The sequence below is a fragment of the Clavelina lepadiformis genome, chromosome 5 (assembly GCF_947623445.1).
Source record: "Clavelina lepadiformis chromosome 5, kaClaLepa1.1, whole genome shotgun sequence".
Lineage (NCBI taxonomy): Eukaryota > Metazoa > Chordata > Ascidiacea > Aplousobranchia > Clavelinidae > Clavelina > Clavelina lepadiformis.
Window position 1 is genome coordinate 17,875,666 of NC_135244.1, and position 487,587 is coordinate 18,363,252.

The 487,587-nt window shown below is 36.7% G+C and overlaps 62 protein-coding genes and 3 long non-coding RNA genes across 85 annotated transcripts; 35 read left to right on the forward strand and 30 right to left on the reverse strand.

Moving 5' to 3' along the window:
• The first annotated feature begins 7,344 nt into the window (after nucleotides 1-7,344).
• Nucleotides 7,345-11,797, forward strand: LOC143460012 (linear primary-alkylsulfatase-like). The gene is made up of 5 exons (XM_076957363.1): nucleotides 7,345-7,625; nucleotides 7,724-7,849; nucleotides 9,789-9,890; nucleotides 10,004-10,183; nucleotides 10,294-11,797. The coding sequence occupies exons 1-5, from the start codon at nucleotides 7,376-7,378 to the stop codon at nucleotides 11,490-11,492; spliced, it is 1,857 nt and encodes a 618-aa protein (XP_076813478.1). The 5' UTR covers nucleotides 7,345-7,375; the 3' UTR covers nucleotides 11,493-11,797.
• A 6,869-nt stretch (nucleotides 11,798-18,666) lies between these two features.
• On the forward strand, nucleotides 18,667-23,612 carry LOC143460029 (linear primary-alkylsulfatase-like). The gene is made up of 5 exons (XM_076957383.1): nucleotides 18,667-18,939; nucleotides 19,038-19,163; nucleotides 21,793-21,894; nucleotides 22,006-22,185; nucleotides 22,252-23,612. The coding sequence occupies exons 1-5, from the start codon at nucleotides 18,690-18,692 to the stop codon at nucleotides 23,442-23,444; spliced, it is 1,851 nt and encodes a 616-aa protein (XP_076813498.1). The 5' UTR covers nucleotides 18,667-18,689; the 3' UTR covers nucleotides 23,445-23,612.
• A 688-nt stretch (nucleotides 23,613-24,300) lies between these two features.
• LOC143460848 (uncharacterized) lies at nucleotides 24,301-27,706 on the reverse strand. The gene is made up of 11 exons (XM_076958504.1): nucleotides 27,197-27,706; nucleotides 26,965-27,054; nucleotides 26,697-26,893; nucleotides 26,381-26,458; nucleotides 26,078-26,189; nucleotides 25,840-25,964; nucleotides 25,678-25,760; nucleotides 25,283-25,392; nucleotides 25,070-25,132; nucleotides 24,668-25,003; nucleotides 24,301-24,595 (listed from the first exon to the last, which is right to left on the reverse strand). Exons 1-11 carry the CDS (start codon nucleotides 27,408-27,410, stop codon nucleotides 24,558-24,560), a joined length of 1,446 nt encoding a protein of 481 aa, XP_076814619.1. The 5' UTR covers nucleotides 27,411-27,706; the 3' UTR covers nucleotides 24,301-24,557.
• Nucleotides 27,707-31,324: 3,618 nt separating this feature from the next.
• On the reverse strand, nucleotides 31,325-40,941 carry LOC143459803 (uncharacterized). 3 transcript variants are annotated; one of them, XM_076957087.1, is made up of 13 exons: nucleotides 40,663-40,941; nucleotides 39,761-39,905; nucleotides 38,882-39,481; nucleotides 37,817-37,921; nucleotides 37,396-37,488; nucleotides 36,903-37,075; nucleotides 36,556-36,687; nucleotides 35,773-35,912; nucleotides 35,319-35,429; nucleotides 34,239-34,373; nucleotides 33,993-34,131; nucleotides 32,943-33,061; nucleotides 31,325-32,703 (listed from the first exon to the last, which is right to left on the reverse strand). In XM_076957087.1, the coding sequence occupies exons 2-13, from the start codon at nucleotides 39,883-39,885 to the stop codon at nucleotides 32,548-32,550; spliced, it is 2,028 nt and encodes a 675-aa protein (XP_076813202.1). In that variant the 5' UTR covers nucleotides 39,886-39,905; nucleotides 40,663-40,941; the 3' UTR covers nucleotides 31,325-32,547. The 3 variants fall into 3 exon arrangements, with proteins under 3 accessions (XP_076813202.1, XP_076813201.1, XP_076813200.1); XM_076957086.1 differs by lacking the exon at nucleotides 40,663-40,941 and having other exon boundaries at nucleotides 38,882-39,478; nucleotides 39,761-40,651; XM_076957085.1 differs by lacking the exon at nucleotides 40,663-40,941 and having other exon boundaries at nucleotides 39,761-40,649.
• A 5,319-nt stretch (nucleotides 40,942-46,260) lies between these two features.
• Nucleotides 46,261-66,016, reverse strand: LOC143459907 (cytoplasmic polyadenylation element-binding protein 4-like). 2 transcript variants are annotated; one of them, XM_076957222.1, is made up of 12 exons: nucleotides 64,956-66,016; nucleotides 64,554-64,728; nucleotides 64,154-64,355; nucleotides 61,097-61,205; nucleotides 58,864-58,887; nucleotides 51,789-51,953; nucleotides 51,352-51,441; nucleotides 51,092-51,210; nucleotides 50,089-50,203; nucleotides 49,822-50,003; nucleotides 49,509-49,619; nucleotides 46,261-49,301 (listed from the first exon to the last, which is right to left on the reverse strand). In XM_076957222.1, exons 1-12 carry the CDS (start codon nucleotides 65,938-65,940, stop codon nucleotides 49,185-49,187), a joined length of 2,394 nt encoding a protein of 797 aa, XP_076813337.1. In that variant the 5' UTR covers nucleotides 65,941-66,016; the 3' UTR covers nucleotides 46,261-49,184. The 2 variants fall into 2 exon arrangements, with proteins under 2 accessions (XP_076813337.1, XP_076813338.1); XM_076957223.1 differs by lacking the exon at nucleotides 58,864-58,887.
• A 1,467-nt stretch (nucleotides 66,017-67,483) lies between these two features.
• Nucleotides 67,484-68,833, reverse strand: LOC143459909 (uncharacterized). Its single transcript, XM_076957224.1, has 2 exons — nucleotides 68,777-68,833; nucleotides 67,484-68,652 (listed from the first exon to the last, which is right to left on the reverse strand). Exon 2 carries the CDS (start codon nucleotides 68,600-68,602, stop codon nucleotides 67,661-67,663), a length of 942 nt encoding a protein of 313 aa, XP_076813339.1. The 5' UTR covers nucleotides 68,603-68,652; nucleotides 68,777-68,833; the 3' UTR covers nucleotides 67,484-67,660.
• A 145-nt stretch (nucleotides 68,834-68,978) lies between these two features.
• Nucleotides 68,979-81,661, reverse strand: LOC143459910 (solute carrier organic anion transporter family member 5A1-like). Its single transcript, XM_076957225.1, has 17 exons — nucleotides 81,305-81,661; nucleotides 76,584-76,753; nucleotides 75,606-75,774; nucleotides 75,127-75,272; nucleotides 74,875-75,008; nucleotides 74,627-74,762; nucleotides 73,184-73,310; nucleotides 73,015-73,110; nucleotides 72,750-72,871; nucleotides 72,373-72,537; nucleotides 71,808-72,018; nucleotides 71,525-71,669; nucleotides 71,281-71,415; nucleotides 70,977-71,085; nucleotides 70,637-70,740; nucleotides 70,317-70,527; nucleotides 68,979-70,141 (listed from the first exon to the last, which is right to left on the reverse strand). The coding sequence occupies exons 2-17, from the start codon at nucleotides 76,684-76,686 to the stop codon at nucleotides 69,861-69,863; spliced, it is 2,394 nt and encodes a 797-aa protein (XP_076813340.1). The 5' UTR covers nucleotides 76,687-76,753; nucleotides 81,305-81,661; the 3' UTR covers nucleotides 68,979-69,860.
• Nucleotides 81,662-83,277: 1,616 nt separating this feature from the next.
• Nucleotides 83,278-98,268, reverse strand: LOC143459271 (calcium-dependent secretion activator 1-like). Of its 2 annotated transcripts, XM_076956346.1 has the most exons (28): nucleotides 98,019-98,267; nucleotides 97,509-97,703; nucleotides 95,580-95,693; nucleotides 95,330-95,470; nucleotides 94,544-94,735; nucleotides 94,135-94,302; nucleotides 93,703-93,867; nucleotides 93,327-93,448; nucleotides 92,372-92,483; nucleotides 92,047-92,130; nucleotides 91,764-91,886; nucleotides 91,450-91,622; nucleotides 91,075-91,241; nucleotides 90,626-90,762; nucleotides 90,421-90,514; nucleotides 90,164-90,257; nucleotides 89,799-89,964; nucleotides 89,501-89,624; nucleotides 88,088-88,188; nucleotides 87,209-87,365; nucleotides 86,684-86,825; nucleotides 86,358-86,510; nucleotides 86,127-86,231; nucleotides 85,845-85,971; nucleotides 85,418-85,501; nucleotides 85,115-85,222; nucleotides 84,585-84,770; nucleotides 83,278-84,290 (listed from the first exon to the last, which is right to left on the reverse strand). In XM_076956346.1, exons 1-28 carry the CDS (start codon nucleotides 98,163-98,165, stop codon nucleotides 84,024-84,026), a joined length of 3,948 nt encoding a protein of 1,315 aa, XP_076812461.1. In that variant the 5' UTR covers nucleotides 98,166-98,267; the 3' UTR covers nucleotides 83,278-84,023. The 2 variants fall into 2 exon arrangements, 1 of the variants encoding a protein (XP_076812461.1); XR_013117750.1 differs by lacking the exon at nucleotides 83,278-84,290 and having other exon boundaries at nucleotides 84,737-84,770; nucleotides 85,774-85,971; nucleotides 98,019-98,268.
• A 2,693-nt stretch (nucleotides 98,269-100,961) lies between these two features.
• LOC143459862 (WD repeat-containing protein 37-like) lies at nucleotides 100,962-111,523 on the forward strand. Its single transcript, XM_076957165.1, has 10 exons — nucleotides 100,962-101,681; nucleotides 102,037-102,147; nucleotides 102,388-102,602; nucleotides 103,466-103,591; nucleotides 104,246-104,346; nucleotides 106,434-106,624; nucleotides 107,508-107,715; nucleotides 108,096-108,246; nucleotides 109,060-109,209; nucleotides 109,595-111,523. Exons 2-10 carry the CDS (start codon nucleotides 102,048-102,050, stop codon nucleotides 109,784-109,786), a joined length of 1,434 nt encoding a protein of 477 aa, XP_076813280.1. The 5' UTR covers nucleotides 100,962-101,681; nucleotides 102,037-102,047; the 3' UTR covers nucleotides 109,787-111,523.
• A 362-nt stretch (nucleotides 111,524-111,885) lies between these two features.
• On the reverse strand, nucleotides 111,886-115,474 carry LOC143459158 (60S ribosomal export protein NMD3-like). Its single transcript, XM_076956172.1, has 12 exons — nucleotides 115,270-115,474; nucleotides 114,816-114,950; nucleotides 114,461-114,638; nucleotides 114,237-114,353; nucleotides 114,058-114,160; nucleotides 113,892-113,970; nucleotides 113,710-113,806; nucleotides 113,467-113,584; nucleotides 113,131-113,276; nucleotides 112,759-112,947; nucleotides 112,345-112,510; nucleotides 111,886-112,124 (listed from the first exon to the last, which is right to left on the reverse strand). Exons 1-12 carry the CDS (start codon nucleotides 115,317-115,319, stop codon nucleotides 112,012-112,014), a joined length of 1,491 nt encoding a protein of 496 aa, XP_076812287.1. The 5' UTR covers nucleotides 115,320-115,474; the 3' UTR covers nucleotides 111,886-112,011.
• LOC143459159 (glycosaminoglycan xylosylkinase-like) lies at nucleotides 115,385-118,585 on the reverse strand. Its single transcript, XM_076956173.1, has one exon. It carries the CDS (start codon nucleotides 117,576-117,578, stop codon nucleotides 116,193-116,195), a length of 1,386 nt encoding a protein of 461 aa, XP_076812288.1. The 5' UTR covers nucleotides 117,579-118,585; the 3' UTR covers nucleotides 115,385-116,192.
• A 514-nt stretch (nucleotides 118,586-119,099) lies between these two features.
• LOC143459161 (uncharacterized) lies at nucleotides 119,100-124,555 on the forward strand. Of its 4 annotated transcripts, none has more exons than XM_076956176.1 (6): nucleotides 119,100-119,224; nucleotides 119,833-119,948; nucleotides 122,383-122,997; nucleotides 123,176-123,487; nucleotides 123,666-123,728; nucleotides 123,852-124,555. In XM_076956176.1, the coding sequence occupies exons 3-6, from the start codon at nucleotides 122,619-122,621 to the stop codon at nucleotides 123,965-123,967; spliced, it is 870 nt and encodes a 289-aa protein (XP_076812291.1). In that variant the 5' UTR covers nucleotides 119,100-119,224; nucleotides 119,833-119,948; nucleotides 122,383-122,618; the 3' UTR covers nucleotides 123,968-124,555. The 4 variants fall into 4 exon arrangements, with proteins under 4 accessions (XP_076812291.1, XP_076812292.1, XP_076812290.1 ...); XM_076956177.1 differs by having other exon boundaries at nucleotides 119,101-119,217; XM_076956175.1 differs by having other exon boundaries at nucleotides 119,162-119,561.
• Nucleotides 124,556-126,341: 1,786 nt separating this feature from the next.
• Nucleotides 126,342-128,641, reverse strand: LOC143459760 (equilibrative nucleobase transporter 1-like). The gene has a single exon (XM_076957025.1). It carries the CDS (start codon nucleotides 128,393-128,395, stop codon nucleotides 126,911-126,913), a length of 1,485 nt encoding a protein of 494 aa, XP_076813140.1. The 5' UTR covers nucleotides 128,396-128,641; the 3' UTR covers nucleotides 126,342-126,910.
• A 2,560-nt stretch (nucleotides 128,642-131,201) lies between these two features.
• LOC143461317 (uncharacterized) lies at nucleotides 131,202-144,214 on the forward strand. Its single transcript, XM_076959202.1, has 11 exons — nucleotides 131,202-131,410; nucleotides 131,644-131,797; nucleotides 133,886-134,021; nucleotides 134,627-134,835; nucleotides 135,061-135,136; nucleotides 135,254-135,386; nucleotides 135,897-136,039; nucleotides 136,126-136,275; nucleotides 136,415-136,510; nucleotides 137,321-137,483; nucleotides 143,098-144,214. Exons 1-11 carry the CDS (start codon nucleotides 131,380-131,382, stop codon nucleotides 143,505-143,507), a joined length of 1,701 nt encoding a protein of 566 aa, XP_076815317.1. The 5' UTR covers nucleotides 131,202-131,379; the 3' UTR covers nucleotides 143,508-144,214.
• Nucleotides 137,774-142,518, reverse strand: LOC143461318 (somatostatin receptor type 2-like). Of its 3 annotated transcripts, XM_076959204.1 has the most exons (8): nucleotides 141,707-142,518; nucleotides 140,283-140,423; nucleotides 139,815-140,021; nucleotides 139,222-139,656; nucleotides 138,968-139,147; nucleotides 138,760-138,869; nucleotides 138,427-138,584; nucleotides 137,774-138,098 (listed from the first exon to the last, which is right to left on the reverse strand). In XM_076959204.1, the coding sequence occupies exons 2-8, from the start codon at nucleotides 140,407-140,409 to the stop codon at nucleotides 137,930-137,932; spliced, it is 1,386 nt and encodes a 461-aa protein (XP_076815319.1). In that variant the 5' UTR covers nucleotides 140,410-140,423; nucleotides 141,707-142,518; the 3' UTR covers nucleotides 137,774-137,929. The 3 variants fall into 3 exon arrangements, with proteins under 3 accessions (XP_076815319.1, XP_076815318.1, XP_076815320.1); XM_076959203.1 differs by lacking the exon at nucleotides 141,707-142,518 and having other exon boundaries at nucleotides 140,283-140,491; XM_076959205.1 differs by lacking the exon at nucleotides 141,707-142,518 and having other exon boundaries at nucleotides 137,958-138,206; nucleotides 140,283-140,492.
• A 611-nt stretch (nucleotides 144,215-144,825) lies between the features above and the next one.
• LOC143461319 (putative oxidoreductase SSP0419) lies at nucleotides 144,826-147,256 on the forward strand. Its single transcript, XM_076959206.1, has 7 exons — nucleotides 144,826-144,968; nucleotides 145,164-145,297; nucleotides 146,037-146,171; nucleotides 146,310-146,406; nucleotides 146,543-146,656; nucleotides 146,835-146,871; nucleotides 146,989-147,256. The coding sequence occupies exons 1-7, from the start codon at nucleotides 144,932-144,934 to the stop codon at nucleotides 147,209-147,211; spliced, it is 777 nt and encodes a 258-aa protein (XP_076815321.1). The 5' UTR covers nucleotides 144,826-144,931; the 3' UTR covers nucleotides 147,212-147,256.
• A 141-nt stretch (nucleotides 147,257-147,397) lies between these two features.
• Nucleotides 147,398-152,496, reverse strand: LOC143461315 (kelch-like protein 12). Its single transcript, XM_076959200.1, has 13 exons — nucleotides 151,746-152,496; nucleotides 151,541-151,661; nucleotides 151,037-151,190; nucleotides 150,738-150,955; nucleotides 150,461-150,610; nucleotides 150,203-150,314; nucleotides 149,937-150,028; nucleotides 149,406-149,580; nucleotides 148,834-149,019; nucleotides 148,496-148,579; nucleotides 148,008-148,127; nucleotides 147,778-147,922; nucleotides 147,398-147,586 (listed from the first exon to the last, which is right to left on the reverse strand). Exons 1-13 carry the CDS (start codon nucleotides 151,808-151,810, stop codon nucleotides 147,466-147,468), a joined length of 1,743 nt encoding a protein of 580 aa, XP_076815315.1. The 5' UTR covers nucleotides 151,811-152,496; the 3' UTR covers nucleotides 147,398-147,465.
• A 132-nt stretch (nucleotides 152,497-152,628) lies between these two features.
• LOC143461316 (kelch-like protein 12) lies at nucleotides 152,629-159,013 on the reverse strand. The gene is made up of 13 exons (XM_076959201.1): nucleotides 158,791-159,013; nucleotides 158,565-158,685; nucleotides 158,106-158,259; nucleotides 157,799-158,016; nucleotides 157,000-157,149; nucleotides 156,784-156,898; nucleotides 156,486-156,577; nucleotides 156,147-156,324; nucleotides 154,949-155,137; nucleotides 154,546-154,629; nucleotides 153,737-153,856; nucleotides 153,522-153,657; nucleotides 152,629-153,420 (listed from the first exon to the last, which is right to left on the reverse strand). The coding sequence occupies exons 1-13, from the start codon at nucleotides 158,853-158,855 to the stop codon at nucleotides 153,303-153,305; spliced, it is 1,740 nt and encodes a 579-aa protein (XP_076815316.1). The 5' UTR covers nucleotides 158,856-159,013; the 3' UTR covers nucleotides 152,629-153,302.
• A 2,114-nt stretch (nucleotides 159,014-161,127) lies between these two features.
• On the forward strand, nucleotides 161,128-166,776 carry LOC143460087 (kelch-like protein 12). Of its 2 annotated transcripts, none has more exons than XM_076957467.1 (13): nucleotides 161,128-161,291; nucleotides 161,390-161,510; nucleotides 161,751-161,904; nucleotides 163,294-163,511; nucleotides 164,029-164,178; nucleotides 164,273-164,387; nucleotides 164,477-164,562; nucleotides 164,735-164,918; nucleotides 165,126-165,296; nucleotides 165,379-165,456; nucleotides 165,773-165,892; nucleotides 166,160-166,310; nucleotides 166,582-166,776. In XM_076957467.1, exons 1-13 carry the CDS (start codon nucleotides 161,206-161,208, stop codon nucleotides 166,730-166,732), a joined length of 1,785 nt encoding a protein of 594 aa, XP_076813582.1. In that variant the 5' UTR covers nucleotides 161,128-161,205; the 3' UTR covers nucleotides 166,733-166,776. The 2 variants fall into 2 exon arrangements, with proteins under 2 accessions (XP_076813582.1, XP_076813583.1); XM_076957468.1 differs by having other exon boundaries at nucleotides 164,273-164,372.
• A 187-nt stretch (nucleotides 166,777-166,963) lies between these two features.
• LOC143460086 (kelch-like protein 12) lies at nucleotides 166,964-171,724 on the reverse strand. Of its 4 annotated transcripts, none has more exons than XM_076957464.1 (13): nucleotides 171,215-171,724; nucleotides 170,777-170,897; nucleotides 170,473-170,626; nucleotides 169,953-170,134; nucleotides 169,682-169,831; nucleotides 169,446-169,563; nucleotides 169,244-169,335; nucleotides 168,936-169,110; nucleotides 168,628-168,858; nucleotides 168,436-168,513; nucleotides 168,147-168,266; nucleotides 167,815-167,959; nucleotides 166,964-167,437 (listed from the first exon to the last, which is right to left on the reverse strand). In XM_076957464.1, exons 1-13 carry the CDS (start codon nucleotides 171,277-171,279, stop codon nucleotides 167,317-167,319), a joined length of 1,752 nt encoding a protein of 583 aa, XP_076813579.1. In that variant the 5' UTR covers nucleotides 171,280-171,724; the 3' UTR covers nucleotides 166,964-167,316. The 4 variants fall into 4 exon arrangements, with proteins under 4 accessions (XP_076813579.1, XP_076813578.1, XP_076813581.1 ...); XM_076957463.1 differs by having other exon boundaries at nucleotides 169,953-170,170; nucleotides 171,215-171,718; XM_076957466.1 differs by having other exon boundaries at nucleotides 169,953-170,170; nucleotides 170,473-170,639; nucleotides 171,215-171,716.
• Nucleotides 171,725-172,773: 1,049 nt separating this feature from the next.
• LOC143459785 (kelch-like protein 12) lies at nucleotides 172,774-177,158 on the reverse strand. 2 transcript variants are annotated; one of them, XM_076957060.1, is made up of 13 exons: nucleotides 176,971-177,158; nucleotides 176,734-176,854; nucleotides 176,001-176,154; nucleotides 175,695-175,912; nucleotides 175,438-175,587; nucleotides 175,112-175,226; nucleotides 174,867-174,958; nucleotides 174,464-174,641; nucleotides 173,879-174,064; nucleotides 173,571-173,648; nucleotides 173,355-173,474; nucleotides 173,122-173,266; nucleotides 172,774-173,016 (listed from the first exon to the last, which is right to left on the reverse strand). In XM_076957060.1, the coding sequence occupies exons 1-13, from the start codon at nucleotides 177,033-177,035 to the stop codon at nucleotides 172,896-172,898; spliced, it is 1,743 nt and encodes a 580-aa protein (XP_076813175.1). In that variant the 5' UTR covers nucleotides 177,036-177,158; the 3' UTR covers nucleotides 172,774-172,895. The 2 variants fall into 2 exon arrangements, with proteins under 2 accessions (XP_076813175.1, XP_076813176.1); XM_076957061.1 differs by having other exon boundaries at nucleotides 172,840-173,026.
• Nucleotides 177,159-180,134: 2,976 nt separating this feature from the next.
• LOC143460811 (kelch-like protein 28) lies at nucleotides 180,135-188,450 on the forward strand. Of its 2 annotated transcripts, none has more exons than XM_076958445.1 (14): nucleotides 180,135-180,312; nucleotides 180,812-180,922; nucleotides 181,938-182,058; nucleotides 182,515-182,671; nucleotides 183,442-183,659; nucleotides 183,867-184,016; nucleotides 184,192-184,303; nucleotides 184,652-184,746; nucleotides 184,855-185,032; nucleotides 185,101-185,292; nucleotides 185,366-185,413; nucleotides 185,869-185,988; nucleotides 187,131-187,275; nucleotides 187,448-188,450. In XM_076958445.1, exons 2-14 carry the CDS (start codon nucleotides 180,852-180,854, stop codon nucleotides 187,554-187,556), a joined length of 1,716 nt encoding a protein of 571 aa, XP_076814560.1. In that variant the 5' UTR covers nucleotides 180,135-180,312; nucleotides 180,812-180,851; the 3' UTR covers nucleotides 187,557-188,450. The 2 variants fall into 2 exon arrangements, with proteins under 2 accessions (XP_076814560.1, XP_076814561.1); XM_076958446.1 differs by having other exon boundaries at nucleotides 180,137-180,312; nucleotides 182,518-182,671.
• Nucleotides 188,451-192,256: 3,806 nt separating this feature from the next.
• Nucleotides 192,257-194,235, reverse strand: LOC143459790 (uncharacterized). Of its 2 annotated transcripts, XR_013117778.1 has the most exons (6): nucleotides 194,037-194,235; nucleotides 193,472-193,654; nucleotides 193,220-193,384; nucleotides 192,808-192,993; nucleotides 192,512-192,685; nucleotides 192,257-192,404 (listed from the first exon to the last, which is right to left on the reverse strand). XR_013117778.1 is itself a non-coding variant. In XM_076957069.1 (5 exons), the coding sequence occupies exons 3-5, from the start codon at nucleotides 192,841-192,843 to the stop codon at nucleotides 192,396-192,398; spliced, it is 219 nt and encodes a 72-aa protein (XP_076813184.1). In that variant the 5' UTR covers nucleotides 192,844-192,993; nucleotides 193,220-193,384; nucleotides 193,472-193,612; the 3' UTR covers nucleotides 192,257-192,395. The 2 variants fall into 2 exon arrangements, 1 of the variants encoding a protein (XP_076813184.1); XM_076957069.1 differs by lacking the exon at nucleotides 194,037-194,235 and having other exon boundaries at nucleotides 193,472-193,612.
• LOC143459791 (uncharacterized) lies at nucleotides 193,135-193,786 on the forward strand. Its single transcript, XR_013117779.1, has 2 exons — nucleotides 193,135-193,269; nucleotides 193,480-193,786. It is a non-coding gene; the product is annotated as an uncharacterized LOC143459791 (long non-coding RNA).
• Nucleotides 194,236-194,841: 606 nt separating the features above from the next.
• On the reverse strand, nucleotides 194,842-197,736 carry LOC143460702 (zinc finger MYM-type protein 1-like). Its single transcript, XM_076958306.1, has one exon. The coding sequence runs from the start codon at nucleotides 197,678-197,680 to the stop codon at nucleotides 195,314-195,316; it is 2,367 nt and encodes a 788-aa protein (XP_076814421.1). The 5' UTR covers nucleotides 197,681-197,736; the 3' UTR covers nucleotides 194,842-195,313.
• A 4,040-nt stretch (nucleotides 197,737-201,776) lies between these two features.
• On the forward strand, nucleotides 201,777-206,096 carry LOC143460151 (beta-1,3-galactosyltransferase 5-like). Its single transcript, XM_076957554.1, has 5 exons — nucleotides 201,777-202,359; nucleotides 202,462-202,670; nucleotides 204,082-204,313; nucleotides 204,583-205,021; nucleotides 205,396-206,096. Exons 1-5 carry the CDS (start codon nucleotides 202,271-202,273, stop codon nucleotides 205,570-205,572), a joined length of 1,146 nt encoding a protein of 381 aa, XP_076813669.1. The 5' UTR covers nucleotides 201,777-202,270; the 3' UTR covers nucleotides 205,573-206,096.
• Nucleotides 206,097-207,032: 936 nt separating this feature from the next.
• LOC143460152 (beta-1,3-galactosyltransferase 5-like) lies at nucleotides 207,033-210,610 on the forward strand. The gene is made up of 5 exons (XM_076957555.1): nucleotides 207,033-207,328; nucleotides 207,713-207,918; nucleotides 208,188-208,416; nucleotides 208,889-209,327; nucleotides 209,599-210,610. Exons 1-5 carry the CDS (start codon nucleotides 207,231-207,233, stop codon nucleotides 209,779-209,781), a joined length of 1,155 nt encoding a protein of 384 aa, XP_076813670.1. The 5' UTR covers nucleotides 207,033-207,230; the 3' UTR covers nucleotides 209,782-210,610.
• Nucleotides 210,611-216,246: 5,636 nt separating this feature from the next.
• LOC143460363 (beta-1,3-galactosyltransferase 1-like) lies at nucleotides 216,247-220,928 on the forward strand. 2 transcript variants are annotated; one of them, XM_076957840.1, is made up of 7 exons: nucleotides 216,247-216,401; nucleotides 218,079-218,154; nucleotides 218,235-218,375; nucleotides 218,831-219,027; nucleotides 219,250-219,478; nucleotides 219,864-220,302; nucleotides 220,610-220,928. In XM_076957840.1, the coding sequence occupies exons 3-7, from the start codon at nucleotides 218,254-218,256 to the stop codon at nucleotides 220,790-220,792; spliced, it is 1,170 nt and encodes a 389-aa protein (XP_076813955.1). In that variant the 5' UTR covers nucleotides 216,247-216,401; nucleotides 218,079-218,154; nucleotides 218,235-218,253; the 3' UTR covers nucleotides 220,793-220,928. The 2 variants fall into 2 exon arrangements, with proteins under 2 accessions (XP_076813955.1, XP_076813954.1); XM_076957839.1 differs by lacking the exon at nucleotides 216,247-216,401 and having other exon boundaries at nucleotides 216,438-218,154.
• Nucleotides 220,929-224,963: 4,035 nt separating this feature from the next.
• LOC143460097 (beta-1,3-galactosyltransferase brn-like) lies at nucleotides 224,964-230,561 on the forward strand. The gene is made up of 7 exons (XM_076957485.1): nucleotides 224,964-225,707; nucleotides 227,709-227,784; nucleotides 227,865-228,005; nucleotides 228,460-228,656; nucleotides 228,878-229,106; nucleotides 229,491-229,929; nucleotides 230,243-230,561. The coding sequence occupies exons 3-7, from the start codon at nucleotides 227,884-227,886 to the stop codon at nucleotides 230,423-230,425; spliced, it is 1,170 nt and encodes a 389-aa protein (XP_076813600.1). The 5' UTR covers nucleotides 224,964-225,707; nucleotides 227,709-227,784; nucleotides 227,865-227,883; the 3' UTR covers nucleotides 230,426-230,561.
• Nucleotides 230,562-233,665: 3,104 nt separating this feature from the next.
• LOC143459525 (mini-chromosome maintenance complex-binding protein-like) lies at nucleotides 233,666-241,488 on the forward strand. The gene is made up of 16 exons (XM_076956728.1): nucleotides 233,666-233,885; nucleotides 234,311-234,390; nucleotides 234,793-234,933; nucleotides 235,606-235,647; nucleotides 237,452-237,550; nucleotides 237,721-237,808; nucleotides 238,091-238,150; nucleotides 238,257-238,360; nucleotides 238,503-238,578; nucleotides 238,936-239,079; nucleotides 239,290-239,401; nucleotides 239,850-239,970; nucleotides 240,168-240,350; nucleotides 240,566-240,694; nucleotides 240,856-241,005; nucleotides 241,128-241,488. The coding sequence occupies exons 1-16, from the start codon at nucleotides 233,828-233,830 to the stop codon at nucleotides 241,311-241,313; spliced, it is 1,773 nt and encodes a 590-aa protein (XP_076812843.1). The 5' UTR covers nucleotides 233,666-233,827; the 3' UTR covers nucleotides 241,314-241,488.
• A 5,075-nt stretch (nucleotides 241,489-246,563) lies between these two features.
• Nucleotides 246,564-262,081, forward strand: LOC143459364 (protein O-GlcNAcase-like). Its single transcript, XM_076956485.1, has 18 exons — nucleotides 246,564-246,919; nucleotides 247,043-247,140; nucleotides 251,498-251,628; nucleotides 251,939-252,107; nucleotides 254,568-254,666; nucleotides 254,832-254,972; nucleotides 255,069-255,245; nucleotides 255,351-255,589; nucleotides 255,778-256,365; nucleotides 257,591-258,037; nucleotides 258,201-258,375; nucleotides 258,721-258,795; nucleotides 258,885-258,964; nucleotides 259,122-259,226; nucleotides 259,314-259,402; nucleotides 259,575-259,770; nucleotides 260,399-260,564; nucleotides 260,654-262,081. The coding sequence occupies exons 1-18, from the start codon at nucleotides 246,678-246,680 to the stop codon at nucleotides 260,797-260,799; spliced, it is 3,363 nt and encodes a 1,120-aa protein (XP_076812600.1). The 5' UTR covers nucleotides 246,564-246,677; the 3' UTR covers nucleotides 260,800-262,081.
• Nucleotides 262,082-263,309: 1,228 nt separating this feature from the next.
• On the forward strand, nucleotides 263,310-266,680 carry LOC143460897 (PWWP domain-containing protein 2A-like). Its single transcript, XM_076958573.1, has 3 exons — nucleotides 263,310-263,575; nucleotides 263,774-265,480; nucleotides 265,892-266,680. Exons 1-3 carry the CDS (start codon nucleotides 263,403-263,405, stop codon nucleotides 266,007-266,009), a joined length of 1,998 nt encoding a protein of 665 aa, XP_076814688.1. The 5' UTR covers nucleotides 263,310-263,402; the 3' UTR covers nucleotides 266,010-266,680.
• Nucleotides 266,681-268,358: 1,678 nt separating this feature from the next.
• LOC143459279 (cytosolic purine 5'-nucleotidase-like) lies at nucleotides 268,359-278,941 on the reverse strand. 2 transcript variants are annotated; one of them, XM_076956355.1, is made up of 16 exons: nucleotides 278,839-278,941; nucleotides 278,486-278,607; nucleotides 278,195-278,320; nucleotides 277,954-278,059; nucleotides 277,106-277,161; nucleotides 276,553-276,703; nucleotides 276,377-276,469; nucleotides 276,158-276,295; nucleotides 274,338-274,379; nucleotides 273,363-273,470; nucleotides 272,919-273,045; nucleotides 272,418-272,580; nucleotides 271,924-271,971; nucleotides 271,245-271,392; nucleotides 270,409-270,498; nucleotides 268,359-269,517 (listed from the first exon to the last, which is right to left on the reverse strand). In XM_076956355.1, exons 1-16 carry the CDS (start codon nucleotides 278,839-278,841, stop codon nucleotides 269,326-269,328), a joined length of 1,713 nt encoding a protein of 570 aa, XP_076812470.1. In that variant the 5' UTR covers nucleotides 278,842-278,941; the 3' UTR covers nucleotides 268,359-269,325. The 2 variants fall into 2 exon arrangements, with proteins under 2 accessions (XP_076812470.1, XP_076812471.1); XM_076956356.1 differs by lacking the exon at nucleotides 271,924-271,971 and having other exon boundaries at nucleotides 278,839-278,940.
• A 4,393-nt stretch (nucleotides 278,942-283,334) lies between these two features.
• LOC143459580 (uncharacterized) lies at nucleotides 283,335-287,347 on the reverse strand. The gene is made up of 2 exons (XM_076956795.1): nucleotides 285,020-287,347; nucleotides 283,335-284,830 (listed from the first exon to the last, which is right to left on the reverse strand). Exons 1-2 carry the CDS (start codon nucleotides 285,105-285,107, stop codon nucleotides 283,335-283,337), a joined length of 1,584 nt encoding a protein of 527 aa, XP_076812910.1. The 5' UTR covers nucleotides 285,108-287,347.
• Nucleotides 287,348-295,983: 8,636 nt separating this feature from the next.
• Nucleotides 295,984-296,816, forward strand: LOC143459846 (uncharacterized). Its single transcript, XR_013117792.1, has 2 exons — nucleotides 295,984-296,227; nucleotides 296,389-296,816. It is a non-coding gene; the product is annotated as an uncharacterized LOC143459846 (long non-coding RNA).
• Nucleotides 296,817-300,923: 4,107 nt separating this feature from the next.
• LOC143459317 (contactin-associated protein-like 4) lies at nucleotides 300,924-304,731 on the reverse strand. Of its 2 annotated transcripts, none has more exons than XM_076956410.1 (7): nucleotides 304,533-304,728; nucleotides 304,298-304,455; nucleotides 303,638-303,719; nucleotides 303,205-303,342; nucleotides 302,721-302,872; nucleotides 302,339-302,474; nucleotides 300,924-301,646 (listed from the first exon to the last, which is right to left on the reverse strand). In XM_076956410.1, exons 1-7 carry the CDS (start codon nucleotides 304,609-304,611, stop codon nucleotides 301,456-301,458), a joined length of 936 nt encoding a protein of 311 aa, XP_076812525.1. In that variant the 5' UTR covers nucleotides 304,612-304,728; the 3' UTR covers nucleotides 300,924-301,455. The 2 variants fall into 2 exon arrangements, with proteins under 2 accessions (XP_076812525.1, XP_076812526.1); XM_076956411.1 differs by lacking the exon at nucleotides 300,924-301,646 and adding an exon at nucleotides 301,922-302,198 and having other exon boundaries at nucleotides 304,533-304,731.
• Nucleotides 304,732-305,114: 383 nt separating this feature from the next.
• LOC143459318 (contactin-associated protein-like 3B) lies at nucleotides 305,115-309,399 on the reverse strand. Its single transcript, XM_076956412.1, has 6 exons — nucleotides 307,684-309,399; nucleotides 307,317-307,398; nucleotides 306,859-306,993; nucleotides 306,523-306,674; nucleotides 306,218-306,350; nucleotides 305,115-305,500 (listed from the first exon to the last, which is right to left on the reverse strand). Exons 1-6 carry the CDS (start codon nucleotides 307,915-307,917, stop codon nucleotides 305,313-305,315), a joined length of 924 nt encoding a protein of 307 aa, XP_076812527.1. The 5' UTR covers nucleotides 307,918-309,399; the 3' UTR covers nucleotides 305,115-305,312.
• A 3,294-nt stretch (nucleotides 309,400-312,693) lies between these two features.
• LOC143459319 (uncharacterized) lies at nucleotides 312,694-315,772 on the reverse strand. Its single transcript, XM_076956413.1, has 4 exons — nucleotides 314,935-315,772; nucleotides 313,797-313,941; nucleotides 313,395-313,501; nucleotides 312,694-313,180 (listed from the first exon to the last, which is right to left on the reverse strand). The coding sequence occupies exons 1-4, from the start codon at nucleotides 315,184-315,186 to the stop codon at nucleotides 312,944-312,946; spliced, it is 741 nt and encodes a 246-aa protein (XP_076812528.1). The 5' UTR covers nucleotides 315,187-315,772; the 3' UTR covers nucleotides 312,694-312,943.
• A 1,914-nt stretch (nucleotides 315,773-317,686) lies between these two features.
• LOC143461269 (uncharacterized) lies at nucleotides 317,687-318,398 on the forward strand. The gene is made up of 3 exons (XR_013118030.1): nucleotides 317,687-317,806; nucleotides 317,906-318,031; nucleotides 318,262-318,398. It is a non-coding gene; the product is annotated as an uncharacterized LOC143461269 (long non-coding RNA).
• A 5,513-nt stretch (nucleotides 318,399-323,911) lies between these two features.
• Nucleotides 323,912-325,691, forward strand: LOC143459526 (uncharacterized). The gene is made up of 4 exons (XM_076956729.1): nucleotides 323,912-324,565; nucleotides 324,637-324,781; nucleotides 324,860-324,966; nucleotides 325,121-325,691. The coding sequence occupies exons 1-4, from the start codon at nucleotides 324,314-324,316 to the stop codon at nucleotides 325,436-325,438; spliced, it is 822 nt and encodes a 273-aa protein (XP_076812844.1). The 5' UTR covers nucleotides 323,912-324,313; the 3' UTR covers nucleotides 325,439-325,691.
• Nucleotides 325,692-327,478: 1,787 nt separating this feature from the next.
• LOC143459527 (uncharacterized) lies at nucleotides 327,479-329,212 on the reverse strand. Its single transcript, XM_076956730.1, has 4 exons — nucleotides 328,893-329,212; nucleotides 328,608-328,752; nucleotides 328,168-328,274; nucleotides 327,479-328,072 (listed from the first exon to the last, which is right to left on the reverse strand). Exons 1-4 carry the CDS (start codon nucleotides 329,142-329,144, stop codon nucleotides 327,806-327,808), a joined length of 771 nt encoding a protein of 256 aa, XP_076812845.1. The 5' UTR covers nucleotides 329,145-329,212; the 3' UTR covers nucleotides 327,479-327,805.
• An 8,520-nt stretch (nucleotides 329,213-337,732) lies between these two features.
• Nucleotides 337,733-339,924, forward strand: LOC143460072 (uncharacterized). The gene is made up of 5 exons (XM_076957441.1): nucleotides 337,733-337,878; nucleotides 338,048-338,322; nucleotides 338,413-338,557; nucleotides 338,660-338,766; nucleotides 339,150-339,924. Exons 2-5 carry the CDS (start codon nucleotides 338,071-338,073, stop codon nucleotides 339,447-339,449), a joined length of 804 nt encoding a protein of 267 aa, XP_076813556.1. The 5' UTR covers nucleotides 337,733-337,878; nucleotides 338,048-338,070; the 3' UTR covers nucleotides 339,450-339,924.
• Nucleotides 339,925-340,069: 145 nt separating this feature from the next.
• Nucleotides 340,070-344,402, forward strand: LOC143460073 (uncharacterized). The gene is made up of 4 exons (XM_076957442.1): nucleotides 340,070-341,668; nucleotides 341,743-341,887; nucleotides 343,791-343,897; nucleotides 344,096-344,402. Exons 1-4 carry the CDS (start codon nucleotides 341,417-341,419, stop codon nucleotides 344,384-344,386), a joined length of 795 nt encoding a protein of 264 aa, XP_076813557.1. The 5' UTR covers nucleotides 340,070-341,416; the 3' UTR covers nucleotides 344,387-344,402.
• Nucleotides 344,403-346,646: 2,244 nt separating this feature from the next.
• Nucleotides 346,647-348,042, forward strand: LOC143459581 (uncharacterized). The gene is made up of 4 exons (XM_076956797.1): nucleotides 346,647-346,910; nucleotides 347,267-347,408; nucleotides 347,514-347,623; nucleotides 347,788-348,042. The coding sequence occupies exons 1-4, from the start codon at nucleotides 346,659-346,661 to the stop codon at nucleotides 348,040-348,042; spliced, it is 759 nt and encodes a 252-aa protein (XP_076812912.1). The 5' UTR covers nucleotides 346,647-346,658.
• Nucleotides 348,043-349,193: 1,151 nt separating this feature from the next.
• Nucleotides 349,194-351,905, forward strand: LOC143460048 (uncharacterized). The gene is made up of 4 exons (XM_076957404.1): nucleotides 349,194-349,487; nucleotides 350,455-350,596; nucleotides 350,714-350,823; nucleotides 351,011-351,905. The coding sequence occupies exons 1-4, from the start codon at nucleotides 349,404-349,406 to the stop codon at nucleotides 351,263-351,265; spliced, it is 591 nt and encodes a 196-aa protein (XP_076813519.1). The 5' UTR covers nucleotides 349,194-349,403; the 3' UTR covers nucleotides 351,266-351,905.
• Nucleotides 351,906-354,570: 2,665 nt separating this feature from the next.
• Nucleotides 354,571-356,838, forward strand: LOC143459474 (uncharacterized). The gene is made up of 4 exons (XM_076956657.1): nucleotides 354,571-354,882; nucleotides 355,828-355,969; nucleotides 356,087-356,196; nucleotides 356,384-356,838. Exons 1-4 carry the CDS (start codon nucleotides 354,631-354,633, stop codon nucleotides 356,615-356,617), a joined length of 738 nt encoding a protein of 245 aa, XP_076812772.1. The 5' UTR covers nucleotides 354,571-354,630; the 3' UTR covers nucleotides 356,618-356,838.
• Nucleotides 356,839-359,444: 2,606 nt separating this feature from the next.
• Nucleotides 359,445-361,390, forward strand: LOC143459582 (uncharacterized). Its single transcript, XM_076956798.1, has 4 exons — nucleotides 359,445-359,760; nucleotides 360,591-360,732; nucleotides 360,849-360,958; nucleotides 361,145-361,390. The coding sequence occupies exons 1-4, from the start codon at nucleotides 359,509-359,511 to the stop codon at nucleotides 361,388-361,390; spliced, it is 750 nt and encodes a 249-aa protein (XP_076812913.1). The 5' UTR covers nucleotides 359,445-359,508.
• Nucleotides 361,391-363,171: 1,781 nt separating this feature from the next.
• On the forward strand, nucleotides 363,172-367,916 carry LOC143460899 (uncharacterized). The gene is made up of 2 exons (XM_076958575.1): nucleotides 363,172-363,282; nucleotides 367,046-367,916. Exons 1-2 carry the CDS (start codon nucleotides 363,206-363,208, stop codon nucleotides 367,650-367,652), a joined length of 684 nt encoding a protein of 227 aa, XP_076814690.1. The 5' UTR covers nucleotides 363,172-363,205; the 3' UTR covers nucleotides 367,653-367,916.
• A 457-nt stretch (nucleotides 367,917-368,373) lies between these two features.
• LOC143459583 (uncharacterized) lies at nucleotides 368,374-372,717 on the forward strand. The gene is made up of 4 exons (XM_076956799.1): nucleotides 368,374-368,794; nucleotides 371,898-372,039; nucleotides 372,156-372,265; nucleotides 372,469-372,717. The coding sequence occupies exons 1-4, from the start codon at nucleotides 368,543-368,545 to the stop codon at nucleotides 372,715-372,717; spliced, it is 753 nt and encodes a 250-aa protein (XP_076812914.1). The 5' UTR covers nucleotides 368,374-368,542.
• Nucleotides 372,718-375,252: 2,535 nt separating this feature from the next.
• LOC143459981 (uncharacterized) lies at nucleotides 375,253-379,029 on the reverse strand. Its single transcript, XM_076957309.1, has 4 exons — nucleotides 378,696-379,029; nucleotides 378,463-378,607; nucleotides 376,839-376,945; nucleotides 375,253-376,421 (listed from the first exon to the last, which is right to left on the reverse strand). The coding sequence occupies exons 1-4, from the start codon at nucleotides 378,945-378,947 to the stop codon at nucleotides 376,176-376,178; spliced, it is 750 nt and encodes a 249-aa protein (XP_076813424.1). The 5' UTR covers nucleotides 378,948-379,029; the 3' UTR covers nucleotides 375,253-376,175.
• Nucleotides 379,030-381,808: 2,779 nt separating this feature from the next.
• Nucleotides 381,809-387,920, forward strand: LOC143461097 (atlastin-3-like). Its single transcript, XM_076958870.1, has 13 exons — nucleotides 381,809-381,902; nucleotides 382,085-382,293; nucleotides 382,491-382,757; nucleotides 382,902-383,054; nucleotides 383,236-383,292; nucleotides 383,368-383,593; nucleotides 383,743-383,927; nucleotides 384,002-384,076; nucleotides 384,168-384,326; nucleotides 384,434-384,493; nucleotides 384,663-384,830; nucleotides 386,680-386,745; nucleotides 386,830-387,920. Exons 1-13 carry the CDS (start codon nucleotides 381,884-381,886, stop codon nucleotides 387,346-387,348), a joined length of 2,163 nt encoding a protein of 720 aa, XP_076814985.1. The 5' UTR covers nucleotides 381,809-381,883; the 3' UTR covers nucleotides 387,349-387,920.
• A 3,711-nt stretch (nucleotides 387,921-391,631) lies between these two features.
• On the forward strand, nucleotides 391,632-393,540 carry LOC143459529 (uncharacterized). The gene is made up of 4 exons (XM_076956731.1): nucleotides 391,632-391,965; nucleotides 392,060-392,204; nucleotides 392,791-392,897; nucleotides 393,010-393,540. The coding sequence occupies exons 1-4, from the start codon at nucleotides 391,714-391,716 to the stop codon at nucleotides 393,250-393,252; spliced, it is 747 nt and encodes a 248-aa protein (XP_076812846.1). The 5' UTR covers nucleotides 391,632-391,713; the 3' UTR covers nucleotides 393,253-393,540.
• Nucleotides 393,541-401,258: 7,718 nt separating this feature from the next.
• Nucleotides 401,259-406,912, forward strand: LOC143460215 (solute carrier family 35 member E3-like). Its single transcript, XM_076957645.1, has 5 exons — nucleotides 401,259-403,350; nucleotides 403,638-403,748; nucleotides 404,413-404,566; nucleotides 404,755-404,958; nucleotides 405,227-406,912. Exons 1-5 carry the CDS (start codon nucleotides 402,952-402,954, stop codon nucleotides 405,316-405,318), a joined length of 960 nt encoding a protein of 319 aa, XP_076813760.1. The 5' UTR covers nucleotides 401,259-402,951; the 3' UTR covers nucleotides 405,319-406,912.
• Nucleotides 406,913-409,340: 2,428 nt separating this feature from the next.
• On the reverse strand, nucleotides 409,341-410,198 carry LOC143459178 (cytochrome c oxidase subunit 4 isoform 1, mitochondrial-like). Its single transcript, XM_076956201.1, has one exon. It carries the CDS (start codon nucleotides 409,994-409,996, stop codon nucleotides 409,463-409,465), a length of 534 nt encoding a protein of 177 aa, XP_076812316.1. The 5' UTR covers nucleotides 409,997-410,198; the 3' UTR covers nucleotides 409,341-409,462.
• Nucleotides 410,199-411,784: 1,586 nt separating this feature from the next.
• On the forward strand, nucleotides 411,785-415,236 carry LOC143459177 (serine--tRNA ligase, cytoplasmic-like). The gene is made up of 10 exons (XM_076956200.1): nucleotides 411,785-412,001; nucleotides 412,340-412,491; nucleotides 412,656-412,814; nucleotides 413,047-413,191; nucleotides 413,310-413,464; nucleotides 413,627-413,852; nucleotides 413,980-414,059; nucleotides 414,161-414,358; nucleotides 414,438-414,567; nucleotides 414,788-415,236. Exons 1-10 carry the CDS (start codon nucleotides 411,866-411,868, stop codon nucleotides 414,925-414,927), a joined length of 1,521 nt encoding a protein of 506 aa, XP_076812315.1. The 5' UTR covers nucleotides 411,785-411,865; the 3' UTR covers nucleotides 414,928-415,236.
• A 307-nt stretch (nucleotides 415,237-415,543) lies between these two features.
• Nucleotides 415,544-421,600, reverse strand: LOC143459176 (receptor-type tyrosine-protein phosphatase beta-like). The gene is made up of 14 exons (XM_076956199.1): nucleotides 421,396-421,600; nucleotides 421,043-421,185; nucleotides 420,824-420,953; nucleotides 420,483-420,752; nucleotides 420,136-420,264; nucleotides 419,860-420,000; nucleotides 419,519-419,695; nucleotides 419,292-419,381; nucleotides 419,053-419,167; nucleotides 418,531-418,688; nucleotides 418,269-418,391; nucleotides 418,003-418,149; nucleotides 417,636-417,905; nucleotides 415,544-417,497 (listed from the first exon to the last, which is right to left on the reverse strand). Exons 1-14 carry the CDS (start codon nucleotides 421,505-421,507, stop codon nucleotides 415,822-415,824), a joined length of 3,681 nt encoding a protein of 1,226 aa, XP_076812314.1. The 5' UTR covers nucleotides 421,508-421,600; the 3' UTR covers nucleotides 415,544-415,821.
• Nucleotides 421,601-422,523: 923 nt separating this feature from the next.
• On the reverse strand, nucleotides 422,524-423,967 carry LOC143460503 (uncharacterized). The gene is made up of 3 exons (XM_076958025.1): nucleotides 423,889-423,967; nucleotides 423,549-423,758; nucleotides 422,524-423,395 (listed from the first exon to the last, which is right to left on the reverse strand). Exons 1-3 carry the CDS (start codon nucleotides 423,889-423,891, stop codon nucleotides 422,577-422,579), a joined length of 1,032 nt encoding a protein of 343 aa, XP_076814140.1. The 5' UTR covers nucleotides 423,892-423,967; the 3' UTR covers nucleotides 422,524-422,576.
• A 2,862-nt stretch (nucleotides 423,968-426,829) lies between these two features.
• LOC143461152 (organic solute transporter subunit alpha-like) lies at nucleotides 426,830-430,854 on the reverse strand. The gene is made up of 8 exons (XM_076958961.1): nucleotides 430,705-430,854; nucleotides 430,018-430,184; nucleotides 429,537-429,766; nucleotides 429,294-429,405; nucleotides 429,073-429,175; nucleotides 428,210-428,362; nucleotides 428,056-428,122; nucleotides 426,830-427,913 (listed from the first exon to the last, which is right to left on the reverse strand). Exons 1-8 carry the CDS (start codon nucleotides 430,772-430,774, stop codon nucleotides 427,667-427,669), a joined length of 1,149 nt encoding a protein of 382 aa, XP_076815076.1. The 5' UTR covers nucleotides 430,775-430,854; the 3' UTR covers nucleotides 426,830-427,666.
• A 1,389-nt stretch (nucleotides 430,855-432,243) lies between these two features.
• On the forward strand, nucleotides 432,244-433,722 carry LOC143460395 (uncharacterized). Its single transcript, XM_076957885.1, has 3 exons — nucleotides 432,244-432,398; nucleotides 432,534-432,728; nucleotides 432,879-433,722. Exons 1-3 carry the CDS (start codon nucleotides 432,282-432,284, stop codon nucleotides 433,659-433,661), a joined length of 1,095 nt encoding a protein of 364 aa, XP_076814000.1. The 5' UTR covers nucleotides 432,244-432,281; the 3' UTR covers nucleotides 433,662-433,722.
• A 2,252-nt stretch (nucleotides 433,723-435,974) lies between these two features.
• On the forward strand, nucleotides 435,975-437,734 carry LOC143460291 (uncharacterized). Its single transcript, XM_076957743.1, has 2 exons — nucleotides 435,975-436,417; nucleotides 436,702-437,734. The coding sequence occupies exons 1-2, from the start codon at nucleotides 436,199-436,201 to the stop codon at nucleotides 437,596-437,598; spliced, it is 1,116 nt and encodes a 371-aa protein (XP_076813858.1). The 5' UTR covers nucleotides 435,975-436,198; the 3' UTR covers nucleotides 437,599-437,734.
• LOC143460290 (uncharacterized protein C3orf20 homolog) lies at nucleotides 437,663-445,923 on the reverse strand. 2 transcript variants are annotated; one of them, XM_076957741.1, is made up of 18 exons: nucleotides 445,741-445,923; nucleotides 444,736-445,592; nucleotides 443,037-443,108; nucleotides 442,730-442,898; nucleotides 442,405-442,506; nucleotides 442,149-442,310; nucleotides 441,881-442,010; nucleotides 441,530-441,811; nucleotides 441,264-441,395; nucleotides 440,905-441,105; nucleotides 440,643-440,789; nucleotides 440,402-440,519; nucleotides 440,086-440,307; nucleotides 439,660-439,861; nucleotides 439,294-439,435; nucleotides 439,084-439,220; nucleotides 438,586-438,831; nucleotides 437,663-438,309 (listed from the first exon to the last, which is right to left on the reverse strand). In XM_076957741.1, exons 1-18 carry the CDS (start codon nucleotides 445,854-445,856, stop codon nucleotides 438,066-438,068), a joined length of 3,681 nt encoding a protein of 1,226 aa, XP_076813856.1. In that variant the 5' UTR covers nucleotides 445,857-445,923; the 3' UTR covers nucleotides 437,663-438,065. The 2 variants fall into 2 exon arrangements, with proteins under 2 accessions (XP_076813856.1, XP_076813857.1); XM_076957742.1 differs by lacking the exons at nucleotides 444,736-445,592; nucleotides 445,741-445,923 and adding exons at nucleotides 443,303-443,551; nucleotides 443,983-444,283.
• A 1,561-nt stretch (nucleotides 445,924-447,484) lies between these two features.
• Nucleotides 447,485-453,284, reverse strand: LOC143459857 (vezatin-like). The gene is made up of 13 exons (XM_076957160.1): nucleotides 453,143-453,284; nucleotides 452,597-452,740; nucleotides 452,363-452,446; nucleotides 452,060-452,214; nucleotides 451,522-451,654; nucleotides 451,204-451,352; nucleotides 450,876-451,110; nucleotides 450,447-450,600; nucleotides 450,056-450,196; nucleotides 449,825-449,903; nucleotides 449,690-449,745; nucleotides 449,162-449,352; nucleotides 447,485-449,074 (listed from the first exon to the last, which is right to left on the reverse strand). The coding sequence occupies exons 1-13, from the start codon at nucleotides 453,203-453,205 to the stop codon at nucleotides 448,376-448,378; spliced, it is 2,283 nt and encodes a 760-aa protein (XP_076813275.1). The 5' UTR covers nucleotides 453,206-453,284; the 3' UTR covers nucleotides 447,485-448,375.
• A 13-nt stretch (nucleotides 453,285-453,297) lies between these two features.
• On the reverse strand, nucleotides 453,298-455,162 carry LOC143459858 (cytosolic Fe-S cluster assembly factor narfl-like). Its single transcript, XM_076957161.1, has one exon. It carries the CDS (start codon nucleotides 455,049-455,051, stop codon nucleotides 453,579-453,581), a length of 1,473 nt encoding a protein of 490 aa, XP_076813276.1. The 5' UTR covers nucleotides 455,052-455,162; the 3' UTR covers nucleotides 453,298-453,578.
• Nucleotides 455,163-455,967: 805 nt separating this feature from the next.
• On the forward strand, nucleotides 455,968-467,234 carry LOC143459868 (5-aminolevulinate synthase, non-specific, mitochondrial-like). The gene is made up of 13 exons (XM_076957174.1): nucleotides 455,968-456,126; nucleotides 457,680-457,952; nucleotides 458,195-458,247; nucleotides 459,361-459,558; nucleotides 459,750-459,860; nucleotides 459,946-460,031; nucleotides 460,533-460,678; nucleotides 461,821-462,005; nucleotides 464,362-464,541; nucleotides 464,743-464,907; nucleotides 465,138-465,406; nucleotides 465,813-465,964; nucleotides 466,357-467,234. Exons 2-13 carry the CDS (start codon nucleotides 457,795-457,797, stop codon nucleotides 466,526-466,528), a joined length of 1,875 nt encoding a protein of 624 aa, XP_076813289.1. The 5' UTR covers nucleotides 455,968-456,126; nucleotides 457,680-457,794; the 3' UTR covers nucleotides 466,529-467,234.
• Nucleotides 467,235-474,641: 7,407 nt separating this feature from the next.
• On the forward strand, nucleotides 474,642-487,143 carry LOC143459891 (uncharacterized). The gene is made up of 6 exons (XM_076957206.1): nucleotides 474,642-475,245; nucleotides 481,765-482,423; nucleotides 483,525-484,047; nucleotides 484,233-485,369; nucleotides 485,638-485,876; nucleotides 486,125-487,143. The coding sequence occupies exons 1-6, from the start codon at nucleotides 474,814-474,816 to the stop codon at nucleotides 486,705-486,707; spliced, it is 3,573 nt and encodes a 1,190-aa protein (XP_076813321.1). The 5' UTR covers nucleotides 474,642-474,813; the 3' UTR covers nucleotides 486,708-487,143.
• The last annotated feature ends 444 nt before the right edge of the window (nucleotides 487,144-487,587 follow it).

The window sequence follows — 487,587 nt, forward strand, 5'->3', positions numbered from 1 at the left end:
GATAAAAACGAGCTAAAACTTTCTCCAAGTTCAAACTTTGAGGGAGGGCAAACAAAACTTCATCTTGGATAAAACTTGGTCCAGATCACTTTCTTCATACACGTTTTGCAACTGCAGATCCCGCCGTGCTCGCCAAATGTTACCGGTCTTTTTCTAGTGCTGGTTTGTAGAGACCTGCACAGTTAACTACAAGATTGTATTTCAAAATCTTTAAAATTAGGCACGTCTATACAGCAGTACTGGTCTCGGTAGAATGTCATCATCACTCGCTGTAGCAACAGACAAGGCGCAACCAAATCGACAAGCGCTTCCGCCCATACGCAGCCAAGACTACGGAATGACAACCAAGTGTAAAACAACATAGCATGATACACGTCATTTCAGGTATGACCATTTCGCAACCATCGTAGACGACAACAAAGCCTACTCATGATGCCAAACAACGCATTGACATCACCCGTGACTGCTAGACTATGCTGTATTGGTCCAAGTGTTAGTTAGTTAGTTTGATTGCCTGTTCCATCAGACACAAACACAAACAAGCACAACTAACACGCCTATGACCATTTACACTTTCACCGAAAACCAACCTCAAGTTAGCCTAGGTGTCTATCCAACAAACTTCTTGTGTAATAAACACTGAATTGCACTGAAGAACATACAAGAAATCAAGAACCACAGCATACCACCCTTCTGGGAACGGAGCGGTTGAAAGGGCCACCATAACAATCCTTTCCGTCATGCAGAATTATGTCCAGCGCGATCCACTATCCTGGGATACATCCCTATCCTCAATTTGTACAACCTATAACGCCAGTCGACACGAAGAGCGAGGTGTTTCTCCACATTTCCTTCTGACAGGACGAGAATTGAAGTTAACAGAAGATTTGATAACTTGACAGCCTTCAAGTCATCCATCATCGTTAGCAATGTTCGATTTACAAGACCGTATACGGCTTGTCCACGAAGTCGTGAAAACAAGACTCGACCAACGTCGGCAATCCATCAAAGCACGTTACGACAAATCGGTATCGAGACAAGCGGAGTTTCAAGTAGGAGACAAGGTCATGCTGCGAAACACTGTCATATCAAAAGATGAAAAGCGCCTCCCTTATTCAGGCCCCTTCGAAGTTGTTGAGACTTTTCACCCATAAATTGTCTCATTCGCAATCATGAACGGACGTTAAGAGTATATTTTAACAGGCTAAAGCTAAGCAGAAGAGATCATCATACAGGGATGCCTTCCTGTAGTCAAGCTAGTCGCCCAGAAGATGTCCACCAGCAATTGGACATGCCCTTGACTGGAGCTTACTTTTTTAATAACCGATCAAATGCAAATGGTCACGAGAGTAATAATTTTAATAACGTTAGTAACTCCCGAAATAACGGACGACTTCGCCGGAGCCCACGTCGCCTTATTCGTTACCCAGACGTCGAAACGTATTAATTGTTATTTTGTGTGATGCTTAATTTTATGTTGTTGACTACTTTCCTATGATTTGCGTTATATATACCACAGTTTCAAGTATGATGGTATTTTATTTCGGATCCGTTTATATACCGCCCATTTTAGCTATCGATCTCACGTTTTTATACCTTTTTGAAGTGTTATTGACATGATGCGTGATTTTCAACCCACCTTTATTGTGTTGGTATAGTCATCATATATTTCAATCTTTTTCATAACAATTTATTTTTAATTTTGCTGTGGTTTGCAATGTAATGTTTGTGTTTACATTATCTGCATAGAAACGCTGTACCTTGATTTTCGTTGGTTTTTATTGGTGTGATAATCATAATTTCTGTCACAAGTGCACCATTTTGCTGTGTTTAAAGAATCGTTTTTTTAGACCTTATTTATGTCGCCCACTAAAGCATACGTAGTCAAAAAAGCTTCCTTCAAAGTTCACAAATTCATCTGCGGGTAACAAAAGTAATGGCGGTTACCTTGCAGTTTGTCGTTGTATGTCCCATATACTTAGCTTATAGCCAGTTATGCTAATTGGTGTTCAAGCAATGTCGAAGCGAAATTTATTGGAGGGGGAGGAGTGTTACGTTGTATTCTGTTTGGTCTGATATGCCTTTCTATTTTTTGCTTTCGGCCAGAAGCACTGATAATTGTGATTACGCCTTGCCCGTTGTCGAACGAGTGACATTCCACCGATGCCTGTACTGCTGTGTAGAGTGTAGACGTGTCTAGCTTTTACCGTTGTGAAATACAATCCTACAGTTAACTTTAGGTCCCTTCGAACATGCACTAGAAAAAGGCTGGTAACAAATACACTGAAGTCTTCTTCTTTTTTCCCGAGCTGTATTCATCTTGTTTCGCAGCTGGGAAATTTTGTCCTGAAGTTTTTCGACAGTTCTTTTTAATTGGGATACGTCCTGGTGATCTCCTGTCACTGCTGCTACTTCTGACGTCATTATACGTGGTTCACGATAAAACGTATTAATTGTTTATTTGTGTGATGCTTAATTTTATGTTGTTGACTACTTTACTATGATTTGCGTTTTATAAACCACTGTTATGTTCATTGATGCTTAAACAATGCCAGAGCGAAATTTATTGGAGGGGAAGAGTGTTACGTTGTTTTACGCTTGATTTGTCATTCCGCAGTCTAGTCTGCCTCTGGACGGAAGCGCTTTTCGATTTGGTTGCGCCTTGTCTGTTGCGACAACGAGTGATGATGACATTCTACCGAGACCTGTACTGCTGTGTAGACATTCCACAAAATTCTCGTATATGATATGGAAACCTGTAGGTCGGTATTGTTGAGAATATTGCTACAAAATAACCCATAATCTATTATACAACAATTTTCTGTATAGCGTTGTCCAATGTCCGTAATGGAAAACTCCCTCTTGCCACTATCCAGAAAGTCAAAAATTGTAATAACCAACTATCAGAAACAAACCAAACGAGTGTACACAAATTTCCTTTTGATAATAACCCCAAATACTCGATTTGATACTTGCGGTAGTTATTCCGTGTGAAACTTAACTGAATCCGGTTAATTTTGTATAATTTAACTTAACTTTTACGATTTTACTTTATGTCATGGTTTTTGCAACGCAGGTAGCAAGTGATTTTATGGGTAAACCGCTTGAACTTTAACCGAGTAAGTAACCAGGTAACCGGTAACTACTGTATAGCTTCACTTCGACATTGAAAATGGCACCGGATTTCAGTTACGACTTTAAATCAAAGCAACAGGGGTCAGTGAGCCGAGTTATGACGCACGAAATGTGTAATAAATATTCGACATGAATACGATATAAAATCGAAATAATGACAAGATCTTGGAAAATGCTGTTTTTGATTGCTGAACTTCATGCCATTACGGTCAATTAAAATTTATTACCATTTGATACTATGTTATTGCAAAGTCAAAAGTTTTAGGACGCTTTTGTTGGCAATAATTACGACCTAATATCAAAGGAAAAAGAATACGAAAAACCTATAACGACGTTGACGTAAAAGGGTGTACCGACACTTAATCACGCGACACTTAATCACGCGACGCTTAATCACCGACACATAATCACTAGGACATTTAATCACGCGACACATAATCACTAGGACATTTAATCACGCGACACATAATCACTAGGACATCTAATCACGCGACTTGGATACTTAATCACGCGACATTTAATCACGCGACACATAATCACTTGGATGCGACTGCCAAAGGCTTCCTTGGTCTTTCTTTTAGAACTCCCCGACAATTGTTTTGACTCCGTTGCGCCGGCTTTCTCTATAATGTTTCTTTAAATCTGTATTGTGTATTGTGTAAATCTGTAATCTGACAATACTGTACTGTATTGTCACCGAAGCTCTTGACCAAAGTACCATCAAAACGTTACACCGGAAAATACAATGCTACTTGAAACTGTGTCAAAGCGTCGGTTTTGGAACTCTGGAACAATGCCAATGAATGAATTATTACAATTTACTATCACGACCGGTTTACAATTTACTATCACGGCTTTGGCAAGACAGGCTATCAGTCAAATGAAGGTGAATATGGGTGAACTGTCAGCCAGTACAAGCAACGTCATCGGGTCTGTAAGCAGAGACTTGGAACCAGGTGTACTCATGGCGCTGCCAAAAAAGCAATCTTTGAAGCGGACCTTGCAGAGAAAACGTCGCGATATGCTGACTGCACACTGTACGGCCGCTCTACAGTCTCCGATGGATACTAATTTCACAATACCAGAAACATTCCAGCGCATGATTTTGCACGACTCTGGACCTGGAAACAATCGTCTGATTCTTCTTGGCAGCAGGGATCTGCTAGACGGTTTGGCCAGAGCGAAATTGTGGCTAGCTGATGGAACGTTCAAGGTTGTACCGTCTTTGTTCTTTCAACTGTACACAGTACATTTTGAACTTGTTCCCGGTCTTATTCCTGCAGCAGTTTACTGCCTCGTTCAAAATAAAACGCGAGCAATGTACGATCGCATCCTTGATGCAATTAAAACAATGATCCCCACTGCTGTACAAGGCACTGAAACTGCGCGTGCAAAACACAGTTGACCGTTATCTGTCAAGCGAGATTTTAGTCTATCTTCGTGCAGTTGCTTACATTTCCCATGCATAACATTGCTGTAAATTGTAAATGTAAAAAAATATTGTAAATGTGTGATTAAATGTCGCGTGATTAAATGTCCTAGTGATTATGTGTCGCGTGATTAAATGTCCTAGTGATTATGTGTCGCGTGATAAAATGTCGCGTGATTAAATGTCCTAGTGATTATGTGTCGGTGATTAAGCGTCGCGTGATTAATTGTCGCGTGATTAAGTGTCACCAAACCACGTAAAAGATAGATCAAACCCGCACAGTCGTAGAAGACAAAAATAAATTCTTTTTCGGAGTTTTAACAGAATTATTTTGCTGCTATTAAAATATGTAGAACGAGAATAATACCATTTGCACTTTTGCAGCAATGCAAGATGAACGTTAGAGCAACGACCATCGGATATTATGAAATGTACAAAGTTCACTGGAACTATACTGTAATGTTTTAAGTAAAATCGCAAAACAAGAGTCGTAGTTGCAGTTTAGTTTTAAAACAATTAAAAACACGTTTTCAATAACAAAATCAAAAAAAATGATATTTTTGTGTATGAATGTATGGATTTTACTAACTTTTAAAGTTAGTTATTGAGATGATGTTCTTACTATATGAGATCTCAAGACAATGTTAACTTAATACGTACAATTTTACACACATATGATAAAAACAGTAACAAAAGCATAAAGACCAAACCATTTTTTCCCACTGTATAATATTGCTCATCACCATATGCTCTATTACCGTATTTGCTTGAATCAAAGGTGTCCGAGTATAGCCATAAATTAGACCCAACTCACCGACAGTAAGTCTGTATCTGAAAACAAAGGATAGCTCGGCTAGTATTGAAAAGCCATATTTTTATCAAAAGTCCGATTATTTTTAGTCTGTATTTGATAAACTAGGAATACAACATAATAACTATGTCTATTATAAATGTATTACAACAGAATTCAGTTTTGTTCCTATTGCCATGCTCGGGTAAAAGTTAAACCAAAATTTACAAAACTATTAGTTTGTGATCAAAATAAATAAAATAACTAAAAACGCCATTCCGAAACAATACTTTTGTCAGAAAAGTAGGCCTATTGCATTTTTTTAAGTGTCAACGAAATTATTTCAAATTCTTCTGGGCATTTTTAGCAAATAAATTCCCCATAAACAATTACTCAGACATTTAGGCTTGAATAAAGACTTTGGGGCTAAAGTTAAAAGGTGGAAAGAAACACTTTATTGATATCAGACATAATCACACTTGCTATACTAGGTTACCACAGTAGAAACCTGGTTAATGACCACTTCAATTACTCGACAACTCCAGTACTAAGACCACTGAAATGCGAACCGAAACATCTTCTGTTCATCTATTCCGACTGCATCGTGTTGCATTCTGCTTCACAAAGATGACATCTCCGGTATACAGACCACAGACTACCACCGCTATATACCTGGCACTAAACGACTAACTGAACCCCACCTAACACGGCCATTACTCTATTATTTCGTATAAAGCCAGAAAAACTTAATGAATAGGAAATGTTCGATCGTCACTAATTATTATGTACAGCTACACTGTGAGCAGTTTGTACGTATTTCTCCTTGTAGCTATAGTTTGTGTGTGCCCGCGCACAGGTAAAGGCATGCCAAACGTAGGCTACAGTGTAAGATCAGAAATGTGCCCACTCCGTACTTTTTAAAAATTTCGATTGCGACCAAAAAACTAAATGACGCCACATAAGCCAAAGTAAAAGAATTTTCAATCAAAGACAGAATTCTGTTTACTATGCAAAGTGGAATATCAAGCGTTACATTAAAACATACATTTATCATAGGCTTGTTCAGCCAATGCACGAATAATTACTTTTAGAAACAATTAAGTGATTGATTGCGTATAGCATTTATTTGACGTGTTGCGTAACATCACGCAATATGCATTGAATGCATATTAGTTGTGAATAAACATCAAGATTGCGAAAACACCATCTTGTGTGCAATTATTTATGACGTCATGTTTGGGTGAGAAATCCACTAGCGCGTCCCGTGGTTGGTAGATTTACCGGGTTCTATTTTGTACTTAAATTAATAAAGTGAACACAAAATTTAAGCTTAAATCTTATTGTCTGAGAAAGGATTCTGAAAAACGTAGGTTTTTCTACAAAACAATACGTTCTTCATCCTACAAATTTCATCAAAATCTTAAATGTTGGGTTTTTACTTTTAAATTTATTTTGGTGACTTAAAATGAATTCACGCTGCCCAGGAAACTGTCGTACATAAATTGAACAGTATACTCTATTATGGACGATTAGGTTGTTAGACTTGTCCCGACATTGGCAAAAGTTTCTGACTAGTTCACAACGATACATGTCACAACCAGTTTTGCGATTGCTGAGAACTTCAAAGAAAGTTTACAAATTTATAGCGTATTATAAGCAAGAAATAAAAATGCAATGACCAATAAAAGTAAGAATATGTTGCGTTAAAAGTTAGTAGTCCTGTATTTGCTTCCGTTATTAAAAGAATGATATGCTGCTGGCAATGCTGGCATCTGGCTATCTGTGATTCGCTGTAAACCGGAAATTAAAGTTTTACCAACGCTTTCTGGGAAATATAGCTTTACAGTATATGCCTACGTTCTGGGCACAAAGCGCATAATAGTTAGAAGAATGTTTGTCGTTTTAATATCACCAAATCATCTTACTCAGCCGAGAAAAAAAGCCATGCGTTGGTATAAATAAGCTGCGCACTGAATATAACGCAGAATTAACTTCACTACGTTTTACAACGTTTGTATAAAATGGCGAACAAATTGGTGGAAATAAGGGTTTTAAATTTGCTTGTTGCTGTAATATGTATTGGTTTCATAATCTCAACTGCATCGGCGATTAGGAGGTCTAAGCGAGATGTCTTTCAGTGGCCCTCATCAGACGCCATTGAGTTAATTAAGCGTCACAATGAAATCTACAACGAAAAGCGAGTGGTCAAAGTACGCGATGGGGTTCATGTTGCCATTGGTTATGCTCTTGCAAACATGATACTGCTTGAAGGTGAGTTACGCAGTTATTTTGAGTAGATCTTTATTTGATACTTATCGGTATTCAAAAGGGTCAAATTGATCAATTAACCCCGTACAATAAATTAACAGGCACCGATGGGATCATCATAGTCGATACAACGGAGAACCCAGATGCAGCACTTGAGATCTACGACCAATTTCAAAATATCACGACTAAGCCATTGAAAGGAATTATCGTGACTCATTTTCATGCAGGTGTGTATACATACAAAAGTTTTCAATTTAAAATTTTGCGTGCGTGCGTTCGTGCGTTCAAAACTATTTCTCACAGCTTCTTGTAACTTGATAAAGTAACCCAAATCTACCTTCTAATCTAAATCTAACTGCAATAAGACCTTAAATCACTAAAATCAACTTTTCGCATTGCCTTTTTTCTAACTTAACCGCCTATCTTTAACAATAGACTGCGTTACCCACATACGGCAATTTACGTAAAAATCTAACAAATAAACAATACCAGGGATAAAAGAAATCAGTGTACGATAAAAACGTGAAGATACCAGAATCAACCAAAGTTCGAGAGAAAGAAAACACAAGTACTACAAACTACAAACTAGCCAAGCCTCGTCCGCCTTGGACGGTCATTCATTGCTTCATTGTCCATGTCAGGCACAGCACCCATTGTCTTATTTTCCCTGATAGGGACCAATGGTTGCGCCTGCGATTTTGCTCCTGGAACCCAAAGGTGCCCTGGCAATGAGTTTGCCGTCAGTTGTGTTCCACCATCAATTGGAGTTTCATGGACGCCGATCTATTTCCTCAATCCGAGAGGAACAACTTGTTTGTTGTACTGTCCTTGGAAGTCTTTTTCAAGCGGTCGTAGTGAACAGTTTGCTCCTATTCTTGGTTATCTTCGATTTCATAGTTTACTTGGCCAACATTTTGTAAAAATCTGTACAGCTCCTAATTTAACACAAGTGAATTTTACGACATCGGTCAACGGGAACGGCTGGATGTCTCAGCAGAACACAGTCTCTGGGTAAGATATCTTCTCCATGGTATTGTTTGTTGTGTTGGTTTTTTATCTTTGCACGTTGTTCGGTGAGAACCACGTCAGTAAGTTGATCAACCAACACAATACGGTCATCAAGGACGTTCCTTTCGGTTTCGGGTACAGGCACCGCCGCCCCCTTTAGATCAGTTGGAAATTTCAGTTATGTGACCGGTAAGGAGATAACGTGGATAAAGTCCGGTGCTTGTGCACTTGCGTTATAGACTGCGACTGCTGCTGAGAGCACTGGATCCCATTTGAACTTATATTTTTGTACATAATTACAAAGCATCGAGACAATAGTGCGGTTGTTTTTTTTTCCACACCGCCATTCCGGCTGGGATGGTATGGACTAGATCTTGTGTCTTGTTTGTTCCCATGATAACAAGAAGCTCTTTGAAGAAAGCGCTTTCAAAATTTCCACCATGCTCGGAATCAACGGTTTCGTGTATTCCATGCACCATAAACCACCGATGAAATAACAAACCAGCAGATCAGCGTTCGGCATTCATCTGAAAAAAAATTAACTGCGTTCGGAAGGATTTCGAGGGTTTCGATGCCCCAGTCGGCTAAGGTTTCGACCAAAACCTCATAAAATTTAGTTTTTCATCGCCTTGAATCTTCCACTTTCATCGTGGTTAATCGCAATTAAGAACAAATGCCGTTTAACATCTTCCGAAGCCTGGGAACTAACACAATAGGATTTAAAAACTTTTAAACCTCGACCAGATCATCACCTGGGTTGAAAAGAGGTGGTGACATCAATAAGTTAAAAACCCTTCCCAATCAGTGAAGCTGGCAATCTTTGTAGTGGCGGTGAATCCTGGCGCGTTCGCCAATTTGATACAGATTCCGTCTGCCAGGTACTCGTTTACCATGAAAACACGTATTTATTTTGCTTATAGGTTAATCCAGCACTCGCTCTTATTTGGTTATTGTTCTATGTCTATCTACGGCTGCATCACCTTCTGTTTTTATCACTGAATTGCTTAAATTAAAGTTAAGGGTTTCCATTTCTGACCTTTGTTTTTCACTAACGTATATGTTTCAAACCTTTTACTGCAAATCTTGTCTACATTTTCATAAAATCCATGATAATCAACTTTAAATAAAACTTCTATACATTCTAATTGTTTCATGTAGATCACAATTATGGCGCTACAGCTCTACTCAAGAAAGTTGGAAACTCAACACAAGTGAACGTGTACATGCATTCCAGCAGTGAAGCTCTTCTGAAAAGATCTTGTAAAGTTGTTCATCACTTACTAAAAAATAAGACTACTAAATAGAATGAAATTGTTTTATTGGAGTATTATAGAAATTAATTAAAGCAATTGAGTAACTCAGCGTTTTTGCAGTCATAACGGGGAAGAGAAATAATATTGGAGCAGGCAGACAATTTGGAAATTACTTGACCAGAGGAGTAGAACAATTAGACTCAGGTATAGGTCCTTATCTTCGCTTAACTCCGGACACAGTAGCAACAATTGCAGAACCAACACACACGTTTGATAAGGAAGCTACATATGATTTGGCAGGTAAGATATTTCTAAGAAAATGATGCTTAAGTGTTACTTATTTTTGTCTGTCTAATTATTTGCTTATATCTTATATTTGCTAATAATTGTCTTATATTTCTTATTATTAGGAATCAAGTTTACTTTGATCCATACTCCTGGTGAAACAGACGACCAAATAACGGTTTGGATTCCAGAATGGAAAGTTGTTCTTTCAGCCGATAACATATATGAAGCCTTTCCAAACCTATACGCCATTCGCGGTACGGCTCCGCGTCCTTTGGACCAGTGGTATGGTAGCCTTGATAAAGTACGCAGGTTACACGCAGAACATATGGTTCCTTCCCATACGAAGCCAGTATCTGGGGCGGAAAACATTTATGACATCATAACGACCTATCGTGACGCCATTCAGTTTATTGATGATCAAACTTTGAGGCAGTTGAATAAAGGTTTAACGGTGGATGAAGTGGTAGAAAGAATTAAATTGCCTCCAATCTTGGCCAGTCACCCTTACTTGCAAGAGTTCTATGGCGCCGTCTCTTGGTCGGTGCGTGCCGCTTACAGTACTCAAGTTGGATGGTTTGACGGGAATCCGGTTAATTTAAATCCACTTTCGAACAAAAAACGAGCAGAAAAGCAAGTTGAGTTTGCCAGTTTGAACCTCTGCAACTCTTTTTCAATCATCGAAAAGCTGGTAACCAAAGCACAAAATATACTGGAAGTAGCATCAAAAGAATCAGAAGAAAAAGGTCAGATTGTCATTGATGAACTTCAATGGGCTCTTGAATTGTCATCTACTGCACTGGATGCTGCATCGTTGTCCTCACCGTTTCGTAAACTCGCAAAAGAAGTCAAAATAGCTGCACTTAGAGCTCTTGGAAATGCATCTAAAAACTCCAATGCTCGAAATTACTATCTGACCAGTGCTCTGGAATTAGAGGACGGATTAGAGTTAAAGAAAAGTCCTGAGGCCGAGGTTGCTTTGCTCCGTTCTATTAGAGTCGACTACATTATGTTCACCTTCCCGAGCCGACTCATAGCAGAGAATTGCAACGACACAATGGTAATGACCGTTATTTTTGAGTTCCCGGATGTCGACCAAACCCACAGTTACACGCTCAGGCACTGCGTTTTCGATTATGTTACTGACAGGGAGTTCATCCCCAAAACATCGGATGCAAAGCTGACAATGACATCGTCTGTTTGGAAGGACATTCTAACCCAGCAGAGAAGTGTGGAAAATGCGTTCGCCACTGGAGATCTTATCCTTGAAGGAGGCCTGCTGCCGTTTCAGATATTCATGGATTTGACAAAATCAGAGGAATAAACACATTCGTTACAAAATTGTGTTTATGTAGCCGTAATCCTTATAGTTTTGAGATTCTTTCCCGTAATTTCTTTTGATGAATTTGTTGTTGCACCAATAATTTTATGTATATTGGCGTATTGTAGGTGGGTGGTTTATTGATTACATGCATTGCCACTTAGAGTCATTACATAATTGAACATAACATTGTAATAAAACTCTATAATTAATAACAAACTTAGTATGCTGATTGAAATCTTTTATATAGCCTAAAAAGTGACAATTCATTGTGTTGTGGCGGTCGTGATAATCAATTTAAGTAAGTTCTATAACACTGGTCAACAAAAATTTTGTTGCATTTCTACCAACACTTGTTCTTACCTAATTTGGGGGCGCTGAATCCGAATCTGACCTTATTTTTTTTCTGCAAGGTCTAGATTTTTTGCAAATTGAGATTTTTTATTTACTAAATTCAAATTTTCTGAAAATTACATGATTTGTCAAATGACGTTCTTGCTTATAGTCGAATAACCAACCTCAAAACAAAAATAGGTTCCCAGAAATTATTGTGTTACCACTAGCATTTGTATTTACAGACAATTAGGCTCCAAATATTTGAAAAAATGTAACAAAGAACATTTTTGCTGGTAAATACATGTAGGCTAATAAGCGATTTTTTTTTGCAAAATGACATTGAAAAGAATGATGGCAATCCAATAACTTCTGCGTTTGTACGCTTTTTACGTTTGCTGCTTAGATTTTATCATATGACAAAGCAGGGAAAGTGTAAAGAAGATGATGAAAGGACTCGTTGTCAGGATTTAGAGCTTTAACAAACTGTGTCATGAGACCTAGTTTAATGTGCAGGGGCGGAAAAACAATTTTGTCTCTGCTTACGATTGGGTTGTGTGTTACATTAGGCATGCCAACTTGAAATGTTTCACGTAAGGGCCGCTCCTTCTGTGTCCAATGTTTTTCACGTGCTCTGCTATCCCACATGCATAGATAACATAGAAATTTAGTGTATCCTCTTTGCTGACCTAGCAGAAAACTAACCATTTTGAGGTTAACACAAATGATCCAGTTGTGCTCATGTTATCTGAGCAAATCCATAACAATTCTGATGTCATCATGCCGTTCCTTTAAGACAGTGGAGTGACCAACTGGAACAGCTTCATAAACATTTCCATTGTGTAAAAGGACACACTTGAGGCTGCGCTCGGAACTGTCCAAAAACAATCGCCATTGTTCTGGATCATACGAGGAGATACCCAGTTGTTCGAGAAGACCAGGTATATCGTTGCAATATACCAGCATATTTTCCTCTGAAAAATAGGGAAGAAAGAGTTCTTCTCTTTTTCGAAAAAAGGAAACCTTTACAGATTAATCTAGAACCTGTTTTTCCTTGAGTCTGGAGGCTAAGAGCTGAGCTTCTTGCTTGGACAAATCTAAATCACGTACTAAGTCATTCAGTTTTGATTGATTAAACTGCTGAACAGCTACTCTGGTTTCACAAGAAGAGTGTTCAGATTCTGTATCTGTTCTTTTATACTCCATTTCCATAACCTCTTCCCTTTCCGATTCAATTTCCTCATCTTCAGAAAATGTAAAACCACTAAAGACTGGAGGAGGGAATCTATCAGTGTGCGGAACAGGTCGTATAGCTGATGGTATACTTGGATAAGAAAGCATTAGTCGGCTCTTCCTGCCAACACCTTTCACATTTACCATGCAAAAGTAGCAGTCAGTCGTGTGATCTTGGGGTTCACGCCACACCATTGGAATGCAAAAAGGCAGACTCTTCCGCTTTCCTTTTGTTCAGTCTCTGAGCATTTCTTCGCAGTTATGGCACACAATATGTGGAGACCATTTCTTATCTTGATCGCCAAGATGGATGCCAAAGTAAGCTCTGTAGGCAGGCTTCACGAACGATGTTATATTTCATCTTTGACGAAAAAAGCGTGTACACACCACAGATATAACAAAATGAATCGGGTTTATTTTTGCATTTACGAGTGTAAAATAGAGCTTATAACCTATCCTACAGCGTCTATCCGCAATACCTCTTTATAATCAAACTGCTTAGCTTCTTCAAACGCCCTTAAACAGCAGTAGGCTACAACTTAAAAGAGATGAAAGCTTCTATCTGAAACACTGGTACTGTACCATACAGACAGCGCACACTAAATATGAGCCAGAAACGAAAAAATTTGAATTTTCGATTGCATAAAAACTAGAGCATGCATCAAAACTGATTGCAGATTTGAAATCAGCATCCGAAGATTGTGTAGAATCAGTTAAAAAATCTCATGCAACAAAAAATAAAAAAAAATTTGTTGACCAGTGTAATTGGCATTTTAAATAAGCGAATTGTGTGTTCTTCAGTCAGATGCAATTTAATATTTAAACAGATGTAATTTTCTTGCTTAATCGTTATTCAAACAATCAATTCCAAACCGACATACTGACCCTATAGTTGAAGTGTCTCTAGTAGTTTTGTGTTTCACGGCGTGAAGTGATGGTACTTTGGTGAAAAGTAGATGACGTAGAGTAAGTATTCGATGCGATGTTATACGTAGCAATGCAAAATAACATGGCGTTCGTTGATTGGTTGATGTGTATGATGTAAAAGCTTAGGCTTGGTTCAAACCGCTCTCTTCATTCCTGTTTTATCTGTTTTGCCCTTCTGGCTTATTCAATTGAAGTGAATGCTCTATTCCAATGTGAAATGGTGATGAATTGGTTTCTGATGTGATTACAACTATATTTCGGACAATATAACAATTTAGACTTTATGAATGTTGTGCTGATTTAAAGAATCAATTGGAGAAAGCATACGCAACGGAGTTAAAGACAAAATAGTCTAGGATTTCTAAAGGAAAGACTAAAAGCCTTTGGCTTTAGGCCAACCTTAAAACAATCAACATCGCCATTCCCACAGTGTTTTGTCCAGTGGCGTTGTATAAAAATTATAACTCCTTGTATGTACGCTTTATACAATTATACTGCATAGGTTATATTTATATTAGAAAGATATTTTCTACTTCATCTCTGCGCACAAAATCTCTAAGTTTAGAATAGTTCTGCACCGAAAAACTCCAATTGTTTCGAAAATTGCGATCCGTACCCCCTTTCCGTAGCTCAATTAAATCCATGTTAGTTGAAATTCAAATAAAAATATCCAAACTAAATTTAAAATTTTCAAAAGTTGAAAAAAATTTGAATTAATTTATATAAAGATAAATTATATTTATAGAAACGGAAATAGGTTTCCTATAACAATTGAAAATTTAAAAAAATTGCACTGATTAGTATTTGATAGGATATAATTTATATAAACTAAAAGCTTGTACCAAATAATCGGTAATTGGCGTTAAACGATATTTTGCCGATAGAGCAGAACATAAATTTTGTTGGTATAGGCCTACTATTTCATGTAAAATACCCAGGATGTGGTATATCATCAGTAGAGCTTAAGCTTATTCCAAGTGCTGAGGCCAAACAGCCGCCATTCTCATGTGAAAGTGCCATCGAGTAGTTGGAAGACGCTGGACCTGCCAAAAACCGGCAACGCTTTTATTACAAATATTGTATACATAACAACATATACACCTTCATCATCAACATCATCAACTACATAGAGTTCTTCATTCTTGCTTGTGCTTGGAGCTTCTTTACCTACAAAAGAGATGTAACATCATCATCTCTGTTTAAAGCTACATGAAAAGGTAGGACCACATTTGCTTGTCTCATGTAGATGTACTTAAGCGATTTATCCCCACAATGCCAGAATCAACACGGTACAAATATGTAAAAAGAGAAACTGACTCAGTGAGAAATGCTGTACCTTGATTTTCGTTGATTTTTATTGGTGTGATAATCATAATTTTTGTCACTAGTGCACCATTTTGCTGTGTTTAATGAATCGTTTTTGTAAACTTTTCTTACGTGGCCCACTTTTGCATACGTTGGCGAAAACGTTTCCTTCAAAGTTCACAAATTCATCTGGGTAACAAAAGTAACCGCGCTTGATTCGTGATTATATTGTATATAGTTTATCGTTGTATTTACAGTACCAGATACTTAGCCAAAGCCTGTTATGTTGATTGATGTTTAAACTGCAGACGTCGGGGTCATTAAAATGCAGAGGTTGATGCGGCAGATGCAGAGTTTATCGGTCTTAACTTATGCTATTTTGACTTAATTTACCTGCTGCATTAATTATCTGACTCTATTGTTGCGTGCGGCTAGAATACTCTAACCTCTTCTCAGCCGAAAGGTTTTAACATTACAACAGAAATAGTTTACCAGAAAAGGTTTTTATTGTAGGTGCTGTACACTTTCTCAATATTACGCACAACCAACAACATAGTATTACCACTGCTAATAAGACGTCTATTGAATTGCAATCATCATGACTACCGTAGTACGGTCGTACAACTGTCTATAACTTTCCGTCTGGCGATGTCTCGCGCAGAAGTTCGAGCTAATAAAACGTGGTGCGATGTGGCGGAAATCTACGACAAAAAAGCATGAACATTTCAAAGCGTGTGAACGAGAAAACAGTGCGTTTGCAATGCAAATTACATTCAGTTAAAGCTGAAAACAGTTTCTTGGAGTTTCTTGGAAACGACCTGGCAAAGTACAAAAAAGAGTTTTCACACGAAGTTATTCAGAGCAGGTTTTCAAATATACCAACGATAATTGCAGTGTTCTGAAAAAGCAAGTTCATAAACTCCAATCAATAACTGGAAAACTCTTTCCCAAGAATGATGTGGTGGTATTAAAAGTTTAAAACTCCAATTGCTAACTGGAAAACTCATTTCCAAGAATGACGTAATGGTATTAAATTAACTGGAAAACTCTTTTCCAAGAATGACGTAACGGTATTAACAAGGCCCAGGCCGCTACAAAACAATGCCAGATTGAAATTTATTGGAGAGGGAAGAGTGTTACGTTGTTTTACGCTTGATTTGTCATTCCGCAGTCTAGTCTGCCTCTGGACGGAAGCGCTTTTCGATTTGGTTGCGCCTTGTCTGTTGCTGCAACGAGTGATGATGACATTCTACCGAGACCAAAACTGCTGTGTAGACATGCCTAGTTTTTATCATTTTGTAATACAATCTTATAGTTAACTGCAGGTCTCTTTGAACCAGAAATAGAGAAGGGTCGGTAACATATCGGACTGCGCATAACGTTGAATACTGCGTGTACATCTCGGCATTGCACTTGCTCATCAGAACAGCCAACAGTTAAAAATGATCAAACTTTATTGACAAAAATAAGCAAAGTAAACTTAATCGAAATGCAATGAATGCCAAATGGTTAAAAACCGGATTTCAGCTACGACTATAAATCAAAGCAACAGGTGTCAGTGAGCCGAGATCTGTCGCACGAAATGTGTAATAAATAATCGACAAGACAACGATATAAAATCGGAATATTGACAAGATCTGGAAAAGAGGTGTTTCTGATTGCTGAACTTCATGCCGTTACGGTCAATTAAAATTTATTACCATTTGATACTATGTTATTGCAAAGTCTAAAGTTTTAGGACGCTTTTGTTGGCAATAATTACGACCTAATATCAAAGTGAAAAGAATACGAAAAACCTATAACGACGTTGAAGTAAAAGATAGATCAAACCCGCACAGTCATAGAAGACAAAATAAATTCTTTTTCGGAGCTTTAACAGAATTATTTTGTTGCCATTAAAACATGTAGAACGAGCATAATACCATTTGCACTTTTGCAGCAATGCAAGATGACAGTGTTACTTTGAACGTACAATTTTACACACATATGATAAAAACAGTAACAAAAGCATTAAGACCAAATCATTTTTTCCACTGTATAATATTGCTCATCACCATATGCTCTATTACCGTATTTGCTTGAATCAAACGTGTCCGAGTATAGCCATAAATTAGACCCAACTCACCGACAGTAATTCTGTATCTGAAAACAAAGGATATATAGCTCGGCTAGTATTGAAAAACCATAATTTTATCAAAAATTTGAATAATTGGGTCGGTATTTGACTAACTAGGAATACAAAATAATAACAATGTCTATTATTATAAATATATTAGCTAGAACACAATTCAATTTTGTTCCTTTTTCCATGCTCGTGTAAATGTTGAACCAAAACTTACAAAACTATTAGTTTGTGATCAAAATAAATAAAAAAAAACTAAAAATGCCATTCCGAAACAAAACTTTTATCAGATATAGTAGGCCTTTGCATTTTTTAACTTTCAACGAAATTTTCCCAGTTCTTCGAGGCATTTTTCGCAAACAAAATCTCGTAAATCTCGTTACGTGTTGCGTAACATCAGGCAATATGCATTGAATAGGTATTAGTTGTGAATAAACATCAAGATTGCGAAAACACAATCTTGTGTGCAATTATTTATGACGTCATGCTTGGGCGAGAAATCCACTAGCGCGTCCCGTGGTTGGTAGATTTACCGGGTTCTATTTTGTACTTAAACTAATAAAGTGAACACAAAATTTAAGCTTAAATCTTATTGTCTGAAGATGGATTCTGAAAAACGTAGGTTTATTTTTACAAAAAATACGTTTTTCATCCTGCAAATTTCATCAAAATCTTAGATATTCGATTTTTACTTTTAAATTTATGTTGGTGACTGAAAATGAATTCACGCTGCCCAGGGAACTGTCGTACATAAATTGTACAGTATACTCTAATATGGACGATTAGATTGTTAGACTTGTCCATACATAGGCAAACGTTTCTGGTTTATTCGCAACGATACATGTCACAACTAGTTTTGCGATTGCTGAGAACTTCAAAGAAAGTATTCAAATTTATTATAGCGTGTGATAATCAAGAAATAAACTGCAATGACCAATAAAAGTAAGAATATGTTGCGTTAAAAGTTAGTAATCCTGTATTTGCTCCCGTTAGTAAAAGAATGATTTGCTGCTGGTAATGCTGGCATCTGGTTATCATTGAATCGCTATAACCCGGACTATAAAGTTTTACCGACGCTTTCTGGGTAATATAACTTTACAGTATATATGCCTACGTCCTGTGCACAAAGCGCATAATAGTTAGAAGAATGTTTGTCGTTTTTTTTAGCATCAAATCATCTTACTCAGCCTAGAAAAAAATGCCATGCGTTGGTATAAATAAGCTGCGCACTAAACATAACGCAGAATTAACTTCACTACGTTTTACAACGTTTGTATAAAATGGCGAACAATTTGGTGGAAATAAGAGTTTTGAATTTGCTTGTTGCTGTAATATGTATTGGTTTCATAATCTCAACTGCATCGGCGATTAGGAGGTCTAGTCGAGATGTCCCTGAGTGGCCCGCATCAGACGCCATTGGGTTTGCTAATCCAGACAATGAACTCACCAACGACAAGCGAGTGGTCAAAGTACGCGATGGGGTTCATGTTGCCATTGGTTATGCTCTTGCAAACATGATACTGCTTGAAGGTGAGTTACGCAGCTTGTTTGAGTAAATCTTTATTCGATACTTAGCGGTATTCAAAACGGTCAAACTGCTCACTTAACCTCATACAATAAATTAACAGGCACCGATGGGATCATCATAGTCGATACAACGGAGAACTCTGCTGCAGCACTTGAGATCTACGACCAATTTCGAAACATCACGACTAAACCATTAAAAGGAATTATTATGACTCATTCTCATGCAGGTCTGTATACATAAAAAGTTTTCAATTTAAATTTTTGCCAAATTATTCTAATTAAAGCACGTCTAATTTCTTTGCTCCAATTTTACATCCAGCAAGGGTATCAAGGGGCAAGTATTAAAATAAACCATTACCAGATTCGTTATACATGGAATTAACAGCGAAATGTGTCCAGAAAATGGAACACCAATATACACGAACTTATTATTTTCATGGAGTTACGGTATTTAGCTCATTTCAAATTTATTTTGGTTCCGCCATTATCAGGGCTGTATAAAGACCCTTAGGGGTCCTAAGCACAAAAAATTTGTTACCCCCATACAACTGTAATGGAAAAAGTTAACATTGATAAACCAAAAACACTAATTAATTAAATATTCAAAATTAGATGAACTTGTTTCATTGCATGTAGGCTAAGCAAAAATATTCATATCTAATGATTAATTAGTTTTTTCACCTTTTTCAAGCGAAGTGGAAATCTATAGCTAACTGTAAAAGTGAATTTCAAACCTTTGTTGCTCTTACTTTGAACTCTTTAAAATTTAATATAGTATAAAAATTCATATAAATATAGGTGTATATTTTATTGCAAAGTTTAATCCGTAACAATAAACATCCTTGTTTTACCATTAATGCAAAGCAAAAATATTCATATCTAGTGATTAATTAGTCTTTTCATCTTTTTCAAGCAAAGTGAAAATCTCTACAATAACCATCCTTGTTTTAATTCTAAAAACAACTAAAAACATGTAAAATTTTCGCTAAACACAATAATTTGCAGCTTTTTGTTAAAGGTCACAGGTCACAAGGTCTATTTCAAATGTCCCAAAAGTATTGTAAGTCGGTAACAGCGAGGCAAACAACTAAATTTTGATTATTTTATTTGGCTGCCAGCACTGTTTTACCAGAGAAAATTGCGTGTACGAAACTATTTCTCACAGCTTCTTGTTAGCCTATAACCTAAATGTTATAACATAATAACCCAAATCTACTTTCTAATCTAAATCTAACTCCAAAAAGACCTTAAATCGCTAAAATCATTTCAATCGCATTTGAATGGCATTTTTCCTAACTTAACCGCCTATCTTTTACAACAGGCTGCGTGACCAGCACACGGTTAAATAGGTGAATAAATACGGTGAAATCTCTCTTTTTAATGCTCTCCCGAGCTAATCTCTGCAAAGGAAAATCCCATTATACAACAATGTCTGCAGGCCTCCAATCGGGAAAGGACACGTAGCAGTTATGTGGTCAACCGTATCGAACGGTTAAACGGCAAACTACGTAAAAATCTAAAAAATAAACAATACGGTGCAAAAATGATATCAGTGTACGATAAAAACGTAAAAATAACAGAATCAACCAAAGTTCCCGAGAAAGAAAACACAGGTAATAAAAACTAATGCAAGTGCAAATATTTTACCACACACACCTCCCGTTAAAACTATTTTCTTCTTGTGTGACTGTCATAATGACTATAATATACTTTTAACAAAAAAAAGACACAACCCATTGGAATTATGCTATCTAAATTCAGCTAAGATAATAATTGACGTGATTGTATAAATTTATACTGAAATAAAACGAGCAGAGAAACGCAAATGAAAAAATTGTTTGTGATGAGACTGAGAGTGAAATCGGGTTTGCCGCCTCGTCCGCCTTGGACGGTCATTCATTGCTTCATTGCTCCTGTCAGGCACATCACCCATTGTCCTATTTTCCCTGATAGGGGAATATAGTGATGGAATAACCTGATGGTTGGGAATAACCTGATGGTTTCCCTGATAGGGCGTCTGATAGGGATTGTTTGGCCTGCAAGTTTGCTCCTGGAACCCAAAGGTGCCCTGGCAATCAGTTTGCCGTCAGTTGTGTTCCACCATCAGTTGGAGTTTCATAGCCGCCGATCTGTTTCCGCAATCCGAGATGATCGACTTCTTTGTTACTGTCCTTGGAATTTCTTTTCGAGCGAAGATTTCCTCGTTCATGAAGCCAGGCTTAATTTCACGTTTACGGTGAACGCAACACCCTTAACTGTGAGTAACTGTAAACTGTGTAGCGTTATCACACCAATAAAACAAACCGATGATCTTTGAATAGACACATTTAATTGCAAAACTCTGCACGACTCTTTATTGAAGATAAGTGGAAGTTCCGTCCATTTCGGTTTCTGGTAAAGGCACTTCCGCCCCCCGTAGATCAGTTGGAAACTTCAGTCATGTGACCGTTTAGGAGATAAGGTGAAGAAAATCCGGTGCTTGTGCACTTGCGTTATAGACTGCGACTGCTGCTGACAGTAGCCTACTTTATCACACTTGCGTTTGTGTTGTTGTACATAATTACAAAGCATGGAGGCAATAGAGCGGTTGTTTTTTCCACACTGCCAATCTGGCTGGGATGGTATGGATTAGATCTTGTGTTTTGTTTGCTCCTACGATAACAAGAAGCTCTTTGAAGAAAGCGCTTTTAAAATTTCCGCCATGGTTTGGAATCTACGGTTTCGTGTATTCCATGCACCTCAAACCACCACATTTGTGTTTCAAGCCTTTTATTACAAATCTTGTCTACATTTTCATAAAATCCATGCTAATCAACTTTAAATAAAACTTATATAAATTCTAATTGTTTCATGTAGATCACATTTATGGCGCTACAGCTCTACTCAACAAAACAGGAAACTCAGCACAAGTGAACGTGTACATGCATTCCAGCAGTGAAACTCTTCTGAAAAAATCTAGTAAAGTTGTTCATCACTTACTAAAAAATAGCCTACTAAATGGAATGAAAGTATTTCATTGAGTATTATAGAAATTTATTAAAGCAATTGAGCAACTCAGCATTTTTGCAGAGAGAATGCAGAAGAGAAGTTTTGCTGGATCAAGCAGACAATTAGGATATTACTTGGCCACTGCAGTAGACGATGTAGAGTCCGGCATAGATCTTGGTACAGACCATGGCCCGGAGACAGCAGGAACAATTGCAGAACCAACACACACGTTTGATAAGGAAGCTACATATGAGCTGGCAGGTAAGATATTTCTAAGAAAATGATGTTGAAGTTTTACTTATCTTTGTCTGTCTTATTATTTGCAAGGAATCAAGTTTACTCTGATCCATACTCCTGGTGAAACAGACGACCAAATAACGGTTTGGATTCCAGAATGGAAAGTTGTTCTTCCAGCCGATAACATCTATCAAAGCTTTCCAAACCTTTACGCCATTCGTGGTACCGCTCCGCGTTCTTTGGACCAGTGGTATGGTAGCCTTGATAAAGTACGCAGGTTACACGCCGAACATATGGTTCCTTGCCATACGAGGCCGGTATCTGGGGCGGAAAACATTTATGACATCATAACGACCTATCGTGACGCCATTCAGTTTATTGATGATCAAACTTTGAGGCAGTTGAATAAAGGTGTAACGTTCGATGAAGTGGCAGAAATAGTTAAATTGCCTCCAATCTTGGCCAGTCACCCTTACATGAAAGAGATCTATGGCGTTGTCTCTTGGTCGGTGCGTGCCGCTTACAATGCTCAAGTTGGATGGTTTGACGGGAATCCGGTTAATTTAAATCCACTTTCGAACAAGAAACGAGCAGAAAAGCAAGTTGAGTTTGCCAGGTTAAATCTCTGCAACCCTATTTCCATGATCGTAAATTTGGTAACCAAAGCACGAAATATACTGGAAATGGTATCAAAAGATTCAGAAGAAAAAGGTCAGATTTTCATGGATGAACTTCAATGGGCTCTTGAATTGTCATCCACTGCACTGGATGCTGCATCGTTGTCCTCACCGTTTCGTAAACTTGCAAAACAAGTCAAAATAGCTGCACTTAGAGCTCTTGGAAATGCATCTAAAAACGCCAATGCTCGAAATTACTATCTGACCAGTGCTCTGGAATTAGAAGGATTAGAGTTAAAGAAAAGTTCTAAGGCTCAGGCTGCTTTTCTCCGTACTATTAGAGTCGACTACATCATGTACACCTTCCCGAGTCGACTGATAGCAGAGATTTGCAACGACACAATGGTAATGACCGTTATTTTTGAGTTCCCGGATGTCGACCAAATCCACAGTTACACGCTCAGGCACTGCGTTTTGGATTATGTTACTGACAGGGAGTTCATCCCTGAAACATCAGATGCAAAGCTGACGATGACATCGTCTGTCTGGAAGGACATTCTAACCCAACAGAGAAGTGTGGAAAATGCGTTTGCCACTGGAGATCTTATCCTTGAAGGAGGTCTGCAGCCGTATCAGATATTCATGGATTTGACAAAAGAGGAATAAACACACTCGTTGCAAAGTTGTTTATGTAGCCATAATCTTTATAGCTTTGAGAATCTTTCCCATAATTTCTTTTGATGAATTTTTTGTTGTACCAGTAATTTTTTGTATATCGTATTGTAAGGGATGGTTTAATGACTACATACATTGCCAATTAGGTTCATTACATAATTGAACATAATATTGTAATAAAACTCTAATTAATAGCTAACTTAGTATGCTGCTTGAAATCTTACAGCCTATAAAAAGTGACATTTGATTGTGTTTTGGTCAGTGGGGTGGCGTAAGAATTATAACTCCTCGTATGTACGCTTTTTACTGCATAGTTAATTCCCACTTTATCTTTGCGCACAAAATCTGTAAGTTTAGATACGTCCTGCGGCGAAAAACTCCAATTGTTGCGAAAATTGCGATCCGCACCCCATTTCAGTAGCTCAATTAAATCCATGATAATTGAAATTCAAATAAAAAAATTAAAACTAAATTTTAAAAAAATTGAAAAATACATGAATTAACTTATATAAAGCAAAATGATATTTATAAAAACTGAAATAGGTTATAGATATATATATCAACCTATAACAATGCAAAATTTTAAACAATTGCACTGATTAGTATTTGATAGGATATAATTTATATAAACTAAGCTTGTACCAAATAATCAGTAATCGACGTTAAAGGATATTTTGCCGAAAAAGTAGATCATAAAATTTTGTTGGTAAACTATCTTGCGTAAAATACCCAGGATGTGGTATGTCATTAGTAGTGCTTAAGCTTATTCCAAGTGTTGAGGCCAAACAGCCGCCATTCTCATGTGAAAGCGACCATCGAGTCGTTGGAAGACGCTGGACCTGCCAAAAACCGGCAACGCTTTTATTACAAAACAATACGTCGTGAGAGCTCAAAATATTGTAACGATGTTATATATACAAAACTGCAGCAAGCATAGTTGGTCGTTTCCCACGATTTTTAAAACAAACACGATAGATGATTGGAATTGATTATGCCGCGCACTGGCGCCCAATAAAACGTTGTTCTTTTCGTAAACATTTGGTCGCGTTCTGTGCTGCATACAACTGCAAGGTAATAAAATGTTCTTCTTTCTATTGAGGACACTCAAGTTTCTGTATCCCCGGAGGAGGTCAAGGCGGTAGCTGTGAAAACAGGGAAGTGTAAGAATTAAGACACAGCAGCCGTAGAGATGTACAATCTGAAATAGAACTTACTACTGGACTGGCTGGGGGTGGGCTCAGCTTGGATGTCGTTAGTTTCATTTTGTTCGTGTGGGGTCATTATTTGTTCTTTCAAAGCGGAAACTGGATGTGATGATGACGTCACATTCCCAGTGGTGTGCGAATGGTTGTTTGCAGAGGAATTGACTACATTCTTGTCGAGACTTTCGTCGATAAAGCCATCGTCATCTTCGTCATCAAATTCTTTTCCTTCGTCGTCGTTAATTTCATCAGGTTTGTCAAGTTCTTCCTCGTTGTAACCATAGTTACCATCACTCGACACGTTGATGACTTCATCTTCGTCGTCATATTCAACGACGTCATCGTTTTCTGCAAAACGTTGACAGAGAGTTTAACATGAAAAAAAAGGGGGAAATAAGATTAAAAGATTTCTACCTTCATCATCATCATCAACTACATAGAGTTCTTCATTCCTGCTTGTGCTTGGAGCTTCTTTACCTACAAAAGAGATGTAACATCATCATCTCTGCTTAAAGCTACATGAAAAGGTAGGACCACATTTGCTTATCTCATGTAGATGTACTTGAGCGATTTATCCCCACGATGCCAGAATCAACACGGTACAAATATGTAAAAAGAGAAACTGACCCAGTGCGGCAGGTCTTCTCCATTCCTCTCCGTCGCTTCCATCATCACTGCTGATGTATTCTGCTCCGTCATCATCAACATAAACCGCACCTTCCTCTTCTTCTTCCTCACTGAGGACCGAATAAGAGGGATTTAACAAACATCAACACCATGCAATAAACACTGTTGAGCTTAGAAACTATAAGTCAATTTAATGGTAGACACTTCGATTTTTTAAGGTTAAACTTTTCTGGGAATCTCTGGGAATAATTTACCTTTAACCGATTTTAATTTCATTGAAAATGATACGACAAACGTTGACATACATAGAAGTATGTCGCCAATGGAAGCTTTAGTATGATAACAGACATGTGTAAAGAAGAAGTAACACATGAAGTATCAAAATTAATCTGCACCTTTCATCACTGCTTTCTTCTTCTGGTTTCTCTTTCATAAGGTAGCACTGTAAAGGATTTGGCCATAACTCTTCTTTTATGATCTGCAATGAAATTTAAACAATTAGCAACAAAAACATATCAACGCTATATATCACAAAATCTGCAATAATCGGAATTAACCTCAGCAATGTCGTCAGTGGATGCGTCATCCTGTGGACAAAACCAACTGAAAAAACTTGATGGTTTTAGTGTCAGGTTCATGCCGGGCTTCCAGTTGACGGGAGTACATTCACATGACGGCGATTCTAAAATAGCGTAAGAGCATGTTTTACAATAAGACAATAATTAGAAAATTGCATGATGTAGGACACCTGGGGTTAAAGCAAAAGAGCTTTAGTTACCAAGTTTTGGCACTTACCATGCCAGGGTAGATGGTATTCTTTCGTGATTGTTTTGTTTGTGAACCACATGTTTTCAGAGAATTTAAATCTGATCCGGTATCCAGATCTACTGTCTTCAAAGTCATCAATCTAGCAAAAGATAACAACGTAGAAAAATTTTGTTTTTGCTATGAAGTAGATGGTACGAGGACTGCATCATCAAGATATATACAATATTTCAAATTCATTTGTTTGGGCATTTTACACTAAGCTTGACCGTTCTACAATCTTAGATCTTAGGGATAATATCTCACAGACATAAATTAGTATGCTGATTTTACCTGGAGACTGCTCAAAGATTTAAGACAGTTTAGATCTTCTCTTGTTAGTACGCGCTTCAACTGCGGATGCCTTGAAAACTGTTTAAATTAATATTAAGGCAAAAACATCATGGTTTCAGCATGGTCTGTACAAAGTTAAATAAACATAATTCCAACAGCATAATTTTCAAATAAGTCCTACAGGTTCATTTACAACCGATTGATAGTATACTGTCCTTTGTGAAAATGCATTGCCACTGCTATACAGACATAGCAAAATCACTACTTCATATATTGCAGCCATACAAAAAGCATTCAAATCAAGCAAAAAGGATACTACAGAGGCCCAAAAGTTTGGAATCCTCTCTATAAAGGAGTTTCTGCGATTATACACAGGTTGCCTGAGCTTGTTATATTTCTGCTCTACTTTTAAAATCTCATCATTGGCCTTTTGATTCAGTGTATCTATGTCTGACTGGCAATCATCAATGTATGCGAGGTTTGTTTGAATGAACTCTTCCAAGTCGGTCGAAGCTGTTTAAAAAATCACAGAGTTAGGTGCAATAGCCAGAGAAACAAAATACAGGCAGTTAGCATGAGCTCACATTCTCCTGTTTCATCGAAAATATTTTCTTCTGCCGGTTGCTCGAAATCTCCTTCCTCACCATCTTCCTCTTCGTCTCCGAAGTCTAAATCTTTGTAAATACAGAAAGAGATAGTGCACTGAAGTTACATGATTTTAAATTAAATTTGGTAGGCATACTGAATATATATACCTAGAACATGTTATAAATAAATGTTACATCATATGTCGTAAAAAAATAAGAAGTTGAAAACCTTCTTCTGGGACATCCTCTTCATCATCTTGCTCCTGGTTGTCATCCCCGAGTTCAGCCACGTAATCATCATCTTCAGTGGCATCTTGTTCTGCCTTCTCATTGACTTTCATGTATTTCTTTGGAACTTCAGCCACTCCATCGTCATTTTCTGCAGGTCGTTTTATGTCAACCACATTTTCACTGTCACCCGTTGGGACTGGTGATTCGGACATTATTGCTCTTGAATAGATTAACGTTTGAAGATTTTACAACAGGAGCCAAACAATTAAAACAAACGTGAGCTACTTCAAAGTTTTAAGAAAGAATAAAACGATCTAAACAAGATTTAAATGATCACTTGTATAAATGTACATGTGTGAACATGTATGTGCAAAATTGTAGCTCACAAAGCAAACTAATGCATTTCCAACATTGGTTAAATTAAATTTTTTCATAGCATTGTATATGCAAGTAACTGATAATTTGCTATACACCGTTAGACTTTTAGCAAATAGATTTCCCGTCCTAGGTTAAACATAGAATACATTGCAAATACTTCAGACTGCTTCGTTTGTGCAGTATATATGTTGTAAATATAAAATGGTTAAAAAGTTATCTTATAGAAAAACAAACTAAAACCAGCATCAAAAGGCATTAAAACCAACCGAAGGCAAAAATAATATTTTTTTATACTACGTAACTAGTCACATGAACTTTATGTTTTTGGCAGACTGCTGCCCTGCTATCAAGAATTCATTTCAGTGCATTATGTTTTATGATATTTTATTTTTAATTTCGAGTCTATTTGTATGTCAAAAATAGTTATAAATCTGAACATAAAGCAATAGGCTGAATATCTAATTGCGAAAACAAATTTACTTATAATTAGTAAATTTGTAAAAAATAGAGTATGAGGCTGACAGATGTTCAAAAGTAGCTGAGAAAATTAACCAAAAACAAAACACTTAAAGAAGTGTGATGATGAGATTTAATTGTCCTGATTAGTAATTACAGTACGATATATAATTTTAATTTGCTTCGTACAGTTACTAAGCTGTGCTGCAATGATTGCTCTTTAAAAAACACTTTAGTGTCAAAATTGTCATTCAAAGATTTCGTTTTGTCGTATACAGTATTTAATAAACAACAATCTGATGACATTGACAATTATAATTCAATGTGATATTGATGTTACTTACCACCAGAACAACATTGATAAAACGAAAAGTTAGAAACAAAGTGATATGTTTCGCCAAGCACTGAAAATTATTTTACAGGTATACTAGAGCTCAAAATAAAAGCAAAATATTATGAAATAAACAAACAATATAAAAATTGGAAACATGTCTCAATGTCACACTATTTTATCGAACACTTAGCATTTATTCATTCTCTAGCTTCACAGCTACTTCTGATAATTTGTTCAATTCGGAAGTACTTGCTCAAGCCCCAATTTCCGAGCAAGACATGCTACCTTTCTAACACAGGTTACGTTGTAAGCGTAACAACAGAACAACTGTAACAACAAATCAATTGGAGCTCAAACTAACAGATTTTTGTTTATCTGAATAACCTTCATGTTAAAAATTGGGGTCTAGTATTAGTACACAACCAGATGACATCACAATTAAAGTAGCTAGGGTCTAATATACAAAACCATCTTGTGATTGTGCACTTGTAGTATTTTGTATTCCATAGTGGAAAGTGTGCCACCTGCATCTGAGGTTCTCACTCATTAAAGTATATATCCCTATATCGGCTATACCTATATATAGTTGGCCTAAGTCAATAGTAAGAAACGCATAGCCTCATAGCCTATAGGGAGAGTTACCATTACGGGCTTATTTCTAAGATTTGGGCTTATTTCTAAGATTTGCGCTTATTTTCAAGTACAATGTCTTAGAAAATACTAATGTTCTTATTTCTAAGAAACGTGCTTATTTTTACTTGTTTTTGTCTTATTTTTAGGGAAAAGGTTCCAATTTGGGCATTACGACCCTTTTAGTATATCATTTTGTACTAAAGAGATACCAAAATTAAGAACATGCAAATAGTGTCTCGTTCATTTTTTTAGTAACATTGATTGCGTTTTCCTGTTGTGCACTGTTCAAGGTAGTATTCTTGTTTCGTTTCCTAGTCGTCTTATTTTTGAGTCCAAACTCCAGACCGATGCCGCAACCTTGCCTATAAACCCTAAACCTTTAAAACCAGTAATTCTCTAGTGATAAACATTTCTGCCAACACAAAACAAATATTAAGATAAAAAGTCTAGCTGAGAACTGCATTTTACCACGACTTCCAAGTTTGGTCGAAATCTCCACTCAAGCACGTTTACCACAGACCAATCAGACGTACAATTTATAGCCAAACTAGCTACGTTTATTGTTTATTCTCTAGAAAACGATGTTCGGTCGCCATTAATGGGAATTCACAGCGACCCATGCTGAATATGAATCAGGAAAAGTTCCATCTTTTTATTAAACTGTTGGCTCTGCCGTCAAAGTGTATTTATTGCGCGCAAGTTTTCACTGCATAGTTTTTAATTTTTTGCTCGTATTGCTATTACAAATTACAATTGAATTTTGCTTCCTACAGTCAATAGCGAAAAATAATACAGTATAATGGTTAAATTTGTGATAATTTAATATACGGAATTAAATGTCATTTGGAAATTTAAGTTTTACTGATACGTCACTTAAAAACTTAAATTTCCAAATGACATTTAATTCCGTATATTAAATTTGTCATCATATTATCACATATTAAATATAAGCAAACTGTTATGTAGATGTGTCGATGTAGAATAAAAACGTTTTGTCCAAGACCAAATCGCTTCACAATTTTTACCTACACCTACCTACACTTTTTACGCACATTTTTTACCTACATTTTTTACCTACAAGTTTTTTTTTCACAGAATTGTATTGTAAGGATAATGACCGAAATTAACTGCAAAATCTGGCTATTTTGAAGTAACTTTTGCAATTTGTAAAGGACGTAATTAAAACTGAAATCAAGTTGGAGCCTTAGTTAAACCAAAGAGTTGACGTAACGAAACAATAGTTAGATGAAGTTATCACTTCCTTTTCATTATTCTTCAGCGCTTGTTCATCGAATTTGTGGGGTTCGCCATTTTGATTGGACATTGTCGTGAGCCGGTTTACATGGACTGGGGCAGATCAGGGTGCAGTTTTTTGAGCCCCCGAAGCTTAGGACGGCGTTTCGGACAGAAGACGGAAATCTGGTAAGGAGACCGATGCCTGCAAGTGAGTGGATAGGTTATGACACAGGATGTGATTGTACCATCGGAGAAGGAATTCTCCTATAGTTTGTCTTTGATGAGTGCGGTGTCATGGGCCATTTGATCTCGCCAAGTGTCACTGTCGAAATAAATTAGGCCACTTTAAATAAATGAATTAGCTTAATTTGCAAAAATCAATAGTTGTAGGTTGTACAAGTGTTTTTACTATGATAAGATAATAATCGACAAATAATAGCCTATATCCGTTCTGATTCTGAACTCAAAAGATCTTGAACTTTTTCGAAAAGAAGCTATAACTTAATCTATTTTTTTGGTTTGATTTCGCGGGTAAGCTTATGTTTAAGAGCGTTTTATAAACAAACCAACAAATTCAGCTTATAACTTATTGTTCAAAATGTCTTACAAAATACAGCAGCTGAAACCTTTCTATAGCTTATGCAAACATGTTTTTAATTTACATTCACCAGGAATCAAGAATGTTTTACCGACTTCCTGCTTGTTCTTGCAACGGGTTGCATGGCTTAATTGCGGCAATATACCAGTTTTTCTAAAAATTCTATCTTTAATAATAATTCTTTTGCAGCTTTTTTTACGTTATTCGTCGTTTGTTTGCGGCTTATTCAAGAAATATATTAAATCACAATTCCTTGAAATACCAGCATTGAACCTAAGTGAAAATAACAAAGGCGGCAACGTCCTTCTTCAACCAATCTCTCGAAGCAAATGTTGCCATACTTTGCAATTCGTTGCTTCTTGACCTCAGTTTTTTACAAATACAGTACTACAGTTACTTGGCTTTCGGCCTTCCTATCTCTGCCATTAAAGTAAACCTAACTGTCGATTCCTTTCTCTGCCTGTTTTTGTAAATTGAAAAATATTTTTGATTATTCCGAATTTTCTGTTTATTTCAGCACAAAATCTGAGGAAAGAAAATAAAAACGAACAATAATCAATGCAGGTCGAAACACAGAAAAACAGAAACTCTTGCCAGAAATTTCGCAAGCCAAGTTCAAATTCGTTGCGTCGAGCTGAAGTACGACACAATGTTGGTAGTTGCCGATTGAGAGAAATTATCTTTACGTAAATAACATACACATTTGAGATATGTCATAAAAGAAAATATGCTCGATTAGGCAATGTTGATTAGATTTTTGGTGTAATGAAACAATAATGAAAAGTGCAAGGCATCAGGCCTAACAAGCCACGTAAAGGTTTAAGTATCGCTTTCATTAGCATCTTATGTACAAAATACACGCTATTTTACTGCGGGGCGATTAACTAGATTAATGCACAAAAATTGCTAAGGAAAGAGCAAGAAGTGGAAGTATCACGAAAACACGAACAGCTAAACTCGCACGTTTGAACTGACATTTTTCCCGAAACATCCATTTCACCGCTCGCCCTAATATTTATCTTATATTACCAAACACAACGGCATAACAATAGGGCGGGCGTTCATAAAAACACATTGCACAATGCAAATACACACAACACCTGCCAATGCTGAAAAGTTTAGCGTGAAACTATTATGCTAACCGTATCTTACTCACTGCTTCAGTGGGGTGTTAAAGAAGATTTACCTCGACAGAGTTTGGTGAGTTCTTTGATGTTTGCACCAAACGCTTTTAAGCTGCACCAAACTTTACAGGCAGCTGGGCAAAAGAATTTTGAAAAGCAACAATAGAAGCACAACGTAACCAATGAATGAAGAAAAACTTACCCGAGACAGGTGAAAGTAAATACTCAGTTATAGTAAACTGAATTATATTCAATTCAAGTTTGGTAATCAAATATAATTATATTCAAAGATTTCGTTATCTTAAAAATTAAGAAATAAATTAATGATGATGACTTCACCGACATTTGATGATCAATTTGAGACATATCGTTAGCATGAAGAGCATTTAAACTGGGAATAAAAAAGTCATCCTGTGTAATTTACTATTTTTGGTGTAATAATAATTTTTCTTCATGTTGTGCAAAAGAAAATTCTAATTTTCTAGGGATTGGGATAGCATGAAACACCCCTGTAAACACAGTGGAAAAATGTCAAAAACACAAGCCACACAAATACCAAACTTTGACACGCGCTTTATACTGTGTAGTTACTATGCCGCAGCAAGCTTTTGTTGATAGTCCATGGCCATTTTGATGTCCTGGGATTTATTTTTATATTTGCGTTTAATCTCGCTAATGTAGTCGTTTTCTTCCTTATCAAGGATCTTGATAAACATTTGTAGTTCGGCAACTGAAAATGATTCCCACTGCAATAGAAACAGTAATGAATCACCAAATAACTGTTACTGAAAAATATATGAAACTCAACATTGGCAAGATGAGACATTAAGAATAAGCCAAGTTATGAAATCATAGGTGTCGTTATTGGCAAGCTTTGCTCTGTATACAACTCCAGTTGCCTTTTGATACTCCAAAACCTAATGCTTAATATTCTTGAGTGGAAACGTTACCCGTGCATGATAATTTCTAACAATCAGCTACTTACATGTATATCTCGTGATTCGTTCTCCTGCAAAATAAAACCCCGCTTGTCACTGTTACCGACTCCCCACAAAAGACGAAGGAAGAGCGGCCGCTCACGTGGAAGCATTTTACGGAGAATTACTGCAAGAAAGTTAACAATGGAATTGATTGATTAGTTGCTTTGTGATGGCGGTCAGTCATGTCATACATAGTTCACTTTAGCCAGTTAACCATACTGGAGTATACAGGAGTTATGTTTACAGCAGGGCTTCTCAAACTGTGGGTCGCGACCCTGTTTGGGGTTGCAAAATGTAATTTGGGGTTGTGAAACAAATTCAATCGTTTTTTGTTAAGTTGATATTCGCTTTGCTGTTTACATTACGCGGTTCTGTTATTACTGCAGGCTAGAGCTACTGTACTTTGGTAGATTGTGTGCATTTGTATGAATTTGCCATAGACAAAAACACCTCTTGAGGTTTGTAATTTATTTTATTGTTTATTGTTTTAATATCTTTAACGTGTAGGTAGCACATCACAGGTCAAAGGGCCGCATAGAAATTTCTTTTCTAAAATGAGGTCGCAGAACTAAAAGCTTAAGAAGCCCTGGTTTACAGGACGAGAGTTCTCTCATTCCAGTTTGCATTGTATGATTCGCACTATATGTCCCCATTGTCCCAGCAATTACAAACAAAACTGCACTGTACTTACCAATTACCTAGTTACAAATAAAATAAAGATAAAAATGGCCAATTGGATCATAGCTGTGTGTATGTAGCTGAAGTTGGGACATAGCTGTGTGTGTGTGTGTGTGTGTGTGTGTTTGTAGTGATACTAATACAATTTAAAATAATGTACAAATATTTTTGCTTTTTGTTCGTTATTATTTGGAAAAAATTGCCTAAAAAAAATTGCCGCGTAATTTCAGAATAGATTCGAAATTAAGTATTCTAGAATATTCTAGAATAGCCAGGTATTCTGTATTGTGCATCCCTAGGCTGTGTGCACACTATGGTTTACATCATATTTCTACCATCACATATTGATTGCAGTTGTAAGCAAACAACTGAATTACCGTGACCCTCTTCTCGGACTTGCTTTTCAAAAAGCGCAAATTTCATTGGATTGTCGCTGATCCTGTACTTCATCAAAAGGGCCTGAACCACTTGTTCTGCTGTTGTGTCAGATGTCAAATGCAGAGCTTTCACAGCGCCCTGAAATGCAAAGCTCAATGTTATGGAGCAAACAGTAGACGGTTAACTTCAAAACATTGCATTTTCAGGCACTAAAACGTTTATCAAGTTATGGTAAAAGCTGTCACCTTGTCAATGTAAAATGATGCTTTTCGTGCCACCGGAGCTTTCCTGGTCGTCTTGGAACTGTCCATTACACTGACTGGTCTGGTTAGGTTCATTGAGACACGAATGAAACCACGGAAGGTTTCACCATCTTCTTGCTGTGTAATGCAATAAATGGGACTAGACAAGATTGCTGCACTTGTCAATCAATCAAACTCATTTACGTTTAAATTCTATAAATATATATTTAACATACAAGGGCGCTGTTATTGTGAAATAAAATACTATAAATCGAATTAGTATTGGCCTATCTTATCAGTACATCCATAATTTAATGATACACAATTTTATGGACAATTTTTCACTTATTTTGCTCATTAGGTATATTATGAATGAAGTGTCTACATAAACTGAAACATTGACTGGCGCTACACACAGTAATTGAGAAACAAATTAATGCAAAAACTACAAAGTATGCAATCATGCCCCCAAGTATGACGTCATCAACATCAACCCTGCCATCGATCAAATTGACCTTCCTTTAAAGAAAAGCGTAATCTAGATACTGTGCAGTGTACATACATTCACAAAGCAAGCCACAGCAACTGACAAGACTTCAACAAAAATCTACTTTTAGCTTCAAGAAACAGCCTCAAATCGTAGTAAAATGCAGGCAGAAAACAATACCTTGTATATTTTGTTCATAACCCTAATTTATAAAACTTTTTGTGGGTTTAATGGTAATTATTTTAGAAACTTGTTTGTTGATTGTCTTTTTATTGATACAATTTTTTTTTTACTTCGTGTGGATTAAAATTGCGCATAGATGCAAGTAGAACGAAACCAAATACATTAGTCAAAACACCAGCACTATTGAAGAACGTTTTGAGAAACTCATTTAAAAAAATGTGATGAAAGCAAAAAAAATTACTAAAATGGGCAGCTATTTAACATTATAATAAGCAAATCTTAAGTTCTTTTGTTCATGTATCGTAAATTTAAATTTTATAATTAGCAAAAATGCATGGCTCTTGACCTGTAAGTATCAGATACAACAACAACAACAACATTATATCTCTACACAATATACACAGCCCACTTACCAATGTCATTTGCTGACTTCCTTTCACTGTTTTATTAAACTCATCAATTTTCTCCTGTACTTCCTCTATTGTTATAACACGCTGTATGGTGTTGTATTCCTTAAGCGTTCTCTGCACAGAGTTAAGACAAACAAAATATGAAAGGTTGCAGACTTGTTGGCACAGGTTAGCAGACAATATTTCAGTACAAGCATGAAATATTGCCAAGTAACAAATATTGCCAAGTTTATTCATACAATCTTTCTTTGTATGTGGTACACAGAACTGAGAAGTTGTTTGCAGTTTTATTAAATGATATAAGTTCAGTTTTGTCTGCCAATTGTAAACTAAAAATTCCATTTTTCACAGTTAAGTTTCGATATTCCGTTAATTTTATAATATTATCTTTACTTTTAATTTGTAATAAAGGTTGGAGTTAGACACAAGGAAGAGAGTCACCATATATTTTACAAACCTCATCTTTAGTTTCTTGAACGATTGTCTTGTAAAAAGTAAGAACGTCATCTGTCATGGTCATACTGCGAAGCTGTTCGTCTGCTTCACATGTTAGTGACACAGTGGAAGCACACTTTCCATGACAAACCATGCGACACTCTGAGAAAAACAAAAATTGATTTAGATTTAGTGATTTGATGAAATATTATTTCAACCAAAACAAATTTTTGTTGCACTTTGAGTATTATAGCGTTTGCCAAAGTTATTGCCTAAGCTACAGTTTATAAAACATTCCAAATATTATTGGTACAATATTTCAAATACATCATAGGTTTATTATTTCAACAGCACATGCCACACATACTATATTACAATGACGGATATCAGAAAATGTTTAATGTACATGTGACTTAAATGTGGGCCCATGTTAAGGTTACAAAACGAAATTTAATAACTATTTTTCCATAATCTGGTGACTTTTGCAATTGCACAATGCACTTATGCATTGTGCACAGCTGCTGTAAATTATTTAAGATACAACAAACTCATGCAAATATGATTAATACATCCTATGTTAAGCGTGACTGTTCTTGTTCGAATTGTTAGTAACTAGATAGTACTTTTTCCCACACGAAAGATTTGGAAACGCTTTAGCTTCCTTGACCAAGTGTAAAAAGGCAACAGACTATTGCAACTGTTGTAAAAAAAAGTTGTAGTCGCACTGAGCAATCGAAACTGAAATCTCTCCTTACTCACAAACTATGAATTTTTGCTGTGAATTTTAGAGTAAAATCCGACTTACTTTTACAAGAAACACATTTTCCAAACAAGGATAAAATAACACTTCCACATGCGTCGCACCAGTTCACCCATTCCTTCAATTCATGGGGTTGGAAATCGTGACCGAGTTTAGTTTTTTGAACTGCATTTTTCACTAAACATAATGCGATTTATAAATTACAAACTAACCAAGAAAAGCAAAACTGCAGAAGAACCTTTACAAGAAGTAAGAAAATATATCTTAAATCCGGGAGCAAATTACTTCCAGTTCAAAACAACAAAAACTCTGCAGAATTGAATAAAACCACTATGGCAATCTAAACACTTAATTAAGTATCGTTTCTTCAACACTATGACTTATTATTCAACCTTTCACTGCTTCTGACATTGAACGCTTCATTTTAGTTTCTGGAGATTTATCGTTCACAGCTGATAAATCAGGTAAAATAACATCGTCGCTTGATGATTGATATGACACAACATTTGACTTCGGTTTGGGCATCACGGGTGTAGAAACAGAACGCTGACGTGCTGCTTCCACACTGAGTGAATCAAACATAAACATGAGTCATTTTTACAGAAATTGAGTTGCAATAAAACAATAAAGTATCTACTATCTAGAACCACCAAGAATATTGAAGCACATACATTAAGTGTATATCGTTTCAACGTAAAAGGTACACAGAGGTTAAGATAGTGTTAGCAAGAAAAGTGAGAAGTACAGTTTTGAATAGCATATAACACAACTGTTTGAAACATAAGCTGACAAGTGACAACATTCATATTAGTTTGTGGTATAAGCTTGACTAATACCGTTTACAATGATCCTGAGGAATATTTCACAATGTTTTCATATTTCTACCTGTTAGAAGCAACACCAGGACGTTTGTCAGCATTAGATAATATGCCCTTTGACCTCTCTCTCATCGGAGCAACAACAGCAGTTGGTGGTGACCTGGTAACAGAACAATTCTCCGTAAATTTGAATTTTATAGTAAATATAACTACTATACACTCTGAACAATGAAAAGTTAAATAACACTGTTGAGTGCTATTTGTGGTACTTGAGAGTGCCCAATAGCGTACCCTACTCCATACAACCAAGAAAATAGTGGGATCTTGGGCCACCAAATGTTTACATACAAACTTGAAATCTCAAACCAGTAGCCAAGTAACAATAAGTAAACACAAGAGCAATAACTTCTGCAGCATTACACAAAACTTGATGCTGTAATCAGTACTTCAATGCTTCACCTATAATATGTAACACAAATGAAACCTACGCCTGGGTTGTATCTTTGCTGAATGGGCTTGCGCGAGACTTCAAAGGTGTAGGTGGTTTTGCAGCAGACACTGATTTTGGTTCAGACTTTTGCGCTGAAGAAATTCTAAAAACAAGAAAGACCAGTTTGGAATTGTTGTTGTGAAAAGGCAACATCTAATTCACTCGATCAAGTTACGATACCAACTGACTAACTAGTTAACCTGTGTCAAAGTTGTTATAAAACATAAACAATTTTAGGTGATAGTACTGCATAAAATGCAGCATTTAATCTCTTTTACAAAAGACAGCTAACTACTATTCTATAATAAAAATAATTTTTAATTAAATATCAGCATACATATTATGAACAAAATGTGCCTTTTAGTAAAAATTTTATTATTGTACCGGTTCTTGCTCAATAGATGTGAACTAAGCATTTGTAAGTAACTCATGTAATCACTCAACGTGAACAGCTCAGTATAATTTCTGATAAACCAAATGACATTAATGTATATACATAAGTGAATTGATCCATTTAGTATACTCTTGTAAACAGTGCAACATGACATTCATGTGCAGTATGTGTATGACTAATTGACTTTCCAAAGTATATAAATATTATGGATATAACCTTGATGTATGTTGTTCGCTATATTTATACAGTTCCTGTTTTGTCAACACATCTCTGAATAACTTATTCTAGCAAAGATGGATGCTAATCATTAACACACTTTCCCACATGTATGTACACATATAAAATCCGAACTTCTTTAAAATGATATGTTTGTAATGTTAGAATCCTATTATTAGGAGTATGGTTTATACACTGGGGAAAACCTTTTCCTACACTACAATTGTACGAACAAAACCGAAACCTCCAAACCCTCTTAGCAGCTACAACAAACTACATGGCAATTAGGAACCACTACAAATAAAAGCAAGAACATGTCGCACAATCGACATGATTTACCTTCATTGAACAAAAGTCGCACAATTGAAAGAGCGAAACCTTACCTACAAATAATTGCACACTGTGTGGCAGTGTATGAAAGATTAATGTGGTAAAGAGTGCATATTTCCTTACTTCGTTGATTCTGAGGAGGCATTGTTGTTTGTGGACTTGACTTGTGGAGTTATACTAGATTTCTCTTCCTTTGCTGATGATGCAATTGTAGGGTCACTTTTCTTGGCACCAGCGCCAGAAGACATGTTTGCAACAGGAGATGCGGACTTTTTCGGCTGTGGTGCAATGTGATGCTGCTTCTGAGCGTATGGTGACTGATATGCATTGTTTGTCGGCTTTGATGTAGGATTGTTAGAAGCTGAACTTAGTCTCGGAGCATAATTTCCACTTGAAGGAGATCCAACTCTAGAGACAGGATTGACTTTATTTGGGGCTGGAGTGGTTTTTAAAGCCGAGACTGGTTTTGTGACTTTTGAAACTCCAGCAGTAGGTTTAGGAGCTGAAGACACTCTCTTAGATCCCTCACTGCCGGTTTTCATTTCCTGACGTTTTGCGGCGACCTCAAATAACTTTACATGATCTTGATTGAGCTGAGGCACCATCACATCAGCTTCTTTCGCTGATTTTCCATTTGGTGCTCGAACTGGTTTAAAAACTGAATTAGAAGAATTTCCACTCGCATTGCTGTTAACGTTTGATATCCATGGCGAGACATTCCTGCTACATTGTTAAAATAACTGGAATAAGTGTGAATGTATAAACAAAATCCTTAAAATATAAAAAAGCTTTTAAAGTATATTACATCTGAGAAATCTATACACTTCTTTGCAAAATCAGCACGGCTTGCAGATTCCAATCCAAATTTCACAATAGCTCAAATCTCTAATTTAACTCTTTATTCAAATAGTAAGCGAAGGACAGGCTATTAACTTTACAGAAAATTTTAAACTGTTGGCAATTACCAGAAAAATAATACAGTAAAGTATAAAATGGACCTACTTTAGTTGTTGCTTTGAAGCAGGCCCATTAAACGGTTTTGGCGTAACGAAGTTTTTAGCTGCAGCACCAGACGAAGGTCGAGAAGATGACATCTTTTTAGGGCTGCTTTGATCAATTTGTCTCATCAATCTTCTTTTTTCTTGGACTGACAGATTTTGTATTAATTCGTTTTCAGGGAACTTTGACATTTTTATTCTACTTTATCTCTACTTTAGAACATCATAGAAGAGTGTTTAAAAAGTAATCTATAACACAAGTATAACATATATATATATATTACATAAGGCTGGGAGGGCTACCAATGTAATTACAGTGACACATGAACAATGCACAAAGTTTATGCAAACAGAAACATCGTTTGGTCACTAAACGTGAAGCATGCAAAGCATGCAAATGGGTGTCCAAGGAGTATAGCTGGGACAAACATCATACTTATAGATTAGGAGAAAATACACACAACACTTACCTAAAAGGTGGGGTTAAAGAAAGGCTTAATGCGACCAATAAACTGATTATTTAGGGTAAAATTAAGATTTCTACATATATATATACATATATATTTGGAAACCTTCAAGGTATAGCACATCAATTAAGTTGAAATGGATCCAGAACTTGTTTTTGGGTTTCACCAGCTAAATGTCAATAGACACTATATAGAAGAAGAACTACAGATATGCTTGAATGACAAACTAACAAAAAAATGAAATGAAAACAAAACAAGAAAACTAAAATGTGAATGTTTAATAACCAAATAGTCAATAGACTGTCCTTTAATACAAAGTGTTGAGATGGTTCAAAATATGAATTGGCATGTTCTGTTAAATTAAGAATCATAACTTTTTTTAACATTATAATCAAAATGATTTGTTAAAAACATATGATTTTTGAAAATGATAGCTTACTTGTTGATTTGGTATCAAAATAGGCCTATGTATTCTCAAGTGAAGAAATGACTTTGCAAGATTGAAACTCAGCAATACTTTCTCATAACGAGTTCCAGTTACCAAGCTTGTCATTGATTGAGCATTTTGCAGTCTAGATGTTCTGTTAATCTATTTTTAAATTAGCCTAGCTGATGAGAAAAAACTATGCAAGAACTTAAATTGAATTATTGCATTCACACGACAGCATGGTCTGTAAACGAAACCTTTAAACATAAATTCTAAATCTGAGTGAGAATCAAAATTAATCTAATGCACACAATGCTTATTCATCATTCAATCAATCCTGAAATGAAATCAGTTTTCCTTTCCAATTGCATACCCTTCACATATACAATAAATTTTTAATGCAAAAGTATATACTTGGTCGTGATTTAAGAAGACAAATTACAAATGCTGTCTCAATACAGCAGTAACCTACTGCTTGACGACAACTTCAGTTGAAAAACCTTTCCTACTCATTGTAGTATAACTGGATTAGTGATTACTGATTACCGTGATATATGATTCATCTATAGTGACTATTGGACCATCCAGTAATACCATTCAACTTGGTTCGCATGAACCCATCCATAAAATTACAAGCAAATGCATCCGATTGTTGGTACATTCAAAAATAACATTTAGTTTATAGCAAGCAATGGCAAAAAAACATCTATCAACGTATTTTTTGCCTTTTCACAGTACACCTGAAGAAGCAAGCTTATGCTTGCGAAAGCTCGTGTCGAAAAATAAAAAGTTAACCTTAAGAGTGCCAAACTATGATATATCTTGTTTCTTATTTTAGTTTAAAATTTGGTTAACACGGTTCAGAAAACATCATTAAAACCTGGGCGTACCTGAAAATACATACATCAGTTGTGCATAACATGTGTGTCCTATGCTTGCAACATGATATATGTTTTAAATTCTTTGCTTTCGGTTAAGCTACTTAAACAAAACTGGAACTATTGGCTTGTCCTGAATGGAATGGAATTCCCTAGCTTTTTTTTAACGCCAAACTGTAGGCTGTAGGGGGTAACAAGTGCAGACAGGATGCTGTTTTAAATATTTTTTAGCACTGAACCTATAAACAAATACAGCATTCCAGTAAACTACAATAGTATATATATATATATATATATATATATTAGAAAAGTGTAACTTTACCTTTCTGAATTATCCCAAGTGTATTGCAAAATGAAAAAAAAATGCTATGATATGAATGACGAGCTTGAATTTTTAATTTTCTCTTCATAATTGACACACAATAATCCCAAACATAACAACTTTGAGTCAATGTCAGATACCTCTGTCTCAACATATTTACACTAATTGTTTTTAAAGCTGATGCGATATAACTGCTTGACTTCATAGCCGATAAGCTTCTGAGGCTTTGTGGGAAGTATGGGAACATTGGATATGTAATTTCTTTTACCAGACCAAAAGTTCACATTAGCTGACAGTTTAAATGTATTACCTGACTACGGGGTACTACAGTTGTATGCAAGATAAATACAAATGTCCACAGGTGGCATCTGCTTAAGTAAGTTCATTTTTCACAGTTATGGACAACCTTGAAACTAATGCACTGGGGTTGCCAATGCCATAAAACGATGAGTTTGTTCAAAACAAGCTAATTTACTAAAGACATGCAATATGTAACATATATATTTATTTGTTTCCAAATACTATACAGCTTAACAATTTTCATGACATGAGCTTTCATTTCAAACGCATTAGTGTGTGCCCAGCCTGTCTTGAGTGTCTTCTAAAAAATCCCAAAACTTGCTATATTTTCTTGAGGAATTTGAAAGTTGTTGTGAAGCCAGTGAAGGCAAAATAAATCCCTTTTTCTCTTTAAGCTATGGAGGCTGCTGGCAATTGTTTGCTTTGATTGTCTGCATACTTTGATCATTCATGTGTGCTTTCTGCCTCAGACACATTTTCTTGCTTGCAATCTAATCTGAAATCAAATTGACTAATTTAGGTTAACACTTACAGTAAACAGCCTCCAGTAATCATCATCAAATCACTATCAGTAAAAGTGTACTAGTGTACTGTCAAACTGTAAAACCTGAGTTCCTATTCAATGCAATCATTGCAATTACTGAACCAAACCTAACCTATCATTTTTAAAGTAATTTTACAATGAAATGAAAGAAAACTCTTTCAAAGTGACTATTTCATTGTAAGTAGGTCACGCAGGCTATAGTTAAAGATGAAGATAGAGGGCTAGGCTAGCGCTAGGTTATAGGAGAATGGCAAAAAAAAAGTCGATTGAAACAATTTAAGGTTTCATTGAAGTTAGATTTAAATTAGAAGGAACATTTAGGTGGCTAGGCCTATGTTGTAACATTTAAGTTAGGTTAACAGGAAACTATGACAAATAGCTTTCAGCGTACAATTGTTTTTCCGATGAAATAACCTACAGGCTATAGCCTATAGGACCTGGTAACAGCCAAGTTTTTTAATATTAACCTACAGCTTAAAATATTGAGAAAAAACGTATGAAAAAGTTATCCTTGCTGGCCTCCTTTGTCTTAATATCAAATATTTTAACTTTAGTAGTTCAACTCATCAATTGCTTTGCGGAGGTACATACAACAACAACAACAACCGCACAGACTAACAAACTATTGCACAGTATTTATGACAAACGAGTATCTTTGTTACGTCACAATTCTACCCGGAGTACCATTTTAATCGATCCTTGTTACCCAAACAAAAATTGCAATATTGAACCTTAGGCCAAATGGCAAATTTTCCTTTTCGAAGGTTTAGGTTATGTATTTTTGATGGTGATTTTGGTTTCGTTATGAAAACTTCGTTAAGTCTTCGTATCAAAACCAGTGACAACCACTCGAGTACTAAAAATCTCCTGCCCAGTTAGTAGCCGATATAGGTCTATACCAGTGTTGTAATGACTCAAGTAATTTACTTGACTCGAATCATGTTTTCTGATGATTCGATTTGACTCAAGTCAAAGTCCAAAATGACTCGAGTCACGTTATGACGCCTGTGATGGCAAAAAAGACAACTTTCTGAAACAAAAACGGAAAAGAATTACAACTCTCTGTCAAAAGTGTCAACCAGAATAATTTGTAGAACAGCTATGACATCATGGTAACCAATTCAATGCAATGCATAATTTGACCTGAAAATAGTTTTACGTTTAAGGCATTGATTTCACTTGAGTCGAGTCACAACTTAAATTGACTCGACTTGATTAAAGTTACAACTCAAAATGATTTGACTTCACTCGAGTCAGAAAATATGACTTGGTTACAACCCTGGCCTACACTACGGTAGCCTTGTGTAAAAGTCACGTTTTCACCCATGGGTCGCGACTGGGTCCTGGCTACGACACTGAAAGTGGATATTTCTATATCTGTTCTATTCTAAACGATAACTGAGAGGCCTCCAAAATAAGTATAATATACTCAAAATTCGAAGTGTGTAATAATGGGGCTGGCGCTGAGACCACACGCGCGCCCGAAATTCTCTGAGGTGCGTGATATTGGGATATTTGTTCTGTGTTTGCGTCGTGAGCAAAATGACAGGGTTTCTTAGTTTTAAGCGTGGAAGCTTCGAATTTCGTTTATTACTATTAGGTCACCACTTGGGTCGCCACCGCTCCCACAGATAGATTTTAGGTCGTGGCAAAAAAAGATTAAGAACCACTGGGTTACAGTAACACAAACAGGAAGTAAACCGTTAACATAATACGTTATAATCGTTTATGGGACAAGTAAAGCATGTAATGATGTAAGTACTTTGCATCTTAGTACTGACATGCAACATTGTTGTGATAAATAACAGCAAGTTTAGTGCACCAGAGGGCTCTAATGTTATGATGCTATGATCCTTTAGCTCGGCAACAGAAATGGAATTCTGGTCTCTGGGTTTGAGTTTCTTTTCAACATCCCGATGAACAAAATCGTTACCAAACCATATGCTGTCTATTGCTATTGTACTTGTTCTCACTAACTAGTTGTCGTCTAACATGTTGTGTTTCATTAGCTTACTACTGGGCTATACTACTCCAGGTGATTTCCGTAATAAATTTAAGTACCTCAATGTCCAGTTAGAAGTAAAAATATTGTCTACGGGCCTAGAAAATTTTTTAACTTGTCGGCTCTATTTTATTTTTTACGTCAGCTTGTTTGCAATATTTATATGTTGGGTTTAGGAGCCGTGCTAAGATTTTTTGTTTTTTAATTCATGCACGGTTTAACGCTTGGCTTGTTTGCTGCTTTTCCTGTTTGTTAATTCTATTTGTTTGTTTGCGGAGTTACGTTCTCCCACAGTGGTGGTAAGCATTTTATTTCTCGATCCCTACAAGCAATGATAAAAAAAACGATACGATAGCCTACGAACCCACATCAAGTCTGCAACAATATTTGCCTAATTTGGCTACGTTTAATTTGGAAGTTTTCCTTACAGACTAAGTTATATTCGTTAAATTTCAATTACTTCGGCGTCCCTCGTTCATCCAAAGAAGCATTTCATTTGTTTAATTAGGCATTTTGTCATGGACCATTAAACTGCAAGCATAAACAGTGGCTTAGCCCATTTAACATTGCGTTAAGAGGGGGACCAAAAGTTTTTAAAAGCCTAAACTTCCCGCGTTTGATCACCATGCTCAAAATATATGGTTTTACACTTCAAAACCGCTTTGAAACACCTCGAAAGGATGTGTAGGTTAGACCTGCAATTTTGAAACACGTGTCGTAGACTAATTCCGTTTCATATTTTCCAAATTTAGCCTTTTCTATTTTCACGTTTGAAATATGCTTTGACCGATTCTTGTTTAATTTAATGCAATTCATCCGTTTGATCGCTCAGTCGTATAAATGTGGTGAGTGAAGACCTAGTCAATCATAGGCCTAAATCTTAATCGTTGGTTGTTAATAAGCTATGGTTGACTAGCATGCCCTCCCGGATATTTTGGATTTACAGCATTTAGAACGCATTACTGCAAATCCTGTTTTCTTTAGTTTTTCAGCTTGTCAGCGAACCAATTTATTGAAATTCATAATTTGTTTGCTTCAATCGACTAAGAAATTTTTAACTGTCTTACAATTAAGACATGGCGCTCTGTGTCAATCCGTGTAACACATATAAGACTTGCAATACGTAAATCCTTTAATAGCATGACTGTCGTGTAAAAAATATGACGGTTGGTTACTCTAACAAATCTGACTGGATTTGCGATCTTTGTAAGTAAAGCCCTGGTCAATGACGTATATTCATGGATGAATTCGGAAGCACTTCAATTATGACGTCGTAATAGCTATCTGCGTCGTCCCTTGCCCAAATGTCTGTTTCACCTTTCGCTGGTGCCTACCTCACTTATTTGACGAAGTGTAAAAGTGAATTTTGTTGAAAATGATATAACCAGCAAGTAGTAACCCAATACACTGAATACAGGCTGCAGGCGAGTTAAATGTAGAACCTCTTCAAACTCCTGCAAAGACATTCATTTTGGTCATTCTATAAACAAGGTGTTCTAAAAATTGCCTACTGAGGTTAGATCACTGAACCTTATCGAGAAACACTGCACAATCACACGTAATGTACCAAGTTTCTGTTGAGCATTTTGTCACACGAAAAAAGCGAAATTTTAATGTTTTTCATTCGACATATACAAGCATGCAAAAATATCACTGTTAGTCTTGATTACATATACGTTTCACCAAAAAAATGAAAAAAAGTACACAAAAGCACATAATTACAAAATCTTTCTAAATAATACCTAAAATAAAAAACTCACAGAAAAACTAATTACCCCGGAAAAATTAGTTAAACTTGCGGCTGATGTTTTTTTTTCGCCCTGGCAAACACAAAGCGTTCCGTTACAGTCATTAATATCAACACTTTTTTGGGCAGAAAAACTGTATCATTTTTAAGGCAATTTAAGTAACAAGACACTTCTTCGACTATCAAGAAGTGAAAAGGCAACGCTTGCCAGGGTTCAGAGATTTTTGTCAAAAATAATTTTCTGTAACAAAATAATGACAGTTGCTAGCTGCATAAGCGATGAGCATTATGAATAAATATAAGAGAGTGTAGTTATTGCACAAGAAACAAAGAAAAACATGCACATGTTCCGATAAAAAAGGGACTAATTTTTTCACAGAGGGTCAGGAAAGTTGAAGCAGCTAGAACACTCGGCCAGAGCTTGTCAATCATTTTCCCATTATGTCAATCATTATGAAATCTAGCTGACTTTGACATCGGAAACAAAATATCACACAAAAAGAAACTGACTGTTGTCATGGAAATGTCGAAAAAAATTTTCCGCGTACGGGTGCTAGTTGCTGAAAGTCGAACCGAATGATGGAAAATCAGCAAGAAATTTGTAGAACACAGAAACAGCTGTACAAGCAGCACAAGTATTAACAGATTAGTATAAGGTGGGCACGGGACAGGATGCAAAATTATACCAATATAAAAATGACATTCACGTATACTGGTTTTGTAACATAAAGACAGCAGACTTATAAAAAAAACGGTCAACAACAACGTATAATTCAAGATCGGTTTTAGGAGTCCAGTAGTTTTAGAACGGCAGAGCTGAGTGCGGTGAAAAAGTCTCGCGAGAACCTATAGCAGCTTAACTAAACTACAACTACGACATTACTAAGGAAATTGCACGATCATTTATGGCTACCATGGGGGCAGTAGAAAAATAAAACAAAGAGCAACTGGATACAAAATACCACTTTCCGAAAGGGTTTTTACCATAGAAGTAGTTAATCAAATATGTATGAAAATCGTTTGATACGTGTAAGGGATACAAAATCACACGCGTTTAGACAAGCTGTACTAATGTGCAAACGAATTATCAAATACAAATGCCCGTTTTTTAAAAATTGCATAAGGCCGGTTTTACGATTTACAAGTCATCAACACTTTTTCAACAAACTTGCTGCCGGGTCATTTTTCGCTGACTCAGCAAATTCGCGCACATAAAATTATAGGTAACTCTATCTGGTACTAACTACTATACCTTTTAAACATTTTTTTGTAAATTTTCAGTCTCTTGCATGTTACAACGACAGACAAAGAAAAAAGGATTATTTAAATAAAACAAAAAAGAGCTTTCAAATACGGGAGGTGGGTACGTAAAAATTAGTCAAGCAATTTTTCGTCTAAATATGAAAGAGCGATAAAAACAAAAACATCTAAGTATAGAGATTGAGTTACGTATATAGATGCGAATTAGGAAACACAATCATTACCACATACCTGGTACAAAAATGTATAAAAGAAAAAACTCTCCAATAGCAAACCGTATAAAAATAATCAATACAATAATAATAAATGATGAAAAAGTATTAAAAGTTCCCGAAAAATTTTCTCGATTATATAACTTCCCGAATTCAGGCGCTTTTTCAACGAAAGAAAAAAGCACAGTGAATGGCGCTGCAAAAGATTGCACAGCGAAAACGATTCGACCAAAAAGGTTTCCAGCCAAAAAATAAAAATCCTCCGTTAAATAAATACAAAAATGGAACTGATTCTACACAGTAGGGGACTAAATTAAGCGCTCGTTATTTACAAGATGCAGACGACAGAATCACAATCAAGGCATTGTGCCGTCACAAAGCCTGAAACGGACAAGACAAGCGTTCCTGTAATGAATCATTTCTTTTTGAAAGCCTGTTTTAGTTTAAAAATAAGATAGAAACATTTCTTTTAACAAATTGGAAGAAAGTCTGTAACCTTGTAACGAAAAGCAGCGGATTAAAAAAAAAGACAGAGGGATAGAAAAATTTTTTTGAAGAATTCTGAAGCGGATGTTAAGCTTTTGTTCTCGAATCAAATGAAAAGTGAAAAATTTCGAAAGAAAATGACAAACGAATGGGCGGTTGGGCAAGATTTCGATCGTAAATTGTATCAAAGATATTGCAATCGGGCTAATCTCAAAAAATCACAACCTTCTCTGACGTTATGGCAGAAGAAACCGAAATGTCCAGTAATACTGTGAAGGTATATACGGGGGACACCAAAGAAAGATTAAAGGCAAACGCAGAATGTTTTGTTGCACCTACTAGTGAGCCGGAAAATTATGGCAGCTTTTCTCCCACTAAATCTATACAATGCTGATATAATAGTGAAGGGAGTTCACGTGGTAAATAATATACAAAGCACAAATAATTATACATGATTATGGTTTGCTGGAGACTCATTTAAGAGAACACACACAAACACACGCTCATATCATACCATATAGATATACATACTTTTTACGGTAATATATGTATAAATATAACGTGCCATATGGGACAACCGAGGTACACGCAGCTCAACTGAAAAACGTGCGATACGAAAGCGGATGAGAGGACACGAAAAAATAAGCGGTAGATGACATGATTGGTAAGAAAAAAAGCATCATTCCAAACTAAACCGGAAAAAACTTGATTTGCAGAAGATATTTGGGGTCCAACTGTGGTGTGATGTTATGGTCAGGCTTTTTCTTTGGTTTTAGAGGGGGCTTACCAGCGATAGGCCATCGACCTCGGGGTTCTATCCGCACCCTCCTTCACAAGGGGTTTGTGGAATTCGCGCCCGGGTCGTGTATGGATGGTGGTCCAGCAGTGTTCGCAGTAGTACTTGGAAAATGAAGTTTCGAAAAGGTGTTAAATATAGTAACTACTTTGGCGCTGTTTAACAGTGTAAAATATTCACGGAACATACAACATCAACGCAAAACCTTGTTCTATAGTGCTCAAAACTTTAGGCTGTACTTTACATAAATAGCGGCAAAGGTTTTCAGACAAGCAAACGCTACAATTTTTGTTATATGACGTCACACTTACTTGCAGGCAGGTGACATTTGCGCAGAAGAAGGGAGCGAACTTTCCACCGCATCTTGAACCCTGGCATTCATCGCAATGCTGATCGTCCAATACGTATGGTTTCACTTCGACCTGAGCCAAAAAAACAAACAATGAGGTGTCTAGTGTTGTTTTGTGAGTGCCACTGTAGATCTAGAATCTCGATTCCAGAATACCGCTCGGCTCCTAGTTATATGATGTTTAAAGTACGCGTAATTTTATGCCCCGAACAACTTCATATAGTAAACGCATAGGTGAGGCAAACACCGTAAGACGACGACTGAAGACCACTGACCCTTTTATCGATGTCGCCGTGTTGAAGCTGTACAAATCGCGCGCTTATAGCAGCTATGTAGCTCTGTTGGTTCGAGAAAGCGACTCTTCCGGCACCTTTCGGGTATTTCAGTTCCGGATCGACGTCGATTCCAGCGTAACACACCCCGCCGTACAAACGATCCATTATCATGGCCAGTTCGACTGCGTGATAGAACGCATTTGTGACGAAATGTAGCGTCATAATCCTACGGATAAACTCATAGAAATGAACCGAGATGCCACACACCTGCCCGAAGCGGACGGGGGACTCCCCCAACGAAAATAGTCTTCCTTGGGTCGAGGGGCTGGGAACCATCCAAAACAAAGTCGCTATCTGCTAAGTTCCAGGGCCGGATTTGAACCTAAACATCAATATACATGTGAACAAAGTGAAGCATGAATAAATGCAACTTTTAAGGTCTTTATACCGGCTGCACCAGATTATATGTCAGCCTTAAGGGTTCGATTATTATTTATTGAAAGGAACGATTTTGCCATCTGTACACACAAAAGCGGTAGCAGTTTCGAAACGTTGCATTGTCAGCTGCTATGCTAAGATCAATAATTGATGATAGCTTCTGTCGTTAAGGTCTAGGCGCAGCCCATAGGGTGAAAAGTTTTTCCGGCAAGTATTGGAATTTCACAAAATCCTGACTGGGTCAATCTTCAGAAGGGAAAACCGTCATAGAATGTCGGACACTTGTAATATACCGCTTAATATTGTGTGTTGCACCGGCTTATTTCACTCAATTTTTACAATCACTTGAAAGGTTATTTCGAAAATAGATGTCGGAAGCTTTCACACGACTCTCATCACGCGGGTGCCAAAGTGTCTGAAAAGGAGGTTACAAACACAAGCTACACGGATGCAAAAGATTTTACAGTGACGCAAAGACGCCCACAAACGCGCCATTTCTGTTGAAACATGTGTTTATTGAGCGTGGTGCTAAGCAGAACAAATGAAAGATAAAAAAGCTTGATAAAGGCAAGATATGGTGCACAGCAAGTCTTCGGATGCTGTCGTTGACTTAAATCTTGGTCCACGCAGACAGCACGTATCGGCTTATTTTACGTTTGTTTATTGTTACCGAATTAAAAACCAAGCGCCCGGGCACAAATAAATAAATATAAAACGCTTGCTCTGTGCAGACCAGGCCTACGGGAGAATGTATGTAGTTGTAGAGGGTTATGTCGTCACCCGAATAAGCTTACGAGCTTGCTTCAAGGTCCATATTACATATCGCACTCACCGGCTTCTCGCGAATGGTTGGGCTTGATACGCGAAGATAGAGTTTGTCTCCGTCTTTGAGGCAGCAGCTGATAAGATTTTGCACGGACATCTCGTCTTGGAAGAGCAGGAACGCATATCCTGGAAATAAAAATTGACTTTTTTAAAGAGGTGAAACTAATTTAACTGTGAACTATTCCGCAGGCCCTGCAAAACATCCCCAACTGCTTTTAATAGCTAAACAGAAGCGCAATATATTAGTTGATTGGATAAATTACTGACCTTTTGGCGGAAAATAAGACTTGCTTTCAGCTTTATGAGGCCAATCCACAATGAGTGGGCCAAACTGCCGGAAACTGGCTTGAATTTCATCTGCAAAAATCATGTTAATCATTTGACTGCTTTGCATACAATTATAATGACACAGCTAACATCTCAAAATAGCTTTGGGGAAATAATTGTCGTGGGAATAACTTGAAATATCAATGCTGTTAAGCTCGGCACGCGTCTTCCTTTTGCGCTAAGGACGATTATTTGCAGAAATACACGCAATCTGTTGCAAGTTGTGACATTTAGCAATGCGTATCGTCTCGTATAGGCTAACACCAGCTTAAGAATAACCCTCACCCGAAAATGCTTTTTTATTATTGACGAGAAATGTACTAAAATTTCGACTGTGCAAACAGAGGTCTCAAAGCACTATGAGGCTACGTGCTTACCCTCGTCTATGTCTGGTGGCAATCCCCCAACGAACACTTTGCGGGAGAATCGATCTCTTGCCAGTTCGCCCATGACTGATTGAAAGCCGCCGCTTAAATTCGGAGCTATTTGGCTGTACGCTGACTCCTCAAACAACATGTCGTTGTTCATGTCCGTCCATTTACCTGAATAATACGATAAAAATCTGTTACAAAGTGTTATGGAGGCAAAACGTGGAAGTTATGTGTGTCTGTAAGTGCAACATTCTCAAAGCAATTTAAAATCAATCATAACTTAAAAATCAAAAATAAAAGTGATGAAAAACTGATTAAAAACATGACTATATATGACGATAAAGATTGCCGAATTCATACCATTTTTCGTGCCCTAAATAATGTCGCTTTTTAAGGTAAAAAATGCAGAGGACGTGGTGTTGCTGGAAGCCTTAACCCGTTGGCTTGTTTACGACTTTCAAGCAAAGGCAAAACAAAAATGCCACAACATGCACGTCTCATGACATCGTGACTGGTGTAAAAGGCCTTTTAATTAAAATCGTGACCAGAAGGCCTGCCGACAATAAAATGTACAGTTTAAGCAAGCCTAAGACACATAGTGGGGTTTATCACCGATCTGGTATCGTAAATGACCTTGTAGACTTGTACTTGTGATGGTAGTGGAAAATAAAGATTAAAAACCTGACACCTGGTACCGCAAAAATTGATTAACTGGTTTAAGGTTTTGCAATTGTCCAAGAATTTCAGACAAATCAGAAACCAGCGCCAGATATGGACAAATCACAAAAATGATGTTTAAGTTTGATAATAAAAACAAGCTTTGGCTGCGTAAGTAGGGTCGAATAGCCGCATAAATATTCGCAGATTACTGCATTTTCGTATAAGAACACATTTCAGTTATTTGCCCCAGGCCTAATACAGCATCCTGTTGTATAACCTGAACCTGCTGCGTAACATTCCCGGAACAATTGCACATTATCACAACAATAGAATACAAAATCCGAACAATAGAACGCATGCTGCACTCTATATTGACCCGAGTTTTTCGCACAAAGAAACAAAATAAAATCACGGTTGGGTTCAAATTTTCAAAGAGACCTTAGCATGTGACGTTGACTTGATTTTGTTTTTATTCGAGCTCATAACAGAAATAAGTCAGCTTTTTGAAACAAGCTTGCCCTAGAGCACAGAAAATCCCCCCATATGAATCTGAGTGGTTCGCATCCGCATAGCAAACCGCAAGTTTGACAAATAATTGTAAATTATGAGAAATTCATAGCAATGCAGAGTTACGCACGTACTAGATAATAACAGCAACGTTAAGCAGTACATCACCTACATATCATCTAATCCAAAAATAACAAAATCGGAAAAAGCAGAATTATAATAAGCATTGTTGGTAGGTGGATGGTATTAAAAATTAAAAGCATTGGTCAAGGCGACGACTTGCCTATCATAAACTACATATACTACCTTTGCTGCAAATTCAATTCTAGCAAAAAATTCCTCGAAATTTTCGTAAATGTCACGGTGTGATACCGCGGTAGCTAATGCGTAATCAGTGGGTTTCACACTTGGTTGTTCTCCAAATGCTCTGAAGCGCGTCTTAGAAGACGGGGCAATGCCAATACACAGAGACCTGGAAAACATTGGCCGACTATTTGTGTACATTGAACCGTAGTATAGGTATGTTTGGGGCGCAACTTTGAGGTGGGTTCACATTTATTGGGAAGACTTTGTCTTCCAATTGTACTGTAGAAAAGAGTGGTTTGTTGGGTAAATAAGGCTTAATTTATTGAAGCTCAGTTTTGAATGATTCGAGAAGATTTTATTTGCCCTATCACAAAAAATAAGCGGCGTTCGGAAAGTGTTAAAGCTACTTCGTTCAATAAAATTTCATCACAGACAATGTGCTTGTAACACCCCAAGCATATCAGCTAATAAAGGTTATTCGCATCCAACGTAGCACCATTTGCATGTAATTTGGTGTACATCACAGTCGCCTATCTATGATAAACAACAAACGGGAATGCATGAGGTTTACTGACTTGTAGGCTTAGCCTTAGACTTAGAGGAACAATATGTATTGGCATGCAATAGATTCCAAACAATAGAAACGCTAGAAAATTTTTCCATTTTCGGATGCAAATATAATAAGATAAGGTTGATAGACTAATAACAGGAAAACAATTCGTGATATTGCGCTCCGTGAAAAAAAAACAACACAATCCGTACGCCGAGATCTTCTTCAATAAGGCTTTAAACCAAAACAATGAAATACACGACTAAGCATACAGTGCTATGAAAGCACCTTAAGTAGCACCTCAGTATTTCAGCTATACTGCCATCTCAATGACCGCTTATTATTATTTTTATAGCGCTGAAAGTACATCACAGGGAATTGATTTGATACGTGTTTCACATTGTAGTAGATTGTTGTGTTTACTCGATTAAATTTCTACATATAATAATGACATCATGAGAATCATGCCACCAAATTAAACCAATTTCCAACTCACTCCGGCTTTTGTAGAGGTTTTTTTGTAACGGGAAATCCAGTAATGATTAGTAATTTAAATTTCACGACCTTGTTGTCTTATTTAGAACGTTTGAAAAGGCCAATACAGTAGCAATCACCAGTGATAACGTGTGCGCCTAACAGTAAAACGTGTCCTGTTCCCAGTAACGTTTTTGTCGTCACAGTGTTTATAGGATAAATTCACAATTACCCAGACATCAGCTAAATGCCAAGAAACCGGTTAAGAAATAATAATTTTATAACGCTCTTAACATGGATATATTTCTGCCATTTATTCTGAACTACAGTGACATCTGTACAACTTAAGAAATAATTTAGATTTTAGAAGATTACCGCTAGACATAATTTGGGGGACCGACTTCACCAAATACATCTTTTTTATAACTCATATTACCAGGGTTATCATTCCGTGCTTATTTCTAAAGTAAAATGTCTTAGAAAATACTAATGTGCTTATTTCTAAGAAATGTGCTTATTTTTGGGGCAGAGGATCCTACTTTGGGCATTTCGACCCCTTTAGTATACCATTTTGAGATACCAAAATTAAGAACATGCAAATAGTGTCTCGTTTTTCGTCTTTTTTTCTTGCAGGAACATTGATTGCCATCTCCTGTTGTGCGCTGTTTAAGGTAATATTTTTCTTTCGTTTCCTAGTCGTCCTTATTTTTGAGTCCGGCCCGATGGCAACCCTGCATATTACTCAGCTGTTAGGGTCAAAGAAAGTAGCAATACATGCTTTCGGTAGAATCCAATCCTAACCTCCAAGAACAAAGCTACCCACTTCAACGCAAATAGGCCAGGGGAGTTGAGAAGAGAAAACAAAACTCTTTTTACCGTGGGTTTAAATTAGGCACAATCATAATCCAGCAGAATTGCCAAGTAAAATAATATTTGAAGCCACATGAAAGCCAGCAGAGATCACGCGAAACCAGCCAACTGCGAATGAAGCGATGAAGGCGAATGCTAAAGGTCAATATTCGCAGGTCACTGATGTTTGTGTTTGCGACGCAAACATGACGCAACAGTGGAAAATTCTAGAAAATTATCGCCTGTTGACAAGCTATAGTGCTTATAGTGGCAAATATTACCGTAAAAGGAAAGATGAAAATGAAAGATAATGATCAAAACAAGCTTTCCAACGTTGACGTCCAAAATGCTTCAGTTAACGAAATGTATAGAAAGGATATCAATCACTAAAAGACGTAGATCTGATAAATTTCTAACCATTACATGTCATCAATTAAACCGTTTCCTCATAGCTATACCATTTTTAGACAAAAATCTTATGAAATTTCCTTCTACTAATATTTCCTGTAAACGTGGGCAATTCACCTTAAAGCGGAAATAAAACGGTTCTTTCCGTTCGGAAGTCACCATCTAGTCAGCATTATCAAAAATTTGAAGTTTTGCATTTTTCAACAACGCCAACACATTTACCTAGTGAAGTAGTTATACCACGCAGTAGACGCAACGACATCCGGTTTATCTGGCTGGCTTCCGTTGGTGCGCGTTATGACATTTTTGTAAGAATGACAAAAATCACGGTCGCTGTGTCTCACTGCGTCTTGATGCTCGTATTATGATAACTTCGCAGTAAGATTTTCATTTCAGCCTTACTCGGCTGCGCAGAACATGCGCACACATGCTGTTAAAATAACCAGAATGGACACAACGGAAATTACGTCATTTCAGCAAAAGTGCATTGGCAGCCAATTCGTGATCGATGGCGCAAGATTTTACACAAGAATAGAAGCAAAGAATTACACTGCAATATGAAAACGCAATGGCAGACGAACGATGATGGTAAAAACCGTACTCACATGTTTCCATCGGGGTTTAAAAATAAACCAAGCGCTTATGAATTTACGCTGTGCCTAAACGTCCACGCCATTGTGCTGTGTGAATTAGCAAGTCTTCTGTATGAATTTGTGTACGGCCTAAGGCAGGCTTAACGCAACTAATCAAGCTGGTTTTTGTCACAACACAAAACAAGCAAGGAAAGACATTTGCATTGTAGTAATACTGGTGGGACCACCTAAGCTCTTTTAAAACTAAACAGGTGCGATCTGGCGCTGGTCTCGAATTGGCACTAATTTAAACAGTTGGCTAATTTCAGTTTTTTCATTAGTGTTTGTGCAAATGCCCCATTGTGTTACAGTCGCACGCTGTGACGCTTTAACCACAACAGACAGCTATCGCACGTTCCTGTTTTCGAAGTGACATAGAAGGCTTGGCCGTGAGAATACAAAAACCCGGAACAAAATTTCAGAAAACGCTTGTAAAGTGCAACCTACTGGCGCATTTGCGGTTGGTGATATGATGTTTTACCCATAGGAAAATCAAGTCCAACCGCTTCAATTCTTTAAATTTTTCACAACGTTATCAAACAAACGCCTTTTGGCAAGAGAATGATCGTTTTACTATAGTTTGCAGTAACAGTGTGATATATTTTTGCACATTGCTGGCAAAACAATTGGTGACAAGCGTCAACCCGAGCTACGTGACCAGCTATTCCGTTGGTAGTGACGTGGTAAAACGCAAAGGGAAAACGTTTGATAACAGTCAGCAACGTCACTAATAACACAGCAGCCATAACACAGTCCTGGACGATCTTCGAATATTCAAGCTTATCTGCATGCTTGTTCGCTTATCCTGAAGGTCGGCCGATAACATGTCCCAAAGCGAAACTTGTATGGAAAAATAACACTCAATGGTTTGAAGGATATGTTGTTCTAGCATGACAACAGTGGGCAACAGAGCTTTAAATTTACGTCACGAATTCAACGCTTCTGTCGAACTTTAATACGAAGAAAGTGATTTTGCGAAATGTCAAACTTTGCGGCGGGCAACGCTGAAGTTTTCAATGGGCAATTAAAGACTTGGTCGATACACCGTGGCTGGTTAATGAACGGTGGAAAGTGCATTGCTGTAAGATTGCTGGCAGCAGGCGAACGCACGATGGAAAGTTTTAAACATTGCCATCCTGCAATTGATCGTTTTTTCTCAGCCATGCCCTGGAGGCGTTCATTCTCAGCAAGCACGTCAGCAAAACAGAAAATCCCAAATTAAAATAAATTTTAAAATTAGAGTACATCCGTGGGCAATTGATTAATTTCAACGCTTACATTTAAGATGTTTCAAGAGATTTCAGATAATTTTTAGACAAATTTTCCACACACAGCGATGTGGGGAAAATATGGAGCTGCCGGCAATTTCAGTAACATTTTTTCCAAGGGTCCGTCTATTTATTCAACAACAGAATAATTAACCTTATCCACCACCTCATTAACCAGAATATATTAATAGTTCTTAATAACAGAACAATCGAAAAATGTTTGTATTTGTCCTCCTTGTATTTATCTTTTGCGTGCTGGGATTACTCCGGCGAAGGAATGTTTCTGGGCTTCCAATTAAGGAGCAGTTTGGGTTACCATTCAAGTACATACGAGACCCTAATGGCTATGGCTACGCAAGCGGTCGATTTTTGTAAAAATTACCAAGATTTGATTCTAAGATCTTTTTTTATTCCCGATGGAGAACAAATCGATTTCGTCGTCTGTTGATACTCATGAAATCGGTCAGTTACGTCAGAAAGCAATAAAAACCGTGTCTTTGGTGCATCTTGATGTCACTGCAATTAAAGCAGCGGTAGTCTTAAAAAGATAAAGGTTTAGTTGTGCGGTCGATTTTAGCCAACGGCGTGGCCTTTACTTGCTACATTAACGTAGCCTTCATGCAATTAAGGCTTACGTAGTAAGTCGAAAGCTTCAGCCTAACAGCGTAAGCGGACAACAAACCCACTCTGCATGGGTTAAATTTAAATTTATGATATAAAGCAAAGAAAAACGTGACGTGTGTTTAAAACAATAAAGATGTTGGCCTCCCTGTTCATTATGCAGCGTTTTAAGAGCTACATTACAACTGGTCGTTTTGGCTTTTAAAATTAAGTAAAGTGCAAGTAAACAACTTAATTTATTTGTAATCGCTTTCACGAAGGCGACTAGTTCGAGCTCCGACAAGGAAGTTCAAAAATGCAATTTCTACATTGTGGAGTCATAATAGAAAATCATGTGACTAAAGAACTCTTGCCACTGAACGATAACGGCAGGCACGTGACGCGAAGTCATGCTGACATGACAAATTTGAGAAGTCGAGGTTTGGCTAAAAAAGTTTGTGCTTACGTAAGCGTTAACGTTCCCTTAACCCAGGACGCTCGGTCGATCGTTATTGGGGAAGTTCTTGGCAAAAATAAATAATTTTTTTTTTGATTGGCTTTGGGAGCCATGCAGACGAAGAATCGATGAGAATTCGATGCGAAATTGACTTTTTTATTCACTTTCAGAGCGAAGCGAAACTCGTGACATTCGTGACCTAAAATAGTCACGAGAAAATTATTGGCCAATATTAATTGGACCTTAAGAAAATTCCCTTTCATGGCAAACAAGCAAACAAGCAAACACGCACCGATTACGTAAATCAAAGAAAAAAAAGAATGAAAACTTGTACTGGCATAGAAATGAAAAAATTTCATGCAAATTTTACCTCTTCGACGACGAAAAAGTCCCGCTATAAAATATAAGATAGTTTGTGTTACGTTCGCTGTACTAAATAAATCTATTGGCAAATGGATGAAGTGTTCAAAAGTTTAAAATTTAACACATTAATGATGGGTTCTGAAAAAGGTCAACTAGGACACAACAATCTTTTTGTTTATACAACTCAGCGAAAAACGCCACGTTGTTTTCCAATTATCGTGATTGCCCTTTCGTCAAATAATTGCGCAGTTGTAATTAAGGGCAATAGATAAATCGGCCGAAGTAACGGCAGGAATTACGATCCCTAAGCAACCGTAACCTGGTCTTCGGTATGAAACCCACTGCCCGGCTGTTTGGTTTTCTTTTTTGTCCTCGAAATAGGAAACATAGGTGGTAGCTGGTACCTGTTGTATGTGTGGCCAGTACAAAAAGCTCATAATCCACCCCGACGTGTACAAACACATTCTAATTTGCGAAAGGGCGATTGAATTTAATGATGAACCAAGGATTTTCGGGAATCAATCACTTTAAATTTAGAACATGATGCGGCATTAAATTTCAACTGTAAAAGTGTCCTTGAGTACGATAGAGTAACGACGACACCTCCCTGAGAAAGGTACAGATGTCTGCAATATCTATTTCTGTAAAGTGACTGACACGTGCAATACTCAAACCCACACGAAAAACTTGCAGTAACCTACATTAAACCCTAAGTGTGAAGTTAATTTCAACTGCATTACGTCACAAAGGCGTCGCTCATAGATGCTTTTAACAGTGCCGATTGAATCTAGTATGTGTATTTAAGGTACTCGCAGGCTATGAAGTGGCTGGCCCTTTGTTTTCAAATCAGGATGTTTGAAAACGCTCTCGGCATTGCCAGTATGCCGCATGGAGTGCTTTCAAAATGCGTTTCGGTTTAACCATATGGGCAAGCGTTACTCGGTAACAGTTATCAAGCCGTCTCAAACGCAAATAGAAGATACAGCTGTTAAAAATATGAGCGGCGACAGGGGTATGCTTTAAATAAGTATGACATGTCAAACTGGGTGATCGAGTTTGTCAAAGTCTTCCGCGTTAGCCGGTAATCACAACCCGGATCGTACTAACAGACATTTCAACACCTCTTAAGGGTCGTTGTCATGCGGGGAGCAGTAGGCTGACGTACAACTGAATACACAAAACGAAGATTGTTGCTGTCCAACAACTGTTGTTTTGTTTATTATCTGGCATTGCGGGACAACTGTACATACGGCGCATTTGAAGTCGCCCTTTAAAAGTTAAAGTGAAGAACGAGCATTTTTGAAGTGGGTTTAAACATTTCGATCAGGGCAAGCGATTTGTGGGATATCGCCCCAACACAGTGAAACTAGCATGCAACACGTTGTACATTCATATATGTTCATAAGAGCGGGAAGGGTAAAATTGCACAACGGAATTCTTGCACCAGCAGTCACTTAAGCCAAATTACCTGACGATTCATTTTTATGCAAATGTCAGCGTTTCGAAGACTGAAAAGTTCCCCCAACTACAGCAGACAAGAGGCCTTGCCCAAACCTTTTCGTGCTTGCAAGAAAGATTACGCAAAACGCCTGTTACGCTGAGTTGTCAGAAATGCGAGGCATTTTTAGGCCTTCCTGCTGCTATCTGCGTCTACTTCTCATGGCGAGATAAACATAAGCGATTAACGGCTTAAAATAAAGCAATGCGTGTGCGTGTTAAGTTGTATTGTTGGTAATATTGTTGGATGTCGCCTGTAATCTAATTAATAATTATGGCGTACGACTGTACTGTCCGAAATGGATTTTCATGTTTTTTGATTGTCATAACATCGGGTATTTCTTACATGTGATCAAGTCTAAACACTGATAGTTTTAAAACTTAAGGTAAACAAGTCGACCTACAAAATTCAGCAAACCGTTTTAAATCAAGTGTAACAAAATTGGTTCAGCAAATATAATGGTACAATGGTATACAGGTCAATAACACTTTATCTCCTATAGGAGGTGATAAATGACTGACTATGATAAAAAGTACCAGCGCTGTGACACAGTATTAATAATTAACATGGCGGTTTTTGCATTTTTCAAGTTGGTGTTTTATTACAATGCATTGTATAACTGTAACAATGCACGGTATTATACTATATACTAAGCCTCACTGAAAACTTTCAATTACTGTAGGTGTAGGTAGATATCTACTACCGTGTTAGCAAACAAATGATATATATTGGAAATGCTTACCAGTTGAGTGACCCATGTTGTGTCCTGGATAGATTTGTGATTCACTTGAACGCATTATATCCTGCAACTGTGATTCCAAACTTGAAAATCCCATGCTCTCATGGTTCTCCTAAAATGAAATTCAGACATGTTGAAATTAGATCATAATCATATAATCAACGGTGTAAAAACGTAAAAACATTTGACATTTCTAAATGGTAAATTGCCTGCTTTTTAAAAAATTAAACATGATTGTCATACAATGTATTCCTTTTGTAGGCCAAAAATTAGTGTACAATAAAAATTACAGACATTGCAGCATAACTTACATTTTTAAGCTCATTATAGGAAGCTGCAGATTAATGAATGAACCGGCTAATTAATAAATTATACTTGTGTAAAGTTTACTTAAGTTGCTTACAGTATGGTTTGTGTGTCATCACTGTTTGCTTACAGACAAAAAGCATACCATATTTGCATTGATTAGCAAGGATAAAATGACTCGTTAAGTGATTTTGTGGTGCAAAGTTCATCAGTGACTTCTGATAAAAGCCACAAGTTATTAACACCAGACGCCATACGCCATACATTGATGTGCCAAAACCGTTAGACTATCTTATCTGTTGATAACCTCTAAACTAAAGCAACACACAGTATTTGCTCATAAACGGAAGGAAGAATATGAAAGGAAATGATTCAAGTCATCTATCACAAACAGCATGATGCATGAAATGGACAATTCAGCGATTTGTGGCATAATGTGGGCAGAAATTTTGAGGATCATTTCTGAGTTATTTGAAATCAGACGTGATACATGACCGAGAGGGATTTAGCCAAAAATGAGTCGCAAATCATTAAGAAAATCTATTTGTGCATTTACTGTGAAAAGGTTAGCTCCAAATGCCACCTTAACGTTAAGGATTCTGTGCTTTAAAAATCTGACATAAAGCAAATGGAAGAATCAATACAAGATGTCAGATACAAAATTTCTTTCCACAGTTCAATATGTGCAATTGGCCAAATCCAATTAACCAAATCAATACGAGCCTGTTCAGCAGACTTTTAAGGGCTAACAATACTAGGGCACAAGAGTATAACTATTAAATTAAAATACCAATAAATCAATAACTTTCAGGCATTGCAGAAACTAATGCAGGCAATATGGTGTTGAAAGTTTTTGCTTCGAAAATACTTAGAAAATACTATTTAGAATTGTGTGCTATAAAAGTTGTATCTTTTTCAAGCAAGTGGTAAAAAATGAGTTGTTTGGAGGTTGAAGTTTAACTTGATCTGTAGTTAACTTGGTTGTCTGAAACCTATAACGATCACAAGAACAGCTGTTAGTTCCCAAGTGAGCTATCATGCTGTGTGCTTCTGCTTAAAATATACATAATCATAATCGCCAACTGTTTTGCCAACATATTCCATGCAGAAAACTTAAACCAGGCCCTATTGCCAATAACTTATAGCATAGAAAAATGTAGGACTTTATAAGATAAAAAATTAATTTGAAATACAAAAAATAATTAAATGCTCAAATTATTGCTCCGATGGGTGAAAGTCAGTTTTGTAGCTTTAAATACAAAGTGAAGCAATTCTCATTGCTACAATAATGATTATGTACCGGTAGCATGTTTAGAACAAGACTGCCATGCACAACCGTATACAATATAACCATGTTCGACAGTTTGTTAAAAATGCTACCTATTCTAACCACAAGTCCTTTGAAAGAAGACATTCAAGTGTGGGCACACAAAGTAGCTGATTTTGAAAACTATATAAGGTTATCTTTTTGAAGATGACAAATAAAACTTATAAATGGCAAACGCAACATTGTATATGTATGCAGGTCTAGGTGAATTTGGTCACTACGCTTTACAACAAGATCATCTGTTCCAATTTTAAAACCATTCAAACGAGCTACCATTTGTGTTAATGTGAGTGCAGAACTGGCTGTGTTATGTACACAAGCTGCCACAAGCAACGTTGCTTTGCAAAGATGGTAGAACAAAGCTGAAAGACAAACATTTCACATACTGCATTTTATTATCTATTTTATCATCCGAATTTTAGAGGAATGAAGTCAAGTCATGGACTTGTTTGCAATCCCAAGCTGTACCATTCACAATAGCTTACTTCTTAGTGCTATTAAGAACTAACTGGCGCTGCCAGCCGAGTCACAGATAAAACATGTCATCATAAATTTAAAATGTTTGACAGAATCTGTGCCTAGTCCACACAGGCACAGGTTTTAAAATGTTACCATAAATCACAACAATGCAAACACACAAATCATATCAACAATTCAAAGAACAATCAACATCCACAGATACAGGAAACAACAAATTATATACGTTTAGAAAAGGCTGTATTTATAAAACTAGGTATCAAACGAATGCCGAAAGGTAAAGCAAATTCCGTTCAAAACTACAACAAATCGTAGTGATAGTTCAGAAAACCTAGCAATGACTCGTAGTTATGTTAAAACCTGCAGTATTTATAACTTGACATGCGTTATAGCAGTGTAACTAAATGGAAGGAAAATAACATACACTTAAATGCTTGCATCAGAAAAAGTAAAAAATGGTCAGTTAAAACAAAAAAAACTTTAGAATTAATGCAAGTGTGTTAAACTAAAAGTAACAGTCGATACCATACCAAATAGGCATTGTTTCGGTGCCAAAACAACTAGATTTTCAGAGGTTGAGCAATTAACGTAAGATTCAAATTTGACAACTAATTTGTAATATATTTCACAAAGACAAAACATTGCTTTCATGAACAACAATGTGATGGTTCAAAACTGTACTGCAAATGCATAAAGCAGGAAATGTTCGCATTACACAGGAAATTAATTTTCCGATCAGACTGAGAAAAGGTATTTGGTAGCATGCATTCCAAGAACCCTTTCACATACATATGGCCAACATGTGCCTGTTCTTGCTCATTAGAATAATTTAATTGTTTAAAATCTTATGATAACATGTAGCAAACACAGAGTGCAACATGTATGCTTGTCTAAGGTAGTGGCAAACTATAATTGTGTAATACTCAAAACTAACAGTATAAATGACTTACAGCTAAAGCCATCAGTCCATTCTGTCCAGTTGCATCTGACATTTTAAAGAAGGGGTTGTCATCAATAGCACCAAGGCCATTCATGTAATGGGAATATTTTGCAGGAGTTGAAATGCTGCGATTTAACCGTGGAGGGGTGACAATTTGCGAAGATAAAGATGACTTTCGAAGAGCCGACGAACCATTCAACAAACGACTGGATCTAAAAGCACAAATAAAGCTCATACTTTCATACAACTAGCAAAATGAAATAATGTAAATAAACTAGCAAAATCAAACAAACAACTTCATAAAATCTCATAAAATACCAAATCAACCGCATTTTTATGTCACAGATATTCATCAGAAGAAGTTATAAGTTTCAAGCACACAAGCCATCCTATTGAACGTGTTTACTTACGCTGTGCTGTGCTGAAGTGAATTAAACAAGGAAGCCGATCGACCACCAGAAGCTGGCCAACCACTTTGAAGAGATGCCTGTCCATTGCTCCAAGATGAATATGATGGAGATTTTGGGTTTCCAATCAGCCCATTCATCTTTGTTCCATTCATATTGTTCATACCGCCAAGATAATCTAAAAAGATAATAAGATAGTTTGTGCATATGTAAAATTTAGAGTTTGATGTGAAATTGTTTACACTGTGCATAGCATATACTGCCGAAGCCTTATCTTTGTCAACAGTGCAATAAGAACAATGCACTTAAACTAAATAGACACTAAACAAACAGCTACACCATTAAAGTGCACATATGCTTAAAATAACTACGAAACATATACTGAACAAACTGGTTTGCACAAACTTGGTTGATATGAAGTGGAACGATTGATGGGGTTCGGTTGAGTCAACATTGTCGATTGAGATCGCCGAAGTGCCAGCTGTTGGTGTAACGCTTGAATCTGCTGTTGTTGCAATTGCTTTTGGAGCATCGCATTGTTATAGAGACCTGGTGGGGGATTGGTTAAACTATTAAAACTAGTCGGCAGCTGGTTTGGCCATCCTGGCATCTGTTGTTGCTGTTGCTGAAGTGCATGCAGCATGATGTCATCAACGCTTGATGTGATAGGCTCTGGATTTGTCATGGAAGCTGTCGGAGTAGACCATATTGCTGCCAAGTTTTTTGATATGGTTACGTTATTCTCAGTCTCATCTGTCACTGGAATGCCAAGGCTTACATCAGCGACAAAATTACTGTTGGAAGTACTTAAACCAAGTGAATTCACATTCGGGCTTAGCAAGTCATCTGGTTGAGTAAAACTGAGCAAAGCGGATTCTGTTGTTTCTGCTGGAGACGATGAAGATGGGCCGAAACTTATGCTGTTGACAGGGCTCTTAGAAGTTGTTAGGAAGTCCAAACCCTCATCTAATTTGCTTTGTTCTAAGTTGTGAAGCAAATCTTGGGGGATGTTACTGTTTTCCGACTTGGAATCAGCTACAACACCACTATCTGCTGGACTTGGAGGGGACTGTGATAACCCAGGTTTGTCAGGGGTGGTGTGGTTTAAGCCAGTGGTTAAGTGATCTGGAGAAAATTGTGGAACTGGACTGCCATTTCCTGATAATGTGGTGTTGTTATTAACTTGATCTATACCATTTGCCTGAGCAAATTGTTGCTGTGTTTGCAGAAGCATTTGCTTTTGATGCAACTGAATTTTTGCCTGTCGCAAGGCAATTTGCCTTTGTTGGTCAGCGTTGCTAGGTGGAGTAAATAATGAAGCACCAATTGGTTGAAACTGAGCAGAATTAGCTGTAGTGGTCGTTCCGAATTCACTACTCAATGTAGCCATTTTAAGTAAAAATGAATTAATTTTAAATCTCCAAAGTTTTATAATTTTTTTTCCTAGCTGTCTAATTAAATGATGTACAACATAGTTTTCAACAATTAATATAAATCAAGAAATACATTTACCAAAGCATTTTTAGCTTCTGTGTGAATTGAACTTCGAGGATTTTAGGACTTTGCATTGGGTAATTCTCTTTTTTCTGTGCAATGGTGATAACATAACACTCATAACATCTTCACAGGCTACTGCATAACTACTTGGCTACAATAGTACACAAGCACATATCTTTGACAAAAATTTTAAGCTTACAAGTAGAGAGTCATTGAAGTCTGACAGTGATTGATACACCATTTGATTAACTATGACTGCTACATTTTATTATCCATTATATTGTATACGGATTTAAAAAGCTTATCTTTCAAAAAATTGTTTTATTAATCCTCTGCAAATTTGAATGCTCAAAAATATATGATACTAAGAATAGACAAGCTGTAGGCTATCCAACAAGCCAGCCCTATAAGGAAGACGACATATGAAACTGAGCACAAAACTAAACAGTATCAAGTTACCCAACATGTCACTGACGAAGCACTTCTTCCAATACAATACAGCATAGTACTCACCGCACCTTTTACGTCCCAGTCAGCCGATTGTGCTGCAAACGAAACGTAAATGAAATGCTGTTCTCTGAGGTATTTGATGATATGTTTTCAACTTCCGCATTCCTTTTTTTCTTTTCTCTCTCAATTTAGCGCCACATGCCTTCTCTCGTTTTTACTTGTCAAGTGTTGCGATTCTAACATTGCTGTGTTGGTGCCAAAGTTCATTTAGTATTTCCTGGAGCTTTTGTCGAACGTTATTTGCATTCGTGACATAAAGCATAAAAGCGGTGCCAGCGGTCAGTTGAATTGCACATTACAAAAATTTTATTATGTTATAAATAACTGCAGGAGAGAACTGTAAAATTTTTTGGCAACTGAAAACGTTTTTGCCAAACATTGATGGCTTGATGTGATTGATTTCAGTGTGTTTCCTGATTTCCTTTGCTTTGATAAAAAATTACGCGTTTTTTGTGGTGAATGCTAATTTCATTTGTAGCTTACTTTAAATATGTCGGATATAAAATGCACAAATTTAATCGGTTTACTGCCATCACATTAGTCGCTGATAAAAGACGAGGGAAATTTTAATTCGGCGGAGTTTAATTATTTCGGTATGATATTAACAAGTTAACAAAATGCTGGCGTGCTGTAATTGTTGAGCTTCTTGTCTGTGCAGTTTAATATTCCAGGCAATTGCCTGCGCCAGATTTAAGACTTTTAAACATAAATAATTGCCTCTTCAGTAATGTATTTGCCGCTATTACTGCAAATAGTATGCCAGCTACATACACTATGACGATTGCAATACTGAATACAAGATTGCAACAACTTTATGCGCCTTTTGTCGAATGCATCACACCTTTCACCAAAACGTAACAAAACCTAAACGTTATTGTACAAATAACAGAAAAGCTTAAGGTGGTAATGTGTGACAGTTTTTCTTAACTCAACTGATGCAACTCTAAAAATATTCAAACCGTAAAAACACAGGTATTAAGGAGAAGTTTATTAGTAGACAACACCATTACAGTAGGTAAAATTCTTGGTTCGCATACCGTCATGCTCAGAGATGTTTACATAAAAATTACAGATTTAATACTATTGACTTTGCAGCGTTGGTATCATGTGTAATCGTATTCTTGTGATGATAAGAGCAGCTTATTGAGATATAACAGTCTTGTTTCCCATTTTTGGATTTCTTCTATACGCGATGGGTATTTATCAAGTAAAATTAATAACATGGTTTCATTAACCTGCAAACAAACCAATTTGGCCTCAATCAGGAAGTTATATTCGCTTGCTTGCAAGTTGTTTTTTGCAGGTTTCTTCTCACTAACCAACTCCACTTTCTTTTTCAAATTAGGTTGCCGCTTTGTTTTGGTATCGTTAGAATGCTTTAGTTTTTTTAGCATTTTTTCTTCGATAAAAACTTTGAAGTTTGTCAATGATGATATCTCTGTGTCATGTTTTATAATTCTTTCATCCATAAATTTTTGGAGTGCTAAAAATTTGCAGTAAATGTCTTCTTGAAACTGGCTGTATATAGACCTTTTTCTGTAGAACAAACTGAGTCCATAAAAAGAGCCATGCTTTGCAAAGTTTTCCACAAGTAAAATGCATTTCATTTGCAGCTCATAAGGCAGTTGAAGTGAAATTGGAAGCTCAGCTTCATGTAAAATCTCCAAAAGATTATCTTGGGTGTTTAGAGTTGTCCAGTATTCTAACATTAGATTTAGCGAGGAATACTTTAGGTTTATGCACTGTAGCAGTGTTTTCAATGACCTTGAAATGTCTTTTTCCACTTTATTATCCTGCCTTCTCCCAAGTCCTACAGTTACATTTCCAAACTGCTTCAGCGAGAATGTCAGTGACCGTAAGGTTATTTTGCTGGGACTTGTTTGAACCATACCAGCTATTTTCTCATGAAGAGTTACTAAGCTTCCACACAACCAGCATTTGTTGTCATTGTCATAATCCCTTGGACTGAAGTAAACTATAGCTTTCAGTGGGTCATCACTTTCGCATTTTATCTGCGAGGAATCATGAATAAAAAGTATCTCCATAGTGGATCAAAGTCCTTCAGTCTGCAATGAATGTTTCCACTTGTGTATCACTATAAAAATAAATTAGAACAGTATCACTTTATAGACATTCAGGCATTTTATCCTTTAGAACGATTCATTACACTACTATCTGTAAGCTGATTAATAAAAAAAGTGACTGTTATTTAATCTTACCAAAGATATTATTCGCCACTGTAATTCCTACTTTTGGCTGTTATAATCTGTTTACCATGGGAGATTTGCTGCTGACCTATGCTCATTTTTCAACTGATGCAAATATTTGGTACAGTGCCTTGTAAGGCACGAACTATTTACCTTCATGTTTATTGTTCAGGTACTTTATTGAGCCACGTGCTGCTAATGCACACACACTGTATTTTGGAGATATTAAAGCTTTATTTAATTCAGAGAAAACGCTAGTGGGTTCAACTTATAATGCACAAAACAGACGTAGAAGCATTTGTGATTTTTCATTAAGCCACATAAATTTACAAAGACATACCAGATTAAATGGATAAGGATAAGTAGTTTAGGAAGTTGATTTGTTCTGCAATCTTTCAACTACAGATAAATATATGGAATAGTTGGCACATGAAAGAGCTTTTAATTTTATGACAATTGATACTTCAGCAATTAGGCAAAAGAAAAACATTCAGGAAAAAACACTTTTACTTGCTTTGATTCATAAAATTTGTTTGCGAAACATTACAAAACATACTACTGTAGATGTCTTCTCCACAAGAAAAAGATAGATTATTATACAATATTTAAAAACTTTGCAGGAAAGGTCATATCAACGTTGATATGTAGTCTGGAACAATGCACACGGAGGTATTTTGTTTTCCATAGAAATTTGATCACACTGTCATCAACACTTAAACAATATTATTGATAGAAATGAGGTCTTAAAATTGTATTAAAGAGGGCCCTTCTAAGAGTTAAGTAAGTTAGGGAAATGATATTTGTAAAACTTGTCTAAATTCACAATATCTAAAGGCTACTATTTTGTATAAACTGCTATTGTATAACAAAGTACATTACATGTAATCTTGCACTAAAATGTAAGCCAACATAAGCTCTTTGAGGGCATAGTATTTAGCACAGCTTTAGAAAGGCAAAGTTCAAAGGCACAGCCATTGCACAACCATATTGGAGTACAAAATGCATAGATGCTCATGCTGTACCACAGAAATGCATGAAGTAGACATATCCTCGTACAAAGTAGCTAATTCTGATTAGCAGTTCTTGTACAATAAAATCATACTGAGAGCTCAGCTTGAGATGGTAATGACTTCTGTGAGGTGTACGAGTCTACTGACCATACGTTTAACTTTAACATATCATGACTGTTTTCATTCAAATTTTTGGACTTTACAAGAGACTTCTGACTTCCGCTGCTGCTCATTGATGCTTCACTGGAGCTGGACTGCATCGTCTCGGTTGCTATCGATGGCACCACTGATGGAATTGATGTGTTTTGATTTCCATTACCGTTTTGTGACACACATTCCGATATGGTAATGTCTGGCAATGATGATGCTACAAAAATTATTTTATCTACATGAAGTTATGCTCAACACTGATTAATGAGTTAATATTAAAACAAATCAAAACGTAAAAGTATTATTGCTCCCTTGTGCTAATTCATGATTAGTACTGCATTTGACTAAATGTGAAAAAGACAGCAGACATATCAAAATTAAATTATATGTACCACTACTGGTTCCTTCTTGTCGGCCATTCAACTTTTTTGTTTTCTGTATATGATTCTTCTTTCTCATTCTTCTCCACCGAGTGGTGTGCGTGTGTTGTGAATGTTGACGCCGACATAACATCCAGGAGAGAAAGACAAAGAAACATGCGATAACTTTCAGTGAGAATGCAACTCCGAAAAAAATGTAACGAAATTTGTCAGCGTCGTACAGCTACAAAAAATACCCTTGATTTAGTTAACCTGGCTATAGCCATTGCTTCAAGTTTCAATGTCATATAGATCTATGCTGTTTAGCAAAATTATTTCAAAGTTTTACTTACCAAACATGATCCTGAGCCATTGTCACAGGCATCAGTTGCTCCAGACCACAGGAGACAAGCTCCATCAATGGCAGTGCCAAAATAGATTGGCGCAGGAATGTATGCTATATTGACAAAGCAACAGCTATATAAATTGAAAAAAAATGGTTTTTTGTCTCTAATGGATAATGCTAATATGACACAGCATTTTTGCTATGACATTTTGAAATAAAATTATTACAGTATTTTGACTGCAAAACAAACTTATCACATTCCACAGTTCTGGGTATGGCTGTGTCAATTATAACACTAAACTTTAAAACAATGGAAATTGTCTACCAGTTTAAAGCATGTCACATACCCAAAGCCCTGAAAAAAAGAAATTGGATCCCAGCAGCAAATGGTCTCTCATCATTTTTGACACATCTATAGGTGACCATTAGTGATGGAGTGTGGGCACATACAGTGGCCTAAGTAATTAGTAAACCAAGAGTATAACAAATTGCAACATAATATTATGCAACTATGGGAGAAAAGTAGTAAGCGCTTTGTTAACTAGGGGTACAGTGATCATAGAGGAGCTTGAAAAGCAACTAAGGACTAAAGAGGAAGTTAAAGAAATGCATTGCCTCAGGCTAAAATAGAACATTGGCATATCTCATTACCATGGTCACCAGAAACAAGCAAACTAGAAATGGAATCAGCGCTGATTGGCAGTCACGTTTACATTTACCCTCTATTGCTGTTGGATAGAAGGTGATATTGGTTGATGGAATGCACGAACAGTTGGAATATATTGTCTAAAACATCAATATTTTTGGTAACGTTTGCATGTTTGGCAAGTTCAACTTTACAGATTCTAGTACTAACAATGTTCAGTAACCAACTCTACTGCATTAGATATTTCACCTGATTTAAGATGTCGGAGTAGCTGCTGTCACAGCCAGCATAGCATGGGTTGTAGAAAGTCTTTCCCTCTGAGCAAATAGGGCTGTAGATAGTGTCATCGCAAGAACAATCAATGTTGCAGTCTGATAACGCCCCAGTCATAATACTGCAAAAAGCAGTAAATTTGGATTGATTTTTCATGACTTTACAAACAAAGAAGAAAGTTCTTCTCAGCTATAAATAACTTCTGTAGACGAGTAGACGACTATTCATGTAATGTAGTAGCCTGTTTTCATTCACTTACATTCCAGACACTGGGTCGTTTATGAAAGAATTTACACCGACAATGCCTGGCATATTGCAGGTTATAAAAAACACTGAAATAAACAACAGCAAGGACAATAGATTGCTCAAAAGCGCAGTTTGTGCGCATCCAGTCATGTTCAGTTTTAATCTTTTTATGATGTAACCACCGAGTAAGATTCCGGTTCCTGCACTAGGTACAAGAATAGCCCCTGAAAATATCGCGACAAGGTTGTTTTAGAAATAAAAAAGCCATTTTAGAAGTAATAGAAATACTTATAGAAATAATATTTACATGTATCGTTAACCAATTATCTTAATTAAAGTTTGGTTAAAAATATATAAATTGGTATAAAATCATTAAAAAGTATTTTAGGTAATTAACTGGTAGGCACATATCAATTACTGTATGTAATACTATCTAATATTATGTTAGATTCCTTAACAAAGCAAGCAGCGCATTAAGCAAAACTTAATAGTAAACTATTAATGTTATGCAGTGAACTGTGTAACATAGCTGTGACCCAAAACAGCTTTGCTACTGTAATACCAAAGTATACAATTACCCGTAATGATGCTGGATGTAACAGTATTGGCACTGAAATGACTTTGAAGATATTTGGGTACAAAAGTCATAAATGCAGTAACAATGGAAAACTCCAAGGTTGCCGAAAAAGTCACGCACATGTAGATGGAGTTACTAAGAAGGGATAGAAAAGCCTTTGGCAACTCTAGAAAAATCACAGCTTACAGTTAGGTAATAGGTCACAGGTTTCACTCTTGTGCTGTAATGCTCTGTTTAAGCATTAACAAGTTTGAAGTGCTGATTTTAAACGTGGTAATGTCATTTTCTCCTACAGAACTTCAGAGTGAAAAGAATTGTGTATGCACAAAACGAGTACAAAAATACACATGAAAAGACGACCATTTAAAAAGTTAGTACCTTTCAAATTCTTTCCAAAGCTGACTAAAGAAGTATCAAAGCTTTCAACAGTTACATCACTGTCTGTGGTCTCCGTGATGATACTTACAGGCGACATTGGCGTACCAGCAGACGGTGTTTCTCTAAAAAACGATCCAAAGATTATAATTGCACGTCTAGCTACACAGAGAGCCTGATGAATCAAACGTGTGCAAATGAAAACAGCATTTAATGTTTAATCCAAGATCCAAAACACATTAATTATTCATCAAGAACACTCCCTTACAGTTTTGTTTCCGGCATTTGTAACTTCATGGGAAACATGAGTAAAAAGATTGAGAAGAAAAGGATAAGTCCGGCACAAACCAAATACCCAAACCACCTTGCAAATATATTTTTATTACCGTTGATTTTGTTATTACAATGTCAATGATTTGTTTATTTCAGATTCTTACCATGCACCCAGAAAATGTGGGTCACCAGATGAAAGAGTGTTGCCCAGATCCACATAAAAGGTCAAGAAGAATCCACCCAGAAGGTAACCTGCTGCAGGGCCAACTGCTCCAATTGCATACAGAGATGCTGCAATAGGTAAAGGTATGCATATTCAGAAAATTTTAGCTATGAATTTACAATTCACAACATGATATCTACAGGGGCTAATTTTATGAGATGACCAATAAAAAGCAATAAGCATCCTTGCCAAAAATTTTCATGATACATGTATGTACATGTATAATGTAATCTTAAATTGAAAAATGCTTAAATTACATGAAACATAATGGTTATAGATGGCTGGTATATCTTTAAAAATCAATGCACATTGTTAGCTCTCATTTTGTGTGACAGATATTTCTCCGGTTTCCTATAGATTTTTTTCAATGTATCCTGGTGCAGATATAATTTACTGAAAAACACACTTCAGCAAATTTAACTATTGCAACACCAAAAGCCTGACCCAAATTGTGTTTCATTTTGCATTGTTGCCAAGCAACATCAAAACAATTGTGATTCAGTTGACCACTTTAACTTTAGGTACTGTGCCCCACTGAAACGAAGCAAGTTAACCGTTTTGACACAACAAATTGACTCGTTATTTACCTAACGATCCTTTTTATTCCATCTTGTATTGTTTAGAAACAATATGTTTTGGTACGTGACCTCACATAGCTTACATATACTGTAAACAGAATCATGGGATACAAAAATTTCTTTCAATGTAAATAAAAATGGTACCACAAAATCATTTGAAACATAGAATTCACTCTCGCAAAGTTTAGTTATAACTAATCATATCTACTCAATGCCTCCTGTTAATAGCACTCTATTGACTGATAATAATTAATTATACGTTTAAAATAAGATGCATAAATTTTACTTTTCTGATTGCTATTTCATGATTTGCTTAGTAGTACGTATTTCTACGTAAGCATGCAATTTAACTTTGATTCATTCATTGAGAAAGTAAGAAATGAAAAGTACGTAAACTGAAAGTAAATTGATTCAGTAAGCAATTAGAGAGTTAAAGAGCTGCTGTGGACTTTCATAGGGATATAACCCAATTATTTTTCAGTAGCAGAGGTTAATCCTCAGACAAGCCATTTTTGTGAATGAGTGGATTATGTATGCATGAGGGGATATATGTTTCCTAAACTGCTTATGCTGTCTGCCAGACACACTATTTTTAATCTAATACAGTCAGGGTTGCCATACCTAAGAGCGCTGCCAGTTTTGTGACCAGTGTACCTGTTATTTCAACAATTTTGAGCAAACTGAACTTTACTTTAACTCACTTTACACATCCCCAAATATTCAATGAGCATTGAATAAAGCCAGGTACTTAAGTCAGTTACCTATTAACCACTCAACAGTTTACATTATTTGAACAGCTCACTTACAAACATAAAGAGAAGCATCATCCTTTGGCACACTATCATAAATAAACGTTGATCCAAGTGTATATATTGGGGTTGAACCAATGCCCATTATCATGTTGGATAACACAAACAACAGTAAGTAGAGTGTATTGGCTTCCTGCAATAAATCATCCCAACTCATTTGACAGTGAGTGCTGGCAAAACGCCCAATATTTCACCACACGTATATAACTTCTGTTTATTTTCAATGTCAATTTACTGTCACATACCTGTGCTTCACACTGAAACTCTGTTGTATTGGTTCGATTGGCAGTGCATAGAAAATCGAAAGACAAGGCATCAACTGTCTGTGGCGGTTGATAAGGAGAGGAGAGAAATTGTGGGAACGCAAATAACACCGCCCCTAACAAAAAAATATGTAACAAAATCATCAACTGATTTTCTCTATAAGATAATCACAAGTAAGTTTGTCACAACCAACTGAATAGCAAATGCGTTAATTATTTCTAATCCAAACATACCTATGGCAACAAATATTGCACCAACACCAACCCATCTTGCCCTGTGACCTTGACCGCCAAAGTATGAGATAAAAATGACAACAATCAAACTACCAATATCAAAAGCAGACACCACAAGACCAGATTCTGCGCTCCTTAGTCCATACCTGTTATCGGTAAACAAAATGAATTTGGGCAACTATATATGGGATATTTTTCAGCATAGTGAAATACAATTCCATATTTTGCCATTGTAAAATGAACAATCTCAAATAACAAAGTTTGCGTTTAAAACGGTACTGCCAGTATCAATGTGAACTAATTACATTTCCCTGTTTGATCATATGGGACCTATTAATAATGACTAATAATGTACTCAGAATAATAGCCACAATATATTACAGTGAATATATGACAGTGACAAACTTTTTGTTTGAGAAAGGCAGTGTGAACAAGGCAAGCAACTTACAAATGTGTACTGTATTCAAAGATAGACATACCTTTTTTCAATCGTCGTTATTACGCTGCTAGTAATTCCTGATACTAACATACTTTGAACCAAGACAAATAACCCAATAACTGCCAGAAACCATTTTGCAGTCGCAAACCTTTGTAACCATAAAGGCCAGCAGAAGGGCAATCCACAAAGATAGAGCTTCTTTTTCGGCACTGAGAAGCATTTGAATATCAATTAATAAATGATAGATAGCAGATTAGCAGTAAATCAAGGTGATAATAGCATAAAAAGAAGTTCACTTTTGATACATGTATCATCTTATTTGAATGCAAACTGGGCAGCAAAGCTAGTTTCTGCTTTGTGCACTATTGATATTATAGTTTAAAAAAAACACATCAGATGGGAGTAGCTTAAAAAATTCTTTTCAGTCCAAGAAAATTATGCCAGCTGTCGGACAATTGTTTCAAGAAGGATGTACGACAATTTACAGAACAGTGCTGTCTAATATAAAATTAGCGCAAAAGGGTTTCTCGTTTTACAGGATATACATGTACCCATAATTATCAATCATAGGAAGCCATAATGGGACAGCTGCTTTAATTTGTGCATCAAACAGTGTTTTTTAATGTTCCACATAGCAGAATACGAGCACCTTTTCAGATAGAAATGCCATGTATACCTTGTTTTATTTGAAAGCAGCTCCTGATAATAACTACTGACAAACAAATCAATAAACTAATTAAATGTTTCTAACTCTAAAAGAGTTTGTTATCAAAAAATGTTTAAATGGGAAAAAAGAATTACTAAAAGTTAATTTAAGAATTGAGACATAAATTTAGCAAGCACATGGTTGCTATGGTTTTGGTGCAGAAATTATTCAAGAAAACATGAAGAATTTTGTAACATACACAGTTACTTTAAGAAGGCATTGCATATACACTTGATTAAAAAGTAAAACTATTCCACTAAAAGAAAAGTAGCAAATTTATTTATCAGCAACAAGGATTATTTGCAACTTTACCTTTCATGTGCGCAATGCTTGGCAATTGCAATGACATATCTTTTCGAAGTGCAGAGGTTTTGTTCTCATCATACTGACTGCTGCCGTGTATACCTGCGTCCATTTGATTACAATGACAAAAGCAGATCCCAAGTTAAGTAACCAGTTTATTGTAGTTTCAGTACAAGTCTCTGATAGAGCATGTAAATGTGCAAGATAATTAAATTCATGAATTATCTTTTATCTAATTAATGGAAGAAATTATTATATGCATTATGGCACCAAACTATTCTGCTATTATGCAATTGCCTCACCAATTGATAACGCCGTAAGGCGTTATGATAATATACCCTTTCTGTCTACGTATATTATGGTCTACCTGGATAGATATAAGTTTACACCAGTATTTACCGCAGCGCTAATGATTTAATGATTCATACTCTGCCTATTCAGAACAGCTTCAGTTTACGAGCCCATTAAGTATGTGCCCCAAGTAAACGAACAAACATATAATATTTACATAGCCCTATCAACTGTAATCTTACTTATGAGCCCATAAATAACTTTGTCACGCTTCTGCTGTACACAAAACCGCTTCTTTTAAATCAACATTTCAGTCAAGAACGGCAGTATTTATGGCGTATTGATCAGAAGTTGACCAACGAAAATTCGAAAACGAAACATCTGTTTAGTGACGACTTCACGCGTTCTGATACGGATATTGCGCACGAGTTGGAAAATCGAAAATCAGACCTTATGGTCTTTTGTCCACTACAAACGGCCGCTCTGTGCCATTGTTCGTTGCTTTTTGTCTCCCCTTCTTGTTACTCTCCATAAGTTCCCACCTTCATTCGCTCAACAGCTGATCGCTTACGTCACGATGCTCTACATTCAACGTTTTCCATTGCTGCAAAAGCGTCATTGTTGCAATCAAACCCGCAAAATGTTCACCGATTCATCCTTACATCTGGTTAGTTTGTTCACACACATTAGTATTACTGATATTCAAATGTTTATGAGTAATACAGATGCATAACCAGTTTATAACTGGATAGATTGCACATTACTATAACATAGGCCTGTAGACGTAGGAAATTACTGAAGTCCACAAAGCGAAAATAACATTTTCGCTGAATAGCGTACCTAAACCATGTTAAACAAAAATTAAGTTTATCAGGTAGGTCATCTATTCCCAGTAGCTACCAAACTATTTTATCATTAAAAGTTTTAAATGGAGATAGGCACGCTCTAAGTGTGTTTGAATGAAATTGGAGTCATTTTAAATTAGCTATTAATAGCCTATTTAAATTGGTGCAGGTTTTTGGCTAAAATAAGCTTTGTACACAATTTGGGGCATAAAAAATTGATCAGGTTGTAGACCAGGATCAAAGTAATTGAGAGAAAGATAGCGTGCGTCTGGCTGACCCAAAAACTTAACTATCAATTAAGACCGACGACATTTTTATAAAATTATAGGGATCAATACTCCTCGAAAGCTGCGCTGCTCGACCGATTTCGTGTGCCGTTTATTGTGATAAAACAGAGAGCGGATCCTTTTCGTTCTCTCGTTAATACGTATATATAGGGATGAAATCCGACCTTAATGCGCATTGACATCAATAAGCAAAGATTACCTTTTTTCGAAATACACTTTTTACTAACAAAATGCAGAATAACGATACCGTATGTTTGCCCTTTCAACCACAAACATTGCATAAAGTTGGAATTTTTCTTCAGGTTTTCGGGATTCGTAATTTTAGAAACAATGTTAAGCCGGATATTATATAAAGCGAATCGAATTACCTGGCATAAAATGCGTATTTTTTTGGAAAATCAGGTAGAAGCGTGACAACGCTAACAAGAGCTCAAAAACGAATGTAACTTATAATTAGCGACCGTGTATTAAATTTTGCGGGTTCGGATCCAACCACAAGTGAAATGCCTTACTACGCCAAAAACCACCGTACTTGTCCAACGAATTCAGCTCCGTTACTAGGCTAAACTGCCTATCAGACGTGATCAAGTTCAACATACGATAATAAGAAAGAATCTATGCTTCATCAAAGCAATTTCAAGGCGATGCCGCACTTTGTGTTCGACGGTAAAAAGTTTTTTTTTTCTCAAACAAGTCAGTACGTCGTGTTACGTTATCTACCTACGTCATTGCTATACGTTAAAACTAGTTGTGATCATAACCTACTGTGCATACATAATAACGAAAATCTTTTACTAGGCCGCACAAAATGTTTCACTGAACTGTGCATGGAATATAGCTAGTTTAAGTTGTAGGCTAGTTCCGACATGCATTTTGAAAGCAAAGATTTGACATGTGGTAGGCCTACTAGCCCAACTCGCTCAACGAATTTCAAGTAGGCTAAAAATTTGCGCATATTCTAAATCACAATAAAGAACAAACACAAATAAAGGGTTGTACTTTGAAATAAAAGATGGTTGGCACTTGGCAACCCTACCAACAACTGGCGACAACCATAAACTTAACTGCAAAATTGTTTAATTAAACTTGTGCCAATAGCTGACATCTTTCCGAACCGAACCCCGCAACTTAAACTAGAGATGCCTTACTTCCGGTCAAACATTTATCAAGACTTTTCGACATCGTTCTTTTATAAAGCCACACAGAAAATTGCTTCCGAAACAACCAAGACCGGTGCAATTAAACAAACAGAATAAAATGAATTATAAAAAAGCGTTCGTTTTTATAATGCTTACATTTTGCATTAAGATCCAAGCTTTTTGCTCCATGACAATGAAGAATCTTCACAATTCCGTAGTTTTAGACTGCCTGCCAAGGCCTTTGGCGCGCTCAGTAGACTCTAAACATCTCTAGGGGGATGAGCGAAGCGTGATCAAGTCGTTATATGTTGCGTGCTGACCATATGGTGAAAACCGAAAGCAACTCGTGTACATTTCCATACAGAGGTAAATCCGACCATTACACCTTACATATTAGTGCTTATTTTGCAACACGTTCGTGCTGTAAGATGTGCAATTGTGGCCTTAGGGTGCACCAATGTTTTTACTGCAGAGTTGCAAGCACGCAATTGCAACTTGAGATTAAGTAAAAGTTACAAGACAAAATACCATAGAGCTATTTACCGGTGAAACCAGACTAATAAGCTTTTCTTAAATTATCCAACCTAATCGCATGAGTTTACGTTACAGCCGTACAAATCCTGAATTGTGTGACGAAAGGGCAATTCATACTTAACAAGCTATACAGTATACTGTTCTGAAACTAACATTTCAAGCTAATTCTATTGAGGCTAAAGATGAATTTTGAAATGATCGACTCAAAAATTCTACCCAGTGTGAACCAAACTGCTAAAAAATTATCACAAGTCGTTATTTGAACAATTGCTCTTTTGCTAACACCACACCACTTGCTAGTAGGCCAATCATGAAAAACAAACTTACATGAAACAAAGTTGTCTGGGGAAAAATACAGTAGCAGGTAACAAATAACAAAGTTTTTATAAAAACACCAAATTATGGATTACTAGATTGATTAGCCGAATACAATTAGCCTGAAAACAACACCATGTTAAAGATCAGCGTTTGTCAAAGTAGACTCCATGGAGCATTTATGCTCTGCGAAAGACGTTCATAGGCTCTACAACTATTTCTAACTATCCAAAGAGTTGATCCATTTACATTTGTAATTTTTACTAGCAATATGCAGTAATCTTAGGCTGCATACCTTGGCGTAATTAGAAATCAAAACTAAATCTTAAAAATTGTTAAAAGCTTTCCTGTGTTTTTATGGGCTCCCCAAAAGACCATTGGGGCCCTCACGGGCTCCATAACGTTCTCAACTTTGAGAGAAACTGTTGGTGTAGATGACCTTTGTACGTTATCATAACTATGTTATCCAATGTATCCTACGTTACTTCTTTTAAATTTCTTTTCACCAACTCTTTAACGCATGTTGTTAACAGCTATTTTATAGCCAAATAATTTTTCGTCTACGCCGCTCCAACGACGAAAATTTAAAATGATTAAACAGTTCATCTCAGTCGGCTGAAACTTCTACCAAACCCAATCATGCAAGCTTCGAAATCACTTTATGTTCCATATAGCCCAGGCTACGTTTAATTTTGCCACGCTTGATTTCAGAAACGGTACCTTACTCTACTTGTTTACACAACAGCTACAGTATAAGTGCAATCCAAGCATACAGCAACTACTATCAGTATATCGGAAGTGGTCGGTTTGAAACGATCACTTCAAACTGAACGGCAAAGAATGGTTGTTGTTGAATTGATAGTTCGTGGGAAAATCCCACTGCAAAAAATCGTTTTCAGGAAATGTCATCATCATAAAAGCGTGTCAAGCATGATTTCGATATAGGATGAAGTCATTCGGTCGTGTTGTGTTCAACAGTAAGACATATTGTTCGCGTTTGAAGGAAATTTGTTTGATATTTTGATTCTGTTTTATGGTATGCTAGTTGGCGGGTTTTCCTTTCAGTCTTTTTCTCTATTCTTTAAAATTGACTCTAGTTGAATAAATTTTATTCTCGGCCTCTTTTTTGACGGACTAGACATACTTGAAACAGAAAACCATTTACTAATATTCTCTTTTACGCTTGTATCCTATAATTAGGTTATATCATAGCCAAAACGTTTACAGTAACCAAAATGGCCCAAAAAACAAAATTACCTACAAAATTAATAACATGCATTTTCAAGCGTAAGCTTGGTAAAAACAAGCAACTTTCTTACCGAACAGTATAACATGCTGAAGAAACCCACCAGTTCTTCATCCAGGTACAAGATAGCCTAATCAGCTTGCTCCCTATAATGGAAGTCCTTCCTCTCCTACCGCCTGCTGCATGCGGTTGGCGCCTACCCTACGCTAACTATACTGAATGTAAGCGGCAGTTAGCCAGCATGAATGAAGAATTCATGAAATATCATATGCAGTCTTTACCACTTCACCAAGTCTACATCAGAATTTACCTGCAATTAATAGAAGCTCGTTTTGCCGTTACAAGAAACTGCAGTCCTCAATTCTTTGCATGAGTCGTTAATAACCTCTAGAAAAACACTAGTCTTTGACAACTGATCTGTCTGTTGAGCAAGTTCACGTATGATCTGATCTAAAGGCTGAAACGCCGCGTTCACTTGATGTTTCAAACTCGTTGAAAGCTAAAAGGGAAGCGAAATCAGCCCCCGGCCACATCCGATTAAGCCCGTCTGGCATGAACTATGCCTGCGCTCTGTAGGCACATTGCCAGCAAACGTTAAAATATACGGTATTTGTTTTGAAATTGAAGTTGCATGAAGTTACTCAGTTTGAGTCAAAGACTGAAGTATCGAGCGTTGAAACACCACGAGGTTTTTAAGGTAATTAAGCTGATTGTTTACTTTGCACGATTTTTTTTGTGGAATTAAAAAAAATCTATGATTAGGCGGAGTCTTAAAAATATACCACTAAAAGTTTAAAAAATCTTGATTCTGTAATGCTTTGTTTTCTCAAAATATAAAGCTGAGAATATGCAAGACGTAACTGAAATTGGCACGAAGTTATTTCCTTCATGAGATTTTCCACAATTTCGACAGGGTTCAAAAATGCAATCACCTTAGCACCCATTGCTTTCTTCATTTTCTCCTTAACACTCTCTAAAGCTTTATTAACTTGCTTGTGGTAAAGGTGTTCCTTCCCCGAGGCATCCATCCCAGATGCGCAGATCCTGTTCAATTGTTTACTGCGAAACGTAGGAAAAATTTGAAAGTTCTGACGCTAACAACTTTTCACTTAGCAACGATAAAGCATTCCGAGATATAGATGACGCTACAAAAAAACAAACCTACGGTATTTATACAATTACTGAATAAGGTTTGTTACCCGCAGTGAATAACTGCATTAATAAATGTGACTAGTTGGGGGGTGACTTGAAATTCCAAGGACACTCGACAAGCTTCAAGGATGGCCGTGAATCGTTGAAGTATCCTAAGTAAGTAAGTAAGCGGCAGTTAGCCAGCATGAATGAAGAATTCATGAACTATCATATGCAGTCTTTACCACTTCACCAAGTCTACATCAGAATTTACCTGCAATTAATAGAAGCTCGTTTTGCCGTTACAAGAAACTGCAGTCCTCAATTCTTTGCATGAGTCGTTAATAACCTCTAGAAAAACACTAGTCTTTGACAACTGATCTGTCTGTTGAGCAAGTTCACGTATGATCTGATCTAAAGGCTGAAACGCCGCGTTCACTTGATGTTTCAAACTCGTTGAAAGCTAAAAGGGAAGCGAAATCAGCCCCCGGCCACAACCGATTAAGCCCGTCTGGCATGAACTATGCCTGCGCTCTGTAGGCACATTGCCAGCAAACGTCAAAATATATGGTATTTCTTTTGAAATAGAAGTTGCATGAAGTTACTCAGTTTGAGTCAAAGATTGAAGTTTCGAGCGTTGAAACACCACGAGGTTTTTAAGGTAATTAAGCTGATTGTTTACTTTTCACGATTTCTTTTTGTGGAATTAAAAAAGATGATTAAATTCATTACAACAATCGGGAAAACTGTTGATATCTCGAAATAAAATCTGCAAACCAAATGGTTCGCACAAAACATTCCATGACGTATACGTATCACGCCTGCGCAAGTCAACAAATATGAAAATTTGATGATGTTAAAAACAACTCAGTCGACATAGCGAGCGACTTAATAATCCTGATTAACATAAAACAATGCATGTGCAGCAGGATTTTATTTTTTACGCCGACTTCACATAAATTCTACATATCGTTTATATAATAGTGTTACTTGTTACGTTATATGGAAATACTAAAAACATGTGCAACAACCGAATGGTAAAAACAACAAAAAACAAAAGAACCACACGAATTACTGAAAACTATAAGATAAAAATTGCACAATTCGCAGACGACACGGACAATGCATCATTTTTGATTGCAGTAACACCATGAAATTAAGGAAACAAAAAATACTAAAGACACATTCACTGTATACGCAGGTTCTTGTGAAGATAGGGAATACAGCTCAATACGTAATATGACAGTGCTAATTATGATTAAGAGAAAAGCACAATTAGAAACACTATGTCAGCCCGAAGATCATTGCAAGCATTTTGCTGGAGAACGCAGCAGTTTTTACAATGTTTAGTTTACAACTGCTTTTACAATAGAATAAAAGCTAGTCTTAAGGGTGAATAACAATAAAGCAGGGGCATTGCTTCAATAGCAAATGTGTATACTGTTGTTGTGATGATTAGTTCAGCCACGAAATATATGGACACAATACAAAAACGATAAAACATGTATAAAATTTTCAAAAAGTAATTTCTTGCACCAATGAAGTGATACGCAAAGAAGTAACTTTCGTTTCAAATAAAAAACGTCGTCACAAATGATCTTTTAAATTCAGTAACTTGTATGTACGTGTGCCGCAACCAACTGTTCCATCACAATAAGCAGTCAATTTGGATTTGCCTTAGTCCGAAATTTGGATTTGCCTTTGTTGGAAATTTGGATTTGTTTTTGTTGGAGATTTGGACTTGACTTTGTCGAAGATTTAGATTTGTCTTTGTCGGAGATTTGGATTTGATTTTGTTGGAGATTTGAATTAACGTTTGTCGGAGTTTTGGGTTTGTCTTTGTCGTTAGCTGGAATTTCAAACAACTCCCTCATACTGAAGTCGTCGTCAAGAGGACCGTTGGTGGATGCTATTTTTAATTCTTCCAACTAACGTGAATAAACAGTAAAATGTTCGAATTCACGAAAATAATTTCCATTACATTAAGTTACGATAGACCAAATTAAGTAACGAATTAATATTAATTAATATTAAGTAACGACAACCAAATTCAATTATAATAAATTTTGTTTTACCCATTCAAAATTCCTGACTTTTACAAACATAATACACTCAAAAGTGTTTCAGTTAGAAATATTAAAAAGATAAAAAACAGTTGAAATGATTAGAATTATCTTTTACAAAGTTAAATTATTTCAAGCGTTCAAAACAAAACTGCTTACGCTGAGACGCTCGTGGACGTTTTCGTAGGCAGTGGTATCCAATTTCGATACTCCGTGAAGACTAAAGTCATAGAAAAGTTTCTTGAACAGTCTGATTAGAATCTTGAATTGATAAAGATGAAGCCGTGAGTCGTCCCTCTCAGCCAGCCAAGCAGCAATCTGCTTCACTGACAAATCGTACCAACTCTAAAAGAGTAAGTTGATAAATTGTTTGAAAATAATAACAAGAACCTTTTAGAACCAACGCAACCAGGTGAAGTTGCGGAATAATTTGCTAAGGTGCCCGTACTGCATAATACAGTGCGTGAGACATTTCAGACAAATCTTGCCGGTAGGTCTGCAAGCTAATTAAGAGCACCAACGTTGCGTAAAGAACGCAGGGTGCAATCATTATCTCCAACCGATTACTTACACTTATTTTTCTAACGGTATAATACCGTGTTCTACTTTCTTTTCCTTACTATATGGCAATTCGACGGGGCCTAATTAATTTATGCGGAGAAACGCATCGGTTTGGAAAGGTGACTCACAGCGAGAAATGAAGAAGCCAGTAACTCGTCAGAGATATTGCTCAGCAAGATTTCCAGGTTGCTATCAGTGAAAAGCCTGAAGCTATCAGCGAGTTCCATGCCCGGTTTCTGGAATAAACATGTGTGATGAGAAAATGCAACACCAAAAACAAAAAGTTCCGTTTTTAAGTGAGATGTGTATTTCGCAATTTAATCGAGTATTGTGTAATTAATATGTGTCTATTTTAAACAGTTTGATGAAAACTGTGCACGCTATAATAATATATAGAAGTGAATGAAACGTTAAATTTATTAAGGACTCACAGTCATCGTAAGGAGAGAAGCGGTAAGAGATCCTTCGTCATATCTTGATAATTTGTTGAGAACAATTTCCAGGACTCTAGTGAGCTGAATATAGAACAGGTTGATTGTGATTTATTTATAACTTTTAGATATATTATATTTTTTATTCTCAGTTTTTAAGTTATTTTTCTGTACTCTCAGACATTGAAAACGCCAAATTATAACTAAAGATGTCTAAAAACATAATAGGCCTACTTTTCAATAAAATCTATGATTAGGCGGAGTCTTAAAAATATGCCACTAAAAGTTCAAAAAATCTTGATTCTGTAATGCTTTATTTTCTCAAAATATAAAGCTGAGAATGTGCAAGATGTAACTGGAATTGGCACGAAGTTATTTCCTTCATGAGATTTTCCACAATTTCGACAGGACTTAAAAATGCAATCACCTTAACACCCATTGCTGTCTTCATTTTCTCCTTAACACTTTCTAAATCTTTATTAACTTGCTCGTGGTAAAGGTGTTCCTTCCCCGAGGCGTCTATCCCAGATGCGCAGATCCTGTTCAATTGTTTACTGCGGAATGGAGGAAAAAATTCGAAAGTTACCTTCTGAGTTCTGACGCTAACACCTTTTCACTTAACAACGATAAAGCATTCCTAGATATAGATGACGCTACATAGAAAGCCAAACCTACGGTATTTATACAATTACTGAGTAAGGTTTGTTACCTGCAGTGAATAACTGCATTAATAAATGTGACTAGTTGGGGGGTGACTTGAAATTCCAAGGACACTCGACAAGCTTCAAGGATGGCCGTGAATCGTTGAAGTATCCTAAAGGTAGTAGGACGAGGATGAACGAAAACGTTAAATTGAAACTATGCAGCGTTTCGGTTAATTACACAGCATATTTTAGTTTAATTTTGCTTGTATTGCAAGGTGTCCTGCATTCACTACCACCTTGAAGCGATGCTTTCAATCATGTCGGACGACAATAACTTCAAGCGATGTTCCAGGTGATTGGCAAAGACCGGATCTTGCCAATCAAGGTCCTTGATAAATTTCTGAAGTGCTTCTAATTTGCATATCACATCGTCTGCTACGTTGATTGGGCTAGAATCAGGTAATAAAGTAAAATTGGCTTGCAAGACTCAACATAGGAAACAAATTTAACTAATACGTCAGATTCTCGCGAGGTAAAATCCAGCGGTAAATTATGAAACGAGCCATTTAAAACAAGTTTATAATAAATTTTCAACTGAAACCTGGATTTTTATAAAACTTACTTATTGGAAGCGTATCCCTCTTTGCCGAGTGCTCTGTGAATGGTTTGAGCGATTGAGGACTCCATCAGGTCAATGTACCTTATCACAAGAGGAGCAAATGTTCGCTGAATGTGGTGGTGGAATTTACCGGACTTTAAAATGGCTTAAATGCAACAAATGAATAAAAGCGAATTTCAGTTAAAGTGCTTAAGTCACTAAATCGATGTGAGAAACTTCGCCGAACGAATAAAATCCCATATAGCCTTTGTTAAATTACGTTCAACGTATCATACGTTCAAAAAGTGAAATATAATTACATACGTAAATGTAATTGCGCCAGAATAATCAATACTAATAACATTTTGAACATGTAAAACTTAAATAAATGATTTAGAATAATAAAATATTTGTATTCGAACATAACATACTGTATCTACTATCTAGGCGACATAATGAACACTTGAAAACTTAACAAAATACTATTTAAAGGAAAGAAAATTATAGCCAGAAAATTCCTTGTTTGAATTTAATTCAAAAAGAACTTACCATCGTCTTTGAGATAGCGATTGAGCTGGTGATACAAAGTGAAACCATCCCACGTGTCTGGTGGTTGTTGGCTCAGGACGTTGTCCATGTCAACGGCGAATAATGACCAGAAGACTTCTGCATGTTCTTTCATCAGGTCACTGAACCATGCAAACGCCTGATGACATGTCGCAATGTTTTCGGTTAAAATTAAAATGAACGTATGTGTTATTAGACGAACTGCGACGTGGAAATTACTCCAAACAAAGAGGTTACTGTACCCTCGATTGGTACTAGATTACGATAAAATGGATTTCATGTTTAAGTTGTGGATAGGAACGTAAAGCGATACGCAGCTCAAGCCAGTTTTACATTTCATTTCCCTACTTGAAGGGAAATTGTGAAAAGATCCTTTTCGCTAAACTTCAAAGACACATTGCACAGTTTACACATCACAACAAACACATAACAGATATAAGCAAACAAACATGCAAAAATTTGCTGTAAATTGCAGCAGCTGACCAAAATAATTTCCAATGTGACTGACATTATACTGCGACATTTTACTCACGACAATTCATGCACATACCGATAAAGACGTGAATTTATTACTCACAATTTAGTCATTACTCACCTCTTTAGCCTAATAAGTGCATGACAAATACCAATGTATCAATATTAACTGCTATAACAGAAAACCTAAATACTTATAATCACCAAGAAGCATTTTGCTTTAAAAATGGATCAAATTATTGATTAAACTCGCAAGCAATTTCATTAGGACTAAGCATGTAACGCAATCACTCGAAAAGCATTCCATTGATCAGAACAAAGTAATTGCAATTGATTAGATCGATTGAAATGCATGTGCGTGTGCCCAGTCATGCCAAAGGGCGTTACCTCGTAGTGGTGCTCTTCATTTTGCTTCAAAACATCAATGCACAACTCGACAAGTTGGGTCAAAGCGTTCAGTTGTTTCGTCGGATCTTCCTTCAGGTTTTCTACCAAAAATAATGAAGTATTATACGTTTGGTGAACACCGTCACAAGTTTTTGCTGTTATACCTACATTTCGTCACAGGTTTTACGATGATTCTTTCACGATACTGAAAAAACATGCGCATTACTGAGATATAAAGCAATCTGTGCAACTGTATAGTCTGATTTGTCGGTTTGGTGACACTTAATCACGCGACACTTAATCACGCGACGCTTAATCACCGACACATAATCACTAGGACATTTAATCACGCGACACATAATCACTAGGACATTTAATCACACGACACATAATCACTAGGACATTTAATCACGCGACATTTAATCACACATTTACAATGTTTATTTACATTTACAATTTACAGCAATGTTATGCATGGGAAATGTAAGCAACTGCACGAATATAGACTAAAATCTCGCTTGACAGATAACGGTCAACTGTGTTTTGCACGCGCAGTTTCAGTGCCTTGTACCGCATTGGAATAGAAGGTTGAGTACCATCAATTCCTTGCAGAAACGTTGCACGTTGCATTTGTGCACGTTGCACGTTGTGACAATAGAATAATGTTAGATATTACATAGGTTATACGTAGCAATGCAAAATGACATGTTATTTCCTGATTGGCTAATGTGTTTGTATAAAAACTAAGGTTTGGTTAAAATCTCCCCTTCTTGTCTCTACACATAATATCAGTTTTACCTTCTGGACTGTTCATTACTGAATTGGAGTTATAGTTTTGTTTAAATGTGAAAAGATGATGAAAATGTTTCTATTGTGATACAACTTACTTCGGACAATATAACAATTAGACTTTATGAAGCTGGTGTTGATTTAAAGAAACATTATAGAGAAAGCCGGCGCAACGGAGTCAAAGACAATTGTCGGGGAGTTCTAAAAGAAAGACTAATAGCCTTTGGCTTTAGGCCAACCTTAAAAGCAATCCACATCGCCATTCCCACAGAGAGATGCACACGAGCTTGAATTACTGAATTTTCCTCACGCTTTTCCGACATCCAAGTGATTATGTGTCGCGTGATTAAGTATCCAAGTCGCGTGATTAAATGTCGCGTGATTAAGTATCCAAGTCGCGTGATTAAATGTCCTAGTGATTATGTGTCGCGTGATTAAATGTCCTAGTGATTATGTGTCGGTGATTAAGCGTCGCGTGATTAAGTGTCGCGTGATTAAGTGTCGCGTGATTAAGTGTCGCGTGATTAAGTGTCGGTACAGCGATTTGTCAGTCGCAGGAAATGAAAGAAGGTGCCATCAAGTACTTGAGCATATGGTACCAATAACATTCCCATCATTCTTTACCTTCTATTTTAGCATTCTGCGACACCCTAGTATAGTTGACCATGGCAGCGTCTTGCAAAGATTTCTTGATCGCAGCTCGGACCTGTTCCTCTGGTATGGGAGTCACGATGTCCTCCATCATTGCCTGGAAACATTCAAACCAACGTAATTATTAATCAACTTAAATTAATACCCGAACTCATCCGAGACATACCACGAGTATTTGCACTGCATTATCAGCGACATTAACAGCTTTGCAATAAAACTAAAAATCTTTAAGGTTTCTTTGCCTAAAAATTCGTTTAAGTTTTAGTCTTACCCTTTCAAGAAGGGATAGTGTTGATTTAAGATGTCCATGGGGTCTTCCAAAGGGGAAGCAGTATCGGAAATGTGCGATCTGATGCATCAAATGTGCCTTAAGTTGTTCTCGCATTTCGTCGAATCTCTGCTTTTCATCAAGTGTGACTGTGAATAACCCATCGGGCCTGTAAAATAAAAAGATATAGTGACAACCTTTGTGTATTTCTAATGAGTTGTTCCAAAACCATTTTAAAGTATAAAATACATACAGAGCCAATTGGTAACCTCTTATATATTATCAATCAAAGACATTTCAAAAAGCGCAATCTGAGAAAAAAATTTAAAAAGGTTCAACTGAATAAAAATAACGCAATAAAGAAACACCTGTTGCCACACACATGGCTTGCACAGAAAGCAAAACTGTAGTGGAGCAATGTAGGGTCAATCATCAAACCGGAACGAGCACGCTCCAAAAGATCTGAATAAATGAGAAACAAATTTATCAAAAAGTTCTTTAAAGACTATTTTATCCAAACAAACCCGTCGTTTGACAACCCCGGTGCTTTTAAATTATTTAAAGCAATAATTTGTAGACAATGTGAAGTATTCTGGAATGGAGAGAAGTAGAAATTATGTCTTACCTGCCAAATAGCACAGATGTCTGTGACAGCCCCTGACGCCGTACCTGGCACAGTATTCATCAAGAACAAACACTTGACCTGGCGAAAACCAACCCTGGACCAACATCAAATCGTTTTAATGCAACAACACACAACAACATGGGTGTTTTAAAATTCACACATAAATTGTTTATTAAGTGTTCCATAAATGTTTTTAGTTACCCACCATACAGGAGTAGCTGTCGGTAAGTCGATGGTCAAGGGTCAAACGTTGCAACAATTCAAATAGACTTGAATGATCATATTTGCAAGGGTCAGCAGCTATGAAGTTGTCCATGCCATGCTTTCTTGCTCGATCAGCATCTTCAGTGGATTGTTCAGATTAAACGTTTTATAAAAGTGAATGTTATATTTGAAACAACGCAATTAAATAATGTAAAAGTAGCATAAATTTCTACAAAACTGGTAAAAAACGAGGAAAGTCCAAGTTAGTGTTAATTAACCAAGGAAGCCAATTAAACTCTGATTGATAATAATATATCATTCAATTATATATTTCAATCGTTTGATATTGGAAACAAATAAACAAACAACATTTCGCCATAAGATCGAAACTCAGTACTAGCAACTTTCAGCAAACAATTAATTGTAATCAAAATGAAAATGTCCACTGACAAAATTGAGAGACTGGAGCATCAAGCTGTCTGTGTTTTCCACCGTCAAGCTGACCACGTTTTCCTTTTTCAAGCTTTTGAACTTGGGTGGGCGGAACTGGTTTGTGAGATTGACCAGTTGCGCGGTACATAGCCTGAACCCACAATATCCGGTCTTGTTCATCATTGCTACAAGTTGTGAAGAAACATACACATTTTAATGATATTTTAATTTACGTACAATTTTAATGATATTTGTAAAAAATAAAAACAAGGGCTTGGATTAGAACGAAAATACATACAAAATAATTACCTAGACAATCTAAAAACTTAAAAAACCATATCAACTTTAAGTAAATGAGCTTGTATAACTTATTGCATTGCGGGATTAAACTACCTTGCAAAGGTAACTAAATCACCCTCTTTTACAGCATTGAAAAACGCACGGCCACCTTCATGGTCAAGTTCGGGAACCGTGTAATCAACAGTGAACCCATCAAGCTGCATCATTTCATTCGGTTCTGATTTCTTCTCTTGGTAGCTGCACATTGCGAAGTTGTATTGGCTCACCTATATGAGTGCAGCAACATGCGAGTGCTTGAAGTGAATAACTTTCCATGAAACACCAGCAACGAATTTATAATTTATAAATTAAAGCACAACGCATTAGTTATAGGTAAGAAAGTGTCAAAAATTATCCCCACCACTTACTTGGACAAGTATGAAATATCTTTTCTTCCATTTCTTCCACACAGACCTCCCTTGAGCCCACAAGTAGCCACAATGCTTCATATTCAAAGGACGGTCCATTCGAATAGAAAGTTTAATTTTTATCTAAAAGCAGTAAGAAAAGTTTAAAGACACACTAAATATGCGACAGACATAATACAAGTGTAAATTATTTTGTTTTCATTTTTTTCATATATATATATATATACATACTATATATTATAATTGTTTTAAAAAATATCAGTCTTTACGCATGAAAAACTACCTGTTGATCAGGACTGTTCTTGGACACAACCATGGGATGCCATTCTGGCGTTTTAGGATTGTTCGGAGTTGGATGAAGAGTAAGCTATAACCAACAATTATATATAACTTCTTTGATGACAGCAGTAATTATTATACACCACACTACTGAACATATGTTGCGCATAACTACAAGCGGTTAAAAACCTTTAACATTGTCTAAGCTTACTTCATCGTGACCTCAAAGGTACAACATCTATACTGCTTTAAATCATAAGTGGTTAACAGTTAACACAGTTTTGCAGGTCTCCACTCCAAGAGAAACATATAGAAAAGTGACCTCTGACCTTTCCAAGTTCTTTGTCATCAATAGAAAGCATGCTTGTGTTTTCCGCATAAAGTTTAACTTTCACCAATGGCAGGGGATGGGTCGTCGTGAAGTCGCCTTGGGTGTCCCAACTAAATAAACAAACTGATTTTTACTATGACGCCACACTTCCAACTAATTATTCATCACTGACTTAATTAAATCTTATTTAAATTTCATCAATTTTAGCTGATGTATGCTTTAAGGCGTTGCATGACTTCACTTCATACTTTTGATAACTAAAGCTTGAACCATTGATTAATACATTTGAATTAGTAATAGTAATAGTAAACAATGGTGGAAAGATCAGAATTAGCATTCAAGCACTAAATAAAATGTATAGACTTGGCAGGAAAGTGAAAAAAAGGAAAAAATACACTACATACAAAGATACAATACATAAAGAACCGAATACATTCAAATCATGCAAAAAAAGTCTTAAATACAACATTTTTACAATATTTAGGGATTTTTATTTCACAGCTTTTTTCTTCCCAAGAGTCGTTTATTAATTATCTTAAATTTAAAGTCCATGTTTTACAATTTATATCCAAATTTGACAACAAAGTAACAGACCTTTTCATTGATAAAAGATTACACTTAGTTAATGAGAAGAAAAATTATGTTCAATGTCATTTAGTCATCATAATTCATATTCAACATGCTTTTGCTTCAATGAACGTTATTTTTGTATTTGGAAATTTTCACGAATGACAACAATTCGGCACCAATAAACATGCCTGTATAAACTTCAAAAAAATCTAGATAAAAGTGCATTTTTTAAAAGTTATGAGAGAAATGAAAAAAACAAGTAGAAAAGCGGAATAATTAGCCTAAGTTAAGTCCAAAAAGCCTGAATTTTTAGGTCTAAAACCTAAAAAACATATAAGTGGACCTAAAAATAAAACGAAAAAGTGGGATAAAATAAAACTTACATTGGGTTTGATGCTTCCGCTTGATCTGTCTGCAGCTTCTCTCCACCATCAGCTTCCATTGTGCAATAAACAATCCTGTTCGATGCAAGTGATTTTATTCCTTGAACTTCAATGACCACCACCTACAACAAAATGTCATTACCAAATTTCATTGTTATTCGCACATACAATAGAAGCAAGAGTTTGCTAAGCTGTTTCCTTGGTCCTTAACGGGCTGTCTCCAGTTTCAGGTGCAATGTCACATAAATGTAATTGTAAAGTGTCACATTACATAAAACAAGATTAGTTCTGATCGCATGTGTATGTCATGATACTACGTTTTGGGTTTGGTGTCACAGGTCTTGGATAAACCATATGGCATATATATATATGGCACCTCGAGTGTGAACTGCAACACCACGTCCGCTTTAGAAAGTGAGACATCATCATCTGCTGGTTGATTGAGTACCGATATGGGTCTGAAAACTCGCAAGGGATAAGATCTGTCGTTACTTCCTCGTGAAACAGGAAGTGATTCGAGATTTGACATGAGTAAGCCAACCTAGCATGGTGATGATGCCATTAGTTACAAGGATTTTAGAGAAGCTATCAATAGCATAACATATGTTGAATGTTTTAAAAGGTAACTCAAAGTTGCCCTCATATTGTTTATTTTTTAATTCAAAAATGTATTCTTATCTCTTCTATAACCTCACAGTCTATAATTGTGTGAGTAAAATCATAAAAGGTAATAACTGTACTCTATGTTAAAGGTACAAAACAAATATATTGTTTAGAAGTAGTAAGTGTAGCATGGTGACTAACTTACTTGGGAGGCTAATTCGTCAGAATACTGTCTCTGCAGAGACTCCTCACTTTCTTCTTTGAGTCTGTAGAATTTTGGAAATCGTCTTCGAGCCTCTATTTTTTCAGCAGCGTTCTTTCTTCCATCGAGCTCGCGACGTATTGCAGCCGCCTGCTCATCCGGACTATCGAGCTAAAGGAAAAGAAATGTAACATAATCTTGGAGCTGGAAGAAGATATGAATCTCATTAAATGTTACAAAATATTATCCTGGGTGCAAAAAGCAGATTGAGCAATGCAATAAAACAGAAGATGTACTGAGGGTACTCATTGTTATAAAAACAAAACAAAACATAACTTATTCATCCAAAAATACATGCTAAATCACTGTGTCTATTACTGCACAATACACAGTAACCTGTCAGTTACCCTACCTGACAGGCATTGTATAACAATTGATGTTCAAATTTTTTGATTCCAAGAATATTCTGGAACATTTCATAAAGTTGCTCCTTGCTCAGCATCAACTCTGATGCTGCAGATGGAGGAAGCCGACTGCCAGGGCGACGTTGGTCTTCCTCCCCTCTATAGATGGCATCAAATTTGACCATCCATGAGGCTAAAACCTAAACAGAATGTATCTTAAAGCTCCAAGAACGTTTTTATCTCCTTGCGGTAAGTTTAAATTGGTTATAGCAAACTCTATGGAAGACAAACTGTGCCGTATTTTGAGTAAAGCTAAGCTTGATAAAATGCAATGAATAATGCATTTTAAAGCTTCAAGATAGCACTGAGTGCTCTAAGTGGGAGTAGAATAGAGACAACTTAGAATGCATTCAAACTAATCAACATAATGCAACTTTATGCATCTAACAATTAGGTCAGTTTTACATGTATGCTAACCGGTCATAATAAGTACCGTACCAACAATTAACCAGTACATTTTCGTTTCGATAAAAACTACTAAAAACAATTATTAGCACTAATCGGCAACCATGGCATTTTTTGCAACCAATAATAATGCAAAAAAATTAACCAAAAATACAACATTAATATGAAATAAAACAAAAAAGTGAAAAAACTGTACGTAGGAAATATGCTTTTTGTTTACGTGTAAAACTGATAATGTGTAATAACTTATTCAATAGAAAAATATCTGCATAAAAACGATAAGTAATAACTGCTTAGCTGCAGAAACAAATATATGCAATCAACTAAACTGTTTCCTTGCTGACGCCCTCAATCTCGGGAAGGTCTTTGACACGTTGCTCGATATTATTTTTAAAAACTTCTCGAAAATCATTTGCAGAACAACCTCCACTCTGCACCATCCGAGCAACTCGGTCGCTCTTCACGAACACCTGAAACAGTAACATTTATGACTAATAATATTGGATACATGTATGATCTATGGCAATGATATATATGTTGATAGAGGTTTCGTTTCATGGTACGAGCTGATGTTATTACCTCAAAGTAATTGGAAACTGCATTGCAATAAGCGCCATCTGCTGAAATTTGTGTCCCACCTTTCACAAATAAAGCAAATCTTTCCTTGATAGTTTGCAGTTGCTGTTTATTTACCTAAATAAAATTACATATATATAACTTAAAGCATATTGGACAGGTCAATCGCAAAAGTTTACTTGGCTAAGCAAAACAAATGCATGAATAATTAAAGTTCTTTTAAACTAAATGCAGTAGATATTATATGATTTGTATCATGGCATAAAGAGATTTAAGAAAAGCTTTTCAATTAAGAAACAAAAGCCATCTAGCTCTTTTAGTGGAGGATATTGATCCAGCTACTCTTTAATCAATAAACCAATTGGGTCACAGAATTCCCAATTTAAAAGGTGCCTAACACAATAAATGGCTAAATGTGCCAACCCAAACACAAAACAATGACAAATTTGTGGTCAATAAAATGAAAATATAATATAACTATTATTATATAATAAGCTTAGATTGAAAATGTAACAGTTTATACCGAATGTACCGAAGCAGTTTATTGATACTATAATGAAATAGATTCTGCATATGTATGTTGTGAACTGCATATTGCTGCAACTACGTGTGCGTCGATAAAGACATATGAAACATATTTCCACCAAGCAGAAATCAATAAAGCAATGACATGGTGCATCAGTGAACTGAAAAATTTCATGCAATGTTCACTAAAAAATACACATTCTTGTTATCAAGCTAATCATCAAAGAATAAAATCAGTACAGCACAATGCTTTCCCTTACTAGAAATTTCTGTTTCAAGTGTTGTGTGAAATTACTGGTGGGGCATGACTTAATGAACATTGTTTTGATAATAATATGGTAAATACTAAGTTACAAATCTTGTACAATATATAGTATGAGTGAATTATATTTCCAATTGCAAATCAGTTTGGCTGAAAAGAAGGCACCTTATCATTTTTTAAGTACCAGTACGATGAAAATTTTAAGATAGCTACTGGCTGATTTCTTGCATTGATTAAATTTTAATATAATCTGGTCAATGAAGACAGACCTACAGTACCTACAATATTTATATGCTGAGGTCCATACAATTTGATACACAGCTTATATAATCAGGGAGTCATGTGGGAATTGTAAAAATTAATGACTGTTACAGCATAGTTACTCTCGTTGCAGTTTTAATTAGTACAGAGATGCCCATTCCAGCAGTAGCCAGTTTATTACTTGCAAAAACAGACTGATGCAAACTATTTCGTATTTATGTATGAAAATATACAATATTTAGCACCACTATAACAAGCTAATAGTATATGCAGACTGCAGAAAAAAACATTGCAGCAAAACAAAATCTTCCATTTATGTATATAAAAACATAATGGAACTTAGTGAATCGCATATTAGTTAAGCTGATGTTACTAACTATCTTGTTCATAAAAACATCAAAATTGAATAGTATTTTTTTAGGGAACCTGTATGCAAAATTTCCAGTTATGTTGTGGAATTTTGATTGACAACCATCCTAATAATGACACTGCTTCAGTTAAGCAAACACTTTATTCCAGTCCTGAATTATTTTGTCACCATCTCAGTTTTATAAATGCAGTCACTTGATTTTCAGTCCCCAATGTAGGATTACTATGTTTAATCAACTCGCTAAAGTTTAATCTAGAATAATGTGAGTATTAGGCTACTACATGCTGCTAAATAAAAAAAAACTGATAGACTAATAAAAGACAAAATCAGTGAGTAATAGTGACCAATTTTTGAAAATGCTACTTTAGTTTAACTAATGGCTGTACACTTTGTATTGTTCCCTGTGAAAATCTTTGACATGGTTTGCCACTAAAGTTCCATGAAACCTCAACTGAAAAACAATCAGTTGGGCTAGCTCTAATTTGTTGTTATTAACGCCAAGCCAAAAATATACCTTTGTCTGTCGCTTTGCCATGTCAGTTGGTTGCTTTGCATTAAACGGGTAGGATATGCAGCGAATAACAAAAACGTAAAGTTGCAATTTCATCCTTCGCTCCTCTTCTTCATGCTGTCGAGCTTTTGCATCCACTTCTTCGCTTGTTATTGATGGAGATGGAGAAGTTTCTCGCAAAGAGGATTGAGTGCTTTCCTGCAAAAGTCACAGAAAGTCAAATTCAAAACAGCATTTTTGTTGTTGACGTTAAACAATGTTTTGCAAAACTGTGTAAAACTACTTTCTGTTTAACAAATTGTGCATTGCCGCATACAAACTTGCTTTTTGTAAAATTAGAAATTTTTTTAGCAAAAGTTAAGCTAATCTTGGCAAAATAAAATATTAGAATATTATTAAAAAATCAGTAAAGTAGAAACTTGGGCCTAGTGAGTTGCTAAAGTGAAATTGAAAGTATTAGTTTATAAAAATAACTATATATCATGAACATAAAATCATTTCTATAAAACAAACCGGGTTAGAATTGACTGAATACAAGTCTGCAGTCCTGCTTGGGGATCTTGTTGGATTTTTCTGATTCTGAGATGCTATTGTTGAACTTGAGGTTTCATCAATAGCATCTTCAACATCGTCATCCTCGTCACTTGATGGGCACATCATTTTGTATAGCCAAAATTAATCTTAACCCCCGGGTTATAGTACGAAGCCTATAGCTTAATGTAAAAACAAATCATGAATTACATTTCATGAATCTGTAAAGTGGCATTGAAGAAATCGATTTTAGCTTGTTAAACTTTATTGCAGTATTATGAACCGTCGTAAACATGAAAAAGTTTGGTTCGCATATTAACAAATCAATAAATCTCATATTAACAATGTAAGTACCGGTATTAATGACGTTTGCTCATTTTCCAACAATAATGAGTCATGGATTTAAAAATTTATTTGAGCCAGTGGTGAAATACTGTGACTACCATCTTATAGCACAATCAAAAAATAAACCCTTTCCGAGTTACTGTGTGGGTGGTAAGATTTTTTCGATCAAGTATTCTTAACAATGGAAATTATTAATCTACTTTGATCCTTTTTCAAACTACAAGCGTTCTGGTCATTGGATTGTAAAGATTTCGTTCAGGTGAGCTGTATATAAATTCTTTTACACGACAAAAAAATATTTGAAAATGTGTTTCCTAGTTATAATTTTACAGTGGCATATACCTTTTCAGTACAGATACCGTCGGTACTTTTGAAAAAAAATACCGAATCTTAGTACCGAGTAACTTTTTTCAAGAATTTTTAATCGGTCCCGGTACTTTTCACATGATAATTTCAAAATTTTAACAAGTCTGTTTTCAAAAATACATGTGAATTAATCCTTAATACTAATTTTACCATTTGTTGATCTTTTTTGATATAGAAATGTAAAGTAAAATTGCAAGCAATTAACGTCACATATGTTTCGACTTGGAGTAATCTTTACCGGGGACATAAATGCGGCAAACAATGCATTTGCAGCAGCATGTTTTATACAAAAAGTACGGGTACCGAGTACCAACAAAGTATGATACTAAACTACTTTTTTAAAATTAGTACCGAATACCGGAACTGTAAATTTTGCGAAGTACGGGTACCAACGGTACTTTCCAAGTACCAACTGCCCACCTCTGTACAATGGTTTGAGAATAGGTCATCGAAAAAATCTTGCCACCGAAAAAAACATGGCGTCGGTAATTTGGAAAGGGTCTATTCCAAAGATAGGCAAACTGCGGCTCGCCGACATGTCTTTTGTGGCTCTTCTAGCTGAATAGTAATATTCATTATTGTTCAATATCCATGCTTTATTTACCGTATTTGTGATTACACTACTGATTTTACGGCTCGCTAGGCCTATTGCTGTTTGCAGTTTTCCGGAAGTGACTCCTCATAGAACAAGTTTGCCCACCTCTGGTCTATTCTATTATAGCTATCTTGCTTGTATTAAGCCCTTGGGCTTTCTCACTTTTTCTGCTCGTGTGTTTTGTTGTCCTATAGGGCTATAAGCATTCTAACTTTCGCACCGCACAGTTAACGGCGAAAAATAAAAAATACAATGCTCAGTAACTAGCCTAGAACCCGCCTCTCCTGTTCAGTGGTCCAGCGAACAGCACCGAATTCGAGTAATACAAAACAAAATAGAGTGACCAATTCACCATAAGTAGGTCAAACAGCCAGCAATATCGGTACAAAGTCATATCGGTACACTTTTGCAATTGTGCTTTCGGTACAAGTTTTTTTTCTCTTTCTCTTCCATTTTTTTGCTCTCGTTATTTATTTCTTTCTTTGTCCTCAACGCGCCGTATATAACTTTGTTTTTTCAATTACGGAGCAGCAACCAATAGCAGGGTGCTCCTTAAGCATCGGCAGTCTGCTCTTCATTACGTAATGATCAGCATCCTAACCGTTGGGATGGTTCTCAACCAAGGTGTCTATGTTCTCAACAGTGGACAGTGGTTCTCAACCGGGGTACCGCGGCACCCTAGGGTGCCATTTACGTTTCGCAAGGGTGCCGCAAGTTATTGCGCACTAATCACTAGTCCAGGAAAACGGTGGCGAAAATTATTTTTATTTATTGCAGAAACTTTGACTGTGGGTGCCGCCAAATCTTTTGGTTGTTTGCAGGGTGCCTTAAGCCAAAAAAGGTTGAACAACCACTGTGACCTAACGTTACAAATCACCCACAGCAACCTGTCAATTACAGAGCTGTTAATTACCTGCCACTAATCAGCAACCACATGTCGTCACCAATAGCAGAGTGGTATTAGAGTAATTAGACCATAGACTACTATAAAATATTTGCTATATATAAGTACTATTAATCCTACTTTATAGTTGTTTATGGTTAAACCCTGCGATGATTCCTTATCGCTCAAACCTCGGTTACCGAGCTAGCTTTTGTGGAAGCTCTGATAATAATCACACATTTTTTTTTAAATTTTGATATAGCATTACCTGAATTTAGAATTGTTCACTACGTCCACTGAATAGGAGCAAGTGTCGTTAATGACTCGACTCGTTAATGCCTTGCTAAGCAAGAGCATAATAACGGTAGCGCCATTATGGTATCGAAAACTGTGCACAGGCCGCATTACTGCGAGCCCCGGGCTCTAACCACTCGGCTGCCAAGCCGACAATATTATACCATAATATGCTAAAATATATATTTTAGTATATTATGGTTATACTATAGTAACCAACTTGAGGCATGCAAGACATATTGTGACTCCAAGTCACAAATTACAACGACTTCGTTACAAGTTACAATCCTGCTATGTAGTATACCAGCAGGTTAAGAACGGATACACTGGGAACATTGCGTATCAAAAGGCGTGTGATGAGAAATGCGTTGCTTAAGACTAGCCTATAAGAGTTTTTAGTCTTGGGTTTTTTACTGCTGGTATGTGCGTGCTGATTGTCTGAAGCTGTAGGTTGTATGAGTGACCTGTTTACCTGTTGCTGAACCGAGTTATTTTTTATGAACATTTTGTACAGTTTGTGTAAAGTAAGACGTAAACTAGGGCACACTATAATGCTTGAAAGGAAAAAGGGGCTGAAATAGAAAATAACGTTTCCCAACTTGGCGTATTTTTCATTGAGGCCTTTTCAAGATTTTAGTGAGGTCCTGTAAAATGTCAGAACTTATAGTTAAATAGCTGAACATCTTTCAACTTCAACCCCCAACTGAAGAGTACGGCAGTTTTCGACCAGAGATCTTGCGTGCAAAGACGCGCATTTATTTTTGGTTATTATTGCTGTTTTATAGGGTTATATATATGCTTCTACCTTACAGATCAATCTTGCCAAGCAGTCATAGAAAAAGTTTTTATTGCGCCCATCCTATAATTGTAATTGCTTTTTATTTAACGGTGTTTTTGTGCAAAGATGTAATAAGATAAATTTTGTATTTAATGATCTTAAAAATTAATCTGTCTTTGTAACATATTTATCCAAAGGATTTAGCCTAAACGTTTAGCCCATTCATACATTGTTCATATTGATTTGAGCAAAATTTGTTCGACACACATGAAAGACTAAAGAACGATTTAGAACGAACGAACTGAATTTTGTTCTGCTGGTGTTTTCTTCTTATTCTGCTTCTTAATTCCATGGAAGTATTAAACGGCAGTGGATTCTTTTGAAGTAATTGCATTATATCTTTGTTTTGGTTTAAAAGTTTTTTGCTTTTCTCGAATTTTCACTGGTGTGTTGTTACTTTTTTACCTGTTTAGCATCATGATCGGTGTGTATTTGTCAACCACCATCAATTGTTTTGTAAATTTTTTTTAACATGCCAACAGTCATTAAATTGGTTGAAAGTATACTATTTGATAATAAGCTGTTACAGTGAGCTGGACTTTTTGAATTTCCTGAATTGAATTTCCCATTGAGCTGAATTTCCCATATCTATGAAAATAATATCCCGGGTTAAGTGATTTCAACATTTTATGCATTAGTGACCAGTTGCATAACAAGTGTAATTATCTTTTGTTTCCAGCATTTTATCAAATGGAATCAATTGCTGGAAAAAAGGAGGAAAAGAAACATCTCACATTTCTACGGTCAAATAGTAAAGACAGGGACATAGATGCTCTTCCAAATAACCAAAGTGAGTGAACATGAAAAGTGTTTTTTAATGCTGGTTGTGTTGGTGAATCGTAGCATCTACTGGGGAAAATTCAGTCACATGGTTTTTGTGTGCAATCGGACATTTTTGTTAATACTGACTGCTTTTGAAAGCTATTACTGCTCAAAGGCCAAGATTTCATTGCAGTGCGTTGAAGTTTAAGGCAGAAATAATTGCAGTTTTGACAACTGTTATCAATATTGGTTTTACTTCTTTTTTAAGGGTCGAACAGCACCGTGTTGCCTTGCAGAATTCGCACGCGTTTGCACGATTTGTTTGAACAAATAGAAACAGAGTTTGGTGTCGTATACTCTGAAAACATGGAGTTAAGAAAAACAATATCAGCATTAAACGAAAAGCTAAGCAGCCTTGATTCTGGACAGATGCAGAGTGAGAAAGCTGAAACTACTAACAGCAACGGATCAGAAATACAAAAGGTAAAAACTATTTGTTCTCTACTTTTCAACAAATTTTTTATTAAATTTGTTTCTATTGAAGCAAGGATATTGCAACATGACAGCCTAATTAATCAGGCCGCTTGCTTGTTTTAATTAATCAGTACGATTCAAGTGTTAATTGGGTCAAGCACAAGCTCATTGCTTTATTTTGACTCGGAAGTACTAATTTATTTTTTGGAAGGTTATTGTAATGAAACCTGTAAGCCGTGTAACATCTTTGTGAATTTTTTTATCAATTTTAAGCACGGAAAACTTTTGTCTCATATAAAAATATATATCTGTATTACATTCAGGGTTGCCATATTGTCCTTATTTCTAAGATCTGTCCGTATTATGAAAGTCTATATCTTAGAATTTTTTTTTTATAAAATATCTTAGCCTGTAATTGATTGAGTTCTGCTCATTACACAAGTTTCAAACATCGTTACCTAATACAACAATCTTGCAACAACCTGGCACCACAGCTACATCTTCCAGATGTAACCTGCATTGCAACATGACATGCTTGCGTAATTTTTCAAATTAACCTGATATGACTAAACTGTCTGTTGCCAATTTTAAGATGTTGTGTAGGTTCCATTCATAAAATAACTCCAAGTGTCATAGGATGCAGTTTTTAGCAAGATAACTGCAGTATTGCAATAAAGTAAAATGTGTTATGTTGTTTACTGTATAATCTTTGTACTATTGGTACCATAGTAGTTATTTTTGGAGTGCTTGGAAAACACAGTATTAGTGAAAGGCAAATATTTGGCAAAGGCAAGTGCTTAGGCCTATTTAATAATAGTAGATAATTGTTTGATAAATATTGTAAAGAAATAAGTTGTCTGTTCATATTATAGTCAATGAAAAATAAATCTGGCTCAAGTCAGCTGTCGCAGAAGTTAAAGACGACTTACAAAACCGGAACAAGCAAGCTGGTTTCAAGTTTCAAAGCTTCAGCAAATGTTGTTTGCAGAGCAATACAGGTGAGACTTTGTCTTTCTCAATGTTCGTAGCTTGTAAAAAGTCATATGCTTAGTAATAATTGCCATGGCTGTATTTTTTTAAATAGTATAATAGCGTAGATTCTGAGTGCTGGCTTTTGCTGATTTATTAAATTCGTGAAATTAATGTGTTAGTTAGGAACAGTAGTAAGTTTGTCACAGAAAAAAAATTTGGAACAATATCCTATGTTTTTGTATAGTAAAATCTAAATGTTGCTTTTGAGCGCTAATCACGACACTGTGGTGTAAGTGAGTGTTAAGTGGTTACTGTCAATTTTAGCCAGTACACTTGCCAAGTCTGCAATTTATTGTTGTATGTATTTCAGCATTATTTTAATCACGTTTGTATTCCTTGTGCATGTCCCTTTGTTATTAATATTATGTACACTAGTGTAATCACAGTCGTTTGCGTGGTGTTATTCACATGTCATTTCCGTGCGGCCCATTTGGTTTCCTCATAACCACATGAATTATTTATTAGATCTTTATAAGATTACAGCTACAACAATGCTTTCAGGAAATTTGTGAATTTTCTTTTTTTTTCTTATCAATAAAAAGCATTTACATTCTGAACATGCCATGAAGCCAAATTTATATAAAGTGGTAATAATAAAATTAATTTCTGGCTTTTTATAGGAATTTCAAGGCCATAAGGATGGAATTTGGGACGTTGCCTCTTCACAAGTTAACACAGACATCATTGGATCAGCGTCTGCTGATCAGAAGGCCAAGTTGTGGTAGGTTTTTGTCATTGTCTGTTTGTAACAGGATTCAACACTTTACACCAGAGTCCTGTTTACTGTTCAGGTCATGCAACTGGTATAATGTTTCAGGATAGAATAGACTTAATGCAAGTTGCAATTTTTTACACTTAGGATAGCAGCCTCAATCATCGTAACAATAGATTAAATAACATATCGGTTTTAAATAATTTGCATATGCGTGCCACTTGGTGTTTAACACAACTAACAACTCTGAGTAATATTCAACTGTTTATTGACGTGAGTAAGGTAGTGTGTGGTGATGGGCTTACATGGTTCATTGCCCCCTGAAAACAAGCTTTGTTGACTCAGACACCGTCTCTATTGCTTTTTATCCTTCATTTTTTCTTCCAAAATATATATTCTTTTGATTTTTTTCTGACCCTTGAAATTATGAGGTTGAGTCGTTCATCCTACCTTATGCTTGGCAAACACTAAACAAGTTGGTAAATTTCTGTTTGTGATAAACTGTCCATAGCAGTAATCGCTTATTTCCTATTGTTACTCAAAGTTTATTGCTATTGTTAGATCAGTCATGATATTGATTGACTCATCATGCTTTCTTTGTCATAAAGCGATAATGATCAAAACTGAACTGTAAATTGTTGTTTAAGACGATAATGATGACCATGCAAACTTTTGGCAAGCGCATCAGTTAGTATAATACCACGCATGATGTTTTTATACAATATGCAAAGCCACTAATTCATAGCGACTAGAAGAGGTACTGTATACAGTAAAATTGTATGGCAGCAGCTGCATTGTGTAAGCAAGGAAATTAAACACTCCATGTTATGTCTGTGCCCTACAATCATTTCCTGCAATACATAGCACGCCTGCTTGGCATTTAATGCAGTAGTCATAATCAATCATTTCATTCCATGATTTTTACCAACATACAACGTCCGCCGAGTTATTTTCAGCATTGACCAAAGTTTCCAGTTCGGTCTGCTATTTAACATGTCATTAAACGTCTTGATGATTATTCTTGGTGATCATTCTTTAATCTTTGTGTTGTCAGATATGATTTTAATTTTATGTTTAGTGATAATAGACATGTATGGTTGTTTTCAGAAACCATTTGTTTTGTTTTAACCATATTTTATCCACAGTTCCATTTACAATTAGCTGTATGTATTTTGTATGTAAGTGTAATTAACTAATTATATTTTGTATATATATATATTTTAAAACCCGCTCTGGTATATTTTGACTATGCACACTTACGAAGTTTACTAAGAAAATGATTTATATACGAAGTCCTGTGTATTTTCAACAATTCTTGCACCATTGTTGAATTAGCTGTAACTAATAGATGAATAAAACCTTGTCAACCGGCCATTGAAATGTCACTGTTAGATCAGAAGCGCAGTGTTGATATTTGTTGGTTTTTTTGAGAGCTTCTGTGTATGAATGGTGTATTTCAACAGATGTCAATTTCTATTTGTTAATACTGCATAATACCCCAGTCCCAGGGCATTATTATACCACTATTATATTGTTTCATCATCTGGTATGTCCTAGAAATAAAATAGATCTGCACTAGGCTAGGAAAAAGGAATTATTTAAATATAGTTTTTTATGGTTATGTTAATAATGATGATTTGTTTAAGTTAATGGTTTTATTAATTAATGTTTTAATGTTTTATTAATGGTTTTATTTTAATGGTTTTAAGTTAATGAAGCGAAAAATATATGTTTTGCAATTACATCATAATTTCAGTGTAGGAAGGGTTCCTATTTTTACAACATCCACTTCAAACGCTTCGATTTTATATGAAATCTTTTGTTTAGAATTTAGATTATTGTTTTTTTTAAATATCTTGTTTTGGTTAACTCTGATAAGGGACTATTGTCAAATTCCATCACATGTTTGTCTTTTCAATACACTTTGAATTTCTTTGCACTTTTGTATTAAATGCAACAGTTTGATCCCACGAACTTATATAACATTAATTAACTTTTGTCCTACTTAAACATCCCAACACCACAAACCGCTGTATTCAGTTACACAATAACACATACATCGCAAAAGGTCAATGAACTCTGTGTTTTCTTCGCAGGAGCCTGTCAAGCGGCGATTGCATCGGCACCTATCACGGTCATGCTGGTTCAGTGAACTGCATACGCTTTCATCCTGACAAGTATATCGCCCTCACTGCCTCCGGCGACTCCACTGCCCATATATGGACATATGAAGCGACCAGGTTGTCGTCATGCGATGAAGACTCAGCGGATCGAGAAGACAGTGACGGTAGGAACAAATTTTAAGGTTGCTTTGGACGAAAAAAGACATCGCAAATACTCAAAAATGAGGCAGAAAGTACCCAAAGTAGACTAAAACAAATTGCTCGAATAGGTTAAATTGGGTAGTGATTTGATAAAAACTTAATAGATTTGTCTTTACTTCTACGGTATTCGAGGCTCGGTTTCTTTTTGCGCTGACTATGTCCATTTTACCTAACTTAATGGAGGGTATCCCGATGAATAGCCTTGCCGTTAAAATTATCGGTTGAATGTGACATGTCGTTTGAATTACAAGATTGTTTACCTTTTTAAAAGTAGCTTTGTTTTAAGATTTTAATAGATTGATGTGCATCGCATTTAGAGACGTAAGATACAGATTGCTAAACTATTCTAGTTTATTCATAATTTAAAATTCAAAATTCTACGCAAAAAAAGTGTAAGCAAAAAATTCAACTCAGCAATGGCCTTCGCCTAACGAAGTTATTCGGTTCAATTGAGAACATATCAAATCGAAATGATGCGATTTAATTCATGGCGCACAACCTTTGCACATTATGATGCTATGCTTGGTTTTGAAACCAAAATCGCCTGCGTCTGCCAATGAAAGAATTTAATAGAAACCGGTTCCAAGGGCTCGAAAAACATACAAAAATTTTATTTCAATCTTTTGAAATTCGATAGTTAAGGACAAGTTACTCTAGCTAGAATGTTCAGCCCTAGCCATTAACCGCGCAATGAAATATGTTTGGAACTGTGTATTGATTTTGACCCTTGTACGAAAAAAATAGTTTCGGTAGCTCAAATTCCAGCACTTAACATTCACACGCGACAAATCGTCTGCCAAGGTGTGAAAACAAATACGAGCAGTGAACAGTGAATCTTTTCCTTAGACAACGGAAACGCCGAAGCACACGACTATCGAAGTCCACTTATGTCGGCCACTTGTCACACATCGCCGGTAGTTTGCTGCGATTGGCTGATGGACGGTTTGCATTTCGTCACAGCATCGTGGGACAGGACCGCGTGTCTTGTGGACTCGACCACTTCACAGATTATTCAGACCCTCAGCGGACACGATCTACCTTTAACTCACGTTAGGTTGGGAATTGAAATTCTTCTATTTGTGTGTTTAGATGTTAATGTGTTCTATTTATGTGTTAATGCCTTTCAATTTAACGATTAGCTGTAGTCTAGGCACCACTCTAAATTTGGTTATTACAGGCAATAGTTTTACAGTTTTCTCGTGCTAAACGCGAGTATACCCTACTGAAAAGTGATAAGTTTAATTAGTCTAATAACAAGCTGTTTGTATACGCATAGTGAAGTTTATTCTAAAGTTTTATGGACGTTTGAGATTGTTAGCTATAGCCCATCGCCCTGTCTAGAGGATTGTGTTTGAAATGATGGTTTCACCAAATATCTAACTTTGTTCATGACCGAACATAGACCCAAATTCACATGTTGTTACGTCATTGCAGTGCCCATTCAAAGCATAAAATGATAGTGACGTCATCCCGAGATGCGACGTTCCGGGTTTGTGACTTCCGCGAGCCGACCATTCATACAGTGATTGTAGGACAAGGACATTCACAGAGCGTTTCATCAGCCGTGTTTACCGATGATGACAAGGTTGGTATGGGCGTGCAAGTTTTCTTTAACCATGTCGGAGCATTCTGTGCATGAAATGAGCATTCCGTGCTTGCATGACGTTAGTGAGCCCGTCATCCTTCTTAACTGCTACCTTCGCAGTAGTTTTTGTTATCATAAATACGCTTTATATTTAACATGGAAGCGGTGAGACAATTGTTCAGATACAAGGCTAGGGTGAGAGTGTTTTGGCCACGCTTTCAAATGAATCCACGTGTATCAGTGGTTCTCAAACCTGGAATCCGTGGAAAGGTTTCAGGGTGTGTGTGAATGTCATGATGAACGTCATCAATCAATCTGATGAACACAATCCATCAAAAAGATTCTGTTTTTAATTTCATGCTCTGTTCGGTCATAGAAGCCAATATTAAGCTATAAAGGGTTTTAGAATAATTACTAAACGACTTGTTGAACAGTGTGAACCGATATTGTCGTATCATAGCACATATCAATTAATTTTAATTATTATTAATTATCAACAATATGTATTATTGCGTGATCAAATGCAATATTTATGTAAGCCGCGAAGGTGGGTTTGTGCCGCTGAAGTAGCGTAGGACGGTAATCACTTGAATACGCTAAATATGATTTAGCGTATTTTCTGTAGTATACTGTAGCAACGCTTTTTTATGAAGTCTGCAAATGTTTTACTGTAAATCTAGAAAGTTTTCGGAATCGTCTACCTCAGGGTCCGCAAAAATTCTTTCTAACGGCTTTGTGGCGAAAAGAGTTTGAGAATCACTGAGTTACACCACGTGGCAAGTATGTCACGTTGCGCTTGTCGGTCATTTTCAGGTGGTCAGCAGTAGCGATGATCGTTCGATTAAAATCTGGGACCTGAAGAGCATGAGGACCCCCCTGGCTTCAATCCGCTTCGACTCACCTGTTAATCGTATCGGAGTTTCGAGAAGAGACGTGATTGTCATTCCGCATGATAACAGACAAGTACTTCATAACTTTTGACTTTACTGCTCTTTTGATTTATCGTAAAGTCGTTAATGCCTGCTTGTAATTGCTTGAACTGATAAGCAGATGTCTTTGTTTGGTTAAGTGCGTATAGTTAATATGCATCATGATTACCTAATTATTATCATATTTTTGGCTCAAGTGTTTACTAAAGAAGGATATTAAAGTTACAGCTGTAGTAATAATTCTTCTTTTTGTTATTCAATAAGGAATTGTACAGTGTAGCATACAATTTTTTATTAAATTTATATTTGTGCAGCGTGCAGGGCAGTTAAGTGTTCTCTTCTACACATCTTATTTTTCAGTTTTTTGTTTTGGTTATTTTTCAGTTTTTGTTACCAATCCTCATTCATGTTTTTCTTAGATTCGTCTTTACGATACGAACGGGATTCGCTTAGCTCGTCTTCCAAGGAACGATAGGCTTTCACATCGCCGTGTCGTCACCGCCGCCACCTGGGTGGAAAATTCGACCCCCAGTCTGATCACATGCGGTTGGGATAAGCTTATCATTAATTGGAGCGTCGAATTTCCGCCTTCTCTGCTATCTCAAAGATGACGGCATTCTGTCTGTTATTTCACAACTGCCCACCTTGGTTTTAACTGGTTTTGTAAACCTTAACTAACATTGTTATTTGTTGTATCATTTTTCTATTGACTGTTGATTGTTTGTGTCGGACGAAACGATTTCCGTCATTGTTTGTTCTTTACTTTCTGTCCATTTTTCCACTTTTTTCCGTTCAAAACTTAAAGCTGAGTGGTCAAAACACTTTTTTTTATTTAACTTTTAAATTTAGATACAATCAACTGGATGTTCTTTATCGTTACGCCTTAAGAACCACAGTCTGCTGTTCATTTCCCGGTTTTAAAATCTTTTGCCGAATTAGGCATATTATGACAATATATATTCGCACATTTCCCAATTTTTTTCTCTATTTCAAAGAGGCCTTTTCACCATTCGGTTTTGAAGGTTTGTGGCTCGCCCTTTAAAAAATGGCAATGTCATGTATTCTAATATTAAATGGGCACAACGGTGTATACTGTTACAGTAACATGCAACACCCGATGTACAGAATATTTAATTGTTACGTCTGTTTTGTTCCATCCTATACAGTTCATGACGAAACGCACCGGATCGACTTTGGTCTTTTTCGGTAAAACTTTCCCGTATTTTGTTGTCTACAACACACTTAGTTACTGCTTGCGATACTGAAACGTTTAACCAGTGTTATTAATTTTTATCATTCAATTTCAACTGCTAACGGTGTTTGTCGGTTCTTTTTCTATTTCGCTGCTTCGAATATTCAACAAATCCTGAATGCTTGCTATTTTCAAAATTTAGTCTTTTCTGACGACCGCACCTTTCTGTAAGGTAAGCCGGCCAGGTGAGACCAACCTGGAGTCCGTTCGTAAGAAATATCTTTGTGCAACCAGCCCTGCCAAATATTTGCCTTAAAATTCCGGTTTTTCAATTTGGTGACAGTATATACTCAAGTGAAACCTATTTTCATATCCATTTGTGAAATGCAACCGTGCGTTTTTTCTAATATCTAGTTTAGCGGCATTTTCCTGCAGTTTTCCATGAATAATTTTGTAATTATTAATAAGCCATTTCTACCGCCGCTATTTTTTATAGCATTTTTGTAAGTAATGGGCTAATGGCGTAGTTATTGATTTTAGTTAGCCAGCATAATTCGCCATACTCGTTTGTGAAGTAGAATCGTCGAACGATCGTTTCAACATAAATTGAAAAATGTTTGCCATTTTGTATTCTGCAGTGATTTGTTGACTGCTGGCTTATTCATAATCATCGTATACGGGGTAGTTCTACACATTTACAATCATATAAACATTTTGTTTAATTTTTGCCGAAACGATTGTAAGTTGGAAACGCGTCTTGTTGTCGAAGAGGATATTTCTGTGTGGTTTCCAGCAATGCGTGCCATTGCATGGGCAAAAAAACAGAATATTCATTGACGTCAAGGTAGACGTCATTTGTCACCGACGACTATCTTAAAACAAAATTGTACTGTAATAGTAAGTTTTTAGATGAAGTCTTTTTCGCCTTAACGAATGTCAATTTCATAAGTTCTGTATCTGCGTGTTGTGAGGTTGTGAATGCGAAGGGTTACTTTAGATCTTTCACTCTTGCTTGGTGTGCTGCACCTACCCTTGAAATATCACTGTTTTGTTGGTGTTGTTTGGTTAACCGGAGTACTGTGATTTTTTTCTGCTCGTTTAACTTTTTAGCTAAACCATTCGCTGTTCGTCATAAATAAATCAAAACCAAACCTGGTGAAGTTTGATAATCTGCGCAGGTCGAGAAAAAATTTATTACTACACACATCTCAGTCCGGTCCTTTATAGACCGAAGAAATCACGTGTGCAGTAAGCACTATAACTTCAGCAGGTTACCATCATTATTTTACGTTAGAAAGCCTGGTTAGATCGTTTGGCGTTTATTCTAAGTATGTGAATTTAAGATTATTAATCCATTGTACTGGAACTAATAGACGAATTAAGAAACGTTTAGAGACACTCTAGCAAATACACTGCTATAAAATGGTACTTTCTCTGCAACTCAACATTTAGTTTATGCATAAATGTTGTCTTCAGGAAACGACCTACAGGTAGAGCTATTCACATGAAAATCGCCACTTTTGGACACAACTCAGATTTATTGGCCGTGTTGGTTCAAAATTTTCACAAATGACAGCGATTTGGAAGCACAAGCTCGAAAACCTTAGACCAAAGAACACAGCAAGTTGATCAGCTATTGTGACGTCACTCGCCTTCCATTTCAACGTCATCCTTGAGCGACAAATCTTGCAGCATCTCCTTGAGTGAAACTGTTGGATATTCGGTCTCATCGGCGCTTGACTGAACGTCGGGTCCGTCTGTGTAACAAAAATGCCTTCAAGTTACACAAGCCACGGAAAAAATTTAAAATAAGCAGATGATACGCGTAAACTGCTTCCAGGAAAGCTGTATCGTAGCTCATTAGTTCGAGCATTATTGTTTCTGAGAAAGAATTCTCTGATACGTCGGAGCAAAGGCACTAGTTCATTTGTAATCAACTTTACCAGCTTGTTGGGTTGGAAATTGGAATTATCTTACCAATATATATGTCAATATTCTTCCGAAATTCTTTATCTTCTTCTAATTCTTCCAAGAACTCCATGTAATTATCATTGTCCTTCGAATTTCCTTTCAAATGCTTCAGTTTCCAATTTCTACGGCGTCGCCGTCGCTGTCTGTCTGCAAATATTTTCCGCACCAATATCTGAAAGCAATAACACCATAACCTTATCTTACTTAAAAAGAGATAATATTTTGGTATCTATACAGCGCAGAAGGAATATAAAACTGTTACGGGTGAAAGAAAAACTGACTGACGCAACCTCAAATTTTTTTGGGTAATTTGTGCGAAGCATTTCAAAAATTAAAAGACGATCAGCATCAATGTTCTGCAAAGTGTTGGATGGTAATTATAAATATGTAGTAATATTCTAATATAGAAATATATCTAACCACGTCTGGCAAGTCGGACTCCTTCATCAGACCAAGGGCGTCGTTGTTAGTGTTGGAATTTTTCAAGTCCAACCCCATGACTAAGTCTCCGGGTTTGAGAAGATGCCCGAGATGAGTCCTTGTATGAACATAGTCCTCATGCATGCCAAGTTCGTTTGACTTTATAACCCAACAATCGGCGAGTGTGTGCTGAAACATTTCAAGGCACAGGCATGGTTAGTTATTGAGTTCTTGAAGTTTATAGTAAGTATAATTGGTAAGGTGTAGGAAACCATGTTACGTGTTACATAAAAAAACTGACTCTGATACGTATTCAAATGGGATAAATATTCCTCAAAATTCCCTTTTGACAATGTGAAGTGTGAAAATTACCTTAGACGAAAGGGTTCCTTCGCCCAGTTTAGTATGTCGATTGCGTATCGGCTCAATTTCCATAACTGTAAACTCAACGAGATTCTTTGGAGAACAGATTGGGAAAAACTGATCCCTCCAAAAAAACGATCCACTAACTTCAGCAACTATCATGATACATGTACAAAAAAAATTTCTAAATTACTCTTGCTTGGTGAACTAATACCTTAAACATGTAAACACCTCAAAGAAAACACCAATTTCTTAACAATTCATGGGCTCTGCTACAAGCAGGTCAAAATAAAAAAAAATTAAAATCAAAGAAAAGATTTTCTTTACAAATACTCGTACACTCACTTTGCAGCGTGTTAAAATCAATCAGATGAATACAGTTTGTCACACGAAGACAGATCAACAGCTGGCCGAGATTTCCAAGTTGCTGGGCTATTTTCTTCGGAAGGCAAACAATATCATCCTAAGTGATGAAAAAAATTAAAGAACTCAACACAGACTTAACAGAAGCGTAATTGGGATATAATTTCCTGAAGAATATAAATGAAAGATTGCGATTAACGTCAAGTCATGGATTGAACCAAGTACCTTGCAAACAGGAGGCAGCTCAACAGAAAATGATGTCTTGTAGTTGTAAGTATTGCTATGCGTGTCATGGGATATTAATTTCTGTGATGACTGATATCTGCGATAAAAGTTGGAGTAAACGTTTGTTGGAAGTTTGAGTGAGAAGCAATTTGAACGTTAAGTACTAAAACTTGCTCACAAACCTGCAGGGTAGGATATTTGTAAGAAAATCAGTAAATTTTCTTGCATCTTGTTTGATTGAGTAAAAAAAATCCAATCCATCTAAATAAATAGATATTATATATATAGCCTTTCACAAATATTCAGTACAATTGAAATATTTGCGATACTTTAAATAAAAGGCTTTACTAGGTCTTTCCGATATCTTAGTTGTGTTTTGGTGCATCTTATACTTCAGAATGACTTGCTCCAAATAATAAAACGTCTTCTTATGGGTGGCCTTTTGACGAACCTAGAAATGGTATAAACAAAGTCTTTGAATAAAAATGCACACAACAGAAGAAACAAAACTAAACACAACAACCTACTTGAACAGATGAATTCCAGAAGTCTTTTGCCTCGACACGATGGCAGTCAGTACACATATGATTATGAACCACATATTCCACAATAAACGTTTGCTCCAAGAACGTACCGCCATCAACCTAAAACAAAATAGCCCTGATTGGTAAAAGTGATACATATTTATTTATACAAATTTCTTATAGAGAAAAGTTTTTGAGTTACATGAACTGTATTGTAAATGGCATACCTCCTTCTGAATAGTAATTTTGACCTTGACTCGTTTTGAATGAGGCTCAGTCCATATGAAGGAGGCGTCGACTAAACGAACACGCTGTAAAGCAGTTTTCATTCTTTTTAAACAAACAGCGAGCAGTTCACGGGACTCGAGACTGGCAGATATCCATGTTGCTGGTGGTGACAAATACCTAAAATGATTTGTACACAACTTAGTGACTTCACTTGAGAGTTAAGACTATGCAAAGTTATCCTTCATGGTCTCCACACCTAATAATTTAAATTGTATGCACTTACATTGGTGTATGCAGTACATAGCAATTAAAATATCTGACATTGACGTGTTACATATGTATAATTGTGAACACCTTTCACATTTCTTGCACTGTAACAAGTTGCCATGTTTTGGAATGCCATCCGTTATGTCCACCTTGCATCGTAAGCAATCCACACACATATTACTTGGATTAGAAAGTATCTCTCGCCCACATTCGCAACACAGTCTTTAAAATTAAAAAATCAACAAGAAATAAGCAAATGAATACCATTGAACAGCTAAATATTTGTGAATACAGAATATCACATATTTTTTCAGACATTTATCATTTATTTTAAGATAGTTTATTATAACAGCAACAAATTAAAAATTCACACCAGCAATCATAAAATGTATAAGAAAATACTTGTGTATAAATACTTACAATGTATAAAAACAAATCATTGTAGAGCAAAAATAGTATCAAGAAATCCGGATTAAAAAAAATTTAGCAAAACGTAATGATCAAGTTTATCACTACCAAAATCCCAAATACTGGTACTCACATCATTCCATAAGTTTGCGTTGGAACAAGATTTTCCATTTCTGTTTCCATCCTGTTGCAGCTGATACAGAGTTGCAACGTAACTAAAGAAGGATTTAGACTTCGTATTAACTCGGCTGCATAAATAAAAAGTATATACGTACAAAAAAAGAACTAAGATATATTTTGTACATTACTGAAAAAACATATATACATAAGGTGACAGTAAAGGTAGTTAGAAAATAGAACCAAGCACATGATTCACTTCAAAAATTCTAACTTAATTTTTTAAATGCAAAATAGGTTCCATGCTTAGGGTAAATAATCTAAATTATTTCAAATATTTTGACAGTTGTGATGTTGAAACTGAAAGCAATACTTCAGCATACAAAAAATCTGGAGCCCGTTAAACATGATGTAAGCACGAAAATAAAGTTCAAATTTCACACAATTTCAAGCATTTTTCATATCAAATGGCACCTAAGTCTGCACGAATGAGTTGAAGATGGAATAAATGAGATTAAATTAAATTCTACAAAAACATGCACCATGCTATTGACAAATAATTTCATTCAGTACGATACAGTTAGTAGTAGAAAGTCCAAATTTAGGTAGCATTGCAAAAAATTATTACAACCAGAATATGCAAGAAAAAAAGAGTTTTTTAAATAAATGCGATTTACAACAAAGAAGGAAATGCTACAAAAATGAATCATGATTAACAAAATACAATAAAAAAAATTTTGCTTGCATGTAGGGTTGGTAAATCATGGCATACTACAATAATACAATAAGTAAATAACAATAAAGGCCCAGTAGAAAACCTGTGTAGCGTTTTACTACTTGCTAGGTTATATATAAATATTCATCATTATATGAAAATATTTAAGACTAAAAAGAAATAAAAAAGTAAAGAACACTATGCATATCATTCTCAAGATCGTCTTAAATGCCATCCCACTTTTCAAGAAGCACTTTTTCTTTTGAATGTTCTTTTATGCACTTTTCAACAGTTTCAAGCAAAATCGTTAATCTAATATCTATGGCGTTTAAATGAGAAGGATGAAGAATTGGGGCAATCGGATCATTAGACATCACCTCTTCCAATAAAAGCGTTAGAACCCCGTTTTGAAGCTGCTTCATTCTTACACAGGTAGAATTCCGCAAAATACAACATTGCCTAAGTGGCGCGAGAATACTTGATTCATGATGGAATGGATTTCCGAAACTTTTTGCATTGTCCATCATTATGATCATGACGTCAGAACCATGATCTTTAAAAGTCTCATAGTGATGCCTGTCGGCGTTACCAATTAAATAATCAAACACAGTTCCATCTGTAACATCAAGAAGCCTTGAACCACGATCATATGGCACAGTTTTCTTTACCACTCTGTTGCAGTAGGTTTCATCTTTTTCCCACTGGGCGTACCTACCATCGACATAAGTTCTCTGGTAAGGATGTCTTTGTTTTTGAAACACAGACCACTCATCCGGCAACCACAATACCACTGCCCCCTCCATGATATCCCCATCGGCACAAGCCATCTCTTTTTCTTTGCAGTAAAGACAGATACCAAAATAGCAGATATTACCATTTTCTTCTCTAAACGTCTTTAAAAGTCGTTCAGTTGCCACTGGCATTATTTCCAGCCTTAAATTAATAGTTCGTCCAACCACTAATGGTGCACGACGAAAGTCCAATATTCGATCAAGATGAAAGGCAGCTATTTCTGCATTATGTCGATCGTATCCATCGTAAGGCTTTCCTGTTATCACATAATCTCTTTCATATCTTTTTTGCTTAAAGACAACTTTCTGACCACCTTCCAAGGAGAGTAACAATTTGATTTGGGTTCCCTTTGGTAAAGCATCTGCGTGAATAATTTTAGCAGTTGACATTGTTTTTAAAATTGCAGACATTTCTGGATGCTCACTGGGGTAAATCTGCCTTTCGTTTACCCAACTTGCTGCAACTTTAAAAGGATTTTTAACATCGTCAATTTGTACATCTTTAAATTCTAAGCGAAGTCTGTTTATTTCATTAGAAATAAATTCTTCCTTGCTATCTTTCTGTTGTTGTTTGGGAAAAACTGCTGCTTCAACTTTTAACTCTGCCTTTGGTTCTTGCTGAAACTTATCCAATGAATCTTCATGGACAATTTTTGCTTCCCACACTGTGAATTTGCTTTCCTTTTTCCTGTTTTTAGTTAGTAAAAACACATATATTACTAAAAGCATCAAAAATGTGCCCAATGCAACACGCTCTTTTAATTTCATTTTTCCTTTGATAAGCCTAGATAGTTTGACTAAAATACCAGATAAAAGCATATTTCAGTAATAAATTTCAGCTAATTTAAAGTTATTCAAAATATCAATACACATTGGAAAGTTTGCTGATTTTGAAGAATTCCCTTGAGCCATGAAACAAAAGCCATTATACATGCAATTATTTTTTTATTTTTATCCCCCGCGCACTTAGCAAACTTTTCAATCTGGTGCACTACCAAACAATATCCTGTCAACTGACCAGTTATAATTTTGTGAAAAATTACAGGTGTTACAGAAAAAAGTTTGTACAAAATTCGCAGTACAGCATATGCTTGCGAAAGCTAGTGTCGAAAAAAAATAAAACCTTTAGAGTGCCAAATTATACCCTGTTTTATATTTTACTATGTCAATAGTTGCAGAACACCTCAAGAACAATGGCAAAAAAAAACAATACAATCTGACAATACAATTCAATACTCAGTATGTTAAACTGTAGACTGTGAGAATCGGTTAGTTTATGAAGTACACACATTGTGCCTTGATTACTGAAAGAAACCGACTTGGAAGACAAACAAAATAAAGTCATGCAAACGGTTTAACTGATTTGAAATAATAACAGCATCATCAACTTGCACATTGAGGGATCAGTAAGTGTGTCACTCTTTTCACCGTGGCATAAAAAACGTTCTCCAAATTACTAGAATCAAATTTTATTTTTAGGCTCATCCTCATTCCTGACTGACCGCAGCAAATTGTACCCATGCCATGCATAGCTTAATTCACAATTTTCAGCTACATCTGTACATGCATTCCTGAATTTAAAGAAGAAGCGGTAACAATTTATTAGCAACCTATGAAAAATCTATTACACATAAGTCTACGCCACGTAAAGAGAAAAAACATCAATCTACCACGTTATATCCCGTTATGGCTATGTTAATTTACGTGTTTAAAGTTAATGCAAGAAAATGGCAACGCTGGTTGCTGGCTATGATCCCGAAGGGAAAGAAAACGGACATGACATGTGCACAACCTTAGCTATCTGGTGCACAAACTATAAGCAACCCAATATACGCCCAATTGCCCATTGTATGCCTATACTAACGTGGCTTCTTCTGAAGAAGTCCCACTTCTATTAGCTAATAGACATCACATAGGCGATGCAAGAGTAGATCAAGAGTAGACAATCGATCAAGCAATAATTAACAACTATTCACAACCCCAACAATACGCCTAGATAGCGGAAATGCTATTACCTGTTTTATTTTCACGCAGTATCAGTATGCATTATCGTAGTAATTGTAGTTTAACCTAATTCAGTTGACTAAACGCATTTATCATGGTCATTGCTTTATTGTTGATTTATTTTTTACGATTTCGTTTGTTGGAGGAGTCATTATATTATCACGCTACAATGGTTAGCAATTTATTTTTCGCTCTTCGACAGACAACGAAAAAATAAACGACACAAAACGAACGAATTCTGCCATCACCTTTCATAAAAAGATCAATATTTCTTACCTAACCTTGGAGGTTTTAAACAGCCTAAACAGGTGCCGCAACATACAAACGCCAGAAAGATCGTCATCCAACGTTAGGTAGCCTATACCATATTTTTGTGATTGAAAACCAGGACACTTCAGAACAACGAGCTTTATCAGATAAAGGATTTTGCAGCAGGAAATGCAAATAAGTACCGGTACGAAGTAAGTTCTTTCAATAACCTAACTGCAAAAAGAGCACTTCCTCCTACTAGCTTACTATTACTGAACTGAACAACCAACTCACTACTGTACCAATTACCCGCTACGAAGACGTAACAATTACTTTCACAGTTAACAGTGTTAACACAGCGAAACAAGAACGCGCATCAGACATCAATCTTTAGCAAGTTGGCTAAACAGACCAATCACAGCATGCTAATATTAATGTAGTGTTGGGCAATGCTGGCAGACTAAATGTCAAAGCGAGACTTTTTGGCTGACTGACTGGGACCACAAAATCTTAAAAACCGGGATTGTCCCAGCTATAACGGGACCTATGGTAAGCTTATCTAAAGTTGGAATTGACAAATTCCGCCCAGATTTTGTGCCAGTGGTGCAAAAAATTTGTGGCTCAGATGTGCAATATTGGTGGTTTGCTATTTTTATCAACTTTTTACCATGAGAATCAATTTTTGCACACTTTTATTTATAACAGAAAACTGCGTTTCTATCACAAATGAATATCCATAAATCCACATGATTGTTCATTAAATTGCTTGGCGATGTCCCTTGGTCACTATCAACCATTAGTTGAGAAATAGTTATTTCAGATTTTGGCTGTGAGCAAGAGCACATACGCGTTTCAGATGCGCCACAAGGCTCAGGAACTCATACTCAGATGGCTCAGGAACTGTAATCCCATGTCGTTGCCAGCTGCAGCCTGCAGGTACGACCAAAGTTAATAGCAAAAACGGCAATAAAAGGTGTTTTCTATTGACTTAGGATAGAACCCGACTGGGCAAGGCTGATAGCAGAGGTGTACAGATGGAAAGGACTGAAAATGCAACATTCATTTGCAGAGTTTGTGGTTAACTATTCTTATGTTTATGTTATACAAAATACCGTAAACATTTTGACTTTGTTTCGAAGTGACTAGGCTATTTTAGCGTATGTAGGTCACGCAGCCTGTTGTTAAAGATAAACATGGAGTAGATATGCAAAAAGTTGATTTTAGCAATTTTGGTTCTATTGGAGTTAGATTTAGATTAGATCATTAGCAGGAAGATTTAGCCTATAGGCTACTAGACCCATTTTTGTACATGAGGACAGCCTTATTTTTCGATTAATTTAATATAAAATCTGAACAAGCGGAGTTCAATGACCGCAAGGTCTTTCGCCGCCCCACGCCAAACAACTGCTAATTTTTGTTAAACAGTGTAACTATTTCTTTGGCAAAATAAATTCTGTCTTTTTCCCTTATAGCTCATAGCCTAGTAAAGGTGGCAATGAGGGTATCATTTACCCTGCCTGGACAACCGTTTTCGATGAGAAATCGTGCATTCAAAGACGTAAATTTTGGTGTGATGACATGCACTGATACTTAAATTATTTGTTTATTTTTTACAAATTAGCGTTCAAATAACCAGCTTTTGTTTATTTATTATATTTGATGTGAAGATAAAATAGTTTTGTGTGCACGTTGATGAATTTTGTGCGTGCAGGTGCCATACTTCCTTCCTAGTATGGTCTATTACTTTTGCATTCCAACTTGAACTGTCATTTTTATTATCTCACAACAATCACCCATAGTGGAAAGCTAAACTGCAGAGTGTGGCCATTTCAAACAAGATCTTGCTTGTTCTAAACAACCGAATGACAAGTGCGGGTGCGAAAAAACTGAAAAATCCCCCAACCAGACGCACAGTAACTGACTGATTCAATCTTTGCAATGAATTAAAAATTGTGTGCGTTGAAGTTTTGTCTCAATCATTAAATGCAAAAACATGCCATGAACGCTCATAATAGGCTAAACAATGTTGAGTGAGTTTATCTATAATTAATAAACAAATAAAAGCTGGTTGTTTGAATGGCAATTTATATTAAATAAACAAAGAATTGAGGCTTCAGCGCACTCCATCACTCCAAAATTTGCGTCTTTGTATGCACGATTTCTCATCGTTTAAGTGAGATTATTACAGAATTTGCTTCATTAAAGTGTGCCATATATGAGTCCGTAGACAAATAAATCTATTTTAAAGTGAGGGGTAAGTCTAAAAACAAGTTGATTTTATATGAAAGAACACTCCTTACAGAATACTCTGCTAAAATAGTTTTTGAAACATAATGCTTGGTTAGGTAACTATAAGAAAAAGAAAATCACAAATTTTTCCTTAATTGTGATGTACATGAAGGCTGTTGAGATTCTTTTATTACTGCAGGCTACAGTTACTGTACTTCGGTGGATTGTGTGCACTTGTATGATTTTGCCAGAGACAAAAATACCACTTGAGATTTGTAATTGGACGTTTATTGTTTTAACATCTTTAACGTGTAGGTTACCTCTCAAGGGGTCGCATAGAAATTTCTTTTCTAAAATGTGGTCGCAGAACCAAAAAGTTGAGAAGCCCTGATCTTCATCACAATGATGGCCAAAAACTGAGTCTTTTTACGATTTTATTTTGCCAATAACTACCTAACCACGAACTATTTCTCAAAAATATTTTACCAAACTGTTCAGTTAATAGTGGTCTTTTGTATAAGATCAACTTGTTTTTGGACTTGCCTTTTACTTGAAGTTACACTTTAAAATGTTCCGACAAAAACTAGAGATTCATTTCATTTTAATGCTGAAACATATTATTGAAAACAAACTTACTCCACTTAAGATTAGTACTTGTTTTTCCATTGATTTGACATATCCACCTCTACGTTGCCATATCGTAGTCAGATAGCCTGGTTTCTGGATTAAAGAGGTAAAATGCATAGGAAGAAATCCGTTCCTAGCAGTTTAATTTCGGATAGCAGAGATTTCGTTTTTTCGAGGTTCAGATAAATGAGGTTTGACTGTGTATCTATCAGATTTGTATATATGCCATACCCAAAAAACATCTTCATTTATAGCAGTTTATTTTGAGATGTTGTTTACTGTACCACTTACTGGTACCATTAAAATCAACGTTTTTGCTGGTATACTTTCTCCTATTTAGGCCTACTCATAGCAATATGCTTGGTGATTTTTGTGGTTAAATAACGTTTTTCAATGCCTGTGTTATTTTAGGAAATTTCATCACATTTGTGCTTGTACTATCAAGATCTTAATGTTATCAGGCCTTTTGAGTGTTATCAGGCCGTGTGTTTTGTATTTTAATCAATGGATATAGCAAGCGTTAAGAAAGATTTCACAACACCAACCAATCAGGCTTCAATTACAAACTATCGCGGGAATTTTTTTAACCCAAAGAAGCAAGAATATGATGCAAAGTGTTTACATGTCTCGTCAAATTTAACTGCCTTTGCAACAAATGTGCACTCTCCATGGAACCCAGTTTCTAAAGGCGACATCAAGAAATTGGCCCAGACAAGATTTGTAAATTCTTCTCCGAAAAGTTACAGACTTATGCCAGCATCTGTTGAAAGTTCCAACGCTGACAAGACTAGTTTTGTGGAGAAAGCTTCACACAAATATTTGCTGCCAGTAAGTTACTTTCTTGAAGTTGCAAATCTCTGGGCGCTTTCAAACAGAAGTGAACTGGAATGTCGCTTTACATTTGCAAACACTGAAGATGACCAAAACTCAATTATGTCCGCGCAAAATGTTCTTGTGGTTGACAAAAGGCGACCGATATGTCATACACAAGCAATACCAGCAAAAACAGAAAGCGAAAGAGACATTTTAAAGAATAATGCTGTTGCTGAAAATGAGTTACTTCAAAGTGTCAACCGTTTTCTAGAAACTTGTCAAAAGAAAGATAAATCATCCATTGGAAAATCAACAGGTAGTCAGTTCTATGTAAAGTTTCTGATACTATTTATTATTGTGTATTGTGTATATATATATTTTTGTGACACTTATTATTATTTGCATATATCGTATAAATCACTTTATAATCTTGCTTTTTTCGCTATTTGCATCCTGAAGTTTTAATGATCTAAGTGGAACTGTTTCTTGTCTAGAGCTTTCAGAAGCTGACAATGGTGTTGGGAGTGAAACAAGGAGGTATCTGTCTCAAATAGTATCATTAACAAACAAAAAGTTTGCCATAAAACTCCAAAATGGACTGAGTAGAGCCCAAAAGAGCAATTCCTCCAGAAAGCGATCATCTTCTACAGAAGAGGATTTCCCATGTAAAAAATCCAAAAACTCACCAAGAGTAAACGTTTTTACAATGTCAACAATGGAAAAAGATGAAACAGAGAAGGATCAGTTTGTGATCATTCACATTCCCACCTCACAGAAGAAGACCTCAGAAGAAACCCAAGCACAGGGTAGCTTAGTTGTTGAAGTGCTGTTGCACTTGTCTGTCATGGTATTTGTGCTGGCAGTAGCTATAGTTTATAATTATGTGGTTGCTATTATACATCAGGTAGATAATAATAAAGATATAAAACAAAATAGAACATAATAAACATACATGTACAATGTTGTATCATATTGTTCAATTAGGTAAACCAAGTGAAAGTCAAAGAAAATCCAGCACTGAAGGAATATTAGATACCATCAACTCTGGTATGTAGGCTTGGAATATACGGTTGGAAAGAATTTTTTTGATAAAACTTCAGCCATGATCACTTTCATGCTGTGTTGTTTGTAAGGACTACATGTACATGTTTTTGTGGCGTTGTTTTGCAGATTCATCGTCAATTAAGATGCTATACAACTGTTTTTACTGTGAATCGTCTTTTGAAGACAAATCAGCTTGCGCACGTCATATGCTATCCCATCTCGCCAGCAGTATAGACAGCTAGTGTAAAGGTTTCATTTATATTATATCTCTGAGTTGTTAACTTTTTTATCTTTCTTTCGATCACCTAGCTGTACTGAGAACACTGAACGTTTTCTAAAGGAATTGTGCTTTTTTACTATATGCTCACAGGTAAAAGTTGTTGCTTTCCCACTGAACTGTTTTGCCAAGTGCTGTGATTATCAAGGTGTTTTACAAACAATTTTATTATTTAAATTATATGGGTCATAACTCATAAGGTAGGTCAGACAGTCTGCATTAGCCACCATGCATGTATCAAATGTTGGAATTCATTGTTTCATAATAACAAGTAAGGTAAATATGATTGTCATGTGTATCACAGAGCCAAATGTCGTGCATTACGAAATGTAAGTTAAACTGCCAATATTGATTTTTTGTTAACTTGGCAATTGTGATTTTATTTTTCTGTGCCATTTTATTGGAAATTTTAACTTCACTATTGATTACCATGTGTAGTATTATTTGTATAGTTTTTCATTATTTTCGTAAAGCCCAGCCCTTAGCATTTGATAGAAATGGTCTAAGTTTTTTATTTTTTTTGCAATTTGCAATAAAATACATTAGCATAGATTTTGAAAATCTGTTTTTTATTCCTGTTGAGTTTTCACAAAACAGGTTGAACAATAAATTTTTACCCGATTTCTTGAGACTTCGGTATTATTTTGTTTTAACTTAAAATTTGATATGCCACTAAAATGTTGCAACATAAATGATAACGTTAATTTTTCGATTTTGATCTGCACAGCTAACTAAACAAATGCTATTAACATGTTTGGGAGCCAGTGCATTTAGGTGTTTGAACGAAGATTTAGTGATCTGCTTGGGGGCCAGCCATTTTCTTGCTTACATAACCCGTTTCAATTGTCTGTTTGTTTGTCATATTTTGTATCACAAAGGAGAGGGACTCACAAGATGAAAATATAGGAGGCAATAAAAAAACAAACAACCACTACAGTAACAATTTATCAATCTACAGAGTGGTTTATAAGAATTTACGACCAGAATGAACGAAAATAAACAACGACAGAAAGGCGGCCTTGGACTTACCAATTTCTTTGTTCACTGATTTTAATAAATTAAGTTGTAAATACTTAATACTAAACCTGATAATAATTTGTTATGAAAACACAATGGTTTCAAAATGCGTATGGAGTAGGTAGGTGAGTGGCTGCGTCTGTTCATCGACAAAATAAACTCTCTGTATGTTCTCCTGACTAACAGGATTTTGGTCGTGTGCCCACTTGGACCACAGCTGACAGAGCTTAGTTGTCAGAAGAAAGAACTACCTGGTTGACTCCAGAGAAAAACTTGTCATTTGGCTCGGTTGCGTGTCTTCCCGACAGCGCCTTCGGAGAAATATGTCGGCCCGCACGTAGAAATGTAAAGAAAATGAATTACAAAACTGAATCAAACAAAAAATGAGTCAATAAACGCTATTACAAACAACGAACGGAAATATGAAGTAAGTTTAGTAGTTAACGAAAAAGGATGTAATATATTGAGAAAAGCAAAGAAATTAATGACATGCGCAGATGTTCTGGTAAACAGCATTGGCTTCTTTAAAAGTAAATTTTTATGCAATTAATACAACTTATATCACTATTCTATTGGTAGAGAAAAAAATTTGACAAATAAGTTTTATAATGTACTGAAAGAACAGAAAGAGAATAACTAATTACCAACACTTACCATGTCCAAAAAACGCTTCATGGCCTGCCTTCCGGCATAAAGGCGTTTACTGCGAATACGTTTCCTTTAAAATCAACCTTATTTTATTCTGGGGGTGACAACGCCACCACGCGGTGACATCACTCAAGTTGGATATCTCCCTTCAATCTGTTTTCCTAATGCTTGTCTCCATCGCTGTACCCGAGCAGTAGTAGTAACACGGCAAAAAATAGCAGTTGCTTTACAGTGTAAATTTTACACAACTGTACGCTCGGGAGAGCTTATACTAATTTGGAAGATAGAGCAACCTTTGTCGTTCTTCAGGACGTGAACACAACGAATCAGAAACTCAACGTGCTTTAACACGGGCGATTACGATTCATCCTCGAGCGTTACGATATCTATTGCGACAGCAATGTAGGTACAACATATATCAAGTCTATTCATATATGATGTTTTTTGACGCGCTAAATTGCACACTCAAATCGTTGATATCACCCAACATGCATTACCACCATGCGATTTCGCCTTTACTGTGCTCTGGAGCATTGGATTCTGGTAGCCTATGTAGTAACGTAACTACTCAATGCACATGACGGCCCGAGCAGGAAATTTTGTAAAACTTTTTTCTGCTATATCTAAATACAAAACACATACAATTTTCATTTCTGTTTGTTGTAATTCATGAATTAGCTACGTTTTCTTTCTTACTCATTTATTATTTTCATAGAAAGAAAGCTAGTGACAGACGATACATAAGGTAGCCTACCGACTTACAATGAGACATAGAAAACGGAATGATTTTTAAAAGTTTATACAAGCTATTTGCTGTGATAGGAATTGGCAAATAACTTTAGATATGCACGACATACGACATAGGCCTAATACGCACAAATATGAATAATCTTATATGAACATGAATAATTTTTTACAATAAAAAATGAAAAAAGACTGAAACTTAAATATTACTGTGCTTGACAATATACAATCATTCTGATCTACGTATACAAAAGTTTATATCTACTAATGCATCTAAATTCTAACAATTTAAAACAAACATAAGCAATGTTTAATATAGGCTGTTGGCTGTGTCATACGCTACAGTGTTAGGCAAAACTCCATTCAAGTTACCACGCATTAGGAAGTGTTTAAAAAGTGAGCAAACACAACATACAACCAGTTGTCTATTTTAAATATAAAAAGATTTAGTCCGCACTAAACAGCAGAGCAAATCTTGAAGCCTGCGTTGCTTCAGAACTCATTCATCAGTTAATGAAAAGCGGTTCGATATAAACTGCGACTGATATGGGCGAATATATAATACGATTGGATGGATAAATGTAAGCAGTGTTAGAAAGAGCAGCACCATGTTGATAACAAAGAAATTTCCATCAAATATTTCCATTACTATGTAAAAGAGGGGAAATTGCAGCAAAGTAATGGATGAAGCAAGCAGAGTTGTTAAGCCGTAGAGTTTACCGAAATGTTTTTCAGGGAAGCAAGTGATTAAATAAGTAGAGAAAACTGTGTAGAGAAAGGATCGGAATGTCGTTTGCAACAGAAACGCAACGAATAGCAGCGGAACACTTGGGATCAAAACAAATATTGAAAACAATACAGCCAAAAAACTTGTAACCGCAAATCCGGCAGATGTCGCTTTTGTATTTACCTGTGAGCTATTGGAATCGGCAAATCGCTTTTGCATCGCATCAATAAAAACCCCACAAAACGGCGAAACTACTATTCCGAGCACTTGAACAACACCGAACACATTAATAACAACACTTTGCTGTGCTTCATGAGAAGGAAGAATATAATTTAGCCATGCATCCAATGTACCGTAAATAAACTGATTTCGCAATTGTAAAATAGAAACAAAAGCAACGTTCAGACAAAAACCTAAGGAAAACACACATTCCTTCAAGCTTACGGATGAAATATCATTTAAGTTTTCGTAAATGTTATTACTTGCTTCTTCTTCACTTTCTGTATTTTGCAAACAGTCGTTTAAGCCATACTGGTAATCATCTGGTACTGACAATGGAATGTGATGTCGTGGCATTAAAAAAAATGTTCTTATTATTGGTAAAATGCCACAAGACGCCAGAAAGTAAAGTATGTACGTGAATGGTATGTCGGCACTGTATGCCAACTTGGCGAAAACAAAAACAAAAGCGGAAGAATCGAATGCACCATTAACTAGGCTGACGACTAGCGCTCTGTGGGTGCTAAACAGATTGGACACGGGAATATTTGTAAGTAATACCGTCAAACCGGAGACAGCAATGGCAGGCATTGTTAAAAACAATAGCCACGAATGGGTTTCATCTGTCCAAGCCATAGTAAGAAAAGCAGATATGTACAAAACAGAGACACAACATCGTACTGTCCAAGACCCAAATCTGTCGTAGATATATCCTATCAGCGTAATAAGGAAGGACGAAGAAACCGAAGCAATAGTAAAAGTTAAGTGCAATTCTTCTTGCTGGGGTTTGCACGTAGAAGAGAAAGCGCTGGCGTTAGAACTTCGTGCGCTCCCGTTGCACATAGAACTGAAATAGCCTTCTTTTTGCAGAATAAAACTTAACGAACCCCAACCGAATATTATTCCACTCAAACATAGAGTTTCCAAGACGGCTGTAATCGTCGTTAAAACATGTTTTACCCGCATATCGCAGCAATAATCGATTAGGCTACTGTTGCTCCACTGGATGTACTGTAAAAAGAAATAAATCATGAACATAGCCTAAAGTGAGTGCACATTTTCAGTAGGCCTAATAGGTTAAATATTGTATGGAACACAAGTTTGCTACTGGAATTCATGGAGTATCAAAGCTTTAAGCAATACTAAAAGCATTTTCCTCTTGGTCTTTGCAGCAGCTATGTTCATTGCTCAGTAATATCTTTTTTTCAAATTAATTATCTATTACCTAATTATTGTACGTTAGGTAATCTGCAGTTTGTTGCCCGTCAGAAAAAACTTCGCCCGTCATCTAGGGCCTGGGCCCTGGATGCCTTATAATTGCAGCACGCAACTTTTATTTATTAACCTATATTCCAGTACTTTTCATTCGTTTGTTAATCTTTAACTATATAGTACATAGTAATAGTACGTAGTAATTAAAATAAACTGGTACCATTCGAATCGAGTCCACTTCGCAAAAAACGACAAAGAGACTGCCAGACGCCTTATAAATGTACACACCAATGCCAATTTCCATTTCCTTATATATTTCCACGTTTTTGTTCCTTTATTTATGAATTGCAGCAGAAATATCACAAAGCAATTTAATCTCTTTGCACAGTGGTTGTCGTAAACAATTGACAACCATGTGGTTTAACAAAACTAGTTCAAATTATTAAGTACTTGACAAGCGGCGAACGACACTTGGGTGTGAAATTCTTGAATTGATATAATATACTTTGTAATATCCAGTTTGAAAGTAAGCCATACAATTTTGATGAAGTATTAGACGTATTGTATGACTTTAAAAAAGCGATGATTTTTTTCACCACACCAGCAGTCACACCAACTTCCCTGCATAATGCCTTCGAAAGTTGTTTATAAGTTAAAATAACTGTCGTTCAATGGTTTTGAAAAAAAAGGGTTTTATTCTTACGTTAATAGTTCATAATTTTACTGCCAACGTTACTGGATATTCCTTTCAATCTGCAATTGGATAAAACCTCCGTCACGCCAAACTACTGCACTTTTCAGCGTGTTTTATCAAATGAAAAATCGTAAAACGAGTTATAATCCGGATAGAAAATGTGTTTGTCCTGTACTAAAATTGACTATGAGATAATTAAAGTTTTGTAAATAAAACAATCTAATATTAAATCGCGGCCTTTTTAAAAATTTATAATTAAGCTGTCCGGTTACATTGTTCAGACTGATACCTTGACCACATTTTGCAGCCATTCATTTTTGTTGTCGCTTATTCCATTCCAATGTTTTCTCTTTTCGTTATTATTTTCATGTGTTTTTATAAACTGAGTTGTTTCTTCTTCGCTTATATGTCATTGCGAGGGGGACCGTATATGTTAAAAACGAGTTATTGTTTGTTGTTTCCTGCAAATAAATGTACCATGAGCCTTTCTGCATTAGTTATCTTAGTAGTACCTGTTGAGGGAAACGAAAAATGACGATACAGAAATGGCTTTTTAGGCTTTCTTTCAAACAGAGATTTAAAAAATTGATTTGCTGCTTGGGCCCTTTCTTAGTATTATTATCGTTATTTCATTTCCTGTGAGCCACCGCTTTGAGGTGAACCAACTGGTGCGTTTGACTCACAATTTACTTTTCGATCTAAATTTTCTCTCTGTAGCTTTATTAAGCTTGTATGAAGACGGCCGTCTAGCGGATCAAATTGAGTGTTTTTCGAAATCTCGTTGTGAAGTCCACAGGCGTCAAAAAGTCTATCTAGAAGTTCTTTGTAACCAGGAAAGGTATGAAACCACTGATTTACTCATTACAGATTTTTGAAAGGAAACTGTAGTTTGTAGTCCAGTATCGCCATTGTCCTTATCGTTATCTTCCAGTGTTGCCTTTTCTGTACAATGACTTCATGTCGACTTCTCTCGCTCTATATAAACTACTGAATACAAAATGTCAAAATGATGTATGCTGTTTGATTTTATCATTCGGTGACTGTGAAACTGTGATATACAGCAGGCTTTTAGGACGCAAAAGCTGCATTCCTTAATAGTTAATGTATTGTTTATTTTTCGGCATTAACTGCGCTGAGCGAAAGTTAATGGTTAATTAAATTTTAAATATTATTTATTCGTAAAGTGTTATGTACAATTTCCTCACCGGTAATGAATCTTAATTTTATTATGGTTTTGCAAATAATTTCTCACTTTCACCGTTCTTTAATTTATTTCTTAAATGTATAAAATGACTATGATATGGTAATACTATTCCGAATTTTCCTTGTTCCCTAAAACAGGTTTAGAAGTTTTGCTTTCCCTTCACCATAGACTATTTTTACCCCATATGATGTGCGGTGCACAAGTTGCACAACGTAGCTATCTGGCAGATACATGTGCCAAAAACTGTAATGTCAAAATTTGTGCCACGCCAACTTAATACCTAGAATATAGGACAAGACGGCAGTTTGTGCCAGATTTATTCGGGGCATCAAACAGACATTCCAATAGGTATTTAAACCGTAACTGCAGAGTGTAGTCATTTTTAGCTAGCCATTTTCTGCTTTGCGTACGCTAGTCGCTAACCAACCAAAAATGGCAAATGCCGGTGCACAAAAATGCCCAGTCGCAGTTGAAGTGCGCAATTACACAGAAATTGACTGATTTAATCCCTTGATTGAGTGCAAAGCTAGTCTGCATTAAATGTGATGCGTATAGGTATGCCGAAGGTCAGTTTGGTGTACGGTACGCCAAAGACGTTATGCCAACTATGGTTGCTAAAAAAGAGAGACACTGTGCGTTTAAATTTTGTCGAAGCAAGAGAAAAAGTAACAGCAAAGTGAGAAAGGTGCGATAGCCTAGGCCTATATCATGTACAACCAGTTAAAAATTTTTACTAAATGTTTGCTTTTGAAAGGTGTAGCTTAGTTAAAGATGTAATAGCGGTGGATGGCCACTGCAATAAAAAGCTGCCAAGACGTCATTTTGGTAGCTATAATTTGCATACAATCATATTCCTGTATACCAAGTTTTATGCAAAGTATGCTTATAACCAAGATTGTCTAAAAGTATCCAATGAGTCGTATCTGGAACTGCATTACCAGAGGTATTGCGTCAAGTTGTTTTTGTTATTCTTCTTTTGTTCATACTGAAGTATAAGCTCTGTTTAATTTTAAGTTTTTGTTATTGTGATGATTCCATTGTTAAATCATATATTTTCTAGTCTAAAATAATTTAATTTTTCGCTGTTAGTTGTGCGAAGAAAAAAATATGATGCTAGCTGTTATAGTGCAAAATAGAAACTTGTATCTGTGTTAAAGTTTCTGTTGGCCTCCACAGGTTTCCGTGTTCGGCCACCCACAACACCTTCGCAGACATCATCACAACTAAGTGACGATAATGAAGCCAACTCTGAAGTAGATCATTTGACATTGGACAAAGACATAAGAAGATTTGTTCTTCAATTTGATGGAAGCGCTGCTGAACAGGACAGGTATGTTGTAAGAAGTTTGTTATAATTTAATGCACACAGTATTTAAATTTCAGTGATTCACTATTCTGCTATGATGTTTTTGGATATGTGTAACAGCAACTACAGTAAGTGATCAATAAATAATTAAATCAATGATTCATAAAGATTTTTAATAAAACCTATTTATTTCATTCAAATAAGGCTGATTAAGGAATTGCTAAAAACAAGTCAAAGAATTATTAACCAGCCTTCATCAGTCTTGAAACTAGAATGATATGTTTTCAAAATACCATAGGAACACGCTTGTGATGACATGAAAAATTCACAAATGACGTTTGCATTTCACCTCATGTAGGAGACTATTTATTGCACAACGCAACCCTACACAAAATGTCAGCTTTGAACAAAAAACAAACAGTAACAGATTGATTAATATACAGTCAAAAGTCAAGAAGTATTTAATGAACCCATATCTCGTTTAGCTTTATTTATTGTAGTAAAAACACAATATACACATAGATATAGAGTTCTGAAATTAGGTATTTCAAAACTACTTCTCAATGTAATCTCCCTTTTTTCTTGACATTGACTTTCTATCGATGAATAAGGGCATGTATGCCAGCCTCGTAAAATTCAGCAGGCTGCACTTTCAACCAGTTTTTTTCAGCTTGCTTGACTTCTTCATCATCAGAAAAAATGCTGGCCCCTAACTCCTTTTAAAGGTCCAAAAAGATTATAGTCAGATGGCGCCAGATTGGGCCAGTATGAGGGGTGGTTGATGGTTGTCCAGTCAAAACAACTGACATTGTGGCCTTCACGAGTTTTCAAGCTGGTGTGAGGCCTGGTATTGTCATGTTGCAGCAAGACCTTAGAAAATGTCCCAGTTAGACTGAACTCTTTTCAGTCTCGCTTTCAAATTTTTAAAAGTTTTAATGAAAGCCACTCAGTTAATGGTGGTTTCCTTAGACATAAAGTCAACTAGTATTACTATATCAACGTCCCAAAACACAGTCACCATGACTTTGCCAACTGAACGCTGACTTTTGAACTACTTTGTTCTTGAGGAGGAAGAGTGATGCCATTCTATGGATACTCTTTTTGATTTAGGCTCATAATCATGAACCCATGTCTCATCCCCAGTCATTATACGCTTGAGGAAGGTTTCATCACCTTTGTGACACTCAAGAAACTCTGAACAAGCTTCAAAGCGGGCCTCTTTCTGCGCATCTGCGAGTTATCTTGGAACCCTTTTGGTAAAAACCTTTTCCTAAGCCTAGCCCTCCCGAAATGTTTGCAACACTTCGGTGGCGTATTCCTAGAAATTCAACGATGTCATCAATGGTGACTTTACGATCTTTTCTGATCAGTGCCTCGACCCTAACACTGTTCCCAGGGTTAACCACTTAACATGGTCTGTTGATCCTTGGTTCATTCAGGAGATCACCCAGAGCAGGGTCTTGTTCTTCACCTTGATCCTGGATACCCACTGTTTGACTGTGCTATTGCCTATTGCAGCTTCCCCATACACATTTTGCAACCTTTTGAAGATGTTTAATAGTGGTTCTCCTTCCAGAAATTAAATCACAGCTCTCTGCTTCAATAAATGTTGAAAAAACTATTTAAACTATAAACTGTCAAAATATCTGGAAAAAATTTCAACCATAAATAAGTCAAATTAAATCGGGCTCATTACTTTTTGACTGACCCTCGTATATATATATATGTATAGCGAAGCACTAACTTCCTCGTACTAGTCGGAACACATGCTTTACATTACAGTGTACATGATTATGTACGATATAGTAACTAGGATAATAAAAGCAATTGACAAGTATTTATACCAAGACACATGCGAACATAAATTGTATAAAATCTACATTTTTGCTGTGTAGCTATGTATACTTGTTAATGGAATTATTGCTTTCATAAATTATTATCTTTCCAAATTACAAATTACAATATACAGTACATAGTTGTGTTAAGAAATTATAATTATGCTATAAAGTATATACTTTGTGTTCAATGAAATTCGTTGTTTTGTGTTCTTGGCTGTTTTCTATTTTGCGTTAATAGACTTGGTTCTTTATGCAATCTATCCTTTTTTTATAGCGTTGTGATAAAAGGAAATGGTAAAATTAGTAAATCTGCATTATGGACATTGAAAGCAAGGCAACATGATCATGAACAAAGAACTCACCATCAAAATTATCGTGTTTACTTCAAGATATGGGATCGTTTTGCATACGTAGGTTAAATGTCTGTGAATATATTGTGTTACCTGTACTTTATATATGTATAAATACAGATACTGTGTATATATGAAAGCTTATATATGGTTAACTTTGGGATTTTGTTTGTTTGCATTGAGATTAAATATGCTACATGCAGGTCTGGGCACGTGCGAGATATTTTCTAAGGCATTTCACAAAAATTAAAAGCAGGACTTGCTCATCTGCTTTTTTTCTTCAAACCAAAATGCTATGGCACATTTAGCACTGGATAAATTTTGATAAAAAAGAAATGTTACCTTTTTTGACTGCTTGCAATCAAAATAATAAAATCATATAACTTTCATAAAAATTGCGAAGTAATTACTGTTTGAAATAAGTTTGCATTACAATAAACAAATGTGTTTGGTTTTTAAAAATGAGCAGAAGAGACACTGATTTATAGCTCATTAATATGCTATAAAGAAGCAAAAAAGTGCAGTCTTTTTTTTCAAGGAGCTCAAAAGCACTGCTTTTATTGAGAATGCTGTTGCCCAGCTCTGGCTTTATGTCATCCAAATTGGTATTTTATCATATATAAATGTATGCTACATATTTTTAAAATGTCAACTTGTGTTTGCAGTTTACAGCATCTGGTTTGTTGATTGGGTTTATGAGAAAATGTATGAACAAAACAGGGATTGTGGTTGAGAAACCAGTAGAGAATGGGACCAAAGAGCGCAGAAAAGGGTCAGGAAAATGGAATCTGAGTATGGATGACATGACATTTTTAAAACAAAATGTCACTTTTCGATACATTTTATCCAAAATGCCAACCGTTGCGCTACCACGGTAACTGCAGAATTATTGTCTTGTTTTTTATGGTTACTACAATCACACTGGTTTTTTAAAATATGCTACGTATTGTTTTGAATCAGTCAAAATTTAGCATTACTTATTCCAGTTTTATATATTTACACACACTTGCGTTATTCAATGCATATATGTCAGTATTAACATATAATAAGTGTTACTAATTTTAGATCATAAACATGATTTATCGCATGATATTTTTAGCTCCACTGTGCATGCTGGCGGGGATAGAGAATTACGTCAGACCTGTAATCAAAACACTACAGAGTTACTAGAGCAGGTAACTGTTGTTTAATGTGGCCAAGATACACAACATCCACCAACATTTAAAAATAAATAATTAATAGTCCTAATTAATATTTCAATGTATAGCATGAAATTGTTCATTGATTTGCAGGATGTGGAGAAAAAGAGCGCCTCTGTGTCAACTTCAGAGGCACTCGGCAATCATATGGGACTGTCTGATGAGGATTTGGAAGAGTTCATTTCATCTGCTCAAGATTGCATTGGGAAAACATACAATGTGCAAGGTATTGAAAACATTGTTCTTGCCCAAGTAGCATGACTAATGAGATGGCAGTTTGCTATCAATCTTCACTCCTCTAATCATTAACAGCTCAGGTCAAGTACACAATTGCATGTCCAAATGAATGCTTTAGCGAGAAGAATGTGATTACGATTTAGTAATTGGCAAACACTAGAGTTGGATAAAGGAGTACAACTGTACTCCTTTATATGATTGACCCAACACTTCTAAATTCTCAGTAAGTAGGCCTCAAGCTCTTGTTCCCAAACTGTTATAGAATTGTAGCTCACGACCCAATTGTATCTTGAGAGGTAAAATGGTGATTCCGTCTCAATCACACTGAATGCATTTAACAAAATTAGAAAAATGGAAAATAAAAATGGTGCATGACTCTGGCTTTGAGAACCACTAAAGCATTTTAAGGCTATTGCTGATGTCGTTTGCTGAATATACAGTGCATATTGTCTTGATCAGCTGCATTTACGTGTACGTAAAATGTATTTTATGAATGTAGGGATATCACATTATAAGTTGGGTAGCTACCATGAAGCCGTTCAATGCTTCGATTTGGGAAGCAAAGGAGGATCAAGCAACGCCCAATTCAACCTTGGTTTGTGTTATTATTTGGGTAAAGGTACCAAGAAGAACTTGACAAAGGTACAGTTCCTATACCTCTGAAAAATTTGAGAGCAACGATATTTGAATGCGTTATTAACCGTATTTACCACAATATGCCATACTAGGCAATGGCTCAATACAGGAAAGCTGCCCGCCAAGGTCACAAGATGGCTCAATACAATCTTGCTTTGTTGCTGATTGATACTAAGGATGTTGTCAAGTACACGCATGCCATGCTACTTCTTGAGCAAGCTGCAGAACAGGGGCTTCTTCAGGTTTGGAGAGTAAATTAATGGCAATTAGCAACTCACCAATATTTAAAGGTAGATACATTTAAGACCTTTTATTCTTGGCATCTTTTAAGGGCACATGAAAAACACATTTTGACTGATTCCTTTTATATGTTTGTGTTAGGCGCAGTCATTGCTAGGCTCTTGCCTGGCACAAGAAGGCGTCCATCAAAACATGAGGAAAGCAGTAAGGATGTTTCAACTTGCTGCCGATCAGGAGGTAAACCATTTCACTTGTTTGCTCGCAAATGTACATGACTGTATGGGATGTGCAAATCTGATGTGACAATTTTGAATGAATGTGTGAGCTGGATATTTCTCTGTACTTTCCACTTGTATTATTTCCTTGCTTAGTGAAGTCAACGTGGGAGTATTTTTGCAGGTTTTATAGACACTTTTTTTTGGTTGTTTTAATTTGGTTTAAATTTTTCTTTCCTTTGTTTCGTGAAGCATAACATAATTACTTTCCATAATTACTTCATTTTCTTGTTTGTCCAATATTTTTGAGTCAAGTAACGAATTGCATGTCCACATCAGGCTCCAGAATGAAGTGATTTTTTTCTTCATTAATTTTCACACCTTTCCTTTCAGCCCTTTACAAGGGCATGCATTTGTTTACTTGGCTGGTGTTTTTGCTAGCTACAACTTGCTGTTGAGTTATTTTTTAATCCCTTGTAAAACTATATATTTGTTGTAATTAAGATGACTTTTGTCTAATTGTATTATGTGTAAATGACCCAAGGTTTTTGGTATTGAGCATTGTAATTACTCAGGTAGCATTGTGATGTATATATACCATACAGGTTGACTTAGTATTTGCAGAATTTACTTATCTAATCGTGGTGGGTAACGTCATGACCACTCTGACTCACTTGCAAGTGTCCTTGCATTAATCATATTAATTACATTGATCATAGTTGTTAGTCATACATGTATGAAATAGCCCAAGATACACACCTTAGGAACTAAATTGGTTTACTGCACCATGGAATTTACATCTTGACTAAATTTTGCAAATTGTCTTGTCCAGGATCCACTTGCCACTTACCATTTAGCACAATGCCATGAGCACGGACTGGGAGGCTTGGAGATAAATCCCATTAAAGCTTTTGATCTCTATGCTACAGCTGCCAATCTTGGCCATATGGAAGCGCAGTATAAAATGGGATGTGTTCTAGCAAATGGATGTGAAGGTAATATTCAGTATCATAACTGCTTTACCATATTTATATGCCCTAAGCCCTTTTTGTGAGTTTGGCTACTTATGTCTCAATGTATTTTATCCTGTTTACAAAAACTAAACTGTGCTTTCACAGGAGTAATACTGTGCACTCTTGTGAAACAACTTGCAGAAAGTATTTAATTACTTTTTAACTACTATACTTTTATTATTACTCTTTTCTAAGTTGTCCTTTTAGAACTGGGATTTTTTTTGAATAAGAATAGAGCTCATAAAACTTCATGTTCATGTTGATAACTGATATATACTGTTTTAATTTTATTACAAAGTATGCTGTACGTTCTGCGTTCTTATGGTACAATGAAAGTTTAACATATCAAGATAGAACAAGCCATGCTAAAAATCGAATAAAGTAAACACTTATGAACATTCTCAACAACTGACAGTGTTTTGGTGAGTCTATGTTGCGTCTTCGTCATCTAATGCAGTGCTGATTGGCCGGAACTCCATCTTCGTTTCCGTCCTTGGTGTTGCCGGTACAGTCATACTCTTTGTTGATGTGCCCATGGCTGTGAGTGTTTGCAGCCTCGTCTGCATCGTCCGTTGACTTGCTTGCATTGCAAGCGCTCTAAGAAATGACAAGAGATGTTTGAAGTCCAGTGTGATTGCGACTTTCATTTAAACAGGAGCATCTGCCCTTGTTGCATGCTCCCTTGCAGCAGTGGTAATGCAATGTCTAAACAAATTACGTGTGGAAATTACGGTATGTTGTCCAGACATGTCATAGTGTACTACCAGCAATAATAGCGGGTGATGCACCACAGCAAACACATCTGACAAGTAGTGCATGTAATCTGACAATGCTGTGCAATGTAAAAATTATTAGAATGTCAGATAATATTTAATCAGTATTACCCTTGATGTTAGCTGAATCTCTGCCAAATTAAAGATATTACCTGCTTTGACCATATCTGATGAATGCCCATGCTACCATCGCTTTGTCACGAAATCTTTTACTTGATATTGAATAGAGTATTGGGTTGATGGCACTATTTAGCCAAGCCAGCAAGGTAAAGGAATATTCTATGATTGAACAATCGTTCACATTGTTTACCTAAGAAGCACAAATTGTTTAATTTACGTTGACTGATTTGTTTAATTGTTTGTCACATTTCATGCTGTAAGTGTCTTGCTTACGGTTGTTGAATATGCTGACACGAAAAATGTTTCATGTACACACCATTATCAGGAAAACTTGTTGTTGGCAAGTTATCTATAACTTAAAGTACCTTAACACCTGGTGGCATTTGTAAGAGCTCAAATATTTGAAACGGCAGCCAGCAGCCGACAAAAACACTGACCAGAACAGCAACCGTGATCGCTACTTGATGATGTGCACCTGCAATTCGTTGGAAAAAAATTGGGTAGAATGAAAAACTGGCTTTCATATCTACTGTGTTGTTAATATTTACTGAGTATCAATATTCTTCGGAATACCTTTTGGTTTGTTGCTAGTAACGTCTCTATTAATTGCCACCCTGATGATAGCAAAGTAGCAGAAGAGTGTGATTAGAACGGGTAAAAGGAAGTAAAATACAAAACCACTATACACCCAAGCTTTAAAAGATTGTGAATTCTCATGGCCTTTGTGTAGACATCTGATCTCATTTGCATCACCTGAAAGCAGGGTTATCGCTATCAGTCAATTTTGGGGTTACTCAAAATTTTTTAGCTTTTTTATTTATAAAAACCTGAATAATCGTAGTCAGCGGGTGAAATGCTGCCAGCAGTTTTATGTGGGTCCGAGCTTCCTGAATTTTCATCCAAATATCTTTCATTGTTGCCATATGCAAAAGGTTCATTCATTCCTCCAAGTTCATTGAGATTGTAATCTGATGCATTAAAGTTGAAGTAATCATACAGATCCTTCACACTTCCTGTGCTCTCATATCCTGGGAACTCCTCTTGACACACTGGCAATGAATGCGTGGAACGGACGTCGGTGTACAGCATCAAAGGAATTGTACTTGCCAGGCTCAAAAGCCACAACACCACACACACTTTTATGGCATTTCTGCGTGTTCGATATCCCCTCGATTCAAGGGGGAAAACTATGGCAAGGAATCTATCCACACTCATCGTCGTCAGGAATGAGATGGAAGCTCGATAGTTGAGATTTTTTATAACTGAAAACAAACCAGCAAAGTTACATGTGCATTAGGAATTGATTCTGCTGAACTTTAAATGTATTCTGCTACAATAAAAAAATTACATCCAACCTAAAATTCTTTTCAAAATAATCTGGAACTTTGATTTCATGTGTGCGCAATAATAATAGGTTCACCTGCAAATAACTTGCATATGAAACTCCCGTAAATCCATCCCCTAGTCTCTATTATCGCTGGCATGTAGAATGGCAGTATGAAGAGGAATAAGACGTCAGCGATGGCCAGGTTGACGACGAACATGTTCGCGACAGTGCGATTGGGACGAGAACGTTCCCAAATCAACACAACTGTTATCACGAATGTGTTGGCCAGAATTCCAAACACTGCAACAAAAGTCACTTGTTAATTGTTACTGTGGTTGTTCAACTAATTATGCCACTATCTGGCCGTGAGCTTCCGCAGATTATCTTAATGTTTATTTCATTTTAATACCTTTTCAGCTATACAGAAAAAAAAAATTTTTAAGACTTCATGTAACAGCTTCAAATATAATAATACACATACGAAATACAACACCTCATATATATATAAACATGTATTATAGTTATTGCCATGTTATGGCTGATTTCTTCAAGTAATGATACCTGTAATTGCTGGGTAGAGCACATTTTCAACATTGTACAAAGTTTGTTTCGTTATCTCATCCTTTCCCATAGCGTTTAACTCCTCATTTGTTTCAGTCATCTTGTAACTTTGTTTTTGATTGATCATAACATACAGTAGGTCTGGAAAGAAAGAACCATCACATATCATCATTAACTTGTTCAATGTAACCAATCAGTCATATTTCTTAACGAGTAGCGATTGGTTGGAGCGTCAAACTGTACGTTTTGTTTTTTAAATTCAGGCTGAACTATTTTAGCATAAAAGTTCTTCTAAAAGTTATAACTTGAACAAGTTTAACACCAAAGTTCACTAGGAAAGGCCGGACTGAGCTGTTTTAATTGAAAAGTTTGAATTAAACTTAACTATTGCTGTTTACGCATGTCAAAACGAGCACAACAAATAATAGTATGCGCAAATTCTATTCCAACTTTCTTGATCGTTATTCCTTGCTTGACCCTCTTCTGTATCTACAATTTAACTGCCTACGAGTTTATCAATGTTTGTACCTGTATTCTATGCAGCGGTTGTGTATTGATGTAGGACCTTAAAACGAAAAGGGCGGTATTATTTTGATTAAACTTCTTGCTTCCTTTTTTTGGTTTGCACACTGCATGCACAGTCTGACACACGCTTCCTTCTGTCCAGGTGTCATAACCACCCCAAAATTTCGCTCAAAACAATGCAAATACGTATACGCGCCTAGGTTCAATATTCTGGAGCCGAGTAGTTGACAATATTCGCCTTATCATACTTACCTGGTGAACACTGAAACACGGCTGAATTTGCGTTCTCAACAAATGTGTTAAATCGACGTTGCCAACCTTCGCTATCCTATGACTCGCTTTACGGCTGGCTTACTCTGGTTGTCCCTGACGTCACACTGGGTTTGAAGATTTTGGTTTCAACTAAATTTATCAATCCTTCTGTTTACCCAGAACGCATGATTTGAAAAGCTGTCTCAGTATGGCGGTTTTCACGTGGCTTTAACTTCAAGCCGCTTAGATCCATATCTCTTTTTAGCACAGACTTGCTCCATGGCTTTTGCTTGGATGCGCTGTAGAAAAATGCCTATTTTATTGCATTGCCTTACACAAGTTTTTGGTAAACTTTTTTGCTTCAATTTCAACTCAATCTGAGAATTGCATTTCAGCCAGCTTTTTTCTACTGTATAAATAACGTTGTTTAAGCTAAGGCGGTCTGCATCGTAATCATCACATGCATCATTTTACTGCTTTACTTTATCTACGTGGTCAAATACTTCAATCAAAGGAAAAACGTCATTAAGAACGAAGAGGGTCCTGTCGTACAGCTTTGGCTTATATGGCGCGCGATTCCAGGCTATATGTGCAGTGTTCTTCATTAATTACTTCCGTAGCTCGCACAACATGCACAATTAATTTACCTTGTGGTTAAATTCTGCGATATCCTGCGGTCCTGATGACCCAACTTTTGACCAAGTATCGTCTACGACACGTCGGTTATGACCTTGTGCTTGATGTAAAGTTTTGATTATTTTTCCGATTGTTGTGTTTGTTATCGTTTATCTGCGTTATCTGTCAACATTTCTACGTAGTTTACATGACTTGTTTACTTCTCGTTAACCTTGCTACAGCTATATTTTAATTGTTGTCAGTTGAAGAATAACAACGCGTAACGTCTGTGAACTAGTTTCATTCTCTAAAACTAAAATTAACGTAATAACTGTCGAGTTCATTCGAACACAAGCTAACTCACTACACGTTCCGCTAGACAAAAGTTTTCGTGTTTTTCCCCAAGAATTTGGCTTTTTAAACGTCAGAGATCAGTGAGCCCCAAGGCACTAACAGCCTCGTAATTAAGTTGTCGTTTACCATCGTAACGCAACCCTTATCTGTCTGACTTCTGCAGAGGCGACGAAAATCTTTTAATGTTCGCTTTACACCTGATGACTAACTTAATGTGTCTGGGCGCAATGTTGCGATTTAGACTTCGATGTTTGTGGTTAAACTTTGCCGTTTTTTTCGCTATCGCATCGAAAAATTTTTAGCGTCATCAATTTCGACCTCTTCTGATTACTCGACCCTTTAAACTCGAACTTTAACCAACTTTTATCCAATGTTAATCTTTCGCGAAGACTTCAAGAAAAAAACCATAGAAGCCGTAAGCCTGTCGCATAACGCATTTATACCTTCCCGTTCAAACGACATCAAATTTATGTAGCGACAAAACATTTTTTAAATGTTTTCAATAACCAACTGCGTTTTTTTTATCGAACGTTAACTAAATGTCACCAGTTCGGCTGAACCCGGCCAAGAATGCACTTTTGTTCGCGAGTCGTCACCAATGGAGCTGACATCAGGCAAACTTGATTTTTGTTTTGAAATGCCTTTCAAATATCTTTCTTCATCTCGGCATCTGGATAATATCTAGATTCCCGCACGAAGCTGGGAGTATTGGAAAGCGCGAAATTCAACTACTAAGCAAATTTCAATCGACTGACTGAAAACAACTTTTCATCACTTACAGCTTATACAAGCATATATTGAAAACTCTCTCCCGCGATTTTGTTTGTTGTAAATATTTCCAATTGCCTACTTCTTGTTAGATTGTAATGGTCATCGTGTTGACTTGCTAGGTTGAAGTTCCATTTGAATTTTGCAAAATTAATATAACATTTTGTAAATTTCTACAGTAATCTACACGCTAATTTGTGGGCACTTGACACATTATTCCCCTCGTAATTGAAAAGTCAAGCCCTTGTGTATATCGCTCGTTGAATAATTTTGCGGTTTCAGGTTTTTTATTTTGTTAAAGGTATCGACAAGAATGAAGATCTGGCGATGGAAATCTTTAAGAAAGCCGGCGAAGCGGGGCACGCGAAATCGCTCAAACGACACGAATGCCTGAGAGAGGCGAAACAATTGCAAATGGCTTCCATTGAAAAAGACTTCCTAAAGCCATCACTTCACACAAATCAAAATATTTCTATTGATCTGTCACATCTAATAATTCCTGAACTCATCCAAGCTTTGAATCCACAAAAGGCGATGACAGAGGATACGTTCTTGTCCACACCGAGATTAGAAGATGTCCTGATACCAGGTTCATTGGTTGGTGGTCAATTTGACCAGTCCGTTTCTTTTGTAAATAGCTTTCACCGTGTGTCAACTTGGCCCTCTAGTCTACTAAACTACACTTCAATCGTGTCTTATCCAAACGACTAAATATGCAAACCATGAAAGAAATCAAGTTTCGATGTTATCCTGACAAGTTCAATTTTTCAGAAACTTTATGATCTTTCTAAGAAACGGGTCTGCGCCCCTTGCATAACATGTAACTGCCAAAACTAATTTCGTGACCTACATGATAACTAGTGTTGTGAGCGAACGTTGTGATTTGCGGTGATCGTAGTATGCCGCTGGGAATAACAATACCGCATTCATGCATAATGCTAATTGCGCGTCAGCTTGCTTATGTGATGTTTAAAAACTGTCAGATCTTAATGCGCATGTTCATGTTGGGAGGACCCTTGCTTAATATGCTTTCTTTTAGACGATTTGTAATAGTTTTTCATTGGAGAAGTTTTCATGGTGTAAATAAGCACCAGTGCTTCAGAGTTTGACAATATTGCCCTAAACCTATTAAAATCATTGCTTATTTGCGTGTGGCTTAAAAAAAGATTAGAAAATTGTTCTCAGTATTTTACAACGTTTGATGTAGTTTTTGTCCGTTATTGCTACCGGTTTTCTTTTCGTATAAACTAACAGTTTCCAATTTCTAGGCAATTCGTCCATAAGTTCCACAATGTTTTAGGATTGTTACCATTGTTGATATTGCTTGTGACTTGCTTTTACATATTGCGTTGTGTACATAGCCTGAAAAGTTCAATTTCCTCTGGTTTCAATACAGCTTTCGCGTGTTCTGCTTCAAATCTTTTATTACCGCCCATATTCAACAAACCATTCCAGACTTGCATAGTTGTCTGCAAAGCGACCGGTTCTCGTCTCAAAGGTTGGAAGTGAGAGTTACTTTAGTGCAGGCATGCACAACATACGGCCCGCGAAAACTTTTCATGCGGCCCACGAGATATTCCGTGATTTCGCTCATTCAGGCATTTTCTCCACGGTTACAGTTACATAATCAACGAATCCGATGCTTTACCGCCGCTAAGCGTTAAAAACAACTAGATACTGTAGTCAGTGTAGTGCGAGAGGCAACCGTCTCTTGACAGTAACCATATTCTCAACGATATCTCTTATTCAACGGTTAATCGGTCACATTATATAAAGTAGGCTACACGTTAGTTACAACAACGTTAGCACGCGGCCCGCGAAAAATATTTTTTCGCTAAAACGGCCCGTGTACTGTTTTGAGTTGTGCATGCCTGCTTTAGTGCGTGAGAGAAGTTTAACGACAAAAATTCTCGGACGCATTACACAATAGTGACGTTAATGTTAAACTCGCTTGCCCGAATGCTGCGATATAACTGGTGAAGTCTGACACGTTTTTTGCACGCTTCAGTGATTCCCATGCTGCGAACGTGCGAGTTGAAAACAGCCTATATGTCGCTTATTGGCTTTAGATTGTGATCGCAGGAAGATCTAGACAAGATATAAGTCTATTTCAAAGGGTGTCTGCAAGATACTAAATGACTGAATTTGCAGATAATGTCATTTTGGTCACAGGTAAGCACAGAAAGTACAGCGGTATAATCATGTTACTGTATAAACATTTAAGTTCAGTAAATGCAAGGACAAAAATTTGAGAATGTACTGAAAATAAACGCCCAAAGGTAAACCGTTCTGGCAGTTCGATAAAAAAGGTTGTTCCTGACAAAGAGACCACTTTCATAAAAATAATAATTAATTTATGTGACAAAGGCGCTTCCAGTGGCATTGGAGCAGCCACGGCAAAGGCGTTTGCCAAGCAAGGTGCTTCATTGAGCTTGGTTGGTCGGGATCGATGCAGACTTGCTGAAGTAGCTGAAGAATGCGCAAACAATGGAGCAAAAGGGGTAAGACAAGTTGATTCAACTGCTTAAGTTTTGTCATTTAAGCATGGATGGAACAAGATGAGGTGATCTAAAGCTGAGCCTACTTTCCAGATCGTGTTTTGTTAACAGTAGGCTATAGGCCTATTTATTCGTTTTTCTGGCTTAACGGGGATCTCACGATGTTCATGGCTCCACAGTAAATATACTAACTATAGATTGGAAGGTGCGTGTTATATACAGTTGAGTTATCTGGCAGACTAAATTGGATAAGAAGATCCAAAATTGTTCTTAGCTTTTTTATGCCGGCTGCTAACAGCATACAGCATCATTTTGCCCTTTAGCGCCATTATCACATCTGGCCTAAAAGTATTGCACTTAACGGGGCGAAAACGCCTAATGATTGTAGCCTACTGTTTTCATTGAAGTAATTTCCCCATAACTATTGAAATGTTGGATCTTGCTATACGCAGTTACAACAACTTGCGTTAAATTTCGCAAGCTGTATGAGTACCTATTTTGGGAGACGTCTCACCGAGCGTTCTTGTAAAACTAGAATTTCTGCTAAATTAATTTAGCATTATGTCGATGGGTTATCCAACTATAGATGATTCCCACAATACTTATATATTTGCTTTACCACAAAGGCTTGCGGCATATATAATGACACCTCGTGTGTATCTAACATTCTAAATATATTAATTATATGTGTGTACTTTTGTGCGTGATAGATGCTTGGTAGATCATTTCTTTTTTTCCAAAGGTGTTGCAAGTAATAGCCGATGTCGAAAAGGAAAAAGATTTGGACAGAATTGTGCGGGAAACCACGGACAAGTTCGACAAGATTCACATTCTCATAAACAGTGCCGGCTATGCCAAATTCTCATTAGTCAAAGACGTAAGTGATAGTGAATGAAGACACAATTAGGTATTTCTATATCAATGTGTATCTGATAGCCTAATGCTTTATGGAGACTGTTTTGCTACTGTACTTGACAACACAGCCAAGTTTAAATTTTCTTTTTATATTCTTCAGCTTTCCGTTAACGAGATTGATAGCATTTTCAAAGTTAACGTTAGAGCTATTCTGTATCTCATAAAGCTCAGCCTTCCATATTTGGAAAAAACAAAAGGTAAGCGAATTTCGTTTGAGTTGGACTCTGGAGTGTATTTTAGTTAGCTACTTAGCCGAATGAATTTCAAAACTTCGTGAATATCGACTTTGCTTAAAACTTACAAAACGGTTTGCGTGGTGTATATTCCTTCTAGGCAACGTGATAAATATTTCCAGTACAGCAAGCAGCATATACGCGCTCACTAGTGCTGTGGTATACAGTACAACAAAAGCTGCATGCGACCATTTGACAAAAGCTGCAGCTTACGGTAAGTTATCCGAAGATATCTTGTAAGCCTAAGGACTTGAAGCGACTTTAGCATCCTTTTTAATGGAGATGGTACTCTAATTATTATTTATTTTGCATTTTGTGTCCTTTCTAATGGAGATATTACTCCAATCATTTGTTTGCAAGTCTTTTCTTTGGCTAACTGGAATTGTTTTTAGAGTTGGCCACAACTGGCGTACGCGTAAATTCCGTGAAGTAAGTATTGCTGTTGGTGTACAGTATATTCAGTGATGTAAGTGTGAATAGTAAAGTCAATGTGTCCTCCACGCAGCGGATGACTCATTTTATATCTTTTGTCCTTTTTACTTCCAGCCCTGCCGTCGTTGAAACTAATATGTGCGAATACGCTGGCTTTTCTGAAGAACAAACTCAGAATTATTTCGAGACAAATAAGAAAATGCACCCACTCGGACAAAGAAACATTAAACTGGAGGAAGTGGTCGACGCCATCCTGTTTCTGGCGTCTGACCGGGCCAGGATGATTACTGGCACATGTATGAGAGTGGACGGTGGTTGCGGTCTGGCTGGACAGTAGAATCGCAAACAAATGTTCCCACAATAAATTACATGACACAACTTTTTTCAGTAGTAATACCTGGTCAGAGAAAATTGAATAGTGTTAGAGATTACATTGTTATCAATCAATGTGTTTATTGGTGCACAGTTTGCTTTGGCTAAGTCTATAAAATAAATGCGACTACGTATCAAACAACTTAAGTGAACATTTTTAGGTGCACTTTTTGTGACGTGTAAATCCTATCTGTTTTCTAAAAGTACTACTTTAAAGGTCTAAAACGGCTTCCACGATATGGTGATGATATGATGACAATGGTCTAGTTGTTCATCCTTCGAGACAGGGACCCAACTGTTCTCTCCAGTATTTAACGAATACAAAAAGCGTTTGGAAATCCTTAACATAAAACAATTGCTCCATTACTGGTGTCATCACCTCAACACGACCTTTTCAGTGTATCATTATTACCAGTTTTAACAATCGTCTCTGTTGTTATTTACGGCGTAATTTTAGTTTGTATATTGCAAGTATAGTAGGCCTGTATGGCCTTTTAGGTTGTCATTGAAAACGCAACTCTCTTCACTTACCCGAATGCGTAGACTGTGCCGCCAACTTTACACATCGAAGTGGATCCAAACCACGGAGTTATCATAGCAAGATTTGTCCACTGCCCAGTCGTGATGTCGAAGAATTCGGCTGTCGCAATCTGGGTACAGTGATTCTCCCAACCGCCTACATGTAAAACCGATTAATTTATTATATGGCAGTCAGAGCTTGTATACCTGAAACAAAGCATTAACTTCATCGCAATACGCACCAACACAATAAATGCGATTGTCCAACATAACAGCTCCAAATGATGCTCTATTTGAGTTCATATGTCTTGAGGTGGTCCATATTTTAGTAGAGTGATTGTACACATCGAAACGATTGCAAGCTGTAAACGGGTAACGGGTCACACAATGTTTTCACGTAAGTTAGTGTATAAACAGGCAAGCATGCACCGCAGACCCAAAAACTCATTCATTATGCTAGGTTAAACATCATAGGCATGTGAAAATGCGATAAAGCTCAGACCCGTGAGAATCTACATCTATATTTAAATTAATGAATTATAAATTGCTTTGAAAAGAATTTTCTGACAACAATATACTTCATAATTATTTGTACAAAAAGTTAAAGTTCGAGTAAATCTGGACGTGAAGCTCGGGTTCGGTGAATCGCGTGCCGAGCTCGAAGGCTCGAGTTCGAGAAATCGATTATTATGTTTGCAGTGACCGTAATGGAATAAAAATTATCCCGTACTACCATCTTTCGAAGCCCGAGAGTAATAGTGCGATGGTCCTCGATCTTCTATTGACTGGAAACCGCCCAGCAAATACACAGACTCTGTGTAAATGTAAATTTTGCAATGCAATTTGTAGTTTGCAAATTTATATATACAGTAGTCTAAAAGCAATGTCTGCATTACTTTCGATCACGAATCGCAGCCACAAATGAACACAAAGCAGATAGTCTGCCCTATATACAAGATAATCAGTGAAGTGTGTATTACAGTATATATTGTTACAGTATAATTTTCTGTGAAATTTGGTAGCCTTTGCTTATATAGGTGGAAATTAAATTTTTCACTTTTCACAAACCTTTCACAACAACTGTGGCGGCTTCACTACGAGGTCCATTTGGTAATTTTCCAGCAATCTTCCATTGTTTCTTGCCAGGTTCGTAGATTTCGAAATCGTCAGCAATACTGCGAAAACCTGAGCTATGGCCGTCAGAGGGAAACGCAAATATAGACGAAAGCTCTCCACCAAATATCAATATATCACCTATAACAGTTAGTTGACCAGTTTAACCCTAGACAGCCTACCTCTAACTTTAAGACTCCCCCTGGTTTCGGTTAAAATTTTATTTCATTTAATTATAATTATAATTAAACCATTTTTGTATTTATGCGTATTTGTTGCAGATTGTGATTTCACTGGTTCATATTTCACAAAAAAACTGCTATAGCGTGGTTGCATTCATTAAGTTATTTTGTTATTTATTCAAGTTGAGTGCTTGGAGAAACTTGTATCAAAATCCAGGATGAACACGCTCGGTATCAATCATAAACGAAAAAAGGTTATTTATAATCGTCATATATTACAGACATAAGCAAGTTAGCTAATTTAAAAAATGCGGGTATGGCTGACGGAATTATGAGTAATCTTACCAAATACACAATCAGCTGAAGCTTTTGCTCTTGCTTTAACCATAGGTGGCATAGGTAGAAAATCGTTGCCATCGAAAAGAGTAACTTTGGTCGAAGGGCCGGTGTCGCTTCCACAAAATGCGGTACCATTTCCAAAAGAAACGGGGGTGGAATAACTCAGATCGGGTTGACTCTGCTGTGTCAAAAATATTTTATATTAGTTTAAGCTTGTTTTTCAAACCCCCTTTACAATCACATCGTACGAAAAAGCTTTGTCGCTCGTAACATGACTATGAAATTAGATCTTTACACGTCAAACATTACTACAAATTATTTTCATAACAATAACAACATCACCATATCAAAATTATCTTCGTGAAAAATTCTGCAAACCATCCATATAGGATGTGTTGGAACATAACGCATCCAACAATAACTAAACTTTCTCATCCAATCAGTTTGTAAAAACACCAAATTTTTTACTCTAATTGTTATACACATAAATATTAGACGTATCACTAAGGGCAAATATAATCAGTTTTTATGAGTTACCGGTAAGTTCCACCTTATCCACATTTCCTTTGAAGGATTGTACAAAATCAGCCCCAATCCTCCATAGCAGAGAATAAAATTGTTTATTGCACCTAAATATGGAAGCAAGAGCACAGCATAGATAAAAAGTGACAAGTTTCTTCTCACATACACACACGCGTGCACCATAAACACTTTTTAAAACAAAAATTTAGTAATTTAAAGCGGCAATGAGAGAAATTTTTGTCGTTGATCTTCCTTAACTGACGTTAAAGCAAAGTAACAACCTTTCTCTTGTCCTCTACGTAGACTTTGAAATTTAAAACGGTTAGGATCTGCATGAAAATGAAACGCATCTTCCACCAAATCCCTGCACTCTGAAGATTCCCTTACCAGTGCCTGTACTTTGGAAAAAAAAATGTTACGCATCTTGTTTGAGTGAATACCACTTTAACATTATCGTAAAAAATGAATTCAACTACAGTGGAATATCCATAACACTAATAACGAAATGCAGGGGCAGGATTCGCTGAAACAATCCTTACCTCGGTCCTTACTTTATCCGAGAGATAATAAAGTGAAATCAGTTGAAGTCTGACGTGTATGAAGAGGCCAAAAAAATACTTTTTTCTATTTTCGTCATCATGTTTAATCCATATAAGAATTGCTTCAAACACTTTGCATTCATCTTTAACCTTAAAATCAAATGTAAAAGAATATTAAGTAACGCGCTTAAGAAAAAGAAAGGAGATAGGCTTAAGGAGAAGATGTTTGTTCACGTAGATAATCTGAAAACTATTTTTACAAAACTCGTTTTGATACCATAATTTCATCAGATGATATCAAGTATTCTAGTTCAGCTACTTCAAGATTACAGAAGTCGGACTGAGTGGAGACTTCTTCAAAATTTTCTTTTAAACACTTGTTGGCTTCAACGACTACATTTTCAAGTGAGTACAGAGAACCAAGATCACGAAAAAACAAGCAGGTTGAAGGTTTCAGAGCTTCCACTAAATATTCTTTGATGATATCTTGCAACTCTTTAAGGTAAAAGTTTTTTGAAATTCACAAATTTCGGACTAATCACATGTTTCTTCTAATTAATGGGTAACAAATTCTACCTAGTATTGTCAGTAAGGAAGCAGCTTGCAAAACTTCTCCAACATTATCGTCAGTCAATGTTATGATGTCTGTGTAAATATAATCTAGGATAAGAGTCATGGCCGATGGGGTAATCCCCTTGATAACAACAGTTTTTTCTTTTTCTTCTCGCATCTACGCAAAAGAATGAGTTTGAGGTTATTTATTAGTGATTGAAAATTAAAACGTTTTTTTTTCGGCAAACCAGCATCGCCACAGCTTGCAACGTTTGACGTGTACAACGTTTAAGCTGTATCAATTTTTTCGTTACTGTGCTTCTGACGATGAAAAAAGTGATATACTGTACTACTAATACTGTAGATAATGAAACTGTAACAAAATATCAGTAGCCTAGTGCCTTTGCTAACTTATTGGCAAGCACGGTAAGAATTCTATAAAGAAACAACCGATATCAAATATATTTTAACGGTCTGTTATCAACACACGAAATACAACAAATACCAATTAGTTTTTTTAATTCTTGCCTTTGATGAAAACATTACGTCAAAGTATTCACTGCTGGCTGCCAAAATATTTCGATGCGTCGGGAATTGCTTGTCAGACACAACGAGCTCTACATCGCAGAACTTTCGGTTCGACCTTTGACTGTTAAGCAAAACTTATGAAGCAATTGACCATACAAGGAACAGTGCTTTAGCAGAAGCACATTTCACACTTTTATAACGTTACCTGTTGAGATTGCTCAGAATGTTCAACGAACGTCCTATCTTTTGAATCTTTTTTGTAGACGTCATTAATTCAATTTATAGTAGGTAACAGGCTGGCTAATGTAGTTAGAAACAATTTAAAATTCTGAACAAAGGCACAATAAACCTGTTCATTTATCAATTATGGATTTATTTTGACCTTAAATCTGTCTTTGTTATGCGATTTTGACCGCAATAACCCAACACAAGCAACTACAAACAAAAAGAACCTTACTCATCACTTCCCTTGCCAAAATAAACTAGTTTTAAATAAAGCAAGTTTACTGAAGCAGGACCCAGGAAAACATGACAAAAAAATGCGTAATTAACCTTTGCGTTATTTTCCCGGGAGCTGTTTTGAAGTAACGTGAAGTACTTTAAGGAATACAAATCTGGCCTTCAGTAATTTACTTTTTGATAAAAATGAGAGAAGAAATAGAGGCCTAACGTGGAAACTGGAGAAATAGATGTAGGTCTATTTATATACTGTCCACTAATTTCCTTATAATTAATATTTTAATTGACATGATATAAAAATCGACTATATTTCATCTAGATCACACGACTCGTATAAAGGACGGGCGGTTTGTGTAAGAAGGTGCGGTATAGAGTTATATCCTAAGGCAAAGAACTGATAAACTACTAGTTTTTTTAGTTCAAGTTAAAGTTAACTTAAATGTGGTTTAGGTTCAGGTGGTAAGCTAACTAAGTAACTATGTTGCAATTGTCAGGTTATAGATTAACAAGGAACTGAAAATAGCTTTAAACGCTTAACTTTACCTGTAAAATAGAGACAAAGAATGTTTAAAATAAATATAGTAGAGCCACATTTCTCATTTCAATGCTGATTTCTCTTTTCCAAAATCGGTATTGTTTGTCAATCCTTATTAAGCTTTTGCATACTTTCAAAATCTTTTCTTGACCTCAGCTATAGCAATAGAAGTTGATTTTAAACATGGCTCTGGCTGGATCCGTAAACTGCAAATTTGTTATCACATGTAAATTGTTCCTGATTTGGAAAAATATCAATTTTGTTGTTTAAGGCGGCTTTTATGATGTATGCTCGAACTCAGTCGGAAGGTGAGAAATGGTGCCATTTAAGTTTGGGTTCTCCAAAATTAAGGTAGACATCTGTCCTAGGGTGTTCGGGAGCATGCTCCCTCGTTTTCTGCGTGAGGTTGGATGAAGCTACGCTGAGAAATGCGGATACGATTAGATGAGAAATGTTGTATTTTTAGCTTATACTTATCACAATAATTAGAACAAAAGCCAATCAAACAGGCTTGCACGCATAAAGCATAATACAGACCGATATTTAAAGTATGTTAAACGTGTCCCCATGTCAACTCCAAAATTTGATCATTTCTTCCTTGTATCATTATAACCGAGTTATTGTAATTATGCGACCACGATCGGGTAAAAAAATTTACGATAATGTTCCTGTGAAAGCTTAACCTTCTTTCCGGAAGTAAAAGTATAGTTTTGCTTTAATTAAAAGCTTTTTGTGAGTATGTCAGTAGTCGATCATCTGCTCTCTTGTCTAAAAAGACCTCCTTGAAATGGAAACGATTTGTTGACATCTGGATACGTTTTGATCAACTTGAACGTTACTCCATCCGTTCTGCCCGGTGTTTACCGAACACAAATGACTGTAAGGCCTTTGATTAAAAATATGTCATGGTTACCGCTAGATCATTGCTGGATTCGTAAATAAAATCGGTTGCTTTTAAACATTATTATTGAATAACAATTAATGTACCGGAGAGCAAATATTTTGCCATCACAGTGGCATATAGACGATGGTCCACTCCACGCTGCAAAATTTGTCCACTGTCCGGTACTAATGTCGAAAAATTCCGATGAACTGACCTGAGAATTGCTGTTCTGCATGCCACCTAAATATGTATCGTATCTTTTTTGAATCTGTCCATAAGCCTTACTCGTAAAAATCTGAAATAACTTAAATATACGCACCAACACAGTAAATACGATTGTTCAGCGCTGCCGCTCCAAACGCTGCTCTCGCAGTGCTCATATTGTTAGACGAAGTCCACAATTTGGTAGAGTGATTGTAGACATCGACAAGGTTACATGCTGCAGGTCAAAGAGTGGCTATCATAGTTAACGGTATTGATATGATGAAACTTCATTGTTGTTTCAAAACTTTAACAATAAACATACTGCCTATCACTGGTCGATTTACTATGCATTTCGGAAATGCTAAACAAAACTGCAGAAAACAATAATGGTATTACCGCAACGTTTGTTAGGTGTAGGCTACAGTATATGTTTATCGATTAAAGCATATTTAAAGATATATAACTATATATAATTATATATATAACTATATATATAACATATATAGATATATAACTTTATATAGGGTTGGTCACAAGACACTATTTTTATGCCATCCGATTCCATCCAGTGCGCATACTTGACATTAACACGCCATGTTGCGTATGGATGTAAATATCATGATTTTAAATTCAAAACATCTTTTCGTCAAAGTCATGCACTTACTGCTTTCGAAAAATAACACTATATATTCCTACAAGTGAAAAAACAAGAATAAATCAAAAGACAGCTTTTCTAGTTTACAATTTTTTTTAAGCTATATTATTATAGCTGAGTGTGCTAAAACACTGTCCTTAGTAAATGGGACAGACTTCATGCCAGCTGTCCCAATCAATCTCATTCCCGTTGGCAACCCTGTATATTATGATAAGAAAGAAACCAATTCCTGCGATAAATATGAAATAAAACATATTCACAGCATGTACCTTGTTTAACCTGCATGCTAGCGTGGTAACCGGGCCTTGGATCTGGTATTCTGTTATTATAACCTCCCAATAAGTATATCAACTCTGTGTACACAGAAAAGGTTATTACGATTAATTTTTTTATGGCTGACGTATATTTGAGAAAATCGCACGATACCAAAGTACTTTTCTAGCATTAAAACACATCCAATATGTGATACTTGGTAAAACTAAACATTATTTTAAAGCTGCGACACTCACCATTCGGTCGGTCGGTCGGTCGACCGGTCCTTACCGGTCAAATAAACTGATATTCAGCAAAATGTGTACAATAACAGCAAATGTTGTGAAACGCGTCATGAGTGCATATTTTATCACAATGTTTCCAGTAGCTCAGGTTGTCTATAAAGTACATATTACATACCATTAACAACCACAGCGGCGGCTTCACTGCGAGGCCCAGTTGGAAGATTTCCCCCAACTTTCCACTGTTTCTTGCCAAATTCAAAGATTTCAAAATCTTTGGCAATTTTACAAAAATCGGAGTGTTGATGACGACGGGAGGGGGTCGTATGAAGAGTCGAAAGATCTCCTCCAAAAACCAGCACATCACCTATAAAGTGCTTACTTAATCAAAAACATAATCTGAGATAAACACCATGATGAACAAAACATGTGTTGATCATAACACGATCTTATGGCTTTCTTTCCCTACTGCTCGTTATTTTTGTTGTAGTTGTGGCTCTTGTTTGATTTATTTATGTCATAAATAGACATTGCAGTTGAAGTGTTGTACCTGTCCTATTGACTGGCCATATTAGATGTTCAAGCAAAGGTTTCTTCTACTTGGTAAAGTTGACTTTCGGTCTTTTTCGTAACAAGCTTTTTTGTTCTTGTATGCAGTGTGGAACATGTTCTCTGGTTACTTGTTCAGTATCGATAAATATCTTTATTAGAGCGTTAACTAAATTCTATTTTTGCATACGTAACTGATTAACCCACCAGGGAATCGGTAACCAGCTTTACGCTGGTGAAAGTTGTTTTCTTTTTGCACGGTATCATCGGCTGGTGCGTTTCGAAAATCTTCGATTGTTTGGATAAAGATGTTGTTTCAGATAAAGGTTTGTTATGGCAATCTCATGAGATCTGCGTGACCGACTGTTGTGGGATGGTTATTAGTGTAAAACGGTCCTATACTTTTGTTAAAAATTTTAACAAACATGACTAAAACTGAACTTTTTATAGGAAATCGCCCAAAATCTTCCGTAGTGTCTGAAACACATATACGCTTATACGTTTGTTTTTTTATTTTGGTAATTGTTTTCAGAGGAGCTTAGATTGATAAAAAGTTTGAGCAAACAAACGAACTCTTATAAAATTGATACCTTGATTTGTACCAAAGTTTCAAGACGAATTCATTTAGCTCAAAAGTCAGTAGAGTAGAAAATACTTTATCAGGTATAATTTGAACAACAAAACACATAAACTAAAACTTAAGGATATGAACATAAATCCCGATTAAACATATTTCTTTTTCCAATAAAATAATGTAAACGAAAAGTATAAACACCTTGCACAACAAAATACCAGCTATAGGTAGCTTAAATAGCTGTTATATTTACCACGTATGCAAACAGCGGATGCGTTCATTCGAGCCACATTCATAGGTGCCACAGACTGAAAGTCCCATCCAGTAAATAGAGCTACTTTGTTGGTGGGTTTGCCGTTTTCCATACCGCCACAGAATAAGGCCCCAGCTCCATACGGAACAACGGCAGAGGATGTCAGATCATGGTTACCCTTAGCAAAGTGTTAACAGTGCTAAAGAGCTTTAAACAGCGACAATGTAAATTACATGATCTTAAATCTTGCAGTGTTTGTAATTAAAGGTAAATTATAACAAAATATAAACGAGAAAATATTATTAAACAACGTTTTAATTTAAAAACAGAAATAGCTACCGATCTCATTAACGTAGTCCATGTTTGATCAGAAGGTTTGTAGATCACAATTGATAATCCTCCAAAACATAAAATAAAATCACTTGTCGAACCTGTGGAAGACATATTGCAAAAAAAGACTTTGAAACACGAATAAACATCTAAACGAATAAATAAATAAGATATAAACATCTGCTAGTCGCAAACCAAAGAGAATTTTTGTCAAACAACAATTATGCTGGTCATATTACCAAGGCACAAATAACCATTAACTGTAGGCTATAAATAACAAAAAATAGTAATTTTAAAATAATTTTACCAGGGTTGTTTTGCCCTTTTCTCGCAATTTGCGATCTAAATCGCAAAGGATTTGCATGAAAATGAAATGCATCTTCCACCAAATCCCTGCACGCTGACGATTCTCTTACCAGCGTCTGCAAAGGAGTTTAAAAAAGATTTAAAAAATAAAAAATTCAAGTTCCAATAGGGTAAAAGCGAGCTAGGTATGGTAAACAGCTATGAAACGTATACTTACCTCAGTCCTAACTTTGTCTGAGAGATAATCTAGTGAAATCAGTTGAAGTCTGACATGTTTAAAGAGATTTTGAAAGTACTTGCTTCTGGTCTCTGTATCGCTTTTCACCCATCCAACAACAGCATCAAACACTTTAATTTCACAGGCAACCTGGAGAACAGACAAAACAAAACATGAAAGATTAAATTGTTTTTGTATTTTTTGAAAATATAGGCTGCATTGGATATTCCATTCCATATTCCATAAAGTTGCAAACAAAGCAACTAGCGCAGGAAATATAACTATTTATTTACAATATACGAATACTAACATGTTTCGGAAATGAACATATGTCCTTCATCAGAGGAAGAAATAGATGTAAATGTTAAAACCAGTGTTGCATAAGTATTTATAAAGACCCTGTACGATAGTAACAGCAAAGACGCGGACGGAGGAGACGCCTTCAAAAGGACTTTTGAAGACGCCTTCAAAAGGACGCGAAATTTTGAGCTTAAGACAAAACGATACAATAATCGATAAATAGGTGCAAAGGCATCGTTCAAAATAGCAGGCTGTGATGATAGCAGACATTACGAATGGCAAGGTGCAAAAAACATTAAATATTTGCTTGAAATATTAAAGTTCTCCTTATGATTTAAGTCTACACATGATGGTAATTCATAATATGATTTTTGCGGAATATTTGCTTGCTTGATCTAAGCGCTCTATGATCTATGTATCAAAGTTGCTTTGTTTGCAACTTTATGGTATTTAAAGTCCTCTTCCACTCTTCCTACATTATATCATTTTATATTATTACCGTAATTTCATCAGATGATATCAAACTTTCCACTTCAGTCACTTCAAGATTGCAAAAGTCAGCTTGAACGGAAACTTCTTGAAACTTCTCTTTTAAACATTTTTCAGCTTCAACGACTACATTTTCAAGTGAGTAGATACGACCAAGATTGCGAAATGACAAGCAGGTTGAAGGTTTTAGAGCTTCCACTAAATATTCGTTGATGATATCTTGCAACTCTTTAAAATACAATCCTATATTGTTCTACTCAGTGTCCAGCTCACTAGAAAAAAAGTGTTATGTGTATTTGACAGGTCGTTTTATTTACCTAGTATTCTCAGTAACGATGCAGCCTGCAGAACCTCTCCGACACATTCGTCGGTCAGTGTTATGATGTCAATATAAATAAAATCTAACACAAGCGTCATCGCTCTAGGGGTAATCCCCTTGATGGAAACCTTTCTCTCGTGCTGCTCTTTCATCTGCTCAAATCAAAGAGACAGGGAGATAATTTTAAGAACTTGTGTATAGAGCAGCACTACACGCAAAAGCTTGGTATAATCATTAATCGGCTATGACGCACTCGAGCCAAGCAAATTTCTACTTTATGGCACTGTTTATCATAATGAAACTTGAAAGACGAAAAATTTCACAAGGTTACATAACACATCATTAGTCGTCAGCAGTCACCAAGTTTCCAAACCAGACTACACCACAGTAAACCTTCTATAAACTAAACCAAAGACGAGGAATAACTACTAATTCTACTTTTCCTTTTAATTCTTGCCTTGGAGGAAAACATGGCGTCAAAGTATTCACTGCTGGCTGCTAAAACATTTCGATGCGTCGGAAATTCCTCTTCAGCGACGACAAGTTCAACATCACAGAATTTTTTGTTTGACCTTTGACTGTACAGTGGTGAAAAGCGAAACTTAAAAAGCATTTGACCACACAAGGAACAATGCGTTAACAGAAGTACATTTTACACCTATAGTCTATTACATTAGGTCTACCTGTTGAGTTTGTTCAGAATTTTCAACGAACGTCCTTTCTCCTGGATTTCTTTTGTAGATGACATTACTTGACTTTGTACGTTACAGTCAGCCAGTTGTATTAACAATCCTTCGAAGTTCCAAATAACGAGTGATAAAAACTACTTATTGTTTCACTGTAGTTTGCACATATTACAGTTCAAAAGCTTGAACAGATTTGACTGCTTTTTTACTTAAAGCCATTTATTTTTTCTGCTCTGATCAAGCGCAATACAAAGTCAAACGTCATCAACATCGTAGGTTTGAACACTTTCCGGCGGAATCAGCTTCAGCTAAGCATTGTTTACGCGTCTGTCTGATGGTCAACTGGTGTCAACTCGACTCATGTAAATGACGTAGGTTGGCATTAGAAGCCGGTCGAAAGGTTTTACCCCAATATCACATGATATTGATGACTTAACCGACTTCTAAAGCGATAGGATAAAAATGGCAAATTCATACGAAACAATAAAAATTATCTTGTTTTAGTATCCCCAAAACATTTAAATAAGCTATCGTAGCCCAGTTATTGCATTGCAGTACTCATTTGTGTGCACATTGTTGTTCGAAAGCTGGCTTTGTTGAAAACAACGCTCTTGAGTGTTGACGTTTGGAAATTTTAGCAATTAGTCTGAGGGCTGAGGCCCCGTCGCCAGTACCGTGTTCTAGCTGAACTTCGACACGCTTTCAAACTTGGTAGAAATTAATTCATGGAGTAAAGAAATTCGTATGTGAGATGCTTCTCTGACCAATTTCGACTCGTCCATGTAAAACAAGTCACAAAAACATATTTGCATGGCATCTTCAAGCTTTAACAAGCCATACTGTACAAATTCTCTCGATAATATTTTATCCTTGTTATAAAAACTCGTCGCCCATTTGTTTACACCGTCCTTTACCTCAAACTTATCACGAAGCAAAGTTTTGATAGGAGCTGATTCGTAAAGGGTCTATAGTTGGTTTACGCTATTATTAAGTTATTCAAAGTTGGCCTTCGCCCTGCCATCAATTCTTGCTTTGGGCCCCGAACTTGCTAAGGCCGGTCCCGCTTAAGCTATTCACCTGCGTAAAATCTTAACCATCCGATACATTGTTAAGGATGGGCGATCAAGAAAAGCTTGCACTGACATAATCTGTACGATTTCAACAGAAATCATGGGATGCTATCACTGGGTTGCCCAAGTAAAAGTTAATAGAAAATCTCAAGTCAACTCACGTGTGATGGGATCGTCATCGAAATTATATTTAATAACATTCTCTAACTGCTTCTTTGCAAGCGTGGTGCGATCGAAAAAAAGAAGCTCGGGAGCTAAGATTTGAACTTATAAACAGAATAGCACTTTAGCATATAGTAAGATTGTAACTCAACGTTCTCATCGTAACGCTTTAAAGGTTTGTTAGCTTGCTGAAGCGTGACACTGTTCTTGAATATCAGGTACTGCTATGATGGCCGCACCAACGATATGAAGAGGTAGTTTCCCATCATGTCCTTCACATTGTTGGCCGCACCTACGTTGGTGGCAAATTATGCTTGGTTGCTACTAGTTTGCAGGACAGATCTGCTTAGAGTAGTTTCATAGTAAAAGTATTACTAGAAGCACTGTATATATTATCATGTTAGCGTGATGAACATGCAGCTGATTATATTGTGGGCAGGTAACGAAGACTTATAAATACAGGTAACACGATTTCAAAATCATACAGTTTATTTTTTGACTGTGGAGAGCAAAAAGTACGGTGCTAACCACGTTACTGTACAACTTTTTGGTACAACCGTGCCAATACATGCTACAGCTTGGCAGCTTTACACGGTTTACTATTCCAGTGTGCATCATACGTCATTGCTGCAAAGAATAGTACTGTGATGGCGAGGTGTAGGTCTATGTCAGGGGCGGGCAACTTTTTCGGTCGGCGGGCCTGATATGAGAAAATAAAGTACTTGGCGGGCCGGATTCCTGAATCGATACATTAATCGTGTATTTATCCACCTATGCAAGGAATAAATCGTATTTAATGTAAACTTTAAGTTTTAAGCATAGAGACCAAAAACAGTATTTAATGAATTTATTAACGAATAATGTACTTCAATAGCTGCTGAAGTCAAAACTGAACTGCTAAACTGTACTGCTGAACTGTCTGCGGGCCGCTCAAAATCCCGTGGCGGGCCGGGTCCGGCCCGCGGGCCGTATGTTGCCCACCCCTGGTCTATGTCAACGGTTGTGGTTGTAGTTGCTACGGTGTGGTTGCAGTTGTCTTCCTAACACCATCAGGCCATATCGTTTATAAAGTGGTGTACCAGTCAGTGAAAAGTTGACCTTTAAACGACTGATTTTTTCACAAGGCAGATTTGCATGTACAACTGTTAACTGTCTATTTAATTTAGTGGCCATTTTTGCCATGGCTAGCATGGATATTTCATCCGAAGATGAACTCGAAGGGAAAAAGGAAAACGTCATATCATCTCTCCACAAAGGATTGAATAAGTATTTCTGTAGTGCATTGGTAGAAATATTTTTTATGAATAGGTTTATAAAATGCTTTATGAGGAAGCTCTGAAATCTGATCGATTCGTTTCTACCAGGCAGAGGATGAACAATCAATTTTGTGATGTCATACTTCTCGTTCAAGGCAAAGAATTTCCGGCGCATCGAAATGTTCTGGCCGCTTGCAGTGTTTACTTTGATACAATGTTTTCTTCGCAAGTGTGTGGAAATTTCTTACGTAGGATTTACGTAATTTCTGATCTGTCACTGATACATGAAGCAACGTACATTTACGTGAAACTTTATGGTGGCTTCTGTTTGTTGAGTAGTGACTGAAATATACAGTACTGTACGCTATATAATACATCCCCTACGTGACGGATTGGTCGGTTCACTTTTGGCACAAGCCAATGGCAAAGGTTACTCATGTAGAAAATAAACTCTTGATATTTTGCCCAGATGAAAGAGCGTCACGAAAAAACGATCCCGATGGAAGGCATTACGTCATACGCTATGGAGAAGATTCTAAAATTTATTTACACCCAAGACATTTCTGTTACCAGTAAAGACATCAAAGAAACCTTGCCTGCCGCCCACTTGATGCAGATTGAGGGTAAGAGCAAACATCGTCGTGTTCTTTCTGTGTTATCGACGCAAATGTTCCTAGTTTTCCTGTACGTTAATTATTAACATATGCTGCTTAGATTTTGTTACATGTGTGATATAATAGACATGCGCTACAGATCCTACAGTGCGCCGAACAAAGTCGGGTTAACACGTGATGCGGACAAAAAACTCACTGATAGCGAGCCAATAACGCTCCAGATGACGTTAACGACTCATGCTAATTGGCGAATATAAGTTCATTCATTTTATGACAGCTACCTACCTGCGCCACCAAGAAACCCACATATGTTTGGATCATAGTTTTTTCATTGGCTATTGTTGCTTATTTATATATTTTCCAATATACTCTATTCATATCACCAGCATATGTGAGTGTTTATAGGTATATGGTCGTGTTTGTACCATTTATATTTTGGCGCATAAAGAGCAAATTTTCCTGTCTATACCCTACAGCGCTTGTTATTGTACATAGTTTCGTGGAGTGATCGGTCAATTTAACCCACGGACGACTCAACCTGAAACGATTCAACCCACGGACGTTGGTTGGGTCATTCTGGGTTGAATCGACCTATAAAGCTGTTTCATAGTACAGATTTCCGTCAATGGTCTTTATATAGTTTTTATATGATTTTGTTTTTCATTTTTTACTTTTATACTGTGATGATAATTGGTTGTTTAGGAAATTCATGGAGCATATTTCCTTCATTACAAAAAATTCAAATTTTTTGTGTCATTTTATTTTTTTGTTAAGATTGTAATCGATTTGACTTATAGAAAGGGCTACGTCATCGCTTTTAATGAAAAACATCACGTAATATTTTTGTTCGCTATCGGTAGAGTTATTGTCTGGTCCAGCGTGGTCCAACTGCAGGCCCGCGGGCCAACTTTGGCCCGCGAGCTCCGATTTTATGGCCCGCGAACTGATAGTCAGTTTTGATAGTCGCTATTGTCGAGGAAGAACCTCGACCGCAGATGTCACATTGATCAGCATTAATAGCTAAAAATTTTGAACTATTCTAATTTCAGTTTTAATTAAAAAAGAGAACTTTTTTCAGTTCTAATTTCAGTTCTAATATCAATGTCACATTGTTCTTCAGTTCTAATTTCACATTTCTTCAGTCCTGACCTGATTTAAAAACATTGGCCCGCAAGATAAAAAATTTTTTGATTTTGGCCCGCGATGAAAAGAAGTTGGACCACGCTGGTCTGGTCCATTGATGTTTTGCTTGGGACCTGGTTAACACTAATTTTAAACGGAATAAGTAGTGATTGGAGTTCTTGATGACGAATGTACGATGTCACTTACAGCATGTACATGTAAATACTGAGTCAACAAAACGTTAAATCCAATGTACGATTGATTTTTGTTTGTCAGAATTACTGGATGTCCTTTCCAATTACATTGCCAACCATATTAATTCTTCCAACTGCTTTTCCTTTCGTGAGATTGGGAAACTTTATTCCCTCAAAGACGTGGTTGAATCAGCTGATTTTGACATCTCGTACGATTTCGACGAAGTTTATAAATTAACTGGTTTCTGCCAGCTTCCACTGTTCGACGTAGTCTCGATTATTGCATCCGACTCGTTAAATGTGAGTAGAAAAGTTTTTGTAAAAAATATATATAATAACAATAAATATAATATAATATATATAATATAATAATAATAAAAATATGTATAATAACCAAAAAAAACTGAAAAGCAGAATAGTGTTAGCATTTTGATGAATTCATTAACTTCTTGCTGGACTTCTGTGCCAACAATTGCTCTTATAGTTGTAACTTACCAGCTATGTTATCTGTTTCGTTCAAGCACCCTCTATGTCTATAGTCTATACTGTAGTTTCAATCTTTTTGCGTAGCTTTTGTATTGCAGAAGTAATTTGTGAGTAATTTGAAATCTTTTTGTTCAGAGATTGTTTTCACTGCATAAATGTTGTTGATCATGCATTTAAGTTAGTTTGGACGATGGCCGCCTCACTTTTGTAACACCTGTGAGCGTTTAAACATAACTGTAACGAAACATAAGGTTTAAATGTTTGGAAAATTAAGATGGTATGATCTTTGCGTTGTTAACTAATACTACATCAATTGTATATTAATTTTGAGGTTATGGACGAGGGAATTGTTTTTGAGGCTGTTTGTCGGTGGGTAAACCATGACATCAATAAAAGAGAAAGTCTTTTTCCCGTTCTTATGAAGTCAGTTCGGTTACAACTCATATCTACAGAAAATCTCGCCAAAAATATCAGCCCAAAAGTTAGTATTTGTTACTCTTTCTCACCCTTATTGTATTTATTAAACGGAAAAGATGGAATTGCTTAATGTTTCCGAGTATTTTTTTTCTTACCAGCCACTGGTTAGAAAATTCCCGGAATGCCGTGATTTGGTTGAGCAAGCTTTCCAATACCATGCCAATGCTTGTGGAATGATAATGCAGAAGCTTCGAGAGGGTCAAACCCATCTTAGTAAATATACTATAATCATTATATTCTGCTTAAGATGCACCTATCCAAACATGTTCAAATCTGTGAAGTATTACTGCAACTTTTTTCAGATAGCAACGCCATTTTGTGCATGGGAGATAACAGAATGTTAACCTTTCATACAAAGCAAAAATGTTGGAGCAAAGAAAATATTTCGGTAATTGTTGTGGCCTACACCTACAAGGGTTTTAACATCGTATTACTTTTCATTTTACATCTATAGCAAAACGCTTCCCTCTTTCAACCACCCTGCTTCCCGTAGTTATAAACAAATTGAGTTTCATCTACTTACAAAAATGAAATACGATATTGTGTTGTTCTTATTTTAGAAACACCGTCCGTTGAAATGGTGCGCGGTTGCATTACACAACCGCCGAACAATATTTTGCGGTGGTTACGATGCTAATAACCGACCGTCAAATCAAGTAATAATGTTTAACATGGACAAGTTTGAAGAGATTGCCCCAATGGTGCGACCACGGGCTAGAGCCGCTGCTACTGTTTATCACGAAGGTAATTCGGACAACGTTGTTGAAAACGCATATAGATGTTTGAAATTTTAAACGATATAATATAGTTAAGGTTTAAAGTTATAAACATCGGCGATTAGAATTTTGTTTTGTTTTTATAATCGCTTTGCCTTACATTCATCAGCGCAAGCTAAAGGATAAAAATATTTCTGTAAAAGTGTTTTGAAATTAACATTCATGCATTCTTTAGGCGTTGTTTATGTTTTTGGAGGAGATTTGTCATATTCTGATCCGGTATCGGTTGGTGTTAACCGAAACTTAGCAACGGATTTTGAGCGATTTGATATTAAAGAAAATGTTTGGAAAGTCGTGGGGAAAATGGGAACCCCTCGATCAGGGGCGTCCGCCGTTGTGGAAGGCGGTATGCTCTTAATCACAAAATTTGTCTATAGTCACATTGAGTTTTAAAGCAGTTCATTACACCAAATGCTATTGTTCTTTAGGTTTAATGTACTTAATCGGAGGTTGCAAGAAACAGATCACTGGGCCGATAGAAGGGTCACAGAACTTGGTAACTTCAGGTAATAAGCTACTGATACAATTACAAACTGCATGACGTCGGACTAGCCTTTTGTTATAAGAAGACATTAGTTGTTTATAATTCTTCATAAAGGGAAATTTCTGACTTTATTCGCTATAAGCTCTATGTAACCTAAGGCTATAGCCTGCTCGGCTATTGCAGGTTGTATACTTTCGCTGCGTGCATAAGAAACCTTAATAATTTTTTTAAATTGTATAATCTATAGTTTTGTAGTATACAGCTGTAAGGTGAGGAGTTTCAATCTAATTATGCTAGCTGTCTTGTTGAAAGAACTCTGTCTTCTATCTATTACACAGCTTGTGGCTTACTGGAAACTTACAACCCATTCAAAAACGAATGGCTGGAAAGAAAGAGCATGAAAACACCTAGAGCTTTGTTTGGTGCGGTCGTGATTTATTCCAAAATTTACGTTTTTGGTAAGCCCAAAACCGAGATTTTAGTAATATATTACCAAAAATTGTGAGGCCAGCTTCGTGCTAGATCATATTTACAGCGTTTGATAGCAAAGCAAGGTATTTATCCTTGTTATAAACTGAAATTAATGAGTTCCTTGGCGTTGCATGGTGCCTTTTGCACTAAACAGAAATTGATCAAACAAAATCTAATGGTAAAGTTGGGCAAATACTTTACTCTTAGTCCCTCCACAAACAGTTCATTGTTAGAAGGTTATCGAACGTTCTTAGGTGGAATCGGCCGGAATAGCCAAAATCTAAACAGCATTGAAAGTTTTGACACGAACACTGATGAATGGACACAAGTGACCTCTGTAGTTCCATGGTCTGGTCCCAGCTTGACATATCAGATCCAAGACACAATGTACGCAAGCGTAATTGGGTAAGATTATCATTTTTCTTCATAACTATTTTTTTGCGAAAAGAATAATGGAATGGAATTTTTAATTTTCAGTATTAAAAGGGTTCACGTTTGACGTGAAGTTATTCTAATAATTTGATTATCGCAAAAACAGGCAGTTTTTCCAAAGGTTATGGGCAAATGTTACCGTACTATTCATTTTTTCTATGCTATTTCAAAAATTTTATCTTTAAAAAATTAAAGTTATTTTGGTTTGAATGCTAGGTGATAATATTGATCTCTTTGTTTTTAGGCAAATAAATATGCAAGGAAGACACATTTCTTCAATATCACTTCATACGTTTGATCCTTCTTCAAACCAGTGGGAACAGGATAAAACCGGAGACTTTTTCCTGCGGAACAGTCCTTGCCACAGTTTTGCACCGATTTATTACAGAAAATAAAAAAGGTTTTCGGCACTCTGTTTGCAGAGTATCGGTCTCTGGTATTGGGTACTTATTATGCTACACTAGCAGTTGAAGGTTAAAGATTTATTGATCCAAGTGAGAACGGGTACATGATTGCTTATAAGCTAGCTTAACAAAAACAAATCACCAAACTACAACAAAACAACCTATACTGGCAAAGATAGGGTTTAGCTTATAAAACTGTAATAGTGTTCATTAAAATTGTAATCGTAATTTCAATCATGTATTCAGCAAATAGGTCAATAAACGACAGATGTTTCTCCGCCAAAACAGAGAAGCTAAAACATTATATACACATATAAACTATATTAATGATCATGACGACATGGTAACTTCCAGTAGCCTACGTGTATACAATTCAAGTCACCATGCGCGCTTTCTATCACACAGACAAATATATAAAAGTCGGAAAAACTGTTGCAGGCTACTCTTATAGTCGAGTATAACAATGTACAAGTAACCTGAATCAGTTTCTAGCTTCCGATAAACCTGAAAATGAATGTGGTTTTGTATGATTTTGATGCATTATGCAAGCCGTGGACCACTCCTCCCACGGAGGCTTAAATTTGCTTCCAATACACTGGAACAATTTTTTGGCAGGTGGTCAGGCTTTCGTTGCTGGAGATGATGTTCCATTTATGTTCTGTCGCATCCAGCGTGTATAGTGACGGAGTCGAACAGCTTGAAACAACGTACATGGTAATAAAGCCCCTTCATCTACGCTTTACAGTATACACGTCCAAAGCAAAATGCTTGAAATTTTTTTTCCTTAGTTACTAAATTACTCTTAATTTATAGGTTACAATTAAAAACTTGAATCACATTTAAAATCTTTTCCTTGAATTTAGTATAAATTATAAAGTCAAACGCTGTTACAGGGTTATTGCTATAGTTCGCGTTCTAGATCCTTTCATATAGCCTCTACACGATTATCTTTATTTTTATAAAGAAATTCACTTTTTATTGCTACAGACTTGTTTTCAATGTAAGATTTTTGTAGTGTAAGACATAACGCACAGCTTTAAATGAAACTTCGTTGTTTTGCCTTACTCACTCACCCGAATGCATAAATTTTGTCCCCGTTGTTGCAAGCAGACGAAGGACCTTTCCATGGGTTTGGTATGATGAAATTGGTCCATTGTTCTGTGGTCGTGTCAAAAAACTCGGATGAAGCCAACTGAGCCAAGTTCTGATCATGACCGCCTGATCAACCAAAACGAAAGCTACGGTTTGAGAGCACTTACACGCTTTGCATTTTCATAAGCAAACTTGCAATACAAATCTTAGTCTATAACTTAGTATCTTGTCTCAGGTCCAGCATAAATATTGTAAAAAGTTTTTACTGTTCTTCATACTTTGAAATGACATAAACTAATAACTGCCTACCCACCAACGCAGTAGATAATGTTATTTAAAGCAGCTGCACCAAATGATGCCCTCGCCTGGGTCATATTCTTTGCCGAGCTCCATTTATTCGCAGTGCTGTCATATTTCTCCACCACGTCGCATACTTTGAAACACAGTCAATGTTATTGAGTCAGCGATACCAAAATAGATACCAAAGTTTCTTCTACTTCAGCTTCTATTGATTTAGGTAGAGTATGATTTAGAAATTACAATGACACCTAGATAAGAACAACGTTACGCAGAAAATCTAATAGTTTTTCGTTAACACGTACCTAATTTTTGTCCTCTTGGATTACGGTTCGAACCCATATCCTGAACTCTATTGTAACCGCCGAGGAGATATACGTAGCCTAAATAAAGCGTAAAACCAAATTAATAAAAAAGGAAATGCAACTTTCTTGTGCTTTCAGACCGGTAATTATATTTCTTTGAGATACAGTCTCCATATTGAAAATACACTTTACTTTTGACAACCACCGCAGCGGCGGCAGCTCGTGGTTGTAACAACTTTCCAACAACTTCCCACTGTTTTTGGGTAGAATCGTATCTTTCAAAGTCATTGGCAAGAACTTTGCAGCCAGAATCAATTTGTTGTACTCCTACTTGGGTGCCAAGCCTGGAATATGATTGGTTTGGTACTCTGCCCTGGTACATCACGTGTTCTGATAATTCGCCGCCAAATACCAAAATATCACCTGCAAATAGGAAAGTAATTGTGTATACTTGCTGATAACCATGGATATATAAAAAAGGGACAACAAATGTAACTTACCTCGAAGACATACCGTTGCAGCGTTAGCACGAGGCGTTTTCATTGGCACAAAACTCTCAAACATTCTTCCATTAAAACGAGAAACCCTATTAGACGGACTGCTCTGCGGTCCGCCGCAAAAGACAGTTGCTCTTCCACACACTACCGGCGACGAAGCAGAAAAATCTGATTGACCCTATATGTAGAATGCTTAGTACACCAACGTTCAAACGAATAATATAATTTAACAAACTTGGCCGTTGAAGTAATGTATTGATATTATATGAATATATGACAACAAACTTTGCTTGTGTCTAGTTTTCATTTACCGGTATACTCAGTACTTCCCACTTTCCGTCGCACACATTACATACGCTCATTTTTGCTCCTCCAAAACAAAGGACAAAATTGCTTTTGACATCTATAATTTGTGCATAAAAATGTTGCGAAGAAGTTATTGAAACTGAAACAGGTAGATTTGAACGCCTACGAGAATAACGACAGAGGGTTGACAATTAAATCAAAATTCACCCGCAAATATGATTTGTCCTTCACGTAGGTTTTGGGTTTTAAATCGATTTGGATTGACCTGGAAAAGAAATGCATCTTCCACGAGGTCTCGGCATTCTAAGCACGCTCTGACCAGAGGCTGCAAAATACAAAGGATTGTTTGAAATAGTAACATCTCATTCATGCAAAGGTTACAATATAATATACCACGAATAGGCTGTTATTTTGTTGAAAAGCAACCGGTGTAAAACATTTACCTCTTTCCTCACTTTCTCAGCCAGGTACTCAGTTGGTATCAGTTGAAGACGGATGCATTTGAAGAGGTTCGTGAAATATTTGCTTCTTTTCTCCGGATCATAATTTACCCACCTAACCAACGCTACAAATATATTGCTTTCGTATTCCACCTTCATAATAACATACACAAAATTAGATAAAAGTGTGCATTAACTCATAAGCAAATATTCAAGTCTGCACAACGAAAAGTTTTATGTATTTGAGGTCACAATACTGCCAGTTCAAACGCACCCTGATGTCATCTGATGACAACAAGTTTTTCAACTCGGTTACACTAAGCTGGCAAAAGTCGAGATGAAGGGAAACAGCTTCAAAATTTTCCTTCAGGCCGCATTCAGCTTGTTTGACAATATTTTCCAAAGCGTACAGGCGACCCAGATTGCGGAAGTGTAAACAAGTAGTGGGCTTGAGAGCTTCAATCATATAGTCGTTGATGATTTTCAGCAATTCTTTAAAATTAACGTGAATGGGCTATAGTTTATACAGTTAGAGGTGAACGCAATATTTAACTTTTACAACATCACCTTTTCGGTTAATATAATGTTACAATCGTCTTTTCCAGCTTACAAGCATACTGTCATAAGGACAAAAAAGATGTGTCACGTGAACTATTTTTAACATGTTATTCTCTTTGCGTTTAATTCACACGCGTTTGTGATACGGTGTTTCTGTTTGTTTTTGCACACTCTAGCTAGTTTATACGTCAATAAGCTTTGCCTGTTAGTGATAACTAATTGCATAAATGACTTACCTAGCAAATTAAGGAGCGATGCTGCTTGTAAAAGATCTCCAACATTTTCGTCAGTAAGTATTATAATGTCAGAGTAAAAAAAATCTAGGATTTTTTCCATTGCATCTGAAGCTATTCCCTTCATCGAGATATTTCTTTCGTGTCGCTCCTTCATCTGTGCAATATAGCTGTGAAACTTTTTGGTTATTTATCGCATTTCGTAAAAGATTATCAAAAAAACGAGGAGTCGATTGACTTTCCTTATTTGCCTTCTAAAAACATTATTGGTTATGAATCTGTGGTAGTTCTAAGCTTTAAAATGTACCTGTGATGAAAACATGGCGTCAAAGTATTCACTGCAAGCTGCAAGCACAGCACGGTGGGCTGGAAACTCATCATCTCCAACTTGAAGCACGACATCACAATATTTTGTGCTGCTTCTTTGGCTTAAAACATGAAAAGCATTGATTTTGTTTCGTTAACTGTTAGTCAGTAGTCAGTAGTCACATGAGAAGCACAAATGGCAAGGTCTGTAATTGTTGTCTTCGACAGTTCGTTATTTTGTGATAGCCAAGGTTTTGTTCCTACAGGACAGCTGGTCACCAGTCAATTCAACTCACAGACGTTGTTTGTTTTGTACTGGGTTTAACTGTACGTGGATTGGATCGACCTGGAACCGTCTCTATGTAGCGTATAGCCATAGGGCTGCCGACACTGCGTACTTTTTGACTTACACGCAATATTCTATACTGTTATCTCATACCTGTTCAGTTTACTGAGAACGTGGGACGAACCCCCTTCCACATGGATTTCTTTGCTGGATATCATTTTCTGATGTCTGACTTTAAAACATCTGATGCACTTCAACGTGTATAGAGTCTAATTATAAACTAAGAAACTAAAGGTCAGATTTCAACGTTTGTCTTTTTGTAAGGCTGGATATACACTGAGAATTACCCCAACCGGATTCTAAATTTGAAAAATTTAACCAAGCAAAGTCCAGTGCGGCAAAGCACCGTCCAAGTTCACTGGCAAGTAATCTCGATCGAGTAGATCAATAAATCGAGTCTATATCAAGACAACTGGGTGGTTTCTGGAGAAATTTAAACTGCAAACGACTTGCAACTGACCGAGTTATCAGAATTGTGATCTCGTCTTATTCATTCTCCCTTGAAGTTGTATCGCACGCGAAAATATATAACATAATCTAACCAAAGCACTATATATAAGCGTGTCATGAGCTAAATGCTTGTAATGCTTAAATAACATGGTGCTGCAAATGGCTACCTTTTGCCTGTTGCGTTGATTAAAATTTGTTCTTACATACTTATGACAAGCATGTTTGTCGAAACATAGTGAGCTTGTTGCTGTGAAGTGTTTTGTTTGCTGTGTAAATTGATGGTTTGCTTAGTCTACGTCATTTATTAACTATGCAGCCGCACGTAACATGGTTGAAACGCCTCGTCTTCTATCACCTTCCAAAGTAAGCGTAATGTTTGATCAAATTTTATCGTTTGATCCCAATACAAAGATATCAAATATCCAAGAGCAAACATGAGAACAATGATTTTGAGGCGGTTTATGAATGAATCAATCATGATACAAAATTAAAGGTAAAGGTTTTTGTAGTTTTTATAAATTCTGTTCGGCCGCAGCCCGTGACGTATTTAGGATGGAGCAAAATAATTTCCTTGCTTGTCTGTCCCGCCCAAAATGCGCGGTGCCCTAAGCTTTTGGGAGTTTACGCTTCAAAATCGTTTTAAAACGTCTTATACGTACAATAGCTGTCACTTTTCCGTGTACATTTTTGAAACGCGGTGTATACAATTTCAAAGACTGTATGCGACTGTTTTAAAACGCCGCATACTCGCCTACTATGATTTCCTGTAGGCTATAGCTGATAAGCAGTCGCAAACAAGAAAAAGAAATAAACCTATGGCCCAATTTAACTTCTTATTTGTCGAATGACTGGACTTAAGACTCAACTTAAGTCTTATAAAGCAAATGAATTGAGTGCGATTCAAGTCAAATGACTTGGTTATGACGCTGTCAACATTAAGACAACCTGGAGAGATATCTTAAGAAGTTGGGTTGATATTCGACATGGTTATTGGCTGCAGATTTAGGATCGTGTTGGTTTGAAGACTGTAATTGCTTTACAGAAATATGTGTGAGAAGATTGCGTTTGATATTAAAGGGTTAAATATACGAGCTATATGTTTGAATCAGCCTCAAGAGTTTTAGTTGAATAGTTCATTGTTGATGTCCGATATATTGTAAGGAACGACTATAACTGTAGTTATTGTGAAGATTTTTTCAATAAAAACACAAAACTGTTGAAATTTCACATAATTATTTATTAACTTTACAAGTAGTTTACACGCATGCATTCATACCGCTATATAATCCACAAAATTAGCTGCTATTACTATAGCATGTCGGGCTTAAATTGATCTCCATGAAATAGGAATGACCTTTTGACAATTGGGTAAGTTTTGCTCAGTGCTGTGAATATTCCAATCTTCCTCATCGCTGTCCAACGAATACAGTGATTGATCGGCAGACCTGAAACGAACTCGGAAATCGATGAACATAAACCCTGGCATATCATCGCTAGTAAACACGTCGCGTGGTATATAGGTGCGAGTACAGAGTAACTTCACTGCTTACCCGAGAGCATACACTTTGCCACCGCATTTGCATGCCGAAGAAGGACCGCTCCACGGAGTTTCCCATGTAAAGTTTGTCCATTGTCCGGTTGTTACTTCGAAAAATTCCGAAGTAGCTACTTGAGTGTTGCTGTCCTGATATCCCCCTTCATAATAGTGTTCATATAATTCATAATAATTCATGATCATCATAATTCCTTTTCTAAATTAACCTGATCGTATTAGCCTACTTACCGACGCAATAAATACGGTTGTCCAACGCGGCTGCTCCAAACGATGCTCTCATATGATTCATTTGGCGAGCTGAAGTCCACGAGTTTGTAGAATGTTCGTACACGTCAACAAGTTTACACGCTGCAATAATGAACGTCTTACTGTTGGTTCTGAATCCATGTAATTAGTTACTCACTAATTACCCGTATAGAGTAATCAACAGCGATGTTCTTTTACCTCGCTTAACACGCCGGGGTATGGAGGGATATACTTGTTCTTGAATGGAGTTGTATCCCCCGAGTAAGTATACACGCTCTGTAAGGACGTAAAACACAAAACGTTTCTAAACTAAAAGCATTACATGTATACTAAACGTACATGAGTATCAAAAAGAAGTGTTGTTAACTATTAAGTTTACAATCAGCGCCATTAATAACAACATTACAGAATGATTATGTATATGCATACGTTTTCAACTTGATACTTGGCGAATCGTGAAAGAAACTTAACCGATTGTGCCCGCGACAATAATGTTCATCAAATACCTTTCACAACCACAGTAGCAGCTTCAGTTCGAGGGCCAGAGAGTAAATTGCCACCAACCTTCCACTGCTTCTTGTCAGGTTCATAGATTTCAAAGTCGTCCGTGATCTTATGAAATGATGCATCTGTATGGCCAGTCGAAAATGTGTGGAGAGTGGAAAGCTCTCCTCCAAAAACCAATATATTACCTAAAGACCATACCCTGGTGAACAGTTCTAAGTTCGAGCAATACGATATAAAAACAAAATTAAAAAAAACAAAAAATGTGCTACGATAGGAACTTGCGCAAAGACTATAGTTCGATAACCATGGCTCGAGCGTAGAGGAATCATTGCCAGGTTTAATTCGAGCAAAGACTTTCCTTAGTACAATGATATAAAATATTATAACTTACAATATCATACCATGTTGTTATAACAAACGAGACGAAAATTTGTTGGTGCTGTTTGTAGTAAAATATTGTAACTTGTAAAATTGACAAGTTATAATACTTGAAAAATGAGTTGGCATTTTACAATGCATATGTGGAAATACAGTTTTAACTGAAAACTAGAGGTGCGCTTAAAAAGTTTTACATGTTATCTTACCACACACACTAGCAGCTGAAGCATTAATTCGAGCTATGTTCATGGGTGCGATAGGTTTAAAGATGCTTCCATTAGAGATAAGGACTCTGTTGGTAGGCTGGTTATTGTCCATTCCACCACAAAAGTAGGTACAAGTTCCAAGGCTAACGGCAGTAGTGAAGGTTAGATTGAAGTTACTCTATAGAAATGTCTATTTTCAGGATTCAAGGTGATGTAGTATCACGCATAAGCATTGGGTGGTCAGTAGCGAAGTAGTTTTACTGAAGCAGATAATGCAAAAATAGTGCGTATAAAACGTCCAAAATTTTTAGTTTTAATTGTATTTAAGTCAAGTTTATGCAAAAGCTGAATTACAAAATGGTATCAAAAATGTGTTTAACGCAGGCTATATATTGAAAGTTACTGGCAAGGTCCATGTAGTCCATATTTGATCTGAGATATTATACATGCACAGGTAACATCCTCCAAAACATAAAAGAAAACCGACTTTTGCGTCTACGAAAGAGAAAATAGAAATAATCAAATAGAAAACATCCTTATTAGAATTCTAGTAGAATTTGTATGTAAAATGATATTTTGGAATTACTGCCATGTTCAGGGTATAAAGTTTAATATTTTCACAGCATTCTTTCCTCTCAGTAGTCTTACCTGATTTCATCTCTCCTTTACGCACAGTTTGTAATTCAAAACGTTGAGGATTCACATAAACATGAAAAGCATCCTCCACCAAATCCCTGCACTCGGGAGATTCTCTTACAAGCGTCTGCAAGGGAATTAGGAAAAAATGAAATGATGCGAAAAAAAGAAACGCGTTGCACGAAAAAATTGTGTTGATCTCAATTTCGTGTAAAGGAAGGCTTGCCAAATTATTATGAGCCACAAACTTTTGCCTATTTTATATAAGTCGAAAAACAACACCAGAATCGCTAGCACTGGTTGACAAGTTATCAACTACAGCGATATAATATACTTACTTCAGTTCTCACTTTATCTGAGATATAATCGAGTGAAACCAGTTGAAGTCTGACATGCTTGAAAAGTTGTAAAAAATATTTTTTCCTATTTTCCGCATCGTACTTCACCCATGTGGTTACTGCTTCAAACACATTGCTTTCATATGCAACCTGAAAAATATCCGCAGGTAAAATGCTTAGCGTTATACGCACCTGTTACACATCAAAAATGTACGTATCCTGCTATAGCTTTAACCGTATAACGTTATATACGGTACCGTAATTTCATCAGATGATAACAAGCATTCCAATTCGGCGATTTCAAGTTTGCAGAAGTCGGATTGAACGGAAACTTCATGAAACTCTTCCTTTAAACACTTTTCAGTTTCAATGACCACATTTTCAAGTGAGTAAAGACGACCAAGATCACGAAAAAACAAGCATGTTGAAGGTTTGAGAGCATCCACCAGATATTCGTTGATTATATCTTGTACTTCTTCAAAATAAAACTGTATTGTGAAAAGGGTGAAGTTCTGCAACAGCATTTATTACACATTAATTAAAATGCCGCCTATATACCTCACCTAGTAATCTTAGTAACGACGCTGCTTGCAAAACCTCTCCGACATTTTCGTCCGTCAGTGTTATGACGTCAGTATAAATAAAGTCAAGTACCAGTGCCATCGCACTCGGGGTAATCCCCGTGATAGAAATTGTTTTCTCGTGTTGTTCTCTCATCTGCGCAAAAAATTAGGGTTGAGTTTTAAGAAATCCATAGAAATAGGAAAATGATGGAAGTTTTTTGTGTGTACATTAGGTTGCTAAAGTACTCTTTTTGGCGTATAGTAAATAAGCGTAGTTCCAAACGACAGCAATGCCAGTTCCCATAAAGTTATTCTCTTAATTGTAATGAAAGACAACATATGTTGTATCGTCTTACAGCACAGTTGTCATTAGTAATTGCAAAGTCACAAATGTTCAGTCCTACTATAACGCAATGAAAGACATTACGCTATAGCCTATAACTTATATGCTGTGCGGTTCCGTATCCACATCTGCGGCCAACTCGATATTTTTTATTGGCAAACAATATGTGACGTAGCACAGGTAAGACTTGACTTCTAAAAAAACGTTTGTATGAGTCCTTAGACGACCGACTCGAAATGCGAACTGTGAAATAGAGAAAAATACGCCAACGTTCGGCAAATAAACGTGGTGTCCTGCCGCTACCTAGCGTACAGGGTGGCGAACGCCACGCTATATTATTATTACAAGACGTGGGAAAACAATACATCTATTTGTCTGCTTAATGCTTGCCTTAGATGAAAACATGGCGTCGAAGTATTCACTGCTGGCTGCCAAAACCGCGCGATGTGTCGGGAATTCCTCTTCATCGACGGCAAGCACAACATCACAGAACTTCTTGTTTAATCTTTGACTGTACAAAAATATAAGATACCGCTAAGAAGCTAAGTGCTAAAATGATATAAGTTAGTAAATAAGTGCGTTTTAGCAGCTTGCAGATGCACATTACTGTAACATACAGTTAATTACCTGTTGATTTTGTTCAAGATGTTTGACGAACGTCCTTTCTTTATGACTTTCTTTCGGGAAAGCATTACACTTGCAGTGAGAAAACAACCTGAGCACTCGTTCCAACTTTCACAACCTCTGTATACTTAACGTCATAAATAACAGCTATTGACCTTTTCAATGTATAATTGCGAATGTTAAATGCCACAAGCTAACCTTAAAAATCAATGAAGGCAGCCCTTTACCGAAATCAACGTTTCTACTGCAAACACAATTACCAACTTTAATGTCTCAAACACGCCATTTGACCACAGATCTTTCAGCTACGCTGTCGGTGTAACTTGGGTACCGAACGTAAAATTACGTACAAACGACATCCTTCGCCAACGAAAAAAAAACGCTGGCAACTGTTCCCTCGTTGGCGCACTGCTGCTGTACAGCAGGCCTATATGAGCGCTCCCGTATGCTAATTCACGGACTTGTCTATTGCATAGCATCAGCAGTAAAATATACTCAACTGGCAACACTAACCAAGTGAGTACATTTCAGTGAGCTGGGTAAGTAGGAAATACGCAAATGGGTTATTGGGGTTAATTTAGTTATTACAAATTTATAGTGTCACAAGTTGAGTACTAGGTAGAACAGTTTATTATTGCCGTTCAAACGGAGAAGCTTCCAGTACAACCACAAAACTAGAATGCCACGACAGTAAGGAAACGCCTAAATTCAAGCCAAGCGCAGCTTTGCACCTATTAGCTGCGCTTCAGGCACAAAACGGAATGAGCTCAGCAATGCAAACGGCACACAAATTAAGCCACAAATACTCGCTAAGCACTCATGGGCTTGCTGCCTTACATGTGAGACATATTGGTTGTGAATGTTAGGTAATGAGATTTCAGTTTGTTTAATGATATGAATACAATAAGGTTAAATGTCAAGGAAATTTGCTAAACAAAAGTTTACATTCGTCATACTATTAGCCTATTACAGGGGTGGGCAACCTTTTTGAACCCGAGAGCCACTTTGGTTGTTAAATTTTTACTGACGAGCCAAGTCATAAGAAATTATGACGTCATAAATAGTTTATGTCGTTTAATTGTTCCATATCTGCATTCCTCAATCGAAAAATATCATTAAATTTGGATAATTAGCAACTTGTTATCAATGCTGGCCTAAATAAGGAAAAGAAAAAGAGAGAAACGTTCATAAACGGTAGTCTTGGTAGCCTTTACAATTTTTTTGAAATTTTACGATTCGACTAGAAGAGCCACAAAAAACATGCCGGAGAGCCACATGCGGCTCGCGAGCCGCAGATCGCCCACGTCTGGCCTATTACATTTATTTTGACCAGGCCTGTATAGAGGGGGATCAATTGGCCCTAGTCCAATGTGGGCTGTACTTTAATAAGCCTATTATTTGCAAATCGTATTCGTTGTCACGTTTACGTAAAAGAAGCATGTAGTAATAACACAAAAGTTAAAAGGTATAGCACAATAAATACGAATTTCTGTGTCTTTATCGGATATATTTTAACATCGGCGTTGCAAATATCTGCCACTGTTCAAAACACAAAACCATAAAACCTTTATTAAACCCAAAAATTTTAGTGATTTAAATTTAGCTAAAGAATAGCTTAATGAGGCCCATACTTTGACCATACCTTTAAACCTAAAACGTTCGAGCTGCTGAACACGATCTTATAGCTTACCAAATGAAGTAACGAAATATTTTGAAAACTTCCAGAAAACGCCACAGTTAAAAAGATGCGCAAATACAGTACACAACCGCCGAACAATATTTTGCAGTGTTTTCGACGCAAATAACCAACCGTCAAATCAAGAAACTATGTTTAAAATTGACAAGTTTGAAGGAATGGCTCCTATGGCTAGAACACGGGCAAGGGCAGCTGCTGTATATGCCGAAGGTGAGCCAATATCGTTATTGCTTCCTTCAATGTTTAATCACAACTTGCAGTTAAGATAACTTTATTTTGGCATCCGGGTCGTCTCAATAATGGACATCAATGTGCATTAAAAACACGTTTAACAATCTGTTGATTTTATTCTTATAAAGTATTATAACGCTTTGTAATGCCAGCAGTCGCTCGAGTATAAAAGTAACTTATTACGGTGCATTGCTGAAAATCTTGACCATTTTAAGATATCTGTATGTTATTAGTGAAGATTTGAAGATTCTCAATGCAATCGTTGTTGTCGTTTTCTTGATCGTGACGACACTGATTTTTTTGACCTCAAAAGATAGCTTTGGACTTTGAGCAATTCGATTCCACAGATATAAGTTGGAAAATAACGAGGCAATGTCAAGCCCACGAAGCGGGGCATAAGATCTTGTTGTGCGAGGTTATTGCTTTCATTTTGTTGCTAACTCCCATTCGGGGTTGCATTAAAACGCTTTATTTTGGGCTTGTTTACGAATTGTTTATGAAAAGTTTACTTAATAGGAGGATACATAAGACATTTAGTGTTGCTAAGACAGCAAACACAGAACTACACCACGCAAGGTATTGTTGGTTTTCTTTAAGCTTAACGCATAGATAATAATAAGCAAACTCAGATCAGATTAGCGAATAATCCATCAAGCAACAATTAACAACAGTTCACAACCCCAACAATACTCTCAGTTAGCAGACTTAGATAGCCTACAATCTTTTCAGAAGGAAAAGAAAATTTACAACTAATTTGTAAACCAACAATTTAAAAACATGAAATTGTGTACAAGTTAAACCTACCACTCAAAAACTAGTCTACGTAATGACATATTGGCCTAGACAAGAACATGATTAGTTTCATTGTATGATCAATGCTCAAAACGTTGTAGGCTACAAGATTTCCCTTTTATTTTCTGCAACAAAAATCGTGCAGGCGTCCCATATTGCGAAAGTCAAAACGAGTACAACTTCACAGAACAGAGAGTTTGAAATCGTCATGCAAATTATGGTTATTAATTTTCAACAACATTTAAAAATACACTTAAAAGGTTTTTAGTCCAAAATCCTATAACTATTTAACTAATTCTGAATTGAAAAGAAGGTTTATGTTTGCATTAGGGGTAATTCCCTTTATCGAAACAACGTTTTCCTTATTGTCTTATCTTGGCTGTGTATGATGTATTTCTGCAATACATTGGCTTTGCTGCCTACAGCGTACAAAGTCAGCCGGGTGATGGTGGTATGTAGTAAAATCTGGAGGTCCACTTCTGGCTTTTACTAATTACCGGCCATGGTTGTTCTTTGTTATTGAAAGTGACAAGTAGGTCATCGTACCTGTCGCTAAAGGTGGGCGTTCATGTTAAATTTTAAACAAAACATGCAAGAAATGGATTTTTGAGTTTTTGTTATCTAAGGTAACAGTGTGGATCAATTTAACCTAGAAGATGGATTTGAGTTAGGTTTTGTATTGTATGGTTTAGTTTTTACCATTGAGTGTTTGACTCTAGGGAGCGAAAAAAATTGTGCTAACTTTGTTATAGTAAGTTATATACCGGTAGTTATAATAACAAAACTTAAACATGCTTAAATAAACCAATGAACAAAAAAACGGCAAAGCGTCAAAAGCTTCAAACTGTAAAGCTTAAAATCCTGTAAGATGTTAACTATACTATCAAACTAGCCTATGGTGCTGTAAGGATGAAAGGTTCTGAAGGTTAGGCTACCAAACCCAAGAAGTTTAATATGTCTGTATGTAGTATTCGTACTTTTACTTTCAAGTTAGGAAAACAAAGCAACGACAAAAAATTTCTTAAGCAGGATTTTTTAGGTGAAATTGTGATAGCCTTTGCTGTTTGTCTGTCTATATATAGTCAATATTTTTGTTAATTGTGTGTTTGTACTTGTTTGTTTCAGAATTTAGTAGCTAACGAAATTAAAAAGAAACAAATAAACCATGAGCATGAGTTCTTCGAAGACCTACGAAAACCTACATTTTTCCGTGGATCTTGTTCAAGGTCTCAACAAGTAAGCATATTAAATGTTATGGTAAGATGATGATAACATTGCTTTGATATACAGTACACTGTGCATAAAACGGACAAGTCATGACCAGTCACATTCATGGATCCATTTTATTCGATATCCATTATGTAGCTTATAGAATCAGCCCTTGGCACATTTGGCAGCTGTGTTTTATGTCTCACACTCCTTTTGTAGTTAGAAGTCACGTTGTAATTTCAAAGAACTTACTGTATAATATTATATTTTAAACGGATAATTTTACATGTCTTAAAATTTTTTTAAAATTTCAATGTTGCTTTCTTGTGTTTACTGCTTTTCTTTTCACCATGCTGATTAACACTGCATTACAACAATTGGTTGGTTTTGAGTCAAGCGCACACTCTACATAAAGAAAAACTAGGAGCCACAATGAAAAAAATTATTGCATTACGCCATCACATACATTCCGTAAATTATGTTTTTAGCAAAACCATCTTAAATAGCAATTTCATAATTAACAACTAATTGCTTTGTAAAATTAATGGATGCATTATATGCTAGGTATTTTACAGTGTTAATCCTCAAAGGGACTGAAGAAATTATTGGTTATTTTCGATAACGTGTCCATTATAGGTGATGTTGAGATGTAATAAAAAGAACAGGAAACCATCCGGATCTGAATTTTTATCCGATATAAGCGTTTATTCATTATTATTAATGCATCCATTTTATGCTAGGTCTATTGTATGTTGGCGAACGCTGGGCATATACGGTGTTAAAAGTTAGGACATATGATGGTTAAGAGATGAATATTATATCATGTCTTTTATTTTTTTTACATACAAATGCATGGAATAGACATGAGCAAATTTAATCGAAAATGGAAATAAATTAAAGGTTTTGGCTTTGAAATATATAAGTAACATATATATTTGTAACTTGCGAGTTTACTCATTTGCTTATAAATATAATTTTTACCTCACCGTTATTATTTATGGGAAATGGCTTGCTAAAATCATGACTTGTATTGAAATTAAAGACAAAGACTGGATGATAGATACTGTGATATCACCTTAATAGTAGCAGATAACAAATTTCCTGCTCATCGAAGTGTTTTATCTGCCAGCAGTGAATATTTTGACACCATGTTCTCATCTAAGGTAAGATTTACTTAGTTGTTGTATTAAGTTGCTAATTAAAGGGACGTGTATTAGTGCTAATGTTTTAGTCCATCATTTGCATGTGATTTAACATAGCAGTTATGAAAACAAAAGTTGTAAACTGGAAGTTAACTTAATAATGTAGTTAGTTCTTAGTAATCCACGTTTTAAAGTCGGTTGGCATTATTCTGTCGTAGTAGTACACTTAAGCGTTAATGTTTGCTACCGATCAGTGTATCGGAGAGTGCAAAATTAAGTTCACTAAAAGCCACTAAAAACATGATAAGCATTTCCAGCATCCTTTACACCGCATACCTGACTACCTGGAGAAAAATCTTTGTAAAGTCACATGAAAAGTTTATTTGGCCCGAGAATAAAGACTTTGTCAACATACTTGAACAGAGCTTATTTTTAAATTATACCAGGATGAACTTGTTAAGACTTATTTGTACATAGCAGATGAAAGAACAATTTGCGAAAGTTGTTTCAATCAAGGAAATTACCGCATTGGCCATGACGAAGGTTTTAACATTTGTTTACACAGGAAGTGTAACTCTCACTAAAAAAAATGTGAATGAGATATTACAAGCTGCATCCCTCATGAGAATTGAAGGTATGTTTATCATGTTGTACTTTTATTATAATATTAGAGTGATAATAACGTAAAATAACGATAGGGTGTGCAATACAAGTTACACTGTCTCTAACTTTTAGCTCTGAATACTTAGTACCACATATCGAGATTGAAAGTCGTTTTTTGTATACTTTTGTATTACATTTCAGGTTTATGGTAGTCATGTGCTTTTCGTCTGTTTTAACATATTATTATTTTAACGAATTATTGATTATTTACTGTGTTCGTGATTGCAATAGATATTATGCAAGAATAAGATGAAATCAGAACAAGGACCTGACTGTTTGCGTTTAATTAGCATTTTGTGAACTTGTATATTATTTTCAGCGTATACATTTCAACTAGAAATAGCAATCGTTTTACAAACTTCTGCCAGCTTAAAGTAAATTAACATGTCCTTTAATTAATAAGTTAATAAGCTTCAATTGTATTTTATTTTACCAAGATACCGACAATTATGCAATCTAGCTTTATAATCTGGCTGCCGTTAAAGAAAGGCGTATAACACATGCAAACAAAAACACATATATCTATCAGAAGGTATACATGGTCTAACACAGACATACTTGTAACTACATAACTGGAGTATTGAAAAATCATCTGTGTTTTAAAGCCATACAAAGCTTTCCTTGATATGAAGACATAGAATAAATACTTTACTATCATTACAATGTTTTCCCACTCTGGATTAAGTAGCAAATGCATAAAAAGTTGTGAAGTGAAAACACATTCATTTCTGCCATTTTTAGCTTTATTGGGAATTGCTGTAAAATTCCTTTTGGAAGACTTAAAGCCAACAAACTGTTTGTATTACCGCAATCTTGGTCAACTGTACTCTTTGGAGGCTCTTGTTGAACAAGCTGTGGCATGCATGATACAAAACTTTGAAGAGGTTTCACAGAATGAAGATTTTTGTCACCTTGAAATCTCTGAACTTGAAAGCTTGGTGTCATCTAATGACATAAAGGTGATGGTGATTTTACACTATATGTATAGACTATAATATCAATTTGAATGTAATAATATGAAGTCTAATAAAAGTGAATTTTTTTTAGATTTCTTAATTTTATATAAACTTTTCAGTTGAAGTATTAGTTAAGTGTTTAGATGTTAAATTGTTTCAGCGAAGAACTTTTTTATGTAAGTTTGACATGATAGAGTTAATTTGATTTAGGTGGATTATGAGTACACTATATTTGAAGCGATTGTTAAATGGGTTAAACACGATGAAGAAAATCACAAGAAATATTTCTTAAAACTTTTCAAACATGTTCGCATGCAGCACATAAGTACAGGATATCTTTCATATAAACTGAGGAAAGAGGTTCAATCATTTTAAATTTTGTGTTTAAAAGTACTGTTTTTTTATTTCACCAAATCATAATAATTATTTTCAACAAATAATAATTAGATATGAATTTTAATATATCTTTTGTCCCTTTGAAAGGAGGCCTAATACAATGTAGCAGTTGTAACTAAATACTGTTGTTTTATTCAAGGCAATGGTGAGAACAAGTTTGGAATGTAGGGATCTGGTTGAAGATGCTCTTCTTTATCATGTAAATCCGGCACGCTACCAACCTCAGCCTCATCGGAAAGAGGACTATTTAAGTACATCTAGTTTTAAATCTTCTGATAACTCTTCTCGTCTACTTTTATCATAATAATTCAACTACAGACTCACTTATATTCATTCGGCTAAGGATTTGCCTCATCCATACTGTAGCGTTGTTTGTTTTGATGATTATATCAGTCTTTTGGTCAAGTAAGACATAGATTTTACTGACTACAACTCAGTTGGCAGATCCATGTACTACCTCTGCCGTTGTTACAGATACTATCTTCGATATCAGATTGTCAACAACTAGAAGTCTAAATCTTATGCGATTTGCAGGGTGACCAAAAGTCATAACTGCCTGTCATTCTTCAAAAATATTTTTTAAACATATAATTTTACAGAAACCAATACCATTCTATGCTTTAATGAGGAAAATAGTAGCATAGACTTTTATGACATTCAAACAGAGTCCATTGTAAATGAAGCAATCAGTGAGGTACGGTACAATTAATTTTACGTATTTATATTATGTTATTAATTAGATAAGTTGTGTTGTAAAATAAATAATGAAAATAATTCGGTAAACAATTGTAACATATTTTAGGATTTGTACCCTCTAACTGGCTGTGCAGTAGGAAGTAATGGTGAAAAAGCTGTCTTTTGTGGTGGAGAATTGATTGGGCAAGCATCTAACAAAGTAGTTTTTTTTGATGGAAATATATTTCAAACCTTGCCCCCTATGAACAAATTTCGGACTTCTCCTGCAGTGGTTTATGCCGGAGGTGAATTATTTTTATTCTGTAAAGATTTCGTTCCCTTTTTTAGTCAATCATAAACTTTGTTTTGTCAGATTTACTGTTGGTGATGGGTGGTGAAACAAATTGTATTCAAAGAAACTACCGAGGACGAAATATTCCAGATATACGAGATCAGAATGTGTTACAAAATGATTTGGAGTTGTATAACTTCCAAAACAAACGGTGGATTGTTGATGCACGACTGAAGACACCACGATGTTGTGCTTCTGCTGTATTCTTGCAAGGTAAACAAAGCTGTACAATATGGCTACAAAAAAGAAAAAAGTAGGCTAACGAGTTTCATGAATATTGTTGCAGATGAAGTGTATTTGCTTGGTGGACGGAGTTCTGGACAAAATCAACGAGGTATATAAATAAATAAGCAAAAGGTTTATATACTCTGAAGTGTAAACCTTATTTAAATAATTTTCGGAAATTACATTGCTTCTGTAAATTAGTCTGTACATGTCAGTTTCTGATGCATTTTTAGTTTCCTTAAATATGTTTAAGAAATAGTAGTTCACGTGTCTACTCTGTTTTTAAATTTTTACTGTATTTTTTTGCTTGCGTGGTATTGTTTGTGGAAAATTTCACCTCGTATTCAGATACGGCTTAAATTTCAGTAAAATTTTTCAGTGGACCATTACATGTTATCTATAACAATTGTTTTTCAGAAACAATGAATATCCTTGCTAGCTTTCTCACTGAATAAAACTGTTGTTTTTAGCATAAAAAAAACAGGTTATTGTAAGATAATTAGTTGAAACATAGCTAACTTATAAGTATTATGGCGTTTATGTGATTATATTAAACTTTTACAGTTTATAATTTGGTTGAAATCTACAACACAAACACAAAACAATGGACAGCAAGACAATCGATGAATGAAGCAAGGAAATCGTTTGGATCTGCCTTTATTAATGACAAGATTCTTGCCATTGGTAAAATTTTTAAGATTAGTTTATTTCGTTCTAGCTTAGTATTATAGTGTTAAGAACATAACAATACTAAGTTCACAAGAAAACTAGATGTGAAAGTAGATGGTGCTGCACTATTTGCTTTGCCCTTAAGAAAAACTGATGTTTAGTAGCTCTTTTCACAGCACTAAATTCCGGCAGAAATGGAAAACGTAAAAGCCTTGTAAAAACCGTACTCATTAAAAGTTAAATGCAGATACCGACATGCTCGGTTATCATCACTCAGCTGTGAGAAATCTTTGCTTAGTTTTAGTTGTGTAAAGACTTCTTTCGTTTGAAAGTGAAGATTGTAATGACTTGGTTTTATACCAAGTAGCCTAATCACAAAAAATACAATCGCATGCTAGCATCAGTTTCTCTTGGACGTGGTATTAAGATGATATGAGGTCTAACTTTGACCAAAAACTTTGCCTGTTGTTGGTATGGTACTGTAATATTTGTTCACAAAGTGAGGAAAGTACTGCACAATCTAAGCTTGGTGATTATTTCTCACCACTCAAGTCTTGCTCTGGCTACCAAGCTTGTCCGTAAACATTTTGTTATAAACAAAACCAATATTGGCCTTGACCACCAATATTTTTAATGACGATGCAGCATAATCAAATATCAAATCTGCAACCTGAATAGCAGTATCGTACCACTGCAGCAAGTTATCTCGGGTTTTCAATCGGTCATCTTGTTTGTTCTTTCATGCAAACAGAGAAATAGTTTACCCCTAACTCACTGATCACTATAACTATTGAATTACAACCATATTATCTTTTTTGTTTTGCTTCGTGCCATGTGTATTATAGATTACATAGTTTTGCAACCTTCAGTTTAATAAATAGAAATAGTTTTTATTATTGTAAAGATACGGACAGCTAAACGTTTTTAAAGGTAATTTTTCAAAACCAAAACACGTAATGGATATTTTTCTTTTGAATAAAAATTCAAATATCTTTGACCAGCAAATAGTTGAGATACATAAGGCTGTTAAAGTGGCCGTTCATTAAAAAATGAGTTATAGGATGGAAGAAGTTAACTTTTTTGTTGTGATATTGTTGATAGGCGATAAAAATTTGGTAATAAAATAACAGTTATTTTATATTTTCCCCATTGTTAAGGAGGATTTGATGAACGTGAAAGGCCATTAAATTCATCTGAATTTCTTGACATAGCAACTGATGTTTGGACATCTTTGCCTCCGCCTTTTCCTTGGTTTGATTCAATATTGACATGCTTTGTTGGAAACAAAATATATGCTGCAATGTCAGTTCAACTAAATGCCTACGGCTGTGCCTACGGCTGTGCCTATGAGTATCTTTATTAGGCCTAGCGTACAGCGATTTCAACATACGTTAATTGTAGACTTGCAAAGTGGTGTAGACCTCTTTGCAAGGGTAACAAAGAACTTACTTACATTCTGTAACATTCTTTGTAGAAAAAACAGCAAGGGTATCTACAAAGCGAGTGCTTTTTCCAATGAATGGGTTGAAGTGTACTCAAATCCAAGTAATGTGTGCAACATGGTTGCAGTTTGCCGCAAATAAGAGGGAACGGTATCGATTGTATCCCTTACACACATAGGAGAATCTTAATTGTTTGGAGACGAACATAATGGTTACGTTCGTAATGGGACATTTCAAAGCACATTACTTTTGTAACTAAAACGAAATAGAAAAATCATGCCTTTCCCTGGCCACAGAAACTGGGTTTCGTGGCCCTGGGATGGACTTTCTTGTGAGGTTTCCTTTCTATCATCCATCTCCACACCATTGATCAATGCAGTAATTATTTACTTATCAATCCGGCAGTAACTTGACGTAAACGTTTTTTAGTACACCTTGTCTTGTTTCCCTGTTTGTATTTAATCACTTAAATCTTAACGATTTAGTCATTTAGTGTGTTATTTCTTGTACTTTATTTTGTTATGCGTTTATTTTTGCTTTTGATGTAGTTTTGCTAAATTCGGATATAATTAATGCACTTGGGCTAGGTGGTCGTGCTAACCTGCCGCCGTGGTAGCACTATTCTATTTTACATTTTACACGTTTTAAGCTCTCGGAGCTTGGCTTTGCCTCTTTCTCCGGTTCGATAATGCATTTGTTTTTATTGTGCTATAACAATGGTTACCACAAGCCGAACAAACTGCAAGGGATAAAAAGACTCGAGGTAGATTTTGTTAAGACTTAACTTGCGTAAGTTTTCAATTAACATACGATACATACCCTAACATTATACATTTAACATATGTTAGACTTTCATTTGTCTTTTGTACCGACTGCTTTACTACGTATGAAGATTGTAGAGCTTTCTGTAAGCATAGATTTATCTTCCTTATAGCAATTTTATCGTTTGGCATGATATACTTCGTCTTAACTAATTGCGTTTTTCAAAAATTTTCTTATCACAACGAAATTATTGCAAAAATTAAACTAAGAAATCATGAACATAATGAGTGATGCTGTTTGTTTTAACATTCGTTATTTTATGTTTATATGGACTGTGCTAGCTTTAGCTGTGTTAGAAAACTGTATCTTGGCAAATTACTTACTAGCCCTGAAATCAGACAAAGAAAACATTACTGTACCTGTAGTTAAGCGCAGAGATAGTGCTACAGGGAGAAGTAGACAAATTTCTTCTGGGTTACAAGCCAATAATAATATATAGTAGTAATTCTCTGGTTTATTTAATACCACAGTGGTGTATTAGTCATAGAAAATCGAAATCATGCAGTAAACAAAATCACAATTTTACTACAAATCTTCATATTAGACTTGTAATGAAAATGTGGTATATGGTACCTTAACCTGTAAGGTTTGCCCACTTCACTACAAAGTCTGTTTACTTGTGTATATCTTAACAGTGAACATTGATAGACTTCAGCAATAATAACACCGGAATGACAACTGTATAATCTGATTATATTAAAGCTTCATTAAACGAATAAATCAAGATAAAACATTGTTACAGCAACAGCATAAAAACATGTTGCGGCGTTGAACGTAATAGCCAAAAGACTGATAAGTGATAACTCGTAATGCACGCACAGTAACAGGGAAGCAATCGATTACGTCACGCAGTGTTATGCTTCACTGATTCGATAGATGAGAATTCTATGTCGTACACAATTTTATATTACATTAATTCATAATATTATCACAGACTATTACATACCGTTTTAGTTTTCGAGATATGTATACGAATAAGCTCTGAAAAATTATACTTTTAAACAAACATTTTCAGGCTTGTGAACTATAAGAAAGCTTCCATAAAATGCAGTAGACATGGCCTGCTTAGCGTTATCCAGAATTTGATCAGTGGACACAAGAACCCTCTTCTTGTTTTTGGTATCGAATAAATAAAAACACTTTACGGAAGGTCTGCAAATAAAAAAGAAGTTACTGGAACAAACTAGGCCTATAAATGCAAGGTGGGGAGGTATAATGCAAAGTAAATCAATGCTTATGTAGTACATATGGTACTAAAACTAGAATCGTTTCACAGCCTCACTTACGCGAGGGTTCCAACCTACACACAGATGATCATATTGGAATCCTTATAACAACCATCTAATATTTATTATTTTACGACATTAAATTTTCCAGTTAAGCCATGTAAAGTTTGCCGAAGTCAACTTGAACGAAAACTTCCTGAAACTTCTCTTTTGTAAGTGTTCGCTTTCATGACTACATTTGCACGCGAGTAGATGCAACCAAACCGCAGAAGAACAAGCAGATTGAAGGTTTGAGATTTGCTACGAAATAGCTCTTGATAATATCTTGCACATCTTTAATAATAACAAATTGACTTGTTCAAAATTGGAATAGCCTCGTTGGAGTTACGTATTCTAAAAGATATTTTCAACTGCTGATAATATAAAAAGTTCCGTCTTTCAACAGAGTGACAAATAAAAAAAAACAGTTCAATTTTTTGAAAACTCAAACCTTCGATTCGATTGAAATTTTAATTCGATTAAATTTAAATTTCGATTAAACGATAAAATCTGGAACAGAAAGTTTCTAGTTCAAATCCAGGAACTTTAGAGGAACTAAAAGAAATTATTAAGGAGATTTGGTGCAATTATATTGACCAAAATGTGTGCAAAAACCTCACAGGTTCCATGCTTTGCCGTATCCAAAATGTCATCAAAAGCAAAGGCTACCATATTAAATATTAGTACAGATGACGCTATTTGGTGAATATTGAAGGTATACGACGTATGGAAAAAAAATTAAAAGTCGGCTTTTTGAGTTTTTTTTTTTAAAGTTTTGTGCCTGCACTGTAGGTGTTGCGAAGTTACACAAGCAATAGAATAGACTACAACGCATGTAAGCACAAAAACAAATGATTGTACAAGCTCTTTAGAGCGAGCAAACGTCTTGCTTTTATAACTATTTTTTGTAAGCTAACTACCTGTTGATTGTCTTCAAAATATTTGACGAACGTAATTTTTCTGAAAGTTTTGTGAGGGACATAACGGCTTGCAATCAATTTGAACCAGAAAATATCTTTCCCAACTCCTCACTATGCAAGTGTCAAGTAGAGCGCAGTACTTTCGAGACTATTGAAAGTTGCATTAAAATCCTAGGTAACCAAAATATTGGGAAAAGCTAGTACGGTTGTGTTTCTGGCATATGCTACGTTTATACAACCATGCTCCATGTGTCGTCACACATGTTCTAGAATCTAGAACAGTGGTTCCCAACCTTTTTTGGTGTCGGGGCCGAATTTCAGACTTCATAGTACGTATGGAGCTGCATGAAAACACTCAAGTAATTATAACGAAAATTTTAAAGCATGAAATCATGTACCAACGAATAGCAACACTAACAAGAAAAATAACACAAATCAATTTAATGTCCAACTTGGCATTGGCTTTGAGCTTTAATAACTTTGTCAAAGCGAGGCGCAATTGTGGTTTAGGATTCAGGAGGCGGTTTATGATTCACAATAAGTAGACAATGGACCTTTCACAACAGTATAAAGTAGGCTACAAGGTGTAACTGTAAGATGTAAAATGAAAAATTTGTAAACAATTTTGACCTAACGCTATAAATTTTGACCAATTTTTGACTTTTTTTGACAAGTCAAAAAATAATCGCCCTAATTATTACAAATAGATTTTTTATTTTTAGTGGGATTTTCAGGGGTCATTGAGAGCCGCAAGAAAGCTACCTTGGAGCCGCGGTTGGGAACCACTGATCTAGAAGATACTGAGCGGCTCTAAAAATAAAGCCCACTAACGACTCTCGCTTACTTAGCACTAGCATACAGAGCAATGTTACGAATTGACTCATACAGCAGCTAGACTATCTAGAGCAGCGGTTCCCAAACTGGGGTCCGCGGACTAACTAGGGTCCGTAAAGCAGTTTCAGAGGGTCCGCAATAAGAATTAGTCTTTAAAGCTTTAAAGCAGTTTCAGAAGGAGGATGTAGTACACGACATGAGAGTTGCACTATCCAAAACCAAACCAAACATTGATGAGTTAATTGCAGCAAAACAAGTGCACCCATCCCATTAAACGCTTACCGTATTTGTTAGTTTTTGCTTTTTCTTTCATTGGTGTGGTTTTTGCATTTTTTCCTATAGCATTCTTTGATTTTTATAGGGTCGCGAAATACCTAAATAATTGCAAAGGGTCCGCCGGGCAAAATTTTTAGAAAAGTTTGGGAACCGCTGATCTAGAGGGATATAAAAGTTCAAACACACTAACAGGTTACCGTTATACTCACTACAGAATGTATATAATCAATAAACACATTATTCTGCGTTTGGTGCGATCTGCTTCGACTGACGCCAAATTACGTTGAACGAGATGAACGGTTCTCTGGCAAACAAACAAATGATCTAGAGTTCAAGACTCTAGAGAAAGGTAAATCATTTGCTCTTTTGTCCACAAAATCGGTCAAACCGAACTCGTTCTCCCTGGTCCCTAACACGCTTTGAACAGTTTGAACAAACAGGCTCAAACCACTTGCTATAAGAAATACAACCTACTGACTTTGCTTAATTTGCCTCTAACTATAAGGTAGGATTTGATTGGGTTGGTGTTGCAGGTTCCTATAGTTGACACGATGTTTCCGCTTCGATTTTTAAAAGACTAACGTTTACTTTCTTGCGTCTTTGTCTTATGGGTAAATTGCTTGTAGAGGTTGTTCGTACATTTACTTGGATTTACATTTATTTACATTTACCTTTGCAGCCCTTCAAGCTGAAATAAATTTTTTAACAAACAACCTACGTTTTTGCATGCTGATGTTTTAATATAGTCGATGACAAAACATACGATTCCCATGACAGTATTACAAAGTTTGCAATGTACGTTGGTATGAAGAAGTATGACAATCCTTTCGACAAACGGATCATTAACGACATTTCAAACGGTTTTACCTCACCTGTATTGAAACGAAAAATTGTTCTAAGGTTGTATTCATTTCACAACAGAGTGACTGAAGGTGGTAATATACAATAGAGATATTGAAATATATAGACTGTATCCAACCTCATGGCTCAGGACAACGGGCGCAGTTTCCCCAGCTTGAGCTTTCGTCATAGTTTGTAGATAGAGAACACCAAAGTTGACCGTTGTTGTTAATTGTAGTGCACTCGTTGTACCAAATGTCTTGATAGTTGAATGGAAATACACAGCTGGATCCATTGGTAGTGCAGCCGAAATCTGACTCGAAATAACGGCTCATTGTACTTGTAGATGCTCTTTATTAATTTTTAGTAGACTGGCCCCTGTTTACTAATAGCCTTTTACCCTTATCATTGCATTTGTTTTACTATTTATCTCACCCTGTTCACAGTGAGCACAATTTTCCCACCGTCCATCGTTTGCGTAGTCGCCAGTCAAAGAGCACCAAGGTGTCCAACCACTTCCTGCGTTATTACGCGTCGTGCAAGTTTTGTAAACAACGTTTTCATAAGTAAAGGGCAAGTGACAACGATTTCCTCCCTTGGTGCAACTCGTGTCCTGGTTGCCTAAAAGCGTTGATAAACGTAGAAAGTTAGATTTATGTCATTCATCATCAATGTATAAATAGGTAGCCTACTTTTATATATAGTCGAAATAACCATATAGTGTACTGTAGATGCCTGTATAAGACAAGTTGCTATTTTTCACATACAGCAGTAATTTGAAGTATTGCTACATTACAAGTTTACAGATGAGTACTGAGAATACTGTTACTGAAATATCCTACTATACCTGGACATTCGGCGCATTCTCCCCAAGTTTGAAATCTGTCATAGTCAGATGTAAGTGATCACCACAACTGGCCGTCGTTGTCGACGGTAGTGCACTTGTTGTAAGCAATACCTTTGTAGATGAATGGAAACATACACTTTTGACCTTGGCTCGTGCATCTCATTTCTTCGAACAAAGAAAATTTTGAGAGTTATTAAACCGCTTCTAAGTTATTTCTCATTTAATCGTCATTGATAACAAATTTTTTTTTACCTTTGCAGGTTTCACAAATTCCCCGTCGGTGATCATCATCGTAATTTGCCGTAATGGAGCACCAGGGTTTCCATTGGAATTCCTCACTATCTCGAGTAGTGCAAGCACTGAAAGTTCTGCCTCCGTATGTGAAAGGAAAACTGCACTGCTGACCTGCACTGGTACAACTCATGTCTTGATATCCTGCAAAACATCCTTGTGATAAAATTGATGGTTTGTTAAACTTGCTTTTCTGGATCATCTTTACATCCTAAATTAATGCCAAAAAAATTCTAAATATAAGGGAATCGAAGTACAGAAATAAAAACTTCCTAATATGTTATGAGTGTCATTTTGTTGCAACGTTTTGCCAAAATAGACCTAAATGTTTAAAGACAAGCCGATAAAATCGAATTATGTAGCCTACGCTGTATGGTAGGCTATACATACGCTATAAACTTAGTCCAGTTCAACGTACCAATTGAACTTACTGAAGTAGGCCTATTTGTTAAAAATCTGTAGGCTATTTGTTAAAAAAACAAATAATTAGAAATAAACGAACACTTATTTTCGTAATTCTGCTAACCGACAAATCCTGTTTTGACGTAGCTTGTACAGATAGTGGTGAACAGCACAACCTCAAACAACTTATGCATTTTAATTTTAATATATGGCTGTAAGATAGATGACTTTTGTTTACCAACAGAATAAATTGCAGATGATTACTCTTTTTATAACAAAACATTTACCCCTTTCTGAAGGTGTAAAGTAGGGCCTATACAAACACAAACTTTTACACGTTACAAGCAAACATTTTGCAATTGCGCTCTTTCTTCGATCATTTCAATAATAAAGGATGCAATACTGTATTGATTGTTTGCAGCGGTGGTAGTATAAGTCACAAACGATGAAGCGCAAAGAACGATGAGCCCAAACGGAAGCTTTTCGGTCCAAATGTCATTTATAAATATTTATTATTACTTCGTCCAACCTGCTATTGCTACGTTTTTACATTACTGATTTGCGCACAATTACACTCAGAACCTCAGCATTGACAAGATTGACGTAAGCCATGTCATGTACTTTTTCGTCGGGGAAATGTTATAGTCCCTATCAGCTTAAATCGTATCAACGCACCCATTACTCATGAAAAAGCAATCAATCTCTTTCAACTGTATAATATCTCTTTTCTTTGCTTAATTTTAAGCTTTGTGTAATAATTTAAATAAATTTTCTTTGATATCCATCATCTCCATTCATTTTCGGTTGGAATAGGGCTTCAGAAATACATGCGGGTCCGCCCTTGTATTGTATTGCCCGGAACAGGTTTGGCACAACACCGTAATGTGTTATTACTTAGTAGTCATGAAACCCTTGGTACCAGGGCCGGATTAAGACGAAACTGGGCCTGATGCTGCAGCGCAAAAACAGGCCTATTTTTTCTAGGCATTGGTACATATGCATTCGACACTCTGACTCCACCGTACACGCGTAATCAGACCGACCAAAGAGCCTTTATTGCTTTCGACGCAGTCAGCCAAATTTTAATGAACATGAACAATAATAACGACGTGTTATCGTAAAAACTCGAGAGTAACATCAGGCTATGTAACACCAACACAATTCAATACCAATATTGCCTGAAAAGCGGAGTTAATGAAGAAAAGGCTAATCCAGATCAACTTAACGTTGGCATATTGTCAATGCTGCGCTAGTGCTGCTTACTTATACTACTGTTTTTCGAGCCTTAGCAAGCGCGAAATCTTCGATCATGTCAGTGCAGTCAAGGCTGCTCAGCACCTCATGTTCAATGCTCATAAGCGCCAGCATGTTTAGCCTTTCCTCCCTCATCGAGGACCGCAGCTATCCTTTGACTATTCCCAGTTTTGAGAAGCTCCGCTCGCCGGAGGCATTAGACACCATCAAGCACAGATAGATGCGCAAAGCAATCTCGACGTTTGGAAATGTTTGAGAAAGGTTCAACGACGACAAAAGCTTGTACATGGTAAGCTCTGCTGACTCGTTCACACTCACCGATTTCTGGGTGCGCATAAATGCAGCAAACTGTATGAGCTCAGCCACCAGCGTGTCTTCCAAGTCATCTGGATACGAGGAAACGAGATTTTGAGCTTTATTCTCGATCTGCTTTATGCTCAATGACGTTAGCTCCGAAAGAAATCCGAATGTTGTAGATATATCCTCATACGCCTTCATTCGCTTTTCCAGTTCAGCTAACAGTCTGTCGATCATGACCAGATATATATGGGTTTTGAATGTTTCCCTAGGGGTGAGGTTTTCTTCGTTTGCAGCTCCTTCATCAGGCATTCGCTTTCGCTTACGGTCTCGACGTTCTTCAGCCTTGTATTCGCCGTGAGGAACCTTTTCGATCGCCATCTGCTCATACACGTCAAATCTGTCCCGTGCAAATTGAATCGTGTCGACCAGTGATGCCAATAAACTAGTTGCCGTATTCAGACTGACTGTAGGGTCTTGGAGGCTAATGCTCGTACTGTTGAGACGGCATAGGATATCGTTCCAGGCAGTCGCCATAACTGCTGTCTCAAGTTCGTCCATCCTGCGCGAAAATCCGTCGGCCTGGTTTCTCGTATCGGCCTTCTGCTCCTTATCTGCCGCAAGCTCATCCAGGACTTCTTGAATGCTCTTCCACCCTTCTACTAGCGCTTTGACAGCATCTGCACGTTCACACCATCGGGTTCCAGACAAACCTTTGAGCGTTAATGTGCAGCGATTCTTCAGTTTCTGCCAGCGATATGTCGATTCAGACAGGAAAACGTATAGTCCATTGACAAAATGAAAAAACCTGGTACAGCCAGCGCAGCTATTAACAGCCTGGTCTCCTACCAGGTTTAAACTGTGGTTGCAGCATGGAATAAAAGCAGCATATTTACATTCTCGCTTCACAATTGCCTGGACACCGTTGTACCGTCCTGACATGTTTGACGCATTGTCATACGACTGGCCTCTGCAGTTAGTAACATCCAAGCCATTTTCCTTCAGAAAGTTCAGAAGTATGCTAGCCATGTGCGTAGCGGTGTGTCTCATCATAGGCAAGAATGTCAGGAACCGTTCAACTGGACCCAACGGCAGAACATATCGAATAACAATCGTTAGCTGGTCGAGGTGTGATACGTCAGGTGTAGAGTCAATCGAGACAGAGAAATACTTCGCCTTCTTGGCTTCTTTCAGGATGGTGTCCTGCACCTTTTGTCCCATGAGCTGCACCAGCTCCTCGCAAATTGTGGATGACAAATAAGAAATGTGACCTTTCCCGCAGTTCGCATATTTTCTAATATGGCTAGCCAGCAGAGTATCGTACTCCGCCAACAACTCAATGATGCCAAGGTAGTTACCATTATGAGGGGAACCTATGATCTCATCCGCGCCCCTTATAGCAAGGCCACGCTTAGCTAGGAATATCAGAACGTCGATGAGCCGCTTTACAATCTGGCGCCAGTAACACCGCTCTTCCTCGACCTGTTTAGCGGCTAGGTAGTCAACACGACCGGCCTCCCTCTGTCGGCTCGCAAAAGACAACATAGCCTTGCGATGACCATCGCTGCTTTCATGCATTTTTATTCTGGATTCGCCTGTCCTCCAATTGTCGAAACCGCCGGATACGAACTTGGTTGCTTGAACAGCATTACCACCGAACAACTTGCATGCAAAGCAGAACACCTTCCCGGTCGAAGGCGAGTAGCACAACCATTGTCTATAGGATTTTTCACCATTGAGCGGATGCGTACGCACGAAGAAGGTCTTAGTGCATCGACGTTGGAATGATTCACCTAGGTATTGTCTGGCGCTCTCTTCAAACATCGATTCAGTGTGTTGGCAGTGTTTTGAACCTTTCTTGGCCCAATATTCTCGAGTGTCAGCGTTGATTTTACCCCACTGTCCTAAATCATTGGTGATATCCTCCAGCGTTTGCGCCAGTGCTTCGCCAGTGATAGCGTCTCCTTTCACCTCTGCTCTCTCCGCTGAACTTTCCCGCTCTTTATCCTCTCTTTCCTCATCAGGTTCATCTTGCTTGGCCTGGTCTTCAGGAGCGCTCGAATTCGCAATCGCATCCGACGCAGGCAATTGAGACGAAGCTGCTCGCATTCCAAAGTATGAACTCAGTTTTGGAATTTTCGCCAGAAGCTTTTCTTGTTCTGCTGCTTCTTTCCTTTTCTTTTTCGCTTTATCCCATCCACTGAGTTGAGACGCCATAGCAAGCGTGCACAAAACGCAGCTAAATTTGTAAATTGTAGAACCGTAAAATTTATCGCATTAACTTGAAATCTTCCGTTACAATAAACACAACGCCGTATATTTAGCCTACGTCACAGTGCAAAAAAAAAAACATTAGCAATTGTCTTAGAATTAAGGCAGTCGCTAGCGTCCAAGTGAACCCCAATGCTTTCCATCATTTTTTGTTATAAACTGACACTGGTTTCCATCATTTTTTGTTGTGAACCGGCAGTTGTTTGCACGGTGTTAGCTTGTGAATCGGCAATGAAACAACATTGAACTCAACAATAATGATTGCTAACTCTTTTCCCAACCATAATGAGTACTAATCTTACTGCCTTAACCTAATCTATTCCGAAGGCTTAGCCTAACTCAGTGGTTCTCAACCGCCGGTCCGCGAAGTACCGTATCTTACTTTCTGCCAAGCTAATTTTAATCTGGAATCATAAGCATTGCAAAGTTGATACTTCCTGTAAAACTCATTTTACGCTTGGCCGATTCACAGCAGTAGGCTAAAACTGGCATAGCCTATCTCTCCTTCGTTGATACAGCAGAACTGTTTAATAATAAAGGTTAACCTTCCGATGACCTAGATTTTGTGCCGTTTATGATTGTTTCGTCATAAACTGCGTCTAGCTTTCAAAAAGTTTTGTAATACAAGGTCATTCTTCACTTTTCAGATGCTGCAATAGCTTGTCCTGTTAAACTACAGAAGGATTAATATGGAATCAACGAACCAACAAGTGTATTTTAACAAGAAGGAAAAAACTAAGACTTCTGAAACAAATAATTCTCAAAATGGAAATGAACCAAGTATCAGTAGGTGCAAATGTAAACTACGAAAAGGGCATATGCAGATAAGTTGAGTGTCACAGAGGGAAGTAAGAAACGAAAAGGGGAATTTGTCAGGCAATACAATAAAAATACTTGGAGCTTGGTTTTACAATAGTTCCGGGTAGTGAACAATCGTCACGGCCCTAATGTTTGGTGTGCTCCCAAATTCTGCCAAATGACGTTATGAAACCTTCTAAAGTTGTTCGTCACTTTCATTCAAAGCACAACAATCTTGAAGGCAAGCCACTTGAATATTTTGGACGAATATTCTCTGATATGAACGATTAAAAAAAGCAAATGAAAAGATGACGACTACCGAAAAATCCTTTCTTCATGAATCCTATCTAGTTTCTCTACGAATAGTTAAAACCAAAAAAAGCATACACGATTGGGGAAGAGTTAATAAAGCCGTGCATCTTATCTGCGGCTGAAGTAATGAAGGGCCCTGAAACAGCTCGAAAAGTGTTATAATTTTTCATCTTAAATAAGTAGTCTATGCCAAAATCTTGCTTTATCTTACGTGCCTAGGCGTAACACTGTGCCTAGGCGTGCGAAAGTCGGACTACAAATTTCATAATAAGAATTATTTGTGGGTTAATTAAGCAAAGGAAAACTGTTCAGCGTCCGGAAAATTCACGTCTGTTTTCGTCTGGGCCTATTTCAGGAATGGGCCTAATGCTGCAGCATCAATAGCATCCACCTTAATCCTGCACTGCTTGGTACCATGGACCCTTAGACATCTGTCACTACTGTAAGATAGCCATAGTGTAGCTATGCCTATAGTTGTAAATTCGTAGTTATTGTGTTGTAGTGTGGGCCTTAGTCATTGACTCATTGACGCATTTTTATTGCGGCATACGTTACGGAATTGTGTAACATTAAAATGAGAGGCCAATGCTAAACAAGTGGACCTTATACCAGTCAACAAGTAAAACATACAAAGAGTTTTGCCATTTTATTAGTTGATGAATTATTGCCAAAATATGTTACAAATTTGGCGCTTATTATGATGCGAGTTAAGCAATTATAGCATCACAATGTAGAATCTACGTGCATGACAGTTGGTGTTTGGATCTGGTATGGGTGCATTGAATACTGTAGTAAGTTTCCTGTAGACGAGGTGTTGGTGCAGTTCGAGCGTTACTTAATTTAACAGGAATATCTGGGGTTAGTAAGCTGTACGCTGATCTGCAGTTAAAGCATATATATATATAATGGTGAAATCCGGGCTACAGTTAACTGAGCTAAGTATTGGATGTTAGCGGTAGCCTGGTCACGTACCGGTAGGTGGAAGGGTTACCAACTGTCATTCATTGCATATGACTGTTAAATAGCCTAAATCAGCGTTTGTCAAAGCGAACTTGTGTGGATCCCTTGTGCTCCGTGAGATAATTCCAGAGGCTTTTGAAGCCATTTTTTTTTATCCATTTAAGAATTTAACCCCTTTATTAGTAGTAAAACTATTAGTAGCAATACCAATACGGGTATAGGCCTCCAGTCATATAAAGCTGCACACTTATAGATCAAACTAAATGTACGTGTACGACAGACATGTGCAACCAGTGGCCCGCGGGCCGCAGTGCGGCCCGCCAGGTTGTTCAAAGCGGCCCGCGTGGTGCTCAGCAAAATGTTAGAAGTTCATACTAGCCATCACTATTTGATGCAGTTTACATCAAAGCAATGGAAATTTTCGAAATTTTCGCATTTTCCTGTCGTGGACTACATTAAATCTATTTTTTAACTATATAAACTGCACAGGAAAGTCGTTTTATGATACTAATTTTTTCTGAAAAAAATCATGTGGCCCGCGTTGTCATTCAAAATTTTGTATTTGGCCCTCCAGTGAAAAAGGTTGCACATGCCTGGTGTACGATGACTGATGGGACGAACAGCGCAGTAGAATAGCTTAGGTATTTTTGTATCACATTTCCGAGGTAGCGTCACCTGCGGATACGATTCTTGACACATTCAGTGTGCAGACAATTGCGTGTGTGTCGACTGGCTGATAATTGCAGGCGTTTGCTTTTTACGACTGCAGGCACCTTTATTCTCGAAATGCAAATCGCTCTGTGCTATGCGGCACCTGGATTTTGTGGACCTGAAAACTCTGACGATCCACAAGCAAATGGCCTTTGATCAAACTTACTTGGTAAAAATGAAAAAAAATCTCAACGCCACGAGAAATAGTTGTACGGTATATGTTAGGGTTGCCATACGTCAGGATTTTCCCCGACATGTCAGGGAATTTAGTGTTCAAATCTGCCTCAGGGAGAAATGCTAAAATGTACTTGAAGTCCGGGATTTCTCAAAATTGTATTTTAGTCCAAGTTTTTCTAGGTTGCCACCTTTTTTTAAACTTTTTCTAGGTCGCGAACATTCTCAGCTCGTCAAAACTGTCTGCAACTCGTTTATGACGTAAGTTGTTTACTACCTTATAAGATAAGATTTAAGATTTTTAAGAAAGAGATTAGATGACCATTGAGAGAATGAAAGGAATTTTAACACTTCAGTACAAAGCATGTCTTGTGGAGAATTTTATGTGTTTTTGAAATCCAACAAGAGCTTGTTGAAAAAAATCAAATCTTCGGAAAAGTACGATTGGTATGAGGGGAGTAGAGTATTATTCATAAACTGTTATACGTTCATTACTTGTAATTACTTTGGAGCGTATTTTGTAAAAATTTTGTGCTAATTTTCATTTTCATAAATGTTACTGTATAGAAGAAAACTTGCATTCGTGTATTGCAATGCAACATTTCTTTGCTGTTTTTGTATTGTTTCGTGTTTATCCTTCTTTCACAAAAAAGCAATGGCGGCAATTTACTTTGGAAATATTCTAAAGTTGGTCAATGCAACTGAGGTAAATTTGTCAGGGATTGTGCATTATCAAATATGGTAACCCTAGTACTGTATATGTAAAACATATAAAATTTAAAATAAGATGTATAAGCTCACACATCCCAAACACACAACGTTTCTGATATCATTCCTGGTATTTGATAACACGTTTGCCGATTTGCGCGATTGTAAACAAACGTCAGTGATCTTGCTGTGTGAACTGACCAATAGCTGATGGTAATTTTTCACATGCCTGAGGCGTTTCGCAGTTGGAACATCTTTCACATAGCGCAAGTCGAGCGTGACATTCAGACTAGCCTGTAATTGTAATGAGTTGTAAAACAATCAATTTTGCTTGGTTTTTGTTGTTTTTAGCGTCTTTGAGGCAGAAGGTTTTGGTACGGACGGTTTAAGCTGTTTTGACTTGTTTAAGCTGGTGCTCGATGGTTGTTGTTGTTGTTGTACAGTTATGTTATATGTGAATGGTGTTTGTATGTGATATTGCGAAGGTTTCATCATTGAATATATTTGGTAATAACAAGAAGGCACCACTGCCTAAGTTGTTGTAGAACAACCTTGAGCTTGTTGAAACTCGGCTTAAGCAAACATAGATATCAATCTTTTAATTTAGTTCAGTACTGGTAAGAATTTGACCATTGAAATATTGATGAGTCACATGTTTTGTTTTGAGACGTTAACGAAATTCCTGCAGGCAAAAAAATGCTAAGGCTTATCTATTGCTTCAGTACAGAGTTTTTACGGCAGATAAGACAAAGTTTTTTTCTAATTCTTCTTTATTCAAACTATTTTTGGCATTGTAGTTTCAACTTACCGACGTGAGTAAGTACAGTATTTTCAAACATGCTGTACTGAAAGAATATGTGATATGCATAAATTATGAATGTCAAACGTATAAAAATTGCAACTTCACGAAGACGATTGTGTGCACTTCTGGCTGGTGCAGTAATCGGAATCATTTTGTACGCGTAAGTCATGTTTTGGTAATATTAAGCAGGAATCTGGAATCTTAAACGGTAATGTCAATGTGGAACTTTTCAGGAATTTGAGTTGAAATATTTTTTTAACAGCATCGTTAACTGGTTATTTGTGAGTCGGCTTTGCTTCAAACGTGTACGGGACCTCTCACTTGTCAGATGCGGAGTACAACGTTTTGATGGAAATGTGATTGCTAAGCTGTCAGCCACGGAGGGAATCTACATGGAAGAAATGCCAGAAGAGAGACCACCAATCAGTTTTTTGCTGCGTCCTACAGCGGTAGAGGAACTAGTTGAAAATTGTGAGTCTTGTGACAGTTTTCTCAGAACTGTTGAAGCTGTTTTCCAAAAACTAAGCTTACAAGTTCCTTGCCTGGCTTTCATTCGTTTTGGTTTCAGATAACATTGTATACAATCCATTACTCAGCAGTTAAAACGTCGTGTGGAGAATTAGTAATAGTTTCTCAACCTTCAAACTTCAGACATGTTATAGACTAGAGCAGTGTTTCTCAACCTTTTTAGCCCACGGACTATTTTCCATTAGCATAAGTATTCGCGGACTCAGGTAATAGGAATAAAAAATAAGTTAGTTCAACACTTAAACAGTAACACAACACAAAAAAAAGCAGAAGCAGTTTTTTTATTGGGCACATTTGCAATGTAAATCTCAATGAGAACCTTGAAAATTACGACCTTTGCTAAACCTGTCTCAGTGAGAACCTTGTCCCTGAACTTGTTTCACAAGTTTGTCGGAATCAGGAATTATGGTCGTCAACGCACATCTGATATCGTCTGCTGGTTAAAGTTCATTCCGGTACTTGGTTTTAACCATAGCCAATGTTGAAAATCCAGCTTCACGCAAGTACATGTTACGTTGTTTTACGCTTGATTTGCATGCAGTCTTGTCTGCCTTCGCACGGAAGCGCTTAATTGTCGACTTCTCGAGCAATTCTCCAAGCAGCAGAGAAAGAAGCGCGCACTGCTTTGTTGTGAGAGTAAACTAATCTTCCCCAAACGGTTGGGTGATCAAAGCGACTTCTCTTTACCTGATATTCTTTTTCTTTAAACACATCAAGAGGTTTGTTGACGAATTTTTCATGGTTTGCTTCTAGGTGTCCACGAAGTTTTGCTTCAGCTGTGTGCTAAGACTTCACCATTTACCTCGACCGAAGTAAATCCAAGCGTCAATTAATCATCATTATATGCAAACACCTGCTTTCGTTTTGCCATGACTAGATATTACATTAAGTTTTAAAATATTTTAACTTTTCGCCACCAACAATATCTAATCTGGCTTACTATGCACAGACATTTGCGAGCATAACCTGGTGTGACGTGCGCAGGTGAAAACGCATTGCGGGAGAAGGAAAGAAACAAAAAAGGCGCTGACACCTGCGAACTCTTTTTAAAAGGAGAAAAAAGTATCTCTTGCGACCCCTACTTTTTGAGGCGAAAAGCCGTCGCGAAAATTATGACCTATGCCTAATTTAATTATATACGGTAAATTAATGGGCTTGCGGACCCACAAAAATCTTACGCGGACTCAAATGAGTCCGTGGACTCGGTGTTGAGAAACACTGGACTAGAGTATTGGACATACAGTAGCAGAAGACCAAATAGTATACTAATTCCCAACCCATATGCAACGTTAAAAGGCATTAACCAATAGAGTCCTACATCATCGATTATTGTGTAAACATACTTTTTTCGCAGTACATCTTGCACGGTGGAACATGGTTTACCTGGTCAAGTCCGCAGTCTATAACTGGGACAGAAGAGACGCTATTCGTCAGACCTGGGGGTCGGAGAAAGTAGTTAACAGTGCCATATTTCAGGTGGTGTTTATTCTCGGTAAAAGTGTGAACAGGACTCTCGCCGAGCAAATACAACTGGAATCTGAAGAATACGGGGATATCTTGCTGTGCAATGAGACAGACTCTGCTCAGTAGGTTTCTATTGTTTGATATAGAATATATGTGTAATTTGCGTTTTTTTTTTGCTTCGCTAGCTAAGCTGCGTTTACAATTCAGCTCAACTCAAGGTAGCACAAAACTTGACAAATGACTAAAGCTTTTTTATTTAAAATCAACCAACTAAACTCGTCGTGCTCCAGGTCTCGGCATGAACGAATTCGTTTCTTTTTTAATGCCAAGATCTTTGCTATGTTAATTTGGGTCAGTTACATAAACATTGATTTACTGTACATGCTTGAAGGTTTCTACCTGAGAAAGTGGTTGCTGGCATGCAGTGGGCTTCCGAGGTTTTGCCGGAGAACTGGTTGTACGCTTCTATCGATGACGATTTTGTTGTAAATCCGTCCACATTGGCCGGGTACCTTGATTATCTTATAAGTACCCGCACGACAGTGAGCGGTGAAATTTGCTTCGATGATCTTCCCATGGCTTGCGTGTATAACTACCAGTCTGCGGATCCTCCGTCCCGGGAAGAAGACTCAAAGTGGTACATGCCGTTTGAAAATTACCCTGGAGATTATTGGCCGGTTTATTGCCGCGGTGGAATGTACACTACAAGTAGCAAAATGGTCAAAGACTTGTTCGAAAAATCGAAAAGGACTGCTCATCTTTATCTCGATGATGTATGGATCACTGGATTTATGCGTCGAAAGTTGAACAAAGGGGACTACAATATCGTGGTAAGTATATTCTAGTGCAGCGTACATTTAAAGTTAGCAACAGTACAAAATGCATGTGTTTGCGCTACTTGCACGATAAAATCAATGACCGCCGAGGTGACACTTTTGCAAGGTTTAAGCCCCCTGGAGGTTAGGGCCTGTAACTAGCATGGGGCTAGGCAAGGCTCCTCCTGGAAAAGCTTGAACTAATAAAGTTAAGCAGCTGAGTTGAAAATCCGCCTTTTGGTTTTACTATATAGTTCAATGATTAATTTGAAGTCATTTAACCAGATTTGTAAGTTAGTATTCTTCAAGTGGCGGAGTTTCCCCAATAGGTGTATAATAATATATATATCATATATATATAATAAATAGTGTATATTTACTCTTTTTAGCCCGCTCCTTTGTCCGTAATGACTGAGCGTTCCGCCCACAGAGACCATGCGCTTGAAACGCAGTTGGTCAAACATTTATGGGGAAATATCAACACAATCGAAGTCAATGTGACGAATAGAATGCTAGAGATTTGGAAGACTTACTCATTGAACGGAAGAGCACCCACGTGTGGTTGAACGGTAGCACAATACGTATCGGTTCATTTCGTTTAGAAACGCAGCAGAATATGAACGCTTACATTTTGACCACGCAAACTGTTTGTTACTACTCTCATTATCGCAGTATAAACTATGCACAAATTTCATAACGTCTATCTGTGTTTGTCGTTACATAAAAACATTCCGTTCTTGTGTGTTAATCCAAGTGAATGTCCTGCATGTTATGGTGTTTTTGCTGAAAAAACTGTGGCCCAAAGCCCATCTGGATTATTAGCCCAGGGGTTTTCCTGTAATAAAAACACTTTGTTTAGGGTTGCAACGCAATAAGTATATGAATCTTAAACCGTATTACATTCGACATTTTTTGTGACGTTTACTTTATTTATTCAAACAAATAGAAAGTTGGTAAGAACCAAAGAAAAATGTGGTTCTCAAAGTTTGCGTTATGGACCGAGATGAATAAAATGATTCTTTTTTAAGCTTCCACCTGAAAACAGACGACAGGGAACTTCTAACATAAAGTCTGACACTTTTCTTCAACAGATTTGCTCACTTTTTTGTACTATACTTGTAACCTATATATATTATTTGTATGACGGTTACCAAAGCCTTAGATATGTAGGAAACATCGATATGGAATTTTTTCAATATGATTTATTGTTGCGCTTTTCTTGCTAAAGCTGCGCCGTTAACCTAATTAATTGCTTATGTCGTTTAAAGTAACGATCTTGTCTGGCCCACGTTCCATTATTGATTTTTCCGCGAGTCGGCTAAAGATAGAAACTTGCAGTATTTGATCTTTTAACTATTTTAATTCACTTCGCCCAAACCGCATAGTATTTCAGCTTTTAGGTACCATTGCTTCCTCATGCAGTTAGTTTTTGTACGATGATCGTTGAAAGATGCCCCCATTTGCTGCACTTGTCTACACGGTTTTGACGTCAACACTCCAGGGCAGGCTTTGGAGGTCAATGTCACTACAGTTTGACCTACACATTGGCTAAGAGCAAAAGCGTCTATGCATTTTGTCCGCTCGCGTTTATAACATTTCACGAAAGAACTCTTTCAAAATAAGGAATTTTCCCTGCAGTTGCACTTTAATCTCAATGTAGTCAACAACGCATCAGGCTGCGTTCTTATGGATGCGCAAAAGTTATTGCGCGAGTAAGGAGTAAGGTAAAAGTTTTGACAAGGAAGGAAGGTTTTGACATGCTCCTTGTAGAAGGTTATTAGTAGCTGCAGATTTATTGTGAAGAACCTTGCAGATTTATTTCACGAAGTCTTTAAAAATAATTTCTTCAGTAATTTTAGAAAAAAGTATTATTTTTATGTACAATTTTATCAACTTAACGGATGGTTTTTAAAATTAGCCAAAAGCAAACCGTATTTCAATGACAACAAGGAAAACCGCTAACAACGCCGGCAGTCGCCATTTGCTTTCATAGGGTACTTAAGTAAGATAGTGCTAAACAAACTTATCACTTATCAGACATTATAAAGCGATCACGCTATGAGGTGCTTTTGACTTATCGTTTCGCGAGATTTAATGAAAATTCACATTTCAGCAAGAGAATGGTTTTTTGGAGATGATCCGTTTTGTTTAGCAGACCGAACAAGATTATAAGTGAACTGAAAACGTGGAACTGATTACCACAAATTGCTTGTAGAAATCAGAAATGAGGAATAGGTATCGTTTGGTACGTCGATTTCAGATTGTCTTTGTCATTGCTATCCCTCTTGTGTTTATGGGAGTTGGATTTCTATATTTAAATAGGTTGGTTAAAAGTATGATTATTACTGACCAACATTAGTCAGAGTTATAGCATTAACTTTTAGTTTAATAGTATTTTTTGTTACATTTGTTGAAGCCTATGGTATTTATTTAAGTTTTTTGCTGGTTTATCGAACGTGAGAGATAAGTTACTACAGTACTTTGTTTCTATCCATCTACAGATGGTTGGAACAAATATTTTAACACATAAGGTTATTCCATGAAATATCTTGCCCTGGTATTTTCTTTACGTCTAGTGCTAAAAATACGTAAACGTGGCTTAATTTAAACTCAATCATAACTCACTCAATGGTATTACTTGCACAAGGTTAATGGTACTTGTCACGCGAAATAGTCAAGCGATGATTATGTCTTCTCTGTCAACAGGTTGGTTCGTTTTAATGGGAACAATGGATCACGAATATCAAAAGATGGCCAAACGATGATGACATGTGGCGAACAAAAGCTTGATAAATCCCTTGTGGCTCACTCTCCAGCGACGGGAGGCATATATATGAAAGACACAGACGAAGAAAGAAGCCCGGTTAAATTTTTACTGAGACCAACAGCTGCCGAGCGCATAATGCTGTTCGGTGCGTATTACAACATGTTATTACAGTGCGTGTAGCGAGCAGCTGTTGTTATTGCTGTATTGGCCGCTTTCCCTGTAACGCTTGTTTAGTTGTCAGCGACAGTTGTTTTTCCTATGGTTTTCCGTATAAAAGGCTTGGTGTTATAAACTAATAGAAACTACCATGTTTATCAGCCCTGTTAATTACTTTGCTTTGCTATTCCTCAATTTTAAATTGATTTGTATATAGTCTATTTCATGTCTTGTGTTGGTTAATGCATTTTCTAACAGATCTTGCTAAGTGGAGCATGGTATATCTGGTTAAGTCGGCAATTTATAACAAAGAGAGAAGGGACGCCATACGTGAGACCTGGGCATCAGTGAAAGTTTTCGATGGCGCCATCTTTCAGATAGTTTTTATCTTGGGAAAAAGCAAGTCGGAGTCGGTAAATCGCGAGATCAATATAGAAGCAAGCCGACACGGAGATATCTTGCTGTGCGATGAATTGGATTCTTCTCAGTGAGTGCATAATTACGACAACGGGCATTATGAACATTATTGCTTTCTTTAACATCAGCACCTTATATATAAGTGATTGCAGCCTACAAGGAATTAAGATTTTCCTTTGCTCTTTTTATATTCTTTTTAGTATAGGCTTCAAACTATACTATAGATATATTTCTAAATCCAGTTGCATCAGTAAAGTGTAAGAGACAACTGAAAATAGAACTTACAGCATATTTTGGTTTGTTTTGTTGGTAGTCTATTATCTAAATTACTGTGGGCAGAGCAACTATGGCTTTCTGCTCGAGAAAAATAACGATTGACGCTTTATATGTCAGCATTAGATTTTTATAGACGGATTCTAGAAAAAGTAAACGTAAAAGTAGCCTAGTTTCAATCAAAGCATCTTTTTCACAACAGCTATATTTCCTTTAAATTTAGACAGTTTCCAACATTAGTGGCAATATAACTTGCATTTGTGTCATAGATTCGTTGCGGAAAAGGTTCTTGCCGGTATGCAGTGGGCTTCCGAGGTCTTACCAACGAACTGGCTGTATTCGTCCATTGATGACGACATAGTGGTAAATCCCCTTCTTTTAACGAAATATTTGGCGGCAGTAATCGATGATCACACCACTCCTAGAGGCGAAATTTGCTTTGATGATCTTCCAATGGCTTGTGTATACAACTACCAGCCAAAAGATTCCCCGTCTCGTGAAGAAGACTCAAAGTGGTACATGTCGCCTGAAAATTACCCTGGAGATTATTGGCCGGTTTATTGCCGCGGTGGAATGTACACTACAAGTAGCAAAATGGTCAAAGACTTGTTCGAAAAATCGAAAAAGACTGCTCATCTTTATCTCGATGATGTATGGATCACTGGATTTATACGTCGAAAGCTGAACAAGGGGGACTACAATATCATGGTAAGTTTAGCAAACATTTTATTCTTTTAGGTATCGCCACTTTTAATGCAGATTGCACCACCAAAACTCATATATTCGTTTAAACTCTGTGGCGAGAGCGACCTAATAAATACCTTCATATGTACCGTGGTATATCGTCGCTGCTCTTTTCCCTTTAGCCTACTCAAGGCACAGGTTATTTAATTGTCAGTGATCATTGCCCATTTTTGTTGTTCAAGTGGGATTTTGAATTTTTCTGATATTTTGGTTTCAACGCGTATATTTGTAACAGGCTCCTCCAATGTCCGTAATGACAGACAAAGAAACGTACAAAGACAAAGCACTGGAAGACTTACTAGTGAAGCATTTGTGGGGCAACGTGGAAAACATAGAGGTCCACGTGCCAAGCAAACTTCGGGACGTCTGGGCCGCATTTGAACCTAAAATCAAAGATAAAATGCGATGTACTACGTAGCATTTTATATAGGTCTTTTATTTATGTTTCAGTATAAACAATGTGTCAGTGTTTTGTTGTTCGGTCATGACAACAATTTGCAAGTTCCTAGAAATATCTAAGTTTACACATACAAGCATACGACAGCGTCAATACTGACGGAAAAAGGTATTTCATGCAAAACACTTTTTGCAATATATAAATGAAATGGTTTTGACTGAAATCTGAAATCTCCCACTGTTCCAAGCAGGAAGAATTTAAATTAAACAGAAATTTAACAAAGGTATAAGTGCTTCGCTTAAATACTTACTTTCTTTACTGCAAGGTTTTATAAATATTTTTTAACTTTTTGTTTCTCGTTAAAATAATTTTGAGTAAAACCCATTTTTTATCCAGTTTTTGCAAAACGTAGTGACTACATCTATTTGTATGTTTTATATAACTTAGTATTATTTACTTATAACTGTTAGACTTTACACTCATTTTTTCGTACTTGCGTTTACCAATATCGTAGACGTTAGTTGTTTTGCGACCCTAAATGACCGATTTTGCAATTTCTCTTTTTTGCTTTTATGTTTATAATTTATTAACCCAATGTTTCAAAGAAGAATTCCGTCGAAGATTTCCGGAAAAGTCAAACAATCAAAATAGGTCAGTTAGACACCGGCCGTTTTAAAACTTTTATACAGCTGACATGTATTTGGTGATGGATGTACACTGTTAGCTAGTGGCGGATTAGGTGTCATACATTCATCTGGAAAATATTTTAGAAATCTGTCATTAATAAAAATCTCGGGGAAAACTCTAGAAGAAATTTTACAAGCATAGCCCATAGCTAACTGTCTTCGCTTTGTGTCAGCAGATCAGTGGTCGACAAACCGTGGACCTTCAAGCAAAATATAATGGACGGGATATTATATCCTGTGATCAAGTAAATGCGGGATGAGTGATAATTTCACTGTTTTTTCTATTATCCTGGTTAACTTGGAGCGCTAGCAATCCAATTCGTGATGTTTTTTTCCATCTTAAGTAAAGGTTAACTACAGCTATATCGGCAAACATCTGGAAAACGCAACCAGTAACCTCCCACGCACATAGCGTTAATTCTGATGTCAAATTGAGAATGCAAGCCTATTTTTATTTATAACGCTAATCCTTCACTACCCTATCACTTATCTCTAGCAATTGTGACTTGGACAGTAGTTGAATAGCCTAATTCACAGCCAGTGTTCGAAGGATATCTTAGTCACACTTCAGTCAGCGAACAGTGATATACAGAGGTTCAACCTTTATTTTATCAGTAACGATGAAACGATAATTTCAACAAAATGTGAAAGCTGATTCTAAATTTCATATCTCATAATTAAATTAACATGTTAACTTTCGGGTAATCAGAACTGACTGCTATAGCCAGTTGGTAGGATTCCAACCCACGCTCGCACAAACCAAACCAATGTATGTTCACCCGCTTCGTCAAGGATTAGCCCATAGGAAAGGGAAAAAGGAATGCACGGATTAGCCATTCGTATGGGCTGAAAGGAATAATTCCATCTTTTAAAGTAATTGTTGAAAGGCTAATCGTGTTCGAATGAGTAATCCATTTTATGGGAAACTATCGCTGGTCATTGTACGGTGAAGGCTACTGCTGTACATTATTGACATCTATAGGCTGTTGTGTTGATACGAACTACAGTATAGTACAGTGTGATTACTGGTTAGTTTAGCATATAGCATAGGTTTATCTGTGCAAATGGCATTGGTTCTGCAGTTACAACCGTTGGAATGGCCTTGCACAAAGTATTAACGGATACTGCGTCGTAGACTGCTTACATGCTATCTGCGCACTCCAAATTACCTTCTTTGTTTTAATGAGGCCTAACCATGTAATTGCACAAGTTTGCGTTGCCAGCTTCGACAACTATAACGCTCAGTGTGTTCGGGGACCTTCAGCTTGAACAGTAGCTTGTCGTAATGAATATTGAAGTTCATTTTGCAAAAAAAAGCAATAAATCAACAGAATATTGCAAAAAACGGAGCTGTGGACCTTTAACGGTTTCAGGAAAACATCTTTGTCAGGGTAAGAATCCTATACATAGTAATCAATATTCACGTATGGTTTATGACCTATGATGAAGCCATTGAAAAATGTCCCAGTTACGGAAGGCTTGACCATTTATGTGCACAGTTTATTGTATTTGTGCCCAAAACTATTACGATAAGCTCCATGTAAAAGGGTCTTAACCGGAATCTGTAAGTATACCTTATGTGGGTGTGGAAAAACTTCAGAAGATCCAAGTGTAACCAAGATTTTCCTTGACCAGGAAACCTCCCGCTTTTACGGCTAGTCAATTAGCCGGTTTCTGCTCTCCTATCTTTTATGAGCATTCCTTTACTAAAAACAAACGTCTTTCTTGTTGTGATAATGTTCGAATGAAATTGTTATTATATTCATGAAATTGTTGACCAATGAAACTGTTAGTTCATTCATGTTATTTTATGTGATTTCCTTCTTTGTTTAATATGTTGGAGACTTCTGTGCGCACAGAACCTGTTTCAGATGCATTGCTTTTGCGAACCAAGTTTCTAACGGATTCTTTTCTGACCTTTTTAGCTATTTCCTTTCTTGGGAGTCGAACTTTAACTTCCTGTAGTATATCGGGGGCACTCTCATGTTGACCCTCAAGTTTTTCAGACAATTTTGCCACAATGTTGTTTGTTTTTGTTGTTTTATGCGAAAGGTCGGGTTAAGGTCTTACCTCGCTCAGTTGGAAAATGGAGCAATACTTCGTCGAAACAGGTCCCACCTGCATAAAAGTAGGGATGTCATGGTTACCTGCAAGGAAGGTCCTACAACGGAGATAGCATCACCACCAGGGGTCAGCAGTGAACTGAATACCATAGTTCCCTTCACCTCAAACAATTTTGTGGATGGACCGCCGCCTACTAACGTGGTGTTGCCACGACGGTCTCGGCGAACTCCAAAACATTCTCGTCGACACATTGAAGAAATATAGTTTTAGTTGTGTTGTATGAATTACTCCCAGTAATGTGACGGCAGCTTATTATAATGCTTTTCTATTCCTTGTATAAGGGGAGATGTGATAATGTTCCAATGAAATTGTTATTATATTCATGAAATTGTTGACCAATGAAACTGTTAGTTCATTCATATTATTTTATGTGAGTTCCTTCTTTCCTAACTGGCACACCACCTGGTGGAGAAACAGAATGCTTAACTTTAATTTCCGTTAATTACTATTTTTTAATTTAATTACTATTCCTTTTAAGCTTGTGTCGTACCGGTGTCATTCGGATTACCATACGAGGTCATTCGATTGCACTAGCCGTCGTGTGTGCACGCTCTGTGTGAGTGGATGTTGAATCGTATCAATCTATTACACTTGTATTAAAACCAAATGTAGACTTAATCAACTCTTCTTCAACAAACCACAGCGTAATCAAATATCATTAGGGTGTGAGATTGGAAATTGCGGGCAGCGTAACAGACCTCGGTGGGAGTTGTGGGTAAAGGAGTAAACCGTGTATGTGTGCAGAAAACTTACTAACAATAAAAGCAGTCACAAGTGGCACATAGATAAATTACTAATACTACATAAATACGCAGTCACACATTATGGCCACAACAATACGGGTGGAATGCATCTTAATATAAATCTAAAAACACATCGTGGAATATACATCTAACTATACAACTAAATACATATCAATGTGCAGTGCTACTTTATCACGCCTGTCAGCATGGTTAATGTACAAAGAATTACCAAACGTTAAATTTGTTGACACAAGTAGGCCTACACATATTGTTTGGCTTTTTGCTTGTTACATTTATATTACCACACGTATAGTATTACAGTGAGCCGTGTTCTCATTCTTTGCTTGCTTTTATTGTTCCTATTAACGTAGCACGAAATTTCCCCTTGTGTTGGCGGAAACGCAAAATATGACTTGCGTAAACGTTAAACTTATACAGCAAAGTAGTAAGAGTTCTGTTGTTGGCTTTACAGATTCCAAATTTTATTTGCATTGTTAATGTATGGGTTTAAGTTTGTGGTAAAATGGCATTTTCATCTATAGCTTTTCACTTATTTCACAAAGGTGTTAAAAGTTGCCATGGCGAGCGTAATTGACGGCCAGTGCAGGGCCACCCTCCTTTGATAGGGTGGCATCCAGCTGTGGGGCCGTTTTTACGCTTTATTGTGCACCCAGAATAGATTTTTTTTATTATTTTTTGCCCCACTTATGTGTTAAAGATTGGAAAAAATTGCTTTACGATTTAAGAACTAAACGATAACATTTATCAATCATTTAATTATTACACCTTAGCAATGATGATGTGTAACGGAAAGAATTTTGCAAGAATGATTGCTTTGCAAACCCTAACGTCAGAATAGTGTTCGCGTAGTTTGATGACAGGCGGCATGATTGACTACCGGGCCTCGAGTTTTTTCACAGTCACACTCACATGCGTGTCATGACCAAAATATGACATCGATAAAACGGCAAGATATAGTCGTTAAGACAGATTTTCGATTCGGTGCAACCTTAATTTTTATAAATCATATTACATTTAAACACATTCGTACAGTCTGCTTCAATTTTAAGATTTTTTTGATTTTATATATATTCGTTTTTGGTTTTTTAAAAGTGTACTTGATTTTTTATAAACATTATTTGCATTTTTATAAATTAACTGGGATTTATTTGAGTTTACGTAAATTTTTAAAATTTGTTTAAAATTATTGCATGCTTTATATATATTTTATTTTCTGTTCAATTAAATTTAAATAAATTTATTTACATTAGTATGAACCTTTATGAATGTATACGAATGTTGTTTTACTTTAAATCGTAAATTTTACAACAGGTATAGTAAGTGATTTAACTGCTGGTAAACCACTGGAACAGCAAACAAGCAATTTTTTATTCAATTTAACAATCATTTCAAACATTTTTATACTCTTGTGCTGAGAGCATTTCTTTGAATTTTAACGATCCACAGGCTTAAAAAGGTTGAATACAACTCTGCTGAAAGACAAGTAAATAAAACTCGTTTCCCATACACAGGCTAACGTATCTTGTTGTGAAAAACTTGTTCCCATTGTATAGTAAAAAGTTAGCCAACGTTGTTACAACAGTTATTCTAAAGAAGCGCAGTAATTTGAGATTTATAATTTAAGTATAAATGAACTGGTGCCCTTTCAAAACTGAAGAAACAGCATTATATTACGTCAATAAAAGTTGTCAATCTAAAGACCAACTAAAAAACAAAAGTAAAATTCGTGATTGCTATAGAATAAGGTAAATATTTTCGATTTAATTGATATACCAACGGATTTGGGGCTTCTATTATACGGCATTTGATCTTTTTCCCAAGTTAAATTTATTGCAATCGTAATTACTTTTCGGTTGGTTACCTTGCGCTTACAAATTTATGAAAATCAAAGCATGTAAATGTGTAAACTAACCCACAAAAATCCATCTCAAGCCGTATATTACCTAGCCTACAAATTCCCATCCAATATAGATATTTCTATAGTTACTGGGGAATAGAGTACAAAAATTTCACTATTGTATCTGCATATTTTCTGGTATATAGTTTTGAAAATATCTTGCAAAGGTTTATCCAAACTACAAGAAACGGGAAATTTCTTAGGAAAGCATTTCGTGACTTTATATCCGTAATTCGCCCTTCCAGTTAAACGCTATTTGCACCGACTTAAGTGGGTTAAAACAGCATCATATCCCTCCAGTCTGTACTGCATTGCATTTCTCTGTAATGCTGGTGCTGGACCGCCATGTCGCATTTCCTGCTCGAGCGCGTGACTTGTTTCATTGGCTGGGCTCATAGCGTTACATTGGCATGGCAAAGGGGAAATATCTAGTTTCTAGACGTTTTGCAATAGAGCAAAAGACAGCCGTACAGTAACCATAACTGGTTGGCTGTGCCTGTATCACAATAGTGTACGGCACACTCAGTTCCAGCCTGTGCTTGAGATAAGATACTGTAGTTCATGAATGCTTGACTGGGTTGCGTATGACATCTTTTAAATTTGTAAGCGATATTGGTTGTTGCAAAGAATATCGACCCTAGTCGTAATTCCTTCGGGAAAACCAATATCTAGGCCGAAGGTACATTGAGGCAAATGAGTCACTTTACTCCATGAACTTTCTGGAATTCTGGCACAGATCGTTTTTAGTGCTAAAATACTTTTAAAAAAAAACAACATACTCGACCGGGGAAGTACTTGACAAATTTGCTTCGGTAAAACTTTAACCCTGGCTTCGGTCTTGAGTATAACGACCCTATACGTGACAGAAGTTTGCAGGAGAGTTTTCACTAACGTAGACTCCAAATGATTTTAGGAGTTTAACAACGAAGACAGTAGCGTGAATGTTTTCTGTATTACCCCCAAAAGACCCCATATTTCAAACCGCCAGGTCTACATTTGCCGAAATTATTTAATATTGGCATGTGGAAGGCATTATAAAAACATTTGTTATTTTATGACGCACGTTACGTTATAGGAAAGAACTTATACTTCTGCACGGTTTTACGAAGTACCATTTGGAAAATTTTGAGTCTGACTGGAATCGTGCATCGGATATGTCAGTCACATGAGGTGGGTTTTAAACTTGTAATCATAATCGAAAGAATTATATCACGAAAAGAGATAAATTTGAATAGGCCTACGCGGCTTATCGAGGTCCCGACCACGAATTATCACATTTTACTACCAGTTTTATTTGTGGAAGTTGACTATACGTTAGTTCACTGACAAAGCTTTGAAACCGCGGTTGACAGATATTTGAAAATAGACATTAAATGCCCGATCTTTTGTGATTCATGACGTAACAAAACTCAAAGCCAAACCATTAGCACATATCCTGTCAGGAATAGGTTCAGCTCTTCCAAAGCGTTGCTATCTAGCACCATAAGTTGCAAGTAAAAAGAAGTACGAGCAAGACCTCAATCACATCGAGTAAACAAAAAAGACACGTCCGAGCGTCTGTTTGCGAGCTATCGACGTAATTTAGTGTCCATGCTCGTTGGAACGCTGGTTGGTTAGAAAAAAGCTGCCGTTAACGTTAGAACGAGATCACGTTACTTCAACGTTGATCTGTAAGGTCAGAAAGTTTACTATGCTATTAGCATTTCGCTGTACCAGTAATTTCAATGAGGCAAGCTGGCAATGGAAAAACGAGCAGATCTAAATTTGTTTTCGCCTCAGAGATTCGTTTTATAGTGACTCAATAACGGATGTTTTTCATGAATGATCCCAATTTCCGTTTACTGTATAGCCTTATCGCGTGTCTCTTTTAGTCGTGTGTCGAATCACACTCAGCACATTTTTGAGTTATTTCTCGCCCGGTTGCTTTGTCTAAAACTAGCAAAGTCGCCCTGAACAAGGTGGATATGCGTGCATAAACATGAGCAATGAAAGCATTCAAAACATACGCTTATTGTAAAAGTTTAATCGAAAATCATATACTAACTGCAGGATATAGTAATGCATTTTCGAGTCATAATTACCGAAAAAGACAAAACAGACTACAGAACATGTTGTCTCCGTTACTTGAAAGTGCTAATGAATTAAAAGTTTTCTTCAGTGGATTTTTTTGTGGTATTCCGAAACTAGCGAAGCCAATTGTTCAAAAACTGGTTTTGTCTCAGCAAAGTTAAAGCAATTTAAAAATGCTTTAACCTGACATTGCGCAGTGTACGGGGTGTTTTGGTGATGAAACTGTCAGGCATAGCGCCAATGGTATTCCATTACAAGAAACAGGACGATCAATAACTGCTTAGTATAGACCACGCTATGCGTTGCGAGATATTATGCAGCTTGTGAACAATCCCTTTTATTATCGTCCATATTCGTTTTGATGAAATCTGTAATATAGCTGTAACATATAATATTTTATTTAGAATAGTAACTGGCTAACACTAACTAATCGGTAACCAGCGTTGGCCAGAGACGTAACAAGCGACTTCTGCCTACGTTGGTCAAGTGTAGCGCCAGCAGAGAGCAAAAAATGAATTAACCACACAGCCACACCAATATGCTGTCAGCAGTTCGGAAAACCAAATGCACTTATCAACACCCATGTTAAAATTTCAAAATTTTGCTAAATGGGTATTTTAATGCCAGAGTGTGAATTCATTATTGGTAGTAGAGGTCGACTTGCTTCTCATGCTCAACTTCCTTGTTTGTTATACAACGTTTAACATTAAAGACTTTACATGGGTGCGTTTCCTGTTTATTGAAACACGACAAATCACACTTGCATTTCTGTGTTAGGGTTCCATAAATATACGATATGTAGCCCAAAGAAACGGGTTTGAATAATTTCAGAAGACGTCGTTTTGGTGTTTGGGTAAGTGCTTTTAAAATTCATATAGAAAAATATGAAAAAGTTTTATTACTGTCATATTGCTTTTCCTTTACTTGGTATAGTGTGTGGGAATTACACCAAATGAATTACACCAAATGGAAAATGCGATTTCGACAGCTCAAACATCACTGTTTGCGACCCAGAAGATTGTTACTAATTGCTGTGCTTTTTACGCTTGTTATACTTGTGGCATTAGCTTACAGGTGGGTTCAAAGACATATTTATGTTCTAGCATCACATCAGTTTATTTGCTTATCCTAACCATAAATACGAATATAATTATGTATATGCAAGAGTTGATTATTCAGTCAGCAAGAGATGATTATTTTAAGACCACTTTTTTATATCAAGAACAGAATAATCTCATCGTTGGAATAATTTCAAAACGACTTGAATAATTCCATTAAAGAAATAAGTTCTGTATCTCATCCATACTTAAAAACTCTGTTTTTTTTATTGTATTTGGTGAAGTTCTTATTCCAATGTTTTTCATTTTGTTCCGGTGTTGATCTTATTCCTTTGAAGAAAATAATATGGGATAAATAAAAATGTATTTCAGCAGATGCGTTTTCAGACATTTAATGTTTTTGATAGTTTTTGCTAAGCTTAGCTATATTGGACTTATTCTGATGGAAGCGATTTTTTGGCCTTTCCGCAGAAAATGGAATTCACGGGTTTTGTTATATTCTTGTACGGATAACATTTATGGAAAGAAAAATATTATAGACAAATTATCAAACACAGAAGGCATTTACATGAAGGAAACGACCGACGAAAGGCCCCTCATTCAGTTTATTACCCACCCAAAAGCAGTGGAAGCAGCCCTCGTGGATGGAGTGTGTCAGCGAAATCCAGGTTTCACCAATTACCTTAGAATACCAAACCCAGCTCTTGATATTCTATGGTCCGATGAATAACCCGTACAGCGACTTACATTGCGACTGGCATAAGACAATGTGTTAAAAGTTAATTTTTCTAACCATGCGATAACTGTTACTTTGCAAGTTGTAACGGTTAATTAGTCTTTCATTTACAGGGAAAATTCTTCTCAGCAACACTTTGTTTACGTGTTTGCAGGTGAAACAAAGTGGAATATCGTTTTTTTGGTCAAATCAGCCCAGAAAAATAGCGATCGGCGCGATTCCATTCGTAGCACCTGGGGTTCGATCAAAATATTTGATGACGTCATTTTCCAGGTTGTATTTATTCTCGGGAAGAGTGCGGATAACGCTGAAAACATGCGACTGAAGATCGAGGCTAGCAAATACGGAGATATTTTACTCTGTGATGTTGAAGATTCTTCCAAGTAAGAATTCTATTTTTTGAGGTTGCCCCATGAAGGCAAACATCTGAGCTAACTGTGCAAACATCACACATAAAGGCATGGTAGTGTGTAAGAGTATAAGCTATTGCGTGAAGTATTTTTCTTTACACAGTCTCCATTTCCTTTGTATAACGGAGCACATGTTATTTGTTAAGGATAAACAATTAATTAATGTTTGCCGGCTGAGATACAGATATGGATGGAGAAAGTTAAAAAAAAGCGGAAAACAGATCAAAGTGGTTTAATAATTTATCAATCAGCCAGTTAAGCTTGTTACCCTTGTTTATCGGTTACAACATATGGTCTTTAAACAAACTTTGCAGTTACCACTAATCTAATATCAAACGCATATTTTGTATAACCATAGATTTGTACCAGAGAAAGTGCTTGCAGGAATGCAATGGTCATCGAACTTTTTGCCCGAAAACTGGATTTACGCTTCCATTGATGACGATATTGTAATCAATCCGTCGAGTTTCGTGGACTATTTTGACCAGTTGATTGGAAAGTTCACCAATACCAAAGGAAAAGTGTGTTTCGATGATCTTCCAATGGCTTGCGTGTATAACTACCAGTCTGCGGATCCTCCATCACGAAACGAAAACTCAAAGTGGTACATGCCGCCTGAAAAGTTTCCTGGATATTATTGGCCGGTTTATTGTCGCGGTGGAATGTACACTACAAGTAGCAAAATGGTCAAAGACTTGTTCGAAAAATCGAGAAGGACTGCTCATCTTTATCTCGATGACGTATGGATCACTGGATTTATGCGTCGAAAGTTGAACATGGGTGACTACAATATCGTGGTAAGTTTAGCAAACATTTTATTCATTATGGTATTGCTACTTTTAATGCAGATTTCATCACCAAAACTCCCGTATTTATTTAAACTCTGTTGCAAGAGAGAGAGTAGAGTAAGACAGTGATCTAGCACATGTCGTCATAACTTACCTATTCACTTGTGCCATGGTAGTTTCTCGCTTTTCACAGCTCTTGTGTTTAAAAGGAAGCCTAAAGACTATATAATTTCAAGAGCTCGTTATCCATTTTTGTTGTTCAAGTTGGATTTTAGTTTTTCTGATATTTTAGTTTCAACACATATATTTATAACAGGCTCCTCCAATGTCTGTAATGGCAGAGGAAGAAACGTACAAAGATCATAATATAGAAGACTTACTAGTGAAGCATTTATGGGGCAACGTGGAAAACATAGAGGTCCACGTGCCAAGCAAACTTCGGGATGTCTGGAACGCATTTGAACCTAAAATCAAAGATAAAATGCAATGTACTACGTAGCATTTAATTTTTCGGCTTTTAATTATATTTCAGCAAACAATGTTTCTTCGCTTTGTTGTTCGGTTATGAGCAACTATTTTCAAGTTTCCAAATATATTATTTTGAATTTCAAAATACAAAGATTAACTTGCATTGAGTTTTAGCAGTGTTGTTCAGCGTGAAATTTGTCATATATTTCATTGTTTCACAAATGTTTCAAAGTTATTGCAGTGGTGAAAGTAAGCCGCAACGGTTCGAAACACCGTTTCGGGAAATGAATTATTGCCGGTACGGCGTACCGGTAAGAGTCAACGCCAATGTGTCGCATGTACTAAAAAAATTGCTTAGCAAAATTAGCCTATACAGTTAACAGTTGCATGAAATAAGTTACAGTAACACGAAAACTTGTGTTGGTACAAGCCTAAGATTGGTTTGACATGTTTTGGTGAATGAGTTTTCAACCCGGGGGCCGTTAGCGTTTTTTCTGGGGATCTCCAGACTTTTGTGACTTTGTTGATTTTTCTTAGAAAGTTTTTAATTTTCTTTCATTTTAACTAAGATGATTTTAATTCATAACTGCCTTCAATTCATTATAGAAAACGCGACGTTTAGGTGATAGTTATTTGACAACAAAGGTAATTGTTGTTGTTTTGTCTTATAAACTGCTTTAACGGGAATTGACAAACGGTTTTAAATTTTGCTTCGCTTGCATGGGATAGATAACTGGTAAGCATCAGTGAAGTAAGGTTTTTAACGGTTAAAGTGTTTTAACTTCAGAAGTTTGCAGAGTATTGTTACGTGCCTAACATTCATTGATGGCTAGAAGTTAGAACAAGTTATATTACCATTAAAGTAAACAATGCTTCACGACGTTATGGCGGAAAAGCGAAGTTATTATAACAAACGTCAAAAAGTAATTCTTTGTCGAAGACTTTGTTTGTTACATTTGGCGTAACGTTACGTAATGGTTTAAAATGCATAAAATTTGGCTTTTTTTTAAAAAAAATTAACTGCCCGAGATTTTTTGTGCATTGCTTCTCAGTTTTTTGCTGCCAAATTTTGCTCTATCGACCCCAAGATCTCACTCATTTCATTTCTCTGTTGCTATTGAGCGCCTAATACCTCAGAGGTTTGCCAGCGTAGAACTAAACTTTTTCTTCGTCTTGGCATGATGTTTTTATTCACGTTATCGTTTAAGTATTAAGCTGTATGAAAGTAATCTCAAAGCAAGAGGGACTATTTTACGCGAGGTTCGATTTCCACAACTTTCCCCTATTCTAAATACAGTTCATACAGCTAATTAACATTAACCACTGAATGACATCTGTTCCGAAAAACTTCTAACAGTTAACAATAATACTTGTATGCAACGTTTGATTTGAGCACGTATACAAAACGGGGTGGGCCCTTTTGGAGGTGGGGGGAGGAGGGGGGGGGGGGAGGCGAGGCCGCATTAGAAAATCGTTTTATACGATGTTTCAAAATTGCACACCATAAAATACCGCCGTTACTTTACGTTAAGATATAAGAATATATTTTATTTTAAGGCTTTTAAAGCGGTTTTTAAGTTGTAAAAACCTGAAACATTTGTGCTCCGCCTATCTTGTGGGGGGAGTGGACAAATGTGGGAATTTTTGAACCAGATTTAAAAAGCTTTTGGCTTTTTTCTCAGTTCAATTCCACATAAGCCACTGAAGATGGGGCACCATATATTTTAGGCTTCTTGTATTTTGCGCCCAAAACCAATAATAGATACTGCAATAGATGCTAATTTCTGCAAGAACTCGTCACGATCATTCCCCACTAAGACTCAAAGCTGCACGTCATAACTCATCAGCATAACAATTAGTAGGACACCTGGTGTTTTGGGCAAATATTACAATTGGTTTGGGTGTACAAAAATTAATAAAACAAGCCAAGACCGACTCTTGTTTCACAAAAACTTTTTCGGAAATATTTTTCTCGCGCTGACTACTGTCTATTATAAAAGCGGTACAACCAAAAACATGACCAGAAAGATTATTCAAACGTTCACTTAAGGCGCTGCGTGAATATTTTGTGATCTATTTATCAGAAGCAGCAAAGAAACCGAGCATCACAAACCCGAAATAGGATCTGTTGTCAACTATGAATGAAGAGTTCAATACCATTGACAATAGGCCTACCATATTTTCAGCACCCAAAAAGAGGACATTTTTTTGCCGGCAAGTAAAACGAAAGTAGAATTGTTACGTTTGAGTTTGATGATGTTTTACATTTCCTTGGTAGTTGCAGGCAAAAGTTACAAAGCAAAGCAAAAGTTACAAAAACAGACACAAAAACAACAAATCAAATCTATTTTTCAGATTCAGCCCATGAATACTTTGCGGTTCCCTTAACTTTTGCCAATAAGGAATGATCATTTTTAACGAGATCGTGAAATTGTTTACACGAAATATCATGGAAATTATATACAACCGTCAAGATGCTCAAAACTGATCCAACTAATAGGCTGTCTCTTTCTTTGCACCATTGTGGCTGCATCAAAGAAAAAATGCGTTCAACATATGCATTATGGGCCATAATGCTAAAGTAAAATTGCGCGATTTTTAACAGTTCACGTCAAAACCATGAACTTGTCGAGACTACTAGCAGTACTTTCGTTACGGTCTGTTAAGTTCGAAGTTGCGCCAGAAAAAGTGCGACAGATCCTCCCATGTAAAAAGGCCCAGATGTTACAGAGAACGTCAAACAATGTTTGCAATAAAAATCAAGAAAGTAGGGCTGGTAGGGCAATTTGTTGGAAAACCTTTTTTAAACCAGCAATTCAGCATGTTTCATATGGCTACAGTAATTTTACAATTACAGTAATTAAAAAAGCGAAAAAAGAGGACATTTAGGCATTTTTGAGCGTCCTCGGAGGACCATTCACTTTTCTTGAGAAAAGAGGACAAATCCTCCTAAAAGAGGACACATGGTAGGCCTATATAAGGGGAGATGTGATAATGTTCGAATGAAATTGTTATTATATTCATGAAATTGTTGACCAATGAAACTGTTAGTTCATTCATATTATTTTATGTGATTTCCTTCTTTCCTAACTGGCACACCACCTAATGGGAAAACTTTATGCTTAACTTTAATTTCCGTTAATTACTATACCCTTAAAGTTTGAGTTGTACCGGAGTCATTCGGATTACCTTACGGGGTCATTCGATTGTACTAGCCATTGTGCGTGCACGTTCTGTGTGAGCGGATGTTGAATCGCATCAATCTATTACACTTGTATTAAAACCAAATGTAGACTTAATCAACTCTTCTTCAACAAACCACAGCGTAATCAAATATCATTAGGGTGTGAGATTGGAAATTGCGGGCAGCGTAACAGACCTCGGTGGGAGTTGTGGGTAAAGGAGTAAACCGTGTATGTGTGTAGAAAACTTACTGACAATAAAAAGCAGTCACAAGTGGCATATCGATGAATTACTAATACTACATAAACACGCAGTCACACATTATGGCTACAACAATACGGGTGGAATACATCCTAATATAAATCTAAAAACACATCGTGGAATATACATCTAACTATACAGCTAAATACATATCAATGTGCAGTGCTACATTAACACGCCTGTCAGCATGGTTAATGTACAAAGAATCACCAAACGTGAAGTTTGGTTACACTCCCCCCATCGCACATTCTTTCCGTCCCGGAGAGTTACAGACAAGTAAATGACTATCGTTCGTAGCTTGAAACGGTTGAATACAACTGTGCTGAAAGACAAATAAATAAAACTCGTTCCCCATACACAGGCTAACGTCTCTTGTTGTAAAAATATTGTCCCCGTTGTGTGGTAAAAAGTAAGCCAACGCTGTAACGACAGTTGTTCAAAAGAATCGCAATAATTTGAGATTTATAATAATAAAAGCTAAAAGACTACAAAAAAACTGGAAACAAACTACAAGAAACTGGAAATTTCACAGGAAAGCATTTCGTGGCTTTACATCCGTGATTCGCATTTCCAGTTAAACGTTATATACACCGACTTAATTAAGTTGGTTAAAACAGTACCATATCCCCCCAGTCTGTACTGCATTGCATTTCTCTGTAATGCTGGTGCTGGACCGCCATGTCGCACTTCTTGCTCGGGCGCGTGACTTGTTCCATTTGCTGGGCTGATAGCATTACATTGGCATGGCAAGGGGAAATATCTAGTTTCTAGAGTCTAGACGTTTTGCAATAGAGCAACAGACAGCCGTACAGTAACCATAACTCGTTGGCTGTGCCTGTATCACAATAGTGTATGGCACACACAGTTGCAACCTGTGCTTGAGATAAGATACTGTAGTTCATGAATGCTTGACTGGGTTGCGTATGACATCTTTTAAATTTGTAAGCAATATTGGTTGTTGCAAAGAATATCGACCCTAGTCGTAATTCCTTCGGGAAAACCAATATCTAGGCCGAAGGTACATTGAGGCAAATGAGTCACTTTACTCCATGAACTTTCTGGAATTCTGGCACAGATCTTTTTTAGTGCTAAAATACTTTTAACAACATACTCGACCGGGGAAGTACTTGACAAATTTGCTTCGGTAAAACTTTAACCTTGGCTTCGGTCTTGAGTATAACGACCCTAAACGTGACAGAAGTTTGCAGGAGAGTTTTCACTAACGTAGACTCCAAATGATTTTAGGAGTTTAACAACGAAGACAGTAGCGTGAATGTTTTCTGTATTATCCGCAAAAGACCCCATATTTCAAACCGCCAGGTCTACATTTGCCGAAATTATTTAATATTGGTATGTGGAAGGCATTATAAAAACATTTGTTATTTTATGACGCACGTTACGTTATAGGAAAGAACTTATACTTCTGCACGGTTTTACGAAGTACCATTTGGAAAATTTTGAGTCTGACTGGAATCGTGCATCGGATATGTCAGTCACATGAGGTGGGTTTTAAACTTGTAATCATAATCGAAAGAATTATATCACGAAAAGAGATAAATTTGAATAGGCCTACGCGGCTTATCGAGGTCCCGACCACGAATTATCACATTTTACTACCAGTTTTATTTGTGGAAGTTGACTATACGTTAGTTCACTGACAAAGCTTTGAAACCGCGGTTGACAGATATTTGAAAATAGACATTAAAAGCCCGATCTTTTGTGATTCATGACGTAACAAAACTCAAAGCCAAACCATTAGCAAATATCCTGTCAGGAATAGGTTCGGCACTTCGAAAGCGTTGCTTTCTAGCACCATAAGTTGCAAGTAAAAAGAAGTACGAGCAAGACCTCAATCACATTGAGTAAACAAAAAAGACACGTCAGAGCGTATGTTTGCGAGCTATCGATGTAAGTCAGTGTCCATGTTCGTTGTAACGCTGGTTGGTTAGAAAAAAGCTGCCGTTAACACTAGAACGAGATCACGCTACTTCAACGTTTATCTGTAAGGCCAGAAAGTTAACTATGCTATTAGCATTTCGCTGTACCAGTAATTTCAATAAGGCAAGCTGGCAACGGAAAAACGAGCAGATCTAAATTTGTTTTCGTTTAAGAGATTTGTTCAATAGTGACTCAATAACGGATGTTTTTCATGAATGATCCCAATTTCCGTTTACTGTATAGCCTTATCGCGTGTCTCTTTCAGTCGCGTGTCGAATCACACTCAGCACATTTTTGAGTTATTTCTCGCCCGGTTGCTTTGTCTAAAACTAGCAAAGTCACCCTGAACAAGGTGGATATGCGTGCATAAACATGAGCAATGAAAGCATTCAAAACATACGCTTAGTTGACCGATGCAAGGTTGCAATAAGTACTGGCAAAATTGGAAATACTACTGTTGGTATGTACTGACTGTTAACCACAATCCCATGGAGATAAGCCATTTTAAGCGTAGTACAGCCTGAGCAGATTAAGTTAATTTTACGTGTTGAAGGCATTCATTTGGTTGACAGCATGATTTGTGAAAAGTAATTCCACAGGGTTCTGTCTATGTGCATCGATCGTACAATGAATTTTTTATGCTGGTTATCGATCACCAAGTCATGGGTTGTAAAGATTCACTTATCCAGCATAACATATTTCGTAGTCTATCTGAGTAGGTGTTGGCTTATTGTAAAAGTTTAATCGAAAATCATATACCAACTGCAGGATATAGTAATGCATTTTCGAGTCATAATTACCAAAAAAGGCAAAACAGACTACAGAACATGTTGTCTCCGTTACTTGAAAGTGCTAATGAATTAAAAGTTTTCTTCAGTGGATTTTTTGTGGTATTCCGAAACTAGCGAAGCCAATTGTTCAAAAGCTGGTTTTGTCTCAGCAAAGTTAAAGCAATTTAAAAATGCTTTAACCTGACATTGCGCAGTGTACGGGGTGTTTTGGTGATGAAACTGTCAGGCATAGCGCCAATGGTATTCCATTACAAGAAACAGGACGATCGATAACTGCTTAGTATAGACCACGCTATGCGTTGCGAGATATTATGCAGCTTGTGAACAATCCCTTTTATTATCGTCCATATTCTTTTTGATGAAATCTGTAATATAGCTGTAACATATAATATTTTATTTAGAATAGTAACTGGCTAACACTAACTAATCGGTAACCAGCGTTGGCCAGAGACGTAACAAGCGACTTCTGCCTACGTTGGTCAAGTGTAGCGCCAGCAGAGAGCAAAAAATGAATTAACCACACAGCCACACCAATATGCTGTCAGCAGTTCGGAAAACCAAATGCACTTATCAACACCCATGTTAAAATTTCAAAATTTTGCTAAATGGGTATTTTAATGCCAGAGTGTGAATTCATTATTGGTAGTAGAGGTCGACTTGCTTCTCATGCTCAACTTCCTTGTTTGTTATACAACGTTTAACATTAAAGACTTTACATGGGTGCGTTTCCTGTTTATTGAAACACGACAAATCACACTTGCATTTCTGTGTTAGGGTTCCATAAATATACGATATGTAGCCCAAAGAAACGGGTTTGAATAATTTCAGAAGACGTCGTTTTGGTGTTTGGGTAAGTGCTTTTAAAATTCATATAGAAAAATATGAAAAAGTTTTATTACTGTCATATTGCTTTTCCTTTACTTGGTATAGTGTGTGGGAATTACACCAAATGAATTACACCAAATGGAAAATGCGATTTCGACAGCTCAAACATCACTGTTTGCTACCCAGAAGATTGTTAATAATTGCTGTGCTTTTTACGCTTATCATACTTGTGGCATTAGCTTACAGGTGGGTTCAAAGACATATTTATGTTCTAGCATCACATCAGTTTATTTGCTTATCCTAACCATAAATACGAGTATAATTATGTATATGCAAGAGATGATTATTCAGTCAGCAAGAGATGATTATTTTAAGACCACTTTTTTATATCAAGAACAGAATAATCTCATCGTTGGAATAATTTCAAAACGAGTTGAATAATTCCATTAAAGAAATAAGTTCTGTATCTCATCCATACTTAAAAACTCTGTTTTTTTATTGTATTTGGTGAAGTTCTTATTCCAATGTTTTTCATTTTGTTCCGGTGTTGATCTTATTCCTTTGAAGAAAATAATATGGGATAAATAAAAATGTATTTCAGCAGATGCGTTTTCAGACATTTAATGTTTTTGATAGTTTTTGCTAAGCTTAGCTATATTGGACTTATTCTGATGCAAGCGATTTTTTGGCCTTTCCGCAGAAAATGGAATTCACGGGTTTGGTTATATTCTTGTACGGATAACGTTTATGGAGAGAAAAATATTATAGACAAATTATCAAACACAGAAGGCATTTACATGAAGGAAACGACCGACGAAAGGCCCCTCATTCAGTTTATTACCCACCCAAAAGCAGTGGAAGCAGCCCTCGTGGATGGAGTGTGTCAGCGAAATCCAGGTTTCACCAATTACCTTAGAATACCAAACCCAGCTCTTGATATTATATGGTCCGATGAGTAACCCGTACAGCGACTTACATTGCGACTGGCATAAGACAATGTGTTAAAAGTTAATTTTTCTAACCATGCGATAACTGTTACTTTGCAAGTTGTAACGGTTAATTAGTCTTTCATTTACAGGGAAATTTTTCTCAGCAACACTTTGTTTACGTGTTTGCAGGTGAAACAAAGTGGAATATCGTTTTTCTGGTCAAATCAGCCCAGAAAAATAGCGATCGGCGTGATTCCATTCGTAGCACCTGGGGTTCGATCAAAATATTTGATGACGTCATTTTCCAGGTTGTATTTATTCTCGGGAAGAGTGCGGATAACGTTGAAAACATGCGACTGAAGATGGAGGCTAGCAAATACGGAGATATTTTACTCTGTGATGTTGAAGATTCTTCCAAGTAAGACATCTATTTTTAGCGTTGCTCCATGACGGCAAACATCTGAGCTAACTGTGCAAACATCACACACAAAGGCATGGTATAGTGTATAAGAGTATATAAGCTATTGCGTAAAGTATTTTTCTTTACACAGTCTCCATTTCCTTTGTATAACGGAGCACATGTTATTTGTTAAGGGTAAACAATTAATGTTTGCCTGCTGAGATACAGATATGGATGGAGAAAGTTTAAAAAAAGCGGAAAACAGATCAAAGTGGTTTAATAATTAATCAATCAGCCAGTTAAGCTTGTTATCCTTGTTTATCGTTTACAATATTTAGTCTTTAAACAAACTTTGCAGTTACCACTAATCTAATATCAAACGCATATTTTGTATAACCATAGATTTGTACCGGAGAAAGTGCTTGCAGGAATGCAATGGTCATCGAACTTTTTGCCCGAAAACTGGATTTACGCTTCCATTGATGACGATATTGTAATCAATCCGTCGAGTTTCGTGGACTATTTTGACCAGTTGATTGGAAAGTTCACCAATACCAAAGGAAAAGTGTGTTTCGATGATCTTCCAATGGCTTGTTTCTACAACTACCAGTCTGCGGATCCTCCATCACGAAACGAAAACTCAAAGTGGTACATGTCGCCTGAAAAGTTTCCTGGAGATTTTTGGCCGGTTTATTGCCGCGGTGGAATGTACACTACAAGTAGCAAAATGGTCAAAGACTTGTTCGAAAAATCGAGAAGGACTGCTCATCTCTATCTCGATGACGTATGGATCACTGGATTTATGCGTCGAAAGTTGAACATGGGTGACTACAATATCGTGGTAAGTTTAGCAAACATTTTATTCATTGTGGTATTGCTACTTTTAATGCAGATTTCACCATCAAAACTCCCGTATTTATTTAAACTTTGTTGCAATAGTGGGAGTAGAGTAAGACAGTGATCTAGTAGATGTCGTCATAACTTAACTATTCACTTGTGCCATGGTAGTTTCCCGCTTAAGGGGTCACAGCTCTTTTGTTTTTAGGGAAAGCCTAAAGACTATGTAATTTCAAGAGCTCGTTATCCATTTTTGTTGTTCAAGTTGGATTTTAGTTTTTCTGATATTTTAGTTTCAACGCATATATTTATAACAGGCTCCTCCAATGTCTGTATTGACAGAGGAAGAAACGTACAAAGATCATAATATAGAAGACTTACTAGTGAAGCATTTATGGGGCAACGTGGAAAACATAGAGGTCCACGTGCCAAGCAAACTTCGGGACGTCTGGACCGCGTTTGAACCTAAAATCAAAGATAAAATTCTATGTACTACGTAGCATTTAATTTTTCGGTTTTTAATTATATTTCAGCAAACAATGTTTCTTCGCTTTGTTTTTCGGTTATGAGCAAATATTTTCAAGTTTCCAAATATATTATTTTGAATTTCAAAATACAAAGATTAATTTGCATTGAGTTTTAGCAGTTATTGTTCAGCGTGAAATTTGTCATATATTTCATTGTTTCACAAGTGTTTCAAAGATATTGCAGTGGTGAAAGTAAGCCGGAACGGTCCGAAACACCGTTTCGGGAAATGAATTATTGCCGGTACGGCGTACCGGTAAGAGTCAACGCCAATGTGTCGTATGTACTAAAAAAATTGCTTAGCAAAATTTGCCTACAGTTAACAATTGCACGAAATAAGTTACAGTAACACGAAAACTTGTATTGGTACAAGCCTAAGATTGGTTTGACATGTTTTGGTGAATGAGTTTTCAACCCGGGGGCCGTTAGCGTTTTTTCTGGGGATCTCCAGACTTTTGTGACTCTGTTGATTTTTCTTGGAAAGTTTTTTAATTTTCTTTCATTTTAACTAAGATGATTTTAATTCATTACTGCCTTCAATTCATAATTATAGAAAACGCGACGTTTAGGTGATAGTTATTTGACAACAAAGGTAATTGTTGTTGTTTTGTCTTATAAACTGCTTTAACGGGAATTGACAAACGGTTTTAAATTTTTCTGCACTTGCATGGGATAGCTAACTGGTAGTCGTAAGCATCAGTGAAGTACGGTTTTTAACGGTTAAAGTGTTTTAACTTCAGAAGTTTGCCGAGTATTGTTACGTGCCTAACATTCATTGATGGCTAGAAGTTAGAACAAGTTATATTACCATTAAAGTAAACAATGCTTCCAGACGTTATGGCGGAAAAGCGAAGTTATTATAACAAACGTCAATAAATAATTCTTTGTCGAAGACTTTGTTTGTTACGAGGCGAGGCCGCGTTAGAAAATCGTTTTATACGACGTTTCAAAATTGCACACCATAAAATACCGCCGTTACACTCGTTACTGTACGTTAAGATATGAGAATATATTTTATTTTAAGGCTTTTAAAGCGGTTTTTAAGTTTTTAAAACCTGAAACATTTGTACTCCGCCTATCTTATGGGGGTGGACAAATGTGGGAATTTTTGAACCAGCTTTTGGCTTTTTTCTCAGTTCAATTCCACATAAGCCACTGAAGATGGAGCACCATATATTTTAGGCTTCTTGTATTTTGCGGCCAAACCCAATAATAGATACTGCAATAGATGCTAAATTCTGCAAGAACTCGTCACGATCATTAACCACTAAGACTCAAAGCTGCACGTCATAACTCATCAGTAGGGCAACCAAAAGTCAATATGGTCAATTTTTTTTTACCTGCTCAGAATGCTATGAAACAAGCACAAAACAAATTTCAGCTTTGTACGACGTGTGGTATAGAAGTTATTAGGTCAGATAAAGTCAAAATGTTACGTTAGGTCAAAATACGGTCAAATTGTTTCGTTAGGTCTTTTTTTTAGGTCAAAATCTATTAAACTTGTAATTTTGTAACCATTTTGTAATATTATTCTTCCGTTTTTCTCTTTTCTTGTACCGCAAACAATTCCAGTCCCGCAAATTTTACTTAGAACCCAAGCCACAAAGAGAGGGAAGGCTTTTCAGCGCGTTTGGTGACGTCACGATGTAACGTCATTGCATTTGAAACTGCAAGTTGTCAATCTTAATACACAGAAACGAAAAAAAAGTCAACACTAAAAAAGCATTTTGTCATTTTTAAATGCAGCTTTAGATTAGAAAGTTGCTGTAGACAGTGTAGAGACTATCAGTATAGCGTTTTTCAAAATGAGGTCAAAATTTAAACTTTTTAGGTCAAAATAAGGTCAAAATGTAAACTTTTTAGGTCAAAATAAGGTCAAAATGTAGACTTTTTAGGTCAAAATGAGGTCAAAATTTGCAAATTTTAAGGTCAAAATTTAAAATTTTTAGGTCAAAAAACTGGTTGCCCTACTCATCAGCATAACAATTAGTAGGACGCCTGGTGTTTTGGGCAAATATTACAATTGGTTTGGGTGTACAAAAATTAATAAAACAAGCCAAGACCGACTCTTGTTTCACAAAAACTTTTTCGGAAATATTTTTCTCGCGCTGACTATGGTCAATTATAAAAGCGGTACCAACCAAAAACGTGGCAAGAAAGATTATTCAAAAGTTCACTTAAGGCGTAGCTTGAGTATTTCGTGATCCATTTATGAGAAGCAGCAAAGAAACCGACCATCACAAACCCGACATAGGATCTGTTGTCAACAATGAATGAAAAGTTCAATACCATTGGCATTGATGGGCAGTCCGAGAAGCAGTTTGCTAATATGACAAAAGTCTGGGGAACCAAGAAGCAAGGGCCTAGGCCAGGGGTGGCCAACCAGTCAGAGACTAAGAGCCTCACTTCTTACTGTGTTAACCACAAAGAGCCACATCATACATATTATGATTTATGACGTTTTTTCTTATTACGTCATAATACTGCATCAGATATTGTTTCAGTTGCATCATCTTTATTCTGGGTCGAAATCTGTCATTATTTAGCAAATATCAATTGAACATTAGCCAGTAGAGATTACTTTTCTCTTTATCTGCCTAAAATGGGTAAAATGTGCTTTCTTTCGGAGGTTCAATATGAACGAAAGAGCCGCGGGTTGTCCAGTCCTGGCCTAGGCAATGAATTCCCCTAACATGAAGTACATGCTTGAACAAGTTTCGCGCCAAATCAAGGAAGTTCCTTTGCATTGGAGACTTTAAGAATAAAACGCTGTTGCCCTGTGATAGTCTGACAGAAGTAAACTAGGCTAGCCTAGGTTTATGGCATGAGGGCTTCTTTTGTACTTATGCACTTCCACAAAAAAGCCTAAATATCTGTAATGGGGGAAGAATACCAATGAGTGACATTTATGGCTAGTAAAGAGATTCTTGGATTCGGTTTGCCAAGCCACTGGCCCTGCCCATGGTCCTGCCCACTGCATTTTTACTGGAATACAGTTTGTTTTTTTGCAATAACGTATTGCCAATACGGTATAGAAAATAACCGATACCGGTAGTTAAACTGGGCTAACTGAACTGCCTGCAGCCTGTCTATACAGCTAGGCCTATAGCCAGCTGAGATACATAGTGTTAATGTGGGATAGATATGCTTAAATGGTATATACAAATTAAACCCGTACTGCCGTATGCAACTTGATTTCTCACTTAAAGTAAATTTTCTGTTGCTTTAGTCTGTTTGTAGACTGGCCTACTATTTTCTTACAAAAAATAGGCTAATTTATAATCAACTAGGCCTACTGCACTGCAAGCGGTCACCTCACATTGTCACAGAAAAAAGCTAAGAAGTTGCCAAAATATTGAAATACTGGATCAAAAATCATGCCTTGTGTAGAAAACTGGACTTTGAATCCTCTTCATGCCATTCATAATCTGTTTGGTAAGTATAGAATTTGTTGATCGGCAACTACATAGGTTATCTTTAGGGTTAGCTGGACTGGTTGGAGTGGATAGTTAATGACAACATTGCCTATGTAGACTAGCCAATATGCAGAAGTATTCAAAGGTGAATGAATGCGTTTTTGTTTATCAAAGCTTCCTTGAATCTATTTGCAAACATTTCACTCTTTTTTGAGAAAACTTTCTCAAAACATTTTGTAAACGTTTAAGTTTTTATTGGTTCTCTGTTTTGCTGCTAATTTGCTATCGAGGTTGTTTTGTCGTTGATATCACACTGACCCTGGCAATATAAGTGGGTCAAACTAGCGGTCAAAACAACCTTGGTGGTCCTTGTCATCATGATATAGTTTAAAGTGAACTTGTATAAGTATGTATGACGTGAAATGAAAACAATAGTTTTTCCAGAAAATACCAGAGAAGATCAAGACTGGCATAGAGGAGTTGAAAATTATTTTGCCGATAAATTGACCTCCAACTTGCATATGGTATATAAAGATATATGTACAGATATATATAATACACAGGATATATAATTCATCTATTTTATCCATTAATTTACTGTTGTTCCGCATTACAAATTTCAATTTAACTACCACAAAAAATTATGTTTTTCTTGTGATCATCTCACCAGCACTGTTATAAACTTGCATATGTGGTATTAAGTAAAGTTGTTTAAGATTGCTTTCGCTGCATATAGATGCCTAAATAGTACTTAATAGCAATACACGCACATTTGCAGTATGGGCCTTGTCCATGTTGTCGTTGATTAATTATTGTAGGGTAGAACATTTTGTCGACTCTTGCCTACCCCAGGCCTGCTGTGTGTACCTGTGCAAAAGTATTTTGTTCATGAAATTAAACAGAATTAGCATACCCTTACATTTCAGATTCCATCATTAAATGAAGTGTCTTTGCATGACATACGGTCGGCTAGTTTGGTGAGATTTCGCTGTATGGTCCAAGACACATTTGAACCAGAATATTTTCTTGAAACCTACCAAATTGTCAACAAACAAAATGGCCATAAGGCAAGCTTCTAGAAGTTATATTATAAGTTTGTATAATTTTTATATGTTTTATTGTGGATGCTATTGTGGTTTTGTGATTATTTATGTATAATTAAACAAAAAATTAAAGGTGTGGTAATACTTAAGGGTTTGGAATGCTTAAACTCAATCCAAATCTTAATTTTATTTTCAAGAAAATTTTTTTCAACAATAACTTTTTCTTCTCAATCATTTTCAGCACCTGAATGTGCATTTGCCACACTTTTAACGTATACTTGCTTGAAAGAGCAATTTGCGTGTACATAACTATAACAATAAGCATTTTTTCTTTGCATTTCTATTGGATCATGTTTTTTGTTGCTACTGTATTGTATTTCTGGACATAATTCTGGTTAGCATAAATTAGGGAGTTTACATAATTTTTTATTGCTGTAAAATGGATTTTTGAAAATTACAGATATATATAGCTATATATATTTCAGGTTATTTTGTTATACCAATTTCTAATATTTTTCCAATGGAAAACTTTGCAACATTGGCAAACATTGGCATTGAACTTTTAGGGCTCAATTGATCTTTAGGAAAATCTGTATCTGAGTTATGCCTGCGTAATATACTTTCCACATTTGTACTGCATCATACAATTGTACTGAAATATAATTTTCCTAATTATACAAATACTTTGTATTTCAGACTTTTGGGACCAGCATGTACAGTGATGTCATAGAATGTCCCGTGAGTATATACATTGTATTTAAAATGGTTGCATAGGAGTGGTTTCAATTACTTTTTGATAATCGCCAACATATAGCGGGGTTCACCTACTACCCTATCGATATTTGTTTTACTTCATTATAATTCTAATCTTCTGGCTTTGTAGCCGATTGCTCATATTGTAAACCATATTGGTCATGGTTCCACGACATATGGCCGCGGGAAAGTGGCCGCGAACAAACTCACCGGGGTCAACTGAACGTGACGTAAATTGACCGCAGACAAACTGACTGTGACATAAACTGGCCGGCGATCAAATTAACCGTCGATAAATTGGCCGGCGATCAAATTAACCGACGACAAATTGGCCGTCAGAAGGTCAAAATTCTAATTCACTATCTAGTCACTATCCAGTATGTGTATTGCAGTCAAGGTTGCCACTCGTAGAGTTTTTTGGCCCCTTGTACGGTGACCCATATTCATAGATTTCTTATTGTTACATACATTTTCCCAGTGTAGACGAGTTGTTTGATGAGATTATGAAACAATGCGTTGTAGCCTATCTCATGTTGTAACAATGGACTTATTGCAATAACAATGGACACTTTAGTTAAGTAAATTGTCAGATTGAAGCTGTACGTCAGGACTCCCCTAGTTTTAAGTCTTGGTTATGGTTATGCTAATAATTGTAAATTGCAAAAAGAGTTGGAGAAGCCCAGCAGGTGGAGACTGGAGAGTGAGACAGCAGATGAGCAGAATCAGCAGATTGAACAGACAGGAATCAAGTGATCTTGTTTTGTACATTTACGACTTTGTGTTGTTTAAGTGAGTTGCCAGTAAACCCGGTGTAATGCCTATAGCCACGTGATTGAGATACTAAATTGAGATACTTTTGCAGACTAGATGCCGACACTTTTAGAATAAAACTGATTTTTAAGGTCTGAAAATGGCGGGCCTCAGAGGCATCGCCCACAACCTACAATTTGCGCAATAAACTTCCTTGTTTGTCAAATAACAGCTTGTGTAAATTTTAGTGCCCATATTATGTAGTGTCATATGTGTTTTGCAGTGAACGTCTTTTAATGTTGTTACTCGTATTTCTCGTATTTCCGGAAATATTTCTGTTTATTTCAATAAACGTTTCAATGTGTATTGAAATAAAAAACAATTTTGTTAAAAACAAAGGAAATAGTTACAAACAAATATTTACTTTACATATCATATACTACCGAGTTTAAAATTTTGACCTTTTGACGGCCAATTTGTCGCCGGTTAATTTGATCGCCGGCCAATTTATCGACGGTTAATTTGATCGCCGGCCAGTTTATGTCACAGTCAGTTTGTCTGCGGTCAATTTACGTCACGTTCAGTTGACCCCGGTGAGTTTGTTCGCGGCCACTTTCCCGCGGCCATATGTCGTGCTCCCATTGGTCATATAGTCATGTTATAGCCATAAAGGCATATTGTGACAACAAAATTGTTAACACAAATTGATTCCAACTTTATGTAAATTTCATAGAAATCATAAAGGTTAATGGAGAGAATTTGTAAGTGTGAGTTATTCTATGAGCTTTGTTGACAAACTTCAGTTAAATACAAAAATTACACAATTCTCTTACTACTAATTCTCCTATCAGAAGAGGATGCAAAAGCAAATATTGTATTCTGTTCATGTCAAAAGATATGTTCTTCAAATTTTTGTCTGCAATGTAATGTAAGTTCTCATCAAGTCAATGGAAATAGACCACTGGAAATAGTTTGACAGGCCATTTGCAGCTCATGGATTGAACGTTGTTCTAGTCTGAGTTACATTTTTGTTTTTCAGGATGGATTTGAGTTTGTTGAATCTTTGGAGAACAAAACTGGATGCCGTCAAGTACTGTACAGTGTTTCGGTACCTGCTGAAACTTCATGGGTTAAAGAGGTTGGACACATTGAAATTTTGCTTTGTCTATGTGAATAAAACTGATGATTATACACTACTATGGTTTGTCTTCATGTTTTATAATGTCGGTCTTGTATGGCTCAGCAGGGATCCGTCTAGTTTACTATTAGTGAGAAATGGTCATGCTCGTTAACCTAATTTAATTTTAGAAATTTAAGCCAAAACAAAGCGCATGCTTTCAGGACGCCTCAACTTCAAAGAACACAAAACGTCCATTTGAAGAAGACATGGAACAAGGTTTTGGTTTTATGTTGGCATTTGTTACTTCTAGATAATAACCAATTTTTTTTCTGGCCTTTGTAATTGTCAGTATAATTTATTTTGTGTTATATGCTTAGAACTTATTTTTGGTTTATGGTTGAAAGTGTAATTGTACATTTTGCACACAACACAATGTGCGTATTAAACAGTGTTTATCTGCTGTGCAATTTGGATGATTGCAAAGACAAACTTCAAGTATATAGATTTTTTACCTATTTGATTTTATAAAAAATAACACTTCATCCACCATTTCTTCAGATGAATCAGCTACTTCTGAGCGTAATACAACTAAGCGACCAAAAGCAAGTGCACATTCAGGTGAAACTGTAATACCGTGTTCCATAAAATCACTGCAGTTTTGAGTTTTAAGTTTTTGACCAAAGTATTCAAATTGGTGTTATGTTGAACACACGTCTAATTCTAGGTGTGAATATCAGTAGAACACCATTAAAAAAGAATCACCCTTTACCAAATGAAGATGGACCAGTGTGTATCATAAAGGTCTATGATGAAAATAAAGATTTTAAGGTGGAAAGTTTTCATGTTCTTTATAGTTTCAGGCTTCATATTTGCTCTGTCGATATAAAAATGTAGCATGTGCTTAAAACTAGACTTTTTGCAATTTTAAAGTTTGTTTTTGTTTTTACATGTAATTCTTATGATTTATCAGGTCAATGAGATCTATGAATTCATTGGTGTCCTTTCAGTTGATCCTGCACTATCTGCCACCTATGACTCATCAACAGGTGAGATGACTTTTATTTAAAAAAATGTCGCTAATAAAACTGTACTGGAAAAACTGCATTGGAAACTGAACTATATTGGAAGTATTTTTTCTTCAATTTTTATCAATAGTTATCAAGCTCACATGAATGAGTATTTAATATGAGCCAGCATAAAAGTCATAGCATTGTTTACTACAGCTTAAAAGCATGTGTACTTGTACTGTATGCACATCTGATGATCAGCAGATTATGTTGAAAAAGATAAAACTTCTGAGATTTGTAAAAGTCCTGCGTTATATCTTTTTAAAATTCAACTTTGTAAAAGTATGTGTCGATCTATTAGATGCTGCTTAAAGATTTAATTTGTCATTTTTGAAGGTGATGGCATCGATGAAGATCATATGGAGGAGGATAGAGCTCATCACCCGCCTCCATCACTTGTGCCTCGCTTACATTGCATTTCTATGTCGAAACTAAACCACATTAATCCACTTGTGTCACGTGATAGCAGTTCCGCACTAGGTATGAAGGAATTTCTTCTCTATGTTGTATTATTTTTGTATTAATTTAATGTTGTATTGCGCCAGTACTCAGTACACCAATGGTTTCATCAATACCTGTTCCAAGTTAATTTTGTGGGCTATATCTATTATATTTTTTATACAAAGGCCGGTTTTGTGTTGTTTCTGTTCAAAACCTAAGACAAGTTTCGTTTCAAAACTTGTCATGCAGATATTTCTAACATGGCAGTCAATCTGCGCCACGATTTAATATCATTTCTCAAGCATGCAACATTTGGAGATGAACTGACCGCAGAGTATCTTCTGCTTCATCTTGCAGCAAGGTATTTCAAGGCTCTAAACCAGTGGTACCCAAACTTTTTCAGCTTGTGGCACACTAGAAAAATTATAAAACGCTCGCGGCAAACTTACAAGTGAAGAAAAGTTGCTTTAAAAAAATTTATTTTCATGTGTTAAAGCGATGGATATGCTTATTGGATGGACATGTGCGTATTTATCAGCTATTGAAGCAGTTAGAGCACTTTTAAGTCGCATATGCTTGTCTGCATGCCTTATTTTAAATATTTATGCAGTTTTTTTCCAAAATTCCAAATAGAATCGCGGCACACCTGAGAATCTGTGGCGGCACACAGTTTGGGAATCACTGCTCTAAAACATCAGTTTGATAACATTTTGAGCTAAAGTACAACTGCTTCAATTCGGACAGAAAATAATAGCCAAGATCCTCTTAAGCAGCTTACAAGCTGAGGCTCATTCATTGCCTGTTTTCAGGGTACATAACAGAACTGGGACAATGGCTGTTGGAAAGCTTGCGCTCAATATTGCCAACATTCCTCCTGGTAGTCGATATCCAAATCTTCTGTCTCAGTTAATTGAACAGTTGGTAACTAAGGTACACCTTTTTATCAATTTCCTCTGCACTGTTTGTTGATGGTACAAGGCATAATAACTGTTCATGTGAGATGTTCTTGAATGTGTTTCAATTGCAATGTTTTTTTTATACTTGATTGCAAGGTGTTGTGATGTGTGGCAATTTTTATATTATTTGCAAAAACAAAAGGAGTTATTAAAGCCCAAGTATTTTTGCAGGCTTACTATTTACCAATGTCACTTGAAAATATGAACAAACTAAAATTCATCCCTAAGAAGAATTACTCATCTAATCGATTAGATACCGGGCTTCTTCAGCTTTCGGATGGGACACATTTGATAGTCGATGAAACAGCTTTGAAACCAGGGCAGCTTGACACAAATGGTGTGAAAAACGTCCAAGTAAAATCATCATTTATTCTATTTGTTTTCGTAGATTACAGGAGCAAAACTACATTTGAGAGTTCTTAAAGAATGATTCTTAAATTCGTAACTATTTTGTTTTGTTCTTAATAATAGTTAACTTTAGTCAAAAAGTGGTTTAACCAACACATAAGAATGTTAAGGTGAGGCTTGTATTATGCCACGGAATTTAATTATAAAACGTTTTGCTACAGGCCTTGTCTGCACTTGTGAAATTTCAAAAAATTGACTACGATTTTCAATTCCATCCGGTTACTTTTTATCATGATGTATCGACTCTTGTGCTGTCAGAAGGCAAGTCAATGCTTCCATGTGACTGCCAGGTCAGTTACAGACACGTAGTCGCTTGAGTCTTGATGATTAACTTATTATTCTACGCCCTTTACAGCGTTTTTTTGCTATGCACATCATTTTTCCTGAAAACTTATGAATCTTGGACTGAATAACGCACGTTTATGTCCCTCAAGTTGCAATATGTTTTAAGGTTTGTTTGAAGCCGGAAATTCCCATTCCTACTGATTTGGAATCCTACTTCAAACAACTCGTTGTTCCATTAGACTTAATGAATAAATTCCGTATATATTTAACTTGTGCAAGACTAGCTGATTATGAACTTTCGGACTCCATGATGAAGGTTAGTGATTGACTGTACGCTTATATAAGATGGCTATGCCCAATGCATATGACGGAATGCATAACAAATACCTGCTATGCCGCACACGTTGAAGTGTATTAATCTTATTCGTTTTGACTTAGAACATTGAAGATGATTTCGTTGCTGCTCGCCGAGTTGATGAAAATAAAATGAGCGCCGACGATTTACACTTGCGACTGGTTTTAGCAAGGTTGTGCAGCACTACTTCAGGACAAGAAAAACTTGCGTTCGATGTATGGCAACGACTTGAGAGATTAGAAAATGAAAGAAAAGCGCGGATAAAGTAGCGATGTCATATGTTTGTGTTGTATTTTACGAAACTCTCTTATTCGTCAGTACCTTTCGTTGACAGAATTTTGCTTAAACATCGTGTCACATTAATGTTGTTTTAAGTTCATTTTATGATTTCAATCTTTGCGTATGGCCATGCATCACAATAAAGAAACTTTTGAGCATACAGTATTTACATTGGAAACGGGGCAACCCGTAACAGCTGTTATATGAGTTGAAGAGAAATAAATACCGATTGTAAGCCGCGGATTGATTGTATTTATTCGATTGTAAGCCGCGGATAACAAAGTTTTTTGAACTGACGGTTTTTGCGGCTTCCATTTTTTTCCAACTGAAATTTTATCCATTTTTGTGATACTTTGGTTGAGAATAAAGAGAGTAATGGCTTCCTGCAGCTGATGATCGAAGGCGGCATATATTAATTTTTTAAAACCAAGGCGGCTGACAATCGAGCAAATGCGGTATCTTAGTACAGGACTTACCAAACTTTTTGGGTCTGCGATCACATTTTACAAACAAATTTCTATGCGAGCCCTTGAGAGGTAGCCTACACGTTAATGATGTTAAAACAATAAACGTCCAATTACAAATCTCAAGTGGTATTTTTGTCTCTGGCAAAATCATATAAGTGCACACAATCCACCGAAGTACAGTAACTGTAGCCTGCAGTAATAAAAGAATTTCGTAATGCATAATGCGAATAAAAAATAATCAAAAAACAATTAAAATTATAAAAACTAATAAATTTGTTTCGCGACTCCAAAACTACATTTTGCGACCTCAAACGAGGTCACGACCCACAGTTTGAGAAGCCCTGTCTTAGTGTACTGTGGTATCTCATTTGACCTAATGTTCCCTGAACCTAGATGCCCTGTTTGGGTGATGTTGGCAGAGTAGGCTATAAGCAGAGTTGCCATACCGTCCTTATTTTTAAGATTTATCCTTATTTTCAAGGTCTGTGTCTTAGAAAATATTTTTATCCTTATTACTAAGAAACGTCCTAATTTTCAAATTCATCCGATCCATTTCGACCACTTAGTTCTTAGTACGACATTTTGGACCAAAGAGAGACCTAAATTAAGAACATGCAAATACAGTCGAATCCGCTTAATTCGGACACCGGATAACCCGGACAACCGCTTTATTCGGCCAAAATGCTCGAGAACGGAACAAAAGTAAAAATTGAACGTAAAAAACTCCCGTTAATTCGGACAATTCTCCGCTTAATTCGGACACAGGTTCGCAATTCCTATAGTTAGGTTATGACACAATAAACAGTGCTTCGTCCGTTTTAACACAAGATGCAATTGCATTATGAGTGATTATGGTGAAACAATGACGATCGATGCAGTAACAATCGACAATGAACTGATATAAGGCCGTGCCAGCTTCATAGTCGCTTTTACTTCGGTACAATTGCGTCCATCTTGTAAAACAGAATGGTACAGAAAATTTTTGCAGAAAAAGTGAAATTGTTCACTAAAGTAAACGAAGAAAAAAATAAAGACGCTTCCTTGACAGTTAGGCAGTTAGCTGGGTTGGTGGGGATATCAAAATACAGTATACAGATATACAGTATTTGTTGAATCGTTTGGTATCGAAATACTGTACAATACAACTAACCTGAAGGTATAACTCTTGTGCTTTTTGTGCGATCAGTGCCAATTACTGCAGTATAGCGCAGCTGCAATTCATCTATTACGCAACACAACAGTATTTTAAATGCGTTGTCTGCCTTTACGCATGACCATGAAACGAACAATTAATTTTCCGCTTAATTCGGACAAAGCCGTTTCTCCGCTTAATTCGGCCCAAAGTGAGCGGAACCAAAGTGTCCGAATTAAGCGGAGTCGACTGTATTGTCTTCATTTTTTTAGAAACTTCGATCGCTTCTTTCTGGTAAGCAGTACTATGTCGACCAAAAATACAAACACAAGGTTGCGTGCTTCTTTTTTTTGCTGGGCGTCCGAATTTTTTTAGCCCAGACGATGGCAACTCTGGCTACAAGTTTACCTTCCAAATAAATTTAGGCTGGTCTGGTGTGGACTGTCAGTACTTAGGAGAATGAGAGAAAGTGTTACTTGGCACACATGTTATCAATGAGACTTTTTGCACGATCCTGTAAATAAAGCAACACATTTAAGGTCGTGCTTGTTTACCCACACGATTTTGTTTAGGTTATTCACTCATAAGCAAGTACCGTAGTGTAGGCTAGATTGTACAACTGAAGGCTTGAAACACTAGCCTACAGCCTGCAGGGCTGATTTTTATTTAACAACTCACCGTTTAATTTCGCTCATTAAGATTATTAAAACTTATTATTAACTCAGCACGTACAAACATAGGCTAGTATCTGCGAGTAGATTGTTACAAATTGACAACGTCTATTTTATCGGCTGCCGATTAATCGGTTAACGTTTTTGAAAAAAGGTACTTTGAGAAACAGCTATCCCGGGTACGCAATAGACCCTTTCCAAGTCACCGCCACAATCTTTTTTGGGTGGCAAGATTTTTTCGATCGCCTATACTTTACAATGGACATTGTTGAAACACTTTGATTCTTTTTTAATTTGCTAACGTCAAGGGCATTGGATTGTAAAGATTTCGCTCAGGTGACTTGCATATGAATTCCTTTACGCGATAAAAAAACAAAATTTTTGAAAATATGTTGCCCAGTTCTTACTTTCCAGTGCTTTAAATCCTTCGCCCTAGGCTTGTCTGATGTGACATCTAGATACGTGGTCAGTGAAGAATGCGATTTAAAATGTAAGAGTTTTCATGTAATGTGCAGTGCATTCCCCCGACTAATTTTGCTGGCATGTAAAGCAAAGCTTAAAATAATCAACCAGAAGTAAACACAATCCAAATTATTACATTCAAACGTGCCACCTGCATACATGGGATTCATCAACTGGCATGCCAAACTTTTTTATCTTCACATGAATTATAATATATTAACATAAAAAAGCTCGTTGTTTGAATGCCAATTCATAATTAATAAAGAATTGAGCATTCAGTGTACAACATCACGCCAAAATTTATTTCCTCGCACACACAAACTCTTGTCGAAAACTGCCATACCATACCAAGCAGTCCAACGCTTGTGGTAGGCACATTTGTGACTTTTTACAATAGAAAATGGAGAAAAACAATAATGTTTCCAATATTGTTGAGAGGGATTGCTCTTCTAATGTACAACACCGTTTCTCAGGTGCATAGGCGCTGACTTTGGTTTTTGCACAGCGTGGCGGTGACATGGCAACCTTCTGTCGTCAACGGAAAAAAAGTTAGAACCGAGTCTAAGCGTGATTTTTCACTCACTTTCTGCTATCCTATTGGCTTCATGCTTCTCTTTCTGCTTGCCTATACTTTGGATTGTGAGATCACTGCAGTCTGGCCAGAGGATAAACATAGTGGCTAAAGATTTAAACGCCCTCGAAATCATTGCACATAATACCTAAAGCATTGCCACATGCCATACTGGATAGTGGGGCACCTGTACACGGAAGATTCATTAACGTACACGCTGAAATATTTTATCTTCAGACCAAAATATAATATACAAACAAAGATAAGCTAGTTGTTTGAGCGATAATTTATGATAAACCAAGAATTGAGCCTTTGGTACATGTCATCACGCCAAAATTTGTGTCCTTTCACCCACGATTTCTCCTCAAACTGCCGTACTTTCCAGTTGGGTAAATGATGATGATGCGTAGGCTAATTTTCCTCAATATTTTAGTCAATCAATATACTAATCTATGGAAGTAACAGGACTAATCTATGGACGTGAGGAAGTAGCAACATTAGTCTGTGGAAGTGAGGAAGGTTTGGGGGTGATTTAGTCATGGAAGGTGAGAATTGGGTTCAGTGGCTGGTGGGAATTAGTTCTAGATTAATTTAGCGTTGTGACACTTTGTAGGTGATTGTTGTTACTTCTGGTTTGCTTTACTTCCGTAGTTTATAGTTGTTTGCCTTTACAGTATTAATCCAAGCACGCTTGCCATGAGAGATGTATGTAATTGCTGTTGTGCCATATTATGTAGAGAATTTGTAGTTGAATTTGCCTCGCGCTTCGTAGCTTGCAAAAAATGATAAAGTTTTATATAAGTTATAACCGAATACGTGAGCAAGCTTGGCATCAATAGCCCTTGCAAAATAATTTTTATTTGTCACCCAATGGCATTAAATGAGCTGCTGATAAATCAGGATGTCAGAAGTTTGCTTTAAGCACACCATAAACATGCTGAAAGATGTCGTAGTTCTAAGACCATTCAAAAGGCAGAAGAAAAAATGGTTACACTCTAATGATTTTAAACTTCTAGACAGGCAAGTTCAGTGAAGTATTTTTCCACCATTTGGAAGAAGGCACTCTCCCTTTTGCCTTTCAAAAAGCGCTACCAAGAAATTTATGCCTAATGGCGAAATATGTGCTTTATAACCCATTGTGAAAAATATGGCCATACGCACAATCGCACACGATTTGTTATTGTTTTCCGAACTTACATAGGCTACACAAAACATTTCCTGGGCAAGCCTATTTATAATAAAGTATTGTACACCAACTTAAGTGATTTATTGAAAGCTACACTATACAAACATTACAGTAAGTTGCATGGTTTAAAACCGGTACATATTGTGTTCAAGGCACATTTAGATTATGTTCTTTCCACACCTTTTTTTAGTTTGCAGCAGAGGTCTTAGTCAGAGGTGGGCAGTACTATAGTATCAACGTAATATCCTGTGGTACTTTTTCAATATCGACTTTTTCAATATTACTTTTTTGGAACAGTATCGAAGAATGTTACTGTCTGTATAGTTTTTTTCCAAGTATCGGTATTATTACCGACAGTACATTCAAAGTACCTTCTGTCCAGCTTTGTGCTCAATAGAATTTTATAAACACCTCCACAACCAAATTTTTGACTGTGCATACATGAAATCCTTTTGATCAACTAAACCTCTACAATATGACCTGGACTGAATGATAATATTCTTTGCCAAGTTGGTAGGAGTATCACACTCAATATCACATTTCAACAGATTCAGTAACTGGGCATTAACTTTGCTATTAATCAGAAGCAAACTAGGTTTTGTACAATACATGTATGTGCTTGTTGTAACGTTGAAGCTAGCTGGCAGTCTGAGTGTCCACTTAATGTATACTCTGAGATCTTTTGCTCTTACAAAATCTTGTCTAAATGCAGATAATTGGTTCATTGTTTGAGGTGACTGGGACTGAATTGACATGGAAATTTTTTGCAGGTGTACATTTGCATTCCAAACAGCAAAAATTAGAGAACTCTTTCGTAAAGTTTCTATAAACTAACCGAAAAGCATTGGTTTTCAGTAAAATCGTAATGACTGAAGAGGACAAAAAAAGTGTCCTTGATGCTGATACACATGAGAATACAAACACAACAGAAGAAAGTATGGGAGAGGTTAAATCAAAATTCAAGAAAGTTTTCAAGGATTCAGATGAAAGAGGTACTTGTGGAAAAACAGAAGTATCCGGTGATGAGCATGTGTTCATGTGTGGTGTTGTGGAAGGCTTCTACGGAAGGCCATGGACTGCTGAGCAACGTAAAGAACTATTTAGAAGGTAAATCTTCCTCTTTTCACTCTATTTTGTAAAACTTTTGCTAATGTTCACATTAGGCTAATTGTGTACTGAATTTAATGTGTATCTTACGGAATTTTAATTTATCTTTTACCATTGCAACAGGATGAAAGAAATGGGATTGAACACGTATTTGTATGCACCTAAGGATGATTACAAGCATCGACTGTTTTGGAGGGAAAAATACTCTGATGACGAAGCAGGTACACTTTACATAATTGTTTCTTTTGTAATATTTTGACATTCATTTAAATTATATGGTCAAACGTCCTAGATCGGGCGCACACATATTTGTCTCCCAAAATTGCGCACCTGTCATTATAAAAAACAAACAAAATTATCGCCTTTTATATTGTTTTGTTGATCCATCTTTCATCTAACCACACAATAAAGATAAGCCCACTGCATGTGGTCTGACCTTCTTGTCTGAACAGATTTTGTTCGATCACAGGTAAAACATTTTTAAATCTTCCGCAGAGTTAGAAACAATAACGTACGATTGAATTTGGTGCACATTTTGCGGATTGCATGAAAAAAACCCAGGTCACCTGAATGGTCTTGAGATGACTTTTCGCGTGACTAAAGTTTTTTCTTTGGTGTCTTTTAAAGTGTAAACCTTTGTTTTATCATATATGTTAAATATGCTTCATAAAGCAGTTTATTTCCGTCCATGTCCAGTGCAAAAACCTAACAACGTGGACTCACTAAACAAGGAAATAGAATGGCAAAGCCTTTAAACCATTTAAGACATGAAAAGTGGGTCTCTACTTTCGAATTGTGGATGAAAAGCTACATTGTACTAGTCACTAAAGGAATTCTACTGCCGGCATTAATGCGTTTACTGCCTTATAACTTCAAAATCACTCAGCCTTATCATTTTTAGTTTCAGCATGGTGAGTAATAAAAGTTCTCCCGTTTGGAATGCAAGGATGATATCGTAATTGTGATGACCGCAAAAAGAGATAAGTTATTGGAGTATCGTTACAGCTTAATCGAGCTTAGGGGGGACACCTAGTCCAGCTTAGCAATGTCAGAATATAGTGGTGAATGTTTAAATTGAAAATAGCAGAAGGGTTCTGTTAAAAAACTTAACACTGTAGACCAGGGGTGACGAACCTATTCGATGACGCGGGCCACTTTGTCAGTTACGGCTGAGCAAGCGGGCCGCACAATTTTTTTAACATTTTGCATAATAATTAGCATTCAAGCACAACCGCTTCATTTGGCAGATTTTTAGCTGCTCCCGCGGCCGCAAAAAATACATCGATTGAGTGCGGCAATCTATTGAAGACATACTGCTGCGACTCAATTGTGCTATCAGCTTTTGATATCGCATTGCGCAAAGATTAGAAACAGGTGAAAGAAAGTTCAAGACTGCTGGTCTCACCGGACGCTTCGTTCAAGATTGCTGGTCTCCCGGACGCAAAATTTAACCCTAAATTCCGGACATGTCCGGAATTTTCCGGACGGTATGGCAACCCTAATTCCTATAAGTCCTATATGCCTTGCATGTATGGGTGTTTGTCAAATCGTTTGGTGGGCCGCACAAAATTGTTTGGCGGGCCGCAGGTTCGTCACCTCTGCTGTAGACCGATGAGGACATGAAGAATGCTGTTGATAATTTTCTGCAAGGTAAAGGAAATTGCCAAAGTATTGCAGCTAAATATAACTTGAACGAAAGCGTTTAACGCAAAAGGGTGAAACGAATTAAAGAAGACCAGCCTATTATTAGCAGAGGGCGAAAACCTGCTCTCAATCAGGAGGTTGAAAATGAGTTAGCGCAATGTATTGGCAAGCTTTGCAATCTCGAGTTTAGCCCGTCCATTGCACAGTTACAGTCTATTGTGCAACAGTATGTACTTGACTGCAATATAGTCACCCAATTCAAAGACGATTTGACAGGTAGGCACTTGGTAAACTTGTTTATGCAGTGAAACAAAATCTCGCTGAAGAAGGCAAACCTCATTACCGCAGCGCGAAAGTCAACTACCGTGAATCCTTTTATTATTTTTAATTTTTACGAATGCATTGACAAAATAATGAAAGAAAAGGATCTTGGACCAGAGCAAATATGGAACTGTGATGAGAGTGGTTTTCCCAGTGATCCACAAAAGTGCAAAGTAGTGAGCATTCATGGGCAAACAGCTTATAAAGTGACATGCGGTGCAGGTCGTGACAACAAAAGTACGCTAGAAGTTTGCAATTGATGCAGCAGGAAAAGTTCTGGATCCTTTGGTGATTTTTACTGGAAAGAATCTTCAGAACACCTGGCGCGGAACAAATGCTTTGCCTGACACATTTTATGGCATCAGTGAAAACGGTTGGATTATGGTAAGTTATGTGACATTTGGAGAAAGAGTTTGTCCGAACAGAATGTCAAAGCTTGGTTTCAGCCTACAGGAATATTTCAATTGGATCATTCCAAATTTCCCAAACACAGATTTGACCTCCGTCATATGAAAAGATACCATGTATGGGTGAAAGACGGCAAACCTGAAGAAAATTGGGAAGAAATTGCTCTTGCTCTGTCAACAACGAAGAGACCTGCTTGTCCGCGTCAAGTTATTACGCCAAAGAAAACACAGACACCTCTCAGACCTATAGTGACTTCTTCTCAATCAACTTCACCCTCTATTTCTTCACACCCATCCACATCGTCGTCAACCAAATCCAGATGCAGTGTCTGTGCTAACCTTGGTCCAAAGCCAGCACCTGTTCTTGATAAAGAATGGATCATTACATGGCACTTATTGACAAGGCGTCGTCATCAAAACCATCATGTGCCGACAGAAGTTTTGAAGAAATCCTGCTTCACAAAATGAAAGGGCCTGAAAGCAAGAAGCCACATATAAAACGACGAAAATTTGATTTCAAAGCAAAGGTAATTACCCATCAAGAATACTTACAGAAAATTCAAGAAAAGAAGAAGAAAGAAGACCAAAGAAAAAAACGAGTTTTGGCTTCATAAACGACGAAACAAAGGGAAGAATCCACACCATCCAGAAAACAAAGTTGTATTAGCAGTTCTTCTGACAAAAGTGTCGATGAAATCGAGATACAGAGTGCCGTTGACGTTTTGGGAAAGACTTGGCTTTCTGTCAGTCCTCCAATTGAACAGCAAGACGTGCTTAACCAATGGGACGGGGTTATTTATGAAGACAAGAAAAAAACCTCTCTTTATATTGGGAAAGTTACTCGTCACTTTCTAGAAGATCAAAACGGTCCTGTCCACAGACTGGAGATTGATTGTCTCAAACCACACGTTGGACAAGGAAACGTTTTAGCGTCTGTTCCTGACCATATGCCAAGAGATCTTGATTTCTTTCCTTTCTGCAACATTATCAGTGGTCGCTTGAGGGTAGAACCGCTGAAAGGGAGCAAGTGGCGTGTTCCGAAATTCGCTGCAGGGAAGCGTGTATTCAATGATGTTAAATCTATAAATAGACGAGAGTTGGCAACGAACCTTTTGATGTGAAATGCTTGTGTGTTGTTGTTTGTTTGTTTTGCAACTTTTTGCAGCAATCTCAATTCTATTTATTATTGATGCTTTTTTCTTTTTAATTCAGGTGCTATGCCTCACTTGTTTTAATTTTTCTCAGATTTTACGCCTCACTTGTTTTCATTATTTTCATTATGTTTTAATACTTCAATAAATTTTGTAAATTAGGTGAAAAATTTTGTCTTAGTCTATTGTTGTACTCATCCATTTTATTAGGTTAAGCAACGCAATTCGATCAGAGTTCATGAATAAGGTCATTCGATAGAGAATAAGTTGCAAAAGGCCACACGCCAAAAAATTCAAAGAGGCACATGATTGAATTTGATATTAACAGCACGCCATTCTATTTTTGTCAGACAATAGTATAATTTTGCGGTATTTACATTTACCTCCACCAAACATAACACATATTAACAAAAAGTAGTGAGCTTTAATTCGAACCATTACTGGCATTGCAACTTAATAGCATTAGGCATACGAAGTAATGAACAAAGAAAGTTTTAGATTTACCAGAGTGACTAATTAATTTCTGAGCTAGTTGGGTACCGAGAATAATTATAAAGTACAGATGCACGTTATCGTATTTAGTTGTGCATCGTCTGTCCCGTTTATTTGGCATGTGCCTCGTGAAGCAAATCGATTGAATCGTTTTTGTTAACACGTATACTCACCGCGTGTGTTTGTGGACCAGGGCGGCGAATTTAATGTGTTTGGCCCGCAATAAAATTGCAGTGCAAATTGCTAATTACACGAAAAGTAGTTGCTGTTATTTAAAAATTTTATTATTAATAAGTGTAAGTAGGAACCATCTTTCACCCAAGTGTGACTTATTGCAAGTTGATGCGCAAGCAAACTTGTAAATTTTGGAAAGTTTCCTAAAACGTGCGCCTAATTAGGACGTTTGACCATAAATGTTGATTCTTTTGATTTAGATTGAGTGTATTTTCCTCTCATGCAGACTTTTATTGTTAGATGTGTTGTGGTCTCATTATCTAGGCAGTGGACAGTGAACAGTCCCTGATTGTATATTATACCCTTGGCTAATTTTCTTCTTATTTCAGAAATCCTGAGAACACTAATAAGGGAAGCAGACTTGTATAGTGTCACTTTTGTTTATGCCATTTCTCCGGGATTAGATATGGTGTTTGGGTCCAAAAAGGAAACAAGTGCATTGAAAGAAAAACTTCTTCAGGTCTATTAATTATTTATTCTTTCATGATTATATGCATAAATTATAATTAGTTAAGCATCGCTGAATGCTGAAACATCCCTATCAAACATCTTTTCATCACTGCATATCATTGCAATTTAACATACAAATACAGAATATTCTGGGTTAGTTCATCAAATGCTGCCTATGCTCATGCACTGCTTATTTGCAAGTAATGTGAAACAGCTGCTTTCTAATCACTTAAGCCAGCCTGTTTGTGCTATTTTTGTTTTCCAAAACATTATCTTGTTTGCTGTTTCTTCTTTCAAACCATAATACGTTAATTTTCCAGGTTAAGCAGCTTGGTTGCAAGGCATTTGCTCTCTTATTTGATGATATTGATCCCGTGTTGTGTGCTGCTGATATGAAAGAATTCAAATCATCTGCAAATGCTCAAGCTTCCATTACTAATTTAATGTTTAAGGCTCTTGACAAACCCAGGTTTTTGTTTTGTCCTACAGGTAAGTCTGAATTAAAGCAGCAAGTAGACATGCTAATTATACAGCGAAAGCTTAACAAGTTGACTTTTCATCACTTGAAATTTTCAGATGATGTTAAGTAGGTTGCTTATATTCCTGCTCAACTAGTCCCTTCAAATTGCCTGCTAAAGATACATAACCAGCTTTTTCAAAATAAAATCTCATTCATTCAAAATTTTGATTATCTTGAAGCATTTTTATCTGCTCTAAGTATCGATAATAAACCATGCTCATTACCTTGAAGTTATTGAATAAATATTCCCACCATGTCTTCATAATGTGTTCTCAAGTGGAATGATACTATAGCTCATATGAATATTGAATAGGTTTGAGTTTTTAATAACTGCGATCGTATTAACCCTTATACTCCCAAAAATGATGCCTAACAGTAACACCATTATCTGACTAGGTCACTAGCTACAGTATATGGCTTATAAAAATGCTTCAAATGTTATCAGTTTTTATCACTCATGTTGCTGAACTTAGATGTCTTCAGAAATGCTTATACCTGCATTAAACCAAAGCTTTTTAAGTGTGTCAGAAATTTCTTCTGCATAGCCTGAAGTTACAAGCTTTTTCTAGCCAATTTTTACCAATAACCACTTTTGTGTAATACAGAATCAACACTGAACGATAATGCTATAACTGCATAAAACATTAAAATTTAAATTTTATCAAGTAAAATACTGAAAACAGAGTACTCGAGTATAGGTCGAGATTTTCGCAACTGATTTTACACGGGACAAGCCAGAGTAAAACTAAGTCCAGCTAACAGCACCGTGACTGACGCGTACTTGAATTTGAACTGTGAATTTTTTGCGCTTACTGGCCCTTTTGTATAAATAACTTCACAACAACTCGCACGCTTGCACGAGATGAATAACACATGACACTTGCACGCACGAGACAAATATGACTTGCGTCATGCGAGTTCTTCGTAGGTTTGTTTTAAAGAAGTGCTGCTGAAGTTTACAGTTACGCAATTGCTACGCAAGTACTGGCAAGCTAGGCTAAAAGTTCTGTGGCAAAATAATATTTCGCACTGTTGTTTATTTGTTTTTCGTGTGTTCCCAAACTTCCCACGCTTTTATTTTGTTAGTTAATTACCAGTTAGCTTTTATTCTGTTAGTTATCACCTGATTTCTTTTGTCCACTGCCTTGATTTTGTTGTTTTTGGCGCCTCAGTGTTTCGATGTGGTTGAACACGTAATTATTGCGTGTCCTTTTTCGATTGGTGTCCCACATTTGCTTCAGGCGTGAGTAGTTGCCTTCCTGAGAAAATGTGGCCTTCGGAGTAAGTCTAGGTACGAGTGTTCAGAGCGAGGACCTGTCCTTTTTGTTGGTCTCTCGGATCTGCTGTTGCTGTTTTTATTATATTTTATCAACTTATTTTGAATGTCTGTCCCTATCTTTAAGCCCTAAACGGAGATGAGTTTTTAATCTCTCATGAAAATACAATCGAGCTGCATTTCACAACGTTCGTTGGTTTTGAGTGGGCCGTGAAAGCGGTAGAAAACGTACCTGGCAGCAGAGAATCTGTAACAGTTCACTTAGTGGTAAACTTTCACCTATCCTTGAAATTTTCTTACGGTGTGTCGATTCCAATACTTAGGTGAACCATCGAATGGTAGTTCCGGGAATAAGCTAGTCGATTTGTACACGAGAGAATAAAAATATCTCTGATTTTCAACGAAAAATTAGGGGTCGACCTATACTCGAGTATATACGGTATTTGTAATCCTTGTATTTTTGTAAAGCTTAATTAGTAAAACAATACTTTTGATAAATAAAAAACATTAATATCTTACTGGGTGACAAGATATAAATTGATAGTTTAAGGCTCTGACTCTTAAAATAGGAGGCTTGCCCCCTTTGGGCGCGAGAAACGACAAATTCTGTGTTTTATGACCAAACACGCTTTCACAACCAAGCTCAAAAGTCAATTTCTGCCTGTTGTCAAATATTTAGCTTTCAAGAAGCAGACCCTTCCCATTGATGAAGTTATATGCAAACAAATTGTTGTTCTGTTTAATGTTTTTGGATTTTGCAATAGTACGAGACCCAAGTTCTTTGCCATCGACAAAGGGGGCGCGTCTCAAAAAATTTAAGAACCCCTGGTTGAAGGGAATAGCATATGATTTCATAGAATAGCATATGATTTCATAGAATAGCCATTAAAGATGAAATATAAGTAGAAAAATAACCTCAGGTCATTGGTGTCCCATTTAGTTGTTAAGAAAATGCCAAGACAGTGCCCAGCCATCTTTTCAGGGATATTTCTGCCCATTTTACCAACTTGTGAGAAACCCTGTATAAGTTTGTAAATTAGCTTCAAAGTGCACAAGTTTTAATCTAATATACAGCATTTATATCTGCATGTAGCTAAGCAATTGTGAAAAGTTTGACTACCTACTGAACTGTGACATTTGATTAAATTTTTAGAATACTGTGGTACTATGGCAATGCCTGATGTAAAAAGCTCATTGTATTTACAAACACTTGGGACAAACTTAGATCCACAGATTTCTGTCATGTGGACAGGTAAGAACATGCAAAATGTAGCTGTATATATAATTAATTTATGTACGTCTGGCTACAATTTGTAAATATTTTCTTGTCGCAAGATTATCAGTAATTTTGCCCTGTGAAGATATTTGTATATATTGGTGCCTTGTGTTTTTATTGATGTTAGTTGTTTATTAAAAGGTGCAAAGGTTGTTTCGAATATTATCACTGTGAATTCTATCGAGTTGCTGAACGAAGTTCTTCGCCGAAAAGTCATGATTTGGGACAACATACATGCTAATGATTATGATCCAAAACGTGTATTTCTCGGACCATTTAAAGGTACCGAAACAACTGATCATTTTGATTTCTTGTAGAATAATGTTGATTTATTGAAATTTCATGGAGTACAGTAATTGCATTTGCTTTTTCTTTTAGGTCGTTCCACACATCTTATTCCACACATCACTGGCGTTTTGACAAATCCAAATTGTGAGTTTGAGGCAAATTTTGTCGCAATGCATACAGTTGCAAGCTGGTGGCTGAGCTCAAGGTCAAAAAAAGATGTCACAAATGAAAAAGAAGAAGATAGTGCCAGTGAAACTACTTTGAAAGGTGACTATTTTAACGGAACAGTTGATATAACACTGGTTGTGCAGTAAAAATGATTTCCGTTTTGTTAACCTACTGGATTATTTTGTATTTAAAATTTGTTTCCAGATGAGGAGAGTCAAGTGGTCTCTACTTCCAAGCTTGCAGTCACCTCCAGTAAAGCAAGAAGTGAAGATATACAACCTGCAAATTCTCAAGTAGACGATGGCAGTTTAAGTAGTGACAGCGGTCGAAAGAGTGATTCAGACAGTGACACAGACAGCGATTATTCATCGCATGAAGGGTGCTACCCATCTATGTCAGACATTGAACATGGGGATTACGACCCGAATGCTGCCCTGGAAAAGGTATCACCTTGATTTTTTACTTTTTAAGTTGTGCCCAGTCTGATTTTATTGTTGGCCTAATTTTACAGATTAACATTTTTGTCTGCGCTGTACTGTTTTATTCTATTTTATATACAATTTTTACTTATTGCAGGCTTCAATTATTCATTAAAGTTCTGAACCATATATACTTCATCATGTTCGTTTAGGCTCTTAAAGATTGGTTGCCGATTTTTTCCTGTGTGAAGTACACTTCATGCAAGGTTGTTCCTCGAAGTGGAACACCACCGGCAATGCCTCCTATTCCTGTGCTGCCAATTACGACACGTCCTCCAGTCCCTGATGTTTGCATCACAAAAACTGTCACTGAACCAATTTTGAGTGTTGGAAAAACAGAATTGCTTCAGTCAAAGTTCCCGTCAGTTGGCAGGAGTCTCGTGGCAGAAGCTATGAAAGACTTTCCGCCGGCAGTCGATGAAAATGTCAACAGAAATGAACCAATGAAATCAGAAAATCTTGCCATCCAGTCTGATATGGATTCTGTTTGCCAGCTTGCAACCAACACTGATGTTGACATGTCAAATACACCGAAAGATTCGCCTATTTGCCGAAGAGACAGTGACAACGATGATAAATTGAATGAAACTGAGCAGGAAACAGACGACATGAAGAAGTCCGAAACTGCAGACATAGAAATGAATGATATTAACTCGGCTGAAGTTGTTGAAGACAAAATTGAGGAGAAAATGCAAATGGAAGGTTCCCCTAAAAATCCAGCATCACAAGAACAAATCAGTGTAGGTTGAAAATATATATAATTACAAAAAGTCAAAAATAACAACACCGTTTTTAAATTCAGTGATTTCTTGCTGTACCATGATTACTTGGGTGTGTAGCCTTTTTTCAAGTAAATTATTGCTTTAAACCAGTGCTTTTCAACCTGTGAGGTTGTACACACTAGTGCGTACAGGAGAAAATGTAGTGTAGATGACGAACACGGTGCGGATGAAATTTGTCTCTCTATTTTCAATCATTCTTAAGCAACGCTGATTGATTTGCAAGCAATGGCTTATCTCGTTGCTTTACATTTATTTGAAAAGTAGTTATGTACTGTTATAGACACAAGAATGAGTGATTTTCTTTTATCGACATAGAAGTGGAAAATGAGCGAATTAGGGTAAATGAGCGAAATAAAATTTGTTGTACTATTTTTTCATTGGTTTTGGGCAATCCGACCATTAACTTTGTGTTGTCTTGAAAACGATTTAAGATAGTCCTTGCATATTTATAAATGTATATATTCTCTGACGTAACGTGCGCTTAAAGCAAAGTAAAACTCTCATGTAATGTTGTAACATTATGTTAAATGTGTTTTAATTTGTTTCTGTATGGGCCAAATTGGGGTTAAAAATGCTGACACATACATGTATACGATTTGTTTTATAAAATATTTAGTTTGAATTAGTTGTATCAACAAAACGTGAACGAATGAAGAAATCGCTAGCCTGCCAAATGTTTTTACACGTGTGGATGAAATTTTCTTCACATTAAAAAGTGCGAGCTGTCATCAAAAATGTTGAAAAGCACTGCTTTAAATAGTTGATGGTTTATCTCCTTTCTTCGTAACCATTGTGTAGCCAGATTTATTTTATATAGTTTTTATTTAACTGATTTAGTTTATGTATATAACTGTTATTTTAAGCATTAAAAGTGTATTGTTTCTAAATTGTAATTTTTTAGAAATCTCGCTTCAATGCAATTCTGTATTGTTGTAATTCTTGAGAAACCTTTTTTGAACACTTGCTATTGCTTTCTTTAATCGCAATGCCAGAATAATCCAAACCACATAGTAAGAATCCTGACTCACCATTGATCACAATTTCTAAAATTTTTGAAATGTTATTCCTAAATCTAATCCAACAATTGGAATTTGGATAAATTTAAATTTTTGTCATTCTGTTTCTTGTGTAGCGGGATCATTAGTATTAGGATTCGTAGTAATATCAACCAATTATTTCCTAGATGGAAACTGAAGAAATCCAAGAACCATCCACTCCTATGCAAACTGATGACGTTGATAGCGATGTTTCCATGGCAACAGCTCAGAGTGGCAGCACCATTCAAATAGATGTTGAAGAAATGGTGGCAGCATCCCCAGCTAGTTCTCAGAACACCTTGAAACCAGCGCAAACAAATGATACCAAGGAAACGTCAAGTTTCGAAACAAGTCTCTATGGTTCAGGTGACGAAATGGTAACTCCAGCCAAGCAAAAGGACAAAATCATATTACAGTATGAAAAAAACCCAGTAACTGTCAGTGACTTACGCTTGCTTGCTGAGTGCTTTTTTCTTCCATACGAACATGGTAATGTGGGCAAAGATATGGTTCGAAAGTTTAAATGGCTTAAAGAACACGCCATCAAGTTGTCTCGCATGAAGAACAAGAAGTCTGAAGAATATCTTGACAAGGTTACTGAAGTTTCTGATATTTTTCATCATTTAATAATTGATTTTAACCGGTAAATCATATAAAACCATCTTTACAACTTCTTAAATGTGTATCATGTACATAATGAAGGTGAGGTGTGCATATTATGGTTATAATAATGAAGTATAACATTTATTTCAACAGGCTTTAGATTGGTCTGAGAAAGCATTAGCTTTTGATGAAAACTGTCGTGATATACAACAGATTTTTAACAAGATATGCACATGCCCTAACCGTGCATTACTCTTCGATATATTTCCATATCTCTGGGATATTAAAGGGGTGGTGACGATGCTAAGGTCTTATGTTAAATGGCTCGGTATGTTTTTGTGTTTAAATATATTTTAACTATGTACTGTTGTACATGTGAAGACATATTTTTATTAGAAACGACAATGAGAATTGATACCTGTTAATTAGTAATTTTTAAGTATGTCTGTGCTGTGTCAATATCCCACTGCACCAGAGATAGCAGCCCAAGAATTAATGTTTGTCAAGTATTATGATATTTTACTGTAGTTTTGAGGAGTTTGGCTTAGTTTAGACAAGAAATTTTATTAATTTTATGATACTGCTAAAAGTTTTTAGCCAAGGTTCTTATTTAATTCAGTGTAAAAATGTAACCCAAGTGTCCTCGGGCTTTATATAAAACTGTACTCTACAGGAAGGATAGAAGTGCAGCCAGATGTGCCTTCTGCCAGTGAACAGGAAAAGGACCACACAAAACTTGCCAAAACAGGTTTGAATTATTTTCACTAAAGTTTTGTTCCTGAATTTCACACGTTTTCAAATTGTATCTTTGTTTTAAGTACTTGTGCTTGTTAATAGTGTCTGCAGCTGGTTACGGGTGGCTTGGGCCTGATCCAGAACCCTGGGTCTTCAGGGGTGGATTATCTGGGGAATTTCAGGTAGTTTCGACTGGTCAAAATAATTTTTTGTGTTTTAAATTTCTTTTGCATTTGTTAAACAATATTCCCACATCTTCACTCAACACTACACTAATATAGGCCTTAACTTATAAAGCTTCTCCAACAGGATTTTGTAGCTATTAGCTTTCTTTTGTAGAGGTTGCTGCCAGTGAGTTCATCGTTTGACCTTTTCTGCCAAACTCTGCCTTTAGATCCACAAGTGTGCACATTCATTGTTCGACCTTACGTTCCTTCAGATGAAGTAAGATTGTTTTTATTTAGTGTCCTTTTCACTCGTGTTTGTTTATACTTGTCTAATTATATTTGTTTATACCTGTCTATCGTTTAGAAATCCGTTTTTGAAGTGTGTTGTTCAACTCACAATGACGGCGTGTATTCTGACGTCTTTTCAGAACACAAGCAGTTGCCAGCAGACAGGTTTTTTTTAAATGCTTATTAATTGCTCAAATTCATTTCAAAAATCTTTTTTGTTTGAAGTTTAAAGTTGACTTATTCTTATTTACTTTCATTTTATAACGTATTGATTTTCATGTGCATGAGCGATATAACTGCAAATGAATAACATATTGTTTGTTTCTACGTTGAATAGATTAGTAGGTGCACTTTTAACATTAAGTCCGGAATATTGCTTCGTTGTGGAGGATGAGGAAGGCTTGTGTGGGTATTTGGCCGCCGCTCTCGATGCGAAAAAGTTTTGGAAGAAGTATGAGTTGGCTTATTTGCCTGAGATGAGAGAAAAATATGAGAAACCCGAGTCCAATGATGATGAAATGACACAAGTGGAGGTCAGCTTTCTTTTGTGTTCTACTGACCCTGACATCAGTATCATATGCAACTGAGCAGTATTCTTAAAACAAACGTTGAGAATGAAAATGTGAGATCTCTTTTACTTAACCAGTGATGGATGCTACACTGCTTCCTTGATTAAATTTTCTCTACCTCGTGTAACTGTCATTTGATTGTACGATCCATATTGAAGCAACTTTGTGACGTATCGAAATAGCAAAACAAACTGTGAAGCCTTCTGCGGTTACAGATATGCAGTGTTTCTGATATTGCCTATTCTAAAGATAGTTATTGTACTTGCAGTTTCTTGTTAAGTAAATTCTACACTATTTCTATCACATTTGAGATGACTTCATATTCGAAAGGCAATATGAAATGTGAAAAAATTGTTTTATCCTTTCAATATAAGAATTTAATCATCCGTTTTTTCTTATTTGTTCAAATGTTTAAAAACACTGTCTCATTTACATTGGATAATTGAGGAAGCACTATGTTACTTCACCTGCAGTCTTAAAAAAGTTTATATCAGATTTCATAAATGAACAACTTAAAAACATAATTAAATATTAGTCAAATATTTTTTCAATGCTCATTGATTAATTATATTTATATTTTTCACCCCTCCAGAGGATGATTGTGGAACTTCATAGCTCTGAAGACAGATTCAGTTACGCTTCGGATGATTTAGCATCTGCCTACCCTTCGTTGATGACATTAGCTTTATATTCAAGAGCAAGCAACAACATCGCTAAAAGCATGACCGTGTGCCTTCTTTCAGCATTAAAATCCCATCGTAAGTTACTGGTTTCATGAACCACGACTAATTCACGCTTCTAAACATTTGAATTGCTAACGATACTAATTTTGAACTTATTTAACCAGACTCAAGTGGAGTCCACGTAATTGTTCCAAGTGACTCGCACCATTACATTGATGTCTACACGAAACTTGGATTCAGCAAGATTAGTACGAACGACGATACCGTTTGCAATGATCAAAACGTTAAAATTTTGGGAAGGACTTTTTAACAGTTGGTAATTATTTATTTTTACTTGCACAAGGCGCTCTTATTTATCGGGTTTCGTGTTGTTGTTTTATTCGTTATGATTCAGTTTCATTTCATTTGGCATCATTGCAGTGTTCTATTTGATTTGCCATGTATAAGCTTCTTTCATAATGCTGTCTCGGAGGCAATGACCAACCCAAAGCATATCATAAATTATTAAAACTTGCTCAAACAGCAATATTCATACAGTCCAGAAACGTTATTGGCTATTATCATTAACTGTGCTATTATATTTTAAAAATGTGACGTATTTTTCTATCTGAGGAAAATAATTTTTATTGACATTTTTGCACTTTTGCTTGCATAATTATCTGGATAATTATTATTTCATTACTTTTTATTTCTTCAAATTTTTCTTGTGGCCTTTTCAATATTACGCTGACATGTGGAGTGATCTATCTAAAATTTCCAATATTTTAAAATAATTGTCTTAACTTTTGAAAGAAACTTTGCATATATGCAATACATCCCGTAATCAAGACAGCAGTTTGGTGTGAAAAGCTCCTGAACTGCATTTGTTTTTCATGGAACCTTGTTTGTACCCTTAGTGTATAAAAGCAATACTTTCTACTGCCACTACTAAAGCCTTATTTGGTCGTCATTTCTTACGCCATGTGGAGTCAGCTGTTTATTTGGGTCCTACGTAATTTCAAGACTTTACTGTGCAAGTGAAAAGTACAAATCTATTGTTTTTCATGGTTTGACGGAAATTTGCTTGAATTTCTTGTAACTTTTGCTGTACTTTATGAAGTGACATTAATATTTGTGAATGCGCATCACGTTTCAATCCATATGATTGTCTTTACATTGTTCACAATAATATATCAGAGAAAGTTAAGCAAAACCTGTATTTTCTGCCTTTCTCTGCTATCTCCTCGTTGGTAGCAATCTGTAATATATTTTGCATCTTCACAAAACGGATTTACAAGTGTTTACCATGCGAGAACTTGGTGGTGTTGTTGTTGCTGTTACGCACAATTTAGAAACTGCTCCGTAACATTACATTTAAAATAGAATTTGCAGTAATTTGTAGCCTAATTATGAGAGCTTCCTAATTTTTAATAGTCGTGTTTATATACGTCATGCTTCAACGTCCATCACCGTTTGCTTGAAAAATTATGTAAAATATAATTGGTGGTTGTTAGGAGACAACCTTCCTTCAATAAGAGTTTTTTCAAACGTTTGGTTGATAATTGTGTGGCGTTTAATGCAGATCTACCTGATTAAAACAAACTTGCAAATGCCTTCTGACTTTAGACAGGGTTGCTGTTCAGAGCGTTTTAGAGAAACAAATTATGATTGATATATCGGTAAGTTACGGTTTCCTTAATAGACAGCAATTAATGCATTTACAGCTACCACAAACTTGACATTACACTATCCTACTATAATTACTAAAACTGAACAGTTCAACAATGTACCAGACTACCAGTACAAGACTTCACTGTACGGTGCACACTTTTGGCAGGGCAGAAAACGTCTGAGTTTATAACTTGAATTGTACAACACTTTAAATACTGTACTTACCAATAGTGAAGGCACATTTTATTTTATATTGATTCGGGCACCCCAATCAGTTGCCGGTTTAACATGTCATAATTATAAGTTTGTTGCTGACTGAAGTCTCCCCGCCAACCGGTACGTGGTGCACATAGTAGCTACTGTACGTTTATTGCAATAATAGATAGCTTCCCAGACTGCAAGACGTTCGTTCATGACTGTTCGAAGTCATTGGCCCGCCAATTAAAAGTTACACCGAGCCTAATGTCTTGAGCTGATTTTATTAGATTGTTTGGTATTTTCAGGGGCGTACCGATCCGTTATAACCCTATCGACTAAATGCGTACATCTGTTGATATGCTAACTTCTGATTATAAATGTTCAAAAAAAGTTTAAATGTCCAAAATGAACGGTACGGTCCAAAATGAACGGTAATGAACTCCGTTAATTTCGTATTTTACATGCTTGTTTTGAATTTCTTATTAGGGTTAACATTGAACCTATCTAAGCCCAACAAAAGCAACTTCATTAGGCACAATAAGATGTATTGTATGGGAAGTAGTTAAATGTAGAAACAGCAGTGAAGGTTGAAAGCACCGTTTCTGATTTTTTACCATCTGCGTTCTATTACAGTATTGGTATAGATAATATTAGATGAAAAAATTTATTTTTAATTGATTTGTAACTTTTTGGCGGTGGTAATCATCTACATAAATTTAACAAAATTATTTTACAAAATGCGTTATAGCATACCATGGCTTTTTGTTTACTCGTTGGAGTGGTAGCCCAGCTGATTTTTTTATTTGCGAAGTACCATAACTTTGCTCTAGGCCTCAAGTTGTCATATTGTTTGTTCTCAGTGCCTTTATATTGCAATTTTGGTAATGGTAAGGTTAACCTTTTTTGAGTATATTAGGCTACCACTATAAAGTTATTTTGGAAAAAACTTAAATTTTGACATTTTTTAGATTAAGTGATTAAGATTTAGTTTTGAGTCTTTTTCATGCTTTATTGTATTATGTAAAGCTGTTGAGCTTTGGTTGATACTAGGAGTTAACTGCCTACATGCAACATAACCAACACATAAACATGCCACCCCAGCGAAAGACTCGTCAGCAGTTAAAAAAGGGTGATAACATGGTGGTTTCCATTGAAAATGTTTTTCAAGATTGTCTTATTGTTTCTTTAATTCATCAAAACAAAAAATTTTGTGGCGCACTCATGGACACTACTAAAAGGTAAATGGGAGTAATGATGTCTGTGGTAAATATATTTTACACACCTACTGTATCTGTGTATAGGCTAGCAAAAGTTATTACTTCTTTGTATTATATTTTTTTTTAAATTCAATGAACATTCTTATACAACAACTCAATTTATTTAAATTCTCAGTTTTGGCTGGTTTCAAACAAGGGATTTTTTTAAATTTTATACAGGGATGGACCCTATGGAATTCCATGCAACCCTGAAACAGAGGAAGAAGAGAACAAAATGGAAACTCGCCATTCACAAGATGCACCCAAACCCAGTTATAAAACACCTTTTCCACAACCTCTACTTTTGAGGAAAACCTACAAACAAGAAGTACCACAACCGCCCCTTCGTAATATATTTCGGAGAATAAGGCGATCGCGAAGAAAAGCTAGACTTAATATTTTAAAGCCAAGTCGTGAAGGAGGCTTAAAACGGCAACGAGGTTGGAAGTTTCTTTCCCATAACGTGTCATGCCAATGTTGTGACTGCATTCAAGGTGTTCAAGAAGTGAAACCCAATGGTCCAGGCTCGTCTGTTAAAAGTGACCCAAAAACCGTTTCTGATGATGGATCAACAAAAAAGGGAGTCAAATTTCAAAATGACACTCCATCTACTAGTTCAGATGATGACAACTATGCAAAACCGATAGCTTCAGAAAAACTAGTCTCACCTATTAAAAATCTAATCCCTAGAACATCACCGGTTTACAAGCCAAAGATTCAAAGAAGTCCTGTTATTAAAATTACATATAAGTCGCCTGGGGGAAGAGGGAGGGTTGTAAAAATTCCATCACGTATTCATCATTCACCAGTGAAAGTTGATAATGCAACTGCTAAAATTCAAGAAACATCTGTCACCGAAGAAAATCCTGTTTTGAATAACAAACAACTGGTGAAACGAAAACTCAATAGACTAAAACCATTGTCTACTGAAGAAGAAGGTGTTAATCTTGTAGGTTCCGCTCCACATTTTCTTGTGCCGGAAAAACCGAAACGAGGAAGAAAGAGAAAATTCGAGGAAGACGTTTCAGTACATGACACAGACAATGATGCCGTGGTGAAACCAGTTGAGATTTCACCTTGTACCGGCAAAGTGAAGCGCAAATATGTTCGGCGGACATTTGACAAAGGGAACGTGTCACTTAGATCAGTACAAACTAATGAACCAGCCTCTGTATCGAATAGTTTGGTTGGAGATTTGCAATCTAGAAAAACAAAACAAAAGCATATTGATCAAGCACAATCTGAAATTACAAGTGCCGTTAAGTCTGAAACGGCAGAACTTAAGCAAAAATACAAAAAGAAAAATCGAAAACAAGAGCATGCTATGAAAGTTCTTAAGCGTGCAAAAAACTCATCCTTTTCTTTTTCAGTTGAGTCACCGATTTTTAATGTACCAATAATTTTGCCACCACTCCCACCTTCACCAAGTTCTGATCCAGTTGTTGGTAAAAATACGTCAGCAAAAGACAAGCACTTACGAGTTATATTGAAACCTCTAGATGAAAAAAATGGCATAAGCCTCCCTTTACCTACATTGGAGAATTCACTGAAAAGCAACACCCTTCCACATTTGCTGCCATTAGAAGAAAGCGAAGTGACGTCTAGCAAAAAACTTTTAAAACCTAAAACATCTCCTCAACCAATGAGCCACACGATTTATGTCACAAGTTGTAAAAATCCAACGGGTATTTTTACGCAAGGCGATGTTGTATGGGGCAAGTTGTCAGGATATCCATGGTGGCCAAGCCGCATAATTAAGCTTATAGTCACCAAAACAGATGGAAAAGTGTTACAACAAGAAGCGATGGTTGCATGGTTTCGATCACGAACAACATCAACTATTCCTTTGCGCTGTGTGCAGTCTTTTGAAAAAAGTTTTACTGTCAGGTAATTATAAAAATGTTGAATTATATTCCAATAAGCAACTGGCATCTAAATGGGACTTAGGAATAAATTTTCCTGTCAATCTTTGGATTGCGATTATTTTTTAAAGTGGGCATATTTTATGCCAGTCTGAAATGGTTTTTGATCGGTATTTTTGTTAAGGTCTTATCTTATTAGGGCTCAGGATGCCTTTTTGTTTTGGGTGTAATTCATATATTATTATAAGTGGGTTAGGTGTAATTAAACATTGGGTATCGTTTTTAAATGCTAATTGGTCCTTATTCTCTGTTATCTCGCTCATATCTTCATATTTCCTGAATCTTCTGGATTTTTCCGTTTAAAAACAGAGCTAGCTTCCACGATCACGAAAAAATGTGTTTGTTGTTTTCTTTATCGTGTCCTTGCATTTTACAGGTTTGAAAAAAAGAGGAAAGGAGTCTATCGCAAAGCTGTTGATGATGCACGCTCTGCATTGACAGAGATATCACCAGAAGCCAAAAAGCTTATTGCACAGTTTGAAACCATTCACTAACCGTCGTTTATACAAAATAACAATTGTAACACGCAATTTTCTGGTATCCATGCATTTGTATTTTCAAACCATGCTCAATTTCAGAAATTAAAGGATTTTTGGTCAGGCCAAATATTTTGATTATTTCAGTTTAATTTGGTGTTACTGCACATCAAATACTTAAAGTAAATTCATCTGTGTTGCAGTGAATATTTTCTGTTTACTTAATTTGCAAAAAAATGGTGCCACAAGGTAAATCTGTAACAGCATTATTTATTAATAATCAAAATAAAAGTGGAATATTACGTTTTTTGAGTTCATGTTTGCGTGACGTATTAGTATAATTTTTTTTTCTCCAGTGCATGTCATTTTCCGTGGTAATTCAGGCAAATTTTGGTTTCATTCATTTTCTACTTTTTGTCTGTGCATGATATTCCTGCATAATTTGATAATAATTCACTTGGCACAACTTGGTAGTCATTTGCCAATATGCAACACAAGTTTTTTCAGTAGAATAATATTGTCAAAGAAATATGTTCTGCATAGGATTTAATAGATGTCAAGTCTGTGAAATTTGTGCAATTGCTATGTAATATGTTTGCGCTGTACAACAGTCTTTTGTTACATTCTTTTTTTGACCATTGTAAAAGCATTATTTGCTGGAAAGTAAATGGGCTTCTTTGGTTTTGAAATGCCATTTATTAATATTCAAAGGGACCACAAATAGTTGTTAGGATAATTCGTAGCAGTTAATCAGAAAGGCTTTTGTGTCAGGTTTCATTTTTTCTGATAGACAAGAATTAATAGAAAACTTGTAAATACACCAACACTAGAACAATCTCTCTAGACTAGAGATAGCTAGTGGTGGTCAGTAATGAAGTAGTTTTACTTCAGTAAATTTCTTCTACTTTGGCTGAAGTAGGTACGTAAAGTACGCGTTGGTAAAGTATTTTTACTTTACTTTTGGTTAAGACCTACTTTTACTGAAGTATTTTTAGACCAAAGTAACGTATTTGAGTAAGTTACCGAATGCTGAAGTAGTCAGTGTTTAGTTCGAAGATAATTTGCAGTAATTTTCATTTGCACTCACATCTGCAAAAAACGTTTACAATTTGATATACAGTCTACAATTTGATTTTCACGTAATAATGTTCTGAATACGGACAAAAGTATGTCTAAAAATAAAATAAAGTAGCTTCATAAAATTATGCATTTAATGTTTTCGATGACATAATGATTGCAAAGTTCTGCCTGAAAACTTTTTCCACATCTACATTTGGCAGCAAATGGCCCCTGAATGGCAAGATAATCTAGAAATCATGGTTCGTTATAGATACAGATCAGTATCTGCATAAAGTTCGTTTTTGTCATGGAGTGAAAATGTGATTTTCAAAGCAAACTATTTCTACACATAATCAGTTTTGCATTTTTATACCAGAAAATGCACCAAACAATTCAGGAATGGTACTGTCTCTAGGCCAAAGTTGTATTATTAAAGGAAGGTTAATTTGTAATGATTTCATGTAGTGTTGCAATAGGAATTAAAATATTTGCTATCAATGCATTCTAAATATCTGCAGAGTAGAAACATGTATTTTCAAACAGACTGCCTGAAACTTTCTGATGGATGCAACAAATAAAGTGATTTTCGATTTAAATGAGAAATTAGCAAAACTACATTTATACTTTTAAAAAGTTTTAAATTATATTTAAAACATAAACAGAAATCCAGCCAAATAAAAATCAGGAAAGTACATACTTTTACGGAAAAAGTAGAAATACTGCACACTACTTTTTTGTTTTCATTTAGGTCAACTTCCTTGTTTTACATTGCTGAAAATTGTTACATAATTATAATTTAATATTAATGATGGTGAACATCCACTTTAATAGTAGATAAACACCATTATTATTTTTGACTTAAACCACAGGTAAAACACCTACTTTTACAAATACACTTTGCAATATTTGAATTATTTTTTTATTGTGGTAGCCGATGTATAACTTAGGGCCCAGATTACGCTTGTCACGGCCAATTTCTTGCTTTTTAATGTTTATTTGCATTCTTGTTTATTATGCAAAAAACATGTTGGTTGTGGTAGTATACAATTTTAACTGTTGGTTTGCTTAAGTTCCAAGGTAAACAGCAGCTACCAGAAAAATTAAAAACAGACGAACAGTAACATTTTATCCGGCAGTGTGGTACTATTTGGTGAAAAGCAGTAAATCCTTGAGTTTAGCTTAAGAGGATTTTTGCGCACAGTAACTAACTGGTTACTGTTCTCTCAAAGCTTCATTTTCAAGTGCTAAAAACCTTAAATAACAATACGTTGTGCTATTGCTAATTTTCATATTTGTATTCACACTCTGTGGTCTTTCTGGTGCTTGTAATTTGATTATGCACTAAAAGTATTTAAGGCAAACGCAGTACACATCTGCTCAATACTAATACATTTGGCAGAAGGCAAAGTTTAATATGAGGAAGTTTTTACAGGTAGTGCTTTCATAAGGCATTACAGAAATCTGATAGCAATTGAATAGTGACTGGACAAACCTTTTCCATGGAAATATTATAAGATAACCAAAGCACCATGCAATAGTATTTTGAGAGAGGTATTAAGCAAATACCATTTCATAGAGTTTAGATGGTAACCGTGGGCTTGTGTGGAACTATGATCAAGGATAGAACTATGTTCAGAATGTATAGAAAGTAAACATACAGAAAAATATTGGTTCACTAAGCACAAACGTTATTTTGAAATAACCATTCCGTAATGGTCGACTAAATCAATTGACATAAAATATTATCACAATAAAATTTACCAAAATTTCAATGAGCTACGATTTGCATATTAAAAAACTAAATAATCGCACTGACTTGTTACCATGAGCCATGAAAAAATATTGCCAACTCAAACTAGACAAAACAATGTAAAATCAAGTGTTTACAACCAATAAAACCAAAAATGCCACCAGCTGCTTTCAAGAGAAAAAAGGCCTTTAAAAAACAAAAAAAATACTGTTTCTTAAAATAGAACAAAGTAATTATATGGAGGATTTCTTGAAAGGAACACAACTACATATTGCATTTTACAGCATTAAATCTATACAAGTATATAATAAATGTATATTTGGACATCAATAAAAATAAGCAGTGCTTTGTTTCAACGAACAATGAATATACAAAAAGGTGGTAAACAATAGAATAACATGGAAATACAGCTCATACAAACAAGAACACATTCATAGTTTCTTATATATATTTGTACAATTACACAAAAAAGCACTTTATGCACAGCTTTTTGGCATCTTATTATTTTAAACTAGGGCTTAAGTATCACTCATCAGATTCGTCGTCATCATCGTGAGTGTGGGTTATTTCAGTCGATCTGGCCATTTGCTGACTGGGCATTCGATGTAATTTGCCTTCGAAATGGTGTTCTGGTGTCGCAAGGTTTCTGTTTGCCATTGGGCTCTCCTCATTGGGATTGTACTCTGTATTATGGTCCACGGTGGATTCGTGTGGCATCTAACATACAAGGAACATGAGGATTTGACTGAAATTTTAAGATATAATCCACAGGCCAGACTACGTAATATAACCTGAGAAAATAATGTAGAGTAGGCCTCGCATACAGCGAATGTGTATATCACGGATAAACTTATGCAAAGTGTGGAAATTCTGGCCCGGATGGTTTTTTATTTTTTCTAGTGAATTCAAAGCCTCGGACCAAGATTAAAAACGTCCAACAGAGATCTAAGATCGTATAAAAGGGATGAATTCTCGGGTCCCTTTGGGTTATAACAAAAGAAAATAAATCGTGCAAATGCACTTATCAACGCAAAATCGTTCATTAAGAGTTCACTTGCTAATTGAGGCCGTATTTCTTATATCTAGAAAATTATGACAAAAACGACCGAGTGCAAGTGAGAGTATTCTTCAGTTATGTCTACCACACTAATCTGACTTTACAAAATGCGTGTGTGTTTCTTGCCAATTTTTGGATTCATATATTACATTAATGACATTTAAACAACTGTCGTTGGCAGTTTTAGAAAGTTAAAAAATGTTGCAATCATACCCGATCCCTTCTAAAGTATCTTCTAATATCTAGTGTACTTAGTATTTTTATTAGAACGCAACAATACAAAAATAGAAATATGTTTTTGTCTGATTGGGAATACACCTTGACTTTGGCTCTGTAGTGGGTAATGTGAGTAATACAACAGGGCGTAATGACCTGCACAATGTGTTTAAGGTTTATTTCGTATATAATGAATTTCTCATTTACATATTAACAATCCCGATTCATTTGCTATGGGCGAGGTCTACTGTGTATGTATATTCATTATGTTACTTTTAACATCACAGTGTTAAGTTATTGGAACATTAGATAGTTTTTAACTATGCAATGCATACCAAGACGGGAGTGGCACGAAAGAAATAGCAAAATGGATAATGCAAGAGGTTGATGAAGGACGCAGCATAGATATCAGCATAGCGTGTCATCTGGAAGTAAAAACCTTCATTAAATCAAAACTTTTCATGTAGCTTGCTATAACCAGTTTAAAGCAAGATCAGTGGCCTCACATCATTGCTTGTGTGTGACTACTTACATCATGTTTACCATAGGGATGGGATATGACATCTCAGACTCATCCTTTATGAATAAAGACAAGGATTTCATGGCCGAATAATTGGTTAAGACAGCATAGCAATATCATTGATGAAATCAGTTAATCAAACTTTAAATGCACAGTGTGGGGTTACTTGTTGAAGAATCCTTAAATAGTGTGCCAATATGAAGAGTGCAACTTCTTATTGTTGCATTGTTCAACATTACCATTGCTGCCTCAATTAAAAACCAACATGTACCTTGCTGGATAGGACCATTCACTTTTGTTACATAGGCCACGAACGTTAACGTGACGCATAAGTTAATTGCCAAATTTCTCAGCTTTGACTGAAGGAAAAAAGTTTGGTTTTGAGTGTAGGTACACCAAATTTAAACGCATGATGCATAGTATTAGGCAATATTCAACAGAATTCGAGTATTGCATTGCATATGTGCTGATACTAAAAAGAAAGATAGCATTCGACTTATCCCATCCCTCAAGCCACACATAATTTTTGTAGATCAATCCCCTACAACCAAACTATGGCATAAAGTTGTTTACCTAAACAACGTTATTTGCAAAATGAAACCTAACACAGACCAGTTAGATTAGACTTGATAGCTGTAGGTAAAGACTTACTTGACTTGCAAACAGTGTTTGCCTTGAGCCACTGCGAAACAAACTTCCAAAAGTTCCATATGCCATGTCCATCTCATGCACCACAGACCTGATCTGGTCCTGTAAGTTGTGAATGCTAGGCTTTTCGCACGATGCACTGTCTAGGTACCTAGATAAAAAATATTTTAGCAAACTATAACGCAAAATTTTTAACAGCTACAGTATAGCTCTAAGGATTTTCAGGTAGCAACTCATGAAAGCAGAAAATAATCGGCAAAAAAAATATTTATTTATTTTAATCTAGATTACTGGCATTAAGAGTGACAAGTCACTTATACAAATCATTTACGTTTTACTAAATGAATTCTTCAAAAGCTAAAACTAAACCATTATAAAGAATACAACATTGTTATGAGCAGCAAAGGTCATGTAACATACATCTCTGCATAAAGTATAAATTTATTAAAGGAAACCCACAACCATTTGGAGGGCAGAAAGCAAAGAAAACAAAGAGTTTTGATTTTCTCCTTGCATTGTTTTAAAACTAAATTGAATGATAAGCCTTAAAATGTTGCTGTGAGGAGAAATAATTAATTGCAAGCAGGCAAATTATTTTGGCTTGTTGTGCTTTATTTTTGTTTTAAAAATCAAGAAAATACAGCAAAAAATTGCATGTAGCAAATCATGCTTTGTAACCTACACAGGCCCATCTGTTGTTGTATGAAGGCTTTCGTTTACCAGAAGTTCACTAGATTAAAAAAGTGTTAGAATTATATTTGAAGTGCTTGAGGTAGTTTAAATCATTTATGCAATACAGTTAGAAACGAGAGAAACAACCATAAAATTGTTATTTATTGTTGCTAAGAGGAGGTTGGTCAATTCAACCCACGACAATTAAACCCAAGACAATTCAACCAATAGTTGATTAAACCACAGAACAATCTAACCCTAGGACATTGGTCGAGCCATCCTGGGCTTAGTCATCCTGGGTTGAATTGTCTCTGGTTGAATCGAACTAAAACCGTTGCTAATGTGCTAGTAATTTTTTTAGCTGAATGCTTGCTTTTCAAACACAAAAATAAATATGTTAAAACCTAATGATCGGCAAAGAAAAGCATTTGTATTCAGTTACAACAAATTTTTCGTTAGTTTTAGTTTAGTTTTCTCATAAGTTCCTTTAATTTTCAAGAATACCTGTATTTCTCTCCAATCATCATATCGAGTTCATTCAACCTGTGATAAAGATCTTTCTTCTCGTGCCAAATTGACAACTCGTGTGACATTTCCGGAACAACAAGAAATGTCCTCCATCCTCTTCTCTTTTTTGACTTCAGAATATCACCAAAAATGTGATCACCTTAAACAAATGTAAAATAAATAAAACTAGATTTTTGCCTTAGAAGAAAAGATTTTGGAAATTGCATGATACTGGAATTATAAATAAAAGAGCCTGGATTGCATTGAAAATGAGTTAAGCATGAACTTAAAATGTTTCCTAAATTAATGCCAGACTGCTAGTTTCTTGGCTCATGTATTCATTCTTCATTTTTTGCCTTGTTTGTTGGTTAACAAAAATGTAAATCATATGCATAATGCATCTAACATAGCAATAGGTTGCTTCAGGGTTTAATTTGGGTGACATCTGGAGAACAGAGGAAAATCTGATCATAGCTACAGTATGTGTTGCAAAATTACCGATGTAGAGTATTTCTCTTCCCTTTGCTTTCATCATGTCACACAAAACATCTGATGAACCACCAGAGTAGACTGCTCCCTGCTTCAGTTCTCCAGTGTAATGGCCAATATGTAGGTTACCAGTATCCTTGATAGGTAGAAAAAAACTTCGTAAACATTTGGTATTTTCAATAGATAAATTAGGAAGGTTTAGCTCAGAAAATTTTCAGAGTAGTTTCTTGTCGATTTAATTCCTTTCTATACTGTCAATTATTCTTTTATGCAACCCAATGTCACATGGGTTCAACTGATCGGGCATAAGTGGACTGACCAACACTAAAAAGATATCCCTAGTTTAACAGACAGAGTTGTTAACATTACACTATTGATTTCTATAATTTTGGTAGAAATTGTTATCAGATAAAACTACATGGTTTAGCAAAATGTTTGCAGTGGAAAACCTACCAAATCAACTTGGCGTAACACTGTGCCCTCTCCAAAAAACAATGGTTTCTTTGCTTCAACCAGGACAACATCAAAATAGCTGTTCCAAGGTCTGTGACTTGTGTTTGCCTGTAAACCAGACAAAGTTGTAAGCAACATAACCCCATTAATCAAGAAAACGTATGGATGGCTATTATAAAAAAGATGCATAATAGATGCATCTTTTTTATATAATAGATGATTTAGATAGAATAGATTGACTTAGATAGAATTTTAGAATAGATTTTATTTATCTATTATTATTTAAATGCATACAGGTAATTTATGTATGCATGAGGAACATGCCAACAATGGATTCACAAAAAATATAGATCTTAAACAGTAAACCTGTTTTTGCAAAATGACATAAAATTTATTCAGTGAATTTGGTATGTTGTCTAATCAACATCATTACACTACAACAAAAACATGCATTATGCAACTGCAAACGAAACTTTTGAAATGAGGTTAAGTATATCAAAAAGAAATTTTGTTTGCTCACAAAGCTGAGTGAGGTGTAGTGAAATAACGAACAAACTTTCTCCCGTTTAATAGATGGATGAGATTTATATTGGTATAACAGAACTTTGCTAATTACATAATAACTCAGTCGATAAAGTAAAATATTAATCAAGCAGTACGAAGCGCAAAAAACAAACTTGACAAAGCACTTTCCTAATTACCTTTGCAGTCTTCAGAGGTGAGGTCGATAATGCAAAGCAATGTGTGTGGTTGACACAGCAAACAATACGTGACAAAGAGCAGTTGTGAAAAGAAAAATATCATGTTAATTGAAAAACATGGCACACTAAATGGCAATGACAGCACATCACACCAACGTAAACAGTTTGTTAAACTATCGCTATGTTTACAGAAGAGGGTTAGTAAGCTAATATCTATAAAAACCCCAAGCTTATATTCCAAACCGTAAATATTCTCTATGTGATTAAAACTTACCGTCGGCCCATGTGGAAAGTCGAAAAGATAAGTCATTATTTTCTGTAATAAAGCATATCACAATGCAAATGATGCCTTTATAAACTAATAAAACTCCAATCAACAAGCTTATGCAAAACCTATAGTTGGCGATAATGCTAAACAATCCTAGTTTTCATGTCTCAGTCATATTGCCCAAAAAGATTCCCACATCATAAAATGTGCTCAGAGCGATTAGCAAAATTTTTACTAGGGTTTAATCTATTTACTGCATGCTATATGGACCATCCAGTTAAATGTAACATATAAATATGAGTATCTAAACATATATATGAGCATATATAGAACAGCATTTTTACATTTTAATTGGGAAACACAATCGTTTTGCAAGAGTTAAGGAAATTATTTTATACATAGGAAGCACATTAACTCAAAGTTGAGAAGACCCTTTGCTTTGAGTTACACAAAGTTTGAAGTACAGTATCCAAACTTTATGAAATTGGTTGCTGCGCCTGGAAGATTATATGCATTGTGACATAATAAGCAAATGAAGAGTGTTTAAACAAGAAACAAAAGTCCACTAAGTAATGATATTAACCCATCAAAAGATAGTTGACTGTTATGTCACAAAATACTAATTGAACCTTAACTAAGTACACTTAGCAAAGGTTGTGTACAAAAGCAGTAGCAACATCAGCCAGGCCTGTAAACACAGTGTGTATAGTCAGATCTCGCTAATCTGGACCGCTTTGTTAAATCGAACAATGTCGTTTTAGCAATATATCACGATAATTGAAATCGAAAGAATATCACAGGAAATCAATTTATGTAAAATAGCATGTTATATCACACTAAATTATGACCCATAAGATTTATATGGAAGATTTAGCTACATCCAAAATGAATAAATCATGTAAAAAAGATGGAAAATTGATCAACAACGGCACCTAAAACAAACATCAATGTGTGACAAGTATAAAAAAGTGACATATAAAGATGAAAAACTTTTCGTAATCCGAGATTAGCGAGTGTTTTGCTATTGATTTGGCAAAATTTTATTTTTCTAAGTTGTCATATAGAAGTCAAGCAGAAAGGTTTTCTGATTAAAAAAAGTAAAATGCATGAGAAGACATCCTGATCCTTTCCTAGCATTTTATATCGGAGATTTATATAGTGGAGATTTGGGTTTTAGGGTTCAGATAAACGAGGCTGATTATGTTGTATATAAAAATCATATAAAATTGTGTTAATTATAAAGAGTTCTACAGCGTCAAAATTACTAGCGTAAAAAGAGTGTCACTAAAACATTTTGTTAGATCTTTAGTATCACCTATTAATTGTGATACAATAAGAATTAACAACATTTACAAAAAGATTTTTAATAACAATATTGATCAAACAATGATTAATTATCATATTACAATCATATGAAATAAATTTTGCAGAAAGTTTGCAATTAAGCATGACAGGATAGCCAGCCATTTTCTACAATGCGAAAAGTGATTGTTTAAATAATTTTAATATATTTGGCACAACTCACGCTATGGGGCAGACAGAACTTTCTGAGTTAATCAAAATTTTGAGTTGATCAACTATGAGTTACTGATTATGTCTATTTCATTCAATATCTTGCTAAGACAAAGAAACTTAACATGAGTCAACCAAAATTTGGAGTTAAATGAAGCAGAGCTTTCACAATATTCTATAACATGGATATCAATAAAATTAATAGATTTTTTTATTATTGTGAACATGCTATAGCAAACTGGTTCATATGATGCATGACAAGAAATCTTGTTGAACTGTTATCTTACTAATGTATAAAATCCTTTTATACTTACATCTGTGTATGGGAAATCACTGTTGGTTACAAGAAAAACTTTTCCGTGCTCACGCATTCTGTCCAAGAGCAACGGGAGTTTTGGTTCTTTCACCACGTATTTGTCCAGATTGTCAAGAGTTCGTGTTTTCAAATCACCCTAAAACATCACAGCATGCCATCAAAAATATAAATGATACGCATACAGATACACTTTAGGCAAACCTCTTCATTTACTCACGTTTAAGTGGACAAAATCAACTGCAGTCCTTATGTCCATGTGAATGGTTGCATAGGACATCATCAGATTGTCTTTTTGGACACCATTGCGTTTCTGCAAAATTTATTTACTTTGTGATACCAAACTTCAGCAGACAATTATGTTGAGGTGTTTAATATTTTTTGCGTATGTTTTACCTTTACATATCCTTCTGTGTTACAAAAATAATTAATAACACAGGCTTGTAGATATATTTCTGGAAGATTGAATAAAGTGTTGCATATAAAGTAGCGGCTAGTATCGCCCAATTGTATAAACTTGTTTGGATAATCCTCAATAATTTCTGAGCTGAAAAACAGAATAAAACATCTGATTATTTTTTACAACATTTCCCACTAAAAGCATTTTATCACGTACAGTATATGTACAAACAAGAAGTTTGTTACACCGTTTTAACTTGGGAGGAAGTAAAACAATAAAAAATATTTATTTTATTGGACTAATTACTCAATACTAGAAAAACGCTGTCAAACATTTTCAAGTAATAACAACGTAAATGTTACTGTTCACCAAACAATTAACAGTGCAAACAAACAGTTTAGAATGTAAGTGTACATAAAATTACATATTAGAAAAGCATAAAAGAAAATGTATCATCATTTTATCAATAATACTGTCAGTGGTTTCTAAACAAAGTTTGCCGAATTTTTCAGCCTTAGAAGTGTGATCCCCATGTTAAAAATCACTTACTTTTTTAGAAACCTGAAACCATGAGTGCACACCATAATGTTTCCATATGTGTCAACCTAAACAAAACAATTCATCATGTTGCATGAATTAGTAAACATGCAAGCTTTCAAAGTTAGACAGGAAGCAAATACGTGATTGTGATTAATATCATTTGCTTTTCTAGTTACACCTTTGTAAAATGCATTATTCTCTATTTGTTGATTATTAGTAAACTTTTGCTTATTATGGTTTGTCCTGCACAGGGCTGCATACAAACAACCAATAAACCTTTAGGCTTAGTAAGCCTACCATACATACGGATGAACACGGTCAGGCAGAAATTGCTTCAAAACAAACGACGATAGATTGCATTGCAATCATTGTTAATGACCACTGAGGTACTTATGATGATTTACTGTGGTAGCTTGGCATTTAAGGATAATCTGTAAATCATTTAATAACAAGTACACATACCACACGCGCGTCACACAGTACACATTAGATGTTTGATTTGAACTTACGCAGAAATTATATCTGTAATTTGCTTAATAATATGTTTTGCTCTGCAAGTATATACATGGATGAACAAAGTTGGTTATAAGTAAAGTAAGTTAGAATTGGTATTGACCCTGTAAAAGATAGTTTACTCTTATGATGCAAAAAAAATAAGAGCCTCTGCTAAGTACACTTAGCAGACAAGTGCTGTGAAAAGAGCAACTTCAGCAAAAACAGCAAAGTCTGCAAACACAACCTGAAAGATGAAAACAAACAAAGACCACGCAGTGTGATAGCATAATATATGTCCTCAACACAAATCTGTTTAAAGTAAATCTAAAAATATTATCAAAAATTGTATATTACCCACTTACTTTTAACATGTGGCCAAGTTCCCTGTCAAATATCAGGCCTCGTAACACAAAAGTGGGATCATACATATATCTCTTTAAATCTTCAGGATAGCCACACTGAACTAACCTAAAAAATAAGATAACATTGTGCATTATCTAAGAATGTTATTTGATGTAAGATATTCATTGTATTCTTTACGTGTTATGAAATCGTTATTGATCTTAAACCAGGTAAGTTATAACGTTTCGACTGAAAAATTACCTGTCTCTAGCTAGCTCAAAACCAAGCTCTTCATAATATGGTGACTTATAAACTGCAAGGGTATAATCCATGTCAAAACCAAAGAATTTTATTTTTTCCAAACTCAAACTCCGATTGACAAATACCCTGTTAAACAGATCAAAATATTTAGTACCAGAGCCATGGTGGCGAAACGCCATCCGACAATTGTCGTGAGAGCTGTGTGAAGACAAAAATTAAGTCAGGTTTGTGCTATTATAGTGTATAACAAAAAATAACCTTTTGCAATATAAAATATTTTAATAAACATACCTTGCGGCTGGAACTCTTTTATAATTCCTGTGTTCGGCACTAATTATTCCGTTTAAATGTTGGCTGGTAGACTTTTGCATATTGCCAAGTTCATGAAAAAACGGACCCTTACTAACTACATCCTGTAGATTTAAATTAATCATGCTTTTGAAACAAAACCAACAACAATTATACATTAAGTTAAATAAATAAATATAAAATAAATTATATAAGTTTTATTACACAAAGCTACTTACTGTAATGTAGTACAGTAAAACTATATTTGTTTTCAAAGTCTAAAAGCCTACAATTTAATTTACAAACAAAACAATACTTATGAAAGTAAGTTTAGTGCATACTTGTATACTACCCACCATTTTTGTGTTACTTGATCATACAATGCAGCTGACTCAATACTTTAAATTCCTATTTTATAAATGGTAGCTGAAAGTATTTTCTTATTAGAAACATGGTAAGTGTAACAATGTGATTTGAATACAATAACAATTCATACACAGGAATTGAACAGGATATGTCTAGTAGAGTCTGCCCACATTCTCAGTAACAACCTATTATGAAAAGTCCTCATCATATAATCTCTAATTCAGGGTATTCTCAACCATGTATTAAAACGGATGGCACTAATGTGAATATCACAATTAATTAAAATTAATCAGCATTATTTCCCATAGTTAACCCAGCGGAAAGAATAATCTAAAATTATTGCAAGCTTAATTTTTTGAGATACCACATCTCTTATGCAATGAGATTGTTCTGGTTTAAATGTGTAAATGTACATGGCAAATAATATGATATTGTACTTAAGATAATGGACTCTGCTTGGTTATATGCTTAAATGACCATGAATTGGGTCTAAATAGTCTCTCTTTAGTTCCCATCATTTATCTAAATCTTTAACAACAGATAACATAGGCCTAGTCTGCGTCACCAACCTATGGGCTATGGTAAATTAATCATTTTCTGATTTTCTATAAAATGCCGTTGCTCCACTACTCAACCTGACGTCCTAGCCTAAATTAGTTTGGCTTGCTGAGCTTCATATAGCTATACGCTTGCCTAGCCAGGTCAAGTAAACAAGTGCGCAACCAGATGACGTCACAATTTGAGTAGCTAGGGTCTAGTGTACGAAGGCATCCTGTAGCTATGTGCAATTGTATACTAGACCCAAATTTCCGCCAGCAAACAATGAGCGGAAAAAGCGGCAAAGCCCAAAGGCTTAATACGTAAGAATAATGTAACCAAATGATAAAAATAAACAATGGTTAGCACTGGCGCACGGCCACTAAACCCAAAATTTGTAACAGTAATCCGGCATTCAAAGTTTTGCTTAGCAAAGTAAATTTGATTTATGCGTTGACAAAGTTGCAGACTTGAGGCTACTCACGAATCCCGACTGCTACGGTATAACTAGAATTGTCTGACTGTACACGAGCAACCGCACAATTTACAGCTCTGTTGTCTACACAAAAACATGATCATGGACGGATTTAGAGCATTGGTAAGAAGTTTAGCATATCGGGAAATGCAGAAATGAACAATACAATCCGTACAGACAGATATCATAGGCCTTGCCATTTACCCCATTATATATTTATGACAATGGAGTCTAAGCCCAGCAAAAAGAAACACAATCAGCTGTCTTTGTTAGTGATGTGACGTATGTTTTTGTTTTTATCATTGCTGATCAGCTGACTAAGCCACTGTACAATGACGGCAAGGGAGGAGACGAACTTTGCGCAAACATTTACCAAACCAATAAAACTTAATTCTGGCGATTTTTTCAGGTATAATTTACAGCTCCCTTTAACTTTTCTTTTTGGTGTTTACTACTCACAGATTTTTTTGACCTGTTGAAACGGATATTAAAGTACAATAATGCTAACAGGCTATTGTTTCGTCGAAAATCTTTTGAAACGTTTCTATACTGAAATTAGCTTTGATTATTACTGAAGTTAAATATTAACCTACTGTTCATGATGTAATTCTTAAAATGAAGACATATTGATAAAGGTGTGGCGCACCGTATAGCTAATTGAGTGTAAAATAAGGCTTTTTAGCGCGAGTTGTGTGAACTGGGTCGTCTTTACAAAATATTTGCAGTCGAAATAAGTTATTAACATTTTTTTACTGTGCGTGCAAAACCCCCGATACAACGCGCCTGGGAAATCCTACTTTGCTTCTTTGACGACCGCAGTCGTGCTACACGTCCCTACACGCCCTACTTTACCTGCTATGGTGTATAGATCACTCCGCCAAATGATTTCAACACTTGAAGTGAAAAGGCAATCAAAAATAGCTACACAAATCAGGCCAAAAACTTAACAAAGTTGCAGAGGCATAAAATGGGTTGACGGAAGGCACGATACCTTGGCTACACTTCAGCCGTGTTAAACCTAAAACTGAGCTCGTTAGAAAAACACAAAACATTTGGGTGTTAATTAACGCGGCGCCTTTAAAGGTGACTGTCCATGGACAAAAATTAGTTAGGCGGGATAGCCATCTCGCGGCTAGAATTTTGCAGTGCGAGTCTTCTCGTTTTGTACAACTCCAAAATTGTATTAAAAGTTTGCATGTCGAGCAGGCAAGTTCAACACAAAACGGTACGGTTAAAAATAAGTGACTACTCCACAGCCGGTGAGTTGGCCTAGCTATAAGGAAAGATTGCTAAAGTTAGTTAGACAGTTACTACAGCTAAACCAGTTAAGCAATTAATCAATCATTCACCCGCAAAAGCAGATGCAACGTCTTTAAAACCGAAATCAGCAACAAATACGAAAACATTGCATGAAAGTAGGGAATGAGTGAGGCTTTCCTGGGGATGGGATAACTTTCCACATTGTGATTAAGTACGCTGCATTTGCCTATTCAGGTGTCTTGGCTAAGTGCCGGATCCTCTAAGTATTGAAAAACTAGTATTGTAATTAAAGAAATAACTGGAATTGTTAGTTGCGTGACCTCCTTCACTTCATAGCCTAATTCAATATGCGACATTTGTATCGTTTATTTTTCGCCATTAATTAAGCGGAGCGATATTATATGCAATGCTAACCGTTTTTATAATAATAAATTAACGTTTTCACGAATAATTATTAAAGCGGAAAAGTTGCAAAGCCCCAAAGACTTTAGACATTTAGACATGCATGGTGGTAGTAATACAATTCTGCTAGCCTGTAAGGAGGCAGGTTAGCATGGCCACCAAGACCACGGTACAGTTATGGTTGCCATTGTTAAGGTAAATGTAGGCTTTTACTGAATCCTCTGTATCTGATTCGCACAAAAAAATTCGTTCCCGAAGGCTAGCATCCCGACACTTTGTGTTAGCCTGGAGCCTAACACGCAAATACAACGGAACAATCATTGCAATGTGGTCTTGTGCCTGAGTATATTCCCCCGGCACCAGGGGCATATTTACACGATGTCAATGGATCTGCAATATATTGGCATAAACCATGTTTACTTTTTGTCGTGGTGTAGGAGAAATGAAGAGATTTCATAGGTTACAAAATTATTCCATTGCGCAGTTCTATTAGGCTACATGAAACTGGCATAATAATTTATTATAATGGACAGATTTAGGATTTTCAGGCAAGCAAACATCGCACAACACACAAAACACTACCACACATACACGCTCAAAGAAATTAATCCGACGCCTAAATGCAACGCCTTTCGGTTGTTTTTGTATAGTTTGTAGAGTTAGCACATGCGCATTATTAACATCACAATCCATCGGCCTTTTTCACATTCATTTAAATCACTTTCCTGTCTCCATTAGGAACCAAAGCTTTCCAAACACATTAACGTTTCCAGCTAAATGTTACTTCAGTGCTTTTAATACGAATGGTTTTACAATTGGATTTCGTGGTGAACTTGGTCTACCTTGCGGACATTCATCTTACTTTGCATATGAGTAGCCGAAGTATGTATGAAGTGAGTACAACCATACAAGGCGAGTAAATGGCCTACTTACTGAAAACTATGACATATATCACATTCATTTATTAATTGCTTTTATTCAACTGCATATACTCACATTTGTTGTTTATTATAATAATCATAAAAAGGATTATACCGCGTAATCTCGCATGGCGTGTAAAGTAATAAACAAAATTGACAAATTTGTTCATACAATGATTCAAATTTTAACAGTAAGCCTAATTGCTTACTGGTCAAAATTGATATAAATTGAACTTATTCAAATGCATAAGTCAGTAACTTCATTTAGTTACAAAATCATTAGCCTAATTATATGAGGTAGGCCTACTGTTTTCTTTTACGGTTAGGACAGTGTTATTATAATGACTTGAGTTATTGACTTGACTCAAGTCGACTTGATTCATATTTTCTGATGACTTGACTCAACTTGAGTCAAACGTTCAAAATGATTTGACTTGGCTCGAGTTAAAGTCCAAAATAACTCGAGTCACGTGATGACAGTCATGATGGCAAAAATGGACTTCAGGTCACAAAATTGAATATTTTTCTAAAAACTTACACTTTTCTGAAAAGATTGAACCAAGTTTATATGCAGACAGCCATAATGTTATGATTACTGGTTTAACGCAACGCAAAGAGTGAAGGTAGAAAAATTTGTGGTAAATGTATTGACTTGCCGTGAATCAAGTCACAGTTCAAATTGACTCGACTTGATTTGAGTTAAAAAATTGAATTGTTTACAACACTGATTTGAAGGCTAAAACCCTTTTTTGTTTTTGCCCTAGTGTTTTCGGAAAATTTCGGTTTTGTAAGTTTTGTGTGAGGCACAATGGTTATAATTGTCCAAATTTTAAGCGCTATTTACACCTTTAAGCTTATATACTTGTTCATTACCGTTAATTCTGTTGCCATGTCAGTTCGTTGAAAGATAACCGGTATTTCTGGAGCCGTATCTACTTGTTGATGGATAACCGGTATTTCTGGAGCCGTATCTACTTGTTGATGGATAACCGGTATTTCTGGAGCCGTATCTACTTGTTGATGGATAACCGGTATTTCTGGAGCCGTATCTACTAGTTGATGGATAACCGGTATTTCTGGAGCCGTATCTACTTGTTGATGGATAACCGGTACTTCTGGAGCCGTATCTACTTGTTGATGGATAACCGGTATTTCTGGAGCCGTATCTACTTGTTGATGGATAACCGGTATTTCTGGAGCCGTATCTACTTGTTGATGGATAACCGGTATTTCTGGAGCCGTATCTACTTGTTGATGGATAACCGGTATTTCTGGAGCCGTATCTACTAGTTGATGGATAACCGGTATTTCTGGAGCCGTATCTACTTGTTGATGGATAACCGGTATTTCTGGAGCCGTATCTACTTGTTGATGGATAACCGGTATTTCTGGAGCCGTATCTACTTGTTGATGGATAACCGGTATTTCTGGAGCCGTATCTACTTGTTGATGGATAACCGGTATTTCTGGAGCCGTATCTACTTGTTGATGGATAACCGGTATTTCTGGAGCCGTATCTACTTGTTGATGGATAACCGGTATTTCTGGAGCCGTATCTACTTGTTGATGGATAACCGGTACTTCTGGAGCCGTATCTACTTGTTGATGGATAACCGGTATTTCTGGAGCCGTATCTACTTGTTGATGGATAACCGGTATTTCTGGAGCCGTATCTACTTGTTGATGGATAACCGGTATTTCTGGAGCCGTATCTACTTGTTGATGGATAACCGGTATTTCTGGAGCCGTATCTATTTGTTGATGGATAACCGGTATTTCTGGAGCCGTATTCTCTTATGCCCGATGTTGGAAAGCTGTTATTTCTGTTGCCGTATCTTCCCGAAGATTGGTAGCTGTCATTTTTATAGCTATCTTTTATGCCCGATATTGGAGAGCTGTTATTCTCGTTGCCGTATCTTCCCGAAGATTGGTAGCTGTCATTTTTATAGCTATCTTTTATGCCCGATATTGGAGAGCTGTTATTCTCGTTGCCGTATCTTCCCGAAGATTGGTAGCTGTCATTTTTATAGTTATCTTTTATGCTCGATATTGGAGAGCTGTTATTCTCGTTGCCGTATCTTCCCGAAGATTGGTAGCTGTCATTTTTATAGTTATCTTTTATGCCCGATGTTGGAGAGCTATTATTCTCGTTGCCGTATCTTCCCAAAGATTGGTAGCTGTCATTTTTATAGCTATCTTTTATGCCCGATATTGGAGAGCTGTTATTCTCGTTGCCGTATCTTCCCGAAGATTGGTAGCTGTCATTTTTGTTACTATCTTTTATGCCCATTGTTGTAGAATCGTTGTTTCCGTAGTGTTTGTGCTGCCTTGAATAGCCGTAACCATCACTTAAACCGCGACCATGGTTCCTGCGATAGTTATCATGTCCTGAAAGTCAGAAGATTTTTATGTAAGTTCAATACCTATAAATTGTTAAAGCAATAGTCTACTTTTTATTTTAATTTATTATTATAATTAATTATTATAATTATAATTTTATTAACACGATATTTTTGATTGAATAAACTAATAGGTTATAGAATCATTACATTACGATCAGTTTAACGTGTTATTTACCTGGAAAAGGGAACCAGTGTCCTGCTTTCACAACAGCTACCCAAAATACCAAAGTCAATGCAATCAACTTGATTTTGTTTGTTTTCATGATGCTTTGCTGTGACAAGATCTTGACTATTAAAATCGAGTGCTGAAGCCTTTTTATTTCTGTAGCTCCTGGGTTTTTGTAATCGCTTTTTATACGGGCTATATGTGCGAGAAATATTACGAAAGTATTGGGCTTGGTAGTTGATAAAAATAGATTTAATATATTTTTTTCGTCATTCAAATCGTGACACAACAAATGTTCCAAATAATGCGGCAGCGATTACGTAATAATTACATTCAAGCTTTAGTTCCAAGAATTAAGCCCACGTGTCATCATCATTGTTAAATGTCATCAAATCTGAAATGTCGTAATGCTAATTACTATTGATGAAAAAACAAAAAGTATCATCAATGCATTACTTTGCAACAGGAATGTAATTTGGCGGTAACTTTCTTTAGGTAAAGCACTTTATTTGTTAAGTTGCTGTTGATAGATTGTCCACTTCCTGCTGCTGGTCTGCCTTTTGTTGTTAATAAATATTTGGTTCTGTCATCCTACTTCAGTACTGTATTTTCAATAAAAATCAGCCAATGTAGCTACTGTAGTCTAATTTGTATTGCATTATAGCCTATGGTTAAGTTCTTTCTATAAACAAATATTACTTCGTTGTGCATGATGCTAATGTGTTTGAAACTACTGTTTCTATTCAAGTGGTATAGAAAATAATAGTTTAATAGAAGTAATTCTTGGTTTCAACAACACTAATTCGCAATGTACTATATCGAGAATTGCTGTTTTACATCCTCATTTGCATTTCCTTAGGTTTCATTCATATGTAGTGACGACGAAGATTTGCCAAAGATAGTTTTAGTTATTCCACTTTACCTTATATGGGCACAGTAGCATTTAAAAATTTCTGTTCGTGTTTTGTTTTGCTTGCAGCCTGTCGTGGAATTCCAAACGTGCAGCCATCATTGACGGAATTTACAAAACTAATAACTTGACTTGGCACCATTTGTGTTATAATACGTTTCGTAAGCGTCATAATAGTGTCCAAAGCATGATGTATTAATCATGATCCTATATAATTCGTAAAGATTCTAGTTAATCATTTGCATTTTAATCCAGTCATGTGAGTAGTCATCACAACGGCTGGATTCTCAGTTAAGCTGAAAAACGTAAAATATTTCATCGCATTGTGGTTGGTATTTGTTTTTCAAATTTTATGACTCATTAATAACTTAATTATTCATGCAACGATAGAATTATATAGCGACAAATCTACCATTAAGCTAATGAAACTTAAGGTTCAAAGCTCCTAGCCACGAAAAAACTCCTCTAAAACAATTGATATTTTTAAGGTTACTTATTGCGTTTACTATATACATTTATACGTATTATATTTACTTATTATATACATTTTCGTATTACACAATATAATATATAATATATATGTTTATTTACTGTGATTTTGTTTTGCGACTACGTTATCTTGTCACGACTGGAAGGCATTCAATGCACAGCCGTCATTAGAGCTCGGTGGAAACCGTCACTATCAGAAACGTTTTTTATCTCTAACAAGGTTGCCAAATTCAGACCCAAAAATTGGATTTTGTATCCAAAAAGGGAGATTGTTTATCAATTTTGAACCTAAAACTTATCTCCTAAAACTAACTGTCAAAATACATTAAAATCAAGTTTCTTGCAGACGTTTGGTAGTATTCATCAAGGACTCATCAAAATGTTTTACTACAGATGATATAAGAACCTACAGTATCAAACAAACAACTTTCATCTATTAAACACATGTTAAATTTTGTCATAAATTTCCCATGGCTTGTAAGAATGTTGTCTTTGCTTATTATAGTTTCGAAAAAGGTGAGCATTTGCCTAATTTTGACAAATTCCCTTCAAAGTTAAAAATTGGTAGAGGTGGGCAGTCGTTACTTGAAAAGTACTGTTGGTAGCCGTACCAGTACTTGGCAAAAAATGTACTGACGGTAACGGTATTCGGTACCATTTCAAAAAAGTAGTTCGCTACTTTGTCAGTAATCGGTACCGGTACTTTTTGCGTAAAAGATGCTGCTGCAAATGAAATGTTTGCCGCTATTATGCCCCCGGTAAAGAAGTCATAATACTCCAGGTGAAAACACATGTGACCTCAATCGCTTGCAATTTTACTTGACATTTTCAGATCTAAAAGAGCAACCGATGCTAAAATTAGTATTAAGGATTAATAAACATGTATTTTTGAAAACATACTTGTTAAAATTTTAAAATAATTACGTGAAAAGTACCGAGTATCGGGACCAAATGAAATTTCTTGAAAAAAGTAGGTGGGTGCAGAGATTCTGTACTTTTTTTCAATAGTACCGACGGTACCGGTTTCGGTACTGAAAAAGTACCGCTGTACAGTAATTCGGTACTATAGTACCGCGGTACTGCTCACCTATGGAAATTGGTACGTTTTTAACTTAAATAATTAAAACAGATTTAGACTTAAATGTTGTAAAAACGTGGTGTAAAAGCTTAGAAGTATTTTTAATCTTAAATCCGTTGTGTACTTCATTTTTGTAAGCAACATAAACATTGCTGAAAATAAGACCTATCAGTGGAAATAAATGTAAGCCTTTAATAATATTGCTAAATTAAGACTTTTTAATTTTTATTAATATTTTAATGCTAAAAATTTTTACTTAAATTTTAAGATAATATATTAACATATTTTTAACTTAATATTAGAATATATTAGAATTATTAGATAATTAATATACTAAAATTATATATATTATTACTATTAATATTATTAATATTATATATTATTTTATATTATACATTATTACAATATTATAAATATATTATACATTATATATTATATATTATTAATAATTACATTATTATTATTAGTTATATTAGAATTTGAATTATTATAATATTAGAATATTATTAACTTAATTTATTTTCTATCTGTATATATATATAAAACAACTGTTTTCACGACATAATACTTTGTTTTCTGCGTCACACAGAACTAAGAAGTCATGACAAGCTTTTATGAAAATTTCTAAACGGCAACGTTTCACAGAACATGGCTTATGTTCAAGAACCTTAAATAACGTTAATGATAGAAACAAAAATAACAAAATAACTCACAGTGAAATGATGTTCGATTGGTGAAATCCAGCTAAATTCCATGTATAGGTAATGGTAAACGTCAGCTTTTAAAACCATTGGTCCCATCCACCGTGACCACTGTTGGAAAGCTTCGGCTTGTAATCGTATGAGTTTTTGTACGATGGTTTCCATTAACCCCAACAGGTCTTGGTATTGTCGCATCCACGTTGGTAACCGTAAATACCATATCCAAGGTTATATCCAATGACTAGGTATCGATTATTGTAGTTACTATAACCACGTCTTAGTCCGTGGCCATGCCCACTACGTCTGTACCAGCTGCTCACACCGTAGCCACGGTTTCTGCCATAACCATTATCTCCTACAAAGCAAACACATTGCCTTATAGTTATGTTGTACAGTATGACTGTACTATCAAGGTGAATACATCAAAAATGTAGCCTATGTCCGAGTTAGAGGTTTTCAAACCAGAGTTCACCGACCACTGGGAGTCCGTAAAGTTTGTAGGTACTACGACACCTTATCGAAAGACACTTTATCGAAAGACACTTTATCGAACGTACCTTACCGTAAATACCATATCCAAGGTTATATCCAATGACTAGGTATCGATTATTGTAGTTACTATAACCACGTCTTAGTCCGTGGCCATGCCCACTACGTCTGTACCAGCTGCTCACACCGTAGCCACGGTTTCTGCCATAACCATTATCTCCTACAAAGCAAACACATTGCCTTATAGTTATGTTGTACAGTATGACTGTACTATCAAGGTGAATACATCAAAAATGTAGCCTATGTCCGAGTTAGAGGTTTTCAAACCAGAGTTCACCGACCACTGGGAGTCCGTAAAGTTTGTAGGTACTACGACACCTTATCGAAAGACACTTTATCGAAAGACACTTTATCGAACGACACCTGATCGAAACGACAGTTGATCGAAAGACACTTTATCGAACGACAGTTAATCGAGCCGACAGTTGATCGAAAGACACTTTATCGAAACGACAGCTGATCGAACGACATTTTATCGAACCGACAGTTAATCAAAACGACAGTTGATCGAACGACACTTTATCGAACCGACAGTTCAAGCAAGATTTTAGCGTGTTTCTCAAACATTGGAACAATGAGCCATTGTGATGTGCGGTCTTTGTAATGGTGTGCATTAATGAATTGTGATGTATATATCATAAAGTTGACGATTTATATTTTATATCTATATTTTATATTTGTATCATAAAGTGTTCGATTGCGCATGGCGGCCGGCCCGCCCACATATTAATAAGATATCACAAGAATACGCACGAGAATTACTAAGTACGAGATTGTCTGTACAGTAGACTAGACTAGTCATTATAGATACAAAGAGTAAGGAATTGAAGGCAAAATTTAATAGCAAGGGGCATGTCGCTGTCTGACTTTTACACAAAGTAGCTTCTTGAAAGTGGTCTTTATCCCAGCTTGACCGACAGCGCAAAATAAATGGCTTCGATGCTTGGTAGCACGTACACATGTGAATGTCTTCCACCGGGTTCAAGATGACCTTCCACGAACGAATATTAGCATTGAAGGATGGCACAATGCGTTCAGCAAGCGTGTCTCAATATCCCATCCGACGCTTCGCAGACTCGTCAAAAAAATTAAGCAGGAAGGTTCCAACGAAATGTTAATTGAACAATTGAGTGCTGGAATCGATGGCCCACCACGGAAGAAGCGCTACGACGCTGTCAACCAACGGCTGAAGAGCATAGTTGAAAATTATGACTCAACAAATATGGACATAAAAAGTTATCTTCGAGCAATTGCACACAACTTGTAATTAAATGAATGCGATTGAAATGTGCACTTCGTCAGTTGTCGTGCTTTTAACAGTGCATGTTGCCAGTTCTTTTAATAAATTGTCATTCTTTTAACAGTGCATATCGTCAGTTGTTTCAATAAATTGTGGATCTTTTAACTCTATCCTAACCAGGCTCGCGAGTTTACTAAAAAAACTAGGTGTGGCCAACCCCGCACACACATTTGCAATCGTTAATTACTAGAAACCTATGCGTCGTAGACGATGACATTATTACAGGTTAGTAGAAACATCATCTGGCTTCCTGTATACATCATAATTGTAAAACTAAAGAAAGTGAATTTAGTGTAAATTAGGTATTTCTAAAAGTGACACATTTCTATAAATTCTTCTTGTTACGCCGCGCCCCCGCTGTGAAAAGAGAACGAAAAAGAATAGTTAGTCAAGTTATTGGTGCGTAAATGAGTAATACGTTTCAATGCGGAGAGAGAGCAAAATTATATAAATATCACAATATCTCAAAAATTACAAAATCCAACTTTATCAAACAAACATGGACAGATAGCTGAACATCACAATGACCCATTGTTTCAATGTTTGAGAAACACGCAAAAATCTTGCTTGAACTGTCGGTTCGATAAAGTGTCGTTCGATCAACTGTCGCTTTCATCAGCTGTCGGTTCGATAAAGTGTCGTTTGATCAACTTTCGGTTCGATAAAGTGTCTTTCGATCAACTGTCGTTTCGATCAGGTGTCGTTTCGATCAGGTGTCGTTCGATTAAGTGTCTTTCGATAAAGTGTCGTTCGATTAAGTGTCGTTCGATAAAGTGTCTTTCGATAAGGTGTCGGGTCACGCCCGCACACAGTCATAGCAAAACGTGGCGTACAGTTGCATTGTTTGCTGTAGAAAATTGAAATTTGGTGACTTTTCATAAAAAATGTTCAGCTATCTGTCCATGTTTGTTTGATAAAGTTGGATTTTGTAATTTTTGAGATATTGTGATATTTATATAATTTTGCTCTCTCTCCGCATTGAAGCGTATTACTCATTTACGCACCAATAACTTGACTAACTATTCTCTTTCGTTCTCTTCTCGCGGTCAGCTGGTTTTCCGCACAGCGGGGGCGCGGCGTAACAAGAAGAATTTCTAGAATTGTGTCACTTTTAGAAATACCTAATTTACACTAAATTCACTTTCTTTAGTTTTACAATTATGATGTATACAGGAAGCCAGATGATGTTTCTACTAACCTGTAAAAATCTGATCAGTCTACGACGTATAGTTTTCTAGTAATTAACGATTGAAAATGTGTGTGCGGAGTCGGCCACACCTAGTTTTTATTAAACCCGCGAGCCTGGTTAGGATAGGGTTAAAAGAACCACAATTTAACGAAACAACTGACGATAAGCACTGTTAAAAGAACGACAATTGATTAAAAGAACCACAATTTATCAAAACAACTGACGATATGCACTGATACAAATATAAAATATAGATATAAAATATAAATCGTCAACTTTATGATATATACATCACAATTCATTAATGCACACCATTACAAAGACCGCACATCACAATGGCTTATTGTCTCAATGTTTGAGAAACACGCAAAAATCTTGCTTGCAGCTATTGTCAAAGTTTGTCGTTCGATCAACTGTCGGTTTGATCAACTGTCGGTTCGATAAAGTGTCGTTCGATCAACTGTCGGCTCGATTAACTGTCGTTCGATAAAGTGTCGTTCGATCATCTGTCGGTTCGATTAACTGTCGTTCGATAAAGTGTCGTTCGATAAAGTGTCTTTCGATAAAGTGTCGTAGTACCCGGTCGACCACACATAGTGTAGATAGGGGTTACTGCGCAGCTTCAACCATCGTGTATTATTAAAATGGTTTGAGGCCTTCATATAAAGGCCATAAACGTGCAACATTTGTTTAACAAGTTTTGCGAAAAAATGACTCAAATCCAACCGTAGTTTATTTGGCGATGCAAGACTGTGTTTTCTGTATAAACTCGGGTTGTTTTAAAGAATCCGCGAGCACAAAAAACGCGCGTACCCAAAACACGTCACTGATTATAGTTTCGTAATTGAGTAATTACAAAACACAGGTGGCACTGTACCCCATAAAGTCATACACAAATTGAATGCCTATATGGCATTGTGGCGCCAACTACCGCCACATAACTGTTCGATATACTTGTAAACGACAACGTCATGTCGTGCAGACATACGTAGGCCTACTGTACGTAAATTGTTTTGTTTGAATGATGAATTCATGTGATTTATTTTGAATTGATAAGATTACTAGGGCATATTATGCTGTATATTTCCTGTATCATACAGTGATTCTGGCATATAATAGTTGTGTAAAATACAAATTCTTGTGTACTTGACTGTTTGTAGAAAATTATGTAACCGTTGTACTGTGTGTGTACTGCACGTGCACACGACTCGTTAGAGAGGATATATTAGTGAAATATACTGAGTGGTATAAAAGCTCTGCTAGACACCACTCCACGAAAAACAAATCGCAGTCGGTGCAATAACCTAGTATCATATATCTGACTGCTCAATATACCGGGCTCCAAGGCAGGCACATAGCTTGCTCGTTCCGAATGACAACACGACCCAGTGACTGCTCGTTTAAAGTTTGTCCTCCATCATCAAAACATTCATATATATATGCCAGCTTATGTGTTAACTTTTGTTATTGGGGTTTCTACACGTTTCAATGTCTGCCTCATATGTAAGCTTCACAACTTTGTACAGTAGCTTTTGCACGAGTAAGACCCAGTTATGTTATTTAACAGTTGCGGTAACGCAACAGTTAAGACGTCGCCTACATTCTTTTATTGCTTGTTTTTTTTCCGCTGTTAAAAGCAATAAACATAGAATGCTTTTAGGTGATAATAAGTCTTCAGCATCAGCTCGGGACGCGAATATGAAAATATAATGTTGACCATTTTCAAGAACCTTGGAGATTTGAGATGCTTTAGAACTGTTGTGACGACATGTGTTGTAACCAGCCGTTGTTCGTGGAAAAACAACATTCTTTAAGGGATTTTGCTAAATAGGACAAACATTAATAGTATATATACTCACCATTAGTAAGAAGTGTTGGCAAAAATATAGGAACAAAACGAGGAAAAAGAAGATAAAGTTTTATACAACAAACTCTATACATAAAATATCAATACGATTAATTATTATTATTTTTTCCACAAATCATTCCAGTTTCAAATTTGGCACGCTCAATCACGTTCTTGCACAATTACATAAGTCTAACCGCAACATTTAACGCTGCTACGCGTGCTGCAATGAAATTTATTAATTGCGCAAATACAGTGAGTTGTATGCACGTTCATATATATCCTCTAGTCTATTTAATGCATCCATGTTTATATTGTTAAAAGCCTAAAACCAATGAACTTTATGTAATAGTGCAACCAACATCACAGAAACCAAACTTTGATTCGTTAGTCTTTATACAAGCCAAAAAAAGCACTATGAGGACAAAAAGTATTATAGTATGTATAGAAGATGATGAAAAACTTCTTAAAGTATTTTTATGCTTTTATAGAGTCGCCTGAAAATACTTTTGTTATAAACATCAACCATTTTTACCTTGCCAATTTGATAAATTTCCTGATACAGTTCTTACCACAACTTCAACCTCATAATCTTTAATTCGAATCATTGTTCAATCAGAAATTTGAATTGTTTAATTTTTGATGTTACAGATATACGTACCTATAATATATTAAGTTTTTCATGGAGATGTAGTTTTGTTAGTTAGTTTTCATGAAAGTAGGAATATAGTTTTAGAATTACACGATTCCTTTGTATAAATTTGAAGAAACAGAAACCTAAATTCAATGGCAGACTCAGGAAAGTGCGTCACCGCAATTCCCTTGTTGTGTATATCCTGAACAGCTGTCATGACACCTTGTCGTTTTTTCTAATGACACAAATCACTGTAGGCTATTAGGGGAGACAAGGTTACATTATATTTTACGCAAGCTTTTAATATGATTTACGGAGATTAACCTTGTAAAAAGCGTTTATGAATAAAAAAAATGTCGCAGAATAACTCATGATCACACTTAGCCTGACAGCATAGTCAACTTCACCAGGTATAGTCGTGAGTAGGCAAGAATACGCTTCAGATTGTTAGTGCACTTTATAGTCTCGTCCATCGTAACCCTTGCTTAAACGCTTCGGCTTAGGCTCGTACCCGTATGAGTTTTCGTATTACGACGGATTCCAGTAAACTTTGTATGATTGCTGCGGTCGTCGCAGCCACGGCGATAACCGCAATATGCCACATGTTCACTCTGTTATATCTTTCGTAGTGAACAAATTATCTTGTCTTTTCGTTATTGCATTACTTCCATACTTGGCACGATTACGGTGGAGAGCCCGCTTACAACTCTCCGTTAAAACCCAATTTCGATTGTGCCACCAAGTGGCAAGTTATTTGGTAAGACACTTACTGAAAGTTTAGCTACTGATAATTGGCACTGAGTTTGATTTTCGTCAATATTGACCTCGAGCGGGGAAATTCCTTTTACTTGAGTTACTCTGCAGTGTGTCACCTTGACCACCACTACCAATTACTAGTTGGTTGTTTGGTGGTTTTTTTGCCCCCTGGCTGCAAAATAATTTTTTTAATATAACTACATATAACTTAGTTGCCAAACGTTGTATACCTTGAATCTATGACAAACGCAACAAAATATTTGAGGTATTAAATTTAGTGCACGCAGAAGCAAGGACATTACAGCATAGGATTACGTATGATTGCAATACAACAAAAAACTGATTTGGTGAGTTTTCGCAATTGATATTTTCAGCATTTTTTCTTGGAACCTATAGCGCAACTTTCAAAAGGATCTTTACCTAAAATGAGTAACGTTGAACGAGGTTATGCAAAGATTACACGAATACATCCGATTCTTATTTTAGTTTTGTGCATCATGAAACCAACCAGTAAACAAAGATAAATAGAAGCCTCTATAAGGCAACGCCAAATGAGCAAACAACCCACCAAAGTAAAATGCACGTCTTCCGTTAGAGCTGCATTTAGGCCTACGTTATCTGACAATTTTCCAGAAAATAAATTGTGAACCAAAAAAGATTTGAAGTATGTCCAGATAGTTTGCAGCATGGTGACAAAATGTTAAAATATTTAATCACTTTTACGATATATATACAGTGCATTTGGCTGAACAGCGTAGTTATAATTACAATTAATTAATATTGGCTATTTATTTACGGAATCTCACTTATGAAATTAGCTCATAACCTCCAGCGCGTGACACAAAGCGCGCCAAGGAAAACTTGAAGCATGCTGCAGATTGGTATAATTCGCAGAATTGCTAACTTGGTTATTTTTTCAGTTCGTGATTTATTTTAAATGATGGTGGGGTTATACTCAAACTTAGCGCATCGCGTGCGTCCCTTCATGCAGTCAACTGGTTAAAAAAAGAATGCACGGTAGCAGCATTTAAATTCCGATGCTGCTACTTTGCAAGGACACCAACAAGTTAATATGATACTAATATGTATAACTTAGGCATAAAATTCTACGTCAAGTTAAAACGTAAACTTGTATAGCGCTGTACATAGGTATAAAGGTATACCATTATCTTCTTACGATCTTCTTACATTGGATAACAATCTGGTTATTTTTCATGTAAGTTATAAATCTCAATCACCTGCAAATATTTTCACGGTCACATTTTCTAAATAAAATTCAAGCAAAGAAAACATCTGAAAACCTTTCTTGAGCGGACATTAACCAAACGTTTTGTGTGGTTGGAAAAGTGTTGAATTTGTATTTTGGTATGCAGCGCACCAACCAAATAAAACCAAAAAACTTGTTTGCAAAGTAAAAGAAATTTTGGAACAATCGTGCAAAGCCCACATTATTAATTTTTTTCAGGCTTAAAACTCTTACACCGAACCACGTTCGAGGACCAAAAAAGACGTAATTTCCAATGTATTATTCAACCTATGCCAAGTAGATGATTTTGCACACATAGTTAGTTATTTTCGGCAACTTCATTACGTGTATAAATAGGGTTGTCTCCAGAGCATAGTGCATCAGACGTTTCAACAGGATTTCTTGATCTATAAATCGTCGAAGACATCAAGCAAAGCACCATGGGAGCTAGCAAGATTATCTTTGTTTGCTTGGCTTTAATATTCTTGCTTGTTGTTGTGGATGCGTCAAGATATCACCGTAAGCTTAGAAATTCGATACAAAGATTATGTTGAATTAAGTTAGAAATAATGTAGACTAAGAGTGTTATTGTACTTAAAAAAATTTCTTTATAAATATACCAATATTTTAACTTTTAATTACCCGTATAATGGAACGTTAAAACAGTAATTCTCTTTCAGATCACGGCAGTCACCGGGGTCATAATCCACATAGGAGGCAGTACAATTACAATCCCAGTTACTACAATACAGGATACCGTCCCAGCTACTATCGCCGACCATATGGAAATTCATTACTGTACAATTACTTTTTATATAAATACCTGGCCGGAAGACCTCTGTTTAGAAATGGTGGAAATGGTGGAAATGGTGGAAATGGTGGAAATGGTGGAAATGGTGGTAATGGTATGAATGGTATGACTGGCTAATGGACTAATGGTGGAGTTTAACAAACACCTTGCTTGCCGAATTTGCCCTGACCGATCGTTAATGTTTTTCTGCTGCATTTGGATCTTCCATTTACTTTCATTTTACGACAAAGAATTAATGTAAAATTAAATGCTTTATGTTTCATCATTCTGCAAAATACAAGCCGGTCATCATGCAAACCTTTTGCTGGGTTGGTGCAAATGGTTGAATGTTATTTTGCCATGCGCAATAATGCAACAGTTCTAACAAAACCTAAATTGACTCTTCTGATTAATTAATTTCTTTGGCATGAAAATTACCAAGTAATCTATTTTGTGCTAAACATTAATTTACACGATGCACTGCCAGACGCAAAAATCAATGATAATTGTAAACAAAAATTTAAGTAAGCTTGTAAATAACTAAGAAAAAGTGGCCTTTCTAAGTCTTGGAAGTCCTATGTCAAATATAAGGGATAAGTAAGGGTCTTTGTAAAGATATTCTGATGCCAAGATAGGGCGTTTAAATACGCAGAAAACAATGAAATGTGCAAAATAATAATAATGCAAGAATTAAGTCAAACGTAAATTTGGCAAACCCAGGAGGTCGAAGTAAACGAATTAGCTGCATGAAAAGTAATGAGTTGATCACAAGAATAATCTCTCAAAACAAGGTTATTAACACATAGACAGTAAATAATTCTCTTTTTATATTTTACAACCATTGTGTCAAACTATCAAATGCATGAAGTCACTCCAAAAAGACAAACTTTCAAGTTTATTTTGGTACAGGTTGTGCACAATAAACTAACCAATGTGAAATATAGAGCACAACAGCAATTTAAAAATTTTTTTATTGTCATTCTAATTTTATCTATCATTGCAACTCCCTTACTTGACTCTTTATTAATGACCGTCTAGCGGTGGCTTTATAGTCAATAGACTTGATTATACAAAAGGTTTTGTTGGTTGTTGCAGTTAAGGATGCGTGGTACTGAACAATGGAGCTATTGCACTGATGTTTTTAAATAATTTATAAAACGATTTAATACTTTGCGTAATCGTGGCGTGGTAATCAAACATTAAATAAACCTAAAAATGTTCCGACTAAGGTCACGTTCCAACACGTTCACTTAGAGTGAGTTCCTAACAATTAAGACATTATTGTTGTTTCTTGTCTGTTAGCACTTGTGTTCGTTGCCTCATTATTTTGCAGCAATCCAGACGCAATGCGTTCGTTTAATTACATTTTTACATGTTTCCTTCCTCTGCCAGCAAGGCTAATCCCAGAATGTTTAGCAATCCTTTGGTCCTAATATAAGAAGAGAGCTGCGACGTGTAAGAGGAGAGAGGTTTGTTCGGTGTAGACGCCTTATAGTGTCCTGTTTCGACAAATGTTCTCTCTCTCTCTCTCTTTCTCTCTCTCTCTCTCTCTCTCTCTCTCTCTTTCTATAACTGTCTAATAAGCTGTGACAATGACTTTACATGGAAGATCATTAATGTATTAGTAGTATTATTGCGCTCAGTTAAGAAAAAGTTGTCGAACACCCTATTAGTATTTGAAGCAGCAACGGACGCTCGACTCGGATACGAAATGAACTTTACGGTTGTCTACAACTGCTGCACGAAAGCGGAAGACATTTCTTGTATGAATTTGAAAAGTTACCTTACACTGTCTGCCTGAAGCCTGAAGACAAGAGACTTAAAAACTTACAAGAGTCTTACTTATCATTATTGCTAAAGGGCTTGCGGGACCGAATTTTGGCACAGACAATCAGAGCTGAATTAGCTGGAAGTTGAGATTTTTACAAGGCTGCTAATTTGGTTATTACAGTCGACAGTCAAGGCAACAATACTTCTCCGGTCAACAATGGAATGAAAGAAACTAATCCGGAGTGCTGCCGACAAAATTACAGCTATACCTTGCACGACTTCCCAGCAACAATGCGTGACGAAATCTGTCCAACTCATATACATCCTCAGAGATTCGAAAAGAATTAATTGTTTTACATGTAGTAATACGCAGCATATTCAACGTATAATTTTAAACAAGTGAAAAATAACTGGCCAATTCGATGATTGCGAGATTCCCCGATGATAATGCTGTCATCACGCGTCAAATACCTTTCAACGGCGACAGAGAAAACCGCCTTACGTCAATTGACTTCCTGATGCTCATGAAGAGAACACTTAACAAGTTACGACGGACACAGAAGCAAAATCATGTAATAACCTCAGCTTTCCAATGGCTTCAACGGAGAAAAATTCTCTCCCGACGGGCGTTTCGATGAGTTTTACGGATGGGGTCGAATTCTTCCCAACTGACACTACTGGATGGTGTCCTTCATCAACAAGTCACGAAACCTTCACAGCTTGGCTTTACTTGTAAGCCAGTTGGTGACACCGGACGTCCTAGTCTCATATAGGCCTAGCAGAAAAATTCTTCTGGCCATTCTGGCAACAAGGTGTTTCAAACCACTTCCGCTCTTCTGATTTTTGCTAACGAAGTAAAATAGCGCGTACTAGCTTTGATGTCAGCAACAAAGTCTAGTCTTTCCAGCATATCGAGCCATCCAAGGCGTTTTACCTCTCACGGCTTCCAGTTTTCAGTATATCTTAGTGGTCTGCGCTTAATACTAGCTACAATTTGACCCAACAATTACGAACTATATTTCCGAGCAATTAGTCCAATTACTGCAGATATATTTCGCAACATTTTTGCATTGTGCCAAAGAGTTTAAGATCATGTTGAAAACATTATTTTGTTTTTTCTTCGGATAAGTAAAAATTTTACCCTCTTTTTGTGCTTTTTCTTTAATTACTTTTTTTGTTTTTTCTATTTCATTTTTCTGAAATAACCACTTTAATGTTTATGATCATTTTATGTTTACATTCCAAATCACACATAAATCAAACCTTTTAAATATTTCAATGTAATATTATTTCTTACATTAACTTTGTAAAAATTTGAAAAATATAAAATGCAGTAAAATATAAAATTATTCCGGCAACAAATGGTTTGGATGACAGTTTGGAAGCAGTGAGTAACAAAGTCATCGAAAATACCTTCCCTTTTTGTATTTCTTAGGTTTGTACTTGTATTCATATGAGCCTTTGCACGGTTTACAACCATAGTAGCCGCTATGCGGACGGTATCCGTAGTGTCCGTAGTATCCATCCGAGCCTCTTTGGTGTACTTGCCGGTAGCCATGTCCTGAATAGTTATATCCGTAACGTCTCGGATGGTATCCATGGTTTCTGTCATATCCTGAAAACGAAAAAGTAGAAATTAGCATCAGCAATCTTGAAAATTGTTTTACCTTGCAGCGTTTCGTTTATAAATGTAAAATATTTCTAATTCAATGTAGTAAACCTAAAATTAAAAATTATTTTGTTGACGAGATTAATTTTTAACACATGCACCCCGAAATTTTTTATCGTTTTATTTTCAACATAAATATTTGTGGTAAAAGAAATACAGTACATCTGTATTTTCACCAGAATTTCTAGTATTTTTAGCTACTTGCAGATATCAATTTATTAAGATATGTTAACTTTATTATTCACCTCGAGGACCATTACCAGCTTCCACCATAATAACCAATAATATTAAAGTCAAGCAAACAAAGGTAATCTTGATAGCCCCCATGGTGCTTATTTTTGCTCGTAATTGTCGATGAATCAAAGTTTGCTTCAGAAAACTTGACGGCACAACTTCAACCCGCGCTTGTGTATTGTTCGTTCAAAAGATTGTCGGTCTTTATATAAAGATTGCGATCGTGTAAAAGTTGTTTAACAAGTTTAGCAAAATCATTGGACTTGTGCAGCAACATGTGGTGAAGCCAGATTTTATTATTGTATCGCTAAAAGATCGTCATTTTGTGTGATGTATTTGAGACAGATGTGATTACAAAGCCTGTATGCTAATTAAGTGTTGGATCATATTTCTTTATGACAATTGTTTTTGGCTGTAATATTTTATTGCAATCGGTTTTATATATTTTCAATTTTAGTGACCATTAGGTTACTGTATTTATAAAATAAGATTACCCACATAAAAATACCTACACTCAGTTTTTTTTTGTTTAAAATGTTTACTTTCTTAAAGTTTCTGGGCGTTTTTAAACATATTTTAACTTACATGTACAGTTTACGCTTTAATTTTACAGAAAAAGCCTGGTAATATAACGATAAGTAACGAAACCTAATTAATCAATAAATTATTATTAATAAATATTTTTCGAATAAATTGTTTCGTTGTCATTATAACTTTGACAAATATCATATCGTTTGGATAAAAACATAAAATTTCATATGTCCAGCTTGTATTTACATTTTTCAAATGACGACGATTCGCACAAACTTTTACCATGACTTGCATTAGCTCTAAAAACTTATATGAAAGAAAATATGGCTAAATGACATGCAGAGAGAAAAGTTCGCTATTGGTCTGAATAAGCAACACGGTGTGTTACCATTATTAGTAAACCCTCTTCCGTAATCCTTGTTGAAACGCTTCGACTTATGCAGGTTTTCCATATCTTGTTCGCTGATACACCGCGATCATTTTGGATGCTACTATATATACGTAGTATATACGCGTCGTAGTTACGTCGGTAAACATAACCACTATATTTCCATCACTTCCACGGTAATATCGGTTCGTCACGGTTCATCGTGTCTGGTTGGCTTCGGTTTGAATATCAATTGAAGTGAGTTTTAAATGGTTTACGGTATACAACATTACGCTATAAAATGCATGGCTATAGAACAAAACTTTTATTTTGCAGACAAATGGGCAAACATGAGTGCGCTTTGTGTTTATATCTGTACGATATTTCTAATTAATACCAGTACATATAAGCGGACCAAGAGTGTGCCAAGCCTTTTCGGAGTCATCCCCATTGTCACCAAAGAGCAAGCCAGTAACCGGCAGGTCCGGCTTGTGAGTTAGGTCACCATCGTCGACGTACTGCTGAGAGGTACTGCCGTTGTCACAGTTGCATGACCTGCTACTAGTTGCACACGTTCCTAGCAAAAATATTTCGAAAAAGTTAAGTATGGACAGTTGAGCATTATGACGGCTTTATTTATAAGCCAGTTTTTCTTTGGACAAAGTTGTTTATGAAATTTCGCATCGAGAACATCTACACTCTACACTCTACAGTATACGTCATATTGGCTTCAGGTCTGTCAAACCGCTTAGCAATGCAAAAACGATCGAATTAGATGTAAGCAACCTTTTGACACTTCCGCTTGTCATATTAAGATGGTTGCAATGTAGCTCTAGCGTTTCAGAGAAAAAAGAGAATTGCAAGCTTTTTTAATATTTTTGCCAATTACAAAACGTTCGGCGGTCGAATTACAAATAATGTGAACTCGGTGTGTAATTTGTGTAAGGTTTTCACACCGAAGCACTCAAAACAGGACACTTTTCATTTCTTTTTCATTCACAGAACAAGACACTTTTCAGATAAAGCAATTTATTTTTGTCGTTTGTTTATGTTTTTATAGCGATGCGCTTTGTTGTTGTTGTTGTTGTTATAATTGAGTATGATGCGGCCAAACGTAGCTTCGTTGCATCTGTGAAACGAGGGAAAACTACAAGTCCTCTTAAAAAAGAATTGCTCTTACGAACGCAGGCTAATTCACAAACAAATGATTATCAAATTATGGCACGCCAATTCATGACTTTCAAAACCTCTTCTCAAAAACTTATATACCTGTCAGACCGCAGGCGCAGCCTATTTCATCCGGTGTCACTCCACCCCAATATGTTTTAGCAGTTGCGTTGCGCGATACCCAAGCTGCAATTGATGGGTTTCGATTTAAGAACGGTTGAACTCCAAGACATCGGAGCTAAGCGGTTAAAACAACATTTTGAAACTACAAATACAGTATTAAGGAAGCAATAGATCAATTCTGGGACAATGTATACGTCATGACAGCACAATAAGCTTAGCATGTCAGAGTGTGGCAATTTGCACCAATTTTACGTTTGTTAACATATTTTTGTACATGACGGTCCTGTTACCATTAAGGCGGACATGGACGACAAAAAATAACGAAGCATTAAAGATAGCATTATATATTTTAAAGAATTACCTTTATGAATTGACGACAACTGGTAGATACATCTACCAATGCAGCTACTTGGTCAATGCTTAGCTGGTAATCAACTTTTCGATTGTAACATCGGCTTGGTTCGCATTTTGAAATTGTGATTTCTGTCTCAGAATCATGATGGACAATGGTTTCTGAAAGTTTTACAAGTAAAATTTAATCCGGCATTTTAGCATCTTGAAAAAGAATGCTTTCAGGTCTGTGCTCGCAAGTAATCAAAATCAACACATTTTCAAAATAGCCAAGTGTGTTCAATAATAGTTCTACGTATAGCAATAGTTCTAGTTCTACGTATAATAGTTCTACTTATGTATAGCAATGACAGCCTTACTACTACATATTAGTATAAATCCTTTCACCGGGATATTTACCAACAACTATTCTTTAATTTAAGGCCAACTTGATTTTGAACTTGCCCATCACACTAGAAAGTAATGATGAGATTGTTAGCACGTTTTTAGCTTACCTGCTACGCCATTGCTGAAATCACAAGATACAGAAAATGGCAGCACCCGAAACGGGTTGGGAGATATAATGTAACGCCCAGACGCTGTATGAGCAGTTTCGTTGACTTCAGCGCACGACCTGGGGATTGCTTGATTATCTAAAAATAAATTTGCCCTAAGAAAAGAAATTGCGTGATTGGAGTTATGTGACATGTCTGATATGGCATATGAAATAGGGGAACATGAAAATATGAAATGTCAGAAATATTTTTGACAAGGAAATACATATGACTCTTTAAACGCTACGACCATTATGAGTTTTTAATGAACAGCATTTTTGTGCACCGCTGAATATCCCGCCACGTTAAATCATATAGCAATAACTTATAATGCCGAATGCAATGCTATGATAAAAATTTAAGTAGAATAGGCTATAGAGAATTTTAATTCCACCTAGTCTTTGTCGTAATTCAGCAACTTCTTGTTTCAATAAACTGAGCTCATTTTCTATTTCTTCATTTGTTCCAGGCTCTCCCTTTACATAAGGTTACAAATGATATTTCTCAGTAAATGAACATCCCAAATCATCCACCGTCTGTATACCCTACCATACATTTAATCTTTACTTCACCCCGTTAACTGTTAGTTAATGGCATGAACACTGAATGCGTTCTTTGAGTGGAAAAGAATTTGAGACAAATGTTTAGTGCAAAAATCAATGCTATGCATCTTTGTCTTGGAAAATTGTACCTTTGTAATTGCATTGTTCGCTAAATAAGCATTTTTGAATAAGCCTACTCTTCTTTAATCATTGATGCAGGGTGTGTCTTTTGCCACCATCTGAATACGCTTGTTTTAAATACTGCAGAAAGAGGGTTAAGTTGTGTCCCTGAAACAGAATTTGTGCGACCCACACACCCCAACAAAGAATTGGTTTGCTTCGGCACTGTTGGGATGTAACCGGTAGAGGCGAAAAGATGTGTTTTTTGCACCAAATATCTTCTAATGTTTGTGTTATTTTTTGACAAAAATTAGGCCCAATTAAACAAATCTAGACCGCAACAATAGGGCCTACCTCACCAGCTCTTTACTCCAGGCTAATACGTCCTATACCTGTGATCCCTTGTCGCCTTTTGGTCCAGCTTTTCCACGGTAACTCCCTTTAAAGCTTCCTGATTGGTTGCCGTTTTCTACTCCTGGGAAAAAGCTTTCTCCTCCGCAGTGATAGTGGATGTTGGTTACACCCGTGCAGGTTCGATCATCACCTGGCGCTTGACCGTTCACATAAGCAAGAAGATTTGTTACCAAAATTAGAGTAAGTCGTTGCATTTTTGAAACAGCCATATACCTTCAACCACATCAGAGACTGACAGCATGCACTGTAACGAGTAAGTAAACTGAATATAATTTAGGGTTTGTTTTGTCATAGGTGTGCTATTAGGCAGCTTTGTACATTAATCTCAACGCTTCTGTTTGATTTGAAACAACTAATTCCTTTTCTTACATAAGCTAAATCAAAAAAGCAAATTTCACCAGGGTCGGTTTGCATGGTTAAACCAGAAATATATTTCACCTATATAGCCTACCGCTATAGTGGTCGTATTGACCCAGTGGTTGTTTGCCTCTATACTGACCGCTGCTTGAAGTGCTGATCAAGGGTTGTTGTAAACGCTAATTCTTTTCTTACATAGGTTTAAAACAGCTGGTTAAATTTAAGAAAGGAAGTCCCATTGAACCACGCACTTCTCATAAAAGACTGCAACACAGGGAGTTAAAAGGTTTGCTGATGATACCTTTTAGCAGGAAATGAGTAACGCTAAACTAATTGTTTTCAAAAAAGGAAAGCAGCAAAACGTGACCGAAAAAACCTGCGTTTGGCTAATGTCTACCTGCACATCAGAAAATTGTACCTCACAATGAATGCACCCAGCCAATGAATACTCAATACATTTTGCAAAATGTGCCTTGTAATATAGTTTGTGACACGCTTCAGAAAGTCGTATACAGTATACTGTATTATAGTTATACCGAAGAAAATATGTACAGTATGTATAAATACTATATTAATCGGTTTGACGTGATGATGCAAGAGCCATTTCAAAACTTCGGTTTAAAAATCATTTAAAATCTATGAACTTCCACTGCAAATCAGTGGACCAAGGGTGTGCCAGCCTCTTTCAGATGTGCCTCCATTGTCGCCGAATTGCAACTCGGTAACTGGTAGAGAGTTTCCATCGGTCAAGAAACCTTCATCAACGCGCTGTGCAGTGCCGCCACGATCACAGTTGCAAACGTCATTTTTCCGAGAACACGTTCCTTGGTTAAGTATAACAGCAAACGTAGTTTTTATAAAAAGCATCGCAAGGTGTTTAATATCCATAGGGTGGCAGTACCACGGTACTGTAGAACCGAATTACTGTACCGCGGTACTTTTTCAGTACAGATACCGGTAAAATACCCAATAACTTTTTTCAAGAAATTTCAGTCCGTCCCGGTACTCGGTAGTTTTTACGTAACGGTAGTTTTAACAAGTATGTTTTCAAAAATAAATGTTAATTATTCCTTAATACTAATTTTAGCATCTGTTGATTTTTTCTAATCTAGAAATGTCAAGTAAAAATTGCAAGCGATTAACGTCACGTATGTTTAGACATTGAGTAACCTTTACCGGGGACGTAGTAGCGGCAAACATTGCATTTGCAACAGCATCTTTTACAAAAAAAGTAGCGGTACCGACAAAGTACCGAACTACTTTTTTAAAATAGTACCGAAATCGTCGGAACATTTCTTGCCGAGTACCGGTATCGTTACCGACGGTACTTTTAAAGTACCGACTGCCCACCTCTGATAATATCTAAAAATTGACGTAGGTCGAAGTATTCTTTTATAAAGGTTAACGAGCAATTCAAATAAGTGAACTAAAACTTGGCGAATTTATTGACTTGTGATAACGCTTTGGTGTGTTAAAGTATTTTCATTTTATGAAAACTCTGATGACAATAACCACTTCAAAATGAAAAAAATGGTACCTACCTGTTATTCCACAAGCGCAATAACCTTCCTGATCTGATCCGCCCCAGTTGCGCATTGCGGTACCGTCACGTGAGATCCACGTTGCTTGTGATGGGTTGAGGTACAAATGCGGCTCAACCCCAATGCAACGAAGCTGTGTTTAAATTATGCGGGGTTGCTGGTATGGCAAAGGAGATTAAACAATGTAAATCTACGCTAAGAAATCGAATTTATAACTGCTCCTGTGAATGGTACCTGCAATGAAACCATGAGGAAAAAGATCGTCTCATCACAACACATAACATAAAAAACGACAGATATAATACTTTTATGAATTGTTTGCACTCCGATGACGCTCTTATCAATGCAAAAATTTGATGTAGTGTTTGTGGGTATCTTATTTTACGTTTGTAACATCTTGCAGGTTCGCACTTTCCAATGGCAATCTCGTTCGTGGAGTCATGCTCGACCACCGTTTCTTGAGAATCGAGAGAAAGAGAATTAATTTACCATAGTCTACTGTCATTGGTCGGTTTTAGGTTAATATTTAAGAAAATGAATAAAAGCAATATTGTTATATATGTTATATATTATGTTATATATTATTAAAAGTATTATTGGAGAAGAAAAGTGGATAATCTGCGTTTCAATAATAGTTATACCTGCTCGTTCTCCAGAAAAGTTACAAAATACTGAAAACGGTGGAATTCTTTCAGAATCAGGTGATATCACATAAATCCCACTTTCTCGCCTAGATTCACTGACCTCGGCACAGGTTCTAGCAAACGACTGTCGATCTGAAAAAAGATATTGTTTTTTTATAAGTTTCATTTTAAGTGTCCGTTTTCAGTTATTTTCGAAAAAGCATTTCTCCTGAATTCTGTAAGTAACCTTGAAAAACCCGAAACAATATTTTTCCTAAATTACATTTGGAAAAAACGTTTTGCATTTCACATCGATTTATTTTTAGCATGAAACAATTTTTATGTATTTTCAGAACGCATGAAGGAATGTCAACTTGTCGTTATCAAGAATGCTGGCGCTAATACTTAATAAGTCACGAATGTTTTGTATAACAAGCACTGTGGTAACAAGAAATAGATAATGTAAAGATCCTTACCTATTTTTTGGCTCAAAGCAGACACCTGACTTCTAAGATTTTGTAATTCCCGCAGTATGTCCTCGTTAGTGCCCGGTTCACCCTAAAACACAAGAAGAGCCAATAAGTGCTTTTAACTGCGTGAATTGACATTAATTAAAATATTTTCCTCCCAAGTGGTGATAAAAAATTTATTTTATTTATTAACACTCTTCGATTACAATACTATCGCAAAAATTGTGGCATTTTACGTTTGCAACATTTTACACTACTTCACTGTTCTATTAAAAAGATCTAGGTTGGTCAAACACATGAATATTATACTACAAGTAATCACTAGTTAGTATAGCAAATGATACATTTAAATTATTGATATAAGTTGACTAACTTTAAGCCCTTTCTCCCCTTTAAAGCCTCGAACTCCAGATTTTCCAGGTCGGCCCTGCTGAGAATTTGAAAACCTTTCTTCAGATCTACGATTTTCATCAACGAAGTCATTGGAGCCACAATGATAGTGAATATTGGTTGGACCGGAACACCTCATCATATCTGATTGAGGTTGACCAGTTGCGGTGTTAAACAGCAGAAATATAAAACAAGCTACGATCATTACTTCTGGCATTTTAGATTATCTTCTTTGCAGGTCAAATTTAACACTTCCAAAATCAAATTAATTCTGAAACTTTAGATTCGTTGGAACCTTAAGATTCGTTGGCTTTTGTATTTCGCTACAAAAGATTAGAGTACGGTAGGTCACGGATATGCTTCCTCATCCGGCCCGGAAAGCTAGCTTTGAGTATCTACAATATTGCTCTAAACATAAAGGCTTGTTTCAGCAGGGGTACTTAAAATGTCTCAATGGCTTCCAGAATAGTCTTTTCTTAATAGCCTCTAAAACGAAATGTGGATATAGTCATAGCAAACGAAACTGAAACCGAGCAATTGACCAGCGATAATCTTCCCACAATGGATGACAGACTAGCAAGTTCATGTACTGACTGGCTTAATCGTAAAGTATTGACTCGTGTCTTTTTCTATAAAATTGTGTGTATGACTTGACCTCAGTCAGCTTTCGTTGATGTTTCAGCATAAAAGTAAAACAAATTATTCGTTTTTCTTACAAATTCACCCAAAAATAACTTAAAAATTTAAGTTTTTTGCCTGCAAACGTGTTTGGAGCAGCAAAACGAAGCAAATCTGCAAAAATTCCAAACGTTGCTTGTTGAAAGAAACAGTATTTTTACTTTCCGTAAGGAATGAGTCAGAATCAAATTTGAATCGAGTCACTTCTACCTTGACTTGTGACTTGAGATTAACGACTTGGTTACGGCTCTGCTGACTGCGTTAAATATATGCATGATACTTGGTTCTTCAGATTGGGTTGATGAGTGATTGAATCAAAAAGCTTATTTACCTTTAATATGTAATTAAGTGCTTTATAGCCTTGCCCAAAGTCACAACATATCCCTTTGGTTTTAAAGCAAAAAACGTTGTTATTAAACAAACCCACGTTATATCTGACATGATCCTTCCCTAACTAAAGCCTAAACTTCAAAAATTGAATTATTTTTGTTTCAAGGTACGTTCATTTTTAACTTTTCAGTGCAATATAAGTTTAAGATTAAAAAAACGCAAGGGCATTCCTCATTAATTACCATACTGCAAGTGTACGACACAGAAAACCATACACGTGAATGCAAAAACGGAGAGTCAAATAACTGACATTCGTAGGCTATAAAACAGCAGTAATCTAACCGAAAAGGTAACGTTCTAGACTGGAAAAGACAAAGAAAGAAAAATTTGGCTCAGATCGATGTATGATTGTACTGTAATTCTACGTGTTGTAATCAAAATGCCCTTTTTACGTCATGTAGCCTACATTTATTCGTTACTTTACCACTACGACGACTTAATTAAATGCCGATCTTAACATCTGCGCAAACGAAATTGTAAGTTGTTATAAGCAGAAATGTTATCACGTTAACGCCAGTATTTGCTTTTCTTCAACTTGAATATTTAAGTTGCAGAAGTCTTGCTATAGGCTTAGCTTACAGGTTTACTTCACTAGGAAAACGTCTCCTTCTTTCTCAAAGCTATTATGGTTCAATGAACGCCACCAACAAAACCAAGAACTTGTTATTGTGATTTCCGGTATTGCGCCTCGGGCCAGGAAGCTCTGTATTGATAGTACTTAAAGTTACGAGCAAGTCCAAATCAAGTTGACTTCAAATAAAAGAGTTGTCAAGAAATAGGCTATGCAGGAAAAAGAATTTTCTAATACAGTCGAATCCGCTTAATTCGGACACCGGATAACCCGGACAATCGCTTTATTCGGCCAAAATGCTCGGGAACGGAACAAAAGTAAAAATTGAACGTAAAAAAACTCCCGTTAATTCGGACAATTCTCCGCATAATTCGGACACAGGTTGGCAATTCCTATCGTTAGGCTATGACACAATAAACAGTACTTTGTTCGTTTTAGCACAAGATGCAATTGCATAATGAGTGATTATGGTGAAACGATGACGATCGATGCAGTAACAATCGACAATGAACTCATATAAAGCCGTGCGAGCTTCATAGTCGCTTTTACTTCGGTACAGTTGCGTCCATCTTGTAGAACAGACTGGTACAGAAAAGTTTAACAGAAAAAGTGAAATTGCTCACTAAAGTAAACGAAGGAAAAAACAAAGACGCTTCCTTGACAGTTCGACAGTTAGTTGCGTTGGTGGGGATATCAAAAAGTACTTTGTAAGATTGGCAGAAAAATGAGGCAAAACTGCGTGAACAACATGAGGAGGCTATGCTTCGTGGACGAGGTTTAAAGAGGAAGCGGCTTAGAATGGGCAAAGAAGCGAACGTTGAGTTGTTAGTTGAGTTGTTGAATCGTTAGGAAAACGACCTTCATTGTAACTACTGCTGACTCTAGTTTAGCATTGTCGGGAAACTAGATCATCATTTTTAACAAAAGTCAGTAAATTTATAAGTAATATTGTATTCAGGTTTGCCATTGTTGGTATTCGTGTTCGCCACAATTTTCCATAAAGGCGTTATTCGGCGAATCTATTCGGGTTTGGGTTCGTATCCTATCCCTAGTACTTACAATGAAGGTCGTTTTCCTAACAATTTTGCTTTTTCAATCGTTTTTTAAACACTATTTTTCGAAAGAAAGCGATTTGTTTATCGATTTCGTCATTTTACAAGCAAGACTTGACAACTTTTGGATGAAATTTTATTGTTTGGTTCTAATGCGAATAGATTCGGGATTCGTTCGTGTCGACCTTCATGATATTCGGGTTCGCACGAACTCGAGTAATCTTTTTCGCAGCACATCCCTAATCTATACCCACAAAACAATATATACAAACTTTTTGTACTTCAAGGTACAAAAAATAGCGGTGCAACCGAAATCTTCTGATAAGAGTGATGGTTTATTAAAAAGCAGCTTTTTGTCAACTTTGTTGTACCTGCGCGTTACCGCTCTCCCAATTTGAAACCAGGAAACTACATTTCGTGACGTCAAAATGTTCTGTGAAATACAATTCATGGAATAAATCAAACGAATGTCGTTTTTCCTGTCTCATGTAGGGTGGTAAACAGCAAATGTAAACCGAGGAACAGCTTCTTCAATTACTTCACCTTAAGTAAAATAAAGGTTGTCAGAAAGAACACCGGATAATTGTTAGTAAGTTGTTTTACACGTTAAGCAATTATTGATGAAAAATTATGGCAAAATTGCTACAGTACTACAGTATAGTAGTGCTCTGTGCTCTACATAGTTACGACGTCACAGTGTGAAATTATGTCTAATTTAAGTACAGTACAGTATTGCATGGTATCAGTGACTTGTTTAGTAAGTGGTAGACTAGAATACTAGCTTGCCTGACTAACGGTTTTTGTTTGGATATGACCTCGTGGTTAGGCGATTCGTTCCAGGTGATTGATATTTTCAGCATAAAGATGTCACTAATGGCAGTACGTGTACCAACAAAGTTCACGGCAAATATCTGCAGGCTACTGATTAGACTTGCGCCAACAGCCAAGACTGACGCCATTGAGCTGTAGCGTAGCATGTACACATTCACCAGTATAAATGCACCAACTGTAAGTTTGGTTATACCTAACTAACGCAAGATGTTGTTCTCGTTACGCATAAACTATATCTGTTTCTTGTCTCTTCTTGCTTTTAACGTCTTAACCAGCAAATATTGCCATATTGAAAAATGCCTTGTTGGATTTCGCGTTTAGGCCTACATACTCACAACTCTTTTTTAGTTTAAGGTCAATCTATTTTCGCAGTTTTGCCTTTCCCTATAGAAAGTCCACTTTTTTAATTAAAATAAACTAAGATACCTTCTTATGCCTACCTAAATCACCATTCCTATTTACCAACAATTTACTTACCCTTTGTTAAAACTTCGTTTATTTTCCGTTGTTGATGGATATTTGAACAGGCTAAAGCAGGGGTTCTTAACCTTTTTCTTTTCATTACCCACTTCCGCTACTTAATAAACCTATATTCCCCACATACTTTTAAAACTGACTGAAAAATCAAAATGAATCCTAGTGACCTGTGTGACATATCCCAAAGCACAATGGTATTTAACAAAAAGAACAATTTCAATGAGAAGAATAGCATTAAAGAACGTTTACGTAGTTTCAAACAACGTCAATGCGATTTTTGTTCTTGCTTTTCAGCGACGATCGAGTCAATGTCAGGCTCTATTTTTGAGATTGCACAACGCAAATCTGATTCCAGATTTAACATTGTGTTTCGTTACCCACTTGAAATCCTCAAATTCCCCACTAATGGGTAATTACCCACAGGTTAAGAACCCCTGGGCTAAAGGAAAAAGATCTAGCTACATATGATGCTATACAAAAGGATTTTGTACCAAAAACTTTGCAATTGCGCATTTGCTGCTGTTTCATTACCACAAAAGTATCCATAACAGAACAATTAAAAAGACAGATTTAACTGCAGTAAGCAAATTTGCTGTTTAATGAGTAGTCTACTCTTATAGGCCTAACCATGACAAATTTTACGTCATTGAATAAACTGTTTACGTCTCGTATGACGACTACGTGTTTCGTTAACCATACAAAAACAAAAACGCTCAAGCATACTGTTGGGACCCTCCCGATTCATTTTGCGCATAAGATACAAAAAAAGTAAACATTACCGTTTGCTTTTGTATGCTATAGTGAATGACTGAAAGTTAGGTCCTTACCCAACTCCAACAGAAATGGTATTCCATCTGGTACAACTGAAGTAATACAAGAAGAGTGAAGTCGCTGCCTTTGAATGCCATATACTCATATAGGCTTACCGCGTCACATACAGGATTACAGGCTCTAATTTTTCTTGAAAATGGGAATGTATTACGCTATTGAGACGTGAATTGAAGAAAGTCATGTTATCGTTGCTGGGGATACCCCCTGTAGGCCGTGTAAGACATAACTTATGGTCGTTTCTTTGAGAATTGTCTATTTGGAAAGCCCCCGTTTACGGTATTTTGCTCACAATGTATAAAATTGCTACAATAAAAGTTCCTATTGCTATTCGGTAAAATATGCTAACAATAATACATAACTTATAAAACTAAAAAAAAATTTACGTCACATAGTTTCCTGACGAAGAAGATGTTTTAAAATATTCTATAAAAGACAAAGGCAAATAAACCAGTTAATAAACCGAAGGCAACAAATAATTCTCTTTTCATTTGCATTGCAACGGGGTGCGTCATCATAACTTTATCAACAATAGCCCCGTCCGCATTTTCGTGTGGAAATGGTTTATCCGGAATATTTTTTCCGAGAAAATGGCAAAGTGGTTCCCAGCCTTCTTTGACGTTGTAAACTAAGAGCTTATCCTTCGGAGCATTCTAAATATATTACAGTTTTAAAACTTATTGGATTTCAGTACAACTACTGTGTATATGCCGCCTATGATCAAAACAATGCAGAAAAAGTGCATGATTAACCTAGTGTAGTGGCTTGCAAGGTTATTGTCATATTTTTCACTTTTGTCTTAGTTTTCAATGTCGCTAAATCGCAAACACGATAATTTAGATTAGCTTAAAAATTTCCTGTTCTTACTTGTAGACAGTAGGCTTGGTGTTGTCTGAAATTCCTTTTCATGAGCATTTCGTTAGCAGGCTTGATCGTGAACATACTTGTCTGGTAGCTTCCAGTGATTACGCAACCTGTTACAAGGAAGTTGCTCGGTGATCACTGTATAGCATCAACTATGCTTTGTCTGGCATGGCAACAAAATTCAAGTATCGGAAAACAACGATAGGTACAAAACAAGAAGCTGCTGGTAATAACTTGGTCTTGTAGAGTTGCATAACAGTTTTTTTTATATATAAAAATATGGATTGACTGTAACAACCATCGGCCTAACTTATTAAATTTGTTTATCTTGACAATGTAACTTATAATAATATAGTCAACGTCACCAAAGAAACGACATTTTATGCAAAAATGGCCATATTTTACCAAAGTCATGGTTAAAAGCAGCAAATCTTCTTCCAATGGGAGTGATGGTTTTAAATATCTGAAAGGCGAGCTTTTGGCGAATTTGTTCAATTTGCGCTTTCCAACTTTGAAACCAGGAGTCCTCATTTCGTGTTGTCAGTATGATCTATGAAAAATAAATCACATAAGTGTCACTCTTTTTCTTGAAAATTATGCATTAAAAGTTTAGTTTCAGTATAACATGAAGTGGCACTAGACCCAACGTTTGTAGGAAAGTTTTTCAAAAACACATGACGCTTTGTAACATAGGCTACAAGAAATATTCAGTCTTTTGAATAAGTCGTGAACTTGTTGAATAAATGGTTAGGCTAATACTGTTGTTATTCCTTCAGGGCCGTAACCAAGTCATCAAACTCGAGTCGCAAGTATTCAAGTATTAAGTATTCAAGTATTAAGTATTCAAGTATTCATTTACGGTTTAAGACTCAAGACAAGTCGTTTGAAGGAATTCATTTGACCTTGACGCGAGTCATTTGGCAAATAAAAGTTAGGTCAAGTGGATTGATATCTGAAGCCAATCCATACAGAAAGCAAAAAAAACTCTCTGTCAACAACGATTTTAATATGTTTGAAACTTTATTTTGTTTTACAGCCCCGAACGCGTTTGTAAGGCAAACAAAGTTCATTTCCAAGTTACACCTTAATGGTTTAGAGTTTGGACAATAGAAAAAAATTCGTTTTACCTTAATACTGAGATTTATAGTTATCAATTAAGACCGACTCAATTAAAGTTGAGTGTTTTCAAATATTGACTCGAGTCAAATCAACTGTATAAAGGTATGTTATAGGAAAGGACTTCAGTCAACTTTTTGCAACAATGTCTCGAGTCAATGCGACTGTGAATTTTTCATTGTCTGGCCAATTGTCCTACGATTGATGACAAGCGTATCAAACTTCACACTATTTGTTGTCCCATTGAATGTAGGCTACTTTCGTCTTGGTAAAATTGTCTAATCGTTTGCTCGAATCAGAACAACACTGTTAGATGCTACATTTTTTTAAACAAAAATGACAGAAAAAAAAAACAGTCTAAGAGCATTTATACATGTAAATGTCTGTACAATTGTAATAGCGAAGACTTATTTGTTTAACATCGTACCTTTGCGTCAGGAAAAGCTTGATGAATCTCTTCCCAGAAAATATAAGCTGGAACATCCACCACTGCGTCAACATTCTTGTACATCTGCTTGAAATCCTCCACGCATCCTCCGGACGAAAAGATTTTCCTCCATTCCTTTTCGTGATACCAGAAATGATCCATCCAATCGTAGACCTGGTAATCTAGTCCTTCTAACGCGCTCACCATTGACTTGGTGCCGGTCTTGGAAAATCCTGCCACAATTATCTTCATTCTTTGATTAATGTTTAGCTAAGTGATGTTGAAATGATCGAGTCCTATTTGTAAATTAATTGCTTTTGTAATTAATTGCTATTTAACCTTCGTTGCTCAGCACATTTCTCTGAATACATACAAACAGCGTATAGGTCACGTAAGGATACTGAGTTATCTGTTTACATTTCAAACTGGTAATATGATACACGCTATACCAGAACCCCTTTTGTGTCATAGCTATAGCGAGTCGTCTTTATTATCAAATTCGACGTTGTTTTGTCGTATTGTCCCGCGCATTTTGAAATTTATCACAAATATTTACCCTGCGTATGCTATTGGTTATCTATAATGTGACGTTTAAGTTTTACCTACTGGTAATGTTACAAAGAGAATGGAAGTCTGTGAAAGATTTTTAGTAGAAATAACAATTTCCTTTTACTTTGTTGTTTATTTAAATTTAAGTATAAATAAGCATAAACAGTGAATGTAATTCGCACCCAGTGAGGAGAATTAAAGTTATAAGCCGATATCAATGAACCGTCGAAAGTCGAAAAGTTTATTTAACGCTGAATGTCGTAAAAAGAATTTGTCACCTTATAGACTTATAGAGTACATGTCAATTTGTTCGTTGTGACTGGCGTTAGACACTGCAATCAGTGTATAGCCTAACCTGTATGGTTTTCTGTTTATCATTCATGGCTAATTTTCGTGGAAGCATGCAAATTAGTAACAGTAGGTTTGAAAACTGTTTTGACACAACATGCCTTGTTTTCTGATGTTTTACAGATTGAAGTCCCTTCTGTTTCTAGAATTTTCAGGCCTACGCATTGAAAGCTTCTGTAAACAGAATACTAAGGGGTAGAATATAGCCCGCGCTCATTCATTGAAAACAGTAACAACTTCCTTTACAAATGCATTGTTGTTTTTAGGATATAAGTCCCCCCTATTCATGAACAAAATCCGTATGTGCCTTAAATATATTAATAAACATTTTGATTGTTATTTTTCTTGTTTATAGTTGGAGGAATGTATTGTTACATCCCTGCTTGTGATAGCATACTAAATGCTTATATAGTGTATATTAAAACACAGCAAGCCTGTCAGTACATAGCTCGCTCGCACCAATACAATATAACACTTAAGTTAAACAGTAATACGAAGCTAACTCAGTGAGGTAAATTAATCAATGCTTGAAGCATACAAGCAGTAGGGGCTTTAAGATGAAACGGTCGTCTTGGGGCACCCCTATTTTTGGATATGCGCTCTAAAATACATATATTGTATACTAATAGTATGGTTAACTACTCGCACTTTTTCTGGACAAGAATCATTCACTAGTTTATGCTAATTAGCTATATGAACTGTATGTAGAATAGGGGAAGTTGTATAAATCAAACCTCCCCGTAAATTGGTTTCCTCCGGCTTCGAGATTACTTTCATATAGCTTGATGTTCAAAAGCTCACGTGCCAAGACGAAGACAAAATTGTGTTCTCTGCTGGAAAACTTCTGAGGTAATAGGCGCTTGATAGCAGCAAAGAAATGAAGGATATGAGATGTTGGTGGCCATAGAGCAAAAGGTAGGGAGGCATAAACTGAAAGAAATGCACAAACAAATCTCAAGTAGTTTGATTTTTGATATAAAATCAACATTTTACCCATTTTAGACCATGTAAATTCAAAGTTTGGAAAATATTTCGCAACAGCTGCACAGTTAACACCGTTATTATAAAGTTTAGCTGGAAAAATCAATAAGTTTATTATACGAGTATTGGATTTTGGCACATTGCGCGATGTAACAAATCATTCAAACCACTGCGATATTAAATTTTTTTTTGACGTCTTCAAGTTGAACTCTTTATATAAAAACTATACGCAAATTGCGAAATTCATGGTTTTGTACAGAATATATTCATCAATTGTATCACTAATATATCAATAAGTATTGATCGTAATCTCCAATCACATTGCATCCTTCAACAGTTTCCCACGTTCACTGGTAACAATCGCCTAAACGCCTAAGTATCTTTCTTGAGGTTCCATGTCAATTCAATCCCGGTAATACAAATTTTAAATACTTGATAGTTGATAACAGAATATACTATAGTAAATAGTCGCTAAAATCGAACAGAATAAGTTGCTTTTTATGAATTGTTGTTAAATCAGTAATTTGAAAGCAACTCTTGTCTTAACCGGGTATAAACATTAATAAAAATACCTATGAAATTTTTTAATGGTACAATATACACATTTTACAAAACAATATTCAACGTAAGGTAGCTCAGTAAATTTGTGAACGACTGACTGCTCTACCAGCGGATAATGAATTATTTTAAAGTGGTTTTTTCAATGTTTTTTTTATTTTTCTGTGAGTCATCTCAATTACAAAACAACCGCCAAAATGCGAACAGCAAAACGTGCTCATTTTCGTTTATCGAATGCGTTCTTTGCACACGATTATTTGGTATTATTTGCTTACATCGGTCTATTTGAGCAATATGGAACCACCAATTAAGAAATCAAGGAAGTCTTACGATCAAGTAACGCTAAATGCAGCTATTAAAGATGGCGAAAGGTCCATTCGAAGGGCCTCAGTGGCATTCAATATTCCAAAAATCACGTTAATTGATCGGGTTTTAGGTAAGGTATCAGTCAATAGCTTATGGTAGCTTATGTAAAGACGTCAATCAACGTAAGCTGCTTTACATGGGTGTATTTCTATTTTATTGTTCGGCGTAGCTTGTACAAAAGCGCTGAACATGAGCATCGCATACATATCATCAGAGGTGGGCAGTCGGTGCAAAATGTCATCTGCAACTCTCCACTAAACTTCCACAAAAATTCTTTTAAGAAAACGACCTCCAGGTATGCCTAAACGTACTGCGAAGGAAGATGAATTAATTGTATTTTCAAACAATATGGCCAGCAGAGGTTATGGTCTATCAAAGAGACAGGTGTAGTTTTATTGTTATGAAGTTTATCTTAAACATTACAAACACATTCATTAAATATGTTACAAGTATAATTATAAACAAACAATTAATGTACAATGCAAGTTTTATAAAGGCTAATCAAGCAACATTTTGTGCTTTGAGGTTTTACAAGCTGTAAAAAGGTTGTTGGACTTCAGTGGTCGAACTGAGGATTATTTTATAGACAATCTGCCCAGTGATTCCTTGTGGGAGGGATTTCCCATTCGACATCCTGCGCTTAAATTAAAATTAACAGAGAAGCTGGAAATGGCTAGACTAGAGCAATATCGTGCTCCGAAGTAAAGGTAAGACGTTGGTCTTCCTCAATAGAAAGCCATGTTGGAAGAATACCAGACACGATTTTTAAATCTGACGAATCTGGATTCCCACTCCAGACAAATTCCTCTGAAGGGTTCGTGGAAAAGCAATACCGAAAAGCAAGTGATAGCAAAACGCATTTAGCAACACAAAACAAGGCATTGATTTGCCTATTCAAGGGTTCTGCTGTTTTTGCCACCGACAGTAGTTGAATGACAAAAGAGGCTTTTTATTACTGGATCGAGAGTGTTTATATTTTATGTTTTTTTATACCACCTGCCGCGGAACTACGCTCGGTCGTCTTCCTGTTAGACTACCATTCGTTTCATAAAGATTACTGCTTTGCAGTGATCATGAAGTCGTGTTACTTTCCCTTCCACTGCATACGTTAATGTCATGCCACCGTTGGATAAATGCTTCTTCGGCCCTTTTAAATCCAAATAGAAGATCGCATGCAATGAATTTATTCATGTCAACCAACCACCCGATTTACAAGTTTATGTTACTAAGCAAAAATGCAAGAAGCTGCCATATTTGGCGCTTCCATTAATACAACTGGCACATTGCCAAGTACGAAAGCTGTTAACGACCAAGATTGCTCTCCCAATCTGTCACATATCACACATCCAACAGCTATCAATGATCTTCCATCGACGTCCATTAATGTGGATAATCATTTTTTCTTCAGTCTCCTCCAATCTGAACAACTGGATGATCTTGATTTGTTTCTCAACGATAATAATCACTTCCAATCGAGTCTCCACTCTCCACTGACATCAATCAACAAAATCATCTCCATTACTGACACCTTCATTGACACGAGTTCCAAACCTGTTTCCACGATAGCTGCTGGCTCATCTCAATCGGGTATATGGTCCCCGGTGTCACAGGCTTTGAGCAAGCTTTCTCCTGTGAGATCAAAAGGTTATTGTATTAGAAGCGGTTGAAAGCACTACATAACAAGAAATTTGAAGAAAAATGTCAAGCGGGTGACGAGGTTGGCTTTGTGTGAAGAAAGGAACAGTAGAAGACGAGAAATAGTGAGGGATAATAATATATTATAATATAAGAGAGTACTACCAGGAACAAGGATCTTCAAAAATGGCCGATCGGGAGCTGTTAAAACTGCCTTGCGCTAAAATGAATACAAAGTCTACACTATAAAGAACGGTTGAAAAATTACTAGCAAAATGTAAGTATTAATGTTTGTTGCATGGAATTGTAGCATGGGTTACAAGTTGTTCATTGCAAAAGTACATGTATTTTTGTTATTTTACTTTTGCTGTCGAAGGTGGTAAAGTTATTTTTTTGCACATAATTTGCGCTATTTCAAAAGAAAAATTTCACAACAAAACGAAAAAGCTAATCGAAATTAGCTTTAAAGCTCCACTGACTTCAAGCAGTCGAAATGTTTGTTCAGCTGGTTGCAGACTAAAATGACGGCAGTTATCCACTCAAGAGACATTTAGGTCACGTGACTTCTCCTCGTGCTTAGGCTAAGTGTTGTTGATTAACCTGCTGATGTGGTAGGTTACTTTGGCAATAAAGACTAATGCGAAAAAGTTCATTGTGGCTTTAAGTGCACCAATGCTAATTTGTACTCCAGCGATCCCTTGTTGCACCTGAATGTAGCCTAGAACAAACTGGAGAGTTTTGCGCAAGCGCACTTAATATTGTTTTCCATGAGCTACAGTAGTGCACTTAGTGGATTGGACACCGAGCTTACTCATATGCAATTTTCAACTCATTTACCGTAGTTGTAAGTGTTTCCGATGCACGAACACACATAGGCCTAGTTAATCAACTGCATGCCAGTATATGATTCCAATTCCAACCCATTCCAATCTCCTGAAAAAGGGCTATTTATGTCAGTGCAATAGCAAAGAGAATGATGTTCCGAATTAGGCTAATGGCAACAGTAGTATAGAAACTGGCATGTTTTATCGAGCAATTTCCACTCTTTTAGACGGGAAGAAATTATCTCTGCTTTCGCTATTGTAAGACCCAAGTCTCTAGTTAAATCATCGAATTCATTTTGGTTTGGAAAGTGAGGAGTTTTGCTTGAACACGGTACATCAACTTCAAAGTCAGCATAATCATCTTCTGATAAACTGGACGATATTGTAGAATTCAATTGAGGTGGAAGATTAGGAATGGACAGTTCTGGACCATGGTGTACTGGTGCAATAGATTGTATATGAATAGTTAAATAAAAAATTCTCCTGTCTCTTGGTGAATAGCGGGTTCTCTGCAGATTCGGGGTATGGCAAATGGCATGTTTTTGCGACTTCCTCGCATCAATCCTTCTAATGTGCATTTGAAACTTCCACAGCGCAGCCCGTCCTCAGGCAAACTGTATAATCTAAGTTTTTGAGAATCAATTAGCGAAGAAACAGGCTTGCAACCATGAGTAGATTAGTTACGCACTTTTAAACCTTATTTGTCCATTTTCAAATAAAGGGATTGAAAGTACTGGTTAGAGTAGATTTTTTTCCAGGTTGTTTAAGTGGCAAGATATTTTCGTCCAACTGGTTCTTAGCGTTTTGGGCGATGGATTTTAATGATTTCAATGAGGTAATTCTAAAGGAAAAAATGGAAACTATGTTTGTAGTTTTAATTTTACTGCGGTTTGAATGCGAAGCTTGCGACATGAAATGCGTAAGCGTTGTATCTGCAGCACGTATGAGTAACGCTATTCTACTTTGCTTTAAGTGCAAGGCAAAATTACATGTGTAACACGCCGCAGACCACGCCAACATTTACATCATATGCTACACTGACCGCGAAACGTGACCTTACGTGGAACAAAAGCAATGTGTCATATTCAAAGCACTGTAAAATAAAAAGTAGGCAACCGTTTTTCAATAGAATTTCCTTACTGTGTAAAGAAATTCATACGCTACCCACATGAGCAAAATCTTCGTTGGCCCGTGCCCAGAATGCTTGCAGTTTAACCCTATTTACACTAGGTGTGGCTTCTCCTGCACACAGTCACAGCCAGACGTGGCGTACAGTGCTGTAGAAATTTGTTGACTTTTCATAAAAAATGTTCAGCTATCTGTCCATGTTTGATTTTGTAATTTTTCAAATAATGTCGTATTATCATGATTATGCTCTCTCTCCCGCATCGAGGCGTATCGTTTTCGTTTACTCATTCACGTACTACTAACTGTTCTCTACTCGCGGTCAGATGGTTTTCCGCCCAGCGGGAGCGCGGCGTGACAACAAATACATCACTTGCAGAAATATTCAATTTACACTAAATGCACTTTAACCTGTAAAAATCTGATCAGTTTCGGCCACACCTAGTAAAAATAGTAGTCGCGCACCCGGTTTGGATAGGGTTAACCCTATTTTCACTAGGTGTGGCTTCTCCTGCACAGTCACAGAAAAACGTGGCGTACGGTTGCATTGTTTGCTGTAGAAACTTGAAATTTGGTGTACTTTTCCTAAAAAATGTTCAGCTATCTGTCCATGTTTGTTTTATAAAGTTGGAGTTTGTAATTTTTGAGATATTTTCATAATTTTTCTCTCTCCGCATTGAAGCGAATCGTTTTCGTTCATCATTTACGCACCACTAACTCGACTAACTATTCTCTTGTCTTCTCTTCTCGCAGTCAGCTGGTTTTCCCCACAGCGGGGCGCGGCGTAACACGAAAAATTTCTAGAAATGTATCACTTGTGGAAATACTTAATTTACACTAAATTCACTTTCTTTTGCTTTACAATTATGATGTATACAGGAAGCCAGATGTTTTTGCTATTAACCTGTAAAAATCCGATCAGTTCACGACGTATAGTTTTCGAGTAATTAACGATTGAAAATGTGTGTGCAGTGTCGGCCACACCTATTGAAAATGGCAAAGTCGCGAGCCCGGTATGGATAGGGTTAAATAATAAGAATCAAAGTCGGTCGACAATCTTGCCACCGTAAACAAGGTAGCGGCCGTAACTGCTGAAGATTTTCGACAAAGTTTTACATTGTGCTTGAGCAATGAAACCGCAACGTACAGCAGAATTTAAGTACATGTCCAATCACAAAGAACTATTTCGCTCTCAGATCGAAAACGTACATATATATAGGTAAGGGTGTGGCTAACCTAATAAAAGCTTTAGTGTGGACCAGGGTTGTAATGACTCGAACCAGAGATCGTAAATCACGCAAGTCACGTCATGATAATTGTGATGGTAAGAAAGACAACTGTAGTTACAGATGAAACCGACTCGACTTGAGTCACAAAAAATCGCTGGGTCACCAACCCTGGTATGGCCTACTGTATTTTCGCAGTTAATGATTAACTATTTTTTAAGGTTGCATGTTTTCCTTGCAGACTATTACCCAATTCGTAATGACCCCAGCCCACTCTGTTTGAGCACAGGCTTATTGCCCTGTCCTACGAGCACTGTCTCAGCCTAGCTTATTGCATCTTTAAAACGACCCCAGCCTAGAAAAGGTCCTGTTGCAGTAGCATTTAGTGAAGTTAAACAATATCAGTCCAGTATAGCGGTTCTCTACCAGCAGTATATTAACTGATTGTTACGAACCAGCAGAAAGCCAGGGCTTGTTGCGCAGATTTGTATGATTTCGGGCTGCAGCTCAAACCACTAGCTATTTTCCTTCTGCGGAGTCGAAGAAAAACGGAAAACTTTCGAGGACGACCCGAAGTACTCCCAGTTGTATGGGAGGTATTGGCGCTACTGATGTAGGCTAATGCTCTCGGACAACGCAATAGTGTATGTGAAGTTTCTACAGTACACTTTGAGAATATACCAGGGGTTCTTAACTTGGGGTCCGAGAAGATGCATTAAGGGGTCCATGAAACGAAATACAATTACAGTCGACTCCGCTTAATTCGGACACTTTGGTTCCGCTCACTTTTGGCCGAATTAAGCGGAGAAACGGCTTTGTCCGAATTAAGTGGAAAATCAATTGTTCGTTTCATGGTCATGCATAAAGGCAAAAAACGCATTTAAAATACTGTAGTGTTGCGTAATAAATGAATTGCAGCTGCGCTATACTGCAGTAACTGGCACTGATCGCATAAAACGTCTTCGTTTACTTTAGTGAGCAATTTCACTTTTTGTGCTAAACTTTTCTGTACAATTTTGTCCTACAAGATGGACGCAATTGTACCGAAGTAAAAGCGACTATGAAGCTGGCACGGCGTTATATGAGTTCATTGTCGATTGTTACTGCATCGATCGTCATTGTTTCACCATAATCACTCATAATGCAATTGAATCTTGTCTTAAAACGAACGAAGTACTGTTTATTGTGTCATAACCTAACGATGGAATTGCGAACCTGTGTCCGAATTAAGCGGAGAATTGTCCGAATTAACAGGAGTTTTTTACGTTCAATTTTTACTTTTGTTCCGTTCCCGAGCATTTTGGCCGAATAAAGCGGTTGTCCGGGTTATCCGGTGTCCGAATTAAGTGGATTCGACTGTATTCCGAAAATCCACGTATTTTCGTCTGTCCACGATTCCACTTCATCAGGCCACAACCGCAGCCAAACATGCACCTCGAATAGATTGAGCAATTGCGAAACCGCCTTTGTGATGCAATAATACATTGCAAGTCTGGCATTGTAGTATTCGACATTTGCAATGTGTTTCTTGCAAAGGGATCCATAGCTTTTCAAAGAATGTTTTAGGGGTTCGTGATCCAAAAAAGGTTAAGAAACACTGGAATATGCTCTTCGACCCATCAGCTGCGAAAGTAGGCTAGTGTTTGATCAGGGCAAACAGCGCATTATGGAACTCGGTTCACACTGAAAAGCCTAACGTTGTTCATAGAAAGCTGTCCCAAAGTACTTGGACTTTTTGCATTGGTCTAAGGAAAATATAACGGCACAATGAAAGTTATAGTTGCTGGAATGTTTAAAACCGGTACCAAGTCGATGGTAGCAGCCCTAAAAGAACTAGATTATGACGTTTATGACTATTTGGATCATTTCTGGTATCATGGCAATGAGTGGATCAAGATCCTTACCCATGGTGGTAGTCAGTATGATTTCAAAAGAATGTACGAAGATGTGGATGCAATAGCTGACTCGCCTGTTTATTTATTTTGGGAGGAAATAAGCCAAGTTTTTCCCGACTGCAAAGTACAGAACAAGTTAATGTCAAACATAAATAGATCTTTTATAAAACTGAAAAGAAATCATTTTATGTTTAGATAATCTTGACCGTCCGTGACGAAGAAAGTTGGTACCAAAGCTTACTTGCTCAAATTTTTGAAATTAACAACAACAAAACGTTTCTCTGGTTGCAAACTCTGTCACCTACCGGGAGGAGGTTTTTTCGGTTTTCTCAATTATTGTGCAAGTCTTTTGTTATAGTACTACGTTTCCCTTTATGTACCAATAAACGTTTACAATTTGTTTTTTATTTTCCTGTAGACTCCAACTGTTGCGGTTATATTGTACGGCATCCTTTTGATCTAAGGGTGCGTTCGAAAATGGGCGATCAACGGTTCTACAGACAACATCAAACATACTGCTTGCAGGTGATATTAATGTAGAAGTGATGACGGTATCTTAAGTACTGCAAAGAACATACAATCTTGCGTGCGCTGGCAATGACTAAGCAAAGAAAGTTAATCATTAATTTCAAAATAAACACTTTTCAAAGTCTTTTCCATCTATGCGTAATTATTTTAGAATGCCCCGAAAGACAGATTATTGGTATACAACGTTAATGAAGGATGGGGACCTCTTTGCAAGTTCCTCGGAAAAGAAATCCTAAACAAAGAGTTTCCTCATGAAAACAAAGGAGCAACAATCATTGGCAAATTGATGAAAACTCACCCGGCAACTTTACGGATGCAACGCGAGATGCTCTTTATTTTGTCAGCTTTAGCCAGCCTGGGAGCGTTCGGCACCTTCAAGTTATATAAATCTGGGCATTGGAGATTATGTTTGCATGGGATATTCATGCTTAAGAACATCTTCAAAGAACTATTTTCTTTCGGTGTTTAACGTGAATAATGCAATATGCGTGCTTGTCTGTCACGCATCATTAATTTTTTTCAGGTTTTACCAATTTGTTTACGTTAAACTAGTTATACGTGTAAATTTTTTTGCAACAGCGCATAATTGGGTTTTGGTTTCGTATGTTGTAAGAATGGTTAGCAACATTCTGCGAGGCCTTGACCTTTTCGTTTCACGTAACTCGCTTCCAATCAAACCTCGTTTTGTATAGATTCATTGTGAAGAAAATCGTACAATCATATTCTACATAAATCTTTATTCATTACACTTGTTACAGGTGTAGTGCCATGAGCAGCAGTTCAAGATTCATGTGCCATCCTTTACAGTTGCTGCACTGTACCCAAACTTCCCTTAGGGCGGAATTGGCTTAATAGTCAGTGCAAACTGCACAAAACCACTCTTGTTTATTGGAGTTGGCTTCTTTTCCAAGCAGGGGTGTCCAAACTTTTTCACTGAAGGCCATGCACTAATACGTTAATCGAGTGGGCGGCCAACTAACTAAGTGTGAAAAAGCTCAAGTTCAATTTGATTCTAGTATCCTCCTACTCAATCAATTGAAAAATGAGTAAATTATTTCTTCATTTGACTCGAATCTTGTGTCGCGTGTACTACATAATTAAAAACTTAATGGTATTTAATCCTAAACACTATCGATAAAAGCTGTTGTAGATTCTGGTTCTCAACAGATTTAACAGTGACGTTGTTATGTACGTGAACCTAATAAGACTCATCGACGGAAATTTGGTCGTTTCCAAACTTCGGTAAAAGTCAGAGAGAGTAAGAAGCTGGTGGCTATTTTTCAAAAAGTTCCAACTGCGGGCCCTCTTCGACTTTTCGTGCGTCCACCTAAAAGGGTTTAATTCTTGTTCACTGTTTGAGAAATCTTTTTGTTTTGAGGGATGTGATGATTGACACGTAGCTAGCTGCTTATTTTAGACGACTTGTGTCCGGAGAAGCACGTTTCATTTTCATTCACGACAAGGTGGGAAAGTGATAGATGTTGCATTTGCGTAGCTGCGTCTCAAAACAAAAAAACGCCCATTTGTGTATTACTCGTGTGAAGTATTATACAACAAACCCATCTGTCATAATGACCGCGTATGCTGGCGGTAATTGTTAGAATATGAACGAGGACGATTGATGACTTGTTTTGCTTCTGCTTCGATGATGAGAGTTCTCGATCATTTCTCAAACGTCGTGACTATGCTGTTAGTTGCTTAATTCTGTGTATACAAATTACTAAATGATAAAATTCCCATTTTGTTTATTATAAGACACAAAGGCTTCCACCTTCGGGCACAGCTTACTGAATATTACATTGCGCAGTAGTAACCAGTGAATTCGATCACGTGAAAAGGAAAGATTGCAAACATTACATCAGAATATATATGGCACATCAGTTCAAGCGAGGTAATTTATCTGAACGTCATTAAGGAGAATTTAAGTCCGGTCAACAACTGAATTGCAAGATCCGAAAGTAAAATTCAAGCATCTGGAAAACAATTCGTGACTCGTGACGTATCAAAAACTGCCGGTCTTTAGCACACCTATTACGCTAAGGGCTTAATTTTTGTGAAATTTCCATTAAATAGTTAATAATGCCAAAGTCATAGATGTAACTGTTGGAAAGATGCGAATTAAACTCGACATCGTTAGGCTATCGCAAAATGATTGCATTAAAATTGACCCGTATACAAAATTTGATACTTAAACAAAATTTTATTAAAGGTAATGAAAGTTTTAGTTGCTGGTTTTTTCAAAACGGGCACCAAATCAACGGTGGCCGCCCTTAAGGATTTCGAGTATAAAGTACAGTATATAATGACAAATATTGGAAGAAATTACTCAATGCTGGAGGCCATGTTGGAAGGTTTTAGAGAAATGTACAAAAACGTCAGAGCAATCAGTCGTAAATCGCATGTGGCCCTTTGGCCAAAAAGGTTGGACACCCCAGTACTAAACCATTGTTCATTTGGTGAAATACGTATTCAATACGAATAGTAACCTCCTTGAAGTCAATCAAACACCTTTAATATTGAATTTTTTAATATTTTATTCAACTCTTTTCGTAATTAAAGCGATATAAGGAATTGTCTGATCAATGCAACCACATTAGCAAGCTTTCAAAAATCGACTGACATTCACTCAAGGTTTCTATTAAAGAGGTTGGAAATTCTTGTATGGGTTCCGTGACAAGACCAAGTTTGCTTGTTGACAACTACTAGTTGAAAAGTAATGCAATTTGTTGTAATTTTCTTGTCAATTTATTGTCCTATAGTTTAAAGGAAGTTTAGCATGAGCATTCTAGCCTATAAAGGTCAGCAGCCCACTCACCTTTCGGTGAAATTTATTACACTACTTGAGAAGTTTTCCGAAAAGTCCACTTCTAAACAGCCTGTACACACCAAAGCAACCTAAACCGAGTAAAAGGCCTAGTTCAATCAAAAACTCTTTTTTCATTTGAAGAAATGCAGGGTGTTTTTTCATCAATTCATCCACAATAACTCCCCCCACGTTTTCCCAGGGAAAGGGTTTTTCCGGAACTTTTTTTCCAAGGAAATTGCATAATGGTTCCCAACCTTCTTCTACGTTATAAACCAAGAGTTTATCGCGGGGAGCGTTCTACACAGCAAACGCAACAGCTTGTAATTATTTGACTCGAACATCCTTGATTTAACAAAATAAATTGAATCTCAGTTAAGGTTGTTTGGCATCACCTGCAAACAATATGCTTGGTGTTGACGAAAGTGTCTTCGCATTATAGTTTCATTGCTTGGTCTTACAGTAAAAGGGTTCTGTGATGCATGACCAGTCATGACGCCAGCTGTAAATAGAAACAAGTAGCGTAAAAAAGTAAGCAGAGCGTGCAAAAGGCCCGAGAATAGAGAAAACAATCTTAAACCCAGACATTCAAGTTTCCACAACACTTAGTGGTAAATGATCTTCATTGCACAAACATATATAACGGTTGTACGGAAGTAATGCCCTTCGAGTTATTAGTTAATATTTAACGTTTTCTATCATAGTCTCCAACACTTTGTTCTCAGAAACAATAAAACATTCAGAACAAAAATCAACTTATTGCCTTCAAGTCTTAAACTTGCTTGCAACCTCAGTTAAACTAGCACAGAAAATCTGTTAGTACTGCTGGTTTTACCATAATTTGTGTTGTGCTTGAATAATTTCCGACCAGTCGGGGTGATTAATGACAGTAACGAGAAAAGGTAGTTTTTTCTGACTTGTGCAATCTGACTGCTCCAGCTTTGGTACCACGAATTTTCGTTTCGAACGGTTAAAATTATCTGCAAATAATTTGGTAATATTATGTTTAAAGTACGTTAAAGGAGCAATCACCTCCGGCCCTTCGCTTTTAATTTGTCATCAAAGTTCGTATGGTTCCTTTTAGTCTAAGATAGTGTTATTAATGTCGACATAACATTACTTTTGCATCAGGAAATTCTTGCGAGATGTTTTCCCAAAACAAAAAAGCCGGGGTATCTATCACAACATCGACATCTTCATACATTTGCTTAAATTTTTGGAGGTTACTACCAGAAGTAAATATTTCGTTCCACTCATCGTAGTGATACCAGAAGTGGTCGATGTAATCGTACACGTTGTACCCAAGTTCCAGCATGGCTGCAGTCATTGACTTTGTGCCAGTTTTAGAAAAGCCTGCAATAATCACTTTCATACTTTTATGTTTAAAGGTTTCGACTTTACAAGACAAGCCTGCTGACAATAAACAATACAAAATAATACTCGGTTTAAGTCTCTACCATACTGCACAACATTATCATTTCACAAGGATTCAAATTTGTAATTAAAACTATTTAGTTTCTAGTGCCTGAACCAAGACACTAACTACTCTATTGTGTTTTTGATTGAAAGACTTCTGTACAAAGTCTGGTTAATTTAGCCTAATCGTTGTACCACTGCGCTGTCATGTTTACCCTGCGGGTGTGTAAACAAGTGCTGAGTTGTTCGCTAGCTCCAGATAAATATTTGACGCATTGCTGTAGCATATGCCGGAAACTGGGCGAAACGTATTGATTTCCGCCGAACTAGTAAACTCTCGAGTGATCAGTTTAGTGCGTGGACTTAACGCTTGCGTGAGTCTGTTTTTTTTTCAAACTTCCAACGACATGTTTTGTATTCCTGTGAAGGTAGCTGCATGCTCATAACTAGCGCTTGTTGATATATCCGTGTTTACACGTACGCTGCAGAATATACCTTTGACACCTTATGGTACAGATGCAACATGATCCACCCACAATAATTATCCGCTTCTTGCAAGCATGTGGTTTGAAACAACCTGTTAACCTACGCCATGATAATGTCAGTACGTTAAGACACAGCATTGACTAGGTGTCGTGAGATACACGGATATGGGTGTTTGAAAATTGATAATTTGCTTAAGCTCTGGAAATAATAGTTTTTGGTTGAAATATTTTCTGAAAACTCATTGATTATAACTTATGTCAGACCTACTTGTTTTTTCGGCGTAAGGTATTTGAAGTAGAGAAATCTCGAGCAGGGTAGAGAGAGATGTGCAATTTTCCTAAGCAACAGTTAGGCTAGACGTTTGGTGATGAAGGCTTTTGTGGTGTTTTTCAAGGTATGCCTTACAGAGAACAGCAGAAAAATGAAGGTTATAGTAGCTGGCTTTTCTAAAACTGGAACCAAAGCAACGGTGGCAGCGCTCATGGAGTTAGATTACAAAGTCTACGACTTTGTGGATCATTTCTGGTATCACGGCGATCGCTATTGCAGATGCGCCATCGTTTCTCTTCTGGGAAGAAATCAGCAAAGCTTTCCCGGAATGCAAATTATGTATGCCCATTCAATATCTTCAACACCAAAAAGGTAATGTTACTTTACCTCTCGTAACAATTAAGTTATGGTTAATGCAAATCATTCTCACAGTTCGCGATGAAGAAAGTTGGTACAGGAGTTGACGTTCCCAAATATTTCAACTGAAGAAGAATTGGATTTTTCAATTTATTCAAGTTCTTTCACCTACCGGGTGTAAGTTCTTTCGACTGTGTGAACTAATCTGTAAGCAACAGTTCATTTAAAAAAACTTATGAAAAAGTTGAAGGATACTGTATGCTATAGTCTTGAGGTTAATTTACAGTATGCCTACTACTTTTTGCAGTTTTCTGTTGTGTCGCGAATGCCGGTATTTTACTTCTTTAACACTAGAAGGACGGCAGTTTTTGTATACCTAGAAGGACGGAGTGTGTCAATTGGCGCAAAAGGTCAAAACGGCGCAAATCTAACGTTTTTTGTTGAGAAAACTGTGCTGTTGCTCCGAAAAAAACTACTTCTATCGCATGTCCGCTTTGTGCATTTTAATTAACAAAATCAATCGCATTGAAAATACAAGCACTCGTGCCTAAACACTTCTGTTTCACACAATTCCTTTTTCTTCTTGCACTCTTCCGGGACTTCTCTCCTGTTCTGGCGCATTGTCCCTACGAGGCTGCACTTCTTTTCCGCAAGTCGCAACGCCAGGTCAAGTGAGGTGAAAAAATTATCGCAAATGACATTGTAACCTCCTTGAAAAAGCGGAGCCATGAGTTTCAGTACAACGTCGGTGGGCACACTCACGTGGGGGCTCCTTGCGTCATCTTTTCCAACGTAAGGAAAACCGTTGAATAAATATTTATTTTCAACGTCAACTGCCAGCCAGAACTTTAGACCAAACTTGTCTGGTTTATTGGCCATATATTGGATGAACTTGCAGCGTGCCTTACACGGCAATAGTTGCTCATCCACAGTTATCTTCCACTGTGGAATGAATGCTTTTTGGCAGTTTGATATAAAACTGTTCCAAAGTTGTGAAGCGAGTGCAAATTTATCATGCAATAGATTCCTACGCCTTTCCGTCTTCAGATCGAAGCGAAGGAATCGTATGAGCTCCAGAAGCCTGTCTCTTGCCATGGTTTGGGAAAACATCGGACATCCCCACGACCTCCCCCACAAACTCTTCACAGGGAAGTTGCGCCCTCCTATCACGCCACGAGCAACCACCAAGCCGACGAATTCATCTAATTTATCTAACTAAGAAACTCTTACTACACTTACGCTTCGATAAACTTCAAAAATTCCGAAATTAGGCTGCGCTTGTGACGAAACTACTCTGTTTTGCGGAAAAGTCGACTTGCATAGTTTGTCGACACGTTTGTCACACCTCTGTGTTGGCAGCTGTGACCTAATTCGATAAACCTGTAATTATCAGCAGAAAGAAAACAATGCTCTCTATCGCGAGAACTGGTTTTTGTACTGTGAAGTAACAATGCGTCAATTGACGCACCCCGTCCTTCTAGGTCAGGGGCGGGCAACTTCTTCGGTCGGCGGGCCTGATATGAGAAAATGAAGTACTTGGCGGGCCGGATTCCTGAATAGATTGGAACGCAGCTTTGTCTTATTAATGTTCATGGTCGAAAATGTTTGCTCATAAATGTATGTAGACCCGAACAGAACAAGTAGATTTATGGCCATCTTTCTCAGGTTGGACTTATTCAGTGACGCAATACAGGGATTGCGGCAGAATGTGGCCGCAGGCCACATTATCATGTAAGACCGGAAACTGTCTGCGGGCCGCTCAAAATCCCGTCGCGGGCCGGATCCGGCCCGCGGGCCGTATGTTGCCCACCCCTGTTCTAGGTAGTGACCACGTTAATTATCTCTACCGGTAAAATAAAAACTTCATATTCATGGGTTAGTTACCTAACACTAATGTAGGAAAAGTCAGGAAATATCACGGTTTTGCGATGCACAACTTAAAAGCTATAGATGCACTTAGGTTGAAAATGCGTCAATTGACGCGCCCCGTCCTTCTAGTGTTAAAGACGCATCTTGTGGTGGAATTATCCAAAGACACCCCTTTGATGTAAAGTCACGCACGGAAGTGATGGAACAGCGCGTTTTCAGAAAGCACCAAGCCTATTGTTTGCAGGTATAACCTACTTTCTCTATGTAGTAGTAGTACCTACTACTTATGCTTCTCATCAAAACCTCGCAGTGCCGTGATGTTTACCTTTGCTTCACTAAACAGAATGCCCCAAAAGATAGATTAAATTATTACTGTATGACGTTAACCAACAATGGAAGCCTCTCTGTAAGTTCCTTGGAAAAGAGATTCCCAACAAGGTTTATCCCAACGAAGATCTGTTATAAACAAACTAATGAGAAATCATCAGGCAAGTATCAGAATGCAACGTGAAATACTCAACACTTTTTTATTTGTTATGACTCTTGGTGTGTATGGCTTCTGGAAGGTTTATTGAAGTGGGCATTGGAGTCATGTTTCACACATATTCTGGAGTTCTCTGGGTTAATGTTAACCTGCTACTGTATCGGTTCCACGACATATGACCGCGGGAAAATGACCGCGAACAAACTGACTGTGATGTAAATTGACCGCGAACAAACTAACCGGGAACAAATTGACCGGAATGAAAATTGACCGGGAGGTAAATTGACCGTGCAAGTGCTGAATTATTGTGTTTAAGTTGATGGTAGTATATGATATGTAAAGTAAATATTTGTTTGTAACTATTTCCTTTGCTTTTAACAAAATTTTTTTTTATTTCAATACACATTGAAACATTTATTGAAATAAACATAAATATTTCCGGAAATACGAGAAATACGAGTAACAACATTAAAAGAAGTTCACTGCAAAACACATATGACACTACATAATAAGGGCACTAAAATTTACACAAACTGTTATTTGACAAATCAGTCAACCTTGACTGTAATACACATACTTAATTGGCTGGGATTAAAGCTGATGCGCGACTAGATAGTGAATTAGAATTTTGACCTTTTGACGGCCAATTTGTCGCCGGTTAATTTGATCGCCGGCCAATTTATCGACGGTTAATTTCATCGCCGGCCAATTTACGTCACGGTTAATTTGATCGCCGGCCAATTTGTTGCCGGTCAGTTGTCCACTACCAGTTGTCGCCGGTGAGTTTGTTCACGGTCACTTCTCGTGATCCCTACTGTATCAGTTGGTATTTGAGTTTGATCATTGCGTGTGTGAATTGACTAATTATAAACATAGCACAAATTTGCTGTGTCCAAGAAACAACACATTTACGACATAAGCTCAGAATGTGAGTTCCGCAGCTCATGGATTTGATTATTTTAACATATTTTTGTATCCCCCTACCGTCATACAAGTGAGGTTCCATGACATTTGACCGCGGGAAATCGACCGCGAACAAACTCACCGGGGACAACTGACCGTGATGTAAATTGACCGCGAACAAACTAACCGGGAACAGACTGACCGGAATGAAAATTGACCGGGAGGTAAATTGACCGTGCAAGTGCTGAATTATTGTGTTTAAGTTGATGGTAGTATATGATATGTAAAGTAAATATTTGTTTGTAACTATTTCCTTTGTTTTTAACAAAAATTTTTTTTCATTTCAATACACATTGAAACATTTATTGAAATAAACAGAAATATTTCCGGAAATACGAGAAATACGAGTAACAACATTAAAAGAAGTTCACTGCAAAACACATATGACACTACATAATAACTTAATAAGGGCACTAAAATTTACACAAACTGTTATTTGACAAATAAGGAAGTTTATTGCGCAAATTGTAGGTTGTGGGCGATGCCTCTGAGAAAATCTAATATGTCACGGTTTGCAAAATCTTCAACGATGGTTTGAAGTCGCGCATCCAAATCCTTGTATTTTCTCCTTTTGGCAGGAGGCCCTACACCCTACAAGGGGCCAACAAACCCTACGAGTGGCAACCTTGACTGCAATACACATACTAAATTGGCTGGGATTAAAGCTGATGCGCGACTAGATAGTGAATTAGAATTTTGACCTTTTGACGGCCAATTTGTCGCCGGTTAATTTGATCGCCGGCCAATTTATCGACGGTTAATTTCATCGCTGGCCAATTTACGTCACGGTTAATTTGATCGCTGGCCAATTTGTTGCCGGTCAGTTGACCACTACCAGTTGTCGCCGGTGAATTTGTTCACGGTCATTTCACGTGATCCCTACAAGTGAGGCGTCATGGACAACATGCAATGAACATTTCATTGATAGATGACAACACACCGGGAAGCTTGCTCACAGATAATAATCATGTAGTTTTTTGTTCATAAAACAACTGCGATTCTTAAGCCCTGAGTTACAAATTTCCAACAGATTCGGTTTTAGTTTATGACAGTTGAGAAGTTACCGTACGCCAAAACATTTGTGCAATTTTCTGCAACTCGGTATGAGTTGGTAGGTTGTGATCCACTGCTATATCGTTTCGTCACAGATTTTATTTGCTTGATTAATAACTTCAACTAATACGATCATTGAGCTTTACTATTTGAAACAGGGGATAGCTTTACACTAGGTAACTAAACAGCAATCATTATATTTATTAGTAGGGCAATAACGTGGGCAGGTTACGGTTAATACAGACTATAAACTACACCTGAAAGTAACCACTCAATTTCAAATGACGAAGGCAATGCAAGCTGCACTTTGATGTTACCAGAGTTGGGCAGTCGGTACATTCAAAGTACCGGTACTTGGCAAAAAATGTACCGATGGTTCCGGTATTCGGTACTATTTAAAAAAAGTAGTTCGGTACCGGTACTTTTTGTATAAAAGATGTTGCTGCAAATGCAATGTTTACCGCTATTATCCCCCGGTAAAGGTTACTCCAGGTCAAAACATACGTGACGTTAATCGCTTGCAATTTTACTTGACATTTCTAGATTAAAAAAGATCAACAAATGCTAAAATTAGTATTAACTATTAAGGATTAATTAACATGTATTTTTGAACGTTCAAACGTGAACATTTTGAACAACAACTGAACATTCTGGTAAAGTATTTTTGAAAAATAATTCGTGGTTAGGTATTTGTCGGCAAAAGAAAATCGCAAAACGTATCAGTGTTTGGCCATCATTGTGACGTAGATGAAGGCTCTTGTTATGTCATAGATTAGTGAAGGTGCTTGGAAACATGCTGCCCCTATTGCTCTCCTTGCGCAGTAGTCAATTGAAGTAAGAAGTGTGGATCATAGGAGTTCAATCTATGTCCAACTAGGTGTCATGTGAAAAAATAGCAACGTGAAGCATTGGAATTGAATACATTACGATTGTTAACATAAAAAATCTGGTAGCCCAATCATTTGCGTCCATGAAGTTACGTTATCCTTTGAACGGCACAGGCTACCCGTCAAACTGGTACTGTACTGGTCGCCGTGGTTGGGGTATAGGCTGTCACCTATCAATCAAGTTATTGGCAGCTTCTGTAACAGTTACATACATGATATACAGAAAGTACTGCTAAATTTATGAATTTGCGCATATTGTGTATGATTAATTACCTATGACATCACAACAACCTTCATCTACGTCACACTTAAGGTCAATTTTACTATTTTCTTTTGCTTATAATTACCTACGAAAGAACTATTTTACCAGAATTTTCTGTGAGCAGTGTTCTTTCATATAAGATTAAATTGCTTTTGAATTTGCCCCTTTAAGTTAAATAGTATATTTCCATGATGTTCTTTCATTTATACCCACTATTAAGCAGTTATAGTCCCTGGTCGCAATATTCAGAAACATTTCCAATAAAACTATGCTAATTGAAGTCTACTAGCGTAGAAAGTATAAGAAAATGTATATTCATTAGGGATGTGCCGCGAGGAAGATTATTCGGGTTCGTGCGAACCCGAATATCATGAAGGTCGACACGAACGAATCTCGAATCTATTCGTATTAGAACCAAACAATAAAATTTCCACCAAAAGTTGTCAAGTCTTGCTTCTAAAATGACGTAATCGATAAACAAATCGCTCACTTTGGAAAAATAGTGTTTAAAAAACGATCGAAAAAACAAAATCGTTCGGAAAACGACCTTCATTGTAAGTAGGCCTACTGCTGACTCTAGTATAGCATTGTCGGGAAACTAAATCATCATTTTTTACGAAAGTCAGTAAATTTATAAGTAATATTGTATTCGGGTTCGCCATTGTTGGTATTCGTGTTCGCCCGAATCTTCCATAAAGGCGATATTCGGCGAATCTATTCGGGTTTGGGTTCGTATCGGCCCATCCCCAGTGTTCGTTATTGATTCATCGGGAACTCATGGGGAAAGGAACGAAGAGTAAAAGGAAACATAGCTGGGACGAGATCTGTTTCTTATGTTTTTGTTTGCGAATAGCATTTCTTTGCTTAGGTTGTGAGCTGGGACAGGTTAGCTTGGTTAGCTACTGATGCTACAAAACGGTTGCACCAGTACACGTTAGAAAGCGAAGTGTGCAATTTTTGCCTTCAGTGCAGTTTACGATCAGGTCTGCTATTTTGCTAGGCTACGTTTAGGCCTACAGTTATTTTTTGAATTTGGTCATAAACATTAATCTGTACACGATTGTACCATTCACACAAACAGCTACTAGCGTTGGTTTATGATTTTCTAAAGAGTTTTTTCCCTTTTGGCAATGACTGTTGGCGAAATGTTCACCGCAAGCACACTCGTTATGTGAAGTGCTGACTTTGTCGTTCAACAACAAAGATAACGTTTTAAAACGACTGTCCAAAAGCAAGTTGGCCTTATATCAAAGAGTAATCGTCTGTAAATATGCTAGTGAAAGGATTTGTACTAATATGTAATGGTGAAGCAGTTATTGCCATAAATAAGTGACAAAAACGCAAATTCATCGCTTCATAATGATAAAAAAGGCGATTCTGATTACGTCACAATAAAAGAAACAATTGAGATGAGTCAGGTATATGGATGAAGTATAAATAGAATTTATTCTGTGACAGACAAGTAGAGTAATAGGTATTATCATAGCGAACTTAAATTTATAACAGGAACATTTTGCTGCCTTAAATAAGCCTCAACTAGCTAAACGTTGGTGTATTTTCACTGGTAAATGTAGGCTAGATGCTAGCGTACAGTACAGTTCAGTTATGGCTATTGTCTCTACACTAAACCAGTAGGCTACAGGTAACTGCGGTAAAACAAGAATACTTTACCAGGTTATGTGCTGCCATCTGTGACGTTCCAATGCTTAAAATAAATATTCCCTGCTGTTATTCACCTACCTATGGAGACGTATTCCTTCCAAACGCGTTAGCTAGCCTACCATACCTAATACAAACATCAGGCAAATCGGTTTTATATTGTGACGTCATAATGACTGCGGTCTCTGTCATAATAGGTGAAATTTGCAATACAATTTTAGCCAATGACTGCTAAACCACTAGATTATTAAAAATCCTTTTCCCAGTATGTTAACTGACAACTACTCTTTGATTTAACGCTAATAAAATGTATTACTTATAGATTCCCCTACAATCAAAATCATTGAAGAAACTGTTATTTTTACGATTAATTAGGGATTATTAACAAAAAAATGATCAGGTAAAGATTTTCCATTCCATGTTACGCTGTATTTGGTAGGGTATCGTCTTGTGTTAAATTCATTATTTGATCTCTACAATGCATTGCCTTTGATTAAGACCTGAGTGGTCACAAATAACTTTGCACTACTACTTGAGATAAATATCCATTTTAACAAACCATTTGACAGGTTTTAGTAAGAACTTTGTGGACATGAAAGTTGTTGTGGCCGGTTTCGCAAAGACTGGTACGAAGTCAATGCAGGCTGCACTCATAGAGCTAGATTACAAAGTGTATGATTCTGTCGATCACTTTTGGTATCATGGCAATCAATGGATGAAAATCTTTACCACTGGTGGCTGTATCGAAGATTTTAAGGCGATGTATGAAAATATTGATGCAGTTACAGATTTTCCAGCTTGTTTATTTTGGGAAGAAATTAGCAGCGTTTTTCCGGAATGCAAGGTACGCATATACACAGTACAGTATACTTGCTTTCGAACATTTCACATAACACTAAAAGAACCTCGCACATTGACGTTTGCTATTTTTTAGATAATTCTTACAGTCCGTGATGAAGATAGTTGGTGCAAAAGCCAGACTGCTCAAATATCTGAAATGAAAAATAACCGAACGTTTCAACTGATGCAAATTCTTTCACCAACCGGATGGAAGTTTTTTCGATTTTTGCAATTGCTATGTAAGAAATAGCGCCGAACAGTTGTATGTAATGTTTGTATAAGCATTAGTACAAAACTGGTTAACGTTTTTTTTTCATGAATAATACTTTTGTATTCTGTAGTTGCATGTTGCTACGGCATATGCCTAAGGCACCCGTTTGATTACGAAATTCGCAACAAAATGGTGAATGTACAACCGTTTCGTCGCCATCAAACTTACTGCTTGCAGGTAATAAAGGACTTTATGAAAACACTATTTGCAATAAATAGTGTTTTACATCCGTTTTCATAATTTATAGGTTGTTTTTAGCATAGATTAAATGATATTATGGTTGAAACGAGGCAAAGCACATTCAAGGTTTATATCCACTTATATACGTAGCCTAGTTGTTTAGTTAATTGCGGATACTTTTAATCTTTTCAAGTTGTATCCAGAAAATATTTTTTACGACAAGCGCAACCCTTCGGTCATAGCAAAATTTACCCAAATAATGGCGAAAAGTCGTCAAAACTCCCCACTTTGAAACGTAGTGTTAGAGTACGCATATAATTTATAACTTACAAATGTCTAACTTGTTTCATGTTTAAATTTTCATTAACTATTTTATACAGCATGCACCAAAAGATAGGTTGTTGGTTTATCATATCAATGAAGGCTGGGAACCTCTGTGTAAATTTCTTGGTAAAGAAATTCCCAACAAAGCTTTTCCTCATCAGAACAAAGGGGCAACAATTGTAGCAAAACTGATGAAAACTCACCCTTCCTTAATTCGAATGCAACGAGAAATGCTCGTCAGTTTGTCAGTTCTTGTGGGTCTGGGAGCGTTCAGCGCCTACAAGCTGTATACGTCAGAAAAATGGGGGCTGTTTCCAAGTCTTTTTGATGCTTTCAGTAAGCTCAAATGGTGGTGAACGTTTTATCCAGCCTACCTGGTTTGCTGTTGTATCATTGAGTGGTTTTCTTTCTTCTGTGTCGATTTTATTGTCCTGTGTTAAATTATTATTAGCCCATATTTCTATGGAGATGTTATGCAGACCTAATGATACTATTATGAGTGATGCACTTCGTTTGTATACTATCAAACGCTTTGTTATACTTTGGTTCTTGTTTAGTAAGCGTCGCGTTTCAATTGCTTCCGTATAATGTAAAGTTGTCACCACAACGTACATAGCTCAGTCTACTTTTTGCAGTGATATTGAAAGCGGTACTCGTTTTGAAGTGATTCTATAACACAACAACACTGTCAGCTTAGTTAACGTGCTGTGATGCTCAACTATAGCTTAAGCGGTGTAAGGGAAGTGTTCTTTGAAGTTACATTAACGAACTTTCTGCTGTTAAACTGAAAGGCCGACCGTCAAGTTGAAATATAGCGCAACGAAAAGGACATTGTGCTATATTGTTGTTGAGTTGTTCCTGATCTATGGCTAACTTAGTATTATTTTATTGGTGAATAACGGCAATACCGTGACCCGGAGAGACGTCTCAAAAGGCGTCTGTATGCTTCCTTTGTGTGAAAGCAATTACCGTAGCAGTTAGCTGGTTACAAAGCAGAACCTAACTAAAACTGGATTGAAAGCATGTAAAATGAGTATGAAAAAAATTCTGCTTTTGACATTTGGTTTTTGTAGGAATGTGAGATAGACTTCAAAGAGTGTAGGCTGTTTACTTTTATCTAATTTTGGGTATAATATAATAGCAAGTTATTTTGTATCTGGTTTTCATGCGAAAAATCCATCGTCGTAGAGCTATTTATATTCAACATCTTGCACGTTTTTAGGATTTTGGAAGTAATTTGTGTTTTAGACCTTTGTTTTCGTCGGTCCGGCACGACTGCACGAGAGCATGTGTTTTTAAGTCGGTTGAAACGACAACGGTTAGGCTATCACTGTTGTATCATACCTCAAAACAAAAATGTACGGCACAATACGTATATTACAATTAGAACTTGATTAGCATTATTATGAAAGAATCCACCTGCTTAATTTAGAAGTTAAGGTTTGCGTGAATAATTGCAAAACGGAAAATGAGGCATCTTAAGTAGGCTACTGCAAGTTACTCATTGAGACATATAATAAGCTAGGTAGCTGCCGGTAGATTATGGATTAAAGTTTCAGCTAATAAAGCCGAGTATTTAGGCTACCCTTTAACAATTGTGATCAACCAAAGAAGTTGTTAACGTTGCTGATGACGATTAGCTTTACCGAATGGTTTCTTTGGAAACCAGGTCAGAAGCTGAGTTAGTCGTTACGTATGTTTTTGATTTTGTCACAAACAAGTTTTGCGACTACGCAGTTCGAATAACCTGCGGACATATAAATTTAGATTTTAAAGCTTGCTTCAATTGTCTTAAAGCAAACAAAACTAAATATATGCTATGTCTACACAGCCCACTAAGTATTAGCTTACCGTACTTCATATCGCCTCAGTAGCAGCAGGTGAATGTATGTAACTGGTTGTATCAAAGTAGTTGGACTTCAATGTATTTGCGAATGGATAAATGTAGGCAGCTTCATGCTCAGAATGCAACTGGATAGTTTATTGAAAAAGGTTAATGTACCAGAGCAGTTGAAATGTGTGGCTAGATAACTGTTCAAATTTCTTCCTTAAAATTACGGCATAACTTTGCTGCTTATACTAGTAGAACTTTTTACATACTGCTAAATAAAACGATTTGCTTCAATACATTAGTTAGTATGATATACAGCACTTTTGTGATAAAACGTAATGTCATGATTTGTCGATTTCGACAAACTTTGTCTGATTAATTTCTAACGAATTGATCGCGAGTTTCGTGGCTGGTGGCGTTGTCTCAGACAAACGATTATGTGAATCCATAAACCATATAACGGCAGATGTTTATCTTAAGATTACTGCAAAAATGAAAGTTGTAGTAGCTGGGTATGCAAAAACTGGTACGAAGTCAATGCAGGCTGCACTCATAGAGCTAGGTTACAAAGTGTATGATTCTGTCGATCATTTTTGGTATCATGGCAACCAGTGGAACAAAATCTTCACCGCTGGTGGCTGTATCGAAGATTTTAAGGCGATGTATGAAGACGTAGATGCCGTCACAGATTTTCCAGCTTGTATATTCTGGGAAGAAATTAGTAGCGTGTTTCCAGACTGCAAGGTTACAAATAGGCTACCTGCTTTTAAAGTTTCGAGAAGTAACAACTAAAAAATCAAAACAGAAAATCGTTTTAGATAATACTGACAGTCCGCGACGAAGAAAGTTGGTGCAAAAGCTGGCACGGGCAGATACGTGAAGCAAAAAGTAACTTGATCTTTCAACTGATGCAAGTTCTTTCCCCTACTGGATGGAAACTTTTTCGATCTTCTCAGCTTACATGTAAGAAATACAAATTATTATACAGTAGGCTACTAATGCACTTAGAATTACTATGAAATAGTTTAGGTTTTCAACAATAATGCTTGCGTATGTATCTCATTTTTTGCATAAGCTATTTTAATCCTATAAACTGCAGGTCCAAAAACAGGTTGGTCTTAAATCAAAGAGCAGTTGCCAGTATTTGTTAGTTGCCGTACCGGAGAAAGAATTTTTAATAATATGTTGCGGTTAAGCAGTTACGACTGAAAATGTATCGCAAGTTTGGCCTCTTCTATGAAGAAGATAACCGTCATGATGACGTCATATTGTTAAAACAACATGCTAGATTAGATGACTGAGGTTTGTATTAGGTACAAATGATAGTTAGTAGTAGTAGGTTAACGCGTTTTGGATGAAATACGTTTCCATAGGTAGGTGATTATTAGCAGTTAATGGTTATTTTCAGCAAAGGAATGTCACAAATGATAGTATGTTTACTCAGTGGTGGCCTTAGCTTTGGCAGGCCCGAGGCGAGATATGGCGCGACTCAAGCTTGCAGGTTCCAGAATTACAAGAGAGGGAGCAATGCATCCTAAGGGGGTCCGAGGGCATGTTCACCTGGAAATTTTTGAATTTACATGGTCTAAAATGCATAAAACGTTTCCTTTCTTTTAAAAAACAAACTGCCTCATATTTGTTTGTGCATTTCTTTGCAGTTTTTCGCTCCGTAACTTATACACCTGTCCTATGCCTCACAAGTTCTCATACCTTTCATTTTTTTGTTGCTTTCGAGAACTTAATATCTTAGCGGTTTGCCAACAGAGAACACAACTTTTTCTTCGTATTGTGAAGATGTCTTAACATGTGAGCGTTTGAGCATCGCGCTATGTGAAAGTGTAGCGCTCCGCTTGTCGCAGCTATCACCATAGTCAGTACCACAAATAAAAAGTTACTTCCACCGAACACTTTATGACGTAGAAGTTATAGAAACATGTACGTCGTATAAATAAGCACTTTAGTTTAAATTATGTTACTTGAGAAATTGTGTTTATGGTATAGTCACAAGGCTCAAGCTTCTGTAAATGTGTCGACAGTAATAAAATGCAGGCTTATACAATTTCCTGTCTTATGGAATGATGTGCTCGATTTTCATGGTACAAGTACAAACGTTCACCTGTATCACCTCTTCTATTCTAACTTGGACTTTCATCTGCCTAGTACTCAAGTCTGTATCTCGTGATGTTATTCTAGTCTTTAGTGGAATTGGAATATACAGTATTACGATGTCAATTAAATAAATATTAATATACACATATTGTGTTTAGCTGAATGTAAGTTTAATAAGACAAGAATTCTAGCTGAGGAAGATTTCACGACCAATAGATATGAAACTCATTTAGACAACTAGAACAACTCAAACTATAACCACGTCTTCATGAAGTACAAGTAAAATTCAATACCTGCGGAAGCAAACCAAAGATTACAACTTCGTAAACGCACAACTGCTTACAACCTTTGAAATGTGAACTGACCACACCTCTTTGGTTGTAACTAGCCAGTGGCAGGCGAGGATCATCTCCGCTACAAAAGTAATCTCAAAACAGGAGGGGACCAATTCACACAAAAGTTCGATTTACACAACTTCCCTATTCTACATACAGTTCATACAACTAATTAGCATGAATCAGTGAATAACTCCTGTCCAGAAAAAGTGCGACTAGTTAACCATACTATGCTTAACTAGTCGCATATAATGTTTGTTATTTTAGACTATTCGTATACAATGTTTGTTTTTAGAGCGCGTATACAGAAATAAGGGAAAACCATTCTAGAATGTTTTGTATTATTTATAACCAAACAACTAAATGCGTTCTTCGGATGGGACACTTTGGTTAAAACCTTTGAATTTCGTTGTTTGTTGCAGTTGCATTAAGCCCTGGAATAAGTATACGGCATCCCTTCGACTATTCCATTCGTAGCAAGATGGTGGATATACGAGTATTTAAGACGCATCAAACGTACTGTTTACAGGTAAAGATAAACAAACTTCAGGGAAAAACGCAATTATAAGTAAACTATATATCATCGTTTCACTCGACTTATTTTATATATTTATGGCGTGCTGGTAGCCTATATCGTATATAAATGACTATATTCAGTGAGGATGTTTTTATTTTTCTGTTTCCCATTCTAGCAGAATATAATCCCAATATTTAATGCTCTTTGCAGAACGCACCAAAAGACAGGTTGCTGGTTTATCGCATCAGCGAAGGCTGGGAACCTCTGTGCAAGTTCCTTGGAAAAGAAATTCCCGAGAAGGAATTTCCTCACGAAAACAAAGGAGCAACATTGATCGCTAAACTAATGAAAACTCATCCTGCTACTATTCGAATTCAACGCGAAATGTTTGTCACTTTATCCATATTAGGCTGTATGGGAGTGTATGGGATCTACAAGTTGTGTGCAAATGGGCGTTGGAGGTTGTGTCAAGATTTCTTCCAACGTTTTTTGATTAAATGAAATGACAACTAAAGTATGGCCAAACGCATAGGCGTCGATTCCGGGGGGGAGGGGGGGGCTCGGGCGGTTAAATCGTTCAACGTTTGGCCTTTGAGAACTGATGCATCGGTTGTATATCATCTGAGTGACAGTAGTTGAGTGACATAATTATGACATAAATTATCCATTCGAGTGACATAATTAACCCTAACCCATTACTGTAGTTTGAACAGTACTTACCAATGTGTCACTCAAATGAACTTTCACTCAGTTGATCAACTACCAACGGATCACAATAACGGATGATGGCAAAAACATTACGAAAATAGTTTTGGCGATGTTTGAAAATTTGTTAACAGCTTTTACACAATGTCAATGAAAAATGTCATTTGGTTGTAACTTAGTATCGACTTATGATTACTAAAACTAAACGACGACTAAACTTCTGATTAATAAAATGTTTTAACTCTTGGTATCTTACCGTATTGACGAGTCGTATTTTATCGACGTAATGTTGCGTGGTTACTGGTTAACGATGGGCAATCAGTTTAGCAGTAGACCAAAGCCAAAAAGCTGCTCTTAAAACTTACTCCAAAGATTTGAACTGTTTAATAAAGCCAAACGTTTATTTCCCATACATAATTAAAGCTATATACAGGCCTAATTAAATTAACAAAACGAAAGAATAATTTGCTTCTAAGATTTTTGCGAAGGAAGTTGCCATGTTCTCAGATAGCGTCTTCAGTGGGTTAGTTCACTTCATAAAAGGCATTGTGATAATGCATTACATGTAATGAACACATAACAACGATAACGTTGTGCAGATCTTCCGATCTCACATTGGGGAAACCTCCAACTTTCAATTGGCCCCCATATTTTTTTCATTTTCTTTCCAAAAATCGACGCCTATGGCTAAACGTGTTATTATTTTGGTTCATTTTAAGGACCATCTCTCCGTAGATATTTGAGTTTTAAATCCACCTTATATATCGCGTCTATGCGTCATATGTTTCCTGTCATTGATTCATGGAGTTCATTATTTTATAACAATTAATAGTTCATGCAGAATTAGGGGTGCCATTTTTAAGACATGGCCATGAACATTTTAGCTACAGTCCAGTGCTTTCTTTGGGTACGCAGTCGGGGCTGCTGTAATCGTGAGTGTTTCATTTGTGATTTTCTTCTATAATTTTGGGCTTGTTTTTTGCTTCTTTTGATTTTTTATTCTGTCAGTCGTTGTAAAAGAGAAGGTTATGAATTCTAATTTGGTATTCTCGTATCGCATTATAATTCTACATATCCTTCTTTTGGGTTTGTATTGCTATATGGGCGTTTAGAATGTAAAATGTGTGTAAAGATAATGATAGTAACGGTCTCATACCTCTATAACATGTGATGCGAACATCCTTTTTACCCAGATTATGCCTCGTATTTTAAATCGAACAGTCTCGAAGGACAAAGAATGGATCTTATGCTATTTGAGGTACCTTAAGCGTTTTACACCGACGAACACGTAGCTTATAGCACTTTTCGTACTGAAGCGTTTTACCTTACATTTTTATTTGTAACTCGGGAATGTTTTTATTTGCGCTGTTGGCTTGGATCATGATCTTACAGTATACAACTATACATGAAAATAAACGCTGAAAACTTCACAAGCTATGACAACTTTTATATACTGTATTTGGTAATGTTCAGTGGGTAGGCTACGTAATACTATATTTACTAGTTTCATACAACGCATATACGTTCCTTGTGCTTCTGTGAAAGCTAATTAATTATAGTACTACCGTAGGCTATGTCCATTCGGCGTCGTGAAGAGTAAAAAGCCAACCATATTTCTAGTAGACCTGTAGCCTACATATATGCCGGTAAAAATGAAAACCTTACGCTGAAATTTACTGTATGTGCAGAGCAATAATTGTCAGCCTTAAAACCTATATGCTGTAGTTGGCAAACAGCTTTAACTAGTGCGTACCCGTCGCATTTCAAATATTTAGATAAGAGTGTACCACACTTTAGCGTTATAAATCAGAAAGTTTTCGGCAGCGTATAGTTAGCTTCCACATTCACATGCTTCGTGACTAGTTTTCCATTTTAATCTCAGTGCAATTTTAGAGCAATTTTTTTTGACAATTTGTTTCACACCCCCAGTCTTTTTACAGCAAAAGCAACATTCTACGATGTTTTTCTTGGCAATTCTGTTAAAAAACAGATATTTGAGCAGTAGTTATTGTACACGGTTATAAGGTCATGGTTTGTGCCATATTTCAGGGTTGAACAGAACACCATCATGAAAGTTATAGTTGCCGGCTTTTCTAAAACCGGAACCAAAACGTTAGCTGCTGCACTGAAAGAATTAGATTACAAAGTGTACGACTACATAGATCATTTTTGGTACCATGGGAATGAATGGAAGAAAATACTCACTACAGGAGGCTCGACTGAAGACTTTAAGCGAATGTATGAAGATGTGGATGCTGTTACTGATACTCCAAGTAACTTATTTTGGGAAGAAATACATAGAGCCTTTCCTGAATCAAAGGTTTGAAAGCGCATTATTATATAGTTTATTTTCGTAAATATTTTACAACAAACGACCGTGGTTATACATTTTGATACGTTGTAGTAACTGCTGCAGAGCTAAAACGACATGTAAGATATAGGTTGCGATTAATTTGGTATATGAAACCCAATTGTCTTTTTTCAAGGAAGGGCTGTATTTTGCGCAATTGTTAAAATCTACAGTTTAAGCAAATTTTAAACCTTTACCAATTTGTTTAACGTTGTAACAAGTTTGCCTAACAATTTGCTACTTGCCAGTCATTAAGCTTTTTTTATCAAACCGCTATGGGTGTGCATCGGTGGAAATAATTGTACATAAAAACCTCATTTTTAAAGATCATACTTATGACAAGAGATGAAGATTCCTGGTATAAAAGCGCACTCGTTCAAAACGTAAAAGTTAGAACTCACATCGGTTTTACGCTTTCTTGCTGCACCCGAATCGGCTGGAAACTGTTCCGTTTTCTGCAAATGAATGGTGAGTTCTGGACATTTTTCCTTAATGTCAGCATTTCTTGAGTAGGCTAACACACTTTGAAGTGTATGGTTTTTTTCTGTAAATAACATCAACAGTATGATGCAGTGATGGCTGGCTTTGGCGTATATGAGCCGTATCCATTCACTTTTGGATTCCATCTCAACGAACTGATACTGCGGAAAGCCTATCGTCAGCATACACAATATTGCTTACAGGTATAGCTGTTTATATACAAACTAAGTTTTTCGTTATATGATCCATATATATCATGGTTTCGTCGATTTGTTTCGCTAATATTGGTTGCAAAATGTTTGAGTTAATAATGATAACTATATAAGTTCAGTTCAGATATATTTATTGAAATCGTAACCAAACACAGAACGCTCCGAAAAATAAACTCCTTGTATACAATGTGAAAACTGGATGGAAGCCTCTCTGTGAATTTCTTGGAAACAATATTCCAAATAAACCATTTCCTCATGAGAATAAAAAAGGTGAAATCATGGACAACCCAGATTTAACTCATCCATTTACCATTCGCCTACAGCGAGAATTTTTTATCATGTCTTGTATATTATTGGGGCTATCCGCTTTTGGATTTTACAAGATAGCTGCAGTTAAAAATGGTTTATGAATTAATTAAATATTTTACCAATTTATTGAGCGTTGTAATTGTTTCCCGTGCTTATTTCAAATTGCTGCAAGTGCTGTATTTATTTTTATGAAGCGTAAACGTTGGATTGATTATTATTTTTGCATTTCAAGTCCTTGTGTATTTTATGTAACTAGTATTGTAACAAACAGTATAAAGTGGGTCTTTTACTGTATATAAATGTGTTAAATATGTATTGTATAGTATTATAAATGTATTAACAGTTTTTACTCAAAACTAATTTCCAAACGGTTAATTACAATATACATAGTATATTATAGTATATCGACCCCTTGCATTTTCCGCCTTTTGAAAACGACCAGAATGGATGCGTTAGCGACGAGGTTAAGCAACCCTGGTCTAGTTAAATTGTTCGTTTTGTAATTTGATCACTCTTTACCTGAACACCCTCACGTAGACACCGATGCTTAACATTTAAGAACGGGAATCAATTAAGTTGCCATTAGATAAGCGTTAAAAGATTGTAGAGATCTACGCAACGTCTTCTATTCTGGCATTTTCCCAATAAGAGCCTCCATTTTTTGCTATGATGCTAAAGATAGCATCCTTATATTCAGTCTAAACGCGTTGCCGGTCGTATATAACCTACAGTTCACAAACTTTCATAGATTAATTATGACGTACTTCGTTCAAATGCCAGTCGTTACGTGTTTCGATTTTACAATGTGATGTCATAATTACCTCCACATCCGTCATAATTAATTTGTGATACATTTTTAGCAATGCAGTAAAGGTTCAACTACACTAAATATTGTTGAAAAATTCTTTTTGCATTAAACTTCCTAACAGCTTTTTTGGTTTAAGGTTCACTATTTTATCACTTGCCCATTACTTTAAGAAGCATTCAAAGCCTAGTTAATTATTAAAAACAAAATAACGCCTCGGGTTGTAATTAGCAACAAACAATGTTTTCCATTCACATTGTCAACCTTTAAACAACAGTGTTTCCAACTTCGCATACTTTGAACCTAACAAAATTCGTCACAACGACAACCACTTTTTGCAGCATTATAAGTTCTATTGTAGTATAAGAAGTTTCAAGTAATTTGCCTGGAAACACTTTTGATCAATTTATCAGAACTGCAGACATTTTGCTAGTTGCATAGTAAGCGAACAGTGTTCCCGGGCAAGTTAACGTTGAACACCATACCAGCATGAAAGTAATAGTTGCCGGCTTTTCTAAAACCGGAACGAAAACATTAGCTGCTGCACTGAGAGAATTGGATTATGAAGTGTACGATTTTATGGATCATTTCTGGTACCATGAGAAGGAATAGAAGAAAATACTTTCTAAAGGAGGTTCCATTGACGATTTCAAGCAAATGTATCAAGATATAGATGTTGTTACTGATGGTCCAAGTTACCTCTTTTGGGAAGAAATACATAAAGCCTTTCCAGAGGCAAAGGTATACCGATTATATATATAATAATATTTGATTATGTCACCAAACTTCACGTTTGGTGATTCTTTGTGAATTAACCATGCTCACAGGCGTGTTAATGTAGCACTGCACTTTGATATGTTTGTAGACGTATATGTTTTTAGGTGTATATTAAGATGTATTCTACCCATATTGTTGAACAATACGTTGATACATTTTGACTACGTGTTCGGTATTAATAATTTATTCATCGATATGCCACTTGTGACTCTTCATCGTTTTTAGTAAGTTTTCTACACACGTACACGGTTTACTCTGTTCCCTGCAACTCCCCCGAGGCATGTTACGCTGCCCGCAATTTCTAATCTCTCACCTTAATTGTTATAGTTACTTACGCTGAGGTTTTTGTTGGACAAGAGTTTCACTTTTTTCCACGTTTCGTTCTCTGTAAGATGGACTGGTGTTTTTATTGGAAAATGATAAGGAACGTTGTTTTTGTTACGCACCAGTGAATAAATTAAATATTATTAAAAGTTCAAGGAGCAAACGCTGGCAATGTGACTATAGCCGTACAAGCGGGGAGGGCCAGAAAAGAAGAATTTAGCGTGACAATTACATATATCTACCTATGATTAGAGTATTTTACTCATCAGTCTACAATGCTTTACTTTATCTCAATACAGTTTACTAATAATTGCTAAATATTTGCTGTTTTCCCTAAAATTGTGAATTATTTGCTTTATGCTATAAATACAGGCGAGTTACACATGCGTTATATCTGTCCTACAAAGTATGCAGTTGCTGCGGGAAAATACCTTATATTTTAAAATAAAAGTCTCCTTTTTAAGTTTATTTATACGATCTTTTAGTTGGTACGGTTTATAAAGCAATGGAGTATCATAAATGCTTTTTACCAACCAAGCAACTTGTTTAACTTTTACCAATGCATTTTTCTGCAAAATGTGAAACGAAATTGCTGCTTTTCATTCAGATCATACTTATGGTGAGAGACGAAAAAGCGTGGTGCCAAAGTGCACTTCGGCAATACAGAAGAATCCGGACTCATCCTGGTTTCATAATTTCGTGCTTTACTCCAATCGGTTGGAAAATGTCTCGTTTCCTTCAAATGACGAGTAGGTGCTTCGTATTTTTCCACTCTACTTCTTAACCTTTTGATGGCTCCGTGTAAGATTGTATGGTTATTTTGCTATTAAATAATTACGTTTTTTTCTGTAGTTGTTGTGTTCTAGTAATGGCCATGCATGGAGTGCTGGAGTCCTACCCATTTACCTTCAACTCGCATCTCAACGAAATGGTTCTCCGGAAATCATACCGCCAACATACGCAGTATTGCTTACAGGTTGTCACTTTTTACAACTTTTATCTAGCTACGGTTTAATGCTTGGATAGACCTTATATTTTTGGTTGATGTTAGGTGAAACATACAATCATTTTCCAAAATAAGATTCTTGTTAAATCTTCAGTTATCTTAACATTTTGACGCTTTCGGCCACAGCAGATATATCAATGAAATAAGTAACTTGTAGAATGCTCCGAAGGACAAACTACTCGTGTACAACGTTGAAACTGGATGGGAACCACTCTGCAGTTTTCTCGGGAAAGATATTCCAGATAAACCATTTCCGCATGAGAATAAAAAAGGTGAAATCATGGACGACCCAGATTTAACTCATCCATTTACCATTCGCCTGCAGCGAGAATTTTTTATCATGTCTTGTATTTTATTGGGGCTATCCGCTTTTGGACTTTACAAGATAGCTGCAGTTAAAAATGGTTTATGAATTAATTAAATATTTTACCAATTTATTGAGCGTTGTAGTTGTTTTCCGTGCTTATTTCGAATTGCTGCAAGTACTGTATTTATCTTTATTATGAAGCGTAAACGTTTGGATTGATTATTATTATTTATGCATTTCAAGTCCTTGAACTAGTATTGTAACGTACCGTATAAATTGGGTCTTCTTCTGTATATGAATGTATTAAGTATGTATATTGTATAGTATTATAAATGTATTAACAGTTTTTACTCAAGAGTTAAAAGATTATAGAGATCTACGCAACTTCTTCTATTCTGGCCTTTTCCCAATAAGAGCCTCCATTTTTTGCTATGATGCTAAAGATAGCATCGTCATATTTAGGCTAAACGCATTGCCGGTCGTATATAACCTACAGTCCACAAACTTTCATAGATTAATTATGACGTACTTCATTCAAATGCCAGTCGTTACGTGTTTCGATTTTGCATTATGATGTCATAATTACAACATGTACAACATTGAAACTGGATGGGAATCACTCTGCAATTTTCTCGGGAAAGATATTCCCGAAAAATCATTTCCGCATAAGAATAAACAAAGTGATTTTGTGGATGATCCAGATTTATCGCTTTCAACGGGAGCTATTGATCGTGCTGTGTTTGCTGGTGGTGATAATTGCTTTTGTGGAGTTTATGACGTAGCTGCAATTGCCTTTTGATTTAAAAATTGATTCACTTGATTTCCTAAATAACAAACTGTTGTTTCACGTTCTTCTTTGGAAATGTTGGTTGACGCACAAGTTTAAAGTCCGCGCTGCATTCGCAGCATCAAAAACGCAAAGGTGTATAAACATGTATACTTGACATCAGGCGCTGTTTATTGATTGCATCAAAAGGTTATTTGATGAAGCGATTTTAGTTTAGGCAATTTGAAGGTTAGAGCTTATAAGCTTGATAAATGTGAACAATAAAGCAAGGTAACGACAAGCGGCTAAGCCAAGATGACTCTATTTTATTCACCAAACGTATCACAAGAAACAAACATTGATAATGTTACAAGCATTAAATTATGGTAATTTTGTCACGATCCTATTTTTTTAAAGACCATACAAAAAATGGAACATGCCACTAAAGCAGGTATAAAGTATAAACATTTCATTAAAAAAGCGCTAACATGTTTCGAACAGTATTGGTTCTTTATTAAAGCTGGAATGAACTACAGTAGTAGATTGTCGATTTTAGTTCTCTATAATGTTATATTAAAGAAAGAAGGGAATAAAATAAATGAATAAGAAATATGAGCCATCAGCGTGCAGAAAACAAACATGATGGCACACTGTGCATCGGTGGAAATAATTGTACATAAAAACCGCATTTTTAAAGATCATACTTATGACAAGAGATGAAGATTCCTGGTATAAAAGCGTACTCGTTCAAAACGAAAAAGTAAGAACTCACATCGGTTTTACGTTTTCTTGCTGCACCCGAATCGGCTGGAAACTGTTCCGTTTTCTGCAAATGAATGGTGAGTTTTGGACATTTCTCCTTATTGTCAACATTTCTTGGGTAAAACACTTTGAAGTGTTTGGTAACTGTTGCTCGTTTTTTTCTATACTAGAACACTGTAAGCATATTTTTTCTGTAATTAACATCAATAACATGATGCAGTGATGGCTGGCTTCGGCGTATATGAGCCGTATCCATTCACTTTTGGATTCCATCTCAACGAACTGATACTGCGGAAAGCCTATCGTCAGCATACACAATATTGCTTACAGGTATAGCTGTTTATATACAAACTAAGTTTTTCGTTATATGATCCATATATATCATGGTTTCGTCGATTTGTTTCGCTAATATTGGTTGCAAAATTTTTGAGTTAATAATGATAACTATATAAGTTCAGTTCAGATATATTTATTGAAATCGTAACCAAACACAGAACGCTCCGAAAAATAAACTCCTTGTATACAATGTGAAAACTGGATGGAAGCCTCTCTGTGAATTTCTTGGAAACAATATTCCAAATAAACCATTTCCTCATGAGAATAAAAAAGGTGAAATCATGGACAACCCAGATTTAACTCATCCGTTTACCATTCGCCTACAGCGAGAATTTTTTATCATGTCTTGTATTTTATTGGGGTTATCCGCTTTTGGATTTTACAAGATAGCTGCAGTTAAAAATGGTTTATGAATTAATTAAATATTTTACCAATTTATTGAGCGTTGTAATTGTTTCCCGTGCTTATTTCAAATTGCTGCAAGTGCTGTATTTATTTTTATGAAGCATAAACGTTGGATTGATTATTATTTTTGCATTTCAAGTCCTTGTGTATTTTATGTAACTAGTATTGTAACAAACAGTATAAAGTGGGTCTTTTACTGTATATAAATGTGTTAAATATGTATTGTATAGTATTATAAATGTATTAACAGTTTTTACTCAAAACTAATTTCCAAACGGTTAATTACAATATACATAGTATATTATAGTATATCGACCCCTTGCATTTTCCGCCTTTTGAAAACGACCAGAATGGATGCGTTAGCGACGAGGTTAAGCAACCCTGGTCTAGTTAAATTGTTCGTTTTGTAATTTGATCACTCTTTACCTGAACACCCTCACGTAGACACCGATGCTTAACATTTAAGAACGGGAATCAATTAAGTTGCCATTAGATAAGCGTTAAAAGATTGTAGAGATCTACGCAACTTCTTCTATTCTGGCATTTTCCCAATAAGAGCCTCCAATTTTTGCTATGATGCTAAAGATAGCATCCTTATATTCAGTCTAAACGCGTTGCCGGTCGTATATAACCTACAGTTCACAAACTTTCATAGATTAATTATGACGTACTTCGTTCAAATGCCAGTCGTTACGTGTTTCGATTTTACAATGTGATGTCATAATTACCTCCACATCCGTCATAATTAATTTGTGATACATTTTTAGCAATGTAGTAAAGGTTCAACTATACTAATCATTGTTGAAAAATTCTTTTTGCACTAAACTTCCTAACAGCTTTTTTGGTTTAAGGTTCACTATTTTATCATTTGCCCATTACTTTAAGAAGCATTCAAAGCCTAGTTAATTATTAAAAACAAAATAACGCCTCGGGTTGTAATTAGCAACAAACAATGTTTTCCATTCACATTGTCAACCTTTAAACAACAGTGTTTCCAACTTCGCATACTTTGAACCTAACAAAATTCGTCACAACGACAACCACTTTTTGCAGCATTATAGGTTCTATTGTAGTATAAGAAGTTTCAAGTAATTTGCCTGGAAACACTTTTGATCAATTTATCAGAACTGCAGACATTTTGCTAGTTGCATAGTAAGCGAACAGTGTTCCCGGGCAAGTTAACGTTGAACACCATACCAGCATGAAAGTAATAGTTGCCGGCTTTTCTAAAACCGGAACGAAAACATTAGCTGCTGCACTGAGAGAATTGGATTATGAAGTGTACGATTTTATGGATCATTTCTGGTATCATGAGAAGGAATGGAAGAAAATACTTTCTAAAGGAGGTTCCATTGACGATTTCAAGCAAATGTATCAAGATATAGATGTTGTTACTGATGGTCCAAGTTACCTCTTTTGGGAAGAAATACATAAAGCCTTTCCAGAGGCAAAGGTATACAGATTATATATATAATAATATTTGATTATGTCACCAAACTTCACGTTTGGTGATTCTTTGTGAATTAACCATGCTCACAGGCGTGTTAATGTAGCACTGCACTTTGATATGTTTGTAGACGTATATGTTTTTAGGTGTATATTAAGATGTATTCTACTCATATTGTTGAGCAATACTTTGATACATTTTGACTGCGTGTTTGGTATTAATAATTAATTCATCGATATGCCACTAGTGATTTTTCATCGTTTTTATAAATTTTCCTACACACGTACACGGTTTACTCTATTCCCTGCAACTCCCCGAGGCATGTTACGCTGCCCGCAATTTCTAATCTCTCACCTTAATTGTTATAACTACTTACGCTGGGGATTTTGTTGGACAAGAGTTTCACTTTTTTATACGTTTCGTTCTCTGTGAGATGGACTGGTGTTTTTCTTAGAAAATGATAAGGAACGTTGTTTTTGTTACGAACCAGTGAATATATTAAATATTATTAAAAGTTCAAGGAGCAAACGCTGGCAATGTGACTATAGCCGTACAAACGGGGGAAAATTGGCGATTTTCAGCAAAGAAGTAAACACTGCACTGTACCTTACTGTAGTCACGCCATATTGCTCCGCATCAGTCCCGTCTGCGTGCGTATTACGTGTACATACATACCAATATTTTTCACGATCTTGTTTGTCTTGTTCTTTACCGTAGTGTACGCGAAAACATCAAATTACGCGGCAGTATGCAGTTACTGCGATAAAACACCATACATTTTTTTAAAATAGCCGCTTCTTGAGTTTGTTTATACGATCTTCTAGTACGTTGCTACGAATTATAAAGCAAGGAAGGTCTCATAAATGCTTTTTACCAACCAAGCAACTTGCTTAACTTTTACCAATGCATTTTTCTGCAAAATGTGAAACGAAATTTCTGCTTTTCATTCAGATCATACTTATGGTGAGAGACGAAAAAGCGTGGTGCCAAAGTGCACTTCGGCAATACAGAAGAATCCGGACTCATCCTGGTTTCATAATTTCGTGCTTTACTCCAATCGGTTGGAAAATGTCTCGTTTCCTTCAAATGACGAGTAGGTGCTTCGTATTTTTCCGCTCTACTTGTTAACCTTTTGATGGCTCCGTGTAAGATTGTATGGTTATTTTGCTATTAAATAATTACGTTTTTTTCTGTAGTTGTTGTGTTCTAGTAATGGCCATGCATGGAGTGCTGGAGTCCTACCCATTTACCTTCAACTCGCATCTCAACGAAATGGTTCTACGGAAGTCATACCGCCAGCATACGCAGTACTGCTTGCAGGTTGTCACATTTACGAACTTTTCTCTAGCTACGGTTAATGATTGAATAAACCTCATTATTTTTGGTTGATGTTAGGCGAAACATACAATCATTTTCCAAAATAAGATTCTTGTTAAATATTCAGTTATTTTAACATTTTAACGGTTTCGGCCACAGCAGATATATCAATGAAATAAGTAACTTGTAGAATGCTCCGAAGGACAAACTACTCGTGTACAACGTTGAAACTGGATGGGAACCACTCTGCAATTTTCTCGGGAAAGATATTCCCGAAAAATCATTTCCACATAAGAATAAACAAAGTGATTTCATGGACGACCCGGATTTATCGCATTCATTTATCAATCGCGTTCAGCGGGAACTATTGATCGTGCTGTGTTTGCTGGTGGTGATAATTGCTTTTGGAGTTTATGAATTGTAGCTGCAATTGCCTTTGATTTAAAAATTGATTAGACTTATTTCTTAAACATCAAACTGTTGTTTCATGTTTATCTTTGGAAATGTTTGATGACGTACAAGTTTATAACATAGTTAAAGCCCGCGCTGCATTCGCAGCATCAAAAACGGGAAGGTGTATAAACATGCATACTTGACATCGAGCGCTGTTCAGTGATTGCATTAAAAGGGTATTTGATGAAGCGATTTTAGTTTAAGCAATTTGATGGTTAGAGCTTATAAGCTTGATATATAAGAACAAGAAAACAAGAAAACGACAAACAAGTAACAAACGGGGAGAAAGCGGCTAAGCCAAGAGGACTCTATTTTATTCATCAACCGTATCACAGAAAACAAACATTTATAGTGTTACAAGCATTAAATTACGTAATTTTGTCAGGAACCTATATTTTTTAAAGACCATACAAAAAATGGAATATAGCATAATTACATATCAAGTGGTTGCAATAAAAGCCACTAAAGCAGGTACAAACATTTCATTAAAAAGCGCAAACATATTTCGAACAACATTGGTTCTTTATCAAATCTGGAATGAATTACAGTAGTAGATTGTCGATTTAAGTTCTCAACAATGTTATATTAAAGGAAGAAGGAAATAAAATGAATAAGAAATATAAGCCATCAGCTTGCAGAAGACAAAGATAATGGCAGGAAAACAATGAGTCTCTCACGATTCGTGGGACATGGTAGTTAAACAAAAAAACATGCAAAGCGGTAAACCCCATTTTGCAGACATGACCGGATATTGTGTTTGGGATCTAGTAGATTTTATTAAATTTTTAAAAGAAAGGAAGTGCAATTCTCAAATGCCCGTTTGTTTAATGTGAGATTCAACTGCTTGTTTTATAATGCTTCTTGAATATTGCATTCGTAATTGTTTCGGCATTTTCGGATAATTTTGAAGTGAGATATGTCAGTATTGTCTTCTTTGCATCCTTTGCATGTTTATATGTGTCTTTTGATTGCTGATTTGTTGTATGCTTTCTTTATTTGTGTTTGTTCCGCAACTCTGGTACCAAAATGTTAAGAAGTCTTACCTATAAAAGGTAAGGTATTATTCAAATCATATAGACATGTAAATTTGTTTACGACATTAGATAGCAAAGCCGTTGGAACATGGGACTTGCTGTTAAAATAATTTTGTACTTTGGTTGAAGTAAACACGCTTTTAAGTTCTACGTAAAATTTTGTTTTAACGCTGCTTGTATTGTACATCTAAAGCTGGAAGAAGTTTTATCGACATACGGGATTTTTAGAATAATTGGTCGTGATGGCAATTCTTTGGTTTGCGTTTTTCGTTGAACGTCGTAATGTTTATGCGTTTTAGAGTATAATCAGAAGTCTCAAAAGTTTTATCAAATAGTTTGCGAGGATGGCTAATACTCAAAAACATTTTACGCAGCTTTTCGACCTCCAAGTTAAATAAATTTTCCAAGCTCGGTCAAGGAAGTAAACAAATAAACCTTTCTTCCATGTTGTGGGTTGTGTTTGGCTGAAAGTTTAATAACACCGGTGTTTGGTTTCTTCTAAATACCCAAAAAATCGAAAGAAGTATATCTGTGATTTTAATTTTAAAGTTGAGGAATGAGCTGTTATTTGTCAGTTCTATGGTGAACGGTAGGTTAGGATGTAGTTGGTTCAGTCAGCCGAAAAATTGATTAACATATTCTGGTTGTGAAAAGATAGCAAATGTGTCATCAACGTAGCGGAAATATGTATTTGGTTTACATTTTAGGTTTGATTCAAGCAGGCGATTTTCAATATGACCTTACTGTAAATAGAAATTTGCAAATGTGGGGCCTAATTGTTTATCCATGGCCACGTCATCTATTTGCTTGTTTACTTTTTCTTTTTCTTTCGTTTTGTAATTTGATCACTCTTTACCTGAACACCCTGACGTAATAGACACCGATGCTTAACATTTAAGAACGGGAATCATTTAAATTGCCATTACCATAGAGTTAAAAAATTATATCGATCTACGCAACTTCTTCTATTCTGCCTTTTTCCCAATAAGTGGAGCAACCTGTGCGGGTTGCATCCTACACTGCACTCTGTCTGCGGCATACTCATCCACCTGCCCATTATCGTCATTGCTTCCTTTATACAATCCATCCATCTTCTCTTCGACCTCCATTTGTTCGGTTTCTAACTTCAAAGTGTCTCATCTTGTAATAACCCTCTTCTCACCACATGTCCCAACTACTATCTCAACTGTATCTCTCGTAACTTTAATACATGCAGATGCTAAAGATAACATTGTTATATTCATTCTAAACGCGTTGCCGGTCGTGTAACGTATAGTTCTCACACCTTCATCCGAACTTTATTCAAATGCCAGTGGTTACGTGTTTCGATTTTGCAGTGTGATGTCATAATTACCTCCACATCCTTCATAATTAATTTGTGATACATTTTAGCAACGCAGTAAAGGTTCAACTATACTAAATGTGGTTGAAAAATTCTTTTTGCGCTAAACTTCCTGACAGTTTTTTTGGTTTAAGGTTCGCTTTTTTTAGCAGTTGCCCATTACTTTAAGAAGCATTCAAAACCTAGTTAATTACTAAAAACGAAATAACGCCTCGGGTTGTAATTAACTACAAACAGTGTTTTCCATTCACATTGCCAACCTCTAAACAACAGTGTTTCCAACTTCGCATACTTTGAACCTAATGAAATTTGTCACAACGACAACCACTTTTTTGCAGCATTATAGGCTCTGTTGTAGGATAAGAAGTTTCAAGTAATTTGCCTGGAAACACTTTTGATCAATTTATCAGAACTGCAGACATTTTGCTAGTTGCATAGTAAGCTAACATTGTTCCCGGGCAAGTTAACGTTGAATACCATACCAGCATGAAAGTAATAGTTGCCGGCTTTTCTAAAACCGGAACGAAAACTTTAGCTGCTGCACTGAGAGAATTGGATTATGAAGTGTATGATTTTGTGGATCATTTCTGGTATCATGAGAAGGAATGGAAGAAAATATTTTCTAAAGGAGGTTCCATTGACGATTTCAAGCAAATGTATCAAGATATAGATGTTGTTACTGATGGTCCAAGTTACCTCTTTTGGGAAGAAATACATAAAGCCTTTCCGGAGGCAAAGGTATATGGCTGAGTACAGATTATATATATAAACATATATGATTATGTCACCAAACTTCACGATTGGTGATTCTTTGTGTATTAACCGTGCTAACAGGCGTGTTAGCGTAGCACTGCATTTTGATATGTTTCCAGACTTACGTATTTTTAGATGTATATTAAGATGTATTCTACCCATATTGTTAAGCAATACGTTGATATATTTATACTGCATTTTTGGTATTAATAATAATTTATCCATGTGTCCCTTGTGACTCTTTTTACTGTTTTAAGTAAGTTTTCTACACACGTACACGGTTTACTCCATTCCCTACAACTCATTACGTTGTGGTTTGTGTTGGACAAGAGTTTCACTTTTTTTCTACGTTTCGTTTTCTGTAAGATGGACTGGTGTTTTTATTGGCAAATGATAATTAACGTGGTTTTTATTGCGCACGAAAGAATTTAGCGTGACAATTACATATATCTACCTATGATTAGTATTTTACTCATCAGTCTACAATGCTTTACTTCATCTCAATACAATTTACTAAAAATTGCTAAATATTTGCTGTTTTCCATAAAGTTGTAAATTATTAGCTTTCTATTGAATTTAAATTCGAGTTACACGTGCATTATATCTGTCCTACAAAGTATGCAGTTGTTGCGATAAAATACCATGTTTTTTTTTAAAACAGTCGCTTCTTGAGTTTGTTTATACGATCTTCTACATGGTACGGTTTATGAAGCAATGCAGTCTCAGAAATGCTTTTTACCAACCAAGCAACTTGCTTAACTTTTACCAATGCATTTTCTGCAAAATGTGAAACGAAATTGCTGCTTTTCATTCAGATCATACTTACGGTGAGAGACGAAGACTCATGGTGCGAAAGTGCACTTGAGCTATACAGAAGAATCCGAACTCATCCTGGTTTCATAATTTCGTGCTTTAGTCCAATCGGCTGGAAAATGTCTCGTTTCCTTCAAATGACGAGTAGGTGCTTTGTATTTTTCCACTCTACTTCTTAACCTTTTGATTGCTCCGTGTAAGATTGTATGGATATCTTGCAATTAACTGATTACGTTTTTTCTGTAGTTATTGTGTTCTAGTAATGGCCATGCATGGAGTGCTGGAGTCCTACCCATTTACCTTCAACTCGCATCTCAACGAAATGGTTCTACGGAAATCATACCGCCAACATACGCAGTACTGCTTGCAGGTTGTCACATTTACGAACTTTTCTCTAGCTACGGTTTAATGCTTGGATAGACCTTATATTTTTGGTTGATGTTAGGTGAAACGTACAATCATTTTCCAAAATAAGATTCTTGTTAAATTTTAGTTATCTTAACATTTTGACGCTTTCCGCCACAGCAGATATATCAATGAAATAAGTAACTTGTAGAATGCTCCGAAGGACAAACTACTCGTGTACAACGTTGAAACTGGATGGGAACCACTCTGCAATTTTCTAGGGAAAGATATTCCTGATAAATCATTTCCACAAAGTGATTTCATGCACGACCCAAATTTATCGCATCCATCTCTCGAAATCTCTCTTTGGGCTCTAGTAGATTTTATTACATTTTTAAAACAAAGGAAGTGCAATTCTCGAATGCCCGTTTGTTTAATGGGAGATTCAACTGCTTAATTTATAATGCTTCTTGAACACTGCATTCGTAATTATTTCGGCATTTTCGGATAATTTTGAAGTGAGATATGTCAGTATTGTCTTCTTTGCATGTTTCTATGTGTCTTTTGATCGCTGATTTGTTGTATGCTTTCTTTATTTGCTTTTGTTCCGCAACTCTGGTACCAAAATATTAAGAAGTCTTTCCTATAAAAGTATTATCCAAATCATATAAACATGTAAATTTGTTTACGACATTAGATAGCAAAGCCGTTGAAACATGGGACTTGCTGTTAAAATAATTTTGTACTTTGGTTGAAGTAAACACGCTTTTAAGTTGTACGTCAAATATTTTTTAACGCTGCTTGTATTGTACATCTAAAGCTGGAAGAAGTTTTACCGACATACAGGATTTTTAGAATAATTGGTCGTGATGGCAATTCTTTGGTTTGCGTTTTTCGTTGAACGTCGTAATGTTTATGCGTTTTAGAGTATAATTAGAAGACTCAAAAGTTTTATCAAATAGTTTGCGAGGATGACTAATACTCAAAAACATTTTATGCAGTTTTTCGACCTCCAAGTTAAATAAATTTTCATTAGAGCAAATTTTCCAAGCTCGGTCAAGGAAGTAAACAAATAAACCTTTCTTCCATGTTGTGGGTTGTGTTTGGCTGAAAGTTTAATAACACCGGTGTTTGGTTTATTCTAAATACCCAACAATCGAAAGAAGTATCTGTGATATTAATTTGAACGTCGAGGAATGAGCTGTTATTTTTCAGTTCCATGGTGAGCGTAAGGTTAGGATGTAGTTTGTTCAGTCAACCGAAAAATTGATTAACATATTCTGGTTGTGAAAAGATAGCAAATGTGTCATCAACGTAGCGGAAATATGTATTTGGTTTACATTTTAGGTTTGATTCAAGCAGGCGATTTTCAATATGACCTACTGTAAATAGAAATTTGCAAGTGTGGGGCCTAATTGGTTATCCATGGCCACGTCATCTATTTGCTTGTTTACTTTTTCTTTTTCTTTCGTGTCGTAATTTGATCACTCTTTACCTGAACACCCTCACGTTGACACCGATGCTTAACATTTAAGAACGAGAATCAATTAAGTTGCCATTACCTTAGAGTTAAAAGATTACAGAGATCTACGCAACTTCTTCTATCCGGGCTTTTTCCCAATAAGTGGAGCAACCGGTGCGGGTTGCATCCTACACTGCACTCTGTCTGCGGCATACTCCCCCACCTGCCCATTATCGTCATATCTTCCTTTATACAATCCACCCATCTTCTCTTCGACCTCCATTTGTTCGGTTTCTAACCTCAAAGTGTCTCATCTTGTAATAACCCTCTTTTCACCACATGTCCCAACTACTATCTCAACTGTAACTCTCGTAACTTTAACCCTAGAATACATAACAGGGGTCAAAATGACCCAAACGGTGCTATTCATCATAACTGCTTAACACATATTGCGAATTAACTCCTGGATTTTCTTGACTTTGTTAGCCTTTTATACTTATACATGATGAGAAAACAGTTGTTCTGTAAAATTTTACCTTTGACAAGAAAAATGCATTTTTCATTAAATACCCCGATAATGCATAACAGGGGTCATTTTGACCCGCAGCAAATTGACATAGAAAATACGTTGCTTCTGGCTTGTTAACACTTTCGCTGCCAATCGACGACATATGTCGTCTTTTGTTTTCAGACGTGAACTGCCAATCGACGACATGTGTCGTCTTTTTACAAAAAAAAACTCCCTTGACTGCCAACTTCTGTTTGTTGCTTTATATAAGACGAGATGACAAGTTGACAATTGTTGGAACAATGAAGAAATGCAAACGAGAGATTCCAGAGTGCATGAAAGCTGCTAAGTCTCGAGAAGCAAAGACATCACTCTTTGGGTTTGTGGCGAAATAATATTTCGCACTATTGTTTGTTTGTTTTTCGTGCATCTTCCCACGCTTTTGTTATCTTTAGTTATCAGTTAACTTTTATTCTGTTTGTTATTTCTCTTGATGATCTGATTTTATTGATTTCGCTTGTCCACTGTTTTTTCACGTTGTTTATACCGCCTCAAGTGTTTCGATGTGGTCCAGTGCAGATTCATACGTGTCCTGTTTTCGGTTGGTTTCCCGCATGGGCTTCGGGCGGGAGAGATGAGCTGGCGAGAAAAAGGTGGCTTTCATGGCAGTCGTGGTATGGGCGGTTAGGAAGAGGACCTGTCGTGGATGTTGGTCACTCAGAACTGCCCTGGTTGCTTTATTATATTTTACCATTTTGATTGTAAAACGTGTGCACCGTAAGTCAAGCCCCAAAAGCGGAGTGGAGTGCTTTTAATCTGATATCGAAATACAATCTCACTACGTTAACCCTATCCTAACCAGGCTCGCGAGTTTACTAAAAAACTAGGTGTGGCCGACCCCGCACACACATTTTCAATCGTTAATTACTAGAAAACTATACGTCGTAAACTGATCGGATTTTGACAGGTTAGTAGAAAATTCATCTGGCTTCCTGTATACATCATAATTGTAAAACTAAAGAAAGTGAATTTAGTGTAAATTAAGTATTTCTAAAAGTGACACATTTCTAGAAATTCTTCTTGTTACGCCGCGTCCCCGCTGTGCGGAAAACCAGCTGACCGCGAGAAGAGAACGAAAGAGAATAGTTAGTCGAGTTATTGGTGCGTAAATGAGTAATACGCTTCAATGCGGAGAGCAGAGCAAAGCAGAGGAAAATTATGAAAATATCACAATATCTTAAAAATTACAAAATCCAACTTTATCAAACAAACATGGACAGATAGCTGAACATTTTTTAGGAAAAGTCACCAAATTTCAAGTTTCTACAGCAAACAATGCAACTGTACGCCACGTTTTGCTATGACAGTGTGCGGGAGAAGCCAAGCCTAGTTAGAATAGGGTTAAAAGAGGCTTGTTGGCTTTGAGTGGGCCGTGAAAGCGGTGGAGAAGGACCTGGCAATAGAAAATCTGTAACAAATTGGCGAGCGCGCCAGGATCTACCGTCACTCGAGAGATTTCGAGCCTCACTACCCGGATATGGCTTTCAACCTGATGATGACACCACCTCGTTTCAATTCAGGTGATGATCTATCCGAGTTTTTGAAAGTTTTTAATTCATATTGTGGCAGCGTTGACGCATCCGACGACGTAAAAAGACACCTTTTTTTGGACACAATCGACCGAGACCTTAAATGGAAGATCCAGGGGAAGGACAAAAATATCTACGACATATCTTACAAGACGTTGGTTGAGCGAGCTTTTGAAGCAATCAACGGCGCAGAATTCTCGCACACATTGCGCTTGGAACTGATCCAACGCGTACAACTGCCTCAGGAAGACGCACGGAATTTCGTCTTCGCGCTGAAAGCCCTCGGCGACCGATGCTACCCCGAGGATGAAGACAGCCAACTGAAGAACGAACTACTTTATTTATGCCTGATCAAAGGCTTGAGAGACAAGCAATTGGCTAGCAGCATTCCGGCAACTCTCAGGTACGAACGTAACTTCATGGAAGCGGCCGACGTCATTTTTAAGACTATCCCCCAGGTATGCCTATCTGTTGGAGTGGAATCGATTCAAACCTATTCGGCGATACCTTCTACTACGGATGTGTCTGCCATCCTAAACAAACTGAAAGATATAGAGCGGGAAACAAAATGGTATCGCGAACGCAATTCTGACGCAATCTCGGAATTAAGAGGCACCCTGAGGACGGTCAACGATCGAATGAATGCAGCTTTGTGCAATTCTGTATACCGAGATGACAATCAATGCTTGTCAACCAACAACGCCCGACGCCGCCGCAAGTGTTTTGGATGCGGTTCATTAAGACACCTTGTAAGGGAGTGTCCAAAACGTATTCGAAACCTCGATATTTCTACTCACAGCAATTGCAAAGGCCGACGGGCGTCTACGCCAATGAATAATTTAACAGAGGAGACTGCGATTAAATTGGAAAATGTTGTTGTCACTGGACACGAAGAAAGCGCAGATTTACATCGTTTTGTAACTATAGTTTTCCGAGATACGCCAGTGTGTGCTTTGGTGGATACCGGTGCCAGCGTCTCCCTCATTAAGAAATCATTCTGGGATGGGTTGAGCTCTGCCGAAAAAGGTCCCTTGTCAGCCTCCCCGAAGGGTACACGTTTCGTCGGAGCCGGAGGTAGTGATTTATCCATATTGGGTAAAGGAGAAATAGAAGTTCCTCTGCTAACACAGCCAATCATCCCAAAATGCAATGAAGTTTTCATAACGGATTCTGAGGTTGTTCCAGCTTCCTCCGAAATTCGCGTGTTGGCCAAGCTCACTAATCACGTTGGCGGAGATGACTTCTCGCCCTCTCCAGTGTTTGTGGAGCGGGATGTTGAACTCAACGCAATTCAGGACAGCACTGGAGTTTCTCCGCATCTGCATGAAATAGACGCTCTTCGCGACCGATTGCTGTTAGCAGATCAAGTTACCGATGAGGTTCTCGGTGAACAACGTGCAAAGATGAAGAGACATCACGACAAGCAATGCCGCGGCAAAGAGATCTCAGTCGGAGACCGTGTCCTCCTGAACAACCCGGCCGTTCCTGTCGATAGATGCCGGAAATTCCATTTACCCTATAAAGGGCCTTATAAAGTAGTGAGAAAAGTCGGCCAAGTCAACTACCAAGTTGAAGATGACCACGGAAAAAAGCAAACGGTCCACTACAATCGTAAGAAGAGGGTGTCCAAGGACGTGAATAGGTTGGAGGAATCTGTCGAATCTCAGGAAGGTAACAACGCTCCCATCCGAGACGAGTCAAGCCCAATGAAGTGCCATGTGCGGGTTCCAAGGTCAAAGTCGCAGGGGCCACGATCGGCCCCTATTAGTGAAAATAGGACAATAATGGACGCTGTTCCCGACTTGGGTACCGAATCGATCAATGATCGACCCAAGCGAACGAGGCAACCGACACGATTTTACCCTGACCACGATCAATCGGTTTGAACACTTTTTAATCATTTCGCACAGTTTTCGTTTGAATTTTATCTTAGCTTTTATTCCGGTAGCAGTCTCAATTTTTTATATATTATTTTGTCTCGCTGACCCAGACGTAAGAATTTTAACGTGGGGGGTGTGTGGCGAAATAATATTTCGCACTATTGTTTGTTTGTTTTTCGTGCATCTTCCCACGCTTTTGTTATCTTTAGTTATCAGTTAACTTTTATTCTGTTTGTTATTTCTCTTGATGATCTGATTTTATTGATTTCGCTTGTCCACTGTTTTTTCACGTTGTTTATACCGCCTCAAGTGTTTCGATGTGGTCCAGTGCAGATTCATGCGTGTCCTGTTTTCGGTTGGTTTCCCGCATGGGCTTCGGGCGGGAGAGATGAGCTGGCGAGAAAAAGGTGGCTTTCATGGCAGTCGTGGCATGGGCGGTTAGGAAGAGGACCTGTCGTGGATGTTGGTCACTCAGAACTGCCCTGGTTGCTTTATTATATTTTACCATTTTGATTGTAAAACGTGTGCACCGTAAGTCAAGCCCCAAAAGCGGAGTGGAGTGCTTTTAATCTGATATCGAAATACAATCTCACTACGTTAAAAGAGGCTTGTTGGCTTTGAGTGGGCCGTGAAAGCGGTGGAGAAGGACCTGGCAATAGAAAATCTGTAACAGGTTCAACAATCAAATGACGATGGTCAGTTATGTTCCCAAAAAGAATAAAGCTGTGGTACTATTGAGCACAATGCATCACGATATAAGCATTGACGAAGAAGACCCAAAAAAGAGGCCTGAGATCATCAGGTTTTATAACAAGACAAAGATTGGTGTTAACTTGGTTGACCAAATGGTTCAAACATACACTTGCAAACGACAAACCCGCCGATGGCCTCTAGTTCTCTTTTACAATCTGCTCGACATCGCAGCTCTAAATGCATATACCATATTCAGACAAGTATATCCTGATTATCAGAGTGGACAAGGTTCAAAGCGACGAGGTTTCATAACAGATCTTGCTAACTGCCTCATTTTGCCCCACATGATGACAAGACAGAAAATTCCTCAACTCCACAGAGCCACAAGAGAGGCTATGGTGAGATGTGGCTTAGCTTTTCGAAGTACATCCCTGCAAACAGCAAACACGTTGCAGAAGAGGAAGCGGTGTTCCTTATGTCCACACGCAAAGGATAAGAAAGTTGCAAAATGTTGCTCAAGATGTTGCAGACCCGTGTGCCCAGAACACAGCGTGACCATGATCACATGCAACAAATGCAGTGAATGAATCAGGCTATGCGTTGTAATGTGAACTGTTCTGGACTTTTCTTTCATTTTCTCATCGACTTCTTTATACTGTTTTTCGTCGGTTGTTTCATTAAAATGCAGCAAAAACTCTAGATATGTCATCATAACGCCAATGGAAGAGACAAGGAAAGAACAAAAAGAAAAATATTTAAAGTCTTTAAAATAGAATTGCATGTAATAGCAATACGGGTCAAAATGACCCCTGTTATGCATTAGCGTAAGTTTTTTTGTGTGTGCATTCTAGGGTTAATACATGCAGATGCTAAAGATAACATTGTTATATTCAATCTAAACGCATTGCCTGTCGTGTAACGTATAGTTCTCACACCTTCATCCGAACTTTATTCAAATGCCAGTCGTTACGTGTTTCGATTTTGCAGTGTGATGTCATAATTACCTCCACATCCTTCATAATTAATTTGTGATACATTTTAGCAACGCAGTAAAGGTTCAACTATACTAAATGTGGTTGAAAAATTCTTTTTGCGCTAAACTTCCTGACAGTTTTTTTGGTTTAAGGTTCGCTTTTTTTAGCAGTTGCCCATTACTTTAAGGATCATTCAAAACCTAGTTAATTACTAAAAACGAAATAACGCCTCGGGTTGTAATTAACTACAAACAGTGTTTTCCATTCACATTGCCAACCTTTAAACAACAGTGTTTCCAACTTCGCATACTTTGAACCTAATGAAATTTGTCACAACGACAACCCCTTTTTGCAGCATTATAGGCTCTATTGTAGTATAAGAAGTTTCAAGTAATTTGCCTGGAAACACTTTTGATCAATTTATCAGAGCTGCAGACATTTTGCTAGTTGCATAGTAAGCTAACAGTGTTCCAGGGCAAGTTAACGTTGAATACAATACCAGCATGAAGATAATAGTTGCCGGCTCTCCTAAAACCGGAACGAAAACAGTAGCTGCTGCACTGAGAGAATTGGATTATGAAGTGTATGAGTTTATGGATCATTTCTGGTATCATGAGAAGGAATGGAAGAAAATATTTTCTAAAGGAGGTTCCATTAACGATTTCAAGCAAATGTATCAAGATATAGATGTTGTTACTGATGGTCCAAGTTACCTCTTTTGGGAAGAAATACATAAAGCCTTTCCAGAAGCAAAGGTATAAGACTGTGTACAGATTATATATATAATCATATTTGATTATGTCACCAAGTTTCACATTTGGTGATTCTTTGTGTATTAACCATGCTAACAGGTGTGATGTGTTTTTAGGTGTATATTAAGATGTATTCTACCCATATTGTTGAGCAATACTTTGATACATTTTGACTACGTGTTTGGTATTAATAACACAGGCCAACAAAAAAATTTTTTTTTCAAAAGGCATGATATGTTAGATCGATTTAGGGCAGGGGTCGGCAACCTTTTTGAGCCGCGGGCCAATTTGATAAAATAAAATATACTGGCGGGCCGTAACTGCCGGGACAGCTTTTCTGAAACGCGAATATCTTACCCTTAAATCAGGGGTTGGCAACCTTTTGCTAGTCACGGGCCAAATGTCGAGCGTACAACTCTTTGGCGGGCCGGAATTTTCATTAATACTATAATTGCTAAATGCTAACACTACAGTTTGAAACTCAATAAGACACGGCGGGCCGTATTCTTGTGATAACTAATTAATATGTCTCGGGCCGGACGATTTCGCATGGCGGGCCGGATCCGGCCCGCGGGCCGTAGGTTGCCGACCCCTGATTTAGGGGTATATCAGGGGCGCTGAGTCCGAAAATGCCATTACTTTTGCTGAACTGGCTCTAGTTTTTGAGATATTGCTTTTTCCTAAATACGCCATGAAAAGTTACAAATGTATGCTAGTGAGTAACGTAGGTTAACAAAAACTGAAGCCATGTGAAGCAGCTATTTAGTTTTGCCCAAATGTTGAGTTGTCTGGCACAAATTTCTCGCTTGAGAGGTAAATAAGACCTTAGATTAGTTTATATCATCTCCCATCAAGCACTAACATAAGCCTTAACATCAACACATAGCATAACATTCTTGATTCGGCAACAAAAATAACGTTTTACCGGGACAGAGAAGAAATGTTAATGCAATTTTTCTCTCAAGAAGATAATTTTGTGTACTGTAAAAACATCGAAGGACTTCTTTCATCTATGGGTCTACTTGGGTATAAACCAGAAGAATGGAGGTCATTCATTGACAGCTCCAAAAAAGGCTTGAAATGTGTGCTACTTCACAACGAAAATAAGTTTGCCTGTGTTCCAATTGGCCACTCAGTCGTTTTAAAGGAACACTACCAAAGTGTAAAGATGATCTTGAAGAAACTTTCTTATACTGAGCATAACTGGGAGATATGCGTTGATTTGAAAATGTTCAACTTTCTCTTAGGACAACAAGGCGGCTACACCAAGTATCCCTGCTTTATTTGTTACTGGGATAGTCGGGCCACTGATCAACGCTGGATTAAAAAGGAATGGCCCATACGTGAACAGCTTGTGCACGAAGATAAAAACATTGTAAATGAACCTTTGGTCATTTGTGATCGCATCATTTTACCCACATTGCACATCAAACTGGGTTTGATGAAACAATTTGTCAAGGCCTTAGATTAGATAAAGATGGTGCTTGTTTTGATCACCTGTGCAAAGTATTTCCTGGTCTTAGTATTGAAACGCTGAAAGCAGGAATTTTTGATGGGCCACAAATACGAAAATTAATTTAATATTAAGTTTTTCCATCACATATGACTGAAGTTGAGAAGGCAGCCTGGCACTCTTTCGTTGCAGTTGTAAAAGGATTTCTTGGAAACACAAAAGCAAGCAACTATGTGGATCTCATAGAAGTAAAGGTTACAAACTTTCAAGCTCTTGGATCAAGGATGAGCATAAAAGTTCACTATCTATTCAGTTACTTGGATCGCTTCCCTGAAAACCTTGGAAATATGAGTGAGGAACAAGGTGAAAGGTTTCACCAAGATATCAAGGTAGATGTGATACTCGCATGATGGCAGATTACTGCTGGGGCCTAATGCGAAGCTATTCACAACCAGACTACAGGCGAAAGTCGTACAAGAGAACTTTCCTGCAGATGACTCTAGCTAATTTGAGCAATTAACTAGAGTGCATCTAAGAACTTCACTAATGCACATCCTGAGATGGGTATATTTTTTCGTATAGTGTATTGTTTTGAATACTCCGTGGCAAATAAAAAAATTGATTGCTTGTTTATTTCGTCTGTTTTTACAAATTGTCGTCTTTCTTGTGTTGGCTTAGGCATACTTGGTTTGTTATTACCAAATTACTGCTATTTATTGTTCACTTCAAGCAAGTTTTAATGTGGTATTGGAAGCTTAGTCTCACACATTGCAATATGTTAAGAGAATCTGTTGAAAAGACGAATAAATAGGGCATTTTTTGTGTTGAATATACGGAAAAGAATAGACTTATGCAGCACTTCTTCATTTAGCTAATCTCATTGTGTCTTTAGCTTTTGCTCATTCTTGTGGTTTTAGTGCAGATAGACTTACAACAACATTTAATATAGGCTGTTCCTTAAGATTAAATGCAACCTACGTTCAAAATTAAAAGGTACCAAAAATATCAAAATTCGCTAATATCTTAAAAACTAGAGCCAATTTGCAAAAACTAATGGCATTTTCGAGCTCAGCGCCCCTGATATACCCTAAAATCGTTCTTACCTTCCATGCCAAAATTGTTTTTGTTGGCCAGTGTAATTAATTCATCGATATGCCACTTGTGATTTTTCATCGTTTTTAGAAATTTTTCTACACACGTACACGATTTGACTTTGACTTGACTTTACACGATTTTGACATTGTGACTAGCCGTACAAGTGGGGAAAAATTGGCGATTTTTTGCAAAGAAGTAAATACTGCACTGTACCTTACTGTAGTCACGCCATATTGCTCCGCATCAGTCCCGTCTGCGTGCGTATTACGTGTACATACATACCAATATTTTTCACGATCTTGTTTGTCTTGTTCTTTGCCGTAGTGTACGCGAAAACATCAAATTACGCGGCAGTATGCAGTTACTGCGATAAAATACCATACATTTTAAAAAAATAGCCGCTTCTTGAGTTTGTGTATACGATCTTCTAGTAAGTTGGTACGAATTATAAAGCAAGGAAGTCTCATAAATGCTTTTTTACCAACCAAGCAACCTGCTTAACTTTTACCAATGCATTTTTCTGTAAAATGTGAAACGAAATTGCTGCTTTTCATTCAGATCATACTTATGGTGAGAGACGAAGACTCATGGTGCGAAAGTGCACTTGAGCAATACAGAAGAATCCGGAATCATCCTGGTTTTATAATTTCGTGCTTTACTCCAATCGGCTGGAAAATGTCTCGTTTCCTTCAAATGACGAGTAGGTTCTTCGTATTTTTCCGCTCTAATTCTTAACCTTTTGATTGCTCCGTGTAAGATTGTATGGATATTTTGCCATTAAATGATTACGTTTTTTCTGTAGTTGTTGTGTTCTAGTAATGGCCATGCATGGAGTGCTGGAGTCGTACCCAGTAACCTTCAACTCGCATCTCAACGAAATGGTTCTCCGGAAATCATACCGCCAGCATACGCAGTACTGCTTACAGGTTGTCACATTTACGAACTTTTCTATAGCTACGGTTTATTGCTTGAATAGACCTTATATTTTTGGTTGATGATAGGCGAAACATTCGATGAATCAACCAAACAATCATTTTCAAAAATAAGATTCTTCTTAAATTTTCAGTTATCTTAACATTTTGACCCTTTCCGTCACAGCAGATATATCAATGAAATAAGTAACTTTTAGAATGCTCCGAAAGACAAACTTCTTGTGTACAACATTGAAACTGGATGGGAACCACTCTGCATTTTTCTCGGGAAAGATATTCCCGAAAAATCATTTCCACATAAGAGTAAACAACTTGATTTTGTGGACGATCGACATTTATCGCATCCATATACCAATCGCGTTCAGCGGGAACTATTGATCGTGCTGTGTTTGCTGGTGGTGATAATTGCTTTTGGAGTTTATGACGTAGCTGCAATTGCCTTTTGATTTAAAAATTGATTGACTTGTTTTCCTAAATAACAAACTGTTTTTTCACGTTTTTCTTTGGAATTTGGTGCGATTTTAGTTTAAGCAATTTGGAGTTTAGAGCTTATAAGCTTGATATATAAGATCAATAAAACAAGGAAACGACACGCAAGTAACGAACGGGGAGAAAGCGGCTAAGCCAAGAGGACTCTATTTTATTCATCAATCATATCACAGAAAACAAACATTAATAGTGTTATAAGCATTAAATGATTTTTTTCTTTGTGGTACCATCCTATATTTTTTTACAGACCACACATAAAATGGAACACAGTATAATTACATACCAAGTGGTTGCAATAAAAGCCACGAATGCAGGTATAAACGTTTTATTAAAAAAGCGCTAACATGTTTCGAACAAGAGTTGTTCTTTATGAAAGCTGGAATGAATTACAATTAAATCAAAACTGGTCATTAGATAGTTTGAAACTTGTCACGCACTGCAAATCTGCCGGAATTTGTTCCAACTGAAAACCCCAAACCTACGTTCGGAAACAAAAGAACGTATAAACAACTCGGTTATTGTCAACCAACTTCAGCTAATTAAATCAAAAATCTGGATAACGAATCATCAATATGAAGTCAAACGTCTAGACATCAATTCCCGTCTCAGCTTCGTGGAAAAGCAGACCTTCAGCCACCTATACTCAGCAAGGTGATTCATCACAACTGTGGTTAAGTACTAGCGTAACTAGACGCTCACTACAAGGAATTCTTGGACTTATTACTCAACCAACGATTCGCATCACCAGACTGCATATACAATTTTAGCAAACGACGACTGGACATTCGTAAACTTAATGTACTACGCTGTGGTCTCAAGCTTCATGTCCTTTCAGAAAGAATAGACAACAATGACGTAAGAACTGAAGTTGAGAAAAGGATATACACGGCTGCAAATATATTCAAGGTACCATTAGATTGTATTTTTCGTAATAAAATTAAATTTATGCATTTTAAAACTTTTCAAGAAAATAGTAACGCCGCTTGCAATATAATACGTAACGCTGCTCCAGAATCCAAATTATTAGCTGTAATATATGATTAGCCACCTTTGTTTGTCTATTTGATATTTAAATTTCTGAGAGAACATTAACAGCATTCACAAACAACCAGAGACTCAGCAAACAGCCCAGCCGGCAGAGTGGCAGATGTTTGACCAACGATCTGTACTGTACAAGACAAAACCGATTCGACCTATTTGGCACCAAGTTCACCTATCATTGTCTCTTCCAAACCAAATGCATTTTTTTAGGAAGTAGCAGCTGCATAAGTCACTTAAAATATTAGCAGTTTTCCACACGTCTAAAGTTTTTCAACATAATTACGCATTTATTTCGATATATCCTCTGAAGAGCTGCCTTCACAATGTTTATTCAAGGCACTGACAGAAGCACGTATTTTTAAGCACATTTTAGCACGTATTTTTCGACCAGGTAAAAAATATCAAAGGTAAAAATATCATTATCTCGATATACTTTATAATAGTCTATCTCTATACCATGCAATGGTTCCTTTCCAGGGTGCTGCGACACCCTGGAGTGCCATTTCCAATACTAAGGGTGCCGCGAGTTTTCTTACTCTATATTTATATCAGCTGTGACTCCGGCACTCGGGCGTAAATTTCATAAAATGAACGGATACTTGCTTGCATTGGCGACAAGCAACCAGCTCACCATGTTCTTCACTATATGGTCTTTTTTTATAACAATACAACCGATAAAGGATAAAAAGTCGCAAACACGAAAAATTGGTTGGACGCAAAGAAAGAAAGCCTAGAGCCCAAAATCGGATTTGTGAGAAAGCATGGCCCAATGGCCCAATGCCCCCACTAAACATACTAGGGGGTGGACCTGGTAATAGGTTGTGGCTGGGCTTAAAGGGTACATCATAATAGCGCTCACCCTGTTTTCACACATTTATTTTCAAAACTGAAGGGGTCTGCAGGTCCATCCGGCCCACTCTGTTCTGCTATCTAGGTCGGGTATTATATTTGGGATCATTATGGCATGTTCGCTCGTGCTGCGATAGGTGTTTGAGAAGTGCATGGCTTTTCTTTGTGGTGAATGTATTGGCTACATTCCCTCAAACAAAAGTGTATTTGATTACGCGTGTCAAGTTTAGTTGCTCTTCAACTGAATTCTATTGAAATAAATACACTTGCGAAAGCTTATATCAGAAATTTAGAAAGTTAAATGCTTAAGCAACAAGCAATTCAAATCCGGTAGGAATCGTCCTCATCTCGCCATTCCACAGTTCAAGTTGGAATTACCTGTACGTTATTAATTGAAGTTAACCAGCTGGTAATGTATGGCAGGGACGTCGTTTCAAGGGCGGGCATCGTGGCAACAGTGTTATGTGTTAACTAACTGTTACCAAAATTATTACCAGAAGTTTGCTACTTATGATTAAGCAAGATTTAAAGAATGATTTGCGTGCTATCATCTGAGCCTTCATGAATAATTGCTAATAACGCTTCACAAAAATAGTGTCTGAGTTAGATTTTATATTCAACATATTATATTTTGTTACTGGCACACGACATGTCTGAACGTCATTGAATGACACACACCAAATAGCACATGAGAACATGAATGAAGCAAGCACCAAAAGGACTATCAAAAATACGGTAATTGCATGACCCCAACTAAGGCTTAGTTACTAAGCTAATGATTGGCTAAAATCACAGCACACTGAAATCCGGTAATAATGACGCTGCCGGGAACACAGATGTAACAATACGCAACAAAACATAGTTAAACACTTGGTGTTGACAGAGCGCAATTAATATAGCATTCCACACACGCGGTGAATCAGCACTCGTCACCACAAGAGGACATGACCCCCTCCAACTTTTGAACGATTATATTATCATAGTTTATCACAGTTGAAATTGTATTCTGTAACTGCCAACGCATATCATACTAAGCTTGTCCCGTTGGAAGTTTTCCAACAAACTAGGTCCGTGATGTATGGGGTTGTTGGGAAAGTTAACTTTTTACGAAACAAGTCCATAAACATGTTCGTACGTTCTGTAGAATGCTAGCACTGCACCATTAACACACTCTTGCAATATCAACAACTAGTTGGCTGGATATTTTAGGAATAAATAGTAATCGCTCTACTTTTTGGGTAAAACTCAAGAATTCTTAGTAACCGGTAAACAATTTCACGTTTTGAATAAGGATCCGATAATAATCAAGTACAGTAACATCAATTGCAAATAAGTAACCAAAGAACCCGTAACCAACTTCACGCCGTTTGTTTTTCCACCCGCCTCAATCTCATCTAAAATTACTCACCTTAAGTCAACTATATACTGTATAGTTGCAGTTCATTGCTTAACAATTGCATCATGCATTTCATAAAAGTTGGTCGATATAATTATTATTTGTAGGGTTTCTCAAAAGCATTTAAACTTACGAAAACCAAAAACACTTATTGATGCAGTATACTGCCAGGACAACTATTACAGACAAAACCACGAGCATTTCACGTTGCATTTGGAACATGGCTGGGTGAGTTTTCATCAGATTTGCATAAAGGCTAGCTCCTTTGTTAACGTGAGGAAACTTCTTGTTGGGAATGTCTTTTCCAAGAAATTTGCACAAAGGCTCCCATCCGTCTTTGACGTTAAATACCAAAAACTTATCTTTTGGGGCATTCTAAACGTTCATAAACGAACACAGGAATAAATTTTACTTAAATGCATTCCTTGTTATAAGAACAAGAATAAAAGCTTCTTTCCTATAAACTAAGAAAGTGCCGTATTGAGCCAACTCGAAGTTATGCAAATTTCTTGTTTGTCGTTTACACAATCGTTTATTTGTTAAGCTGGTTTCAATTGTAGATGTATAAAACTGCACCACAGTGTTCAAAACATTGCAGTAACCTTCAATTCCATTACATTTTTTTCAGCTGAAAACGGTTTATTCGGCTTTTGCTCACTGAACTTTCGTTTAAAACATACTGTCATGATGAAAGCTATAGGTCAAGCAACTAGAACCTCCAACCGGAAGTTTTTTTAGAAGAATACTGTAAAAGAGGACCGACTACTGCAAACTGCGTATCTAAATTCGCACCTGCAAGCAGTATGTCTGGTGATGGCGAAACGCGCGGCGATCCACCATCTCCGTCCTTACGGTGATATCGCATGGATTACTCATGATAACTCCAGTCCTCATTGCGTCTGCGTAACATTATGGGATAATCTAACGAGATATGCTTAAAGTGAAAGCCTAGTCCAAAAACAAGTTGCTCATAAATCAAAGAGTAGTTGTCAGTAAACATATTGGAAAAAAGATTTTTAATGATACGTATTGTTAAGCAGTTATTGTCTAAAATTGTATCGCAAGTTAGTATGCCCTCCTATTATGACAAATAAGGCGATTATAATGACGTCACAATCTAAAAACAATATGTCTGATAAGTGTGGTTTGTTTTAGGTATGGTATAGGCATAGGGCAGGGGTGGGCAAATTTGTTCAATGAAAGAGTCACTTGCGGAAAAATATAAACACCAGCGAGGCGCAAAATCAGTAATGATTGTCAATTTGGTTATTATACTATTAGTAGTCATTTTGGGATATTACTTTTTAACTAAAAGACCCATAAAAACATGTTGGTGAGGTGCATTTTGACAACCTTTGCCATAGAGTATAGAATCTATACCTGAAAACAATGTCGGAATCGATGTCTAGTGTTACGTCACAAACGAAATCCTGGCCTAAATAAAGAAAAACTACACAGAAACTTTCATAAACGGTACTCTTGGTAGCCTTTACATTTTTTGGAATTTTGCGATTCGACTAGAAGAGCCACAAAAAACATGCCGAAGAGCCGCATGCGGCTCGCGAGCCGCAGTTTGCCCACGTCTGGCATAAGGCATAGGCTAGCTAACGCGTTTTGAATGGAATACGTCTCCATAGGGAGGTGATTAACAGCAGGCAATATTTATTTACAGCATAAGAATGTCACAGATGACAGCACATAGCCTGGTAAAGTATTCTTATTTTTACCGCAGTTACCGGTACTGGACTAGGGTAGAATCAATACCCATAACTGAACTGTACTGTAGGCTAGCATCTACATTTACCAGTGAAGATACACCAACGTTTAGCTAGTTGAGGCTTATTTAAAATAACAAAATGTTCGTACACTCAAGTACGCTATAATTAAACTTATTACTCTTTACTTGTCTTTCATACCGTGTTTCTCCGGATATAAGACGGGGCTTATCTTATTTTTCGCTTAAAAATATGACACTAGGTTTATTTTAGGGGATGTCTTTTATTTTCATTTATTAAAAACTAAGTTGAGAATGATGTTTATTCAAACTTCAAACACGTAACTTCAGGTCATTGCACTTTCGCGCTATCGACTAGGTCTTATTTTAAAGGTAGGGCTTCTTTTTGGAGAAACACGGTACGGTTAACGTTCTATTCATACTTGACCCAAAAACCAGAGTCATCCCTATTGTTTCTTATATTGTGACGAAATACGAACCGCCAGTTTTGTCTTATTTAAGCGATGAATTTGCGTTTTTGCCACTTATTACAATAACTGCTTAAGCACTATACATATTAGTACAAATCCTTTCTCCTGTATATTTACAGACAACTACTCTTTGATATAAGGCCAACTTGTTTTTGGACTTGCCCCTCACTTTAAGTTATAGTTACAACTTTCAACTTTTTGGGTTTCTCACATGCTCTTCGAAGATGACGAAAAAGCTTCCAACCAGTAGGTGAGAGGACCTGCAACATTTTGTACGTCCAACTTTTCCTTTTCACCGCATCCTTTGCAAGCCAGCTTTTGTACCAAGAGTTTTCATCACGAATAGTGAGAATGATCTGATAAATTAAGCAACGCTCAAAACTTTGATGTTGATCAATTCATTTAGAGTTGGATAACTCCAACAGACTTAGTCCAACTGGATACCTTTGACTCAGGGAAAACCTCACTGATTTCTTCCCAAAAGAGAGAAGAAGGTATATTTGTAACCGCATCTATGTCTTCATACATTATTTTGAAATCTTCTTTCTTGCCACCAGAAGTAAGGATTTTCTTCCAGTAATCCCCATGATACCAGAAATGGTCCATGTAATCATAAACCTTATAATCCAGCTCCCTAAGTGCCGCAGACATTGTTTTTGTTCCCGTTTTGGAGAAGCCAGCTACGATTACTTTCATTTTGTCACTTTTTGCAAAAACCTTGCTTTTCCATCTAAAATCTGAAGTTAAATTGTTTAGTGCTCTCTTTCATTGATATATGATTCACCGTTATTGCAAGCTGGTATTTTTTTACGTCCTATTGGAAGGGTTCATAATAAGCTAAACCACATGCTAACTACAACGAAAAGAAAAAGTTTGTTACTGTAGTTGTACCAAAATGCTCTGTAAACAGATATAATTGGTTAGACGTTGGAAAGACACCGGCCAACGTCATAGCACGCGGTACGTATCGCCATATGGCAAAAACTCTATAAATAACCCCTTAATGAGTACAAAGTCCACTCCATAAGTCAAATACTGACTTTGAGTATACTTTAAACGACTGCTGCAATTTGGCTCGGCTTTAATAAAGCCGGCAGAACCAATCAAAAGATGCGAAGTATAGCCTTGGTTGTCCGCTTTGCTTCCTTATCTATGCTTACTCTGGAAGATTAAAATTAAGCCTCTGTTTTCTTTAGGAAAAAGCTCGATTATTAACTTAAACAAAAACGTATTGAGTTTACCTCAGTTTTCTTCGGTCGATATTGTTAGTTTAACACTAAACGCGATTCTCAGCAAAATATACATGGATGATCGAGAAAGCACAAGCAACTGTACTGGAAAAAGGACTTATTCTATCGAAGACTGTAAAAAAGACATTCTAATCGAAAGAATTTTAAGCAAAGCAGACATCATAACACCAACAAAACGTAAAATACAAAGATCGACAACGTCAGTTTCCTGAATATATTCTTCAGTTCAGCATATAACGCAGGTCAATTAGAAACAAAAAAGTACTTGCCGATTTTATTATGTATTTTACATAATAGTTTATTGTGCCAGTGTTTATTAAAAACAAACGTACCAAATAACAATTCCACCCTAACGTTTGCCACTTTTTGGTTGTAGTGCAACATTCAACCTGTCCACAAAACAGCGGCAGTACACAACGCTATTTGCCGAAAAAGTCATTGTGTTTTTCTCCTTTATTCACCGTTCGATGTTCGAGTCAGTCAACTTTAACGGAGAACTGAAGAACCCATGTTCTGAAAAAAGATGAAAATACGTTGATCCCGAATTTGTAAACAAGATTCCTCTATCTCTTTTTGTTAACGAGTTATTGGCAAAACCGTTGCAATATAAATTGTGCAGGGAGCGGATGTGACGTCACCGTGTGCGAGCTTGATTCTAGCGCATACCAGTCAACGGAAAGTTGCTGTTGCAAGACTTGTTTCGGCAAATCTAGTAAGCGTGATCAATAGTTTTACTTATATTTTTTCTGTAATAAATGATTAACTGACTAATTAATAATTATATAATAAGCGTTTTTAATTGAACAAGTGTATGTGCCTTGTGCGACCTCAAGGTAGTTTAAGCCTAGTACTCTCAAACGATATGCAGTATATACTGTACATAACTACAATACAACACATGATGCTGCACTTTATCGCAAGTTTAATCGTACCAGCCAACTATTCTAACTAGTGACCAGCTTTTTTTCTCTCACGGTCCTGCTATACTTGACAATCAAGTCAACCATATTTTTAGTCACTCAAGCAAGTCACTTAAACGATGTTATGTTGCATTTGGTAGGATCTAAAATTTGCATTTATGATCATTACTGAAAAGCTGAAAGTCAACTAGGCCTTGTGACGTATGAAGGTATGGCAAATTGCAAATCGACAGTGAATAAAACATTAAGTAAAAGTTAAGTCAATTATAAAGTTGATTAATTTATCTCAAATGACTGCTAAAACAGAAATTTTAATCAAACAAATAATAGACCAAAAGTCTTTCCGGAAAGTGTCATTTAAAACAACTTATGGGATTGGTTAAAACTACTATTTACAATAAATTACGTTGTGGTAAATTACTCAGAGTTACATAAAATGTCTCCAAAAGCACTTATAGCTTTGTAGCGTGTGTCAAAAGAGCGAAAGAAAAACTCTACGTGACATGGTGGATGGCTAAATATAGTGTCTTTTACAGTTACGTCACATAATGTTAAGTAAGAAAAGTTTTAAAATGATTTCTTAACATCAAAGCATGACGTTTCGTTTCGTCTTTAGCTCTGTCCGGTTACAGGTTCAAGCTGAAATTGGATTGGACAAAGCACACCACTAAATATTAACTTATTTGACATGATGTTATAGCTATCAAAATCCCAACATAATACTTCTCTACAATATAGACTATGTAAAAGGCTTTTAACAATTATGGCTTGTGCAGAACCGATACTACAGATAGGACAAAGCAAATCATTAAACATTAACTTGGTACGCAAACAATAATGAACTGGCGTATAAGAATACCACTCAAAAATGTTCGTGATTTTCTAAGCACGCAAGGTCTCAGTTAGACGTGAGCTTCAGAATAAAAGGAGACCAGAACTTCGTAACTAAACGCATGAGGTGCGAAAAGCCGAAAACTGAAGCGGTTAGTCCAACCTTGTATGTGTAACGACTGTAACAAGACTGTAAGTACGTCTTTTGAGTATCACCAACAGGTCATTTACATCAGTAAGTATATCAGCCTAAAATTGGTTCTTCTTTTACTTGTTCAAAAACTGAAAGTGGTTAACTGTTATTTCTTTACTTATTTATCACCAATTCAAAAATGAGCGAAACTTTGCTATTAGATAACTCTTTATGTGCGCTTCCATGTGGAAATTCCCGGGTGAAATTAACTGTGCCAACTAGACGTGAAATGAATGGAAAAGTTGCGGTTTTCAGCAAAAAGAAATATAAGTTAGAGTAGTATAGCCACATTATGCTCAAAAAATGTTTTTGCTGGCACTGTTTTTGCAGTTTGTGTCAAGGCTATATACATCTTATTTTTTTAGACGTAGTTATAATTGTTTTTAGCCAAGCTGAAAAGATTATTTTGTTGTGATAACAACAAGATATAAAATCAAAATGGCTTCAACAGAATCTGGTAAGTCGAATTAAATTATATTATATGATTAATTAAGTCTTCTTGCAAGCATGTTCAGATTCGCAACATTTCTCATTTATCAACAAGAACAATTTAGGGATAAATTCAAGTATTCGCTATAATAGTTTGTTCAACAACGGCTATATTTTAAGTGAAACGGCTTTTTATTCATACTGTTTCAGGGGATGGCCCTGTTATTAACATCATAAGAAAAACACGTAAAGACGATGGGACTGTCGAGATAAAACTCGATGAAGAAGCTTTAGCCGAGGTCTTTCAGCATAAAGACGTTGCCAATCTCCCGATAGTTCTTTATTCAGTTGTAGGACCATACCGAAGTGGAAAGTCGTTTCTTCTTAATTTGTTCCTTCGTTTCAGGAAGCGTAGAACAGTGAGTTTCTTGTTAAGTAAAACACAAAGAAAATGTTTGGGGCAGAGTAATTATGAACGAAGCGTGAAAGCGTTTAGGTTAGACATGGCTGATTTAGACCAAAGCACATATAGATTAAAAAACACTTGCTTGGAAATCCTTACAGAACTGCAAACTAATTTGCAATTTCCAATCTTTAGTCTTTGTTACGGTTACAGCACCCAACTGACGATCTACAGCGTAATCCCCAAGAAGAGTTAGAAAGCACGTTTGCCTATCGAGGAGGAAAGATTGACCGATGTACAGAGGGCATTTTTCTCTTAAAAACACCATACATAGTTACAACATGCGTTGGCCAAAATGGCGATGGCGATGGCGATGGCGATGGCGATGGCGATGGCGATGGCGATGGCGATGGCGATGGCGATGGCGATGGCGATGGCGATGGCGATGGCGATGGCGATGGCGATGGCGATGGCCAAAAGGTCATAAACCATTTAGTTGCACTTTTATATCTTAAAATTAAATAATTTGATTCTTAACACAGAATTAACTGTGTTTCATATTCATTTATAAAACCAGAGCGTACACATAAACCTGCTAAAACGAACATTAGTTTCTTTTGAAAGGTTGCTGTTTTCATAATGGATACACAAGGCATGTTCGATTTCGAATCTTCGGCGAAAAGTATGAGCACGGTGGTGGGATTCAGTTTTCTCATATCATCTTATCAATTTTACAACTGCAAAGAAGTTAATTACCAAAGCTTTGACACTATCCAAGTAATTTTTGCTTGTTTTTGCGAATACCGACTGCTGCTGGTTTAAAGAATTCATAAATGTTTTTATACCTACATACAGTATATCCTATGATATTTTGTAATCTGTGGTATGAGTCTCACAAACTTATACCATACATTTATTCAACTGCCTTAAATTCATGATAAGTTATTTTTGTACTTAGCAATTTGCGAATTTCGCCTCAGAAGTAAAGCAATCACAAACAACTTCACCTTTTCAGGTACGAGTATATAATGCTTTGAATTAATGAAAGTTTTATTGAACATTCTACAAAGAGTTGGGCAAATTTTTGCAGTCTCTAATGCTTCTTGTACGAGATTGGACGACCAAAGATTTCACACATGGTTTGAAAGGTGGAAGACGTTATTTTGACCAACTGCTTGAGAAGTGGTCAAGGGCACACAGGAATATTCGCCATAGCCTCTTGCAGAGTTTTGATCAACTTGAATGCTTTCTTTTTCCATCTCCGGGAGATACAGTGGAAGCAATGGGGGAGGAAGACACAACTTGTCTCATTAAAGGTGCCGGGCGTTTTTCTATGTTATTTGTGCAATCTTATAACAATAATAACTTTTCGTACCGATATAATTCTGCTTAGGCCTACTGTATTTGAAAAGCTGTATGACTACCTATGAAACCATAAACATTTGTTGTAAACACTGTTTACTAGATATAACTCCAGCATTTTTGAACAAGTGTGATGAGTTCTTCAAGCATCTTTGCGATCCGAAAAACCTCATTCTTAAAAAGATAGACAATGAAGTGGTGACTTGCTCCGATCTCTTTGAATATGCTAAAGAATATGCAAGAATCATAGAGAATGAGGAAGTCGCTCCCATTGAAGGAGTTATTGAAGTAAATTAATCAAACAAGTGAAAAACTTCATATATAAAGTTTTAAAATTATTAAAATTAGTGTATGATTTGCAGGGTCGTAAAAGAGCAAAAGTCACGATAGCCATTCGAGAATGCGAAAAAGCTTACAAGAAAGAGATGTTATTAGAAGTAATAGTAATGCAATTAACCTAATATTGACTGATGTGTGTTAAAGTGTTTCAAGGCATCGTGAGAGCTATTTCATGAAGCCTTTTTGTAGCACCCTGAACCGAGCAACGCACAGAACATTCATGAAAAAATCAAGAAAAATGCGTACACTTTGTTTTGTCAAAAAACTGAAGAATGCGGGGAAGAGATGATAGAAGACGGAAAGCGGGAACTAGATCGTTTGATTAAACTTTGTTACGAAGAATTTCTGGTACGCTTAATTCATATCTATGACCAACTTTTATGTTGGGTGGTAATTATACAGCTAAAGCCGTCTTCATTTTTTTTGGAATACACCAAATCAGAAATGTATTATAGGACACACTAAAGATGAACGAAATAACGAGTTCCTGCTCCAGCTGTTATAGAGATAACATGGTAAAACTTTAAGATTGAAATTTGTTAATAAAACGTATGTTTTTGCATAGTTGCTCTTCCGCTGATAACAATTAAGTTATAAGCTATACATTCAATTTAGTTCAAGAATGATATCTTGCGGCTTCGAAAATTTAGCAATTTTCTTGGTCATTCTGAGTTGTTTTTACAGATGAACTGGGAAGGTGGAGAGGACGAACTACAAAAAGAGCATGAACTACAGAAAGCGGAAGCATCAAAACGATTTCAAGAAGCCAAGAAGCCAGAAAACGAACAGCTGCTGAAACAATATCAACAGAAATTGGACACGGAAATTCAAGAGTTTTATGAATCTGTGCAGGTGAAATATGGTCGTCTAAAAAACAAGTGCATCATTTTATCTCTATCAGTTCTCTTTACGCTTGCTGAGATGGCATGGTAATAAAGTTTAAGTAAATGTTCATACGAGCAAACTAACCTTCTATACTCCCAGTTTACAGCGGTTTAGTAGGGTATTAAGCAAATATGTGCGAGTACGTGTAAATAGGTTCTTTATACGTTTGGAAGTCTGTTTTGCTTGCTTTGAGCACTTGATCAATAAAGGCATGTTTGTTTTTGAATTTTTCGTATCTGTGTTTGTTTGTTCATGTACATTTTACAATGAAGTTTCCTTCTAAAGGCTGATGAGGATATTGTCAATGCCTTCTGGTGCTAATAAAGGACAGTATCTTACTTTCGGTACCGCTGGTAACCTACTTGTGATAATTGTAATTTTACAAAAATAAGTCAACTTGTTGGTTGCTTCTCTACCTTAAACTTGATGTAATTGTGATATCAGAATCTTTGTCCTCGGACTGAGGAGAATCGACTAAGATGGCTTCTTTTCGCTCGAACCTCAAATACTGAACTATAGTTTTTGTAAGAGTTCGCTTAGAGTTTAGACGCGCACAAACTGTAATTGGTTTTAAGAGTTTTGTACCGCACTGCCCAAATTTGGAACTGCTCACCAGACCAACAAATAAGAGCAAGCAGCCCTGCCTACGGGCTGTACAATGGTAGCACCACTGCTGGAAATCAAGCACGGCTATTGGGAACCATATCGTGCTCAAACCACTCCACTATATACTATATGTTCACAATGCGTGCAGCTAAAGTGTCTTTGTACAAACTTCCTTCAATTGGGTTTGTATCGTGTGTATCCCTATTAAAAAATAAAATGGCAAAATAAAATCACGAAATAAACTAACACTTGCTAATAGGATATCTTCTGATTTTTTTATCATTCTCAGACTCGTGTGTACGTTCAACTTCTGATGACAGAAAGTATTGAATCCTACCAAACCTCTCTAAAATCTGTATGTCACTTTTCTTCTGCATTATATAGAACACAGTAACCAGCGCATTTAGTAATCCGTGCACATTTTGTTGAAAAGGGCAAACTCTTGAGATCGACTCACTTCCTTCAAAACCAAGACAGTTTGAGCAGTTTGCAAATTGAAGCGCGTCTGAGAGAGAATTTACCACCACATCTTTTTAAGCTTTGTCAAAGAGACTTTCTTATAAACAGCATGAGAATATTTGAGGAAATTTTACGAGAAACTGCCAAACATCGAACGATTACCCGTGTATTGTGTATACTGTTCCCTCCTCTGTTTCCAATACTTTCAGCTGTATTCGGAATGAGCGCTATTACAGACAAGAAAACTGGAAACGATTGCAATGACATTGCACACGGTGTACTTCAAACCATCATGTTGCCTCTTATATTAGCTCTTCCAAAAGAAAATCATTTGTCAGAAAATTCTGTTGACAGTTTGCCTCAACTGTTTGTGAATACCGTTGCATCTCTGAAGAAAAGTACAAAATAACATGGTCATACAAAACGTACTTATTGGTCATTATAATTGGTTCAGTTTAATCGTCATAATTTATGCGCTTGTTGTTGTAAGTAAGCAAATATATAAGTTTTATATATTCTGCATGATCCCAATTATTGAGTAGTTCAATCCATACAGGTACCCACAAACATTTTTTTGTTCTTATAATTTTACTCGCTATATTTGATACTTTACGCATGCCATCTCAGCAAAGCTTACAGCCTATCTTGTCATGCTTTGTATTGAAATCGCAAAAGTTGTGCAATAGGCCTATATCAATTGATTTATTATCCATGGTACAACATTGACTCGAAAGTGTTTGTTTTTTAACAGACTCGAGTCAGAGCGCAGGTGGTGCTTCGTGAAACAGTTGGAGAGTTTTCGGAGGCTCTAAACCAAGTATGTAGCGACGGTGTTTCATTATTTCAACTGAACGTGTCCATGTAGGCCAACGTGGGTTCATTAAATCTTGTATTTGTACAGGGAATTCAACTGAAACCATATCAAGCCGTAAACAGCAAAGCTAAAATAGCTGCTATTAAGCAACTGATGAAAATGGAAAAATCCTTGCCAGATCATATTTTCAAAAAGTATTGTAATGATTTCAAAAAGCAGGCCAAAACGGTGTACACAAGTGTGAAACGAGCTAATTCGAGAAATCGTACTATTTTTGGAGCCACAGCTGGGACTGTTGGTACAGCTGCATTAGTCGCAGGAGCCGTGGTTGCACCCTTGCTTCCAGCAATCATCGCTGCTGAAGTTTCGACGGCCGGTATCATTTCCAGCGCAATTACAGGAGCTGCAACAGCGGGAGGGGTAGTAGGTGGTGTGACATCAGTCGCTACAAACGGCAACAAAGAAAGCAAATACAATGTTAAAGTGGCTGCGTTGGCAGTTGGCTTGTTAGGCCGTAATATCCTCTTTTCTGAAAGCGATTTTTCCGATGTTGATCATCCGTCTCTGTTCCTTTACAATGACAACCTAGATGAAACTTTTGATTAATTTTGATAAGTATTTTTTCTATTGTAAGCCGCTTGTGTCAATATACTTTTATTTTTATTCTGTTGACGCCAAGTGTATAAAAGTTTCCAAACTATCTCCCTTGAAAATGTTGGTTGCCCATGATCTTCAAAAACATTTCATTTTGAAAACAATAAGTCTTAAAAATATGCAGCACGTTTTCCGCATCAATCTAATTTGAAAAAGTTATGGTCTCGCTTTGACGCCACTGGTTTTGTTTGAAAACTTGCGTAAAACACAAGTGTCGAATAACTATTTGTCACTTTTGTTCACTTGGTGTCATCCTTAAGCTGGATAAAGACCCTGGCAACAGAACATAAATAAATTAAACGAGTTTTTCTTTATCAAGTAGCTTCAATTTATTGTGAAACAATCTCATTGTCCGATATCAACGTTAAACTAGTTACCGAATTACTTGATCAACTACTTATTCAAATCATGAGTTTGGTTATCTATCATGTGTTTTTATAATTAGCCACTTGTTTCCAGAAATTGTTTACATGCTTCATAGTTACTCATTTCATTAATCTTAAATAAAGATCTTTGCCCATGCATTTAATAAGTAATCAACTTCACGGCAATTTTTCCGACTTGTATCAAACCATGAAATGTTGGCACCCGTCATTATTAGAGCATCCAACGGTTCGAGTTCGCCTGTGGCCCACTGCGACGATTGCGAGATAATTGTCCGATGAAAAGGTGACAGCCTTCGTTTAAACATTCATACTTTTCGATCTTAAATTTAAAATCTGTATGATAGTGACGTCAACCTATTTGTCTAAAAAGGGAACTTGGGCCAAAGTAATTATTCACTGATTTTGTACAGTTTGGTATTTTTTTCCTTCTAAATCTTTAAGCACTACTTCCCTCATGATTACCAGGTCGCTCAGCGTAATAAACAAGTGTTTTACAATGGCCCAAAGCTATAGTTGCAACGGTCGGTTGACTCGAATTGCCTTTAAAATGTCATGAATTTTGAAAAATCGCTCGATGCTTATAGGGGTCAAGTGTTTTCGGCCGTTTGTTGTTTTAAGCTTTTGTACATGCGCATTCCTACTACGCATCTTCCATGAAACCAAGGTCAAAAATTTAGCCCCTCCAAATGACTTCTAAGTTATGTTTTTGATTTATAAATACCCCTTACAAAAGAGAAGAGTTTGCTATCATTGCAAAAAAAAACCGTAAAACGCTTTGCAAGGTGTTTAAAGTGATGTTTTCTTCCATTTGAATGTAATTTGAAACTTCAATTTAACTCATTCCAATCCAAGTTAATCCATTTGAAAGTAATTTCCATACGAAACTTTAGCTTTTACCGAAACATTTTTGTATGATCGCTGCTGTTTTTTGATACACATCGGTAAATAGTATACGCATGAACACCTATAACAGGGGTCGGGAACCTTTTTGGCTAAGGGAGCCATGAAAGCTACATATTTTTAATTGTATTTCCGTGAGAGCCATATAATATTTTTCAACAATTAATGCAACTAACGTGTGCATTTTTAAGCAAAACCAACAACTTTAGACTACGGTAAATGCCTGAATTTACTCTTTAATAACATGTTTCTTACTGTTAATGCGACTTAAAATTACAGAAAAAGTTTTATTCGTAACAATCGAGCTAAGAAATGCCAGCTTAGATTTATCTGCGAGCCAGATGCCGTCATGAAAAGAGCCACATCTGGCTCGCGAGCCATAGGTTCCCGACCTCTGACCTATAACATACTGAACACCTTGCAGATCACATGAAGGTTGTATCGCTTCACCAAAGTATAAATCGCAGGTATCACTTACTTGTCTGCTACTTACTCTTCGTTTGTCTGCTTATTGCATACTTGTCAAACTCCCGGCCCGCGGTCCACATCCGGCCCGCTTTACATTAAAACTTGGCCCGCAATGCTATTTTATACATAGAACTATTTCTGGCCCGCGAGATCATTGTATAGTAAAACTTACTTTTTTCAAGCAAGAAACAAGATTATAAGAAATCGTAAAATACAGCAGCACAGCAGTTGCCCCACAATACGACAGAATAAATCGATTTATTCTAACGCTTGTAATCTGGGCTGCTTTTTTCTTTATTGTTTGTTAATTCTTTAATGCTTTTCCAAAGAGAAAAATGAAACATACCGATGTAAGAGAAGAATAATCAAAAATAGCCCAGTCAAAAATCGTCAAAAACATCAAAAATTTGGTGTTGTTTCGCTGCCTGTTCCAACTCATGTTTCTTGTCACGAAATGTTCAATCAAGTTTTATCCTTGACCGGCCCGCGGCGTTAAATAAGTTTTGAGTTTTGGCCCCTGGTGCGATTGAGTTTGACACCCCTGGCTTATTGGCAAAAGGTTTTCTAAAAAAACAAAAGTTAACACGACCATATAAGGCAGTGGTTCCCAACCGCGGCTCCAAGGTAGCTTTCTTGCGGCTCTCAATGACCCCTGAAAATCCCCCAAAAAAATAAAAAATCTAATTGTAATAATTAGGGCGATTATTTTTTGACTTGTCAAAAAAAGTCAAAAATTGGTCAAAATTTATAGCGTTAGGTCAAAATTATTTACAAATTTTTTATTTTACATTTTACAGTTACACCTTGTAGCCTACTTTATATTGTTGTGAATGGTCCATTGTCTACTTATTGTGAATCATAAACCGCCTCCTGAATCCTAAACCACAATTGCGCCTCGCTTTGACAAAGTTGTTAAAGCTCAAAGCCAATGCCAAGTTGGACATTAAATTTATTTGTGTTATTTTTCCTGTTAGTGTTGCTATTCGTTGGTACATGATTTCATGCTTTAAAATTTTCGTTATAATTACTTGAGTGTTTTCATGCGGCTCCATACGTACTATGAAGTTTGAAATTCGGCCCCGACACCAAAAAAGGTTGGGAACCACTGATATAAGGGATCAATCTAAATACTAAAATGTAAGCTGGTGTAGCTAATGCGTAACTTAGTACAGTTTCTTCATTTTTGTTACTTATTACCATTTCTTAAATTAATTACCGTAGCAACTAGATTAGTTACAGTAGCCATATTTTGGTAGAGTAAGTAGCTATACATCAATTATATTATGACCTGCACTTGTTTAGCTATAGAATGGTTCGTTGGGCGAAATTGATAAAGATCTATCCCTTATTTCAAGCGCTCAGTGCCGATATATAACCACAAGTTGAGATATTCTGTGGTCTTGAAACAGACTTTCTTTGATATCTGATTGTGATAAATGATTCAATTCTCCACGAGGCTTCTCATTTTGATAGAGCATGAAAGGTAGCAATAACGCTATGTGCAAGACAAACAATTTAATAACTCGCTTTACACAACCAAGTCTCTTGATAGTATTGCAATATGCTGTATTAACGAAAGGATATTGTTCATTTGGATAAGCAGTTCATCTCAGTGCGTATAAGACGCACGCATCAGTAACTTCATCGGTTTTACAAAACGGTTGCAAAAATGTTCAAAGAAAAGCGCTAATGTGCGAACGAGACACACAACGCACGAAACTCGACCCTCGTAAGCGTTAATGGGCGTGCATCGTGCAGCTTATCTAAAACGTCAGTAAAACCGGCAAAGGATTAGCAGAAGACTTCGGCAAGAAAAATAATAGAAAAAAGTGCGTCGGTAAAGCTTTTAACCAAGAGTAGCCAAGCAAAAATAACAAAAACAGCTACGAAATCGTGGTTAACTCTATGCACCAAGTGATCCGTATAGCGACAGGCTCCGAAAAAAGTTGATTTTCTACGTGATCAGCAAAACGTTTCAGATATGGCATTTTATCAGAAATAGACAGGTGTTACAGATCTCTTAATACTAGGTGTATGGGTCTTGGGAGAGATTTGTGGCGTTGTTTAAAGGAAAACCTATTTCCTTAACGAGCAGTTTGTATTTGAACTTCTCCCACCAATTATGGTGCTCAAGCTGTGTCGGTGTAAGTCGGCGTGACGCTATTACAGACGTCGCATAAGTTGATAGGGAAGGTTGCGGTTTTGTCGAAGAACAGGGCCTGTTTTTAACGGACTTCCTTCCTATACCAAAGCCCACTTTCAAAGGTTAACAGTTGGTGAGAACACGTAAATATACTGCAGACGTAAAAGTCGAAAACTATAGCAAATTTAATTTAGAGTAGCCGGTAGTATCAACTGAAACTAAACATTTTTGAGTCGGTTAGCAAATGAAGGAACGCATTTTACTTTTGCAATTTTTGTGCTAATACATGTTCTGTATTAACACATTTTATTAAGCTTTTATAATATGACCTCAAAACGTACTTGATTAATTATATCGAGAATTCGATTTTTAGTTTTTGTCGTCCAGGCTGATATAATAAAAATAACTAATTGGTTCAAAATGAAGATAATTGTAGCCGGGTTTTCAAAAACTGGCACAAAATCGCTGGCAATCGCCCTGATCCGACTTGGATACAAGGTCTACGACATGTTGGAACATTTCGGTTACCATGGCGAAGAGTGGGAAAAGATCCTTGTGACGGGAGGAAGTGCAGAGGACTTCCGGAAGATGTATAAAGATGTGGATGCGGTACTGGACGTACCAGCGTTTTGTTTTTGGGAACAAATTCACGAAGCTTTTCCCGATGCAAAGGTAAATGATCGCATGATTTATTAATAGCTTTAAGCGCGCAAGTTCGTATATAGATGTATTTTTGTGTAGTGAAAGAATGCGCCATTTCCTTTAGATTATTCTAACAATGCGGGACGAGGACGACTGGTACCGAAGTTGGCATAAACAAACGAGTAGTGTCAACGTTGACTCATTTTTCAAGTTGATGAAAATCATCTCACCAAGTGGGAGACGACTTTTTCAGCACATGAAAGCTTTTTGTAAGTGAAAATAGCTATACATGGAAAATCTGTCTATCAAGTATTCAACCTCTACACGAACTTTCAAAAACTAGCCAGTTCTAGAATTGAACCAATCGTGCCAACCTTCGAGTGTATGCTAGAAATAATTATATGGTTTTTCTTTCCTTTGTTTTTTGAAATTGTTTGTGTAAGTATAAACTACAGTATATAGGGTGCATATACCGATGTTTGCCAACAATCAATATATGGCGTATATATGGCGTGCTTCACGTCATATCAACTTAACATTTGGTTTACATAAATTGTATATCGATTGATTTTTATTGTCTGTGAACACTGTTATTATATGTTTGTGGTATGAGCTCGCACCAGTAGGTAGTAGTTTTAGCACTTCTAACTCTTTAAATGCTTTCTTTTTTGACACTCGAGTCAAGTGGTATGACCTTAAGACTGTTTTCAAAAGTGTTCTTCACTAAAATTTGAAAGTGTGCGGCTGCTGAGACGGTCAAAGCAAATGATTACTGCTTTAAACAGAAGAAAATGCGCAAAATACTGGTTTTACTGCTTTAAAAGTTAAATTGTTATTAAAAATTCTTCGTTTAAGGTCCCCCTGCGTATGGATTTGAACTTAGATCAGCCTGGCGTCACACACCGATCAATGAGATGGTCTTGAAAATGAAATACCGACAACATTACGAATATGTTCTCAAGGTATGGACTTTGATTTAAGATAAACGGCTTATACAGAGGATTAATATAAGCTATGAAAATTCCACAAATTGCAATTCACAATTTAAATAAAGACACTTCATGTCTTTTGCAGCACGCTCCAGAAGACAAACTTTTAACATATAGCATTCGTGATGGCTGGGCGCCGTTGTGCCAGTTTTTGGGCAGACCAATTCCCGACAGCCCCTTTCCTCATGAAAATGTCGGAGGAGAAGTGATAAAGTTATTTATCCAAAACAATCCCATAATGCAGAGAATTGTAAAGGAGACTTTTGTCTCGCTCGGTGTTATATTGCTTTTGATTCTGTTTGCCGTCTATTGCTATATTTGCGTTTAATTTTTTTTCTATAGCATGCATGTATGCGCACACATTTTTTCATGCGTAGCCAACCTTTTTCGTCTCAGTTCTACATCAGCAAAACTTCATGTTACAAAGTGTAAATACGTGAATTGACATGAGACGTGCTTCAAAAAGGGTGTACACACTTCAACTTAAGTGCTAAATACTGGATATGGCTAAAATTGCTGGCTTGTATACTGCACTTTTCCGTCTCATTTCTTAATTTTTCTTCGTGTTTGTTCGTGTTTTCTGTAATAAATTGCATGTTACATTTGCACTATTAAACGAACGCCCCGCCTGCGTTCTTCCGACCACCGTCAGGCACGAAGCGCGTTTACCGTCAAGGAAAAGGTATTTAGGGCCAATTAGTGGCGGCTTCAAACAAGAAATCATAACTGGACATTAAACGTCGGTGGTTATGTAATTAAGTTCTGCAGCCACAGTTCTGGAGACAAAATAAAACGGAGGCTTTAAAACACCGCCGGAATACCCGTTAGCTTTGCAAACGACTGGAACTGAAACGTTTTCGCCTTCATCTCATTATATAGAAAGCGTTTTAATTAGATATTAACTGCAAAAAATAAATTAATAGAAAATATTTGAAACGCTGATATAGGGGAGACCGGGGTTAGTTGGACAGCGGGGTTAGTTGAAAAATCGCAGTTTTAGTACTCCCCGAACATCTTTGTAAATCTTTACTGCCCCTTAGTGATTGATAACGATGTTATCTATTCGCCATGTTAATTTTATTGGTCTCAGAGCAGAAGCATAAAAGTGGCACACGTTTTTCTGTTTTTTACACTTTGAACTAAAATTCGAGCTTGTTGGTAAATATAGTGTAACATAGTGCTCTAGAGAGACTATTGAAAGTTCATTAGTCTACATTGACCGTAGATGCCATGGTACCAGAAAAGGCGCAGAGGCAATTAAATTACCTGGTTTAGTGGCTACATAAAAAGTAAGTTTTCTCTCCCATGTGCATACGGGGTTAGTTGGAAAATTTTGAATGGGGTTAGTTGGAATATGTAAAATCATATGAGTAAAAATTTATTTTATTAATGCTTGATGGAATTCATATTTTTTACTTATACAACCTCGTACAGTTAAGTTGGAACTTGTTATTTGATACAGATCGATAAATAGGCCTATCTACACTTTTTAATTGAAAGTATGCGCGAGTATAAACGCAAAACTCAACGTGGATCTACGCGGATCAACGAAACGCTGTCAGCAGAAATTTGTCTTCCCTGTTGACTTGTCGGGCTACAAACCACAATAGATTGATTGACATTCAAAGAACAGACACTTTTGAATACTGTATATAACAAATTGATATATTTTCCAACTAACCCCGTGTGGTTTTCCAACAAACCCCGGCTTCGGGGTTAGTTGAAAAATGTGACTGATGTCTGAAAAAATAAAGTTTGTGCGTAAACCTGTAACAATTTCTGGTCAGTCTTTTGTAATAAGTTGTAGACCAGCGTAGTCATTATGCCAGACTAGATAAATGTTTCGAAGATCATTCTGAATTTTGGTGGTTTAAATTTTCCTAAAATTTTATCCAACTAACCCCGGTCTCCCCTACTGTAGGCTTATACTCACTTAACGTAAGTTAGTCTAACTGTCGGTGTTGCTTTTTTAAAAAATAACCATTACTGGAGCAGATTGTGTCATCAAGAATTGACGCATTTTGCTCAACATTGAAGAGTACTTGGAATAGTGCAATCGACCAATCAAAACGGTCTAGGAAATGTGTTGACCAAAATGTTTCTGATAAAAACATTATACGTCTTAGGTTTTCTTTCACGGCAAACTGTTTTCCGAGTGCCAGCACATATATAATCAGAGCAGAAATGTCTTAACGTAATTATCTTTTTCACCACAAGAACTTACAGTTCCAAAACACGATGAATCCGTTTAGACATTTGGCATGTGGGTGACTGCGACAAAATTTTACCGTATTGTTTTCACAGTGTTGTGGAAATATGTCAAAAACTCATGCAAACCCGAGTTTTTGACCGTAAAGCTTGTACTAGTCCTAACCTATGTATATGAAGTCAAAATTAAACTAACTAAAAAACTAACTTATAAAGGTAGAAAGGTCTCTAGACGTAGTCTTGGTCACATTCAAAGACTATGTTCTCGCTATACGTATATATTTCCTAATTAATGTGATTACAGAAACTATTTCACAAAGAGATTTTCAAGACTATACAGAACTCGCCTAAGTTGTCGCCTAACGCTTGGTGTGGGCGGAAATCAAGTCCTATCAAGTTCGGCTAAGTCGTCTTCGCCTAACTCGTCTACTCGCTTAACTCGTCATCGTTCTTTTTACTATGACCAAAATATTTCGCATAAGTAGTCAGCATTTTAAAACACTTTGTCAGTGTGATTACAAGGCAAACTGAACCTGCTACGACTACACGACAGCTGTATCGCCCAGCTGTCTGCGATCCTTGTTAATGTAACACAACCTCATTGCACGTCACAATGTATATTAGTGTACGTATGAGTATTTAGATCATATTTCGTGTTTTGTTCCAGACCATCTTCAATGTAAAGAGTTAACAAACCAGCACCTATGTACAACTAATTTGCTTTAAATTACACCGTTGAATGTTAATTAACGTTTAATTTTACTCTTTAGAAACTTCTTCACAAAGAACTCTAACAAAACATGGCCCCCCTGTACAAACCCTATTTCTGGCCATAGGTCGTTTTACATGGTTATTTCGTTCCATTTATTTATCGAATTTCTTTCTTAGCGACTACTTATCAGCTATAACCCACAGAAAAAGATATCTAACAGGCAATTTCATGCGACGTTTCCAAATCATTGTATTTTCGCACTTCGCTCATTTTGGGCTGGTTGAACAAACATGGGAATTTTGGACACAGTTTTTAACAAAATTTGAGCCCCCTAACTCAACGCAATCCTAAATACGCCAATGATCTCAGGTTTATTATTTATTATTTGATGATAGCACAGCTATAACGATTAAGGTAATATTAAAAATAAACTGGTTGAAAAAAGTCGGTTTAGCAATGGGATTAACCACTCGCCTGAGCGAAAAATTAAAAAAATCGACTAAACCCGGAGAGAAAAAAGCGTGAAAGGAAATAGGGCTAATAATAGAGCGTAATTCTGTACCATAAATCCTACGGTGAGTAGAAGAGGTTTTCTATTGCCACGGGCGTTGTGACGTTGAGGTTCGGCATGAGTCAGCGTGAGTCTTTCGCTTGAAAATATCTGAGATATCCTTATCTATATAGGGTTCATGGTTCAAGGTTCATGGAATACTTACAAAGGTTACAAACTTACCCTAGAAATAAGAAAACAATATTTACAAACGTACCGGCAATACAAGGTCTGTTTTACTCCGCTCATGGCCCAGAAAATTTTATGTAAAAATTGTTCAATATAGGAATTTCCTCAAACAAAAAAACGTTGAAAACATTAAATTCATAGCGCGGAAGAAAGTTAAAACATATTTTGTATAATATTAATGAAAGTATGACACCAGTAAACATTCTTAATAGTATTTTCTATCTTATTTAGTTATAAAAACAGGATTGTACTACAAAAAGTTGCCAGTATGCCAGATTTTGGTCATCATAAGTGTAGACAACGGTTCTGAAGCCAAATTTGCAGTTTTCATGATACTGAAAATTTTTATATACAACACACGATGAACACAAAGTGATAAAAAAATATTACAAAGCTTTCGCTATACAAACTCAATCCGATAACACAACATATTGTTTTTAGAATTCGAACGGTGACCTCAGTTCTGATTTCGACAACTTTGCAACTTCCGTCTCTGTTCCTCTACTGCTTGTAGAAGATATTCCTTAATGTAGTAGACATAAGCTGTGGATGTAGCAAACAACTAATCGATAGAAACCTTCCTGTTTTCAAGAATCGTTTTTGTTTGTTTACTATGATGCAATAGGCTAGTGCTCGTAAGACCGTTTAGTTAAAAAGCTTGGGTTCGCACGAGCTCGAGCTTTTTTCATTTTTACACAACCCTGCTTGGGTGCTACTTGAGCAATCAGTCTGCTTCTAACTCTAATAGGTAACAGTTCACCGTCAGGAACAGGGAGAAATTGTGGATGGTATGTTAGGATAATCTATCGTACATTTCTTATTCCTGTTAAATCCTCTTTTCATGGAAGGCGTGAGACAAAAGTAACAATTGTTTACGTGATCTGTAAGTTCCTTCCAAACCATTGGCACTGCAAATGGCATTGCCTTTCTCTTCTTCTTCAGCCACTCATTAAGGGACGTCACACAGGAATTGCAGCATATGTGAGGAGCCCAAGGCATGTCCTCATCCTTGACCTTACAACAAAACTAGAGATGATAAGCGTTTCTTGTTCTAGTGGTCAAGGCGCGCTACTGTGAAGACACGGTGAACTCCCCACAGATGTAAGAAAAGTTAGGTATCTGCAGAATTTACGCAAACACGAAGCATTTTTAAAATATACTGGAGGCTACTTTAAAAGATTATTGTAGTTAAAAGAGCTCAATTCTTAAAAAAGCATAAAGTAAGAGTTTTCGGATACTCTGTAACTGAAATAGACAGTTACTTTGCAGTTTATCGGTACCTGGAAGAACGATTTTTTTAGGAGTCTAATTTAAGCAAGTTTTTGCTTGCTATCGTCACCTACTGTGCGAGACCACCATCTGCGCAAAAACTGAGAGCAACAAGATTCTGGCAAGGACTAACAAGTAGCAACACTATGTCACACAAAAACCTGCAACAAGAATAGAATGAGGTAACTTAAAGATATAACACCAGAACAGTGCTGAGGAGTTGCGTTGCACAGTGAAACAAGTGGCTTGCCGGTTGGCATTGAGCCAAGATTGTGCCTGATACAGTCTCTGTTTTTGTTTTTTTTTGTTCCACGTCGTATTTTACTATCATGCAAATGAACTTAGGCTTCACTAATATTTAAGCGCTGTAAGTGGTACAAATCAGCAAAGTCTTTTCGCAGCGCTTGTAGGCTACTATCTCGGTATAAGCTCTTCCACACAAATTTAATTTATATCGGTTGCAGAAAAGTTTCTCATCAGTAGTCTACAGGTGGTTTTTCTGTCTATTAATATACTTGTATTATCGTAATAATATGTATGAACTCACTTCCCTCAAGTATCTTGAAAACTAGAGCTAACAGACAATTTTAACCCATATCAGCACATGCGTTGACATTTTGTCAACATCGATTTTTTGTGTGACATTGCTCTCGTCCCTTATGCACTAGCTCAGCAACATCCAATGACGAAGGAGAACTTCTGAGTAGCTTACTGCTGTAGCGATTTCAAAACGTTAAATTGTTTCCACAATGAGTTATTTGCGTTTTAACTTAATCGGCACATCAGTTGACAAAATGTCAATAATCAGAAACAATAGGAGTTTGGAATTTAAAGCCACTACACAGTAGCTAGCTATTATCACAAAGTGATAACCGGGGACTTACAGGAAAGTTGCACGTGTATTTAGTGAATCACTGTCTGACTAGAAGGAGTTGGATTGCCAGTTGATATAACTCAGAAGAAAAATACTGTCTAAGCAGTTGTGTCGGAAACGTTTGCCTTAGCTCTAACTAGCTCTTACAAGATAGCCTACTTTACATGAAATACTAACTATTTGTAAATGAAAGGTTGTTTCGGTTAATTACAGTAAGGTGTAAATTTATTGAGGAACAGACAGAGAAGATTTTCATTTCAAGAGGCCCTAAGACAACTGCAAATAACTTCTGATGATGTTGATAGCGACTCTAATGCTGAGGCTACAAGTAGTAGTGAATGTGAGTCCATACCAGATGTTGATGAACTGCCTTTGGAAGAGGAGGAACTGTCCGATATAGATGTCTTTGAGGAAGAAATTGAAGATGACGAGACTGGTAGTGATGCAGATCAAGAATCTAATGATGGTTCCTTAGGATGAAGATCTAGTACCAATAACAGCTGGCAATGCAACCTATTATGCAAATACGTTTCCAGGCAGGCTCAGAAGAAGAAATATATTGATGCAACAGCTTCGGATTGATGCTGCTTCCTGAACTTGAAGTGGATGCCTTCAAATTATTTTATCGGCCTGAAATTATACTTCAGATAGTACGTGAGACGAACAGAAAAGCAAGAGACGTGTGACACGAATGTAAGCTGTTGCCTAATTCTGTACACAAAAACTTCACGATTGAAGAAGTTGTGGCAGGTCTTGCAACTATGATACGTGCTGGCTTGGACAGAGATAACTTCACCGATTTACGTCGATTGTGGGATCCTCTTGATAGTAGGCCATTTTATAGAGTGGTTATGGCACTAAATCGATTCAAATTTCTGCTACGATGCATGCGTTTTGATAACTATCGCAATAGACCAGAAAGAGAAAGGAACGACAGGTTAGCTGCTATTCGAGAGGTATGGGTAGCATTCAACAGTAATCTGCGCAACGTCTACATTCCTAAGGAAGCATTGACTGTGGATGAACAACTGGTCGGATATCGAGGCAAAATTCCTGGAAGAACATAGCCTACATGCCATCGAAACCAAGGAAATATGGTGTAAAGTTCTTTTGGCTGTGTGAAGCCACATCAGGTTTTGCTCTAAATGGCATTAGGCCTATTTATTCCGGAAGAGAAGCCGACTCGGCTCCTCACAGAAATCTTGCAAATGATATAGTGATGAACCTGTGTTCCGTTTACTTTTGTACTGGTCGTGACATATACGTTGACAGATATTTTACATCTCATGGTCTGGTTCGCAATCTTTTGCTTCAAAATTTTACATTGGTAGGAACAGTAGCCTAATGGCTAATCGCCGTGAAGTTCCATCGCAGCTCAAATCAGCAAGGGGAAGAGAGGTGGAAAGTACTGAAGCGTTGTATGACCATTTGAACAACATTCTGCTATTGTCATATGTACCAAAACGAAACAGGAATGTCCTCATGATGTCTACTTCACACTCTTCTGTTTCCATCACTGACTCTCACAGGAAACCTACAGTTATCATGGATTATAACAAGCATAAAGGTGGAGTTGAGTGGAATGCTGAACAATTTGTTGTAGTGCTCCACGTTTCTTCGTTTTTGTGTTTGAAATATACGTGGCAAAACTTCGCTTGTTAAGATTTCTTTGCGTTTTATCTGAGAGCTAGTAAGCTAAAACTATGTCCTGGGTAGGAAGCAGACCTCCCAATTAGGTCTCAAGATCAAATCATCTAAAATAACAACTTCACTTTGAGACCAGCGCATTTGTATCGAAAAACACAAGGAAATGCCATGTTGACAATTTGTCAACATCTGTGCCGTTTAAGCTACCTAAAATCCCTGTGCTGAATGCTGATAAGGGTTAAGAGTCATTTTCGGATTCAGCGCCCCAACATTAGTAATATGCAGCTACTTTCATCCAAGAAACAAATTTTGTGTTAACCAATTATAAATTAAAATTAGTCTGTCGTAATGTGCTAATTATCATAATTAGCCCTTATTCCTACGGATTTCTTGCGCAGATCTGATGATATTATAACGTTGTTAGTGTTCTATTTCGTTTGTTTAACAAGCGCCGTGCTATATCTTGACCGTGTTTAATATGCGCAACACATTTTCTATTACTTTTGAATTACGTCCTTCGTTACCCCAGCGCTCAATGCCCGTTTTCTATGTTAAGTCTGCAGAGCTTACTAAATGCAGAGTTATCTGTCTTAACTTATGTTATGTTAACTTAATTTACCTGTTGAATTATCTGACTCTATTGTTTCGTGCGGTTAGAATACTCTAACCTCTTCTCAGCCGAAAGGTTTTAACATTACAACAGAAATAGTTGACCAGAAAAGGTTTTTATTGTAGGTGCTGTACACTTTCTCAATATTATGCATAAATTATAATTAATCAAGAACATAGTAATACCACTGCTTATAAGATGTCTATTGAGTTGCAATCACCATGACTAGCGTAGAAAGCTCATCAGTCATTACTCATCAGCCTCTCTCTGTGTGTGTCTCTGTGTCTCTTTCCGCTCGCTGGTAGAAGTGCGAGCTTATAAAATGTGAAGCAATGGAAGTTTCATGCAGTTGAAGTTGACACGTAGATAAATGATCAGTATAAAGTTAAGAAGCGGGCATTTGCAATAAAGATTTCTTATCAGCACAGGTGCTGTAAACAACGTGGGAACGTACTAAAGGGAGTGTTCACACGAAGTTATTCAGAGCAAGTTTCCAAATATCAAACCACAGTTGAAGTTTTATCAAAAAACAAGTTTATAAACTTCAATCAGTAACTAGAAAACACTTTTCCAAGAAATGATGTAATGGTATTAAAAATGCCACCCAGGCCGCTACAAGTCTAGCATTGGCAGTCATAGGCTACTGTATGGTTGTCTGTTTTGTGCTCTGAAAACAGTAACCGTTTCGTTGTGAATCAATAATATAATTATGTTCAAGAACGCTGTCTGTTTGGTTATTTTACTGCGATGCTCAACTAGTCTATCAGTGGTTAACGTACACGCATATCAATGGAGCCAGATTAACGAACTATCGATCAATAATATAATTAATAACAACCAAGAATCATAGTAACCACACTGCTTAGTTGGCACAGTAAATTAAAAAACGGCAAAAAATTTTGCAAAATACATGTGTTAGCCTAGTACAGCCATGTCCCATTGTTTTGCAGTAGCATTAGTACAAAAACTGTAGTCACTTAAAAACCGGGCACCCATTTAACTAAATTTTGCGCGCATAAGTTGAAATCTGGGTGCTATGGTACCTGAGCACCCATTAAAATTGATCGCTGCTTATATAGGCTGGAGTGAGTATAGTCATGTTGGTAGCCTCTGGTTATAGTTGACAAACAAACTGATTTTGCGGCTCACTGGTATTTGTAGATTTCCGCAAGTGACTCTTTCATTGAACAAGTTTGCCCACCCCTGGTATATAAGATACATGTAGTTGAATAAAACTTGTATTGTTAGGATATGACATTACTGTACTAGCCTATATGAAAGCATAGTAGGTTATACTATTATAACATTTTGATATTTTAAAATATTCCAATAAATTGGATCAAATAGATACATAGCTTGTTTAGTTTATGTAAGTGGTGACACTTTTTTGATTCGCATTATGTTTTAAGTAAAATAAATTCAGCAGCATCGTAAATTGCTTACCAATTTTTATTTTTGTATTTTTTGTGAACAAGCTCGTTTACCAGTATTATGAAAAAGATTTATTTCGTGGCTTTTAAAACAAAACAAAATTGTTAGTAAATAAAATAATATGCGCATATGCTGTGGTTTTGTCTGAAATCTTCCGGCACCCTTGACTGATTTTACGGCAACCCAGTTTGTAAAAATTAGTACATGTGATTCCACTAAAATAATGGCACTTTTATGAATGATGTTTGTATATAGGCACTATACGAAAAATTGAAGAATTAAATTACAAAAGATTATTTATATAAGCTCGTATATACAAACTGATAGACCAAAACGGTTGTCATTGATAACTTTTGATTGTTGAATATTCTGCACCTCCTACAATTGACAAAGGCTATATCCTAGCAATTACCGTAATGGCATATTGTTTAACTATTAACTAGTTTAAGATTAAAGCATTAAATTGCAAAATGTATACCTTCTACATTATGCATGATGCAGTGATAACAACTTTTTGCAATATGATTAGTTGGCAGGATGAAGCCCGTTAGTAGTAAAAACAGTAATGTGGTTATTACTGGGGTGCTTGTACTTAATTTATGCTGTTCTGTGTGTATTGTGTTTCTTAACAAATGGCTCTATTCGATGATAAACTTTCCCAACATGACTCTTACATGCATTCACTTCCTTGCTACCTCTCTGGGACTGTTTACCTGCCAAATGTTGGGAGTGTTCACACCAATAAAACTGCCATTGTTGCAGATACTTCCTCTTGCAGTTACCTTCTGTGGCTTTGTTGTTTTCACAAATTTGTCGCTGCAGAGCAACACTGTTGGCACTTATCAGCTTGCCAAAGTGTTAACAACACCTGTCATTATATTGATACAGTCAAACTTCTACGACAAGCATTTTTCTAACAGCATCAAAGCAACATTGGTATGTTTAGAATAACGCATTTTGTTAGTAAATGTTTGCTTTGTAAACTTGGTCTAGATGTGATATATATATATCCATGCTATCTGGCTACATCTTTAATTTCAATTTTTACTACTAGTAACCTATTCCACAGATAGTATGCCGGTAAGCTCTTTGGTTTGTTGATTTGTTATTTGGGTAAAATTGAAAAGTGTTTTAAATTTATATTAATATTAACTTATTTTGTATAATGCACACCATGATAGTCAGATATATATATATACTATATATCATTTTTTCAATTGTAGATTCCCATTTCTCTCGGAGTATTAATCAATTCCTATTATGACATTAAATTCAACGTTATGGGAACCATTTTTGCACTTGCTGGTGTTCTAGTTACATCCATGTATCAGATTGTGAGTAACGGTCAATTTGACCTAGATCAACACGAACGGTCTAGTTAATTTTATGATATAATGCTAAACTGTTGTTGTATATATAAGATATAAGTTGTTTAATCTTTAGGTGCAAATAAATATATCAAATTGCTTTTAAAATGTAATCTGGAAAAAACTGTTGTTGTCAAAATAATTTTGTATAAAAATATGTTGGGTCAGTGTTGTGTTCAGTCAAGATTCAGCTGACAGTTTGATTCACTTTTCATATCAATGCGATATAATTAAAATGTTAACACCTGTGTGTTATAGAGCTCACTTTATTTATCAGTGATACAGTAATATGAAGCATTACCAATATGTTTTTAGTTTATTATACGTGGATAATAAAAGTATTTACTATTACTAGACATTATCATATAAATCGTTATACTATAATAGAATTCCTATTTTATACTGTATATTGTGTTTTTAACTAAGATACATTCATGTAAACTTATATTTATAAAATAATGCATTTAGGCACATTGTAAATACATTTTAGCATATACACAGTAACAAGTTAAATTTTTGGTTTGCCTGCTCTTAAGCAATCATGAAAGTATCATAGTTTTTAGGTAAATATGCATAATACTTACAACTGTCGCAAGTATTATGTAAAATTGTATAAAATTGATTTGTACAGTTAGTGGGAAGCAAACAAGAAGACCTCAAAGCCAACTCTATGCAACTTCTTCTCTATCAAGCCCCTATGTCATCTATTTTACTTATGATCTTCATTCCATTTTTTGAACCAGTTTTTACTCTTAATGGGATATTTAATGGAGACTGGAGCATGAGTAAATTGTCTTTCATTTTTTGTAACATCAAGTATTTTGTGGTGGTGGATGATTTTGTGTCTAATAGTAACCATATACTATACTCATTTAAACATTTATGGAAGATACCATATATTGTATATAAAATATTTCTCTACACAGATATACATACATTTAAGGTATATCAAACAAAATTTGTATAACTTCAGGTGTCTATGGTCTAGTTGCATTGTCAGCAATTGTTGCTTTCATGATTAATTTGACAATATTTTGGATCATTGGGAACACATCACCTGTTACTTATAACATGTTTGGACATTTTAAGTTCTGTGTTACATTGTTGGGTGGATATTTAATTTTTAAGGATCCAATCCAATTCAATCAGCTTATGGGAGTTCTCATCACATTGCTTGGCAAGTATCAAAAACATTTTAGTGACATTCTGCACATTTTGACAATGTGCTAGGCCAGTATACTAACTAGATGTCATAACAGTTAAAGTACACATAAATGAATATCAAATGTTTGTCAAAGGTGGTGAAAAATGCGCTGTGCTTTATATCGTTTATAAATGTTGTCTCCACTGAGAGCAAACGTCAAACGTTTAAATTCTGATAAGAAACCACCGAATACATTTTCATTAACGTGGTTGACATCTGTTAATTGTACCTTATTTTACAGGCATCATGTCTTACACCCACTTAAAACTTCAAAAATCTTCACACAGTGAAACCTCTTCCTCTAATGGTATTAAGCAAAAGATCAGTGTGTAATGTTGACTGGTGTCGTGCTTTATTCTCCATTTAATTGAAGGCCAGCTCACAAAGCTGAAATTGATGCAAGCAAGAGATTGGGATTTTCTGCTGTTAAATTTATACATTCTATTTTTTGCATATTCTTTGAATATGGTTTAAGTTTATAATCATGCTAGTTTATTATCATTACTATTTTTAGAAGCAATAACATCTTATCCTGCTAGTATCTTTCATAGTTGTTTTACGTACTTTTAGTTGCAATTTATTCCAGTTTCTATATTGCTCTACATTATGCATTTTGTGGAAAGCGCACATCATTGTTTATTACTTCCTTTTGAACACTTATCTAGCTACATGAAACCTAGGGAAACATTTATTTGTCAGTTGTGGTCAATAATGTAATTAATTATATTCATTTTTCAGAAACAAGTTATTGGTGCTTTCTGGTTTGTATGATCCTTAATTAGATCTTATGAGTGCCAATAGCATAGCAAGCATTCCACATTCACAAATTGAAACATACGGTGGTTAATAATTTTTGCTACATGTGGCTGTGCAAGTTTGTTTTCAATTTCAGTTCACACATTTTTACAATATGTTCATATCAGAAGCAGTTGTAAGTAATTGTTATATTAATTATTGACACATATTACAAAAAATATCGAAATAACTATAATTGACAAAAGTTAAGTTTGAATTTGTGACTTTGTTTTATACTTTTTTCTTCAAGGAGTACACAAGAAAAAGTATTTTGTAAAATGCTGTAGTAGTTCAAAAAGTGCTTAACTGCCATTTGTTTGTTTTTGATTACAACAGCTTGTTACATTTTTTTTATTTAGGGCTTCTCTCAGTGATGGTGTGAGAAATCAATCTTGTTTCCCTTATGCTCGTATATTGTTTCTTCATCAAATGTATTAGTGAAATGAATCGAATTTTTTTTTACTGTGCATAGCTCTGCTTATTGTTTTGATATATGCCTACTGAAAAAAATTATCTTTTAGTCAAACTGCATTGTTATAAACTGTTAAGCATTGGTGCTAGTTTATCAGTTTTGTGACAGGTGCCTCCAAAATATGCAAGTGTCTTTTAGGTAGGATTGGTCACCATTAGGATGAATAAGTCCGCTTCAAATCAATCGCTAGGTTTGAGGAGTCTTCTTTCTTCTGATCTGAACTAAGTAATTTAAATGATCATAGTGCTCAACTGGACAATCTGTTTATTTTGGTGGCACCTACTTCACAGACTTTTTTTATTTTCTATACTTAACGTTGGCATGAATATTTATATTTCAAAGTAACCAGCTTTTGTTGCCTCTTAAAAGACTTTAGATCATTATTGTTTTATATTTTTATGATGTGGCATTACTGCAGTAGTATATACTTAATAATCAAGCAGTTTATTTAACTTTACACTGTAGAAGCGAAGTAGTAATGTCAAATTGTTACAATTGCCTTAATATTTACATTACAGTATCGCAGCCCTTCAAATTTGTTTGATTTAGTTAACAGGGTAACATGGAAGTACATCCACTCCAGAAAAATCCTGTTTATCACATCTGATTTCAAAAAATCAAAAATTGGCAGTATTTCTGGTAACTGATTATAGTTGGGAGCTTGTTTTTTTTTTTTTTAGATAAATATTGCTATGGTTTAGGAAGTTAAATGAGTTTGGATTACTACTAACTAAATTCCCTAAATCCTTTACGTTTTTTTCAACATTGAAACTTTTACAAACTACAGTATTAATCGACATTTTTAAAGTCATTTACTTGGTAAAGACTGGCTCTTTATCACTTCAAATACATAAATGTACTTATCATAGTTTTGTCAGATAGTTACAGTTAGGGCTTTGGAGCCGGAGCCGTGCATTTTCAACGGAGCCGGAGCTCTACATGAAATTCAAATGGAGCTGGAGCCAGTTGTTTGAAAAAGAGCTACGGCTCTGATGTATTTCATAAAATGCTATGCTACTAGCCTACTACTATTGGATGAATTCACATAATTTAACAGCAACCCTTCACAAAATTAAGAATTGCTGGGGATTTGACAGCAGAGCAGTCACATGTTCATAGCTGCAACCGATGATACTGACTACTGACTGACCCATTGAGATAGATATTCCGAATTGGGTGTTCATTATTAAACCTCAGTTTTTCATGTAATGGAGCTGGAGCAGTGGTATCAATGAGCTCCGGAGCTGGAGTTAATTTATAATAAAAGAGAGCTCCGGAGCTGGAGCAATTTAACATTTACGCCTGCTCCAAAGCTCTGGTTACAGTAGCTACTCTTTGTTATCAAGTAATTACATCAGTTGCAAGTGTTGTGTACATTTCAGCAGTTCCATTACAGTATTCATACAAGTTAGGTCTTGGGATTCCTTTGGAACTACCTGTACACCCACGTAATATTCACATAAACACTCAACCAACAAGCCTTTGATTTTGCTAAGAAATCATAATCAGCCTTATAAAGTAATATTTAAACCAGTTAAAAAGAGTAACCGCACAAGCTATGCCCATGGGTTGTCTTAGTATACATGTTAGATCAGTTAAATTTTGATATTTGGAATGATCCTTTTGAGATAGGAAGCATATATTTATCCAACAACCAGTGTGAGGGACCATCACCACAGGCACAATGTAAGAAACAAAAGTTTCTGAATGTATATCAGGGTTAAAAGTGTGGCTTTTGTTATTTTTAATTTGTTATGGCTTCGTAAGTGCTTAAATTTTTACAACCACGCAAAATCAAAGCATGCTATTACTGGTCTGCATTCAAGTGGATGAAAAACATTACAGATGTAACACCACATTGCATGCTGGAAGTACTGCAACCTAACTGTAATAAAAAGCAAAAGGGGTCGACAACTGTATTATTCATTTAAAGATAAAATAATGATTCAGCAAAAACAAACTAGCTGATCAGGCATAAAATGACAAATGTTTTAAACCTTGCATCTGAAAAGAAGTGATACTAAATTAATGTAATGTTAATAGTTGTAATACTGTACTTGACAACAGGCATTTTTTTCAACAGTATCATATATTTCTATTAAGTTCATGGTGGCAGAAGTGTTAATCCAGTATATAGCAAAATAAAAGGCGGCACTTTTGAGGTTAAGTTTATTTTTGATTCCTTCACAAAAACGTTTGTGTAGAAGAATCATAAACAAAGTTAACCTCAAGAGTGGCACCTTGTATATTATTTTTTATTTTACCATATTTTTATGATAACCTTATTTGACATATAGTGCAGTACATGACTAAGAGACTAACCAACATTCCTACTTTATGTGTTAAACATAGAGTTGGTCTCTTGTTGATAAGATACACATAAACATGATTTTTATGTTTCGCTGGCAATGGTGTTACCAGGTAACAAAAGCTTGGTTGTGCATCCTTAAGGCCAGCAAAAGGAGAAAATTGATGGTTGTTTGTCATTATTTGGGGTTAAGATTAGCAAACGTGTAAATTCAAAATAATGTGCTCACACTGAGTTTATCCTATATAAGTTCAAGGTATTGTAAGCCTTTTAGGTAGTTAAGTATCAACTTTAAGTCATCAAAATCAGATACACAAATTTGCATGTGTTTTGTTAACATTTATTTTATTGAGAGTGGCTGCTGCATAGTTCAACCTAGCACTTAACTTATGTTATACTTCATAATCGATAAAATTGTCAATGCTTTATGATATTTGGTTAGTATACCGACCACTGTAGGCTGTTTGACCCAGCATTATCTTTCCTCGATTTCATTTAATGATCTGCACTATATATATATACAGTACAACAATTTTCAGTCTTGATGGAATTAATCTTTGACTTTGTCAAAACTCAGTTATATCCATAATGTTAGAACTGATCCAGTATGTTAAATTAACAGAAAGAAAATACTCATAAATGTGCTTATTATGTGATAACTTGGCACTAAATTATAATTTAATAATTAATTGAACATAAGCTATGCAGGACTCTATTTAAATCTTCAAGCTACTTTGTAGCATAAAGATTAATGACAAGCCCAATGTCTTAATACACATAAATATTTTGGGAATTTATTTTCTTGAACCGAAAACTATTAATTTAGAAAGGTTGCTTTAAAGCCCAATGTTAGAATACATACATGACAATAATTTCCAAAAGTAATATGGCAATCAAACAGTCTACTTCTTCCAGCAGTTGTTTTCGTAATCCCACATTGATGCATAACCAGTGATTGGGTTGGCACGGAACTGGATTTGCTTTTTAATAACTTCGTGTGCCCATTCTGGATTTGTGCAGGATTCCGGATAGGGCTGAAGGAGCTGTGTGTGAAGGAAATAATGCAGCCACAAAGAAAATGCAACCACCAGACTGACCACTCCAAGCACACTTTTCCAGTCATCTTTCTCTCGGCACATGTCAGCCATGGACATACTAAAATACATATTGTAGAGATCCATTTGTTCTTCAGCGCTTAGACTTTTCCAATCTCCTTTCTCTTTTTCCTTTAAGGTTTTCAGTTCTCCTTCAAATCCAATGGTGCGAGGAAACACCGGTAGTGGTGTTATCAGACTTTCATGAAAGTCCATGTTAATATTGGGATCTTCTCCAACACGAGGTGGATGGTAGCTGTAAATTCCATTAACTGCAGTGACATGAAGAGGACGTCGAAGTGCAACGCGATAAAAAGCAACTCGCAATAGACTTGATGCCATACTTGCTGATCTGTGTTCTATGCCTGTATGCCCAGCAAGCTGCAAAAAGTAGGCTAAATGTAAGAATGTCGAAAATTTTCAGCATAAAATAGCTAGGATAAAGTTTGCGAGAATTACCAGATCATACTTAAATAAATTGCTTTACTCTTATGCACAAAAAAATCACTGCGTAGAACTTTTAAGATAGGCTTCACGGAGAAGGAACCATTAAGAAAACGACCTTCACACCTCAAGAATAGCTAATTATAAACTAGATGAGAGAATAGAATACAGCAAGCCAAAAATTTTAAAATTTACAAAAATACAAGTCAAAACCCAACGATGACGCACAAAAAAGAGCAAAATTGTACATTTTCAATTACAGAACAAATATTTTGTTGACAATGACGTAATTTTAAAGAAAATCTAAAACGTAATTTAAAGTTTTAAACTTCTTGACACTGCTTACTGTTTCAGATAACAGGAAAGGTTTCTCAATGTTGTGTCAATTTCCATCCAAATTTTACACACAAAATGTTTTATAATGCAAGGTGTTTTAAGTAGGTTCTTTATCAAAAGTGCGTCTAATATTTTATGAAGTTGGTATATTTAAAGATTGTGCAAAATAGTTACTTATTTAACGGTATCAATGCACTATGCAGTCTATATGCGCTTCTACAGTAAACAATTTTTATCACTTACTGGCGTAAAAGCGCTTGAACGCCACTTTAAAATTTAGTGCTTTGTTTTTATAATAAAGCAATAAATTTTAAATTATTTATAGAAAGTAATTACGACAGAGCAAATTTTAAATAATGCTCGCTACAAGCACTCTAACTTGCCTCAACTTCACCAGCATTATAAGCCTTGCCATAGCACATCTACACAAAACAAAACTTATACTGTGGCACCTGGCACCCTCGGATTTGTTTGTAGAGATCAGCAGTCATTGCGCCACGTTACAATGAAAATGGGACATGTTATAGTTAAACGCGAGATGGTATTTTTGCATAAGTGTTTCAAACTTAATCGTACATCTATAATATGCTGATGAAGTTGAAATCCTTACGCAAACAAGTAAAAAATAGGTGAATTTTTTACCCCTTGAAATTGTACTCCCTGTTGGGAACCTATGCCATGGGCATATCTATAAACTGATAAACACAACTGCAAAGTATGGCAGTATTCAACCAGACATCGGCGGTCAAACAACCAGATTTTCTCTGTTTGTTTATTATAAATTGGCGAGAAGAAAAAAAGTTCAACATGCATGTTGATGAAACTCTTGCCTGCAGCTGCCACCCTTTCCACTATGGCCAGCTGAATAGTACGGCAGTGTTCAACATGAAATCACACACGTAAAGATGCAAATTTTGAATGAAATTTGCCGATTCCGCTTATGACGTTAGACAGTAACCTAAACAGTGCAGTAATTTTGACGTCATAATTTGATAAACAATGCCAATGAAAAGTGTCTATCACCAGTATACAATGTTTGTGTTATGTGTGCAGAAACAGATTACATTACAATTTGAGTGGCATGGGTGATGGCTCTTTCAGGAAAATGCATCACGAACAGTTTGCACTGCACAGTCACACCCAGTTGCATGCTGCAAAATTTAAAAAACAAATTATTTTTCAGTTTTTCTTCCTCAATATCATCAGCAGCTCACATTATTTTACTTGTCAGTTGATGGCAAGAGATGTGAAATACAAATTAATGAAAGTGACAATGATGTCAACCTTGGTCTAATGGCCTAACCCAATTATAAATGATACCATTGTGTTTGTTGTAGTTTTAAATAGTATCATGTGTTTGGTTTGCAGAGCGTTAGACTTATATATAAAAGCAAAACAACTTTGAATTTCATAACCAGACCAGATTTGAAAATGGTTCTCGATCTTGATTTGTTTCGATCAGATAAAGGAGGAAGTCCAGATAAAATAAAAGAAAATCAGTCAAAGCGCTTTAAAGATGTAACTTTAGTCGACAACCTTGTTGCGGCAGATACGGAATGGCGAAAATGTGAGTATAACGCACTTTAAAATGTATTGTTACAGAATATGGTTTACAAAAATTCTGAATTCAATATTGTATGTATATATATTCAACTTTACATTTAACATACTATATGTTTGTAGTTTTATCAAAATTGATTTGACTGTACATATTAAGGTCACATTGAAATAATGATTAGTTGTCTGATAATAGTTTATGCTGGAAGATATTTACGTTTATTCACACTTATCTATTACAGTACCAAATTTACTTTATTGTTACTAATACATAGTAATCAATCTTACTATTTTTTCTCGTTGTGCTCGTAATAATTTGTGTGTCAAATGCAATGTAATGCTTTTTAGGCCGTTTCGTCCTTGATAATCTCAATAAAATGAAGAATATGTGCAGCAAAGCAATAGGCATGAAGATGAAAAAGAAGGAACCGGTAGGAGACTCTGATGCATTACCAGATGGTCTTCCAAGCTTGGAAAATTTTACTGCTGATGTTTTATCGGTAATATGTTCTGCTTCCTTCATACATTTTCAAGTTATGAAATTTTTGAGTTCCTGGTAAACATACACAGTCCAGAAATAGCACCAACTGTAAATAACATGATCCTTTCTGGTTGTATTCTGTCACCAAATAAGTTGATTTGTTTCAACTTGAACCTTGCACAGGAATTAAACGTTGTTCAAATTAAACGTGTACGTGTAATGGTGGACGACGAGGTATTAAAGTGCAATCAACGTTTACAAGATCTTGAGAAAACTCGAATGAGTAATCTTCGTGAAATAGGAAATCTTTTGCACAAATCTGTCCCAGTTAGCAATGACGAGGTATACTTTTAATTAATAGGATGTGTGTAAATAATTATAAAATGAATATTTAATGCATTCTTGTTTTGGATGTCAATTGTCAATTAACACTGTACTTCAGAACACTGTTTTTAAGCTCTATAGAATTACATAATAACTTTAAGTGTTTTATTGTCTATGTGATGTTTTAGATGGTAAGTTACCGTGACTGCTTTAACATATTATATTGCTTAACATAAATGTTTGCTGACAGGACGCTGATAACAGGATTGAAAGAACATGGGGAGATCGTAGCAGCAGGAAGAAGTACTCCCACGTAGATCTAGTTGTCATGGTGGATGGGTATGATGGAGAAAGAGGAGCGATTGTATCAGGAAACAGAGGATATTTTTTAAAAGGCAGGTGATAATATTATCATGGTTTAACCTTTATGCAGTTCATGTGCAACACAATAAGCATTTCTGTACTCTTGTAAGTAAGCCACATCTGTCAACTCATTCTGTGCATTACTTTCAGGTCCGTTAGTTTTCCTGGAACAAGCATTGATTAACTGTGCTTTGCAAAGACTCTCTGCCAATGGTTATGTCCCTCTTTATACTCCATTCTTCATGCGTAAGGAAGTGATGCAAGAAGTAGCACAGCTGAGTCAGTTTGACGAAGAACTTTATAAAGTGATTTGTGAAGCATGATGAAAAGTTTTTTTTTGTCAAAAAGTATTAATGTATTTAATCAAAAGTTTTTTTTATTCAACTTGAAGCTGCAGAAAAAAATGTACGTGCTGTGCTTTCATTTTCCAAGCTTTTGTGTTTAATGTTCTTTGTTTATGCGAATAGGTTATAGGTAAGTCGAGTGAAAAATCTGAAGAAGGTGGAATCGACGAGAAGTATCTGATTGCGACGAGCGAGCAACCAATAGCTGCTCTTCATCGTGAGGAATGGATGGAACCCGAAAAACTTCCAATAAAATATGCCGGTTTATCGACATGTTTCCGACAGGAAGTCGGTTCACATGGTCGAGATACAAGAGGGATATTCCGTGTTCATCAATTTGAGAAGGCAAGTAAAAAAGAAATTGGACTGTAATGATCTGTGATATGGCTCGTCTACCGTATATCTACGATTAGTTGCGATTCGATTGAATGTGACATTTATGTGTACCGTAGATGTTGGTGTTTATTTACAGATAGAGCAGTTTGTTTATTCTTCTCCTGAAAATTCATGGGAAATTTTTGATGGAATGATTGCTGTTGCAGAGAAGTTCTATCAGGTTTTCTTCACGTAGTTAGTTTAATAGTTATGTTTGGACTTCAAAATACCTAAACACACCATATGAACTATATTTGTATGCAACGTATGTTTTGTATGCAGGACCTTGGTATTCCATACCAAATTATCAACATTGTATCAGGGGCACTAAATCACGCTGCATCGAAAAAACTCGACTTGGAAGCCTGGTTTCCTGGATCTGGAGCACACAGGGAGTTGGTCTCTTGTTCCAATTGTTTAGATTATCAAGCCAGACGACTGCGAGTTCGTTTTGGCCAAACAAAGAAAATGATGGAAAAAGTGAGAGTTCGTGACTAACTTTCAACCCAGAGGAAATAGAATATCTCTTAAAGAAAACTTTTCTTTCTAACCACGACAGGCAGAATACGTCCACATGCTTAACGCAACAATGTGCGCAACTACTCGCGTGATCTGTGCTATTTTAGAAAATTATCAAACCGAAGAGGGCATCGTCGTACCAGAGCTGTTGCGAGACTTTATGCCAGAACGTGAGTGTAAAATAATTTGCCGGTAAACTGGGACGTAGTATATCGGTTGTTTCAACACGAATTGATGCGGGCTGATTGTGTAAAATTTTCCGCTTTTCGAACAGTACCGGGGACGGGAGTGAACGGGGAAAAGAGAATTTCCGTTCTTCCCACACACTCCGCTACTAAATGTTTTTAGTAAATTTCTTTATTATCACGTCTTACCTTTCGTGCATTCCAGCGTACAAGGAAATAATTAAATTCACTCGACCAGCGCCAATCGACGAAGAAGCGAAGAAACCAAAGCAGAAGTCAAAAGGTGGCGGTAAAAAGAGCGGTGGTCCCGACATTGCTTCCAATATGAAGGATCTTAACGTCTAGCAAAATGGTGTGAGGGTTTTGCGCATGCATTTCATGTCACTTGCAAAGTTCTGTTTTAAACAATCATGTTGGGTTGTATCCGCCCCACCGCATTTTGAAACACGTCTTATCATTCCTCTATTTCAGTTTACCCTTGAACAATTTCATGGCTTAAGTACATAGCTCATTATTTTAAAGCAGTTGGTTTGAAGGAATGTCGTTGCAATTTTTGGTATCTAGGCTTGTTTTTAGACGAATATCTATTACTGGTTACCGGTAGCTATTTAATGCGTTGGTGAAGTAAAATGACTAATGCGGTTGAGAACTTCATATCCATGCCAGCAACATTTGTGAGCAACTAGCCCAGGCAAGCTCTCACTGATGGAAAATAGAAAAGGTTATCGACGCTCATGTTAATGACGTAATTGGTTTCGCTTCCTTCGTACAAGCAGTTCAACAAAAAATTTACGTCTCGAAAGAAATGACATATTCGCGAACCCTTGTGCTACAGTAAATCATTATTATCTTTAAAAAGATACTGTATAATGAATAATATAATGAAACTTGCAACTTAACTCGAGCTTGGCTCCTTGCGTATAGGCTACAATATGCACGAAGTTTATTGACAACGTAGGTGTTAGAGGTCACCGGCACTACGGCAAGTTTATGAAACAATACGTGCTCTACCAGACTAGTATTTTGCAATAAGTTCAACAAACTTGGAGCATGTCGCCACGCCTAAACATTTACGTAGGCCTGTACATTCATTATAAACTATAACATAATATTGTCAGGAAAGTAACGTTGATAAATGGCATGAATAAATTTAGAAATCATATAAAAGGTTGACATCCTTAGAATATTCAAATGGCAGTCTTCAATCCTAGTTTGTATTTAGCGGCCAGTGTTCTTTCCTCATCCCGAGGTGATTGTTTCCAAGAAGGTCATTCGAGTTTCACCTTGTCCCACCTTATCGTGCCCGTTCATGGTGATACCGTTCTTTGGTTGAAGTATGTGATTCTCTGCCTGTTTCTTTTCGACTCGATCTTCACAATTTATGGTCTGGTCATCGTCAGTATGTTGTTGGAAAACCTCATTGTTTGTCTCTTCAGCGGGTGTAGAGCCGTCACTTGCACCGTCTTCTGGTTTCCCCGTCGTCTGTTCATCTTCCATAGACGGCTTCATTGTGAGCTCATCTTCCACGGCGTCGCTTGTATCCGCATTTTCGGGCGTGTGGCTGGAAATGTGTTCTGGCTCCACTTGTTGCTCTCTCGAAACTCCGTTGGTTTTTGCACCATGAGTTAACTCATCGCCGCTGGAACAGACGTGGTCTGTTGAATGCAACTCTTCTGCGTCATTTGCTGCGGGGATAACATTGCTAAGTGGCCCCTCCATTTTGCCTTTTTCGACATCAACATGTCCAGGGTTGAACGGCTTGTCTTTTGGAACTGGAGAAGTTGTTACCACTCCGTGGATCTCTTCGCTTGTTTCCGTCTTTTGTGTATCACAAAGCGTGGTCAGACCATCTTCGCCGGTAGACGTAGTCTCGTTTTCAATTTGTGGAAATAGGCCTACTGCAGCGGGTTTCTGGGAGTTTGGTTTCTCAACTTTTGCAATATCCTCCGTATGTGGTTGATCCGCATTTTCATCTTCCATTGCTTCAGAAGATAATTTCGGGGAATCTTTTTCCACCACTGCTGCAGCTTCCTCGTTTCCAACCTGTTGCGTCTCGACTCTTTCAGGACAAGAGCCTGCATCGTTAGTCGGTGTCGACGTGAGTGTATCTACGTCAAATACCGATGACGAAATTTCGTGATTTGGCGCGTCGTTATCGTTGTGAATGGCTTTCTCCTTTTTCTCTGTTATTAACCCCTGACTTTCAGGCTGGATTTCTTCAACAACACCTCGTGTTGCGTCGACAGAATCGTCTTTAACGATCGATTCCTTCAGCGTGGCATCAATTACAGCGGTGTTGCTCTCTTTGAATGTGAGTGCGGATACTGCGGGTTCAGTGTGGTTGTCATCGACGTTTTTCCATGTTCCTTGCGCAACAATTGCTGACCCAGGCGAAGACGTTTTCTCATACACCGGCTGAGCGCTCTCCTTGGTTTCGTTGAATTCGATAGGAGATATCACTTCAGATGTAGCTTCAACTGCAGGTATATCCGGTATATCTCCACGTAGGGGAACTGAAGGTTCTTTCTGCATAGTCGACAATACTACATCCGCCTTGGAAGGATTAGCAACATCCGGAAGCGGTTGTTCAAACGGAGGAGCAAGCGTTGGTTGAGTGATTACCGCATCCTCCCCGACTCCAGCATCACCAACAGCTCTAAGACGGATGCCGTAAACAGTGTCCGAGTCCAAGTCGCAGAAAGTGTAACTGCTTGATCCTCCGTCATTTGGCGCGATCTTCTCCTGCTTAATCACGATTGGACTTTGCTCCTCGATTGGATCCCCGTTCTTTCTTAAACGAGTTAGGATGATCTCTACATCCTTGCAGTTTCCTTCAACGCCCCACCACTGTACCATGATGGTATCCATTGTCACAGCATTGGCGGGAACGTAGACATTCAAGACGTCACCTGGTTCTGGAAAAAGTATTTAAACAGTTTTAACTGACGAATACAACACACATCATATAACTTTACCAGCAAGTGAGATATTTGCTTTGAACTATTCCGGATTCACGCAACGGAAATCCAACTCTATGCAATATTTCCCCTTACTTGTGTATGTCTTTGCTGTTGACGGTTTCCCAATGACCTTGTGTGCGATTGGGATCACTTCTACCTCATAGTGTGATCCTGGAACCAGAGCACGAAATATGAATTCTGTCTGAGAAGTTTCTTGATAAAGAGACGAGGCTTGATCGCTTTCGTCATAGCTCCATATCTTTATTTTGTAATCATCTGCGCCGCTCTCTGGCGGCTTCCAGATTACTTTCACCGCCCGCTTGTCAATGGCTTGTGCTTGTAAATCCCGCACCTGGGGTGGTCCTATTAAAAACGTCATTCGTGAATCAATTTAAAGTCTAAAAGATTAATTTCGTGATTGGTTTAGTGAAAAATTTTCACTTAGTATACGATAAGTTACCTGTAATTTGTTTTCCACTTTTTCCGACGCTTTCAATTTTGTTACTGAGGGCAGTCACTGTAAATTTGTACACCGTGGCAGGATAAAGCCCACCAAATGTGTGATCGGCATTTTCAGATGAGACCACTGCTTCGTGTGTGACCCCACCTTTAAAAACCATCATGTCTGCTATAACTTGCGTTTAATTACCCACAAAAATTCTTTCTCGTGATTCGAGCTCGGGGCGAATTCTGTTCACCCATTACAAGTTAACCGCTTATTTGTACCTTTGCTTTTAGCAGTAACACGATAACTGTCCACTCCACCCACACAAGGTTCCCAGGCGCATGTGATTTGTCTCCAGTTGCAACTGTCTTTGGGAAAGTATATCGACGGTACATGCTTCGGCTCTATATATGGTATACATAAAAGAGACCTTATTATCTAAGATCAAAAACGCAGAGTTTTTCTATTACATGCTGACATATTTATAGATGATGAATAGTTTCTTTGCTTTGTTTGGTATCTACCATATAGCCTACATCTTACCGGTCCCGAAACATTTATCGACAGATGACGATTCCCTTCCGTCACGCATGGCTGCAACGTGCACCCTATAAAGTGTGCCAGGCATCAGGTTTTCTAATTTGTATTGAGGTTTGTAAATGTTTTCAACTTTCCATGCCGCTTCCTGTTTATCGTCCCTTCTGCAAAACAAGATTATTTAAGCTAAATGAAGAAATATCGGTTCACAGAAAGCTTAAAATTCATATTGTTATTGACGAGGATGATATTTGGTGTGACTGGTGTCTAATACAGGCCTAATTCCCATGACCAGTGTTTTTTTTAAGGTGTTTTGGGGGACCGAAACGGTCCCCCAAATTTCTCCAGCGGTTTCCCAAAGTTTGGGAAATAATTCGTTTAAGCAAATATGGCTATTTTTTGGTATTTAAATGAAACACTTGCGGTCTCTTAAAACTGCTTAGCGGTCACCCAAACCAAACCTTAAAAAAAAACCTGCCCATGACATAAACGCCCCAAATCTAGCGCTATACTTCCGGCTTACTCAACCTGATAATGATGACGTAATGGTCCATTCTTCCTGCTGCAGGGGGCCATTTTACGAGTTGACTGGTGCATGTGCGTTCATGCTCCAGGAATTCTAAATCTCCGCACATTCCCGGTTCTGGTTTTCAACGCAAAAGCAAGTGAGTTATTGAATTTTTACCAATTTCCATGACTCTGTTTGACTATCAGTAAACATTTAGGTCAAATAAGATGTATTAATCAAATGACGCTAGTGTTTATACCTGTCGCAAACACAAATTTCGCTCTTTTGCTGTGTTTATCTTTTGCGTTGGAAACGATTCCAACTGTATATGTGGTTCCTGGTATTAGCCCTTTAAAAAATTTAAAAGGTTTCAAAACGGACTTTTCCTTATTTAAATGACACCATATAGTTTAAAACCGAGAAACTCAAACTGAATGGAAAAGTCAGCATCCATCGTTGGCTTCATCCCATACTCGCACTGCTCACCAGTAAATTTATATTCATTTGTGTTGAGCCCACGAGGTGACGTCTCTCCTACCACCCCGTCCTTTGGTGTTAAAAATAAATCATAGTCGTCTACGTCGCCACCGGCAGACAGCCACGTGATCACCGCCTCTTCCGGTCCGATTCCACGAACACTGATTCCAGTTGCTTCCAGCGGTACTGGTAAGAAATAAAATAAAGTGTAACGGAAGAGTTGAAAACACTTGAGAAACTCTTAGACTTTTATGGTTTAACCAACCTACAAATGAAATGTTTGATTACCTACTCTACTTGTCCTGGCCATCTACAGTAGGCTGTGGTTCTGGTTACTTTATTGTATGTACCTGTGCATTGTGAATATGTTTGTGGTCTACTGCTGGCGTCTAAAACATTGCTCGTTATCTTGCAGTTGTACAAACGCCCTGGGGTCAGACCGTTGAAGATATATGATGTCCGTGTAAGCTTTTCAATGATAACAGGTTCCCCTCCAAAGTATAATAGTTAATTTAGAAAACGTTTGAAATAAACTAGTTTTACATTGGATAAGCTAAAAGATTGATTTAAAGCTGTGTTATTAAAAATTTACCGATTAAGGCATTATTGCCCAAACAAACACCTACTTGGGCGTTTTGTACATTCGGTCAATTCGAGAGTATAACTGTCCACTTTTCCCTCTGGTTTTTTCCATTTTAACGCCATCTCATGATGCGTTACGTCGTTGAATATTAAATCGCACACGTGACGAGGTGCTAAAGACGTTAAAGTAAACAATTAGGCGATATTTTAAATCTAAATCAAAAAGGAATATATCAGAACAGTAAAACAAAAAAATGATTATTTTAGATTGTTCTAGTCGTAGAATTCTATTCAGTAAACAAGGAAAAAGAAATCTTAAGATGTAAACTTTCATTGTCACGAAATCGAAATACCGTATTTTTTGACAGATCTGCATAAACTATTTATTTGCCTGTTTTAATTTTCCCAGTGAGTGGTTCACTTTTTGCACCCTGGACAACGGTCCGGATATTCACTTCGTATTCTGTTCCAGGTACAAGTCCTTTGAAAAGCTGGCTGGTTTGCCTCAAGTTTCTAATCTGCGTTGCGCACGTCACACCCACATCGGGTGCAAGGTCAATTTCGTACTCGCGATGTCTGCTCTTGCAATGTTTCCAGTAAACTTTGAAAGCCTCGCTGTTGTTATCGTTGGAGAATCTGATTTCTCGTGGCGGTCGAGGCACTAAGCAAAAGTCAAAAGTATCTCAATAAATTGTAGATTAAAAAGAAGCATGTCATTGTCTGGCAAGTTACATGTTGTAACGTATCCGGTAGCACATGGTCCCTTGTTCCCGTAATCATCGGTTGCTATCACGCCAACTGTGTATGTAGTGCTTGGTTTGAGTCTTGTAAAAGTGTGGTCTGAACGAGGCAGAGCTCTAAGCTGAAATAAAACCGCATTATACACTTGTTAGCGTTTCCGAGGCTATTTCATATTAATAATTATGTACTTCAATGAACAGTCATAATTACCAGTGATTTTGATTTGACGTGGTCTGGGGGAAATAATCGGACTTGATACGAGGCAGCAAGTAAGTCCTCAGGTGGATCCCATTTTACTCGAAACGAGTTGGTTGTAACTTCGTCAAAGTTAAAGTTTCGAACGTAGTCGATAACTGAAAAAGAACAAAAAACGCTCAAGCTTGCATTGGCTTTCACAGGTGCCAACCAGCAAAGGTGTTTACGTTTCAAGCAATTAGGATGCAATCTGTCTAACACCTACACTACAAGTGAAACGAAAACAATACTTTGTGTGATATCACACTCCTTCTTAATTCTTAAAACAATTCAAAAAGCAGGTGTGCACGCTAAAATTTTCAACTTACCGTCATCCTCCACACTTTGTAACGTGCCTCCAGAAGAGTAGGAAGACTGAGAAATAAACGAAAGACCACTTCTTGACCTCACTGGAGCAACTTTGCTTGGCCTACTTCCCATTACGCTAATGTAATTTGAAGGCTGATAGCCCGCTTCAACCGAGTCTTTAATAAACTTTTTAAAATTTGTTGAAGTATTTCACAGATCTATCATTAAAAGATCATTAAAAATACATGTCTTATTACCTTTGATGACAATGTGAAAGAAAGTATGACTAGCTCAAAACGACTCAGCCTGATTCAGAAGCTTACATGATAATACTACTGACGACAACATACAACGATTACACAAAGTAACGCATATGATATGTAGAGGTCGTGTCTGAATAATAGTGGTAGCCTTGGATATCTTGTCGAACAAAAATATCGCTGTATTGTCTTCGCATGCCATCCATGTAACCTGATACCAACGACTGACTTCGTAAAGATCGACAAAGTGTCCTGGAATTTAAAATGAATAAATCATCCAACCTTATACGACAGGGGGTTTTCGTCATTTAAAAGGGCGCATGCCCATGATTATTTGTTGTTTTGTACTTGCTGTTATTTTACGCAACAACAGCCAGCGTCCCATCTTGCTGTTAAAACGCAACTGCATTGACATTGTTTTCGTGGCAAGACTTACCATAACCTAGATTCTAACATGTTTTTAGTTTACACCATGGTTGCTAAAAAACTTTGCTTTCTTCTGCATTTTACCAACCACCGTTTCAAACCGACCGTTGTTATAATGTATTGACAATGATTTATTTCAGAACTAGATTAATGTCGCAATAGTCTCATTTCGATTAACATCTATTTGGTGTTTTGTCTGAGTCGACACAGTTTGCAAGGTTTCGTTTTACTTACAATACAAGTTTGACTTTGTTTTGTCAGTATTTCGTATGTTCAGAGACTCAATGCAATGCAAATAACAAAATTCTGCACACAAAATAGCAAACGTTTAAGACAAGCTTTAAACGCGTTCTTTGGAGGAAATTAACACACTTGTTCTTTTTTAAATAACATTTTATTAAAGGAGTAAATTAAAACAAAAATTAAACCAATTATTATATTTCGAGAACCTCAACAGAACATCGCACTTTATACTTTCATGCTAATTTTTAATGAAAAGCAATGCGATAAAATAATCACGCAACATTCAACCCATAAACAGACAACAGGCAGTCGTAGTCGGAACTATCCGGCTGCAATAATTTGTTCTTCGGCGATGACATAATTTCCTCCAGATCTGCAAACGTCTGATCATCGGAAGCATTCTCTGGTAAAATATAAGCGTCTGTACAAACACCAGCGTCAAGAAGAATGTTATTTTGCCAAACGCTTTCTCCCACTAAAGGGTATGTAACCTGTCGCTTTGAACTAATTTGGTGTTGTTGCTCCACGCTGCCAACGGTGTAAGAGCAGGGATTCCATTGCAAATTAACTTCTGCACGGTGGTGCGCTTGTGTTTGAAAATTTCTTTTCGTGAAAAGTTGCTCTTTAGAATGAAAAACATCGTTGCTTGCCTGCGAGCCGAAAGCATTAGTTTGAATATACGCCGATTGATTTCCTGCAGCACATTGGCGCTCTGAGAAATTAGGATGTTGTAGTACAGTAGATTGCGCTGGTAGAGAGTACGGGATTTGCTGTAAGTATTGTTCGGAACAAGCTGTTGGGTTTTGAAATTGGTGAGCTCCGACGGTGGAAGCGCAATGCTGGAGCCCGAGCGATTGTCGATGCATCCTGAAATTGGACTCTTTGGATTGGGCGGCCGAAAACTCAGTCGGGATTAAATCCGGTCGTGGTCTTGCAGGACATTGATTGCCTGGAATACTTCCAGCTTCCGCTGCTTCCATTGCGTTCATCACCACCTCGTCTTCTTCGCGACACCAGAATCTGTTGCGGTCGTTCCAGTCTCGTTTGTCTCTCAAGCAATCTTGGAGGAATTTGATGTAACGAATAGCCAGCTATATGCATATTAAGGAGAATGTCATGTCTAAGAAACATATTTTACTGAGACGGATAAACATAATTAGGTTTAGGACTGATCTTATACATAACTTAATGTGGCAAATAATCTTCATTCGAATATCTTCTTATTTTGCGCAAGAAAAACTTACCTGAAGCGTTTGCTTTTTATGGAGTTTTCTGTTTTGCGTCAATCGAATTGGAATGACGCTTTGCAGATCATCGATTGCGTCATTAAACATTCGGAGTCTTTCTCGTTCTTTGCCAGCTGCTTGCGTGCGTCTAATCTTCATTGAGACGTTTGAGGTATTTTCAGGACTTTTTCGTTTCATTCCGCGTGTTTCTACCCGCCTTAAAAAATCCTAATAATGATAAAACAAGTTTTATAAATATAAAATAAGACTCAAACATCTTACTGACGACGTCGAAGCTTTTTCAACTAACTTATTAGCACACACAATAGTAAAGATTGATTTTAAAATCATAGTCTACCATGTTACAGGGGTCGATAATTTCGACGTTGCTTGAACGCGTGTTATCAAGAGCTTTGATAACAAATGATGTCTGTCGATAGCAAACCAACTCATGCCTTTGATACCAAATCATTGTCTTAAGTCAAAGGAAAACTTTTTTCTTTTCCTTAATTTCCTATACCAGTCTTTTTTTAGCACTTCTGCAAATATTTGTGACGTGGTTATGCTTCTGTTCTTTTCACGACGGTAAATCTCTGGCCACAAGTGTGAAGGCTTTAATTCAAGTTACCTACGTGGTCGACTGTGCGCTTCCGAATCGACGGCGCTTTGATGCTTGAAACACCGCGGAAATTTAGCGGAAAGATTATGGTCTGGGTATGATTCCTGTGCACACCAACCAGTCCTGCAATAGGATTTAGAAAATTAGTCGAGAGTTTGTTCTTTACGATCGCGACGATACGACGGATACACTCATCCAAGGTGCAATCAAAAATTATAATGTGTTGAAATTATGACAATTTTGGGATGACATAATAAATAAGATACCGCAAAATAAGAAACAAAATCTGTGGGTTCATAACTTTTTCTATTCATCTTAAGATCTCAATCGTTATTCAAGCTTTTTACATGATAAAGAACAAACTTACTGCAATATCAGATGCAGCTTTTGTTCCAAATCCAGGCAACATGCTGTGGTTATCAAAAAGTACAACTTTTGATTCAATTTCACGCTAAGAACCACACTTATCTCCACTGATGTTTGTTTGTATATTGTTTTTTCGCAGTTTATAAAACAAACAATACTCTGTAAAAGTGTAAATAGTTTGTTCAGCTGATTAGTTTTTTATTTACTTATTAAAGCCCAAACTGTTTTCACTTCTGAAGTTCTTCAATTTTAAAATTGTTACGGAAAATGAGCTAAACGCAGCATGACTGTTAAATATCAATTTACTGAAACAGACAACCCACCGTTTTCAGCCGTTATATCAAAGTGAAATGATAAATAACTAAAGCTCTGAAACGTCAGAAAAATATCTCCATACTAGTAATTACCCAGAAAAAACAACCAGCAGTTATTGTCGATTACAGTTTGTCTGCGGAAATTTACTCACCAAATTTTGACTTTGTGGCAATTTATTAACCAAATTCGTTGCCATTTTGCATGTGGATACGTGTCTCGATCTGAAAAGCAGTTCTCACTTTATTACTTCGTTTTGACTTTTGTAATACAGTATTATCACTTCTTAAGTTTTTGCCAGTCGTCTTATCGCCTGCATTTAAATACTTCCTATAAGACAAGCAAGTCCCATTCCTGTCTGCTTAAAACATTTTCACGCCCGTCTTTCAAGTATACAGGATTGTAACAACGTCTGAGACTAAACAACAGAATAGTTTGTAACTTATAAATTTAATAACTTTTATATTTTTGTGTCAGTTAGCTTCATGATACAATTTTGTTTTTAATGCAGACAATTTTCATTTAAAACTTGCATATTTCAGCAATTTACAAAACGGAAAATCTGATAGAGAAAATTGAAATCATTTTTTGCCATAAGCGTATTTTAAAATAATGTTAAAGATTTGCATAAGCTGGCTAAAGCTGTATATTAAGGCGTCACCCATCAATATGAGAATCAGTATATCAACCAAGCAGCCGAGATTATTCTTCTCTGCAAAAAATAACTTTGAAGTCAGCAGTTAACAAAGTATTGCATGTGCATATTATAGTCAGTCTTCAAGACAATTTTCATTAAAATGGCAAATATTCCGTAAAAATGAAGAAAATAACTTACCACGTTACTTTTGGGATTAACGAGTATAAGATTGTTATTACCACAATCGTTACATACATGTTAATATTTCTGAATATTTTACGTAGAATTAAAGCCTTTTTTAACAAATCGATCAGCTATAAGCTTATTACTCGAGCATGTCATTTTGATCACAATGAAATATGTCGAGAAAAATTAGGAGATGTCTATTTGTTTATTAACATCAGCAGTTTATATTTCGTATTTTGCACGCGCTATTGTTTATCTTGTTAGCCTTATTAGCAAATTTACAATTTACTTGTTGATAGATTTTCACTTTTCTATCCAAACAAATATTGTTTGTTTTGACCGCGTGGTTCACTTTCAACTAAATACACTCATGCAAGTTGGAGCGATGTTGGAGCAAGAACTTACTTTTGTTCTTTATTTCGTATAAAAGTTATTCTTTGTTGTGTTTTTGTTATATCTTGTTATTCTTGTTTTTGTTATAAAAGTTATTCTTTATTGTGTCGCACACTCGCATTGCACGACTGCTGTTGCATGAAGTGGGAAGAAAGGAGTACTTTTGTATCTGCCATAACGCGTTGCTCCACGTGCACGAACTATTCCCAATTTTAATATTATATCTGCATTGGTGCTACTATATAAAACGTTTATGTTATATATTTGCACCGAGCTATATCCGTTGTGCAAGTTACGAGTGATATACAATTTATGCGCGCATTTTTAAAATTATTTTTCCTTTTTTTATTGTAGGCTATTGCCTACAATATAATTGATATCGATACAAAGATTTGACTGATTAAGCTGGCCGCGTTATAACGGTATTAGATCCTGATGAAGTGAGTGTACCACGTTACTCAAATACATCAGCAAATGGCCTATATATGAGGTTAGCTACTGTATATTACAATTTGGACGATATCATACAAATTATACAGCTATATTTTGGATGAATAATATAGTCAAAGATCATGCTGCGTTTAGTTTTAACGATATTTTTGACTATATTATTAAAATATGACAAAGAATACAACTTGTATGACTTTACATGATATGTGTATATTCTAGTCGTCATAGTTAAGCTATATATCTGTTATAGTCAAAATCTTTTATAATCTGTAACTGTAAACTCTCGAAATTACTTTTGCACTATCGCGAATATGTTTTTATATCTTTTATTCATCATTAATGCAAGAAACAAATGAATTTCCACGCAAAAATTACGACTATATCTTGGGCTCATCGAATTAATTACACAAGAATTTGTAACTCGAATACACATAAATATAAAAAAAAATTTTCTTTGGTTTTAATTAAATCACACTTTGAAAGTAGCAAAAAAGCACTTTGAAAGCAATAAAAGGTTGGTAAAGGCTAAATTTTCTGCTGGAACGACGTCTCAAAAGCTTGTGATGAACGTCGTCATTTGAAAAAAGGGAAAAAGCAAAACATTTCGTATTCGACAGTTCGTGTTACTCAAATATAGTACTTCTTGTACTGGATTATAAATAATACAAAATTATGATGAACATTTAGCTAAGACTCGTTTGCAGAGAAATTCTGTTCAAAGACATTTAAGTGAAAGGAGTTTTTATATGTCTTACATCAATACATCACAAGCCTATTCTAATGTGAAATAGAACGTTTTTGTTATCATCACTTATAAATTTTCCAAATTTAAAAATTTCAAATTTCGAAGGCGAGATTCCCTGTGCAGACAATCTCGTAACGCGGAAAAAGTTAGCAGCCACATTTCATTTGTTGAGAAAATAAGTTTTTTCACCCACTTTTTTACTTTAACTAAAGTTTTAAAAAATACAACTTATATGAGGATAACACACTATCATAAAACTGTATTTAAGTCATCAAATTTTATTTCGTCATATTTTAAACTATAACTGAGATGTGCAATTGTGCTATGAAGTATTACCATCTCCTCTTATAGTCTTGCGTGGAATGTAAATGTATTCAAAATTATCAAGAAGTAGGCTATCAGGTATAAGTAAAATCGAAAAGCAGCGCTCAGACAGAAGATGACGTGCCTTGATAAGTTTGACTTGCGTCATTACGAATTGCGACTGTGTTTGCATTGCTTTGGTCAGAAGAATTTTCTGAAGAAGGCTGTGCTGAAGCTACAGACGCGGTCCCACTGTAAGAGCGCTTCTTTTGAACGAATGCATCCACGGCTGTGAATACAGCGTTGTTTTCTCCCGGTGTGATTGTCAAGCTATCATTAAGAATTGCTTGACGTTGAATGTCATCCTTACGCCTGCGAAAGAAGATGTAGATTGTAGACCTACTGTACTTTCATACTGTCATCTTATATTTGTCTGCATATAGTGAGTGTGTATATACTCTAAATTAAAGTAGAACGCACTTTTCAATATTAAGGCAAACATCATTCAACTCACCTGAAATGATACCTTGCTAAAATTCCCAAGAAAAAGACTTGGATAACAACAGCGTAGTTGTAAATAGCTGCACAATTTTCAAGTTAAGTATATCGTTAGTATTTCAGGCAAAATTGTGACATAATACGGCCAACTTTTGTGTATATTCCTATACCTCTTCTCCTGCTTAGAAAGTTCAAAGGGGGGGTACATGGAAAAACATCCAACTGTGCCAAAACATTAAAAATCATTCCTTCAAATCCAGTGATGACCATTAACAATTGTATACACATGGTTTTGCCTTTAATAGCATGAACTTCTTCCATTCCTGCACAATTGATCATACCAACATGTCAACAAGTTAATTCTACCATCTTAGCATACTTTGCAAAACTATAACAGTATAGAGTGTATCTAAGCTTGGACTCTTTAAGTGCAGCTCATTGTCATGTGGAGTGGTTTCAGCATTCACCATACAGCCTTTTAGACTCTTAACTCTTTCTCTGGGGAATTTTAATGAGGCTCGTTGAAAGAAAATCAAAGTTATAAATATGTAACCTATTTAGTCTGATTGAATACTTGATGAATAAAATGTAATAAAATTATGTAATATGGCAAAAGTGACGATACTGTTGAGTTATTGCTACGAGTTCACTTGAATTCTTCAAAGCTCATTAACCCTTGCTAATGGTTGCAAATACAAATGGTATCAAATGGTTGAAAATCGTTTTGGAAATGTTACGTTGTAATTTTCAAAAGAATATAGTGGCGTTCAAACAGTTTCTTTTCTTAATACTGTGCATTTTGCTTATGTGTCCACACCTTTATAGGAACACTATGATGTTGTTATCTTTAGGTTGCATGATTTTTTGTTCAGAGCAACAAATTTGTGAGTAAGGTTGCTACTGTTCTTCTTCGTAATAAACTATATTTCCAACACTATTGCAAAACTTATATGCATAACAAAACTATCGTAGTAGCCCACATCAAAAAAGTGTATACGGACGTTAAAATAGCCTAAATCATAACCGATTTTACCGTGGATGCTTTTTGTCATTTGATGCATCATTTTAAATCCATACATGCATACGAGTGTAGCAGCACCATTTAGTACAGAAAGATACACCGAAGCACTTATTCCCTGTTAGAAATATTTTAGTAAAGCATCATAGAACATATAAACTACTACAAACATATGTAAATGGATAGGGCGAGAGATAAAAATGTATCATCTCTGTAAAAATTTATTTTATACTTACTTCTAAACTGTAGAGTTTAGAATCAGCTTTCAACAGTACACCAAGGGCACCGAAAAATGGTGTAAAAATTACGTTTTGTAAAATCAGCCATTTTGCCGTGTTTGTGACCCGCCTGTGAACATATAGTCAAAGCATTAAGATGTATATTGCAGTTCAACCATTAACCCGAAGCGTCTAAAACTCCAAAGTGTTTATGTGTAGTTACTTTTTCAGTTATTCTACGCTATAGGCCTTAGTACGTACTCTGAATTTTTAATTTTTGGTAAGCAAACAAGACAGCAACATGGAATATTGTTTAATGGAACATCATTGTGAGCACTTTTGTCGACAAAAGATTTGGTTCCCCCAGCAAACACAACTATAAGGTAGTAATACTTATACACCGCATAGGCCACAAATATTCCATAAATAAACGATAGGTATACAACTCCACGTGGAATAAATATTGCCACAGTTCCGATGATCATTAGGCCCTTAAAAGTAAGACAAATTATTGCAAAAAAATCTAAATTACATAAGAAAATTAAATTGGTCGCATCTCTATATGACTTATTTTTAGACACAGAATAGAGAAGTCATAAGGTTAACACAAAATACTAGCTACAAAGTATTAGTTTTTCGCTGCTATTAAGTGTATACAACTGGTTTTACCATTTGATTAAGTCCAACAAAAGGTTAGGCTACATATTCAACCTTACTTTGTTTCTTAACGTATATGGCTTACAGGAAATGTCCCTAAGATCCATAGCAAAGAATTTCTGAGATCTTTTGAATCCGCCTTTCGCAAGATGTAATATACCTCTTCGCAGTACACAAGCAGTAAAGCCAGAGACAAAACAGGGGGAACAGTAAGAAAAACGACTCCACCGTAACTCCAACGCTCATAAACACCTGAAATATACAACGATTCCTCCTGTAAGCCCAGTTGTTGTATATGCTAAAAGTTTCCCTTCCAAGCAATTACAATACAACAGTTTCGGGCGAAAATATGTAATTTGTATTTAATTTCCACGCATGCTAAGTATTGATCTTCTTTTAACAACCTTTACTGACTGGAATGAAAATATATTACCACTTGGAAAGGCTGTTTGCTGCCGTGCTGTAAGTGTACCGTGTATGACGTAATCGCGTCAACAATGTGCCAAACTCACCTTTGGATACTGACAAACATGTAAAAGGCAGTGTGTATAAGTCTGTATAGGAACGATGGCAACAAACGAAAAGTGTGGAAACATATTTTACAAAACCGCCTGTACTCTGGCTTGTTTAAACTAAACTTACGTACCACATATTGCTTCTCTGCCATTAACTTGCTTGCTTTTTCATAATATTGGTTCGTTTGTTTACTGTACGCATCATACAAATTGTACTTCAGTTCACCGCCATACTTATGAATAACACTTGAACTTACATGCTGAAAAAGCTTGGGACAATGGAGCTAATATCTTGCAAGTCACATTTGATAGACTTTCACAGCTCATTTCCAATGTTGATCGGTACCTCAGGTCTGCATAAAACACCCCTATTTCAACGCTTAACGAAGCTTGCGAAACAAGGAAGTGAATCTGAAAAAGACATCATTATTATCCTGCTGTGTATGACGTATATAGCTTACGAGTAGGAAGACATACACCAAAAGAGCTCATGTTAACGCCGATTAAGAATGTACGTCGTACGAGCTTGAACGAACAATTAAATGTTTCCACGCATCTCACGTACGCACTATCTGTGCAGTTATGAAATACATTTTCTGCAGGTAGAACTAGTCTTCGAAACGCTTTGGCAAATGCCATTCATATGAAACATATATGCATATGCATCCTTGCCTATGAAAACTCCTCAAAATATTTTTTACAGAATAAAATATCCTACACCATTTTGCGAAAAACTACAACTGCTACCCGCTGTACCGGTACCACACGTTGCTTAAACTGAAAGTCTGCGACTGAAATTGTAGTCTTGTGAAAGTATATGTTTTTCGCTACCAGCACGTTAGCAAATGATTAATCAATGGCAAAGAGAACTCCTACAAGGTAAATAAATTACAACATGCAACATGATCCAAGGTAAATATAACGTTAATCATGTTTCGTCACTATAAACGAGGAGACGGTTGGAGTAGATAACATAAACGTAACCGTTTCAATTGGAAAAAGGTTTCAACAGCTTGAACTTTAAAAAGTAAACAAAATGCCAATAAGTTCGATAAACTATTTACGGAGTGTTGTGTATTTTAAAAGGGGCGAAATCGTAAAACAAACAACGGCTGCATGATCAATGAAATGAGATAAGTGTGGCCCCAGCATGATATTGAATCTGTTTCAATGACGTATGCTGCGTGATACAACAGCGCTGTTTGTAACCAAAACTGTACCAAGCTTTTGTGAACAAATTTTTTCAAAAGCTTTGAACGTATAGGTAAAAATAATAACCAAGCATAATCACGAGTAAATATATCATGAGTCGTTTCAAAAATTCTGAACATTTATGGTTTTGTTTTATGTTTTTGCTGTCCCCCACGTGTTAGTTGCTATTCGTCCATGCGTCCAACGAAATAGTTATAAAAACTAACTGATCCTAAAAAATTTGCATTTATTTGCACTCCATCACAACCGCAAACAACACATTTATTTACTGTCTTTTGTAATTAATTATATGTTTTCTACTGAACCTTACAGGACGAGTAAATTGTCTACTTTCCAAATCCCATCGCAGGACTGGTTGGTGTGCACAGGTATCTTATCCAGATCATAGTCTTTCCGTTAAATTTCCGCGGTGTTTCAAGCATCAAAGCACGGTCTATTCGGAAGCGCACAGTCGACCACGTAAGTAACTTGAATTAAAGCCTTCACACTTGTGGTCAGAGATTTACCGTCGGAAAAAATACAGAAGTAAAACCACACGCCAGATATTTGCAGAAGTGCTAAAGAAAAACTGACATATAGGCAAATTAGAAAGAAGAAAAAAGTTTTCCTTTTGCTTAAGACAATGATTTTGGTATCAAAGGCTTATCAGTTGGTTTGTTATCAACAGACATCATTTGTTATCAAAGCTCTTGATAACATGCATTCAAGCAACGTCGAAATTTTAGACCCTTGTGAAACGGTATGATTTTCAAAACAGTCTGTAGTTTGCCTGTGCCAGTATTTAAATAAGCTCTTACGTCGTCAGTAAGATATTTGAGTCTTATTTTATATTTATAAAACTTGTTCTTTTCATAACGATGAGTATTTAAACCAGGTAAAAACACGCGGAATGAAACGCAAAAGTCCTGAAGATACCTCAAACGTCTCAATGAAGAACACGCGCACGCAAGCAGCTGGCAGAGAACGAGAAAGACTCCGATTGTTTAACGACGCAATCGATGATTTGCAAAGCGTCATTCCAATTCGGTTGACGCAAAGCAGAAAACTCCATAAAAAGCAAACACTTCAGGTAAGTTTTTCTTGTGCAAAATAATAAGATATTCGAATGAAGATTATTTGCCAGATTAAGTTATGTATAAGATCAGTCCTAAGCATACCCTTATCGGTTCTCAGTAAAATATATTTCTTAGACATGACATTCTCCTTAATATGCATATAGCTGGCTATTCGTTACATCAAATTCCTCCAAGACTGCTTGAAAGGCAAACGAGACTGGAACGACCGCAACAGATTCTGGTGTCGCGAAGAAGACGAGGTGGTGATGAACGCAATGGAAGCAGCGGCGACAGCTGGAAATATTCCAGGCAATCAAAGTCCTGCAAGGCCACGACAGGATTTAATCCCGACTGAGTTTTCGGCCGCCCAATCCAAAGAGTCCAATTTCAGGATGCATCGACAATCGCTCGGGCTCCAGTATTGCGCTTCCACCGTCGGAGCCCACCAGTTTCAAAACCCAACAGCTTGTTCCGAACAATACTTACAACAAACTCCATACTCTTTACCACGATCTTCTGTTATTTCCAAGAGTCACTGCGCAGTTGAAAATGATTTGCCATCTGCTGATTTCACCTCACAACCAACTTACGGTCTTAGGTATTCGGAGAACATCATTATTCAACACTGCCAACCTCAACAACCACATCGCACGGAGATAAATTTCCGAATGGACACTTGTAATTCTAGCAACGTGGAGCGACAGAACCGAGTTAGTTTACAGCGAAAGGTTACACACCCTTTAGATGGAGGAAGCGTTTGGCAAAATAACAATTTTGTAGACGCTGGTGTTTGTACAGACGCTCATATTTTACCAGAGAATGCTTCCGATGATCAGACTTTTGCAGATCTGGAGGAGATAACGTCATCGCCAAAGAACACATTATTGCAGCCAAATAGTTCCGACTACGACCGCCTGTTGTCTGTTTATGGGTTGAATGTTGTATAATCGTTTTATCGTATTGCTTTGCATTAAAAATATGCATGAAAGTATAATGTTCGATGTACTCTGTGAGTTATACCAATAAAATAATGTCAAGAAAGATCTAAAGTTCTAAACTAAGCTGGTGAATCGCTGTTACATGAAGTTAATCGTAAATATTCCATCGACTCATTTTACAAGGTCAATATCAGCCTAAAATTAATTGTATAAGCGTACTGCTATTCTGCAACAAGATGTTACTTAACAAAGAACTATTGATTTAAGACAACAAAGGGATGCATAAAATTTATTTTTCTATTTTAGTGTTGCCTATACGTGGTACAATATATGTCTATATGCAGTCCATTGCATGAAAGTCAGTGCTTGGATCCCTTATAGGAATTAGCATGCGTTTACACAATCAGCCTGCTTGAATTTTGTTTAATGACCGCCGTATTTTAAATGAAAGAGCAAGCCATATGCGTTAACTTTTGTTTAAAGGGTTTCCCGTTCATTTAACTTGAGAAATTAGTCGAATGATATTGTCCACTGATATTGTTTACGCTACCAGTCGCGGGACTATGTGAAAAATTACAGTAATACACGCGTATCCTGGTAAGCTTAGCAATGTTAAGTGCATATGCACAGAAGTGAGCAGCCGGTACTTTGAGCACCGGTTATTGGCAAAAAATGTACCGACCTTACCGGTATTCGGTACCGTTTCAAAAAAATAGTTCAGTACGTTGTCAATACTCGCTCTACCGCAGCTTTTTGTATAAAGGATGCTCTCCAAGTGCACTTTTGCCCCAGTTTAAACCCGGCTAGAGGTTACTCCAAGTCAAAACATATTTCACCTCATTGGTTGCAACTTTATTACACATTTGTATAGATTAAAAAAGGACAGCAAACGCTAAAAGTTGGCATTAACGTTTAATTAAAATGAACTTTTGAAAATCATACTTCTCAAAACCTTGAAATAATCAATTGAAAAGTGCCGAGTACCGGAACCGACTAGAATTTCTTGAAAAAAGTATGTCGATACAGGGATTCGGTACGTTTTTCCAAAAGTAACGGCGGTACAGTAATTAAGTACTGCCCACCTCTGCATATATATATACATACCGTATCACATGCAGTTTGCCGTATAATGTCTTGAAATCTGTGTATAGGCTAATCATCCCACAGTATAAGCTTACAAGTAGTCAAATTACTTACAACCTGTGTATGCAAGTCTTATTCTTTCATGTGATGGGTTTATGAATGCGGTCTATGTTTGTCCGCTGTAATGTCTCTGTTAAGTTATTTGCAAGTGATGGCGTCACCGATCTCCATTTTTTGAGCCGTATTATTCAACTTATGCGATTATTGTTTGGAATTCGGCAAATAAACAGGAAAATTATGACTAAAACCATGAGCTAAGTTATTATCCAAATTACCTTAACTGGTTTAAAGTATTTTATAAATAAATCAGATTCAAATATCAAAAGAAATGTCCCAGTTTATTCTTATGACTACACACCCTGTAATATGGATTTTCACGCATTATATGAACGTGGCGTAGCGATTATAAACTGGGGCTAAGATTAGCCCAGCTTGATACCTTCTTTAATCAGATTTGCAGCATACGTGTAGGCCTACTTGTACAAAATTTCGATTGCAGCTAAAGACCGGTAAACGTCAGTTAAAAAGAGCATTTTGCAAACTGATATACTGTATACAAAGATGCAAGAGATTTTTATTAAACAACTACCGAACATATTGCCTATATAAGTTACCTTAAAATAGCTAATTAACGTATATTTGTAGCCACTGTTGGTTCCAATAAGTATGTATTGTCAGATAGCTTACAAAAATATATTTTTGAGTTTTTAATATTTTTAACAGTTAAAATACCTTTTGTCATTGTCCATTTCCAATGCAGGCCAAAGTTTGATTTGATCCACTAGTAAACACATTGGTTTTTATTTGAGAAAAAAAACTCATTTTTTCAGAATTGAAGTTCAAATGGAGAAGAACGGATCACAGACGGCAAAGAACGATTCAGTGGTATTCCAAAAGCTGACGTTTTAAAGCACGTTTGTCAGCGTTTTTGTCATTGATTAAAATAATGGAAAAGCACAGTTTTGAAGATTTGTTTCTGTGCAACATAATTTAATGCTTAAAATATAATAAAACAAAAACTCCCTCAAACGGGCTTCCATTGCAAGCAATTGACACAGATACGTCTTACGAGACCACAATTCACAGGACGAAACGGAAAAGGAGCTTCCTGTTTGAGGCAAGATGTGTCTCAAATTGCCGTTCCTTAACGATCGGCGATTCGGCTGTGCAAAGTATTAAGCTCGCTTAGTCATTGGCTACAAACACAGAAGAAAATTTCAGCTTGTCGTTCTCTCATGCGTCATGTGATTTGATGGTGGAGCTGAAGGTGGCCAGGTTGTGATTAAACGACGCTGGTATCTTGCAACTGATGGAATCGTTTGTATAAGTTGCAAAAAGGCATTTTATTCATTTAGAATTAGTGCAAAGTCAAGTATAATCTAGCAACTATTAATAACAAGAAAATGACGCGGAACGCAAAGACAAGAGCACGTAGAGGCGAAAAGTGCGGACGCAGAAGCCGAAAACAACCCGCTGAAAGCCATGTCGTGCAGAGGCCAAACGCGGCAATACGGGAACGGGAAAGATTGAAAATCTTTAACGAATCTCTGGAGGCTTTGCAGAAAGTCATTCCAATACGACTACCTGAAGGAAGAAAGCTTCACAAGAAGCAAACATTGCAGGTAAACTCAATTTAACGTTTCAAAGCAAACCATGTAAAAAATTACGTTAGTATTTTTTTCTCAACTTTTTTGTTAGAGTTACCACGTTTCTACCAATTTAGTGTAACTGCTCTAAACCGCCTGACCTAACAGGTAAGCGCTTTTCTGGAATAAAATTTAGTGTAAACGTTTATACACGAAAGTTTCGCTCAACAACAGCGACTATGATAATATGATCTTTCTTGGTGTGTCTAAACTTGCATTTCTAACAATTTTTCTATAATTTGTCATATTCAATTTCACAGTTGGCATGTCGGTACATTAAGTTTTTACGGGATTGCTTGGACGGCAAACGCGATTGGGATGACAGGCGAAGATTCTGGTGCGGAACAGACGAAGATCACATGATCGACGCAATTGACACGGCTGCTGCAGCTAATGGAATGGAGTCTGGAGCGCCAAAGACCAGTAACCCTGATCGCCTTACGTTCAAATGCACGCCAAAGCAGCGTAGTAGCCCAAGGTTGGACAAAGAACGGTGCAGGATCGAGTGTTCCGAGAAAACCAATAACGTCATAAAGACAGCGGGATTAACACCTACGTCGTCTTCGGTGTCTACTGAACGGGCTACGATTCACGGTGACGGATTTAACATTCCATGGCACTTAGATATGAACAATTTGCAGAGTGGCACTTTAAGGAATGCCCTTGCTCAAGATTCTGACGGTTTTAAAGTCAGCTTACAGACTTCTGACACACATTTAGATCACAAGATAAACGTTCAGCTTTCCGCATGTCCTACACAAACCGCGTTACCGTCTTTTCCATACTATACCGGTAATCTCTGCTTTGATAACCAACCGGGTGCATCAGGAAAAGGACTTCCGCGGATAACAAACAGTTACTCGGCTCCTGGCGCAGGAAACCCAATACTGGAAAAATTTCAGACACCACGTCGGGTCCCTCCGATCGTCTTAGTGGCGCCGCCCCAAGGTAGTGGAATAAATCCCGCAGAAATTGATCCTCCCGTGGACACAACCAGGGATTCGGCGGTGCCCTCGACGAAGTACCAAGCAAGCAGCGGGAGTGATTTCATGAAAATGCCTTTGCTTGGAGGTTCTCCGTCCCGCTGTTACGGCGATGATGATTTCAACGCAGTTTGGACCGATATTGATGAGATCATTCGCAAGAACGAATCTTAGAACCTTGGTACCTTCATTAACTCTTAGCTTTAATTGCCTTCTGTTAGTCATGAAGAATTAAAACTTTGATTTGAAGTAAAACGTGTTTTTTGTGTTCATTTCAGTCGTACAAAAACACAAAGTTTAAAAAACAAAGTATAATTAAACTATATCTATAAAAAAAACGTGCAAATACTTCCCATCTATGTGTTATAAAAGTTAGCTAATAGCTACAAGCAGATAGCGTTAGCAACAGAAAAAAACAGACAAATCAAGCACAGACAACAAAAACAAGCATAAAAAGTGCAATCCGTAGTAAAAATTGACTTGGTAAAAAGTTCTAACTTCTTAGATAGGCTTTAGACGGCATCTGCTACATTTAGAAACAGCAATAAGCAGTTATCTTCCAATCACAACAGCCGGTTCGAAATTGCTTGAGGCATACAGTACACACCGACTGTAAGTGAGTGTTAGGCTTTGAAGTCTTTTTATTTCACTCTCTGCATCCTTACAAAAGTGTTATGATGTCCGACACGTAAGGAACCATCTGACTCGACCGCGGAATGAGCAGTCGCCCTTGTCGGCGGAAATGACGCATTATGCTTTTGTCGCATAGAGACGCCACCTTGCGGGGATTGATTTGCGCTATGTGATTTTTGCCGGGTGTGCGGTAGGACGTACATTCTCGTTGATAAGCTGAATTGGACGAAGTCTCGTGATGTATCAAAGCTCCTGCGAGCAAGCAAACTTAGTAATCGATAGTGGCTTTATGCTTTTTACACAAAGGGGTGCCAATTCATAGCCGTGCATATATAGAGTTAATACAACTTATACAGTAAATGTATAATGTATGTGTGTATAATAATCTATAAGTTACTTTGTAAAGTGGAATTGTGCCCAGCTATGAATAACAGAACCGCATGTATATCGTAATACTTAGAATTATGCAAGCTGCCTGCTGACACACACACACAGATATTACACACACACCCGACTTATTATACTTACTTGGACGCAGGCATTCTTGCTGGGTGGGGTTGCAAGGTTGTCAAATCCGAACTTGATTGTGAAGTGTCAAATGCAGAAGGAGAATAAATTCGAACCCCGCCCATTTTAGATCTAGTCCCGGGTACTGCAGGCGACGTGGGCTTGCTGAAAAACATCCCCGGGGTGCCTTTTCCGTCCACCCCTGTTCCGCCCACTTCTCCGCCCCACGCAGAACGGGCACCGGATCGTCCTCGGCCGGGAGTAAACCTGTTTTGTAATAAAGCAAATAGTGTTTAAACAATCTACTTTAATCAGGGGCGGCTGTATCCGGCCATCAGCTACAAATTTTGTAACTGCAAAAAAACTAAGGTATTTAGAAAGCTGAAATTTGTTAGAAACCCCAAACCTGATTGTATTGCAATTAAAAGTGTTACATATCAACACACATATATATATATATCAACAAATATCAACACATATATCAACAAATCGTTTGTTAATCAGTAATAAGAGTTTTACCTGAAGTCGTCTGGTAAAAAGTGTCCAAGAATACATTGTTGTTTTGTTCTGAAAACCTGCTTTTTAAAATCGTTCTTTGCGTTTCCGTACCCGTTGAATATATGATCCGCAAAAAGTAGCCGTCCGCCACAGTACATCTACGTTTTCATACCACAGGATAAGACTCTAAGAAAAAAACTTCCAAGACAAAAACATAACCGTGTTTAATACCAGTGTCATTCCGGGCACGACGTTGTGGCGTCCTAAAAGTAGTGGCGTGGCGCGACCAGTACCCAACTTGGCAACCGCGAGATCGTATCTCAACACTCGGTAGTTATCGTGCCTGCTTTGTCTACAGGGATGGGTGCGGTTTCTATACAAATATAATTATCTAATTACTATTAAATCAACTGATAATTTCAGATTTGATAATACTGCGACTGTATTTATACTAAATCGTAGATTTAATATTGTTAATATAATTTAATCAAATTTAACAGAAATGGAATTTCTGTAATATTTTAGTTATTTTAAAAACGTTGTGAAAATGTACATGACACCTTTTTCAATGTTACCTGGCGGTAATAATAGTCATACCTATTTTTCTCAATATAAAGTCGTTCGAACATCGAATCGTACGAACTGGCGTCTGGATAGAGGCTATTGATGACGCAGATTACAATAAGCTGAGTGACAGGAGCGACAATGCGCAAATAATAGTCAAATTCAAGGTCGTGTATGAAAGGAATCCGGTGTTTACTGCACTTGCACTGGAATGTTTTCTCTCCAGGTTTGTTTTCTGAACAGAAAAAAACCGTTTTAAAATAAACTTTTTGATTGGTAATTAACAACAGGTTTCCATATCCAGAAAGGAAATTTACAATTAAATAATGATCTGTGGAATTATTATAAGCTTTCAAGCACTTAAATTAATCTTGTTATAGGCAATTTACACCTCAATTTGTAACGTTCGTTTATATCAGTTGGTACATTCTTCATCATACATCATACATCCGTACCTACCCGACTGTAACAATTTATTTCTGGTCGCCACCGGGCAGCACTCAGATGCAGGCGTCCAAGATTTTTCGCGGGAAGACGAAGAACTTACTCCGGCCGCGCTTGCGCTACTGCTCGTTCTCACGATCGACCTCGAAGACCTTTGCAAACTCTTCGACCCAAGGGTGGCTGGACGTTGCCTGGAGCCGTGTGCAGAGGCCATGGTATTGGAAAACTTTTCTTTTCCTGGTAGTAACAACACGTATTTTGAATACAATATTCTGTAATGGATCTAATGCGTATCATACAATTACAGCTTTCAACATAAATTATTCCTTGCCGATTCTTGTATCAGCAGCGTCAGTTGGTGTGTTGACAATGCGCACATGAGAATCTCCTTTCTTGCTTACGTTGGATGACGTCAAAGCTTTCTTTCTGTGTTCATTGAGAACAACCGCCTGGAGAGTGAAACATTTTCAATTTAATATAGAAGCCTGATACTCTTCGTTTTTTTCTACCTACTCTAACAGTCTTTTTAACTGGATGTATAAATCCAGGCTCGAGACAAGTTTGACACTTACATGAGGTCCTGGGATCATGTGTCTCGGAGGAGCAGATGGAGACCTGAAGGACTGAAATTTAGTGCCTTTATCATCAAACTCTACATCTTCTATATTGGAAACCTTTCGCTCTCTGGCGCTTTGAATAGTCCTATGCGCGGATTTGACCTTTCAATAAAAAATGTTTGATCGATGTCAGGGAACGTTTGTTCAGCAAACAACGCCTGACAACTAGTCTACGGGAGTTTAAGTTGAATACTGAGAGGCGGGACTTGTTATAAACCTGTGGTTTATCCAGCATGCGTTTGAGAACAGGAGAGCTAATCCCGACCGACATCCTGTAATGCTCCATCCAGTCATCCACTAGATTCCTGGTCTTATCCTGAAGTTTCGCGAGTTCGCGATCGGCCTGGGATTCGAACTCGAATCTCTCAGGTGGATCAAGCGCATGTTTAAGTTCCTCCAATTCATACGGTTTTTTCGACTACATAAACATTATTAAATTTTTAGTTTTCAAACTATTTAACTTCCCCTTAAATGAAATATATGAATGTACTATGTATGAATGCACAACACAAACTAAAATGTATTGGAAACTTCCAACCAATAACATAAAGGTCAACAACTCGAATGGGCATTTACCGATTTTCGCGGGCCGATACTCTTGCGGCTTTTATTTGCCGTCTTGACTTTTTCACCTTTCCCTGGCTTCGGAGTCACTTGGAGATCCGTCGCAGCCTTTGATGAAAGTTTAGTGCCTGACTGTAGCACGCCCTATATATTTTTTAAAAGAATTACTTTTAGTTTTCAGTATCTCGCCTCCCCTAACTTACTCTTTCAAATCAAATCAAAAGCACTGGTTGCGTGTAATTGCCTTAGTGTAAGTAATTTCCACATAAGTTCCTTACCACTGACTCTGCGCCACTTTGTGGTGAGCGGACGCTAGACATAGCACCAACTGGAATTTTGATGGACTCTCTGTTTGAGTTGAAATGCAGTGTCACGTTTGATTTGTTGATTACTCGGACGTACATTTCCTTATTCAAATGAAATATGACGCTTTCTTTTAACTTCCCGCCGTTTTTCGGCCATTCCCACTTTCTTGCCACGGAACCGTTTTCGGTCTTAAGCAGACCACCTTGGTTGGTCAATATTAACCCGGGTACTCCGTTTTTATGATAGCAGCACGACTGAAAACATACAAAATGAACAGTAAAAGGTTTCGAAACGCTCATATTGTCAATGTTTATTCTCACTACCTTCCCATAAGGAGTGAAGCTCGCAAGACAGGTCCTGTCTTCATTATTGGCGTAACAAGTAACGTAGAGTTGGTCTGGGGCATCTGGCACAGCACTGGCCATAACTGCAACTTCGCCATTCTTTGGGTAGCTGCCAAACGTTAAGTATTAAAATTATATGCAGCCTATAACACCTTGTATAGTGTACAGTGTGCGTTCATAAACCAAAACAAAAATTTAAATTAGGTGGCAGATTCTCTGTTGAATTAAAAACTGTTGCTGGGCTTACTAGACTGTAATAGATCCGTCGGGCAGCTGGACCATAAACTTCTCTTTCTCGGCGCTGTCCATCTTGCTCAGCTGCGGAATCTTGGGAACTCCTCCGGATTTTCTTCCAGGAAGGAGCCCGGCGCTAACTGCGCCAGCTCTTCCGTCCGGCTCATTTCCTTTCCTAGAAAGAAGCAAATTTAACGAGATTTTTCTATAAGATCCTGCAATGCTTTTCTTTGAATGGTTTTCCTGCATGTCCATGAACTCCATATTACCTGTACAATTTAAGGAGCGTATCGCGGCGACTGTCTCCATAATTGCGAATCATCATGGGCTTGTCGCATCCATTACTCTTCGCTATCTCCTCCTCTTCTTCCCTGCAAATGAATCAAAGTTAAATCTGAAACAATGAACGATTGAGCCCCTTCCGCGATGGTAACACAGCCGGTCAAATTTCGTTTTCCGCAAACCTACTTCTCAATACTTTAACCTACTAGTCGTTTTTGTTAACAATTTTTTAATTAACAATTTTTTTCTGTTTCCTATGCATTTACCGTTTCTTACAAATAACTATCTTATGTTGAAGTCAACTAAAATTACTTCTGTTTCATGGCTGATTGCAGACGGTTGGTGGCCCACTCCAGTAAATTGCTTTGTTCCAAATCGGGTTCTGGTTGGGCATTCACGATCCATCCTTCTTCGAACGCTTTCTTTGAGGACAAGTTGAAGCTAAGGGTGGGATTTCCTCCATAACGAGGCAACTTATCATCTAGAATCAGCAAACTTTTTTATAAGGCCACTGATTTTTCCCATTATAAGTTGAACTTATAAAAGCAGATTTCAGTTAAAAACCAATCACAAAGTTAGGCCTAACTGTGATGCAAAATCATTTAAAACTCATGCTTACAGGGTTCTGGCGGTCCCGCAATACTAACATTTGACTTTGTCGACCAGTCTTTGTTTTTGGATAATCCGGTGACTAAATAAAATGACATTTTCAGTTTTAAACGGCCGGATAAACATGTATTCCAACTAAATTAAATAACAAGTCAAGCTTAATAATATACAGAAAACAATACTGCAACGCATTTAACTGGTAACGATGACAAATAACGAACTTGTGTAACAGTTACACCAAGCAGAAACATAAACTGTATGGTCTGCGTATCGTACCAGACTTTTTTCTTTCTTCCGGAATAGTTTGCAGTCTTGTTATAGTCTGGCCGTATGCTACTTGCTTGCGAAGTGATGACTTTGAAGGTTGTTTGTTCAATGTTAATTTGGAAGAAGTCTTATTGGTCTTCATTATTGATTTTATCTCGCTAAGTTGCGGAACCGGAACTGCAGGAACAGGGATGCTTTTGCTTTGCTGAGTAGAGGTACTTTTCTTTTGCTGAATGTCTTCATCTTTCGTTCTAGGTCCTACGTTGAATATAGATATTGACTAGATGGAAAACTACTAAGCTTTATATCTGATTAACTTCTTTACGGATTGGGGCTGATAGGCCTACATCTGGCAACCCTACCGGAATCTATTCTAAGCTGCCGGAACTAAATTTGAATGAATCTCTGAAATTATTTTACCTTAACCTCTATTCTAACCTGCTGGAACTAAATCTGACTATCTGAAATCTTGTCACCTTTCCTGTTCTTAACAATCAGTAAAACTTTAGCTTTTACATTAATCTAACTAACTTCATCATCTGTTTTCAGAATTCCTTTTCCTGTTGTCGTACGGTCAAGTGATCTGTGCGCACTGAGAGCACTTCACTTCAGTTGACTTTGGAAACTATGCTAAGACAAATATAGACTTATGTTTATTCTTATAGCTAAAAAGAAGTTATTTATACAACCTTGACTTGCAATGCTTGAAACACTGGTGAAGGATAGGTTATCGATGACACCAGTAGGTTTAACGGTAACCGGTTTTTCTGAAAAACTTACATCTTCAGGAAATACAATGTCTTCAATAGCGAACTTGTTGTCAGTATACAGCTCAGTTATAACTATGCCGCTCATTGCAAGTTTTATGGAATACTGTAACCACAGATAGACACATTGTGACACGAAACTTAGAATAACCTTTCCCTAGTTTACCTAGACTACACCTACACTTTTCCCTATTCTAACAAACCAGCACTTGAGTTATATGTGTATGTTTTCCTCATACAAATTGACCTACGTGAAACCATTGTTCCATTATGATGAAATAATAACTGTATTTTGAACTAAGGTATTGAGAAAAACGAAAATTAAAATTGTTTGATATAACGGTTGCTACTATCTCATAAGAAAAAATCGTATGTTCGAAGCAATAATGCATAGTTTTTTGTTAACCTAACGAAAATATTACAACATAGCAACCTAAATCATCAACATTTTGATCAAAACTAACTTCAATTTATCAAACTTAACCAGCTATTTTTAACAACAGGCTTCGTGATATATTGATGAAGAAAGAGCCCTTTCTGAGTAACAAAAGGAAAGAAAGAAACTTAAGTGAAAACTGAGAAGTTGTGGCGACTTATTTAAAGTAGTTCAAGGATAGTGTTTAAATAAAGTTTAAAATAGGTCAATAAAATCAGTTAAAATAATAAAATTCATACCAGGTAACCCAAGAAAATTCTGAGCAATGTCCTTCACCGAAGTTTTCCCAGCCTTTTTGAGATCTAATATTGTGCGAGTGTCCGCATTACTGCCTTTGGTATGTGCCTTGCTACGCGATTCTTCCAGCAGATCAACAATGCTTTTTAATCCACTAGAAATTTTAGGTCCGGATTTTTCACCACTTCCAGCACCTGTTGCAACCACTTTTGGAATTCCAGTGTCATTTGGAAGTAGCTGAGTAACATCTTGTTTTCCGCTATTAATCGTTGGGGCGTATTTGTAACCTGCCTGATAGGAAGACGACTGCCAGGTCCTTGGGATATACATAGCATCCGCAGTTACGTCTTTCCATTCCTGACAAAGAAGATCCGCAATACCAGGCGGAAGGAGCATCGACGGCTTCGTTTTTTCCGTAGGAACAGGTTCGCCCGTACCTGGGTCATACAGTGTTGTGCGTTGGGCATATTCTTTAAATGAGGTTTCAAAACGTTGCAAAGTATCAGCAAGCTCACGCAGGATATTAGGAGCCGCAAAAGTTGTTTCTTCAAATTGATAGCGCTGTGGATCTTCCGCCTCATTAAATGATAGTCTGGAGTTTCCGAAAGGGTTATCGCCAAACGAGCCGAGCATGGCACCTTTACTGTCGTTAATGTCAGGAAAGAGATGCCTGACTTCTTGGCTGAGCTCGTTACGAAATTCGCCACCCATCAAACCCACATCACCATCAGGCTGAGCTCCAGCAACAGCTTCCTTACCATCTTGCTTGCCGCCTTTTGCTCGTTTTAGCATGCTCTTCGGATCTTGTTTTCCAAGAAAAGCCGCAATCCGTGGATTGAGATTTGCATATTTGAAATATCTGCGGTACAATAATGCACAATCAAATGTACTGAAAATGCTTCATCCACATTAGGCTATTTCTCTAATCGTAGCCTACATTTCGTTGTCTTATAGTCGCAACAAATCTACGATCGCAAAAACAAGTGATATTGGCTAAATATTTTTACCTTAGAGCTTGCGGCAACTCTTCCGGTTCTTTACGTACACGGCGATATTGGCGCACAGGATTTCTTTGGTGATGGAAAAACAAATAATTATTGTTTTCGGGCAGCGAGGACTCCATTGTGAAGGATTTTAAAATACTTGATTAAAAATACCTAACTCATGATGGAATTTCCCCTGCATTGCATTTCAATTAAAATCAAGAGCATAATGAAGTCATAAAGATATCTGAGTTGCATTCCTTGCTACTTAGAATTGCATTCCATCTCGAAGGATAGGCCTAACGCGAGCTGCTCACTTTACCTATGCAGCATCGGAATCACCCGAGTGGGTGCAGGGCAAATTATATTGCGAAGTGGTGTTACCCAAACGCTCAAGTACCCTGAAGTGATGATTGAAGTTACAGTAAAGTAAAAATCGATTTCTCAAGGCTTTGTTTGACACTTTGATGACATCGCGTCTTGGAAGTGTTCTAATCACCGTTTTTTTTCGTTTATTGGTATACTCTGGTACAAAAATATGTATTATCCTCAGATTTCTTTCAAAATACTTAGTGACAGGCCTTATCGCTGCTAGCAAGATCGTAATCGACAACTAAGCAAACTCTAAATCTTAGCTACTAAAATGATTTACGAAACCGAGTTTGGGTTAGAGTGTTAGACTATCGTTCTCATGGCATTGCCAATTAACAACTAAAGCCCAAGAACATTAAATAATCAAACATTAATTTCATACAAAGGTTTAGATAACCTAATAAGCCTTCCTTGGGCGAACCATATTAAGAACAACCTTTCGCTCGAACTACGACATTTCCTACTGCCTTTCTTTCTCGTTTTGAAATGTTACAAGGCACATATATGTAAACAATAAGCCCTTTGTATCAGTTACAAAGCATGTCACATTAAACACCATAAAATCTTAATGAACATCCCTGCGAGTTATTAAAAGGAGCTCAGCAAAGCCTATATTGTCCTCACGTTTCACTTCGTTACGGATCGATGGTTAGCTTTACCCTGTCGGCAGGTAAAACAATCGTGGCGTTGCTAAGCGATACCGGACGAACGAGAGAGGGAGTAAGACGACGCCTACGTTACACGCGCCTAAATACGATTCTGTGACGTTTCGTAGATTACGTCTCACATACGTATACGTAAACGTCAAGTCAACATCACACTTTTGAAGTACATTTTACTGATTACCGCAAATTTCTATTAACATGAATTTTATTTTACAGTAAGTTCACTAAAATTGTTCTTGATGTTTTCCTGAATATCTTTTCGGTATTTTAATTGATAGTTTACATTTAATACTTACGTCAACAAACCGCCCATTCAAAGAAGGTTTACAGACGCTATCTTGAAGTAGAATCGGGGTGGAGACGGATTTTAAATACAATGAGTTACCTATCAAAATGGAACTGATGTATTTGGAGACAAAATAAAGTGATCCAAAGAAACAACGATTGAACGTTTGGTGTACAGTTAGTTATTCATATTTATATTTCGCTCCGTGGTGAGGTTTTCGAAAAGCCGACGACCTTGGTGGTACTTTTCTGTATGTCTGTCCATTTTGCTCAAAATCTGCTCCAATTTAATCTTCAGTCTACGCTTAAATTCGCCCTGGCGTTATGCTGAAGGACAACTCGGAAAAATGATTTTCACTTAAAATAATGACATTCACCACTGAATTTAAATTCTTAGCTTGGAGTTTGTTTGACATTGTTCGAGGTAGAATGACAACCACAAAAGATTGTCGGTTTTGACCAAATCCCCGTTGTCAAAAGTTCTATTTCACTTCCTCAATAATAAAACCGCAACGCTCTGGCAGACAATGAACCAAACGGCTGTAACCATGATGTAGGACGTAAGTTGTACTGTCTCACACAAAGAGAAATGACAGCATATTGAAGTGAAATTAATACACGAAGCACCAACAAATGAACAGCAATGCTACCAAAAAATAATCATTGAGCTCATACAAACTTAACCTTTTTCAACCCCACAACCATGCAATCGTTCTACTAACAATGCCAACGAACAAAGACAGATCTAAATGACAGATTGGTAGTCTAATTGCTACACTACGTAATAATAACAGTTGTTATCACGGAACCCGGAAAATTGGTAAAATAAATAACAATATGGCCTCAATTTCATCGTTACCTCTTTGTAACACTGCACACGAAGTGACGTAACAGCAAACACAAGCTACGTAAGCTTGTCAATTGTCAGTCTTAATATGATTACAGATACTATTAGCACACAGACAGCCAGTAAATGCTACACGGTCTTAAGAAATACTTTCACTACTTCGGTAAAGTGGCAGGTTAGGAGGCGGTTTTAGCATTTCGTTTGACATGCAATCTGGGACCGTGTTACTAGCATGATTACCTGCATAAATACAATGAATGTTAAACTCTTATGACTTGTATGAAATGGACTGCAGTGGTATTTGGTAATAAAACAGCACAGTGTTGCAATATTTAGTAAGCTTTGCAGAAAAAGTAACACGATTCATGAATAAATAATGCAATACAATTCAAATTAGTATAGATTAAGCTAATCTAGTTAAGCTATAAGTCACCTTAATCATCCATCACTATAAAAACAAACAAAGATTTTGCTGATGACGAAATCTAATTCAACTACTAATCAAATCACCATCATCTCCAAAAGTGATAGCAGTTTCACAATTTCCTTTTCCACCCACCGTCCTTTGTTTAGCAAGCAAAACTGCTTGCATGGCCATGTCATTAGAGAAACCCAAGCCGAGACCATTTGTCCAGTCCATGTTTTTATGTCCACTTTCAACCTGGTCTTTGGAATCGGCTTGTGGTGTGCTGCTTCCAAGCGATATTTCAGCATTACTTAAACATTCACTTTGGACTGTTGAATGCACGTTGTTAGTTTGGTCAGGTTGGTATGTTAAACTACCTGGTTTTTGTTTGTACTTTTTTAACGAAGGAGGTCTACCTGGCAAAGAGGCTTTCTTTGGAAAAGACAGAGTTCTGTATTTCTTCTTGCTTGCATTTGACGATGAAAAATTTTGAGAACGATTGTCGGTTTTGTGAAACGATATCTTTTGGTTGTCTTCTGTTAGACTCAAAACATCTTTTACTGCCTTGGAACCATCTTCACGGTAGGATTGTTTTGAACGATAGTGAGGAAATAGTTGTCTCTTCCACATTTCTCTTTGTTTTTCACACGTCTTTACTGCAAGCACTGATTGCAATTCCTCGATCACAGTAGAAGACTTTTTCAGATTTTTTTCAAATGGTTCATCTGTTCCAAAATCCAACATTTTACCGTCATCTTTACGATCCGCTGTTCCTTCAAATACCTAAAAATGTGAAGACAGAAAAGATTAATTCAAGAGCTATTTTTTTGAAAAATTACAACTTTACAGTTGACATTCTCTGTCCTTTACCTGATCCTCAACCAAGATGTCTTCATCAGGATTGATCATGGTTGGTTTTGACGCAGTATCCTGCAGAAGAACATGTTTATCTTTTAAAACTACAGAAGGTTTTTCGCTTCCGACTGTCTTGATCTGTTTCAGGCAGTCATCCCAGCATTCCAAGCTCGCATCAAAGTGTCTTTTCAAGTCATGAAATTGTTCTAGAAGAAAAATAACGACACCATACACATTTTATTTGAAGCAATTTACAAGAGACATCATCCTAAAAAGAAGGGGGGAAATACAGCCAAAGTAAACTTAAAAACATTTCTTGCTGAAACAGCTTCAAATGTATATCAATTTGAATCAATGATTAACGAATTTGGATTTTATTCTTATGGCAATTGGTGCAATTGTTGTATCAACTTTATTGCAACCTGGGTCTTCTGGTTTCCGCCCTTTGCAAGAAACAACTCTAGAACTTTTTGTTTAAGTTTTATAAGTCATACATAAGTTGGAAATCGTCAAAAATGCAATATTGCAGTCAGTTTAACCAACCTGTACCACTAATGTCAAGTTTATGTGGGAGAACCTTTTCTTCTAACTCAATTGACCTGAAAACAGAACAACTATGATAAAAAAGCATTAAATTCAACAAGAAGAAAAACTTCAAAATTCAATTACAACACTTACGCCAAAATTGCAGCTCTCATGTGGACTTGCAAGCTGTGTATATTGACAAAAAGTGCAGATGACTGGAACCCATTTGAGTCTACACAATAAAATCAGTATAAATTTCAAAAGATTACATCTAACAATTATAGAAACATTTTAAATCTCTTCGGCTTGGTTTAACATCACACTGATCATAGGTTCTGTGAAACATTTAGAAAAAGGTTATAAATGGGTTTGATAAAACCATACTTTGCTTAGAAACTTCGTCATTTGTATTTCGGAGGTTTGACAAGTTCTTATGCATGTCAAAACTATGTTGCAGTGTAGTCAAGCAATCCATTGTTACTTTGTATGGTTCCAACAACAGATGCGGAAATGTGGAAAGAAAGCCTAAACGCACAAATAGTGTTAACTTATCATATACGGCAATACAATAGAAAAAATACACGTAAAAAATTCATGAAACTAATATGTAGGTGTAATTTGTACATGTAGCACATGGAGTATATCATAGTAACAAGACATATAAGTATGGAATCATTGGGAATAGTAGCAGGCTTATAACGCTGTTCACATTTTTCTTTACTCAAACAACATCCTTATTTAAACTGCACTGACTGCAGTGTTTGCGTTTGTTTACCATTTGGTGTGAAGTCCCAGGTTGTACCAGACAGAGTTAGTGACAAGCGAGTCAGCATTTCTGACCTTTGCTTTCGTAAGAGGTCATTGAGGGATTTCAGCACAGCTAGACAACAACCATCACTGATCGTGAGCAACTCAGCAGAGCTTACATCCTACAAAACAGCTGCTTGTAAATTTTAACGAACAGCTCAGACTTTGATTAGTTGAACATTGACAACTTATATAATGATGCTGCATTGTACTTGTACTACTGTTTCTTTCATGACATGAAATTGTTGTTTATGCTTTAATTAACACAAGAAATTAAATATTATAATTAAAATTGGTTCTAAAATGCAACCAACACAAATAAAAAATAAATCACTTAATTTAGGTTTGGGTTTGGCGCTAATTTTTTGTACAATTTTATTATAAAAAAGTATTTTACCATGGTAAAACAGGGTCCCAGTTCTTCAAGTGGGATATTACAGATGTGGTACATGTCCAGGCCATCAATGTCATTTTCATCAAGTTTATATTTCTGCAGAATCAGCGTTGCTTCTCTGCATACTACAGTACACTTCACAGCGCTCCTAAGTACAGCCAGTCGTAATTTCATAAATGCTCGACAATTCTGCATTGTGCCCAGCTCCAACCTTGTGATCGGTGTTTTGCCGTTAACCCTAGTAGCAAGCATAAACACACATTCAACTATCAATCGGAATTTTTGTAAGGGCGGACAGAATTATTGTACCATAGCAATGCGGATGTCTTACAATTTATACCCCCTAGATACCACTTCCATTTCTTGCACAAGACGTATGCTGCGTCGTATCATTGAATTTAATTTTTCACTTGCTTTTAAAAAATTTTTCAAAGCTTTAAGATTTGCTTCATGCCGCCTTTTCCAAACCAGCACAATTATCTTTACAAGAAATTGCAATCAATCATTAAATGTGTCATCTTTATCAAAACTTCTTAACAAACATAAACAACATAATGATGACTAAAATAAATAGGATTCGCTACAGGCTACTCTAAATATGATTTATGTTACTCCAGCATATTTTCAATCCTTTTTAAGTAATACTCACCTCTAGCCGAATATTGAAAAATGTTAAGAAACATGTCACTAACGCGAAAATGATCTGAATGAAAGTTGGCACAATTGGATCAAAAAGCGCTGCGAGGAAGAAAGCTAATAATGCAACAATCAGCGTTGAATACCTACAACAAACATGAAAAATTTGTGAGCATCGGTACCACAAGATGTAGAATGCAATAACATCAAAGGCTAAAATTTACAATTAATTAATTATTGAACGGCTTCATATCAAAAACTGCAATAACATAATAACCACAATATGTTAAATAAATAATTGTACAGAAAACACTCTGCGAGGTAAATATTAAAAAGCCAGCACAAGAATTAAAAAAATGCAATAAGAATGGCATTGATTCGGTCGATACTTAAAGCAAATCGATAGAGAACAACATATTGCCGCAAATACTTGTATTAATTGCAGTTAAGTCTCTTCCTTTGCCATTCAATGGACATTTAATTCTTTGTACCGGCAAATCTTTATATTGATCATATATATTAAAAAACCTATAATTACTGCAGTTACGTACCTGGTGGATTTTCCATCTGGATCTTTGTTTAGCAATGATCTCTTAGATATCAAGAATTGTTGGGGAGTCTGAAGGCAAAGATAATCCAAGTCATCCTCCAGCATTATTTTACTTTCAAGAATTTCCTTCCCATATTCAGTGTAGAAATACCGGCTCTGTCAAATATGTGCTTGTTTATTTTGACCAGTAACTGACAACTATAGCAAGCAACACATAACTGTAGAATGATGGTTTACACCATTATAAATGATATCTTTTAATTAGCTTTCTAAGTTTTTATATCTGTATCATATTCATATGTACCATTTTCACAAGAACATCTTGAGATACGGGAAACATGTTGGCCCACTGCATGCGAAAAGAGCGCCATTGCCAGTTTATATAAGCCTATAAATATATATACATATATACTGTATGTATAAAATAAGGGGACATAAAAAAAATCTTTTACCGGTACTAGATGAAAATATGTATCTACATGAAAATTCAAAGAAAATATGTAATTTAGTGCTTTGACCAAAAAGTACAAACACAAACTTTTAGAGAGGTTCCAAACCAGAAGCCGTTCAGATATCGATAATAATCTTCATAATAAGTTGTTTTGATTCGAGAAAGTGAACCTTTCACCTCATTAACATTAACCACATCGAGGTCACTGAGATAAGCATGTAGGGGGCTCCCCTTAAGTGAGAATATAGTTAAGTGAAAACCAGGCAACATATTCTAAGACTAATGCATGCTTTAAACTATGGGTCTCAAACATTTTGTAGCCTGTGTTTTATGGGGCCTTGGAGAATATTTTGTACGATCCGCTATGTATTTTGAAACCTTCAAATAATAAGCGATTAACCCTTTAAGAGACACATATTTGTCCTTGTTGATGTGAAACCCTACCCAAAAAAATTGATTGGGCAAGTAGAGTAAATCAAAAATTGTATCAAACATTTTGTTTTTATTGTATCTTTTCAATTTATTAGTGTGTATTGTGGCCCTCGAGCTGCAATAAAAGTTTTCATTTAGCTTTAAGAGCGATTTGAGTTTGAGACCACAAGTTTAAACATTTCCAAATAAACACAAGTGTACCTCCAAGGTTATGTCCTCTTCATTATCAGATACACTATTTTCAGTTGAAGCAGATTCCATCATAATCTCTGATGCATTTGCAATCTGTCATCACTTAACTGTTGACAGCACTATCTTACAGAAAATTTTCTGCGGTACTTACATCATTGCATAACCTTTAGGTCAGGATAATGTCAAAGTGTCAAAAATTTTCAAACATAATCTGGAAAATGAATAGCAGCAAGCGTTACACAGATACCGCTGCCGGTATGTACAAAGAAAGTTGCAAAACAAGTTTTTGAGCATAACTTTATCATAAATTACATTCCAAATTTGGATATACAAATTACAATTATATACCATTAAAAGGTGAAAAATTTTCACAAGAAAGAAATCATAAACCTCAAGCCAAAATATATTGACTCATAATAAAAAAAACACTTCTAAACTCAAAACACTACCATTTCACATTAAGAGACAATGTTTCCTCAGTTTCAACAGCATGGTACTGGGTATGCAAAAGTCGCTCAGTCCTTTCACTATCATCTTTAAGATTGTCAAGTTCACGCTTTACGTCCTCATTTTCACCAGGTGCAGTGGTTGGAATTTCGTTGTACACCTTTTCAACCATTGCCAAGATGTGTTTCTGTTTCTCACGATCAGCATCATCTTCTTTTATCTGTCCTCCACCATTCAGGCAACCGGAGGGACATGCCATCACTTCCACAAAGTGATACGGACATTTCCCACGCTTCATCTTCTGCACAAGATTTTGAATGCTCCGAAAACCGTAAGCGGCGGCAAAATGCAACAAAGTTTTTCCTTCCTCATCTTTCAAAATGACTTCCCGAAAATCCTTGTTGTTTCGCATGGTTTTGTATATGATCTTGTCAACTGTGATACCAAATAGTTCCTTTGCAGCGCTTCTATAGACGTAGTCAAGGTATCCTCCTGAGCCACCGCCACTGTGGTTGAGCAACGTTTCATTGCTTAGGTAAGTTGGTTTTAGCTCTTGCACGACTTCAAAATTAACAGAATCTTTTTCATTGAGCAAATGAGCAAGCAACGTGGATTCATTTTCTAACATCACTTGTACCTCTCCTGCTGTAAGAACCAAATCAACGTCTCCTGTTGCATAGACATCATTGTAAAAGTCCTGACGAGAAGCTTCAAGTTTTTTGTCGTAACAGGGCATAATGGCAACATGGTATATTTGGCTTGGTGTTTTACCATAATGTTTAGACAACAACTCTTTGACCAAAGTTCCTGTGATCTGCTGAGGTGACTTCACAGTGCTTATATGTGGTATCACAAGCTTTCCATGAGTTTTTTCTGCATAGCAAATCCAACCTGGACAAGATGAAGTTAACATAGGTAAAGTTTTTGGCATCTTTTCTTTGTTTTTATACCTTTCCATAAATTCTTCAGCACTTTTAATGAGGCCAAGTTCTCTTGTAAATGTTGTATCCAGAACAAAACTTGCTCCTAAACGCTTGAAAAAGATAGATAAAGCAAGGGCAGCATTTTTAGCATTTATTGCCTGTTTTACTGCTATTGAAGCCCTTGCTTGTGGTGATACTGATACCACAATCACCTTTTTCTGGTTTGCACTCGCACTGTTATTTTCTTGAAGAACTTCGTAAAATTTCTCATGACTTTGCATTGCAACCAAAACCGTCTCTGCTGAAGTGATGCAGCCACTGCAAGCGAGACAGTCATTTAAAGTTATTTCGGCTTTTTGTAATTTGGTAGACTTTCCGCTGTTTGCATCAACAGACAAATAACTTCCATCCTCTGTAATTTCTATTTTACTGCGGCCCTTGCTTGGAGGAGCTTTCTTTATTTGTACCGGTTTGATACATTCTTGCGAAGGTGTGATAAAATCATTCAAATCAGTCAGTTGCAAAGCACCACTAAAGTGTGATGCCATGGCAAGTTTTCTCAAACACCAACAGTTCTTTTCATATAGGGATCAAACAAATAGCACGAAATTTGAATGCAATTCAAGTCTTAGGTCTAACAATTAGATCACAAATTGTTTCTAAAGACAAAAAATATTTGGTTATTCAAAATATAACATTGAACCAAAATATACTTTTATGTTCTACCCATTCTGCCACTAATGCAATACAAACGTTTTTTATAACTCCAGGCTATGTCAAGTACCAGATTGGAAAGTTTGCTGATTTTCGGTGAGAAATCCTCGCGCAATCAAAATGGAACAATAACCATTATACGTGCACTTAGCAAACTTTCCAATCTTAGTTAAGTGTAGCCAAACCATTGACAGTTCTATGATAGTCTTGCAGTATACGACTTTATGCAATCTACTTAACGCCATAAGCCATTAGTACCAAAACACATATTTATTATTTGGGCTCAATCCCAAGTAGGCCTTTGTAACACATAATTTCACCTTTCGCAGTTACTAAGTTACAGTATGCCTGAATACTGATTGTTTGATCGCAACAAAGTGATTCCGTGATTTTATTAATCTCTTTAGCCCACACCATAGATATTGTGTTAACACATGTTTATATAATATCTGTAGCCCTCACTTTCGGGATGACGTCACCGAATTCTTGCCCACAACATGAAAGAAAGTATAATTAGTTGGCTTTTTAGCGTTTGACGTACCTGTGTTGCTGCATGTCTAGCCTACCTGGAACATATATAAAGTATTGCAGACGAAATAAAGTTATATTTCATTATTATTGGTTTAGTTTTTTTGCTGAAACAAAATCTTTTCACCTTTTATCGTGTAGCATTTGATTTATTTGTGGCAGGTTTAACAGTAGAGGCGCTCTTGCTCTATTAATTACTACGTTAGATGACGTAACACGGATAAAATACATACACAAATAGAGGTCAGCGAAGTTAGATTTAAGAGTTTAAAGTTTAGGTTGGTTAACAAGGAAACAGCGTGGATTATCTTGTTCGCTCTCAGTGCAGGGCAACGAGACCAATTTTTTTCGACTATTGGATCTCGTAAAACAAATTTAAAGGTAAGTTTGGAAATGTTCTTTCATTTTTAGCCCTATGTTCTGAAATATTTTAGACTTTAATAGGCCTTTGACTACTTAGGCTATGCAGCTATAGCCTAGCTATATAGATTGTTAAGTTTGTGAGAAAGTTTTATATACGTTATTACTGTATTATCATTATGGCCATAAGTCACAAGCTAAACTTTACCGATACAAGCTACAATGCACAAAGATATATAGGCCAAGTATCATGGGAAATACGAAGCATAGGCCTCCAGGTGTGAACTTATCTTGTGATATTTTTGTCAGTTTGTTCTATTGTTTGCCTATTTTAACTATGCACGTTAGTATTTATAATGGAAATTTTATCTAGTATTTCTTTATTTTAAACTGTTGTATTTCTACTTAGTGAACGATTATGATTTTAGAGGTGTTCTTTGCTTTTGTAACCTTCTCATAATGGAAAGTATGACAACACTTATCAACATGCATTTTCTGCTTTTACATGGTCACGCTGATTCTTAATAAAGAAACTGGACAAAGTCGGTTGCTTAAGCATGAATTTATAACAAATAAACAAACAATTAGGGCTTTAGTATCAGGCCAAAATTTGTGTTTTGTACACATGATTTCTGACTGAAAGCTGACATCATTTTCAGTCAAGCTCTTTTGAGGACCAAGTGCCATGATTTTGTCTTTGTTAGTTTACCTCATAATATTTCATCGTAGCTTAAAAAAGACATGATTTTTGGCGGGCTTTTGCTTATTAGACAAGTCACATTTATATATGAATTCTGGTTGTTTGCCTACCAACTGTCAAAGGTTTTAGTTATTGAGTACATCAGCTTTTGCTGTTAATTTTTGATTGCTATTTGTTCAGTCATAATGTTCTGAAAACCAGTCATGTCTAGTCTTATTCCTGGCTTTGTAGTGATAAAACCTTTATTGGTTAGAGATAATGAGCGAAGGCAAAAGTAGACCATCAACTGTCAATTGTGCACTGTACAGCTAGCAATCTGGGTGGTGCCTGTCAAGCAGTGTTTTCAGCCTAAGGCTGATATTTCTCTTTTTTACTTAGCTGCAGTATAATGATTACCTTGTGCATAGAAGTGAACAAAATGATATTTTCCATTTTTGTGAACGTATGAAAGATTTTCTTGTGTCTGCAGCTAGCCAACTATATCATGTTAGCTCTACCACACTCAAGACTTCACTTTGTTGTGGTGTAGTACTGTAGTGTGCATATATTGTATATCGGTTGACAATTGGTGAAAACTTTGAGTTTTTGGTTATTATGTGTCATGGACTTAGTCATCTGTCAAGGCATTTTAAATTTATTCTTAAAACAAATTACAGTCAAGGCTTTTTGACTAGGTGCAGTATATATGATACTTGACTTTTAGTTTGCTTAATTAGATTTTAGTTATATAATAATTAACCATTATTAACTTCAATACATTTCATGATAATTAAAATTAAACCCAAAATTAAAATACTGAATATCTTTCAAAGATATATACCATCAATTGTCGTTAACATTCATGGACTAAAAAAATTGTTGTATACATTTTTAGGATCAGAGCATTTGGAATTGATCAACAATCAAACATCACAAATCCAACTCGCTTCAAATCCTACAAAAAATTTAAATACATTAAAGTAAAACATTCTTTCTGGTCCCGACCAAACATGGATTCAATAGCAAGCAAGTGCCCTTTTCTAACAAGAGTGTCGAGTCAGTTTTTAAGAAGGGCAGGGCAATCCATTGTGTCCTACGCTAAACGCTGCCCAGTCATGTCTGAGTACATGACTCATTATGCAGCTTATATGACTATGCAATCTGCTAGGTATGTGCATTTTCCATAGGTTATTTGTTGTTATAAGTTGTAAACAAATTATTTATCCAATTTAATATTTATTTGAATAGTTTTTAATTTTACGTTCTTTATTAGATTAGTATCATTTAATTTTTCAATTTTAATTCAATGTGATATTTTAAAAACATGTGTGCAGTTAGATTTCACTGATCTACCTGTAATTAGATTTTGTTATATTTTGTGGTGACATGACATATTTATCTTATCTTTAGACCTATTTCTACAACAAGCATAAACACTCAAACTTTGATGAAGAAAGAGAAAGGTAACTTGGTGAAAATTTAACTAAGTGCTTTTTGTTTTCGCTTAACCTGGTTTATGTAGTTGGTAATTGGTGCAAAGTTTCCTCTGTATTGCGAACCATAGTTGTCATTGAAGCGTTACGTGATCGGTTTCTTTACCCATTCACCAACCATTTCCTGTGAGATGGCTTCTGGTAGTTAAGGCGTGATGATTAATTTATTACTTGGTTTAAGGCTTACTTGTTTGCGTTTAAGAATTTTAGTGTATTGTATACATTTTAGGCGCTTGCTTTGTTTTGGCTTGGTCATTCTTTTTAAACTCTATATCGTTTATATTGTTTATCACCACAATCATGCCGTCTTCGTTTTGAAAACTGTATTATCTCCATCTCTGTATAAATAATAATCCCTTCAAGTGACCTGTTAATCGGGTAAGCATAATTTAAGCAAAGGTGACGAGTGCTTTTTACCAATCTGTATGGCGTCAGTAGAAGCAAATGCATAGCCCGAAAAGTCAAATTCTTTGCATTGTATTCAAGGCCCACATCGCTAAAGCGTGAAACATCAGTTTATTTTTAACGCTGAATGCTCTTAGAGTATCAATATAATCATCAACCGTTTTTGATTGTCAGCTTAATGCAGGACCCTCAGGCAACATATCCATGATCATTGAATAACGCCTTTATTGTTGAAGTGCACGTTTAAAAACACCGACTGTAGTCGATTACAAAAACGTGGGTAGTTAAATAACAATTATTATATCGTTAAAATAATGCAATACATTAGCTTGCTAAGCTTCACAACAATTCCGGGATTATCGTTTTCGGCGTTGTTGAAAGAGGTGCACGCCATTTACGTTATCAATTGTAGCCATAACTAAGCGTTAATTGAATATTGAATTTGCAAAACGGGTAGTAATGCCAGATAACATTTCATTGTGCCAACATTTTTTTGCCATCGTCGTTAATCACCAACCTTCAACGCAAGATCAGATTCTCATTTACTACAAAAGTGGCACTCAAGAAACTTAATCACCAAATGACTTAATCACCGCCATTTGCATAGACGCAATAACTGTCATGGCTTACTGGATTTTGAGAATCAAAGAAACCGACTCTACCACTTTATTTATCCAGCTTTACCGGGAAATGTTTCCAAAGTTACACCGTGTGCGAACAAAATGACGGTGCTCAACTGTCCCTTCTTGAATCACGATGTTTCAGTGACGAGAGAGGCGAGTCCCGAAGTGCAGGAGGACATATTTATCGATGCCGAAGAGGGAAACGTCGACGCTGGCGTGTTCGCGGCTGATATTTTTCTGGATGCTATCGACGGTAAAACATTTTTGATGATGACGTTATTTTTCTATGCCTTGTTGCTTGTTTGTCAATATTCAAGAGGTTGGTGCGTAGACGACTTCTCAAAAATTGATTAGTAGCGGTAAAATGAGTTTGTGTGTATTTGCGTAAAACGTATTTGAGCTACGCTACTTTTTGTTTGAATACGGTCCCGTTACGTTATTTAGTGAATACTGAACAACCGGATGAACCTTGCTTCACCGGTGACGCGGTGTTAAACATTGGTATGGTGACGTCATCGGGCGAGGTCTATCCCACTGAGTCTACCGACACTACAGGTAGGATTCGTTGCATTGTTGGGTAACAGTTTGTGATCGCGTGATAACGCGACAATGAACTAATTGTTGCGTAATCTACACGTAGGTGTCGAGCACTTTAACTATGAGCAATTCATGGCGAAGAAGATTGATGAGAAAAAGAGCGATCATTCCTACAGGGTCTTCAAAAAGGTATCTGCTTAGATTTTCTTGTTTCATCACTTATCCCACGTTTCGTTTATGTCTTTCATAGTAGGAGCCTTTTAACCAACATTCAAGTTTTTATAAAATTGTGACAATAAATAACAGCATCAGTAAATAACGAGTCAGAAAAACACAATACTATTAAATGCACCAGACTATGTGTTCCAAATAAATATTAACCTTTACGGCTTGTCGGCTTGTATGATTGCGATGTAAAACTTCGATCAGCGTCTCGGGAAAAAAGTCGGTTTACAAGAACTCTGTTCAGGCGTAAAAAAACTCCCGTATCTATTTATGTCGTCACGGTATGTCTGTTACGCTTGGCGAATTTGAGACTTTCGACCAATCAAATTCATTGTGTTGTGGTCGGAAACGTTGCTTTTTCTGCCTTCTGATTGGTGCAGACGTGCGTTATAAACTTATATTCAAATGAACTCTTGGTAGTTTCGTTTAACAGTATCTCATCGCATTTTTCGTTTGAAATTCCAGGTCAACCGTCGTGCGGACATCTTCCCTTATGCGGACGATTTTTCATCCAATGCTGAAACATACGAGGAACCGAAAAGGGTTTCGGTCTGGTGTAGCAATGACTACCTTGGCATGAGTGGACACCCGAAAGTCTTGAACGATATCAGGTTGGTCATTAATACAGGTCCTCTCTAAATACCGCTAGAGGACTAACAGAACTAGCAAGCAGTATACCATAGACATCCTGGTTTTCCTTAATTCTCTTAACCTTCTTAGTTCTCTAGTGGTATTTAGAGATTTCCGTTAATACATAGCTTGGTCCTATTCAAAGTGATAGGCAAGTCTAAAAACGAGTTAATTTTATATGAAAGAACATTGCTCACTGAATATTCTGGCAAAATAGTTTTGAAAAATAATTTTTGGTTAGGTAATTATAAGCAAAAGAAAATCGCAAAATTGGCGTTAATTGTGACGTAAATCAAGGCTCTTGTGATGTTATACGTAATCACAGACAATATTCGCAAATTCATAAGTTTAGCTGTACCTACTGTCGATCACGTATGACTTGTATGTATCTGTTACAGCTGTATAGATTGCTCTAACTGCCAATAGCTGACAGCTTATAGCCCAACCACGGCAACCAGTACGTTACCAGTTTGACGGGTAGCATATGCGGCCCAAAGGATACCGACTGCGGGATTTTTTATGTTGAAAACAATCGTTTGTAATTGCATAATTTTTAATTACAGTGCTTCACGTTGCTAATTTCTTCACCTTACGTCTAATTGGACGTAGGCTAAACTCATACGACCTACAGTCCTACACTTTTGACTTCAGTTGACTACCGCGCATGGAAAGCAACAACAACAGCATGTTGTCAAGCACCTTGGCTAATCTATGACATAACAACACTCTTGATCTATCTCACAAATGAAGGCCAAAACTGAGATTTTTTGCAATTTTCTTTCGCCGATAACTACCTAACCACAAATTATTTTTCCAAAATATTTTACCGGAATGTTCAGTTAATAGTGTTCTTTTTTATAAGATCAACTTGTTTTTGGATTTGCCCATCACTCTAAGGTTCATTTAACTAGCGTACCATGAAAAGCATATCGCAGTGCAACCAAATTGTAGCCAGTTGTAAAACTATCACAATCGGATGATCAATAAATAGGTTAATGGAATCAACAACAGCGCCTTAAATGTTGCTTGACCTAATATTTATAATATATTTATCTAGCTGTGGTTGTAAAAAAAATTGTAAGTCACACACATGTTGCTACAATCTCATGTTTCAATATCACAGCGACACCATCGGAAAATACGGCGCCGGTGCCGGGGGAACGCGCAATATCGCCGGAACATCATCTCTTCACGAAAACTTGGAATCGGAGCTCGCAGATCTTCACGGAAAGGAATCCGCTCTGCTCTTTTCTTCTTGCTTCGTTGCCAACGACTCAACACTTTTCACTTTGGCTAAAATGTTGCCAGGTTTGTTGGACTCGAATGTTTTGTAAAAAAATGGGCAACCGCGGCAACCAGTGGCCCGCGGGCCGCACTGCGGCCCGCCAGGTTGTTCCGTGCGGCCCGCGTGGTGCTCAGCAAAATGTTAGAACTTCATACTAGCCATCACTATTTCATGCAGTTTACATCAAAGCAATGGAAATTTTCGCACGCTGTGTATAGAAATATTGCCTTTTGTGATGCAACAATGCTGCGTTGCATAATTTCGCAATGCGAGATTAGCACTTTGAAAAAGCTGTGTGGCATTGTACAGTACCGCACAAGTGTGTCGTGGACTGCATTAAATCTATTTCTTAACTACATAAACTGCATAGGAAAGTCGTTTTACGATACTAATTTTTTCTGAAAAAATCATGTGGCCCGCGTTGTCATTCAACATTTTGTATTTGGTCCTCCAGTGAAAAAGGTTGCACATGCCTGCTCTAGAGTCTAGACGCACTACACCTCATCAGAACAGCGTCTGAACATCGTTTGTCGTTGTATTTTTGATTGCATCGGGTTTTCGTATTATGACGGTTGGTTATTAGTTGCATGTTAGTAATATGGTTTATTCATGTTGTTTTGTTCACGCAAAACATGCGCATGATTTGCTGACGATGATTGCCTAAAGCCTTTGCAAGATACAGATTTCTCTTTTTACTAGTTATTTTGCTTGGAAAACATTCAAAATGACGTCAAAATTTCTGTTAACTCGCACTGTCAATGCTCTTCGAGTCAAGAAAGTTCATAGGACGCCTTTGGCCCGTTTGAAAATTCTTGGTCTGCACAACCCAGGCGGCGGCAGGCCTATTATTTAATCTCTATCTTTTTTAGAGTAAGGCTGTTTACGTTATTAGATGCAAGCTTAACTTGTCCAAATACGCGTAAAATAGGTTGCTGATACGGTAATGACAGGTTAAACTTAAAGAAATATTGTAATTTTTGGACGTTTTTGTGGAAGCGAATCTTCCTCCAATATCTAAAACAGACTGGAAAAATTTGATTTACCCTTGTGATCAGGATTTGCTGCGAGACCCAATTGATTGATGGAATGCTGCTGTAACTTAAAACTTCAAAAGCAATCTTAATCGTTAAATATATTGCCGGTGCTCACTTTTCGTAGGCGGTTGTGGTTTTATTGCTTTTGTTCTTGGACATTTTTGATAAAATGCCTTTTACTTCACGACATTAACATAAAAAGCTTTTCGTATTTTTGTATGTGGTCACCTTCCGCATATTGTGTGATAACATTTCAGCCATTTACAGAGAAATAATGTCGTTAACGTGAAACCAGTTAAAACAAGTTTTATCTGCCTGTTTGTACACGTGATAGGCCAAATCTTGCAGAACCACTTTTCAGCCATGTTTTTGCCACAAATTTAATCACGCGAACCACTCTTAATCGAATCGTTGTAAATCGGTTTATCTTGTGACGTCACTTATATTCACATGAGTCCATTTTATCGACGATTCGGGGTAGCGATGTGTGACGACTAAATAAACACAATGTGGCGCTACTTCCGAAAAAATATCGAACTTTTATTTATTTTTAGAGTTTATTTAGGTCCATAGTTGTTTCGTTGTGCAATGTACAAACTTTTTTAAGGCCTATTGTACATCGTACGCTAACGGCTGTTTTCATTACTTTAATGGAGAGAAGAACAGTGAGGCTTTCGCTACCATAATCATGACAAAACAAATAAAAGTACGTCACCTATTCACAAAATTAGGAGTGTATAAATAGTTAAATACATCTTAGAAGAAGATTTATTTCCATCTTCCATCGATACAAAGGAAGTCTACTGCCATAAACAGTTTAAAGACTTTTCTTATCCATAAATAGATTTGTTCTGCGAACTCAGCTCTCTGTCACAGATAAATACGCGTTAAATCGCTCACGAATTGCAAAGTTTTATTTGCTCAGCGGTACATTTCGCTAAGTCACCGTGACGTAACTGTCAGGGAAGACCGATGATTTTACGCGTATTTAGATCGTGTTGCCGGTACCCGCGTACCAATTTCGCGGGCGTATTTTTGTCATTTCGTGAATACTTTGTTGTCTTCATGCACCTGTCTTAAATATTAGGTGTAAAGTTGGAATGCGTTGCTTAACAGCCAGTCCGGATTTTGACATTTCCTTTCATTTATTAACTGACATTATGTCTTTGAAGACAAACACAATGAGGTACCAATGTTTACTGTGCAGTACTGATATGAAAGGATTGCACGTGTTCAAACAGTTTCTGTGAATTAATTGAGGTCCAATTTGCCCCGTATTGCCTGCGAATAAGTTAACCGTGCACCGACCTATTCGTTAACAACATTAACGTGGTATTTTTTCCAGGATGCGAGATTTATTCGGATGCTGGGAATCACGCTTCTATGATCCAGGGAATTCGTAACAGCGGAGTTCCAAAGTTTGTCTTCCGTCACAACGATCCCGGTCACCTGCAGGAACTTCTACGACGATCGGATCCATCGAAGCCAAAGATCGTCGCTTTTGAAACGGTTCACTCAATGGATGGTAAGATGCCCGTCGTTCAGTTCCTCTTTATCTCTTTCCGATATCAACTTGCTTGTATTCTTGGAACAAAGACTGCTTTTCTACAAATTCTCGGTTTATTTTGTTCTTTTTCCTTTTTGGTTTTTCTTTTCCTGGCAATAGTTTTACCGAGAATTCATCTTCGAAGAAATACTCTTTAAATCGCCACTTTCCGCTGCACAGGTGCGGTCTGTCCACTCAAGGAACTATGCGATGTTTCGCACAAGTACGGAGCGATAACATTCGTGGATGAAGTGCACGCGGTTGGCTTGTATGGGGAGAGAGGAGGCGGAATTGGGGAGAGAGATGGTTTGATCAACGAGATCGACATCGTTTCCGGAACTCTCGGTGTGGTTTTACGAAACCTTTTTGAAAATAGCTGCACGACTTTATGTAAAGAATCGAATCGACGAAAAATCACAAATTTATTTCGAGCCTCATTTTAGACTAGATTTCAGTCTATGAGATTAATCTCAAAATTTATCACAAATTTCACACCGTATAAAACGAATAAAATCAAAACCAATATGACATGTTTCAAAAGTTTGATGAACCTGATTATGTTTGATTATTTCCAGGTAAAGCTTTCGGCAACGTAGGCGGCTACGTCGCCAGCACATCTCTGCTGATCGACATGATCCGGAGTTACGCGGCTGGATTCATCTTTACTACCGCTCTTCCCCCCATGAACGTTGCAGGTGCTCTTGCCGCCGTCCAGATTCTGAAATCGGAGGAAGGACAGGTTCTCCGCTCCCAGCATCAGCGGAACGTCTCCATGATGAGGAAGATGTTGATGGCTGCTGATCTCCCGCTTGTTCACTGCCCAAGCCACATCATCCCTATTCAAGTGAATTGAATTTATCTTCTGTATCTTTATCAGAGGTGATAGTTTCACTTGCTGGGAAAGGATTTTATTATATTCACGTGTTCCATACCGACCTTTACCTTGTTGATGAATGACTGCTGCTAATGCTTCCAGTCATGTCGTTTTAGCTGTGAACACTGATTTCAATACTTTCGAGTGTTAAAGTTTTCAAAGAATCATGTAACTATCTTTTGTCTTTGTCTTGATGCTTTTTTATGCATTTAAAGATATTATCCGCATTTCTTCTTATAATTGTCTACCTTCTACATCGTTATCAAGATCTCGCCATCTGTGTATTAACCTGCAATGACGTCATTTACGACGTTAAAGCAGTTGTAGTTAGATTTTTTAATAACTTTTATTAGCCTGAAACTATGATCTTGTGAAGGTTGGCGACCCAGAGAAGAACACCCAGTTGTGTGACATTCTCTTGCGGAAGTACGGCATCTACGTTCAAGCCATCAATTTTCCGACCGTGCCACGTGGACAGGAAATGCTGCGAGTGGCGCCAACGCCAGGTCATAGTCTCTCGATGATGAGGTTAGTCAACAATTTCCTACTTATACCAGTCATTTTAACTCGGGCTATCTAGCAGACATTGAATTACCGAGACTGGCCATTAATGCCAGAAATAAACTTAATTTACAATTTATATCAAGGAAAAGCTTAAATGGCGTTTAATGACCGATATGGCTTGAAATATTTTAAATAGGCTGTTTCTATCAATTGTTGACTAAATACATAGTTCCAACGATTCATTTGCATTGTTTACCTTCTGATTACGTGTTTGGTCTACGGCGTAACTAGGGGTTAAAGATAACGCAGGTAACTGTTCTAGGCTCCTATTTTAACAGCCTCTTTCTATGACTAGTTAATAATTGATTAGTGATAACAATGAACAAGCAGCAAACACCAACAATCACTTCGCGCAGGTATTTCGTGGAGAGCCTGCGAGCTGCTTGGACTGATGTTGGTCTTTCTGCTCCTGAGCCCCACCCCGCGGAAACATGCGAGTACTGCCTCAAGCCGGTTCAGTTTGAGTTGCTGTCAGCCCGCGTTCGACTCTCTGCCTTTCTACCTCGGCAGCAAGCAGTAGCTGCCTAGACGATCGTGCTGCCACCTTGAAACCGGTGGCTTAATAACATGCAGTGTGTCTAAATTAATAGGAAATGTCTTTGTCAAATAATTTATATGATTGTTTATGTGCAACTGTTTCAAACTTTCTTCTTATGCTTACTAATTTAAACTTGAATTGCATAAAGTGTGTAATTGCTCCGCTTTTCGCTAACACGACACAGAACGTAATTTCCGATTGAACATACGCCATGAAGATCAAATCGATCCTAAACAACGCAAGTGGTTGTGTCCTCACCTTTCAGCTTGGCGCCGTTTTTTTGCCTAAATCTTGTGGATTAATTAAAATTCTGAAGTTAAAAGCAGAGAATGACTAGGTTTGATGAAACGTTCCATGCTGTTTGCACTTGTTTGTTCTTTAATCCGCTCAGTTATCTACTAATTATCTACTAATCGACCGGCAATCGTTGCACTTATTTACTTAAGCTTACTAATCGAATTAAAAATTTTATCCTGAAATTGATGCGAATATATTTATTCAGTTATTATTATTCACCATATTTTAGTGCTTATGCTCATTTTAATAATATAAGTAAACATTATATAAGTTAACGTAATCCAGTTACTCGGCACGTAATCTTTTTGCTAATTTTAATAAACACTTAGATTTTTGGATATGCAGAAAATTTGAACCATTGCTGATGCAAGCAGAACAATACAAATGCATCGTTTCTCACTGGGATGACTTATTTATCATGTTGCGAGAATTTAAAGGTTTCTGTCAGAGAATTAATATCCACACTGTACAGTGTGGACATAACATTAGACCAGACACCAGTGTAATCGAAATTTTCAAGTTTTATGCTTTATTGCTATTAGCTCTCGTGCGATGCAATTATAATTGGACCAACGTTTGATTTTCTATTCTGGTTAGGATAAATATAGGCTATTTCCGTTTTTAATTCAACGATAACCAACAAATCTGAGCATTCTTGATTAGATTTCCAAAAACTTAAATAAATGGGAATATTAATAGGCAACATTTAAACAAATAGCTGTTGTTGTAAAAACTGGCAGACGAAAGTTCGTCATGTAGAATAACATAAGCTATATAGGCGGCAAGCCTACTACAGCCCATACCAAACACTAGTGAACTAATCGTAACCGTTTCGATTTGTTGAAATTATATCTTTTTGGTAGACCCAATATACAATTTATTTTTGCTTTGTATGTTCCCTATTCATTTCTATGATTACAGTTTGTTAACGAACATTTTCGCGTGCACTCTCACCTCAGCTAGCAAGTCGTAAACTAAGCTGGATGGGAGTATTCAAGTATGTCACTCAGATAATTTGGGTCCGTTAATATTCTAAATGCCGAAATGGACAGGACAGGGTTAACTACGTAGCAGTGGTTTCCAACCTTTCGGTCCGCAGAATGCTTCTAAAGTGTCTATTTGCAGCATTTATACAGTTGTAAGTTATGTTTGACCACCTTCAGAAAAACAGCCTTCCTGACAGGAATGTTTGGAAGTTTTCGACGAGAAATTGCGCGTGCAAAAACACAAGTTTTGTTGTGCATGCAATGAAGCTTGTTTGTTTGTTTATTTAATATACAATAATTTGTTGTTCAGACACGCTAATTTGTTTGGTTTTATAAATAGGTGTGAAGATGAAAAAGTTAGGCGTGCATATTGATCAATCTCGTTAATGTCACACTTTCCACTATGGTGGCTCATCATGTGAAGCCTGCCATTTTCTTTATATTTGTCTTTCTTCATCTATTGACAACAAAAAAGTCTTTTTTAGTTCGTTTCAGTTCGTTTTAGTCGTTGTAGCTTTGTTTAGTGTAAGGGCCAGGGAATATAGTACAATGATCCTTCAAAGTCCAATGTGTCTTCTGCTGCAGTCAAAAAGTGAATCACATCACCATAGGCAACAAAAGCAGGCTGTGCTAGCAGCTTTTCATTATTGCTACGTAATAAAAAACACAAATGAAAACTCAAGAACTGCACATGATTAGGCCATAATGCTAAATTGTCGCGTCACAATTACCACCGCTCCTTCGTTGTTACTTGACAAGATTCATCTTTGCTGAGTTCCATACCACTGATATGTTCCATGCCTTCGTGATATTTGGTTGGAAAGATTTTTTTCGTTCGCCTCTTAGCTTAATAACTGGAATTATCATCGACCCACTTTGATTCTTTTTAAATTGCGAGCGTTTTGAGCATTGTATCGCAAAGGTTTCATTCAGGTGAATAGAATATGAATTGTTTCAAAAATGATAATTGAAAAACTGTTGCTTAGTATCTATTTTACAGCGATAAGAATCTTACGCCTTGTCTATATGACGTTACGGTACGTAGTCAAGGTGACGTGCAACATAACAGGGCTTAAGAGTTTTCAAAACTGCCCCTTTGGGAATAGCCTACATGTCCAATGCGCATTCAATCGCAATATCGAATAGTTGCTAGATTTTTAAAAAGCTGTGCTTACTAAAAAAAAATGCTTGAATTAGCTAAGTCGATTATTATTGCTCAAAATTGCAAGGAATTCCTGGGCACTGTCAAAAGAATCTTGGAAAAAGCTTGTTTATGGTTTTATGTTAAAAACGTTGGTAATGAAATAAATTTTGCAATCACAGGTGGTTCAAGAAGTATCTGGTATTTAAAATGTGAATGAGAAATTGTCTCTTCCGTTCCACACTTATTATAGTTGTTCACATGCAGCAAAAATTTTCACTTAAAGCACTCATTTTTTATAAGAAATTGTAGAGACCTTTTTTCGGAAAACTAAAAAATTTCGTAATTATTTTCGTTGTTACACGAGCAATTATTTTTTTATTGTTTTTCGGTTTTTAATTGGGACATTTATAAAATTGTTTGACTTTTGTACTGTATGAACAAAAGTCAGCGGTAAACTTCATTTCCGTTTTTTCTAAACTAAAAAACGGTTAATTACTCTGTGAAATCTGGTTCAAATCCAGTTCATATCTTGATAAACTAAGAAAGTCATACATTGCTATAAAATCGGAGCCTGAACATAAGAAACAAAAGGCCAAGTTACTAGAAGTTCCGACAAGAAGTTTTCTTTTATGAAAAATGAGTGTAATTGAAAACAATTTTTGTGCAGCCTTTCAGCCATTTTGAATTTCCGACGCATTTAAAACTATTTCTAATTACCAAAGTTATACTAAGCCCGCCTAGCGCAAGGGCGCTGATAACTTTTCTCAGCGGCGTTTGTCCGTCACTAGGAGTCAATAAAGAGAAGTTAATGACCGCAGATCAATGACCAATAAGTGGGTATGCGATGCCTTAATCGTCTTGAGTCTGCATTTGCCAAGAGACCTAAAAACAATCATACTTCAAGCCTGTAACACCAAAGCGAGCCCGCTTCAATCAAACTTCGCCATTTAATTGCGCTAGTCTAGTGGCTGCGTTTTGCTGTAAGCACACAGCTGCTTTTGTGTTTTGTTGTGTAAGCCGATCAAATTTCTAAGAATTGTTACATTTCCAATTTAATCAGCCCACACACTTTTACTATCACTGTAATCCACACATTAGCTTCCTTTGATCGGTGTTTAACACTACGCCCGATTATACTGAATTCACACAAACTGTATATCCGAGTACAATAAGCATTATTCAAAATCAATAAGTATTTCATCGACATATCAAAAATTGCAATGAGAATATAAATAAACATATGATCCACCATACCGGTAAATACTGCATTGTATTTACCGCTAACTTGTCACTTGTGCTTTTTGGCATACTGCGCCAAGATAGCAAAATTACAAACACAGATTTTCGTGTATTTCCTCCGACAAAGGTGTTCTAACAACTTCACAATAAAACAAGCGAGCGAAAGTATGAATGGAGTCCATGCTTTTTTTCGTGGTTTCACGGAGTGTTCGTTCTTTCATGTTAGCGCAAGCCATCGCGGTCCGTCGTGTTGGGTAAATATTATCGCCGCGCGACCAACAGTCAGTCATTGAAAAGTAGTAGGATACCACAGCGTTATTGTTCGCTGAGAAATCGGAGAGTTTATTTTAAATTCGTTAAGTGGTTTACAAAGCTACTATGTTTTGAGCGACTGTGGTTAATTGTAGCAACATTTTTAGAAGTTATAGAAGGTTTCTCTAGTTCGTATTATGGCGTCGTTAAGCGTTCACGTAAAGGCGCGCTGCTTCACAAGCACACCATGTGTCATTTTTATCTACTTTGTGTCTGTTGCAGAATTTATGACTTTTGTCCGCAGTTGATAACGCTTTTGGGTGCCGTGCGTTAGTTGCTATACCTGTGTGGTGGTAACTTAAAATCGAAGCAGGCAATAGTTTGGAGTTTACCAATCAAACTATGACGGCTACTATGAAATACTTTCGCGTCGTTACTACAGCACTGTAGCGTTGTAACTCATACCAGATCTGTAAAGCGTTCATGAACTGTTTTTGTTGTAGTTATGTTACGTTGCAGTATCTTTAGTGTGCACAAATATGTCTGCTAATGGCCACTTAGGCTACTTCGCAACTTTTGGACAATGTTTCCTCGCAAACGCAGCTATCACTCAAGTACCCGCGTGTTAGATATCGGTTATTGATAGGTTTTGTCGCAATTCCTTTTAGATAACGAGACGCGTCAAAGACAACTGTTAGCATTTCCGTTATTTTAAGTGACAGTCATTGCTTGCTGTTGACCATTGCGTTGGAATATGACGTCATTCACCACCTCGTTAAGAGCATGTTTCCATTCCAGTGGTCAACATAGCGCTGGAATGGTCTGGTTATAATAGACAAGCAGCGCGTGATTTCATCTTGCGAAGGATATTTTTCACTAAGTGAAACGTCACTAAGTAACTTGCAATCGTGTAGCCTGTAGTCAGCTATGCAGCCTACTCGAGATGGAAGGTGAGATAAAGTTTTGCTAAGGTCGTTACGGCACTTGTGAAAGGGCTGATAACGGTAATAATACTTTCCCAAGTGACCTGATATTATATCGCAATATACTCTTCTGGTATGTTTGCGCAGCGTTTAATTTTTCGTAGTATGTTTGGAAAACGTTAACAGCGAGCATCATTAGCGTTATAGTGCAAGGTATTTTGAAACATACACAAATTCACCTATGCCTTATCTTTCCATATTTTTAGCTAACTACAAACTAATACTTGGTCTGTTACAATCAACAAACATTTGCAGTTCTATACAGTCATTTGTTAGTGAACTATAATTTAGTCATACTCATAACCAAACCACAATATAGTGTCAGACATAACAAGGGTTGTCAACTACTGCGAGCCACTTTGTAAGTGTGTTACTTTTATAATTGGAATTGTTTCGATAACGGATATGAGTTTGGATAATTAATTTCTCATAGCTTGTGTATACGTAAACTTGTTTTAATAATTAATGCTGTAGCTTTCTTAGTAATTAATTTATGCCAGCTTAGGCGAAGTTTCCATTTTGGTTTCTCAAAAGTAAATTGACATGGCGGTTGCCTTGTTGGTACGGCATGGCGGTGGTTTTAAGTTGAATTAAACGCCAGTGTCATCATGGAAAAGCCACGGGCAATAATTTTCCGTGCTGACGCTCCGATTACCTCATGAATACTTTGCTTTTATTTTATCCAGCTCTTTGACAAAACATCGCGTTAAAGATCACACAATTTACGTTTATAGTCGAAATGAAACGGGCATGGTGCATCAAATTCTGTATTTACGTAAACATAAAATGCACAACCTAGTTGTTTACTGCCTTTTGGTATTTCAATGTCCGAATTTATACCATGTATATCGGATTATTTGAAATTTGACCGGGGTAAATACCCGATGGGAAAGCTTATCACAACCACGGATTGCGTTATGCAAAGCATCTTCATGTTTTCTTTCATCTTTAACATGTGAAAATTTACGAGTGCATCGCTGATTTAAGTCATCGCAAACTTTCGTCCCAACAAATAAATGTTTTCAAGATAGCGAAAAACGAAAAGTCGGTTACGGAAAATCCCATTTTCCAAAGGTCTGCGATATCAATCGAGCATCAGACAATACGTCTATTACCGCCTTCGTTAAGCCGACTTGGAAACTAACGATACTCTTAAAATCATTGCTTATATGTCGGGCTTCGATTTATTGTTAGCATTGTAACGAACTACTACCGGTGTTAAGGAGAACGGTAAAGAAAGTTCTGAAAAGAGTTATCCCTTGGATCTATAAAAAGTCAACTTTCCGTTAAATTTTACTTTAAATGTAAAGATAGTTTCACCAGCCAGTGTATTTGGTTAGGCTTGAAGAAGCCAGACTCAGTATAAATCGAGTCATTCATTCCAACTTCGGCGTGACATCCACATTGTGTGCTGGTGCGAGAAACGCCGATGTTGGAGCTGATGAATACCGTAACCCAATAATTGTTTTCTGATGCCACAAAACGCCGGTCTATCGCTAAAAGTCTAAACGATACTTTTACCACAGTGACTAAAACTTAACTTGTCTTTTTAGCCGCAGTTGCTTTTTTATGTGACGCCAAGTTTATGTTGATTGTAGGCTACTGTGAAAGTTAAAATAGTTCAACGTATCAGGATCTATGGCAGGGAATTTTTGAATGAGATTTCGTTCTTGTGTTAAAGGAGTTTCTAAAGGCTAATCCTTGACTGACAGTTTTTAAAAGGAAAAACGAATATCCACAGGAAGCCTTGGGTTTAATAGAAAATTAATTGGCTTATGATACTGAACTAGATTGTATCGATTGATTCTGGAACTGGAGCTGTGTCGTTGAATTGAAAGCTGCGTAATGGAATGTGACGGATGTCGTTGGAAAAATTAAGACTATTATGTAGTTATGAGTTATTTAAAATCAGTGATAAAACGCAATAATATTTACAGCATTCCTTTGATGTGTTTAGCCTTGCTTTGTTAGGTTAAAACCTACGCAGTGAAGCGGGCAATAATACTTGGAGTAAATTTAGCATATTTGTCAAGTGTTGACAGAGCCGTTTACTTGAATCAAGTGGTATTATCGACACGGAAACAATTGCCTGTTATCTTGCCGTCTCTGTGGACACTGCCGCACCGCAAGGGTAAAATAAAACTCACGTGCCGCGATCATCGTCCTAATAACGAGGCGAAATAAAATGGAACGGACGGCTCATCACTCGTAATTGGATTTTATTGTGAAACAAAATGCAACGCCCATAGGTTATCAAAAGAGCAGTGTTAGGCTTCGTTTTATTTATGCTGCGAGATTTGCTGTTTTATGTCATACTGAGCGAAGCCCATAAAAGCAGACAAAAGTCGGTGAATTTGCTTGCCTTGGCCATAACTGCCACTTCCCGGAATTAAACCGCAGGTCGTCCAATATATTTAAGAGCGTAGTAAAAACTTTCCAGTACAGCTGCAGCATGCAAGGTCGTTGCTAGGGATTAGACAGTTGTCCTGCTGATTCAGATGCAGTCCTCGTGTATGTAAGTTGTTGGTGATGACAGATTTTAAAATTGATTGCCATGCAGCAAATGCGTTCTTCGATCTCTTTTTGGACCATACGTTGGTGAGAATTATCCTTTAACCCCCTGTTGTAGCACGCCAGAAATTCGATCGCTGTTTGCCGTCGTAATTTTCCCACCTCGTCGACAATTGCGTGGTTATGATTAGGAAGTGGTCGCTCTTAACTTGCTACAACATCAAGTACGAAAGATATTGTTTGCACGTTTGCTATTGTCGGCATTGCAGTACCGACATCAGAAGTTTTAGCCAGTCATCAAAACATAACCTATTTTTGGAAATTACATCATTAATAACCGCTAGCGTTGGGTTCAATGGGTTCAGAGCACAAGGTAATTTCCAGCTTAAATTGTTTCTTCGCAATACGGAACTGACTATTAACGTAACTTATGCTGCTTGGGCCGTATCGTAACCACATACCGCAGGCGTTGAGTTATTGTCGAAATGGGCCAATTATGAAATGGCGCTGGTTATCATGTGCTTTGGTATGTCACAGTCGCAACATTACCGCTTTCTTCAGGGCGAATATGTTGGGTTGTTTGCTCTGGAAATTTCAATAGTTTTGATGAGTGAATATATTAAATATACTAGTAATCATTACATAGGAAAACTATGTACTAATTCCTAGATTATTTAGAATAAAGGTTACTAAACCTACATATTTTATATAGAGCCAAGGATTTAAGAGCATGTGTAACAGTAACTAGATTCCTTCAGTTTTTCGTGTATGCAGTTATTATTTCAGCAGCATTTGTTATCTTCAGAGTCCAGTTACATAATTGTATTGGTGAAAAACATATTAAAGCGCCGTGTCTTTGAGCGATGGGATATCAGGAGGTTTATCAAACGAGATCTAAAGGAATACATACAGCCCGGCGCCATGAAAATGACTTAAATGAACACAATTGTCCACTCAACAACGGAAGATCAGTTAAAGAAACAAGAAATGCAGATTTCCGGCAATTTCACAAACGTGCCACATTAAAATATGCAACTTTGTCGTTGTGTTGCCTCTTCTTGCTACTGGACTCCGCTACCGGGCAACGACATATTGGTCTTCAACCGAGCAGGACCATGTTTCCCGCACTTTCCAGAGAAGAGGACTTTAATCCGGGAATGGAGGATCCTACTCGAAGATTTCTGGAGAAACCCTGCATCTTCAGCGCGTCCGCCGGGACACTTTTTAATCAGTCGATGATGGATGAGATTGGGAAGATGAATCCATCCATTAGCACGGATGCGAGTTTGATAGAGGTGAGAATGTCGAATCCACAGGTATAACGATTATTTTCTTTTATCGGTCTTTACACTAAATGGAACACCGATAAGAGCGGGTTTAAACTGAGGCTGTAAGTTATGTGAGATGAAAAAATGTGGTTTTCTTTGGACGCTATATACATGAAATGGTTGCACCGTCGCGTTTATCGCTATGGCAAGTAATTAAGACTGTCCAGTACATGGTCGATAATTGCGACAGGTGTTGTAATTTACTGCGGTTTTTGGGACTTTATGTCATTTATCCGTCATGGTTTATCAGTTATATGGTTTATGAATTTTCACGCTATATGCTAACTTGTAAAAAAAATCCCGTAGAGATTTCCCGTCTAGATAATTTTATATTGATGGTTATACTGAGATATACTACCATATACTTTAATAAATACTATAATAGTAGTAATAATACTATAAAATACTGTAATACTAGTATACTACATATACTTTTCCGATATACTATAACTATACTATTGATACGTTAGCAACCAATTAAAGTTGCGAATTGTGTTTGGTGTTATCGGGTTTTCACGTTTAGCAAATGGAACATGTCTCAAAAAGACTATAATTGTAATGTAATGCAGATTAAATCATTGCAGCGAATCACCAAACACTGCACATACTTCCCTTTTACCAACCAACACTTAAAGTGACAAACCAGTCAGCATCGCTTTGCATGTAGTTTGTAGTTTGCAATCAGCTACTGTATAATGATTAGCAATGTGTTTACGAAGTTGCCCTCGGTGGGACTTGGGAATCAATTCCGTTTTAATCCCTGTGGAATCTCATATAAGCTTACCTTTGCGTGGAAATGTCCAAGTGTATTCATTTAGCTTCATTGTCGACAATGTGGACTTATTTTCTCTGCCTAATTTACGATGCTTTTTCCGAAATGTGTTCAGGAATACAGAACTGCGATGATAGCTTTTCCAAGTTTCATTTTCTTTGCCGACTTTCTTGACAACAATTTTTATATAAAAAATACGCGGTAAAGGTCAAAAACCTTTTCAGCTAAAAAGCTTGCCCGAACTCCCAAGGTTTAAAAGGAAATATTTGTCATTGTTTCAATAAGACACCCGCTGAACATTCTGCCACGCCGCTGTGATGATGCCACTGAGCTAACAGACGGTTGTATGACTGTTAATAAACCCCGAGACGAAACGGTTATTGCGCCTTTCTAGAATCGGCATTGTCTTTAATAACCGTTCCATTCGACCCTGTAAGCGACTTGTGATAATGTACCATGGTTAACCCGTTTCATTACGTCAGCAGCATGCCGTGCTAACTTATTGGCCTATGCAGGGTCAATGTCCTTGGAATGCATTTAACGTGTCTAGTTTTACAACTTAACCTATCTCATTAAATTGCCGAAACAGCGGCGTAAAATTCTGCCGTAATGAATATTTCCCCTTTATCGGATCCAGATCTGATAACTCCGGAACAACCCAAACTCCGTAATAAAATTTCTACATAAAAATTTAAAAAAAATCTTCATACATACTTTAGTTATAAACTTGATCTTTGTCGATAAAAACAACCACATTCACCGATGTATAGCGGAATGTTAATCGACCATCTATCCATCATCAAAACACTGACAGAGCTTTATATAACGTATATATAGGTGCTAAGGTTGGTAATAGGTGCAATAGGAATAAACAGTAAAAACTATTTACAGACTCAGAAACATAGCCTATAGCTGCTGCGAAAAGCTCCAAGTAATAAAAAAGCACAAACATACTCGGGCATTGTAATGACAACACAGGAAGCAAATTTTGGCCGCAAGTGTTTTACCACTCATTTGAAAAAACATCTGTTTTGGAAGTGTGAAGACTTTATGACTTCCAAGCTATATACACCTAACCTGCATTTTTATGCCATGCAAAGCAGAGCATGACTGAGTACTGCAGACGGTGATTTAACTTCTTGTTAATTTTTAACGAGCAGCAATTATTCTACCATTGCTTTTTGGAACATTTGTTCTATGCAGATTTTGAAGCACGAATCCCCTTTTTTCCGCCAATATGCCAATACGCCAATACCAATGTAAGTATGTAACTCTTATACAAATCTGGGATACGGTGTTTCACGTGCGGCGGCACAAAGAACAAGAGTATATTTGTAAAATTGGGTTATTTGATGTGTGATGTGCAATTACTTTTGCTGTCTGCTGCAGCTATCTCAATTGTCTGAAAGCGAGGCCGAAAATTATTTCGGCACAATTCAGCTTTAAAGGCGATGCTTTTTTCACCTTCAAATTGTTTTGTGTGAAAAAAGTTTAAAAGTTTTCTAGAAATTGTTCAAACAAGATACAATTTCAGTCAAAGTAGGCCGAAAATAGTCGCGTAAAATTGTTTCAAAATTGTACAATAATGGCTACTTATTCGATTCGTCTTTTTCAAGACAAAATTGACCAATTACGTGTTTTTGTACTGACATCTTTGTTTTCTATGGCCGGACCGCCCGCGTAATTACGTCATGATTGAAATGATCGGACGTCGTTTGTTTTTCTTCACTTTTTCGCTTGAAACTGTCGTTTACAACACCGCCACGCGATGCATTATAGATTGTGTTCAAGGATTTCAGCGGCAGTTTATTACAAAACGCGCTATAAAATATTCATATCTCTTAAGATAATCTTGTATACCGATGCTGCCACCAGTCGCTTGCTAATTACAACTTTACGGGTACTACTACAGCATGTTGTAATCGTTGAAAAAGATAATCTTGCAGGATACTGACGTCCTTTCACAATAATCTGATGTTTATCAAACGTTGTGGGGTAAAAAGTGCTTTGTTTAAATAATAAGCGGGACTAAAATCAACAAAATATGCCTTGTATGTACAAAAGCTGTAGATACTAGACATAAATTTGCTCTACATACGCAACAGCTGTAGCCTGCCTCCAACTGTCTGCATAGCTCCAAATCATTGTAGAAAAAGCGTTTGATGCTTATGCGACAAGTTGGGAAACGAATGGGCAGTTCGCTATTCTATTTGCGCTTTCGTTTGCTTTTGGTGTTACGGAATTTCGCGTCCTTTTCTTGTAAGCTTCGACACCAACAACAAAGCAGAACCGACTGTATTTGTGTCACCGTCGTTTCAAAAAATATTCTTTGCGTTGCGTTGGTCAGCTCAAATAAACATCATAATGTGCTGGTGTGTTTTGAAATTTATGTGTTTCGCTTTCGCTGATTTGTACCAGGAGCAAATCTGTCGGCGCTTTTATAGTGAACAAGTAAAACGTTGTAATAATTGATTCATACCATATACGTATTGTTTGATGAGCACCGCTTTAATATCGACTTACTTAATTTATTGGTGCTTTAAAATCTTTCTGAACACGCGTTTCGTAAACCATTCTGAATTATATGAGTCGCAAACGAAGACCATCATATTTTCTCACCCCAACAAGTTCTATGTAAGTGAAATACTGCATGAGGGTCCAACAGGCATTCCAGTACTACCTGCTAAATTCTAAAACATTAATTCGAAAAGAGTTGAGATAATGTTACAATCCGAGGCAACAGTTGAAATTAGATGCGTAATTGCTGGTACCAATGCGGGAATGGCACGTGGAAGTAATTATCCCGAAAATGAAGATGAATTGGTCAGAACATAACGTCAAATGCGACAGTGTTAGTTATCTTAAAAAATTATGCTAAATGTCACCAAACAAGTAAAATGCGAACGGTATATGATGTTAAAACTCTACAACGCTGTTGTTGATATTGGCAAATAATATCGTGCAAATCGGCAATTGCGATTTAACCTTATCGTAGCGCAAAGTGTAAGCCTTTACGTTCAGGTGTTGTTGCGATGTTATGAAAAATGTTGTGTGGACACAATGAAAACACCACTGTGTTACCCACTGCCATGTATTTTTAATGACTCGATTACATTTGATCAATAATCGAGTTTTCATAACGTCCCATCACGTCATACTCGCAAAGCAGGATTTTTGTTATTTTATGCCAACCATTCACACCGTAACCAAAACAAACGAGATCTTTGTCGATAATCATAATATTGACCCTAACCTGCTTTGGTATGTAGTAATCCCATATCATGTATGGCAAGAGCTTATACGCTTTGTGCTTATGAATGATTCAACTCAACTCAAAGAAAGGAGTGTGAGTGACAGCGAAAAACGCGTTGTCGCTTAATTGCTGATTCCAGAGTTACGGAAACGCTTCCTTTTGCACGTTATGGGCCTCGTATATTCATATTGACGGACTCGTTTCTGATTATTTTTCTGTGCAATGTTTAATTAAATCCGCGTTATATCGATGCAATGATCCGCATATACGGGTAATTGTGGGACGTTTGGTCCGTGCAGCATTTAACCGACAAGGTTCATTCACACTGCAACGTTTTATTACTCAAATCGGGGCTTTCATGCACCCTGCAACCGCTGGTTGTTTGTTTATTTGCATCAGTTCTATATTGGATGGGCTCTGGATTGATAATGTTGGATTAAAAACTTACCAACGAAACTTAGCGGCTTATTAAAATGAATTTAGCAGTTTCCGAAAATACTTTTTGGCCTCTGGAATAAGTTCATTGATTGAATCGGACCATTCGTCTTTTAATGAAATGTAATTTTATAAGCGATTATTTATTGAGCGGCTTATGTCTGTTCAAAGTTATTGATCCATTTTCAATTTATTCATCTTTGCTGGTTGATTGCGCAGGTGGAGAAACGCTGATTACGTGAGGTCCATAAAAAAGTGATTGGGCAGATTTCACAAAATTCCCCTCGTTCATAACCGTATTGATTTCTATGTACTTGGTTGTAATCATAAAGCGAGTATACTTTCCATCGCAAAGTGTTATTTGAGGTGTCATATCGATCGTCCATCAGAACTTGCACAAAAACAAGCTTGGTAGTAAGGAATCGTCGCCGAGTCTTGTGTAAAGACTTTCCTTAGTCCAAGAATAAAGATTGTGATATCATATCATATCTTTTGAACCTTCTCGCCAAATTGGTATCGTATATACAGATAAAGTCATACCTTACCGGCTTTTGGTGTTTCGGGTTTCGTTTAAATCAATTTTATAGATGAAACTGCACGACAGTTTTTTATCATTTTTTCAAGAATTTTAATGATTTCATTTTTCCTTGCCTAGGCGGTCATTCGTGTGTAAAACTTTCAAAGTTATCGCTTATACGTAGAGAAAATATCTTTGTCTGCTGGTCTTTAAAACCGTATTACAACAGAGAGCAAACTAACAGGTAAAAAATGCGAGTCAGTTGTTGCCTTGAACACGACGTGCCTGTACATGTTTTAGATCATCAAGTAAGGCGCTTCGCTTGTCATCGCACTGTGATTAATTTTCTGTAATGACTGTACACGACGACGTTTGGTCCCGATAAGAAATAAATTGCATCTTGGCGCCAAGTTTATGCAGAAACTTTCAAGTGATAGTCCACTGTCAGACTGAAAGCAAATCTTTGGGGGATAAACAGCTGATCGATGGAAAGCTAACTGTTTTCTCCCAGCTGGGTTATGCCAACCAAAGCTAGGTCGACAATGACCGTTTCAGCGACCGTAAAGTTGGCTGCTGGGTAATCCAGGCACTTGGGCGTGAGATTAGACAGGTTATTATGCCGATATAGGTATTTTGCTTATGGACATCGAAATCCTTGTGTAAAGTTCCAACGGTTGGCGGCTTTGTCAATTTTGTTTTATTGCCTTCCAATGATTAAAAAAACTACTTAACTATTCCAAGGTTAAAGTTCCGAAAATAGATTTAAAAATGGAAATATCCTGTTGTCAATGGCTTCGTTATCCTTCGTTAATGGACAAAACAAACAAAAGAACTTCACCCATAACTAGAACGACTGATTGCCCATGTCCATGCCTAAAGCCTTATACGCAAGCCTTTTTCCCGAGAGGTTTTGCATATCTAGTCATGGATGTGGTTCGAAGGCAATTTTGATATTATCCCTTTGCTGTGGTAACAGTTGCATGGTTGATTGAATGTGATACACTAGATACAGCATGCATATGGAATGGTGATTCATCGCAAACAAAACTTGATATTTTTGAAAAAAGTATTCCATGCATAAACATAGAATCGTCTCGTCATTTATATATTAGTTCCATGAAATTACGAAAACGACATTTTGTCATAGAAAAATTGTAAAATATGTGAAAGCCTTAATCGAGACCCCACTCTATTTTCTTGTTTGTCCTTTCACTAAGTACTCGCTTCGCACTTACAAGCGAATGATTTGATATGTTTGTGCAACACACAGAAGTGAAATAAATTTCGTATCTTATTACATCACTGAGACCGAACAAGGAGCGTTGTCTGTAATGAGGCGGGGAGTACTTGGCTTATATGGGAGGTTTTCGAAATAAAACACAAAACTGAATACACAGACTTTTCGAAGTCTAAACGTCTCTTTGCAAAATAGTTTGATGTATTTTGAGTGTAGTTATTTAATCGAACAGGTTGCATAAATTAAAATAACTTTCTTGTGCTCTTTCGTAGGTTCAAATTTCTAACCCTGAACTGAGCGACTGGATCATTTACAACAAATCCCGAGCTCTGCTCCAGGGTGTACCTCTAAAAAGTCATGTTGGACTTCGGTACCAGGTCTTAGTCAGCGCACTTACTGTTAACAGCAAGGAACCTATCAACCTTTCCTGCCTTGTATTCGTAGAAGCGGATAAAAAGCCCATCTTTGCGTCCGATAAACGGCTGCGATGGCGGCCAGGTACGGACGCGATAGGCTGCTTGCCTAACGAACCGGTGGTCCATTTGGTGTTGTGGCTGGACGCGACCAAGGACGATTTAAGTCCAAAGAAACGAGTCAGTTTGCTTGAGAATCTCATCGAGACTTTCTCCACCGTGAAAACTTTTACTCCGGAATTAGCCACCATCGAAATTAGAAGCACGAATCCACACAGAGGATTTTTATCTGGAAACGGAAATAGTAAAAAGGAGTCAGATGATCTCCCGGAAGTTGCTTTATCCTGGCCACTGGGTTGCGGAACAGACTCAGTCGCTCCGACGGATCTTGATCAAGTCGAATCCGCCTCCCAGAATGGATCTCTAGCGCTAGCTGTCGGACACGATATTATCATGTGGAGTGCAGAAAACAGAAAACCGAAACAGACTCGCGGCCGTGATATAAAAAGATACAAAAGGTCGGTGATATATTTATGTCAGTCTTGATAAGTGATTAAGTTAATTTATGGTTAATTTGATTTCCCACCTTAACCTATGCTCACTTTGATTACGTTTTTTTCATGTTCGTTTTACACACTGTGAGTCTGTGATACAAAAATATAAGTACATTGGCGCCCGCAACGTATACGCACAACACGCACGTGCGCACCAATTTTCAGCTTTGTGTTTTCTGAACTTACGCTTTAAAGTATTTTTGACTCGAAAAACTTTTAGGCTGTCATCCTTTTAGTTTCAGAGCCATATTTATCGTCCCTGTTTGCAAACGTATTTATCACATACACGTCACTTCGTTCTATGTGATTGATTTTTACTGGCTAACCTCAGCAAAAAAATCTATGAAACCAACAGAGATTTTATTGCGTAATGATTATAAAGTATTGCTTCCAAATTACTCACAATTAGTCTTTGCTTCGTGTTGAATAATTATAATTAATATGAAGAACACAAGAACCATCCGTAATTAATTTGCGTCGTGTACTATTGTTTACTTAATAATTGTACGCAGCAAGTGAGATAGCAAATCCATACAAAAGCACAGCACTTGATAAAGCAAATGGTTACTTATAACAAGAAAAATGTATAACGTTAAAACAGACATTTTGTTAAACATTTTTTGTCATTTTGACCTCGCAAAACATAGAAAAAGCGGGTTATACAGAATTACAAAATAGTTGTTTACAAAGTTTTAAAATCGTCCACAAAAAATTACCCGCTACTGTACGTATAAATTTGAAAGTAGGATTCATTTCTAGGCGTTTTAAAGCTCTTTTGAAGTGTGAAAGAGCAAAATGTTTGCGCTCCGCACATTTTGGGCGGCGATGGTGTTGGCTTTCGAAAATTTTTAAATCTACACAACACAATACTAAATACGTCCCTGGACACAAGGTGAATTTGTAGAGCTCAATACAGCTGCATCGTTACCGGCATAAAATAATTCTGTGTGTACAATTTGAAAATATTCTGCGGGCGCCTCTGTGCGTATAGAGCAACTTGTAATATTTTTGTATCCATTTAAAACATTCATTGGATTCTCTTTATCACAAATGTATCTTATGCAGACAAATTAAACCGAGTCAGTTCGCTTCTCCTGTACCTCCCAATCTTCTTGCTACTCCGGGATCAGGATCTCTTTCTAATTCTGACGTCGAACCATTCGATGAGTCTCAATCACGTTCCTCCAGGAGGTCCTCACATCATCGTATCATGATCCCGGAATCCCCTGGAATCAAACCTCCTCCGTCCACCCCGGCAATAAAAGTTCCGGACAGGCCGGCGCCTCCCGTTCCGAGCAGTCCTGGGATTTCCAGAGATAATTTGCGCCTCTCAATAAACGAACCTACAGGTCACCATCCTCAAAAAGATGCAGGAGTCGATGACATCCATGCCACAGCCGCAACCTACTTTGAATATCGGATTCCTCGCAACGCTTTTCGTGATGAAGAAGATGGCAACACCAGATCCTTGTCCTTGAGTCTGTCAAAATTCGGAACTCCGTTTACTGGAAGCAAGTGGTTGATGTTGGACTCTCCATCTCAAACACTGTTCGGAGTTCCACCGAGATCGTACAAAAGCATCCCTGGGGTATGTCAAGTGACCTAATCCCCGTGGAAAGTGTATGTGTTTAAGTTTCTATTTTCGTTGTATCGTCTGTGGCAAGAATTGCAAGCTTGATCTTAATCGATAGTGGGATAAATATTGCCTAAACCAGCAGTAATTATTGTTCCAATATACAATCATTGGAGCTGAGTATAAATTTTTTTTTTCAGGCGCAGTCCGCTTTTGTTCTCACAGCCAACGACACTTCGGGAAGAACAGTAACTGACAACTTTGCTGTTCATTATTCACAGCGACCCAGGCCAGCTAATCATCGAATCACAATTTCCTTCACGTATAATAAAAAGCAACCCACTCTAACCGTGACCTCACTTTTCCTTCGCCGCCTGAGCTCAGCGCTGGGTGCAGGTATGTCAGATATACGTCCGCCGGGCCACTTTACCGTGCAGAAAACGGATTTCCGTTCCAACTTCCAGCAGCTTACTTGGTTTGACAACACAGCCAATTCAAAAAAGCGTTGCGACCGCGGCAGGATTGAGAATTGGTGGAGGATCATCACTGGCCTGGGTGTGGACTACGGAAAACTTTCTGCCAAACCTACTTCAGCATTTATCCGCAATTTTTCACCCGATTTCCTTTTACGCTCGGCTAAAATTTCTCTGTTTGGACCCTGCTCCGAACCCAAAACCAAAGCTACTTTGCCCCCACCCCCGCCGCCTCCTTTAAAAACGAAACCCATTGTAAAAAAAACTATAACTGAAACCGCAACAACCACCAGTAAGTTTCCCCCAGTCATAGATTTACTGCCTGACCCAACTCCAATAACTATCAAGAAGCTTGATCCATCCAACACCCCTGACAAGCAAGCGTCTATTAATCAGCCTACAAAAACATTCCCCGACAAAAACGACCAACTCCTTCCACGGTATTCAGCGCCATATTTAACGGATCCGGAACACGTCATTGTATTGTCCGCTAGGGTCGGGCGAATAAGCAAGGCTGCTATCAGCAGGGGTCTGTTTGTGACGAATAATCCCAACACCTACGGAGAAGACTTAACCCTCCAACTGTTACCTTGGGGCGACGGTGAAGCCGACTGGGTTACCCTGGACACAAAGGACTGGTACCTGATTGCTCTTCCTCAAGCACCAGATGTACAACCCTTGCACCAGCTAAACTCAACGCACAGAGAATGGAAAGGAGGAGTTCGTGCATTAGACCAGTGGCAACGGTCGTCTCAACGCGTCCGTGCCCGAATCATTTTGCCGGATTGGTCGCCTAACGACGATACCTTGGATGCTGGTGTTACGCATCTGTTCAAAATGACTATTTTAAACTACGCTCTGCATGTAAGTAGTTTTCAATCTGTCGTACAGTGCTTTTATTATGATTAAGTTGGTAATATATGATGGTTTAAGTTGATAATATATGATGGCGATGGTTTATGATTATTTGAAGTTTGCTAGATGCAAGTCAAATTCAGCTGAAGACAAACTTCTATTTTCGATAACAAAATTTATTATTTGCAAACTTGTTACCGATCAGTCATTTAACCTTTATCAATTATACAAACCTTTTTATTGTAATATTTTGTAAAATTATATCATTTTGTTTTAGAATTTCACTACACTCGACTCCGATAGGCTCATGCGGACAATAAGGGACATATACGGCGATTCCGATCTCAACAACTTGTACATTTACCCGCCGGAGTCTGGCTCTGTGATCTTCTCATGGCTCAACCTTACCTTAGCCTCGGAAGACCATTGCCCTTATAAAGGCATTGCCGACATGGCTGACGTAATCTTTGAGAAAGTTGGTTCAAAGTACCACGTAAAGTCGGAAGTAATGCAAAAGTGAGTTAGTTGAAATCGTTTGGTTTACGATTTTCAGAAATTTTTATTAACTATTTTTTACAGTTGTTGTGTAAAGGCTAAACAGCTGTGAATGCATGTCGTAAACCATAAGTTCAAAAGTCAACACCATCGTTATTTTACTTCAAACGAGGACCGATTACTCCTCCCACTATAATGCAGCCTTTACGACACAAGATTACAGTTAATCATAAAATTTATGTTTGCTCAATGTTGTCTTTTTAATCTAGGTTAAAGGACGCAGGCTTCGATGTCGAGAATATAGCCTTAAAAAACAAGAACGCTTGTACCAAGTATCCCAAGACCATATCCAGCAGTACTCCAGCACCTAAAACCACTGCTGCCGCCGTGCCAGTCGATAGCGCACCTACAAGCAGCGGTGGTACCACGAGCATCATTATAATAGCAGTCGTGCTCTCCTGCGTTGTGTTTTTGGTGGTAATTGCAGTGGTCAAGTGCAGAAGTTCTGCACGACGGAAAAGAAAAGACAAGGAGCAAAAGAATAAGGCCACGGATTCGCTGATTGCCCCCGGCGCATCCCATCATTTCGGTGAATACAAGAAAAGCGGAGACGTAAGCCCTGAACAGAAGTTCCGCTATAAACCCGGCACCCCAATCGTTTTTGACGGGGAAACGGAAAACGGACGTTTTGCCGCTCCGTTGCTGCCAAGTCAGCAAACTAGTTTTATAACGCGTCCGTCGCCAAGTTCTAGTTGTGGGGAGCCCGGGAATGACAAAACTCTCCTGACGGACACTTCCCCGAGTGACGGAAACGACGTCCGCCCCCCACCGCCTCCTTATATCCGCAAATAACACCGGTTTATGCCTTTGCATTTTATAATAATCCACTGTACCTTGTCCAGCTGCAGTTTTTCATTCGCTTTAACATTTCCTTCACAACCAGGAAATATGGCGTATTGCGCAGGATTCCCATTCGCATTGACACGGAAGATATGTTACTATTTACCAAGCGTACTATGTCGTAAAGTTTCGCGTTGACATATTTGCATTTGAATTTACTTTGCCACTGTATGAAACCTCTTCTTGTTATTAGTTTTAATTTTTCTTATGCGTCATCGTGCACAATTTTGTTTCTTTTATTTTTTTGTATGTCTTTGTAAGATTAATTATCAGCGGTGTAATTTCTTTATAATGTTCTTTTAATTTCACCAAACGAGCAATCATTGCGCAATTACGATTTTGTATTCGGGTTTGATGTTACTGTAGAATAGTTACAGTAGGTGAGCTACATTCTTACGAATTTATGTTGAGACCAAAGGTATTCCGACGCGATATTTATGAGGTAGGCGTTTAAGTTGAACTTAATTTGAAGCTTGAGTTTTAAGCCATAGTTTAAGACAATGTATCAAGCCGAAATAGAGTCAGCGTTCCAAATTGCGGTCAAGTTAAGACCTGTAGTCCACATTGCTCAAAATTGCATTTAGACATAAATTTTCATGGGATGGGTCTTGCAAGGTTACATAACAGCAGCATTTAATGCTAGTTACAAGTTCTTTTTGTTTGGAAAGTGACAACCAAACAGAGTTGTTTTAAACCTTCTTCCTGCATAAGTCAGTGATCATGGTCAGGCAAACCCTACGTAAAGAAAGGATCTATGTAGCCTAAGTAAGTGGTCATTCCCTAAGCAGTTATTAGGCCCACGCGTAATTGCAAACTCCAAAATTAAGTATTT

Coding starts and splice junctions, on each gene's coding strand:
- LOC143460012 (XM_076957363.1), top strand. CDS start 7,376: ATGGCGAACAAATTGGTGGAAATAAGGGTTTTAAATTTGCTTGTTGCT. Junction 9,891..10,003: donor AGCTCTTCTGAAAAGATCTT/GTAAAGTTGTTC, acceptor GCGTTTTTGCAG/TCATAACGGGGAAGAGAAAT. Junction 10,184..10,293: donor AGCTACATATGATTTGGCAG/GTAAGATATTTC, acceptor TCTTATTATTAG/GAATCAAGTTTACTTTGATC.
- LOC143460029 (XM_076957383.1), top strand. CDS start 18,690: ATGGCGAACAATTTGGTGGAAATAAGAGTTTTGAATTTGCTTGTTGCT. Junction 19,164..21,792: donor TATGACTCATTCTCATGCAG/GTCTGTATACAT, acceptor TGTTTCATGTAG/ATCACATTTATGGCGCTACA. Junction 22,186..22,251: donor AGCTACATATGAGCTGGCAG/GTAAGATATTTC, acceptor ATTATTTGCAAG/GAATCAAGTTTACTCTGATC.
- LOC143460848 (XM_076958504.1), bottom strand. CDS start 27,410: ATGTCCGAATCACCAGTCCCAACGGGTGACAGTGAAAATGTGGTTGAC. Junction 26,894..26,964: donor TTTCGATGAAACAGGAGAAT/GTGAGCTCATGC, acceptor TTTTTTAAACAG/CTTCGACCGACTTGGAAGAG. Junction 25,761..25,839: donor CCACTGACGACATTGCTGAG/GTTAATTCCGAT, acceptor ATTTCATTGCAG/ATCATAAAAGAAGAGTTATG.
- LOC143459803 (XM_076957085.1), bottom strand. CDS start 39,948: ATGTCAAAGTTCCCTGAAAACGAATTAATACAAAATCTGTCAGTCCAA. Junction 37,076..37,395: donor CCTGGTGTTGCTTCTAACAG/GTAGAAATATGA, acceptor TGATTCACTCAG/TGTGGAAGCAGCACGTCAGC. Junction 34,132..34,238: donor CATCATTTTACATTGACAAG/GTGACAGCTTTT, acceptor TTTGCATTTCAG/GGCGCTGTGAAAGCTCTGCA.
- LOC143459907 (XM_076957222.1), bottom strand. CDS start 65,940: ATGGCTACATTGAGTAGTGAATTCGGAACGACCACTACAGCTAATTCT. Junction 64,729..64,955: donor TTCCACTTCATATCAACCAA/GTTTGTGCAAAC, acceptor TTATCTTTTTAG/ATTATCTTGGCGGTATGAAC. Junction 51,954..58,863: donor ACTTTTTCGTCGTCGAAGAG/GTAAAATTTGCA, acceptor CGTATTATTCAG/GTAAATGGACGGACATGAAC.
- LOC143459909 (XM_076957224.1), bottom strand. CDS start 68,602: ATGGAGATACTTTTTATTCATGATTCCTCGCAGATAAAATGCGAAAGT.
- LOC143459910 (XM_076957225.1), bottom strand. CDS start 76,686: ATGGACGCAGGTATACACGGCAGCAGTCAGTATGATGAGAACAAAACC. Junction 75,775..76,583: donor AAGCATTGCGCACATGAAAG/GTAAAGTTGCAA, acceptor AATGCTTCTCAG/TGCCGAAAAAGAAGCTCTAT. Junction 72,019..72,372: donor TACATCCAGCATCATTACGG/GTAATTGTATAC, acceptor CGATATTTTCAG/GGGCTATTCTTGTACCTAGT.
- LOC143459271 (XM_076956346.1), bottom strand. CDS start 98,165: ATGATGTGCCCATCAAGTGACGAGGATGACGATGTTGAAGATGCTATT. Junction 97,704..98,018: donor ATTCAGTCAATTCTAACCCG/GTTTGTTTTATA, acceptor TGACTTTTGCAG/GAAAGCACTCAATCCTCTTT. Junction 91,623..91,763: donor GATATTTCATACTTGTCCAA/GTAAGTGGTGGG, acceptor GCACTCATATAG/GTGAGCCAATACAACTTCGC.
- LOC143459862 (XM_076957165.1), top strand. CDS start 102,048: ATGGAATCAATTGCTGGAAAAAAGGAGGAAAAGAAACATCTCACATTT. Junction 103,592..104,245: donor TTGTTTGCAGAGCAATACAG/GTGAGACTTTGT, acceptor GGCTTTTTATAG/GAATTTCAAGGCCATAAGGA. Junction 106,625..107,507: donor GGATCGAGAAGACAGTGACG/GTAGGAACAAAT, acceptor TCTTTTCCTTAG/ACAACGGAAACGCCGAAGCA.
- LOC143459158 (XM_076956172.1), bottom strand. CDS start 115,319: ATGGAAACAGAAATGGAAAATCTTGTTCCAACGCAAACTTATGGAATG. Junction 114,161..114,236: donor TCTGGAATTCATCTGTTCAA/GTAGGTTGTTGT, acceptor TACCATTTCTAG/GTTCGTCAAAAGGCCACCCA. Junction 113,807..113,891: donor ACAAATATCCTACCCTGCAG/GTTTGTGAGCAA, acceptor CTTTTATCGCAG/ATATCAGTCATCACAGAAAT.
- LOC143459159 (XM_076956173.1), bottom strand. CDS start 117,578: ATGCTTTTATCTGGTATTTTAGTCAAACTATCTAGGCTTATCAAAGGA.
- LOC143459161 (XM_076956174.1), top strand. CDS start 122,373: ATGGATATAGCAAGCGTTAAGAAAGATTTCACAACACCAACCAATCAG. Junction 123,488..123,665: donor AGAAGAAACCCAAGCACAGG/GTAGCTTAGTTG, acceptor TTGTTCAATTAG/GTAAACCAAGTGAAAGTCAA. Junction 123,729..123,851: donor ATTAGATACCATCAACTCTG/GTATGTAGGCTT, acceptor GTTGTTTTGCAG/ATTCATCGTCAATTAAGATG.
- LOC143459760 (XM_076957025.1), bottom strand. CDS start 128,395: ATGTTCATGATTTATTTCTTTTTACAGTACATCCAGTGGAGCAACAGT.
- LOC143461317 (XM_076959202.1), top strand. CDS start 131,380: ATGAGTCGTATCTGGAACTGCATTACCAGAG. Junction 135,387..135,896: donor GAAAACATACAATGTGCAAG/GTATTGAAAACA, acceptor TTATGAATGTAG/GGATATCACATTATAAGTTG. Junction 137,484..143,097: donor TCTAGCAAATGGATGTGAAG/GTAATATTCAGT, acceptor ATTTTGTTAAAG/GTATCGACAAGAATGAAGAT.
- LOC143461318 (XM_076959203.1), bottom strand. CDS start 140,454: ATGATGATATGTGATGGTTCTTTCTTTCCAGACCTACTGTATGTTATG. Junction 138,870..138,967: donor TACTAGCAACAAACCAAAAG/GTATTCCGAAGA, acceptor AACGAATTGCAG/GTGCACATCATCAAGTAGCG. Junction 138,099..138,426: donor ATCAGATATGGTCAAAGCAG/GTAATATCTTTA, acceptor GTCATTTCTTAG/AGCGCTTGCAATGCAAGCAA.
- LOC143461319 (XM_076959206.1), top strand. CDS start 144,932: ATGACTGAATTTGCAGATAATGTCATTTTGGTCACAG. Junction 145,298..146,036: donor CAAACAATGGAGCAAAAGGG/GTAAGACAAGTT, acceptor TTTTTTCCAAAG/GTGTTGCAAGTAATAGCCGA. Junction 146,657..146,834: donor GACAAAAGCTGCAGCTTACG/GTAAGTTATCCG, acceptor AATTGTTTTTAG/AGTTGGCCACAACTGGCGTA.
- LOC143461315 (XM_076959200.1), bottom strand. CDS start 151,810: ATGACGTCTACAAAAAAGATTCAAAAGATAGGACGTTCGTTGAACATT. Junction 151,191..151,540: donor ACGTAATGTTTTCATCAAAG/GCAAGAATTAAA, acceptor TCTTTTGCGTAG/ATGCGAGAAGAAAAAGAAAA. Junction 150,611..150,737: donor TATCATCTGATGAAATTATG/GTATCAAAACGA, acceptor TTTGATTTTAAG/GTTAAAGATGAATGCAAAGT.
- LOC143461316 (XM_076959201.1), bottom strand. CDS start 158,855: ATGTCATCTACAAAAGAAATCCAGGAGAAAGGACGTTCGTTGAAAATT. Junction 158,686..158,790: donor ATTCTGAACAAACTCAACAG/GTAGACCTAATG, acceptor ACCACTGTACAG/TCAAAGGTCAAACAAAAAAT. Junction 156,325..156,485: donor GGACTACGTTAATGAGATCG/GTAGCTATTTCT, acceptor CACTTTGCTAAG/GGTAACCATGATCTGACATC.
- LOC143460087 (XM_076957467.1), top strand. CDS start 161,206: ATGGCTAGCATGGATATTTCATCCGAAGATGAACTCGAAGGGAAAAAG. Junction 164,179..164,272: donor CCAAAAATATCAGCCCAAAA/GTTAGTATTTGT, acceptor TTTTCTTACCAG/CCACTGGTTAGAAAATTCCC. Junction 164,563..164,734: donor GGAGCAAAGAAAATATTTCG/GTAATTGTTGTG, acceptor TTCTTATTTTAG/AAACACCGTCCGTTGAAATG.
- LOC143460086 (XM_076957463.1), bottom strand. CDS start 171,279: ATGATATCCAGCAAAGAAATCCATGTGGAAGGGGGTTCGTCCCACGTT. Junction 169,832..169,952: donor TGTCATCAGATGACATCAGG/GTGCGTTTGAAC, acceptor GTTATTATGAAG/GTGGAATACGAAAGCAATAT. Junction 167,438..167,814: donor GACAAAATTTATGCATTCGG/GTGAGTGAGTAA, acceptor CGTTGTTTCAAG/CTGTTCGACTCCGTCACTAT.
- LOC143459785 (XM_076957060.1), bottom strand. CDS start 177,035: ATGCTTTCCCGAAAGAAAGTCATAAAGAAAGGACGTTCGTCAAACATC. Junction 174,959..175,111: donor TAAAGGAGAGATGAAATCAG/GTAAGACTACTG, acceptor TCTCTTTCGTAG/ACGCAAAAGTCGGTTTTCTT. Junction 173,475..173,570: donor ACCCCGGCGTGTTAAGCGAG/GTAAAAGAACAT, acceptor TCATTATTGCAG/CGTGTAAACTTGTTGACGTG.
- LOC143460811 (XM_076958445.1), top strand. CDS start 180,852: ATGAGCATGAGTTCTTCGAAGACCTACGAAAACCTACATTTTTCCGTG. Junction 185,293..185,365: donor TTCTGCTGTATTCTTGCAAG/GTAAACAAAGCT, acceptor ATATTGTTGCAG/ATGAAGTGTATTTGCTTGGT. Junction 185,414..185,868: donor TTCTGGACAAAATCAACGAG/GTATATAAATAA, acceptor AAACTTTTACAG/TTTATAATTTGGTTGAAATC.
- LOC143459790 (XM_076957069.1), bottom strand. CDS start 192,843: ATGGACGGTGGGAAAATTGTGCTCACTGTGAACAGG. Junction 192,686..192,807: donor TTGTGCTCACTGTGAACAGG/GTGAGATAAATA, acceptor ATTTCGAGTCAG/ATTTCGGCTGCACTACCAAT.
- LOC143460702 (XM_076958306.1), bottom strand. CDS start 197,680: ATGGCGTCTCAACTCAGTGGATGGGATAAAGCGAAAAAGAAAAGGAAA.
- LOC143460151 (XM_076957554.1), top strand. CDS start 202,271: ATGAATGTCAAACGTATAAAAATTGCAACTTCACGAAGACGATTGTGT. Junction 202,360..202,461: donor ATCGGAATCATTTTGTACGC/GTAAGTCATGTT, acceptor TTTTTTTAACAG/CATCGTTAACTGGTTATTTG. Junction 202,671..204,081: donor AGAGGAACTAGTTGAAAATT/GTGAGTCTTGTG, acceptor CTTTTTTCGCAG/TACATCTTGCACGGTGGAAC.
- LOC143460152 (XM_076957555.1), top strand. CDS start 207,231: ATGAGGAATAGGTATCGTTTGGTACGTCGATTTCAGATTGTCTTTGTC. Junction 208,417..208,888: donor GATGAATTGGATTCTTCTCA/GTGAGTGCATAA, acceptor TTTGTGTCATAG/ATTCGTTGCGGAAAAGGTTC. Junction 209,328..209,598: donor AGGGGGACTACAATATCATG/GTAAGTTTAGCA, acceptor TATTTGTAACAG/GCTCCTCCAATGTCCGTAAT.
- LOC143460363 (XM_076957840.1), top strand. CDS start 218,254: ATGAATTACACCAAATGGAAAATGCGATTTCGACAGCTCAAACATCAC. Junction 219,479..219,863: donor GATGTTGAAGATTCTTCCAA/GTAAGAATTCTA, acceptor GTATAACCATAG/ATTTGTACCAGAGAAAGTGC. Junction 220,303..220,609: donor TGGGTGACTACAATATCGTG/GTAAGTTTAGCA, acceptor TATTTATAACAG/GCTCCTCCAATGTCTGTAAT.
- LOC143460097 (XM_076957485.1), top strand. CDS start 227,884: ATGAATTACACCAAATGGAAAATGCGATTTCGACAGCTCAAACATCAC. Junction 228,657..228,877: donor AGTGTGTCAGCGAAATCCAG/GTTTCACCAATT, acceptor ACGTGTTTGCAG/GTGAAACAAAGTGGAATATC. Junction 229,930..230,242: donor TGGGTGACTACAATATCGTG/GTAAGTTTAGCA, acceptor TATTTATAACAG/GCTCCTCCAATGTCTGTATT.
- LOC143459525 (XM_076956728.1), top strand. CDS start 233,828: ATGCCTTGTGTAGAAAACTGGACTTTGAATCCTCTTCATGCCATTCAT. Junction 239,402..239,849: donor CTGCTTCATCTTGCAGCAAG/GTATTTCAAGGC, acceptor GCCTGTTTTCAG/GGTACATAACAGAACTGGGA. Junction 239,971..240,167: donor TTGAACAGTTGGTAACTAAG/GTACACCTTTTT, acceptor GTATTTTTGCAG/GCTTACTATTTACCAATGTC.
- LOC143459364 (XM_076956485.1), top strand. CDS start 246,678: ATGACTGAAGAGGACAAAAAAAGTGTCCTTGATGCTGATACACATGAG. Junction 252,108..254,567: donor GTTTTTGTTTTGTCCTACAG/GTAAGTCTGAAT, acceptor TTAAATTTTTAG/AATACTGTGGTACTATGGCA. Junction 259,227..259,313: donor CTTACGTTCCTTCAGATGAA/GTAAGATTGTTT, acceptor TCTATCGTTTAG/AAATCCGTTTTTGAAGTGTG.
- LOC143460897 (XM_076958573.1), top strand. CDS start 263,403: ATGCAACATAACCAACACATAAACATGCCACCCCAGCGAAAGACTCGT. Junction 263,576..263,773: donor CTCATGGACACTACTAAAAG/GTAAATGGGAGT, acceptor AATTTTATACAG/GGATGGACCCTATGGAATTC. Junction 265,481..265,891: donor GAAAAAAGTTTTACTGTCAG/GTAATTATAAAA, acceptor TGCATTTTACAG/GTTTGAAAAAAAGAGGAAAG.
- LOC143459279 (XM_076956355.1), bottom strand. Junction 277,162..277,953: donor AACTTGGCCACATGTTAAAA/GTAAGTGGGTAA, acceptor TGTTTTGTTTAG/GTTGACACATATGGAAACAT. Junction 273,046..273,362: donor TGTTACGCCAAGTTGATTTG/GTAGGTTTTCCA, acceptor CTACCTATCAAG/GATACTGGTAACCTACATAT.
- LOC143459580 (XM_076956795.1), bottom strand. CDS start 285,107: ATGAAAACAAACAAAATCAAGTTGATTGCATTGACTTTGGTATTTTGG. Junction 284,831..285,019: donor ACACTGGTTCCCTTTTCCAG/GTAAATAACACG, acceptor TCTGACTTTCAG/GACATGATAACTATCGCAGG.
- LOC143459317 (XM_076956410.1), bottom strand. CDS start 304,611: ATGACAAAACAAACCCTAAATTATATTCAGTTTACTTACTCGTTACAG. Junction 302,873..303,204: donor TTTCAGCAATGGCGTAGCAG/GTAAGCTAAAAA, acceptor TAAAACTTTCAG/AAACCATTGTCCATCATGAT. Junction 301,647..302,338: donor CTGCGCCTGCGGTCTGACAG/GTATATAAGTTT, acceptor TATTTTTGCTAG/GAACGTGTGCAACTAGTAGC.
- LOC143459318 (XM_076956412.1), bottom strand. CDS start 307,917: ATGCCAGAAGTAATGATCGTAGCTTGTTTTATATTTCTGCTGTTTAAC. Junction 306,994..307,316: donor TGCTTTGAGCCAAAAAATAG/GTAAGGATCTTT, acceptor ATCTTTTTTCAG/ATCGACAGTCGTTTGCTAGA. Junction 306,675..306,858: donor CTTTTCTGGAGAACGAGCAG/GTATAACTATTA, acceptor TCGATTCTCAAG/AAACGGTGGTCGAGCATGAC.
- LOC143459319 (XM_076956413.1), bottom strand. CDS start 315,186: ATGAAGATAATTGTGGCAGGATTTTCCAAGACCGGCACCAAGTCAATG. Junction 313,942..314,934: donor AAGCTTTTCCTGACGCAAAG/GTACGATGTTAA, acceptor TATTTTTCATAG/ATCATACTGACAACACGAAA. Junction 313,502..313,796: donor TGCTTTTAACCATGACTTTG/GTAAAATATGGC, acceptor TCCTTGTAACAG/GTTGCGTAATCACTGGAAGC.
- LOC143459526 (XM_076956729.1), top strand. CDS start 324,314: ATGAAAGTTATAGTTGCTGGAATGTTTAAAACCGGTACCAAGTCGATG. Junction 324,566..324,636: donor AAGTTTTTCCCGACTGCAAA/GTACAGAACAAG, acceptor TTTTATGTTTAG/ATAATCTTGACCGTCCGTGA. Junction 324,782..324,859: donor TCGGTTTTCTCAATTATTGT/GCAAGTCTTTTG, acceptor ATTTTCCTGTAG/ACTCCAACTGTTGCGGTTAT.
- LOC143459527 (XM_076956730.1), bottom strand. CDS start 329,144: ATGAAAGTGATTATTGCAGGCTTTTCTAAAACTGGCACAAAGTCAATG. Junction 328,753..328,892: donor AAGAATTTCCTGATGCAAAA/GTAATGTTATGT, acceptor AATTATTTGCAG/ATAATTTTAACCGTTCGAAA. Junction 328,275..328,607: donor CAAGCACAACACAAATTATG/GTAAAACCAGCA, acceptor TTCTATTTACAG/CTGGCGTCATGACTGGTCAT.
- LOC143460072 (XM_076957441.1), top strand. CDS start 338,071: ATGAAAGTTGTTGTGGCCGGTTTCGCAAAGACTGGTACGAAGTCAATG. Junction 338,323..338,412: donor GCGTTTTTCCGGAATGCAAG/GTACGCATATAC, acceptor GCTATTTTTTAG/ATAATTCTTACAGTCCGTGA. Junction 338,558..338,659: donor TCGATTTTTGCAATTGCTAT/GTAAGAAATAGC, acceptor TGTATTCTGTAG/TTGCATGTTGCTACGGCATA.
- LOC143460073 (XM_076957442.1), top strand. CDS start 341,417: ATGAAAGTTGTAGTAGCTGGGTATGCAAAAACTGGTACGAAGTCAATG. Junction 341,888..343,790: donor TCGATCTTCTCAGCTTACAT/GTAAGAAATACA, acceptor TGTTTGTTGCAG/TTGCATTAAGCCCTGGAATA. Junction 343,898..344,095: donor ATCAAACGTACTGTTTACAG/GTAAAGATAAAC, acceptor TGCTCTTTGCAG/AACGCACCAAAAGACAGGTT.
- LOC143459581 (XM_076956797.1), top strand. CDS start 346,659: ATGAAAGTTATAGTTGCCGGCTTTTCTAAAACCGGAACCAAAACGTTA. Junction 347,409..347,513: donor CCGTTTTCTGCAAATGAATG/GTGAGTTCTGGA, acceptor AGTATGATGCAG/TGATGGCTGGCTTTGGCGTA. Junction 347,624..347,787: donor ATACACAATATTGCTTACAG/GTATAGCTGTTT, acceptor AACCAAACACAG/AACGCTCCGAAAAATAAACT.
- LOC143460048 (XM_076957404.1), top strand. CDS start 349,404: ATGTATCAAGATATAGATGTTGTTACTGATGGTCCAAGTTACCTCTTT. Junction 350,597..350,713: donor TCGTTTCCTTCAAATGACGA/GTAGGTGCTTCG, acceptor GTTGTGTTCTAG/TAATGGCCATGCATGGAGTG. Junction 350,824..351,010: donor ATACGCAGTATTGCTTACAG/GTTGTCACTTTT, acceptor AGTAACTTGTAG/AATGCTCCGAAGGACAAACT.
- LOC143459474 (XM_076956657.1), top strand. CDS start 354,631: ATGAAAGTAATAGTTGCCGGCTTTTCTAAAACCGGAACGAAAACATTA. Junction 354,883..355,827: donor AAGCCTTTCCAGAGGCAAAG/GTATACAGATTA, acceptor CTTTTCATTCAG/ATCATACTTATGGTGAGAGA. Junction 355,970..356,086: donor TCGTTTCCTTCAAATGACGA/GTAGGTGCTTCG, acceptor GTTGTGTTCTAG/TAATGGCCATGCATGGAGTG.
- LOC143459582 (XM_076956798.1), top strand. CDS start 359,509: ATGAAAGTAATAGTTGCCGGCTTTTCTAAAACCGGAACGAAAACTTTA. Junction 360,733..360,848: donor TCGTTTCCTTCAAATGACGA/GTAGGTGCTTTG, acceptor ATTGTGTTCTAG/TAATGGCCATGCATGGAGTG. Junction 360,959..361,144: donor ATACGCAGTACTGCTTGCAG/GTTGTCACATTT, acceptor AGTAACTTGTAG/AATGCTCCGAAGGACAAACT.
- LOC143460899 (XM_076958575.1), top strand. CDS start 363,206: ATGAAGAAATGCAAACGAGAGATTCCAGAGTGCATGAAAGCTGCTAAG. Junction 363,283..367,045: donor GCAAAGACATCACTCTTTGG/GTTTGTGGCGAA, acceptor AATCTGTAACAG/GTTCAACAATCAAATGACGA.
- LOC143459583 (XM_076956799.1), top strand. CDS start 368,543: ATGAAGATAATAGTTGCCGGCTCTCCTAAAACCGGAACGAAAACAGTA. Junction 372,040..372,155: donor TCGTTTCCTTCAAATGACGA/GTAGGTTCTTCG, acceptor GTTGTGTTCTAG/TAATGGCCATGCATGGAGTG. Junction 372,266..372,468: donor ATACGCAGTACTGCTTACAG/GTTGTCACATTT, acceptor AGTAACTTTTAG/AATGCTCCGAAAGACAAACT.
- LOC143459981 (XM_076957309.1), bottom strand. CDS start 378,947: ATGAAAGTAATCGTAGCTGGCTTCTCCAAAACGGGAACAAAAACAATG. Junction 378,608..378,695: donor AGGTTTTCCCTGAGTCAAAG/GTATCCAGTTGG, acceptor TTAATTTATCAG/ATCATTCTCACTATTCGTGA. Junction 376,946..378,462: donor TCGTCATCTTCGAAGAGCAT/GTGAGAAACCCA, acceptor AATGTTACGCAG/ACGCAATGAGGACTGGAGTT.
- LOC143461097 (XM_076958870.1), top strand. Junction 384,831..386,679: donor AGTTTTATGAATCTGTGCAG/GTGAAATATGGT, acceptor GTTTTTTAACAG/ACTCGAGTCAGAGCGCAGGT. Junction 386,746..386,829: donor TTTCGGAGGCTCTAAACCAA/GTATGTAGCGAC, acceptor GTATTTGTACAG/GGAATTCAACTGAAACCATA.
- LOC143459529 (XM_076956731.1), top strand. CDS start 391,714: ATGAAGATAATTGTAGCCGGGTTTTCAAAAACTGGCACAAAATCGCTG. Junction 391,966..392,059: donor AAGCTTTTCCCGATGCAAAG/GTAAATGATCGC, acceptor CATTTCCTTTAG/ATTATTCTAACAATGCGGGA. Junction 392,205..392,790: donor TCAGCACATGAAAGCTTTTT/GTAAGTGAAAAT, acceptor TCTTCGTTTAAG/GTCCCCCTGCGTATGGATTT.
- LOC143460215 (XM_076957645.1), top strand. CDS start 402,952: ATGAAGCCCGTTAGTAGTAAAAACAGTAATGTGGTTATTACTGGGGTG. Junction 403,749..404,412: donor TTACATCCATGTATCAGATT/GTGAGTAACGGT, acceptor TGATTTGTACAG/TTAGTGGGAAGCAAACAAGA. Junction 404,959..405,226: donor AGTTCTCATCACATTGCTTG/GCAAGTATCAAA, acceptor CTTATTTTACAG/GCATCATGTCTTACACCCAC.
- LOC143459178 (XM_076956201.1), bottom strand. CDS start 409,996: ATGGCATCAAGTCTATTGCGAGTTGCTTTTTATCGCGTTGCACTTCGA.
- LOC143459177 (XM_076956200.1), top strand. CDS start 411,866: ATGGTTCTCGATCTTGATTTGTTTCGATCAGATAAAGGAGGAAGTCCA. Junction 413,853..413,979: donor TCATCAATTTGAGAAGGCAA/GTAAAAAAGAAA, acceptor ATTTACAGATAG/AGCAGTTTGTTTATTCTTCT. Junction 414,060..414,160: donor TTGCAGAGAAGTTCTATCAG/GTTTTCTTCACG, acceptor TTTTGTATGCAG/GACCTTGGTATTCCATACCA.
- LOC143459176 (XM_076956199.1), bottom strand. CDS start 421,507: ATGGGAAGTAGGCCAAGCAAAGTTGCTCCAGTGAGGTCAAGAAGTGGT. Junction 420,001..420,135: donor CGAATGTACAAAACGCCCAA/GTAGGTGTTTGT, acceptor TATACTTTGGAG/GGGAACCTGTTATCATTGAA. Junction 418,392..418,530: donor CGATAAATGTTTCGGGACCG/GTAAGATGTAGG, acceptor TACCATATATAG/AGCCGAAGCATGTACCGTCG.
- LOC143460503 (XM_076958025.1), bottom strand. Junction 423,396..423,548: donor ATAAAAAGCAAACGCTTCAG/GTAAGTTTTTCT, acceptor ATATGCATATAG/CTGGCTATTCGTTACATCAA.
- LOC143461152 (XM_076958961.1), bottom strand. CDS start 430,774: ATGAGCTGTGAAAGTCTATCAAATGTGACTTGCAAGATATTAGCTCCA. Junction 430,185..430,704: donor GTCCCAAGCTTTTTCAGCAT/GTAAGTTCAAGT, acceptor TGTATATTTCAG/GTGTTTATGAGCGTTGGAGT. Junction 427,914..428,055: donor TTAGCAAGGTATCATTTCAG/GTGAGTTGAATG, acceptor CTTCTTTCGCAG/GCGTAAGGATGACATTCAAC.
- LOC143460395 (XM_076957885.1), top strand. CDS start 432,282: ATGATTTTGGTATCAAAGGCTTATCAGTTGGTTTGTTATCAACAGACA. Junction 432,399..432,533: donor TTTTAGACCCTTGTGAAACG/GTATGATTTTCA, acceptor TATTTAAACCAG/GTAAAAACACGCGGAATGAA. Junction 432,729..432,878: donor ATAAAAAGCAAACACTTCAG/GTAAGTTTTTCT, acceptor ATATGCATATAG/CTGGCTATTCGTTACATCAA.
- LOC143460291 (XM_076957743.1), top strand. CDS start 436,199: ATGACGCGGAACGCAAAGACAAGAGCACGTAGAGGCGAAAAGTGCGGA. Junction 436,418..436,701: donor ACAAGAAGCAAACATTGCAG/GTAAACTCAATT, acceptor TCAATTTCACAG/TTGGCATGTCGGTACATTAA.
- LOC143460290 (XM_076957741.1), bottom strand. CDS start 445,856: ATGGAGTCCTCGCTGCCCGAAAACAATAATTATTTGTTTTTCCATCAC. Junction 441,812..441,880: donor GCTTCACTCCTTATGGGAAG/GTAGTGAGAATA, acceptor GTATGTTTTCAG/TCGTGCTGCTATCATAAAAA. Junction 440,520..440,642: donor ACATGATCCCAGGACCTCAT/GTAAGTGTCAAA, acceptor TTCACTCTCCAG/GCGGTTGTTCTCAATGAACA.
- LOC143459857 (XM_076957160.1), bottom strand. CDS start 453,205: ATGATGGAATCTGCTTCAACTGAAAATAGTGTATCTGATAATGAAGAG. Junction 451,655..452,059: donor CCAGATGGAAAATCCACCAG/GTACGTAACTGC, acceptor TGTTTGTTGTAG/GTATTCAACGCTGATTGTTG. Junction 450,601..450,875: donor TGGGACCCTGTTTTACCATG/GTAAAATACTTT, acceptor GCTGTTTTGTAG/GATGTAAGCTCTGCTGAGTT.
- LOC143459858 (XM_076957161.1), bottom strand. CDS start 455,051: ATGGCATCACACTTTAGTGGTGCTTTGCAACTGACTGATTTGAATGAT.
- LOC143459868 (XM_076957174.1), top strand. CDS start 457,795: ATGGATTCAATAGCAAGCAAGTGCCCTTTTCTAACAAGAGTGTCGAGT. Junction 460,679..461,820: donor AAAGTCTTGAACGATATCAG/GTTGGTCATTAA, acceptor TCAATATCACAG/CGACACCATCGGAAAATACG. Junction 464,908..465,137: donor CATCGTTTCCGGAACTCTCG/GTGTGGTTTTAC, acceptor GATTATTTCCAG/GTAAAGCTTTCGGCAACGTA.
- LOC143459891 (XM_076957206.1), top strand. CDS start 474,814: ATGGGATATCAGGAGGTTTATCAAACGAGATCTAAAGGAATACATACA. Junction 484,048..484,232: donor CGTACAAAAGCATCCCTGGG/GTATGTCAAGTG, acceptor TTTTTTTTTCAG/GCGCAGTCCGCTTTTGTTCT. Junction 485,877..486,124: donor AAGTCGGAAGTAATGCAAAA/GTGAGTTAGTTG, acceptor TTTTTAATCTAG/GTTAAAGGACGCAGGCTTCG.